Raw genomic sequence first — 495782 nt, 5'->3', positions numbered from 1 at the left:
CTTTGCTGTGTATGAAAACAAATATAAAAACAACCCTGTCATATGGATCTGTTTGTGCATCGGCATTTGATCCCAACAACTGATGTGAACCACATTTTACAGAGCCAGAGATGTTTCCAAGACAATTGAATGCCAAAAAAATTCAAGAAAAGCAGTGATGAGTAGAGACCTTACACGCCCTAGCTGAAAGGCCACATCTACAATATGCATTCACAGCTTAATAGATCCAAAAAGGACACATGGGGGTATAATTCATAAATATCCCAAGCAGGGACAAAACCTCAATTAGAACTTGTCAATTCTTAGACAAATCACCCAGACATTAACAAAAATTCAGAAAACTGGGCAGCACCCATTTCAGGTCTTGGATTTCTTAGTTCTTACATTCCTCTTTCCTTTTTGATCTTGAAGACCTTGCATCAAACAGACCATTGTGGCCCCCAAAAAATGTCTCTGAGAGCTCCAAAACCAAACAAGGTAATAAATGCACCAAGAAAAGACCAGGACATTTTTAGAGGGAGATTCATACTGGAAAGCAGAAACTGAGCAATGCCACCACAGACTGGGAATCTGCAACAACCAGCAGAATTTAAAAATCCAATCCTGTTTTATTTGTTGAAAAATACAGTTGGTGCTGAAGAAATAGAAAATGTATCTGAAGAGAAATCATAATGAGGGCCTTTCCCCTCAAGTTCTTGACCTGCCTTTCTCCCTCAAGTTCTCACTTCCATTTAGTTCTTGCTTTCTCTTAGAAAGCTTAAAATGCCTCTTCTACAGAGATAAGCAGGTGGAATGCTGCCACATCAGGACCCACAGTACATTGCTGCACTGGCATGGTGCATCTTGCTCTTGGTTTGCTGGAGGCAGTGGGAAAATTAGCATTAATAATAATTAATATAAATAATTTTCCCTTCTATGCCCTCTTTCTAACTCAGTTTTTATCATGTTTCCCCTCATTTTTCAGATGTCTCCTTTTTGTCATCTCATTCTTGTACTTCGGAATCTTGGCCATATCTATCTCTGCCTGTTCTAGGTATATTCTCCTTTTTCCAGCATTGTTTTTCTGCACAAAACACAGCAGACTGAGAGCAGAGATGGTTTTAGGTAGATTTAACTGCACCAAACCCTGTGCCCAAAGAGGGCCCACATTGCTTGGCTGTGAGCCAATATGCCAAAGGACTCTGCAAGTCACCATCACCCCAAGCAACATTCACCCAAACCTGAGCCACTTACCAGCTCACTCAAGTCTTTCTGCCCTCTGGAAGTCCAGGCTCCTCTTTCCACTACTCAGGACTTCTTTGAAACCCATTATTTGCTGCCTTTAAATTAAATTACAGAGCAATGTTAGGCCCTTAATGTTGATTTTCCATATAGCTTGTTGGTATCAGCAGAGTTCTGATGCCCCCCAGATATGTTCCCTTCTTCAACCTTAATCTGATTACATTCATTAATCTGATTTTTTTTTTTTTTTGCAAAGCAGACAAGAGAGATCAGACAGCCTGAGAGCTCTTCCCAGTTTGCTCTCATCTAAGACAATCTCCTTCCTAGTTTGGATTTACATGGAAAACAAGATTATCAAAAAGAGGCCATTTTATCTATCTTTCTGCAAGGTCTGTTATTTAACAGCAACAGAAATTACTTGAGTTTTAACCTGTAATGCTGCAGTGGCTGGACAAGTGCAAGATAAATGTTCACTCTAGTAGGACAAAATTAATTTGAGCACTGAGGACATTCATGCCAATTAGATTGCAGGGAATGCTCCAAATCAGATTTATCTAGAAGAAGCAGGTATTGAATAGGTTGCATAATGTTGAAAAAAATTATTGAGTCTCTGTCCTGAAGGAATCTCAGTTGTCTCTGTCTGTATGTGTCTGCAGCAATTTGTATCTATAATCCTGATGTTACTGCCTTGGCTGTCATTCAAGCCCTGCTTCTGTAGTGAGAACCTCAACTGCTACAGGATGCAGATACAATCACCTGAAATCATTTTCTGACAATGCTGTACATTCCTACAGCAATTTCCATCTAAAGAAGCGTCGTGAAGTATTTTGCAAGCATTTCATCAAAGCATTTAATTAATGCTTTAGGGTAAGTCTCCACTTTCCTGTGTGCCGACATTATCACTGTATCAAATTATCTTGCAGCCTTCTCACACGTACTGCACATCACTCTTTTGGGAATGGGAACTGAACTGCAGAAATATTCACAGAGTGTCTACACAGTGGGGACAGCCTAGCCCAGAAGGAAGTATCCCCCCAAAGCACTACAGGCATTACTATGCCCTTACAGCTGCACTAAGCTGGGGGCATTCTCCCAGTTCTCTCATACTCAAAAAACCAGGATTGTGCCTCAGTGTTTTGGAGGAAGGTGAAATGGCTAAAGCTTGGTAAGATTCTGCTTTTCTGCTGACTTCAGAAAGCACTTGTTCCAGGTTTGATTAAAAATTGCTGCCAAGAATTAATCAGGAATTTTGCAGCAATTTAGAAAGGCGTTGTTCAGGAAACTCATTATTGTCTGTACCCTGGCTAGCCAGACAGCCACTGGAGTGTTACTAGTTACAAAAAAGGTAGATAAAATTGAATTATATACCAGAAAAGTTATTCCCCAACAGATCATTTTAATAACCATCTCTAACAAGATCTGCCTGGAGTGGTGAGCATGCTGCTCATTGTACATTGACAGGAAAGAGACCTCTGACCACAGTGAATGCAGCAAAGGGTTGGCCGGGGGAACAGAAAACCAGACGTTCAAAGAGCCTGTCATGGTTAGCTGAGCAAAATGAGAGCAAAGCAATGCTTCCATGACAGCCTGAAAATGTTGCCATGGAGGCAGGAGAGATACAGAAACTCAAGATAGGCAGCAGGAAACAGAGGAGATGCGTGTTCAGTTAGGCCAGACGTCAGAAAAAAGCTTCCAGCTGGCCAAAATGTGCAATCCTAAATAGCCCTCCTGTGAGGGCAGTGGGAAAAGGCTTTTAGGACAGAGATCAGTTAATGTAAAGGGTTTATGATGTTTACTGGCAGGGAAGCAGCCACAGCAGTCACAAATTGCATGCCTGCTCTGTAAAACCTTGCTATCTTTATACGACTCAGGCAGAAAGAGGAAGCAACTTGACAAAACCTGTGAATAAATGATACCAAGAAATCAGTAAAAGAACAGAGATGTCCTAATACCAGCCAACACTTCCATCTTCCAGCTCTAGGAGATGTATCAAACAGCAAAGGGTAAGACTGGGGTTGTGGCTATGGGAATTTGTGGAAGCAAAAGCAACTGTGGCAAGGAACTTAGAGAGAAAGAGTATAAAAAAGATTATTTGGGGATTTGAGGGAAAGGAGCTGAACCTTCTGAAGGGATACAAAGAGCACAACCAGGGATCAGCAGCACGTCAGGCTTGGGATGAAAGGATGGGCTTTTCAATGTGGAAGTGCTTTGAGGCAGGCAAAAAATCAAAGAGTACAGGGGAAAGTGTGGTGGAAGGCTGAAACAATCCTTAGTGAGAATAAGTGGAAAAGAAACCACAGATCCTGGTTGACAAGGGACTAAAAAAAGCCACGTACCCTTGTGATCTACAATAAAAACAAATAACTTTAACTAAAAATTATAATGAATAAGGAAGAAATGCTTTCAGGCCTGTCACAGAAGAAAAAAATTCTCAGAAAATTAAATTATACTACACAGCTCCATGTCATTAAGAATCCTTGACAATAGATATGTTTTCAACACAGGTAAATGCAGTTCATATCCTGGCACCACAGCCAGCTGCTGGCCTGGGGCTCCAATATGCTTCTCCATATGAAGAACATGACTTCTCCCTAGGAAGGTCACTTACATCAAAACAACACAGGACCAAAGTTTATCCTCCTCTGTGGTCTGGTTTCCTCTTCAATAATTGATAATATTTTGACACAGTAAAATGCCAGACCTTTCACGAGGTCTCAGGACCATGTCCTCAGTTCCCCAAAGCCCCCTTTGGAAAACACTGATTTCTGGAGGTCAGTAGGTGAACATACTACCACTGGTATTTGTGGTCTGTCAGGATGTATTTGTGCTGTTCCAACAGGATCAATGCTTCCTCATTATCTTGTCTGTGGTGCAATAATAACACATTATTGAACAGCTGATAGGTTTTCCCTTTCATTTAACTGATTTTTGTTTAAAGAAGCAAAGGTTAGACAACTGTACGTCATTTTAGTAACTGGCTATGTCAGACACTGTTTACTGGAGTAAACTCACTTTCCTTGTAGCAGATAGCAGCTGCAATTCCTCTGGTGATGAAAGTGAAACAAAAATCTGCCTGACTTTGGACTGCAAGCCAGAAGCAGCAGAAGAATGACCCTTATAGATCAGTCCCCAAGGTCATGGAAACCCACTTCATTAAGGGCAACCAGCTGTCCCAGCATCATGAACCACAATAGTCAATAGTGTTGTGATTTAGTTACCACACTGTTTAATTTAGATACTCTATTAGCAATAAATCTAATCATAATCATCCACATAATCACTGTGAATAATTCTTCCCATGTCTGACTGAGAGCATTCTCTCAAACTGCTCTGCCACACCAATGCTATCACCCCAATTTACAAATGTCTTGCATCCGGCACAGTGATAGATAAAACCATGGTGAGATCTGGTGCAAAATTATGTGGGTTTGGGACTGATCTATAGAAGCAGGGTGAGAAGTACTGGGTATCCCTTTGAATCTATGGAAGTTTCTTCCTTGGCTCAGCATAGTCTTCCCAGACAACTCCCTGAACACATCCAGTATGACTGAAAGAGCTCCCAAATACTCCAGCAATACTCCCCACTCCATCACATAGTAGAGTTATATCATATATCTACAAAAGAAAAAAAAAAAAATCAGGGGCATAAACAAAACTATTTTGTTATTAGTGAGATATTTAACTTCTTATGTTTAACTGCCCAATATTCCTTTCAAGACAGATGCTTCCATCTGGGCTGTTGGTGCCACAGCTGTGCACACAGGGTACAGTCTGATTGGGAAAATATCAGTTGTAGATCAGCTGATAAAAGCTTAGCTCTATAGAAGCAGGGCTAATGCAGGAAGAAAGTGCTATGTTCTCATTTTAAGTATCTTACATGGACCAAAATTATCAAACCAACCAACCACAACAACAACAACAACAAAGAGAGATTATTTTGCATAAAACAGAAGTGTCTACTCAAATTTCTGCTTTAACTTGAAGAGATTTCAGAAAACAGAAGAATCCTGAAGCTCACAAGCCGAGTTGAAAGTTTAATTTCAGAAAAAGCATCACATTTTTCTTAAGCATGCTATTCAATCATATTTATTTTAGCTAGGACTCTTGTGCTGTCATGCACTCAATGATGAATTGTTCTCTCCTGTGATTTGGAAGAGCCTTATCTCCAGGAGTCCAGGGGAGCGTGACACTGAGAAGCTGCAAGCTACAGTAAAAGCCTGGCAGGGCAGAAATGCAAAGGTCAAGTCTTGCTTACATACCACTTTCCCCTGTGAGCTGAATTGTAGCTGTTCTCTTGGTAGTATTTTCCAAGCACTCAAGAACGTGTGAGAAGTGATGTGTTTGAGAAGAAATTAAAAAGAATCAACCCTTAAACTTAATGCTTTAATTACCTATGGCCCACAGAAGTCAGTCAGTGTAAACCTTGTGGCTGGTGTGTGAATACACAGAAACAACAGAAGGAAGGCAACCAAAACATCTCAGCACCACTGGAAATATCAGTGAGAAAGCCAAAACTAAAGGAAAGCTCTGCTCAGGCTTTTACTACAAACACAAACATTTCAGACTGTAACTTACCTTTCATCTTCCCACTATAAATTCTCATGAGCTAAACTAAGATTTTAGCAATGCCATTACAGTGTGCCCTGTACAATCAAGACCAGACCAGGCACTGGAGAACCCACTACATCCTCAGCTCCACACTCTCAGCTCCCTACCTCACCAGCTGGCCTTCATTCATTTGCTCCAGCTCTCCCTCTACTTTTACATAGCCAAAAATCTTGGTTGCGTAAAGGTGATCTTCAAACAGGCCAGTTAAAGGGTGAAGAGGCACCGAGACAGAGAAATCTTCCATCTGCACCTCAGATCTTTCTCATTAGGTAAAACTTCTTTCTGATGAGGCAGTAAGTACCATTTTGTTACACCACTATTAGGGGTCAATATGACATGATTTGGCTGGAAAAATACATTTCCTCTTTTTTTTCCCCTCAAGGGGTTTAAAGAGTTTTAGTCCTGTAGTCCTGTTTATAGGTAGCACCGGGCTTTTCTATACTTAAGATTCTTTCTATTTTCCAGCTATTGCTTCATTTTAGAAAGCAAACAAGTAGTTTAAAAGAGAGGGGGAAATTGTCTGGTTATAGATCCCTATGCTCAGTTATGACTTTAACATACAAATTCTCTCATGTACCTAGAGCCAAAGAAAAGATCCCTTACATATATGTAATTATATTATCCTTACGATGGACATGTAAAGGAGATTTTTTTTTTCAGTTACTCGGCTTCAAGCAAAATTTTCCCAAGTTATCAGTTCTGAAGTGCCTAATACTGATAGCACTGAATTTCTGTACCAAAACTACTTATGGCTTAAGACTGGATTGAGCTTTATGAAGAATATGTGAGAGTGCAAAAATCAATAGCAGGAAGCCTGGTATTAAAGCAAAAGCATTTCTGCTTACTCATGCTCCATTGTTGGCTATTTGCTCCCAGAAGGGCTGGGGAGTGCCATGTTCCTGAACATGCATATAGGAAAATCCCCACAATATTTAAGTCTCAAAAGCAACTTGCACTTGCTGTCTACTGTAGTAATGAATATGCTTTGACCTTTCTGCCTCTGTGTGCAGATTAGATGTTGTTTTGCTGTCTATGTGTTTCGAGGGATGCTGCAATGGATGCTCAGTGATGCTCATTATGACTCTGTTAATATTTCAAGGCTCTTGCCTCCTGCTAACCCAAGCTGGGTGTAACAAGTCTCCCGGGGATTTAGAAAGGGCAGCAAGGTGGGTTTACTATGTGAAGAGTCTTCTGAAGCACCTGCCTTGTGGGTTAGAGAGGGCAAAGCAAGCTCTGGAGGAGCATCACTGCTGATTCCGGAGACTCAGCGTGCGCTGAGCCGTGGCCCCTGCAGGGCTGTGAGATGATCGCGCTGGGCTCAGGCTCCCAGGGCAGGCGGCCCAGGGCGTCGGGAAAAACCACACAGGGCGCTGAGCCCCAGCCCTGCCTCTCCAGCGGGTGGCCACACATCCCAACACAGCTCTTCTCTTTTCTTCCTGAGCAACCTGTCAGCGTTAGCGCTGGTAAGTGCTGCGCGGATAACTTCTAGCAACGCGCTCCCGCGGGGCTCCCCGCTGCTCGGAGGCGGCTCCGCTGCCCCTTTCCTCGCGAGGAGCAGCCGCTCCTGAGCCCCTGTTCGGGAGATGGAGCCGATCAGCCGTGCTGCCGCCCGCCCGGCCTGCGCGGGGCTCGGCTGCTCCTGCCCGCCCCAGCGCTGATGGCAAACCCGCAGCGGGCAGAGCCCCCCGGCCCGGGCCAGGGCGGTGCCCCCCGAGGGGAGGGCGTGCCGCGCGGGCGAGGGGCCGGGCTGGGCGCTCGCCGGCTGCGAGCGGGAGCGGCTCCAGGCCGCGCTGCAGCCGCGGCCTCGCGTAGGGAGCGGGCGGCGCGGGAGGCGCCTCGGGCGGGCGCGGCGCTACGGGAGGCCGGGGCGGCGTGAGGCGGCCGGGCCGCGCTGAGGAAGCGGAGCGCGGGGATGGGTGAGGAGCTGCGCGGTGGGGCGAGCCCAGAGCCTGGTCCTGGCCTGAAGGGATCTGGAAATGATGATGAAAAAGCAGGCGTTTGCCTGTTGTTGCTGTGTGCTGAGTGAGCTTGGATTTAAGGCTGAGTATTGTTAGTGTTCTGGCTGGAGCACCTCTGGGACGGGCTAAGAAAGCTGGGGTTGTTTAGCCTTGCAGAACGCTCTGGGGAGATCTTAGAACCCCTTCCAGTACTTAAAGGAGGCATATATGTAAGAAGGAGAGTAACTTTTTACATGGGCAGATAGTGGTGGGACAAGGGGGAGCAGTTTTTAACTAAAAGAGGAGAGATTTAGATTGGATGTTAGGAAGAAATTCTTCTCTGTGAGGGTTGTAAGTGCCTGGTACAGGTTGCCCAGAGAAGCTGTGTTTCCCCATCCCTGGAAGCATCCAAGGCCAGGTTGGATGGAGGCCTGTGCAGCCTGGTCTAGTGGAAGGTATCCCCTACCCATGGTAGGGGGATCAGGATGACATGGTGTTGAAGGTCCCTTCCAACCCAAACCTCTTCTGTGAATAACTGGGGTGAGCTGTAATTAAAAGCCCATACTCATAGTTGGTCTTTAAAATGAAATAAACTAGACAAGGGCACAGTGGTCTGTGTTTTTCCCAGTTTTCCTCTTTACCCAGAACATCCTACAAGAAAGGATGAAATTGAAGCCAGACCACATCTGCATAGAGGACAGTGAAATTAAACCTGCCCATTGAAAGACCTTAAACTGGGGAAGGGTAAGATGAAACCTCTGCTGTGTGTGTGACCATGTGCCTCTCTTTCCTCAGAGGGCTGATGGTGATGAGGGTGGGCAGGCAGACAGACAAGGGCTGTGGCCTGAGATGCTGCATGGGTGTGAGAGGAAGAGGAAAGTGCTGAGGGTGGCCATTGTTTCCAAACTTTCTCAGCTCTTTCAGTTTTAATCCATTATTTTCCCAAACTCCGTTGTTATGTAACACTTAAGGTCATTGTATTTTCTGTTGTGGGAATGGGCTTGAAAGATGGTTAAAGAGATAGGCTGAGAGATATCCTATTTTGGGTGGTAATTTTGATTGAATTATTTTGCTTAAATGAACACTTTAGTTTGGAATAAATTGCTGGCTGGCTGATTTCTGGTTAGTGCCTGTCACTTGTGCGATGTGTGCTTTGTGCTGTGTGCTTTGTTCTGAGCGGTGGAGCAGACTGCAGCAGCCTTGCCAGCTTTTGTGTGAGTGTGCTCGTATTTGTTGGCCTTGCAGCACAGCACTTAGCACTACTTTCTTCTTTAACATCAAGCACGTATTCCCATTGACCACAGCTGCAACCAAGTCCTCTCACTTCGGATTTATCACAGTTTTTTCAGTCATTAAAGGAAGGCATAAGGGTTTGCAGTCATCTGCCAGAGAGCAGTAATGCTGAGCAGAGAAGGGGAGCACAGCTCACTGGCTGGTGCCCAGCATCCCTCCAGCTGAGGGGCAGTTCTCAAGGGTCCCAGTGAGGGGCTACACCAGCATTATACTGGGTGTGGTGGAAGAGGCGGGGGGGTTGTTCCCACTTGGGAAATTGGAGGAGCAGCAGCTGTGTTCCCTCTCAAAGTTGCCTTTGCTTGTGGCTCCCCATCACCGATACTTAGAGCTCTCAAATAAACACTGCTATAATCAGATGATAACATTTCTGGGCCACTTGCTGAATTTGGAGAGCTTGTGGTGTGTTCTCTTTTGTGACTGAGAGAGATATTTGTATTTAAGTGTCCATACAGTGAGCAGAATATTCAGAGTCAGTGAAGGGCCAAGCACCAGCAAACTCTTCTTTGCTTGCTGTGTAAATAGCAAGAAGGCCAGTTGAACCGGTGAACCTCCTGATTTTCAAATTACCTTATTTAGGATAGCCCTCATTTACTTTCCTCATTGGTGCATCATTCCATGAAGCATTTACCTCTGTTCTAGAATACAGCTGTTAAGCACAACCCATTTTTACTTTTTATTTTAAAAATTTCCTATTTCTGTACTGGTGTGATTGAAATGACGTGGTTTCTTCTCCCCTGATGTTGTCCAGGTTGCGAATTCACCCAAGAATGGATAAATGTAAGCAGCCTTATGTTAACGAGAAGACCAACCTTGAAAAGTTCAGTCCTGAAATTCTTTCTGAAATTGAGAAGCTCTTTGCGAAGAAGTTTACTTACACTAAGCCAGTGAATGATGAATGGAAGCTGCCAGATCCCAGCAATGCTTTTACATGTGATCATGTGGAGTTTCACTCGCTCTTGGCTCTGAAGGACTCTATGAATGAAGTGAAGAACCAACTGAGTGATAAGAACCTTGAGGATTGGCATCAGCACACCTCTTTTACCAATAAAGCAGGGAAAATAATATCTCATGTGAAGAAATCGGTGAATGCTGAGCTCTGTACCCAAGCATGGTGCAAATTTCATGAGATCCTGTGCAGTTTTTCTCTTCTCCCAGAAGAAGCTCTTCAAGATGGAGAACTGAATTCTGTCCACCTCTGTGAAGCACCTGGAGCTTTTATAGCCAGCCTTAACCACTTCTTGAAGTCCCACCATGTCCCTTGCCACTGGAATTGGGTGGCTAATACTCTAAACCCTTATCATGAAGCCAATGACATCCTTATGATGATCATGGATGACCGTCTGATAGCAAACACATTACCTTGGTGGTACTTTGGCCCAGATAACACTGGGGATGTGATGACATTAAGACATCTAACAGGACTTCAGAGCTTTGTGAGCAGTATGACCACAGTCCACTTGGTAACTGCTGATGGCAGCTTTGATTGCCAGGGAAATCCAGGTGAGCAGGAAGCTCTGGTCTCACCGCTTCATTACTGTGAAACAGTCACTGCTTTAATGATCCTGGGCACTGGAGGATCCTTTGTTTTGAAGATGTTCACTCTATTTGAACACTGTTCTATCAACCTGCTCTTTCTGCTAAACTGCTCTTTTGAGGAGGTCCATGTCTTTAAACCAGCCACCAGCAAAGCTGGAAACTCAGAGGCCTATGTGGTTTGTCTTCGCTATATGGGCAGAGAATGCCTTCATCTGCTCCTTCCTAAAATGATGCGCAACTTTGGAACAGAAATGGTCAACAAAGCTCTTTTCTCCCAGCATACACTTCCAGAATCATTCCTTAAAACACATGAAGAGTGTTGCATGTTCTTCCACAAGTGCCAGGTAGAGACTATCTCTGAGAACATCCGTCTTTTTGAGCGCATGGAAGAGGCAGAGCAGATGAAACTGAACAAGTTAAGAGACTGTGCAGTAGAGTTCTTCATGCAAAAGTTCCACATGAAACCCATTGGCAGAAATAACTGGCTTGTCAAGAAATCCCAGGCTGGTTGCAGCATGAATGCAAAATGGTTTGGGCAAAGAAATAAATATTTTAGTACATACAATGAAAGGAAGATGATGGAAACCCTGACATGGAATGATAAAGTGGTAAAGGGCTATTTTAATCACTGGGCTGAGGAACATAGTTTAAATAATGCTGGGAACATGTGCATCCTGGAAGGACCATTTTCTAACCTTGAATGTAGCTTTTGGTACATTTTGGAAGGAAAAAAATTGCCAAGAATAAAGTGTTCTCCATTTTGTGATGTTCAGGTCTTAGAAAATCTTAATGAAGCTGTGAAGGAGTTGGGTGGAGAGAGGCTGAAAAGCAGATCAATGCTGCAGTCTTGTCAGTCTTGTGAAGTTCTTCCTGGGGAGCTCATACTTGCAAAAGTGTCTGATCTTTCCAGGTGCCATCAGGAAGCCCTAAATGAAAGTTGTAGTGACCGATTCAAGTGCCTTGTGGTGGGCTTTCCCACCCTCTGCGACACAGAAAGCCAGCCCAGTATGGAAATAAAGCCCATGGACGCAGCCATGCTGCTGACTTTCAGCTTCTCTTTGCTGTATGATGGAGAGCCAAAGTACCAGCAGCACCTTTTGGAGTGTGTCCTGCATTCGTTGGCCCAGCTGGCAGCAGGAGATGCGTTGGTTTTGCCTGTTCTCTCCTGCCTGACACGTTTCACAGCTGGCCTGGTCTTTGTCCTGCACTGCTGTTTCAGGAGCATCGCGTTCGCGTGCCCGACCTCGCGGGAGCCGCTGAGCAGCGGCGCCGCTTTGCTGTGCGTTGGTTACCGCGGCCTCCCCGCGCCCGTTGTGGAGTATCTGCAGCATCTGAACGCACTGATGAGCTCTTTGCTGGACACAGACTCTCCCCAGCAGGTTCTGCAGTTTGTGCCCATGGAGATTCTCCTCCAGAGCAAGCTGTTGGAGTTTCTATGGGATTTAAACACGGCCATTGCAAAGAGACAGCTCCACCTGATTATGCAAGCTCAGCAGCAGCAAATGACTAGTGACATTCCACTTTAAAATAATTCCAGAACTGCGGGAGTTGCTGCTGCTAGGCCTTGTTTCACGGGCAGGCAGAAAGTGTTAAAAACATTGTTAATGTGAAGGTAACATTAATGCAAAAGTGGTGTGACATTGAGGGTGCTGGCAGGATGTTTTGAACAATCAGTCCTAGGTGCACCATATTGTATGTGTAGGAAATGGGAGAAAAGAAAGGCAGACCTTAATTTCTGACCGTTAAGCTGGATGTTTTAGGATACAGAATAACATAGAATCTTTGATTCAATGGAAACAAGGGCTGACAAGTGAGTATAAGCCTCACAGCTTCCTATTACCATCCTTAAAAACAATCTTTTGACATCCCTTTAATTTACAGTTGGTTTAATTCTTAATGGTGACGTGAGGGAAATCCTGTGTAACTTGCCTTACCATTTTGGATGGTATGAAATGGTGATGGTTATGGATAAGTGTCCCCATTTACCATTCTTAAACAAGAGCCTCTGAATTTTCACCTCATAGCCTTTGACTATCAGCCTCTTCTTTAGCACTTCAGTAAGTGAGGACTGAGATGAAAATTTCCTTGCCAAAGCCTGATAATGGTTTCTCCATCTCATTCTTGCAGCTGTTTCGTGAATGCCATGCTGATATCCTGAGTTCTAGTTCTTTGTGCACTTCAGTCACTTGACAGAAGGATCAAATGGAGCTGTTTATGCCAGAGAAGTACTCAGCCTCTGGCTGTTCATTGCTTACTCTTCAGACAATAATTTGGATTGCCATCAAGCCCTCTCTTGTGACTTCTTATGGGTCCAAAGCTGAGCTCAATTCTCAAGAATGAAATTTCCTAAAAGAATTAGCCAATGGCTATAGACACTTAGGCTTGTAACAAGCAGAACCTTTAGGAGACATTTAAATGCAGGAAACTTCTACCAGCCACGAGAGGCTCATAATGTGCAGTTGCTGGGATTTTTAGCCTTTCTGTGCTAAAAATCCTTAAAACAAAGGCTTTGAGGTGTTACCACCTGAACAAACAGTTCACCAGTTGTGTGCTGCCTTTCTTGTGCATACAAGTGTGTTCATGTTTGTGTGGGAACCCTCAGGGTTGATACAGCCATGAAGCTTTTGTGTTATAAGTAATCAATGTGTACTTTTGATGTAAATGATGCATATATTTTTTGAAGTAAAAAAAAAAGATGTTGATTTACATAGCTGTTGTATATTTTCAGTTTATTGGCAAATGTTGAAAGTGCTAAAAGACCCTTTTTTTAAAAAAAAATGAAGGGGAAACAAATGCTGTTTGGAGAAAATAAAGTCTTTTATTTTAGGTTTTCATTGTTGCTGTTTACATGTTTCTTTACCCAATATGGAAGAAATCAATGAAATGCATTAGGGGAGCCTGGGAAGGTTTAGTTTTTGGTTTTTTTAAGCCATGCTTTCCTCATCATTTATCCATCCTTCATGAGTGAAGGGTATAGTCATCTTCAATTCTCTCTAACTTTTGGAGTTTATCAGCTTAGAGAGACTCCACTTGCAGACGTGGTCAAAGCAGTGGAGGAGGCCTGCACACAATTCCCTTGGCCTTGTCACTGAGCCCTACAATCCATGTCCCTCTGCAGCTGCTGTATCTCTTAGCAGCAAGGATTTTGAGCTAAGGATCTTCAGTTTCTCCTGCCTGTGACAACTGCTCTGGTAGGACAAGGTTGTTATACACTGTACTTTTGTCTGCAAACTCTGTTATTTATTCTTATCCAAATGTTCCCATCCTAATTGCTTGCCTTCACTGGGTGGTGTGATTGAGAAAAGACTGTGTGCCTTATTCCTCAGGGCTGGCTCTGCTGCACTGCCAGGGGTTCCAGGTGATTGTCTTTGGGTTGGCTGTCCAGTTTGTCTGGAGAACTGTCTGCTAACTCATTTTGATTGCAATTACCAATGCTGATGTGTTTTTCCCATTGCCTTTCTCTTTGGAAGTAAGCACCAAATTAGCTGGGGAAGATTATTCTTTGTCCTAGAGGTGTGAGATGACACAGGAAATGAATCCTGTTCTGATACCTTCACTTCCGTACAGCTAGTGGTGTTTTTTGGGGAAATCTTTATGCAGAAAGTGAAGTTGAATGGATATTGAACTGCATGACAGCCTTGCCTTTCTTGGTTTTAGTGAAGCTGAAGACTTTGGTTGTTAATGTCAAACTGTTCTTCAGGGGACATGAGGACTTTGGAACTGTCCTTGAAACAGGAGACTGGGTTGGAAGTGCTTGTTACAGGGATTGTCAGGTTGATTTTGATAGAAATACTGTTTAATGGTTTTATGGCTTTACTGAATTACAGGGAAATGTAAATGCTTAAAATTGTATTCAAGCTTATAAAAAGTCTTATGAAATATTTGCATTCCCAATATAATAGTATAATAACAGTGCCTAAAGACATGAAATGGCAGATTGGAAAGTAAAGGGAAAATATGGATGTCTTCATTGTGCTGCTACAGACCTTAAAAGATGCATATGCAACTTCTTCAGTCCTTAAAGTCAATTTATACACTACATTATTTAGATTATGCATCTTATTTGAATTTTGATATATCTTAATATGCTAGCATGCCTGGCAGTTTTTGAGTTTAAACAGTTGGTAATGAAAGCAAAGACAAAGCACTGAGCCCAAAGCAAATTAGCTTTCTCCCTGGCTGAACAGCTATTTAACAAATGTCCTTTTTCTGTCTTGTGTCAGGTCCTCTGTGTCCCCCATCGAGACTGGGGAGATTAAATTTTACCTGTCATACAACTTGCACCAAAGCACCACAGTTAATGGCTCCTTTTATTAAAACAATAATATGAAATTGTATATTAAAACAATATTTTTCCTCTGTAGGAAACTTGAAGAGATTTATTGAAGTGCATCTTCATAGTGCTTTACTAAATGGGGATGACTCGCTTGTTAAAGAATTGATTTATCTAAATTGGGGGATAGCAGGGAGAAGTGCCTGTCACTTGCTGGTGAATTGATTTGTTTAGATTGGGGGATAGCAGGGTGAAAGTGAATCAATATTCAAAATCTATTTGTTGCTGAAGCCAGAGATCATTATCTGGGTATCAAAGAGATGAATGAGCAAATTCTGTCCGATAAAAATGAAAGCTCATGCCAAGGTAGCCCCAGGTCCTCAACTGTCAGGTACCTGTGCTTCAGAACAATGACCCTGTAGCCAGTGGGTAATGAAACCTCAATTAAGACTAAGGAATAAAGGGACTCTGGTGAAGTGCCTTAATTTAAGTCTCTGGAGGGTTAAGGTGATTAAATACTTGCTTTATAATCAGTTGACTGCCCCAGGTTGATGGCAGAGCACAACTCAACACCATTGAGTTGAAATGTAATTAAATGTCATAGGGTCACAATTAAACCCAATTCCAAGGTGGCTGCTGAATAGCTGCATGTCCCCACTAATAATGGTGTGCTCTGACAGATGAGTGTTTAGCTGAGTGTGGGGTTCGTAGAATTGTGTGAGCCCTGTGAGCATCTCCCTGCCTTCACTACTGCAGCAATGTTGATGGTACCCAGCCATGCAGCTGGAGCAAAGCATGCCACCAGCTGTGCAGACAGCAGGTAGAGAACCCTGCATGGAGTAGATCAGTAGCACAGGATGTGTTTGGGATTAGTGCACCTAGGGCTGGGCTGGCTGTAGGATTCCTGGCTGCTGGGAATGGTGATATGTGGAAGCAAAGCTTCTTGTCACACCTGAAAACCACATAGCAGCTCTTGGAACTGGCATTGAGTGTTAGCACAAACTGGAAGGGACCTGGATCCAGATAATGTATTGGGAATTAAAGGAAAGCTAGTTCAAAAACTTACTTTTGCTCTTTGGGAACACTGGAGAGGCTGGTCCACACCTGGGGTGAGCTTGCACTTTTTGTGGAAACACAGGAGGCCAGTGTTTAATAGTTGTCAGCACTATGGTCTTAACTATAAATCACAAAGTAATTGATTTCAGGGTGTTAATGAAATTTAGATTTATGGAGAAGTTCAGTTATGCCTAAGATGCACAGTTAATAGCACTGGCACTGAATAAAACCCAAATTAACTTTGTTTCCATTATGAAACAGAGTACTATTAGCCCATAAATTTATATTCATATAAGTGGTTTGGCTCTTAATTATGTGAGTAGCTTTGTCAAAGTTCTGTGCTTAAAAACTGTTTTCAGACTTGGAAACCTGTTCAAAGCTCTGGATATTTTCCAACTTTCAATGCCCAGCAGTATTGCTGGTCTGTGTACAAAAACTCAAGACCAGACTCTGAATGGATTTGCTCAGACTTTTTGGAGGGAAGAGTTTGAGTAGGAAATGGATTAAACTCAGATGTAAATTCATGCTGACTAGTTCCTCACTAGGTCACAGAGGGGACAGGCAGGACAACCCGTGCTCCTTAGGCTGGATGCTGGGACAGTGGGGTTTACCAAAAGGGAGCCAGAACAGAAGTTACAAATGTAAATTGTATAAATTTACAAATGTACAATTGTAAATTAGACAAATTCAGTTCTCTCATTCAATCCTGATGACAAACTGTGCGTAGTGAGTGTAACAGGCCTCAGAGCTGGTTTGGGGCTGAGCACATGCAGCTGAGAAGACCTATTTGTGTTTCACTGACTGACCTTACTCATCACATCACTCTCTGCAGTTTTGAAGTGACCCCTGAAAGAAACTGACAGCAGCAGTCTCAGGAGCATGAGTGGAAGTAATGAAGCAGTAATTAGCAATTAATAAAATGTAGTGAAACTTTTAACTGCTGCACTGGCCTAGAGGTCTGGTGCTGGAGTGGAATAGTCCCTTGGAAATCTACAGCTGGGGTGCTTAATTATAATTTCCTTTAGACACCATCTGCTCTTGGAGCCAACTTGTATATTTACTTTTTCCCTCGAAGGTAGATGGGTTTTAAGGACTCCACTTCTGTGGCTTTTCACAGCAGAGATTAAATTGAAGCTGGGATCAAGATATGGGGAATGAGATGGCCCCTGTGGCTGATGTGTCCTACAGAGACCATGAGGACATGGAACGTTGGAATGGCCATCAGGATGTCAGAAAAGTGTCACAAAAACATGGACAGAACCTTCTTTGTAGTTGGCAGAAGGATGTTATCTTTTCCAGGGAAGGCATAAATTGAAATTGTGCTGTCTCTGTGCTCTTCTCTTCCCCTTCCCACATCAAGCTCTTCTGAACTGTGTCTGGAAGATGTCACCTTTCAGAGACTGTGATGATGAAAGGCAAGGACTGCTGAGGAGCCCTCCTGACCTGAAGTTGCCACTGGGTCACTGACAACAGGCAAACCCGAGTGAGGCATTAACACTCTCTGAGGAAGAAGGACACCTGTGGCTGTGAGATCCTCGTGGGGAAGCTCTTTGCTCCTCAGAGCTGTTGCACTGTGTTGCTTTAGCAGGCGTGTGCTGCATTATGCCTTGCTATGCACTGGCAGGTCAGCTAAGGCCAGAAGCTAAACTGCATCACCACTCCTTGCTCTCCTAAAAATGAGCCTGAAAAATGGTTAGATCATGAAAACATACAGCCTAACACCACCAGCCTTCCCCTCATTCCCCACTGTGTTAATCATTCGTGGCAGGAGCTAAGAGCAAGTCAGGAGAGTCAGGTTAGGCTGAAATATCTTTTGTTTTTCAGCTATAAGAATGCCCAGTGGATTTGAACAGAGCAAAATACTTTTCAAGCAGGAAAGGTGCAAAAATGGGACATGGGAATTTTGGAATATGTCAGTGCAATTTTAGATGTCACTCATGTGCACTCAAGGCTTGTAATAATGATTCTATTTTGTCTTGTGTAAATCAGTTTTAATTAATAGAGCAGATGTACCAACAATGCATCTGGAAATGAAATGGAGGAAAAAGAAAAGAGGCAGCTGGTGCTAGTGGATGTAAATATTTGCTTTTTGGGAAGTGAAGCTCTGCAGAAACTTCAGGCTCCATTTCAAATTCAGAAGCCTGTTTCTTAATGCCTGTGGAGATATATGGAGCAGAAAAAATTAACTAAACCATAATGCTGATTTATTTGAATCTAGTGCATGTGATGGAAGTAGCCCAAGTTTTTGGAATAGGGCCAACACATGAATTCTTGGTTCCTGCTGAAATATTAAGACTTTGTTGATGCAAGGTGCATTAATTCCAGAGGAGCTGTCTCTGTACCCAGAAGCCTTCCCAGGCCTCTGCAGTACAGGCTTGGCTTATGAGCATGGACAAATGGAAATGCTAATGTTTGACCCTTACTAGAGCAGAGCAAGGTGCCCTGATGCTGCTGAAATAGGGCCTGACTGGCAAACCAAGCGTAAGAGGTCCATATATCTGAAAGCTGCTGCTGGGGAGGTTTGAGAGGTAAGTGGATGGACTCTGAGCCTCATGTGAAGCTGAGGGTTGAAACAAAAGCAAGGCATGAATTAGGTCTTTGCAGGTTTTGATGGGACATTCTACAGTTCTGCTGTGTTATTTTTGTGCACGCTTAACTGCAGAACGGTCTTTTAAATCTTTCTCAATTCCTTTCAGTACTGAACTTTTCATGAAATCCCAGGCTATTTGTGTTAGAATTAGGAGAGCTTTTTGTTCTCTCTTTTTTTTTTTTTTTTTTTTTGTTAGTACCTTTAATTGCTAAGAAGAACATGAAAAAACAAGCCTGAAAGCACAAAGTACCACAGCAAAGATAGAATGTAACATGCAAAACAAACCCATTTTTAAAGCAAGTCATGACTGGTGAGTGGTGATTTCCAATCTGGACCTGGCAATGTGGGAGAAGGAAGACAGAAAGGTTTGATCCAGAGCAGGTATTTTGTGCTTGGTGAACCAGACAGTGGGAGTGGGAGGATTCCTCAAAGTAGTTTAAGTGGTAGTGCACACATTGTTAATGCTTATTGTAAGCTCTATGAGGATAAGACAGTCTTCCTTGCTCTGAGCTTACTTTTGGAACAGGACATCAGGATGCTTGCACCCAACCTTCTATATAAATATTCTGGTTTAGGATTTTGTGTCTTGATACTGAGCATGCCCCCCAGCAGAGAGAACACCTCAAAACGGCAGCACAGCTCAGAGCTGAGCTAGATCTGGATCAAAGTGAAGCTCCTCTGTCCTTAATACTTAGATAAGAAAGTTTGCAGGTGTTAGTAGTATTGCTGCTGCTGCTGCTGGGATTGGGTTTTCCCTGCCTGGAAGCAGATTATAGCTCTGTCTATACCACGTTTGCATTGTAGAAGCTTGTGTACAGTAACACCAGTAACACCTCTCTGTCTGTCCCTTCTGTTTCAGAGCTCTGCTGTCAGCTATTTAATACCCTACTCTGGTTACTGCTGTCATTGTCCTGCTATTCTTCATCCTTCACCCTTAATTGTCCTCAGTGAGCAGCAGGCATTGGGAAGGTGGTGATGGAAATGTAATGGATTGGAAGAGGCAGCAGGACCACTGGCTGTGAGAGATTTGTACTGTGTTCAGTCTTGCAGGTGAAGCAGCTGAGATCTTTCAGAAGGATGATGTGTTTAAGATGGGTCAGACAGGGTCTCCAGGACATGGTGAAGTTTAATTTTGCATTATAAAGGGATTTTCCACTCAACTTCAGACTAATAAGCAGTTAGTTCTTGGTACTTTAAAAGCAGAATCTCCTTTTCTACTTTTGTCATTACCAGGTGTTGAATTGGCAGCTGACAACCCCAGTGGTCTTGCTTGTCTATCCATCTTCCTATCCCTGTGGGCTCAGGTTGTGTGCATGTCTGGAATGCCTGCACACATCCCTCTGTCCATTGTTTCATATGGGAAAGATTGAATTGTGATCAGTCACACTTCCAGGATCATATCCTCCTCAGCTAATGGGATGCCTGAAACTGTAGTTTGACTATTTGGGGAATTATTGCAGACAAAATTTAGGGCTGAGGAATCAAATGAAGAGAGAAGAATGCAGAGCACCCAGCTACAGGACTGTACATCCTGGTTGTCTGTGTACTCAAATCTATGGCTCAATCTCCCCAGGCTGCAGAAGTTATCATGTGGAATAATTCTCTGTTGTTTGAGGATTTCTTTAAACTAGTTGTAAGAGGTGTTAGGTTCTATCTGACTTGCCTTGTTTCCTCACTACAGCCAGGGTTGCTCTGACTGTCTCCTTAGAGTGTCCCTTTCAAGTCCTGGCCTTCTGGGACTTGAAAGGCAATGAAAAATTTGCCTGCAGACGCAGTGGTCTGTGTGGGGGCTCTGGCAGGTGAGACAAGGCTGTGCCCAGAGCAGGGATTTTTCTAAATGCACAGCTACCTGAGCTGTAGGCACCAGCTTCCAGGAGCAATGTAAATTGTGCAGGGCCTGAGCTGTGCCTTAGCTGACTCTAAAGTGTCAGGTAAACCTGTTGTCTGATTTAAATGCTGAGGTAACCTTGCTCTGCAGGGGAAATGGGAAACTTTGGAGACAATGCTGTGACATAAGAGTCTTGTAAAGTAAGAAGGAGTGGTTTGTCAAATGACAGTGTCACCTCTGATGTGGTGAAGGGAATCAGCACAGGGCACAGTGTCCTAGGTGGCTTGCTTGATGTTTTGTTAAGGATTTGAGCTGCCCATTTCCCACTGAGTTTTGGGATGCAGATGTCAAAGGTGGCTCTATTTAGATGGAGCACTGCTTCAGAGCTGCACTTCAAAAGCTGATGGAGAATGTACCAGCAGGGGGACTGTAATTGCCATATATTTTGCTCATAATGATATGGGGGGGAAAGAACAGGGGCAGCTGTAACGAATAAATGAGATGTTACATCCAATGACTCCCAAATCTTCTTTTTCCTGGGTGTTAGGTTTGCTGTAGAAGGCAGGAGGAGGGACAGGAATCCTGTGTCTCCTCAGCTGTGTGGATGCCCCCCTTTTTAAAATCCTGACTTAAAAATTGAATGCTTGTTAAAAAGCGGGAGTCAACAAGGGAGACCTGAGCCATGCTTTTTGCTAGCAGAGCTGTGCTGAACTCTCTGCCCTTGCACCAGAAGATAATTTGCCTCCCAGTGGTGGAAGGCTGAGCAAATGCCCCCCAGAGAAGGGAAACAACTTGTTCAGTCAGGCTTCCTCTGCTCTTTCCTTTTTACTTAAGAAAGGAGAGCCAACCCTCATGAAGATGGAATTATTGGCACAAAAAGTCACAGAGATATTTTCAAAAGTTTGCCTTTATGAAACTAGAGCAGAAAGGAGAGTTAGGGTGACTGATCTTTGGATTTTGCTTCCTCTGTGGCTCTGACAAGCCCATGAGCAATTGCCTATCCTACCATACATGACTGTGAGCAGGACAGCCCACTCTGATGCCTGTCAAAATGAACCTGTCAGATCAGCAGGGAGCTTCTCTTTCCCAGCTGGAGAAGAGATGGTGTCCAATCCTTACCCTCCTACAGAGCTGTGGCAGTCACCCTCAGGAAAAGAGTGGTCTTGGTTCGTATCTGGGCAGCAGAATGGGATATTTACCTTGTGACACAGTGGTACCTCTATGGCAAAGCAAAAGACTACTTTTGATGAATGTTAATTTTCACTCTGATTTTATGCAGTCTGAACAGTTTTGTTGAATCCTGACTGTTCTCCTCAGCTGTCCATCACTGACTCTCACGCTTTGATGGCTCTTATCACAAATGGCATGGTGAAAAGATCTTAGTTATTTTCTCTTTCCTTTTTTCTCCTTTGAGAAGTCTCATTTACTTTCTGCAGCTGTCCTGACTCCCTTCCTCCTATCATTACTGGGTAGCAATGTGGCAATTAGAGCTGGCCACCCCCAGGAGGAGGTGTGCTCCACTGGCTTTGAAAGACTTTGCAGCGCTGTCCTTTGTGCTCTTCTCCAAAGCTTTTCTCTTCTCCACGTGAAATGGATTTTAATGTTATGCCATTCCTTGTATAGTAACATCTGTAAAGATACAAAAATGTCTGGGACCTGGTTTTGTGAAGCCTTGATTCTTTTCATCTTCTTGGAAGGTATATTGTTCCCCAACTCCTTCTCTCTCTCTCTCCCTCCTTCTTTCCCTTCAAAGGATATCTTGGAGGTGATGTAAGGGCATTTATTGCTTAAATATTGACGTGCCAAGCAAGGGCAGAGAAAGCATCAGGTGTCTCTTTCTTGGAGCACCAGCCTCTATAGTTCTGGAGCCACATTCTGGGGACATTTCTGAAGGGATGTTGTGACATTCAGATCCCAGTGCTCCTCGCTTTGTCAGTCTCTTTCACACCTGCTTTTCTTCCCCAGGCTTTGCCTCATCTGCTGCTCAGGCTCTGTGCCTGTTCAGCTGCCACAGGCCAAGTGACTGCTGAGGGCATCAAGCTGGTCAGAGACAGCAGAACCTGAACTAATAAGGAAGGAATATTCTGTGATCTGTCTGATCTTGCTGAAGGTACTTTCATTACCATTTCAGCAGACTAGCCTAATGCTGGGGTTCAGTCGGACCTAAAGGTTTGCTCTGGAGACCAAAGGATGGGGAAATTTAGAAGATAATGCCTAATCCTGTGGGCATCAATAACATTTTTAATACTGTTTCTTCAATAACTTGTAGGAGGCATTTAATTTTGGGTTTTGTGTAAGGTGGTGTCAAGCAATTCAGTGCAGCTGGAAGCTAGAGGCAAGGCTATTTATTTCAGGGATTTGAAGAGCTCTACTCCAGTGATAGTCGTCTTATTGCTGCAGTGGTTGGTTTTATTTTGCTTTGGAGAAAAAGAATAAAAATGTTCCTCTCGTTTCAATTTCTCTGAGGTGAGAAAATTCCTGGAAGTCTGTTGATGAAATTAAGGAACATCTAAATTTTTTTTTTTTTCCTGAAGTGGCTTGAGTGCAGCTCCCAGAAAGCCAGGGTTTGGAAGCCTGAAAACACTGACTGGGTGTTCTGAGAGGACTCCTGATGTGAGGACTGGGCTGCAGATGTGCCTGTGGGTACTGGAGGGAGATGCTGGGTGTCTTGGTGAAGTGACCTTTTTTTTTTTTTTTTTGAGGTTGCTGAACTCTCTGTACCAGTTGCTAATAAACTACTTTCTGCCCTGTTGGCAGAGCTGATGATCCATCAGTCTGTGTTCTCAGAGATGAGCCCTTTGCTAGGGCATCAGTGCAGAGAGCGTTGTCATATCTTGACAGCATTTGACATTTCCCAGGCAATGCTTAAATCTCCCAATTGATGATGTTTAACCCTTTCTCCCAAGAGCCTTCCCGTAGTGATTCCTATAAACTTTAGTTTTCACTTCAAAGAATTGTTACCAGAAGCTTCTGTATTTTTTCACTTGCTATGTGCTGCCAATGAGTCTCTTATCTTTGTTGTTTTGGGCTTTAAATGCTGCCTTTAATTAGGATATGATCTTTTCTGGCCATGAGCTGATGGACAGCTCTCTGGTGACCAGAACCAGGAGAAGAACAGAGATTACTGTATTTCTTCTTGTACTTGAAGGAACAGCCTTTAGCCCAGGTGGGTTTGGATGTCTCATTTAGGAGGGGGCATACCAGGCCCCAAAATCCAGCAGTTTATGGCAATTTATTAGTTGTTCTTTTTCTGTCCTTCTTCTTGCCCTTCATTTGCAGAGCCAGATTAAGACTGTGTGATGCACAGAGGTTCAGGGCAGGGCTGTCTTTTCCTCCAGGACAGAATCTGTTGATTCAGCTGAGTATTTCAAGCAGGAATTGCATGCAAAATGGAGCTGAATTAACCCTACTCCTAGAAAGAGCTGATAGCAAGGATGGATGAGCAGTTCATTCAGTCATTTAAACACTGAAGAAAATAAGATATGTGTGTTTAAAATTGCTTTCTCAACCAATGTGTAGCATCTTGAGGTCTCAAGGGTTAAAACACCTCTGGCAACTTGGATCAATATGTGGGGATTTAAAAGTGTTCTGGACTAAGCAGATAAATGAATTAAACTGAGTTTAGCTAATTCCCTGGGTGGGGATAATTCAGCCAGCCCTGCGCTGAAGACATCTGGAGCTTGTCTGGTGTTTGCAGTGGAGATTTCAGACTCTTTCTCAAAGACTTGGTTGGTCTGCAAATGACTGATTTACTACCCAGAAGGTAGGAAGCATTTTGGAATCATTCCCTTTTGATGGAAATTGGAGGGAGACCTTTGATTTTCTGTTTTGTATTTGTGACAGTGACTTCCACAGTGGTCCCATGTTCAGCTTGGGTCTGCTTTTTATCATTATGATACAGATTTTTTTTTTTTTTTTTTTTTTTTTTTTTTTTTTTTTTTGCCAAGGTTGAGTGAATTAAGAACGTCTACTGCATATTTGTAGGAGTTATACACCTCTAGCAAGGTAGAGGACAGCCTTAAACATTCAGACCCCCAACTAATAGTGTGATGGGAATCTGGCATGAAGAACTTTTTGTCTAGAGAACATCCATACTGCTATTAGCTTCAGGAATCTGGTGCTTCCAGCATTGTATCCTCTTCCCTGTTTTCCCCATATCCTGGACACATGTTTGTTTCAGGTCTTGGCTCTGCTGTTTTGTGAGCTGTACCCCTCTAGGCTCAGTTATCAAGTGTTAGGAGATACTTTGGTTTTTGCACTCTGTCATTGCAGTGGTTGTATAAGTCACATATGGGAAAGTCCAAAGTGCAGGCATATGGAGGTGGCAAGTCCTCATTATTTTGCCCTGAGTCCAGAAAGAAATGAACACCTTTAATCATTGAAATGTGGATGGTAATGAGTGATGCAAAGCAGTTGCATAATTTTAATTTTAGAGGATCAGCAAAAGAATGATCCTTTGCTCTGCACCTCAACTAAAATGCTCTGCAGCTGTATAAAGAGGCGAGCAGCAGCTCTGACTTTGCTTTGATTTTTGCAGTGAATGTTTGCTGTATTTAATCTTCTGGGCTGTTATAAACAATCTCCCTGCAGGCAAGAAACTTGTGAGTGGCTGAGCTGAGATTTCCAGGTTCCTAATCAGAGGAAAGGCTGTCCCAGCTAAATCGGAGTTAGGCTCCTGATTGCATCCTGATAGAAAGGATTATTCATCCAATGGAAAACAAATAGAGCTGCTGTTTGGCATATATTAGCTGAGCAAATCTTGGCACTCAGTACGTGTTACAGCTCTGCTTCTCTGAGCTGTGAGCTGGATTCACTTACAGTTGGCCTGACTCTGGAATGTTCCCTGCTCTCTGACCTTTCCTCTGTGGTATGGCTTAGGTGCTTGGGGAACCCTTTTCCTTTTTTTCCTTTTCACCAGCCCATTTACAACATGCTCTGTCAGGCTGCTTGTGACTCAGGCCTCTCTTTACTATTTCCTGGCTGATCCTTTGGTTTGTATAATCAACTGTCTGCGTGCCCATCTCTGATGTGCTGTGTTTCTATTCAGCTGATTGCCCAGGCAGGGAAGCAGATGGTGCTGATGCCATGGCCTTGCTGTTGCCTGCCTGGTGCTGTTGGACTGCAAGAGGCCATGAAGAAGAGGGACCAAAGATAAAGGTTGCTAAAAGAGGTTGCTTTTATTCCCGTGGGATTCTTGGTCTGTTACCCATCTTCTGGCACTTGTATGTACAGGGCAGATAACCTCAGTGCCTTTCTGCTGTATGCTATGAAACAGTTGGCATTTTGGTTCAGCACATGGCTGCTTCAAAACAAACAACACCCACTATAGGAGCCTTTTTCTTCTTTTCAAAGAGCCGAGGACATTGAAGCTGTATGCTGAGGTTGACTTACAGAGCAAGGACTACAGGATCATGGCACATGGTATCTTTTGGAGCCTGTTTTGTAGCTGACAAATGTGTGTCTGGTAACTTTAAAGGCAGGTGAAGGCTTCTGTGAGCCAGAGAGGTGGGGAATCTCCATCCTGGGAGATACCTGCTGGGTGCCTCCCTGAATAGTCTGTTTTAACTCGGAAATTTTATGGTTTGTGAAGAGGGGTTGGACCAAAGACATCCAAAGTCTTTTCCACCTAAATCTTTCCATGATTGTGTGCCTGATCTCACTGATCACCTGTGCAGTCTGCTTTATGTGGAGTGAAAGGGAGTGAAAAGAGCCTTATAAAACATGTAGAAATGTCTGCTGTGGGCTCTGGCAGGGAGCAGATGCCAGCTGCCCTTTCTCTTCTAGATGAATTTATTTTACTGGAAGCACAACTGCTGTTGCTGTGATGGACTTAGACTTGGGGCAAGTGGGAGTGTCAAGGGGGAATTTGGGAAGGCAGAATGCCCATGTTGGCAGCAACCCCTGCCCTGCCAAGGGACCAAACGGGGCTTGGGGAGGGATGTGCTGAGAAGTTCCTTGAATTGCATCTGTCTCAAAGAGCAGCTGTTTACCAGGTTTATGAGCAAAGTGAGAAAGGGTTTCTTGTTGGGTGTACATCCCCAGGAGAGATCATGCTTGATACCTGACCTTTGTTTTCACTTCATGCCAGGTGTTTCTAGGCCTTGAAATTTTGCTGTGGGCTCAAATGAACACTTAAGTCAAAGAGGACAAACATAGGATTAGTTCCCAGGGAGACAGCACGTGTGCAAGAGTTGTGCTCTCTCACAGCTTTTGTGGGAGACAAACAAGCTTAGTGGGCCAAGAATAGCAGGACTGATGATGCACATTTCCAGGGGGTTATGTGCCTTCAGAGCTCTCTGCAAATGTCAGCCAGTTTGTCTGCTGCCCTGCAAATGCTACTTGCTGGGAAGGAGAAATCCTGCTTTCCCAAGTGAATGTTTCTCCTCAACTGCTTTTCAGCTTAGTTTGCCAGTGAGATTGAAAAACTAGGCTACCCTTATGTGCAGGGTTTGAGGATTGCACAGAGATGCAGCCCAGAGAGTTCAAAAGCGTGGAGGGGCTGGTCTGATCTCCCCAGGGTCCCCTCTCGAGCTGAGGGCAGGCAGTGACCAGTGTGTCCAGTGAGGCAGAAAAGCTTGCTGAGCAGTGGAGAGGAGCAAAGCCAAGGGACTGAAGGTGCCATTACAGCCTCAAATGTCCTTTCTGAGGGGAGATTTGCTGTCTGATCTGCTGCCTGTGTGTGGGGAGGGAGGGCTCTCAGAGCAGCAGAGGAGGGAGCCGTGTTCTGTTAGCAGCTGGAGCCTTCCCCAGTCAGCTGGCAAAGCTCTTGCTCCTTTTGCTCCTGGAGAAGTGTTATTTAACAAACTGGCTTCCCAACCAGCCTCATTGCTGAGCTGATTCCTGGGTTTGCTCCATAAAGAGATTCATAGCTCCCTGTGCAGCCCAGCTACTCCTTGTGAAGGTTTGATGTATCTGGCCTGGTTAATCCCAGACGTTTCTATATGGAGATATCATTTGTTAAAGGAGTTCTTAGTGCTGGAAAGACCAGCCAGGAAAAAAAATAGTTTCCAAAGAGGTTTGGAAATCTCTGTCTTGTAGTCATAGGAAAATTAAAGTAAAACCATCTTTTTGTGTTCAGCCCAGCAAGTTCTTGTGAACTCATCTGAGAGAAATTAGTATCCAGTTCCTAATTAAAAAGATGAAAGCAGCAGCCAGGAAGGTTTAAAAAAATCGGATCTACCTTGAGACTGTGCTAAAGAGAGACTGTAGATATTTGTGTTCTGCTGATGGATGCCTCTAGAGGTTCCTGGTGCCTGGGCATAATTTTTTCTTGCCCTCTCCTGACTTTTTTAGTGATGGAGGATGCTGAGGGCTGAAGGCACCAGCTGGATGGTCCATGCCCTTCCAATTCTCTTCAAGGTTTTTAGGTGGGTGGCTGAGGCAGGAGGCAGGTGCTATAATTTGACTGCAGACATGCTGGACATCTAAGCCTAGAGCAAACATGGAGTTTGCTCCATGACAGGACAGCTTGTGCCTTCTGTAGGACAAGACCCTGCTTGTAGGTAGTTGTTGGAGAAAAGCTGATGCATAATAAACTTTCACTTTAATCTTCCTGTGTAGTATCATTGGCATCACGGCTCTGCCACAAGGCTGAGATGATGTTTTCTCTGCCTTTCAGGACTGCTGCAGGCACTTATTTTAAAGGTAGGTTGATCTAGCCAGCAATGCTCAAGGATATGGACAAAATAAGGCTTGTCAGTAGCACATTTTGTTCCCATTAAGTTAGTCTGATGAAAGATGCTGTTTCCTACTAAGAAAGCTGATTTTATATGTTGCTGAGACCACTGGGCTACTTTCAAATTAGGCTAATTACAGAGACAGAGGACAGATCAGTCTCCCTGTGGCATTCCCAGCAATGGGATGAATGCAAGTTTTTTGCTTCCCTTGTGACTTTCCATATTTACCAAGGAAAAGGTAAAGTTGAGCTTCTGTGCAATTGGTCCCTTTGCCTGACACCTGGCAGAGCTGTAATTAGATGAGTGCAAATTTGTGACCTTCACTGTCATCTAGGGTCCACCTCATGTGCTGCCTCTGGCATGGGGAGGGGCAATTTATTTTTTCTCTCTGGGAAAAGAGGAAAATGTTTGGGGGTGGTGAGGGAAATGGGGAAGGTTTCCTCTCTGTGGCCTGCTTGCCCTGGGAGTCCCCGTGCTGCTTTGAGGGGGAAGTTGCAGGGCTGTCTCTGTGGTGGCACCCAAGGACATGTGGTGGCTCAGGGACAGGGTGCAACAAACACCTTGAACGGAAGGGAGGTGGCTCTGTGTCCCTTCTCTTATGCTCTTGGTTTTATAGGACATCCCCTGGGTCTGCTGAGGCTTCCTGGAATCCTTCAATACCTGAAGTAGAGTCTGGGACAGAGGAAAGAGATTCCTACAGGCTCCACTGGGGACTCCTGGGTTTGCTGTGCCTGGGGGTAGAGGCATGCTGGAAAGGATTCAGGCATGGTGGTTGTTTCAGCCAGCACACCACTCCCTGCTGTTTGCAAGGACAGGAGGATTCCTGGACAAGGTATAGTTCTCATGTGTTGCCTTTCCTGACAAAAGGAGCTTTTATTTACCAAGATTTCATCTATTCCTACTGTTTATTTCCCACCTGAAATCCTCCTTGTCTCCTGCTGGCCTTGTCCTTGCAAGAGCTGCTGGTTGTGTTCCTGCTGCAGTGGGGAGAGAGATGGAGACAGGATGGGAGCAGTGGCTGGCAGCTGACAGTTTCTTTTTATGTTTCCATCTGTTCCCTCTCTTCCTTTTTAATGAGATCAGGTGCCAGAGTGCACTAGGAAGACTTTTCAATGTGAGAGGAAGTCACAAATGGGGTACTCAGGTCCTTGCTTTCATCCTTGGCAGAGAGATGCTGCCAAAATCAAACCTGCACCCTCTTGAGCTGTTCCTATAATGGGAAACCAAAACTCTGCAGTGAGGCTGACAGTTCCAATCAGGTGGGTAGGTCCTGCAGCTCAGCCTTGGAACTCAGAGATGCTTGTGCTGATGGTCACCAAGATCTAAACCTGGCTGTTCCTGCCTCCACTCGAGTGGCTATATTTTAACCTTGTATACTTTATTTATTTGATTTTTTTAAAAATGTGGCTACTCTCTGTCTTTTAATTCCCCAGTTGTTTTAAATGGCATCAGTGGCTGGACAGGTTTACTCTTTCAGGCCCTTGGTGTTTTCTACAAAGGCCCAGGTTTTTCAATCAACCACTCCAGTTTCATTAGTAACTCTGCTTCTGCTTTATGTTTTGAAGGGTTTTCACCTCTGCTTTTGAGGTGATATATTTATTACAAAGCTGATATTTCATGAGTGGAGATGTTTCCCTCAAGGAGAATCTCAGGACATTTTTGGGGCTGGTTTTATTGCTGTCCCTTTTTTTTGTGGTTGTTCTTGGGATGTGTGAAGGATGGGAAGAGGTTCAAAGGAAGAACCCAAGGAGCTTGTTTAACAGTTCAACTTGGACAACCTCTTTGTGGAAAATTACAATCTGTCCCTCTGCTCCCACTGCCAATATAAGACATGATGGGAGCCAGCATGGAGACCTCTATCAGATAAAAGCTGTAGAGTCTGACAGTACCTCTGAGAGCAGAGGCTCTTCTAGGGGAGGTACCAGGTGCCTTGTTTAAAAATCAGAAAGCCCTGGCTCATGTTCCAGCCCAGAATGGCTTCTGCATGGCCGTTTTTTAGCAAAACTCCCAATCTTTTAAGCAGAAGACATTTGGATAAAAATGCAATCAAATATTTGGCTAAGCCAAAGGCAATACAGTAGCCCCTCCTTGAGCAATCCAGCCAAGAGCTTTGGGATTTTGCTTGAATTCAGTTGTGGTTGTTGTGTGGTTGTACTGAACCAGTGAAGGCAACTGCCCAGTGCAAGAAAAGCCATGTTAGGCTTTGATTTCTCTTCTTGGTGCCTGCTTCAGTTGGTAAGTTCCTTGCCCAGCAGTGCTGGTGCCTGCAGACTGCCCCAGCAGCTCAGCACAGCCCTGTGTGCTGCAGGGAGCTGCACCAGCTGGCTGGCAGCAGCAAGGACAGCAGTTTGCTCCTTTGGTGCTTCTCAAGTGATAAATAAACCAAGCTACTCCTTTCACAGCACTGCTTCTGAACAGCCTGGTGCTTTGTAGCTGCTCTAATCATGCCAGGTGCTCCTGTGGGTTTGGGTTGAAATGCATGTCACGGGCTGCATTTGTCCCTTCCCTGCGTCCCACTTACAACTGTTGTGTTTTCTAATCTTTCTGTCCCTTTCTTCCCATCACAGAGGCAGCTGCTGGTGTTTGGAAGAGCCCTGCAGAGTGTTTGGAAGTGCCCTGCAGAGGCACTGGACCTGCTGGGCTGGGCATGACGGACTTGCTGCGAAGCCAGGAGCCGAGGAGACCCATCCGACAGCAAACGGAGCTGCCAGGTGATGCCAGAAGCTACAAGTGCCAGCCAAGCTGTTGTGGATCTGGTTAAGCACAGATTTTCCTTAGCCTGGAGAAGCTGGAGGGAAGGCCTGTCTGTGGCATTTGGAGTGGTCCTTGGGGCTGACTGTGGGGTGATCGTGCTGGGTTCTGAGGTGTTGCCACGGTTTTGGTGGCATGGGATGTGCATTTCCAGAGAGCTGCAGGCTTGGGCTCGCAGGCTGTTCTGTGTCTTGGCTGGTGCTCCCAGCCTGGGGTGCCCCGTGGTGCTGGGTGGGATGGAGAATGCCCTGGCAGGACCCTGCTAGCAGAGAAGAGCTGGGTGTGAGGGAGGAGACACTGAGCCCTGCCCTGCCTCTGTCACTGGGAAACACCACCCAACCCTGGTCCTACAGGGTGCTGCTGCTGCTGCATGTTTCTGTCCTCAGTATCACAGGGTCTCAGGTGGCTTTTAGCTGCCAGGAAACAGGATGCCAAGGCAGTTGAGATTTAGGTAGTGGCAATCCCAGGAACAACTACTGAATCATCTTGTAGCTGCACAGATATTGTGACCCTTGACATCTGTCCCTTTTTTTTGTTGCTGTTGAGGCTGGGCTCCTGTGCCAGTACCTTGCTGAGTCAGGCCTGAGCCTCCATCCAAAGCTCACCCATCTTTCCAAGGCACTGTCTCCTGGCAGGTACAGCCTTGGTTGCTGCCTTTCCTGACCTCCATGTCAGAGATTCCCCTTGAACTGTGATTAACTTCTGGAGGCTTGTAAATTTTCTTTTGCATTGACATAAAGACAGCTGGCTGGATTAAGTGATTTCATAGAACTGAAGAAAAAGAAAATGTAGGAGGCATTACACTTGTTGGGGTCAAGGATTTTGCTTTCTTTTAAGAGGCAGTGAAGATAATACAATCTATTATTTTCAAATTAGTTAACTGCACAGCTAATGTCAGGGTCTCTAAAAGGCAGGAATTTGAAATAATGTCTTGATTTAGAAAAGACTACAGAAGCATGTCAGGGTTTGAAAGTGAGATGCAAATTAAGTAAAAAAATGAGGAAAAACTATTTCAGCTCCCTGCACAAACTAAAAAATTGATTCCCAGCATAGGAATAAAAAGGGAGAAAATAAACCCAAGGCTGTGTGTTGAGGTCTGTGCTACCAAAAAAGTAAATCTATGTTCTCCCTTGCAGTGGGTGATTGTACTGTTCAGAGGAAGGCAGGAGAAATTTGGCTAAAAGGATCCAACATAATTTTCCTTTTTTCTCAGAAGAAAATTAAGATAAACCCTGTTTGGAACAAAGAGAGCTGTGGGCTGCTTCTTTAGAACATCATGACTGGACCTTTTTAAGTTTGCCACTGGGTAAGTGATCTCAGTGCAGTTATTCAGTAGGGAATGTAAATATTTTGATAACTAAAGTGATCGAGCATAGCAGTCAGTCCTTTCTTGAAGTGAGCACTTCATGGGTTAAAATGGGGGTAGGGAGGGCTCCCATCTGCACCTCTTCCATCCTGTGAGCTGTGTGCCAGCACTTTCCTCTTCTCTCTGGATCCTCCTTGCAGTGTTTGCAGCAGCTTTGTGTACTCTGCAAGACACCACAAGTGTCCAGTTAACTCTGTTGACTGGTTTGGTCTGGTGAGTGCAGCAGTGATGACAGGAGAGATGTTTCTGATGTGCCTCTTACTGCAATGACCTCCCCAGGGTCTCTGGTTTTGGTGCTCAGCAGCCAGGGTGTGCCTGTGCTGTGAGGTCTCATTTCAGAGCCTGCAGTTGGTTTTTTGGGGATGCTGAATCTGTGTCCTTCCAGCACTGCAGCAAAGGAGAGGTTAACAATGCAACGTGCCTGCCTGTTGCCCTTGGCTGTATGCTTATTTGCTTCTGCAGGAGGAGAAGAACTATGCAAAGAGCCCTTCCCAGGGGATGGAGGAAGGATTTCAGCTTCCTGCACAAACTAACAGTTACCTGTGCCAGCAAAGAGAGCAGAGTTTGGAGCCTGGTTTGATCATACCCTGCAAGGATGGATAAGGGTAACTTTTCTGAAGTGCTGAGGTGCCTGGCTTGCTTTTGTTCTGGGCTGTGGGCAAGTGTGTCCCCTCTCTGCTTCCTTGGGATGTGCTGCAGTTCTTGCAGGTGTGTTGGAGGCAGTTTCACCATGTGTTTGCTGTGTTCATTGTGTGCTGCCCCTGAGCTGTTGTTACTGTTGGAGACAAGGCACTGCCAGCCAGGCATCACCAGTATCCCAGCAGATGTGGGGAAGTGCAGCTGGCTTCTGTACCCTGGGGCAGGGGCACCACAGCAGCCCCAGATGGGTGCTGAGCATTCCTTTGTCCCACTGCTGTCAAGGCTGCTGTGGTCTCTGGAAATCCCCACTGCCTCCTCCCCTGTCAACATCCCTGTTGTTGCCATGGTGGTGTTGGGGCTGGCTGAGAAGCCCTGCTGCCCCTGAAGGAGAGCCACAGCCTGGCTGGCTGAGGGCATCCAATGTGTGAGTGTGGCCCTGCAGAGTGGGGAAAGTGGGGGATGCTGGTGGCCATCCCTGTGCTGGAGTGATGGTGGCCGTGTCCCTTCTCTGGAGGGACAGTGGCTTTTGGTACCCAGGTTGTCTGGCACCAGGAGGGAGAGCTTGGGAGCAGAGCTGAGTGGAGACTCCTGTATGTAGTAAGAGAAAATAAAAAGTCTAGGCTGGTCCAGGGGGTGCAAATTACTCATAGGTTCTCCAGATGTGCCCCATACCTGAAGGCTAGAAAATAATCAGTGAAGTTAAAGCTTGTTCTGTAACACCCAGTGCTTTAGTATTAGAGCAGCAATCCAGTAAACACAGAATATTTACTTTTCTGGCAGCCAGTATTGTGTGTGTGTGCTGGAGAAGCAGGTATGAGGCTGGAGCCAGCCAAGGGCAGGCTCAGCCATTGTATTCCTGCTTCTGCTTTTGGCTGGCTCCAGTTTGGTGTCTCTGAATTGAGTTAATATCCATGGTGTTCCAGAGACTGAAACTCCTTTGTGAGAACTGGGCATGAACACATATTCACTTTGATTGAGAAGCTTTAAAAGTCTAAGATTAAACCATCTTGGTTAGGATTGAGGTTTACAGAAGCATTCAAGACCTCAGCCAATGCCCAGCCTCTCCATGTCCTGGCAGGTGAAGCAGCTGGTCAGGATGGGAGCATTGTGCTGTGCACTGAGAGTTGATGCTGCAGAAGTGAAGGGATGGTTCAGAAAGGGAGAGGATGGGTTTTGGGGATGCTGGGAATGTCCCCTGTTCCATCCTGGGGATGCAGCTGAAAGGTGCATTAACCAATCACTGCATGTCAGCAGAATGGAGGAGACTGTTCATGAGCCAGGCAGAGTTCAGAAGTTATCATTGCTGCCCTAAAGGGAAGAGGTGAAGGTGCTTTTATTTATCCAGTACAGGTCACAGTCAAAACCACTCAGCTGGGAACAGGGTGCAGGTCCTGTACAGACCCTTTTTTTCTGCCTTGCCTGGAGCAAGGAGTCTCAGTAGTAGCTGTGAACCCACAGCATGAAACAAATCTTTCCTTCACTTTAAAGATGGTTCTTGTCCTTTTTTTTTCCCCTCCAGAGACTGCTTATGCACTGCACATTAAATAGTCATTAGCTAAAAGACTTTGTCATCCAGGGAGCAGAGCTCCCCAGCCAAGGCTTTTCCTTAGCTTTTGAGCATCCAAGGTGCCAGCCTGCAGATCAGGTTTTTCTCACTTGCATTCTCCTTGCAGCAGTCTAGGAGATGTAGAAATGACTTTGTCTGGGCTGACAAGCTGGACCAACGGATGGCTTGGGCCCCCTCCATCTGCCAGGCAGGGGAGGAAGGTTTGGGCTGGAAAAATACATGGTGAGTTCAGTAGCAGGGACACAGCTGAGTGTGAGAGCAGAATTGTTGAGTTTGAGAGTGGGCTGAGGTACCAGCAGCAGGTTTGGCACTGGATGCTGAGGTGCTTGCCAGCCTTATATGGGTTTCATATAATTTCTACCATGCAATTCCATGGATATCCTTTCCAGCCAGCAGTTTCCTTTGCTGTGCACCTGAGGCTTCTCTGACAAGTTCTCTGAGCATGAAATCTGGCTCCAGCTGTGCTCTTTGCCTGCAGCAGAATTCTCTCCTGTGCTGAGCAGGTGAGCGCCTCTAAGGTTGGTTCTAAGGTGCTGGAGCTGTGGGAAGGAGCACAAGGAGGCAGCAGCCCTGTGAGTGCATCTCAGACCAGGTATAAGAGATCTGGTGGGCCTCACCTTGACATCTGTCTCTAAGCTCTGCCTTCTGAGCCAGGAAGCATCCCCCACCATTCAGCTTCCTTTGCTTGCACTCCTGTCTTGGAGTCTTGAGTGCACAAGGGTGTCACAGGGTGAGGTTTCTTTGCCCCAATTCTCCAATTTACACTGGACATTGTCCAGGAGATGTTTTGGAGTGAGTCTCCACAGGCTGGCTAGATGCAGAGCCAATTATTTTTCAGAGCTCAGATTCACCCTGATTTGATTGTAAATTCCTAAATAATGAATGTTGGTTTCCAAATTGAGGGTTCCTTGTTCCCTGCCAAGCAGATGTGAGGACTGGGTTTGCCTGTGGTCTACAGTCTCCTGAGAAGCTTTTGTTTGTAGCATCTGTTGTGCCAAAAATGCACAAAGTTATCTGACAGCAGAGATGCTCTTGTCAGTTTGGTGTCCTTGGCTGCTGTGTGTGTAAATGTGTGCCTAATTAATTGGAACAAGCTCATCAGAGGGTATTTACTGGGTGCAACACCAAAGGACACCCCCAAAGGCATTGTCAGAGTTGTGGCATCACAGAGATTTGCCTGCTGTCCTTTGCATTGCTATGATCAGGGTCCTCCCTGGGTGAGCAAAATACAAATTAAATTCTTGCTCTGAAATTCAATGTAGAAAGTTCTTCTTTAATCCTTAAGCAAAGGCATGACGGGCTTGTCTGCAGTGTCTAAAATTAATTTACCTGAAGCTTGTGGAGCATTACCAAATGCCACTCTCAGGTGCACTTTCTAATACTGTTGCTGTCACAGGAACCAGCTGTGCCAGGACAGCTGTGCCACCTAGAAAAGCAATGAAGAAATATTCCCAGGGCTGGGATACAATTCCTGACACATCTCAGGAAACCCAGATCTATTAGAACAGGGTGCCAAGCTGAAGATCACCAAGGACATCCCAGATTCAGCCTCCTCAATTCCCCCTTTATTCCAGCATCTACAGCTAAGCAAGAAGTCCCCACCCTCACTGCAAGCTGCACAGCAATTTTATAACCCATCCCCTAACCAGACTTACCCTTAGACCAGGAACTTAATTAAATATCACAGAGCTGTCTGAGGTGGGGAACATGGAGACCTCCCCTCATGGGACAGGGCTGATGGGCTGGAGCTGTGCTGTGCTGTGGTTGGTATTTCATTCCATCCCTGAAGGGAGATCAGGCTGATTTCTTAGTTCTGCTTCTGTTCCCCAGGTCTGGGAGGCTGATCCATGGAGGCTTTAGAGAAGTGGAATTATGGGGTAGGAAAGAGCTTCTCTCCAGGGCTAGAGGGCAGGGGAAGCTGCTAGACTGGGATGGGGGTGTGGAGAGTAGAAACTATCTGGAAATGAGCATTGTGGGCATGATGGACAGGCTTCATTTCAAGTGAAATGAAATTTCATTTAGAAAATTGGAAAAAATAATCCAGTTATTCTCAAGACCCAGTAATAAATCACTGAAATCCAGATTAATGTATTATTAGATTTCGCTCTTGAAAAATAGTTATTTCCAGGTTTAAATTCTAGTTCTTGCTGCAGCATGTCCTGGTGTCCATAAGACAGTGCTGTGTTCTCATGTTTCATGTAAGAACAAAAGGAAACAGCAGCCTTGTGGATTATGTGTATAAATCTGTAACTGTTTTGAGAATAAAGGAATGGAATTACTGCGTTGCTTGTGGATGTGGATAAAACTTGAGGGAAAGGAAATGGTCATCTTTGTGTAGACAATGTCTTGTTGTATAAAGCAAGTCCACAAAAAAAAAAAAAGTTAACAGAAGGAAGCAGGAGAGAATATAATCAGAGATTTTACTTATAATCAAGATGCAAATAATTTTAGTTTAGGGGTGGTCTCCCAAGTCTCTGAAAATAAGAAGTGGGGAAATGCATCTGTTCCTTGGTCCAGTTTGCTAGAAAGGGAAGGGACATTATTTCTGGTCCACAGTGCTTAGTAAATGCTGTCCATGTTTGAGTCTTGTCAGTGCTTGAAACCAGCTTTCTGGGGTTTTCTTTTCTTCTTTCCCTTTTTTGTACACCCACTTTGTGTGACACAAAGAGAGGTGGTTGTCAGGCTGGTGGTTGGAGAAGGAGTGACCCTGTTTACCTGTGCTTCTTGTGAGATAAGGATGCTAGAGAAGAACTGCCACTAGGATAAAGTCTGAAGTGGCCCTGCTTTCCTATATGTTGCATTTCTCTTTGAACTAATTGCTCATGTTCCTTTAATGGTTTCATGCTTTTATTTATGCTGTTACAACTTCTAATGCCTATAGGAAGCCTTGAATTTGGAAGCCTTGGTTATTAAATGAAAATTAGGACCCTCATTCTCCATGGAGAAATGCTCTTGGGCGGTGTGGTAATTTCACGCCTGGAAGGAGTCATATTTGTTGGATAATTTTTGTAACTTAACCAAATTAGCCTTGAGAAACTATAGTTCTTAATCAGAGTCTTGAACTCTGCTCCATTAGTTAGAAATATCAGCAGAAACATTCTTGCAGAATGGGTGGACACTTGGTTTGCAATGCAGGAAAGTGCTCTGATTTTGTCTGCACTTGGGGCAGCAGTGTCCCTGGGTTTGAGATTGTTCATAACACTCTGAATCCTTAGGAGGGCCAGACTCAAAGTCACATCAGGTCAGCTGCTCTTGAAAAATTAAGCAGTCAAGTGATGCTCGCTTTCCTACTGTACTCACAAAAAGAAAATTCTTTTGGTGGGAATTGAATTCCTGAGAATATTCTGAAGAGTTATTAAAGACAGCTTGGATATTAATAAGGATTTGGTTAATAATTACAGTAAATAGGGTTCCAATAGTCATGGGAGAGGGGGTAGAGGGAAAGGTGAGAAATGCCAGCAGGCTCTGGTGTGTCTTTGTGGTGTGCCTTTGTCTACAGGAAACAAGGTGGGGAGGCCTTGTGTTCTCCAGTTCTGAAGAATACCACAGCCTGGAGACACCAGTGGTAAAGAAACTTCTGAGGAGGTCTCCTCAGTGACCCAGCAGAGTTTGTTGTCACTCTACTACTTACCACATAGACATTGGTCAGTTCCCACACACAGGCACAGAGAAGTGCCCATGTATATATATCTACATGTTCAAAGGTACCTAGTGAATGCTCCCCTTGAGTTTGGTGAAATCATCACATCAAATCCGTTTGCACTTCTCAACAGGTGAGAGTCCTGTGTCCAATTCTGGGCTCCTCATTCAGGTAAGACACTGAGGTGCTGGATCAAGTCCAGAGAAGGGCAATGAAGCCACTGAAGAGACTACAGCCAAATTAAATCAATGTACAGCTGAAGCTATGTGTGTGCTGCTTTCCATCCCCTTTGTGTGGCAGTAATTCCTTCTGTCAGGTTGGACACTCACCTGTGCTGCTCTCACCAACCTGCCCTTGGGCACCTGGCATGTGGAGGGCAGCTCAAACTCTGCCTGGAGCTTCAAGAGACACGGCTGGTCCCAGCTAGAACAGGCTCCAAACCAGCTGCTCTGTCTCATCTCCTGTGTGGAGCACAGATCCAGCCCAGCAGTGGAGTCAGGGCAATTCCTCCTCCCCAGCCACAAATGTCCCTTTGCTGACTGGAGCTCATTTGACTGGAGATGTTCTGGTGCTGGGACTTTGTCAAGGAGATCTCTGTGTTCTTCTGGGGAGGGGTCTGTGAGGCCAGACAGAGAAAACAAGTGCTAATTAAGAAGAGAGCACTGAAGCTTGGAGCCCTTCCTGTGCACTTCAGTCTTGGCACAGCGCTGCGTTCTTGCCTCCCTCGGACTCACCCAGCAGTGACATCTCCACATGGGGGGTTGTGAGTGATGTGCAAAGACGGAGTTAGGGGGGGTTCTGATAACTCCTCCCCAGTCTCTGCAAAGGTCACCAGCTCAATCCAGTGAAACTAAAGAGGAAACAAATGCCCAAAGAGCAGAAATCCCCATACATGTCACATCAAATCACAGAGAAGCTAATGGGACAGAGCCACGTGGCTACAGCATGTGCATTCTGCTCTATATCATTAATTTACTGATATTAAATATTTCAGCAGGTAACTTCCAGGGCTTCCAGAACTGTCCTAGTGGCTGTGATCACAAATTATTCATCACTGGCACTTGAACAAGAAAAGCCTTTTTGAACAAGGGTATTTATGAGTCTCTTGCCTTTTTTTTTGCCTTTCAGCTGACTCCCTCTGCCTTCCAGAAGGAGACATCTCACCATCAAGCAGAGGCCAGCCAGCACTCGGGAGATGAATCTGCCCCAGGTTGTCCAGCTTCAAGACAAGAGCAAGACCTCCATCACAAGGTAGCCTTTCCCTGCCCTTTTCCTTGCTGTTTGATGTGACATTTGAAAAGGGTGTGTGCTTGTGACAGGCTTCCCTCCAGCTCACTGTAGTACCTCAGTGTCCAGGTCCTGCTGTCATTTCAAACTGCTGGTGATGGTGGTTCCTTCTGCTGGGGGAAAGGCAAAGAATTTTTCCCCGGTGAGACATTGGAGTCCTGATTTGTGCTAAGTCAACACAAATAACTTCTGCTGAAGCTGGTGTAACTGTCATCCCTAATGAGAGAAGGCTGGGGGAGGACACAAGGGAATGAGATTCTCCATTCTTCTGCTGAAATAGCCACCTCTTGCTTTGGTGTGGTCACTGTCAAATGCTTAGGGTTCAAGGGTTCCATCCACAGTGGCAGCGTTGGCCTTTGAAGGCTGGAGGGCCTGTGGTGATTACCCCTGATTTAGCAAAACTAATTGCATTAAAGCTTCAGGAACAATGTGTAGGACCCTGATGGGGTGTTAGAGTTTGCAGGCTGCCAGATGTACAGGGAACTCACCCTGGACAGAGGGGAGTGGATGTGCTTTATCTGGATCACTGTTTGCTGAGGGGTGTGTTTAAGGCTGCTTTTCTTAGAGGGCTGCTCAGCTTAAAGCACAGTCCTGGTGGGTAGATGGCTGAGATAGGCTGTTGAAATTGTCAGCAAGACAGCTGTAACAAACTGGTTAAGGATTGTCCTGGATAGCACAGGGGGCTGGGGATGCCTCAAACAGATGCACAAAGAGCTGGCAGTGTGCTGCAGCTCCTCACTTCAGCCACTTGTGATCCTGTGGAGATGCAGGAGACCTGCCTGTGTGTTTTGAGTGGAAACAGTGCAGCTAGAGAGGGGAGGCAAAACAGGGAGGTTTTTGTCAAAGTAATGTCTCTGCTCCCTGCCCCTGTAATGGTATTAAATATGACACCAGTAATAAATTAAAAGAAAGCAGCCATTTTGAGCTCATGGAAAAAGGAGATACCAACTCCAGTCTTACTCAAGTTGCCCAGAACTGCTGAATAAAGAGCTGAGCCTTATCCCCATCCAGCATTCTTCTCATTTGTCTTTTTCCTAAGTGCTCTGTTACTTTCTTTTTGCCCTTATCTCCTCTGGTATGGTTCTTTTCTTACTCATGTCAGATACACATATAAAATCAAGTATTTGGACTTGTGTGGGATTCTGTCTCAGAGTAAAGGTCATCCCAAAATTGTTTCCCATGGAGTCTGATGTAAGTTCTGGGGTTTCACTTGCTCCAGGAGTACTCAGGGCTCTGCCAGTCAGTGCCCTGGATCTCTGCAACCCCATTAGCACATGGCTCTGCTAGAGGTAAGTGCTGCCTGGGATTTTGGAGAAGGAAACCTGGAGAAACACCTGCCAAAAGAACAGCTTGGCTTGAGCCTGCTCAGTGTGGTCCAGCAGCTTTTGATCAGCCCAGGGCAGAGGTGGAAGAGCCACTGTTTCCCCAGTGTGGGCTGGGCAGATGTACTCACCCAGAGTCTGTACTTCCCTGGGGATCAGTGCAGAATCTTCCTCCCAGCACCTGAACCTCTCCCTGCTCTCTCTGGCCTCTCCAGTTCCAGCAGTTGCCCTGGATCACAGCTCACCTCAGCCTTACCCTCCAGAGATGATGTTTCACAACTACACCCCTGGTGAGGTCTGTGGAGTGCCACTGGCTCTGAGGAACAGGGACAAGGTGAGTGCTGGGACGTGGAGGTTTAACGCTGTGCTGGAAGAGGGGAGTGATGTAATTCCAGTGGGGTACAGCACAGCAAGTTACCTGCTGCAGCACATCCACAATAAAATGTCTCAGCACCTTTGTTCTGCAAGATGGTGGAAATCTTCCCAGGGAATCCTCCCCTGATTTTGGCCATATATAGGTGGTATCTAACCTGAAGGACATTTTCTAGCCCCTTTTTTTTCCCTTGAAAGCCCTGGATCAATGGGAATGTTGTGGGGTGTACAGTTCTTACTTGCCCCCATGCTTTACCTCAAGTGTGCACCGTGTCTTGTGGTTCCGTGGTTAATCTTGACTCCTGCTAATCTCTGCCTCTCTAAGCTTATTTAGATGCCTCTGTGCAATCTGCACTTAAAGCTCAGGTGTTGAGTCTTCTCTACATTTTATTCTGGAATTAGTTATAATTAGTGGCATTGGCACTGCAGGAAATGTGTTTTGAAACAGCCCTGGAATCGGGCTGATTTAGCAGAAGCAGTGGGAGGCCTTTAGGTGCCATTTCAGGCTCTTGCTAAGCTTAATTCTCCTCTGTTCAGGTTTTCCAAAGGCAAGGTAATGTTCTGCTTTCCCTTTGGAGAACCACAGTACCTTCAGAGCAATGTGTTCTTGAAGGTCTCTGTCTTCGCTTGAAAAAATTGCAATTGTTTTGCAATTTCCCAAGAAAGTTGAGAAGGGAAAAGCTGAAAAATGTCAGCAGTTGTGTTCCACTGTAAAGAGGAAAACTGAGACCTTTTGAATTTCAGTCAGGGGAACATTTTCTCAAATGACACTTGTGCCAAGAGCAAGCTGGTAGGAAGAGACAGGAGAGAGGAAAGAAGCAGAGTTCAATCTTTCTCCCACAGCACTTTCTTAGGCACAAGGATTTCTCAGAAAGTAACAGTAAAATGTAGTGGAAGTAGAGAAAGGCCAGAAAAAGAACAGTGTAATTAGAGGTGGTGTTGTGTAACGAAGAGTAAGATGTGTGCATGAGAGAAAGGCAGGATGGGAAGATGGAAGAGTGACAGCATCAGGTGAATTAAGCCCCTTCCCAAATCTACATGTTGGGAGAAACAAACAAGTGGCCAAAAAAAAGCTGTTGGGGCATAAGACAGGTGGAGGAATAACAAGAGAAGTCCAAAGTGTCTCCTGGGATAACAGGTTTCAACAGGGACATGGCTGCAAAGGGGAGACCCTTTGGCAAGGAGGATGCAGTTCTGCACCCTCAGTTATTCCTGGAGAGCACTACATCATTCCTGGTCTGGCGTTGAGCTTGGGAATATTGGAAAGGTGCAGCATGGATATCCATGCCCAAGTGATTCCATTGGTGGGGTCTACACTGATTCTGGCACTTCTGCTGCAGGTTTCCTCTGCTGATTGAAGTGTGCCTCAGTTTCTCTGTTCTTACTGAGCCTTTTGGCTTCAGCTGCTCCAGGATCCATGCAGCACATGAAAATGTTTGTCTTTGCCAAGTACAAGCCAACAGACAAACAATGAATTTGTTCTACTCATGCTTCCTCAAGTGGAAAAGGACATCTGCATTAACATTTCTGCCACTCTCAGTAAAAAACAATGAACTTGTACAGCTGCATCTTGGGATTTGTATGCCCTGAAAAGGAGCATACAAATGTGTGAGCTGTTAATTTCAAAATAATTAATTTTGAAACTAGTAAAACCTCAGCCATTGGACAGCATTGGACAGCACTGGTGTAAAAGTATAATCTGAGGAAAATACTTGGTGTATTTAAGTGCATAAAGACAGAGATGATAATCCCAAAAGAAATGATTGTATTCTAATTTTGTTGGCTTTTAGTAATGTCCTGGAGAAAAGCACATTGTGTTCTGTCTCCAAGGTTTCTCACCAGATTCCTCTGAGTCACACCAGCTTAGACAGTGTGGTAACCTGAGGTGGTCTGCTCCATAAAAATCCACCTAACAGCCAAGTGTATTCCAAACAGAGGCTCTGTAGTATTTCAAATAAAAGTTTTTCACCTGTTTGCTGCCAAATTGCTTTTCTGTCTTCTAGCTGCTCCTCACGACTCTCAGAAATATCCTGGGTGATTTTTGCAAAAGGTCCTAGCTATGTGTATTTATCTTCCAGGGGTTTTGGTGACCAAAATGTTTGCCTTCAGTGTGAAATTAGCCCCTGGAACTCACTGCCCCAGGGTGTTGTTGTGCCCAGATAGAGTTTGGAGAGTTCAGGACTGCCTTGGCTATGGAATATCAGGCTTGGATGCGTGGTGCAGAGCAAACCTCAATTTTTTTCCAAGCCTTGTGTGAGTTTATTGTTTATTAGTGAAACTGCCTGTCAGTCAAAATCACTTGTTTTAGACTTTGTGAGATGTGATTTGGGACTCAGATATTGATGTCTATGTGCTAGAAAATGCCTTTTTGCTCTGTGTGTGTGTGTTCCAGAGGGCAGAACCTGGCAGCAGGGTGCCTGCTGGGCCTCCTGGGTGCAGGAAGGAATGCCCAGCAGTCCAGCTTGCCTGTGCTGGCAGCTGGCTAGCCACAATCACCAGGCAGCAAGAGCCCCTGGGGAGCTGAGATTGGCTTTTAGTAATGAAACCACACAGTGAGTCAGTGCTGGTCATGTTTCTCCAGGCAGAGAATGTCTTTGAAGCCCATAATTGATAGGCACAGCCTGAGATGTCATGTGGTTTTCCATCACTTTGGCAAGTTGACTGCTCTCATCTTCTACTTCAACCTTTCCTGGTAATTCTTGTGCTTCTCCCTTGCTTCTTTACAGCCCATTTAAATTCTCTGTGCCATCTCCTTGTTTTGGGGGTTGTCTCTCTGTCTTGCTGTTTTCTTCTTTTTGCTCTTCAGGTTTTTTTACTCCCAGTAACACCACAGTATCTGGTCTCCTTCTCTTGCTCATCTGCCACATGACTGTATCCCCACAGCTGGACTACCCCACTCCAGCTTGGTGTGTTAAAAGGGAATTTCTTCCTTCCCCCAGGATAACAAGTGCTGTTTTGCCTTCAGCAGCACATTCCCCCTCTGGAACACAGCTGCATGGCTGTGTGGCAGGCAGAAGCAAGCAGGTTTTTTAGGCTTGTAGAATACGTGGATGACTTGCTTCAGGTGTTCTGTCTCCATCCTGCTGCAGGTGTATGACCTGCCTGGCACCTCCTTCCCACCAGGCACTGCCCTACTGCCTCTGGCTGAGCCTCTTTGCCCAAGCAGGTGGGATTTACTTCCCTGCCTCACCCTGCCCTGACACAAAGGTGATGTGTCTTCACACCTTCTGTTCTCCAACCATGCTGTCCCTGAGGACACCTGCTTGCCCATGGCCCAGCAGTGAGGCCGGGGCAGAGGAGGTGCTGTGCCCGTGGCAGGGAGCCAGCCTGGCACAGGCACACTGAGTTCTACGTGCCCTTAGCCAGCAGCAGGTTGGTGAGCTGCAGGTGACTTGGACACCTGCCTGAAAGAGCTCGTGTAGGCCAGGTACAACCTGTGGGCAGTGACACTGCCGTGCCTGTGTCTTCATGCGTGTCACTGGTTGCTCTGGCAGCTCTCAACTGCTCTGTGCCAAACATGCTGTGCTCTTGCTTGGGGGTTTGAACATCAGTGCTGAGGCCCTGGCAAGTCTAATCTCAGTGCTGTTATCTAGAGGCTTGTTATTACAGGAGGATTTAAGATATGGGAGGAAGAAAGCCTTGCAGGGAAACAGAGAGGCAGACTGACTCCACCAGCATCTTGCTATCTCTTAGCACCATTCTTCGCCCAAATTGTTTGGAGAGGCAAAGATGAGGGGAGCTCTGAGCCAGCTGATGTTTCTGTACCAGGGCAAAGGTGCAGGATCTCTTCGGGTGTAGCTGTTTTCCCATCTTGCCTTTACTGTTTCAGCTTAGTTTAACACTTTGTCCTATCCTCAGGCAACATGGATATAGAAACCTAAAGAGGAAATGCCCTGTGTTGCCTATTTTCTTGTTCCTTAGGAGGGACTGAGAAATTATTTAACAATGGTAAAATTTAGAGTAAAAATTATACCGGTCTAGGGCAGTTCTCTGTACTATTCAAGTGGCACAAGAGCTTAATATCACGGAGGTAGACTTTGCAAAGTACACTGGTGCCTTTAAAATGTGATTTATTAGTATGAATTAGTGCTCATTTTCAGGGTGAAAGAGGTAAATTGATAGCCGTGAAGGGCAAAGTGCTGCACTTGGAGTTGAGAGGCAGCAGAGCAACATGTGAATATCACCACAGATAGAAGCAGAGTGAGATAACCTACAAGGGCACTTAATGTCCCATACACTGTCCCTTGTCTTGCCCTTGAACTGGTGAGTGCATGGCACAGGGAGCTCTGCCAGTGAAAGGTTCTCTGCACAGCTTCACTGACACCCCTGGCAGTTTTGCTGAACTGGGCTTTGGGCTCCTTGCAGGGGTTTTGTAGGGCATCAGGAGAGGTTGTGTGCTGCTCAGCAAGGAGCATGTCAGGATTTTTACCGCAGAATCAGAATTTTGTGCAAATTGAACATTTTGTCTTGTACTTGATGGAGTGCGAGTCAGCGAAGTACCAAAGTGCTGTAGCTCAGCTAGAAGCACATCGATAGCACGGGCAGGAGGTGCAGAGCACCTTGAAAACCCCTTAGCAAAGAGGCAGGCACTGAGAAATGGCTCTGAAAAGCCACTTGCATTGGGTGTGAAGTTGCTGGCATGCAGAATATCTGTGTTTTAGTTGTGGAAGGCTTTAGGAGTGCTTCTTTGGACAGACTCTGCATCTCAGTTGCTTCATGGTCCACAGGCATTATGGATGACCCAGTGACCTGGGCTACAAACCCCTGTGTCAGGGTTGTGGATGTTCCAGTTGGTTTATAGAATTCTTTTGCTTTGAATCTCCTCTTCCCTTGTGTAAATCTGACTTCAGTGAAGTCACTCGTGATTCAAGGCAAGACTGTGCCTGAGTCCTAAATAAAACGACCACGTGAGTTGTTAGTGGCATTTCAGCCACTAACAACTCACGTGGTCCTTTGCCATGTTGCCCTTTCTTGACAAATGAGCAGCTTCCCACTGTCTTGCAGTCATTTGGGAATGTATTGCACAATTGGACTGCCAGAAAGTAAATGAATAGCTGACATATCTCTTTGTTTATTGGCGCTTGCATTATAAATGTGAAATGCTAATATTTCTGCTGGGCAGCGTTTCCAATTAGTTCCTCTCGCTGCTTCTGATTTACACGTTCCTGTTTTATGGCTCCAGTTGCCCAGTGTGGGTCTTCTCGTGCCACCCTGTGTTCCCTGGTGTCCTTGCATTGTGGTCTGACAGTCTCTGCCTAATTGGAAACTGCTATGGAACTGACTGGCAAATACCCAACAGACAGGGATATTTACATTTGTGTGTCCTTCAGGCTTATTAATAGATTATATGAAAGGAAGAAGGAAGCAGGAAGCACATAAAATCATTGCACAGCTTATTCTGTTCTGTCCTCTTGTTCTTTTCACTGTAGGAAGACAATGTTATTCAGGCAATACAAGTTCAATCTGTAAGGTTTGCAAAATTAATTCCTGATGCTCAGTGGAGACTGAAATATTGCTCACTGATTAATAGGAAAGATGACAGGACGATGAGTTACTGCATTACTGAAATTAACTCCTTTAAAATTCAATCCAGCCCTGTTAGATGTTTTGTAGCACACAAAAGTTATTCCAAACGGAGTCTGAAGATGACTCTTGCAGGAAGGAAAGGGACAAAAGATGAAAGCAAATGAATGCACAGAATGAACCTGGAGAACTGGGATGGTTTCAAAGACTCCTGTGAATTGGTAGCTGAGGGGGCAGGAGCAGGGTACCCCTTCTCTGGTGGAGCTCTCCTCATCCTTCAGTATCTCCTCTCTTTTAATGGCCCTTTTTTCCAGCCTACATATCATGGTTTCAGCAAGGAGCTTTCCCTGCTTGACTTACTATGTTACCTCATGCTACAAGGCTCTTTCCATTGCAAGTTGTCTGCTCCAGGGAATTCAGTGAAGGATTTAGGACTGGCTACGCAGGATAACTGACATCTGAGTCTGGTGTACTGGGCAGGCATTAAGGTGATGTGTGACACCAATTAATGTTGGCCTGAGTCTGCAAAGGGCCTGAGAGCTGTGCTGGGTTAATATTGGATTTCATGATCTTCAAGGTCTTTTCCAAATGAAACAATTCTATAATTCAAGGAAATAATATCTGAGACAAGAGATTGGCTTAGTTTCAGTGGCTACTAATTTGAATGCCAAGGAGTGGCGTTTGGAAGACTGGAGAGTGTAACTTTTTTCTTATCAAAAGGGAATAAGAGTCTGTATTTTCCTTGAAATTCAGAGAAGGGTTATTTGAAGGCAAAAGTTATATTTCCATGAAAATCTGCAGCCTGAAGCTGTGTCTAAATAATCTTTAAAGCATAGAAGTGATGCACACTCTTGCTCACTCAGCCTGTTTTTAAATATTCTGCTTAGGGTTTGCAAAGTAAAAGCAAGATTTTCAACTCATTTTCGCTGTAACCCTGGGTTTTATCCAGAGTTAGTGTCCAGGTAACACAGAGCAGTGCTGCAGTGGAGAATTTGCAATCCTCTTCTCCCAAGGGAGGGAAATTCAGCTTTCTGAAGCTGAGTGAGCCATGAGTTCACAGCAGCAGGGACAGCCAGCCTCTGCCTAGCACATTGCTCTCTGTTTGAGTTTCCCTGTTTTTGGCCTGATGCTGCATCTGCTTTGGTGCAGAGCCCCACTTTGGGGGGGCCACAGTGGGGCTGAAGGCTCAGCACACTCTGAAATGCTCTGGGTCAAGCCTTGCTCTGGCTGCAGCATCCCTGGAAAAGGGGTTCAGCACACAGCTGGGGTTCAGCATCAATGGTGAGATGCAGTGCTCTCCTCAAGGTCCTGACTGCCTCCTTGCTGTTGCCTTGGGACACCAAGTGCCCTTCCCCTGCAGCCCCAGTGCCCACCACGGGCAGCAGAGCTGGGAATGGCTGCCCGTGCTGGCTTTTGGAGGAATTTATTCCTTGGACTTTTATTTACATTGATGCTGATCCCCTCACTTCTTAGCAATGACAATGACTTGAAAATTCCCTTTTACTTCTTTCACATACTTCCAGTTGTTGAGGTTTCTTTTCTCTTTATCCCTGTACTGATCTGAACTCCTTGCATCCTCCTCAGTCTACCTGGCATCTGGAAGGGAGAGATAACTGAAGAGAAGATGCCAAGGCTTAAAAAGACACACAGCTTTCAATTGGATTTACAATGCCTTTGTTACAGTAGTGTGGCCAAAATAACAACAACCAAAAAAAAAAAAAAACAAAAAAAAACCAAAAAACAACCCCAAAAAAATGTAAATAGCATTCTCCATTTGCTAATGCAGTTTCTGAGGATCTGAGCAGTCTGGGACGTGAAGTGCCCAGATAATAGGTGCTTTAAATTCCCATGGGATGCCCGTAGCTTTTATTTTAGAGGGCTTAGGCTGCAAGATTGAGTGCAAAATTGCTAATTCAGAAAGACCTGCTGAAGATGAAACGATCTCCTGAAATGTGATCTTCAATCCTGTAGGTCATTTGCTGCTGTTCCCTTCCTGGTATTTTACCCTCAAAATAGGAGAAGCAAAAGCACTTCTGCAATTTCAAGTGTGAATATTTGAGATGTCTAGGGGGAAAAAAAAAATCTTCTTTTATTATTTTACTGTCTCTTGGATGTGACTGCAGCTGTTAGGATGATTTTTAAACCACTGCTGAGTAGGTCATTGGTAGGCACTGGGTTAAAGCTTTGAGTTAAAGCAATAGCTGTGAGTCTGTGCCTCTTCTGGCAGCCTTAGGTCCCTTTCCAGGTTTGGAGAGGATAGGTATGGGAGCAGGAGGTTCCAGCCATGGAAGAACTGAATCAGTTCTGGTTAAGGGAGTTTGCTGCTACGTGCAATTCCTAAATCAAATTGTCTGCTTGCTGTTTCAACAATGATAAAAATATCAAACGAGTTGAAAGCACTGAGGAGAAAAGATCAGGCCAGCAAGTGAGTGATAAGAGGCAGAGCTTTTATCAACTCATTGATACAGGAGCTGCTGGAGGCAATGGCTCCTGGCTCTACAGCAGCAGCTCTACCACTGATTTTGGCAGGAGCCAGGTGATGCTGCCAGCACAGCAATGCCATGTCACACATTTGGTGATTGGTCTGCTCATCCCTGCAGTGAAATTATTTTGGTGACTTGATTCACCTTCCTATTGCTAAATGCCAGACAGCTGGAGGAGGGGGCTGCCTGGCTTTTTCCTGAACAAGGCAGTGATTGGGAATAGTAGGATTTAGTTTGCTCTGGTAGGGATGCCTGAGAGTTTCCTATTTGCAGTTCCATCCCATCCTTGTCCATATAGGCACCAAGTCACTCCTAGTGACCTTGGAAGAGAGAGGGGATTAAGGTACCAACCATTCAGAAGAGGCAGTGAAGTTATTGCTGTGTCCCCTGCAGCTGGGGTGAGATGTAAAGGAAGACTGAGATTCTCCCATTCTCCCATGGGAAGAGCTCTCCCTAAGTTCAGGGCAGAGCTGCAGTAGGCTAAGAGGGCAGGGCTGAAATTCTTACTGATTTAAGTACTTGTCAGACATTGGCAAGAATATTTTGGCATTAGGGCTGAGTCACTTCAGTGTGGGGAGATAGATCAGATGGTTTTTTAAGGGTGAGTGTCCCCAGCCTTGACCCTGTGATGCTGTGGGAAGAGGTGGGAAATACACATTTACCCCACACTCACCTGGCATTACAGCAGTTACCATCTCCAGCTTGGTAAGTATGTCACCAAAAGTGGGCTGTTGATTGTGCATGTGGTGAAGTCCTTTGGAAATGTACCACAGCACCCCCTGCCAAGCTCCACCAGCATTGCTGGGACTGGAGTTAGTGTGGGACAGCTGGATTCTTAGTGGTGCCTTTAATAATCTTCAGTGGTGGTCCAAGCAGGTTCTGTTATTGCTGTAATCCACTATCTGAAATTACTCTATTTTGGTGCCTCAGAATCAAGTATCAGATAATTTTGTCAGGTTCTGCTGCAAAAGCAGCTGAATCAATAGAGTTGTTTCTTCTTTGCAAGTTAACAGTTCTATCCAAGTCATCCTACTGGAATGAAAGGTCATTGAGGTACAAAGTACTATTAATTATTGAATGCTACTCTTAGAGTCATAGAACACAGCAGTTTTTCTTCTGCTGTGGGCATGGCACTTAAATGTCCTGTGCTGAGACAGTTTCTTTTTCTGCAGGATTATTTCCACCAGCTCCTCTGCACCACTGAAAGGGAAGAGTTCATTGTGCCAGTTTGGGCCATTGATGCCCGAGCCATCCTGGACTTCCCTGGCCTGCTGGACTTCAGTCTGTCGGGTCAAGTGCAGCACCCAGAGGACTCTGCTGGTTGGAAACCAGGGCAGCTGTTACCAGCTGAGCACCCAGAGGTGAGGCAGCTCAGCTTTTGTTGTGCAAAACACCTTTGGGTGATAACAGAGTTGGTAAAGAGCAACAAAAGGAGCCAGAGCATGGGAGCTGCTGCCCTGCAGCCCTGGCTGGAAATGGGCAGGATGTGTGGGGTTTGCTCTTGCTTCTCATGTTTTCAGCAGGATGCAGCCTTTGAGCTTTCTCTGTCCCAGATTTCCTGGAGGGTGCTGGAACATGTTAGTAGCTGGCTTGCACCCTCCTGAGCACAAGCACCTTCTGAAATGGTTTCCATGGTCAGCCAAAGAGACCTGTTCTCTGGGAGGGCACAGGCACGTGGCTTTCATGGCCCTCTCATCAGATGCCCCATGTGAGCTGTACTGTGGACAGCCTGTGCTGCTCCTGTTAGTCAAAGTTGATCTGATTTCCTTTGTCATTTGAGGGCATCAGTCATCTCTTCTGTTTGAACCTTTGAATTTAAGGTTTAAATTTCAAACAGATTATTTAAATCTTTGCATAGAAGCAGCATTTTTATTCTAATTAAGTTACCCCTACTTTCACTCAGATTTCTTTCTAAGTACTCTGAATTTCCTGTGTTTCCACTCCTTGTTTTGTTTTGCGTTAAATATTTGTCAAAATGTCATCATTAATTCTTCAGTGGGAACTTTCTTAAAGGTTGAGCTCCGCTAATGCCTATTCATCTACCATCTGCCCATTGGTATATGCACAGGTGTATAGGAAATATGTGAAATTTGGGGAACATGTGAAGAACAATTTGGCTGATTTAGAAAGTCGAATCACAGAATAACTTTTGGAAGGAACCTCTGAGCAAACACACTGCTCAAAATAAGACCAGTGTCTGGGGCTTACAAGGTACCATTGGGAGATCTGGACCTGTAAAAGTTTAGATGTCGTACAAGAAAGCAAACATGCAAAAGGATATAGTTTAAAAAGTAGAAGAAAACAAGCTATTAAAAACCATCAAACCTTATCTTTTCTGCCTGTCGGGAGCAGTAGTGATTCATGGAAAGGGCAGATCTAATGGGACGAGAATTATCTTAAGGAACAGCTCACAATTAATGGATGAGAGGCCAAAGTTTTGCCTGCCAGCTCCATCTCTTGGCAGTGGTTTTCATTTGGCTATTACAGTGTGTCAGGGATGTCTCCTTCACAGCTCTTCTATCTGTGGGCTCAGGGAACAGATCATGATGTTGGCTGAAGTTCAGAAGAGTTAAGTTTAACCGTGGAACTTGTGTCTTTGGGTCTTGGAGAGCCAGGCCTATGGGAGGGGTAGTGAGTTCCTGCTACAGCAGTAACAGAGGTGTCTGGTGGGTACAGCCTGCAGTGAGATGTAAGAGACACAGGGGCTGATTTGCACTCAGTTTCTCAATCCTGAGAACTAAGTCCTGCACTTGGCTGCACCCTCTTCTTCTGATAATCTGAAAAATATATATTCTTTCTCAGATTATCCTCTGAAGTCACCCCCTGGAGTGTTATTTGCATCCTGTCATCTGAGAGCAGAAATATGTAGACAAGGGGCAGGAGTAGGACCGGAACGGGATGGAACACAGCTAGGCTGTGAATTCCTGGCTAGAATTCCCCTTAACTTCCCCCATAGCTTCTCTGTTCCGGAAAATATCTGTAAAAGAATAAGAAAAATAATTCCATGTCTTTCCCACACCAGGCAGTGATCCCCTCAGGCCTCAGCAGAGACCTCCAGCAATCCTGGCACCACTGCTGGGGCAGACACAGGAGTAGAGTAATCCAGCTCTGGGGCTGTGGGACTTTGTCCTTCCTCCCCTCTCTGCAAAGTCTCAGGTCCAGCACATAAACAGGGCTGGCCCAAGGCTTCTCCACTAGCCAGTAGTGATGTTTTCACTAGTGGTAATGGGAACAGGTCAGGCCTAATTGCAGCAATAGTTCCTTAATGAGTAGAAACTGCAGCATTTTCATCAGCTGCCACTACTGACATGTATAAAGTTCAGCTTGCCCACGGCTCTAGTTCTCATTATTAGTGTCTGTGTTGCTCTAATCATCACCAAACTCCACAGAATGTGTTTTTAAGGTGAAAAACTGGCCACCAGCAAAGCACTAAGACCAGGAACTTTTGTTTTCTCAGTGGGGCCGTACAAGAGCCCAAAGCCCACAGCTCAAGTGAAAGTGTGTTTCACTTGAGCTCTCCCTAAGCATTAAAACACTGAATTTTGTGTCTCAGCCAATAATTGTTTACCTGGGGACAAATCCTAACTGTTCCTGCTAAATTCAAAGCGCACCAAAACATTTTCATCATTATTTCCAAAATAATGCATGGAGCATGTCTGGTGGGCCAAGCAAACAGTTACCAGTTTGGATGACATCCCAGAGTCCCAGATTGCATCACTGGGGAATACACAGAAACCTCCTGTTCAGCTCCCTTGACGTGCTCCTGGTAATGGTGCTTCATTTAGCTGGGATTGAATTCTTCGTGCTGTAAATGGGATCCTCCTTTTGGGTCTTGTTTCCATGTTACTATATTGTTCTCATCTGCATTTGCTCTCATTCAGAGTTTTAATTGTGGCTCCTCTTAGAGCAGCTTTCATTGAAATGCTTGATAAAATATGCCCTTTCTCAGGCTAAAATGGAATTCAAGGTAAAAAGCCCCAAACAACCACACTGCAAATTAAACAATAATTATTCTTTGGTCTTCAAAACTTTTATTCTCCCTGTCTGATTCCTAGGCTGTAATCTCACAGGACAGGTAGTGCCCTGACATTTGTATCCCTTAAGGTGATGTTTATATGTGGCAGGAGAAAAGAGATTCCTGAGGCAGTCAGTGTCAAGTTGTGCATGCAAATAACTCTTAACTCTCTCTGTGCTCTTCACAAACCATCCTCAGATGGGATTGTTGGCAGTTGGACCCTTGGAGCCTCATTGAAGAGAACTGGGGGGAAACACTGAGTGGGGGAAAAAACCTGACATAATCTCTGATGAAAATGAGGCATGAGATCACAGGAAAAATTAAAGCATATTTTAAAATGGCTAATTAGGGAGCTGATGTGGAGCTCTTCAGTCACCTGTGGAATGGCAGTGAGTTCTATGGGATGTATTAGAGTCACTGGGGCCTGGGGAAGATGATGAGTAACTACAGGCCTGGGTGTGCTTAACTGGCAGCAGGGGAAGCTGTAGTAGAGGCTACACAGCATTGCAAATGGGCCAAGGGGAATTGTCAGCTTGTTAGTGAGTGTTCAGCTGCTGTGCAGAGCAGCATGGGGTTGCCAGCTGAATATAAGTGTGTTGTGATGCTGAATCCCTTTCTGCAGTTAAAACTGATGCTGGGTTTGGCTGAATTAGCTTCCTTAGGTATGTGAGGCCATCTGTGCAAGGGCTTGGTGGTGTGTTAATGGTCAATGTACACATGCAGGGAACTCCCAGCCCTGGCTGATTATTGCTGTTTGAGGCTGAACAAGGAACTGTAGTATGGATGTGCCAGCACCTGTAAACCTCTCAGCTACCCACCAGGGTAAAGCATCTGAGAAAACTACTGCCTTGCTCTGGTCTCATCTGTGCTTTTGTGCAGATGTTGCAGAAAACAGATATCTTTTCATAGCTCTGTTCTTTCTCTTCAAGAACCCCCTTCCTACCAGTCGTCATCTGTCTGGCAAGGCTGGCATTCAATCAGTGGTTTCCAAGAACTTGTTTGAGAAATGAAATGAAATGAAAATCCTATTGATTTAGTCTCTAGGTCTCTAGATCAAGCCTATTTTTTTTTTTTTTTCCTTTGTAAATCCCCCGGTGGATGTGGATAGGCAGCAGGGTTTAACTGAGGTTTAGCTCTTGTCGCCTTGCATTTTATATTCCTGAGATCACTCAAACAAGTTCCTGAGTGCTTTCCATTTATATTGACTTCAGCCAGAAAGGAGGATGTTCAATACTTGCCTAAGCAACTCACTAGCACATTAAGTATTTATCTGAGTCACCCTTGTGTTGTGGAGGACACCACCCACAAAATCCTTTTCGGGTTGAAATCAGCTTTGTGTGAGTGTTTGAGGGGGCTCTGATGCTGCTGTGAGCAGCATTAAATTACTATTGAGCCAAATTCATGGCAGCAGACCCTGAGCTGCCATTGGCCACCACTGTGTTGTCCATCTTCATGCAACTCTTCATTCATCCAGACAGACTGGGAGGAGCTTCTTCTAAGTGCTCGGAGTTGGGGAAACTTTCTGCTCCCCAAGGAGCAGCCTCTTTTGACTCCAGAGCTTCACTGTGGTGCACCAACTGATGTAATCTTTTCCATTTGTGTTTGGTGCTGGCAGCTGGTAGGAATTTATTGTATCCTGTGAGTTCTAAAAGATCTGGTTTCCTGTGTTACTTTAATGTGTAAGCCAGATTGATGCTGCAGTTATTACAAGACCTTGGACTATCAGGAATTTTAAAACTTTGCAGAGGGTTTTTCTTTCTGCCAGTCACAGGTGGCTGTTGCTCCTTCTGCTTTTTCTTGACTTGTGAGAATTCCCAGCAGCACGGCTGTTTCCTGTTGAACTTTTATGTCTGTGTATGTTTGCTTCAAAGTGAGTTGAGGACTCAGTTATTGTAGGCAAAAAAAAAAAAAAAAGGTGTAAATAGCAGTTTGTGCAATTATATGAATTATATGTTGATTTTGTGTCTTAATAGTTGCAGTGCTGCCACAGATGCACGATTGGTATCTAATGCTTTATCCAGCTGATTGGTTATAGGCTTTTATAGTTCAAATTAATTAGCTTGATGGGTGAGCCTAATTGGTCTCCGAAGTGCTCATTTCTGTCAAAACAGCTAATAGGTAACAACTGCTTCCTGCCTTTGTTCCCCTTGTCTAGAACTGCTTGTAATAATGATCTTTATACTATTTTAGATAAGGTTATTCTGCTGCTTGCAGACAGAGTATGGCCTTTGCCCTCTCACCAGGACCCAGTGTTTCAAGACAGATAGTCTGTCATTCTGAGGGTACATGAAGGGGAATAAAGTTTGTGCTTCATTTGCTCGAGGTTTTTTTGCACAGCTTTATAGCTCCACAACTCCCTTCTGACAAAATCCCTGCTAAAGCAACCTGCAGAGTTGACTGCATGAGCACAGATTGGGAGTTGTATACTAAGAGGGTTATTTGGAAGTTAAAACTCTCCTTTGGGCTGTTTTGTTCATCCCCATGTATGCACAAAACCAGATTTCCTGTGAGCCCACACAGCCCAGTTTTAGCACATAAAGGATTTCTGGAAGAATGTGGTTTCCATCTCTTTGCAGGCCATCCTTGACCACAGCTTGCCTACTCCATCATCCCAGGAGATCACGAATATGTTATTAAGTGTCGTTACCTCTGGATGTGTTTCAGGGCAGAACTGCCCATTCATTAGATTCTTCTCCTTGTGAATCAATCAGCATCTGCTGAGAAGAAGTAGAGCAGCTTGAAGGGTGATTGATTTATTAAGTGGTATATTGAGTCTGTCTTTGCTTTCATTCTAATGGTCTGGCAGTGTTTTCCCCACGGACCAAAAGCAATGTTTCAGCCAGGCAGGTACCCCGAGTGTATCATTACTGTAGCAGCAATAAAGATTAAAAATGGCCCATGGCCCCCTGGCCATGCAGCAGCACTGCCTTTCATCATCCCACAGTTTTGGTGTCCTTTCCAGTATATTCTGGAAGGCTCCTTCATGCTGGGCAGAACAAAGCTCCTGTGCTGACTTCCAGATATTCCTGTGCTGGAGTCTTTCATCCAGCAACACACACAGATCTTCCCTAGCACAGTGCAGAGGAGATAATGGGGAGTACCTGGCTGCACAGTGAGGAGCCTGATTGAAAATGAGTTGACTTTTATCACGTCAGAGATCTGTCTGAAGAGCCACAACCAGTCCTGTACCCACTGCTGGCTCTGGTCATAGCTTTCCATCTCCCACTTCATCCCCATCAGTTTTCATGTGGTTCCTCATGATGCTTTTGGCTAGAGACCCTCCTCTTGGAATGTTCTGCCTGGGTTCAGCAGGTGCTTGGCTGAGGCCTGGGCCATGTTGGAAACTTCTGACTTTAACACCAGCAATGCTGATGATGAGGATGCTGTGAGGTTTGTTGTAACCTGGGAATGACTCAGCTGTGCCCATAGAAGAGCTGACAGCAAAGCCCAGTCTTCTAAAAAGCTGGGCAAATGAAATTGAACTTGCTTTCTGTAATAGCCAAATTTGACTGTCATGCACTCCTAAAAAGATTTAGAATACAAATTCAGCAAAGAGGGAATGACAGAGATAGAGGAAGAATCATCTCAGAAGATGAAACACAGCGAGGGCTGTTTTATTTCTATTCTGTCTAATCAATCTGGCTACCAGCTAAATATTTAGAGCAGTAGTTGATGAAGGAAAGTACCAGCTGTTGAATCCTAGGAAAATGTTCTTTATAAACCCTGAAATTTATTTTGAAATCTTGTTCAAGGGTTTGCTCATCCAATCACTGAGATATACTTTCAGGCTAAACAAAATGTGTCTTTCTATTTAAGAACAATTTGTGCTGCTCTGAACAGTATTCCCTTCTCCACCAGGCTGATCATGTAGTATTAGAATTATTCAGAGAGATGTTTTAGCTTTTCTCTAAATTCCCCCTCAGACTTTTTACAGGCCCCACAGAGGATGACCCAGGGCTCAATTTCTTCACTTCCAGGCAGTGAAAGTGATCACAATGTGCTAAGATACCTGTGTCCATAATCATGCAACTGGATGATAAGATAAAACACAGCAGTGTCAGAACCTTGTTTAGGACTGCACACCCAAAAAACATCTGCTCTACTGTTGTATTAAAAAATCTGGCTTTGAATTTCAAGTCCAGGCATTGCTTTGTCCAGGTTGTAGAAAGAGCTGTGTCCTACCATCTGTAGGAAATGTATCCAAAGGATGTAAGGGTGAAAGAATTGACAGCATGTAATAAGATCGTGTTGTGTAAATAATGATAGGGCAGATCCATCTAGATTCAGTAAATGTGCTTTCATGGCAGCAGAGCATCCCAAGCTGCACACCGTGGACATTACCCTGTCAAGTGAAATGCCTCGTGCTGAATCGCTGTACAGAGACTTATTTTTTAAACATATGTATTAAACAACCAAGAGTCTTAAATGAAATGTCACATTTAATTTGGCACCCAAGACATGATGTCTGCAGCTGCCCTCAGCCAACCCCAACAGCTCCACTCTCTATGTCAGTTCCTCTGCCTGGCAGAAAGATCTGCAGCATCCTCCCAACTCCCTGGCATCTGTGCCTGCTCTCCTGTACCCAGCCATTTGTGGGGGTATAGATTCAGCATGTGCCAGCTACCTGGTACAAGGTGCTCTGGCTAAGCCTCCAGCCTTCAGCAGAGCCTCGGTGCTGGCAGCCAGGAGTGTTGCGGTGGCTGCGGCCCCGGCTCCTCTCCGGGAGCGCAGCAGTTGGGGATGTTCAGCAAAGCATGCAGAGACAGGCAGAGCATCTGCTTCCTCCCCCCTGGGCTCTGGAGTTGGCATTTTCTTGGGCTAGAGGCTTTAGTCTCATCTTTGTTTAATAGCTTCTGATGGTTTTATCTTCCAAGCATCAGTCCGGTTGCTCTCTGTCAGCCTCTATGGCCTCCCCCAGCAGTGTGTTCCAAAGGATGGGATATTCCCTGGAAGAGTGCTACTATATTTTTGTCATTTCTGACTGATAACATTTTCAGGCCCTTGGGCTCCTGTTTAATGACAAATCATGACTTTTTTTTTTTCCTTATTCCCATATCTCAAGCCATTCATGCTTTTGCAAACCTCCTCTATCTTCTCTTCAATTTCTAGGTTAAAAAATCCCATTCAGTCTTCATATAGAAATTGCTCTGTACTTTTAAACTTTCTGCCCCTCTTTATTTAATTTTAAATGCTTCAGAGATCAGAACAATACCAAATATTTCAAGACTGATGTGGCCATGGGTTTAGACAGGGAGATGATGATAGTTTCCATGGTGTTCATTTTGTAGTAGTTTGTCAACTTGAATGTTGTAGAGTGTTGGGTTGTGCTTCCTCAGTAATGTTCCTTCCGGCTGTGGGCTATCACTTCACTTGTTCTTCTGGGTCCCCCTTTTCTGCCCACATCCTTCCTTGTCAGCAACAAGGGATCAGGAGAGACAGGAAGGTCTGCAGGAGACCCTGGGCAAGCTGGGACTCCTCAGAGTTACCTGAATGACTTTGATGCAGAATTCCCTGTCATCTGAGTGGCCCACCTGAGCACATCTGAAAAATCTCAGTGTAAATATTGTCACTTTGGGGACAAATCTCTACAAACATAGCCAGAATTAGTGCTTAAAGTGGTATCTGGGACATCCTCACACAGCTGTAGGGATGTGATAAATGTACTGATCCATGAAACTGCTCAATCAGCTAAAAGCTGTGACACTTTTCTTCTGGTCATCCACAACCAGAGTTATGGCACTGCCTGCTACCAGTGGAAGGCTTTTGGTACTCAGAAGAGGAGGACCAACTGAAACTGAGGTGAATTTGAAAGATGCATTTCAGTGAGATACTCTGCCCAAGGGTAAAACTAATGTATGGCTTCAGGGAATATCTGTCTTTTCAAATGGTTTAGGTTAAACCATCCCAGATATCAGGGTATGTGAACCTGGCCTTAAGGGTAAAGGCGCTCAGAACTCCCTACTCCAGTTCCATCTGTACTCCAGCTGAGGATGATGTTTTGGGGAAGAAGAACTGATTGCAATGGCTGGATTTCCTCAGAGAGCAAATTCTTGTTTGTGGGAGCCACAAACCACTGAGGTCCAGAGATCTCTGGGCTACAGAGGGTCCATGAGGCTGAGGAGAGTGTCAACACCCCTTACCTGGGACTGCACTGAGCAGTAGGACTTAGCCCAGTGTAGATGGGTCAGCTGTTCTGGTGCTCCCTGCAGTTCCCTCCACTCCAGCTTGACAAGATGTCAGGCTCCATTCCAGTGCTGTGCCAGGCAGGGGCTTTTGCTGGCCCAGACAGTTGAGGCCACCCTGCTGTAGGATGTTGCATTGCCCTGAACTCTCCTGATTTTCAACACAATGAGGAATTTCCATCCTTCCTTAGAGGAGGGGGAGGGTTTGGAGGTGAAGGGTTCTGCAGGGAAGGTGGGGCCACACAGGGCTTGGAAATGCATTTGGCTGGGGCACCATGGGTCTTCATGGTGGTGAGAGATGGGGCTGTTTCTTCAAAGGATATGTCTGGGGAAGCTTTGAAATTCCAATTCTAGGCAGTAGAGAAACACTTCCAGCCCAGGGGGATGGATTGAAAATGACACTGAAAAGCTTGGGTGATTCAGGGAGTCCTTGTGTGACTTTTCAGACTTGGATGGATGTGGGTTCATAAGAGTTAGTCTGAACCCAGAGCTGATCAGGAAACTGCCTCAAACTGCAGCACTTTTTAAGGGCTTCTGAGCAAATAAAGTTCAACGTAATTAGGTCAGAAATGCCTTGCAGGCCAAATCTAGTTTTCCACTGTTCTCTATTTAATTACACAGTGTCTGACTTCCATGTAAGCTCAGTGTGTTATAAGAAAATCTCACAACCTTCTCTTGATACTTCCCTGGACCATTCTTTTCCCTTTTCTTCCCACCTGCCTGTCTCAGCCTGGACTCTGAGTGATCTTCTTTCACCTGAGAAATAATCAGGTTTTCCCGCAGCTAAGTTTGACCAGATTTTTTTTTTTCTATTTAAATTTGCTTTCACAACAGTTTGTGTCCTAGACTTTGACCTGGACATTCTTCCTTACTTACAGTCTTTGGGATGGTCGTAGCTCCAAGGCCACTGTCCTGGTGTCAGAGATCTCAGAGCAGAGAGGACTTTCATGAGAGGAGGCAGTGCAGGACCTTGCACTGGGAGGGGACCCGAAAATCCCTGGACCATGAGAAGGTCTATCCAGGAGTTTGTTCTGTCTCCCTCCTGCAGGATTTTTGGGATGTTGTGGTGGAATTATTGTCTGTTGATGGAGGTTGAGTCGAAGGTCACTTATCCCAGTGGTGGGAGCCCTCCCCGTGCCTGGCACTGTAGGTCAGCATCAGATTGGAGACATCTCTGATCGTGCTCCGCAGGGAGCAGCCCCAGCGAGTATTTTTGGTGCTGGTGACAGCGTTAGCCTGAGGCTCTGTCTGTGTGCAGCTGGTAATGTCCATGACTGTATTTCCTATCTAATTGTATTTGAATTGGGCTGGGTGATGATCACTGCCCTGCTTATACTGCACGCCCTCAATTCACTCCATATGGTGCTACCACTCATCCTTCCAGTTGTCACCTGCTGGTTCTTCTTGGCCAGGGAACTGGACCATGAAGGGGGAATAGTGACCTGTCAGCTCAGAAGGAACTGCTCTGCAGCAGTGCTTCCTTCTCTTGTCTTGGTTGTGATCTTTAAACAGTAAAGTGGTTTCTGCTGCAGCTACCAAGCAAGGGAGAGCTGGTGGAAGTCAGTGCAGGCAGATAGAGTTTGCTTATCCCTGCAGGTCCAAAAAGGAAGGAACGAAAAGTGATGGTGGTAACCTGCAGCTGAAACTCAGCTGCTTCTTGCCTTCCTGGGGAAGTCCTGCAGTAGGTGCTCCTTTCTTATCTACCTCCCATGAGCAGCTCAGTGCCAGGAAAAGCCAGCTGAGGTGGCTGGTGGATTCTTCCTCAGTTGTGGCAGTGGCTTTGAGCCAGGAGGTTCTCTTGAGGGCTGCTGGCTTTCGAAACCTCTCCTGAGCTTCTAAGTGTGGAGTAGAACCTACTTGTTGTGCCAGTGAACAACAAGGGATCCTCTGATCCATTGGAGACCCCGTGGGGTGGGGTCAGCCCCTTGCTGAGGAGCTAGTGCTGCTCCTCCCCGAGTGCTTTGCTGTTCCTGCACTTCCATTTCTCTCTGCAAATATGTGGCTTATTAAACAACCAGCTGGGTTTGTCTCTTCTGTGGCTGCAGGCAGTATCCCAGCCTGTGTCAGCAGGAAAAGGATAAGTTGTTTGATTTTCTGAAGGAGTGCAGAGTGGCCACTACTTGCCAAGAACACTCTGCTCTTCTCACCTGCACCAGTGAGAGGGCAGAGGTGCAAGGAGACCCCATGCTGTTCTACAATTACATTTTCTGCCTTGAGCCAAAAGTGAGTGATGGCTGAGAAGCTCCCTTCCTGCTCCTCTTCCTCCTCATTCCTGAATGAGGTTGCTTGACAAATCCCTGCCTCAGCTGGCTTTGTGTGCCAAGTCATTGGGATTCTGGTGAGGCAAGAGAGCTGGCTGCAGAAAGCACTTCTGCCCTGTGGGCTCCTGGCAGGGACAGGAAAAAAAGTTGAGCTGAGCTCTGCTGCAAGGGCTCAACATCGAGGGCATTCCGTGTGTGTCCTTGCAGTGTCTAGAGGGATCAGTTATTGCAGGTAAGGACACATCTTACATATGGTGTTTAGGGACTAACAGAGGGTGTTGCAGCACTGTCGGTTCACATATTGACCTGAGGCATATACTGGTTTTCTGTGGAAAGGAGGCCAAATTCTTCCTAAGGTTAATCATGGAAATGCCAATTCCTTCCTGTAACTTGGACTGAACCATGTCTGAGTCTCCTTTCCAGCGTCATTTGTGAGCTTGGACACAAGGATGGCAGGTTTAAATGGACTTTTCTATTGCACACAGGGATGGAAAATATTCTGCTTTTCTGTTTATACAAGCAAACCCTCAAGTCCTTCCATCGACCAGAGCCCAAATTCTGAGTATTTGCATAGGGTGAGATGAAGAATGCCTACTGTCTATGCAGTGCAAAATCCCTTTTCATCTTTGAGTAAACTCTAAAATAGACATAACCTCTGCTTTCTTTTGGTAAAAGGTTAAACACCTTTTTTTCCCAAGGAATGGGATTGTTATAGGTAAGTCATGTGATGATTGGCTCTTGCAATTATGGAATGATTATTGTGTATATGTTAAGAGAAGTTTTATTGATGTATAGTTATGTTATTGTGGTTTGTTTAGACCTTCTCTGTTTATCCATAGTCCCCTTCACCCCCCCGCACTGTTGCCACTGGATGGTTTTAGTTGTGGGGGGCACGTGGAGAGAAGGTGTGTAAGAGGGAAATTTTGTTACTAGGAGGCACGGCATGACAACACCTGACCTCCAATTAAGTTACAAGAAAGCAGTTTCCAAAAAATAACAGCGAAGAAGAGTTGACTGCCAGACTTTGGGAGGGGCCAGGGCTGGCTGATGTAACCCCACAGTATAAAAGGCAGAGCAGCCGTTTGGTGAGCGAGCACATGGCAGCCAGTCACAAGAATTCCAGCACTGTTGTTTTTCCTTATTCAGTCTTCTGTTGTGTTTTGTGAAGGTCTAATAAGCCTTTGAAATTTTTAAAAGTGAGGTTCATTTCTCACAGGGATTATATTCTCTTCTTGGTTACTCCTATAGCCCATGTAAGGCTAAGAGCCACCAGTGTCAGAATAGTGTTAGTTTCACACCACTGTAGCTGATAGCAGCATGATGTGGCCAAATGTTTGTGTCAGAGCACTAGGAATATTGCAGAAAGTGGGAGCTGGTGAGCTGAGCATTAAGAGCATCCTCTGGTGTGCTGAGCTGATTTTGTAGTGTTTCCCAGGCTCCTGCTTTTCACTAGAGTGGGGCCATATCTCCACAACTAGCTTAACCTGCCCTGTGCTCCTGAAGTGCTCTAAGGTGAATTCCAAAAGTCTGGCTCCCCACAGTAGAGTCCTTGCACTCCATCTAATGATGGACAGACAAAAATCGTAGCTTAGTCCCAAATCTTGAGTGAAAACCTTTACCAAGTGGCTGTTTTAATGTTACATGGTTTGCTCTAGGACTGAAAACAAGTGGGTTACTACCTTCTGTTTTGTTCAGCATTACTGATCTTTTGACTTCCTTTAGTGCCGTTATTTGTGGAACAGTTGGTTTCACATTTGGAGTTTTGGTCCTGTCTGTCTCTCCCCTGCTCTAGCATATGGGTGTCTTTACCTCAAATGATAGTATTTTCTCCTCTTTTATCAAATACAGAATCTAAAATTCCACTGCCAACAATCTTCTCTGTGGTGAAGGTTTTGTAACTTTTCCCTTGGACAGACACTTCCCTTGCGCTGCCAGTCCATCTGCTGGAGAGGCCCCCAAAGCTGGGACCTTTCTGTCTCTGACCTTCTGGCCAGCAGTGGCTGCTCTCTTCCTCCCATCCATCACCACTATGTCTGTGAGCACCCTATAGAAAATCAAAGTCTTTTGACAGGTAGCTGGAGGAAGCAATTGTTTCCAGAAATTAGAAAGCTGGTGGAGGGATAGTAGTCTTGGAAAGGCTTCCTGGGCAGGGTGACTTTGCAGGGCTTTTGCAGAAGCTTTGCTGTGCAGACCACTGGCTGCCAGTATTTTCAGGTGTTGCTGTCTCTAGAAGCTGCAGCAGGTCACTGTAGTCTGTATAGGGTTAAGTCAGTGACGAAAATCCTAACAAAAAGAGGAGGCAGGGATTTTTGGAATCACCATGTGACCATGAACATTTTGAGCATCCATCCAAGCCTGTGGGAAACAAGCTGTTATGCAACTCTGGCTTGCCGAGCGCATCTCAAATTGTGTTTTATTTTTGCAAATACACGATGGGTCAGCAGAAGCAGCTGTTCAAGAAGCCCAGGTGGCTACCAAAGGAGAAAGTCCTTGGTTTTTGCTGCATACTCCCCACCACAGCTTAGCTGTAAATCACACTGCAGACACATGGGAGCTGACTCCTTGGAAATAGAAACCAGAGGAAAGGGAGGACAAGGATTTGTTACCATTGCCCTGACCTTGACGAGTCATCACTGTCCTGTCATTGCCTGGTCATGACTCTCCAGTGTCATGTGTTAACTCTGAGCTCATGGAGGTGGTCTTCAAGGTGGCTGGGTTATGGACTTGAGGTTGGCTCAGGAGGTAACAGTATTGTTTGTTCCCCAAATCAAATCTGGTCCCCATTCCAAAGGAGAGGTTACTGCTGAGCACTTCAATGTTTGGCAGAAGACACCATGTCCAGTGGGACATCTGTCCATCCCACAGCTTGCGGTGGCTTCAGTTATTTATGGAAAGAGGCAGATGTTAGCTTTGGCACTGCCTTTCTCCTGAGTGCCCTGAACTAACAGGCTGCTCTTTGGGTGCCATTTCAGTGCTTCTGTTACCAGCTCTGAATTGTTTTTCTGTCTGCTCCAAGCAGTGATTTACTTTCTGTGAATGGCTTTCCCCCTCTGCCAAACTGAGGCAGTGATTTGGCCAAACATTGTTGGTATCCAGCTTTTCAAGATCAGCTTTTTCTTATCTGGGCTGGTGGAGATCCAGCAGATTCTCATCATCTAGGGGCTGAGTGAGGGGAAACAGGATCCACATACATTTCTGGTTGCACAGAGATCACTTCTGTAGCTGCGAGTCACTGTGAGCTCACCCCTCCTGTATTGTATCCCTGAATGCTGTAGTAAAGCCAAGGGACAACAGCTGGAGATTTTGTGCTGTCTCATAATCCATCCACTGTATTTCAGGCTACCTGCCCATGGCAGCCTGGCAGAGGCTGACATGGTGCCAGAAGTGCTGCACTGTAATGTCCATAGCTCTGCATAGCTTTACTTCTGTCCTGGTTAGCATCCACTGCAGTTTTCTGTGCTCTGGCTCAATGGCCATCCTACAGAGAACAGGTCAGCCCAGAGCACTGGCTGCTGATGTGTCCCAAGCTTACCTACACATGTAAGCTGTATTCTGTAAGGGTGGGTAAGGAGGCCTATCCTTTGGACTAGTAGTTCTTTTCTCCTGTGGGGAGGCAGGCATATGAGGAACCTCTCAAACAGCCTATTTTAAGTTCCCAACATTTTCTAGCTTTATACTCTGACATACCACAGTAATGAAAGGAGAAATGGCAAAAATTTTCCAGAATATGTTATGTCTTCAAAGAATTTGGTTGAATAGTACAGAATAATAGACTATGTGTAACTGATGATTTCTTCTTACTCTCCAGCTTTGGAGTCAAACACCCTGGCTTTCAGTTTCCCTGACAGTACAGGGAAGCTCTCTGTGATGTATTGTCAAAAGTTTTTGTCCAAATACACTGAATCCTGCAGAATGGTGATTTGATCTCAGGAGATCAAGAGTCTTGCATTTTTAACTGGTTTTCTTGGGAGCAAGGATATGAGTGCAGGGCTCCAGTATCCACTGTTGCAGTTGGAACAATTGCTGTAAATCACTTTAAGCAGCAGTTGAATCAGGCATGCAAGTGGAGCTGTCTGGGTGCCAGGGCTTAGCAGGGGAGCAAGTAAATTTGCTGTTTTAGTCCTGTTCACCCACAGCTCAGTAGACAGTAACCAGAGCAGGACAGATTACGTGGACACAGCTCACAGCAAGACAGAGCTGTCACAAGCATCAAGCATGGGCTTGTTGTCATCTCCCACCCTTGTCCCTGCCTTCTGGCCCTACACCCCCTTCCCAGGTCCCCTGCCCAGTCAGGTCTGTCCCTTTCCTTGCTTCTGTGATATATTGCTGTTCCTGTGCTCCAAAGCAGTGGGGTAAGAACCTTGTGTCAGTTATATTTCTGTCACAGATGTGCTGCCCTTGGCATTTGACAAATTCCAAAGTCAGCTAAACTTATTCAGCTAGAACAGAGCACTGTTAGCAGATGCATATTCATCAGGCCAATACTTCTTTTTAATTTTCTTCCTCTCCTGCTTAGCTTCATTTTTGCTTATGAATTGTATTACACTTGCTTCCATTAACAGGAGATGTATCGCCTCTGTCAGCCTGAGTAATAACCAAACTGCCCCAGGCAATTGAACTGCCCACAGGGCCAATAGATCTGATGGCAGCACATAAAACAGACCAGTGAGTACCATCAGCTTGCAATCCACCAGGATGAACAGCCAAACAGCACTTTGTAAGGTGGTTGACTTGAAGGACTGATAGTGCTGTGTTAGGCTCCAAGAAGTTTGTTTTCTGGCCTTGGAAGAAGGAGGGTTGCTTTCTGAGTTTCCCAGTAGTGATTTGGCTCTGAGACTTCCTTCTTGTTTGTTTGAACCCGGCTTCAGAGCAGCTAAAGGATAATGTAGTGTAAAATCTGAAAAAGCAGAATCATATTTTACACCAAGATCCCCAACTCTTGCAAGAAATAACACAATGCCAGAAAACAGGATGCTCATTTTATGGTAGACACTGTCTGATAGCCAGCACAAACTCTAAGGTGCCTGCCCCTGGTAATCTGTTGTTGCACAGCCCTCATAAGCCTTGATGGCAGGACCACAGTCAAATTCTGGCATCCGTTTGCACCCTCAGCATCACTTCTCCTGTCGTGTCACATTCAAATACCTTCTCCCCAGTTTGCTGCCTGGCATGTGAGTCTCTACAGAGCAAATTGAGGCTTTTCCTAGGAGTGATCTGGATGGCATTTCTGAAACTTGGGCTTATTTATTTCTTTCCCACTTGTTGCTGAACTCCCCTCCCTTTTACTGCAGCTGTGTATTTTGGTTTTAAGGCTCAGGATGTGCTCTCCTCCCCTGCTTTACGCCCTTCTCAAAGATGACAACCTCAAACATCATCACTGTTCTTGACATTTCATTAATGGCCTTCCCCAGTATATCAACAGGAGTTGTTTGTGTAGGTGATGGTGCTGGCAGGCCTTGGCAAGGCACCATGCAGGAACCAAACGAGGGCTGGCTGCAGCTCTCTGGCAGGGGCCACAGCAGCTGCAGGATCAAGTGGTGCCACTGGGCAGCTCAGGCCAGGCAGTACCTTTAAGAGATGTGCAGAACACTGTGGAGGTGAGGTGTGCATTCACCTCCAGCTGTTGAGCTTGAAGCAAAGGCAAGCAGCTGCCTAGTGCATCCCCCTCACCGGGGAGGCTCTGCCCAGGGTGAGAGCACTGAATTCAGGCTGTTAAACACACAGTGAGCAGCTGGGTGGTGAGCACTGGTGAATTATTAAACTCTAATTAGCCAAGCCAGGAAAATGATCATCCAAGTGTTTCTTCTCTGTGCTTGTCTTAGCCAAGCTCCAGGTGTTGTAGCAGAGCTGATGCTGTTCAGAGCAACACAGATGCTTTTTATTCCTGTCAATCCAAGATTACTCTCTGGATGCTGGTGAGTCCATGCAGCATCCCAATGGGACCTAAGGGGTCTGATATCTCACATGCTGAGTATGGGTTGCCAGCTGATGTTCCTTAAGCAAGGGTGTTGTTGGAAAGTAAGGCTTCATTTTAATCCAGTTGCTTGATGGGTAGAAACATCTGGTCTAGCAAATGTGTTTCCTCTAGGTTTTGAGTAAAATCCAAGTGAATTAATTATTTCAGACTTTCCTTGCCTTCTTGTTTGTGGGTGTTTGAAACAGTGTTGGGATTTTTCTCTGTCCTTCTCTCTGTTCTGTTAACTTTAAGCAATCTATGCATTACAGAATTGCTTGCAGCTGCACCCCAGTGACTTACCATATCACAGCCTTTTAATTCCTCAAGGCCTGTCCTTTGAGCTCTAAGTGCCAAGTCAATGGACAATATAATAGTTATTTAAAATTTATGCTTCAGGAGAGCTGGAGGCTCCAGTCAGTTCAAGACTTTTGGACAGAGTAGTGAGGACACCCAGCAGCAAGCAGAATCAAAGCTTCACTTTGTTGATAGAAAAGATAACTGTTCTTTTTGTCTCCTTCTGTAAGCTACATTTTTCAGACCTTTTTGAGTGTTATTATAGTTACCAACTATATGTCAACAAGTGCATTAAGAAATAGTTGTAATGCTGGGATTTGAGGAAATGTTAAGTTATATGTTTTTTTAAATCCAGTTACAATAAGTGAGATCCTTTAGTAAGATACTCCAAAATTTCATGACAAGGCTCCTTGGGACTGAGCATCAGTGCAAGGACCCTTTAGGAAAGAAGCAGAGAGAGAAGACCCTCAGGAAGCAGCAGACAGTTACATCCACACTGGTAGCCTGGCCCAGATTTTACTGGTGCCAGTAAAGGTAAGGTACTTAGATTTTTTGCAGCTGCTTCCTAAGTCTGTTATCAGTGTTGTTGATAAGTATTGCTCCCTTCTTGCTTGCCATTGATGCTCTAAATAAAGGCTTACAGGACTATGGTTGAAAACAAGAAATGTGATGTTTGAAGATAAATGTTTTGCTGTCTCCTGCTTTAGGAGGAAGAGATCAGGCCAAATTTTTCAGCTGAAATCCATGTGTTCTTTAAGTCCCAAGAAGCCCAGGTCTATAATCAAGCAGTTTACTGTGACATCTCAGGCACAGCTCCTTCCCCTGCCTCTCTCACCCCAGTGAAGGCAAGGTGCAAACACTCTCACAGATCACTGGGCTCCTGTTTAATTGCTGGGAAGGCTCTGTGGTCAGCAGGGCACTGCTGTCCCTGCAGCTTCCAGGGATCTCCCATACAAGCTGGAGACACCTGGCCCTGGATCACTGATCCAACAACAATCCAGGCAGTGCAGGGACAAGCTTTCATGCCATAGCTTTGCCAGCATTTCCTCAAAGGCCAGACAGCTACCGAGCAGAACAGCTTTAGTGAATGAGTAATAAAACCCTCCAAACAACTGACCTCCAGGATGGGTCCTTTTTACATGGATTCAGTAGGAGCCAAGTTAGAAACACACTCCCTGACCCTGGATTTCCTCCCACTGCCCAGATGCAGCCAGACCAGAGGTGGCTGAGCCCTGCTGAGCCCAGGGTGGATGCAGAAGGACCATCTCTGGCCAGGAGCTTCTTCTCTCCCTGCATAGGAATTGTCACCTTGTGGCTCTCAGTCCATGGTTCCTCCGGGTGGTGTTGCATGGACCTTGCTGTCCTCAACAAGATGAACACCCTCCTAAGAAAACAATCCAGGCAGTCTGCTGACAAGATTTATGCTTGTCCTGTCTTCCAGAAGTGCTGTCAAGTCCTTCTCTGGGAGCAGCTGTCATTGCCCCACCTGAGTGACCTCATCTCAGAGGTGGTGGCTTTGCTGTACTGGCACGGGGCAGGGAATTCTCGGAGGTTCAGGTTACTTTGTCCTTCCTTGCTGTCTCTGCATGGTGCTACTTAGGTGTTTTTCAGGAGTGGGAGATGGCTGCCAGCTTTCCATTCAGCAAATATTCTGGGTTTGCCCATCTAGGAGGAAGAAGTGTGAGGCCCAATGTCCTCCAGCAGTTGGGTTCCCATTCTGGAGGGTGCTGCAATCCCTAGCCCAGCTGTTCTGTTCTTGCCTTTGTGCTCTAACTGATGGATACAAATGTCATGAAACAGCTTCTTATTTACACAGTAATTGTGGAAGATTTACTCAGTAAATGCCATCTACAATAATTACTCAGAGCTTGTGCTAACAAACTGTCTTGCTGCCTACCAGCTGCAATTGTGGGAGCTGTGGAAAGGATGGATTTAAAAAGTTGTTCCCAAGGGATTCCTTTTTCAGGGGTGTTCTCTTGGCTTGGTGATAGGGTTGTCCAGCACTTTGCTGCAGGAATCTCCTGGGATTGTGCCAAGACAGCTTTTTCATGACCAAGAAAGAGGAAAACTACTTGCATGCAAGCCTTGAGCTGGTCTGGGACTTAGAGGAGCCAGAGCAAATGATGTGTGTTGAGAAAAAGGAGCCTGTTCTTGAATGACCCTGAAAGACTGTTGGGGGAGCTTAACTCTTCCATTGGCTCCTTGGAAGAGGATCTCAAGGAGTCATTTAAATGATGCATTTTCTTACAGATCAGAGCTGATCCAGTGGATTGTCAGGGTGGGAATTGTCCCAGAGTCATGGTCCCTGGATGCAAAAATAATTGAAGAAAACAGCCATCTTTAACTGGCAAGTTGTTTAGTTTTGCTTCTTAATCCCTTCAAGAAATGTGACTGCCTTCCCCCAGAATTTGTCTGCTAGTCCCAAATCCCTTGTGATGAGGATTTGCAGATATGGTGTGCCCCATGCTGCAGATATCCAACAGCTTTTTCCCAGTGCAGTGAATTGTACAGCTGGATCTCCTGTCCCATTGGAAAGGGGCTTTGCTGGCCTCCACTTGTACTGAAGGAGCCTCCATAAATTACTTGGCAGATACTTCTGGATCGGGTGATTTACAGAATTGATCAGCTCTGGGCAACTGGCAAAGCCAGCAGCAAAGAAGTGGTTGGAAATTTCTTCATAGCAAATACTGAAACTCAAAACTAACTTTCTTAATTGCTCAAAAATCCCAGATGATGATTACTCCTTTATGTTGTGATGTCCTGCTTCACCCGAAACTGTGGATCTCTGTTTATTGATGTGGTCAGGTGGGAATTGTGTTCAAAGCCAGTCACAAAGCATGAGGAGATTTGTAAACAAGACGCTGAAAAGCAGAGAAGCTGAGCACTGTGGCAACAAAATCCTGCACTGTTGTGTCACCTACACCCTGATTTACTTGCAAGCCAGGCAGCAATGCCAAGCTCTTTGTGAGCTTTGTGCCTTCACTGAATGGATTTCAAAGCTCCTCTAAGTGCATGGGAAGGAAATCAAAGATGATTTTAAACTCAGCATCCCTTTTTAGGAGTAAAAATGCCTGGCCAAATCAAAACCCAGCCCAAATGCTGGGTTAGAAATCAGAAGCCAGATCCAAAGCATATCTCCTGAGGGAAGAGAGTGGTCCATATCTTCTCCTGGAACATCAGCAGCTGGTCCCAGGCAGCTCAGAACCAGAAACTAGCATTAAGCCTGGAAAATGCAGAATAGCAGAAGGAATTACTATACTCAAATAGAAATCTCTCCCCTGGCCGTGAGACCAGGCTACCCCTGCTCCTCATAAGAGAAGGTGTCGGGACCCAGCTTCACTTCAGCTTTGAGGAACTGTACTTTGGGGAGGTTTTTGTCAGAGAAACCCACAGATATGAAGTGAGCAGCAGGGTTGGGGTGGATCCTGGTGGCTTCAGGGACAGCAGTGAGCCTTGTGGACCTGTGGAATTCCTGGCAGCTTGGGCAGCTGGGATACTAGTCAAATTTGGGAGGTTTCTTGGAATCTGGATCTTTTTGATGGGGTCGGAAAGGTGTCTGTCTGTCTGCTTTTTAACAGCCTCCCTTGGAGATCAGCTGGGAGGCTTCCTGAAAAACTCCTTGGCACATGAAAGCAATACTGGGTCAAAATGCTGTGTGTTCAGATGTTTTTGTTCCAGTCCCAGACACAAATCACCTTTGTGCTCAGGCTGTCCGGAAACAGCTGGAACAAACTGGCTGCATTTGAGTTCAAGTCCATTGCAAACAGTTTTTACTGAAGTCCCTCCTGCCTATTCCTTGGAGTCAGAGGAAAACCATCAACCCTCCTGGCTCAGCACTGGGTCAAAGTGCTTGGCAATGTTTTCCCTTGCTGACCAGTCCCTCACACTTCAGCTGTGGTGTATCTCTGGCTCTAGAACAAAAAAAGCATTTCTGGAAAGGAAGGAAAGTAATTTTCTACCTATTTGTCGCCATCCCAATGGTGTCAAGTCTGGAAAAAAAAAAAAAAAGAGAGCAACTGAAAGAGGTAGAAAATGAAGCACTACATCATGCCAGACACTTTCAAAAGCTTGTTTGTAGCAGGGAAGGATACACTGAGTTGTTTTCTTACCAAAAGATTATGCTCTCTATGCATTTTTGATGCTGATAGCTTGTTGTTTCTCTCTATCAATTTATTATTTTCATTACATGAGAAAAGGTGAAGGAGTAAATGATACTTTTAGTGCTGTGCTAAGCAGCTAAACTGCAGGTGAACCTCAACTGAGGATCCTCAAGTGAGGGCTTGTCCCAGCACATCTGAGCCATGGGCTGGTGGGTTAACATGGGACAGGCAGGAAAGCTGCTGCTGGATGCTGGGGAGCTTCGGAGCTGGCTGTGTCTGGGATGCTGCTGTGGGGAGGCACTGGATCAAGGCAGTAAAGAAATGAAAGGACTCTGCAGTCGATTTTGCCAATAGGATAAGGAAAATGGACAAAAAATAGCAAGAAGGTTATTACTTTGCAAGAGAAGAGTGGTGAGTAGGTCTGACCTCAGTAAAGAAACAATTATGCTGACTTTTTGTTTGCAGAAAAGTGCTGCCTTTTTTTTCTTTTTTTTTTTTAAATGAAGAGGGAACATTTCACAATCAAATAATTTATTCTCCTTTGTCCCTCCCCCAAATTGGTCATGGGATATTATTGCATAAGCAGCTTTCTCCTTGAGCAAGGGCAGGTTTTGCTTGTCAAGATGTGTAGAGCAGAACCAGTGGCATTCTGGTGAATAAAACTGAAGGTACAGTTCACTGTGATCCCTGATTTTTAACTAAGGGTCAGAGTGGGCATTGATTGGCATCAGCCATGAAATAAATCTGTGAGTCTTGTGCAGCTTCAAGTGCTGATTTCAGTGGATGTTGGTGACTTTTGCAGTTTGGAGCCCATCTGCTGAATTTGAGGTGGTATGTTGGATTAAGGACACCTACATTTGGTTGTTTAAGTCATTGCTCTTGGCTGTGACAGCTGATGGGTGCACTGGTGACAAGCTGGTCCTTTCATCTGTCCTCTGAGTAGAAGTGATACTGCAGTGGATGGTTGAGGCTCCCCTGTATTCTTGTCTCAAAAACCTGCCAGTGTATGTCAAGATCTCCTGGAAAAGATCCCCCATGGAAACACCAGTTCCAGATGAGAAATACAAAGTAGGGAATCTGTGGCTGGGAAATCTGGTTACAGTGAGTCCACTTTTGTAGGAACACCTCTGTGTCCACCACATTACAGATGAGGAATCTGAGGCACATAGGTATCTCTGGGTGCGTGTTTAGGATCCTTCAGTGGATCAGCAGCAACTCTGGGGTGTATCCTGCCTGCCGGGGTGCCCTAAGCGACATCACCTGCTGACCTCTGCTTTGGCTGCCTCCTGTCCACATGGGTGCTGTGCTGAGCACAGGGTGCTGGGTTGATTTGAAACCAAGGATGGCTCTGACAGCAGCTTTCATCCACCCCAGCCCTAACAACACCCGAATCCTTTGCAAATCCCTTTAACAAACCCATTCATTGCCTCCCTGTCCTCACAGGGGCTGCGTCATGGGACCAAATTTCCATTTTGATGTGCCTGTCCTCCACTTTGGTGACGTCTCCTTTGGTGAGCATGCCCTGGGCTCGCACCAGAGTGTGAGAGCTGAAATGGAGCACTTGAACTTAAGAGCTTCTGTCACTCGTGTTCCTCCACAACAGCCTCTTCAGGGTGTTAACTCCAGGGCTGCTGGTGCCTTAGGCAGCATTTTGCCATCACGAGATCAAATAGGACCAAAATAATAAAACTCAATATTTTCTGGTGTCCTTCATAGTCTTCTCTGGTCCTTCCTGTGAAAGTCCTTGTCTGAGCATGGCCCATGGGATGAGACTTCAGGAGAGGGGAGCTTATGCCTCTACCAGTCTATAGCTACTCTGGGCACATGTTCCTGTTGCAAGGCAAGGGCATCATTTACCCACTCAATATTTACTGCAGGATGTTAATTAGTGCTGTGTGGGCACCTCATCACTGAGCAGGTCAGATGCCCTAGCAATAGGTCAGGCACCCCTGTGTCTCCTACATCAGCCCAGCCCCTTCCTCACTAAAAGCCCAGATGAACTAAGAGAGTCGGTGCCGAGCACCCAGAGCATTGCCTTTGAAATGCAGATTGCAGTTCTCCATCTCAGGCTCACAAAAGGCTTTTTACTGAGATGATCTACAGTTTAAATGTGGAATCAATTGTAGATTGATTGAAGGGCCATTATCATTCTACACCCAGGATGCCTCTGTGTTTTCATGCTGTTCATGGACTTTTTAAGAAAACTCATTACCTTTCCTGAGCTGCTTCCTCCCTTTCCTGCATCACCACTGAGCCACTTCTTGTTTCCTTTTGAATAAGTGAAGTAATAAGAAAAGCACCAGGAATATGGTTCTGTAATAGGAGATTCATCCTGCTTAATCTGATTTCATTCCTAAGGCTTCTTCGTTTCTTTTAACTGTGCTGCTATTGTTGTCTGCATTTGATGACCTGTGTGGCATTTGGGATTGTGAAATCTGTCTCTGTCCTTTTTGTGCCCCTCTTGCCTCTCCTTTGAAGTCACTGCTCGAGCTGGCAGCAGTCACTGTTTATAGGCACGGAGAAGCTCTGGGCTGTGCCTGCAGTTGGTTTTTCCTCCCCAGCTGTGTTCAAATGACTCCTGGTAAGCAGGCAGTTGTGACCTGTCTGTAAGCTGCACAGGTAAAATTGGCCATAACAGAGCCAGCTCCCAGCCCGGCCCGTTAGAGAACGGGCAAGTCCCCAGGTAAGACAGGGGTAGGTTGGATTCAAACTCTAACAAGGGACCCCAGCCAATCTCATTCACACCTGAATGCAGATGTATTGGCCAGTGGGCTGGGCGGTGGTAAGACCTCGACTAATCAGGTGTTCAAGCAGGGGAATTTGGAACCCCCTGTAAAAGGGGGCATCCATCCATAGGCATTGGCTGTTATCAATGAACTCAGTGTGTTCAGTTGTGTGTTTGCCTCCAAAATTGCGACAGGCTGTGGGAGATGTCTCCTCCACACATCGCTGGCCAGCCAAGCCATGTATTCCCTGCAGAGCAGATTGTGGGCTGGTGTCCTGGCTCTGCAGGACATCCCCCTGAGGTGTTGCTGTATCCCTGGCTTTCTGTTCTAGAAACCAAGTCTCGGAGCTGACTGCTGTAAACCTTAGTGGGCAGCAATCACAACCAGTGAGCAGTGTGGGTGTACTGTCCCCATTTGCTGTGTGAGGTAGTTCCTAATTGCTGATACATCCTGGAGGAAGGGAACTCGAGGTTTTATGAAGCCAAGGGAATTTAAAGTAAGTCCCTGCAGAGGGACCATTCGCTCCCTGGGATGCCAGAATATTGAGGTATGGGAGGGGTGCAGTTGGTGGGGCGGAAGCTTCGCTGGTATGTAGGAAGGATTTGGCTCTGCCAGCTTTGAGCATCGTGTGAGTGAGAGATCTGCAGTGGTGTGAGGCCTCTGTTAGCTGGGTTACTTGGGATATTCCTGAAGGAGCACTGGTTTGTTTCCAAAATCACAAGCTGAAATCATGTACCAGATGGTCAGATGCAGAAGCCATTCTTGTGTCTTTGATAACGATTTCTTTAAAAGTGGGCAGAGGAAGGATGAAAACAGAAAGTGGCTATTAAAGGGAAAGATATCACTGTATAGAGCAGTTTGGTTTTTTTTCTTCCTGGTCCCATTTCTCCTCTCCTGGGGCACAGATGAGTTGTATTCACTGCAGGAATCTTCCATGGGTAAAGAAAATACTCTGCAGCCACAAAGTACCTCACTTTGCCCTCACCTTCCTGCTGTAAAGCTGAACTCATTCTGTTCAAGACAACAGATTTCCTCTGCATTTATATCATTGTACATAGATGAAAAATTGGTCCCTTAATTTGAATACTATAGTGAGTGGAGCATTAATCTAATAGTATTGGAGGGGGTGTCTGTGAGAGGCTTGCAAATAGGCTTGGGAGGAGTTTTTTCTTCTCCATGTTGGGTGGGTTGAACTTCTGGAGCTGGTTAAAGCCAGCCCTGACACTGTGGGCTTGTTTGTGTTTGTGGATAAAGCATCAGGTGTTGTGTGAGAGTCCAGGCTCAGCTTCCTGGGCTCAGGAGGAGCGAGGTGTATTTTCCTCTTGCTGCTTTTCCAGCTGTTTGGGGAATAAATGTAAACAGTCCTTCAGAGGCTGTTGAGAAGCACTGATGGTCCCTTGCAGAAGGAAGCTTTGGTGTTGAGGTTTTGCTCAGCTGGCTTTCCAGAGTTTTTCTTCATACTCTCAGCAGTGTCCTCCAGCTGTGTGGGTGCTGGGATGGCGTTTGAGCAATCCTGGCTTTCTCTGGCCTTGCACATTTGTGCAGACCAAGCTTCACTGTCAGGGAGCCAGCAGAGAGTAAATAGCTTCCCTTGGCAAGCAGTCCAAAGAGAGACTGGAGGGGGAATAACCTTCTCCTGAGGAGGAGCATCCCTTGGGTTGAGCAAAACTGGGCTAATGACGTGAGTCTGTTAAAGGAGGGTAAAATATAGGTTGTATATGCTCTTGGAGAGTTGCTGTTGCCAGACTATGTAGATTTAGAGTAGATTTAGAGTAATAAAGGCTTTATGATTTTTATCCTCTCTTTAGTCCTCCTGTTCCCTTGCACCTCTCAACAGAGCAAAGTCTATGGTTTTCATCCTTACTTCATGTTTGGTGTGTCTTACAGGCTGGGAAATGCTCATGCTGGAGGATTGAACCCAGTAAAGGAGTGGTCTCCACTAAGTCTGGGGTGTCTGTGACTGTCACAGCAAATGTGGCTGACACAAAGAAGTTCCAGGACAAAGTGAAGCTGTTCATTGAGAACAGCCATATGAACTTCATACCCATCTGCGCTGTGGGCACTAGCACCACAATTGCCACTGACAAACTGTTTACTCCAGAGCTCAAGTTGGGATCCTGCTTCAGACAGAAGACAGCTCCCACTTCTCCTGTGAGCTCAGCAAAGAGCAGCTTTAGTCCTTCAGAGTAGATCTTCTTCAGTGCACAGGGACCAGGCTCTGTTTGGCTGAAGCCAGAGATTCCCTCAGAAATGTGTAGTGGCCATTTGAAAGTTGTTAGATACCCTCGAAAGCCACTGAAATAGAAACTAGTTGCTCAATTGTTACTGAATTGTCTTTAGTTCTAATACATTTATTTCCTCACTTTATCAAGTAACAATTGGAGAAAAACAGCATGTCCCAGCAGTGTCTGGCTGGAAAATGTTACATTACCAGTATAACCATATTTCTTTTGCAATAACATTGCTTGCTTTTCTGTTCCCCATGGAGCATCATCTCACAACAGTAGCGGTAGTTTCTTGGTAGCTCCTTGACTAAATGAATGGTGCTGTATTATTTCCCCTCTACCTGGGAGTCTGGGAGGAGCAGCAGAATTTGTCTTTGCCCTGTATCCTCCTTGGTTTGCTCGTCCCCAGCTGCCTGGCCAGGCTGTGCTCTATCAGATCAGACCTAGTGTCTCTTTCCTATTTGCTTCTGCCTGCTGCCTCACCATCTCTTCCACAGCAGAAGCCCAAAGCAAAGACAAGCCAGGATGGCTGCAGGACCAGCTCCAAAAGAGAGAGGAAAAGCTCTCTGAGTCTGGGCAGGATGCACTGAGACTGGTAGCTGAGGTGAGCTCAAAGGAGGGGCTTCACTGATCTTACTGCCTGTGTCTGAAATCAGACACACTCTTGTAACCAGGAGAAAGTGGAGCCTTTTCCAAGTGCTCTGTGCTTTGTGCTGGAGAGTTTTTGGGATGAGAATTGTCTTCTTGAGGTGCCTGTTCTTTTCCCTGACTGCAAAGAGCGTCCACAGTTCTCCCAGTATCTAAATTTTTGGGTAGAAAGAGTAGGTTAATCCTACTTTAGGTGTTTAGGATAGATTTTGGAGGGTTAAATACATACCAACCAGCCATCCAAATACATGGGGATGTTGCAGGGAGGTGGACCCTAGTCCAGCATGTCCTGTGCTCTGTGCAGCTACAAGCTGGCTACACAAGAGAGTGGGCAATGTCCAGCTACATGGTGTCATTGTGCACTGCCTCTTCCCATCTGTGCCCACCTGCTTGGTTTAGGACTGTTGCCAGGGCTGTCAGCTGCCCTGGCAGCTCACTGGGTGAGCTGAAATGGGACCCAGGAAACACTGGGTGTTCCCAGAGCCACAAATTCTGCAACTACCCAGAGCTTCTTCAAGCTTTCATCCATTGCTGTCTCCAGCACAAACCATTTTATACTAAGCTGGTACACATCAGTTCTTAACAGTTTTCCAGAGCAACTTTCTTCTATACCATCACTTCTGCTGCCACATTTTCTGTGCCTTTCAATAAAACAGTAACTGCTCCAGGAACAATTTGTTTCCTGGTCATGCTCAGATTTATTGAAAGTCAAATAACAGCTCCAGACTAGCCTGCAGTTAGGGTTTCTTTACATGAAGGAATCAATTTCCATTGAACATTCATTTTGTTTTCTGTCTAGCTGGAGTTATTAATCTCTTGTTGTCACTCCATTCCCTCAGTAGCCAGACTGGTCTTGCTGCTGTCTTCATAAGGGGGAAACTTCTGTTGACCCTGTGTTCCCACAGTTCATTTGTCTTCGTAAAACACAAACCCAGTTGCACTGTTCTGGCAAAGGGTGAGATGTTGGGAGTGATTAGGGTTGGATGCTCTTTAAGAGCTGAGGGGATGAGGGGATGCCATGGAACCACTAGTGAGGCAAGTGGTGCTCAGATCACCAGATGAGTCTCTATACCCTGCAGCTCCTCAGTAGCATCTTCAGAGGAAGCCACATGAGGCAGCAGCTCCCAAGGGAAAGGTGGAATGGCAGGGAAGCTGTTCTTCCCTCTGCCTGCAGCCAGGTCAGTGTCTGATACAGTGAGACCGGCAGGAAGCCGGACCTTGGAAAACCCTCAGAGTGTTAAGCAGCTGGTGATGCTCTGAGATGAGGCAGCAACTGAGAAGATGCTTTTCAGGAAGACTTTCCCTGGCAAACAGAGCAGCTGCTGGATACTGATAAACTCCAGGGTAACCAAGACCTGGCTGTGGCTTAAGCTTTGAGCTTGGGCAGCTTTTGGGTAGAAGTTTTATTGCAGAGTGTGCAGTCAGAGAACCTCACCAGAGTGCTGAAACTGAGTGACCACACAGAAATAGCAGCTTCCATGACATTTTCCATCTCTGCTTTTCTTCTATCTTCGTTACCAGTTCCAAGCGACAAACAAAGGACAACACATCCATCAGCTGTACTGGACCACAGAAAGTTACAGCATATTTCAGCAGCACCATTGTCCCCCTGCCCTCAGTGGCACCAAGAGTAGATAATTCCCAGAGCCCCAGACCTGGCAGCCCCATGTTTAAGCTGTGGCTGCTACAGATGGACCTGAGGTCAGGCCAAATTGTGGAGATGATGCTGGAAGGTTGCTCCAGCTCACTGCCCAGGTGAGGTCCCTGCCAAGTGCAGATCAGGTCCCCTCCACTGGGCTTCTTCTGCAGCCCATTGACATTTGCCTGGGAGAAAGAGCAAGTGACTTCAAGAAACTGTTTTAAGGCCACAGGTTTCCATGGCAGCACCAGTTGCTTTCCTTGCTGGTCACCATTGGTTGCTAAGGCATTTTTGTGTTTCCATAGCTACCAAAACCCAGTGCTGATCCCAAAATACAGGCTGACGGAAATACTGCTCGTTTGGAGCAAATGGGGTTACCAGTGTTGTGTGCTAAGGCAGAAAGGAAGGACAGGGAAAGTAAGTTACACTTAAGACTAGAAGCCAGGCAGGAAGTCAATTAAATAAATGCCAAGTGCTTTAGTCAGGAGAAGCAAGGAGTAAAACAAAAGCCCCGTGAAGGGTGGGAGTGTCTGGGAGCAGCATTGCTTTTCCTCCACAAACAAACATGAGCAGAGGGCTGGTCTAGTCCTGAGTCCAAGAGGAGAAAAACACAGTGTGCCAGCTCTAATGATCAGTGTGGTGTCCATCCACAATGGAAGCTGTTCCCAGGGATCATTATAATTGACAACTTAACACTTGCCAATATTTCCATAACCACTCACCCCAGTCTCTCAGCCAGCCTCGGTGTTCCAAGGGCAACCAGGTTTTGCAGCATCCTTACAGAGCAGCTCAGAGGAGATAATAGCAGGGTCATGGATGTTCTCCTCTCTGTGCCTTTCTTCCCAGGGGAAATGCAACTCTACAGAGAAAATGCCAGCCAACCTTGGTGTGTATTTCTTAGCTCCAGGACCACTGGGCACACATGTGGAAGTGAATGTGAAATGTGTATGCATGAAGCTCCTGCTTGTACTGGTATTCTGAGAAAGGGTTGCTTCAGTGGTAACTTGAGGAAGACTTGCTCAATCACCTGCAGTGGGACTGTCCCTGTGCAGTTCTGAGCCCAAAGGTTTTGCTGGAGAGGGAAATAGAATGATCAGGGCACTGGTGAGGATGTCTTGTCTGGGAAGCCTAAATGGCATCTGACATCCATGTCACCTGTGGCTACCTGGCTCCTTCAGTCAGAGCCTGATACCCCTGGGTGTGAGTTTTTTGTCCTCCTTGGCTCCAGAGAGATTCATAGGCATCAGGCTGGTCAGCAGCCCAGCTCCCTGCATTGCACATGCAGCACAGATGACTGTCAGTCTGTGGGCTCTGTGGAGGAGCTGGGTTGTGGTGTTGTATCAGTGAGAGGAATGAGAAAGAAAGGGATGCATTTGGAAACAAAACCATGAGAAATGAGGAAACAGTCTTGATTATCCAACTTAAGCATGGTGTTTTCCTGTGAAATGCAAGACATCTCTGTTCCTGAGGAGGTTTATTTTAAAATCCAAGAAGGCTACAGGGCATCCTAGGAACAAGTGATCCCTTCCTTACCTGAAGACAGACTGGCTATTTGGATTGTTTGGGTTTTAGCATGGATTCTCTCCCATCCACTCCCAAGAGAGGGTTTGCCAGCACTGACCCTTCTATCACCTGTTCCCCTTGATATAGGGATTTTTTTTCTTCTTTTTTTCTTCTTCTTTTTTTTTGTCCCTACAAATTTCTTGTAAGCATTATGCTTACAAGATCACCTCATTTTACAGAAACAAGGAAATCATGACTTCTGACTTGATGACACAGAAACTGCTTCACCCAAGCCCTTTGTCCTTGGAAAGCCTTAGTTCAGCTGTTGCACATCCCAATAATTTCCAGTTGGCTACCTAATGTTGCCCTTCAATGTTTTCATAGCCATTTAGACATGCTGAACTATCATCCTCATTTTTCTGCTCTGCTCTATCTAACAGCTACTGCCTTCCAGATCATCTCATGCCAAGCACTCTGCCTAAGGGAATTGAAAGCATTAGAGTGAACAAGAAGTCTGTCTCTTCCCAGAGGAGAAGCAGCTGTCAGAAAGGTCCCCCCAATGTTTCACAGGGAAATTACCTTGTCTGGGCATCAACAGAGGGAAGCCTTGAAAGTGCACTGGTGGTTCTACACTTTTTGTGGAGTGAAAGTCTCTGTAACAAAGGTATGAGAGAAGCCAGGCATGCAAATCCAAGCAGGATCGACACTAAAAATGTTACTGATGCATGTGTCAGACTTGTATGTGCTTTGGGAAGGAGGTCTATGACCACTTGAGATTATTTTTCCTTGCCTCCTGTTTCTGTAGCAACCCAGAGCTGTCCTGGCTCTTCAATGAGGACTAGCAGCCCCTTGCTACAGATTCCAGATGAGCATCTGTGGGCTCACTCAGTGGGGTTTGAAGAAGAGGGATGTGGTGGTGCTTTTCTGTTGGGAGATTCTCAAGTTGGGAAGTTTATTCTGTAAAATAAACTGTAGTATCAGCAGTGGATTGGCCTGAACCAAATCAGCAGAGCTGCTGAAGGAATCAAAATCTCATCTGAATTGGGAACATCCATGCTGGCTCAAAGACATGAAGAGAAGGGAGCAGGAAAGCAGATTGAGGCAAGCCATGCAGTAACATATCACCTGGAAAGCATCCCAGCTCTCCAGCAGCCATCCCCTTGTATTGCTGCCAAGCACAGAAACGTGAGCCTGAGAATGTCAGACCAGAGCATGGTGTCTGCAGACAGATCCTCACTGTAAAGAAATGAGGGAGAACTGAGAAGCCCATGCTGGGGTCACACTTTGAACCTAGGGGTTAGGGGGTTAGGGTTAGGGTGATGGGTTAGGATTAGGGTTAAGGGTTAGGCTTAGGGCTAGGGTTAGGGTTAGGTTAGGGGTTAGGGTTAGGGTCAGGGTTAGGGTCAACATCAGGGTTTAGGGTTAGGGTTAGGGTCAGGGTTAGGGATAGGGTTGTTAGGGTTAGGCATTAGGGTTAGGGGTTAGGGTTATGGTTAGGGATGTTTACTGTTTCCTGCTGTGAGACCCTGGGACTTGATCACAATGGTGATTAATGCTTTTCATCTCCTTGCAGGTCACGACGCTCAATGTAGGGGAGGAACTTCATCTCTTTATCCAGTTTAACCCAGTTTATGAGAACAATCTGAACAGCTGGGTGGCAGAGAGTGTTCTCAGGATGTGCTTCATGGAGCATCTTCATGAGGAGCAAATCACTCTTTGGGGAGAAGTCTACCTCCCAAATCTCCATCTCCAGACCTAGGCCATGGACTTTGCCTGCAACATGAATGACGCTGAACAAGTGTTTATGTGGACATGACCAACTGCAGCCCAGTTCCTGCCCAGTACCACTGGTCATTCCAGACAGACAGCCAGGTGAACACTATAAGGTATGTGCACATTTGTGCTCTGCTTTAAGCTCTTCTTCCTGGTGGTCTGTACTTCCTATACTTAACAAAGACCAAGGCTGTTTGCCTGGGATTTGAAGAAGTGTTTTTGAGTTTTCCTTGTGGAAATAACACTGACCAGCTGTGATCAGGCTGGAAACTCAGGGAATAGTTGATCTCTACCAGTTCAATGCTGGTGTAGCCGCCATACTGATTCCCCTGGGAAGGAAAGCTTCTTTTCTAGACATCTGTGGCCTGAGGCAAAGGCCACCTTGGTGAAAGGATTTTGGCCTGTTTAACCACACTCACCATCACAAAGCAACTTCCTTGGTGTTTCACAGAGATCAGCAGGTTCTACAGCTTTAGGGATGGCTGCAACTGTTGGGGGGAGCACCCATCTGAACAGCCCTGGAAGCAGGGTCATCCAGGGCTGGGCTGTCCTTTCAAAACCCAGGAGCAATCCTGCACTCAGACTGGGGCACATGTATAAACACATTTCTGGCAGTTCCTCCTGGTGTGACCTCTCTGCAGTATGCAGAAGTCTGAGCTGGGCAGTTTTTATGACAGAAGCAAACAGTTTTTCTATAATGCCCCAGGAAACCAAGCCAAGTTAACCATTGGGAATAAAAGAGCTGCTGTTACAAGCAACTGAGCTTATCCATAAACAGTTTTGTTCAGAGGACAAAGCCTCTTGGGAGCTGTAAATCAGCTATGGCTCTGAGGAGGGTTTAGGAGAGAAGCCCTGGGTACTGGGGCAGCCCATTTCCAGCTTGGTCTTATCAAATCCCAACAAGTTTTTTGCGTGCCCCTCCTTGATGCACAGCACCTTCATGAGCAGACCCTGGAATGTAGACAAAAGTTGCCAAAAGCAGGTGGAGGGAGTCGGAGAAGAAAGAGCAGGGCTGTTAGCTCTGCTTGGAGGTCCCTGTTATCTTCTGCCAAATTAGATTAGGCTTTAATTACAACCTAAAGGGGAAATTTAATGTTGATGCTAGAACAATGCACATATTTTTCAATAACAAAGAAATAAGCAGATTCCAGTAAAGTCTGCAAGGAATTAATTTCCTCTGGGGCCACTTGTTGGCCACTTGCCTGTTTCTCTTTACTCCCATTTATGTAGAACCAATTCAGGCTTTTGGGAATGCTGAATCAGTGTTCAGCTTCTAATCACCCCATCTCCCCCTCAATTGGCTTTGCTGGACCTGAGCCTGCAGGCACTTGCTGCTCCTGATGCTGAGTCACCTGAGCCTGCAGAGTTGGTGGCAGCTGAGGGGCCCAAGCATCTGGCATGAGAGCAGCCTCTGCTCCAGAGGGCTTGGCATGGCCCTGTTGCTGCCTCTTTCCTGCTGAGGATGCTGTGACAGCTCCCTGTTCTGCTCTGCATGTTAATTAAGCAGGAATGTATTTTCTCTGAGCCCCTCAGCAGCCACCATGTCATTGTGCATGGCAGAGCTGCAAATGAAGATGGTCTCCAAGCTATTAACACCTCAAATTGCTCATCAAGAGCCCGGCAGAAGGGCAGCATGTCAGATATTATTTCTGGTCCACATTAAGCACCGCTGGTATTCTAAGTGATCAGAATAAACTAATTCAGTCTGACACCAAGGGAATCAGGTATCAAGACTGAGGAAGGTGAGATCAGTAGAACTGAAGCATCCATACATCTAAGCTTGCTGGAGCCCATCAGCAGAGCCTCCCAGCATTCATCACACACACACCAGGGGAGAAAAATGTTTTTTTTTTCTGCCTGGAAAAGCTCACCTTGTGTGCTTAGATTTTTTTTTTTTCTTCCAGCAGTTCAAGCCATTTTTTTCTTCACTCTCTAGTCCCTGCTGCTGCTTAGAGAGCAGTAGTAGAAACAGCAGAGTCCAGCTCTTGCTGTGGCGTTGGACATGCCCAATCCATGCCCATCCATGCCCATTCTCTGACACTGTGGAGCTATGAATCTCCTGTGGTTACTCTTTGTCTACACCTACAGGGTTAGAGAAAGACTGAGAACAGGCTCTCTTTGCCCCTTGGTTCTTTGATAGCTCAAAGCTGAGTTAAGCCTTTGCACCAAGAGGTTTTCTGTAGCATTGGAATGGATCTTCATAGTCTCCCCACAGGAGATACTAAATCTGGAGTCCAATTCAAATATTTTGCCCTATTTTTTACCTTCAAGGTTTCTTCTTGAAAGACCAATTTGTCCCCTTTCTAAGGTCAGTAACCAGCTCCTCAGCCTCCTTTAGGTTTCCTCTCAAAAGAAAGACATTCAATACAAAGAATATACAATGATATTCTTAGGACTTGTGACAGAGGCTGCAAAAGGCTCATTCCCAAATGTAGCTTTTCTCTAGAGCTTTCATCCTTTATTCAGGACCCATGCCTTGTCATCTGCATTGATCATTGCTGTTCCTGCATCACCTCTTTGTCCCCTCCATGCAAGATATGTTCCCTCTCTGGGACAGAGCTAAGAGGCACTGAGCAGTCCATGTGCCAGTATGGATCAGCAGGGAGCTCTGCACATCCATGGCACATGTCAAACCACCTTCATGTGTTGATCTGACATCTCTGGTCAGTGGGAACATCTTGGCTACACATCCAGGGTAATGAATTGCCAGTAGATTCTTTGGGGAAAGGATTTCTTGAGCTAAACATGTAGAAAATGATTCTTTCTATTCAGGATTTTCTTGCCAAATTTTGTTTTGAACAGGAGCCTTTCTCCTCTCAAATGGTTCTTCCTATAGTATTAGTGATTTCTCCCATCTCTGTCATCTCTCATTTGCATGTCCCCAGGCAGGTGTCACTGCAGGGATCCTTGAGCCAGATCCTAGCCTTAGTGCTGAACAGAAAAACCAATTCTGTGTTATAGTTGATGGGATTTTGCTTTGTTGTTTTTATAACAAGGAAGAAATGGAAAATGCAGACAGTGAAAAAGAATGCAAGGCAGAAATCTGACAGCATGCTCTGTCAGCCACTGGCAGGGAGAGGCAGGAACACTGGGAACATCCATCAGCAATGCATTTATCCCCCATGCCCCTGGTGCTGCGGAGTCTCTAATGAGTGACAGTAGTGCCCACCCCCTTCTTGCCTCTGGTGTTCTCAGCTCCTTAGAGCTCTTTTTGGGCTTTGGTAGCCTCACAGGTGCTACTTCCCTGCTTAAATCCCCTGAGTAACATAGAAGGAGGACTGAGTTGTGAGGGAAAGACACTCCTGATGTGTCCCTCAGCTGCAGGAGGTTCTGCAGCAGCAGAGCACTGTTTTGCTCGGTGTAACAGAGAAGTTGGTTCCTATTTCTCAGAGTTGGAGGCTGTTGGAGCAAGTGCTGGGTGCTAGGCAAGAATCACCTCTGAGGTGGCCATGTAACTGCCAAGAACAGCTTGCAGAGAGTCTCTACTCATAGGCAGAGGCACTGGGGAGCTGGTCCCTGGGATCCCACCTGAGCCAGCACGCTCCAGCCTTCACCTTCATTGTGGCCACGGGCTTTTGACAGAGAGCACTGGGCAGAAATCCCATTGTGTCAAAACTTGTCCTGGCCCATTGGGATGCTTTTTCAGTCAGATTCCCCTGGTTCCCACCAGTTCTAAGCTGGTTTCTTGGTTCTAGGCACCAGCTGAGGTGGGCACTGGCCTGGGACTCCCCCTGGGGACCCTTCCTCGCACAAACCACTCGGCCAACCCCACCGGCTTCTGCCCTTGCTTTCTACACATCTTCATTAGCCAAGGCTCAAAAGGGAGCCCAAGACACAAGGGCTCTGCAAAGGGCATCCCTCTCCCTATCCAAGCCATTCTGCCAGTGCTGCCTGGATGGCTCCTGCATATATTCCCTCTGGGCAGGAGGTGCAGGAGGCTCAAGGCCTGTTTCTACAGTGCTTTATTATTTATGAAACAAAACATTGATGTTTCTTTTTGGTTTGTTAGTAGGAACAGCCCTCACTGCATGTGTCAGTAATGGGTAAGATGACATAATCTTCCAGACCAAATTTCTCTTAATTTTTCTATCTTTTCTCACCTTTCATTCTTTTCCTGTTTTCAGCAAGCTGTGCTTTAAACAACTTTCCCAAGAGAAAATCCATCTGAACCCCTGGCATAGCTCTGCCAAAAACTGCCATTTCTAGTATGGGTGTGTTCTTTTCTGGTGTCTTCAGAGAGTAGCTGAGAAATCTTTAAACTCTTAGAAGAAGCAGCTCAAGCCCCTTGTGGTAAATTTGAATCCAGGTGCCAAATCTTTACGTGTTTTCTAGTGTAAGTCTGCACTGGGGATTTTTGTGCTGATTCCTTCTAGCCCAAGGTGGTTCCTGGACAGGGAGCACAACCTAAAACTAAATCTTATGATGAGAAGCATCAGCTCCTTGAATGCTGACAGATTACTGTGTCGTGTTTTTGCCAACTCAGAACCAGTAGCAGCTGGATTAAGGTGTGAGGACTTTGGGATGTTAGACATGTGTCACCATTCATCTGTATGCCCTGACAGCAACAGGGAGGCAGCCAGGAGCAGAGCAAAGAGGGCTTCAGCTTCCAGGGAGATTGAATGGGGTTCAGCAAAGAGCAGAGCAGCCATAGAAATGCCCATCCCACAATCAGTGGTGTGAGATAGAGCAAGGATTGATTTACTCTCCACTGTGTGCTTCATGTAGCAGAGGGAGGTAGGAGTTCCAAGGGGTCGGGCACCCCAGGGGTCCTCTGGGCCCAGCTGCCATGCTATGCATTTTCAACAGTGCCTGACTCAAAGCTGCCTTTTCAGTGGCTCTGCCCTCAGGAGAGTCATCCTTCTCCTCCACAGGAAATCTTCCCAGCTGGGAGCTTGCTTTGCATGTTCCCCCTCACTGGTAACTGTCACCTCTTTCCTGCCTTGCTGGCCTCCATCACCACCCACTTGCCCCCAGCTGTCCCCAGTGTGACTTGGACCAGGTCAATCCTGTCTGGTCATCTCTTTTCCCACCTCCAGGAGCTCAGACTGTGAGCACAACCTGGGAGTATGCCTGCCTCACTTTAGGTAGAGCAGAGAGGAATTCTGATGTACCATGTGAGTGACTTTTAACAGTAACTCAGGAGCAATGTTAACTTGGCTTTTACATGGAGTAAAAGCCCCCCATACCCTTAATCTGATTTCTGACAGGGTGAGGATGCCTGCACCTTCTGGGCAGGAGATGGATGGCAATGCCAGCATACTCAGCAGGGTGGAGCTTCAGTGTCTGATTTATTTTGGGAAGTATATTAAACTGGAGCTTTTTTTTTGTTGTTGTTAGCTTTTCATTATCTGCTCATTATCGTTGCAGCTTTACCTTCGCCTTCCGTGCCCCCATGGTGACCTGCTGCAGAATCCCATTTGGAGGGTGCGCTGGGCTGGGGCTTCGCTGCCTGCCCGGGATGTGCTGCATCAGCGCGGGCTGGTGGAGACACCTTCTGGGGGCAGCAGAAGCGGTTCAGAGCAGCCGGAACGTTTCCTCTTAGGCGAGGACTTCAGGACGTGCTCTGTCATTTCACCTCCCTCCTTTTCTCACGCTGCTCTTATCCCCATGGAAGGACAACAATGCTGGCAGGCAGGGAACCCGCTAGCCATGCTGTGAGCTTGTCCTCAGGGTTCAGCTTTTGAGATCCAGCTTCCCTCTCCTGCAGCCTTTGCCCTAAGAAGAGGAACAGACTGAGAATCTCTCCATGGCTGGAAGCCTTCTGCTTCCCTGTCAGATCCAACCAGGAGCAAGCAGCCTGCTGCTCTCAGGTGGTTATGCTCAACCAGTTCTTTGGCTTCCCACCACCTCCTAATGTTGTTAACCCTTGCAGCCAGACTCTTTGTGTTTTCAAGCTCTCAGTACTTGCCCCCATGAAGACATCTTAAAATGGCGAGTATCCGGATCCTGGCCACAAAGACAGCTGGAACACATCTCTACTCCTTTGCTCTCCATTACAGGAGTCAATAGTCATCTGTTTGTAGAGCTGATTTTTGAAGTAGCTGCTAAGATTTTAGTTGGTGCAGATTTCTTTAAATAGCACCTCCAAATTACAGCTGTCAGGGTTTGTTTAATTTTGAACAAAGACTACAAATTGTATTTCTTAGAGCTACTGATTTCTTCAGAACAACCTTTGGCTTGAGTCTGATTGAGAAGCATTTTTCTGTCTCATAGAGAATCAGGAGCTCACCTGATGCTTATAAATCCCCTGGCTGCTGTGCAAAGCATGAGGAAAAAGAAGATTTAATGGCTTCTGTCATCTGTACAATCAGTGCAAGTCAGAATAACCACAGTAAAGTCAGTGGAGACTACTTCCAGGGTCATAACTTGTCAAGAGAGGGAAGTTTGGCTGCCTAAGGATGATCTGTACAAGGTGCTGTGCCAGCCTGCAGTGCTGATTGTGGCTGGCCCTAGTCCAGCTCACCTTGGAGCAAGTGGCTGAGGAGCTTTAGCACCTACACCCTGAAAAAATGGATGAGCTACATCCCATAGGAATACTGTGGGAGAGGCATGAGCTATGTTGGATGAAGCCTGAGGGGCCTCAGACCCTTCTCTGAATTTTCTTCTTGAGAGTAATGGTACAGTTTGTGGTCTGTGGGTTTCAGCAGGAGCTGAGGACTCTCAGTGAACTCAAAAATCAAATCTTGCAAACATCCCTGAGCTGTACATGGCTTGTTCAAAGTGCCCTTTTAATCTGCATCTGATTGCCTGGAGGAGGAAAAGTGCATCATGTAAGGCCATTTAAATACCTCCTGGGTGTGTGGTCTCTGATGCTTTGTCCTGGGATCACCTGGAAAGAGTTGGTGCTTTGTTGGGAGGCTGGTTTTCATACAAGTGCCCTGTCTGTGCCTAATGGGCCGTCTCTGGGGGCCTGGCCTGTGGTGCCATGCTCTAGGGAAGCAGTATCAGCACTGAATGTCCAGGAGTTGGCCTTGATGATCCTTGTGGGTCCTTCCCAACTCAGGATGTTCCATCAAACTCTTGCATTTAATGTGGAAGGGGGTTGGTGGCTTCTGGTGCATGTCCTCAGTGCTGGCAGGGACCTCAGGCACTATCATTACCTCTCTGTCCTAATGTTGGTGGCTCTTACACAGCCTGAGCTAGCAGGGTCGTGTCATCCCATGTGACTCTTCACATGAGGTTTGCAGAAGCAGTGTGATTTCTATCTGCTCTATTTTGGGAAGTGGGTGTGGGAAGTGGTGTAAAACTGCGTCCTGAGCAGGCTCAGAAACCACCACGCAGGCTGAGACACTTTTTGGGGGGGTAATATCTCAGAGGCTGGAACCAGTAGGTGTCATAGGGTTATCCTGGCCCTTGTAGGAAAGATTCCTTTCTCCCTGGTGTCAATCCACCTGTGCTCTCATTAAATTCCCACATTAATTCCGGGATGCATTTTGTCTTGTGTGACTGGGTTGGATGAGAGCAACACAGAGGGGCTGACAGTTTGTTGTCAGTCCCTCAGCTCCAGGCTGACCATGCACAGAGGCATTTCCACAGCCCTTTGGCCCCTCTTTTGGGATGGGTCCTCACTGCAGGCAGGGAGATGCTCTCTGTTCCTTGCCTTCCTCCCTGCAGTCCCCGCCTTGGCCTGGAGTGTTTTCCTGGGAATTGCAAGACATCTGTTTCTTTTAAAACCAGCCCTAGGAAGTCCCAGGACATCCTAGAAACAACTGGGACATCCACAACTTCCCTGGGCAAGCCTGTGACAGTGCTTCACCACCCTGACAGGGAAGAATTTTTTTCCTAATATCTAAATCTACTCCCTTTCAGTTTGAAGCCTCCCCCCTTATCCTGTCACTACATGCTCTTGTAAATAGTCTTGTCCCATCTTTTCTGTTAATTCCCTTCAGGTACGGGAAGGCTGCAATTAGGTCATCCCAAAGCCTTTTTTTTTTCTAGGCTCAACAATCCCAATTCTCTCAGCCTTTCCTCATGGAAGAGTTGCTCCATCCTTCTGATCAACTTGGTGGCCTTGGTGTGAAGAAACACCTGCTGTGTCTCAGCGTCGTGGGGAGAGAGACAATAAATACACAGATATCGCCAGTGCTGCTCACCCGCGCGCTCATTTCGCCCACTGTGCAAATGCCTTCCGCGGAAATCCCTTCCCCGGGGCGAAGGTAAGCCTCTCGCTTGCATCCTGGCGTTTCACAGCGTGGCTGCCGGCGAGAGCCCATGTGCTGCGTGCTCTCGTGCTCAGCCGAGCAAGCCGGGCCGGCTCCGGGAGGCGGCCGGGAGGAGGCGGCCGGAGGCGGTGCCCGTCCCGCCCGCGGGGCCCGGCCCGGCCGCTGCCCTCAGAGCCGGAGCGCTCGCGGCCCGGCCCGGGCTGAGGGCGCGCCCGTGTGGCCGAGCGCCGCCACTGCAGCCCGCCGCCCTCAGGGCCCGGCGCAGCTTCGCCCGCCCTGCCCTGATCTGATCTGATCTGATCTGATCTGATCTGATCTGATCTGATCTGATCTGATCTGATCTGATCTGCCCAGCCCTGCCCTGCCCTTCCCTGCCCTGCCCTTCCCTGCCCAGCCCTTCCCTTCCCTTCCCTTCCCTTCCCTTCCCTTCCCTTCCCTTCCCTTCCCTTCCCTTTCCCCTTCCCCTTCCCCTTCCCCTTCCCCTTCCCCTTCCCCTTCCCTGCCCTCCCCGCTGTGGAGGCATTGTTCTGCTGCTGGTCCCAGGGCACAGCGTGTGGACCAGGACGGTGTGGGACCCCGAGCGCAGCCCGGGCTTTGCACAGCCCACTCCTGTGCTGGGGCTGAGGCTGAGCCATTCTAAACTCCCTCCCTGCCCTTCCTGAGCCACTTTGCAAAGTAGGTGAGGGTGTTTTTAGAGATGAGACTGTTTTTTAATCTGTAAGCACAATGTCTGCTGCATTTGTTAGTTCATGGATTTGTTTTTAAAGGTGTTGGTATTTCCTCACCTGTTCCATCGCAGCCTCTTCTAAAGATGCTTCAGTATATTTGTATCTCACAGTGGCACCCACCACATATGCCTGGTTTCCTTTCACAAATATTAGGTCCTGCTCATGTAACTAATTGTGCCTATCTCTTATATGTGGTTCCTGGAACACAATCCAGGCTTTCTTTTTAGCTTCCTTTGTTAACATTTTGCAGATGTAGTTGTGCCTTTTAATTCTCACAGTGGGGTGTGGTTTCTTAGGACCAGGGTCTTGCTGTCTGTCCTGCAGGGACAGGAGGACGGTCACACCAGCCTCACCACTGAATGCACCCTGGAACAGCTCCATCTGTGCCTCTGAAACCAGCGTCAAACATTTTCTCTTTGTCACAAGTCTCAGAGTGCCTGTGGGATGAGTGACCTGTCAGAAGCAGCTCCAAAACACAGCTCCTGGGGGCTGATCCCCAGTTCTATGTGCAGCACAGGCGGGAGACCACCGGCTTGTGGTTCTCTTTTATGTTCCAGATGAGTTTGCATTCCAAGAGGCCAATGGAGGTGGGGTCTGTCCAAATGTTCAGCTCCTGCACCAGTCTCCACCAAAAAAAAAAAAAAAAAAATTGCAAAGAGTATTCAGTGAGCAGAAGCAGTGCCTGGGGACTTTTATTTCCCCTGCCTGCTTCTCATTTGATTTCAGCCTCATGCTGGAGGGGTCTAAAAGGAACATTTCTGCTTTGCCATCATGCTCAAATAAGAAATAGACCTCTGCCTCCAAGGGGAAGACATTGATGGTTTTCTTCTGCTGGGACAGTTCTGTGTGTTGTAACTTTCTCTAAAAAGGGAAAAGGCTGCAGAGGGGTCTTGCTTTTAGCAGACATGTAGGAAAGCACTGTGTGCTGGCAGCAGGAGGTGGCACTGGGAAACCACAGCTAAAAAACCTGTGAGGAATAAAGATCCCAGTCAGGGGCACAGGGCACAGTATGTGTGCTCATCTTTGCATTACTTTGATGTCCCTGTACTTGGTGCCTCCATATCAGAAGACTGATGATGTACAGGCCACTTCAAGAGACTTTTACACAAAATAATTCTAAAAGTGCCTGGCAAAGTAACAGTACACCAGGCACATGGGTTCTTTCCCTTCCTTTTGTGGGTTGTCTTTCCTGTGGGGAAGGCTTTTATCATCTTTAGAAAAGATGATTTTAAAATACTTTAGCTTATCTCTTTCAAAAAAGTCATGAGACTGCCTTAGATTTCATGGGTTAGCTCAAACCCTGAGGGAAGAAAATAGGGTCAGTTTCCAAGGAGAATGCCAAACATAACAAAAGACCCATCTCTCAGATGTGGAACTGAATTTGGAATGAAAGGGTTAAAGGGGCAAACCGAAATCCCAGCCTACATATCAGCCTGGGTAAGGATGCTATTCAGTTTTTAAATTATTTTGATTGAATGTTTCTGGGTTGTCAAAATACCTCTAGACCTCCAGAGCTCCCATGGAGAAAATAACTTAATTTCAAATGTCATTAAAAACAAAAAAAAAAGAGCGACATTAAAAATAGAAGTACACCAGCAGTTGCAACAACATTTTTAGGCAGACTTTATCCAGCTGTGAGGATGCAATGTAATTACAGGAAATGCAGTTCCCACTGTGATTTCTCTGCAGGTTCCCCTCCGACATAAACACAGTGGCAGGCCAAATCATAAAATCTGAGCAGTATTACAGATTAGAGAAAGGCTGATACGTACTGGGTTGCGTGGCAACGTTTTGGTGGGGGGGGGGCTACAGGGGTGGCTTGTGTGAGAAGCTGCCAGAAGCTTCCCCAATGTCTGACAGAGCCAATACCAGGTGGCTCCAAGGAACTGCCACTGGCCAAGGCTAAGATTATGGTAGTACCATAATGGTAATGCCACAGGAAGAGAAGCTGAGTGGCCAGGATACAACCCAAAGACTTAACTTCTACTGGAAAGAGATTTCTCTGGAAGACATTTCAGTGACAAGAGAGAAGAAAAAAAAAATGGTTTGAACAGTTGGAATTAAAAAAAAAAAAAACAAAAAACAACAACAAAAAAAAAAAAAAAAAAAAAAAAAAAAAAAAAAAAAAAAAAACAAAAAACCTAAGCACACAAGAGTCTAGTCCAGATAGGAAAAACCCCAATTTTTCTCCCCTGGCCAAAATTAATGTGTGTGTGTGATGAATGCTGGGAGGCTCTGCTGATGGGCTCCAGCAAGCTTAGATGTATGGATGCTTCAGTTCTACTGATCTCACCTTCCTCAGTCTTGATATACTTGATTCCCTTGGTGTCAGACTGAATTAGTTTATTCTGATCACTTAGAATACCAGCAGTGCTTAATGTGGACCAGAAATAATATCTGACATGCTGCCCTTCTGCCGGGCTCTTGATGAGCAATTTGAGGTGTTAATAGCTTGGAGACCATCTTCATTTGCAGCTCTGCCATGCACAATGACATGGTGGCTGCTGAGGGGCTCAGAGAAAATACATTCCTGCTTAATTAACATGCAGAGCAGAACAGGGAGCTGTCACAGCATCCTCAGCAGGAAAGAGGCAGCAACAGGGCCATGCCAGGCCCTCTGGAGCAGAGGCTGCTCTCATGCCAGATGCTTGGGCCCCTCAGCTGCCACCAACTCTGCAGGCTCAGGTGACTCAGCATCAGGAGCAGCAAGTGCCTGCAGGCTCAGGTCCAGCAAAGCCAATTGAGGGGGAGATGGGGTGATTAGAAGCTGAACACTGATTCAGCATTCCCAAAAGCCTGAATTGGTTCTACATAAATGGGAGTAAAGAGAAACAGGCAAGTGGCCAACAAGTGGCCCCAGAGGAAATTAATTCCTTGCAGACTTCACTGGAATGTGCTTATTTTTTTGTTATTGAAAAATATGTGCATTGTTCTAGCATCAACATTAGATTTCCCCTTTAGGTTGTAATTAAAGCCTAATCTAATTTGGCAGAAGATAACAGGGACCTCCAAGCAGAGCTAACAGCCCTGCTCTTTCTTCTCCGACTCCCTCCACCTGCTTTTGGCAACTTTTCTCTGCATTCCAGGGTCTGCTCATGAAGGTGCTGTGCATCAAGGAGGGGCACACAAAAACTTGTTGGGATTTGATAAGACCCAGCTGGAAATGCTCTGCAGGTGGGAAAGTGGGTCACTGTGGCTGCACAATCCTGAATGCCCTCCCCACCCATCCTGAGTGGGATGGTTTTTTTAGACATGAGACTGTTTTTTAATCTGTAAGCAAAATATCAGAGTACTTGGCATGAGATGGTCTGTGAGGCAGTAGCTGCTGTTAGAGCAGAGCAGAAAAATGAGGATGCTAGTTTAGCCTGTCTAAATCACAATAAAGTCAAGGCAACATTAGGTAGCCAACTGGAAGTGTTTGAGATGTGCTACAGCTGAGCTGGGTCTTTCCAAGGACAATGGCTTAGATGAAACAGTTTGTGTGCCAGCAAGTCAGCGGTCATTATTTCCTTCTTGTTTCTGTAAAATGAGATGATCCTGGGTAATTCCCTGGGGTGTATTAAGCTAATTTATTCTAGGGGAGTGATTGGAGCCCTCATCCAAGAGAAGCCTAGTTGTTCTACCCTGAGACCTCTGTAGTGGAACTCTGACCTGGCCTTCCCCAACCTTTTAGTGGCTGAATTTGAACAAGGGAAGTCAGCTTTCTGCCCTAATAAGCAATTCCTTTTTAACTGTCCTTGGAAATAATCTTTACTGATGGTGGTGTTGATTTATTTTTGCCTTCTTGCTTTTGTACTGTTTTCATGCTGTGCTTCTGCTTGTTGCATATGTCTCATACCACTGCAGCCAGGGGATTTGCCATGTCTCACCTGGTGCCTCATTATTTATCTGCTGTACTGCATGATTCAATTGAGTGAAATGATTTTAAAGTGTTATTCTGGAAGGCTCTGTCTCTTTGAAGCAGATTCCTCTTGTGAATGGCCCTAAATCAACTGGGACAGAGAGGTGAGAGGGGTGAGGGGGGTTTTGTTGTGGGGTACAGGAACACCTGCCAGGGAAAACACAGTGGGTGTTTTGCTGTATTGCTTGCCCGGTGGGAAATGGGTTTGTGCTGACTGAAATTATTTCTGTGTCTCTCCTGCAGCTGAATAGTACTAAAGCCAAAAGCCTGACCTTCACTATCAGTGGAGAGGAGCATCTGCCTGGGGTGAGGGTGCAGTGCCCGGGTCTTCGTAATGCAGAGAGGAGCCTGTGCTGCACTTTGAGAGGCACCTGCTGGGTGATTCAGAGAAACTCCCTCTGGTCCTTTGTAACTATGACATTGTACCTGTCCGTGTGAGGACCTGCTCAGGGAATGTCCTGGTCTGGGAACCAGTGCTTGTGTCACAAAGGAAAGGTCCCCCAAAATATGGCCGACTTGGAAACAGGTCTCATAAATTCTTTTTAAGCAAATGACTGGCTTCTGTTCTCCAGGAAGGGAGTTCTTCTTGGAAATGTGATTTTCTGACCAGTCCTCTTCAGCTAAACACAACACAGGAAAGGTGGTGGGGGATTTTCTGCCCTGTCTCTTAACTTGCATTTTGTTCTCATGGGCATGTATGATGTCCCAGTTTCATTAGACTGTATTTGATCCCTGTTTACTACATTTTAATTAAACTTGGTTGTGGCGTAATTACATTATGCTAATTACCTTCAGTAGCTTTTTTTTTTTTTTTTCCTGTCTGATTTTACTTGACCTTTGTGCTAAATGTTGTGTTTGTAGTGGGGAGATGTGCTGGGTTCCCTGTGCTGGATTCCCCATGCTGGACCAGTAGCACTGTGGTGTCAATCCATGTGCCATCCTGTACTCACACATGTGTCATTGTGCTCTGTGTTCCCTTTTCTCAGTTTATTTTGAGGACTTTTTTGGAGAAGGTAAATTCATTAACCATGAAGTGCGACCATCCAGAGAGGGAAAACATGTGCCCTGCTCTCAACTTGGCCAAGCAACAGCCAAATATTAGACATGGTTTTCTTCCTTGGGCTTTCTGTCCCCCAAGCTTTTCTAATGGAATCTTTGCAGGGTTTCCTCCTAGCAAGTTGTAGGAAGCTTTTGTTCTTCTAGACATGGTAGGTTTAGTTGTGTGGGATTATCACCACATCAGTAGACTCTCTGAGATCTTTGCTGCATGTGGGAAGGTACTAGCCTGAACACAGGCAGCCCTTGAGCCTATAGCCTGCCAGCAGAAGCCAAAATCCCTCTTTGGCTCAGCTTTCCATATGGAGGGAGCTGGCTGGAAGCAGATAGAATGAGACTTGGGCATTGGCCCTGCAGAAAAGGCTCCCTGGTATGGAGGCGGCATCTTTTGTTCCTACCTTTTTCTGTCAAACCTCAGATAAATCCACAGTGAGGTGCAGATTCTTGGCACAGCTGCTTACCACATCTGTGCCTTTTGCTGTCAATCCTGCCCTTGCCAGTAATTCCTGTTCAGTCTGGACTCTCTGGTTCTCCCTTGGTACGATACACCCATGCCAAGATCTCCACAGGGACCTTGAAATTAGATGTCCTGTCACCTTCAAAAGGCACCCTGAAAAGCGTGAGGTGACCAGATGGGACGAGAGGGGGAATCCTTTGGACAGGAGATGTTTTGACAGGCACAGAAGTCGGTCTGTGCCGCAAGCTGAAGCGTTGTAGCCTGCACTAATACCCCCATGCCTTGAGGCTCAATCCTCGCCCGTGGAGGAGCACCGAGGCATTCGATCCAAGTATTTCACTGGCTCTTGAGGGGAATTTTTCATAGCTATAGCTAGGGACACTTAATAACATCTACCGGTGTGTCTGTGTGGGTGCATGTGTGAGTTTAATTTAAACACTTAATAGATAATTGAGTGACTGTTACGGTTATATCAAAGTCTATCGAATCACTTTGTAAACATTAAATTAATCAATGATCAAGTGCTGCTAAGTATTTTTTAGACATAAACCTGCGACTGTGGCCCCTCGGGCTGTCCGGGAGAAGGTGGTCTCCCTAATGACGCTCCTGTTAATGAGCCGGGGTTAATGAGCCGCGGTGCAGCGTGTCTCCGCGCCGCGCGGGGGCGCTGTGCGGCGGGCGGGGTCACGTGTGCGGCTCTGGCGGGCGGGTCACGCGGCCGCCGGTGGCGGCGGCGGGGCCATGAACGCCGAGCGGGACCTGTCGCCGCTGACGCCCGGCGTGGTGCGGGCGCTCACCGACAAACTCTACGAGAAGAGGAAGGTGGCGGCTCTGGAGATAGAGAAGTGAGCGGTGGCAGCCTCCGGGAAAGCGGGAGGGCAGCGGGAATGAAGGCGGTGCCGGTGCGGGCGGCCCCCGTGCGGGGGTCAGGGAGCCCCGGGAAGGGCGGGCAGCGGTGTTGCGGTGCCGGGGCTCCCTGCGGCCCCGGGGCGGCGGGAGCCGTCCCGTGATGCTCGGGTGGGTCCAGCCGTGCGGCGGGCAGCGGGAGGCAGCGGCCCGGCTGCCCGGCGTGGCACTGCGGGGATGGCGCTCGCCCCGCGGCGTCCGCGCTACCGGGGCTGCCGGCCTGGCACCCTGCGGGCCCGGCAGCTCGGGACGGGGCTGAGGGGACGCGGTGACCCTGGGGACAGCGCTGCGGGCGGTGGTCGGGCCGGAGGGATCTCTCCCAGAGCTGCTCCCTGACTCCCAGCCCCATCCCACCGGGCACTGAAACGTGTCCCCGAGCGTGCCGGCTCCCGGGGGCCGGTGAGGAGCCGCTGGCTCCGGCCGCGTCCCGGGAGCCGCTGACAGAAGGCTCGTTCTGACGGTGGGTGCCCGGTGCAGTTGCACAGCCCTGTGCGAGGTGAACACATGAGTAGCATCCCTGTAGGAGTTTCTTGGAAATGTTCTGCTTGCTCTGTTGTGACACGTCAGAGTCCTGGTGCCTCTCCCCCGAGGGCTCACCCAGACTTGTCCCGTGCTGGATCCTGGCTAGAGAGGATGTTACTGTCGCCCCTGGCCATCGGGTGTTGCCCTTGCTTCTTCCTGCGCAGCTGTTGTTCCAGCAGATCTGGGGCTTTCTTTTTGGAGCATGCCAGGCAAAGCTCTGCAGGCACCTTCTGGTGTGGCCATGCCCCCCTGGTGTTGCTTGTACGTGCTCCCTGCCTGTCTTTTCATCCTCACTGTGCTGGTCTGGGTGCTGTGCTTGGCCACAACTTTCCCTGGGAAGGGCTCTGTCCTCCCTGGGCATTGCCTGAGAGCTCAGCTCCTGCAGGAGATCTGAAACATCACCTCAGGGTGCAGTCCAGCGCAGGGCTAGGGGTGACGGTCCAAACTGGTGGGTGAGTTTTGGGTGGGAGATGTCGCCATGGTGAGCCTGCAAGGGGAGCAGTCAGGCTCTCGGGGCAGTCTGTGACATCGGGATGGAGTTGCTGTGCTGAGAGTTCAGTGGGGGATGTAGTGTGGGAACTGCCTGCCTTGAGTGTAAAGGATGCTGTGTGAGAGGTCAGCAGAGAAATAAGGTGCCTGGGACAAGGGGAGTGTGTGCTCTGCTACCAACCCAACCCAGCGAGCCCCTTCTGCTGTTTGGTATGTTTCGTTTTCTCTCATTTTCTCTCTTTGTTATAGGAATAATCTATTGTGGGTAGATTGCAGTGTTGCAGGGTGGGATTCTTGCAGTGTCGTTATAAATCCAACCTTGGGAGTACTTCAGTAACTTCTTTGCTGCATTGTGAGGGGTGACACTCTGTGCCTTAGCCAAGCAGCTCTGCTCCAGCTTACTCTGCCACAGGATTAAGGGTTTATGCTTGCCTTACACCAACCAAAGTCTGCTTTGGGGTCAGGCAGTTTGTCTGATCAAGCTGGAAGTACAACTTGGGAAGAGTGTGAGGAGGAAAAAAGCAGGGGTCAACCTTTTCTACAGATTTCACAGTTCATCTAAAACACATCACAGAATGGCCCCATCAGCATCACTTCCATGTCTGTGGCATCAAGCCAGGAGGGACCTGATGCCTCTTTACTCGGGAACCTCCTTTTCCGTCAGCTGATAATGCAGGAACAGCTCCTGATGCTTGCAGGCTCTGATGCTGCACTTTTTGCCTCATTAATTAAATCTTGAGTCCTTTAAACTCGTAAAGGAAGTCTGTAAACTTATTCCTGTTTAAACAAAGCTGCATCAGTGAAATGTAGGCAGTAAAATGATCACCCCAGTGGTCTGTCTTGCTCAAGCTCAGTGTGTTTCTCTTCTTGGAGCAGAACTGGAAATGGAGCCATTATCTCTAAAGCAGACTGTGGATGTGGATCAGGCTGTAACTGTTGGAGGCTTTAGACTAGGGAGAGTGAGGGAGGGACTGCCTGGTATCCCCAGGGCAAAAGGGAGCAGCTGCTTTGCGCAGAGCAAGATGAGAACAGAGTTGGTGTTTGTAATTTTGGGGAGGAAAAGTTCATAAACATCTTCTGTAATGGTTTTCCCACATTATAAAGTGCAAGACTGGTCAGTGGCACCTGTTTGGGAGTGTGAGATTCATATAGCGCCAAAGAAACCTTCTGTGGAGTTAGGCAGTGAAAGCTTTTGCACCTTATTTGACAGTTAAGTAAAGATGGTAACTTTAGGCAGTTTTTGAGATGTCTAAGTCTGCATTATGGATAGAAATGCAAGCAAAAAGGAAGAAAAGGGCACTGCATTGGCCGGGAATCGAACCCGGGCCTCCCGCGTGGCAGGCGAGAATTCTACCACTGAACCACCAATGCTCCAGCTGCCTGCACAGCTGCCTGCACAGCTGCCTGTGCCTCCCTGCCTGGCCAAGAGCTCTGCCAACAGGAAACTGAGGCTTAAGGGCTGGATGGGCAAGCTGAGACTTGGAAGCAGTTCTGTAGGCAGGAGCAAGGATATGGGTCTCTTCGCTCACAGCTGATGTGTTAATTATCTCTAGATGATGAGCTGCAAGTTCCTGGGGAGAAGCAGGCATTGTATATGGAAACTGTATTGGCTCTTAGTTAAATATTGGGCTGTTTAAGAATATATTGAAATATACTGTTAGTAAACTTAAATATATGGGATATTAACTGAAGCGCTGTATGGGTGGCTGGAAGGGTTCAGAACCATGGCCTGGTTGTGTGCTGGTTGTGCATGGCCTGGTGTGTAGGCCTGATTGGCAGCAGTTCCCTGTCAGGCTGGGTGTGTGCTGAGCTCCCATCCTGTGCCATGCTGGGGGTAGATGACCCTGATAACCTGCCCTGTTGGAGAGGGTGTTTGAAGACCTGGTAACTTCTCTGCAAGCACACAGCTGCACTGGGTTGGCCCTTGAGAGCGCATCATAGGCTGAGAGTTTATGAACAGTGTAGGAGGCTGGAGCAGCAGGAGGGCAGGGAGCTGCTGGTGGATGTGAGCAGAGAGCAGGGGAGAGCTTTGGTTTCACTTTTGGGTTCCTTAAGGATTCTCCATTTCAGTACGGCTTTCTCTGGTGCTTGTTGTGGGTGAAAGTCCCTGTCTTTGTCACCAAGCCCCTCAGTGTTTGTATCAGCCATAACCTAAACCTCTCTGTGTGCCTCCCTGCCCTCTCCCCAGGCTGGTGCGAGAGTTTGTGGCTCAGAACAACACATCCCAGATCAAACACGTGATCCAGATCCTGTCCCAGGAGTTTGCACTCTCCCAGCACCCCCACAGCCGGAAAGGAGGACTCATTGGCCTCGCTGCTTGCTCCATTGCCCTGGGCAAGGTAGGTATGGTGGGATTTTTGGCTTATGCAGGTTGTGGTGAGAGAACAACAGCTCCTCCTGGGTCAGTGTGATAGGAAGAGTCAGGCTGGTGGCCCCGCAGCTCCCTCCCTGTATTGCAGCCTTGTGTTAGAGTTTCCCCAGCACACCCAGCCACACACCCTGTGGCTCCAGGAGCACTTTCTGACTTGGGTTACATCTTGGCAGCTGTCTAGGCGTGGTTAAAGGGCTTCTGTCCCTCTTCAGTTTTCAGCAGTAGGACTAGACTCAACAGGTTGGGTTCTAGTTTGTTAAAAGAGCTGACAAGAGTTGCAGCCCTTCCATCTCATGCTGTGCACTGCCCACGCACAAATCCACCCATCCCTGGCTCCCTCTGCCCGACAGGCAGGAGATGAGGCAGATAACCAGAAAACCTGATCATTCTCACTGTACCTGAATAACAAAATTCAGTAATAAATACAAAATTCAGTAGTAAATCCTGCCCAGCATAGGTGCACTAAAGCCATCACAGGCCTGAGTATTTGCAGTATGTTCCAGAGCAGCGCCATCAATTCCCAGGCTCTGTGGCATGGTCCTTGGCTAACCATTCTCCTCGTGCCCCCCAGGACTCTGGGCTGTACCTGAAGGAGCTGATCGAGCCGGTGCTGACGTGTTTCAATGATGCTGACAGTCGACTGCGGTACTACGCCTGCGAGGCTCTCTACAACATTGTCAAGGTGGCCAGGGGCTCTGTCCTCCCACACTTCAACGTGCTCTTTGATGGCCTCAGCAAGGTAAGAAGCTTCCTCTTAACCCCCATGTGCTTTATGAGGACTAGTTGTCATCATCTCCGAGTCAAACCGAGTTGTCCAAGGTTTTCTTTGCAAGCAAACTGGTTTACTTTGACCCAGACAGGTCTGAAGGACAGAATCACAGACTATTCTGAGTTGGAAGGGACTCCCAAGGATCAGCAAAATGAGCAGTTTCTACACAGTAGCCACTGATACTGTGGGTATGAAGTTGACTGTAAGATACCTTGTTGTCTGTCCTCACCTCCAGGATGTATTCTCCTGCTCTTTGTTGAATGGTATTAGAAAATGAGTCTGAGAGAGCTGCTGCAGGCAAGTGGCTCTGCAACACTTTGGCTTTGTTGGGTCTGTAGTGTCAAAACATTGTCCATGTGTGTCTGCCTTTGCAGATTTTCATGGTAACCTGCATTTCTCTGTTCTTTGAGAGTGTGACTGCTGGCCCATGAAAACCTGCGTAGCTTGGGGAGGTGATGTGTGCTTGATCTCCCCCTTAGGAAGTGTCTCAGAAGAATTTTTTGGAGCCTAATATGTTGGAGATAAAAGGACTTCTGTATGTCTCTCCTTGTATTGTCAAGGAGAGTAACAGTCCTGTGAGCCTACTGGGAGCTGTGCTGCAGAGCAGGGGGCAGGCCTGGGACCCACTGTTACAACGTCTCTTTGTTTCTGTCTTTCACAGCTGGCTGCTGATCCTGACCCAAATGTCAAAAGTGGCTCTGAGCTCCTTGATCGGCTTCTCAAGGTATTTTTGTTCTCCAAGAGTCCTTGATGCAAGCTGGTGTCATGTCCTGGCTGGGAACGTGTCAGTTTCCAAGGCTACAGCTGCTAAAGCCATCCCACCTCAGTCCCATAGCTGCTGCTGCAAAAACATTTTTTTCTCTCACTGACTGCAGCCTCTTCGATCAAGGCTCTGGTGGTCTTCTCAGGCAGCTGGATGGAGGGGCTGGTGGGTTAATGCAGTGCCATGTGTGCATTCAGCTCATGGGAAGCAAGGTTTGAGTCTGAGGGTTGTAGTGCTGTGCCAGGCAGCAGGAGGACTGTTCCTTTGCTCTCCGTCCCTTGCCTAAGGAAGTCATGATGTGAGCAGAGCTTCTGCTGCTACTTCAGGTTGTGGGCTTGGTTCCCGTTCCTGTACTGCCTACTGATGGGCTTTTACTGCCACAGACCTCCCCGTTCCTTTTCTGCTGCTGTTCAGAGGTGAGCAGCTTCCTATCAGGTCCTGCCCTTGCTCCTTATTATCACACCAGTTGCTGCTGCAAACCTTCCTGTTGGGAGATCTGCTCCACTGCACCAAGGCCAGGGACAGCCATGCAGCAAAATCTGCCAAGCGTGTGGAAAGAGCTGTAAAGGGAAGTCAGGGGACTCTCCCACCCCAGTCCACGTGGCTGCATCAGAAGTGCTTGCTCATGTGTGCAAGCACAGCACTGAGACATGAATCAGAGAAGCTTCCTATCTTCCTCTTCAGCCAGGCTGGCACGCAGCAGGCAGCAGCATCCTCTCTGGATCATGCTCAGCATTAGTCTCTGCCTGAAGGGGATTGCAAGCTCATTGCCTGGACAAACTGCATGATTCCTTCTCCCCAGGTCTCCTGACCTGCAGACTCATGCTTGTCATCTTTTTCCTGTCACATGGCTTAAAAAGACTGGGTTAGGGTTGCTACATGGATGCGTGCTGGCAGTCATTCTAACACCCTCTGTTTGGGCTCTGCAGGATATCGTGACAGAGAGCAACCAGTTCGACCTGGTAAGCTTCATCCCACTGCTGCGTGAGAGGATTTACTCCAACAACCAGTACGCCCGGCAGTTCATCATATCCTGGGTAGGTACACGGGGTGCCGTGTGTGCCTGCCACTCTGAACTCCAGGACATTGCATCCCATCAGCTTCCCATGTCCAGGCAAGCTGCAGATATCCACGGTGATGTGTGAGCTCAGGCACCTGGATTTATTTGGGCAGGTTTTAAAATCAGCGGAATTTTTTACCTGCTTCTTTAAAAGGCTCGCTCCCTGTCAACTTGCTGTTGCAGTGGCAGGGACATGGCAGTGCACTTCTGCCAGCCTGTTCAGGACATTGCACACCAAGTTAGAAAGTACACTCAAAGTGTTGCTTGTATAAATGTACATACTGTGCTCTAAAGGTTTTGGTCTCCCAAGGGATAGTGCTAGGCTGCTTTCCATCATGCAAAGGTGATGGAGAGATGTTGCTCTCCAGGAGGCAAGGGATCTCCACTTGCTCTCTCCTTTCTATGCAAAGCAGAAGCTCTTGGTGCTTGGCTGAAGTCTGGGGAGATGTGTTCCCCTGTGCTCCCTCTCTCAGCCATACTGTTGCCACTCCAGGTCTGCCTGGATGTGTCTTGGCAGTCATTCCTGATTCCTGCTTTGTTTTGCAGAGCTGTGATTGGAAATGTAGCACTGCTGCAGGCTGATTGCTTCCTTGCTGTGCTAGTTCAGCTGCTTCCCAACATGGGCAGCTCCACAGTGTTATCTTTTCCTTTCCCCTATCCCACACATCTCAGCTCTGAATTCCTCAGTATCCTGCCAGATTTGGTCTGGTGATGTTAGTTGGTGTCTTGAAAACTCACCTCTTCTTTTGTATTCCTCCCTGATCTAGATCCTGGTCTTAGAGTCCGTGCCTGATATCAACCTCTTGGATTACCTTCCAGAAATCCTAGATGGACTCTTCCAGATCCTGGGAGACAACAGCAAGGAGATACGGAAAATGTGAGTGTGGGGGCTGGCTGATTGCAAGGACTGTGTCATGTTTGCTGTTCACCCTTCATTTTTTCTATTGATTTTCAACTCTTGTGTGTAACTGCAGTGAAGCTCCAGGTGTGGGGTGGGAGACAAATTGGCTTGGGCAGTGGATCAAAGTGTCCTTGGCAAGGGTCTCCCCTGTCCCATGGTCATGGTGGATGCCATACTCTGTACTGGGGGACAAACTCTTTTGGCTTGGTTGAGTTGTTACCTTCCCAGCACCTGACATCAGAGCCACAGAGGCTTGTGTGCAGTTCTGGGATGGGCATGAGCTCTCTGAAGAAGCTTGGATCATGAGAAACTTTCTTGGCAAGGCTGAGCTCCAGCCCAGCATTTCCTGGGTGGAGAAGAAAAGCAAGGATTGGGAGCTTGCTCCACATATACACTGCTGGTTTGAAGACAGAGGCGTTTTGAAGTGCAGGAACATCTGCGTGTTCTCTGGGAAGTCAAAGCATCTTGATATTCTGTGCTGGGAGAGGGTAGCTGGACTGGTTTTGTAGGGCATAAGTAAGTGGTGAGACTGGCCTGAGTCTATCCTGCTACAAAACCTTTCTGGATCCTCCCTATATCTTTTTTTTTCCTTGCAATGTCAAGGAACAAGCATGAAAGCTTTGGGTATTACCTGCCCCACTGCTCTTCATCCCAGGCACCTCCATGTCCACAGAACCCTGGTGGCTGTGGGGCAGTTGTGGAAGCTGTGGAGGGCTCTGTGCTGCCATCACCTCTGTTCTTGCACCTGTGTGCAGTCTCTGCTGTGGGGCAGGGCGAGCTTGTCAGCCTCATCTTTCCTGCCCCTGGCTCTGTGTGGCAACACTCCTGCTGTGCCACCAGCATCCCTCCACATGCACCTGGAGAAGACAATCTCCATAAGCTCTCCCTGATTGCTCTGTCAAAGGTGGTTGAGCACTGATCAGCTGCTCTGCCTCTCCACAGGTGTGAGGTGGCTCTTGGGGAATTCCTCAAGGAGATCAAGAAGAATCCCTCCAGTGTGAAGTTTGCAGAAATGGCCAATATCCTGGTGATCCACTGCCAGGCAGCAGGTGAGTGCACAGGACCAGACAGCACCAGTCTCCTGGTTTGTGGTGTTGACTGTAGATTCAGGCCAGGAGTTTCCCCGCAGGCTGTTCACCAGCTCAGCTGCTCACTTTTTTTTTTTTTTTTTTTTTTTTTTGTCACTGTTCATGGAAATCCCACTGAAAGGAGGGAACAGGCAACTCTCCTGTAGTTGGCACAACTGCTTTTGTACTGCAGATCCCAGCCACAACAGAGGTCTGGCATCCTCCAAAACGGAGTGGCCTAAAAATATTTGGCACCTGTGGATATCCAGCTCTTCTAGGAGGATCTCTTCAAGATCTTACTGTAAACTCTAGTGGCATTTGATGTGTAGGTCAGAGTGTTAAGGATGTGTGTGGGCTCTGTGCCAGTGCTGCACTATAGCTCCCGTGGGTCTGCTGTGTAGGCAGAGGGTTACAGCTGCAGCTGGATGTGTTTCCTGAGAAGGATCTTGTTCCCAAGTTCTGCCCATTGCATTCTTTAAATGTTGCTGAATGGGAGTGGGTTTCCTGGGAGATAGAAAAGTATAGATAGTTTAATCAAGAGCAACCAATTTCAAGTCTAACTCCCAATGAATTTACACTGTTTAAGCTTAAAATCTGGCCTTGCACCAATAGAGTGCCGTGGCAGTGGTGCCTTTTCCGGAATTTAGTGAGGTTGTTAAAACCCCACCTCTAGGAATGATGCTAGACCCAGACACACAGCTTCAATGGGTGTGAGTGAAGAAATATCTTTATGCATTAAGAAACTTGACAATACTTGTAAATGAAGAAACCTGCATTATGGGTTGAACTGGGTTAACTGAAACCTAATGGTTGTGTTTAATTTCAAGCTCACTGGAGGTTCAGGTCTCACTGATCTCTGGGACTAAACTGCCTCAGATGAGCTTCTCTTGGGATAGAGCAGAAGTAGCTCCTTGCTTGCAGGTGGTCCTTGGCCTGTGGAGCCAGTGCTGCCTTTTCCCTCACCTTTGCTTGTCTCATGTCTTCCAGATGACCTGATCCAGCTGACAGCCATGTGCTGGATGCGGGAGTTCATCCAGCTGGCTGGCCGGGTGATGCTGCCTTACTCCTCAGGGATCCTGACCGCTGTCCTGCCATGCCTCTCCTACGATGATCGCAAGAAGAGTATCCTTGTAACTGAGAGCTGCTCCCATTCCATTCCAGCTACAGCAACTCACAGGGAAGCACCTGTTCCAGTGCCTGTTTCCTGCCCTTGGGGTGCAGGTCCAAGAAAAGTTCTCCCATCATGTGCTAACACCCACACTGGCCCTTTGCATGTGAGGGGGCTTGCAGTAGCTGGGCTGGGGCAGCTCTGGTGGGGCTGCAGTGGCCGGCACCTGCCCATGTATGGGACTGCGTGTTCCTTACACTGCCTTCACTCAGACATCAAGGAGGTGGCAAATGTGTGCAACCAGAGCCTGATGAAGCTGGTCATCCCAGAGGATGATGAAATGGATGAGACCAAGCCATCAATGACTATACCAGCAGAGCCCACCTCAGAGGAGTCCCTCTCCAAGCCAGAGGCAGTGACCACCGGTGAGTCCCAGTTGGTCTGGGTCAGTAGAGGTGTAAAAAAGGTCAAGGGAATGTTCTCAATAGAAGTTCTTCAGTTGGTTTGGTGTCCTGAAGCAGCTCAGAGTACATGGGACCTGCGTACTTTATTTGGAACGTGTTACACAGATGATCCTCTGCTGAGACAGGCGTGCTTGTTGCAGGCTGGATGAGAGGGTCATTGCTCTGATCTGGAGCCTAAGTGGTGCTGCATTGCAGTGAGCATCCCCATCTTCTCACCATGCTCCCCTTCAACTTAGTTATCAAGCTGACCTGAAAAAGATAATTTCTAGTTTGGGAGCAAGGATCATCACCCAAAGAAGAGCTCAGAGAGCTGCATTAGTCCTGGGAGAGCATCAACACATTCATGAAGGATGTGTGTGGTGAAGAAGGGTAGAGAACAGAAATGAGAAGAATTCTGGATACTTTCCAGATTCATGGTGCTCTCCAGACCATCTTGCAGGTATTGTCCCAGTCCTAAAATTTCCAGGACATAAAAGGTGAAAGTTTGCAAGTGGGATGGGAGACCTGAAGGAGGGTTCAAGTGAAAAGAAACTAAGTAGTGCCCATGAATCAATGCTTGGGAGCAGCAGTGGTGTTAGCCCTCCAACATCCCTTGGATGCTGTTGTCCTGGCGTGACTAAACATTTCTTCAGGCACAACACATCTTTATTGTCCAGCTGCATGAAATATGTGTTAATGTTTAAATCACAAGGGCTCGTCTGAGTTCTAAAGCTGCGCATTCAGCCCAGCACTCCTGTAACACACCCACTGGTGGCTTTTGGAAAATCCTGCCGTGAGAGGGAGCAGGAGCATGGGATTAAGTCTGAAGGATGTCCTTGTCTGACAGCAGGGTGGAAGGCGGGGAAGCTGGGAGCTGCCGGGGGAGCTGCCGGGGCCGGCGCGGTGCCGGGGCCGTGGGCAGCAGTGGGGGTGCAGGAGCAGGCCGCAGGGGCCGGGGCAGCGCGCAGGGCAGCATTGGTGGTTCAGTGGTAGAATTCTCGCCTGCCACGCGGGAGGCCCGGGTTCGATTCCCGGCCAATGCAACACGCTTTTTCCTGCTCTTTTTTGGTTTTTATCTGTAACATGGACCCAGGCACCTCAAAATATCAGTCTAAATAAGCATCTTAGTCTTCAACAAAGGTTCAAAAGCTTTCATTACCTAACTCCGTACAGTTTTTTTACTAGGAGAGATAAAGAAGAAAAATTTATTGTCATAGCACAGCAGTATTGTATATCTTGTATTAAAATCCATCACAGAAGACCTTTAAAATATCAACAGAAAGCTTAATTGCCTTATTCTTAGCCCCTCTGGTGTCAAATTGCACCTTGAAGCAGTCAGGATGAGATAAAATTATGATGCCTTTCTGTGAGAAACTCAACTCTGTTCTTTGGGTGTGCTGATGTGGTGATGTTGCTTGTGTGAGTAGAGACTGTTGGCACAAGGGGGCACAAAGAGTCAAGTTCATCTTGCAATGCTTTGTCACCGTGCTTGTAAAACCCAGTTTTAGCATGGAGCAGAAGTTGGAATGCTGTTTGAGTCACTTGGCTTTATCATGGAGTCAGGCTGTGGCCAAGTAGAGATGTCTTGAGTTGGACTCTACCTTCACTGTGCATGTGGTATATTTAGGAATTGAAATCAAGATAATCAAGGGCAGCTCTGCAGTTCTGAGCTACTTCTTTGAGAATGGTTGAAACCATCAGCAAGATATGTCTGGGTCTCTCTTACAGAGGAGAGAACCCAGTTTGGTGCAGAGGTCTGAAGCTGTGGCCATCTGCATTTTACTGGGTAAGTGTGGTTCTGTATCAGCTTGTCTGGCAGCAGAGAAGGACTTGACAAGGAGAGTGAAATCCTCATTGCAGGCAGAAGGGATCCCTTGAGTTCCTGGACCCTAAGACAATGACTGGTGATGTCTTTGCAGAAGGTTATGCAGCTCTCCAGCCTCCCAGTCCTGCTGTCTACCTTCCCATCACCCCACTAGCTGTGTCTCCTATTTTTCTGTCCCCAGGTTCTCTGGATGCATCTGGTGACTCCAGCAACAGTGGTGTCTTCACAGTAACCAGGTAGAATATGTTTGTTGCTTCTGAGGGGCTTGAGAAGAAGGGAAGGCTTCTTGGGGTACAGATGATGACTGACAGGGACTGGGCTGGGCTTGGGAGGCAGTTGGGGTCTCTTGGGTCCCCATTAGGGTGGATGTCTGTGGATGCTCTAGGAGCTGACTGCTTCTCTCTGATGTATTTGCACCAAAGTGTCTTGACTTTATAATGAATGAGGTGTTTTTTCCTTGAGGAGACTGTTCCATGCTGCTGTCTTGGCAGCCTACCACAGCCCAGGTCGATGGGGCTGGACCTAGGGCTGCACAGCTCTTGGCCTCCTGCCAGCCTTTTGTGGTGTTTGTCAGCCCTGTACCAGTTCTGTGCTCAGCACGATCTCTCCTGCAAATACCTTTCTTCCCATCTAGCTATCTCAACTGGGGGACAAATCCATCTGTTCTAATAGCTTTCCTTTCCTCCTGCTGCCTGCAGTTCCTTTACTCAGAGGTAGTAATTTCCAACACTTTAATTGTGCTGATGCTTATTTTTATTTGTTGTTGTGATCCCAAAATAGGATTGCTTTGCTTTAGCTGCATCCTACCAGCGTGATGCCCATCACAGTACATCCCAGAGCAGTGCAAGCATCAGCTTTTCAAGTTGATGGTCTGTATTCTCTGTTCCTTTTTTGCATTTCTGCACAGCCCAGCTACTCCTTGGTCTTAATGATGCCCTTAATTTTTTTCCCTCTTGGAAGTACAGGTCATTTCATTGGCACCTAAATGTTGGATTATGGTGGTTAAATGATTTTCCCTGGCTTTTTTTTGGTTGGTGTGTCCTGACCCTGTTCAATCCTTCAAGTGCAGAAGTAGATGTGCATAGGCTGAAATGGGAAGCTGGGTGGGGAAAAAGAAGAGGCATTGAGTCAGGAGGACAAGTAATAGCCATGGCTCTGTGCTAAAGATCTTGTACATGAGAGAGAGAGGGAGTGAAAATTGAAGAGCGTCAGAAGCAGGGAGAGCTGGGATGACTTGTCCCAGTGTCACTGAGAGATGGAAGGAGAACAGCTGCTCAAGCTGAAATGTTCTGTCAGCAACTCAAGCACTGGGGAAAACCATCTGGGACAGAAAGCAAGACCCTCCATATCTCTAATATTCCCGGTTTTGCAGAAGGATTTTTTGGTGAGCCCTCCTTTGCCCTTTTCAACAGGAGACTCCAGGCCTTACCATGGGGTTTACCTGCCCTGTGTGACCTCTCTGCTGGTCCGCTGTTGGGACCTGAAGCATTTTCACCAATGCATCTGTTGTGGGGGACTGACACAGGTTGGGGAGAGGGCTGTATGTGGTTGTCCAGGGAGCCCTGGACATCTGCCTGGTGCTTCATGCATTGCTCAGGCTCTCTGGCTTGGCACTGGAGCCGGAGGAAGGCGGGAGCTGGCACCCGTGGCCATTAGCAGCCATAATTCACACCGCAGAGCGGCAGCTGCCGGCACGCCGAATGCCCACTGGGTGTCAAGGCAGGACCGCAGGAAGCCGCTGCGTTGCTGGGAAAAGCTGGAAAGCCTGCAAACAGAGGAAGTTGCAGCTGCCTTTTAAGATGAAGTCACTCTGCTTCTGTTTTTGTTCGTCCCCCCCTCCCCCAGCCTCCCCCAGCGATCAAGTGAGGGAGCATGGCCGAACGCCAAGCATGCAGCTCTCACGCCCCCTTCCCCTGCCCTCCCCAGCTGGCTGCAGAGGGACAGCCCTGCTGCAGTAGGGAAGGGAGGACCTTGGTCAGTGGGGGCAGAGGGCCGTGTTCTGGGAAGATGCCATCCAAGAAGATGACATGGCCTGACTGCTCAATACATGGATGCTGGGCACATTCCTGTGGCCACAAACTGACATACACAACCCTCTTGCTCCTAAAACACGCTCCAAAATGCTTCCCAAGTATTTGCCAGCTTTACTTGGAGGGAGTTTCCTAGTGGCATCCACTAGGAGATGGAGACTGTGTCTGTTCCAAGACAGAATCTGGCTGCTGGGAGAGCCTGGCTATGCAGGGCTGGAGGGGTTTTGGGGTTCCCCATCCAGATGGGGAGCCCCACTTCTAGATTCTGCAAAAACTGTCACTGGAAGTGGACCAGAACCATTTCAAAGGCACTGGATCCTTCTCATGGCCTGGCTGAGGATGCTGCTGCTGTGTTAGCTGGTGTGAGCCTGGATCAGGAAGGGGAGGTGGAAGCGTGGCTGCTGGAGCAGAGCCCGGGCTTCCTTCCGTTGGTCTGAGCTGCCACAGGAGAAGATCCAGATGTCTGTCCTGTGTCAGTGGACCAAAACAGCTGGAAAGTGCCTTTTAGGCTTTTGTAACTGCATTGGTGTTTCGAAACAAAACCTGGACAGTTTGAGACAACTTCCTGATGGTCCTACTGGGCAGAAGGTCGGGCACAGCTGGAAGCAGTAAGTGTTAGGCTGCCTGCATGATGGGACAAGGTTGATGGGATCACAGTCCCTCACCAAACTAGATAAGGAACACGAAATCTCCAAGAAGAGCCTTTGTGATACTTCCTGAGACAAGGAGATCTTCATGCTTTAGGTGGTGGTCAGCAACACATGAACATGTGAAGCTGTGTGTTGCTCTGCAGAAAGGGCAAGTGGCTGCCACGTGGCTGAACTGCCCAAGCTTGTAATTAAACCAGGCTTTTAAATGTGGTAGTTAGTGCTTCCTACAAAGCTAAAATAGCTGCTGCTTGTCTCATGCTAGAAGTTGCTGTACCCCCATGCCCAGAGCCTGATGCACCTTGAAGGTGCAGCTGGGGAGATCATGGAGGCAGGAATACTTTGGTGGAGGATAGGAATGGTGTTGGGTGCTCTGCAGCACCCAGGGGATGGTTGGCTGAAAACAGCATGATGGCTTGCTTTAATCTAAGGCACCAAGCCTGCCTTGGAATCCCGTTCTCCAGCAGCTTGTTTTGCACAGCTTTTAGGTCCAGGATAGCTCTTCCTGGCCCTTCTCTCCAGCCTGGAGTGAGGAGATGGCTTCCCTTTGCTGCTTCCACTTCATGCTTGGGTGGGTGAGCTAGAGGGGAACCTCAGGCACACTGCCCCAGCCCTTGTCACAGTGATCTCCAGCTTGTTGGACTGGATGCCTCTGCCTAGACTTTGGCCTTATCGCTTTCCTGGGAGATCTTGGAAACTGCAGTAAGCAGAAGGAAGCCAAGAGCACTGAAATGAGAGCGATGAAGGACAAGAAAGTGACAGCGTGTGGGACCAATAGCAGAGAGGAGCTATTTACCTCCTGGCCACTGGCTCGAGCCCGTTCAGCAGCACAGCTGCCAGCCTGTATGGGAGCTGCCCTTGTGACTTGGACCACAATGAAAGAACCTGGATATTTCCACCCTTGGCAAGGCCATTTTGCTGGGCTTGCCTAAAGGCTAAAGCCTGGCCTGGACCTTAACCTTGTCTGAAAATGGGGTCAGGAAAGCAGCTGGGCCAGGCAGGAGGCCAGGAGAAAGATGACAGCTCAGGCATTGGCAGAGAAAAGGCAACTGCTGAGGAGAGAGAAGGCAGAAGCCCTTGAAGAAAGGGGAGAAGTGAGAAAATGGGTTGATAAAGGACATGGAGTGAAAAACATTGCTGTGGGTTCAATGTGGTGGGAAAGTAAGCTCAGTTCCCATGCTGAAGGGTGCTTTCTGAAATGGGGGGATGTGCTGTGGAATGGGTCTTCTGCCCCCCCACACTGAGCTTGAGCAAAGACTCCCAATATTCAGAGGTGAGAGCCTGGCACAGCCCCCATCATTGCTCAATTTGCCCTAAAAGCATGCTCTCACTGTCACAGGCGAACAGCGGGGGCGGTGCCAGGGCCACGCTCATCCTCCAGAGGAGAATCTGGGGTAGTGGGTTAGGTGGAAGTGATTGCATCTGACATCTGCCCTGCCGCAGATGCTGGCGCTGGGAGCCGGCGTGGCAGGCCCAGAGGATCACATTAACGCAATGCCATTGCTGCTGCTCCTGCTCCCCCCTGCCTGGGGATTAGGGAGAGCCAGGCTGAGCTGTGAGCCTGGCTCTGGAGCTGCTGCAGCACTCAGCTGCTGCCATAACCCCTGGAAAGGGGGTAGCCCATGGAAGTCTGGTGCCACTCTATCCCAGAGGATTGGTGAGAGGTTTTTAGCCCAATTCTGCGTGTTCTTCAGACCTCTCTCCTTTCATGTGGTGCCTGGTTTTTGTGCTGAGTAAAGGAGTTGCTTCTCCACCAGCAACTCCCTTAAAAAGTTTGTCTCAGCAGCTGTGGACAGAGAGTAGCCAGTGAGGAGCTTTTCCCAGCTGCAATCCCTCCTCATGGGAGCTGAGCCCAGCAGAGCCACAGGGCAGTGGTACACAGTGTGGCTGAGGGCTGCCTGGCTCCAGGTCAGCCTGGTGCTCCCAGCCACCTCCTGGGGTCTGCTCAGGTGGGTAAGCTTGAGCTGCTTAGGCTCTACCCAGGTACTGCATCAAGAGCAGTGATGGAAAAGGGGTTTTCATGAGTGATTTTTGGCACAAGCCAGATGGAAAATTGCTTGGTAGAAGCAAGTTTCTACTGTGTTGTTAGAAGTCCAGCATCAGCAGACAGCAGTGCTGTGGCAACCCTGCATCCTGCCCAGTTATCTCGCAGCAGCATGGAGCTGGTGGGATGTGACAGCATCAAAGCCACCTCCAAACTGCCCAGCTTCAGGCACCAACTGTCTGTGCTGTCCTTTTGGCCTCTTGATTCTGAAAACATGCATTAGCCTGAGGTTTCTTTTTCCCCATCCTATGCAGGCAATGTGTATATTTGGTGTGGTGGTGTTACCAGGTCAAGGTTTCCTTCTCCTCTTCTATCTGAAGCCCTGTACTGGGAGCATGGCAGGCTATGCAGCTGCCACGGGAGATGGTTTTGTAGGAAACCAAATACAGTGTTCATTCCAGATGGCTTAAATGAACTGGGATGCTGCTCCCTTGGAAATCTCTCCCAAACTCCTCATGCTCTAGGTCCCTCCTTCCCCTCAGTTTGGTGTGTCTGGGATTTTGCCCTCGGCTGTTGTTTTCAACATCAAAGTGAAATGCAATTTGCAGCCCCCAGCATCTGTTACGTGAGGCAGATCAAGCAGTCAGATCCCCGCAGGGCTCTGAGGGGCTGCAGCCTCCTCGTCTCGCCCTTACAACGTGTGTCCTGGGGAAGATCAAATCCTATTAAGCCACAGCTCTACTTGCAAATTATACCGTGAGAAATCTGCCCCTTAGGATTTCATATCAAACAAGATGCACAGCAGCTCTGTGCACACTGGAAAAATCGGCAAGAGCCTGGTCCAGCCTTGAATAATTCAGTAGTTTGGTTACTAGAGGCATGACATGGCTCTTGAGTGCGGCCTTCCCTTGGTGGTCTTCTTCAACCATCTTGGTTCTAACCATTATCTCTCCTTAAATGAGTCTACTGTGACTTCCCATATTCTCACTGTCAAGGAGGTGGGAAACCATCAGGTAGATTTCAGGATCACAATCAGGACATAAAAATGCTCTATCATGACAATTTCTATGTTGGGGTCACCTGTCCCAGTGCAGGTCCCAGCTATTAGGGAGAAAAACTGGGGGACCAAGAGCTAAGAGTCTGCAGCAGCTGTCAATTTCTGAGACAATGTCCTGGTGAACTCAGTGAGTTACTTTCTCTCATCTCTTATTTATGAGGAAGGGTTATCTTGATCTTCTGGGATGTTTTTTGGGAAGCAAGATTAATGTCTCGAGGCAGGGTTGTAGTAGAGAGCTGCATCCCAAACTCGCTGCCAGACAGGGCATCATCTGCAGTTCTCAACACAAATTCAGTGGGAGCAGCAGAACCTGGATGCCTTTATCAGACTGGAGTTTGAGTACACATGGGTCAATGTTCTCTGAAGGTGTTTGAGCTGGTCAGCCTTGAGGTGGATTCTAAGTGCATTTTATGGATCTCTAATCTTTGAACCCCTAATCTGGCAACTGCACTATGGACCAGTTTCTCACACAGCCATGCTACTGTTTTCATTTAGAGTGGTGCCTTCCCATGCTGCTTTGGGAAAAGTGGTGACACTCAAAGCACTGAAGATTTCTGTTGCTTCCAAAGCATTATAAGAAAGAAGAGTGATTATTTACATAGGTGGTGATAGGACAAAGGGGAACGGTTTTGAACTAGGAGAGATTTAGGTTGAATGTTAGGAACAAACTCTTTACTCACAGGATGGTGAGGTACTGGCATAGGTTTCACAGAGAAGTTGTGGATGACCCATTCCTAGAAATGTTCAAGGCCTGTCTGGACTAGCAACCTGATCTAGTGAGGGTTTGAGCTAAGGTGTTTGATGCATCCTCTGGAGTTTTGTAGACTTCCCCACCCCAGGAGTAATGAGTTGGATGTTACACTGAACCAGCCTGTCTTCTTTCCATGCAGCTGTGAGAGGATACAGGTGACCCTGAACCTGGATGGAATAGTTCAGGTGCTGGACTACCACCTTAGTGATACATCCATTGGAATGATGACCAGAATTGCAGTCCTGAAATGGCTTTACCACTTGTACATCAAAACTCCTCGTAAGGTAAGTTGGGGACTCAGCATTCAACTGAGCTTGTCAGCTCCCAGCCTGTTCCATTGCCTTGATAGCAGTGCAAATTGTAATTGTCTTGGTAGTTTTGCAAATGTCTGTCTACCTGCCTTTTCCGAGAAGGCTTTGGCTGCCGGATACCCTGTAGCTTAAGGAGGCAGAGCTCTCCAGCTCAGGTGGAAAATGCTGGTGAAGCTTTTGGCAGCCTCCCTCAGGGCAAGTGTCCTGTGGCTGGGCACAACCAGGCTTGTAGGACTGATGCCACCCATCCTTCTGCTTCCAGATGTTCCGACACACTGACAGTCTCTTCCCCATCTTGCTGCGGACCCTCTCAGATGAGTCGGATGAGGTAGGTGCTGCAAAAATCCTGGAAGCTGACTGTGTCCACATCTAGCTGGGCGTTGGGTTTTTTGGTGGGACTGAGGTATTTTGTGAGGCTTGGGCTATGTTGGCACTGAGCAGTTTTACCCTGTTGGCCAAACTGAAGAATAGTTTGCAGAGGTGAAAATCCTGCTGTCTTGGGGGTTCTCTGATGTATAAACATTATTCTCCATCTCTGAGAGTTGATCCTTCAAAGCCAGCTCCTAAGGATCCTTTTTGCCTGCCTGGAAAGGCAGATGGAGTATCACACATGGGACTGGGGTCATGGTAAGATCCTTGCTGAGTGGGAATTCAGGTGCCTTGCAACAACCTCTGTTGTTGCAAGGGGAATTGTGTCCAAGCTGACACTTCCAAATCCATATTCATCAGGTGTTTAAGCAGCACCCACTGCTTGGAGGGCAATAGCAGCATTGCTTAGCAGGGCTGCAGTAGATATCCAGTGGCATCAGGTTGGCTGGGAGCAGCTCAGCTTGTAAGTGAGCAAAGAAAATCAGACAGCAAACTGAGCCAGCTTGCTGTGCTGTTGAGTTCTTCATCTCCCACCTCCCAACGTGCTGCACCATTTTCCTGTTTCTTTGTCTTGCTTCTTCACCCTTCTTCTCTGGTTCCAGTCATCTCAATTTTGGTCATTGCTATCTTATCCCCCCTCTAAGTTGTTCCCTGGAGCATTTTAGTGCTTGGGTGGGAGGCCAGCAGCATGGCACACAGCTGGCCCAGTCACTCATAGAGCTTCCACCATCAGCTGGATCCTCTTGCCCAGAACTACAAATGATCCTGGCTGGTTTCTCATCCCAGACCTTCCTCATGGAATAAAAATCACACGCTATGCTGTGCCTTACATGCTCAGAGCACCAAACCCCAATCCTGCCATAAATCCCATGTGTGAGGGGGTTGTTAAGAGAGGAGGGAAGGGAATGAGCAAGCAAGGGAATGACTTGCAAAGGCAAGCAACTGCCTGGCCATTTTCCATTCCCTGCTGCTTATAATGCAGACCTTTCCAAAAGAGTCCCCAAGCACACATCTGCCTTTGCAACGCTCTAGAAAGCCTGCATCTTGCAGATAGTCTCTCCAGCTTGGCAGGAGATCTCAGTGAGTCATGTTGCAATTACACTGCTTATTAATATTTGAAAAAAACAGTGAAGAAAGGACCCTGGTGGTGCATTTCCTCCATGTGACATAACTGGGAATGGCTCAAAAGTAATTTTAAGCTGATTTATTTAATCCTGACTTCTATTTATTTAAATGTTTGGAGGTGGCTTTTTTTTTTTTTTAGTAAGGAAATCCATAGACGAGTCAATCCATTAAACACCACCGCTCAGCTGGCTGTCAACCAGATTTGCTGCTTTCTGCAGAGGAAATAGAAATTACTGAAATAGTAGGGAGGTTTTGAGCTGGACATTTTTGGGAATTATGAGGACACTCTGAGCTTACTAACCTGCTATGTCAGTGCCTGTTAGGAAAGGGGATGTGGGGTACTTGCTCAGGCAGTGCAGTGTTTCTGTGCAGTCATATTATCCCATGTCACCTGCAGACTCTGACCCCTCCTCTCCGAAGCTCCTGGATAACAGCCTGGTCAGCATGGGGGTCTGTGTGAGCTAAACATCAGCTGTGATGAGGAAGCATCTCCCTCATCTTTCCAGATAGGCTTGTGCACATTGTGTGGTGTGGCACGAGGTGTACATACATCTTCAGAGGGCTTGCTTTGTCCTGTGATGCTGCCCTCCCCATGGGAACCTGCTCAGCAGCAGTGTCAGTATCATCTTTATTCACAACAAGGTTGAACATGTTTCTGTAGTGCCTAGAGTTCCCTTGGCCCCTGTACACAGTTTGGAGGCTACCTGTCATTCTGCTGATGTTCCCTGGAGCATTTGTTTGTCACCAGCTCATCACCAAAGGACAATCTGGCTTTAGAGGGTCAGTGTTAGTCTGTGCATCAGACTGAAAGACTACTCAGGCACCTTATTTTTAAGGTCTTGTCTTGCTGAGCTGCTCTCAGTCTCTCTCTGCACTTGCCATAAATAATCAAGCTCAAAACAAAGAAAGATTCATGCTGGATAAAGCCAGATCCATGCCCCTTAAGTTCTCACCCCTGTTTTTGTCATTGAAGTAGCACAGGGTGTTGCTACCACCTCCACTGTGCTGAACAGGGGCCAGTATCTCATGATGCATCTGCAGTGTCCTGAGTCATCTCTGCCATCTCTCCTGTTCCCTTCCCTACCCAATTCTCCTGTGCCAGTAAAGGAATGGTCAAGAGACCTAGTTAAGATTCACAAAGGCAGCACAGAGAAGCTGGAGCAAAGCTGAAGCAGGCAGTTCCCTTTGATATGTAGACAAGTTGGGATCCAGGATTCCTGGCTGTCAGATGCTGTGCTGCTGCACTGCGTCACGTCATGCTGCTTCCTGTGCTTTCCTGACAGGGGGATGTTCTGTCCTGCGTTTGAGACCTGGTTTTGAAGGCAATTTATAAAAGCCCTGCTTAAAATTTGATGTGCTTGAAAACTTCCTTACAAGACATAACCAGATCCTGCTGGGAGTGGGTTTTTCTGCGCTGTCTGCTTGGTTCGTCTGTAGCTGACCTGGTTGAAAAACTGATGTTAGGAAAGATGAAAAGTTAGGAAATGCTGTTTGGGAGCAGTGAGTGGGACCTTTTCACCTGCAGGCTAAAGGCACCACTGCTGAAAAGAAGATATGTTCTTCAAATTGCCTCCTTCTGCAAGTTCATGGTGCAAAGGCAGCTTTGGATGTAGTCTCTCAGTTCTCTGGATTCTGAATGGATCCAGTCACTGAGCTGAAGTGAACAGAACAGGAACTGAGGCATCTCTGAGAAAACTGTGAAGCAGTGACATCACTTGGTTTCTTTCTTTGCTTTGTTTTCCTTTTTCTGGCTCCAAAATGGAGTGGTTTCTTTATGGCTGAACATGTTCCTGTTTGCTTATCTGCTCTCCTCAATCTTTTTGGGCTTGAAAGTTGTGCTGGACTTTTGTCTGAGTCATGCAGGAAAGACGCATGAGGTGGAGCTGGTGTCTGATGTGAAGCAGGATAGACTCTGGCTTTCTCAACTCTGCAATGTGAAAACCTGCCCAGTGGCTGGGCATGACTTTGAGTACAGAAGCACTTCCTTCAGAAGTCTCCTAAAAAGTTGGTGACCTTCTCTAGAGAGAGTGAACTAAGCCTTGGCTGCCACTGACTTTGGAGGGCAGGTTTAGATGAGTTACTAAGAAGAAATTCTTCCATGTGAGGATAGTGAGACACTGGCACAGGTTGCTGAGGGAAGGTTGCTGAGAGGATCTGTGTTGGCCCCATCCATGAAAGTGTTCAGATTGGATGGGGCTCTGAGCAACCTTATCTAGCAGAAGTTGTCTCTGCCCATGGCAGGGGGGTTGGAACCAGATGATCTTTAAAGGTCCCTTCCAACCCAAACCATTATGTGATTCTGTGTGTACTTGAACCTATACATGACCCTCAAGACAACTTCCCACAAGAAGCTGAAACGTTCTGCCCTCACTTTGGCTTCCAGTATTAAACTAGAAGAGAAGCAAACCTTGGGCTGGTGGTATACTGATAGTCATCTCTTCCCTTTGCATGTCCTGCTGCAGTGTCTTACTGCAGGGTTTCAAAGCCAGGTCTCTGCCCTGCTCTGAGCTCTGCTGTCACGCTGAATCCTGGCAAACTTCTCCTATCTCGCCCAATCCCAGTACAATGAAGCTCAACAAAGGCTTGTGCCAAAGCAAATAGCTGTCTTAGTGTGGCTTGGTTTGGAGCTTTGCTCTGTTGGGTTTAGAGCCATTGTCCTCCAGCTCCTGGCCTTTCATCTGCCACAGCCAAAATATTGTGATCTGATGCAAAGCAGAGGGTGGAAGCTAAAGACTGCAAAGAGGAGAACTGTAATATATGTATGCCTGGCTTCATTTGAACTTTTTTTGGTGGCAAAGCTTCTCTGGAGGGAGACTCAAAGCTATGAGGTACTGAAGCAAGGAGGCAAATGGTTTTCAAGAGGGACTCTGAGGGTGAGCTTGGGACTGAAATGCAATATAAAGAAATGTGTATAATTCCAGTCGGATAGTGGAAAATGCAGTTAGCCTGGTTTGCCATATGGGGAAGCAGCCTGTAAGCATAAGTGGGGTGATGCTTTCTCAATGTACTCAAGACCACCTGGTTTAACAATAATCTATGTGCTGCATCCTGCAGAAATAGGAAGTTTCTTTGTGGGGAGTATGATCCATAGGGAACTTCTTGGCTTAGCCCCAGTTTCAGACCACAGTTTCCTAATTTACATATACATATGTATATGCAGTTTATGCACACAGTGAAAAACTGGGTTAAACTGGCAATCTGGGCTTGAGGTGGTGCTTGTAGCATTCCTGGGATGAAGCAGACTAAAACCACAGAAAACCTGACTGCCATGGAGGACAGGCAGTCTCTGTCCTGGGAAGCTGAGGGTCTAGGGTGGGATGGAGATGTAAGATGCAAGATTTGGTGAGCTGGGCTTTGGGTGCAGAGGGAGGTGTGGTTCCCTATGTGCAGAGGGAGGTGGTGGGTGGGAGACAGGAAATAAAATTAAACCCTTTGCCTGTCATGAGCTCTGGGACTGCGGGTGTTGAGTTTCAAGGGTTTGCAGGCATCCAGTCTCCCACAGCATGGCCTGAAGGGATACTCCAGGGCTGTTCCAGCCCCATTCCACCAGCTGGACCTGTGTTGCATCCATCCCTGCCTTCAATGCATGAGGAAATAGCACTTGTGGCACTTGGACGTGGCTTGGTTGTGAGCATGGTGCTTAGACTCAGTGATCTTAGATTTTTTTTTCAACCTTAAGGATTCCATGATCCTTGTGGGTCTCTTCCAACTCAGCATATTCTGGGATTCTATGATTCTATGAAATACCTCCTTGGCATCCTGCCCTGACTGGCACCAGGTGGCATGTTAAGCTCCCTGTGCACTAATTAAACACATTTAAAGGGGTGCTCTGAGCTGTGACAGTGTTGGGCGCTGCAGGCCTGGCCTTCTCACCCCCAGCAGCAGGGACAGAGGGATTTACAAAAGCAGGAGGGTGGGCAGGGAATTTTCAGGTTCCAGCTTGCTTTGGGATGGCTGTAGCTCTATTACCAAGTACCTTCCCCCACTGTATTTGCTGGTGCTGTGAGCATGCGTCAGTGTGACCTGGCACGATTTGCCCTGGGGAAGAGGAGAAGCCCCCACCCAGGCCTTCTGCCTTCCCTCTGCTCCCCATCCTCTCCTGGGAAGGCAAAAAAAATAGATCTTGGCAAGATCAGAGGATAAAAGTTACTGTGTCAGGGACCTGAAAAGATGTTTGGTTAAATTGGTGTGGGAAGATTAATGGTGGGTTTTCTTTTCTTTTTCTGTCTTTAAAGCTAGCGAAGGCAGGGGGGGAACGCAAGTTTGCTTTTCACACTGTGTGTGTCTGGGGCTCGGCCAGCCTCACTCCTGGCCACTCCTGGCTCCAGGACTGCCTGCTCATACTCACCTCCTTCCCTAGTTACAGTTAAAAGCATTGGAAAGAGGAAAAATATAAAACATGTGGGGCTGTGTTTATGTTGTGGAGAAGGAGGAGGCACCCAGCAGCATCCTTGGCTTTTCCTTGTTCCCACTGGGTCTCTCCACCACCTGTGTTGCCCATCCTGGAAATGCCATGGGGTTTTCCACAACCTCCCAGATTCTTGGGCCCCTTTGAAGTGCTTTGCAGCCCTTAATGTTCTTGTTTTCTGTCTTGGTAGTATCTTGCTTCAGCTGAATTCTCATCTTCTCCTTGGCAAGAATAACCTGATCTTGAGTGCCCGGGGAATATTAGATGTCCACTAGGACATCCAAGGCCACCCAGGAGCATCTCCCAGCTGCACACAGGCATTTTAATTTATTCCTTTTTTTCTCAGCTTATCTGTAAATACCAGCAAGGACAGCACCTTGAGGAGTCAGTCTCTACCCTTGCCACTTCACGTGTCCCAGGAACTGCTGCTGCAGCCTGCTCTGGTGTTCTAGTAGTCATCATGTACTGTAGGATGCTGAGCCTCATTCCCAGGGGTCTGCAGCACATTTGGGGTCACCTCCCCTTCCTTTGCCTTGGGCTGAGGCCAACCCAGTGTTCTGAAAAGAGGCAAATGCCCCCCTCTTCCAGGAGCACCGAGGCACCGCTTTGCACGCACGGGGAGGTGCATCCCATCCAGCACACACCATCCAGGGGCTGCTTTTCCCCCGTGCACCACCAGCAGAGCTGGGCTCGGCTCCATTCAACCAGAACAAGCAGCAAATTAACCTGACCTAGATCTGGAGAAGCTGACAGTTGTGTGTGCCCTCAAAATCCGTGCTCTGGAGGCAGTGCAGGGAGAAATCTTGCCTATTCTCAGAGAGGAGAAATAGCTGCTTATTTATAACTGTCTGGAAACCTGCTTCTTGTTCCCTGGCCACCCAGAGCTTGTCCTCTTCCATGCTGCTCTTCATCGCTGTGCTGGGAATGGCTTGAGACATTGGCCAGGTTTCCCCATCCATCATGATGCTGCTTCTCCTGCTCCTTTCTATTTACACTAACCAGGCACACATTTGCCCACAGCAGGGCACGCTGTCCTATGTCTTATCACCACTGGGAAACCTTCTGAGAAATCCCCTGGGGATCAGGCCAGTGCCCTTGAGGTTGATCCTGCAGGCTGGCTGTCAGGATCACACCTTTGCCTGGCAGCTGGGGAGGGCTCTGGCCCTGGTGCTCCAGCGCTGTCGGGTCCGAGGGCCGCTAGGCTCCTGATGGATGGGCCCAGCTCGCTCCTGGCGCAGCCGCTCGTTGCCATGGCAATGGCAGGATATTGCTTTCTTACAGCCTCCTGGCTCGCACAAAGCCAGCCGCCAGCTCCAGCTTTGCTCAGCACAGGGATGTGCAGTGCATACCAAGCACTCCTGCCTTTCCTCTGTCCCCAGCTGGGAGCCCTCTCCAGAGCATGCAGGGAAGAATCAGCAGGAGCTGGAGCTTCCTGCCTCTTTCCCACGGCTGGAAAACCCCAGGTCTTTGCAGCTGCCTGCTCTTCCTCCCAATGCTCATGTACTGATCCCTCCTGCTTGTTATTTCCTCCATATTTTTCAGATGCAAAATTCAGCCTATGCTGCTTTTTCCACCTCCTGCCTGTAACCTACCACAGGGGGGATACTCCTTAACCTCTCTGAAGTTGCAAGGTCCATGCATACCCTCCAGTGGTGCTGGTCACTACTGCCCTGGCTACCCTGGCCAGAGCATCCTGAGCCCAAGCAGGATCTCAGAGATGAGGCTCATGAGAGGCTGATTAAGGATCTGACCTCAAGTCATGCCTCTAAAAGCTTTGGGATGTAGCAGGGTTGTTTCTTGCCTAGACTGAGGGCTTGGTCATGTTTCGTCAAGCTGTCGGAGCTGCTGGTGGAAACTAAGCTGGATGATGGGGCTGGGTGGGAGCACCAGGGCAGCAGTGAGTGCAGCAGGAAGGCAGTCATGAGTGGCCAGGTCATGCTGTACATCAACTACACAGGGCCTCAGCTCCTGGTTGTGTTAGGTTTGGCAAAATGCACCACATGAATGAAAGCCCTGGCCCTTGCCTGACTGCCAGCGCTTGTAGCCAAGCCCTGAGTCCCTTTGCCAGTTTCAGCCAACATGACTTGGAAACCTCTCTGGGTGTTATTTCCCCATTGTGAGAGCCTGAGAACCAAGTTGGTGCCTGTTCAAAGGCTGCAAGTTCAGCTTGAGTCACATGATTAGCCACTAGAAAACCTACATAGGGCTTCAGGAGACCAGGCATCCTGAGCTCTGCTCGGGGACATCCTCCACTTGAAACAAAATACAGCCAGCATCACTCTGTCTGAGCTACAGATGCTTGAAATCCAGGAAGGGGAGGGAGGACCAAGGTCTTCCCTCTGCCAAGGACCACAGACTCCTCTCCCTGGAAGAGGATGAAGGCTGGTGATGGCAGGGTCCTCCCACGCTGGCAGTGAGCTCCCATCCTTGACAGCATCACAGAGGTGCTGTATTCTTCAGGGACAGCAGTACAAGTTGTTGTCTCTTTTTTTTTCCTGCCTTTGGGAGCTGTGGATTGAGACTTAATCATGTTTATAGGCATAGGAGCTTCCCAAGTGTGTTGGAGCCTTGTGGTGCCTGTGGCAGGCTGTTTCCTCACCACTGCCTCTACACCATACACAGCCTAGTACTACACTGCCTGCTCTGAGGCTGCTGGATGCTTGAAAATCAGCCTTAATTACAAAAAAAAAAAAATAAATGCACTCAGCTTAAGATACGTGTGCAAAAGAAAATGCAGGAGCTCCTCTTTCTGATTTTCAGGGGTTTTGTTTTCCATGACTAAAAAAAAAAGGCATAATTGGCTTTTTGTTTTTCCAGAGGGAGGGGTTTTCTGTGTTAACTCAGAAACTAAAACTCCTATATAACTGCAGCTCTTCAGAAAGATGCATTGTGAGAACACAGGAAAAGCCTGGGATACTGTGCTGGTGGGCAGAGGGTGTTTGGGATGTGCTCTGCCAGATGCTGAGGAGTAAAAATGTGGCAGTTGACCCTTTTTGGCAGCCTTTTTGCTCTGCACAGCCCTGCTGCACTTAGAGCATCAGAGACGGCTGATGAAACATCTCGACCCAAGGACATTTGAATGGAGGGGGACCCAAAATAGCCTGAGACTCGAGAAGGGTTGAGGATGGAAAAAAAAAAAAAAAAACCACCCAGTAATAACTTCTCCAGAAGTGCTATATATAGACCAATTTGTTGACTTCTGGAAAGAAAGAGCTATGAAATCCAAATGGCAGCTCTGCCTTGACATCCTGAGCTGAGCTTCCCTGGGATGCTGCCTTGCAGGGGAGATCTGGCTGGTATGTGCCCCCAGAATATCCCTGTGCTCTTGCTGGGATTGTCCCAAATCTGAGGATACGAAGGGAACGCAAATCCCAGACTTCCACAAAGTGGGACAAGGGGAAAGCAAGCCCTATTCCTGATTGTGTAAATTTGGTTTAATTTCATATGCTTCCTCGAGACTCTGAGAGCAGAAACTGGGGTTTTTTTCTCTCTTTTGTCTTTCCTTCCCCATCTTCTCTGTAAACATTTGAAATTTCCACTTGAAATTTTGTAGGTAGCCCTCTTTTACTGTACCTTTCTCAGTGTGCTGGGATTTGGTGTTTGCTTCCCACCTCACCCTCTCTGTATGTGGATTTGGAAGGAAAGCTCACCCTGCACCATCCCTCTCTCCACAGGTTATCCTGAAGGACCTGGAATTGCTGGCTGAGATCGCTTCTTCCCCAGCAGGACAGACAGAGGAGGGTTATGGTCCCTCTGATGGCTCCGATGTGCGACCTGGCCCAGTGGAGCTTCATGTCCCAGCCAGGGCTGGCCAGCTGAGCTCCTACAGTGAGTGCCCCTGTGCCACAGCTCTGTGCCTCCCTGCTCCCGGGCTCTCTCTGTGTTCCATGGCACCATTCAGGTTTGCTCAGGCAAAAGGAGAAGCTTATTTTACAGTAATAAATCAATGTCTTCATCCCCACCCAGAATAGTGTGGGGATCAAGTCTGCCATGGCACAGACCAGGGCGCTGCATTTATTTTTCCTGCTCTTTCCCTTAGTTCATATTTTGGGGATTTAGGGCTCAGTTTAGCAGCAGGATGCTCCAGAGGCCAGTGTGAAGAGATGTCGTTGTTGTCCTATTTTTTATGGGACCTTGGGCTCCAGCCTCTGTTCTCCTTGTAAAAGCCCTCAGAGCCCTAGAATCAGTGCAGGATGAGATGCTGGCTACAGTCCCAGATCTCCAAAACATCCATGGATCTGCAGAGGGATCCCTGTGCCAGGCTGCCCACATTGGCTATGAACTGTTATGTTGCTCTGAGTGTCTGGCAGAATCTCAGGAGAGAGACGAAGAGGGACGATCGTATTTTCTGGGGACTTGAGAGATTAAGAAAAAAGAAACAACCTTTCATTAATTATCCCAGCACATGAGGAAATTTTTTTCACCTTCACTTGTCTGCGGTTCATGCTTTACAGTTGCTTGGCTTCTCCTTCTCCTCCTCCGCTGCTATTTAAGGGCCTCCCTGTTGTACTCCCCAGGCCAGGTCGTCCCAGCCAAAAGCACGTTTCATGTGAGCTTTGGATTGCAACCCGAGCACTGAGCCAAGGCTGCCTCTCCCTGCGCAGGATGCAGTCACAGGGCCTTGCAAAATCACCACCAGAGTGAGAGGCTTTGCTTTCCCATCCCCAGGCTTTGTTTTCTCTGAACATCCTGGATCACTCGCCCCTCCCTGGTCTTATAAACATCTGCACCAGCAACCAGCTCAGGTCTTTGACTGTTCAGGGTGGGATTTTTTTTTTTTTTTTGCGGATCTACCTGTTTCCTGCTGGCATCTTTATCTCTGCAATGGAGAGGTGAGGGCTGCAGAGGTGATGACCTCCCCAAGCTCTCTGCAAGTCTCATCCATCCTCCCACTGTCAGAAGTGAGACTGCCTGGGTGGAGTGGCTCCTGCAGTGCTGGCCAAGCAGCTGAGGAGCTGCAGTTCAGCTTGCACTGATGGTTGTCTGAGGTTTCCTTCCTTCTGGATGATCTAAAAATAGCAGGCTGGATGGCGTGGATCCTAACGACTGCCGTGGCCCCTGTTAGCTATCTGGAAGAGCAACTTGGCTTCACTTACTCAAGTGTAACCTTTAAAAAGAGTCTGGCTCTCCCCTCCTGGAGTACATCTGCTGGAGCCAGAGCTCCTGTTGCCCCAGGGTCTCCCCACAACTTGCCCCCACACAGGTCCTAGTGGGCTCTGGCTTCCTCACCTATTTTCCGCTTCCCTATAACGCACCAGAAATTGTTCCTTTGGAATTTATTTGGGGTTGAGTTTTGCCAGGTCATTGGCTTTTAACCAAAGGCAGATGTTTTTGGGGAGGGGAAGAAGGAGCTGGTTCGTTGGCTTTGGGCGTTTATCATGGCCCCAGTCCTGTCTGGCTTTGACCACCCAAGGCTGAGACCGGATGGGCTGCTGGGGAGTTCCCCCAGGGAAATTGAGGGTCAGAGCTGGGCCAGGACCTTCCTGGATTATGCCTTGAAAATCAGATGCTCCTGAAAAATACTCCTTTTTAACAGAGGATTGCTTGAAGGGAGGACTTTTTGGAGCAGTACAGTGGCCCATGGACATCCCCGTGTCTGAGCATGGTCACAGGTGGTGAGAGCAAGTGAGCCAAAACTCTGCCCTTCCCAGGCAAAAATCATGAGGTGCTGGCAACAGAAAGAGGGTGTACCCCTTTCTGGAGTCACTGGTTTTGTACTGGGGTATATGGGATGGTTCCCTAGGGTGCTGTGGTTTGGACAGTGCTGTATTGGCAGTAGGATAGATGCTGTTGCCCTATCAGAGTAGGGGCTGCAGGGTGCCAGCACTTCTCCCCAGTGTTAAATCTCTTCATTCCCTTCATCCACTTGAGTTGCCATTGAAGCCAGCAGTGGGAGGAGAGCTGCTGATCTATCCCAGCCCAAATCCTCTCCTATCCCAGAGGCCTTTCCAAATGTGCAGTTGGTGGCTTTGCAGGTAAACAAGCAAGGTCACCCTTTGAAATCCTTGAGCTTGTGGCAGATTTCCTGCTGTGCTCTCTGTCTTGGCGTTGCAGGCTTTGCTAGCCAAGCAGTAAGAGCAAGAATGGAGGTGGAAGGGGCCAGTGCCCCCATGGTCTTCGCTGTGTTTCCTCTCTCTCCCTTTCTTCCCTGGGGATGTGTTTATGCAGTTGTTTCCCTGCCATTGAGTTTGGTTTCCTTCAGATGCTGGTTGATTAGTCAGGAAAGCCGTGTCCCACTTCCGCAGCCCGTTCCCAGCTCCAGTTTTTATTTAGCCACTTTGTTCTCTGGTTACGTAAGGTCAGCTGCCCTCGTCGCCTTCTCCAAGCACAATGAACTGGGGCCAGCCCAGCTCAGCACTGCCAGGGAGACCCACCATCTCCTCCTGACCTGCTCCAAGTGCCCTGGGAGAGGGTGGCTGGTTTTGGCCTCCACAAGTGTCTCCTTGGTACCTTCTACCCACTTTTCCAGGGCCAAGGGCTTCAGGGCTGTGCTCAAGAGCTTCCCAGTCTTTGTGCAAATGTCAGTCTGATCAGTACAGTGGGAATCTAGTGCCTGCTTTGCTTTGGGAGTGTCTTTTCCAACCCTTAGAAGTTGAGACAAGTAGCAGATGACCCGAGAGTGGTTGTCACCGAGGTCAGCAGGTCAAGGGAGACGATTCTGTGCCTTTACTCCACTCTGGTGAGACCCCATCTGGAAGACTGCATCCAGATTTGGAGTCCTCAGCACAGGAAGGACACAGACTTTTTGTAACAAGCCCATAGGAGGTCACAGAGATGATCAGAGGCTCGAGCACCTCCACTAAAGAGAGAGACTGGGAGTTGAGGTTGTTCAGCCTGGAGAAGGTTCCTGGGAAACCTTAGAGCCTCTTCCAGTACCTGAAGGGGCTCCAGAAAAACTGGACAGAGACTTTGGACAAGGCATGGAGTGACAAGACAAGGGGGAATGGCTTCAAGCTGACAAAGGGTAATTTTAGATTAAGTGTTAGGAAGAAATTCTTCATTGTGAGGATGGCAAGGCACTGGAAGAGGCTGCCTAGAGATATGAAGTGCCATCCCTGGAAGTGTTCAAGGCCAGGTTGGATGGGGATCTGAGCAACCTGGTCTAGTGGGAGGTGTCCTTGCCCATGGCAAGGGGGTTGGACTAAGTGGCCTTTAAATGTCCCCTTCAACACAAACCATTCCATGATACCATAGGTGGAAGCCCTCCCTCCAGCCTCGTCTACAGCTCTGCTCTACATGAGAGACAAAAGCTCATTCCAAAAAGATGCCAGACCAGCTGCTGCCTTGCATAGGGTAACTCTTGCATGCATCTTTTCCTTCCTTTCTGCACAGCTCTGTAAGGTGAAGCAGTTACAGCCCTTTGTTTCCTCTCCAGCTTGGTCTGGTCACTCCTGCCTGGCTTCCTGCCGGAGGTGGTGGGGACAGTGCTGCACCCTCTGAGCACCTCACGCTATAGGATGTTTACTGGGGTCTGACGCTGTGGATTCACTAAAGTGCCTGAGGTCATTTGTTTCCACCAGGCCATGGATATCCCATATGATCAGTGGATTACTCTGGAGGAGACTGCTAGAAGTCCCTGAGAAATGTATGTAGTCTGTTGAGTTCAGTCTTGCTGTATCCCCCCTGGAGAACATGCAGCATTCCAGAGTGGAGATATTCTGTGTTAGGGGTTTGCTTTCAACATATCTTGGGGAGAGATTTTATTGTCAGTGAGCCAAACCACTCCCTTTCAATTGTCTGTTGCTTCAGTTGTGTCATTGTAGATCTGCAGAGGTGGCAGCATATGACAAGGTCCCACCTCCAGACAGTCTGTAAAATGTTAGGGCAGCCTCTGCAAACATCAGGTGAGAGTCTGTAGTGTGCAAGAGGTCCATGAAAGGTAGAAAAGAGAAGGTGGCTTCTTGTCACATGGCTCAGATTTACTAAACTGCTATTTCCAGTGTTAGAGAAGAATAAAAGTGAAACCCTTCTTTACTCATCCTCCTCACAAAAAGCAACGAGGCAGATGACATCACACCACTAAATGCTTGCTCTTGAAGGAACCAGTTTCCAACAGATTTTGTAGAATCAGGAGTGTGACAGCAGGGAGCAGAGGAGCCAAACAGGCAAGAGAAAAGAGGGCTGTCCTGAGTGCTCTGAGCTCAGCAGTCTGGTTCCTGATGGTTGGTGTCTGTGGCATCTCTTTTCCTAGTGGTGTGAAGCTATTCAGAAGAGTTGACTGTAAGAAATGTTCTTCTGCCTCTTGGGGAGGAGAGGAATTTGCAATAAAGGGTGATCTGTTTGTTTTCCTGGATGCAGTGTAATAGTGGAGCTGGGATGCCGTGGAAAGCCCCAGGAGAGACCATCCAGATGTAGTGTTAACTCTCCTGGCATGCCTCCAGGTATCCATCCCTCCTGAGATGGTCACAGCATACAGCCAGCCAGAAAGCCTGGGGATTCCCAAATAACAGCTGGGATTACTGAGTCGTAGTGGTGGACAAAGGAGAAGTTGATGGTGTAGATAAATCCCTCATAGCCAAGCCCTCCTTTGGAGTTACTTTGCTGGGCTGCCTCAGTTTCCCAAAGATGTGAGGAATTTGTAGGGTGAGGTGAGGAATGGGGTGAAAAACAAACTAGCAGAATGAGTATTGGTGTGAAAATGGCCCAGCAAACCCCATTGCTGCTCATTCCTTCAGGTTGTCTTCCATACATTTCACTTTTCCATGCAGGAGCCTCGACCCACTCCGAGCTCACCATGAAGCTTATCCATTCCTGGTTTGCATTTCTGCTGGGTAATTTGTGCTCCTGAACAATGGCAGAGCTATACCCCTGCTGCATTTTTGCTTATTGATTTACCTTAGTGAAGAAAAATGAGGCAGTAGTGGACTGCTAACTTTCCTAGGAAAACCATCAGGATTATCATTGCCTGCTACCTTCCTCCAAGGCACCCATGAGCACAGACTGTGCATAAGGTGGGGAAAACAAAGAGCAGCAAAAGCCTCATTTGGCATCAAAATATGTACCCCAACCTATCTGAGAGCCCCTTTCTGTCAAGATGTTGAATTCTCAGGAATTACAAACCCATGGCTCTTTAGCCAGGTAGGAAGGGGAGAAACATCCATCTGTGTCCAAGCAAAACCAGGCTGAGCACAGCCCCTGGCCGTGCAATCCAGAATTTTGATGTGTTTATTTCGTCAGCAGCATCCTGTGCTCTGGAAAGGGGAGAGCGGAGGTTTTCCAGAGCCCAGCTGAGCTGCCGACATTTTCACATCTGTTTCCAGCTACGCCCTGCGCCGGCTTTCTGGGAGGAGGAGGGGAGGATTTGCCTTTTTTACGGCTCTATTTTTATCTTGCTCCACGAGGCTTCACCACTCCGTGTTTGCAAAAGCTAAAATTCAAAACATCCTGGGGAAGGCTGCCGGGGGGAGATGCTGCACAGATTCCCACGTCGCTGCCCGGGGTTTCACCGAGCACCATCTGGCAGTGCCGACTCCCACGCCGCTGGCGCTCGGGCAGGTCGGAGGCTCACGGACCAGCTCCGGCTGCCACCGGGTTTATCCCTGTTCTTCCCAGAAGAGCCGAGGGAGATCATTCTCTGGGCTGAGCTGGAAACATGATGCCTTGGGGAAAGCACTCGGGTGGGAAGGATGCTTGGCCTCGCCAACTCTTAGCTTACCCTCCCTATATCCGAGCTGAAATTGCTTCAATTAGAGATTGCGGTAAATCATTTTAGCTAAACCACCGCAAATACCCTTGTGGATACTCTTTAACCAGCTTACCCAGCTTTAGCTCGCTTCGGAAAGGAATCAATTCTGCTCCAATCTTCTTTCAATTTGGTTTCAATGGAGTTAAGCAAGTCCACACCGGTTTTAATTAAGACTAGTTTGAAACCAATTATAGTGAATTAATAGAAGTTATGTTTTATGCCAGGGTGAAGTTCAGAACTTTGTGGCTGAGATAGGAAAATCCAAGTTTGTGTCAGTCTGCCAGGCTCACCCAGAGCAATGTGGGGACACTTTGGATACTGTAGGTCTCAACACAGCTCAGCCCATCAAGCAGCCAGACAGCCTGAATGTTCCAGGGTGATGTACAATATATATTTATAAGGGCCTTAATATAGATCCCTAATTGCCTGTCTGGGTTGATTTATAGTGTGGCCACGCAGGCGATGGGAACAGCGTGAGCCGCTGGTGAGCGCTCAGGGATGCACTGGGGGTGTGCTCCGCTCAAGCTGGCGCTCATGGCTGGGGGAACAGATGTTGGTATTGACTTAGATGATCCAAGAAGCCTGCTTGTGTCCCTGGTTCTACCCCAGTCTGTGAAGGGAATCCAGGGAAAGGATTTGTTAGCTTGGCATCCTGGGCTGCAGGAGGTTGGTGTAGTCATTGGTAGGACAAGGGATAATGGTATAAAACTGACAGAATATGTGAGCTTGGGTATTATAAAGAAATTCTTTATTGTGAGGGTGATGAGTTACTGGCACATGTTGCCAAGAGAAGGTGTGGCTGCCCCATCCCTGTAAGTGTTCAAGGCCAGATTGGATAGAGCTCTGAGCAACTTGATCTAGTGGAAGGTGTCCCTGCCCATTGCAGAGGGGTTGGAACTAGAGGAGCTTTTAAGGTCCCTTCTGTGATTAAATTACAAGGACCCAGGCTGATGTGGATTCACTGTGGCCATAGAGCTGCAATTCCCACATGCCTTTTGTCCTGTTTCACTGCTCTGATGTTCCTCTGAGCCCAAAATTCCCATTTGTTCCTAGTCTAGTGGATGTCTGGACTAAGTTTCATCATTGTTCTGAGCATGGTGTTCTGAGCATGGATCCTTCTTCTCCCAGCTTCCTCCTCCACACCAGATTAAAAAAAAAAAAAAGAAAAGCAGCAGAGCTGTGACGTGCCACCAGCCCCAGCTACGTTAACAGCAGATCTGGCAGGTTACGGATCTGCAAAGTCTTGCTTCAGGGAAAGGGGGAGAGGTGCAAGCTTCAATTAATTATGCCACAGTTTTCTTAACACTTCTTCCTGGTTGTCTCTCGTGCTTCAGAGAAACACTTGACAAGCTGCTCCTACAGTTCTGTCGGGCTGGGAATGCCACCGTGCTGAGCTGTAACCCACAGGGCAGCGAGCTGAGCTCTGGGCTACGCCAGGAAGGGTTACACCATGGCACACAAGGTGCCAGCCACTTCCTAGACATCCTGTAAACAGAGCAAATGGGAAGTTTGGAGGATTGGGAGGCTTTGGAAGAGAACTGCTTTGCCTGCTTGGAAGAAGTATAGCCTGTTTAAGCTCCATCTGAGGTTTGGTTGAGCCTTTTACAGCCTGGCAGACTCCACCCTGGTTTCTCACTCCCAGCATTACCCCTAGAGAGCACTGGCAAGGCTGCTCTGGCATGGTGTGCCACAGTGGAAACCTTCTTTAGGAACATGCTGGCATAGCTGCTGTGCACCAGGTGGGCAAAGGATGGAGAAATGATCCCTCTGGAGTTCAGTCTTAATGCTTCTAGAGGCAATGGATGGTGAAAAGACTCCCTGGAGTGGACAGACTCAAATGCTTTCTTCTAGGAAAAACAGGGCACAGACTTGTTTTCACCATCTCTGTATCCCAGTCCTTCCTTGCTTCCAGGCTGGGCAGAAGAGTCCAAGGTTCAGGAACAGTCAGTGGAAGACAACAACAGTACTGAAGGTCCTGTAGACTAGCTGGGATCTGATCTCCAAGGCAGTTATGACTTTTGGATACTCAGCTGATCCAGCAGGTGATTCCCAATCTCCAGCTGAAGATGCAGGAGATGCTGCACCACTTCAGAGCACGTTTCTAAAGGTGCTTGTGGCTGGTCTGTCTTGCAGCCATACATCTCCATACAGCTTTGTCCTGTGCACAGCAGAAGTGCTGATCCTGTCAGGGAGGAAAAAAATTGCTGCCTCCTCCTGTTTTTCTTTTGGGATGTGTTTTAGGATACGTAATGTTTGGCTGGAAGGCATGCAAGATGACAATGAGGCAGAAAGCTGGTTTTGCTTTGTGGAGGGAGCACTGTGCCATTGATGCTGCTCTGGGGCTCAGAGAGACTGTTTTTGGGGTCTTTAGAAGAGAGAAGCTCCAAAATCAGACCTTCCCCCAGATAAGCTACAGCACTGGAGCGTTGTTAGCTGCTGGGAATGAAGGTGGCATGTCCTACCTGCTGCTAGGCTTGTGTTGCAGCGCAGCCAGGCTTGGATGCCTTTGAGTTGCTGAGAAAATGGGCAAGAATATCACTTTCCAGCTTTGAAAGACAGTTTCTGCTTGATCTTCACCTGCCTTCCCAGGCTCTGCTGGGAGGTTTGAGGCTGAGCTGCAGGCAGGCACAGTGGGAAGGCAGATCTGCCCCATGTCACCTCCAGACCATGTCTCTGCTCCCTTTTGAGCAGTGCTGAGCAGCTGTAGTGACGACAGTGGGGCATGGCTGCATTTTCACACTGGGTGCTCCCTGCCTTCGAACAAACACACCTTTGTTTTGGAGCACGTTGGCTCGGCTGGATCCCTTTTTTTTTTTTTTTCCTTTGCCCAGATCATCTTCCCTGCAGCTGAGGGGAAACATGATGCGATGGTGAACACTTGTGCTTGGGGAGCTGCCTGCTTCAAAGCCTGGTTTGGGGTTACAGATATACCAAGGGGTGGGTGAACACACAGCTCCAGCAGGAAGAGGACACTGGGTTCTGGTTAGGATGACCTTGTATTTAATTTTCTTTTTTCTTTGTCTCTGTTCTCTTAGATGTTAAATCCAAACCTGGGGAAGTTGCCCTGCGTGTATCTCTTGTGTATCGCTGGGAGAGGCAGGATAGAAAACAGACCAGCAGCTTTTCCATCAGCTTTCCTGGGCTTTGGCAGTTTAATTACCTCTTTAATTGGCTGCTCCGTGCTCCGCTGAATGTCCGTAGAAGCAGACAACATCCATAAATCAAACTGCTCAGGTTTCCTTTGGTTATCTGATGGAAATAGTGTGTGGAGAGTAGCCTTGGGATTCTCGTGTGTGCTGGCTTCCCTCCTTACCACCTTAGACATGGCCTTTCTGAAGGAGAAATTAAGGAACTCCCCTTTTTGCAAAGTCGCCTTTGAAATGCTCTCTCCAAACATTTGCTTTGAGCGCCATCCTGCTAAATAAACCACCTCCCCTGGGGTTTCACTGTGGGAAAAGCAATCTTTACCTGCCAACTCCCTGCTCTTGTGTTTGGAGGGGATATTTCCCTGAGCTGGGGGCTGCTCCTTTCCCTGCCCTCCCTGCCAAGAGTCTCAGACCAGGACAATCCCTAAGCTTGGAGCTCTGCTGTGGTTTGACCAGCACTTTATGGTAGCCCTGGGGCACATTGTATATGACACTTGTACCAAGTGGCTCCTGCTCAGGGAAAATCATGTCACCGAGTGTAAACCAGTGTCTGTGCTGTGGCCCAGGGCTGAATGTGTGTCTGCCACTACGTGCACACTGGGCTTGAGGCATCTGTGGCTTATGGGGTTGGATTACAGGCTCTTCAACTCATCAGCAATCTGGTGGTTTTGGGGTGAGTGTACATGCCATATCTAAGATAGGATTGGCTCAGTTTAGAGCCTCAGGCACTCCTTCTAGCAGCTACTGAAGCTGAATAGCTCTGACATGAACTCCCAAAAATCCCATTTTAACCCCAGGTGCTGCTTCCAGGGCTGTGACCACCATAAGATGCTTTCCCTGGGCTGGAGAAAGCTAGGACAGGGCTGGCTCTGCTTGAACCAACCAGATGAGGCTTGAAAATCTTTCCATGCCCTGCCCTTATCGTCTAAGTGCTGTGACCATGTTTTGGGTGTCTGCTCTCTCATCAAGGCTTTGGCAGCAGGGCCTCGCAGCTCAAATTCACTCTCCCCTTGCCTCCCCAGGTACAAAAGTCCTGGAGTGCTCACCCTCCACCCCCACCATGAACTCCTACTTCTACAAGTTCATGATCAACCTGCTCAAGCGCTTCAGCAGTGAACGGAAACTCCTGGAAACCAGAGGAGCCTTCATCATCAGGTCAGAACACCCCAGCAGCCTCACTGAAGCCCCTGAGCACCCCTGGGACAGGTGGGACGGGGATGGCAGGGTCAAGCAGCCCAAGTACTACATTCATTCAGAGCCAAAACCATTTCCTTGAGGAGAGGAGGCTTGAGCTTCCCTCGCTCTCCACCAAATGGTTTTGGAGCAAACAGGATTTGCCTTTCACATGTCAAGGCACCATATTTCTCTCTCCTATCCCCGGAGGCAAAGTGGCTCCTTATTAAACAATGTTGTCAGAGCCTGTTTCGTTAAGAAACAGCTAGACCAGCCGGAGCAGGAAGACAGGCTTGTACTCAGAGTGCCAAGCTGAGTGAGCCTCTCCAGCCGCCTTGGCAAGATGCTCGCCCATCCAAAGCCATGTGTTTCAATGCATGGAGTTGGGACATTTTGCTTCAGCTTTTTAAGGAGCTGTGGCAGAGACTGGAGAGCCAAATGTTGTGAAGGCTGGAATGCCAAGTGTCGTCGCAGCTGGCAGGCAGTCATCTTTATTGCAATAAAATCTGGGGCAGGGGATAGCCATTCCTCAGCTTGCTGGGAAATATCAGGGTTAATGGTCGAGGCGAGGTGGAGAAATCAGTGAGGCGTTTGGTGGAATCAGCTGGCAGGACCCTGGGTTTTCCTCCCTTGCTTTCAGGGATGTGGCATCAAAATGAACAGGAGAGAGCATGAGATACAAGCCATGCTTCTGTGGGAGAAGAGAGCCACCTCTCCAAAGGCACAGGGGTGTGCCAGGTATTGATGAAGGGGTCCCATGACTGCAGTGAGAAAATACAGCATGCAGAGTTCCCAACATTTGCTAAGCTGGGCTGGGTGTGGAGTTGTATCTGCTTGGGCAACAATCTTTGCCCAAGTCTGGATTCATCCTAGAGACAATATCCCAGAGACATTCCCAGTGTCTACTCTCCTCTCACCAGTCAGCACAGCTCCTAGGATAAGCCACCCTTGGCTGTGAAATGGCCTCATGCTGTGTTAGGGAAGCAGGGTGCCCAGAGTGACCACTGCTGAGCCACCTCCAGCTGGAGGAGCCACCTCCAGCTTTTTCCCTCCAGCTCTGGCAGGAGGAGCCTTGGCTGGCAGGCCCAGCTTTCCCAGCAGCCAGCCAAAGGTGCGGTGGGACTGGCTCACAGCAGCTCAGCAAGCCGGGGCTTTTTACAGTGACTCATGCCCGAAAAAATCTGGTAAAGCAAAAAAAAAAAATTAAAAAATAGATGACTCTGTCCTTTGTCAAGTCACGTTGTTGCTCGTGTGGGGTAGATGCAGGACTGGAGCCAAAGTGGTGGTTCTGGGAGGGTGAGCCATGCCCTCAGGTACCAGTGATTAACTGAAACCTATTGATGGTGGGTAAAAGACCAGTGTAAACTAACATCTCTGCTGCTTCCAGAAAAAGCAAGATGAAAATAGTGGAGAAAAACTTTTACAGGACTCTCTGGCAAAGGTTGATCTCTTGCTGGAGAGACTCAGTGAATGTGGGAGCCTCATGGAGCTATTTTTAGCCACTTTTCAAATTGAAGCCGTATGCGCGTTCCCACGTTACATCCCTCCCCTGTCCACAAGCCAGCTCAGCTGTTTTGCACAGCAGGGTGAGAAGCCAGCCTCATGTTTGACTTAGGAGATGCTGGTGATGTTTCATCCTGATCTGGAGAGCTCAGGGGGGAATGCTTGAGAGACTGGGATGGCATCTGCTGAAGTGTGGTCCAGGACCACTGCTGCCTCTTTCCCAGGCTGGCCTGGGAACACTGAAACAGGGAAGGAAAATAGACCTGTTCCGTTTAGGCAATGATTTCCAGCTGAAGGATTAGTGTTCACAGGAAAGGGAAATGGGGGACAGGGGTTTTATTCAAGCACAGCACAGCAGTTTTCCCCGTCACGTTGCTGGTGGGCAAATTCAAAGGTCTGTGAGGTCACGTAGGGGATCTGCAATTAAAGGTAGTTTATTTCTAATCCAACCCAAGTTTGTTCATGCTTGATTTCTGACTCTGAAAGGACTTTAGACACTCTCCTGATATGTCCTCAGAGTCACAGAGACAGAGGTTATAGTACATTGCGTGCTTGAGGATGGGAGTGGGGTTTGACCAGTGATCTCTGCAGGAGGTGGGACCGTCTCTTGCTCTGTAAGGAGCTGTGGTCCCCAAGACATGTAGAACTGCTCCAGAGCCTGCCTGATGCTGGCAGATGGGTGGGAGAAGTACATGCAGCCCTCACTGGCAGAATTCACCCTTGAAGCCTGGGTCAGGCAGAGATAGGGGCTGTGATGTTACCTCCCACCTTGATAAGCATATCTGAGGCCTTCCACCCTTCTCACTAATTGCCCTGGCTGGCACGTGGCCATCCTGGATTCACCAGAGCCCTTAAGCAAGAAGCAAATATTCCCATTCAGCTGCTGACCTCTTGGAGCAGCAGAAAAATGCGGAGGAGCTTCCAAAGCATCACATGGCTCCTTGGAGCAGCACGGCTGTCCTCCAGGCAGGAGTCCTGTGGAGGGAAAGCTGCTTGGCCAGTCAGAGGCAGGCAGCAGAGCGGCACCGAGCTTTTCAGCTCCCACTGAGATTTGCAGGTTGGATTTAATGCCTGTTGGTTGGTACCAGCGCTGCGGGATGAGGGGATTAAAGGAGAGGTTAAGCCCTACTGCGTGGACATCAGTGTTGCTGCTTGGAGCAGCGTGAGGATAGGGCTGGCTGTCCTTGCAAGGAGCTGGCTTCTCCTCTCTTGTACCTCCCCAGGGCTGGTTGTGCAGTTCCTGTGCTGTCCCCAGGGTCAGTCTGAGCTCCAGAAGCTGGTTCAACTGGCTAAGTCAAGCCTAGCACCAAAGCAGCCAGCTTTTTGCTGCTCTCTGAGATGGAACAGCTCAGACATTCATGGCTGATACACCTTGCCACAGCAAATGATCCCTCTGGGGTATGGGATGTACCTGAGTGGCTGGAGACATCCCTATGCATGTCATGTGTGGATGCTTTGAAGTGCAGGGGTTAATTTTGAAGCCCAGCAAGGCCATTTTCTTGCAGAGCAGTGGCACCCTGGGGCAGAGAGGAGGCCTGAGTCAGCACTTTTCTCCCCAGGCACAGCCTGCACCGCAGGGGTTGTCTCAGCTTGTTTTATAGAGCTGTTAAACAAACCTCCCCCCTGCCTGGCACTTTCTCACAGGGTGTTTTCTGAGGTTAAGCTGCTTGGAAGAGGCCCTGGCATGACTTTTCAACCACCTGGCATGTGATGCACCTGGTGAGACTTGTCCATTTGACTAGGGATGGTCCTTTGGCCTTTGGGGGATATGCTTGAACCCTGTGGGGACTGGTCAGGAGGGCTGGCTGGCTCTGCATCCACTCTGGAAGACATAGGCTGGAGCATATAAGGTTGTTCAGCCAATTTATGGCATTAGCTGCAGAGCTGGAAAATCCCAAGTCTCGTGATGGGGCCACAGATTTATAGTTCCAGCAGACGGGAAAAGTTCACCTGGCTGGAAATTCTGACTGTTCTTGGGATCTCAAAGCCCTGCTGGGATGAAGCCAGTGGAGAGCTGGGTAAGAAGGGCAGAGCTGAGAACAAAGACTGGCAAGTCACACTGGGTGCATGAAGGGCTGTACATGATGCCCTCAGGGCTGGGGTGGCCAGTCCCTCTTTTTGGGCATAACAGGGCTCTTCTGTCTCTGAGATACTGAGGATGACTGTACAACACCAGCTTCTCCACAAAAAGTAGTGAAAAAGACACAAAGTGAGTTTGAACCTGCTAACCAGGATGAGGAATCAGAGAGGAGGGGAGCAGAGGGCTGGAGGAGCGTGGAGCACAGACATCCATCCCATGCTCTTGGCAGACCCACAGTGAGGTGCGTGTTAAATCACTTTTGACTGGCCTGCCTGGCATTCCCAGGGCTGTTCTCTCTGTCTGGGAGAGTGGGAAGGGAAGGGCTGCCTGCCAGCATCCCAGTGAGCAGGGCTGTTAGGGGGGAGTGGGATGGGGGTTTAGCTGCAGGCTTGGATAGCAAGGGATGCACTGGGGATCCTGTACAGAGCCAGTGGGTGTTTGTTTTGGTAATAAGGGGGTGCCACAACCACAGGATGCCTCTATACTGCAGTGAGCCAGTGTCCCCCCAGCCCCATCCTAGCTCCCACCTCATCCCTAACCTTGTCCTTTCCTCCTGCTGTGCTGTCCTCACTTCCCAGCCCCCCACTGGAAGAGGTTCAGGAGCTGGGGCTAACCAAAACCCTCCTCTTCTTCCAGGCCTGGATGCTCTTGAGCTCCTCTGGACACACATTTTCCTTGACCAAACACCCCAGTACCTCCTGATGATCTGGAGGCACCCAGTGCTGGGATGCAGGACTCACTCCTGCTCCTTCCTCTGGATGTACTGATGCCACTGTGCCCCCTCCAGCTTCCATTGCCAAACCCATGCCCTGAAGATCCCTCTACAAGTGAATCAGGGCTGGAAGGGGGACACGTGTCACTTCTTCCTCTCTCCCACCCTCCATGCCACTGCAGTGCAGAACAAAACCTGCATTTGTTTTTGTGGGAACCATTTGGCTTGTATTCAGCAAAGTGCAAAAAAAAAAAAAGGAGGGGAAAAAAAATGGAGCCTCTTTGATAAACTGTGATATGAACTCGGGTAAAATCCAAACAGCTGTGAGTGCTACAAGGGAAGCTTCTGTGTCAGGAGGCAGCGAGCCTGCGAAAATCCACTGCTCTGCCTGCCAGGATGCTCGCTGGCCGCCTGCCCTCCGGCTTTAATGAACTGTGCACTCGCCATCCCCCTCCTCAAGCCTCACCAACAGGAGGAACAGGAGAAAGCTTTTTAGTTTGTGTTATTTTGTCCATTTGCAAAGCAGAAAGAGGGACTTCCCTCTCACCCAAGGTCCCAGCCAGTCACAGGGTGTTGGAGCAGGGTGGTGAACATGCCCAATTCTGCAGAGGTCAGAGGGCTTCTCCTCGTTCATCTCCAGCCCATTCCTCTGTGTCTCCTTTTCATTCTCCCTACTCCCCAAAACCTCCTCTTCTCAGTTTGCCATGTAAAACCCCATGCCTGGAGATCCAGGACAGTGCTACAGTGATGTGGTAGCTTTCCTGCATTCTCATTCTGCTCCAGACTTGCACTGTGAATGCCCTCCAGGGTCTCCTCAGGTTCCTATGGGATTTGGAAGGAAGCCAGCAACCCTACTGTACCTCCAAAAGCCCCCAGCTCTCAAGTTGCCTCTTTTATATTGTACAATGAGTTCCACAAGCCCGCAGGAGCATGTGCTTATTGAGGTTTTAATTCACTTAGGCTCTGGGACATCATTCTGGACTCTGATACCCTTCCAGCCCCATGAAGCAGGAGCCAGAGGGGAAAAACCCAGCTTCCCCCAGAGTAGATGTTGGCTCTGGAGTCACAAAGCCCCAGCAGTCACCAAGAACATGACCTTCACAAGGGAGGAGCCTGGTTACCCTGTCAAAGGATTATCCCTTCTGGGAGAGCAGGAGCTGGGCCAGCCCTGGCCAGCTCACTCCTGGGGCTGTACCCCCCAGGGAAGGACAGGAGATACCTCCCCTGAGCTGCAGGGGCTGCATGAGCTGGGATGCTGGAAATGAGTTTGCTGTGCTAACCCACCAAAGCTGCTCCAGGACCAGCCGTACTTGGAGCTGCTTGGAAGCATTTGATGGGTTTTCCTGTAGAAAAATGGGAACCACATGTGAACAGCAGTGCCGGCGTGGGCTGGGACTAATTTGGGTCAGTGAGAGGGTGGAGGGGAGGAAGGGGAAATGTGTGTAGGAGAGGAAAACCCTCACAAAATGGCCAAGTTCCTTCAAAGGGCAGGTCCCCAGGCAGGGATATCTGCTTCCTCCCAGTACTTTCCCTAGGATCACAGCAGGAATGCTGTGGAAGGAGGGAGCTGGGAGAAGGCAAACTGGACAGTGGGGAAAGGAGCCCACAGCTTCCCTGCTTGCTGACTGTCATGTTCTGCAGAGCAGGGATTCAGCACAAGCAGCTTCCAAAGTGTCTCCCAAATTTTCTTTGCCTGGTTGAAGGGGTGGTGACCCTCATCATGGGGAAGCAGCTTAACCTGTCTGATCCTGTTGGTTGGGCTCGGGTCTTCTGATGGTGCTTCTTTTTCTGGCTCTGCACCTGTGACGACTCAGTTTATTCATCTTTGTGGAGGGAGGAGCCAGGACAGGAAATCAGGCTGATTAACAGTGTTTTTCCCCCCGACCTGTCTTCCAGGGGATCTTGCTCAGTTGTCACCCAGCCGCAGGGCACACTCAGTTAAAAACTGAGAAGAGCTCAGCTCAGCCAGTGGCTCCAGCTGGGCACTCTGCTCACAGAATGGGATGTCCTCAGATAAGATATCTCTGGATAGGACATCTTTACCTCCCCACTGAAAGCATAGAGCTGTGCAAAAGCCACCTTGATTGGAGTTCCTGCCATTCAGTGCTCCTTCCCTTCATGCATGAGCTGCTCCTTGTGTTCAGCTGCAGCTGGAGCTGGTCCTCTCAGAGCACTGGGTGCTCTCTTAGGGTCCTGGCAGGGCAGGGAGCATCCATCTGCTCTCCTCTCATGCATCTATGGGCCTTGGAGGGTTTTAGGGTGGAAGGCTTCTCAGGCTGAATCCCTCCTTGGGATCCCTCCAGGGATCCTGGCTCAGAAGGCAGGGCAGGCACTGTAATCCAATGCAATGCTGAGAGGCAGCGGGCATGGAGGCAAGCCTGGCACTAAAGCTGAAAGAGCATCTGGGGTGTCTAAACCATTGCATAAATGGGGTATTTTTTCAGCTGACATTTGAGTAGGAAGTGCAGCAGGGCTTGCCGAGTTATGGGCACCTCCTTCCCTGAGCTCCAGGATGTGCTTGAGTTGTTGGCAGAAGAGACAAGGCAGCTTCACGTCCCACCCCAGGGTACACTTATCCCTGAGCCATGGGATGCTGCCACCTCTTCCCAGTCCCTCTTTTCCTTCCTTCTGGAAAGCTTCACTCCCAAACACAGAGTATTCCTGCCATAGCCTATCCCTCTGCTTTCAGAAGTCTAGAGATAGCCAGCAGGACCATTTTCCCTCCAATTTGCCTTTCCTACATAGGCTTCCAAAGGCACATCCACCTCTAGGACAGCAACCTGCTCCTTAGCCATGCTTTTAGGAAGAAAAGCACTTTTATTTCTTCACCTTAAAGCAAAGTGATGGGGAAGGGTGAGCAGGGACCACAGCTCCCATCTGTGTACAAACTGTGCATGCCCTGAACAGGATCAGTCTCTCCCAGCTCCTGTTGCCACAGCTTTGCACCCGCTCCTTTAACCTATTTTATTTGCAGTGATGAGAAATTATAGGGGGAGAAATAAGGCGCTTGTCAGTTTTCTTGAAAATTAGGCCACAGCTGTCAGCCTGAAAGGGAAGCGGACGTCTCGAAGGAAGGATCTTCTGCTGCTGCTGCTCTACAGTTTTCCCCCACTCCTAAGCCAGCCCCTACCCTTCCTCCCCTTCCAAACAGAGCTTGCCTGAACGCATCAGTGGCTGGTGTAAATGCCCCTCTGGGAGTAGGTTCTGGAGGACTCTCTTGAACACGAGTTGTTCCTCACAGCTGGGGTGGTGGCTGGAGCCAGGCACGTGCTCTAAAGCTGCTGGTGGTGCCTCCTGCAAGTCTTGCCCAGGGCAAGACTTGCTTTTGCCATCCATTTTGCCATCAAGTCACTGGCAAGTTTAAATGTTGGAAAATAAGTGCTTTGGGCAGGCAATTTTTTGCTTTCCTGGAGGGTTTGAAGGAGAGGTTTGCCTGTTTTTCAAGTGAGCCTTTTGCAGATGCTCAGATGTTCCTATAGGATTTTGTAAGCTTTGCAGGTTGTCAGTGATTCATCAGTGCAGGGGCTCAAGGCCAGGTTGGATGGGGCTTGGAGCAATCTGGTCTAGTGAAAAGTGTCCCTGGCCATGGCAGGGGGGTTGAAATGAGATAGTTTTTAAGGTCCCTTCCAAGCCAAACCATTCCAGAATTCTATGGGCAGGAACAGCTTTATCCATAAGTCACTATAAAGTTTCCTCAAGGAAAGTCCTGGCACACACCAGCTTGAGCAGCTGGAGACTGGTGCTGGTTGTCTGTCTAGTGGGCTTCACCTCGGAGGAGCTGTCACATTCATCTGTGTTATTCTAAAAGTTGGGCCATACCTTGGGCTGAGTAGACTGTCAAGTTTCCAGATTTAGTTGTCTTAGGTTCTGGCTCATTCCAAAGGATATTACTCCTCCTTGCAGCAGCCCTGTTTCCCTCTCTGTTTGGTACACAGCTGCAGGTATCTCACTGATCATAAAAATGTCCAGAGGTGGTGGATATCTGCTTGGAGATCTCAAGGTGATCTTATTGAAGGGCATTTTTCTCCAGTCATGTCCAAGGTGGGAGCAAGGCTGGGTTCATCACGAGTCAAGGTGGATGTGCCCAGCTTCAGACTGGACTATCAGCTTTAGTGAGCAGTGAAGCAGCCATCCTGCCAGCCAGGACAGGGACCTCCCAGTGACCTGATGTCCAGGGGGAGCATCGGGAGGAGCAGAAACCACGGGCTGAGACTCTGCAGGATCAAAATGCTGTTTCACCAGTTGAAGCTGGCTGAAATACTGACGTACATTTGTGCTGTGTTCCTCTCAGGCATCCGTCCTGGTTGCTCTGGGGATCCCCAGGGATGCCTGGGGAGCGCCGAGGCGGCCGCGGCCGAGCGCTGAGCTGGCACCGCGGCTCCCCCGGCGCTTGTCACGCTGGCGGCTGCTGCCGAGCAGACGCTCCGTGGGAGGCTTCTCTTGTTTGCACTGAAACACTTTGCACCTTTCCCTTTTCAAGCGAAGGCAGGGCTTGTCTCCTCTGGATTTCCGAGAGCCACACATCCCCTCCCAGAATCCACACATCTCCTTCCCAGATCCACACGTCTCTTCCCGGGATATGCACATCTCTGGTCTGCAGCTTTCACTGAGTTTCCCTGGGGAGCTTAGTAACCATTCCAAGAAACCAAAGCTGATGAGGGTCCTTCTCCTCCCCAGACCTGCCTCCTGCAGAAGGAGCTCCCCTGCTCCTAAACCTCACAAACCCTTCAAAATCCCTTACATAAAATGCTATGAATTTTGTAAAGCAGGAACTGCTGGGGTTGCTATGGTTTCCCTTGCCTGGAGGAGCAGCTCTGGAGCCTGGATTCAGCAAAGGGGGGATTAAAATGGAGGATGGGGATTTTCTCTGCTGATATGGAGGGAAAGGATGGGACAATGACATCTCCTGCCTTCCCCACTTGCTCTCTTCTCCTCCTCTTCACATCCTAATTTTATCTATGCTTTCTCTGCAAATTCCTAAAGGATCCCAGCTGCTGGGCCAGGCTGGAGATGTTGCTTTTGCTGGCAGGAGAATTTCAGAGGGATAGGGAGGGGCAGTGGGTATCACAGAGGCTGTGGATTTCCTGGTTGGGTGGGTTAAGCCAGGGCATCTGTTGGGGAGCCTGGGGTGTGGAGGAAGGGTGGGAGATAGTCTTTGGGAGGAGAGAGGAAGGGAGCAGAGGAAGAGGAGGGTTGGGAGGAAGTATGGAGGGGCTCTGCCCTCCTCACAGCTGTGGAAGTTGCTTTGAGACCCATAAGCAGAAAAGTGGAGCAGAACCCCTCAGAGCATCACTCCCAAGCCTCAGCCAGCTCCTTCCACAGCTCAGGCTCTGTCCCAGTTGCTGGAAGTGGGACAAGACATGATCCTCTCCCTGCTGGGGCCCCGTGTCTATTAGCCCAGAGCTAATAAAGCAAATCACTTGTGCTTAATGAAGAAGCACCTGCTTAATTGAACACAGTGGGATGGTGCTCAGCCTGGCCAGGCAACAGGATGGGACCAGTGTTTCAGCCCAGGCACCCCACAGATCCCAGAGGAGGAGACGGTTCCTCAGTGAGACTGGATCTCATCTTACTTTTTTTAGATTTTAGGTGAAAAACAAATGTTCACCGTCTTCAAGCAAGCATTGGTCTGGCCTGAGCTTCTGCCACCCTGTTCTGTATGGTGGCTTGGGGCAGGGGACGGGGCTGAAGTGGTTAAAGGGACGAGCGGGCAGGATGGGAGCTCTGACAACTCCCTGAAATGATGATGTTTAGATTAGCCGGTTTCCAGGCATCGAGTTGTCAAAGCAAGAGGGCTGGGAGGGACGCCGGGGCTTGTCCTTAATTGGAGATGTGTCTCTAAAGCCACCCCATCTTGCCAACATCCTCTGTTCCAGCACGCTGCCCTGCAGCAGCTCCCTGCCCCAGTATGATCCCTGTTCCACTTGTACCCATACCTCATCCCACCCCACTGACCATTTGTGTGATGAGAATTCATTGTGATTGACATTGCTGTGCTGGCAGTTTGATGGCTGCTACATCAGAGAGACAGGAGGACCCTAGGGTGACATGGCCACGCAAAGCTTGTGGTGACCTCTGTGGCTCTTCCCTTGGCCAGGCTCGTGTTGTCGAGGAGTCCTTTAGGTAAGGGGAATGGCAGGGTCCTCTGACTGCAGCAGGGGCTGGAGGTGACCTGCTGGGTCCCTTGGGAGCCCCACAGTGGCTCGAGGTGTCCCCGAGGCATGGTCATGCTGCAGGTGAATGCTGACTCCCATCTGCCTGCAGTTACATTCCTTGGCTCCATAAGAAAGGCTTGAATAACCCTTTTAATTTAAGGAGTTAAATTTTAATGGCCTGAATACCACATTTCATTATCACCATGTGCCTGCACTGCCAGCTGTGTAACGTAACCAATGTGTGCCATGATGCTCTGCAGCTCCTGCCTCCCTGGGGACAGTTCTTGCCCTCTTCCATGCCAGGAGATCTTTGGGGACTCTCTGGGTCCCAGTGAGCAAGGGGATGCACATCACCCATAGGGATGCAGGGAAAGCTTCAGGGAGAGACATCTTGCTGGAATGATGCTTCAGGGGGATTAGCCAGTTCCTTTTGTCATCACATCATGTATGTATGGGGAGATATATATTTAAGGGGTGTGTGTATATAATATATACACATATTTGTGGGATGTATATATCCAGGATATATTTATGGTGTGTACATATAAGGCGCATGGCTCCTACTTTCCATCCTCTCTGCCCTGTTCCCTTCCACAGCCACTCCACTGGCATCTCAACTGAGCCACCTGTCCTCTGTTCAGCCCCTTTCCCTGCCTCCTCCCAGCCAGCCTGGCGTTCCCCTCATGCCATCAAAGCCTCCCAGGGAATGGGCTCCTGGGGACTCTCCCACCCCACCAACAGCCGCCCGCTGCTGGCAGTTGGGCTCAGCTGCTGGCTGCTGTCACAGAGGCCAGCAGCTGCAGGACCAGCCAGTTGTCCCCTCCTCTGGGGACTGCTTTTGGGATATGCCGACCACAGGGCTTCATGGAGGGGAGTTTGATGTCTCTGCCAGTGCCATAGGAGGATGCTGTGCACTGGCAAACTCATTCTGCTGGTGGATCCCAGAGAGTCTGGGGGCAGCGGGAGCGGCCGGTGCCCAAGCGGGACAGCATCCCCATGAGGTGACATGGCTCTGAAGTCTCCACACAGCTACTTCTCTAACACCCCAACAGTTTCCAGTTCCCCAGTGCTACTGAAAGGAGAGGGGAGAATCCCAGACCTTCCCCACTAATCAAAACCAGGCCTGAAATTAGAAAGCAGCTCACACTCAGCCCCTGCTCACTGTGAGCACAGCGTTCACCAGCCAAATGGCAGAGCTCCTATTTATGGAAAGCGAGAGCCTTCGTTTTCCATGGAGGACTGGTAGAGGGGGAGCCTGAAAGGCATCCTTTTTGTTATGGGGGAGCTTTGGAGGTTACTGAATTGCCCTCAGTGCTCCCTGGCACTGTTTTTCTTGTTTAATCTCTTGCTATAGTCTTCTTGCCTGGAAGGTGTAAAACACCATCTCCCTGCTAGCCATGAATGAGTATTGCAGCCTGTCCCTGCTATACTGGTGCACCAGCCACTTCACTGTTGAGACTAAAATGATCCCAGTGTTTGTCCCTGGAGAACTCATCCCTTCTTTGAGACACATTAAACCATCCCATTTCATGGTTCAATTGCCCAGCACGGCTGCTGGAGGAAGCTTGGCAAGGATGGGGCATCCAGTTAACCCCCCTTGCTGGAGAAGGGTAGCGTGGAGCCACCTTACTCCTGGGCTGGGCTTGGTCCTGCCCACGCTGTGCTTGCTTTGCTGCAGCTGGCAATGACTGGATCCTGCCTGCAACGCTGAGCTATTGATTTGCTTTTGGCTCCATCAGGCTGGACTCAAAGCCTCTGCCTTCCCCTTTCCTCCCTCCATGCCTCACTTTCCCACCGCTCTCCCTCCTCCAGCCAGCCTGTGTCCAAGCGGCGAGAAATCAGGGAAGCGTTTTCATCCCCATGAATGCAGCCAGTTACGTAAGAATAATTGGGATAAATGAGCTTATTTATCACAGCCCGTTCCATTTTAGCGGGGTCCAGGGCGATCGCCGGGTTGGGTTACATAAAACCCCTCACAGAGCATCTCATTGTCCAGTGGCAGCCACGCGGGATGCGGGAGCTGCCGATGGAGAGCGGCCAGGGCTGGGTGAGGAGCGAAGGGATTATTTGGCAGGACGAAGAGGTGGGAGGAAGATGGGGGGTTTCTTCCTCCACATGATGAGGAGGGAAGATCTGTTTCTTCATTCTCCTCCTGCGTCCCTAAATCACTAGGCTTTTAGGGTATGGCCTTTGCAATCTAACTATAGCCAAATAGTCTTCCTCTGGTCTGTCCTCACAGTCACAAGGGCTGGAAACTCACATCCTTCCTCCTCCTCACCCCAGGAGGTGAAAACATGACTTCCAGGCAGGGGACGTTCAGGTGTACCTCCTAACTCCCAACCAAACCAGGTAGCTAGTGAACACCTCCCACCCAGCAGCCCAAGCAATTGTTCCTTGTTTTGCCTCTTAATCCTCTCAGAGATGCCTCCAAGGGAAAATCTGGATCCAGCTAAAATTATCTGGTGGGGAACTGTGTTTGGTAGGAGCTGGGGGAAAGCAGAGTTGCTCTGGGGGATGCCTTGCTGCCAAGGTTCCCTGTCAGCCCATGGGGAAATGTGGTGAGCCAGGGATCATTCCAGATTCAGGAGAAGCTGGGATGCTGGGGAGCCAGGTGGGCTTCCCTGTATCACTCCAATCCCCACACTGGGGATGTGAGCTGGTGCTGGGCAGCATTTCAGGTGTCCTCAGACAAACTACCCAGGAAGGCAAGAGCCTGGAGAAAAACAGGAAATCCCGAAATCCAAACAAATGTGGGAGAAAAAAAATTCTGATGGTTTTATTTTTTTGTTTGTGGACTAAAAAAATGTTGAAAATCTTGGGAATGCCTCAAGGTTTGTTAAGTAGGACATTCCTGCTGTGACCCAGCCAGGCGGATCAGCGTGGGCCACAGTGCTGGTTACACTGTTCTGGGGAAAGCACTGCTGGCAGGATATCCAGTGGAACAGAGACATCTTCCAGCTTCACCAGCTGGATCTCCAGAGCCACTCAGCACCAAATCTCATGGCAGCTGAGCATGGAGGAGTTCAAAGAGCAGCCTCTGGCTCCAAGACTGCTGGGTTGCACAATGCCAGGAGGAATTGTTTCGCCCCACTGACCACACTCACTGGGATGTTCCCCAGTGTGACTGGGTTACTGGTCTGACTAGACCATCACATGCCATCTTCAAAGGTGCTGCTGCACACTCACTACACTGGTCAGGCTGGAAAGTGACACTGAAACCTCCTGAGAGAGGTCATGGGAAGGCTTGAGGTGGCACGAGCCATAGTAGCGGGTGCCTCTGGTCCCATGACCAGGGGCATGTCTTACCCCAGCTATAGATTTTTGTTCTTGTCCTGGTGTGAATAACTGCATCCTCCACATGCAGAGCCTGGTATTGCCCCACAGCATCTCCCTTCTGGTGCCATCATTCTCACCCAACCTCTGGTGCACCCAGATCTCCTCCCTGGTCCTCTCTGGAGAAGTTGGTTCACATCAGAGTTTTGATCATTCTCACTAACCATCCTTCCCCCCTGGTTTCTCTCCTCTGTGATACACAGGCAGCTTTGTCTACTTCTGAATGCAGAGAACATCTTTCACTCCATGGCAGACATACTGCTTAGGGAGGAGGACCTCAAATTCGCCTCTACCATGGTCCACACCCTCAATACCATCCTGCTGACGTCCTCTGAGCTCTTCCAGCTGAGAAACCAACTGAAGGACCTGAAGACCCCGGTATGGGCAGCAGGAACAGGCTGAGCAGCTGGAGGGACATAATGAGGGTAGTGGGGACCTGGCAGCCACCTGGGAATGTGTCTTGCTGCTCAGTCCCTGCCTGTTAGGTCCCAGGGTTGGAGCTCAGACAGCCTATTTATTCATCCACCCTTCAGGAGCTGAGGATGGCCTTGGAGGATGTGCCCAACTCTGTCCACCTCTTGCTTTTCTCCCTGGAATGGGAATGGCTTACTGAGCCCTCAGGCAGCTGCTGCCTCCCTCCGTCTGCCCCCATGGGCTGTGGGACAGGTGACAGCAGGAGGAGAGTCCTGCAGTCCCTCAACTGTCCCTCCCAGGATTTGCTGAGCAGCTGCCACCAGCACCAGTGACATCCAAGGAAGGAGAGAAGGAAGATTTATCCTCCTCCTTCTCCTGCTGAAAACCAGTGATGTAGGGGTGTCCCCTTGGGTGGGAAAACATTGTCCTCCAGCCCCTCATCCTGTGGTGGACTCAGCAGCCCTGAGGGCCCCCTCATCATGCTGTCTCCCCAAAGCCCACCTGGTTTCCATCTCCTGAGGCTGAGGCTCATGCTAGTGCCAGGTGGACTTGGTGGGTCCAGAAACGTCCCTTTGTGGTTTGGTGTTTTGCCAGCCTGGTGGGTTGGTGTTGGGTATCTGGGGCTCTCCATGCTTCCAGTGGTGACCAAACCCCAATGGTTCTCTTTCCCCAGGAAAGCCGTAACCTCTTCTGCTGCTTGTACCGGTCCTGGTGTCACAACCCTGTGACAACCGTGTCCCTCTGCTTCCTTACCCAGAACTATAAGCATGCCTATGACCTCATCCAGAAATTGTATCCTTTGGGGATTTTCTGCCAGGGTGGGGCTTGAGCTGGCCTTTAGTCCCTCTGTGGCAACCAAGGTCACCCTGCAGGCCAGCCCAGCCTCCTGCCTGCAGCCCATCATTACTGGGGCAGGGCAGCCTGTGCTGGGTATGTGCCAGCTCTTTTCCCCTGGTGTCATCCCTTTTTTTGTGGTGAAAAGAGAGGAAGGCGTGCACTGACTGAGCCTTGACCTTCCCCTGCCCAGGAGGGGAGGCTCCTCAACATCCCCTTCCTCCCAGGAAGATGAAGGCTTTGGCCTCCTGGCCTGGTGAGGAGCAGGCAGTGCCCAGCACGGCACAATCCCCTGTGAGCTCACCATCTGTCTGCAGCAGAATGATTATTTTCATGTGCCAGCAAACCCCAGGCCTCTCTGAGTAGTTTTCCAAACCGAGAAGCTCAATAAGATGCTCAAGTTCCCTTCCCAGTGCACACCGGCATTCCTTCTGGGAAATGCGCCATTCCCGTGGGCCAGGAGGGTAAAAGCAAGCATCCTCCCCTGAACACTCATCCTGCCTGTTCTCAGGCCAGCTTGCCTCTTCCCCTATACCTGCCTGGTTGTCTGTCTCCCTCTGTCATCCCTTGGCCACCCTACAGCCCTGCCTGTTCCCTGCCCGCTCGCATCCCACAGGAGCTGTGGATTCAGGGAGGCTCTGGCAAAGCCATGGTCTGCACCGGGCATTGCCCTCGTGAGCCATCTGCTGCTGCCCGGCCACCTTTTTCCGAGGCAACATCCTTAACAGCCACCTCCAGCGGGGATCTGGAGGTCACCGTGGATTTCCTCACTGAGGTGGACAAGCTGGTGCAGCTCATCGAGTGCCCCATATTCACATGTAAGGAGGAAAGCCCAGGTGGGGACGGGGCAGCGCGCGGTGCTCCCCCTCCCCGCGCCTCCATCGCAGGCGGCAGCCGCCGCATGAATAAATAGAGCAGAAGTTATGAGACTTCTTGCCGGGAGGTTTGCCCAGTGCTGGAGCTGCCCGCCGGGAAAAGGGCACACTGGCAGCACGGGGGGGCAGCCTTGCCCCCCAGATATAGGTTAAGGGAGCGAGCGGCACTGGCATCCAACAAAAGAGATGGGGGAAGGGATGGAGAGAGAAGGCCTGGATCACACTGAGCATCTCCAGGGATGCACGAGGAGGCCATCAGTTGGAGGAACCTTCTGTGCCACCTTCAGATGCACAGGATGGTATTGTGGGTGCTGCTGGGGCCCTTAGCAAGAAAAAAGGGGTTTTTTTCTAGAAATGAAGAGTTAAGCTCTAAATATCTAGCTGATGTTTTCTTCAGCATCCAGCAATGTAGGTCCCCCACTGGGTAATGCAGCAGTGCCTGACCAGGGGCTCAGGGGTGTGACACTGGGAGCCAGGATGGTGGCAGGGGAGGTGGCAGGATGACCTGTTGCTTGGGAAAATTTCTCATTATGTCAATTTGCTGCCCCTGCGCTTTTCATTGAAGGTGTAACAGGGCACTGAGGTTGTTGGGAAATGTCCTGGAAAAGACTTTGTGGGGCACCTGTATTGGTCCACAGTGATACTGGGCAATATTTAAGGGAAGAGGTTTAGAGCAGCTGGACAGTAGAGACCCTCAGTCATGCTCCCTCCTGTAGACCCTGTCCCATATCCCCAGGATGACTGTCCCAATCTGTGAGGCACCCATGTGTCTGTGGTGGTTTTGCATGCCCCAAAATTATTCATTGAGGATTCCTTAGCCCACTCACCTTAGTCCACCCATCTCAGGGTAGGGGATAGAAATGTCCCCCATAAAGTGGCATCCATGGTGATGGCTCCCTTCACGGGGAGAAGTACAAGTGACAACCAGGAGTTGAGATGCTGAGACATGGACCTTGCCCTGTCTTGTGGGCTGCACCTTCAGTTGTATTTATGGCTCCAGAAGACTCTTCTGCCATGACCACAGTGAGGGATGGAGCCAGAGGATGGTTTTGCCTCTACTGAGCAGAATTGAGGCCCAGCACATGTAACCTTCAGAGCCAAGCAGAGGGGATTCCTTCTGCTCCAGAGAGTCCCCAGGAAGGTGTCACCCAGCCCTCTGGATGTGATGCTCCAGGGTGGGTGTTTCTGCTAAATCTGGGGAGGCTGAGGAGCAATCCCGTGTTGCATGTGTGTTCTGAGGCAGACAGCATGGACAGGGGTGAGTGGTATCAGGAGTGGCAGACTGGGGAGTTGCCCCAAGGAGGCTGTGTCAAGGCGAGGGATTTCTGGGCACCATGGGACACCAAGATGGATGGGTTAATGAAAGGGGAGAGGAGTGCCATCAAGTGCCCCTTGGGCTGGCTGGCAGAGGCTTAGGCTGTCAGAGGGGGTGGGAGGAACCTGCTATTGCAGCTGAGAATAAATGCATTTTCCCTGCCTTCCCATCCTCTTCTGTCCTCTTCGAGATCTCCGCCTGCAGCTGCTGGATGTGAAGAACAACCCCTACCTGATCAAGGCTCTCTATGGCCTGCTGATGCTGCTGCCCCAGAGCAGCGCCTTCCAGCTGCTCTCCCATCGCCTCCAGTGCGTGCCCAACCCAGAGCTCATGCAGACCACGTAAGTGCTGGGGGGACAGACCAGCATCAGCATCGGGGCTGGATCAGCTGTTCCCCCACAGCTGAGCATCCCTGCCATTCCAGGCTCAGCCCCAGTCCCAAGCTCAGCCCCATGCTCTGGCTTTCACACCCCCAGCTCCACTGCGGCCGTGGCTGCTCCTTGTCCCCATGGCCGGGAGTGTTGGCCAGGGGGGGTTTTTTGTGTCTATATTTGGTAACCCTGGGAGGGCTGTGCCTCATCCACAGGCATTTGGCATCCGGGATGGAAAATTTCACTTGTGGGGTCGCTATGGAAACGAGCAGAGCTGGGAAGGAGGTTTATGGAGAAAGACTCCAGCAGCTGGGGGGGGCTCCCAAAGCATCCCCCCTGCAGCCTGGACAGCCTTCACAGCACCCAAAAGGAGCCTGGCACCCTGCTAATGCCTCCGGATGACTGCTCCATTCCCACTCCTGGCCTTTGGGGATCCGTGACATGTGCAATGGCAGCATCTCCCTGGGGACCAGCTGAGATCCGCGTGCTCCCTGCCCAGGGGTGCTGCCAGTGGGATTTGCTTTCCAACCCTTGGCTAATGAGTAGTGGGGGGGGTTGATGATAAAGCTGACTCTGCCTTGGTGCAGCTCTGGGAACAAAAAGAGCTCCCAAGATGGGCAGGTTTCTGAATTAACCCCCTGCTGCTGTTGTCGCTCCTTGGCTTTTAACTGCTTCCCTGGGATGGCTTTTATCCCTCATGGCCTCCGGCACTGAGCTCCTACCCACAACCCAGCACTGATATTTAATTGGGGGGGCGGAGAGGGGGCTGCATGTGCTTCTCCCTCCTTTTTTCTCCCCACTAACCCTGGCAGTGGGGGTTTTTCGAGCTGTCAGACAGCCTGAGCATCTGATTAACTCTGACCTACATTCCTTCAAACGCCGAAGCCGGCTTTCATAACCGGCCAGTCCCAGCTGCCCCCTCCCCAGGGACATACCAGGGCCACCAGAGCTGCCTGCCATCTTCCCATGGGCATCCTATGGCTGGTGTCTGCTCCTTCCTTGCATGGGGGACAGCACAGGGCGAGTTCCATGGCTAGGGAGCCTGCATTTGGAGGCTCCCACCATGGGTGCTCATCCCTGAGGAATGTCCCTGCTGCCACTGGATGTTTTTTGCTCGCTCAAAGAAGCAGACATGGAAACTGAGGCATATGGCCCTGTCATCCTTATCTTACTGCTTTTGACTGCACTGGGTTGGGATAGAGAGGAGTATGTGTCAGAGGAATTAAACCTCCCAAAGGGCCAAGATGCAGATGTCCCTTGTCTCCTCCTTGTCCCAGGACCTCTTGGGCTCTATCTCACAGCTTTAGAGAAAGAAAATATGTCTTTGGGGGTATTTTATGAAGCACCAGCATGACTAGGATTTGCTGAGCTCAGCTTCTTCAGGATGTGGTTCTGGTGCTGCCAGTGCTGGATGCTCACAACACCAAACATCCCCATCCCCTTCCCACCCTCACTCTCTCTTCCCACTGTGCAGGGACAACACCAAGCCCAGCACCAGCTTCAAGAGAACAGCAGCCTCTAACATCGACTACACAGAGCTGCTGCAGCACTTTGAGAAGGTCCAAAACAAGCACCTGGAAGCAAGGCACCAGCGAGCCGGGCGGGCAGAGCAGCTGGACCGGCGGGTGGTCCTCTGAGCGCCCCTGCAGCCCCGCGGGTGTGCACAGTTGCTGGGGCAGGGACCAGGGACACAGACCAGGGAACAGGGCACACCGGTTGCTGGCCACCGGAGGATCTGGTGGGTTTAATGGAGATGGGCTAGCGCTCAACACAGGGCTGGTTTTCCCCCCCACTGTGTGTATGGATGAGGAGGGACCCTCAGGCTGTGCCCAGCTTTTCCTGTGGGTGTTGGGGGGACATGGGGAAGGGTTGCCCGAGGAGAGGGCCAGGGTAAAGCACCTCGTCTTCTCTTGCAATGGGGCGAGGGAACTCCCCTTTGCTTTGCTAATGCCTTCCCTGTGACTGTCAGCTGAGCGCCCAGCCTGCTGCCAGCAGCACCGGAGGAGGAGGGGAAGGGAAGACGGGAGCAACCCCTGGCCTTCCGCCCTGGAAAGCAAGCACGTGGGGCTGCCAGCCACCTCTCACCACCCTGACTTCCACCCTCTGCTTCCGAGGCCCTGCTGGAGGTGGCATGTCACTCGGGGAGACGCTCCCGTGCCTGACACTTGGCCCCCTCCCTGCATTCACACATCCTCTCTGAGTCCCCGGCTCTTGGCAGGGACAACTGCACAGCTTCCACTCCCAGCCGGCACCAGGGGACACGGGGAGCAGTGGACCTAACCCCAGACTCCATTCCTTGTTCCTTCATTAAGCTCCCCATGATAAAATAAACAAGCAATGCAGAACAGCCCATTCCTTGTTGCTGGGCTTCCCATCATAGTTTTGTTCCCAAGTGGAGCCAAAAACACAGCAAGGGCAGGGGATGGCATGGAGCATCTTGCTTGACCGCGTGCCCTGGGCTGGCCCAGCCCTGCCACGTTGGCTCGCCAGCAAGAAGAACTTCTCCGCCTGCTCTTCTTCCCAGCAGGAAAAAAACGCCACTGAAATTCTTCCAGGCCACGGTCATGAAACCACTGCACAGTGACAGGCATTTTCCTGGCCCTGAGCAGCTGCTGGTGCTGCCTTCATCCTGTCCTGTGGCACCGAGGGACCCCGGCATGTGCCAGGCTGCTGCAGTTTCGGGGGACACCATTGCATCCCCTGCATGTTTTAGGCACTCGCTTGATTCCAGGAAAAGGGTGGTTGGAGGAATTTGTGGAGTTTTTATGGCCTCTGGCCTGTTTACAGGGAAGACTGTCTCTGGCAGTGGGTTCCCCAAACAGCCCCATACCGGCGCTTTGGCCAGGATAAAGACATTCCTGTCATTCCCGGGAAAGGGCTTTCCAGACCCAGTCACGGCGGGTTAATTTTAACAGCCAGCCCTTGAGGATGTGTGAACAGCAACTTCTCAAGCCGGCTGGTGTCTCAGGGTGCTGGGGGGTACCTGTTGCTGGACCCCTGTGTCATTGTCAGTGTGGACCAGGGTGGGCTCTGCCTCACTCCTGCTGAGCTCACTGCTCCTCAACAGCCTCTTTCCACACTGAGGGACTGGGTTTATGGAGAGAAATTCCAGCCAGCTGCTGGAGTGCTGAGCCGTAATTGTTTCCTTATGGGTGGCTCTTGACCAACACCGTCCAGAGCAGCGTGGGCATCATCAGCATGGGATCAAGACTACTTTTCTGGCAGGAGGGGGAATAGGTGGCTCAGGCTGAAACTCTTGGCCCAACTAAGTGTCATTGCACTAGGAGGGGTAGGGAGGTTTGTCGGGGCTCAGCCTGGCACCCTCAGATCCCAGGAGGCTGGGGCTGGGGCTTCGGGATGGCTGTGGGAAGGGTTTGTTTGCTGGCAGGCCATGCATTTCCCAAGGCTCCCTGATAATCGAGTGCACGGACACATTTCAGAGCTGTCACGTAACTACTGTAGAGGGACAGCACATCTCGGAGGGTCAGGAAGGCAATGGGGGTCAAACACCCTTTGGGGAGAGGCAATTCTCCCCCCCCTCCCCCCCCCCCCCGGTGCTTCCAGAGATCTGGGAATGCCCCGGGGCATCCCATGTCATCTCCAAGTGCAGTGTCTTCACATGCTCCCTGGGGCTTTCCTGCCCCTCACCCAGCACCCAAGATAATCCCTGGGGGTTCCTATGCCGCCACGGGAGCAAACCCCGATGCTCCCCTCCACCAGTGCCACATCTCCAGGCATCCCTCGGGTCTCCCTCCGCTGTAGTCCCGGGGCACGCGGTGCTGCTCCCCGACCCTACCCCCAAGAGCATCCACGGGGCTGCCCCCCGATCCGTCATCCCTGCGCGTCCTCCGGGTAGCCCGCAGCGGCTCCCGGAGCATCCCTGGGGCTGACCCCGATCATCCCCCCCGCCGCCCGCAGCCCCCGGCCCCGCGGCGGGCGGCGCATGTGCCGCGCAGCGCCCGCCCCGCCCCGCCCCGCCACCGCCCCGGGCCGGGCTCCCCGCGCCCCGCTCCGCGCCGTGCCCCCCTCCGCGCTCCGCTCCGCTCCGGGCTCCGCTCCGCGCCCCGCTCCGCTCCGGGCTCCGCTCCGCGCCCCGCTCCGCGCCGCTGCCAGGGGGCGGCGGGTCCGCGCAGCACCCGCGGGGGGCGAGGGAGGGAGGGAAGGCAGGGGGCGATGCCCCGCCCGGCTCCGCCGCCGCTCCGCCGCTGTGCCCCCCCCGCCGCCGCCCGGGCGCCGCCCGCCCCCCGCCGCCGCTGAGCCTGGCCCGCCGCCGCGGCCTCCCCCGGCGGCGCCGCCCGCCCCGGGCTGCCGCAGCGCCGCGATGGAGACGGCGGAGAAGGAGTGCGGAGCCCTTGGCGGCCTCTTCCAAGCCATCATCAACGACATGAAGGTAGGGGATCCCCCCCGCGCCGCGCCCCGGTTTTGCTGTCGTGACAGCGCTCCCCCCGCACCATCCCCCCATCACCCGGCTTCCCCAGGCAGCCCCCGCGGTGCCGCCGGTGCCCGTCCCGCGGTGGGTACCCAGACTGCTGCCCAGCCGCGAGATGGGGATTGGAACCCCGCATCGGCTATCGGAGCACGAACATCAGCCCCACAACGGGTGTCGGGGTCCCACAAAGGCTGTCAGAGCCCGGCACGGGTTGCCAGAGCCCCACATCAGCCCCTTACTGGGCATCGGAACTCTGCTGGGCATCGGAGCCCTGGAGATCGCAGTCCCCCATCATCTCTATATCCAGCGCTGGATATTGGAGCTCCATACTGGGGATTGCAGCCCCACAGCATCCCCAGATCCCTCACTGGCTATCGGAGCCCCATTTGGGGTGTTGCAGCCCTATATCTGCCCTGTTATCCTTCACTGGGTATCAGAGCACCGTGTCGGGCATCAAGCTCTCACACCGGGTGTAAGAGCATGGCACTGGGTGCCAGAGCCCTGCATCAACCCCATAATATGCAGCAGGGCCCTGCATTGGGCATTGGAGCCCGTAGCAGGGATCCTGGCTCCATATCAGCCCTGTGTCCGTCCCCAGGTGCCCGAGCCCCTTGTCGGGTGACACAGACCAGGCATCACTGCCCCTCACCAGGTACCACTGGGCATTGCCCCCCATTTCAGGCATCATGTTATCCCTGCCCCATGCCCAGCCTGGATTTCTGCCAGACTCAGTGGGGCTGACACCAGTGGAACAAAAAGGTCTCCTAGCTCCTTGATCCCATTTCCTAACCCGGGAAGAGGATATTGCCTCCACCCTCCCCGGGAGCAGGATGGGGCCATGTTTAAAAAAACCTTTTTGTTTGTTTTCATTTCAAAAAAATAAATTTAAAATGCTGGGGGGCATTTCTGACTAGGGACTGAGTAGGGAGGATGGGACCAGCCATGTTTCATCTTGGGGGACCGAAATTCCCACAGCCAGCTCGAGCGCTGGGGTTTAGCCCTAGTCATTTTTGGGAGGCAAACGCTCTCTTCCTCCTCCTTCTCCTCCTCTTCCTCTCTTCATGCTGCAGACCCGTCCAGACAATGCTGTCATTGCCAAAGCAGGGGAGGGGGGATAAAAAAAAAATAAAAGCCTTGCTGGGAAGGAGATTAACCCCTTCAAGGGGCAGTGGTGGCTCTACAGCCGGACTCTGGCTCAGGGCTGGGAGAAAAGCTCCAGGGAGAAAATCCCAACTCTCCCCAGGGCAGTGGAATTCAGGGCTGGTGCGAAACGGGTGCTGGAGTGATCAGCTCCCTCCTCCAAACACCTTCACCCCAGCCACCCTCTCCAGGCAGTCTGGCTGAGTCCTACACTCCCGGGGGGGAGGTGGGAGCAGCCCCTGCCTCAGTTTCCACATTCTCCTGCTGAGGCTTCAGAGGGGATAAGCCAGCCCAAAGCTGTCACCTCCCAGTGACATGCCCAGCACCATCCGGATGTGGTTGGACTGGGAACCCCTCACCAGAGGAGACCGAGCTGGAGTCAGTTTCATGCCATTTGAAGGTAGGAAAGATTAAAGAAAAATTATGAAAAAGAAGGAAAACCCCACCACACTACAGCTGGGCCTCAGCTCATGTCCTGCACAGCCCCGGCCGAGTGCCAACGGCACATGAGGGTGTGCTGTCCCCATCTCCCAGCCATGTGGGTGTCCTGGCACAGGCACCGGGGGACAAGTAACTCTGCTTGAAGAACTGCTGGCATTGAAGGGCAGTGATGTGCTCATGGTCCTATGGCTGGGACTCCTGTGCTGGTCACAGGGCAAAGGGACCTTATTTTGGTGGTGGGTGGCTATTTCGGCACCCCTTGTCCTGTGGTGGGGAGAATTTTTTTGTTGGTGACAGTCCCTAAGCTGGCTTCATTCCTGTTGCCTCTGCTCGTGTGCTCAGTGTCCCTGAGTGACCTTGGCATGTCCTTGTGCCCATTGTCCTCCTTCCCATCCTCCTCATGCCTGGCATCATAGGGATTTGGGGGCATTACAACCTGCTCCCTTCTACACAGGAGCCTGACTTGCCCTGCCCAGGGTGGCCGAGGAAGGTGGCCCGGAGCCAATGGCCCAGGAATGGTGACCCAGCCCTCTGGCAATGACAGCCCCTGGGGACCCACAAGCAGGGGGTCACTGCCACAAGTGGTGTGTCAAGTGGCACCTTCAAACCCTTTCTTTGCTGACTTATGAGGAAATAGGGGCTTTCATGGTCCCAGAAAATGCTGGGCTGGTCTCATGTCCTCTCTGTGCAAACCTTGGCCCCAAAGCTGCCACCAAGCCAGAGTGCCCATGGGGATGTGTGGCAATGTACATGTCCCAGCCCGGTGGCTGCCCTAGGGGAGTTTACAGATGCCTGTCACTGCCATTGGATGGCAACACCAGGATAGCACCAGGATTTTGTCGCTGGAACAACAGGACCAGGATTGATCTTGCTAGGATAGCAGCACCAGCATGGCTTTACCAGGATGATGACACCAGGACTGGCCCTGCTGGAATGGCTTTGCTGGGATAGTAGCACTGGGAGCAGCTTCACTGGAACAGCAATTGGAATGGCTTTGCCAGGATGCTGGCACCTGGATGGCTTCACTGGAATGATGGCACCGATACTGGCCATACAAGGGTGGCACTGGGATGGCCTTGTCAACACAGCACCAGGATTAATCTCACCAGGATAATCTCACCATGGACTGGCCTTGCTGGGATGGTGACACTGGGATAGCCTGGCTGTGTCATGGATCAGGATCAGCCTTGTTGTGATGGCGCCGGGATGGCCTTGCTGGCCTGGCTGCAGCTGGCATTACTGGGACAATCCTCACTGGAATGGCAGCAGCATGGTCTACTGGGACTGGCTTCACTGGGCCAGCACTGAGACAGCCTTGTTGGAACAGTGGCACTGGGATGGCCTTGCTGGGATGGTGGCAGCAGCACAGCCCTGGGATGGCCTCAGTGGGCTGGTGGCACTGGGACTGCCCTGGGATGACTTCACTGGACAGCCCTGGAATAGCCTCGCCACAAGGGCAGTGGAAATGGTCTTGCACAGATGGCACCAGGGTGGCCTCATTGTGACAGCACTGGGGTGGCCTCCCAAGCACCTGTGCTCTGTCCTTGTCCCCACACAATTGCCCCATTCAGGGCTTTGGGGACCCCAACCTCCCTTCCTGCCTGGTCAGTCCTTGGGCTCAGGGGAGGTGAGGACTGGGGCTCCCATCTGCAGGACTGGAGCTCTCCGTGATGGTGGATTTGGCCATTGGTGCTTTGGGGGAAGCTGTGGGTGCTGGGGGTGTCTCCTCTACTGCTGGCCAGAGTCTTAAAAGATTTTTCATTTCATGCGCTCAATGAGCAAGAGATCACTCAAAATCCTGAGGTCTCCATGGTCTATAAGTTTGTGTGGCCAGACTGGAAAGGGAAAAAATCAGGAGGGAAAAGAGTTGTGCTCAGCCTCTATTAGCCATCAGAGAAGCTATTGAGCTGCCCTGTCTCTCTGCACCAGTGAGAGGGGGACGTGCCCTGGTCGGGGGAGCAGTGCAGGGGGTGAGGGTCCCTGTCTCTCACCATCACCCTTCCTCCTTGCAGAGCTCCTACCCCATATGGGAGGATTTCAACTCGAAGGCCACCAAGCTGCACTCCCAGCTCAGGTGAGTGGCCAAAGAGGGGGTGGGACATGGGGGACCCCCCTCCTCGCTGGCACATCGCAGATGTCCCACACCCACTGAGCTCCCCCCTCGCTCTCTCTGCCTCAGGACCACGGTGCTGGCCGCAGTTGCCTTCCTGGATGCCTTCCAGAAAGTGGCTGACATGGCCACCAACACCCGAGGTAGGGTCCTCTCTCCTATGGGTGGGCATCCCCAGGCTTGTCTGGGCAGGGGAGCAGGTGGTGAGTGTCCCCTGTGGGGTGTCCCCTGCCCACATTTCTGGGGTGGAATTCAAGAAGCAGCGTCACCACCCACAGAGAGATGTCCAGCCTGTTTCCACACCAAGGTGGAGCATTCCTTGGGAAGCAGCATTGGAAGGATGGAGTGGGGAGGGGGAAGGAGGTAGGCACCCATGTGGGTGCTGCTTCTCACCACCCATGGGTGCTTAGCCACATTTTCTCGTGGGGCTGGGACATTCATGGTCTCCTGCACCCATCTCTGCCCCCCAGGATGCAGAATCCACCTTCCTTGTCCCTGGCACCCATCTGGGAAGTTCCCTGGGAGGTCCTGGCTGCTCCGAGGGTCTCCAGGGAAGAGGAATTAGCTAGAGGGAGGTTCAGGAGTCCAAGATTCACTGTTTTGGGGACAAGCCCTAACTCACCAGGGAGGTGACCAAAGAGCCCAGGCTGCATGTGGGGTGCCCCATAGTGTTGGGGATGAGGAGGAGGGATCCCTGGACCCTCTCCGGGTGCCCTCTGGCAATGAGGAGCCACTTCCCACCGCTTGGCTTCTGCCAAGCAGATGGTCCCGGGCTGGTTCGCAGACTGGCGGCATCCAGGCCATCTGGAGCCACACGAGGAGGAGGAGGAGGAGGCAGCTTGAGCCAGGATCAGCTTTGCCTCCAAACCCACTAGCCCACTGCACCAGGGGGATTAGGGCTCCCCCAGCTCCCTGCCAGCCCAGGCAGGCAAAGCAAGGAGGAGGCACAGGAGCAATGCTGGGGACAGCTGGGGACCAGCACCACAAGAGTCAGTGTCACCCTGTAGTGCTGCTATACCTGCAGGGCTTTTTGAGAGGGTGAGCAGCAGAACAGCAGCATGGGGAAACTGAGGCACTGGGTGGGGGCCGGCTGCTGGCCTTGCACACAGTGCATGAGAATCGGATTAGAAGCAGCAGGAGAGCTGGGATAAGAGCATTAGGAGCTGGATTAGGAGACTACTCCAGTGTAGGAGAAGGCCGTGGCTCATGGGTTCTCCTATTTCCATAGCACTGGGGGACTCAGGGACATCCAAAACTCCTGCAAAGGGGTGGGAGGTGGTTTTGGAGGCTTTTAGGGGAGAGAAAGGCTGAATGTCACTCCTTAGTTCGCACCGAAGGATTTTTGACTGCCGTTTTCCGTGGGAATTGCCGGCAGCACTGCCACCACGTGGCCATCCTTAGGCTCCAGCGCTGACAGCGGTTTCACCTAAAAAGATGCTCCTCCTATCCCCCCCGAGGAGTTTGAGCTCCCTTTTTATCCACTCGGGATTGTGCCTAGAGGTGTGGGACAGAGCTGACTGCCTGGAACTAAGCCAGGGTACCTCATTGCTTCCCTTCCTTGGCCCCCCCAGACAACCTGGGAGAAACTGGAAAAAATGGGAGCGGGTTCTAATTTCAAAGCCTCCAGAAGAAATGTTTAGTGTTTCATGTATTAGTTAGTGGATGATGATTCATTTATTTTGTGGATTTATCGTGAGAAAAAACAAGCCACCCCCTGCCTAAAGTGTCCCCAGTGCCCAGTGCATCCCAATGCTCCTCGTCCCTGTCACAAGCCACCTGCTCCCACTGGACAAACAGGGCTGGGACTGGTGTGGGGGTGTCCCTGCCCCTTGTCAGCAGCACTTTGCTCCCCACAGGTGCCACGAGGGACATCGGCTCGGCGCTGACCCGGATGTGCATGCGGCACCGCAGCATCGAGGCCAAGCTCCGGCAGTTCACCAAGTAAGCAGCACCAGCACCAGCTTTGCCTCCAAACCCACGGGTGTCGGTGACACGGCCTGGCCAGGCTCATTCCCTCTCTGGAGAAGGGGATGCTGGGTGTTGGCTGGGCACGGGATGGGGAAATGGCTCCCCCCTGGCTCTGGCGCTCTCCCACACTCTCTGCTTCTCTCTCCCTGCTCCAGTGCCCTCATGGAGAGCCTGATAAACCCTTTGCAGGACAGGATTGAGGACTGGAAGAAAACTGCCAATCAGCTGGACAAGGACCATGCGAAAGGTACGAGGGGGACAGGATGGATCCGTGCAGCGTGGCTGCGCTGCTGGGCAGGGGGCCCCTCTGACAGCACTTCTGCACCCCCAGAGTACAAGCGAGCACGGCATGAGATCAAGAAAAAGTCCTCTGACACCCTCAAGCTCCAGAAAAAGGCTCGCAAAGGTGAGAGGGGGTCTCCTGGGGGGTGCCCCCACCAGCCCCTCCGCAGCACCCCCAGCCAGGGCCGGTATCCGGCTGTGGCACTGCCAAGGGGGGTGGGCACTAGGGGGGTCCTGCTGCCCCCCTGTAGAAAGGGAGGTGCCGGCACGGCCCCGGGGGTGGCGGGGAGGCGGGGCATGCGCCCCAGCCTTCGGCCTCTTTTCACACGTTTTCTCTGTCTCCTTCTCTCTTCCCTCCCCTCCACATCCTTCCTGTAGAGCTACTTGGTAAGTGAACCGCTGCCCCCCACCTCCGGCCCCCTCTCTGCTTCCTCATCTACTCCCCCCCGTCTCCCCAGCCTCTGTCTGTCTGTCCGTCCGTCCATCCGCTCCCTGTTCCCACCCTCACCCTGCTTTTAGCTTAGCTTAGCCTGCACCCCGTATCCTGAGGCAATGCCAGGATCACTGTTTGGCAGCCCAAGGGGTCCTCTGGTCCCAAGTGCCAGGGATGGGGATGGGGTTGCAGAGAAGCCCCCTGCCCAGGGCTGCTGTGGGGTGAGGGTGCTCTTGGACCTTCCAGTGAGATGGGCACAGTGGGAGACATATGGTATCTGCTGGAATGTGAGGATGGGGTGATGTCCCCAAGCTGGAGGAATGGCCTTGGCTTGGCAGTGGCACCACCAGCAGACTGGGGAAGGTGTCAGGGCAGCCCAGGACTGACAGTGCCCCATCTCGCAGGGAAGGGGGACCTGCAGCCCCAGCTGGACAACGCGCTGCAGGACGTCAATGACATGTACCTGCTGCTGGAGGAGACGGAGAAGCAGGCGGTCCGCAAAGCCCTCATCGAGGAGCGGGGCCGCTTCTGCACCTTCATCACCTTCCTGCAGCCCGTGGTGGTGAGCGTTGGGGGCTGGGAGGGTCAAGGATGGTTCCTTCTGCCCAGTGGTTGCTGATGCTCTCTCTTCTCTGTCCTCAGAACGGGGAGCTCACCATGCTGGGAGAGATCACCCACCTGCAGGGCATCATCGAGGACCTGGTGGTGCTCACTGCTGAGCCCCACAAGTTGCCCCCCGCCAGTGAGCAGGTCAGTAGGGGTGAGCCAGGGGAGCAGGGGAACATCTCTGAGGGGACTTAGACCCCATCTTTCCTGCAGGTGATCAAGGACCTGAAGGGCTCTGACTACAGCTGGTCCTACCAGACGCCGCCATCCTCGCCCAGCAGCTCCAGCTCCCGCAAGTCCAGCATGTGCAGGTATGGTAAGGTGGGCTCCACACCCAACCACAGCCAGGAAATCCAGCCCTCTTCATTAACCTCAATGGGTTAATGATGCTTACGGCCTCTGGGGATGCTCACAAGGTGCATGTCCACCTTCTCATGTCCATATGGGCAGGTGGCTCCCATTAATATAAAGGAATTGGTCTTGGCACACTGGGCAGGGCTGGTGGACCTATGGGGCAGGATGGGGGCCGGACACATACCCTATCCTCCAGGATCTGGGGACAATGTGTGCTGTGCATGGGTGTCTGGGGGCAAACATACCACCTCTGTCATGTCCCCCAGCCTGTTCCCCGCCACAGGGCCACCCCAGGAGGCAAAGGGACACCTCCAGGAGGACTACATGCCTCAGTTTCCCCAGGTTGGGATGTGTGGCAGGGCACTGATCCTCCTGCCACCTCCAAACCTCTGGCTTAAATTCTCTTTTCCTTCCTTTGTCCTCCCCGCCGGCGTGTCCCCGTCCCCCCGGCGCCCCCCCAGCAGCGTTAGCAGTGCCAAGGGTGGCGTGGCGTGGCCCGGCGGGGCTCAGACCTGCTCACCCAGTTCCACCTATCGCTACCGCAGCCTGGCGCAGCCCCCCGCCGCCGCCACCCGCCTCTCCAGCGTCTCCTCCCACGACTCCGGCTTCATCTCCCAGGACGCCGCTTATTCCAAACCACCTTCCCCCATGCCCTCGGACATCACCAGCCAGGTACAGGGAGGCTGGTCAGTGCTGCCAGCCTCCATGCCTCAGTTTCCTCTTCCACAGAATGGGTGGGTGGTGCTGGGTCCAGTGCAGAGGTGATGAGACCCACCCTCAGAAGTATTTCCATCTGTGTTGGCATCACGGGAAATAAATATTGGGAATATTGAGGGTGCCTGCCATAGCTGTGGGCATTCTGGGCCACATAGCAGAGAAACCCTATCCATGAATTCCCCCAGGCATGGGGTACAGATATCCCTCTCCCTATGCCAGGAGAACAGGGTGTTTCTCAATCACCGCAGCCCCATAATACCCAGTTTGTGCCAGTCACCCACCAGGCATCATGGAGCAAAGCTTCCCCTTCATGCTGCACCATCCCCGGTGCTAAGGATGCTCCAGGATCCCCAGGGAGTTGCCATTCCCGCCTGTCCATGCTAACCTGGCATCACCAACCCAGCAAGATCCCCGCTCCCCAAAATACCTGTTGGCTCTGCATGGCTTGGGGTGAGAAGGGGGAAGGGTTGGGCCAGTGCGTCATCCCAGTTCTTGACCCGACTCCAAGGTCGCATCCTGCCTGCCATCCTGCAGCCACCGCCGGAGGGGAGGAGGGCTGGGGCCTTGCTCAGCCAGGGAGCTGTGGGTGCTGCTCTAACCGGGGTCATGGCTCTGGCTTTGCTTGCTAACAGCCTCTTCTCTCACCTTCCGGCTCTCGGCTCGTCACGGCACAGCAGAAGTCCTCCAGCTCGGCGTCCTCAGAGGCATCCGAAACCTGCCAGTCAGTTAGCGAGTGCAGCTCCCCCACCTCGGTTAGTCCTTGCCATCCCACCAGGGTTGCATTTCACACGTGGCTCCCCCCTCACTCCATGGGGTTCAGCCCCCAGCCCCTCCCCTCCCTTCCTGCATGGGGCAGAGCATCCTGAGCAGCACCCGTGGCTTAACACGGGGGACATCAGCTTGAGACCTCTCCTGCTACTCTCCTGGTCCCCGTGTCACCAGCATGAACCGCATGCCTTGCCCGTTGCAGGACTGGTCCAAGGCCAGCCCCTATGACCAGCCGGTGGTCCCTACCCTGCAGCGGCGCAAGGACCGCGTGGAGCACCTGCGGGAAGCCGAGCTGGGCTCTCCTGCTGCTGGGTACCCGGGCATCGGCGGCGAGGATGCTCCCAGGCCCCGGATGTCCCCCGCTACAATTGCTGCCAAGGTACCAGCTGCAGCAGGGAGGGCACAGAGGTGGGGGGCTCCTGGGGCCTCCCAAAGGAGGAACCAGGGTGCTGATAGTGCCCCTTGCCCCAGCAGCATGGGGAGGAGGTGTCCCCTGCCGCCAGCGACCTGGCCATGGTCTTGACCCGTGGGCTGAGCTTGGAGCACCAGAAGAGCAGCCGGGACTCGCTGCAGTACTCCAGTGGCTACAGCACGCAGACCACCACCCCCTCCTGCTCTGAGGACACCATCCCTTCCCAAGGTACTGCCACCAGGGGTTACCTGGGGCCACCTGAAATGGCATTTAGAGTGGGGAAGGGCACAACAGAGGTTTTGGTGATCCTGGGGTACATTTGTGTGCCCTGGGTGTCATAGCATCAGGCTATGGTCATACTGTGTAGGGGCTGGTGCCACAACTAACCACAGCTTTTCCTGGTTTTTTGGGTGTTAGCTGGGGCTCACTGGGTGCAGTTGTGCCAGGAAGCGCCGTAACAAGTGATGCGGTGATGTGTCTGCACAGAGGTTGAGTACAGGTAGAGATGGTGGCACTGTTAGGTGATGGCAACAGTCGGTAGTTGGAGATCAAATAACCACGTCTGTCATGATGTTGGCATGATGATGGCTGAGCCAGTTATGAGCATGTGGTGGTGACAGTGGAGATTGGCTGTGATCGTGTGGTGATGGCTGTGATTGGGGTGGTTGTGATGGTGAGAGTTGGGTTTGGTGTGATTTCAGTGTGATGGCTGGGGTGACTCTGCTTTCCCTCCAGTGGCGATGTTTGTGTTTGATGGTGAGCATGTTGTGCCAGCAATGACAGCAGTGGTTGCGTGACGATCATGGCAGTTGAATTTGGTTGTTGTGCTGTGATGGAGGTGGCTGAGGCTGGCTTTAATGACATGGTTGAGCTTGGCTACCCACTGCTCCCCCAGCCACACTGATGGTGCTGCTGCCTCCCCAGGCTCCGACTACGACTGCTACTCGGTGAACGGTGACGTGGAGTGTGAGCCCCAGAGTGATTTTGACAAGTCCTCCACCATCCCACGCAACAGCAACATCGCCCAGAACTACCGGCGGATGATCCAGACCAAGCGTCCCGCCTCCACCGCCGGGCTGCCCACCGGCACCAACCTACCGGCCGGCACCACCCCGGGGGTGGCCACCATCCGCCGCACGCCCTCCACCAAGCCCTCGGTGCGCCGTACACTCTCCAATGCTGGCCCCATCCCCATCCGACCCCCCATCGTCCCCGTGAAGACCCCCACGGTGCCCGACTCCCCTGGCTATGCCGGCCCTACGCGGGTGGGCAGTGAAGAGTGCGTCTTCTACGCTGACGATGCCTCTCCGAACCCCCTGGATTTTGCCAAAGCTTCGCCCAAGCGGCTGAGCCTTCCCAACACCGCCTGGGGTGGCGGTGCCATGGAGATCTCCGTCTACCCCGGGGCCGGCCAGCACCTCTCCGCTGAGGAAGAGGAGGACCAACAGTTGGCTGCCAACCGGCACAGTTTGGTGGAGAAGATTGGGGAGCTGGTGGCCGGCGCCCACGCCTTGGGGGAAGGCCAGTTCCCCTTCCCCACCGCCCTCGTGGGGTCCGGCCCCAGCGAGGAGACCCCCGCGCCGCCCCCCGCGGCCTCCATGGACCCCCCGGCCGAAGACATGCTGGTGGCCATCCGGCGCGGGGTGCGCCTGCGCAGGACCGTCACCAATGACAGGTCGGCCCCGCGGATATCGTGATGGTGCCCGGCCAGCAGGGACGTGCCCGCCGTGGCCCACGGACCCCCGGGGGCAGCTGCTGCGCCTCCCGGGAGCCCCCACCCGCCGGCACCTGCTGCCCCATCCCTCTCTGGTGCCCCTGCTTCCTGCCCCTCTGTCTCCTGCCTTGCGCTCTCCCTACATCCCTCCTTCACGTGCTCTCTCTTTGGCCCTCTTTCTGCTTTTCTTCTCTTCTTTTTCCTATTTTTTCTGTTTTTTTTTTTTCTTTTGGCATTTTTCTTTTGTTCTTCTATGTCACTTTTCCTTCTCTTTTCTTATTTTCTTCATTTTCCCGTTTTTCTCCTTTTCCTCTTCTTGTCCTCTTTTTCTTTTCCTTTCTTTTTAACTCTTTTTGTCCTCCCTTTTCCTCTCTTTTTTTTCCTTTCCTTTTTTCACCTCTTTCCCTTTGTTTCCCTTTTCTTGTTGCTCTCTGGCTTTCCCTCTCCTCTCTGTTTCCTTTCCCTCGGGCGCAGGCGGGTGGCCCCAGCCGCAGCAGGAGAGGATGGTGCCAGCAGGTCTGTGGCAGCCGTGGAGCACCAGGAGCACCAGGAGTGGGGGCCCTGGCCCCATTCCCCCCAGCTGCCTGCTTGGGGCCGCCACCGCTCAGCCTCATTCCAGGCGGCAGAAGCAATGGGCAGGGGGTGCAGGGGGGGAAGAAGAAGTGGGGGACACGTGAGAGGGTGGGGGTGCTGGGGGTAGAGGCTCTGCAATCCCCTCTGTCTTGGGGGACACCAGGGTGCAGGGACTGAGGATGCTGAGCCTCCACTTTGCCCCCCCTCCACAAGGATCACTTGGACTCCCTGCAAACGCCCTCGCTCCGCACCCACGGACGCCGTGCAGGTCCGCTCAGAGGTGGGTGCAGGCACAGGAGGTTTGACCCAGACCCCCCAGGCAAAGCAGCTTTCTGCCGGCGGCTGGAGGAAAGCACAACCCCCCGGCCCCCGCTGTACATAGCCCCGCCGCCCCGCTGTCTGTCGCATCGCAGCCCCTCAGCCCTCCCACTTAGGAATAACAATTTAGTTCTCCCCCTTTCCCCTTCTCCTGCCCAGAACCGCTGAGGCCAAGTGACAAATGTTTGGGTTTGAGGGAGGGGGGGGATCTCTTATTTTGTACAGAATACAAAAATTCTTTGGAGAAGGAAAAAAAACCTGACCTGTCTTTCAACTGAAGTAACTTTTCTGGTGCTGTTGTTAACTTGGTCCTTATTCTTTTCTTTTTTTTTTTAATTTATTTTTCCCCATCGTGTTCCTGCCTCTGCTGCCACTTCCCCTCTCCCTGTCCCTCTGCCACGTTTCTTTCTCTTTCTTTCATTCCGTCTTTTCTTTTAATTTTTTTTTTTTCTGGTGGTAATTCCCCTCTTTCTGCCCCTCCCCCGTTTTCCATAGTCACTGCTACAAGTAACGAATGCACTGTGAAGATTCCAGTATTAATAAAGGTTGTACTGTAATTAATAGCCTTGCCTGTGCTGCTATGGATTTTCTCTGGGGTCACCCCAGTAATGGGGAACAGGTGAGAAGGTACCATCACCCCTTTGGGCTTCCCATGGCTTGAGGGGGTTTTGGGCTATGGAGGAGTGCAACGACCCCGTGGCCAAGGGGATGGGTGACCCTGGGCTGCAGAAGAGCATCCTGCTGCCCCATCCCCCGCACAAGTGGGGGTGCAGGCGGTGCCCCCCGCTCCACCCATCCCAGCAGCACCCGCAGCCCTGGCACCTCCCGGATTATCGAGGCCGATTGCCAAATCTCGCCGGGGCAGCACAACCGGCTGCGGAGAGCGGCGGGGATGGAGGGGCTCAGCGTGGGCAGCGTCCTGCTGACCGGCTGCGACGGGGGGCTGGGCCTGGGGCTGCTGAAGGGTTTGCTGGAGCAGCCCAGCCCACCTCGGCACATCTTCGCTGCTTGCCTGGACCCCCAGGGCAAGGTAGGGAGGGCACCGGCGCGGGGAGGGCAGAGTCAGCTCTGGGATGGGCGCCTGGGGATGCCACTATCCCACCTGAAACTGGGAGGCTGAGCATCAGCGTCCTGCACGATGAATGGTATGGAAAAATACATGTGTGTGTGTGTATATATATATATAAAAACCAAAAATACATATATTAAATATTATCTATGTATGTATCAAATATGCACGTATTTATTTTGCATCTCTCGGCGCAGGTGTGTGCATGATGGGGAGTGCAGGGGGGGTTACTGTTGCTGCAGGGAGCTTTGAGCTCAGCCAGGCGCAGAGGAGCAGCGACTCGCCCCAAATCGCTCCCCCTGGATCTTGTTGTAACCTGTGACATGAGGGCCACCCTCTTCCCACCCCGGCACGGTGCAGCCCCCCCTCCACTTCCATGAGCTTCTCCATGTGACCCCTGCCTCCCTTTTCTCCACCTAGGCTGTTAACGAGGTGGCTTTGGGCTTTCCCAACGTCATGATCCTGCTTCTAGGTAAGTGCTGGGGCGGGAAAGGGATGAAGCTTCTCAGGATTTAATTGCAGCCGTGGGTGGTTCCAGGAAATGCCACCAAGCAGGTGGGTCCCTTAGTTTGGCTTAGCTCAACCAGGTCACTGATGGGACCAGGAGGATGCTCGGTGGCTGGGAGTTGCCTCCTGCCATGTCCTACAGCATCTTGCCAGGGTCGTGGCCACCAGCCTGTCCCCAAAACCTCCTGTCCCCTTGCAGATGTGACAGACCCCAACAGCATCAAGGCAGCAGTCAGGAAGGTGCAGGCAGAGGTGGGAAGTGCTGGCCTCAACCTCCTGATTAACAACACCGGCACCACGCGCCGCAGCACCTTGGCCACCGAGACAGCAGAGAACATGAGCCTCGTCTACACCACCAACACCATCGGGCCCCTGCAGACCAGCCAGGTGAGGACACAGGCAACCCCTGCCCCAAACACTGGGAATAGGGAGGAGGAGGATGGTGATGCCTGAGATCCCATCCCCTGCAGGCCTTCCTGCCCCTGCTGAAGAAGGCGGCTGAGGCCGAAGGGCAGCGTGAGATGAGCTGCAGCAGAGCTGCCATCATCAACATCTCCAGCATCCTGGGCTCCATCGAGGTTGCGGAGGCTTGGGAGGAGAGGCAGGACATCTGCTACCGCTGCAGCAAGGTACCGCCCTTGGGAGGATGGGGAGGAATTTGGGGGTCATCTCCTCTGGGATTCCCCTCTGCACCGGCCCTGGCATTGCCAGATCATGATGGTAAGGAGGGGAGTTTGTCCTCCCAGGCTGCTCTGAACATGCTCACCAAGTGCCTGGCCCTGGAGTACGGGAGCAGCGGGATCCTCTGCGTGTCTGTGGATCCTGGACATGTGACACCTCCCTTGGAACAGGGGATGGTGAGTGATGGGGGGTGCATGGACTCCTAGCTCAGCAAGGTCCCATGGGCATCCATTCCTGGAGGCATCCTTTCCCAGGAGCATCCCTTCCCAAGGCCACCCCTTCCCATGAACATCCATTCTCAGGGTCGTCCTTTCCAGAAGCATTTCTTCCCACAGACATCCCTTCCCATGAGCACATTCCTTCTTCATAAGGCATTTCTTCCCATGGACATACTTTTCCCATGAACATCCCTTCCCTGGGCACCCTTGACCATGGACATCCCTTCCCTGGGCACCCACATCTGTGCAGTCCCTTGGTCCCACAGTGGCTGTGCCACCACTGCAAAGGGACAATTCCAGGCACTCCCCCCAAATCATCCAATTTCTTCCCTATTTTTTATTTCCTTTCCCATCCTGACAGTGTGTCAGCAGAGGGCACCCCGGTCCTGCACTCGGCTGTCCCTTACCCTGCTCTGGCTGACAAACGAGACACTTTTTAATTAGGAATGAAGAAATTAACCCCCATCCTTACAGCACTCAAATTTGTGCAAAGTCACATCCCTTGGCTGCTGGAGCATCTCCAGTTGCTCCCAAACCAGCCCAGCTGGAGCTGGCATTCCACCACACCATGGGTGGGATTGGGGGTGTTGGGGTGGAGAATCCTGGCTCACTTTTTCCCTTGCCCCTGGGTGTGACAGGGCCCGGTGACGCTGGAGGAGAGCGTGAGGGGCGTCCTGCAGCTGCTGGCCCAGCTCTCAGCCACCAACAATGGCACCTTCTGGGACTGGAGAGGACAGAGGCTGCCCTGGTGAGAGCAGCATCTGCTCAGTGAGCTTAAATAATTAATTAAAGTTAATTAATTGTCATTTCCAGGCTCACTCTGATTCAGGGAGGGGGCAGGGCAGGATGGGCAGGGCAATAGAAACAGGGATGCACAGGTTGGGGGATGGGAGTTGGATTCACTGCCCCCCTGGTCTGGGATGCTGATTTGGGCCAGGGAAGCATAAGGAGGGATGCTCCAAGGGTGGTCCTGAATCTAAGGCATCCCCCGGGGCCAGGAGAACCCCCTGGCTATCCTCACTCCAGGGCCATAAACCATACTGCCTATGGGGGCATCCCAGGCAGCCCCCAAACTCAGCTCTTCTCCTGCTGAGCCTTTCCATGCCCACCCCAGGATGCTGCCAGGTGTTTTTCTTGTTGGTTCTAGGCCAACAACAAGTTCTTCCTATTCCAGCAGCTGGGGGGGTTTCACAGTGGGGGATCTCCCAAGTCTCAGCACATGCCTAAAGATGTCTTTTGAGACCTGAGCAGGGCATCCTGGCCTGACCTTCCCTGAATCCATCCCTCATGGTGCACCAGGGGATGTTCTAAATAGGCTTCCATTCCTGATCCTGTGAGTGCTTTCCTGTAGAGGCTCTCAGCTGGCATTTTTGAAGCCCTCTCTCAAAAGAGGGATCAGAAGAAAATGCACAGTATCTCAAGTGGGCTGGACACGCAGCCCATTGCTGTGGGGATGCTCTGGGAAGCTTGGAAGGGGTCATTTTGCAGGGACAGCTTCAGTTTTCCCACAGTGGAGGAGAATGAAGGATCATTCCCACATTTGACATGACGGAATGGGAGGTTGGGGCTCAGCCCCAAAGGCTGAGGCAGCCCCAGGTGGGTCCCTGCACCACACAGGGACTCAGTTAAAGCCAGCAGGGATGGGGGAGAGGGTCCTTCTAGTTAAAGCCCTTACCAAGCAGTGGATCTACTGGCTTTATATGAGCTCTGTGTGGGCTTTATATAAACAGGAATCATCACTAGGCATGAAGGGAGGAGGAAAAGGAGGAGGAGGAGGAGGAGAAGGAAGAGTTCCTCCACTCATGCTGCAGTGCCCATTGACTCATGAGCCTAAGCCATGAATAGACCAATTAAGGTCTCTAATAGCTGATGAAAGTAATTAACTAAGCTGTAAAGGGGGGAGGCAGCCAGGCAGCCCCAGTGCCTCCAGTGTGCTGCCTGCCCCACACCACCAAGCACAACAAACAAATCCAGATGTTTCCTTGCTGGGGAAGCAGCCAGGGCTGAGGGAAGTAGCTTGGCAGGGGTCCCTTTATCAGAGTGAGTCTCTCCCCAACAGCAGTGAGGGAGGTGGCTGATACCCCAAAAGAGGAGGCAGTGCAGGCAGTGGGATTCTCTTTGCTGGTCCTTTATTTCGGGTAAGGCTGGAGGTTCCCAGGACCCAGTCAGAAGCTGAGCTGCAATGCTAAAGAATTAACTGGTGTTTAATCAAAGCTGAGGAAAAAATACAAATGGAGAGAAACAGGGTGATGCTCTCACCTGCACTGTGGGCAGGGAGAGCTGCGTGTCCCCCCAACAGCTGCCTGCCACAGGGGCTGTGTCTGACCCCCCACCCATGCAAAGGGTGGCAGACATTTTGGATGGACAAGATCCCAGCCATAAACAGTCCCACAGTTCTGGAAAGGGTTGTGTTTGGTCCTGGAAGGAATGGCATTTGTTCCACCTTTGCAGCTTCCTTGGGAACCCACCATGGGGCTCTGGGAGGAGCAGAGCAGAGGCAGCACCCAAGGCTTCAGGGCAAGGAGGTGTCCAGTGAGGGGTTGAGTGAAAGATCTCCCACAGTGTTAGGTGGACTCCCACCGACCTGAACAGAGGGAACAGTACCATGGTGTGGGAAAGGGTGACCTTCCCTGAATCCATCCCTGGCACCCACATTCCCCAAGATCAGCTCCCCACCGTGATCCCCAACTCACAGGGCCCCCCGAAGAGCATCCGCATGACCTTGAGGCAGTTGTCCAGCAGTGCCTTGGGGCGAACAGCCTTGCTCCGGCTCTCAGCGCCCGCGCTGTAGATCAACTTCACCAGATCGGCCACCACGGTTTCCACGTCTGTCTGCAGTGACAAATCACCAGGATGGCACCAAGGTCCCCCAAGGGACAGAGGGGTGCAAAAGAATGTCACTGTTGCATTGGCCGGGAATCGAACCCGGGCCTCCCGCGTGGCAGGCGAGAATTCTACCACTGAACCACCAATGCCAGATGTGCAACCATCCCAGCCCTCCCCCCACACTCCCAAACCCAGCGAGCAGCAGCGACAGGCCCGGTCAGCTCTGAACACCCTCACAAATCACCCCAACACAGCTCTGATCACGCCGCTCCAGCCCATGGCAACACCTCTTCCCTCTGCCTCACATCACCTACAGCAAGGAGGCCTTGTCAGCAGCCCTCAGACTTAACCTCTCATGAGACAACCCACCAAAACTCCTCTCTCCACCCAGGGGCTGCAGAACCTGCCCGTGGCACAGGACAACGCAGCCACACTTTGGGTTCACATTGGTGACCCAGCCATGACAGCCACCCTCATCCAGTGCCCAAACACAGCCCCCGTGGATGTGGCAGCACACCCACACCCATGCAGACCCGACTGCCCTGGGCCTCACTGCCACCGAGTCTGAGACCCTTGTCACTGCCACGAAACCAGAAAGCCCTGACTGTCAGTGAGCCATGGACTGTCACTGACCGTAAGGCAGGGTCCCTCCCTGCCACCAAGTCCCCCGGGGATCACCAATGTGCCCTGGCTTTGTTCCACCGACAGTGACACTCCCATCCACACAGGGGGAATGATGTGCCACAGAAATGTGTAATCAATCCCTCTAGGTACCCAGGGGAATCCCCATGGTCCCCCCAGAGACTCTGGGTGCCAAAAAAAGTATCACCGTTGCATTGGCCGGGAATCGAACCCGGGCCTCCCGCGTGGCAGGCGAGAATTCTACCACTGAACCACCAATGCCAGATGTGCAAAGTTTCTGAACCCTCCCCACACGGCCCCAGCATCCCAAATCCAGAGTGCAACGTGGGCAGGCACTGCCAGCCGTGAGCACACCACACACAGACACACACGAGGGGCACCCCAACACACAGCTCTGATAACGCTGCTCCAGCCCATGGAAGCGCCGCTGCTGCTGCCCCACCAGTAAGGAGACCTTGTCAGCAGCCTTTGGATGTAACCCTCTGATGACAACCCAGCAAAGCTCCCTCACTCCTCAGAGGGGCTGCAGAACCTGCCCGTGGCACAGGACAACCCAGCCACACTTCGGGTTCATATTGGCGACCCAGCTGTGACAGGCCACTCATATTCAGCACCCAAACACCTCTGCCTCAGGGTGCAGCGCCTCCCAGCCACAAGCAACCCATGGCTGCATGGACCCGAGTCAGGTGGAGGGGCTGGGGGCTGCAGAGTTGAACATCAGGACACTGGGCTGCCCTGATGAGGAACCAAACCCTGGGTTTCGAGGGGGAGCAAAATAATTGTCCCACTGAACCACATTTGCCAGATATGTAGGTGCCCACAGCTACCATCTGCCTCCATGGCCTGGGCACCCTTGACATGAGCCAGTACCTCCCACTGCTCCTAAAGCAGGGACCTGCACTGCAGCCCTTGCTGTCACTGAGCCACTGTCCATCCCGGCCACCCAGCCTGGTCATTCAGCAAACCATCTCCTCTCACTGCTCCCCAGTGCCACCGAGACAAGAACACTCAGTGCTGGCAGAGCTGCTGCCGCTGCCACGCTGGGGCCTGAGCACCCACACAAACTACAGTCGACCCCGAGGGGAGATGCAGAGGGAGCACCTCTACAGAGATGTCCAAGGCAGCCCTCGGGAGCTCCTCCGCTATTCCATGGGCACCCTGGCAGCCACCAAAGGACAGCAGAGTGCAAAAGTCACTGCTGCATTGGCCGGGAATCGAACCCGGGCCTCCCGCGTGGCAGGCGAGAATTCTACCACTGAACCACCAATGCCAGATGTGCAACCAGCCCAGCCCTCCCCCCACACTCCCAAACCCAGCGAGCAGCAGCGACAGGCCCTGTCAGCTCTGAACACCCTCACAAATCACCCCAACACAGCTCTGATCACGCCGCTCCAGCCCATGGCAACACCTCTTCCCTCTGCCTCACATCACCTACAGCAAGGAGGCCTTGTCAGCAGCCCTCAGACTTAACCTCTCATGAGACAACCCACCAAAACTCCTCTCTCCACCCAGGGGCTGCAGAACCTGCCCGTGGCACAGGACAACGCAGCCACACTTTGGGTTCACACTGGTGACCCAGCCATGACAGGCCACCCTCATCCAGTGCCCAAACACAACTGTCTCGGGGTGCAGAAGCTCCATCGAGGCTGCAGAAGCTTAGGCAGAGAGGCAGAACTGTCACCGGGAAAACAGGGATGAACTCATGGGCACCTTCTGCCTGATCCCCCGCAACTGCCGGCCCTGGCAGTGCCACCCCGTGACGGAGGCCGGTGTGTGTGACAGTCCCGTTCTCCCCTCCCCAGCTCAGCAGGTCCCCCAAGAGGGACGGGTCGTCGGGCAAGAAAAAAATGAACGTGTTGCATTGGCCGGGAATCGAACCCGGGCCTCCCGCGTGGCAGGCGAGAATTCTACCACTGAACCACCAATGCCAGATGTGCAATGCTGCTTAGGCGCTGCCCCACGGCCCCGCTCCCTGTTCCTGATTTCTGTCTTTGCACCCTGCCCCAGCCCTTCCACAGAACCCACCCCGAAGGAAAACGTCCATGCCCTTGTTGACCCCTCCCAGTGCTCGCGGCGCAATTCGTGTCCTCCCAGCACAGGAGTGCGAGACGTGCAGCTGGGCTGGGGTGCCAGGGGGGAGCCTCACCTGCCGGTACTTGCCGTACTCCTCGCCCAGGGCGTCAAAGAGCTGGCAGAGTTCCTGGGTGTACTTCCAGGATGGGTGCTTCTCTGGCAGCACCTCACGGATCCGCAGCACTGCCTGGGAGCTGACATGGAACCAGAGGTACCGCAGTGCTGCCTCCGACACTGTCCCGTTGCGCTAAAGGGCAAGAGGGTGAGAGCCGGGCAGCCCCCGTGGGTCCCTGGAGTGCTCCCGTCACGGGACTCTCCCCTGCCACCGTCTTACCAGGCGGGTGATGTTGGATGGTCTCAGCACCTCTTCGTACTGGACTTGAACTGTGTAGTCGATGGGAAAGTAGTGTTTCTGGAAAGGCAAGGAAGAGCATGGGGGCTGGCAAGGGGCAAAGTAATGGGCACATCTTTGCCAGCCTCAGCACGATGCCAGGGAGCCGGTGCGAAAGCCCTTTGACGTGGGCAGCCCCCAGCAGAAGTAGTCCTGGGCACAATTTGGTATAAAATGTCCCTGGTAAAAAACACAGCACCCAGCAGCCGTAGAGCAGCAGGTGTTGCCTCCCACCCATGTCCCCCCGGAGCAAATTGGGGCCCTGCAATGCCACGTGTCCCCCCCACCTCCCAAAGCTGGGGTTACCATGTACTGCAGGCGCATCTCATACTGCAGCTTGTCCTGGAGCAGGCGGGTGAGCTCGCATTCGCCCGGCGCCGCGGCCTCCAGCCCCAGCACAGCCAGGACACCTGAGCAGCCAAAGCCAGTGGCATCAGCCCCCTCAGGGACACCCACTGAGGTGACTCCTGAGGCCATCCCCCCTGTCCCCCAGCTGTACTCACATAGGACGGCAGCGTAGCCCTGCTGCATGTTGATGGTGGCCGTCAGTGGAGCCCCAGGCTGTGCCTACATGGCTGGGGCTCACAGGGAGCCTCCAGGGCAGTGGCGTGGATGGTGTGGGGACAAGGGACAGGTGTAGGCTCCGGGCACTGGCTGCTCTCCGGTAGCCCCGGGCAGTTGTCCCCTGCCATGGATGGGGGGTTAGTCCCCCTTCCCGGCAGTCCCCGCTGGCTTCTCCTCTCCAGCTGTGGCAGGGAAGCAGCAGGTCCCGGGGCCGTCACAGGGTGTTGCCAGGGATGTGTTTGCAGGGGTGCAGGAGCACCCCCGGACTGCGAGAGGGAATCTGGGGGAAGAGAGCCCCGGCTGCAGCCCCAGGGCAGGCAGGCGCCCAGTCGCAGCCCCCAGGCAGGACATCCGCCCCGAGCCCCGGGGCCGCGGGGAAGGGACGGCCCCGCGTGAGCCTCGGGTGGCCAAAAGACTGTGGGTGGCCGTGGAGCCGCGTATGCCTATGTCCTGCTTGGGGCAGGGCTACCAGGGCTTCCCTGATGACACCCTCAGGGGATTTCCAGGGAGGGAGGGGGGTCAACCCGGCCCCGTTATCCCAGCGGTGATTAAGTCCGGCCTCAGTTAAAGAAGGCTGGGGGACGAGGCTGGTAAAATGGCCAAGCCACCGCGTGCTGGGTCCCCACACAGAGGTGTCGTGTCCCTACACCCCTGTGAAGGGGGCCCTGCCATGCCCCCGCGCTGTGGAAGGAGACCATAGCATGTCCCGGTGCCACATGTCCCACAGCGCGTCCCCTTGCGAAGGAAGGGTGTGTTGTGTCCATGCCATATCCCAGCACAGCAGGAGCCCCATCTGCATCCCCACCCCACATCCCGGTGCCAGGGGGGCCACGCTGTGTCCCCACGCGATGCCATGTCCCAGGGGGGAAGCAGCCGTGCCGTGGTACCGTGCCGTGCGCCCACGCAAAGGCGTCGTGCGGTGTGCCACCCACAACCCCCGGTGAAGGGACCTCTGTGCCGTGTCCCCGCAACACGTCCCCAGGCGAGCACGGCCGGGTGGCGGGGTGCGTGTGTCCCGTGCCGCGTCCCCGAGCGGGGCCGTGGCTGCCCGGCCGCCCCCCGCGCCCCCCGCGCGAGGCTCCGCGGACCCACCTGGCGCGGCGCGCGGGGCCGCGGGCGCGGGACGCGTCCAGCCGCGGGCGGCGGCGGCGGCGGGGCCGTGCCCGCGCTCCCGGGAGGCGGGCGGGGGGCGGCGGCGCGGGGAGCGGGCGGGGCGGCGGCCGGGGGCCGGGCGGGGAGTGGGGACCGAGCGACCGCCCCGCACGGCCCGGGGAGAGTTCGGCCCCGCTCCGCCGCCGGTGCTCGGCCGCCCCCGCCGGGGGGGTGTCCCCAGGGTAGGGAGGGAGAGCGGGAGGTGTCCCCAGGGTACGCAGGTAGCCCAGGCTGGCGTGTCCCCGGGGTGCTTGGCTAAGCCTCGTGGGTACCTCCCTGCTCCTCGAGGTACTTTGCTGCACCAGCCCCTGGGTGCTGGTCTAAACTATGGTAAATGGCTCCTCCACTCCTCAGGGTGCTGAGCCATCCCTGCAGGGTGTCCACCCAAGCCAGTCAGTGCCCACATAGCCCCTGGGGTGCCCAGCTGACTACTCTGCACAGCCCTAGGCTCCCCAGGGGGCTCTGCTCTGCTAGCACTGGCACCTCTAGGGTGCTGGGCTTTCCTGGTCAGGTGTCCCAGGGCACTCCTGGGCTGAGCACCCATGGGCAAGTTTGGGATGATCAAAGAGGGAATCAGCCAGTGCCTTCCCAGGATCCCTTCCCGGGGAAGGGCTGCACTGCAGCACTAATCTCAGAGGGGCTGAAATATTCTTAGCTGGCTCCAGGCCAGCAGGATTCTGCTCCTTATGGCCCAAGCCTATGTCACCCTCGCAGGATGCTTCAGGGCTGCGCTCCGGCCAGGAGCAGGGGCCAGGGGAGGACGTGGGACATTGTTCTCCCCCACATCATCCTGAAGAGCCCCGTGGAAGAGCCACTGTGTCTGTGCTCACGGCTGCTGAGCATCCACAGGGTCAACAAGAAACATCGGCTATCAAAGAGTGGGTCAGTGCTCCCAGGGAAACGCGTGGGAAGGAATGCACTTCTGCCTGTGAGAGCGCACTGGGATTCCCCTGGCATGGAGTCAGGGCCACTGCCGTGCTCCTGCCAAGCTTCCCCTGGTCCTGGCCAGTCTCGGGCACGGCCCTTGCCTTGCTCCCAGCTCTCGTCAGGGGCAAGATGCTCAGCTCTAAGCAGGGAAGGAGCCGCTCCAGCTCCTCACTCAGGTGTCCGCAGGGATTTTGCCCGCAGCTGCTGCAGTCGCTGGAGGAAGCCATTTAATAGCATTCCCTGCCCACGTATTCATCAGCCTGGCAGCCGGGATGGGGCGAGGAAGAGAAAGTGCGGAGCTGCGCAGCGCTGTGCTGGGGGCGGTTTGCTCTCCCTGGCTGCTCCGGGGCTGGAAATCAGTGCTGGGATGAGCCCAAGGCAAACAGCTTCCCGTGCAGTGCACAGCCCCGGGAGCTCTGCTCCCACACGGCAGCAGGACCCCAGGCCCCTGCGGCTGCAGGGGAAAGCTCTCTCTGAGAGAAACCTTCCTTGTCCCAGTGAAGGGGAGCTGGGGGCCCAGCCAGCTCCCCACAAGCACCCAGCTCCTTATGGCCAGGAATGGGTCCCCTCCAGGCTTTGCCTTTTACTGGAAGCAGGTTATTCACCAGGCACAGCCAAGCAAGTAAAACCTTGTGCTTGGAACCAGTTTGGGAACATCTCAAGACATGCCCCCCCTCCCCTGCTTTCACTTTCAGGATACCAGCATGACAAATACCAAAGGCCACTGGAGCTCTGCTTGAAGTGCCCTCTGATCCAAAGCATCACTCCCTCAGGGAGGACAGGGAGCACAGGGTGAGCACTTTATGGCAAGCCAGAAGCTGGACCCCACAAAGTTCAGCTCCCCTTGTCCTTCCTTGACACAGCTGCCCGCACTCAAACCAGGGGAGCACAAAGCCCTTTGCTCTGCCAGCAGAGGATGGGTGGGGCTGTCAGAGCCAAAGGGTGCAGTCCAGCGTTGTAAGCCCCTGCCAACGCAGGCCTCCAAGGTTGAGACAAGGCAGGAGGGGAGAGGAGGGTGCAAAGGACAGGGCAGGAGGGTGTTTGCCCTCACCCCACCCAGTACGTGCACTGGAGAACATGAAAGCTCTTCAAAGGGAGCGCAGGCATCAAGGACCACCTGTTTCTCCAAGCCCCAGGTGGGGAGCAGCATCCTTACCCAGATGTCACAGGCTATCAGACAGCCCCCTCCAGCAGGAGTAAGCAGGGAGCAACTCATCAGAACCACTTGCTGTGTGGGTACACTCTGACTGGGAGCCTCTGCAGCCAGCTACCAAGCCTCTGGGACAAGGACCTTTCCCCAGCCCTCGTGGCAGCCAACTGCTCCTCCCAGAGCTGCTGCTGCTACACTTTGTAACACCCCAACGTGCAGCCATGCTCTGGAACGGCTGCAAAAAAGGCTCTTCCCTCTCTCCACAACCTGCTCTGTGTATCCCAGGGCAGACCAAGCAGCAGGGGACCAGCTCCAGGCAGGGCAGGGGGGCAGCAAGGGGCCTGCAGGAGCACAGGGGCTCAGGGTGTGCACATTTCTTCTATTCCTCCTCCTCCCCTCCTGCTCCTGCCAGGTCAGCAGCAGCTGCCACGAAGAAGAAGAGCCCCAGCGCCAGGGTAGTGAAAAAACAGGCTTTTATTCTTCATGTGCTGCTCACAGTCACAGCTTGGAGACACTCTCCTGCCAAAGTTATTATGAAACAAATCAAGTCCCAGACTCAGGCCTCGCTCTTCCCCACCCCCAAGAGAGTCAACATTGTACAAAACTCTATTTACAGGGAAAACAGTCAGAAATGGCGAGTCCAAAAAATCCCCTTGCAATTCAGACGAAAATGCAAGACAAGTGTGACAGTTACACCCTCCACACAGCCAGCTTCCCATTGGCTGCTCCCTGGACTAGTATAAGCCCACAGCAGCTCACCACTGGCTACTAAAAGAGGATTCTGGTAATCCTGAATCATGCCACAGCTCTTTGCTTTAGTTTCCTAAAACGCTGGGAAATCACAACCCCACTTGACCCAACAAAGACTCAGCTGGATCTGCCCTACAGAACTTTCAGCAAGACACCCTGGGACTCCCCCATTCGAAAGAGAGGACAAGGAGATGGGGCTGAAGGGTCAGCTGGCAGCCCTGCTTGGGCACTTCCCAAGAGAAAACTGCTCTGGCCAGAAGCCGGAATGTCGGGAGCCTTCACATAGGCAGCGGGATGTGTTGGGAAACCTAATAGCTGATACTGTATTTACTGGAGTCACGTTACTTTGAAACACAAACCAAGAAGACCAAACCAATATTTGAAAAGAGGGGAAAAAAAAGCACACATTCCTCCTCCCGGTGGTGCCTGGAAGAGCACCCAGAGGAGCTGTGAGCATTTCTGCCCCTGCCAGCTGCCACTCAGAAAGCGTAACGCGTGCGGATGTCTTCCAGCTTCTTGGACACCTCGGGTGGGGTCCGGTCCAGCTCCTCAGCCACATTCTTCTGTTTGTTAGGCTCCATGGAGTTGAACTGCTCACACAGGTCCCCATCAATCACGTTCTGGAGGGGCAAGGAGGAGAGAACTGAATCGAAACCACACAGAGGCACTGAACCCTGCCTAAATAGGGGAAAATGGCCACAAACAGTTTGTTCCCAGGACTTTCTTAATCCTGTCCTGGAAACAAGACCATGCTCGGTGACCTCATCTGCTGAATAGCAGCAGTTAGCATCACATTAATTACTGGCCAGCCTGATTAACGAAACAGAAACCCAAAAGGCCTGGGTGCAGCTGAAGAATCACATAAGGGAAAGGAAGAGAGATCTGCCTGGGTCCAAGCCCTGCACGGGGGAGGCTGTGAGTGATGACAAAGGCAGCTTCAATCAAATCAGAGCAATCTTTGAGGCTGTGTATGTGGCAAATCGCCTCAAGCTCATTGAGACCACCACCACCCTCCACTTCTAGAGAGCTTCATCTGCTGGGACAGTGTTCTGACTGACTCCAGACTCATTACTCTGGTAGTAGCTACCACTGAGATCTGTCTGGTCAGAGCATTTAGCAGTTCACAGTTTCTAAAAGTTCCTCAAAAGCAGAAATAGGCAGTAACAGCTGTTTCTGAACTTGCATTTCCCTTTCCAATGGCGGTGGAAAAAACAACCCAGGGCAGCACTCAATTTGATCCAGCCACACCAACAGCTACGTAATGCTGCTTCTCCTGGTGGAAAATGGAGATGCTGTAGGAAGTAGAGAAGTGCAGCTACAGCACCTCTGGCCTTGGGTCTTAGGACCAATCCTCAGGAGAATCATTACAAGCGTTCAGAAACCAAAACAGACATATATTGAGTGCTAAGCACTGCTCTCCTAACAGACTGCGGCTCAAGAGCCAGCCACCACAGGCACTACACAAGCCATTACTGACAGTACCCCAGTTCTCCCTACTAAACAGCAATCTTGCCTTGTTCAAGACAATACCCTTGCCTTGCTTCTGCCAGCCTCAGGCAGCTCTGTGCCCCAAAGCAGCTCTCTGCAGCCCATGACCAGGTGATCCCACATGCTCAGGGCTTACCTTCACTGGGAAGTAGTAGGAGCGGAAACTGAGATGGTCTCGTCCACAGAGAGGAGGGTGCTCAGACCGTAAGTGCATTTCCACATGCTGGAAGAAGTCATGATCCTGGGGAGATAAAGGATTGATAAGAGAACAGTTTGGTACACGTTAGTGCTGCTAGCAAGGCAAGACAACACCCATTAGAAGGTACTCCTGAACTGGCTGAAACATGGCCATTACATTGGCCATTTGGGATTGGATGAGATGATCTTTAAATGTCCCTTCCAATCCAAAGCATTCTGTGGTTAACAGACTCTGCCAGAGCAGCCCTGCACATGGCAGCCAAAGTCACATCCCTTTCCACCTGGAAAGCACCCACAGCACAGCTAAGCAGCCACCCTGGTCAGGATCAGCCTCCAAGGAAATGAGGCACAGAGCAGCTGTGCAGCATGGAGCTGCAGCTCCAACAGGGAATGTCTTGCCACCCATTGCTCCAAGAGGCCACAGAAAATAGAGAACAGAGAACCATCCTCAGGACTTGAAACATCACTGCCTGATCAACACTTCAGAGGCTACACAAAGCATGCCAAAGGACTCCTCCCTCCTCAGACACTGAATCACCCAAAGCTCCTTGAAAGCACAAACAGATACAGAACAACAGTGCAACAAGGAATGCTCTTAACTCTTTACAGAACCAATTCAGAGCTCAACGAACTCCTTGTCTTCACTTCTGCACTGGAGATACAAGCTCTCCTGTAGCTCAGGTTTTCAGCCACTGTGGAGCCCTCCAGGGAATGCAGCACATTTAATAGACTGGCTTTAGGTGGGTGCACAAAAAGCAGCAAGACTGCAGCCTGATGCTTGTGCTTGCTTACCTCATGGGAAGTAAAAGGGACCAAGATTCCTATCCCCCCTGATAAGGTGGTATAAACAAGAGATTCAGAGCCTCCTGGAATCAGTGTGGTCTTCTGCAAGGAAAGCACCGTTTCTCCCACGTGATAATTCATAATCACTTCAGCCTGAAAGGAAGCACAGAAGCATGTTTTTTCTTTAGCTTATATAAAAGCATCAAAGGGCTTGAGAGAGGAAAGCAGAATAAATTCAGCCAACTGCTAGTTCTGAAATGCCTTTTTAGAGAGGAAGTGCCTTCCACCTGTGACCAGATGGCAAAACTCAGCTGGACAAACAGATGCAAGTAATGAGAGAAAGCAGCAGAAGAAAATGAGCTGCTTCCATCAAACACACCAAACTGGCTTCAGTTGTGATTTCAGCATTTTGGCTTGCAGCAACAGTGAAAACAGATCACTCACAGCAGAGCAGACTGTGTAAGCAGAACTGCCAATACATCTCCTGGACAACACTGCAAACGTCTTCAGAGAAAAGCAGTGCATTCTTTTCCTAAAATAACCATGTGCTTCCCACAAAGTATTACCTTCTGTGATGCTCCATTGAGGAGGCCCCTGTCCCAGAGAGCTTTGTTGCCTGTGGGATCCTCATCTACTTCATCATTGGTGTTGGGAGGCAATCTCACCTGTGTTGAAAGAGGAAAGAAGAATCAGCAAGCTGCAGAGAAGCAGCACAATCTCTGGAGAACCCTTGTGCTGTCTGAAAGGCTGCTTTTGTGGACCCTGCAAGAACCATTTATACTTACAGCAGAATCATCCAGGTGCCTCTCCAAAACAGCCTCTACAGTTATATGACAACTGTGCTAACAAGACCAATAACCCATCACTCAGAAACACAGGCAGGGCCTCACAACCAGCCTCTGCCTGGCCTGGCACTTGCAGATCACCCTGGGAGGTATGGTCAAACCGATCTGAAGGTGGTTTCCACTAAGGAAACAGTTTGATGGATGTGGGGCAGGAAATCTGAAGAGGACTGATTTGTGTGTTTTGGCCAAATCCTGCAGGCGCAGCATCTGACACTTGCTGAACTCTGCACTCCAAAGCACCCGAGCACGCTTCAGAAAGAGATCAAAGCTCTGCCAGAAAGACCATCTATTCTTTCCTCCTCCCTTGCTGAAATCCAGCCAAGTGGGGAAGTGTTGGCTGACAAAGCCAACTGTGAAGAGGAAGTGACAGAGAAAACTCGATGCCAGCAATGAGGTTTAGTCAGAAAAAGTAAGAGTGATAACCCTGACTCAAATTCTCATGGGTCCTTTCACAGCAACAAGCTTCTTTTCAAGGCTTACTGACAGTAAGTTTTGAGACAATATAAACACAAATTACTGGACACCTCAGAAATATGTTTATGACTTGCTGATGCTTTAACTTACTCGCTCCATTTAACAAACAGATAAACTATCTTTTCAGCCCACTATGACAACAAAGACACCCCAGGAAAACAAGCCAATAGTACAGGGTGTTGTCTCCAGCTAATGACATTCTCATTCTTTTAAGATAAATCATGGATGCTTTAAGGGAAAATATGTCCAAAAAGGCCTGACTTCAGCAAAGCATACTCACCACACAGATGTTACCAAACTTGTCTGCTCCAGCCACAGTGTCATAATCCAGGAGTGTTGCTGTAGTGACCCACCGGGGGTAAGTGTCATCAGCAAAGATAATGAGCTGGTTCTCGTTCCTTTTGTAACGCACCCAGATGAAACTTTCCTGAACATCTGAAACAATCACTCTGTGCCCAATGGTTTGGATGCCACAGATGTAGTTGGCAATGTGCTTTTGAGAGAGAAAGGACAAAACCTTAAGTGCTTCAAAGAGGGAAGTATAACACTACTCCAGCTGAAACACTCTTTTTTCCCCTATGAACTACAGCTCACTCCCCACTTCCCATAATTTCCTCCAAAAATACCCTAATTTCTGCCATACTACAGTCCCAATCTAAATACATCAATACAAGGCAACCTAACATGCATCACATGGCATTCTCAGCCTTCCCTGTATGAACACTGTCCAGAGAACAAGTGCTGCTGGTGAGACAGTGACTGGAGATGTCAGGACATCCCTACAAGCAGGTATTGCTTCCATGTCTCCTCACTACATGGTCATGGAAGGCCCAAGAAGGAAAGCTTCAATTTTTCATGTGAGTCATGTTTTAGAAAAAAAAAAAAACAAACTAACAAAACCACACACCAAAAAAAAAAAAGCTCCAAGTTCCCAGTCTGTCTGTTAGCTTGCCGGAGTTCTTTTGTGCAGTAATGAGCTACTGGCACAGGTTCTGCAGCTTGCACGAGAGAGGGAGGAGTAGCAATTAAGTTAGAAAATCTCTAGTCCAGCATTCCTCTGGATAGATGCACCCAGCAAGGCAAACACACAGCTCTGATAACCAAATGAACAGTTGGGCTGGAGTAGCAGCTAAACCCTGTGTTTCCCTCTGGCTGCAAAGTATTACTCGCTCCAAGCTAACTGCTCTGGTCAGGAACAGAGGGCAGTACCTTATTCTCACATTTCCGAAGCAGTTTCTTCTTGCCCAGGTCATACACACGCAGGAGCTTTCCAACTCCAATTAAGACTCGGCCTTGGAATGGAGCAATGGCTGCAGGGACCTCCTCCACAGGGGTCTAGAGAGGGAAGAGGAAGATTGTGAAATCCCCATCATTAAGAGAGCTAACATTAAATAAACCTTCAGACCAGATTCAGATAATGGTATGGCTGAAGTTCACTGGCCTGTACCAAGGCTTTCAATGTAAAAGGCTATTAACAATCTTTTCCTACAGGAGAGGCAACAGGTCAGTCCCTCACAGGCAGATATCACACACAGAGCTAAGAGAGCCATGAACACTCACACATAACCCACTGCTGTCAGTGCACCCTAACTGAAGCACAGGACTGGTGTAAGAGCCCCATACTGGGCAGGCAGCAAAAGAAGAATGAGGGTCTGGTTGCCTCAGTTCTTAGTACTGGCTTACATCCTACTGAAAGACTTTAGACTGCCTAAATCTACCCAGACTGTTTTTAAAGCAAGGCATGAATATAATTCACCCATCTGACATTGACACCAAAGAAATTGTTAAATATGAACAACTGCAGTGTGTCCACAATTTCAGTAATTCAAGCAGGGTTACTGTCTGAAAAATCTCCCACCACTAATCAATCCAAAATGATCAGCTACAGCAGAGAAGGAGAATATGTAGAGCTTCCAGTTACAGCATTCCTAGCTTGACTGCACTGGTTAAGAAAATTTTATTTCACAACTTCAGCTCTGTCAACTTCCCAGTGGGTGTTCAGTGGCAGCAGAAAAGGCCATGGTCCAGGACAGAACCCACTCACTGCATCAGGACTCTAGGAAATGAGTAAGCCACAACATTCCTTTCCATGTGTTCATCTGCTCAAATCTCAGCCATGCTGAAAGCATGTGGGAAGAACAGTAATTTTTCTGCTACAACTTTTGCTGAAGCCCCCGAGACCTATCAAACAAGTTGGTCACTAATAATTTCTACACACAATCAAACAGCAACCAAGGAAGATGACAGCTCGCAACAGCTGCACATGGTCAGCCAAGGACTGATAGTCTTAGCACTAGGGTTCAAGTAACCCAAGTATGAATTTGCTCTGTAAACAAGTGCTTTAGCAGCTCTCTGAGCTCATATTCCAGAAAGCAAACAGAGCCATTTTCCCTCCACTCCCTAACAGGGGTATGAAAAACACTGCTCCTTTCCAATTTACCCAATTAGATGGGTAAAACTGGGATTCTTGCGAGATCTGTGTTCAATTCTCAGCTCTGCAAAAGATGTACCAAATGATTTTGTAGGAGGCAGCTAATTTTCTCCAAGGCTGCTTCCAGTGTGTAACACCAGCATGATAATCTTGCCCAGGATGCACCAAGTACTGCAATGTAACTGCAGCACTCAGGCAAGCAAGAACTACTCCAACATTCAGCCTGGATATGATCCCATTATTCCCCATACCTTGTGCAGAAACTCCAGCTTCTCACCACTATTCACCAGCTTGTATGTGTAGACAAACCCCCCAGCAACTGAGCGTGGGTTCAGAATCAGGTCCTTGGCGACTCCCACCAGCACGTACCACTCATCACCAGTGTTGGAGAAGCGGCACACAGCCACGCTGGAAATGACAGACACACCAGGACATCAGTGTCATCACCACACTAATGCTGCACACCTGCATTCCCTGACAGCACAACCTGCACCCACCCAGCAGAGATTTGAGAGTCCAAACCTTCAACACTGACATTCCCTTTTAAGAAGGCATTTTTCCTCCTTGTAGAAATGTTTAACGCAGATTTGTTCATTCTTCCACACTACACTCTCTGTATGTGTTCTAGCTGTCACATATGCCCAAAGCATTTTATGTTTTCACAATGCCCAGTGTTACTTTACACTTTCACAGGTTGGACACTGCCTAGTGATGTGCAAAACTCTACTAGAAGCTATTTTCCAAAGGCTGTTCCCACCAGGACATAGATAAATAACTTTCCTCATCTTCCAGTGTTATTTCCTGCTCAGTAAATAGCTCAGGCAGGTTGGAAATGGTAGGTCAGCCTTTTGGACTAACATGACCTAACTCTACTTCACCTGCTGAGGCACTTGCTATTCTTCATGGTTATTGTGTTGGTTTTCCCCTCCAGTCCTCTAACACTTCCCTTTCCATTTAATCTATCCTCAGTTTATCTGGATGAGAAGGAAAAGTAAGAGATAATAGCACATTCTTTTTCCTAGATCTCTTATCTGTCATTTACACCCCTGTGTTGTTCTTTAGGCACTGGGGTACAGCAACCACATTTGGAGCATGACAAGCTCTTAATGCCACATGAGGACAAGATTAGAGTTGGAAGGGAAGGAAGGGCAAGACATATCACCTCTGGAATTTCAAGCCAGTCTCTTGATAATATGTTCCATCTGGATTTCAGCTCAGTAACAGGATAAGCAAAAGGACAAAAACACCTAAGACTCATCAGAAGCAGGCACTCTTGCTGCATCTGGCAATGCTTCTTACCTGAAAGCAGCTTCATTCTGCTCCAGCTGGACCAGATCTAATGTATTTCCCTGGATGGGGTTCATCACTCTGATGACAGAGGCCCACTGACCATTCCCTGCTTTGGGAGCACCAAAGATGGACTCGGGAAGATTCTCGTTCAGAAAGGCTGCAGCCATCTCTGCAGCCAGCTCCCTCTCATCCTCACCCGCAGCCTCCACCATCTCCTACAGCATTGAAGGACAGGAGAAAAGAACAGCTCAGTGACTTCCTTTCCCAGTATGCTGATGCTCTGCATAGAACACAACCTCCCTGTTTTGCCTAAGCCCAAGTATTCTGGGGTATTCTTCTGCCTATGAAGACATAAAACCCATTAAGTCCCAAAGCTTCTACCCAGCCTAAGCTTATTCCCCAGGGAGCCTCAACAGCTCGGAGCACGGCTGTGTCAGCTCTGCCCTGCCCCAGTGACAGTTGTCTGGGGATTTGTTTCTCCAATGAACCCTGGAAACAATCCTGAGAAGAAAATAAACAACCCACTGAAATGCAAGCATCCTCAATCAACCACAGAAACCCCACAGAACATGTTACACAAGCAGGACTGTCCTCCACTAGGGTGGTTTTAAAATATGCCCTAACAACACACAAAGGAAGGAACACTGGGAAGTGGTGCATTCTGCTGAGATTTGTGTTTTCATCTCCACTCCTCTTCCAGTACCTGCATTCACATGGGGCAGAAAGCCTAGCAGGTAATGGCAGCTGGGAACTAATGAGCAGGGAGCACTTCCAGATGCCAAAGTCCCCTCTGGGGAACAGATGGGAGTACCTGTCCCCCAACTCAAGTACCTCAGCCATTTGCTGCTTCCTCTGTGCCTTGGTGGCCTCAGTGTAAGCGTTGTGGTCTGTCTCAATGATGATCAGGTTGTTGCTCTCTGGATGAATGACAAATTTTCGGGGTGTGTACTGCAACGGGAAGGCAACCTGGTTGAAGACTGCTCCCAGCTTCTCCAGTGCCAAAATCCTGGAGAACAAAGATGTAACATGTGTTGACCATGGCCTAAAAACAGCTGTCCAAGAGAATGAAACTGGAATGGAACTTTTTCTTTGTGAAACTGGCTAGTGCTAGAGAGGAGCAGCACCTTTCTCAGGCCAGACAGCAACTAGTAAACAGCTCCAGAGAGCAGAGCAAAACTAACATCCTGAAATGGGAGCCCATGGTGTGACACAGGTGTATGCTGCAGCACGAGGTCTTTAAGGGCTCTTGCTGTCCCAGGATGAGTTCTGACTGGTGCTGAAGTGAGTCTATCCCAAGAAGAACAAAGAGCACATGGAAGAAGGAAAGTGCACATTTGGGGAACACATCATCTGAATCCAAATGTGACACTGACTTTGACATATAATCAAATACTCCTCAGAGGCACTTCAGTTAAAATGAGTAAGAACTGGCATTGCGTTTTTCATTCTTCCTGTGACTTGCCAGCTGAAATGCCAGTTCTTCTGGCACTTGGTGTCTAAAAACCACAAGTCTTTCCAGAAAGAATGGCTCCTTTAAAAGCAATGAATGCTGTAATATTTCAGTGAGGACTGATATGAAAAAAGTGCCTGTTCAAGTGCATACAGCACAGCATCTGACTTTGTCGTCCATTATTTTCATTTATCTTTTTAGTATCTCAGCTGAACTTTAAAAAAGGCAACAAACACATCCCTGTCATGCCTCTGGTTTCTGAAATCACGTGGTTTATTTCCTGCAAAGCAACCAATTCAGATCACAAACCACAAGACCCTAATACATAACAGGTCCACATTTATTAAAAGCTTCCCTCTCTCAGGATTACATTCACTTTAAAAAGCTAGAAAATACAAATCTGAGAAGCACGCCCCCTTTATTTTTGACAGCATAACTTTCCTTAAATTGTCTGTTTTCTGAAATCCATCCAAGTGTTTCTATCAAATCATTATCCATAATAAAAAAATCTTTTTGAAGTCAAGTCACTTGAATGTCAGGTGGAATTAACCACCACTTCACCTGCCTGGCATCCCAGCCCACAAGCATTGGTGTCTCCCCTCTGATGCTTACCTCAATGTGTTTGTGGAGATGGCCACAATGCCCTCAGGGCACTGCTCAGAAGCAAAACCAGATGCAAACTCCAGTGTCTCATAAGACAAGGGAGTCAGGTGGAAGCGTGATTGATAGGAATAACTAAGCCAGGAACGGCTTGACATGGCCAGCACCTGAGAAAGACAGGCAGCTAATTTATTAGGTTTGGGAATGGAGGCAAGCTCACTTTATGCAATAGGAATGTACTGTACAGTGCCCAACTCTTCCCCACTGGAACAACTGAATTCTTGCGGGTAGACCCCACCCAGCTCAGAAGACACCTGAAGAGACACTCCTTACTTTCAGCTTTCTCTGGAAATTGCATATGGCATGAAAAAGAACTTTAAAGCAATATAAATACAACAAATACTCCAACTGAGATGCACTGAAACTATTACCTGTAAAAGCCAAGATCAACAATACCATCATTTCACCTTCTTCTAATAGCTTGTTCTAATGGGAACAGGTCTTTTAAAATATTTACTGCTTTGTCACAATCCAAGTGCTGTAGCACTCTTAGTGAAATTTACTAAAAATCATCACCAGCCTAAATCAAATTATGACAAATAAAGGAAGCACACTGACTTCCAAACTTTTCAGCTTTATACATATGGCTAAATGAGTTTCAGTGCAACCTTGGTTTCTGCCTGGGTGACAGCAGTTGATCTCAAAGCAGAGAGAGATTATTCTCAGTTATTCTACAGGTATTCTCTGCTAGAGCTGCAAAGCTCCTCATCTCCAAGTTACTCCAAGCTGGTAAGAGCAAGATGAAGAGATTCACCCAGTGTACCTTAACACTACAGCAGAGCTCAAATTCCCAGATCCAGCTCCCTACGCCGATCAGCAGTATTTCTCAACTCTGAAGGTGTCATCCAAAAATGAGTCAGGCAGGGGGTGGCTGATTTCCCCAGTGCCACATCAGAAGGGCTGGAAATGGCACTTCTGATGAAACACATTCTTCCTTCTATGCCAAATCTTGCAGATATTTTCCTTGAACCATGTATGGCCACTGTCCAGCCCTTGGCTGAGCTATTCTCAACATGCAAGGACACAACCATTCACTGCATCAAGCATTCAAGGTTAAGTTCTCTGCACAGAGCTCTCTCCATCTCTGTGCACTACAGCAGGCAAGATCTGCCTCTCAGCCCAAGAACCTGCTCAGACCTCTCCAAGCACACTGTAAACACAGCCTATCAGTCAGATGAATCCTAGTTCAGAGAAGGCAGGGCAGCAGTACACAGCAGTAAGGGAAGTAAGAACTAGGCTGTTTGTGAAAGAACAAGCTGTGAGCCAGGCAGCTCCATAATGAAGTCATTCTACTTCCCACCCTTACCCAGAGGGTCCTGCTGTGCTGCAGGGATGCTTCCCCACCCTGCCCACCCATAAAAAAATCTGGGATGTGGTGCCTGGGGAGTGGATCTGCACCCCTGCAAGAGCTCTCCTCCCTTACCGCCTCCTGGCCTTGCATTCGGACACGGAAGAGTTTGACAGGCCGGGAGCCGAGGTATCTGGTCCTGGTGTCGGAGAGATCGCCAGTGACAGGGTCCAGGACGGTCCGCAGCAGCACACCGTTCTTGACAGCAGCAAAACAAGAAGATGCAGGTTGAAGGTAAGAAGTAACTTACTATGTGCATAATTCAAAACAACTGAGAGGCAGTTTCTGAAGAATTTAGCAGTTTGTTTTCCTAGCTGTCGGCACAACTCTCCCCTACAACCACAATTTTAATAGCAAAGAAAGCACAGCTCCTGCACAGTTCTATAGGGCAGAAAGAACTGCCCCCAAAATAAAACAAAGACTGAGAACTTTAGTATATCACATAAGCCATTAAAACCTGAGGATGGATTCCAGATCCCAGTCCCTCTTGGTATTAAGGATTTACCCAAAAACTCATGCTCCTTAAAAAGAGATTGCATTCTGACATCAAACTTGAGGCATGTGGAAGAACCTGAACTATGATGATTGTTTTTACCACATGTTGAATTGTCAAAGATCACAGAATCTGTAATGGATGTAACAAAAAGCTGTGCAACAGCTAAGTTGTTAGAGCAGAGCCTCTGCTTGTGGGCAGTTACTTGTTTGATACTCTTCCCTACAGGCAGTTTTTAAAGAGCTGCTCAACGTTTCACCCAAAAATATTTCTTAAAATATGCCTTCCTTCTTGAATGGGAAAAGCACAGTCTGTCCTACAAAAAATCTGGTGTAATACACTGTTTTTTGACTAGTCTTTAATCTAAAAATGTATGGGGAAACTCACAGCTCTACAAAGTCACACAGTGAATTCCCCAGTCAGGGTTGTCAAACACATCATAACAAAGAGGGAAGTCAGGCTTTGTTGCACTGCATGATGACAGGGCTATTTTAACAATCCACCTTTCAAGCAAAAGCTCAAGACACACCTGTCAGAACCAGGCAGGAACCATTTCCTCACCTGCAGTCCAATGTTCAGGTACAGAAAGCCAATGGAGCCCCTCTCTCCCAGCTCATCCTGCTTCTCTGTGCCACCCATCTCCACGATGCACAATGACTCGGGCTGTGCAGGCAGTGCCTGCATACTCAGGGGCTGTAAACAATCCTGGGGAAAACAGGACAGAAGGACAACGCCAGTCAGCCAGGCTTGGCATGGCAAGACAGGATTCAACCTCCATCTAAGCAGCTTAAAGATGCCCTTTCAGATCTTCCAGAAAGAAGTATTCACACAAAAAAAAAGAAAAAAAAAGGCACAACAGATGCTGGCTCTATGCATTTTGGCAAGCAGGAGTGGTAGCTGCCTGCCCTTTAGAGAAGAAAAACTGGATCTTTCCAAATTCTTCTAGCACCATTTGCTGCTATTTAGCATGGAGTGACCTGAGCAAACTTTAGGTTACTACAACCAGCTTTGAACACCTCATCTGCTGCAGAGAGACGAATGATTAAGTCTGGTTTGCTGCCAACTTGCTTGCAGAATGAGTCTGCTTTTAATACAGGTACAAACAGGGAGGTGAGAGGGGGAAACCCCACAAAAAACCCACCGGGAAAAAAAAAAAAAACAGAAGAAAATTACTGTCTGACTCATCAGCTGAACCTCCAGAGGCATGAGTGATTCTCAATAAAAGCAGAATATCTATTAGAGGGAATGATCAAGGGCCACGCTTCCTACCAACGAGCAGAGAATAATCATGTTTGGATGGTTACAGTCCAAATCTGGAGGATCTTTCTGAATATTTCAAACCAATGAAAGGGTAAAACCAGGGCAGCTACTCACTGAAGGGTCAAGTGAAATAATTCTGACAGTGTTGTCCACCAGTCCAACAGCAAGGAACCGGGAACGCTGTTCCCCAGGGGGAACATTGGCCAGGCTCATGCAAACAACATCAGCCGACATCTCCTTTCTCTCCGTGTACTCATTCAGCTGTCCTGACTGAGAAAGAAAAACATAAAACTTACTAATTAGATACTTTGTTTTTAAACAATGCTTTGAATTTGTTATATAAACAATATCACAATTTAAAAAACTTTTATTAATCCACGCTTCACTCTTCCAAACTCATTCACAACATTAACATACATACCGGGTCCATCTCAAAGTAAACCAGTTCTCCTCCAGTCAGTGCTATCACTACTTGTCTTTGGTTCACAGCACATTTTACAATGGTTTTCTTCCCTGGTGTCTTCCATTCATTTACTCTTTTATCTGCTCGGATGTGCCGGATCCCATCTGGATAAACCTGAAGGCAAACAAAAAATGTCACATCAATTCTGTATGTACCATCTCCTTGCTCCCCTTTCACTGGTGGCTCTGACTCAGCAGAAGCCAAAGGCAAGAACTGCTCCTGGCAGCCAGGGATCCATCAACTATGCACCAGGCTGAACCAGCAGGATGATACTTGCCAGCTGGGAGAATTGCATCCTTCAGCCACAGCAAAGAATTACTAAAGGAGAATAGAACCATTTTGAACTGGTCCAGCTTCACTTCGTAAGATGTAAAAAGGGTAAGGCTGAATCAGCATCATTCTCTGCCAATCAGCATCCTTAGATATGTGTTCCACTACTGCAGAAATCACATCCCTGCAGCAGGCTGAGAGTGACAGACAGTAGACATATAAGAAGCAGCTTTCCATTACCTGTACTAAAGCATCATCACCAAGAAGAGAGCAGGACAAGGTCGGTGTAGTACCCAGGAATCCAGAGTCAGTCACTTCTTCTACAGTCTCTCCGATAGACAGCACCAGCGTGGCATTTACGAAGGACACGATAATGTAGGCATCAAATTCATCTGATCAAGGGAGACGGGAAAAAAAGAGAGTGCTGATTTAATAAACGCAAGGCTTCCCAACACGATCAACAGTCTGACAAATGTCTAGCAGTTACTTTTCAGCAGAATTCCAGTGATAATTACAGCTGCTGACAGTATTGCACAAGTTCGCTCTAGGACGTGCTGTCCAAAAGCCAGCCACTGCCGGACTCCAAACAATATAAGACCGAGCCAGAGATCAAACCATGATCAAACCAGATCCGCAATCAATTCACAATACTCTGGATTCTGGCAAGCAAGATTCTTGTACATTCTTTTTCAAAGAATGCTCCAGTTCTCAAAGCCTTTAGGACAGTTGTTTCCCCTCACCCAAGGAGCTGAATCCAGATTTAACATCCAACAAACTACATATTCTACTCCAAAAATTTGAACATAGGGAATCTATCCACAGAAACCACACCACAGACATTGCACTCAGGAGGTTTCAGGACCACAATCTCTATCTAGCAGCCACGCAATAAAAGGCTGCAGAGAACAATTAGTGTGCATTGCAGCAGAGTTCAGGGTTAAACCTGCTCCATCCTCCTCCAGAAGCTCAACTGGATTCCATTCACACTGTGAGAGTCTTCTGGGATAAGAAACAATTGGATTTTTAAGATAGTTGCAATACTGTCATTTTATCCCAAAAGAAGTAAAGGTCAGTGTTTCCTCTATTATTTCCAGTACTGGCTTCTCCCCAAAGAGGACAGCGTGGGAGACTCCTGTAGCTTAGACATGGAGGAGCTATGCTAATCAAAATAATCTTAAGAGCCCATTTGGAAATAGGGAAACTTTGTGGGAAATGAGGGTAGTAGGACTGAGTAAAGCAAAAATCCCAGTGTATTGCTCTCTGCTTTCACTCTGTAGAAAGCTATAGGTCTTAAGAGGGGAAGAAGACAATCTCATTAAAATAGAATAACAAAATCAACAGAAACAATGAAGTTTATTGGGAAATGGAGCCAGGAGCCTTGGAAGAGAAATAAGATTGCCTCAGAGAAGCAACTCCACTTCTACTGCTGTTATCATGCAGCTGCTATTTCTTAAAAAGAAAATTCCTCATTTTAACCCAACTCAACCCAAAACTCAGACTTGGGCACCACAGCGTACCTAGTGGAGGTGAAGGCGTAAGAACTGTCAGTTTCTGCCCTTGAAAGGAGATTCTCCATAATTTTCAAACATGGGAGACATAGAGAAGTGGCTAATAATTTTAACAGAAAAAGAAAATAAAGGAGTCTCACTGGGATGGAAACAGGATGCCACAAAATACGATGCACCAGCTTAAAGAACCCAGGCTGGGTTAACCAAAACAAAAGCTTCAAGAACTAATAATCCTTTTCTACCCACCCTGTTTAGATGGAAGCACTGCCAAACCTGCTGTGTCACGTTTATAACAAAAAGTTCTTACATACAGTTGAAAATATGCAAGTGAAAAATTAAAAAAACCCCATCATTCTTCTCCGTAACATCTGGTACACAGACCACAGCTCTGATCAAACTGAAGAGTTCTGTGTAACTAAAGCAATTTCAACAGAAGTCTGTGGCATGAACTCTGTTACTACTCTATTAACTGCTCACAGCCTGTAACCTCCAACAGCTCCAAAACAAACAAGAATTGGTCTATATGAGGAAATGAGAAAGCAAGAACTGAATCTGCAGAGAGAACTCCATCAGTAACACCAACAACCTGAATGCTTGGCTAAACACTTACTTAATGTTGGAGAATTTCTCCAACATTAACAGCAGATGATGAGTTCAGCAAGACACACACTGCTTATTTTCTAATAGCAGCTTCTCCTACCAACTTGCACAAATTTTCAACAGCAGAAGCCTAAAAGAATTCCTCGATCATGGAGTTTCTAGCAGTTCACAGGCTAAGCATTTGATTCATAAATATCCCATAGACAGGATGTTCTAAGAATTCCATTTCAAAGACCACTGTTGCTTTCCAAATTACTTCAGAGCTGCTGCCTTCCTCCCTGGGGGCTGTCAATTCTCATGATAAACCACTGTGTCCCAGCAGGAGGTTTAAGCATGTGATTTGGAATAGGACAAAGAACTCCCATCTGAAAACAAAACAGATTCCCTTAGTCCTGCTCTAAACAAAAACTCATTCCTACCTCGTAATACTTTTTTAGCTCTTTCTTTCCATTGGCTTACATTTATATTAGAGCATGCCTTTAAGTCTGTGTCAGTATAGTGACAAGTGCATTTTTGCTTGAAGTCTGTTTTGCTTAATGACTCTCTGCTGGAGCTTTTGAAATAAAAGGTCTGATTTACCAGAATTAAGTCAGTGAATAAGACACATTCATCTAGGTTCAAACAATACAATTTTGGTTTAGAAAATATAGCAGTCTAGTTGAAATTAGGAGGACTAAATCCCTAGGGCACACTGAGAAGTGTTCTCAGTTAGAAAAAGATGATCTACGGATTTTAATATGAAAAGATGTCTACTTAGCTCTGCACAATCTCATGCAAAACATCAGGCTCCTGAGAGTTTTGAACAGATAGGCATCATTTTGTGTGCAGACACAAGACTTCAGAGATGCTTATTGCTGTTCTAATTGCACCAGTTAGCAGAGACATTTTAATGACTCTGAAGAGCCACAGCTGGACTCATTCTCCTACACATGCATTACAAGTTTTCTGCAGCGTCACGCAAACATCACAACCCGTTATGAAAACATGACATTTCAGTCCATGAACTCTACACTACTGTGCTTTTTATTATTTATCATGGATTCAGTTTGAGTTAGTCCATGAGAATTCTATTCTCATATGCCAGTCCAGTCCTGACAGTTTTCTCACACTCTGCAGCATCTCAATTTGCACTGATACAGATGTAGTCACCACGAGCTTCAGAGGAGTTTAGTGAGCTAACTGGTGAGCAGAGTCAGAGCTCAGGATCACTCTCAGTTAACAGACTCCGAGGGGATGACAGCATTTTCCTGGGCTTCTGTTTACTACTGCGTGGCAACTCCACAGCACTGACTCACTGCACACTGCTCCTCCAGCAAGAGAGCCAGGTAGGGAGTGCTGACTCCCAGCTCCCATCTGTCAAACCAGCAGAGCACGCACCTACACCCACAGGTAATTCAACTGGAATAGTTTGGTGCAAATCCTACCCACTTCTGTGTCACAGGCAGATGAATCCCATAACCACAGGGCATTCCCATGCCAGCAATACCTAGAAATGCTCCAAGCACACTCGATCTTTTTCTCTTGGAGGTCTGTACAAAGCAGCTGGAAGCCTTATCTTGGTCTACAAGAGAGCTGAAAATACCCCTAAAACATACACATCCAATTTTAGCAAGAACTGACTGTCCCACAGAGACACAGCTGATTGTTTTGCTTCCCAAGGACTGCAAGATGGACTGAGATCTGCTTTCTACCCCTCAGCTACTCAACTTCAAAGGCAACAATCTTCAACTACACACAGTTTCTAGAATTAGTTTACTGAAGTGCTTAGCATAAATGTAGCCCCATGCTGTTGGGATTCTCTGTGGTTAACCTGTGGTACTGTACAGTAGCCCCTAGCAGTAGGTACACACCTGTGATCAGCACCTCCACCACCAGCCACCTGTGGAAGAAAAAAAAAGGCTTGGTATTGGTAGTGAGTATCACCACGTACCAGCCAAGGTTAGTATTTGCTTTGAAGACTGCAGACCTGGGTGTTTCTTACAGAGGCCTTGCAGCACACACAAACTGCAACATCGAGGCAGAGCTGGGCAACCCCACACTGCCAACTGAGCCCTCAAGGGCACTTTAAAGATTACATACATGTTTGAAAATGTTCTGCACTCTTTCTGATTAAAACCCAATAAAATAATTTCTGAATTCCAAGAGTTAGAACTTGGGAATCAGTTTCACAGAACTATAAACTGTATTCAGCGAGTAGCACAGCTTAACAAGTACAGATTCCAGCCTTTCTGAATCATGATCATGCTGAAACCTGGAAAATTTGGAAGATGAAAAGAAGAGCAGGCAATGAGACTGGTCCGCTTCCTGCAGATCAATGGTCCTTCACCTCCTGAAAAGTCTAAGTCTTCCTCTGGAACCCCAAGAGAAAAGATTTTAAAACTGTAAGGTGATGTCAGAAGCCTCCAGTCCTCAGAGGGAGAAAATCTTACCAACTTCTTTTCCAGAATACTGGAGAAAAGGTTTCTAACAAACTGGAATGTCTCTTCTCAGAAAACCAGTTTTTTTTTAAATATGAACTGTGGAAACATATACCTTTTGACCCTTTTATTTCTCAGGAACATGAAGGCACTTTATTGTCTAAGTTCCTCCCTTGTTGGTTAAGCAGTACATGAATCTCAGTATATCAGCACAGGAATTCATGGCAGGTCTCACACGGCAAGGTAAACCCCAGTGCAGGATTTGAAATTCCCACAGGATTACTGGTTCCCTGGAAGACACACTACTCTGCTTAAATGCAAGGTCTCACATCACCATAGCAGGCTAAGACCTCTATTGCAACAATCTGGCCTTTCTAGATCCCATGTATAAACCTAGGGAAATCTCTGTGAGAGTTAAACAAAGCACAGCCTGGGAAATAATCCCTGAGACTGCCAGCACCCAGAACAGATTCCCTACAAGCTTTTTAGGTGCAATTCTGCTCTCACCATAAAGAGAAAGGCAGAAGGTACTACTTTTCATCTTGTACATTAGTAATAATAAGGTTATTAATTTCAGATCACAAAATGAAAAAAAAAAAAACCCAACAACCAACCAAACCCCTAATCCAGTATATTCTGCCAACCTGAAATCTTAATCTTCCTGGAATCACAAACCTTCTACACACTGCTGGCTTTTGAATAGAGAATACGTCCTAGTCCATCGTGGTGTTTTCACAGATATGCACAGAAAGAAGTAATAAAATACAGACACTGTTGCTGATCTACCATTTTTGTTCCATAATTTTTATCCCACTCTCTCACAAAGAGCTGATTACTGCAGTTGTCAACACACACATGAAGAGTAGTGAGTACCCTCCAACAAGAATAGCTGTTGCCTGCTGATGTTTGAGCAAGAACTTATGGGCAAAAACTTATGGGAAGTGGCTATGCATTAGAAGCTCAGCAGCTTCAGGCTGCAAATGTACAGCTGACACAGCATACTGGGTGATGGATGCAGCTGCAGCCAGCTGCTTCTTTGTCAAAAGGAAGTGTGACAATACGAGGGGACCAGAGGGTGGGTGGCTTCTAAAGACAAGCAGGTGGCTGCTGACTCAAGCCACAATTTCTGAGGATGGCACACAAACATCATGCAGCACCATTCCTATCTCCTTGGACAGAAAACCAGAAAACAACAACAAACAAAACAAACACAAAACCATTATGACCTCCCAGTGCTTCAGGAAAATAGCGCATACCTTCAACATGTCTCCTCACAGTCCATACAGCATTTGGGTTACCAGGCAGCTCTGAGACAGCCATTTCAGATACCTAAGAGTAAACAGGAAGAAGGTTCTTTTGCAAACAGATGTTTAGACTTACTAGAGTAAGCAATCAAACCACGAGCAGTATTTAAGCTTTCCCACAACTGGGCAGGAAAGCTAACAATTCCCAATTCTGACGCTCTGAGCTCATGCCAGATGTGCTACAGGGCAAAATATGGTCAGGAATGATATGGCAACATTATTGCTCTGGATGATCAGCTTTAAAACAAGGTCATCCACCCCCAGCAGAGATCAGCAGCAGCTGGCAGACACCAGGAATGTTCCAGCTCAATACACTCAAGTATTAGAAGAGACAAAATGCAGGTTCTGTTGAAGTCAAGTAAACAAAAAGCTTTTGAGACTGTAAGAATAAACAATACAACCCTTCTATTCCTCAAGAAGCAAGAGAAAATAGCTCTCAGACTACAGCAAAAGAAGAATCCCCGCATTTCAGCTACTTATTTCAAGGATTTCCTCACACTGCTCTCATGTCTCAGGTTTTTCTTCTAAAGTGGTGGATGTCTCACCTCAAGTCCATGTCTTAAAACCCTCAGGGATGACCTGGGCCCCCGACCACAAGCCACATACAACTGGGGTGTGTCTTCATTGGCCAAATCTGCTATCTGTGTGGAGAAAATGTCAAAACAACATCCATGGAATGAGAAAATAAAATTATACATATATATTATATATATATATATATATATCACATTACTACTTTAGGAATGTTTTTTCTAACACCAAAAGCTGTGCAGATGCCATGGGGTGCTCCAGCTGCTGCCCTGAATGTTAAGTTTTACCAAAACTCTTTGCAAACAGCTGGTCTGGCGGTCAACAGTGAAGCATCACAGAATCAATGGCTGACAACCTGTGTTCAGATTTCTATTTGTTGCCACAGGAATCAAATCTACCAGGCCAAGTACCAATCTCAGCCAGCTGTCTGACAACTCTGCAGATTTGCCTTTCTATCAGTCTTTACCTGGAAAATATTTCTGGAAACCTGGAATAGCACAACTGGTGACTCCACTTACACATGTGGTAAACAGGAACTTGCTAATGACAACATACCTGACAACACAGAATAGGAGACAAACTGTCCAACTCATCCACCAACACCAGGTTCTTCAGAGGTCGAGGCTGAAAAAAGAATGTGTCTCCTTCCTCAAGAGGCATGGCAGAGGAAAACTCAGGCTCCTCATCATCGTCCCCCAGGTGAGCTATCTGGTACAGGTAACTTGAGACAGAAAAAAAGAGTGTCAGCATGTTCAGAGCTCATGTAGCCTTCTTTAAGTAAGGCTTAACCAGATATTCAGGTAGTGGGGAAGTAAGAAATGCAACCCTACATTACTCAGTTACTAATATTTGGCTTCAAGGATTGTCTTCTGGGTGACAAAAAATCAGAGGTCTCCAAAGGAAAAAAAAACAACTAAAACCCATGAACAAGAACCCCCCCCACAACCTCCCAGCTTCAGCCCTTTCCCATTTGCAGCTATCACTGGCAAGGTATCCCAGAGTTTCAGTATTTTTTTTACCCTTGAGCCTTTTAGATATTCTTGTGTTTAAGCCAACGCAGTAACTGACAGCTGAGGCCAAAAGCAAGGCCAATGGCTAGGACTTCAACTCCACAATTGTCTATTTTACTGTAATATTCTCACCTTTTTAATCATAATGTTTTAAACCACATTCCCTATTCCAATTTATGAGCCTGAACAATACAACAATCAAATAAAATTTCAGAAAAGAAAAAACCAAAAACCTGAAAAAAACCCCACAGAAAGATAGACTGAGTTACTTCCTGGTTTTAATAAAGCCTGAACATGGCTTCCTCAATTCAGATTCGGGCCAGCAAACTGGCTGGGGCTCCCTCAGGTGGCTAACTGCAGATACAGTCAGGAAAATCTCCATTCTTGTGAATCCCTCCTTCAGACACAGTTAAGCTACTCTTCTAAGATGTGCATGATCCTTTACAGTATTTACAAGTCCAAACATGAATGAAGAGAAAGCCCTCAAGCACACATTCAGTAAGGAAAGGAACACAGTTACTAATAAGAAATCCTATTTACTTCTGAGCAGGACATACACACAAAAATGCAAAACTATCAAACTAATTGAAAAGATAATTCATCCAGATACGTGACGAACCCTACACAAACAGCAACTGCTCAGTTCTTCCAAAATCTGCTGCAACAGCAAGTAACCTTTTGTTCTCTGCACTTCACCATCTAATCTGAGCTCAAACAAGAAAATTCCCCCATTCACAGCCTAATCCAACTGCTCTTCTCAAGCCCTCTGAACAAAAATCAGAGGTGTTGTCTTTCTATGCACAGTAAGTTCAAGGGTCAGCCTGCAGGCCTCAACAGAACCACTCTGTTTCAGGGGAAAAACTCTGACGTAAACTTATTTACTCACTGGTTTCCAAATTCAGATGCCACAAAGAGAAACCCTGTTTTCAGCACACACATGGCAGCAGCAACAGGAACAGTGTCAAAGTACTTCAGTCGAATCTCTGTTACCTGAAAGCAGATGAAGATGTGACTGTTATGGTAAAGTACCGGAACTCCATGTGTGTGATTTAATAACAAACATCTGCCTAGCTATCTTCTCCAAAGAAATGAACAAGAGCAGGCCAAGCTCAACACATCAGTAGTTTGGGGCACCAGGTTATAAATCAAAAAATCCAACAAACTATTTGAACATACGAGCCAGGCTGCCTGTTTTAGTCCAAGACTTTCTGCCTTTTGTAACACTGAGTCCGTTTGGAAAACAAAAGCTGTAAAAATAGCAAGCTGCCTAAGTAGAAAAGAAGTTTGCCTCACTGAGCACCACCAATTCTCCAGCATTAGAAAAACTGTCCTGAGCAAATTTCTAAATTTGATATGGTCACAACAGCTGTTGGTGAAACATCCAAGAACAATCTTCAGGCACTTCACAGAATCACAGAGTACTCCAAGTTGGAAGGGACTGACAAGGATTATCAAGTCCAACTCCCAGCTCTGCATAGAGCAGCCCCAAAAATCACACCATGTGTCAGTCATTGTCCAAACACTCCTTGAACTCTGGCAGGCTCAGTGCCTGCTACACAATCATCCCCTGTAGCAAGCATGATATGTTTAGACGGAGAAATTAACACTCAACATTTACTCAAAAAACCCAACTAATCACACTGCAGCAGAGAACTTTTCAGAACAGAATACTAAAACAAGCAACAGCAAGCCACTGGCAAGCCTGTTATTTCAACTCACAGACCAGCTGTGCCAAGTTAGCTACCTCAGCTTGCAAAAATATTGATTGCAGCATGTAAACACTCAATTAAGAGACTAGAGGGTACTTGCTGAAATCCAGGGAAGCTAAGTTCCACAGAGTAAGTTACTGAAATATTCTCCAGGAGGTTCATGGACCACGGCTTACTTCTCTTAAAAAAAGACCACCTCTAGTATATTTTAAGTATGCTCAAGTGACTGCAGTTTAACCCTCACAGGATTTTGCAAACCTTGCACCATGCCTATGAGTAATACCCAGTGGTGACCAGTGTTAACTGTATTACAAATCACATAAAGCACATTCCCTTACACAATTAAACTCACAACAGTAAATACGTATCACCTTAGAGAAAGCAGCTGACTAAGAACTCTCCTCAGTTAATGCTTCTGCATTCATGGGATGCTTACCATGTCTTCATCAGTCTCCAGAGTAATTTTGAAGATGTCTCCCTGCTCTGTCTGGGCCAGGAAGAAGAACATAGACTTGGTCTTATGTGTAGCAGAGCAGACAAAGATCATACCCCTCTCTGGGTCATCCAAGTCATTCTGTCAGGAAAGACAGTGGAGGTCATTGGTGGAATGCACAGAGGTGGTTTCACTGACGGAAGTATTTCCATTTCACAGGTGCCTTAAGAGCTCACAGTACGCAAGAAGGTTTTTAACACAAAGCACATCCCTTCATTGCACCCGAATTCACCCTTGGTACATCTCTGCCCCAGAATGTGGGACACTGTGCCATAGCTGTCCAGGCAATTCTCACATATCAAAGCCAAAACTACAGGAAAGGGCTGTAACCCACACACACCTCGTTTTGAGCACCTTGGCAGGTGTTCAAAGCACTGCATTCCTAATACCAAAGGGAGAGGAAGCAGCCTTAGATGCAACAGAGAAGCTGTTAAATTCACCTGCATCTGCAATTGCCACCATTCAGCACCTCAAGTAATCCTATCTTATACTGACACTGCTGCCTGATCAGAGTCTTTGGAGTATCTCCAGTATAAATCTCAGAGAAGAGACATGAACCACACTCATCACTTCAGGCTATGCCCACCTCCATCGTCCTCTCAGATAACACACAGCCAGTGAGGCAGATAAGCCAACATGTCTGTAACTCCTTTTTTCTTACTTGACAACCTTCCTGATGCCCTTAACCTTGAAAGGCAAATTCCAAGCATTCATAATCTTAAAAAATTCTCACCCGTCTCCTGGGAATTGGGCATCTGATATCAGGCTGGTCACCAAAGTTTTTGTAAGTAATATAGTTTTCAGAACAGATCAGCACCCCACTGGGGCCATCAGAACCACCAGGAACTGAAAGAAAATTATTAGGAGAAAAGCCTTTAGCACAGATCTGACTGGTTGCCTGCAGAATGTTTGGTTTTCTTTAAAGCAACATAGTTTTTAACATTCTCCATCACCCTGCATATATGAATATGCTCTCACAGAAAAGACCAAAGACTGAGTACAGCTGCCTGTGCCACCATGAGAAAAGGGCAGATGGAACCAGGGGATCTGGAAGGATGCAGTTTCTGACAAATTGCTTAGGTTTTATCCTTCCTGGCATATTCTTGTCTACAAAGCAATGACACACCCAAAATCTACACTAGCAACTTGTCAGATAAACACAACTCTTGGGTATCTGGCATGTTTGCTTGTAGAAAAATCTATCAGATGGATTAACATCTTTAGTCAATAGAAGCATTCTAAAACCATACTTTGTAACTCAGTGCAACATATCATCAAACAGATTCAGCACAATACCTGGTGTCTGACAGCTGCCTACAGGAGGTGCAACAGGGCAAGCATACAAAGATGCTCTCCTAGTTCAGCATCTTTTGTGCTTGGAGAGGAACCTGCAGCAGTTTCCCTGGTTGAAGGTGTTGTATTGGCCTTGTATCCAACCCCTTCAAGTGGGCTTTTAGTCCATGGATTCATCTACTGCCTTTAGCTGATGGAATCCCATTAAAGAGAGTAAAACAGCACTTATGCATTAACTAAGTCCTTTTGCATTGCTACCAGCTAATTTCAGGAGCCCTCTCGAACTGCAGCTGCTTCTATGAATACTTGTGTATTTCCACATGTAAACCACCCCTCATTACCTGACTGCAAGGTCAATTAATTTATACTAATGGCTCAAACTACAACTGAAGCAACTCCTAAGATATAAAGAGTATTGAATGTGTTTTCCTGGGGAATTGGAACCAAATAGACCCATGCAAAAACAACTCTGTGGCTGGTACCTGTTATGAGGAAGTTGCCATGCTCTTCCAGGGGCTCACTGTATTTCCTGACAACATGGTTCAAACCCAAGTCCAATTCATAAAATGTCAATGTCTGCTGTGTGTTGGCTGCAGCTTCACCTGTTGGATCATTGTCTGCTTCCTAAAACAGAACATATTGAGGTGTCTTTGAAAAAAAGGATTAAAAGGAGGACCAAAGCTGACATGTTGGGAACAGTTTTGAGTAACGACAGAATGGAGGCCAAAAGAGTCACTGGAAGCTGCACAAGAGAAACCAAGAAAACAGACATAATTTCAGTTGAAAAAGCAAAAAGAAACAATCACCAAGACAGAAGAGGCTGAAGGCAAGAAAAAAAGCCAGTAAGCCTGTAAAAAATTAAAACTGACCCAAAAAGCAGAAGCAGCCAATGTTCCTCAGTGACAGATGAAGAACAGAATAGGAATAACAAAGCTCAAGAGACAGCAAAGGAAGATGATGCTCTTCTCACCTCATAATCCATTTCCAGACAAGCAAACATTGGGTTTTCAAACCCCACATCAACTCCCACCACATGGTAGACCAAGGTATTGGCCTTGTGGGCTTCCAGTGGGGAGGAAATGGTGAGTCGAGCAGCAGCATCTCTGTTCAGGATATACACCAGCTTCTGCTTTTCAATGGCACCTGCAAGAAAGGACAATAACATGTGAAGCCCATTATTTGATAACCAAATCTGACCGTACCTGCAGCCCAAAATCGAGTTGTAACTTGGAAAGAGATTATCAGCACTACTTCAGCTGAAGTTCATCACTGGTGTTTATTTCTGTGTCACCAATTAACCTCGAATGTCTCATTTTAAATCTTTCAGACTGCAAACACCAAATGACAATTTCAGCCCTTTAAAGCCAAAGCCTGACCCTTTGGACTGCATTCACCTGGCCCAATAGTCCAATTCCAGTGGCTTGAGGCATATCTACTCCCTCTTTTTACCACACAAGAGATGACAGACTGCAAGGAAGCAAAGACAAACGGAAAGAAGCATCCAGATATTCTGCTATTTAAAGCCAGATGACAATTTTTCCATAGAAATATTTTAACTAAGAGGAAGTATCCTTGCCTGACACAGAGCATCCACAACATAAAAAACACCACTCAAATATCAACATGAATGGCACAACTGGGACTGTGCTATTTTCTCACTCAGGAAAACCAGACACATTAGAAAAGAAAGTTATTTATTGCTATTCCCAGTATACTGGTAAAATACCATCAGCACTGCACAGAGCTGCCTTCAGCAAAATGAGAAAACTCCATACACCTTATGCTAAATCTTACAAAAAAAAAAATAATCTCCTAAGTGTCCTTCTACCTGTGAAGCCTGATCAGAAATGCATCTATCTCCACAAGACATCTCAGAGAAGAGAACATGAACTCAGAACATCATTTCAGGCCATGGGAACTGACTAGCGACAGTGTAGCACTGACACCTGTAATCCCATCCTCTCTCCAACACATCCCACACCAGGGCTCTGTGCACTAAGCAAACTGATCTCCTTCCAACTTGTTTTGGTTCAGCATTACAATTTATTTGTTCAATTCCACCAGCATCAAGGAACAATTCTGAATGCCTGTGTTCTCCTTTACATAGCTCACAGCCTAAAACAATTATATTATAATGCTAATTATACCTGGCAGAAACCTGCTCCAAAATAAATATCCACAAGAAGATAACAATAGTAAGAACACAAGCTGACAGAGAGACTTACTGATCATGACGGCACGGCCCTTTGGGTCCACAGCCAAGTACTGGCCCGGAACGATTCTGCGACATCCACTCTTGCCAAAGGTTTCCTGGTGGATCTTCTCAAAGACGTTCTTGGAGGGCTGGTACTCCAGAATGACAATGCGCCCCGAATCGCTGCCCACCACGATGTAGTCCTTGGTCCCCCCCGTCAGCCTGAAGGCCATGAGGGACCGGATGACTCCGAACACTTCCACGGTCAGCAGAGTGTGAACCTTCCCCGTGTTGGGATCAGGGCGGAGTAACTCCAGGATCTTGCCCCGGGAAACAACAATTTCTTGTTGTTTGGTTCCTGAAGAACCCAAAACATGAGCACAAGTCAGCAACAGAACGTATGACACACAACTTCAGCAAGCGCTGCAAGGGAAGAAGGGGAAACTTCCAAATGCCAATTGGCAATTTGGAGAAACTCAAAGAAACTATTCACCACATTATGGATAACCATTGTTTGAACATCTAACACACCAGAAAATTGGCCAGAATACTAAACTAAATCTATAGATAAACTAGATTGATAAATAAGCAAGCCAATCTTCTCTCAATCTATTTATCCACAAGCTACCACAGCTCAAGTAACACTCAACAGCAAATGATAACGTGCCAGCAAAAAAACCCCAGAGGTACGAAAGCAAACTGGTACCCAAAAACAACCCGAAGCCAAGACATGCGGAGGGATGAGAAAATTACCTGAGAAATTGCCATGGATAGCAAAGCTAATGCCTGTGGCACGCTGCAACGTTAGGTTGTACAGAAACATGTTGGCAACGGATTCGCTTCAGCTTATCGTAGCTCTGGTAATTCTGCAACAAGTAACACAAAATAATAAACTTCTCAAAAGCAAAGCCTTTCATCCAGCAGAGAGAAGCGCTGCCCTCCCATGCGTGCACGGATCCCGCTACAGCAGAGCCCGCCTGCCACCCCGCTATTCGGTATTTATTAGCGCGACGAGCAAAAGGCCCTGCCAAGGTGTCCGGGTGCCGAGCGCCAGCTGAACTCCTTACTGCCGGGCGGCTGAGCAGGCCTTCCAGTAATTACTACTAATTAGTCACGGCTTTAGCTTTTCAGGAACCAAACACAACCAGGGACGCCCTCCGGGATCCCCGCGCCGTTACACATCTCTGGCGCCGCCGTTTCATTGAACACGAGTGCAGCCGCCCGCAGCGCTCAGGGCCGACTCCTCTCCCTGAGGCTGAAGGAAACCTCAGCAGGAGCCCGCCGCCCCGGGCCGGGGAAACCGGCCCTCAGCCCTGCCGAGGCCGCGGCGGGGCACGGAGCCAGCACCTCCCCGCGCTCTGCGGAACGCTCGCCCCGGGGGGTGCGCGGCGCTCCCCCTCCGCAATCCCGGGCGCCGTCCGTGGCGCGGAGCCGCCACCGGGCGGGCGGAGCTGCGCTCACCGTGCGGATGACGGCGGATGCTGCTCCGGCCTAGGCGGGCGCGCCGCCGGCCTCCTCCGCCATCAGCGCCGCGCCTGCGCGCTGCCCTCCCGCGCCTTCTCCGCGGGGCTTTCCGCCTGTCCGGCGCGCGCGCGCGCCGTGTGGCGAGAGAGGTTGCCGAATGAGGTGCCTGAATAATCGCGGCGCTATGGCGGCTGCTCTCTGCGCCAGGAGCCCACCCAAGAAAACCCTCAGCCTCCTTAGAGCATGGAGATTGGGAGGAGCGTTGGCTTCCCTCGCTGCCGGGCGGAGCCGAGCAGCGCCGAGGCTCAGGCAGCGCCTGTGTCGGTCCCGCCGGGCCTCACGGCGGAATGGACGCGTCAGCTGCGGGCCAAGATGGCGGCGCCGGGGCCGAGGGCGCCGCCGGGGGAGAGCGGCGGCCCCGCCGCCTCCGCCCTCTCCATGGAGCGCATCCAGTCGCTGACCGACCTGGCGGACCTGGAGGCCGCCTACAGCCGGCTGTGTGAGGAGGAGGTGTGTGGGCCGGGCGTAGCAGGCAGTGGGGCCGTGAAGCGGCTAGCTCGCTGTCGCTGTGCCCCTCGTTGTTGCAGACTCTCCAGAGGTGTTTGATACGGACTTGCCGCCCCTGGGGCCTGGCCGGGGGTCGGTGGCGCCTCCGCGGATCCCTGAACCGCGGGCAGCGTGAAGATTCTGGGATCTCGCGCACTGGCAGCCCGGCCAGGGGAGGAGGTTGTGGGTTATCTGACTTAACAGCGGTGTGATGAGGATTCCAAAACCGCTGCTTTCAAATAGAAAAAACATAAAGATTTAGAGGATTAAAGAGAGCTTAGAAAGGATTTATTTGTCCTATGAGCTCTTGGAAGCACTAATGCCTTGTGTCGTTCTCTTGGATGTAAGGTCTGTGACAAATTTCTGGTCTGGAAGAGAGCTGAAGTCACACAACACCTCCTTCATCCTTTTTTCTATTTTTTCAGAAAGTCGTGCAGGAAGAGCTGGATTCCCTCCTGGAGCAGCAAAGCACTATAGAGAATAAGATGGTTGCCCTTCATCGCATGGGGTTAGTGTTCCAACCCTTCTCCCTTCTCCTTGCTGCATGACCCAGATACTCCTTTCAGTGCTGCAGGGGAAGCACATCCATTCTCAGAAAATGTCAGACTTTGTATCAGTTTGTGGTAGAGAACACGAATTGGATCCTCATCCGCAGGTGCCCAGATCTTCTCAGCAGCACTGACAGCTGTGCCCTCACCCAGACTGACCCACATTTTAGTGTAGGCTCAGAAGGTTTTTGACAGTGTCATCTCAGAGGTTGCCAGGTTACAGCATCAATTGTTGGATCAGGTGTCTCATGCCAGGCTGTCTACAGGTATGAATAAATATTACTGCCTCTTGAGGGTGAACTTGTGCAGGCAGGCTGGAAAATCATCCTAAATGGCCTTGTGTCTAGGAGAAGTTCCAAGAAAAGGTTTACAGTTTTCACCTCCACTTCAGAAATGGAGAATGTCATAAGGGCCCAGTGGCTTGTTAATGCCCTGTGTGGTAGCAAGGCACAGTTGTTCTGTGCAGCCTCTTCCAAAGCAGCCAGTCCGTTCCTTTCTCCTGCTTTGCTCCCAGAGGAAGGGACTGAAATGATGCGAGTGTTGTGACAGGACCAGCTGTATCTGGAGGAGGAGCCATCCTCTTTGCACAGCATCCCGGTGGTCAGAGTGTGCACCTCACGCTCATTCCCGTGTGTTCCCAGCCCTAACCTGCAGCTGATCGAGGGGGATGCCCAGCAGCTGGCAGGGATGATCACCTTCACCTGCAACCTGGCCGAGAACGTCAGCAGCAAAGTCCGCCAGCTCGACCTTGCCAAGGTAGCTGGGCTGAGGGGGGCTGGAACCTGTCACCACCATCTGTGTTCTGTGCTCACAGCACAGCAGATGTGCCCTGCCTTTGGTGGGCAGGTGGGCTGGAACTGCTGTGGTTTTTTTTATTTTAGCTGTGTATTTCTGGGCTCCTGGGTATTGCATGGTATAAGACTGGTAGGATGATAGAATGGTTTGGGCTGGAAGGGACCTTAAAGCTCCTCTTGCTCCCAGCTCTCCTGCAGTTGATATGGATACCTTTCACTAGACCAGGCTGCTCAGAGCTTCATCCAGCCTGGCCTTGAACACTTCCAGGGATGCTCGTCCATGTAGCAGCTGGTTCTCCAGCATCCCCTTCTGCCCACACAGCTCCTGGTAGAATATCTGGATAGGGTGACTAGCAGCCCTGGCAGCTGCACAGTGCTGAGCACAGTGGAGATGGCCATTGTCACCCAAGCCAGGTCAGGAATCTGGGCTGTTCTGTTCCTTGTCTGGGGACAGGCTGAGGGGTGTCAATGCCAGTACTTGCACAGGTGCTCAGATCAAACAGATAAATATGTGGTGTCATTTCTGGTCTCTGCCTGTTTGTTACAGAGAACTGTGGCCTCCAAGTTCAGCCTCAATTTTGACATACGCTGTTCATCCTGCAGAGCCACTGGTCTTAGCACTTTTTAAGTAGTGCAGGAATTTTGCTTACATAGTAGTTTTGCTGTATAGAAGTATTGCTGCAGTCTGTTTTTCCCTCACACTGTCTTCTGACAGGTCTCTCTCCCTGGTCTATCCCACAGCTGGAAGCATTACTGGTTGCTTTTCTTTCAGAACCGACTCTATCAGGCCATTCAGAGAGCTGATGACATCCTTGACCTGAAGTTCTGCATGGATGGAGTTCAGACAGCCCTGAGAAATGAAGACTATGAGCAAGCAGCAGCTCATATCCACCGCTACCTGTCTCTGGACAAGTCAGTGATTGAGCTCAGTCGTCAGGGCAAGGAAGGTAAGCACTGTTTGTGAGGAGTTGCTGATGAGTCACCTTTCCAATGGATATCTAGATGCTGCTCATTTCCCATGGGTTGCCTCAGCCCAACAGACAAAGCAGAAAATCTAGTGCAGGCCAGAGATCTTAATATTTTGTAGACTGACTTGGGGTGAAGGTTTTTGAAGCGTTATTACACCAGAATTATTATTAATTGAAAAGGATGTTCCTGGCACACAGCTGTAATAGTATTTCAGGTGCTAACTAAGCAAAGGACAAAATGCTCAGGTCTGAAGTGAGGGAGAAGGCTCTGTTACGAATTGCTCTTGTGTCACGGTGTGCTACCAAGCAGGGCAACTGGAAATGAGGAAGTAAATTGCTAGATTCCTAAGAGGAAAATGCCAGTGGATGTGTTGTCATCCTTCATGCAAAAACACAACATTACACAACCTGTCTATGCCTGTAGAGGAATTCCAGTGTGTCTTCTACCTTCTCAGCTTGGGGCTACACAGTGCTGGTCTCATTCCTGGGAAAAAAAAAAAAGTAGCCCTTGATACAGTATTAACATTGTGCTGTTGCTTTTCCCTTTCTTTCCTGTCCTTTTGACCAGGGGGAATAATTGATGCTAACCTGAAACTCCTGCAGGAAGCAGAGCAGCGTCTGACAACAATTGTTACGGAGAAATTTGATGCAGCTATGAAGCAGGGAGACCTGCCCCAGGTGGAACGGTTCTTCAAGATCTTTCCTCTGCTAGGCTTACATGAAGAGGGGCTGAGCAAGTTCTCTGAGTACCTCTGCAAGCAGGTAACAGGCTCTGTGACATCCAGGGGAAAGGAAAACCCAGTCTCTGTCAACAGATGTTGTGGAAAGAGGTTTTGGCAGTGGCTTGTTAACCTTAAAAAATAGCACTGGCCTTAGTTCATATCTCTCCCTGCATTTGCATGCTGGGAGGGACTTTCTGGTGTCTGTATCTTGCTCTGTGCACTTGCTTAAAAATTATCCAATGAGCCTGGAAAGAGAAGAGCAAATTTTTGCCTTTCCTTGAGCCTTGAGTTTTCCACAAGAGAGGAAAGGATCCCTGTTCAAAGGAGGAGCAGCAGCAATAGCTCTTGCATTGGGAAGGCCAATGAAGCTCTCTAGGGCAAGGACAGAGGACCTGTGGGTTGAAAAATACCTTTGGGTGTTCAGCTGACTGATCCTGTTGCCATGCAGGTGGCCAACAAAGCAGAAGAGAACCTGCAGCTGGTGATGGGGACAGACATGAGTGACCGTCGAGCTGCTGTCATCTTTGCAGACACCCTGACACTCCTCTTTGAAGGTAATCTTCCTTTCCTCTTTCCTGATTGCAAATAGTCCATGATGAGACTGTCCATCAATTTAAATGCTTTTAATTTTAGCTCACAAAATGCCTCATTCCCCTTTGAGCTACAGGTGTCTCACTCGAGGGACAGGGACACAACTAGTAGGAATTATTCCAACCAGGAGAGGGCATCACAGTAAGCAAGTTTTCCTTTGCATCTTGTACAGGCACAAGGTGTATTTGCAAAGGATTTGTTGGCTTCCTCCAGGAATCAGACTCTTCCCGTTCTCTGCATCCTCAAAACAAATGGGCATTCCCTGGAGGTTTCTTCAGACTTGCAGCTCTCCAGACAAACAAATCAGATCCCTTAGGGAGAAGCAGCTCTTGGTGCCTCCAGGCCTGGCTCTTCAAGAAGCATCATGGGAACTTGAAAGCAGAGAAGGGAATATGAATGCTCTGTGGGAATGCCACAGACAGTACTTGAGATCCCATGGTGATTAACCACCTTCTCTATGAAATCTGCTCTAGTTCTAGGCTGCACCCTTGTCAAGTTACTCTCTCAGCCTGGCACCAGTAGAGCTTTCTTGGCAGTAGTGTTAAAAGCAGGGGGAACATTGCTAACTTTTGTAGTAGAGTGTTTGTGAGAAGGCAATATTGTAGAGATTGAGTTTTTCCTCCAAAGAGGTCTTGCCTTTGCTAATGCTTGCTCTCTGAAGCAAGTGTGTGCCCAAGAACCATCCCTGGGCTGATTTTTCCCTGTAACCTTGGAGGTGCTAAAAGCTGGGACTGTGTTTGGGTGGCAGTTGTACCCCCTGCCAGATTCAGCTTGTGCAGCTTTGTCCTGGGGAAGCTTCATTCCTTGTATCTTGCTGGGCTGAAGGGCAGCTGGCACACAGGGCATGGCAGAAGTTCTCTTTAGGGACAGAGAGATGGCTTCTGCTGCAGGAGATTTATACTCTATCTAAGGAAGGAATGATCCTTTTTTAGGTCTGGTCTGTGGACCTGTGTAGCTCTGCTGTGCTCTGGGAACTGCTGGTTGAGTCTCTCTCCTCTCCCCGCAGGGATTGCTCGCATTGTGGAGACCCACCAGCCCATCGTGGAGACCTACTACGGGCCAGGGAGGCTCTACGCCCTCATCAAGCACCTGCAGGTGGAGTGCGACCGGCAGGTGGAGAAGGTGGTGGACAAGTTCATCAAGGAGAGGGACTATCACAGGCAGGTAAGAGCAGTGTGAGGCTGCCTCATGCAGCCAGCTGTGCCCTCCATCCAGTTCTGTGGGGCTCCCTCTGCCATAGAGGCAGCAGAGTTTGACCTGGTGTATTGAGAGAATCCTTGCTTTACTACTTATTGACCCAGATAGCTGAAGGGGTTTAGTCTGTAACTGTGCTTTCTGATGCAGAGAAGTATTCCTTGGGAGCATGGTAAATGCACCCTGGGCACTCTTTGCTGTGCAGCTCTGCACCTTCCCCATTGTCTTGTTCCTGCTTAGATGCAGGGCTGCTGTTACTGTCTCATGGTCACATACCTTGGTGCCTCTGGCCAAGTCCCATCCCACCACCCTTCCTGGCAGGATGAGCTCTGCCTTGGAGGAAGAGGAAGTGAACTTACATGATTCCCTTCTCTGGCAGTGCTTCCTGCAAATCATTCCAATTACCCCCAGAGAGCAAGCACTTCCTTAGGTGACAGCACAAGAAATGTCTGGTAACTCCAAGTCATCAGCAAAGTCTTCCTTTCTTTTGTGATTGCAGTTCCAGCAAGTCCAGAATAGCATGATGAGAAGTTCTTCTGCAGAGAAGATTGAACCAAGGTACAAAGAAAAACTCTTTATGCTCTCCAACCATTCACTCTGGAGTTGTTATTAACGCTACTTAGCATTTAGATAACTCTCCCGCTCTTCCAAAAGCTTTGTGGTTATTAATTTTAAAAAATCCAATTGTTAGGTGCCCTCCACTGCCCTTCTTTAAAGGAACCTTCTGTAATGGGGCTTTATTTTTCTTAGTCATTAATTCTAAGCCTTTGCTCTAAGCATTCCTGGGGGGTTGTCAGTATCACTGCACACGAAGGACTGAGATTTTACCTGCCTGTGCCCACTACCCTTTCATGGCCAGAGTACAGTCCTTGGAGCCCACAAAACAGAGCACCTCTCTTGACAGATAATTATGACAGAGACAGGAATAAATCTTTGGATCCTACTTAATCTGCAGCAGCTCCATACCATCAGTTTCTTGACAACAAACAGCAGTGCTTTCAATCTCCCTCTGTTTCTTCTTATTGTAAATATTTACATAACCCTTAAGCAAGGCCATTTGAAAGTGCACCCAGCCCTTCTGGGACTGCCTGACATGCCTTGAAAGAAAACAGGTTCCTAAAGGAAGATCTGTCTATGAGCCTGCATAATTAATATTTCTGCAGTAATATCTACTTACTGTTTGCTCTGAGTAGTTCTGCATGCATTCTAGTTTTCTGATTTTTTAATTTTTCATCTGTAAAATAAAGCTGATGTTTCCTTCTCCCACTTGTGCACCATGAGGCTTCAAGCAGGATTTGTAAAATTCTTCTGTGCACACTGATGAAAAAGCTGATGTGTCAGTCTTTCTTTTTTCAGTCATCTCTGATCTGAACACTGTGTTCTGCATTGTAACACACTTTTTTGTCTCACGTTTCCTGAGCTGCTGAGCTTAAACAGATTCTTCATCATCTGCAGAGAAACATATGAGTCTGTGCACAAAAACACATACATACGTGGAGATGGCAGGGACCAGGCATTTCTAACACTACATAGGGCTCATGGAATTGTAACAAAACTGAGGTAGGGAAGGACTGATAAAGATCTCTAGTCAAACTTCCCACTCAAAACAGGGCTCATTTTGAAGTTACATCAGGTTGCTTTGAGTCTTGCAGTCCTTACCACTGTGATTTCAATGTGAATGTCCTCACATCTATGAGGAAAAAGAGGGGGAGTGTTGCTAAATCTTGGAGTAGAGTTTGTGGGAAAAACCAATATTGTAGAGATACTTCCTGGGGGAGATTTTGTGGGATATTTTGACTGTTTGTGTGCATGCTTTGCACTTACCAGTTATTGTGCTGAGCTTTGCCAGTCAGTGGTACAGATGGAAAGGGGCAGTACTGATCTCATAGTAAGGGAACAGAAAACACACTACTTAACTGAATTAAATTGAGGCTCTCCTTTTGTAGTCTTGCTGTCTTGATTCTTGCTATTTCTTCCAGGGAGCTTGACCCTATTTTAACAGAAGTCACTCTGATGAATGCCCGCAGTGAGCTCTACTTGAGATTCATCAAGAGACGAATAATGGCTGATTTTGAGGTGGGAGATGCCATGGCCTCAGAGGAGGTAAAGCAAGGTAACACCTTGAGCACTGATACTCATAGGTTCTGCTTATCAAAGCCAGAAATGGCAATATACCTGAGTTAGTGGCAGAGCAGAGTGACACAGGGTCTGCAAAGACACTTTGGGAGTGCTCTGTGGAAGACAGTTGTGTAGCCTAGACTTTCCAAACCTGCTTTCAGCACTGGTTGTTCCCTCTAACAGGAAAACCAACATTAAGAATGCTTGTAGAGTATAACAAAGTAAAGTCTCCAAAGAGGGGAAAAGCCATTTGGTCACTGCAAGCATAAATCCTAAAGATGGAGGCCATAAAAAAAAGGCTCAAGGTTTTGGTACTCTGTAGAGCTCTGGAAATCACTTTAGTCACCTGCAAAATCCAGCTCAGCAATTTCAGCTCCACAATGGAGGCTTGTGATTTGTTCTAAGCTGGGCTTGGCAAGTGTATATCTGTTTGTCCCATGAGACAAGCAGTAAGGGGACTTGGTGGAGCTGCCTCCTGGCCCTGGGTTCCTCCTGATGGGTCTCTCTTTTGTTCCACAGAGCATCAAAAATACCTGGACAAGCTCCTCAACAACTGTCTGCTGAGCTGCACCATGCAAGAGCTCATTGGCTACTACATCACCATGGAGGAGTACTTCATGAGGGAGACTGTCAACAAGGTGGGGGAAAACCTCTTAGATATTTTTCTGTGCGTTCTCCTCAGTCCTCTGGTGAGCATTCCAAGGGAGGGATATGCTTACATGGCAAATATGGAATTGTTGGGAAAGTCTTTTGTTTCCCTTGGCCTTGAAAAGCAAGTGGTTTTTTCTGAACTTTGACTTCAGACATACCCCAGGTATCTTCCAGGTCTGTGGGCTGCTGCAGACTGGTGTGAGTGGTGCCAGCCACACAGGGTAGTTCCACTCAGGGTGAAGTGGGCAGATGGGCAGTTTGGTGTCTCAGCACTGCTGGGGCTGTGAGCTCAGGGCACTGAGACAGCTTTCTTTGCAGGCTGTTGCCATGGACAGCTACGAGAAGGGCCAGCTCACCTCCAGCATGGTGGATGATGTGTTTTATATAGTGAAGAAGTGCATTGGGCGTGCTCTGTCCAGCTCCAGCATAGACTGTCTCTGTGCTATGATCAACCACTCCACCACCGAGCTGGAGTCTGACTTCAGGTAATGAAAACACACCAGGTTCATTGTAATGTTCCTCCACCTCACGTTCTGCAAACAGTGGTTGCTGCCAGATGGTCTTCCTAGTGTTCTTTGCCTTTGAACCTCTGGCTTGTCATCTCCATGGAAGATGCTCACAGGAAGCATTGGCAGATGTGGGAAGCTGGATCTGGGCTTCTTTTCTCACCATAGTGGTGCTTCACCTGTAGGATGAACAGAGAAAAGAACCTCATGGCACAAAATCCCTACGAGATGGAGTTGCCTTGCAGCATTGGGGTACTACCCTGCTTGAGGGTACATAATCACCCCTAGTTGTTCTCTGGGTTACTTAACAACTCAAACTTAGGGTGAGACTGCAGAAATTGTCCTGCTATTTTTCATTCCATTGTGGGAGTGAGGAGGTATATCTGAAGACAGCAGGCAGCTGCAGGCAGGATATTTGGGAAAGCTCAGAAACTGGGTGGTTATGTTTTTCTTTCAGCACTCAGAGGCTGTCAGGAGATACTTGCCAGCCTTTTTTTCCCCCTTTTCACTACCTGGTTCAGGTCAGATCTCAGAAAAAATGCTGTCCCCAGGCACAGAGCATATTTTTTTTTTTGCTTGCTCTAAACCCTGGTGTGTTCTGCTTGCCTATAGGGAAGTTCTGTACAACAAGCTGAAGCAGGGCTTCCCAGCCACAACCTTCCAGGACTTCCAGAGAGGGGTGACCAGTGCTGTGAACATCATGCACAGCAGCCTGCAGCAGGGCAAGTTCGACACCAAAGGCATTGAAAGCACGGATGAGGCCAAGCAGTCCTTTCTGGTGGGTTTGGTGGCTCTTCTGGTGTAGAGTGAGTTGGGGTGGGGAGAAAGATCATGGGGAACTCTTGAGAACAGGATTGGTGTGATTGTTGTGATCAGAGAACCTGAAAACCTGTTCAGGTGTGGTGGGTGGCCTACCTTTGGATGTCTGGTAGATGCTTCTGCCTCACCTCTTGTTTGTAGAGCTTCCACACCAGGCCTGTGCAGCTGTGATCCTGTGAGTGCCTCTTGGGCTGCCAATAATTCCTTCTAGGCTGGGGAAAAGTCTGTGCTCTTTTGAGGTGTCCACCAATCCTGTTCTTCACCGGTTCCACACAGAGGTGGTGGGAGAGCATCTCATCCACACCTTCCTCCAGATAGAAAAGTCCTGGCCCAAGCTCACCTCCTTCACTTACCAGATTGAAAAGCTTTCATTAGAGCAGAATTGTTTGTTCTCCTTGGTCTGCAAGATCCTCCTGTTGCCTTCTAACAGCAGAACTGCAGCTCTCTGCTTGCTTGAACAGGAACAGGGAGTATTCCAGACCCCACAGGGAAGTGGTCACTTTTCACTCCTGTCTTCTGCAGCATAACACGTCCTTCCCCATGCTGGGATCTGTGTAGACTTTGCATTGTGGAAAGGACCTCACTGGGAGAGCATCTCTGGCTCTGCTCTCTCCAGTGTGAGCAGACCTGTGGGCAGAGGTTGGGAGCACTGGAGGGAGGCTGGCTCACCATGACTTACCTCCCTCTAAGTTGTTGTGAAGAGCCAGTGCTGAAGAGGTTCCTTGGAACTTTGACTGTACAAGGAGAGAAGGCAGCAAAGGGAGCAGGAGGGACTCAACTCCTTAATCTCATAGAGCTCAGTGTTACAGGTTTCTGCATTTCTGAAGCAAAGGGCTTCCACTGAATTTCTTCATTCGCCTGTCACCTTACCTCATGTTCCTGTTTGTGCAAACCCCAGCCTCATAGGGACATTGGTTCAGCTTCAGCAGGTGGGGGTTCAGCACGCGTGCTCTGTTGCTGGAGTTGAGCTTCATGCAGTTCTGTGAATTTGCAGTGCTTTGGTCTCACAGTAGCTACTTTGTCCTTTAACTACTTGCATTTCAGTCTGTACTGTTAGCAGGGCATGGATTAAATGTGTGGATTTGGGGATGAGGTGCTGGGAAATTCCATTTAATCCAGCTTGGGTTTGTTTTGGGTTTTTTTCAGGTGACCTTAAACAATGTGGAAGTCTGCAGTGAAAACATCATGACCCTAAAGAAGACCTTGGAGGTGCAGTCTGTATTCTTTACTGGTTTTTCCTGAATCAAATTTGTAATATCCTTCCTTGGGGGAGGCAGGGGTCAAGTAAACCATCTGGACTTTGATCTGCCCGAGTTCCTGAGGTCTCTGCCCTCCAGCCTTAGGGAAGGAATTTTAAGCTGGTAGTGCAATTTCCGGCTGATTAGTAGCAGCCAGAAATACCAGTTCTTCTAGCCTGACTAACCTGGTGCAGGAATAACTGTGCATCATGGCAAGTCTGCAGTTCTCTGGTGCCAGGCTAGACAGCCTCTGGCTGCTTTTCTTGCTGTCCTTTCTCCCCGCAGCTGGAGCCAGCAGTCTCTGCCTTTGCAAGAGCAAGAGTTGGGCTCCTGTGCTAGCCCACACACTGGTGGGCAGCCAGAGCTCAGCAACACAAAGAAATAAAAACGGCCCAGGTTATTAATTTGCAGCTTGCTCATGGATCTCTTCCCTGCAGAGTGACTGCAGCAAACTACTCAGCCAAGGATTCGGGGGTGAGCAGGCACAGGCCAAGATTGAGAGCTGCCTCTCAGACATGGCTGCTGTCTCCAATAAATTCCGTGACCTGCTGCAGGTGAGTGTCTCTCCAAATTACTGCTGCCTTCCAACACTGGCTGCTGGTGTCTTCAGGGAGAACTCTGGCAGGAATCACTTCAGCCTAAGGCCAGGCCATGTGTGGCTCCAGGAGTGCTGGGTAGGGTGCAGGAGGGAGCACATCAGTCAGCTTTCAGGCATGGAAACAGCCCCAGCCCGTTTACACAGCCACACCAGCTGGCAGCTGCATAAAAAGCACTGGAAGCAGCTGCAGAGCCAGAAGGAATGTTGCTTCATTTGTCTTCACTTTTCATGGACTTGCAGTTGGCATTTTCAGGAAAAGAAATATTAATAGCATTTCCATCTCCTCCATTCTCCCTCGTGGCACAGCACACTGTCAAGTTGTCCACAGCCTCACTAAGTAATGCTGAAGACAGGCTGTTGGTAGAGAAGAGCTGTTCTTTTCTCAGGTTTCTCCTTCTTTCCCAAATACAAATAGCCCTCAGCATGGGGCAGAGGACTCTCTGGCTAAATTCAGTCTCCTGTGGCATGCTGGGGCCTGCTGTCCTAAAATGTCACAGTGGTCTCTGGCAGGAAAAGAAGCAGGAAGACCTAGTTCCTCATGTGGAAAGAAACCAAGCAAAGGAGAATATTTTGAACCAGGTTTGCCTTTGTACTTCACTGAGGGGTCAGGTTATTTTTTGTTTGGCTTTGCAGTTCAGGGCACGCAGATGGCTTCAGTTCAGCACTACCAGCAAACCCTCTTGAGGACTGTGGTCAGTATTGAAACCAAAGAGCTTATCAGTAAGGAGTAAAACTCTCCAGTCTGACTGGTGTGGTTTTAAAAGTGGCTGCAAAGCAATCTAAAGGCTGAGGAGGAAGCTCCTGTGCTGCCTGAGTCACACACACACTGATTTTGTCTCAGAAAAGGACAATTGCCAGCAGGGCCTTCTCAGAAATGCCAGTTTTAGTTAAAATCTTCTATCAAATGCCAGTCAGAATAGGTACCGACACAGTTTCATACTGAGTGAGCTTTCATGACACCTTGCTGAGCCAAAGAAGGGTGGCTGGCAGGAGAGGGCTTTAAGAGCTCTCATCACAGGGGACAAAACAGCCTTTGCTGACAGCCTGCTGCTCAGGGGAGATGACATGTGCTGGGGTTATGATTAATTCAGGGAATTAACTGTGGTTACAGCTTTTATCTTCCTTTTAGATTCCCCTACTGAGCTAAGCTGCAGTGGAGGTGCATCATTTGAGTTCAGTCAGTGCCCTGGCTGGTGCTGAGTGAAAAAATTGAGTTTGCATTTTTTCCTACCCCAGGTGCTTCGCTCCTGCTAGGAAATCTGTAGCTGTGTGGGATGGGGTGGGGAAGCACAAGCCCTTCAGACCACACTGCAAGTCAGCACAACAGCAGCTTCTGGGCCAACATCCTTCCTCCTCTTCTTGTCATGGTGTCAGAGCCTTGTCAGAGCCTTCTGGCACCGGAAGAGTGTGGGATCTGGGCCTTGTGGGTGCAGTTTCCTGTCTGTGGGCCAGTTTCCCAAGCTGAGAATGGAAAGCAGCATCAGGACAGCCTGTTTGTAAAGATTTTGTGCCTCACTGTCCTTTCTTCTTGCTGTCTCGCCCAGGAAGGTCTCAATGAGCTCAACAGCACAGCCATCAAACCCCAGGTGAAGCCGTGGATCAACTTATTCCTCTCTGTCTCCCACAACATCGAGGAGGTGAGGCTCAGTGTTCTCCTCTTGCAGCTGTACTTGAGCACTCTGTTTTCTGCTCAGCAGCACAGTCAGAGCAACCGCTGTTTCCTTCCCCTCAGTTATCTGCTGTTTCCTTGGCACAGAGCAGCAGTAAAATACCCAGATCTTGCTCTGCAGCTGAGCCTGGAAAGGGACATTTGGCTACAGAGGAGCAGAAGGGATGAAGTGCTGCTCCATGAAGAACCTCCCTTCCTGTCCTCTGGGCCTCTGGCTGTGGTTTACTTCAGGCCACATAAACAACCTTTTCTGCATTTCACTGTCAGGAGGAGTTCAGTGACTATGAGGCCAATGATCCCTGGGTCCAGCAGTTCATCGTCAATCTGGAACAACAGATGACAGAGTTCAAGGTGAGAGGAGGTGGCAGCCTGCCAGGCTTTGGCCAGACCTCCACGTGGCATCCTCCAGCTCCTTCCTTGCTTGGGAAGCAGAGGTGTCCTCCAGTGCCTTGCAGGGCTCTGGAGGCTCCAGTCACCCCCTTCTCCTGCAATTCTCAAAGCCTGCTTGCGGGCCTCACGTACCTGGATCACTTCTGTGGTGCTCCCTGCTTGCCAAGCCTGCAAGTCCTTATTTGTAAGCTCTCCAAGCCTTGGGCTTTAGGGATCTCTGTTCAGTTTTTCCTGACAAGAATGACACAGGTTTCTGCTTCCAGGCTGGACTGTCTCCAGTGATTTATGATACTCTCACTGGTCTTATGACCAGTCTCATAGCCATTGAACTGGAGAAAGTGCTGCTCAAATCCACCTTCAGCAGGGTAAGCAAAACACTCTAATACCATGTAGTCTGTATTGACTCCAAATCCTCAGTAAAGGATGGGGCAGGGCAGATGCAAATATTACCCTCAAATATTACCCTGTAAGAAACTCTCCAAGCACCAGTGACCAGCTCATGGATGCCTTTACATCAGCATCCACAGGGACAAAGTGGGTTTGGTGATGGGACTGAGAAGAGCTGGCACCAGTAAGGGGACTGGGTTTTAAGGTAGATCTAAACATAAGCCACTTAAACCTGCAGTAAATGGTTTAACTAGGACCTGCCTGCTCAGAGACCTCACACTGGTTCCCTTTGATTTTAACTGGTGTCTTGGCACAGCCCATGGTCTGCTTGGAGAGTTAACAGATCTCCCTCTGTGCCCACAGCTCGGTGGTCTGCAGTTTGACAAGGAGCTGAGGTCCCTCATAGCCTATCTCACCACAGTCACCACATGGACGATCCGTGACAAGTTTGCCCGTCTTTCCCAAATGGCCACCATCCTCAACCTGGAAAGGGTGAGCTGCACTTGGTCTGCTCCTACTGGGGGATTGTGGGAACACCTGCACTGCACGTGGCTTTACTGAGTTTATCCAGATGTCATCACACCTGCAGGGTGTGAAAAACCTGGAGAAATTGCCCCGTGTCTGATGGCACTTGAGTTCAAACTTACCTGTGAGGACAGTCTGTGCTGAGGCATCTCCTACAGCTCCCCTCTTTTTCCAGGTGACGGAGATTCTGGATTACTGGGGTCCAAACTCGGGTCCACTCACGTGGCGCCTTACTCCCGCCGAGGTCCGGCAGGTGCTGGCTCTCCGCATCGACTTCCGCAGCGAGGACATCAAGCGGCTGCGCCTGTAGTTGGTCAGTGCTTGGATCAGCACCGCGCCGGAGCTAAGGGCAGGAAGGCTGCAGTCCTGAGCCTGCCCACATCCTGGCCCAGGGCTGTTTGATGGTGTGGGGATGGGATGATGTCTGCCCTTCTGCTCACATTCACTGGGGCAAAGGGTTTTCCTGATCCCAGCAAGAAGACTTGCCGTCCTTCTGTGGGAGCAGAAACAAGGCACAGAGGAATCTGTCATGCTATTTCCAGAACACAGGCCAGTGCCTGCTCCTGACTTCCCTGTGCTCTGCTGCCCTGCAGGAGGCCACAGGCTGGGACAGGGGGCTGGTGGGGCTCAAATATGGGTCTGCTGCTGCAGCTGTGTTCCCTCTGTACCCCCAGATTAAGGGTCAGCTACTGGAGTCACAAATGCTGAGCCCTAGCTCTCTTCTGGTGGTGATGGGAACTGTTCTGTGGATGGGAAAAGGAGTGATTTCCTTGGGAAGGTGCTTGGAAAATCACTAGAAAGCCTCTGAAGGAAGTGGGGCTGTGTCCCTGCTCTGTACAGATACTCTGTAAATAAACCTCGCTTGGTTGAGTTGGAGTCTCCAGTGGTGTGCTCAGCTGTGGGCCTGGAGGGAGCTGGAGAGATCTGGGACAAGAGCTCTGCTCTGCTTCAGTTCTTCTCTTCTACCCTGTGCCAGGGCATCCAGGGACTCTTCCTTGTCTTGCCTGGCTGCCTCCCTCAGCCAGGGCCATGGAAGGGGAAGACCAGCCCTTGCATGCAGGTTCTGCCATTCCCACCCCTGGAAAAGCTTTTTCCACGCAGTGCTGGACCTTTGCTGTCCTGTGAAGAGAGAGCAGCCCTGCTCAGACAGAGAGGCATAAACACATGCTGAAAACAAGCTTTTTTATTCAGATATTGCATGGACTAGTAACTTGCTTTCACTATGCACTATTTCCCTGTGGAAACAGTGCCTCAGGACAGAAGACGGTCTTGATTGCACATCCAGCTGTTGCAGGAGCATTGCATGCTGAACAGTCAGCTTGGATCCCTGCTGCTGGAACAGCAGTCCGGCTAGACACAGCATCACAAATGCTGGCTTGTTCCCTTTGGAGAACTGTAAAAACTGGAGTGAAACACCAAAATCAGACTGGAGGCCCTAGCAAACTGTCCCTCCAGCAAGGCCAGGGGTAGTTTTGCCTGCCTGCACAACTTGTCAGAACTTCTCCAGGCTGTGGCTTTTGGGCAAGTAGCATCACAAAAAGGCCACATGGAGACCTAAGGCACCTGCTGGAGCTGGCTGAAGAAGCCTCTCCTAAAGTAGTGGGGATTTCCCTGCACCTGTTCTGGATATCTGCCAGGAATGGGCCAGGGCTGAAGGCCTTCACACAGCTCTGTCCCCTCCAGGGTGAGCACCATCCTTCATATCACATCCCACGACCTCCACAGAGAAACCACCCGTGTCCACTTCAATGCTGTGGATGCTGAAGTTGCCCAGTCCCTAGAAAAAAAGAGAGTCACAGGTTGGGGCAGGAGCCTGGAAAGGACCCCTTCTCACCTCCAAGGTCCCAAGGAGGGCATTGGAACAACAAGCAATGTGCGGTGGGGAGAGATGCTCCTCATGCTCTATATAAGGCTGCTGCAAGCTGCCTGCAACAGTGGGGGGCTCACAGCTCACCTCAGTGTTTGCCAGGATCTGGTGCAAAGCCTCTTTCTGCCGAGGGGCTTTGGTCAAGATGTAAAGGAAGCCGCCGCCGCCAGCCCCAGCCAAGCACTGCCCGTAGGCGTAGGGCCGCAGAGCGTCCATCATGTGCCCGACGGCCAGCGGCTCGCAACCCGGGGCCATGCACTTCTTCTGCTGCCAGTAGCAGTCCAGGCACTTGCCAAGGAGCAGGAGGTCACCTGCAGAGGAGGGTATATTGCAAATTACTTGTCTCTGTTTCTCACCCAAAGGGCAGAAACATGCTCAGCCCAAGATAAATTTTCCCTTCTCTTTTCCAGTTCCTCTCAGCTCTTCCGGTCAAGCAGGCAACCCCAGCCTTGTCACATTGCTATTTTTAATCCTCCACAGGAGGAGGATTTGCTTGCTTTAATGTTCCAGCTTCCTCTCCGCAGCAGCCCAATAAACCCACTGCACTGACCAGGCACGGCCGCCAGCCCTGTCACCAATGGCACATTGCTAATCAATCATATCCAGCATGTCTAACCCCCTCTCCCTCAAGATCTTCGTTCAAGCCTGAATTTTGGGGTATTGCCTGAAGCTTCTGCAGCTGCAAAAGCCTGCACACTCCAGCCTTTTTCCCCTCTGAGACTGCACAACCTGGCCCTGGGAAAGTTTGTGTTTCTTCAGCTGTTAAAAGGGTGAACCTGGCCTAGGGAAGGGGGCTCACACCTTGCCTCAAGGCCTGGGCACACTCCTCAGCATTGCTCACCAGCGCGTCAGCATTTTGTACGATGGAGGGCAGCCTGGCGTACCAGTTCCTCACCACATCCTGCAAGAAGCCAGAATGTCCCTGTCACTGTCCTCCTGGCTCTAGCAGCACCTGGGGAGGTAGTGCTGCACCCATGGCCGTTGGATGCCAGCTCCCTCTGGGGTGGCAAAGCTCTGCACAAGTGAAGGGGATGCCACCAAAGGCCACAGGGGGAGCAGAGGCCAGCCCATGACACCCAGAGGCACCCAGGCATTACCTGGAGTAGGTTGCGGGCCAGGCGAGTCTTCCCCGTGTACACCAGCAGCAGGTGATCGTTCAGAGTCTGGGTAAAACCATCAGGGACCAGGATCTGCTCCACTTCCACTCTGAGTGGCAGCTGGGCTTTCGACCTCCCAATTTTGATGCCAGGAATGAGCCCACCAACCTGGTCCTGCCAACCACCCCCTGCAGGGCAGAGAGTCATCAGTCACTGCTGGGACCCCCACCTTGTGGGTCAGCTGCTCCCCCAGACCCTACCTGTTGTGAGCCTCTGCTCCAGGTGCAGCACAGCATGGACAAGGGACTCAGTGCTGGCAGCCTTCCCCGCTGCCCGGTACAGGGATGCCATCACTGCTCCTGCCAGGATGCTGCTGGTGCCTGGAGGGAGCAGAGGTGGGGCCAGGGCAGGGAGACACTGTTGTGACCCTGGGGGCTGGGGGGCAGATTCCCAGGCACCAGTGAGGGACTACCCAGCCCCTTCCTAGCAGACCTACCGAGGCCAGACCCATGGGGCAGCTTGGACCAGGTGTGCACCTCAAAGCCACCCCCAAAACTCTCCATCAGCTGGGCCCGCAAGGGTCTCTGTGAGGGGAACTGCACAACCTGGGTGCAGATAAAGGCAGCTTTGAGCAGGGCTCCTGAAAACAAAAAAGAAGTAAAGCTGATGCCTGCTGTGCTACCTGCTCCCTCATCCCATTGGCCCCAAAAAGGGCCATCCTGGCACCAACAGGACATCGCAGGGACAGAGCCAGGCTGGCAGGTGACCCCTCACCTGGTGCATGAGGCTGGCAGTAATCCTGTAAGTGCTCCAGCTCCCGGCACACCAGCTCTGCCACCACCTCGCTCTGTGGCGTCCCGCTGAGGCTGACGAGGCGCAGCTCTGGCTGGGCAATGCGCCGCACCCGGGCGCCAATGGGCCGGCACCCATCCACCAGCACTGCCACGTCCACCACAGCCCCCCCGTGCTCGTAGGTGATGGGGGGTGTGTCGCTCCAGCCACCTGCCAACACTCACCATCATCCTCCTTTACTCCTGTTCCCCCAGCACCACAGGGCTGAGACGAGGATCATCTGACTCAGGGAATGTGCTCACCAGAGAGGTCCAGGCGGGCTGGACACATCACCTGCACCCAGTGCCCCAAGGGTGGCAGCTCCACCTGTTCCACGGTGATGAACTGGCATGAGGACATCACTGCCTGCCGGACGAGGATCTGCTCGGCCCCCTCGTAGTGCCGAGCTGCTCTCACCAGCAGAGCCGGCCTGGGATAGGAGAGATGCTGAGCCCACTGGCACATCTCCATGACAGCACCATTGCCTGGAATGGGAATGGGCCAGCTGCCTCTTGCCAGCCCCAGCCTCACCGGCTCATCCACTTCTGTCGCTCAGCAGCCAGCTCCTGGACACCACCAGCAATGTCCCCTCTCTCCAGGCGCCCAAAAGCTGAGGCCCACTCCCTGTTGGCAGCAGGACCACTCCGCAAGCCCCCTTCCCCTTGTGCCATGCAGCCCAGGACCTCAGCAATACAGGCAAGTGCCCGTGCTGCAATACCAGCGTCGCTGGCCGTGGAGGCAACTAGAAAATAAAACAAAAGGAGGCTGCAAAGCACAGCCAGGCTGCACTGTACCCCAACAAGCTTCTGTCATAAGCTATCCCCAGGGAAGCGGGACTTGAATGGCTTGCACCCACTCAGCTTTGTTGGACGCCCTGCAGGTACACCCCTGCAATAGCGGGGGGAAATTGCTGAAGGCAGTGGGGAGCACTGAACAGTCCTGATAATGAGAGACAAGCTCATGAGTCCAGCTCACCTTCATCCAGCGTGCTCAGCATGGCCTTGTGGTAGCCCTCGTGGACGGCGCTGCGGGCAAGCGGCAGGAGGCTGCTGTCCTGGCGCCCCAGCAGCACCCGCCGCACCTTGCGCTGGCCCTGCAGGAAGAACAGGGCCTGGCGGGCACCCAGCTCAGCTTCTGTGTCCAGGCAGGGCAGCAACTCCTGCCAGGACATGCGCCAGGCCGTCCTCCAGCGCACCAGCTGCTCACTGGCCACTGAGTCCAGGCCCAGCAGCCACAGCACATCCTCCAGCCCCAGCGCCTCGCGGGCGTGCAGCACCGGGAAGAGCCGGCCGCTGAGCAGGCAGCGGCTCCCCCGCGGCGTCTCAGCATCCCAAAGGTCCCCTTCCCTGCAGGAGGGAGAAACCATCAGCACTGCCCTGGGGCTCGAGGACACCTTCCATAAGGGGAGCTAGAATGTGGGATGGGTTGGAGTGGCCATGACACCTCGAGCTGGGTCCCCCGTCCCAGTCTGACATGTGATACTTACCGTAGACCTGTCCGTTGGAAAAACTCAGCCCAGGGCACGTTCAGGTAGGTGGCTTTTTCCACAGGGCTCTGCAGGGACACAGAGGGGTTGGTCACACTTTGGCTTTGCTGGGAGCCTTGTGCCATCTCACTGCCCCCGCACCTGCCAGTCGTCAAGGCGGCCAGTGAGAGTGAACACGCGGCAGGGCAGGTCACGCAGCCGGACACGGTGGCCCTGCAGGACAACATCACGCAGGGGACAGCCCCGCAGGGCTGGTGAGGAGTCCACGTCGAGGCCTGAGAGCAGGCAGCCAGGGCCGATCACCAGGGGACCCTGAGGAAGAAGCAACAGTGGCATGGCTGGCCCCCCAATCAGAGTCAAATCCTCACCTTGGAATGGGATAACTACCCTGAGAGACAAACTGGTGCCAGCACAAGCCAGGTGTCAGGATGTAGTTTTGTCACAATGCTGCAGAAACACAGACTACAGAAATTCAGGCCAGGCAACAGCCTGCAGGGCTCACAGCCATAACAGAGCCCCCAAAGGAGAGGGTCTGCCCTGGTTCCCAGCTCAGGACAGGCCAGAAGTGACAGCCTCAACCCCTTGTTTGCAGAAGGTGACAGACACCAGGGTGCCCAGCACCAGCCAAAAAAGCAGCCCCAAAGAGGAAGGGCACCCCAAATCTCACAGCTGTGTTTCCTCCATCCTGGGCAGCAACATGTCATCCTACTGCCCATTCAGTGCACTGGGAGCTGTGCATCACTCCCATCCTAGTCAAGTACCTGGAGGTGACAGTGCTGGATGACACTGCCAGCTGCCAGCTGCACAGCTCCTTCCAGCAGGCAGTTGGTGACCGAAGAGCCATCCTCCAGGAGACAGGGCTGCTGCCAAGGGCACAGAGACACGTGGGACCAGGGGCTGGGCACACAGCCCAGAGCAGCCCCCGAAAAACACGTGTGAGCAAGGCTGGGGATGGAAGGACATACATCCACGTGGGAATGGGCTGTCTTGCAGAAGCGGAGGTGGCTGGCAGAGCTAGGCAGGAGAGTCAGGCTGCGGATGTGGTCGCTTGCAGAGGCAGTCATGTAGTCGTAGGATGCATTGGGAATGCAGGCTGAGGGGGACAGGAGAGCTTTCAGCACACTGACAAAAAGAAAGGGGTGTGTCTGACACTCATGTGAGCCAGGGTGAACATCCCCAGTTGAAGGGGCAGCAGTGAAGACCTGGGGACCCAGAGCTGTGGGGTGACAGAGATGGCTGTCAGACCCTGACCACCCAATCTCTAGCCATGCAGGGAAGAGGGCCCAAGAATGGGTCACATCACATGCACTCACTGCAGCACCAAAACACAGAATGGTTGGGGTTGGAAGGGACTTAAAGATCACCCAGTTACAACTGCCTGGGCAGGGACACTCCACTGGAAGCGGGAAGGAAGCACTCACCCATGCTAAGAGGGAAGCCACGGAGAGCCGTCCACAGCACGGAGCGTGCGCTCCTCACACTGGCATCACCACCACCCTTCACAAAATCTTCCTCTGTCATCCCCCCTGCCATGCACAGCACAATGTCGAAGAAGAGGGAGAGCTGGGGAGAGAAGGGACTTGTTGGGTTCAGCCATCCTGAACCCCACCCTGCTCCTGGTGCTCTCTCCCACCCAAATCTGGCAGTGTGAGGGCAAACAGACCCTACAGAGATGCCCAGCAGTGACACCTGTGTGGCAAAGGGTCCCGTCCCCCACAGAGGGGCTGTCACCTGGATGGGTGGTGCCCCCGAGTCCAGCCCCATGTAGGTGCAGGCGTCCAGAGGAGGGATGACGTGGGTGGCCAGAAGCTGCTCGGCAGCATCCGAGGAGAAGAAAACAATCCCGCACACCTGCCAGGCACACCAGGGCTGAGGCTGCAGCTGTGGTGACACAAGGGATGGGGCTGGCAGGGTCACCAATGCCTGAGTCTTGTCATACCAGTGGGACAGTGCCATCTGGCCCTGCACACTGCTGGATCTGGGCCTCTGTGCCTTTGTAGATGATGTCGCGCACCAGCCCCTAGGAGCAAAACCACCCCAGTGAGCTCTTCAGGGACCCCAAGACGAGCAGCCACAGCAGTGCTGAGACCTTGGGGATTGGGGATCCCTGCACCTCCAAGGGATGCCTCTTGAAGGGGGAGCTGCCCCAACCTGCTCATTGGTGAGGTAGACCCCATGGTTCCTGGCATATGCTGGACTCCCGGGCACTGCAACCACTCGGACACCCTGGAAGCCGTCCCAGTTGATCCCTGGGAGGAGAGACAGAGATCAGTGCCCACTGGGGCAGTACCTGTACTCACACTGGCACAACTGCCTAAAAACCTGGACCACAGCAGCAGAAGTGGCAGCAGCATCCAGCCTCAGCCACCTCCCTGCAGGCACAATGGATGATCCCAACCATGCACAGGACAGAAATAGCTGAGCATCCACACCCTCATGGGAGCACAGCACAGGCTGAACCAGTTGTGCTGTTCACAGAACCCTGTCCCACACCAAAGCAGGTGCTGGAAGCAAGGCTGGTATCCACTCACCTGGTGTTGAGGGCACGGTGAGGAGCATGTCGGTGCTGCAGACCCAGACACCAGGTGGGGAGCCCACACAGAGCTGCCAAGGGAAGGATGGCATGCTCAAGGATGGCAGGGAAGGAGCCCAGGAACCCAACACCATTTCCATCCTGCTGGGAGCCAAACCCATCCCCAGGTTACACAGACCCGGTGTGTCATGGTCCCCAGCAGGCTGTCCAGGTTGCAGACCAGCGCTTCGGCGGGGGCGCCGGGCTCCTCAGCGGGCAGGCAGGTGAAGGCACGGCCACAGTCATCGAAGGAGAAATCGCGGCCCTGGTGGGACGGAGAATACGGGGGATCACCCTGAGGGAGTGGATGCAATGAGAGGTCCCATGCTGGGCTGCAGGTCGGCTCTCACCATGTGCAGGATGAGGATGCGGGCATCTCTCAGGACGTCAGCGGTCACCACCTGCGAGAGGACAGCCGGGAACAGTCAGTGGAGACAGGACGGGCGCTCCCCTCACTTCCAGCGTCCCCTCCCCGGACCCTCCGGAGGCGGTCCCCTCTCACCGTGCATCCGGCCCGGGCGCTGAGGTGCTCGGCCGCCACCAGCAAAGCGTTCAGGGTGGCACCGCCGCTGCCCAGGCGGGCCCAGGGGTCCTCCACGGCCAGGAGCAGCGCGGGGGGACGCGGGCCCAGCCCGCCCCGCAGCCGCCGCACCTCCAGCTCTGCCAAACGAGAGGCGGGCGGCGGTAAGAGCCGGGCACAGGGACGGAGAAGCGGCGCCCGCCCCGCCACTTGCCTCGCTGCAGGGCGCACACGCCATGGCCCCGCCGGCAGGTGAGGAGCACGGCGCTCCACTCCGCCGCCATAAGCGCCGCCTCCGCCCCGCCCGGCGCCGCGGGGCCTGCTGGGATGTTTAGTTCAAGCCCCGCAGTCCCTCCGGGGCGCTGCGTGCTGAAGGACTACAATTCCCAGCGTGCAGCGCGCGGCCGGGCAGGGACCCCTTAAAGGCACAGCGCACCCTTGTGCTGCTGCCCCCTTTCCCCCATCCCGGGGGGCTTTCAAAGCGGGAATGGGGATTTGATGCTTTCTGCCCTCAAATGGGTTTCGGCGGCGGTGCGTACCCCGAGGTGCCCTGCGTCACCCCTGTCATGAGTCCGGCTGCTCGCAGGGCTGGTTCTCTGCAGAGAGAAGGGGCGCCCGGGCGCTGGTGTCGGTTCCCGGTGGGTTGTCAGGATGGGTGCCCGGTGGGTGCTGGGGTACGATCGGGGTGGGAACTGGGGGGTGTCGATGCACTGGGGTGCGTCCCGGGGCGGGTACCAGAGACGGTGGCGGGAGTTGCCAGCGCGCCGGGCGGATACCGCGATGGATAACGGGGGATGGCTGCCGGGGTGCCGATGCTCGGAGATGCCGGGTGGGTACTGGGGTGGTACCGAGCTGGGTATCGCAGTGGGTGCCGGGGATGTTCAGGGGGCTACCGATGAGCCGAGTGGGTACCGGGGTGAATCCTGGTGGCTGAGTACCGGGGATGCCGATGCTGGGCACCGGGCTGGGTGGTGCCGGGGTGAGTCCCGGGCTGGGCACGGGGGTAGATTCCCGAAATGCCGGTGGGGGAGTGGGCGCAGGCGGTCCCGCTCGCCTCCTACAAGTCCCACAAGCCCCGTCGAGCGGCCCAGGACTACATCTCCCAGCCTGCCGGGCCCGTCCGCCCCCCTCCCCCCCGCCCGCGCGGCGCGGCACGGCACGGCACGGCTCCGCACGGCGCGGAGGGCGGTGGCGGCGGGGCCCGGGTGAGCCCGGCGGCGGGGCCATGCCGGCGCTGAGCCAGGTACCGCGGCGGAGAGCGGGCCCGAGGCGGGGGATGTGGGCACGGCCCGGCTCGGCTCGGGATGCCGGTCCCGGGGAGGCGGCGGGGAGCGGGCGGCGGCGGGGGAGCCCGGCCGGGAGCTGCCCCGCTGCTGCAGGCTGGTCCCGGTGCTGGGAGCCGGCCTCGGGGGCACCCACACGGGATGCGTGGGGTTCATCCCCGGTGTGGTGGTCCCGGTTGCTGGTCCCGGGGCTGGGTGCAGGTCTCGGGGTTGGGAGTGTCCGCCCGGGATGCAGTGGGTGCTGAACAGCCCTGGGATGTGCTGCCCCTGTCCGGGGTGCGGGTCCGGGTTCTGGGCGCTGCTCCCGGTGCTGGTTGCTGGCTGCCGGGAGCATCCACCCGGGTTGCATTGGGCTCAGACCAGGAGGTTCCGCTGGTCCGGAATGCTGGCCCGGGCCCTGCGGTGCCGTCCCCAGGATGTGCTGGCCCCAGCCGCGGTGTCAGCCCGGGGAGCAGCCCCAGGGTGCTGCCCGGCAGGATGTGCTCGCCAGGGGAAGATGCCGGGGTGTCGGGGCTGGGGCTGGGGCTGCTCCCCTCCAGCCGTGTGCCCTGGGATCTTGAGGGCAGCGCCGGAGGATCAGGGTGGGAGGGCTGGCTGCGAGTGGCCCCAGTCCCCACCAGTGCCAGTGTGCAGGGTCCCTCAGCAGCAGTGTGACACATGGCTGCGTGACACACGGCATCCATTGCATGGGTAGTGGCAGCCAGGATTTCACAAACAGCCTGAGCGTCCCTGGGGACGGGGCAGAAAACTGTGTCACCGAGCAGGGGATGTCCTTTGCCTGCTTCTTTGTGTGCGTGGGGGCACTAAGGTGGGCACTGGTGTGAGACCTTATGGGCGTGCCTGTCCCATTGTTTTAGGTTGTTTCCCTGGCTGAAGCACATCTGCCAGAGAGAGATTGATACTAGAGCCCTATTTCAGGGCCTGGCGATTCAAGGGGTCCCCACATATGCCGGGGGCTTAAGTGCTGCTAGCTCAGGGGGAAGGCAAGGTTTTGCTCAGGCTCCAGCTGCAGAGTCAGAGTACTTATTCCAAAGCTCCCAAATACTTCCCTAGAGTGAGGGCTTCCCATGCCAACAGGAAAATATTGGGGGGAGGATGTCACTTGGGCAGCATGCAAGCTCAGACTGGAGGAAGGGCCACGTCCCCGCCTTGCTGCCAACAATCATAAAACGTGGCTGGGGGAACCAAACCACACCAAACCCCAAAACTTGCTGAGCCTCCTCCAGGAAGACGTGTGGGCTCTGAGCTGCTGAAAGCTGGTTTACCCTGCATTGTCTCGGGCTCTCCTTTTCCTAGCCCTGAGCAGCCGCCCCGGCCACATCGTGGCCAAGGCGGTGAGCGCCAACGGGAAGTTCCTCAACGCTTTGGGCTTTGTTTTCCCTTTCTTCCCTTTTCTTCCCCTTCTGTCAGAAGCAAAAGTCGCGGCCTCAGCGGGGAGGGTTGGGCTGGGGGTGCCTTGCCCGCCGCCCGCCCCGGCGCGCGTGCCCGTCTGTCCGTCTGTCTGTCCGTCCGTCTGTCTGTCTGTCAGTCCCCATCTGGCAGCGGCAGCGGCCCCGCTGCCGGCTGTGTGCGGCAGCTGCCCGTCCAAAGCGCTTCCCTCTGCTCGGGGAGCTCATGGCGGTCCTCGGGAGCGCTCCGCTCGCCGCCCACGCCCCGCCGGCGCCGGAGGCAGGCACGGAGAGCCCCCGCTGCCGCATGCTGCGGGAACGCTTGAATTTTCCTGCCCAAACAAGCTCCAAACTGCCGCTTTTTGGGGAAAGGCTCCGATGGCACTGAGGGCTCGGTGGTTTTGCTGCGGGCTCTCGGCACGCCGGATGCCGCCCAGTTTGGCACGCCGAGGTCCCGGCAGCTCCATGGCTTTAATATCTTCCGGTTGCATTTAATTTTTTGCACGATTGCAAGCTGCTAATTGCTCTCCAGTGGCTTGGGCGGCTTCAATGCTTCTTCATGAGCCAGGATTTATCAGAGCCCGCCTGACCCCGCGGGGATGAGATGTGATGGGAGAGGCCGGGAACCTCCCCTCCCTGCCCTGCTGGGCTCCGGGGTATCTCTCGGCTTTGCCACTGGCATCTTCCAAAAGCTTTTCTTGGAAAGTGCAAGGGATTTGGGTCCCAGCTCCAAGGCAAAGTTCCCAAAGATACCCCCAAAACTGCACATGGATGAGTGATGAATGCATATAAAAATTTATATATGTGTGTGTGTGTGTGTATAGATTTTTTTTCTTCCTTATGGAATGGGAAAAAGTTCAGTGTTTGAGCTCTAAAATAACACCCTCAAAGTTGCTCTTGGGAAACCAGAACAAGCTGCAGTCACTTTGCTCCGGGTACAACCATGTCCCCAGCAAAGGACTTTTGATCTGCAGCAGTAATTGGGCTAATTAGGAAGCTGCAAATGCTCCCCCTTCTCCCCAGGTGTCTGAGCAGAGCCCCAGCTAGTGGAGAGAAGTCAAGGGCTCTCGCCAGTGGAACTGCTCTAATTTTACATTTAATGGGAGTTCTTGGCTGTAACTGGGCTGTGCTGGGATTGATGCCCTCCGGCCTGGGGAGCCTTTCGTAACTTCCTTGCAATGAAATCTCATCGGTGCAATTTCCCTAACGCGTTCAACGTCCTCTCGGTGCTGCCCGCAGGCGGAGCAACCCAGGGTGGCTTCATGGGGCCACCCGCAGCGTGTGCCGAGGTTGCAGTTCTCGGTTTGGGTTGCTCCCCGGGGCAGAGAGGGCAGCTGTTGGTACAGCACCCATCAACCAGCCCTCGAAAGCCAAAGGAGAACCTTTGGTTTTCCGCCGCCTCCGACTCTCGGGGCAGGTGAGATCCAGGAAGGAAGACGGGAAAGTGAGGGGGGCTCCGTGTCCCAGCTCGCCTTCCCCGGGCACAGGGCCACAGCCCACAGCGGCACCTCCTGCTGCAGCATCCGCCTGTCCTGCACTCCTGCACATACTTTCCTGGTGAGGCATCAGGCATGAACCTAACTGGTCCAGGCTGGTAAAAACAGCAGCAGTGGTGGAGGGGAAGTGGTTCCTTCCCAGCCGGTGGGGAGGCTCAGGGTGCTGCTGGCAGCTGCGGATGCTGGTGGTGAAAGGAGAGCGGGCGCCCTGCCCTTCCTGGGGAGTGTGTCTGCTGTGACCACATCTTCACAGGCAGCTGAGGCTGCAGGGAGGCTGGTTCAGGGGTGTCTGTGGGGTGCAGCCCTGCTGTAGCAGGCAGGAAGGGGGATGGGGACTAGGCAGACCCTGCTGACCCCAGCCTGCAGCTGTGGGAGGGTGAGACAGAAATGTGGCCAGCAGTGGGGAGCTGGCTCCCCATGGGACCAGATGGCTTTGCACAGGGAGCTGGGGCAAGGATGGGAGAGAGGAGTAGGCAGGGGTGGGTGGTAAACCTTGGGCTCTGCCTCCTCTGTTCTGCTGGGTTGGTTGGCCAAACCTGGCTGCTTCGTGGGACAGCTTTGGTGGCACCTGGTGTGGTGGTGCTTGCCCTGGGGTTCAGTGGTACCCAGCTGTGTGGTACTTGAGATGCTGGTACTTGAATTGGTGCAAATTGAGGCAGATGATGAAAACTGGGGGTTCTGGGGTGGGTGCTTGAGGTGCAGAGCAGCTGGGCTGTCTCTGCCTCTCAATTCCACAGGCATTCAGGATTAGGAGGGAGAATCCCATTCCCCTCCCTGCCTGTCCTGCCTCAAGGAGGGAGCTGCTGCTCCTGGCACAGGGAGCTGAGCGTGACAAAGTCATGCTGTGAGCATGGCCTTGAGCTTATCAACAGCCCTGGAGTGCAGGGTCCCTTGTTCCCCCTGGGGAGACCCAGAGTGGCTGGCAGAGGGTGGGGGAAATGGCACTGGAGAATGCTCAGAGACATCAGCCACACAGGCTGGTACATGTGGCTGGGTGGTCCCAATGGGAGCTGCAGGGACAGGCATCTGCCTTGGCTGCTTCTGCCAGTGTGAGTTTTGGGGGGAGAGTGCCCACCCAGCATTGTTCCACTGAGCAGCACAGGGTGCTCAGGCTGGTGCAGTTCCTTGAGGGTCACACTGTGGTTGAGCCAAGGGGCTTGGGATGCTATTGGACCAGTCCCTACAGGCCCATCTACCAGCAAGGCTGGGAGCATTCCATTCTGTTTCCCACTTCTGGCACTCCCCTGTGCCCCTAAATCCCATAGGAAATGGCCTCAGTGTGGCTGGCTCCATCTCAGCTCTGTGGTGGAGATTTGGCCTCCATGCTTTTTCCTGGCCCTATCCCAGTGCTGAGGGATGAGACCGAAATAACCCCTCTGGAGGCCAGAGACAAGGAAAGGCTGGAACTGCTGCCATTGGCAGCCAGGGGCACGAGTAGGGTTTAAAACATGGGAAACCCAATTAACTTGGCTCCATTAGCTGATTGAGCTGGCTGATAGGAGTATGATTAATTAAAAGGATGAAGAATTAGTTACCAGGTCCTCGTTGCTGTTGGGATGTGGTGATGGCTTAATGCATGAAATTGGCTTCTTCTCTTAATACCTGGTGCTTGTCTACTGCTGGCCATCAGTTCTTCACGGCATCACCCCATGGCAGGGAGAAACATCCTTGTGCCAACACCGGGTCTGCTCCCTCTCCCATCCAGCTTCCAGGGAGGGAAAAAAATTCAAAGGGAAAAAAGCAGGAAAGAAGAACCTTCTTAATTAAGTGCACTTTTGTCGCCAAGCCTTGCTCTGGCTTTGGAAGCCCAGTGATGCAGAGGGACAGGCTATCGTCCCTTCCCGCGCTGCCCCCGGCAGTTCCCGCTCGCTGTTCCAAGCTAACACGAGCTGACGGCCCCACGGGGGCAAGCAGCTCCTCGGCACTCTGCCTGGGGGCTGCAGCCTCTGGCAGTGCTTGGGCCATGGGCAAAAAGAAATTGGAATGGTTTTATGACTTTTTGTAGGAATCCTGCTCACTGAAGTTGTGCCTGAAACAAGGACAGGTCACTACTCGCTGTTTCTGTCTGGCACTGAAGGAGGTGGGAGAAAACTCGACTCAGATGTGCTCCTTCCCTGCCAAAAAACCCAACCCTAATTCTCAGGTTTTCCACCCATGACAGAGATGCCAGTCCAGTACAAGGAGGCCCTGTGTGCTTCCTCCACCTGCAAGGGCCATGCACCTCTCTACCACCCAGTCAATGGTTTGGTGGTGGCAGAAGTGATGTCTCTGCACAGGGATCATGGGATGAGGAGCACCTGGCCATGCAGGGTGGCATTTCCCAAAGGCTCCAGGGAGAATTTTCGGACCATTCATCCCTGGGAAGAGCATATGAGCATGAGCCAGTGCAGACAATGCTCCTGCTCCTGCACTGCAGCCAGTGCACACAATGCTGCCACTGCTCCTCTACTCCCCTTCTCTCCCTGCCCCAAACATGGTGACATCCCATCTCCCAGGATTGGCTCCTTCCTTTGCCCACCCTGACATTTACTGGCATGGAAATTCATGCCAACAACCCCAGGATATCTTAGAAATGATCAAACAAAGCCAACAAGACCTAAAGATGCTGAGTGGGGATGTGTCTATGGTGTTTTGTCTGGCAGGGAAGGGGTAGGCATCCTCCAGGCCCTGGGGCTGTTGGTCACATCACTCCAGCATTCATCCTGAAATGAAAGATTATATGATTAGAAAAAACCATCCACCTGTAAAAGCAGCTGAGCAATTTGCCAGGACCTTTTAATAGCCTCACTTCGTTATCTCCTGCAATCAAAAAGAAACTTGTGTTTAATGAGTACATGGTCCTCAGGAGGCAATTTAGGATCCTGGGGATGAATTTGGGAATGGAAGAGTATTTAGTGGCATCGATGAGTTGCCAAGCTTGCTCACCACAAAAGAAATCCTGAAATCCCTTATTATTTTAAGAAGGAAACATCCAAGTGCAAAAAGCTCCTGCAAGTGGGGTTTTATTTGTGGAGGTGGGTTGGATTAGGATTGGGCAGGGAGGGCATGGATGTTGCTGGGGAATGTTTGTATGTGTGGGTGCCCTGTCCCTGCTGGGGGCTGTAAGGACCAGTGCAGATGGAAAAATAGCTGCCAGCTCCTGCTAGGAAAATGATGACTCAAACCAGCCGCTGGGATTTAAGACTTCTTTTCCACACATGAGCTGGGCTGGAGGGGGGTTTTCCCCCCCGCGCTGTGGTCGGGGGCAGCTCCAGGAGGCCCCAGAATGGGGGCCGTACAAAATGTGCTCCAGATGGTGTCAGGGCTGGGATTCATCACAGAGGACCAGGCTGGGCTGGGGAGCCGGAAAGGGATTTTCCCCCTTTCACCAGGAACAAAAATAACACAAGCACGTGATAGCTCATTTCCTTTAGCCTTTAAAAAGCCCCGTGGGATGGTAAGCAGCGGGAGCAGGGGAGGGGCATTAGCCCATCCTGCTTGGTGGCCGTGCCATATTATAGCTGAAGAAATCCCCAAAATTTCCTTTTACCTACAAATCTTTCCAGCGTTTTGCATCTGGAGTGCGGGGGGTGTTATAGCTTTTTACTGGCTTTATCTCAAACCCCCTAAATGCAAAAACCTTCTGTTTAACAACCACTCTGCTTTTTCCGCTGGCAGCAGCCCAAGGAAGCTGATTGCAGTCACTGCTGGCCATGCATGTGTCATGTAGGCGTGTTAAAATTCCCTGCCAGAGCCCCGGAAAATACCTGAACCAGGATGTGCCTTCAGTTTTTGGCTCTTTCCTTTAAAGACTGTCCCCACCTGAACAAATATTTGACAGGGGGTTAATGGTTTGACAGGAGGTGTCCATGCCTGGCAGTGCAATGCGCTGGGGGAGCCTTTGGGGTCCATGTTCTCCTCCCATCCCAACAAGGAGGTTTTTGGGGGCTTAGCAGTCTATTCCTGGAAAGCAAGCCAGCGTCTTCCAGGAGATGTTTTTTTTTCCTAGGGAAGAAGCATCGTGGAGCCTACCAGCTTCTAATTACTGCTGCCGGCCTCGGCACCGGCTTAACTGGGGCCAGGGCTGAGCCGTGGAGGTGATGCCTTTGCAGGGTTTTGCCTTGGGGCAGGGTCACCTCCTCCCCAAAAAGCCCTGGAGGAGAGGTCATGTCTCCAAACCCCTGGGATTCTGGATCCTGCTCCAGCTCAGTGACTGGGTTAAAAAGGGATTTTCGGCTTTTTTTTTTTTTTTTTTTTTTTTTTTTTTTTTTTTTTTTTTGGCCAAGGAGCGCTGTCTGGCTTTGCCCACCCCCTGCTCGGGGGGCTTGGCCGCTCCTCCCGCCTCTTCCCGGCGCAGGCGCCAGCACCTCTGCCCTGGCTATTTTTACCCTCCAGGATCACGAGCGAGCGAGTGACCTTCCCAAGGGACGCTGCCACTCGGGGGGGACAGTCCCGGCGTCCGTCCCCGGGGTGCCCGTCAGGCTGCGGAGCGGCTGTTCCCCGGCTGTTTCCTCACTGTTTCCCAGCTGTTTCCTCACTGTTTCCCGGTTCTTTCCCGGCTGTTCCCCGCTGTTTCCTCACTGTTTCCCGGTTCTTTCCCGGCTGTTCCCCGCTGTTTTCCGGCTGTTTCCTCACTGTTTCCCGGCTGTTCCCCGGCTGTCTCGGCGGCGGCGGCAGCCGGCGTGGAGACTTTGGAGGAGCTGCTTATGGCGTGATAGAGAAGGAGAATTTAGCCTACAGAAAGGAGCCGCTTGTTCGCTCCGGAGGCGAGTTCATGGCTGAGCCTTTGTCTGGCGGAGACAGGGAGGGCACAGTCCGGGAGCTGCCGCGAGTTCCCCAGGCGCGGATAGCGATGCCGGCATCCCATCTCCCTGCGTACCGTGCGCCTTCGGGTATGGCTCGTACCCTGCCGCCCCGTGCCTGGGACGGGCTGGGAGGCATTTTGGGGCGGTCAGAGGGGAATAAAGTCCTCAGCCCCCAGCACCCTCCGCCTGCTCGGCGCAGCCCCTCTCTGCTGTCTGTATCGCCACTCCTTGACCCGCAGTCCCCTTCTCTCCAGGCCGGCGTGGTGGTGGCCGCGTTCCCGAGCCAGGCGTGCCAGCGGACCAGCTAAGCCCCGGGGACGATGAGCACCGTCGCAGCTGAGCGCCAGCCGGGGCCGGGACCCGGAGGAGCCGCCGGGGCGCGGTGCCGCGGCTGAGGCCGGCGCGCCGGGCTGTGCCGGACCCCTCCGCAGATGCTCCCTGCCCCGCACGCGGAGCCACCGGGGGCCCTCGCCGCGGCCGGACACCGCGGATGGAAAGCTGCAGCCCAGCAGGTAGGAGCCCGGTGCGGTGGGGCCTGGGAGGCTCTATTCCCCTCCCCGCCCCGCCACCGCAGGGAGTTACCGCGCTCGTTCCTGCAGGGAGCCTCGCTGGCCGGCTGACGCCCTCCCGCGCCCTATGCCCGCGCCCTGTGCCGGAGCGGGCGCCGTCCCCGGCTCAGCCACCCGACGACCATGAAGTGCTCGTTGCGCTTCTGCTTCCTCTCGACCGCCTTCCTGCTCGTCTTCGTCATGTCCCTCCTTTTCACCTACTCCCACCACAGCATCGCCTACCTGGACCCCGGCGGGCTGGGCGGCATCCACCGCGTGAAGCTGGTGCCCGGCTATGCCGGGATGCAGCGGCTCAGCAAAGGGGGGCCGTACCCCCGGGGCTGCTCCTGCCGCCGCTGCCCGGCCGAGGAGCCCGGAGCCACCGACTGGTTTGATGGGCGCTATGACGGCACCGTGTCCCCAGTGTGGACCAAGGAGAACATGGACCTACCGCCCGACGTCCAGAGGTGGTGGATGGTGAGTGCAGGGACGAAGTGCCATGATCTGCTCTGGCACTGGCGGAGGGCACAGATTCCTCCTCCACCAAGGAGGGGGCCCTGGCTGATTCCTCCCTGCTCCCCTTCCCTCCTTACAGATGCTGCAGCCCCAGTTCAAGTCCCACAACACCCACGAGGTCCTGAGCAAGCTCTTCCAGATCGTGCCGGGCGAGGATCCCTACCGCTCCCGTGACCCACGCCGCTGCCGCCGCTGCGCCGTGGTTGGCAACTCAGGCAACCTCCGCGGCTCTGGTTACGGACCGGAAATCGACGGGCACGACTTCGTGATGCGGTGAGGGTCAGAGAGCACTGCCAGGGACCTGCCCACCCGGGCAGCACAGAGACATGGGGTGATGCTGGCACCGCCGGGTGCTGGGATGAGTGGGAGTGAGTCCAGCCTTGCCCTCTCCCCTGGGTGGGAAACTGCTGCCTGGCAGCATTCAACAGCTCATGGGGATCACCCGTATCAGCTGAAAGGCACGGGGCTTTGGGACAGTGGTGTCATCTTCCCTGCTCTATCCCCAGGATGAACCAGGCCCCCACGGTGGGCTTTGAGGGCGATGTGGGTGGTCGGACCACACACCACTTCATGTATCCCGAGAGTGCCAAGAACCTGCCCGCCAACGTCAGCTTTGTGCTCGTGCCCTTCAAAACCCTGGACCTGCTCTGGATCGCCAGTGCCCTCTCCACCGGCCAGATCAGGTTGTAAGTACCCAGTGGGCAGTGGCAGCACCAGGCTGGTGGCTCACCTAACTTGAGGACAGCTCCCCTGTGAGCAGTGGGGATTCATTTGTTCCTTCCTCCAAGAGCCCCCCTTGGCAACTCAGGCTGGAGTTGGGGGCATGGGACCCCCAAGAACTTAGCTGCCTCTCCGCTCTTTTCCCAGCACATACGCACCTGTGAAGCCTTTTCTGCGTGTGGACAAAGAAAAGGTACGTGGGACTCATCCCTATCACTGCCAGGAGCACCTGTATGGCCATGGCCCCTGTCACCTCATCATTCCTCACGGTTTCCAGGGCTCCTTTCACGAGTGCTGGTGCCAAAGGGAGCGTGGCTGGAGCTCCTGTGCTGACCCTGGTCTATCCTCCCAGGTGCAGATCTACAATCCTGCCTTCTTCAAGTACATCCACGACCGCTGGACGGAACACCACGGGCGCTACCCCTCCACTGGCATGCTGGTGCTCTTCTTTGCTCTCCATGTCTGTGATGAGGTGGGTGATGTCTCTTTCAGCTCCTGGTTGGCATGGAGTGGATTTGCTTTGGGTCAAACTGCAGCAGTCATTATGGTTGCCTGACACCACAGTGATGGGCACCCTTGAGGGGTGAGAAGGCTGTGCAGAAGGATGGGCACCTTTGAAAATCACACCAGCAGTGCAGGGGTTGCTGAGATAAGTGTGTCCCAGCCTGGTGGGGGGTTCTGACTCACTCCCTCCCTTGCTACTGCAGGTGAACGTCTTTGGGTTCGGTGCTGACAGCCGAGGGAACTGGCACCACTACTGGGAGAACAACCGCTACGCCGGGGAGTTCAGGAAGACGGGGGTGCACGATGCTGACTTTGAGGCACACATCATTGACATGCTGGCCAAAACCAGCAAGATCGAGGTTTACCGGGGAAACTGAGGGCTGAGTCTCTGGCTCCCTGCTCCAGCAAGTCCTGCTGCCTGCAGGGGCAGAGGGTGAGGGTCTCCCTGGTGGCCTCAGGCAAGGAGCACGTGTGGGCAGCGCAGTTCCGCAGTGCTGACAGAGCCACCGTGGTGGTATTTGGTGCCTCCAGCAGCCAATCAGGTACAGAGCTAAAGGAGACTTTTTGCTTTTTTTTAATTATTATTATTATGATGATGAAACCCAGCTGAGAAAGGATTTATAAACACAATCAGCGACTGACCAGGCGGCAGGGGTGGCCGCCTTGCATCTCTCTACAGTCAAACCAAATGCTGCTCTTTTTAAAAGAAGACAACCCCCCTGCCCCGAAGCCGCGTGACTTTGGGGAGCCCCTCGAGCATCGCGTCCGGGCCGAGAGGGCTGAGGGAGCTGTGGCGGCTGCGCAGCCTCACCAGTGGAACCAGCTGCTTCTTTTTTCCTTTATTTTGGTATTTTTCTTTTACCCTCCCGTGGGGCACCCGATGCTGTCGTTTCTCCAGAGAAGGCTCCTGGCACAGAGGCAGGTCCCAGCACATGGATCCGTGGTGGAGAGCCAGAAGCTTCAGGGAGCCGACCATTGCTGATACTCTGCTGCAGGCTGGCGACTGCTGGCACAGCTGTGCAGGGAGATGAAGAGGAATCTCAATTTTGGGGTGCAGCATCCCTGCTCTTCTATCTGAAGACTGGGGAAGGGAAGGGCAGATTTCAGGAATGACCATACAGGAGGCAGCTAAGAAACCTACATGAGCAGCAGCCTGGTCACTCTGGCTGAGCTCTGTGAGCAGCTGTAGGATCCTCAAGGGGTTGTGGGATGCAGCAGGGTCAAGGAGACAGGATTTCCTCTGCTTACAGGCTGGGAAGAAACAGATCAGAGATTAGTGGGTGAGTGAACTGCTTTTGCTTTTGTGTTGCTCTAAACAGCTCTGGTGAGAAGCTGAAATCCCAAAGTCTTTGCTCCTTTTGCCAGAGTGGCGCTTGGTTTACACCAGTCTGGTATGGCCAATGCCCTCAGGACTTCCTGGGCTGGACAGGTAGCCTATGGCATGGGATGGGGAGATGCTGAAGGAAACTGCCTCCCCAGAGGTGTCATTAAAATCACTTTTTTCAGGTCAATCAGGTGGGTTTTTTCTTTTAGGAGATGCTGAAAAGCTTAAGAAAAAGGCAACCATGGAAAAAGACCCCCAGAGAGGGACCCTCTGCTTGCACAGCTGGTGCTGAGAGTGGAGCAGGGGCTGTGGGGCAGTGCCCATCTGGGGAAGCTCTGCCCATGCTGCCTTGCTGGTTGCAATAGTTAATTTGAGGAACAATCACTGTAGGGCTTTTTGGGTTTGGAGATTTTCTTTTTTCCCCTTTTGTATCTGACTTTTCTGTAGCAGCCTCTTCCTGTTTCTCTACTTTGCTTTGGTTGTTTTTTCAGAGTTTTCTTTTTTTTTTTTTTTTTTGAGGTTTTTCTTCAATTGTGAAACACGAGGGTGTGGGTTGGTCACCTGGAGCAGGCAATTTCCCGGGCTGGGGACATTCAGCTTTTCTGTCCACAGGGATTTAAACTCCTGAATTTTGTGGTGGGTTTTGATCTGTAAAAGTGGAGCTGCCCTGGTGCAGGCAGCTCTGAGCCACAGGACACAGGCTGCTGCAAGCCCTGCTCTCCACCTTCCTGTGTGTTTTTTGCTGATATTTCTGTTTCGTGGGGTTTTTTTTACGGGGAAGAAGATTAAAAACCACAAAACCACGAGCAACAATGAGTGCCTTGACCATCTCCCATCGGTGACGCCCGGCTGTGCCCGCGCTGGCGGCAGGGACGTGGCCGATGTATCTGGCAGTTGTGCCCACTTCCTTCTTTGCACCACGCTGGATCTTAGCTGGGAACTGCTGCTGGGAGAGAGGGACACATCCAGGCCACTGCGCTGGTGGCTAGAAAGGCCAAATCCAGTGTGGCTGGCCAAATCCAGTCCAGCCAGATGAAGCTGGACCAGCTCCTGTTGCAGCTGAGCAGGGCAAGGCCTGACAATCTGAGTACCAAACCCAGGTACAAACCCTCCGGCAGCACAGTACTGGCATCCAGAGTCAGGCGCGCTTGCAGCTCCTGGCTGCCCTCACAGTATTTTTTTTCTTTGCTAAATTCCTTCCCCTACTTCCCTTTTCTCTGTTGTTTTAATTATTATTATATTATTATTTAAGCTGTCCCACTAGGACTCGCGACCACTCGTGTCTCCCCGGCAGGGCGGCCGCGGGCAGGCGCGTGCTGCACGGCCGGCGCACCACTGTACTGTACATAGAGGAGCTGTAGGCACAGGCTACGGGCAGGGCAGGCAGGGAGGAGGTGCCCGGGCTGGCCCACCTGGCAGAGGTTGTCTGCATCACACGGTACCTGATCTGAGCACCTCCTGTCCCACTGGGAGAAGGAGAGACCAGTGCTCCGAGCTAGGGCTGGGAGCAGGCGGGCAGCTTGGCCCGTAGCCTCTGTGTACATGGGTACTTCTGCACACAACTGTCTTAAACCAACTGGTTTTTTTTTAAGTCAATAAAAATCATGCATCAGATCTACTTGGTGATTTTCTTCTGATAGCCCTGTCTATTGTGCCTTTGCCTGCACCCAAACCTGGGCATCGGTGGTGTCAGGAGAGGAGGGAAAGGGAATGAGATGGTTGCTGGGCGGGCCCAGAACATGTTCTGCTCTCCTCTCCTGTGCCAGCCTGGGTCCCCAGCAGCAGAGCCCCAGCACAACCCCTCCGGCTTGAGCCCAACAGTTGGTGATGCTACTGCTCACCTAGACCCCATATCCATGTCCCAGCCACCCTGGACCCTAAAACAGAGGCTCTCATCCCATGCAGCCCGTGTCCCTGAGCCCCACCACAGTAGAGGGAATGACATGGACAAGCTGCTGAAGGACATAATTTTGAATGTGGATACAGGCCGAGACAGGGAAGGGACTTCCCCAGGGTTATGTAGCAGGCCCAGAACTCACTCCAGCTCCCAGGGCTGGACCCTTCAACAAATCTAGTGTCCCTGCAGGATCCCATCCAGACAGCCAGGGGCATTTGGATTCTGACACACAAGGGTCTTGCACAACTAACAGCAAAATTCAGAAGTAGTTAAAATGCCTCTTTATTAATATACAAACCTAGCAACATTTAAGCCAACCAAAATATGAAATGAAATCAAGCATGATATAAATACAGCATACATGACAACGTGGCCTCAGTGGAGAGCAGCAAACTCACCCTGACTTGTGCGTTTGGGAACAACTGTCCACGTCCTCTGCCACAGAGTCTGGCAATCAGAGCAGCTTTGTCTCTCCTAAACCCCTCCAAACCCAAACTCAGCAGAGATGAGACCACTGTTCCCCTCGAAGGAGGAGTACCTAGCACAAGCTTTCTCTGAGCCCACACTGCAAAGGGATTAAAGAGCCTCCCTGTGCTGCTGGGGACAACCTGCTGGCAGCTGCTTGCCAAAGCCTGCAGGGCAGAGGGAAATGGCCGTAGTGGACGGGGAACCATGCTGCTGACATTGCTCCTTGCTCTGTCCCACTCCAGCTACATCCATTGCACAACATTCACAAACATAAGGCACTAGAAGAGTGTTTTCACAGGCTCAAACTTCAGTTGTTCTTAAAATTCCGGCAGCAGTGTGCATCAGAAATCTTCCCAGCCCTTTTAAAATCTGGTCTCAGGAGACAAAAGCATGAAGGGGGGTTTGGATGAGTGTCCTGCTGCAAGCCTGACCAGGAGATGCAGGAGAACCTGCCAAGGACATGAGAGATACTAATCTGCCTCTGGTTATACTGGAAGAAGTGAGATCTATCCCGCTACGGGAAAAGGAGGGAATTTTAGGATGGAAAAAATCTTAGTGGTTCCATGGTGGAAGGCAGCAGCACAGATTTTCCTCCATGCACACAAAATGGATCAGGTCCTAGCTGGGATGGCTGACAACTCCCAGCTATCTGCTCTGCTTGTAGCAGGTGTCAAGGATCTGTGTGGGAAGATCAACTGTTACCAGTATTAACAAATCAGTAAATATTAATGCGAACACTTTCCTAATTATAACGTACTGCTCCGTTTTGGTGATATCCCTTATTCCCAGCTGGTGGAATCTTTAACAGAACATCAGCCCAGTGTGCCACACCTGCAGAGTAGCTCTGGCTTGTGCTGTAATCCAGAAGCCAGCCTGACATCAGTAATCCAGCCCAGCTTTGAGACAAATGGGAGATGAGAAGTCTCAGAGCCATCTCAGCAAACATGACAGGCGGTAGCAGATCCCCTCCCCTCCTGCTTCTCCCAACTCCTGCCTGCAAATGTCAGCTGGTACGGCAGGGAAGCATTCAGGCAGAGAATTTTGTTTCCTTTAATGCAATGGGACACCCACAGAGTACTCTACACCAGCCCAGGATTCTTTAGAGAAAGAAAAAACCCATTACACACAAGGAAAAAGTGAATAAATCAATTTTGTGGGGGTGGGGAGCAAACAGGAAGGTGTCAGCCCAGCAGCTGGACAGGCACAAGGGCTCCCAGCTCCAAATTCCAGTCTCATACTGCAACAGCAGCTTCCACCATCCTCCAGTGCTTGCTCAAAATTACCATCTCTGGGCACACAGCACACAGCTTGCCAGGAAGGAAATCAAATGGCAGGCACAGCCCAAACACCTCACCTAAAGCTTTACAGCATTTATAAATATTCATTCTTTTCTCCTCTCTCAAATGCAAGGACTACTCATGCCAAGGGCTATAAGCACACTGCTACAGCCATAATACTTAAGGAAAGTTTAAAGTGCAAAGAAAATTTTCAAATGCTTTTTAGTGACAGCTTGAAGTCATCAGATGACACCAACCCCTGCCTTTCTTGAGTTTTGTTCCATGACTGAATGCCTTTTTTTAAAAATAGAAATCCAAACAATCAATTAAGGAAAAATTAGTTTAAAACAAAAGAAACATCCTGAAATAGACAGAAATTATTCTGACCCAGTACTATAATAAACTCATTTGAGAAGACAAATGTGAAGGTTGTGAACATTTTGCTCACTGTTATCAGCAGCCAAGAGCTGTGTTTTAAATAAAAATTACTTCTGCCCTTGCAAGCAACTCCCCATTCCCCTGACATGGGAACTACCTCATTTTTACAGATCTCTTCCCAAAATGTCACCGTTCTGTTCAAACATGGAAGGATGAGGTTGGTGACGTCAGTGCTGTACCTTTACAGCTACAATAATGTGCCAGGGAGACAAAAGTGCTCCAGGCAACCAAGTGCACACAGTCCCCACTTCTCCTGTGTGGAACGATTTCCTTCATCGCAATGAGAGGGGCAAATGTGTGCTGGGAAACAAGTGCTAATGCTGTCCCAACTCAGCCTAGAGACAGGGCTCCCACTTGTCCAGCACCAAGGCTGCAGAGGAAGATGCTCCCTGAGCTGGGAATCAAAGCTGATCATCTCTCCAAGGCTGGGCTTAAGGAGTTGAATAATGAGCAAAGGATCAAATCTTCACTGCACCTCTCCTTCCACCTCAGCTGAGCCACTCCATCATCCCTCCAACAGCTTTTATCTTGCCATGCCTCACTCTCTGATGGCAAAAAGACTAATGCACTCAGCCACCTGAGAAAGGAGATTAAAGTAGTGTTAAGGATAGTGGGAAAATCCTGGCACAGGGAAAGGGAGGGTTAAATGATGGGATTTACAGCGGCCACAAACCTGCCTGGAGTTCTGATGTTGGTATCAGCACCATCTGAAAGTTGAATAAATTAAGCTGATGCAGAGACACAGATCTAGAGCCAACCTGGCTCCAGTGACAAAGCATCAGGTTGAAGGAAAAGAAGAACCTTGTGCATGAGAAATTGTACAGCAGCAGAATTTGAAGGTGTTACAGGAAGAGCAACAGTATTGATGGCAACTCAAATGCAACAGTAAAAAGGAGGAATCCAAGCTTACACCAAGATGTGGAGATGCAGTGGAAGTTTTATAAAACCTCCCTTCTTTTCTGCAAAATAAGAAACTGTTCAACAAGGCCTATCAAATCTAGATACTGGAGAAAACAAATAGAAACTAAGTCTGGCAAAGACAGATGTGAAAATGACTGTTGTAACACATCCTCCTGAAACACAAAACATAATTCTAGAAATAGACTACTAATTTTATCCTCAGATTGTTAAATATGAACAATATACTCCTGCTTTTCTAGTACCACTTTTATTCAAGGCTTGCATTACTTACTCAACGATTAACAAAACAGGATAACTTAGGAAGGGACACAGCAAGGTTAAGACAATATCTGTGTAAAAATAATTTAATGGAAGAAAGTGCTATGTCTTCCATAAGTTCCCCTGACTCCAGACTGCACTTGGGCAAGCCAGTCCTTCTCAAGGATGCACATTTACATGGATTCACTGGCCACCTTCCCTGTAAAGATGCCTGGATGAACAGAATCCACGGGCTGTTCCCATTCTGGACAGCAAGACTCAGAGAACTGGTAACAACCCTGTGAGTGATACACACGAGGTGCAGAGAGCAGACCTGCAGCTGCTGCTTCAGCACAGAATGAGGCCATTTCCCTTTCCACTGCCACAGAGAGAGATGCTATTTTTGTGTTTCCCAATCCAAGGTTCATAGTCTTACTGTGCAGAATGAGAACAAACACCTTTTTTAGCAAAAAGCATTTTAAGGCAGTTTTAATGATGAGAATCAGGATGTAGAATTTTACAGTCCCTGTTATTTACCATCTTGGATGTAAAGACTAACCTACAGCAGCTTCAAAGATCTGATTTTTAATTTTCTAATTTGAAGCTATACCAAAGGTAGTAGTAACTCTTCAACAGATTTAGTTGTTCTTTTTTTAGGCACTCTACTTTAATCATCAGATAAAGGGATTAGAGTCTTACATCACTGCTTAATATCTCAAGATGAAAACACTATGCTAGAAGGATCTTCCTCCAACTAGGTATCACTATTTTAAAACGTGATCCAATTGTCCTCTTGATGGGTGTTCAAGTTGGTAAAGGCAAACTATTCTTTACATTGTAAGTGTAAAAATAGCTACACCAGAAATTAAATTGACTAAGCCTGAACAGCAGTTAAAGACCTCTCAGGTTCTGATATAAAACAAGAAGAGAATTCATAGCAGGGAAGGTCGGAGTAGGCGTTAATGAGCTGTAAGACTGACAATTACCAAACCACCCAAGTTTCAAACAGCAAACACAGAAGTGTTGCTATATCTACCATCATGGTGGAAAACTATTTCCACTCTCTATTTTTGGTATGGAAAAGTCAATAGATCTAGACATAAAATAAACCTTTCAGACATAAAATAAACCTTAGCAGACATAACGACAAAAGTAGCTCATAAAACACAATTTTACTGTCAGAACTGCTGGAGAAGAGACATCCATGTATGAAAAGTTGCCTGAGGAACTAGCAGGCACCATTAAATTAGGGAAAAGGAAAAAATAATCACAAGGAGGAATATAATACAGCTGGAATGAGTGGTTGGTAAAGGACAGTATGCTCCTAGCTTTCCAGTTTGGTCTTAACTAATTCTAGCTCTGCAGAGAATTGAACAGCTCAAGCTAAAATCTCTCTTCAGCAGTTTCAATACAAACTTCAGCTCACCTTGGCCCTATACTTTGCGTTCTCCTGAAGGAGTATCATGCCTTATTCACCTGCAACAGATGGTCAATAAACCCTAAGCTGAAGGGCTGCTCAAAGAACCTCTAAGAACCCTAAGCAGAAGGGCTACTCCACATCCTAAATATCACATACAAAACTCTTTCTTTGGTTGAATGCCTGTGTCTGTGGATAAGGAAGGCGAAGCAGTGTCCTATAAAACCAACAGAGAAGGACCAAGGTGCTCCCTGGTACACATGTCTAGCATGGGAACAATGGAATCATGGTATCTCTAAGCAGAAAAGAGATGCAAGAAGTAATTATAGAGTTTAAACTGCTATTAGATGCTTTATGAACCTTTCATTTAAGTGATTAATTCTAACATACCAGGCAAAATTTCAGTTCAGAGAGCAATAATAGGGGAATTTGGCAGAAATGACAAGCAGGCGGAATCTCGCCTACAGCAGCTGCAGAGAGTACTCTGGGCTTTTTGAGATCTCAAAAAAGTGCCCCAATGTGGTTACTACTTTTAAAAAGCTGGAAAATTCTGCATGTCAGTTCAGAACTAAGTTTGAAATCCTGGAAGAAGCCACACATTTCAGTGGAACTCACCACAAAGGAATGCATGCTCAGAGAAGTGATATCTACATCCAACCTACTATACCATATGCTCGAATCCTAAATTCCCTTACAGTTTCCTGAACTGGCAGCCACAGACCCAACTGAAGGCACAGCTCAAAGCAACTAAAGCAGCAGTAAACAAACTTAAAACAAGAACCAGGGGAGCTTTTGAGCTCATATTTATATTACTGATGCTCACCATTCAACTGGAAAATAAAGTGTCCAAAAGTGGTTCTAGACCATAGAGAAAGTGTTCACCACAGCTAACGGGGCAGACAACAGTGCAAGGTTGTGTTTGAAGTCCAAAACAGATGCTGAAGCAGAAAGACCATGAGAAGTATGTGGTATCAGAGGCAGGGAAAACATTTAACAGATCTTTTTAAAGTAAATGAAAAGCATCTTGGTTTTTGATTGTGCTCAAAATATGAAGATGATGATGCAAATGTGCACAAGACAACTCAGCATACCCCTATTTCTTCACCATTTATCATCAGTGATTGAACTGGCACATTTTGACACCTGAAGAAGGGGTGAATTTCCAGCTGCACCATCTGGAGTATCTGTATGAGAAGCCAGATGCAAAGAGCAGTGCTGAAGAAAAGCAATTTATAATCCCACTACCATGCTCCCTTCACTCCCTTATTCAACCCCCTTCAGCTGAGGTACTACTGAGAGACAAAGAAGTGCAACCAATTTGAGGAGGAAAACAGAAGACAAACTTTTGAGTCCAGCAGGAGCTGCCGAAACATTCTCTCACCACCAGCAGAAAACCCAGGGTTTCTCGCACCACAGGTGAGACAAATGCTGTGCCTTTTCCTACAACTTCAAAATAACCACAGGCAACTAAAACAAGGTAATATCCCCTCCTGCTGCTCAAGTTCCCCAAACCAACACAAGTTCTCCATGAACCTTGCCAGATGAGTTTGACCAAGTCGCATAAAGTGAAAGACAATCCCCAAAGAGACTGTATATTGTGCAGCTTAAACAGAAGCAGCATTTCAACACTGCTATTTAACAATAAACACCAACATCTATCCTTGTTAGAAATCAGTATTCTTGCTAATAAAAAAACCCCAACATTCCTTTATAGAAGTGAAATGCACATGTCAATCTTTGACTATATTTATAGAAGGCCATTTACTTTCAGTGACCCCACACAAAAAAGTCCAATCCCACCAACAATGCACTTACCAATGCTACTGTCATCTCAATACTCTGATGTTAAATCTACTCCCTGCTAGGGAAAAGCCAAAGTGGTGGACAAAGGAGGGCAGTGACAGGCTGGACAACACCAAAGCCTGTCTCTAGGCTGTGCTCACATAATGCTTTATCTCATGCCAGTGAGGTAGCTGATAGTTCCATTGCCGTGTGCACCAGCACACCAACCCCTCTAACACATGGTATGTGGAGAGCAGGGTGAGGTCAGCCACCACCTGAACCACAGGCAGCAAAGACCTGCTGTCCCATGCTTTACGCTGGAGAGGAGAGAGGAAGAGTGCAGTCTTCAGGGATTCACCCCAACCCCTCCCATCAGTAGAAGGCCAAGGCCTTTGGTGGGGTTCACTCCTACACAGGCATCTCTGCATGTTCAGCACTGTGCTTCATCCACTGGGGCACAGGGGACCCTGGCAAGGGTTGAAGGAGGGAGACAGACAGGGTTGGGAAAGCTTGAAAATTAAAGTTTTAAATATACAAAATGTAACACACTGGAAAAAGTTTAAAAGTTGCAAGACAAGAAAGGAAAAGAAAGAAATGTATGAGGTGAGAAAGGGCTGGAAGATGGTGGGAGAAGACTCCAGCCTGGGACAAGGGGCAGGTCTATCTACTCAGCACTACTCCCGCTGGTAGCCACTCAGTTCCACCTCATCCTTGCGGCGCCGCTGTGTGAAGAGGGAGCTGAAGGGATAGAGCTTGGCTTTGGCCTGGAAGCGCTGCCCGGCGATGTCGATCTCGTACTCTCCCTGGTTGATGAAGTCAGTTGTCACCACCAGCTTTTCTCCCGTCTTCTCGTCGAAGTGGTGCACGAAGCCGAGGCAGACGTGGCGCTCCAGGGTGTAGCTGTAGGCACTGCTGGTGGTCTTGCCCACGTAGCGGCCGTTGCGGAAAATGGGCTCCCCCCACCAGGGCCAGAGGTCCATATCCGTGTCATGGTCCTCGAGAATGAACATGGTAAAGCGCTTGTACACCCCGTTCTGCTTCTGTTCCAACAGCACATCCTGGCCAAGAAACTCCATTCCCTGTGGGAAAAAGGGAGTGGCAGCTGATGTGAGGGACATGAAGTGTGGCAGCTGCTAAGCTGCAGCAGAACAAGTTGCCAACAAGGGCAATTTATGCTTGCAACTTATGCCCTATCAAAATGGGCTGCCTCTATATACAAGAAGCCCAGTTCAGATACTTTTCTATCATGGTTTTGCTTTAGATGTTAAAAAACACAGAAATGTTTGTGAAGCTGGTCTTTAGAAAAATCATTTTAACTTTCACTCTAGCGAAAACCACGTTTCCATTCCAGTTTTTGCCATTTTTCTTGTTCCAGAAGTCTACCCTTCTTTATAAACCAGAGGTAAACTGTAAGTAATATGAAATTTGTATCCTTAGTCACTACATTCTTTTCTTGAGGCAATACAAGCATTTGTTTTGGCTCATGCAAAGATGGAAAAAAGAAAACAAGACAGTGATAGCAACAGCACCTGCTACCACAAAAGCATGATATAACTCTACACTGTTCTACAAACTTCCCTGTTTCATTAAAAATACAGAACACCTGTTACCTGGCGCCTAGTCTCATGTTTAACATAATTAAATGACACCAGGTGCACAGGCTGGCTTTTGTTTCATCAGATTGGGAAAACAGCTTAGAAAAGCAAGAATTCTGAGCATCTGTAAGGTACAGAGCACCTCTGCCACACTGGGCACTACAGAAAATAAGCAATAAGCAGCACCAGGCACAGGTCACTGGGAATGCTGCCCAGGAAGGCAGAAAACAGAATTTTTGTATTTCTAGCAGCCTCCTGAAGTACAAGAATATATGTTACAGCTACTGCACTCAACTCCATAAAATCACATCCATCCGCTTGCCTGGCAACCTTTTAGTCCAGTTCTGCTCTGCCACCAAACCCTGTACAGAAGGTGGTGTACCTTATCCAGCTTGACCTGGAACTCGCGTCCACACTCCATAGGAGTAGTAAAAGCATCCAGATCCTGGCCCCAGAATGCAAAGAACTTCTCAATGCGCAGGCTGCGGAGCGCGTAATAACCGGCGTTCCGAATGCCGTACTTCTGCCCCATGTTCATCACCTCGTTGTACACGTGAAGGGCGTACTGCAACAGAAGGGTGAAACACACACTGGCACCGGGAGAGAGCAGCAGCATCTGGCACCACTAGGCATGTCACTGTCCCCCACCACTGAAGCACAAGAGCTCTGCTCCACTGGAATGCAATATTAAGCAGAAAAACTCCCCCGGTGCCTGCAGGCAGCTTTCCTGTGGTGCAAATCAGACATCTCATCACCTGGAGTCAACTTGGAAAATGTTTCCGATTTATGCATGCAAGCAACTGCTTTAATTAGCTCAGGCTGCAGTGCACTCTTACCTCTATGGGGATATAAAGCACGAAGCCAGGTTCTCCTGTGTGAGTGATACTCATCACACGGATGCCATTAGCATAGCCCACGCTCATCTCCTGCAGAATCAGAGGGGGTGAAATCATCCAAACTGGAACACAGCACAGAGACCTAGAAGGAGCACACATCCACACTGCCCAGCCCTCTCTCCCCTTTGCCACCTGCACATACTTGTAACAAATTTATATTTCCAATTTCAAATAGTGATATCACATTACCCAAGCTTGTTAGTCATTTCTTGACACTTGGCAATAAGCCCTGGAACTAGGTCAGGATACAGGTTGTATTCTAGATACAAGACAGAAGCTGAATAGCAACTATCTGCTCAGCCTTTTAACAGGCTGATAGGAGACAATGATGTCAGAGTCCCCAATCCCAGCTGCCCCTCTGACATAATTGATTATATGAAACATGTCAAGATATCAAATGGTGACAAGTCTATGGCAAGAGGAATACTGAAAACAAATGCATATTCACCTATATATTTAGCAAACACAACCCAAAGACAAGTGGGCCTAGGGAGTTCTTTACCAACCTATTTCAGTAACTGCAGTAAACCTTCCTGTAAATCTTAATTCTACCTCAATTATCCAAACATTTCTCCTCTCCTTCTATGCATGCTTTGAAAAACCTAGCAGAATGAGAACAGAAGCACAGTTGCTCACCTTGCAAAAGAGAGAGGGGAAGTGTTCTGCAGTCATTGGGGCATAGGACAACTCTGACAAGACATCCACAGCACGGGGACCAATCAGATTGAGAGCTAAAGAGGGGAACAAAACAGCGTTAGGATGAGACTGGAGAAATCTTGCCTGCTGTATAACATGCTGTTCCAATTCTGAAGTCTTACTGAACTAATAGGTGTGTTTACATTAAAGAACAGAGGAGAGAATCATTAAACTCTCTCCTGATACTCCACAGTAAAATAATGCTGTCTCCTAGCTCATGGCTTGCCAGAAAAGAGTCTCTGAAATGCTGTTTTCATCCAAATGTTTGGAAAGGAGACTAAATCACAACTCCAGGCACTTTGAACAATTAAATAACATGCAGCAGGAGACACCATTTGTGATTTTGAGCTGTCTGAGGAGGTCTGCTTTTAGTGATTTCTTACCTGTGTACTTCCAGGTCACATCCTCTAGGACCAGGTTGCTGTCATCGGGCAGGTGGTTCTTCAGCCAGGCCCAGCAATGAACTTGTTGGTCAGTGGGGGAAATCATGAAGAAGCTGGAACAGACAAATCAAACCCAAGAAACAATGAAAAAACAACCACAAAGTGAATCAGTTCATTCTTCATTCATAACTACTCGAGCCATTCAGCAGTTTCCAAACTAACAGGAGATCAAAACAAGCTGGTTTGTGAAAACCACAGCTCAAGTCTCTGGATCAATGCCATTACATCTGTCATGAAAAGAAATCCCCCACTTCAAGCATTACTAGTGGTCTGGCAACAAGAAGTGACTAGACGTAGAACACAGGGAATTCTGCAGGAAGTTGACAGAGTATCTCAAAGGTCACAACTGATTTGCAGAAGTGACTTACAGCTCTTCACCACCAGTGATTCTTTTTACTCTGACAGTCGGAGTAGAGATGGTTCACACAGCAATTTCTTGTTTTAGCTGAAGTCTTTTCACACACAATGATGGTTATTGTTAACAGTTTCCAAAAACAGAACTCCACTTGATATGGGAAAATGAACTGCCTGTGTGTGTCTGATACAAACTGTGAGTTAAAGTACATCAACATCTGTAGAAATCACTAGGCACGGAGGGAAGATACTGGTTTCACAGAGAAGACAATACTTTCAAGCAATACATGAATGCAGACAGAAGTGGAAGAGAACTAAAAGCTGTTTCTAGTTGAAAGAGAAGCAACAAAATGCTTTCACACCATATCAGAGTTCCAACATCATACCAGTACAGTTTTCACTGTTTTCTATGTTTTCACATAGAAAATCATCCAGAAGAATAAATCCAACACTCAGCTGGATTTATATACACAGCCATGGCTATTAAGTTCTTAAAAATGAGAAAGCTTTTCATCGGATGCCAAAGAGAGCCCAAACTAGTGAGTCTAAGGCTAAAATCCTGTGATCATGTCAGCTTGCATGAAAGAGCACAAAGAATGATAAAAGACTGCAGAACTGAGAATTATACTGCAACGAAAATTGAAATAATCAAAAAGTAGTATTTTCAATGTGCAATTCCAATAAGGACATTGGTCAGGAGTTAGTTTACACTTTAAATGGTTACCTAAACTAATAAACTCCAGTGACTGCTAAAAAAAAATTGTATCTCAATTAAGAAATTAAACATCTAAAGCTCCAACATTTTGAGGAAATCTATGTTCATCTGCAATCCTGATAAAAGGCTTATTTTCCCCAATGTTTTTAAGTTCAGAAGCCCCCTTTCACTTGAGTTACTGTATTAGGAATACTACTGGAGGAGTGAGACTTTTTTAGTTCAGGGTGGTGACAAAAGTTTATGGTCTTGATGAAAAAGCCCTTAAAGGCTCAAACAACAAAAGGGTGACTGCTAAAGATGCTTGTCTGCACACCCACCTGCGCTTGCTGAGCCGGGCTATGCTGCAGTCATTCTCATAGCCTCCATTCTCATTAAGCATTCCTGTATGCACAACATGCCCAACTGGCACATCCAGGTCATTCGCAAAGAGATACTGCAGACTCTCCAGGGCCTGGTCTCCGGTGGACTACATGAATCAAAAGGAAGAGAAAGTCAGACAAGCTGCCTGAGCAAAACAAATCCACTGGGGCAGCTTAAGATCGCATCAACATCCTGGCCCAAATTATTTCAATTTGTGATGATCGTGACACTGACGTCTTGAGCGTAACAGGATATAACAGTGCCACAGTGCCTGAGGTCAAATTCTATGTATAGACTAAGCTGATATTTCTATAAACTGGGCCCCTGACAGACAAAACCCAGTCTGTGCTATATACTGTGGTACAACATGAATTTAGCTATACAGTGTGACTTCCTCTATCTATTCTCAACAGGAGACAGAGTTTTTTGCAAAAGCAGGCAATAATAAGCTAAAGGTCACCTTTGCCAGGTGGGCCCTTCCTAGGTACTTACACTTATCTCAAACTTGGTAAAAGATGACATGTCAATAACACAAACTGCTTCCTTACAGCACTTGACTTCAGAACCCACAATATCAAACCAGTCTGGTTTGTAAAAGGTTTTGCTGTGATCCAAATCCAGCAGATCTAATACAAAGAAAAATCAAAGGAAAAATTAATATACTGTATGAATTAAGACCTTACATAGACCAATTGGGAAGCACTAGGCAGAGGAAAATATGATCTCACCATTCCCAGGTGGGACAAAATACTTGACTCTCTCAAATCCATGCTTCTCCATCCACCTGGCTCCCTGTGCGTCCAGGCGGTCGTACAGAGGTGAAGTGCGCAGCTGCCTGCCAGTCTGGAAGTCCCAGCGGGGCACTTTCAGATCATACATGAGGGCTGCAGTGGTCATAAAGATCCTTTATTAGGCAAAGTGATTATCTAAACTTTTCTTTCAGATTATCAGTATTTATTAATATCTGAACCAGCAATAAAAACTCCCTCAAAACAGCTCCAACCTTCCTTTTCTTGCTTTTGAAAATCCACTAATCTATTTTGATCCATTTATAGCTCTTCAAAATAAGAGTAATAATATTTGCACAAAACACTTATATTTATAGATATTTATGGTCTCATGATAATTCTGCTAGATAACAAAAACTCTCATTTTTCATGAAGTCATGCTGACTAGTATTAATTATGCAGGATTCTTCCCTGGCACTGCACTGTATCTGATATTTTGACAAAGCTAATGCTGGGGTGGCAGCCCACAGCTACAGGGACCATCTCATTTGCCTTCTTAAATACTGGCAATTCAGCCTTTTGTAATCACTGAAGCTTTTCCAAATGGCTTCTCTATTGGTTCAGCTACTATAGAATATTTTCATTTAGAAAACAAGTTACCCGAATAAACATTAAGCATCCTTCTTAATTATCAGTGGAGAGTAATAACTTAAGGATGCTTGAATACTACTTTATAAATGTTAAGATTTTACCTCAGTCAGAAACTGCTTAGAATTGTAGATAAGCCAACTAATTCTTACTGAACACTTCCATAATTTCTGCCTCATAGCTAACAATTTAATGAATTTACTGGCAAGATCTCAAATTGGTACTCCTGAAGGACAGGGTATAGGGAAGACTAGATTAGAATGGGAACATAACACTTTAAAAATGGAATACATTTCTCACTCTGTAAAAACTAGAGGGATTCTGCAGCTATCAGAACTGAGGTTTGTACTGGAAAGCAACTGCAGACTAATGCCCAGAGTATAAAGTGTTTTTTTCTTGGAAGAAGGTCAAAGCGGCATAAGGTTTTTATTCCCCAGATATAGCAGGGCTAAGAGGTTTACCCAGCTTCTCTGCTTTCACCCAAACATATGTTTTTAGTTTAGACTTGGTATTCAAGTAATTGTTCCTGTTATGCAACTTGTGGAGCACTTCATACTTCTATTTCAAATTTGAAAATAAGTCATCCACATTATTCAGACAATATGACAGATATTCAAACAACAGGAGGAAACAAAGCATGGCTTTAGACAAGAAAAATGGCATCTCTAATCTATTCTGCAAGGTATTTATCGCAAACTTTGACAGGAGAAAGCAGTATGTCTATGAAGACTTCCTGAATTATGCAAGATAACTGGGTCATCCAGCCGTAAGTTGGAAGTGAAGGTACCTCTGTGCCCTAATGATGTGCAAAGAATAACAATCTTTGGAGACAGCGTAACATTCCCGGTTAAGACTTGGCACTGCTTTTTTAGGCTGGAGCCCCTACAGAGATACATAAAAATTTCCTTACATCAGAGGCAAAGCACAAAAATAGCAGAGAGCAAGGTACCAACAGTATTTTTTTAGAAAAGTTAATAAGAATGCTGGCATACAAAAAACCCCTCATCCTTTCCTTTCTCCTGGAAAAGGGCTATATTGCCATGAAGGAGGTCAGGAAGAAGGAAAATGCTTGTCAGAGTGATAGTAGAGAAGAGACAGTGCAGCAAAGGGCAAAATCTTGGACAGCCTGGCCAGAGCTAAACGCAGAGACCTCACTTACGCATGACTTCCATCACACGGTGACGGAGGAAAGTGCGACTGCTCTGAAGGGTTCCAAAACGCTTCAGATCCAAGGGCCAGACATTTTCTGACGGATACCCATTTACTATCCACTCTGCCAGGTACCTGATGGAAGAAATAAAGACAGACTGAGATATCAGCCAATGTTTTAAGGGAAAAGTGTAGCTTTGAAGTAAGAAGGAAAGCAGTTCGGACTTGAGAATTTCTTATAATAGTGAGAGAGAAGACATGTAACATGGTATTCTAAACACTAGCAGAATCTATAGTTTCCCTATATAAAATGCATTCACAGATTTCCAAATTATTAATTGCCCATTAGGATGAAACATACAGGGTAGCACAAAGTTCAGGACATGTGCTAAAATGAAGCCAGAGCCTGGACAGGTAACCTAGCTGACACAGTGTCAAATGCTCAGGTTCTGATATAAAAGGAGGTTGAAATACATTTCAGATGGAGTTGAATGCTTCTACTTTCTCATTTCTCATTGCCTGGTGTAGGCTCAGCCACAAACTGCCAGGGACAGCATTCATTTAGCACGAGGTACCAGCCAAATTATATCTATCAACACTTCCAGCAGTGAAGGAGGAAGGCATTCTCCAGAACTAATGGACACAGGCAACTCAGAATTTAGCAGAGAAGAAGGTTCTGTTCACAGCCAGCAGACAACAAAACAAAGGGGTTTGGAACTGATCATGAAAAGTTACATTAGCAAGCTAAGCTGTTTATTTTGGGGCTGTAGCAACAAATGAACAAACAGTGCTTTTACCTTCAGAAATTAATTTGATTCTGAAGAGAACCTCACTGAAAAGTTTCTCTGTATTTCATGTGACAACAAAAAATAATTATGAGCTCTTTCTCTAGTGAGTTAAATTTTTAGACAATGGACGTAAACTAGTGGAGACAAAGGCAGATACTAACACCAGCATAAAAAACGAGCAGTTTTTCAAGAAGGCTGTGTGGCAGGAATGTTCAGTCACCAAAACTAAATGGCAATCACAGGGAGAAATGATCGTTCAGCAACTTTGCTGCTGAGATCACACTTACATGCCTGTCTAAGAATCTGCATTAACACAGGAACTGGATTTTACTGGGAAATTATTACACCCCTATCTTACTGTAGGGGACAGTCTAAAACTAATGTCAGCACTGGCATCACATATATATGGTGTTTCATCAGCAACAGATTCACACTGCTTTCAGAGGAATTAATTGCTGTAGCAACTTAAATGATATAAAGACTTCAATCAAATGATAAAGGAGATAATGAAGCATGGGAGATGAGGGAATATATGCTTTGCTAGCTTTTATCTCTTTGTGGTAGTTTAAAAAAAACCATACCAGTTATAGAATCATAGAATCACAGAATATCCTGAGTTGGAATGGACTCACAAGTATCACTGAGTCCAAGTCCTGGCCCTGGACAGGATAACCCCAAGAATCACACCAGGTGCCTGAGACCATTGTCCAAACGCATCTTAAACTCTGGCAGGCTTGATGCTGTGACCACTTTCCTGGGCAGCTTGTTCCAGTGCGGTGGTGTGTCTTTACATTCCAGTATCCAACCACCCTCTGGGTGAAGAACCTTTTCCTAATATCCAACCTAAACCTCCTCTGACATAGCTTTAACAAAGCTTACTTGATCCCCAGCTGCTCAGGGAGACGTGATGCCAGAGGAGAGGTGTGCAGGACAGGAGAAGAATCCAACACAGGTTTGAAAGGCACACTGGAGAACATAATCAGAAAACAGCAACTGCTCCTCTCCTTCTCTCAAGTCAGAAACGAAAGAGGAGTTGTTGTCAGAGGAGATGACAAATACCAACCACAACATTCTACACAGGAGGATCATCTGAGCAGTCTGTTGGCTAAAGCCTTGCTTACACACACAACAATGATAGACCACTTACTTGCCTGCTCCCCCACCATACGAGATGCCACCTGAGTTCATGCCAGCCAGAACGAAGTAGCCTCGTGCAGTGGGCGACTCTCCCATGATGCATCGCATGTCTGGGGTGAAGGACTCTGGGCAATTCACCAACTGCATGATCTGCAGAGCCTCCAAACCTGGCATCCTGCGCAGGAGGGCACCCAGAAGTGGCCCTAGGACCCCAGACAATAAAGAGAAAAATAGTCTCAACACATTTCAGCTGCTTTAGGTGGGAAGTGCTTCCATGCTTTGATATAGTCATGGGAGAAATGGTTTACTTGCTGGAATCACACTACTCAAAATGGATCACACAGCATACAATAAAAGCAGCCATATTGATCCAGACCAAGAGTTCAGTATATTTTCAGCAGTGCAAGAGCACTGTTCAGTTTTGTTTGGGAAATAGGAACAGACATAATAGATAAATAGTGAGGAGTACGAACAGGCAAATGTATGGGATGCTTGTCACATGCACTCTGCAAACCTCCACCTACCACCAGCTCAGAGGACTTCCTAAAAATTTGGTATCTTTTTCTGTATTTAGAAACTTGTAAATTGGTCTCTCTTTTAAGTACTAGACCATTCTTTCCCAGCCTCATGAAAAGTCCAACAGATACAGACAAGAGTTCCATCTGTTAAAATCTGTTGTATGAGGAATCACTGCCTTTTGTTTTAAAGTTCACACTCAATTTCTTTTTATGCTTCCCAGCATAGAAGAGACAGTGGTCACGAATCCCCCTTCCAGCCTATCTCATTCCAGAATCTATAGACCTCTGTTTACTTCCCTTCTGTCATCTCCTTTCCCCAGCCCACTCAGTCACACCATTCCTGGAAACTATTCCAAACTTTGATCAGTCTCTTGCTGCTCTTCCACCAGACCTTCTCCAGTCCTATGATACCCTCTGGAAACAGGAAGCCTAGAACAAGAACTAGCATCTGGCAAAACAAGGATTTAGTGTTGCATAATGAAGTGTGTTTTCTGCTCCTTTCCCAGTAATTCCTAACTTGTCTTTTGCTTTGACCACTGCTGCACTGATGTCTTCACAGAACTAACACAAGCCCCCAAGGTCTGTTCAAAGCCCATCACATCACATGGTGAAAACAAGACCATCCCCACACACACCCATGCATTTGCGTCACTTCACATTTATCCTCATTGAATTTCCTCACTGCTTCATTGCCCAGTCACGCTGGAAAAGTCCTTTGGCAGCTCTTCACAGTTTGACATTTGAGAGTGTTAATAAACGGGTAAGATATCTACTTGGCTTTTGTTGCCCAAAAGTTACCTCTGCTTAGTACTCCAGATAAAAGCCCTCAAGACTCAGCCCTAGGAATACTCCTGAGCTTAATGCACAAGCAGTAAAATAATCAGATTTCACATTACCTAAGAAGCTAAAACAGAACTGACCCGTTCTTTCTCTTCCCTCTCTCAAGCATTACAATTCCAGAATGAGAGGCTGGTGTTACAGGCTATTTTTCTATTGATAAAAAGAGAGATCAGTGCTAGATTTGTTCTCATACCCAGTCCAATTTAAGCAATTCCACAGACTATTTTAAAATCAAAAGGTGTTCCAACGACAAAGATCAAAGCAGTAATACAAGCGCTCAAACCCCAGGAACTGCAGCCCTAGAAAAGGATCAAATACTGCCTGAGTTAGCTCTGACTCTGCTCAACTGTTCAGCACATTTGACCAGATAAAAGGGTAAAGCTGGAACATAGCATGCAGCTGCTTCAGAAGCTTGGGCAATCTGGGGGTACCAGCAAGCAGTGCCTTTTCATTTTATTCAAATGAAAACCAAAAATGAAGTGGGTGCAGAGCTTGAGCAACTCATTACTGAAGCTAATATCTTCATGCAAGTCTTTAGGCATCTAGGGATCTAAAAACCTTTAACATATGCCAACACAAAACAGCACCCCATCCTGGCTTCACCCCCTGGAGTTTAAACTTACTGTATCAGAATGGTGTCTCTCAGAAATCAAAGTAAAATTATTTGATTTAACTTGAAGCACAGCTGGAAGAACATACTATGACTGCAGAAAGAAATCAGTGAAATTCCATCCATGCCTAGGGTCCCAGCGGCATGTGTATTCACAAGGGATGCAGAGAACTCTGATATAAGGGAAAGCTAGATTTCTGAATATAAGGCAAGTTTGAAGATGAGAGGGCACATACCAACTTACTAGGCATCAAAGAGGCAGGAGTGTTGGAGAAGAAAGGGACTCACAGACCATGTGAGTCCATTTCTCTCTTTCCTAGAGAAAAAGCCCTCCATGTAAAAATACATGCAGAATATAAAATCAGAATCAAATAAAATGGGAAGAGAAAGACTGAACAGTTGGAATATAATGAACCACTGTCAATGGTAGGATGAAGTCTGGGAAGCCACAATTCCAACTTCTGTCCTCAAAGCAATTGCCACTGATAGAAATGCACTAGTCAGTCCCTGATGAAGAGAGCTGCAGAAACAAAATACCACAGCTATGTGGCAGGTCAACAGTGTTGATCTACTGTGTCACAAGAGGAGCAGCATATGGCACTGACAGTCAAAAATCAACTGAAATGGAAGAGGTGTGCTGGGAAACTGATGTAGTACCTTGCTGCTCTGGAGGAAGGCAATATGTGCTAAGGATTAGTGGGTGTTTTAAAACATAACACAGATATCACAGAATCACAGAATCCTGAAATGGTTTAGGTTGGAAGGGATTTTAAAGCTCATCTCATTCCAACCCCAGCATGGTGGGGACACCTTCCATTAGACCAGGTTGCTCCTAGTCCCAACCTGACCTTGAACACTGAGCAACTTGTGCCAGTGCCTCGTCACTCTCACAGGGAAAAATTTCCTCCTACTATCTTATCTAATTCTGCCCTCTGTCATTTGGAAGCCATTCCCCCTTGTTCTAGCACTCCTTGTCAAAAGTTTCTCTCCAGCTCTCCTGTAGGCTCCCTTCAGGTACTGCAGCCCTTGGTAAAGGTTTTTTCAGCAAATTACTAAAAAATGAAGAGATGAGTGAATTTGAGAGAACATTAATCTTTCCTACAGATCAATGACAGCTCGCACTGTCATGAACTCTGCCTTCTGCTGGAGGTATATGTTTCACTGCTGTGGGAACCTTTCTTCTTTAACATACCAAAATGATCCCAGTCTTCTTGAAGGTTCTGGATCTCCAGCTGGTTCCGCCCCTCCGTGAAGAGAGGTTTGGGGTTCTTCTCAAAGCCTCCTGAGAGGATGCCGCCCTGCCAGTTGCGTATATAGATCCTGCCGTCGGGGTCCACAATAGCTGCAGAGGGAAGAAAAGAGGTGAGCAGGGAATTGAGAGAAGGGATTTGTAACAGATCCAGCTTACTGCAGGCCACCAGCACAAAAACGGTGGGCAGCACTGGGGTTAGGACAAGCAGTCAGGATTGGATTGCTCCTTCCACTGGTAGTGTGTCACCTTGAAGTATTTATGTTACTCCACCTGACATGCTCCACAGCGATTTTTGCCATGTACAGAAAACTGAGAATACATGTATGTGAATATATACATACATATACATATGTATCTACACACAGGGGTTTTAATTAGTCAAATCAAAGTGAAGCACTTGGACTCCATCCAGAGATCTCAATTCTCTGGACAGTGTATACATTACTCACTAGAAGCAGAAAATCTTGCTAACAACTGAGAGTAAATAAGTAAAGCTTTCTACTTCTCAACCACAGTTTTCAAACACAAAGTCTTTTTTTTAAGAGATCCAAAAGCCAGAACATGGGGAGGAGCAATTACTTCAAGTTTTGGTTGCCCCTACAGCTCATAGACATGTAAATGCCACTGTAAAGCTTTAGCTTCAGTTGGAGAAAAGGAATAGATGGGCCATTTGGGGCCAGCAGCCTGCAAGGAAAACATAGCGAAGACTAGCATGCTCTCCAGCCCAAAAATGCAACAATCCAAGACTCAGACACAACTACTACTCGAGCTAGAGTCGAGGTCATTCTCCTGCTAAGTTGATGAACTCTCTCAAAGTCATTTTCTGCAGGAAAAGCTTTCCCAAGAGTAAAGAAAGATATTCTTTCTACCACTGAAAAAGGATATTCAAAGCAATTCAGAGAGAAGGACTTCACAATCCCAAATGAGCTGAGGACCAATAGCCTGACATTGGCCTTTTTGTCACAAAATACAGGTCACCTTGGAAAGCAGGTATAATTCATGAAGAGAAGTGAGAAGAGCTGAGGAGTCCTTACTTGGTAAGCTGCTTGACACAGGCTCCTGCAAAGGATGTGTCAGGAGGTAGAAGTGTTCACACGCATGGACTGGGATATGGACTGGTTCTTCCCCAGAGTGGCCCAACTCATAGGCCCACTGAAATAAAAAAAATTCAGGTCAGAATGGAAAAGAAAAAAAAACAGCTTCAGGAAAAGAGCAGGACATAAGCACCTCTCTGATTTTTCTTTCATAAAATACCAAGATTTTGTTCAGACCCCAGGACATTAAACAGACACGATTTTTTTCTCTTTTCTTAGAATTTGAACTGTTTTGGATAAAGACTGTTTTTCTGTTCCTAACATGATAACTAGAAAAGTGGGGCCCTAACTCAAAACTAAGAAGTACCGGTTTACAAAACAAAAGCAAAATAAGATTTGTAGACCAAAGTCAGTACTAGGTTCAGCACCTAGAAGCAGAATAGTCAGCATTTAAGTGCCTGAACTAAGACCCTTTACTAACTAGAGTGACAGCTGCTAGCTGAGAAACTGCAATTGTCAGGTGTATTTTCTAGTAGAGAAGACATACACTAAGGAGTGAAAGCAAACAAATTTTTCGAGAGGGAAGTGAGAGAAAAGGGGCTGTCTCCCTAACAGCCAAAGCAAAGTTCTTCCTGTCAGAAGAGTGAACCTCCTAGAAGAGAGACCATGGACAGGGCCGTACCAACAAGCTACAGCTGCACCCAGGTTTGGTGCACAGAAAATGGCAAGCACTGCTTTTCCTCCTTCACTCCTCCTTATCCTGCTGGGATAAGCTAATGAGTAACATGATTTGATTTACTCCAGCAAACCAAGCCAATGAACAAACCATTAAAAAATCCAAAAGAAAAAAAAAAAAAAAAAAAAAGAAAAATAGAGGGAAGTGCACATATTCTTAAGGAACAGAAACAAGAAAAAAAAAAAAATTAAACAATTCAACCTGGCCCGCACAGTTGACAAAGTACTCGCACTGAATCCGCCCTCTGTCAGTCTCAACTCCAGTCACTCGACCCTTCTGGATTGTGACATGACTGACACTCGTCCGCTCGTGAATCTGGACACCTGGAATGGATCAGAGAGTCACTACACCATGAGCCTTCTTTCTAATGTGTCAGACTGTTAGCTTTAAACCCTTATGCTCAACTGAAATGCTTACTTTCTCTTGGAGACTAAATTTCTATTCTTGACCCAGTAATTCTTAAGCAAAACCCTATTATTTGTAAAACATCGTATTTACAATTTATATAGGCTGAGACTGCGAAGAACTACAGATTTTTTTTCTCCCCATGTGACAATCTGGGTGATAAATAGATGCCCAGTATCAACAAAAAAAGTCTCAGCTATGGACTTCTTTCTATTACAAATCCTTTATGCAACAAACTTGTAGTTCAGATGGCATGACTAGTTTTCTTATGGGAAATAAGTAATTTTGTGGGAAAAAAAATCAATACACAGTATTCAGTCAATCTGGGCCAAAAGCAACTGAGAGGTATCTTCCTAAGCAGCTTCTTCTGATCTGATGAACTTTCATCCTCAATGACCTTTATTTCCTGTCGCCTTATTTAACCTTTCCCCTACTTTTAAACCACACACTGATCGAACAGCATTTATTAATACATTTCAAAACCCATTTCCAAAGCATATGTGCTCAATTAAATACTCCACAAGGCTCAACTACTCTTTCATTTGTAGGTAATTAACTATTTTGATGTGTAATTTTGAATCAATTCTAGGAAGGAAAGGGTGTGTGCTTTTTCAGAGAAATACATAACCACTAAGGGCAACAAACAGTGTAAATATGTAACCATTAAGGACAACAAACAGGTGCTTGAACTATCCCAGGAAACCTGTAAACATTCAGTATGTAAAAAATCCAACTTGTTTTTTCAGAAATAAACAGGTTTAAAGAATCTGAACTTCACAGAACTAACAGAGTTTTGGTTTTCAGTGCTCAGTTAGAACATCAAAAGAGATGCAGAACTTAGCTATCATGCAGGAGAGCACTCTGTAGATAGAAAAAGCTCCTACCATTCCGTGAGGCAGCGGTTGCCAGAGCCAGACTCACATTGGCAGACGACACGAGTGCATCTTCTGGCAAATACATGGCCCCCACAAGGTCATGGATGTTGATCAGTGGGTGGAGCTGTAACACTTTCTTTGGGCTGATAATTTCACATGGTATTCCCATTACACTGCCACAGAACATAAGAAACACCATGTCATTTGTCTTGCAGGAGAGCTGATGCACACTGAAGCTGAGTTGCATTTCCTGCTCATACGTACTTCAGCGATGAAGCAATGCGCTTCAGAGAGATCAGTCGGTCCTGAGTCTGAGCCAGTGAAATAGAGCCTGTCTTCATGTACCCTATGACAATGACCAAAGTCAAGTCAGATTTGGACAGGATCTTGAATTCCTTTCCATCTCAGACTCACTGTTTTAATATAATTGCAGACTTGTTGCTTCCACTACTCAGGAGCCTGAAAATCTCACATCCTCAAATAACTTTAAACACTTACAAGCTAGTAATTAGAAAGTGCATGAGCCAACTTTTTAAAAAAGCAATTTTAAATTGTGTTCTCTTTCTACTTCATATACTCCTATTTATAAAAAAAAACCCTGAATTTTAAACATGATAGCTATTAAAAGAGAGAGAAGTTAAAAGGGATCTAATGACTACTCAGAAGAATAAAACTTCAACAACTAAAAGCAGATATTATGTCACTTCAACACCTGCACTAAATTAGTATTCATCTTAATTGCAGGCATAGTTATGAATCTCTATAGAGGTATTCATTTGTCTGACATACATGACAAGCTCTTGTCAGAAAAAAACTGAGTGACCAATTTCTTCCTATCAGGTACATGCTCAGACATTTTGGAGGGATAGGGAGAATTTCAACATAATCTTTTCTTGTTATTTCCAGGGTTAGACTGCAGTAAGAGGCACAGCTTTGCCTATGCTTCAGTGCTCCTGTTAACCACATTTTCTTTTTGAGACGTAAATCAGTGCACAGAAGAGGCCAACTTGCTCCAGTCACTGCAATATTATTTTTCATGTCCTTGTGAAAATTCTCATGTCTGCCCAAGTTACAGACAACATGCAAACTGTCACAATTTGCAGGTAGTCTGCCTTCAGTTTGCCCATCTGATAGTTTTCTCCCTGTTCTTCACGATTCACACTAGTGACATCACTTTGCATCTGCTTAGGTCCATATGTATTGTTTTAGAACAGGACTTTCAAGCCTTAAGACACTGTAAAATGCAGTCAGTGTGGTTTTATTATTTATTCACACATATTTCAGCAACAGTACTACAGTTTCCCAAAGATTACTCCATGATGACACTTTCAGTACCTGTTTGCACTCCTGTCTCCTGTTCCAGCTGCTGGTAGAGCTTGTTTGAATAGTGTGCCATCTTCAGCTCTATGGACACAGGCCTGGCTGTGCTCACAATGCCAGCACAGAAACGAGTGGTGCCAGCAGCCAACCTGCAGGAGAAGGTGCAGAGAAGGGCCTCATGCAGCTGCCAGGTACACACTCCACATCAGGCTGCTCCAGCAGCTCCACTAGCAGCACAAACCACACAGCAACTTCTCCCCCAAACACATCAAAACAACACTTTAAGCTGGATGATGCAGGGCTGACACAATCTCTAGAATGATATTCCTTTTGCTCACTTTTGAAAACACATTGCATTCTAAGACAATTTCTCTTTAACAAGTCCGAAACACTGACATTTTTCAATGAAAGCATTTTATGTAAAAAAAATCTAAGATTCAGCTGGGTAAGGAATATTTGCTACACCCCTACTCAACAACAACCCAAAGAGCCGAAGCACAGTCTTGCCATGCTGTACTCCTCATAAGACATTTCTGCTACTGCAATATTCCTCCTTCTCCTTGAGCATGCACAGACTGAACCTACACAGCATCTTAATTCATCTTTAATGGGCTGCTCAAACCCTACTCCAAGCTAGAAAAAAGGACATTCCCTTGCAAACACAGCCCAGCACCCCAATTTGCTCAGAAGGACTCCACTCACAAGGTCTCATATGAGAATACCAAATTTCTTTTCTTTGCAGCTAGAAAGAACCTGCTGCTTCCCAGTCACACAAACTGCAGGAACCACAGCTAATTATTCCTGAAGGCAGTATCAGGTGGGAAGCTCTAGATGATAAATATACAGTCCAGCACCTATTCAGGGCATTGGAAGCTGCTACAATAAACACCTCTTCGAACCCTAAAGTTTCAGTGGTGTCTCATGCACAGGATCCCCAGACTGCTTCATAAAAATACCATGAACAAACCTCAGAAACAGACATCTAAAACAACAGGGGAAATGTTGAGATGCACAGCTTTCAACAGGAACTCTGTGCTCGGCTAGAGAGCTCACCAAACACAATGAGGGCAGTTATGCTCAGCCAGATCATAACAGCCTTGGCTATTTTACAGAGGCACTAAATCCTCCAACTAAGTGGATAATCTGAGCATTTCACCATCTTACAGGGCGATGTTTTAGTGATGTCTGCTTATAACCTCTTGCAACCTCTGGAGCTTTGCTGGCTGTGTAATGCTTCAGACACACAGAGCATCTGCTCTGAGAGCTCAACAGGCTGTAGGAGTAATGTGGATTTTTGGTTCTTTTAAAATGGTCCATCACCTTTGCCAGTTGCATTGTTTTACATGATCACCTGTGATTACAGCAGAGCAGCTAGATATCTCCCAAAGGAACTGTGGTGCATGGAAAACCCACACCAGAGTACAGTTTTCCTGATGGGAACTGCAGTGCATGCAGGATGCTCACTGGAGCCCAGTACTGATCACACCCCCATGCTTCTCAGGGCACTATGGAGAGGTAGAAGACCCTGGAGTGCAGGAGTGAAGCTGACAAAAAAAAGGTGACATTTTAATGCTTGCTTTTTGTTTCTCACTACCTGAATCCATTGTAACTGTCATGAAATAAAGTAATTATTTTAAATTAATTCTCCCTAGGCTAAGTCTGTTTTGCTCATCGCAGTATAATCTCCATATCTTTATCCTAAGTTTTCTTGGCTTACTTTCTCTCTGTCTTGCAGAGGGAAATGGCATAGCTGCATGGGAGTCGGGCCCTGAGCCACAGCTACCCCACCACAATCGCACAAGGGATACTCTTCACCTTGCAGAGCAGCCCTGTGCTTGGGAAGGGCAGTAAGTGTTGTTAGTAATGTTCTGTATAACCTTATTTCCCCCAGGGAAAAGGCTATTTCCAGGTCTCCACTTTAGTTCAGGTGAAGAGATAGAAATAATATATAACAGCAGATACTATTTGCATAGAAGTCTCATTTTGTTGGGTTTTTAACTAGAAATCCTTACCTGCCCTGCTCAAGCAAGACTATATCCTTAAAGCCCATCTTGGAAAGGTGATAGGCCACAGAGGTGCCTGTGATTCCACCACCACAGATGACAACCTGTGCCTGTGCTGGCAGGGAAACCGGCTGAGGCTCTGCTGTAGTGGAGGTACTTCGCTGGGAGCTGGTCATTCTCCTCCATTTCGGGTGAGCTGCCCGCCACTGGATATCGGACAGCAATCTGAGGAACATCCCGGCAGCTCTTTGTCACTTCTCCTAAAGCACCACCTAGATGTGTTCAGATGTTACTTCAGCACCACTCCTTCTAGGAAGGAAAAGATGAGACTCACATTACCACTTATCTTATTACACACGAGGCTGGCAGAAGGAGACATCACGTGGTGGGCCGGGTATAAGTGGACATGAGAAAGCTGATGAGCAAACAAACAGGAGGGCAGCTACTCCTGAAACAACAACCTTGCCGTTTTCAACTTAGATCATGAAACTGGAACAGAGCATTACACCTTTGGTTTTGACACTGCAACTTGACAATGAGCGAAAAACCAGACGAAAGGTGGAAAAGCTCTCACACCAGTGACAAGGAGAACTGAAACGGCCATCAGGCACAGATCATGCTCTGGAATGCTTCCGAAAGCCAGAAGTAATTAGGGCACAAATAAACTTGATTATTAACGCTGCCAGGCATTTACCTGAAGAAGGAAACGAAGTCTGTGGTCAGAGTAACTGGCACAGGGCACCGGAGAGGCCCCTCCGGGAACAGCTTTGCCACAAGCTTTACCAGGGCCTGGCTGCGGCAGCTCCCCAGCAGCACCGGAGGTTCTCCCGCCCGCAGCCTCCGGTGCGTGCCGGGAGCCCGAGGGACGGGGGCGTCAGGGCGCGGGGTGTCAGGGAACGCCGGGCCGAGGAGCCTCCGTTTCGGCCTGCTCGCCCCCGACCCCGCGCTGCGGGGCGGCCGGGAGGGGAATGAGGGCGCGGAGCGGCCGCGGCGGGGTCGCGGAGCGGGGCCGGCTCACCTGGGGCAGAGGGAGGCCGGCCTGACCTTCCGCGCTTTACGGCCGCGGCCGCCGCGCGACAGCCGCCCCTGCGCGTGCGTCACCCGCCCCGCCCCGCCCGGGGGCGTGGCCGAGCGAGGCCCTGCCCGTCCCCTCAGAAATAAACCGCCACAAGTACAAACCTGCAGACTCTTTTTATTAAATTCTCCCATTTCATCTGTACAGAAAAAAAAAAAATGCACATTATTATGTTCAGAAGTTCAGTAACATCTCAAAATTACACAGCATGGACATGTAAAAAAAAAAACAAACAACCAAACAAAAAACCCCAACTGAAACAAGGAGCGGCCAGGATTTATACACAGAAAGGGGAAACAATTTACAAAAAAAAAAAAAAGTCTCGTTAATGTCACATTTAAAAATAATTATAATAATAAAACCAAAGGAGACTACGTTCAAAGAGCATCTGCTGCACACCAGGACCCCGCTGGGTCCGCTCTGCTCGCCGCGGGGCGCCCCGTCCCCACACGCGGCATCGCGGCCACGCTCCCGCTTCCAGCGCCGGCAGGCACCCCGTCCCTTCGCTCCTAGCGCAGCACTTCCCAAGGCGAGAGACAGGCCAGCACCTCTGTCTAACTCAGTCAACGCAGGGGCAGCAGGGCTGGGATCTCAGGGTGTACCGCTTCACCCTGGCGGGGATCTTTCTTTGGGCAGCTACGGAATCAAATCTGGGTGTTGTGCAAGGAGAAAATCTTGCCTCTGGCGAGTGAAGAGAAACGCTGTTACTCCTCCCTGTCCCAGGCAGCGTTCAGCAACTCAATAGAGCAGACGCAGAATTCCACCAGCACAGGACAAAGCCCAGTGCCAGCTGAATTCTCTCTGGCACATGTGTGACTTGGGGTCCCTCCTAACCATGACTCATCAGTGGAAGCAAAATGGCACATCTGGCTCCCAAACAAGGACACTGCACGAAGATCAGTATCTGGGAACTGCCTGGAGGATCTGAACCCCAGAATGAGGAATGTGCTCTTACACAAACCCACACTACAGTTGTTTAAGTCCACAGAGCTGTACTTTAAGTAGGGACAGAGGTGCTAGATGAAATATTCCGGTTTCATACCACACTTGTACATTCATACACACCTCAAAACTACCTTTTTCTTTCCCAAATAAAAACAATAAAGTAAAAAACCCTACGATCTTGTATCACTAAGTAACAACATTGTGTTTTAACAGAAATTGCCATCCAACTTGAACACAATTCCTCTACAACATTATGGATTCCAGCGATTCCTCTAGCTTATCACATTTCTTCCCTCTGTACCTACCTGCAATTAGTTTCTGTACTTGAGACAGTCACAACCGTTATTTTCCATACAATGCACTTAACTGTGGATTCTTTCAGAGCAACACTGATTACATCACAGTGTCAGATTCTGGAGGAAATGCTAACATTTTGCTACATTTATTCAACCTTCACTAGGGTCCTTCCAGCCCTTTGCAATGACACAGACACACAGATACTCAACCCAATCTGCTGGGCAGTACTTCAGGTGCCAGGAATTTTGTTCCCACCCAGATGAGTTACTCCAGCAGCCTACTGACAAAAGTGAGGCAGGAGAATCCCAAGATGAAACTCTCAAAAGAACTTGATTAGACTCACTAGGTAAACAATAAATAAGCTTATTACTGTGAATGAGAATTAACTGTAAAAGGCTAGCAGGAGTGGAGTATAGAGGTGCACATCATGCCCAGTTCCTGACACGTGCACACACATGCCATCATTTAGGAAGCCTAACTTGTTAACCCTCTCAGCAGCAGCAGGAAGCAAATGGAGAGCTGCATGCCTTGCCAGATCCCAAACATCTAGCTCTTCCATCCACGCCCTGAGCACCAGCGTCATCAAGTCTAGAATAAGCTCTCCAAGAGAAGGTTTTGCGATGATCAGGAGAAAAAAAATCCAAACTCAACCAACAACCATCTCCTAAACTGCATTCAGTGGAAGGCAGATTCCTCCAGTGAGAGGTAAGGGTCATGACGAGGAAAGACCACCACGAGCCTCTTCCACACCAACCCACTCTTCCTGGCTGACTGCAGCTACTGCTAACACTCTGTTAAAACAGAGAAGTTAAAAAGGCTTTCTCAAATTCAAGGCAACAGCAGTGTTTCTTACAACCATTGCTCACAACTTCCTACAAGGGTGCTGAGACAATGGCACAGGTTGCTCAGAGAGGTTGCAGACTCCCCATCCCTGGTGTGTTCAAGACCAGACTGGATGGGACTCTGAGTATCCTGGTCTAGTGTGGAAGGTGTCCCTGCCCAAGCCAGGGCTAGAATGAGATGAATGTTAAGATCCCCTCCAACTCAAAACTGTTCTATGACTCTATGATTCTTTCTTTCTTTCCCTGCAGTGGAAAATGATTACCTGCAGGCAAGATGATGTGTTGGCAACAGTACAACCAGGTTATTTTTGGAAGAGTGCTCCTATGGGCTTCTGTGCTTGCAAAACCTCTAGATTTTTAGGTATGCACGAAAAGGAGGAGAATGTTTCAAGACTGTGACTGGTATATTTTTAGTTGGGAAAAAGCAGATTTGGTCATCACGAGTGGTAGAAGACCCCTTTTTAAAACATAAAAAGATAATATACTCAATAATAAAATGGCCTGGACCCCTTGCCAACCTTTACAAGGTGGGTCTGTGTCTACTGTGACAAAAGGTTTATTTAGTATCCTTTTTCTTCCAAAGGCCTTGGGCCACCTCTAACACCATCACAGCGCACTCACACAAACTGTGAGCCTGACACAGGCAGAAACACCACCAACCACAGACTAATACCACCACAGAGCACTGACTCCTAATGCCATGCTTCAGGCACCCTTACCATAACCTCCTCCAAACTAAAAAAGGAAAAAACCCCAGAATACTTTATATCTGAAAGTAAAGAAAGTCACCTTCAGAGCTGAAAAGGGTTTGCATTTCGAACTATGGCTACAAACCTACAATTTTCACTGCAATGTCTTTTGGAATTTAGTAGAAGATGCTATTTCTAGACAATAAACCATCTAATTAGGCTTTTCAAGCTAATCAGGTTACAAAATGCCTTCTCGAAAAGTCACAACAGTTTAAAAAAAGCCCTCCAATGGCAATTTAATTATGCAAGATAGACATTTTGGAGAAGCAGGACTCATGCCAGCAAGCAAGGCTGCACCGAGATCCCACTTCCCTTGCTGGCAGCTCTGTCAGCACACCCATCTTGACAGCAATCATTTCAACACTCAGTCAAGGGATACAACACACTCTCCTAATTGCCAAACTAGTATTTGTGGAGTTACACACCTGTGCTACCTCAAGAGACCAGATTAACTGTTTCTCTTCTACTCCACTTCATGCTGGCAAACAGACAGGCAAGCACCGGGGAGGAGGGGCAAGAGAAGGAATTCAGGCTTAGATTCAGTCTTACCTCACCACTTAACTGCAATCCTACCATACACTAACTCTCCGCTGAAGCTTCATCGCTCAGGCTTTCGCTGCTGCTTGTTTATGTTCACAGTATTTTACTACAAAACCAGAAGTGTCTGTGAGACTTACTAGCATAGCAAGTCTGAACCCATACTAGTTCACCACCATCCTCAGAGCAGGATGAAGGTATGTTTGAAAAAAGCTTCAGCAAAAAAGTCATAGCAAAAGCTCACAGTATTTTGTATATGCCATTCTGTGTATACAGCATCACCAGAATCAGTGGGACTACACTCCAGAGTGTCTCAAAACGACCTCCACTGTTCTTCTAGAGAACAATGGGGAGAACTGGAAATGCCAGGTCTTACATAGCAATGTGCTAAGTGGGAAAACAAAGTTACAGTTCAAGCATCAGCCTAAATTGGACAGTTTCAGGCACATGGTTTTTACCACAGCATCCATAGGTAAGCACATCTAAAAGGTGAATAAAACATATCCTCCTGTACACACTGACTCTCATGCAGCCTCTTCTAGATTTCATCAACACACTCCATGTTTCAGTCAAAGCACCTGTCTTATGAACTCCACACCTCCTTGTACTTGAGGAACACAGATGATTGTAAGAAGAGGCCACAACTACTGGTGCAGCTTTTCCAAAACACCTTCTCTGGGCTCCTGGGTTTAAGTATCAGGTTCTGGAAGTATAACTATACATAGCACAAATGCACACGTTGATGGCATCACTGCAAAAGCTAAAAGCTACTTCCCTTAAAGATCCAGATGTTTCTGCCTTTCATACCACACTATAATTCTTCCATCCACTTCTGCTTGGACCAGCACCTGCGTCCTACACCCCAGGAAAATGCCAGGTGTTACCACCATCAGTTGCAGCTGTGGAAATGAAGACCACTGTTGAGTGCTACCATGCGAACCATTATGACCCAGAGTGTGGTTACAAACCACTGTGCTAATCCACGAGGAACTGTTACACTGAGAGAGAGGATGCTGAGTCTTCTGGCACTTTCTGCGTCACTGACAGAGCACTGCACTGCCAGTGTGTCAAAACCATCTACACCCAGTTAATTTGGGAGGGTAACAGCTTAGCAATAGCAAGGTAAAATGAAAGGTGTTAGAATTTTACTGCATCATTGCTAATAAAAAAGTTGACTGAGTAACTGCTCAGAGCACTTCCTGCCCACTGACACTGTTCACTACTGACAGGCTCTACAAACCTTGTGTCTACATCGTGTCTTTAATCTACTGAAATACAAGTTGTATAGCTCACATGAGTATTCAATCCTGGTCAGTATTTTATTCTATCTTGCGAGCAGCAGCAGAAGAAAGGAACGACATATTTTCAGCCAAAAAAATCCACAGTCACATAAGCAGGATATTCATTAGGAGATGACACCAGTGATTGGTGTCCTTAGGTTGTCCAAGACTATGCTCTGAAGATGCTTTACACAGACGAGCAAGATGTCCAAAACAAGGCCAGCTGTGGTGTAAGATGCAATTTACTCTTTAATTTCCTGCCTCAACTTCACCCAGCCACAGAGGATGACTAGATTTCAGTATGAACCATTACCTAAATCATATAGTCGGTATGCAGAATATGTCTGTCTTTAAAAATTTACTTAAAAACTGCTTGAGCTGCAGGTCATATCAGTCTGATTTGGAGAGTGAAGTCAGTTCCAACAGTACAACAGAGACTTGTCTACAGGCAGGTAAACGAGAGTCTGCTAACAAAGGGGTAACAAAAGCTGCTGGCTGGGCTGCCAATGTTGCACACAAACTTTCATAGGATGAGGATGCCATGGATGAGATCCAGGATGGGAAAACTGAGCCAACACCTGCTGCTTTTCTAATTTTTTTTTTTAATTTTCTTTTTTTTTTTTTACTTCTCCTCTCACAAGAGGGGGTGGGTAGACTATACAGAGGAGGGCTGTACAAAACTGGGCACTGGGCAGGCATTTCTTCAGCAGGCAATCCAGGCTCTACCTGTCCTTGAGCTCTCTTGTCACCCGCTTGGTGATGCGTCCACACATCAGGCCGATGAGGAAGAGTACACAGATGCCAACCGTGATCACAGACAGGATGTAATTCTTGGATGGAGAGGTCATAACTTGCATGGCAAGGTCAGAAAAGCCTTCTGCTGGGGCAACCTGGAGGTGAAAAGGGAACAAATGAGCCAAGCTGTCCTTTCCATGCAACCCTCAGCCATGACATTTACCAGCTTTAGTGTCAGGTACTGCTATTGTGTTCTATCGTTGCTAGAACTGGCTTGAACCAGAAAAAAGCAGGCCTGCAATGATTCACCTGAAGGAACTGCTGCTCAGGAGGAGGAACCTCTATAACAGGAAGTTTTCCTGCCCCATACCTCCTCTGCAGGAGACAAAGCCATGTGTACACAAAAGACAGTTTAATTCTGCATTAGGGACACATCCGAGGCTTAGAGAAAATAAGATGTAAGTTCCAAGAAGACAACCTGATCTCAGTTTTTCTGGACCAAACTCAAAATACTAAACTTCATTTGGAAACAAGAAATTCATTACAGTTGAAGTTTTTCATAAATACCTTTCAACAGAGAGATCTAAGGCATAAAAAACTGGAAATAGTTTACATATTCACCTTTGCAGCATAGCTCCACATTTCAATACGATCATTAAGGCGTTTCTTGCATTCAGGCTGCAACCTCACACGCTTATCTTCCAGAGCTTCCATTAAGCATGACATTTCTGTAATGTGCAGAAGATGGTGTTACAAAATAGAAACAGTGGCTTTGGTAACATGGTGCAGAGAGGGGCTCTTCCCTTCTCATGAAGGCTGATGGTTACAAGGCTTTCTAAACAGACCTGGCAGACTATGCCTGAGGCTAGCAATTTCACCAAGATTCACGATCAGTACTGCATTTGGAGATGCAAGGAATTTTGACTTCCAAAAAGAAATTACAGTATGCATCCAATATATAATTCATGTAGTTTACTCGAGATTTTATGAAGCCTTATAAATCCGCACTTTCAATGAGCTGTACATCTGAACTCCAATGCCACTAGCCTTTAAAGAGAGACAAGATCAAATTCAGCTCAGAAAAAACACAGCCTTATCTCCTTAGGCTTGTTGGTGTTTCTTTTGAACAAAAATACATTTTGAAAGGTTTGACTTCCTGACTTTTCACACAGTTTTGTGAAAAGGAAATGGGATCACAGTGCTCTGGTGCCTACAGAGGGGCTTCGCCAACTAAGTCATAAGCTCATTTAAATGCTCATATAAGACAGACATAACATTTTGTATTTTTTATTCATGTTACTATACTTGACTAATCCTTAATTAGGATGTTTTCTGCTTTGCAGTGAAGAATTATTTAGCTTATAGCAAAAAGGCCACAGACTTAGTTAAACTCCACACTTTTAATGCACAACTGTCAATTCAAGCACTTGAAGGCAGAGCCCTCTCTAAGCTACATACTTGGACACAAGGAAAGACTTCTTGACACCCATTCATCTACCACTTCTGCTGCTGTTCCATCCTGTTGTCTACAAATGACTGGTGGAAATACCTTGTATCTAAGATTACGATGTCAGAAATGCAGGTGAAGTATCTCAAGACTGAGAGGTTACACGAGTACAGCATGAGCACTTACGGCGTCCTCTCCCTGGCGGGATGGCAGCACAGTGGTGTTTGATGTCTAGGGCACAGGCCGTGTGGAGCACTGGGTCAACAAAGATATCTGCTTTGCTTTCCTTCAGCATGTTGAGCACTTCCTGCAGAGGAGGAAATTACAAGTATGTCTCAGAAAAAGGGGACAGAACAAAACTCGTGCTGATCAATGTCTCTGAAAGGTGTATCATCTTTTCAAATCCAGGATCATGAGAAAATCCACTACTGTCCTTGGATAAGCATATATATTGATATGGGCATAATATGAATGCTGACTTAGGCTTAATTAAGTGTCCTGGTTTGTAACATTCCTTAAAATACTCATATTAATCTAAAAGTCAAAGTCAGTATGCAGGACTACTTCAGTTAGAACTGAAATCAGGTGCCATAGTCATGGCACAATTCATATGGCACTCAAGCACACAGCCTGGGCCTAGGAAAGCCTGAAATGGTGATGGTATCAAGAAACAGGTTAGTAACAAGAGCCTTTGTCAACCATAATCAAGAAAGGATTCAAGTCTGGAATGGCAAAAAAGGAACTTTGAACATAATTTTCACTGGCAAATTGAAACTGAAATGAATCACTGCAGGTCAGAATCAAGATGTATGGGGAAATTTCAGCACTCTAGCCTAATACTAGCTAGAACATGACCTAGGCTGTGATCTGGAAAAATCAAAAACTTCTGCAGGAATGGAAGCTTTTTAGAGCACATCCAATTTATTTTCTTTACCTTCTTGCACATCTCAGTTTTTATTTTCAGAAGATTCACTTTCAAACATTCTTCCACCTGCCCAGTCTGCTCCTGAGCTGCTGCTTCTTCTGCACACAAGCTGGAAATCTATTTTGAAAGAGGTGTTTTAACATAAATAGTTCACAACAATCATTCTGCCTTTTAGCACATTTATATCTCAATATGTTAGTTCATCACAGGGTGCAGCTAAAGAATACATTATGAGATTCCTTCCCTCCCAAAATCCCCAAAGCCAAATGCAGCCTGGCTCATGCAATATGCATAACCCTTTGAAACCCAGCAGCAAGAAGTCAATATTGCTATACTGAGAAGGGGGGCAGGGAAGAAAATGGCATGGAAAGAATGTGAAAGTATGAAATAAGTAGCACTTGAAGCATTACCAACTTTGTTACGAAAAGTGAAAACTCAAAATGCCTGACTATATTCCAGTTAAGGCTAACAAAATCAGAGAACTGACTTTTTTGTGACAACAGGAAAGAAGTATTTTTCTATAGCCACAAGTACGGATGAGATCCCAGATGAAAAAATTAACTTAATATAGACACTCCAAATCTTGTGCACTGGACAAAAGTCACAAGCAGAGAATTTGACTAGCTAGAAGCAGCTTAAAGGGATTTTTTTGCTTTACATATTAGGAAAGCATGTTTGGAGAAACAAAAATTTTTTACATGAAGGGAGCTTTCATCCTGAAAAAGTTACTCTCCTACCTCATCAGAACAGTGCATCTGAAGCTGGGGATCCAGCCGATAATCAAGGGCTGATTCCTGGATTATCACTCGAATTTGGTCCTCGCAGTCTGGAGAGAGACGCTGTTTGGAGGAGATAGTCATTAACCACTCAATGACCTTTGGAAATCAACCACCTGTACATTAACCTGTATTCTTTAATATTTCTATAGGAGCATAAAAACCTCCTTTTATGTATAGCCTGTTATATGTGTTGAACACACCACAAGTCCAAGTTTGATTTGTTAGTCAGTGACTGCTGAGCAGCACAATCTGCACATTTTCTCTTTCGCAGGCACCAGCTCTACTTACCTGGTCTGCGTATTTCAACTTCAGGCACGAGATGACTTGACCTTCCAATTCTGTATCATCCTTGGCCCTATTCAGGATATTTTGGCAGAATTTTGGTATGTCTGCTTTACATGCCTTCCTGAGCACGGGGTTTAAGCGGTAATCTAACCAGGAGAGATGACAGAACTTCATTAGAGCACCCATCTCTTCAGATTACAGAGCATAACACTCCAAAAAGAGATGGGACAGAAATTTCCTGGATGATATATACCACCAAAGAACATAATTTTTGGGGAAAATAATGTTTTTCATAACAGAATTTCAAATTGTGAGGTAAGAACTTCAGGAATAAAGAGGATTCGACAACACATGCTGACCCTCAAGAACTTGACTAAGGTCAGTGTGTACAAAGAAAACAACAAAGGACAATGAAACAAAACTGATACTCTTCTAGCCATGCAGAACACCTCAGGCAAGCAAGTTCTGGTTTTATTTTAGAAGATACCTGTGTTCTGTGTAATCTGGCGCTTGGTAATCATCTGCTTGCATTTAGGATCCATCACTTCACTGTTCTTGTTTTGTTTCAAGCACTGCAACATGTTTTTGGAATCCGCCTCTGGACAAAACCGCTACAAAAAAATCCCCAAAACCCAACAAGCTGCATCACTAAAAACACTTGAAAAAACAAAATCCAAACCAAATAAGCAGCTTCCAGTTCATGGAAGAGAATAATCACCTGCCCAACAGAGAGGTATACAGCCACCCTGTCTAGCTCCAACATCTCAGTGCTACTCTCTGAATTGACAATGGGCATTAATGTCTGCTTATGGACTGAGCACTGAGCTCTACAGTCCTGACAAGCCTTATCAAAAGCAAATTGCCTTTATTTTCTATTCTTAAGACACAGTACACTTGGAAAGAAATACCCACCAAATTATGTCTCATACTCAACTACTTTTGTTCCCATTTATTTTAGAATCTATAGACATACTGCTGTCTTGTGTAAATGCTGCTTGGACAACACAACAGTAAAGACTTTATTAGTACCACTCAGGGCAAACTAAGACCACACACAAGGAGGAAGCAGAGAGGAGCTCATTGACAACAATTAACTCATTCCCATCTTGAATCAGACAGTCAAAAGTGAACCAGCTTAACCAAAATTCAGACCAAGGTACTAATTTCTTTTGTTAGAAACTAATTCTGTGGGTGTAAGATAAGGCTTTTGCATCTTCAAGTCCTCACTATTTTGATGATATCACAGACCTCTTTTTAAAAACACATGTCTGAACTGGAGAGCAAATAACTCTCAGGATGTTCTTTATCAGCTAAAATATGGAGTCACTGCATACAAACCACAAATACTAGTGTTCCAGGGCCTGGAATTCCGGCTACTGTGAAAGAGTGTCTTATATGAACATTCACTGCTGCTTTCTATATTGTACCACTCCCAGCTGTCATTTCTAACTTGAAGTTATACATGATTTTGCTTGCTTTATCAGTTTGATAAAAGTCTGTGTGCACCAGGTCAGCAGTGAACTGAAGATTTTACTCTTCTCTGTAATCATAACTTCTTCACCCTTGCTAAAAGCCAGTCCAAATCCAAACTGACTGGACGAGAACTGTATTAGGAGCCTCAGCACAGTTTTCCTCATCAGTTCTGATGGCATTTGGGAAGACAAATTTATTAGTGCACAGGCTTTGATCAGGAAGTTGAAAGGGAAGAGCCCTGAAGAAACCTCAGCCTGATTCAGAGTTAAGAAACAGATTACTTTGCAAAAATATAATCCTATTTCTGAAAAAAGCACAGGAATGTTGTAACAAGCCTTTATGGGAAGCTCAAAGCTCTTATATCCCAACTCACCCTCTTAAATGAGCACATTACCATTACCTTGATCATCTGCTTGCAGACCCTCATGAGTGTGTAGTCCAGCTCTGGGTCCATCATCTCTGTCTCCTGCAGTTTAAACACCTTCTGGTGGCACCGTGTACTCAATTGCTTCTTGATTTCTTTCAGGCATTCAATAATCTACAACACAATATTACAGGCATAATAGACACTCTGTTGATATAATTCTATCATACACAGCCATGTGCTCCCCTAATGACCACCTTAATCTCATTTGGGCAGTTAAGTTCCCAATGCTAAGATTTTATCAAAGTCATGACCAATGCTTATTTGCAGGACTTGCTTTAAACTCATCTTTTCTCACAAAGATGTAATGAGATGAAGAGGGTCTCTTGGACTTATTCCAGAACCACAAATCTCATCCTGCAGACATTATGCCTACAAAATCTTTAGCAACATTTGCAGTAAACAGCTGCTAATAGCTTGAAACCAGCATAAACTGAAGAATGAAGGGTTCACAGCATTGCATTCACCCAGTATTAATGCTTGTGAGCCAGTGGAAAAGAAATTAACATTCCAAAGTACTATGAAAATATTTGACCAATTTCAAAATGAAAATCTCAAGCTGCACTTACACAAGCAAAAGTGTTCTTCAAAATTTTTCTGAAATGAAAGTACAAATTAAATTGTAAATTATTAATAAATTCCATTACCTGAGCATTGCCATAGGGCACGTTCTGGCAATAATTCTTGATGTCACTTTTACAAGCCTCATACAGTTCTGGTTCAAGTCTGATATCCTCAGTCTGCAGGAAAAATTACAACATGAGTCTTAAAGTAGGACTCAAGACTATTTCACTTTTTTAACCTCCTAACTGAAGACCTCTACTCACAAAAAGTAAGCAACCCTCACAATAGGCATTCAGTTTCTTTGAATATAAGGGTCTTGGGAGTGAGAAGTGGTGCTAGGAAATCAACTTTGGAATTCCCTGCAGCAATCTCTCAGCTTTTTAGACTGAAGAAAGAGTTGAAATCAAATTATAGAGCTAGCAAGTTGCTTCCAATGCTTCTTCTAAAAGGTCATAATCACAACTGTCCAAGACAACTAAAATCTTTCCACATGAAAGCTAAAGAACATATTAACAGCCACCCATCTAGTAGGTGATCTGGAGGATGTGAATGAGGTTTCCTGGTTTTGGTGATGCCCAACATCTGAATTCTTCCATACAAAGGCAGGAGTGCTGCCTCTTCTGATATGGACCTACTTAAGGTGAAGCTTTGACATTTAAATAGTATCTAGAGGACAAAGACCTTAAGAGTTTATTAGTGCAAGCACTGCAGCAGGAAGTTGAGAGGCAGCTTTGCCTACCAGAACAAACACTACTCCTATTTATCCACTGAGCAACTTGAAGCAGCTGGAGTCGAGTTGCTTCAACTGTCCTTGTTTCCTCAGTCTGTAAAATGGAGCCTTTGTTCTCTCCTAGAGGATGTTAAGGACATCAGAATGTGCAGCACGTTGCTGTCTAACACTAAACATAATCACTTCTAGCTGAAATTCCAATGACCATTTAGCTTGCCTTAGCCTTCATGAGATTATATTTAAGGCATTAAAACAGTCAGTACCTTCACCATGAAGGGCAGTTGAGCACTTGTAAGAAAAGGGGAAAAAATAATTAAGGTACATCTTACAAACAAGCTCCCTTTTTTTTCCCCAAAGGTGGACAAACCAGGAAGCTTTAACTGAAGGCCCTCACTACAAGAGTGGGGAGAACAAGAGTTTCAGGCATGTTTACCATCTCCAGCTCCTCAACACGCAGCTGTTTGCGGCACTTCAGAGAGACCCTGTGCTCCTTGGCATCCTGCAAAGTATCATTGCGCACAGTTGTGCTCAGACAGATCACTACATCCACCCTGCAGAAAAGAAAACAGCTTTTTATTCATACACCCTTCACTAACACCAGCCAAGGTTGATATTGGATTGCCACACCAGAGAAACTGACTCCAATAATCCAAACACAGTATAAAATTCTTGTGCATTTCTGCTTACTTCTGGGTACAATTCTATGTAGAGTAACTGCATCACAGTTAAAATCTAAATTGGAGTCTAAATCAGCAGACAGGAAGACATTAAAAATGCCACCAACCCCTCTGCCCAGCAAGACTTCTGCTCTTAAGTCATGTCAGCACTTTAGAAAAGCTTTGCTTCATCTCAAAAATAGATGATGGTGAATACCTACATAGCATTGCAAGCAATCCTTTTACACTATAGGAAGGGCATTTACCTCATAAAATGCAAATAGTCTTGCTACCCACAAACAGGACTGACCTTGTGTGTAATTCAGCCTTACACTATTGCAGTAGGACATTAAAAAAAATCCCTTAGACTGCAGTGACTAAACCAGATAAAACAAGTGGGATATTTCCCCTTCCCAGAACAGCAACTAGAACAGTAGCCTGCCTCTTAGAAGACAATGAATCTAGCAAGACTCTAAGACGTTCTGGGACATGCAATCCACTAATTGTAATAATTGGCTAATTTCACAGCAAGTAAAACAAAGAGGACAGGCTTCTGTCCAGAAGTAAAGCAAAAGTAATTTTAAGAGGCAGGTCTCTACCTTAAGAATCTGCAGAACACAGTCACTAAGGGAACACATACAAACTAATCAGCCTTTAAAGAAAGTCCAGCATTTGCTGTCCTATCATGAAATACACTGTCACTTAATTACATATTTATACAACCAGATTGCTGTTTGAGCAGGCACTGCATACTTTTTTTTGATGTTCGGGCACAGTTTCAGCACATCCTCCTTGCAAGCCATTTTGAACTTGTATGAGAACCTAAAATCTTTCATTTGAACCTGCAAGAAAGAAATGAAGAGGAAAACAACTTTGGTTATCCAGAGTTTAACAAAAAAAAAAAAAAAAAAAAAAAAAAAAAAAAAAAAAAAACAAAAAAAAAAAACAAAAAAACACAACAACAACAAAAAAACCCACAAAAAAAAAAAAAAAAACCCGCAAAGTGCTGGCCAAAAGATCACATGTTGAATCACACTATTAGCACATCTGTTCATTCAAACTTAGTAATGTGGAAGCAAGTGGAATGCTGCCCTGCTGAAGAAGTTGGGACCCTGTCTACCAAATGCCAGGGAGGAAGGAAGGGCTGGAAAGAAATCATCCCTAGAAGTGACCATTTATGACCAGGCATGCAAATACAACTGTCTGAATTCACAAGAGCTCTTTAAATACAGTGAAAAAACAATTTCAAAGAAGAGACTAATTTCATAATTAGCTAATTCCCAGCAACACCCTGAAAGAACAGAACAGGCTTCCACTGATAGCAGAAAAAAGCGTTGCTCACCAGCTGGAAATGAGTAACACCAATTGCACATTTTTCATTCATTTCCTTCTGGTGTTTGTTCTGTATTAGACACTCCATCAGGTCCCCAGAATCAATCTGGTTATCTGCAACCTCCTGAAGAAGAGATGAAAAGCATAAAAATTAACTACTTTTACAAGTCATAGGTTTTATACTCTTTTAGCCCACTGTGACCAGGAAATATGGAATTTACAGCTCCACTCTCCATGGTGAGCTCACTATTAACTGACCATGCTTGAGCTGCAGCACACAACTATGTTTGTACAGTTCAGGGAAGAACCATCTCAGAAACATACACACACTTCAGACTCAGGAGAACACTCTGCAAAGACTCAGTGCTTACACGACAGGTTATAATTAGGTGCCTTCACTGCACTTTAACTACTCAGCCCTACACCAGTGAAGTTATTTCAGTGTTGCTGAGCAGCTGCACAGAGTACAATATACATGCCTGCATGTAAAGGAGAAGGAAAAAGTCTAGTATTTAACTCACTGTAAAGAGTGATTTTTGCCAACTACTGAGCAATTCTCGTCTTCAAACTAGCTTTTATGCTAGGGCTTGGACAACAGCAGAAACATTAGGTAGAACTGAGAGTTTTTATTTCAGGGTGGTATTTTAACTGAAGACTTTTGGAAATTGTTACCTCTGATTTTACTTTTGAGGTGTAGCAAGAACTAATACTAAAACTCTCTAAATTTCCCAATGAGTTTTCCATCAAAGATATTCACACCATTACAGTGTACTCACATGACAGAATGTCTGGATAATGGGCTCACATGCTCTCATCAGCAAGGCTTCAATTTGAATGTCCTGCAGAAAATACAGTTTTTCATTTTCACAGTGAATGCTCAAGAGAAAAAGACTCTGAAAAAAAACTGTGATAACTCAAACTCAACCCAGTTTAGAGGGCTTTGAAAAAAGGAATCCAGACAACTTTGTCCTTTAGCTCTGGAAATCCCAGGGTTCAATCTTGCCAACACAGCAAATGCAAGTCAAGTCTTCCAGCTTAAGGGAAGAGCCTGGTCTCCACAGAAACTCCTGGCTTGGATAATTCAGTCATTCTCCTCCAAACTAGGTGCTAGAGCATTAGAAATCATCTTATACCTAGGCAGGAGTTGAAGATTTGGCATGGTTGTGATAAAACCAAGTTTCTAACTACTGGAAGGGAACTTTCCCTAGGGCACAATGTAAATTTTAAGAGATATGGGGAACATTCTGGGTCTCAACCGTCAAATATGCAGCTTCATAAAAGAAGTAAAGCTGCCAACATCACTGGAAATCTCTACTGATGTATCTGGTGGTTATTGCTTGCAAAATTTTTGTGACTGGGAGGGAAGCTGCAATACAGTACTCAAAACTACTTGCAGGCAAGACCAAAATCTCAAGTCCCGTCACATATCTTGACTTGTGTTAAAGTTAACTGGGTTCCTGTGCAAATCTTAGTTTTAGTACTGTAAGTGATCTTTAAAGCAGGAGATACACCATCAAGAGTCTAAAATCCTGAACTGTTGTTCATTTCTCTTCCTCAAGAACTTTCAGGAAAACCTCCATTGTATGGGGTAAAAAGGATGTATTTTGATGCCAGATCCAAGCTGCATTTCTACAGCTCCTCTAACCTCATGTTTCTTCATCATTATTAAAATGGCATGTTTAACTAGACATGCTCACCTATTCCCTTTACCCCAGGCTGAAATCCACTCACCTCAGACTCCAGCTCAGTGAGGTTTCCCACTACGTCTCTGCAATCAGACACCAAGTCATCAAGATGGTCCTGAAGGCATTCCAGCTCCTTACAGAAACAGACATTTTAGTGTCTGATCCAAGAACCCAAGTTGAAATTCTAGGCTTAAAACATTGTTACACATGCAAAACTGCCCTCCTTTTTGTAAAGTTCTAAATCTCATTTAATCCCACTCCTCTACTAGCAGTCTCAGAACACACATATATAGTAATGACTGAAAATGTTGGTCTAGGATGTTACCTTACCACTTGTTCTTAAAAGCTGTATGATGTGCTTTCACTTCTGGAATATCCCATTTAATTTGCCCTTTCCATAACCTTGAAGAGAGCTTAGTTACCCAGCCTGTAAAAGGCACTTCAGAAAGACAGTGGTGTCTACATCATCTGCTGCAGAATGGTCTCTTCACTACAGCCCTCGAGGTACAGCAATTTAACATCAAAGTATTTGCTGAAACTTTGTTAAGTAGCTGCAGATGTTAGTTCAGTTCTGTATAAACACAGGAAGCATGTCAGTATTTGCCAAATGGAAATGGGATAACGTTTATGTGGGACATATTGAGCTTGTAATAGAATATTACAAATAAGAGGTTGAGGGTAAGGTTGCTTCTTTAAAGCCCTTTCTGCAAACTATCCCTTTCTCTCTTCTCATTCCACTAACATCTGAACACACAAAGCTTTTTTGCACCACCTGTCTCAGTCTGGTGCAGATTCTGTTTCAAACTGCACTATTTTTTAACACGTTCTCCACTATCAAGACATCCTTTTAACCCCTTTATTCCTTCTCACCCATCCAGCTTTGCAAACAAAGTAGCAGTAATATTGTGTAATACAGTACCTGCCCTGTCTCTGTTTTTTCACTGCACCACTTCCCCAGGTCAATCATGCACTTGTTCTGGAGGGTTGGGTCCAGCTTCACATCCATGGCTCGCTGATGGAGGATCCTCTGGACCTCTGCTCTACACTCTCGTGATAGCTGCAAAGAGAACAGGGAGTGTTTGGCATATGGGGTCCCTAAATCCACACAAACATGATGCTGTCAGGTAAGGTTCTGAGAGTGACCACAAATGCCATCATCAATCCCAGAAGGCATAGAAGTCCTGCACTGCTCAGCACAGGCCTGTCAGGTCACCTACAAGAAATGAGGGTTCCAAAGGAGCTTGGAGCTCTGTCATTTAGTTTAGATAGGGCCTCCTCTCATTCCATTAAGTTTCATTTTATATTTTTAAACCTCTACTTCGCTTTATGAAAGATATGTCAGATCAGGTCCCCAGGCTACCAGCCACACCTTCACTCAAGGCTACAGACTGATTCTGGAGAAGAAAGTCAAAGTAGCTCATGCCCTTAATACCAAATGGGAAGCCCAGAATAAGGCAACATAGTCCAGCTGTAATTTCTGCTCAGCAATCCCCACTGCAGCACATCAGAGTCAGCACTTGCAAGGCAGAAAGAAACAAACTGTAGGAAACCAAGGGATACTGGTGTGGTGCTTATCTGACCTCAAATGCACCAGTTGAAGCTTAAAACTTCATACATTTAAAAATCCAAACCACTGGAAGTTAGCTAGCATTCTGTCAACAGCACTGGAAACAAATACAGGTAAAACCTCCCATGAGTTTGCTTCCAAGACTAAATTTCAAAATGACAGTTGCTCCCCTAGCCTACTTTCCAAAAGAAAAACACATTTAAAAACCTCTTCTCTCTCTGATAGATTATTTGCAAGGTGGCTATTGATTTCTTTGGTCGGCACTAATATAAAATTGAATGAAAAAGTCTCAACTCAGCAGACTAAGAAACTGCATTTTAAAAAATTATTCCTAGAAGAGATGCTTTCAATCAATACTTGACCTCTGCCACAAAAGACCTTCTAAATCAAGCTGTGGAAATTAATTTTTAAACTGGGCTATTGTATAAACCTATCAACTCCTAGGGACTGTGTACACTACAGTGCCAAAAGAAATGGAACTGAGTACCCAGGTGCTTTCATCTGAGTGCCTTGCTGAAGGCACGAGAGGGCAGCAAACTTGAAAAGAGCAGCTCTTAACCACAAATGCGATTATGGTGGATCTCCAGACTGCAGGGCAGCAAGTCAGATCCCCACTGTCTTCTTTAAAGACAGCATAAGCACATTTACCAGTACAGCATGCTCCAAAGAACTGGAACTGCATTATATCCATAGGAAGAACTCAATGAAATATAATCTGAAGCTGGGCACAAATCAAAACTTAATTAGAAACAGCCGAAGAAAGGTGATCTTGAAACTCCTTTCTGCATAAAACCAATTTTGCATCTATTCTGGCTATCTGCAAGGAATCACATTCCTCTTTGGAAAGACATGAGGGAGGACTCGTACTGGTTTCAACAGAAATGAAATTGGTGTCAGCTCACAGTTCTCTCCACAGGCCTGTGACACGGGTCAGTCATCCTGCTGGGCCTACTTTGCCTTACCAGAACAACCACCTAGAACTTCAGGGCACCCTTGAGGAAGAGCTAGGCACCCAAAGCATGCAACTACCATCTACAATAAATGATTTCAAGTAGCTTGTCTGAGTTCTGGCAGTTTTAGCATTGCGTGTCAAACTTCCAAACACGTGTGTAACCCTTCTACCACAGATGAACAAGCACCCAGTTGTCCATTAGCACTCACCCTCCTTCCCTGCTCCTCTGTGCGATATGCATGCCTGTACAAGCAGGAGAAAACAGCCCCTGCAGGAATCACCTCACTGGTCTCATTCCAGCCATGGGTATGGCAGAGGCGGGAGGCATCTCCCTGGCACTTGCGGTAAAGGACTGTGTCCAATCTGCAAACAAAAAAAGGAGTTATCACTGGCACATCATTCAAACATGGAATATTTTTCATATCCCAAAATGCTTTGGAGGCAGAAAATCCACTTCAAGTTTCAGGCATCACCAGGACACCACTCAGCAGCAGTGTCTGACCAACTGAACCAACAGGTGGCCTTAACTCAATTTGGAATCAACTCCCTAAATAACACCAAAATCTTTAATTACAGATCAAATTTTCAACACTTCTTGAAGCACCTCCCATTTTCTTCTGCAGTATGCCAGCCAAATGTTGACACGAGTAAAGAAATCATCTCCTTGATGCCCTGAAGGAGCAGAAAGGCAGGTACATACCACATTTTCCTTGTGTAATATCTTACACTTACTTTGTACTGCTGCCATTCTGAAACACCAATTCCATAAGAATCTGAGTTGGATTGATTCTGTCTGTCCTGGATTTGAGCCAAGTGCAAACTCAGTGCCCCCTGCTTTGCATGTAAGTGCAGATCTCTTAAGATGATGTCTAATTACAAGAAAGCTAGGTGAGATATTGCTAGGTGAGATATTGCTAGGCTTTCAAAACGGAAATTTCTTATTTATAAAACACTATAGGAAAAAAACATCAAGTGATTTCAGTGGACACCAATATATACATAATGATAAAGGTATCAACAAAACCCCTTCTATTGTGTGCATCTGTCTGAGGCACCAGTCAGTGCAATAGATTCATAAGCCAGTTCTGGGGAACAGTAGTTAAACAAAGATAAGGTAATGCTGCCCAGCTTGCATTATGAATTACAATTATTCTTACTCCAAGGAAAATGCAAATAATCAGTCTTCCTTCTTCCAATCACTTAAGTTTGACTCAAACAATGAATTACCTGCTGGAAACAGTACAGGCAGGAGACCCAGTAATGAAGACAAACAGAAAGGGGGGGAAAATTAAGTATTCTTGTCTACCTATGGAGATAATTATTGAGATGACAATCACAGCCAAAAAACCTTAAACTCCCTGCTCCATGAAGCCCTATCTTTAAAAGCAGAAGGTTCACAGAGCACATCAGCTCTCAGCTACTAGCAATGCTGTCCTTAAATACACAACTTGCTGCGAGTCAAGATTTTCTTAAAGTTTGATTTAAATACTCCTTGCAGTAATCAAAGCCCAGGACTTCTTGTCTTACACTCTTTGTGGCCACTGAGAGCAATTATTCAATTTCTTGAAGTAACCCCATTTAATGTACTTTATTTCCTCACCTCTCAATCTTCTTTAGAAGACAAGCCAAACACTTATTCTTTCCTCACTGGTCATGTTTATCAAATTTATTCTCTCCTCATCCTAACCAACACTGACACAAGGGGCTTTGTATGTATTTAAAACAAAGCATTGCCATCTCTGGATGAGAAAGATGGAAAAGTAGTGCTCTGAAGTATATTACATCTGCTCTACAGGCTGTAATCACACTTAGAGAATTTGAAAAAGGCAGAAATGGAAGCAGGAAGCTTCTCACACAGTGAGTCTTTGTTATATTTAAAAACTTGGTTTCCTGAAGTTCCGTACTGTAGTACTTGGAGTAGATACACCTGGCTGCCACCTACAAAGTGACCTTCGGCTACAACATGGTCAGACAGAATTCTTTAATTATAAAGATGTAACAAATTTTAGAGCTCAATCTTGGGAACTTTTTAAGGCTGCATCACTTCTAAAAGAGTACTTGATTTAAGTGACATCACACCTTTTCTAAGCAGCTTTTGCTTTTAGTGTTCTACACAAGTATTAACACCCTACTAACCTGGTGTACTTGAAAGTCCTCTTCTGAACAACCACAAGCTATACTGTTTTACAAGGAACTACTAATGCACACAAACACTTAATACAAACATCAAGTGAAGATAAGTCTTGTTTTACAGTACTCACTTCCAGTCACGAGATATAAAATACTGGAGCTCGAGGAGCCTATGCTCACAGTCTTCTACCATTTTCTCAGTATACAAGTGCTCCATCAGGCAAGACAGAATCCTACAAACAGAAGAAAAAAACAGGCCACAGACTGTTAAAACCATGCTGAGTTTCCCTGTAACAGCTGGTGTTGCCAAATCAGTCGTCCAGTGGCCCACAGATAAGATGCTCAAACTCAGTGAAGATCTTTCTCTTCCTTCAAAAAGATTACATCTAAAACAAGTGTATAGCAGATTTGTATTTGTTGTGTTCCATTGTTTTAGTTATCTCAGCGAGTCTTATACACAACAAAATCCTAAGGAGTATTCTATAGACAATCTGGCCCAGGGGAGAATATATTATCAGACCTTAAGACAAAGGAGACACTTGTCTCTGCAGTATGGGTTTGCTTACCTGGCATTTCTAGTTTTGTCACTTTGTGATATTGCTTGAGACGTATGTAGTTAGAAAAATTAGCATATAAAATGTTACAAACACAAGTCTAAGTTTCTGTGAAAACTACATCCTTCACCAGTGCTAAACCAGTCCTATAAAAATACTGGCTTGCTTGTACAGCAAGAACGGAGACATCTCAGTGCAGCCCTGTAGGACAGATTTTTGTCTCTCTACTGGTTCATGGATGCCCAAGAGGGAAAAAAGCCCCAGTGTGACTGAGAGGCACCTACATGGGGTCTCCAGACCGTATGTGCTTGCAGGCTGTCTGTATCACTGACTCACAAGCCTCGTTCAGCGCGCGGTCGATGCGATAATCGGCACCGGGGTCCGTTTCCTGAATCAGGGTTTGAAGCTGGAAGAAAGGAATTGTGGACAGGAAAACAAATGTTAAAGACATAAATGAGACTACTTACAATCTCTCCGTGTGGTAATTCTATGCCAGTAACAACATCATGATGTATGAACTCTGCTCTGCAGTGTTTTATTTTAAGAGCTTGTCCTGCCAACTCCAGCACTGCTGGACCCTAATTATCATTACGAAGTAGCCCAGGAACATTGGATGAGACCAGTTACACAGTGAAGGTCAGCCGTGAGCTTGGACTACTTACAGACCAATTTACAGAACAGAACAGCTAAAATGTGATATGCCTACTGTATTTTTGATCTATCTTCAGCTTTGATGGTAGCCTCATTCCATAAGGCTGACAGTACCAAACACACACATTTTTTGTCTTTTCATGAATACTATTTACAACTGAAATCTGAATCAATGTCCTAAGATAGTGTGCCTATCTACAAAGTTTAAACCAATTTTTTTAATTGCCTGGAGAGGACAAAAAAGCTTTATTAAAACACAGGATAAAATGTCCTGTTCTGATGTCCCAAGAAATAACATTTCCTCGGGGATGCCTGCTCAAGATTTTGGAAGTCAGGGTCTGTAGTACACATTTTTTTAGTGTGTGTGTGTGTTTGTGTGTGTGTGTCTAAAGTATAAAATGAATGCAGAACACAATGTTTTAACTACTCAGGAGAAGTCATAGTGTAAGTGAAAGATGAAAACAAAAATATTCCAAAGATTTAGAGACCAGGTGTGCCAACCCAAAGCTGATATCCCAGCACTACCTTTATGGCTTCTATATACTTTCAGTTCTCATAGGTAAATATAGTTGCATCAAGCCTTTTCTTCCTGTGAAACAAGTATTCTGACAAAAGTTGCAGAAAAAAAATTCTCTTATTAATAAGGAAACATCATTTAGCATATTTAGCACTATGTTACAAAATCAAATGTGGACACAGTCCATGTCATCTGAACATTCATTTGAGAGGTGTCTGCTGGGCCAGGGGAAGAGAATTTGGGTAAATCTCAGTTTTGGGACAAGGGTAGCTTCTGGACCTTAACTCCAAGGATGCCCATGCCTCACTTCATTTTCCATCAAGCTGTGGATTTCCTTCCAAAGACTGATGGAAGGCAGACTGGTATCATCATTTGGCAGGAAAACATTTTCAGCTGACAATTTGAAGGGGGGGAAAAAAAGAGGTTGCTGAGAAGGCAACTGCACACCAACATCAAATGGTCTACAAGCTCTTAACATCTTGATACTTAGTTAATGATCTTTGTCACTGGCCCTGAGCCAAACTAAATCAAAAGCACAGTTACAATTTTATCCTCCTTCTTTCAAAGTCTGCACCTAAACACTATCCAGGAAAATCTCAGGGTCAAGGCCCTAACATCACAAAACACAGGCAAGAAAAAAGCATCAGAGAACTGGAGAAAATACAAGCTAGTACTATTTATCCAATAGAAAACTTGCAGTCATGAGGAGAGACCACAGATTGCCTGGGAGGAACACAGGATTTCCTGCAACTTGCTCTTGATTATGCCCAGCCTCAGCTTCTAAGAGATGCAGGCAGCTGAGAAGAGTACTATCTATCAAAAAATCTTGTGATATTTTCACTAAAATAATTGGAATAATAACAATAATTCTTGGGATATTTTAACTAAAAATAATTATAAAAAAAAAGCATTTTATACATCTCTGATAGTGGTCAAACAGAACCTTACAGTCAAACCTTAACTGGATGTGTTCTTTACAAACTTGCAAGAGTCACTGCAAGAGGAAGAAGAATATTATGATTTTGCTGGGGCAGAGACTCACACAGCCTGCATGGAAGGGGAATACTCTGTGTGCATAAACTGCTGGGATTGCTTCAAGTCAGGTGACTTAATATTAGAAAGATGTGTGAATAGGACCTCAAACCCAACACTTTCTTACACACATAAATTGAATAAACTGGCCAGAGCATTATGTAGGCAGGATTCTAAGGTCTCAAGTTAGTTGGTATTTTTGTTGCTATCAAGTGGATGAGGCCAAAGCACATCAGATACAACAGCTCAGAAGCACTGAAGCACCTTCTTATCCCTCCACCTTGTTTTCAGCACTACTGCAGAATTCCCGACCTTAATTCTCAACTACATGCATGATGTGCAGCACCAAGCCAGCTGCCCTGACTGCAGGGAAGAAGGAATAATTTGGCACCAGTGATAGAAGTGAAGGTTGTATAGGATTTTTCCTCCCTCACACAACAAACCCTTAGAGCTGAAAAGCAGATGGATAAAGTTTACAATGCTCTGAACTTTTATCTTGGGCATAGAACTAAATTTACAATGAACTACCAATTTAACAGCTGTATTAGAAGTTGGAGGCAAGAAATAAATGCCCTTTAAGCAGGGATTTAAGTTATATACACTCAAAGGTCTTAACCAAAAAAACCCCAAAGGTAAGACCCAGGAAACATAGAAGCCACATATTTGAAAAATGATTTATGAACAGATCTAATATAAAATATTGCTTCCATCCAGCAACACCAGAGATGCTATATCCTGCCAGTAGAGCTGGCAGAAATGGAACTCAAAATACTGGGGTTTGAGAACGTCTAAGAGTGCATTTTGTTCAATATTTTAAATACAAACAATCACTCATAATCCACCTGCAGGGAAGGTCAATGCTCTTGCAGGAAAATGAAATGGAGGTTCTTTGGTTGTGTTTTGTTGTTTTAGGATTCTTTATATTGTTTATGGCAGATGGGCTAATGTCTTCCTTTCATAGGACAAGCAGAATCAGAGCAAACCTTCACAGACAGGACAGTAAGAAAAACCAGCTCCAAAACAGATGTTTCCCCTTACAATTGCCTCTGGCAAACTTTCTAGGCAGGTGTGTCTGGTCATAGAGATTCTGCAAGGAAGAATTTCAGGACAACACCTATTGCTTTGAGTTAGCCAAGAAATCAAGGTGTTATATTAGCATTAGCTAATAATTCTGCTAAAAGCACAAGAATGTGAGTTTTTGACTCTATGGAGTCAAACTTTTGACTCTATAGAAAAGACAAGATCTGGAGATGCACCCAAACCACTGCAGCAAGCTGTGCTGGGACCATCCCAGAGCAGCTATGCTGTTATCCTCTCCTACTGCAGGTGAAAATGTAGGGGCACCACAGACAACTGCTCCACCATCAAGAACCACACCAGAACCACACACCAAAGGTGCTCTCTAGGTACCCAAAAAGAACTGAAATGGCCCCAGCTTACTCTGAAGGATGGATATCTAACTTCCCTTCTTCAGGGCTTGCCATATGAACCAACCTCATGTGATAGTCAGTTGAAGTCTCTAGCCCAAATTGTACATTATCTGTTACAGTTTCACACAATATTCTCTTCCTTGCAAAGATAATTTATCTACCTTTAAAGGTAAAAGCAGAAAGCTTATTCTAACACATTAAGTCAAAACATAACAAAGCCAAAGACAGCTGAGACAACCATTACCATTCAAATACAAAAAATAAGAACAATAAATTATTTAGTACTTCAAAAGTTGCAGGCAGCTATATAGTAGCTCTGTATCAGTCTTCAGAAACTCTGAACATTGGAATGTTTATCCTGTTCTTGCAACCATCAATTTCCTCTTGCCCATAAAAATCCAGACAAGCTAAATGTAGGTATAAAATCAACACTTAATTTGCTTTCTCCTGTCCTTTGCCCAGAGAACAAAACACATTAACTTGAAGGGGACTCATGGATAATCCTATTTACTATTGCATCATCTTACTGTAAAAAATAAAACAGTAGCTTAAGTATAAGAGAACTAAAAAACATCCAAGTTTGCCCTAAATTTCTAAAGATATTTTCCTCTGGAAGTTTGAAATCCTGTATCACTTTTGGGGGCTTCCTGTTTTGACTTATGACTTGTTCTGAACATGCATGACACGATCTAAAAGTTATTTTCAATATTAAATTATCTTAGGAATATTTGCAAATAATGAAATTCTGAAGCAGCAGTTTCAATTTCATATTTAAACAGAAACAAATATTCATTTTTTCACACAAAGGCTGCAAAGCCTAAGTCATGCACTACAGATCCCCGCAGCAATGACTCAAACTGTACAGCTGCTGCACCAGTACACCTGGTATTTATGCAGAAATAAGCTTCATCACAAAAACACCCTATGACTTACAAAAATTTAACAGCTATTAATTTATCTTGGTAATATACACAAACTGGCATCATTTGAGGATCAAGTTTTAAGCTACGTTTAAAACAAAAATGTACAGAATGGTGGTTCTGTTTATTAAAATAAGTCAAGAGCACACATCCCCCCTAATTGCTACATCAGTACTAACACTCCCTTGCCATTTTTATCATTGATGTTACTTTTTTGGGCTCAAGGGTCAGTAAAACCAAGTATTAAGTACCAAAATGTTATTTCATATTAAAATACACTAATGAGTTTAAACAAAAATTAAACTGTTTTCAACTTAAAGAAATGATAAGCAGGATGCATTTAGGCCAAAATGGAGTTTAAAAAAGACAAAAGAAAATATTCTATTTTACAGGAGTAATTTGCAAAGAGGAAAATGACATTTCCTTCACTAGCTGCAAGTACATCAAGAAACAGCAGTCTGCTGTACCTCCCTGTCCCCAAAGTTCCATTTACATCATTAAAGCTGAATTAAATAACAAAAGTAAAACTGAGTGGGAAGGTGCTTTGAAAAGTTTTGTACATTTCCAAGGACAGGGCACAAGGGAAACGGGGAGAAAAGGGAGTAAAGGGATGGACAAGGAATGTTTCAGAATTATAAAAGGCAAGTTTCCCCACATCTTGCACCCCGGAGAGGACTCCATGACTTCAAAGCTGGTGGAAAAGAACTACAGAAGATCCAATAAAAAACCCAGAGCGCAACAATCCAAAATGTATTTTTTGAAGGGAAAAACATCACCCTTACTGATGCACCCTTGCTGCTACACACCAAGTTCACAGCATGGCAATTACACAACTGCTTCCAGCCCTCAGTGACACCCAGCAGAGCCAGGATGACTTCAGCAGAACCTCCATCGCAAGGCAAAACGCTGACAGACAAATCAGTGCTTCTACCAACTGAGCAAACTGTAAGGGAAGTGACAGAAAAGCTCCTTACTGCCTGCTGACAGCTGAGCCCCAGGTTTCCCTTCTCGCCCCGGACGACTTTCATCAGGCAGTGCAGGGTGCGGCCCTTCCGATGGAGGCCGGAGCAGTGGTGCTCGATCTCCCCGCGGCAGCTCAGGATGATTTCTGGGCTCAGAGAGAAGTCTTCCATCAGCATGCGCCGGTAATCCAGCATTTCACCCTGGCACTCACTGCTCACTTGTCGACCTGAGCAAGAGAAGATGATGTGATTTAGTTTCAATGTTTAGAAGAGCCCTTCTTGACCTGTGCTACCAGCGTGTTGGAAGAGCAGAGACAATGTTCACACTCTGAACAACACCAGACTAAGACAAATGTGCTGGAGCATTCATGCTGGGGAATAAACCAGTGGTTGTGGTAGCTCCTGTCATTTAAACAACCCTGTAAAATATAGCCAGTCTGTGTATTTAACACAGTTTTTTAAAAAAAAGAATGCCTGAAAGATAGGAGAATCTGATTTTGGATTTCACATTACAGGAGTTGCTTCTGAAGAACAGCTGAAAGCACTAATGGATTCACAGTTCTGTAGCACAAGTCAGCTTTTCCCCATATGCTCAAGGGCTCCTTTATCCACTGCAGTAGTCACCTTTGGTAGGTTCACCAGCTTGGTATATAACTGGGAGAGGAATTTGTTTGGACAGCAGGTTAAACATTTTCTCTATTGAAAATGTTCTCTAGGGCAACAGCACATAAATGCTCAGGAAGCCAAAAGTCAGACTTAAACAAGAGTGTTTCTGAAGTGTCCAACAAACCACTGCAGTTGCACAGAAATCTTGTTGTAGTAAATGCTTAGATCTGCTATAAGCTTTCCTGCAGTCCCCATCACAACCTATTTATATGTGCACAACATCCCATGGAACAGAGGACACTCCAACAGGGGCTGCCAGGCATTGTAACACATGCACATGGTGCTGTGTGGAATAATCAGTGTTCCTCCTGGGCTATGCCTCATACACGAGACACTGCAGAGCCTGTTCCACCATGAAATTGAATAGCTGAGCAGCAGTTTTCTGCATGCAATTCAGGAAACCACCTGCCTTACTGCAGGGAGAAGTGAAAAAAAACACCCAAAACCACAACTTTTCTAGAAACAGGGCACATCATTTCCACATCAATCAGAAGCAATGAGTTATTCAAACTCACAAATGCAGAGTGCTTGTGGAATTATGGCAGCCTTTCCATCCCATGCCAGAGGCACTGCAGCATGCAGCCCTGCTGCTCAAACTCAAACAACCCAGTTGCATGCCAAGAGGGAAAACAAGCATTTCTCCAGTGCAGATCTAGAGGATGTAACACATTGTTTCACACTACGGCAATTTCACAGAGAACTTTTAGCATGGTCCAGCTGCATTGAGCCTTCTAATGCCTTTGGAGACAGCAGCTGGTGTCAGGACACCTCCAGCATACATTAACTTAAATGACCAAAAATAAAATTCTCACACTTAATTTCTTTCTATATAGGGAAAAACCAGAGTCAGAGAAATTAAGGCATTTACTCAAGCTACTGAACTGTAAGAAAAGACATTATCTACAACAGGCAGACAACTGAGTATCTCTGGTTTTCCCTGAGTGAGGATAAACAGGTTCAGTATTCTGTGTTTTAACCTTGTAGCATATTTAATGCTAACTACACAATGGAGGAAAAGAGCTGCTTCAATTCACAGTGAATAGAAGGATTTGCAACTACAAATCAGCAGTCCAAGTGGGATTTGCTATTTTGCATTTTAAACTTCTTGTCTGCACAAAAGGAGTCAATGGCAGAGGGGGTTTACTCAGCTATTCTGATCACCAAAACAACAGCGATGAAAGCACCATGATGAGGAAATGTGCCATGGAAACAAAGTTTGGAAAGAGGAGAAAGGGGACTGTAAATACATATTGAAGCTGAAGGCCTCTTTGTTTAAAATCAAGGTCCCAGCAAGTCTTGAATTCCACTTACCTCTGTGCACAGCAGACTCTAAGCACATCAGCAGATAGGAAAGCCGGGCTTCCCGAGAGCGGGGCAGGTTCTCCACGTTGCAGCGGTATTTCTTCAGGTCGCTTTTACAGGACTTGGCCAGCGAGTAGCTGACTTTGTAGTCTTGGGCAATGAGCTTCTGGCGGGTTGTCAGAGCATCACGACACTGCGGGAGACACATTGGGATGGTGGAATGAGCTTCTGTGCGCTGGTGGCAGAGAGCTGGACCTGCTGCTGTCAAGTTTTCAAGTTGCATCTCAGAAAACAACCGAAGCTTTTAAATTCAGGCATTTAAGCTGGACTGCAGCTAAATTTCATTTGTCTCATAGAAACCACACAGTTAACAACGCACACCAAGGTCAATATATCAGGGGTTTCAAAGGGAGCAGCGCTCCGTGGAGCAGTTCTCAGAACTGCACATTCATCCAGCTTTTTGTGAAGAGAGTGACTCATTCGTGGTAACTAGGAGCAGTTGCTGACATTTATCCCAGCTGTGGTACATGCTCACCCCATGCCCTCAAGAAATAACTTGTTTCCAGTTGCATTTACAAAATAATTCATTTCTTGGGTTTATTCCGCAACGCGCTGAGCAGATGACAGCAGATAAAACAGTCTAACCGTGGGAATTTCTAGCCATTTCCCACTACTGGTGAGGTTCACGAGGATGCACCTGAACCCAGCAGCTGAAAGAACAACCCTCTAAATTTCATCCAAAAAAGGACCTGTAAAAGCACTGCTACACTTCATAGCTTTTGGTTTAAGTTATGTGAAAATTAAATCTGAGGGCAGCTATTCTAACAGCTCAGAATAGCTCGAGCAAATTTGTCTATTCCCACACCGGCCCACTTGAAAGGAAGGAAAACAGTGAATATCTAGAGTAGGGAGAAGAGAGAGCAATCTCGGCACAAGGAACAGGAAAGTCCTAGAAGCCACTCCCCAATTTCTTACATCAGGTTTTTGACTTTGCCCCCTACTTCCCACACCTACTTGAGGACCTGGAAAGCCCTACTCCAAGATATTCCTACTCCATCTTTCATGCTTCTATGCAGTCCCAGACCCTAGGACTAGACAAATTTACAGCTCTGGACACAGGGAGATACAGGCTTGCGGATACCTCATCACCTGAAGCAGGGAAAGGCTGGATACAGCCCAGGAGGCAGTTTTGGATAACACAAAGCAAGCCACCCACCAGCAGCTATTGCTGGCTACATGTGTATGCAGCAGCCGACACCTTCAGCAAGGAGGGACTCTTTGCTGGGTAACAGCTTCTACAAAACCAGTGACTGCAGATGGTCCAACCTTGGCAGCTACAAGAGTGAGAACTACATTTAATGTTCCTTCTGCTCTGCAAACTGCGTCCTCAGAGCATCCACCCCTCTCTCTCTCTACAAAGTTATCTGCTGCAGCTTGGTGTAACCTCTCTACATCTTACATTCATACCTCAGTCAGCTGATCGTGGAAAACACCCTTCAAAAACTATCAGTGTCCCTGTATAACTAAACAGAGGTTAAGCAACAGCAGGAGTTCATTTCAGTAACACACTTCTACAAAACAGAGCTTTGTTTAAAGCCCTCAGAGATCCCTTGTTCAGATTTGAATTTGTTAATTGGAACCAAGCTGTCAGACAACTAATGCAATCAACAAAAAAATTAATCTGATTCCTTCAGCACTCTGAGTCAGGCTCTTTCAGCACATCTTTGAGGAGATACAGATACTCATCTTCACATCCTTTCCGACAGATTACAATTCTATATAATCCCAAACACTATGATGCTGCTTCCAAAAACACTGAAGGCATTGCTGCCTTAACAAAGCACCTACACCAACACAGACTTTTCAGATCTAGCTTTCGAGAACAACTTATTTTGCTGTTGTTAAAAACCATGTCTTCAAGAAAACCAGAAGGAAAACTTCTGTTCAGTCATTGAACCATACATCCTTCCCACACAGAATGTGATGCTTCAAAACAGCCTTAAAAACACAAGTGAAAGAAACACAGCTTCTTTTTGTTTTTAATCTGTACAATTAGAACACCATTTATCCAAGGCTTACCCCAGCATGCTGTGACTGCTACTTTAAACAGTCAATGACAATGCTACCACTTGAGCTCCATGTCTTACCTCTCCAAATTACCCACCCAAAAGCTTTGATTTATTTAAATCCTTTACTTGAAAGACTGAAACTTGAAACACAAAAAATATCAAAGTAAAAGCATTTGTTAAACTAGCTGATTATCTGGCTAGGAAGATGACATTTTCCTTAACACTGGAAAAGAATAATGCAGCCTGGACTGAGGAGTGATCTGATTATTTCTGCAGTAAGGATTTGTCTCACTATGATACTTACCTTTTCACTCATTGATTCTTCAAACTTGTGATTAAAGAGGCACTTGTATACTCGGCCTTCCCCAGCCTGAGTCTGTGAAACAGAACAGTAACATTTACCCTTAAAGATAATACTTGTAACATTAGATAAGCAGGCTAAACTACACCTGAGGAAAATTTTTTAAACCAATAATATATTCAAGTTAGTATTTCAAATGACAGCAATAGCTTCTATGCAATAAAAATCCTTTGAACTTTATTGCATTAAAAAAAAATCTGGTCATGTTCATCGCCCTTTCAGTGTAACAATTCTCAGCTAATACAAGCTAACTGAGACTGAACAATGCAGCTCATGCTAGGCATAAAAAGTGCTACAAGTACAGTCAGACCAGGCTTACTTTGTGCAACAGCTGACAGCTGTAGAAAGGAGTGGTCACTTACCTCTGCCTTTCCTCCCCCACTCCCTGTCACACCAGCTCTCATGCCCCTTAAACCATTTATACCAATTTAGTTCATGAACCCATTGGAAATAATGCATGTTTGTTGGGTGAATGAATTTAATGCTGGAATTACTGCAAAATGACAGTTACAGGGTGTCTGGTTTCAGTATTACACAGTATCACTCAGGCTCCAGTCTACAGTTCCCTTCTACTGCTTCTTCCAGAAAGGTTTTGGGGTTTTTTTATAGATTACTGTAGAGAGAAAGGAAAAGGAAAGCACTCACATTTTCACAGAATCGCTCTCTGTCATCTCGGCATGCAAAGTAGAGATGCCGGTCCAGGTGGAAGTCATCAGAAGAGAGCTCAGCTACACGAAGAATTGCTTTCTTACACTGATCAGAAACCTGGATTCGAGAATCAGTCTCCTCTGCCTCCTTTACCAGGCCTTTTTCCAGGCATGCCACCACCTCTCCTTGTGAGTGAGCATCCTATGGGAGAACACGACATCTGTAACCAAGCTTTTACATAATCAAGTAAGCTGTGATTCTGGCTAAGTACCACATTAATTAAGCAACAAACTGTCTACACATAGACTTCCCAACATTCAGCATAAACCACATTTAAATTCAAAGGAGGCAACAATTAAGACCTGTACTAACCACACTTCATACATCACCATCCCACTGATGGTCACCATGAAATCCTCACCTCCAATGCTCTGGGCTTGTTTTAATGCGACTTAATGAGATTATCACTACTTAGTCACACTGCTCAGAGCAGTTTACCAAAACAGCCAAATTATCCTTAATCTGACACAGCTTTCTTGGCACCATGGCAACAGCAAGGAACAGCATCACATTAAGAAAATGCATGGGGAGAGAAAAATCATAGTTTTGCCATGCCAAGACAAACCTTCAGTTTGGGTGGTGAAAATTCGTGATGTAAAAAAGGAGCTTTGACCAATCTAGACTTCTCAATTCCTCCACTAAGAGAATAAAAAAAGCAAAGCATTCAAGAGTAGATAGAGGTCTCTGACAAAGCAGTTCTGGACCAGTGCTGTGCACCACATCCACTGTCCTGCAGGCCTGGAGACAATATTGGACTGTGAGCAGCAACTGCCAATTAACACAGAGCCCGTGTTTTGTTCAAAAACCTGGAAGAGGTAGAGCAAAGCTCAGCAAAGCTCCATATAGCTTCCTATATCCTCATTATGTGTTTAGAAAGAGAGCCCTGCCCCTCCATACCTCTGTAGGAGGTCTGGTTCCTCTAAAGGACTCTACTGGTACAGATTTCTCAAGGCTGCTGCAAGTTTTTCATGTGAAGGCCACCTAAATTTATGTTGCTCTGCTGCAAGAGGATATTGCCACTAAACTTACACTGTCTGAGTATGCAATAAGGCATGCATGCTCACAGTGAGCTGAATCACCCAGCCTGGCATTTGCAGGCACCATTTAGGAGCCATCCCTTCAGCTTGCTCTGTCAAGCAGATCATCCACTGCTGCTACAGGAGCATGAGTAAGAGAGCAGTCTCCAGAAAACATGGCCATGATTACGCAAAGCCACGCAACTCTCCCCAGTCCTTTCGTTCTGACGTGTCTGCTTACACAGGCAGCCTTTGATTCCTGTCTTAGTTCTGCTACACTTGGAGCACAAGCAGAATTGGTTGATTACTTGTTAACTTGTAAACACAACCCAGAAATATCATCTGTCTTAAAAGGCTAAAAGCAGTTTTTTCCCTTTAAAAAAAAAAAAAAAAAAAAAGGCAAGCAGAAAACCTAAAACACAAACCTCTCCAAAATTCCTTATTTTGGTTTGCTCCTTTCTTTGAGTGAGAACTGACCAATTTCATATGCTGAGCAGGTGTATTTGAAGAAATATATATCAACAGTCCCTTTAGGACTGATCCTCAAATCTGGATTCTGAGGAATAGTACTCAGAAGTAAGTTTGCCACATCACTTAAAATTGCCATTTATCCATAACCACATGAAACACAAACACGGTTCTGCAAACTTTCATGGTCAGTCCCAGGTAGTAACTACAACTGAGAAGATGTCAAGTGTGAATGATTGAAAACAACCATTTTGAGCTCCTGTGGCACATTTTTGCTCCTGCCTAAGTGAAGTTGCAGCTGGGAGGCAAGGCAGATCAAGGTTACTTTCACTCATCTGCAGCTTTCCTTTGCAAGCTAGCAAGAAGGGCAGAAGGCAAGCTTTTCCTGCTAAGAAAATCAGAAGTTTCCTGGTTTATATTGCAGTGTGGGTTTAGATTCCTGGTCAGAGTCATATTATATATGTAAATAAACCTATTTTTAATAGAAAATCTGGAAAGCAGGTTTCCATATGCTGGATGCTGAATGTTGTTACACTTTAGGGACACAACACGAAATGGCTCATCTATTGCATTACTTTGATAATAGAGTTTTCACATTTGGGTAGATCATCCTGAAGGGCTGGCTACTCTCTGGCCTGTGTCAGAGTAATTTTAAAACATGTCAGACTCAATAGAAACACACACAAACTAACCCATCTGGCCCCTGAAACATGCCCTTACCTCCAACCATCAAGCTTTTACACACCTCCTTGCAGCACCCTTAAGGTTCCTGTGCCCACTGATGACACTGTAAGATTTACTGGCCTAACCTGGGGTTAATTTTCAGGCAGATCAGGTCCCTGGAGTGCTAGTGCTGACTAGTTAAGCAATTTTAAGGACAGCCTGACTCTTCATTTCCTCAAAAGTGCAGAAAGACACCCACACTACTGCCAAACAGAGCATGGGACTCTACCAACATGGTTTAGAGAAATATCACTTCAAGCTTTAATTATAGGGTAACACCTACTGTATTTAATATTGTACAATCATTCACTGCAGACTGGAAAGGAAAACAAATGTGTGTACAGCTGCACTCAACCACCCTAAAGCAGCTGGCAATCAAGGCTCGTCCCAAGGATGGCAGGACAACTTTGACACACGTTGGTTGCACCTGCATCACTACCCAGCTCTCCACCTCAAGAGATGCCTGTTCCCACCTGCATTCCATGTGCCAGCAGTCCTGAGCAGTCAGCTCAGCTTCAGAGGCACCAAAGGTCATCATCCCACAGCATGAGCCCTCCCAGCTGCCTGGTGTGTAAAGGGTGAAGCATCTGCTGCAGCTCTGCTGTGGAATGAATCCTAAAACCATTTTCCTCTATCCAGGACCCATTCTCAGAAAACCTTCACTGTAGAGTTGAAAACCTCCAAATTCACTCCAGAAGTCAGGACTCCTGCAAAACTGCTGCCTGTTGACAAATTCTAGGCCTCATTTTTCTAGAGCAATACACTGAAATACAAGAGATTAAATCTAAAAAACACGTGGTTCTTGCAACACAGCTTCACCACCAATATCAAATATAGGATTGTACATGAAAGTTGCAAATATCTATAAAACATACCAGATAATTATCTAGGCTGGAGAGCCCTGAAACTCTTCATAGCTTTATGAAAGGATATAACTAGATCCACAAAAGATACAAGCAGCTTTCTAGTACTGTCCCACAGCACTTTGAGCCACAGAGGAATGAAATTCAGTTCTAAATGTATGTGCCCAAGCAAATCCCCTTCAGCACAACACTGGGAGATTTGAATTCCTATAACTAAAATTCAAACTCCAGGCATCCAGCTTTAGGCCAAAACAGAATTTTAAAAACATTGGGTTTACTATTCATTTTCCATTAGAGATTCCACTTTCCCCTCAGTATAATTTAGATTCTGCAACTGCTGAGGATTTTTTGCCATTTTTCAGAAGTTTCCCAGAAAGGATTTTATCCTGTCTGAAACCTGACATGCCTCAAATACACATCTGTTCCAGCTGCAGCCTTGCAGATAGAAACTAGAAAAGTGACCAGAAGAGAATGAAGAGTAAAAATCAGCAGCAGGCCGGAGAGTAAACTAGAACCTGTCTCATCAGCACAGCACCCTGCACTGGACAATTGTGCCAACCCACTGAAGCAAAAGCAGCCAGGCTATGGAAAACCACCCAAGAGATCTACTGGGAGCTCCACTTCAGCATTCCACCTGGCTAACCAGGGATGCTGGGATGTCTCTGGATTAGCTAATTCCCTGTAGTTCAGATGATAGTACGCTGCTATACCACTACACTGAGTAAACAAAGACTGAGCTGAATGTTACCTCTTCCGAATTTAGACTCAGTTTCTTCTGTGTCCAGTACTTTTGTGAAACTAAGGAGAGAGAGCAACTGTACTCAAAGCACTTAGAGGCAAAAACCAAAAACAAGTAAGCAATGGTCTCCTAAGGTGTCTTCCTTTAGGAAAAATATTGTTATCTAACAAAGTACTACAAGAGAGGTGCAACTGACACTTATGTAGCCTTTATTATGGCAAATAATCAACTACATCATGACTAAATAGCACCCTGGCAAATGCCCACTAGAGTTTGATACAATCCTGGTCCTTTCCCAGGATTGGGAAAGTAGCTCATTTCAATTGGCAGCTGAAAAAGAAAAGCTCCACTGCAATTATTCATTTCAATTTCAAATTAGATCCCCATTGCATGAAGATAAAGCAACTTTAAAATACCAGGAGACCAAATTCATTATGAAATACAACAGCCAAATGGAGAGGTGACTGAAACTACTATTAAATGTTTCTCCACTAGCTGGGAAAAGATGAAGCCATACCCTTCCCCCACCCCTCCACCCCCCGCCAGGTATGTCAAGAAAACTTAATGCTTTCAAATGACACATCTACAGCCTTTCTGTTACAAAATGAAGTCTAGGGTCAGATCAAGACTTCTTAACTGATCTTCATTGCTCTTAGAGAGCAGAAACACAACTAGAAATGTGTGTAAAGAAAGCACAGAAACCAACACATCAGAAGCAACAAACTCAGAACAGAAATCAATTAGGAAGTATCAAGCAAGTTTAAACAAAAAAAGCAAGTATAGAAAAGGAAGATGGTTACACAGCAGAGAAGCTTCAAGGGCAAGGTAATTCCAGCTTATCAACCTAAGTGCCTTTCACAGTTAAAAATGCCAGTTTATCCCAATTACTCTGGTGAAGCTATCACACTACAATAACCTAGCTGCCTGATGTAGATAGAGTTCATGGTCTAGCTGTGCTTATTTCCATAAAAAAAAAAGAGAGAGAATCTTTTCCCCCATCCTCCTTCTCAAGTGTTCAGGTCCTATTTATTAAATTCAGTTACCTTCAGTCATACAAAAGGGTAATGACTGTTTCTCTATAGGTAACTCTCAGAAGCTACAGCATGGAAATAAAACCTTAACCAGCATCTGATGGAAGCAAATTAGATTTCTCTGAAGCAGCAAAGGGATAGAACAGAACACCAACAAAAGACATGCTTGCATAGCCATTTATAGCTGTTTCCATAGCAGTATAGAGTACTTCAATTGCTCCAAGTGCCAAGGATGACAGCATAACAAAAGATATATGACAGGCTGCAATGCTTTTTCAAACCAAGGCACAATATTCCAGGTTGGGTACCAAGAGAGACAGGAATATGCATGAGCCATATAGAAGTTTGGTTAGTGATCACTTTGCTAGCCCACAGAAATTTAGTGACCCAAAGTTTTCCTTTTTCTGGTGCCTTGTGACCTCAGCCACCCTGGCCATCCTCCCCCTTCACCTGCCTGAACTGAGCACTGTGGTGAGTTGTGCACAGTTACCCACACTGGCTTCACGCCCACCATTTGAGATTTGGTTTGTGCTTACAAAATCCCTTCTGCTGTATCCCTTCAGTGCTACCATAAGTATTTCAATTTATTTAGATTTGGTGAAGCCACAGGTAATATGCAGACTCCTGACACACTAGATTCATGTTACACTTCTAGTTGTATACTGATTGCTAAAAGCAATTTCTCATTTCATGAGATCTTTCAGCCCAGTATTAGAAAAAAGCCTTTACTTTTATGAAGAAATCAAGTTACTCAGTTGTTACCAGTCTGAACCTAGAGTGCACCCAAGTTCCTGCTGCTTCTGAGGTTGCTTTTGTTCTTGTTTCCAGAAATGAGTCTTTATTTTTGTGCTTTCTGTGGCTCAGCTAAGTCTTCTGGAATACACTAGAACTTAAATTTAACACACTAGCTGCTAATAGCTGTGAATAACTCAAACAACTAGGAAAGCTTCTTTGTTTAACCAAAAAATGTGTATCTTATTGCAAACCCCTTCATTAATAGCTCATTTATGAGACTAATTGTTATAAGCATTAAAGACATAATAAAAAAGCCACTGTAAAAAGTTGATAAGTTAATTATAACTTTATCCCTAAACATAAAAACTTATCATAGAAAAAGTCACTCATTCCTGCAGCACTACACATGTGCTGCCTGCATTAGCTATGCTGAAGTAGACAGGGAAAGACAGTCCCTTGAAAATAATTTCACATCTAGTCAGTATAAACTGCTCTTTGCATCAAACTCTGCATAAGTCTCATAGGCAAAAGAACACTGATTTAGTAAAACCAGGACAGTACTGATAATGGTACTAAAATGTGACGCGACATGCCCTGTGCCCTTCAACTGATTTCGTAGGGGCAGAGGAAAGGAGAAGCAAACAGATAAAAGCTGTTGATCCAGTCAATCAACTACAGCCTGAGAAAGCAGAAAGGGTTATAGCACAGGCATCATCACCTTGATAACCTTTCTGTAAGGCCCAACCACAATGTGAAATAAGTCAAGCAATAGCCCTGCTTAAATTTATTGTTTGGATTCAGTATAGTGTATCAAGCTCTAGAGGGCCTCATCAAAGAGACAACTACCTGCCACATCATCTGTAGTGGGGTGTGGAAAGACAAATGAAAGTCTCTGCACAGCACTTCCTCACAGAAAAATGAATGCACATTTATTAAACAGGAACTGCAAACAATCAAGACACCACCCTTTTCAGACAGATGAGACACACCATGTATTTTCTCAGTTGCAAGTAAGACAGTAACACTATTGCAGAGCCTCCACATCAGTTTCCTGAAGTGAATGACTTTTACGAGTCTAGTGGCAATCTACATGTTCTCCAGATACCTTTTCTCCAGGTCGAATGCTGCCACATTTCAGGAGATTGATGTCAGCTTTGCAGTCATCCATGAAGCCACAGATCAACCGATAATCGCTGAAGATAATGGCTGTCATTTTAGTGATGTACTGATGGCACTGGTACTCAGTGATGTTGCCTCTGTGATCCACCAAACATGACACCAAGAACCCCTTACCAACTGGTTCATCTGCACACTCCTTTATCTGTTAAAAAAAAAAAAAAAAAAAAAAGGAAAATTACAGTGGCTGCAGCTTATGAATTTAACCTTATAAGAAAATCCTCTAAGAAACTTGAATCTGTAGCTTCAAAATCTGCTAGCAAAGAAACCCTCTAGGCTTTAGTTTGATTTCCAGTAAGTCAGAATAATTGAAAATATTTCAGAAATGAGAAATCTCATGTGTGCCAGCATCCAAAAAAAGCAAACACAGCGACCTTGAGGATTATAAATTCTATTGCTCAATAATAGTCTCTTTTATAATTACACTGAACCCCTGCAATCAAGTAGACTTGTAGGAAAAATGCTAGTTTGACAAACCTTTATTTAGAAAGCTGAGCATATTACAACATCTCTAAATCATACTTAGACCCCCATTAGCCATCTGACCTCATACAATATAAGATTTTGGCCAGAAGTGAAACTGATTCAAAAGTCAACACTATTTATGGAACTGTTTATAACTTGCTAGGAGATGAAAAATACTATAAACTAAAATTCTCATCAAATTCTTTTCTATGAGGCTCTTGCATTAACTGATTGTTGGTACTAAAACCATTTTATTCAGTGGTCTAAAAAAAGTAAAAATCACAGCTAACCAAAGCTGAAAGCTGTGAAGAGATTGGAAAAGCAGAGTACAAGAACAGACAGGTCCCCAGTATAAATCACGGCCTGTGCTGCTCAGGGAAGCAGACAGGCCAAACCCACCACCTCTGGAAATAAAAGATGCAGGCAGCTTTGACAGTGTCTTTCCTAAAAAAAGGGAAAACATGGTTACTTATCAGTTAAGGAGGATCCCTGGAGGAATCATTCAATAGGAGCAGTGCAATGCCTTGCTCCAAGGTGCACTGAGACTACACAACTCTTTAACCCTGGCAAGCCAACACTGAAATATTTGTCCAACTCTGGTGGCCCCTGCTCAGGAGTGTGCTGAAAACTGCAGTCATAGTGCTGCAGAAAGAACCTCTGGCAGGCAGACACTGAAGTTCAGTGCTGACAGGTTTGCAAGGAATAGATACATGGGCTGACTTGATTGCATCAAAGATTTGTCCCTGTAAAAATACTGAAGGGCTCATCAATCTCAAGGAAGATCTATGGCAATCAATAATTCTGGCAGTTTCAGATAACAAGCAAGGGCAGTGCTAAGGGAACAGGCAGGAAACCATTTTATCAGTTCTCAAATACCAAGTTGGAATATTTATATTGGAAATTTTAAAAAATGGAGAGCTGTCTCTAGGAAGATCTATTCTAATTCAAACACGAATAACTCAGGGCACTCTGTGACAGATTCACACAGGTCAGACTAGATGAATAAAACTGATCTCTGCCTCAGCTTACGAGACCATTACTTTCTGTGTGACTAATAAAACATTCAACATTTTAAACATCATAATTTGAAGGCAGATGTGGACTGGTGAAACAGTTTATATTTAATCTAAATAGTTACTAGAAAAACAGTTACTAAAGTCAATGTAATTGTTACAGATAAGGTGTAAAATACATTTTAAAGTGAAAACACATGGGGTCCTTGCAGGGTGAACAGGACAGAGTTGAGCAAGTGCTCTCTGAGAAAGCTGCATCTTTGGTTTGGCCCTGCTTCAGCTCAAGTAGTGTGAGCCAAACCAGCACACAACAGCAACATGCTGTTTTTGGAAGAGTCTGGCTTTGGAAACAGCTCCAGAGCTCCATGGCCCAAGCAACTGAACTGCAGAAAAGACCAAGTGAACATGTTAATGCCAGGCCACTTCTGAAGCAACCACTGTTATCTGGTAGCCAACTATAATTATAGGTTAAAGCTCTTGCCAGAACTTATAAAAGCCACAACAGCTGAGAAGAAAATAAATTGGAATTTAAAACTGTATTTAGCTGATAAAATTAACGGTGCACTTTTCAGAACATACCCATACCCAGTTGGGTCAGTCACCATTTCCCAAATAACTTTTTCTAGGAATTGCTCTTCTAGTTGTATTTTGTTCTGAGTGCAAAGCAGTATTTTAAACAGAGCTAATTCATCCAAAAAGGCACCTAAACCTGTTAGTAGCAATTTAACGAAAATATGATCAGGTTGATGTTGTATGGGAGGAGTATATGCCCACTATATATCTGTTTTAAAGAGTTTTATAGAAGTACCTTTAAAAAATATTAGAGGAATGGTTTATGCACCTGCCTTAGTATTAAACACCAGAAGATCAAACATGAGATTATTGTTCCTTATTTAACCTTTTTTTAACTAAAAACCACTCACCAAATGGCAAAATTCTGAAATTATGTATATTCTTCCCACTGCTTTTAAATGTAATATCCCAGATTTACAGGGCACCGTTCACAGCAATGCCAGACTGCCACTGTATAAAAATGGTAATTAAACAGACTATTAAAAGAGCATTTTCAAGAATGCCTTGGTTGTAAAAATTCTGCAGCAGCCATATGACATAAACCAGAAAAACATAATCCTTTCTATGATCGGAAAAAGGTGGGATTCAACAGATTTGGCAGTGTTTGCTCTTGGGAGGTACCAAACTCCAACTACAACGCAATCCTTTGATGCAAGCTGTCCTCCACTGTTTAAGCTTCTAGCCTCCTTCTAATAAGTATTTTTTTGATCTTTCCTTACACTAAACAACTTACACTAGAGCAGACTAAACGTTTGTTTAAAAGGCAAGTTTAAGGCTAGGTCACATTATATTGGTGGATATACAAACCATGTTTTTAAGAGTATGGTTTAGTGACTGAATTAAGGCAGCTGAAGTTTGTACAGCTGCAGAGAACTTGCCTGAAGCTTCCACTGCTTCCCTGAAGTCTAGCTGAAAACCACCACAAACAGGGGAAGAGACCTCAGCTCAGCTATCTCCTGCATAAGCACATAGCTTCAAGAGCTTGAGCCCGAGCACAAAGAAAGAAATGATTGATCAAGTCATCTTTGAAGCTGTACTGAGGTGAGTGGACGCCTGAGACACCGAGCACTAACTCCTAGTGCAACCTAAAAAGAAGTTCCTAACATGATCTCCTTGGAGTAACTACCCTTTAAAACTTGGAAAAAACCCTCAAGTTGATTATCATTTGAGTCTGTGTGCTTACCCCTTCTGCTAGCAAGACACATTCCAAAACCAGCCTTATGTTAAATTTAGCAGAAGCCCTGCTCCAACAACACACTTATAAATGTCAAACACATGATAAAGAGGGGACAAATCCAATTTACAACCCATTTCTGACAAGAGGTCTGGTAGGAGCTGGTGGGTTGCTAGTTCAGCACATTGAATTAATTGCAGGTACAAATTAGGTATATGATACTAGAGCTTACCCAAATCATTATTCACACATTAATTCACTATTAATTAGTGAATTAGCTATTAATTCACAAAGAAACAGAAAAGCCTCAGTGCCACAAGAGCAGCCATGCCTTCCTCCTGGCTTACCTCAGCAATAGTGGACTTGCAGACTTCTCTGGCCACGGATTCAAACTTTGGATCTGTAGTCAGGTTCAGCTTGTAGTTCCACAAGAGCTATAGAGAAAGCATTTGTAGAAAGGGAGTTTAAGAGTTTTCCATGGAGAATAACAAATATTTTGCTTCAGAAAACAATGAAACATCATTTATACCCAATCTCTATCATCATCCTTCTACAGTGAAATGATCAATAATAAGTCTCCTTGACAACACCTTTGTCCTTTCATTTCTCCAATAATTTTCTCATGCTGAACAAATTCAGGCTGTCAAATCTCTGCAAGCTCATGAGCTGATTCATTAAAAGCAAAAATAACAAATGAAGAGTATTTCATAAGTGAGAGGATAAAACAATGAAAGCTTTAACTTCCTACCTGCTGCATACTTAGCAACACCTTTAGCCCACCACATCTTTGTGTGCCATGGTGTGTCTGCCTGATGCAAGTGAACTGAACAAATGAAATCCTCAATACGAGCAGATAGCATGCTGAAAACCTTATCAAAACCTAGCAAAAAAGGCAGAGACAAAGCAGCTTGATCCTTCTGTGAGGGCTGAGACCAGACAACTTTTTGGATGCAGATATATTTCACATCTACAGGAGGCTGACTCTTGCTAAGGAAAACAATACATGAGAACTTAGACTGCAAAAATGCCTCTGAAACAACGACTCCTCTTCCAGGAGCCAGCAATGAGCTCATGAAGGAGCCTCAATGCACAGGATCGTTGTGGAAGAATCAGTCTTGGGCAAGTCACACCCTGTAGATACGTACACACATCCCAGATGTCCTCTTGAGGTACCATAAAGTAAAAATACAGGGTAGGGTCAGGAAACCTCAACAAACTAATAACTGAAGTGCTGCCTGATTGCTCTATTAGCTCATCTGTTTTTCCAGGAACTTAAGTTGCAATTTAACGTTTTTCATCAACTTAAAATATTAAGAAGTTGTAAAAATTTATTTTAAAGACTGTCTTCATGACTAATCACTATCAAAAAGACAAAATTTGGTCAAACTTTTACTTTGACATTTCAATTGTACACAAAACACTGGGAAAACAATCACATACTCTACACAAGTTTCACACTCTCTCCAGGAGGGTGGAAGCACAGAGAGAGAACCAAAATCAGAATAAGCATAACTGCACCACCTTCCATAGCTCTTATGTTTTGGAGCTGTGAAAAGTTAAAAAAGAAGGTGATGGTAAACTATGGTGTTACAGACGGAGTAAATTGTAAACATGAGTTTTAGTAGGTGAAAGTGAATAAATGGGGAACCTGTCCTTGCAAACAGTGCTGCAGGTCTCTCCCAGACAGAACTGGAAGTACAAGAATGAGGACACAAGATGAGAACACATCTCTGCATTTGTAAACTCACACTTTGGAGAGTGTCAAAATAAGATGCTCTCCAAATGAACCTTCCCACAAACAGAAGGTTAAACTTGCAGCTTAAAACTCCTGATTTTAGCACTAGGCAGTATTTTTCAGCAATTGTATTGAAGAGAGAGGCAAAGAAAACATTTGAACAAGAGAAAATCTCTCTGTGGTCTAGTTTTTTATCACCTCCCTTCAATTTCTGCCTGGGAAAATGAGACTTAGCCCACAGTTCTTATTTGTGAATGGCTTCCATAATCCACATCCACCCAACATTTGAAGAAGAGATGCCATGACTTAATCCAGCAGAAGAAAGATCCAACTCTGACTTCTAAAATTCTCAATTTCTTCATCATTCAGGTAATTTTTGCTGGCACATTTAAATGTCAGGAAGATACATTTTAATTACTGGAGTTTTCTCTTTTTCAAAAAGACTTAAACAGAAACATGTTGTGCCCTTCATCTGATCCAACCCAGTACAACAGAGAATTACAGCTGCCAACCAAGTCAGGCAGTGCTAAAGGTTAATTTATAAACACAGTTGGAAATTACTGGTTGTACAGCATGACCAGGCTTCATCTCTGGAATATATCTTCCAATAATAAAACAAAATACAGCTTCTCAAGCATCCAAAATCAAGACTGTCACTGAGGCATGCACTTGTCTGTCTGTGTTCAGGGCTAACCAAGCAATTAAGGATCTTGATATGGTGTACGCTGACAGAATAGAAATGAGAAAAACCAAAAGAAACCTAATACCAACCTCAGCAATGAATTTTATCTTTTTTTTTTTGAGAGTCTTGGGATTTGAAGAGTCAGCTTGACAGCCCAAAAACTGGCTAATAGTTTGCTCACTGTTAAACACAGTGCTGAGAGGAAATCTGTTCTAAAGCCAGCCAAGTGTCTCAAACTGCCTCTAAATATCACACCCCCACAGCATTTTCCAAACGAGTCTAAGAATTTAGCAGCTGTGAAAGTAATACAGAAGGTGTCAACAGCTGAAATTAAGAGTTTAAATTCAGCACTGCTCACATCTTTCCCAGAAGGAACACATCACATTGCTCCCACTAACTCATGAGAACCACCCCCCAATTATAAAACAGGAAAGACGTCTGCTATCCTCTCCTGATACAGAAGTACAGTTTATAAAGTTCTTAAAAATGTTCCACTCTGAAGTCTCCATTAAGACCAATGTGGTTATACTGGGTTAAAGAAGTCACCTTGTAGTCTTCCTCCAAAGGCCAGTACAGAAACCCAAATGTGTCTTGATTAATAGCCTTTGCAAGTACCAAACTATGCAAAATACCTCAGGTTCACAAGGGATAGGAGGTGCAAATGCCATAGTTAGAGAGTGAATAAACATAGCAATACTTACATGATTGCAGTCTGAAGAGATTTCATTATCTGGCTGAAAGGAGAAAGAAAAGGAGTGTCAATTTACTACCAATGTCATGCATTTAACAGAGAAGAGTCTAAACTTTTGAAACTAAAATACTGTCAACTCTTTTCCACTGTAATAAACAAATTGACACAACTGACAGGAAATTTTAGAATCTGAATCACAAGAGTGATGATACCTAATTACCAAAAAATGAACAGGTACCTTAGACACTATGGTGTATTAACAGAACAAAAGCACAAGAGTAGCAGCACTTATGTAGACACTGCAAAAACATAATGAATGCACTGGCATCTGCCACAATTGTCCAAACTAAGAAGGCAAAAAAGCACCTGTGGGAAAACAAAGAAGTAGGAGCAGATTTAGAAGAAAAATTAGTTTGATGCATACAACTGAAGGAGAATGGTAGGACTCACTTCCTCCCCCAGACTGAAATGTTCATATTCCCCATTTGAGAAGTAACATATTTTCTTTCAGTCGTACATAAAAGGGTTGGTTCAAAGCAGCCTCAAGATTTATACTTTCAACTGTGAAAAACTGATGACATCCAATAGTCATACATCATTTCAAAATATTCACTATATCCTCCTGGGGAGTTCCTTTGGAAAGAACTCTTGAGTGCAAGCCATCCCATTCTCCTTTCAGCCTGAATAGCTCTCACAATGAAGTGTTCCTTGAAAAAAGTTAATCATACGAACTCCTATCTCCTCTCCACAGCAGAAGAGCACAAAGGCAGGACAAAATCACCTGGCTGTCACACCCACAGGAAAGTCAACCCTGACTCATAGTTTTTGCTTCAAATGATACTTAAGATGCCAGACACGCTTTAAGAGCCACAAGACACAAAACCACTCTAAGCTTAAACACATCACTGACACTAAGATGTTAGACCTCAGGGATCTGACATAAGAGAACCAGCATTTCAGCAGTTTTGGAAGCAAATAGAGCTTTTCAGTGCAACATTTGCTGCTGCACGATCTGCTACACCAACACTTGTACCATTGGTGTTTTGGGAAACATGAACACAGGTTTATGAGGAAAAAAGCAAGCCTGAAAAACATTTCCAAGCTCTTAATTACAGCCATTATTAACTAAAGCACTTTTATTTTTTATAGCAGTAAGTGGCAGAAATCACCTCTCCACTTTGAACAGAAAAAAATGGTACCTGAAGGATTACAGTAATTAATTGCAGTTTGGTCAGACTGACATGATCTAAAACTGTATCTCCCAAAGTAATTATAATTTTGAAAATTTGGATATCGATTTTTTTTAAAGACTAGCAGATGTCTGCTAGTTATTCTCGGACTGCAGAACTGATTCTTTCAACTGAAAACTAAGACACCATCCAAATTGCTTTATTTTGCAGCAGCCTCTAAGACCAACAGTACTGTGACTTGCAAAGTGTACTTTTCCTTAATTTTCTGCACTCATCCCACATCCTTCAGCAACAGATGAAAGTTTTAGACTACTTTCAAAAGCTAGGAAGCAGAGTGCCCCCCACTGAAATTGCTGTCTCAGTCTTTTAGTCAAGGATAGTTTCTTTATAAAAATATATAGTCTAGCACTGGAATTCTGCTATAGAGGACAGGACTCCCTAACACATTTGCAGGCAGGAGAATTTGTAAAGGTCAGAGAGCACTCCCACAAAACTCTTCAGGGTCACTTCAATTATTTTTGCACTCTCCAACCTAGTAACCTTTGCTTCAGATCCACCAAAGCTCAGGGTTTTTTCCTGGAAAGATGAGCCCAAAAAGATAATATACCAGTTCTCAGTGACTTGAGAAGCTTAAACAAGCTTTTCTTGAAATACACAACAATAAAATGTTACACATTGAAATATCAGACTTCCCTGGGCTCTGTAGCAAAACTCAGCTCTGTGAAACAAAATCTAGCCTTATTCTTCTGAGAAGAGTAATAGAACTTAACTGGGACCTTAACTAAGTTTTAGTACCACATTCATTCACAGCTCAGTACTTAAATATGCAAAGTGTATTATCTAGCCAATAATCCTTTCAATGTGGAACAAGATAACCCCCTGCTAGGTATGAGCTGTGATCCTTCTTACTTCTTACCACTGGAAGTGTTGGAGAGGTGGGTCCATGCAATGCTGTATTCTTGCTATTTCAGTTAAGCAACACGAGAAAAACAATCCTTTCGGATTCTGTGTGATAAACTGAAGGGCTGAGTTTGAAGAAGGGGAAGAAGAATATTCCCAGTGCAACACATACACATTCTACCTGTGGCCCTCTGTCCACTACATCCACCCAAGAAACCTTCCAAACACGCAGTTTCAGAATTATATGCAGTAAGAGTAATGAAAGAAAGTAAGTTTCAAATTACCACTAAGGGAAGTTGAAGAGCAAGAAAAGCTGCATTGTGTCAGTCCCACATGGTGAGCTTGTCAAACACGGATGCTCATGAGACCCCTCAGGGCAAGGGGGAGGAAGACAGCAGCCTAGATCAGCACCACATGCTAGTCAAGGCTTTTAGGAGAGAAAGCTAATGGCAAGGACATTCCACTGATTAGCAAGAGAGAAGGACTCCTTGTACATCTCCAAACTGAAGGATTAAAAACAGCCTTTACAGAAAATGTGAGTGCCTCTGGGCTCACAGAAGCTTTTGCTGTTTAGCAGCTTCAGTGGGAATATATTGCCTCCCTTTACAGTTCTCTAAGAAGTTCTCCAAACTCCTTCACACACTAACACTCACATTCCAGAGACAGAACACCACTTCCTACCTCCCTGGGAAAGTACAGTTTAGGATAAGTACCACATATAAGAAATCCTGAACAGAAAAAGCATTTTCTTCCATACAACCACAAACAACAGCCACAAGTCACATTGCATTAGTGTTATGAACTCTACAGAAAAATTCAAAGGTTTTTGTGAAGTCATGTCACCACCAAACTGAAGTCATCAACACCGTTGTGTTTAAAAGTGGCTTTTCCCATCCACCAGATCTTGACTCACTGAAGAAAACCATTACAGTCATCTATTTCTCTCGAAATCTCTCTGCTTTGGAAGCAGTACAAAAATAGGTCAAAACTATACAGCAAAGTGAGCAGCCCACCACCACTACCCAGGCCCAAAGGGCCACCAGGTGTTGGTGCTTTAGCAGCAGAAATGGACCATCATGATGCTGGGAGCCAAAGGAACAGGAAATGGTGACTGAAGCAGCATCATGCATCACCATCCAGTGCACAGCAGCATGCTGCCAGCATGCAGTTACAGCCACTCCCTCAGTGACAGCCAGAGCCCTTTCCAGCTGAGTATACAAAACACACTTGATTTGGTCTTATTGTATCACATCCTAAGGAAAAACAATTTACACCATGGGATTTTGAGAAGCAAACTAAGTATCCTGATCGACTGATGTGGATGAGAATGGTGAGGCTGGTTGCTCAAAGAAGCTGAGGATGGCCTGTCCTTGGAAGTGCTCAAGCCTAGGCTGGATGATGCTTGGAGCAACCTGGTCTAGTAGGTGTCCCTTCCCATGACAGGAGGTTGGAATGAGATGACCTTTAAGGTCCCTTCCAACCCAAACTGTTCTACAGTTGTGTGAATGTCAAGATCTTGGGAAAATTCTGCAGTAATTATTTTAGATCTCCAGCATTAAGATTCCTGTTCTTCCTTGCAAAAGTCATGCAAATGAAAGAGTCTGAAGTCAACTGCCCAATTCCCAGAATTTAATCCCTCTTGAGAGCAGCAGATGGAATAACAGCACATATTTCCACTATTCTTATGAGGATGATGGCAGACATTTCCAACATTCTTTTAAGGCAAGAGTAACAGTGAACTTGTTGAAAAGCAAGAGCCAGACACATCTCAAATACTAACTATGGATAATCTTCTGACATTGAAGATAACAGACTTTGGACCTGCTCAGGCAAAAGCCATCAAGAACCAACATGGATCAAAACAGCAAAATAAAAAAGCAATTGGCTTACAGATGGGAAGAACCCAGTAGATGGTCTCTTCCTAAATTCAGGTAGATTACAAAAACCTCACACAAGTCAATTAGGAAAAGATGTTAATGAAAGCAGCTACATTCCTATGAAAAAGAGGGTAGACAGAAGTCCACCCAGACTACTGGTGGTCCCCAGCTTACTGCACTGTCACACAGTCAATTATACTACAGAGGATGGTGCACACAGACACACAGTACAGGCAGCTCATGTTTTCTTTTTTTCACTTTGATCTAAACAAACACATTTATCACCAGGATCTGTAGAGAAATGGTAGAGTAGGCCTGCTGACTGAGAAGCATCTAAGGAGGAGGCCAGAGAGCTGATAAAGGGACAAATGGCTTCTTAGCTGTGTCCTTCCCACAGGTAACAGCCATCTCTTCACACCAAACACAGCCAGCCAGGACAGCAAACTCACAATAAAGTGATTCAGCCTTCAGGTATCAAGCTTGGTAGACCTGCTGGACACCTGGAAACAGCACAGGCCAGATGCAAAGTAGGGATCAAGGAGACATCTGGTTGAGCCACCTTCCTGCAAACCTGATCCCTCTTTCCAATGCAACCACTAGAAAATATTCTGCAGAAGAACTTCTGGAAATATGAGGAGATAGAGTAGTCTAGGCAAGAATCAACACAGCTTTTGTAAAAGAAAAACCATACATCACACAACCACCCATGCTTCAAACCTACTGAAACATCCTGGAGTTCTGAGCCAAGAAGCATATGGCTACAGTATACCACTTTCACACATCCTGCAATACTGAAAAAGTCATGTGTGATAGGAAAGTTAAAACCAGTGATAATTTAGGTTCAAAACAGATGAGAAGATCTTGTAACTTAATTACACATTTAATGAGCAATGAAAGTAAAACTTGTTAAGTCAAGCTTGAAATACTTTCTAATGCCAGTGAACTCTTAGCACTAAAAGCAAACCCCGTGTTGTCATGTCAGCTAAAACACTTTATATTTACCATCCATGCTTTGAAGAGAGCCACTTTAAAGCATGGTAACTGTGGATATATCATGCACCAAAGTTGTAAGCTCCTAGCTTCCATATACTTTGTTTATTTAATATAAATAATTTTTCCCAGTTACAAACAGAGCTGAAGTCTGCAATGCAGTAAATCATTTACCCAGATAATTATGCCCACATCGGTTAGGTGTTCCTCGTTTATGCAAATGTATTAGTCCAAGTTATACACAAACACCAAGCCACATCCAAAACATACGTAGAACTTTGTGCATAAAAATCAAACTATCAGGACCAGCAGCAATTGATTTAGTCATCTGTGTTTGTGCACACAGGCAGCACAAGTAGCAAATCACTCCAGACATCAAAATCTGCTACTTTTTAAAACTGTTTTAACTGAATTCTACGTTCCACAAACTTTTCCACCTTTACTGACATTTTATATCCTCCAGGGGTATGACACTATTAAGGCAAGTACGCTTTTTAAGAAAAGATAGCACAAAGCAACATCAAAGAACTCCAGCACAACATGTGTGTCCCTCTGGCTCAGCAGCCATGTAAAAAGGAGACAAGGACGAAGCAGGCCTTGTCCCCTGATACTTTGAGGATCCACTGTTCAGTATCTGCTTCAAACACCAAGAAAGCTCAGCAAGTCCTACTCTTTCTGTTTGATAGGAAGTCAAAAGTGGTTTAGCTTGTTTCACATTTGATATTAAGGTAGCTTTGATAGGAAGTAAAAAGTGGTTTAGCTTGTTTCACATTTGGTATTAAGGTCGCCAGCAGGTTGTGTACCTTTCCCGCACAGCAGAGACCCCTCCATGGCCAAATACCAAAGGCAGGAAAAGCACAGAAAATGTTCAAGCTTTAATTCTGGTGCATCAGAAGTGACCACACACCAAGGTGCAATTTTAAGGAAACACGGATTGCGTTTGCCTGACTGGGTAAGTATTTTTGCTGGTTCTTACCAGCAAATCACTTTCTCTGAGCTGGCTGTTCCCACACGTGCAAAGCTGCAGGGTGGGTGCTCAGAGGCTGCACAGCTGCTCTGTGCTGGAATGCCACAGCCTTCACACACGAGCTATTCTTGTCCCTGCTGCTTCTGCTTCCCTGCATAGGGGACTCCAAAGCCCCCTCGGTCTTTCTCCTTTCAACACAGATCCACACATCAGAGCATATTCCAACAGTCAGCATCATTAAAGTAAATTTACCCCAGATGTTGGTTGTTCTCTTAGTCCCCTCTCTTCCTCCTCTCAAAGGCTTTCCAGGCAGTCCCAACGAGTTGTGGAACAAGACAGACCTTGAAATTATGGGTTTGCCACCTAAGTTTGGCAGCACTGCTACCAGATATAACGTTTCCCACAACACTCCTCCACAACAGAGTTCTGCTGCTAAGCATAGCACTGACACTGAGCTGCAGATCCTGCCAAGAGGTTTCAGGATTTACTCCTGGAAAGCTCTCTCACAACGCCAGCAAAAAGCTTCAGAGACCAAAAGGCATGCAAGGATGCTGGTAGAGTCACAAGGGAGGATAAAAGGAGAAGGGAAGGAGAGCTGTTATCCCACCAACCGAGGTGACAGGGAGATTGCCATCTTCCTCACCCCTGTAGTTGACTCGAGCTCATTGCACTATCCAAAACTCAGCAAATCAACAGAAAACTGCTTGTCATTTTATAGTTTTCAGGTTAGTACAAATTGGATTATGGAAGAGTCCTCCCAGCACCACTGAGTTTACTGGGAACAGAGTGGCATCTCCACCTGCAGCATCAAGAAGTCCACAGGCTATGCTGAAACAACTTTACTTTCAAACTACCTTTTTGGATGGCATTCTGCCTTAACCACAACCAGAAACATCCCAGATAAACTTTAGAGTATTTCAGTAAAGAGGCAAAATCAATAGCATGAGTATTGGCAGTACTGCACAGCATCCACTGGTGATGCAGAGGACAAATGAGCCAAGAAAGAAATGGAGGTCTCATAAATAATTCAAGTGCAACAGCTAATGAAGAGCTTTTATCGAATACGTTCATAATCTTTATAAGTAAAATTCTGTTCTTATTGAGATTTATTCTCAATACAAAGACTCCACATCTCCACATCTTTTGACAGTATATACCCTATAGTACCCCAAGTTGAGCTTAACTTTATAGTAAGCTTCCAAAAAGCCAATAAGAGTTCACAAGCACTATTCAGTTTAAGACAAAATAGAAGGCTATTGTACATGGAGTGGTAAAGCCCCATCTCCTAAGATGAAAACAGTGTTCTAATCATGCTTTGTTCTTCAGAGGATCATGTTTTGGCTGCACATGGCCTGGAACCAGAGAAATCCTTTGTAAATTAGCTTTGTACAGGAGCTAAGAAAACAGTGCACACCAAAAGCTCCATGTACCAAAGCAGAGAAGTGCAGGTTTCAGAGCAAACACTGCTTACTCATCTCCTCACTCCCACAACCCAGTGAAGGGAGTGGTGTGCTGCAGAGCAAAGCCAAGAAGCACTGACATCCCCCCTTGCTGCAGCTCCATTACACCATCATTGGTGGAGAGCACCTCTAACCAGCACCAGGCTTCCTGCCAAGGGCCATTGCTCCATTCAGCAGAGTGAACAATGCTCTAAACACTCCACCAGCCAATATTCATATTTGTCTTTGTTTTTCAACATGCAGGCTCATGACTTCAATTTTCCACACTGAAAGCCATACAGTGCTCCCAAGGATTCCTCCCCAGGAGCATTTTCCTCCCCCTCTTCCAGCAAGGCACATGTGTCACATCAATCAGGCGCCCATCCTCACCAAGGCGCAATAAGCATCTCCTGCCCGTGCTCAGGAGCATGAGCAGCACTGCTTTAATCCTAACGATTTACATTCATGCATTCCACCCCCAAACTAAAATAAGACAAGCATCCAAACAGGTGGGAAGCAGACTTTGCTATTTTTAACTCCTGCCAGCTATTCTGTTTAGAGGCAATAAAAATCAAATACCTCAGAGAAGCCACTTCAGCCTTAACCACAAACCACAAGAAGAACAATTTTATTTTGTAGTCTTCCCTTCTTCCTTCAGGACAATGGGGAGAGGAACAATTACATTTAACATTGCTACTTTCCAAAACACAATGGATACTACATTACACATGGATGAACAGGCCTGTAGAGGTTCTTACACAACACCCAGCACTAGTCCTTGGCTGTCACAAGAACAGGATTATTTTCATCTTCTGCATGGTGTATGTTGCCCGTATTCAACATCAGTTTTGTTAACTGGAAATGCCAACAAGAGGGATAGTATTTACAAGGGACCCGACATACCAGCTTTCCAGTGCAATTACACTGCAAGAATTTCCTGAAAGTACAAAGGTCTCCTGGACCCTGTCTGTGAGGCAAGATGAAATGTAATGGGGAAGTCTCCCTCAAAAGCAGTGGCACCCTAAGTACAGACAGTGCAGACACTCCTAACAGCTGGATTTGAAATAATACACTGGAATTTTCTTCAGAGGACTTGCAGGGGCCCAGTACATCACTCACTTCTTCACTGCAGAGAGAAGTAGGTGAAGAACAAGAGTCCCGAGTAAGGAAACTCCCTGCTGTTAAAATAAACTGTTTCAGTTCTTCTCTCACTTAAGCGCTAACTACAATCACTGACTTTATCATACCCTGTATGTGTCAATTTGATCACAGTACTATTCAAACACGAAAAAAAATCTGACAAATGTTCAATGACCAGGGCCAGCCACCACCCTTCCTTAGCTGAGCCCATCCTTTCTTTATTAGAACACTCACAAGCTCACTGGAAAAGCCGTAGGTATTGCACAGCTGCCGAGAGAATCCAAGGGCAACTTGAGGCTCCCCAAGGCTACGGTGACAGCAATGAAAACCCCGATGGGACACGTCCCAATGTAAGTTCATTATGACAAACATGACATTGGACCTGAGATGAGCCATGTCAAGTCAAAAGCCACACAAGCTCTTCACTTGACGCCACTAATAATGGCCAGAAGCCAGGATTTTAAAATACTTTAAGAGACCACCTCATGCCAGGGAAAAGCCTGACTTGCTACGTTATTAATTCTCCAATTCTTCCAAAGCAACTTCTCCATTGAAAATTTTCTGGTTATTCAAAAGAAGGCAGTCCATTAAACTAGAGAGGGCAACATAAATTCACTTAAGGAACAGCATTGCACTTGTACACAGTGGGAATAAGCAAATAAGCACAACGGGCTAACACATATTAAGGTCCACAGCACAGCCCACAACAGCAGCTTGCAAGCAACATCACTCTGAAACAGAGAATCAGGACATTGCCTTGGCAGTCCACAGGATTTCTCCAACCCTGGGTAAGTTTCCCCCATGAGATCAGTTTTGCTGGATTCTTTCTCACCATCACCTGCTGAACTCAGCAGGAAAGATCTGAAGGCTATTTTTAGGGAGTCCTAGAAAGAGCACAATGCCCCACTTCCACTTCAAGTTCCTCCTATACAAGAAGGGCTGCCCATGAGATGCACATCCAAAATAAGCCCTGCTTCCTTATGCTACCCTGCACTTCAGAAGGCAGTACTGACTGAGCTGCGTTTCCCACATGGTAGCTGAAAACAATCTACCATCCTTTATAAATAAAATTAGAAGGCACTCAACAGAAAGTTCTGAAAATCTCTTTAAGGCAGGCAGAGTGTCCACCCTGTTGTACTCACAATTTAACAGCTCTAGTTACCATTTCTGCCATTATTCTCAGTAAAATGAATTTTAGATACATGTATTCTGGATCAGGCAAAAAAACATTGGTGAGGACAAGACAATTGAAGCCTTAGTCATCAGGAGGTAACTACCACCTGCCTCTGACCAAGAAACAGAAGTAATTCAAGGAAGCACAAGCAACCCAAATTTGAGTCCATTCTCCCTGCACTGGAGAACTGAAACAACCACCAAGTCCATCTGAAGGATGGTACAATCAATCCACTAGACTGGGCAAGGTGTACCAAACTGAAAATTCATGAGGATACTGGAGGAGTGTCCTGTGACAAGGGACTCACAGAGGGTGCTTCTGCTCTTGAAGCCATGAATACACCACTTGGGAACCTGCTAACACACTTCCAGGGCAACCCTTCTGCTCCATGAGCTCATTCCCAGCTTCTGACAAATGAGCCCTTTCCACAGACAAAAAAGATTCTCAATTACAACTGCATTCACAACAATGCCTTGAAGATGAGGCTCTGAACAGCCTGAATTTGAGGAATTGAGAAAAAAAGAGTAACTTTTTCTAATAATTAAGAATTTTTTTAAAAAATTCTTTGTTCTCAAGTCTCAAAGGTCACAATGACCAGGAAAGCTAGAATGATGTATTAAGCATTTTTCCATGTAAAACAACTGTTCTGATCCAGTATTTGAGTACTGTTAGTTCTACTTCAAAAATACTCATCTTCAGCATTTTAATTAAGTTTCCCATTTCTATCCAAAAGCAGCTTAACACATGGAGAAGTAATTCAGTAGATAATGGCTTGCCATTTTAAAACATTATTAAAAAAAGATAGAAACATTAACATGCAAGCATTTAAATAATTACAGATCATATCAATTTAGTCAGGAAACATACCAAGCTTAGCAATAAAACCTAAGATAAGCTGCAAAATAGTATCACCAAACTAGAAAGCTCTAGAAAGATTACTAGAGTGTTCAAGTAAAACTGAAATTATTCAAATCTAAGCTTCTTGCTTATTTAAATCAATCTGCCTGGGAGCCACACAAACTGTTGTGGTAAATTGATTTCCCTAGTGTCTGGTTCTCCTTTTGCAAAAGCCATGACAAGAAAAAGACCAGAAAGACAAGATGAAACCAGCTGATTCACAACATCATTAGGCATTCTGCATTCAGACAGATTATACATCACAACATTAGACCAAGTTATAAATGCCTTGGCGAGTGAAGGCGGCCAGGCTCAGTGACTCACAGCAGGGCTGCCAGGTGCAGTGCTCAGTCACAGACTTCAGCACCAGCACCAAACCAGAAATGCCATTTTTCTTCTTGGAGACTCCAGCAGTGCCACATGGCTAATGCACTTTATTTTACTTTACTACCCCATTTCTGCTATACTTCAGCAACACACACCTAGATTTTATCTAAAACAATTTTCAGCAAACCTGCTGTGCTAATGCCTTTGCTGATGTGAAAAATATAGTAGTGCTTCATTCCTTTTTGGCCAAAAGGTAGAACATGCCACTCAAAAGGAGTCTTATTGAAACTTAAGTAAATGCCTACAGCATTTACCTAAAGAACTGTGCTCATATAAATGGCAGCTTTGAAGAAGCAAAACTGAAGCTTCAGTTTTGAAGACGGACAGAGAAGCAAGATTAAAAAAAAAAAACCTCAAGTGGGATCACACAGCAGTTTCCAAGATTCAACCACTGCTCCAAGATAACCTTTTCTTCACCATAAAAGCAATCTGAGCTCTTCTTCAGGATAAAGTTTTTGTGCACCCCTAATGAAAGCCACTGCTGTGAGTTCATTTCCCACAGGGGAGACACATTTCATATGAAAAGAGTTATCAGAAACATTTACTATACACATCTGCACCAATAAGGAAATGAGTCATCAACCTACTGGCAGGCCTGATTCCTAGCACACAGTGCACTTCAGCTATTTAGGAATCTGTGGAATACAGCAGAAAGACAGATGCAACCCACAGGTCATTTTAAGATACTACTTTTGAAATGGCAGCTAAATGTATTTTTTCTCCAACTTTGCTTGGGTATAATTTCCTCAAAAGCACAGTACCAGCATGGTGCTGTACACAATGGCAGAACTTTTCACCTGGATAAATAATAGTATTTTCTTTATATAACTAGAAGAAAAGCAAACCCTGGATAAAATCGCTTTGATTTTGTTCAACAGAAAAATGAACATGATTAAGTTTTTACAGCCAGTGCTAAGGCAAGGTTTCCATGCGATTAGTAACAAACTACCAAATAAAATTCTGCTTGCCTTCAGAATATGCAAACAAAAGCAGTGTTACAAGACCAAACCAAGTACCTCTCTTCAGTTCACTACATGGAATAAAGGATAAAAATAAAGAAAATTGTACGTAAATCTTCTTATTTAAAGCCTTGCAGTTCCTCACAAAGTTAGATACATGTTTAAAAGTTGTTAACCTTGTTCCCAGAAGAAGCCCAGAGCACTGAGCTGCAGCACACTTCTCCGTTGGTACTGGTCTACTCTGCCATAGAAGCTTGGCTTTAAATGTATTTTGTGGTTTTGAGAGCTCCTTTCCAAAAAGCACTAGGGTTTTTCAGCTTGAACTGCTCAGCTCAATTGTTAGATAGAGCCATAAAACCAATCACTTTGCTTGAAAATTCTGAACTGTAATAGTAATTCAAGGGATTTAAAATGATACCATGGTAAGCAGCCAGGTCAGTATCAGTTCCCCTCAAGCCAAAGAAATTATAGCTGACTAGCTCTGCACAGATGAGCAACTTAAAAAAAAAAAAAAAAAAAGCCACATTTGATGGTGGATTTTAGAACTGAGCTTGAAGAGCTTTCTGGAAAGCAACGTTAGCAGAAAAATGTCTTACTGGGATGCAGGAGAGCCAGACACCTGCCTGCAAATCCTCCCAATTACTGTTTCCATAACTCCTACTTAAAAAGCTATGAATAAAGACAAGCTGCAATTAAAAAGACTGAGCACACCTACAGCTTTTCTGCTAATAAACGACAGAAAGAAAATAATGGGGGAGAGAGGCAGAGGGGAGAACAGCAATAAGCTCATCACTGCCACAGCTCTGTACCAACACAAGGCACAACGCTCCACACAGGACCACCACCAACATCACTGTTGAACAATTCTCACCTGTCAAAACAAAAGAATTAAATCACCAATTCTGCTCTAGAAACAGCTGGTTATTCTTTCTCACCATTATTCATGACAAACAATAAAATAAATTGTAAGGCTCAGGAATAAAGACCTAAAATCTGGGGCAGGTTGGAAGGACTGTAGGTGAGTACTCAGGCAGCACTACGCAGTCTTCTTGCTATAACAGAATCTTCTATTTTGTATAAAAAGAGAACTTCAAAGTTAAGTATTGAGTCAGCAACAATTAACACTTAATAGCACTTAAAGCACTTAATTCTAGTCTTTGGTCAATGGTCTTGGTTTCAATAGTCACATATTATTAAACTACTTGAAGATACACACCCAAGCAAGGTACACAACTTCTGAGGCCTGGTGGTGGCTGAAGAAATGAACACAGCTGCAAATCTCTGACTAAAGGCAGAGAAATGCCCAACAGGAAATACAGAGTTTTCAGGATTCCTTCCAGTACGCTGGTAATAAAGCTCAGAGAATCCTCACTGAAGAACCTGGTAATGCAGGAAAATTATTTTGTCCTAACCAATAAGCAGAATAAAGATGTTTCCCAAACAGATAATGCTTGGGAATGGGACTTCAAGAATTTGATCTGTTATCCAAGTGGCACACATAGCTGATGTGATTTGCATGTCCACAAAAAGGCAGTGGCATACTTCTGGGGACATTCAGGGGAAGAGGTGACAGCAGTACCCTCAGGCAAGCAGTTTTCCACCTCATGTGAGCCTTCAAATCCCTTGCATGCAGATTCGTATCTGCATGACGAGAAAAACTTGTTGGGATAGCGCAACTTTCAGAGCAAGGTGAGCTCTGAATGCTGTGAGCACAGGCCAACATTGTGACCAAAACCACCTGCTTTGGTCTCCTGAGACATCTCTAAATAGCCTTGATGAGCTCTTGTTCAAAGAGAATCAAATTTGATGCCTGAAAAACCTTGTCAGTCTCTAAACAAAAGCAAAACAAAATTTTAAAATGCACCCATCAGATTATTTTAGGATTATCACACTGTACAGAGTAGAGGATGGAAACACAATTCTTCCAAGGCAGTTTTTAAGGACAGATAAACCCCAGAACACCAGAGGTACAACACTTATCAAACAGATCTCCTTCAGGAAGAAGTCAGATATTTCCAAATGTCATCAAGAAGTAGGAGCATGCCTTATAAATGTGTATGAAGAAAGAATACCTGTCACAACAAGAACAGATACTACCTCTTAGGAGACACGATTTTACTTTTTTGTTTTTAGTGAAAATTAAGTCTCAGCAAAATATATACTAAAAGTGAACATTCAGCAGTCCAATGGAATCACTTGAGTAAGAATCCCAATGTGACACAAGAGTTTGAGGCATCTAAAAAAATCAAGAGCAGATGGAGAAGGAATGCAAGAGCAAATCTTCTCCAGCACCTATTCAGCATTCAGAGACAACCCTTAGGGGCTTTCCAATCCATCAATAATTAGAAAGTTATCACACAAAATCTTCTACAAACTCCCTTTGAACTCAGACGGCACAATAACGAAGAGAGATGACTCACATAGTGAGAGCAAGATCATAGAATCATAGAATAGTCTGGGCTTGTAAAGGCCATTTAAAGATTTTTCTTTTCCTTTGTATGCATTTTTATCAGCCACATTTTAAGATATGCAGCTCATGGTGAGTGCCAGGCTTGGCATCAACACACGTGGTTTAGTGCTCTTTGCCCAGACTACAGCACATAGCAACACATTACCTCCATCCTCTTTGCCCTCCAAAACAAGAAGCAAGGACAGAAAAGCCTTAGAGCAAATTAAGAACTGCCATGATCAGACAATTTTCATTTAATCACAACCCAGGCATTCAAAAGTAACATTTTCAGGCTTCCTGAAGCCTGCAAAATTCAATTTAGGAGATTCGGGTTCACATTTCTGACGATCACATAGCATCTACCAGATTACCTGAGGCAACCAGATTAACAAGGATATTTTTATAATGGATAATCTAGGAAATTATCAAATCAGCCTAAACACTGACGTCAAGAAGAGAATACTGTGAAATACTTTAATTTTTATCTATTTATGCACCAGAAAATATCCTTTTTTTCCCCAGACAAACCTCAGAACAATTAAATTCAAAATAAAACACTCAAGAGTATTAGACAACTAAGGTGATACAACTGCTTGTCAGAGCACTTGACAAGCTCATCATCTTCACACCTCTCAAGATGCTGAGGCACTGACATCCCACTGTCACCCACATTTGGCAAGCAGCAACAGAAGGTTCACAATGCACAGAGATGCAATACAATTAAATGTCCATCTAACCCTGCCCAGTGATACAGAGCTTTCCACTGCACCTGTGTTACGAAGCAAAAGGTCTCTGGTGCTTTACATGTACTTAAGCAAAGTCTGTCAGAGCTCAGGAAACAAATTAATAATTTGTTATATATAACAAATATATAAATAATTGGTGAATTATTACATGCAGCATGGTGAGGGAGGATCAAAAAAAATCCTTGAACCACTCTCCTTGCTTCTCCTTACAAACTTCTGTAAGGAGTTTTCTGCTGGTTTCCTGCTTTCCACAGAGATGATTTCACACACAACAGCCTCCAGGGTCAGTGCTGCTGGGGGAAAGGATGACACAGGTTAAGCACAGTATTAACTTGGATTAGCCTGAGCCACCATCAACCTGCTCCCTCAAAAACAATCCCCAGGCCCAGCTCAACCTGAAAGCAGACTAGAATCCAGCAAGAAAAATCTCTTTATTATCCATCTCAAGTGCTGGAAGCAGCTCTGACCTTAAGAAACCAAAGATCACAAACTTGCAAGGAAGTTACAGGCTGACAGAACAGCTTGCCTGACTCTAAACAGAGTAATTTTTATAAATTAAAAAAAAAAAAAGGCCCAGTGTGCCAAAGTATCTGCCAATTCTTCAGGCAAATTGGATAAGAAATGAGAGTGAATTGTGGATTAATGTGTTTCAAGACTATTTTGAAGTCTTCACTGTACTGCACACACCTTCCTGTGCTAATGTACTGTGTGGCCAAAAAGCTGGTTTGTTCCTCATCAGTTATATTTGTCATTACATTTTAGGGCACAAGACTTGCAAACCCAACATTTTGCAGGCAACCACCAAGTTGTCAGAAACATGCAACAACCACAAGGGAGTCCCTACACCAAATCCAACTTAAACCACTGCCAGAAAGGCTATTCAACTCTGACTAAGCTCCCAGGCTTGTAACCACAAGCACTAGATCTGTAGTTTCCCACAGATTCACATATTTGCAAGTAATTTAAGACATGTGAAGATTCAGCTCATTGCAACTTGCAAAGCTGCTTCTCTGAGTACAAGCAATGCCACCCTGTAGCAGAAACTATGGTCCTACTTCCTCAAGTACCCAGTTACTACTGCACAAGAAGACAACTGCTGACAGAAAATCAAGCTGCTCCACTTGTTCTTGCAACACAAAATTGGGAAGATAAAGAATAATTGAAACAGATCTTTTTCTCTCATGCTTTCCAGTGATCTGTCCTTCACTGATCCCAGGCCTCCCATTGCTAGTGAAGTGCTGGACAAGGGTAACCTGATGAACATGCAACCAGCAGTAGGCAAATGAGAGCTCTGCAACTCTATAAATAATAATGTCTTCTGGAAACCAAGATTAATTGTGGCTTGCTTTTAGGAAAGGGGGAGGTGGATGCAAGATGCTTTGCCTGGTCTAAGGGGAAATACTAGCTCTTATTTTTAACTCAGCAAGTTATCACAAGTACTCAGTTCAGCTTCAGAACTGGAGGATGAGATTCAGCACAGAATTATCACACATCTGGAATAGGAAATTTCCCTACAAACCAATTGCAGAGACCTGGCACTAAGTTTGCTGACTTTTTGGACTAAGACACCCTCTAAAACACCCAGGTAGTTTCCCACACATTTCTGGAAATCTGCCTCCTTCAATGACTGTGCAGCAGGAAACCTTGTCAGGACAAGCAAGATCCTAGTAATGCAGGTGGGGCTCACCTCTGGAAGCCAGTTCTTACTGCCCTTTGAGATAAGCAAATTGGAGTTAATCCATCAATTATTCAAATTCAGGACTTGATCCTTCTTCCTCATCTTCTATTTACAGTTTCAGTGGAAGCAGGATTAGCAGAGTGAGGCTTGCACTGTAAAGACAGGAGAGCCAGAAAAGGTGCATGGTGTTCAGGCTTTACACAGCAGCACCACAGTGCAAAGCACCAACAAAGCTTTAACTCTTCTCAGGCAGATTTACAGCATCTCCTGAAAAAAAGTACAGTCTAGGTAAGAACACCCCTGAATGAAAAAGTAATTAATGCTGATTTTTCAGAAGTCTTTCTTTTTACTTAGGCTCATTAACAGCCTCCATGCTAATATGAGCTACATTTTTTTTACAGAAGTAATTTTGTTACTACTTTGCCCTATCTTGTTTGCACACAATTTCAACAGATTCACTTCCAGACACCTTTACTGGTGCAGTTTAGTGATATTTGGGATGGGGCAGATTAGGACTGACTATACACACTCTCTCTGTTTCTGCCAGAGCCAGCTCCCAGGAGACAGGATAACAACCTGCTTTAGGAGAATTTAGAAAGCTGAGTCTGCAACCAAAACATTTGGTTATTAACTCTTCGAACTGACTTGCACGACTAAAGGTGATTTTTTTTCTCCACTTAAAATAGACCAAATTTTGTTGACAGTATCATGTTTCAACATAATTCTCTTACAAAGCTTAAGTTTTAGCTGCATTTTGATGAAAAGGGGTTTTAAGCACTTTTTTGCTTCGTTTCTTTTCATTTGAAATTTGCCTAGCTTGCACAAAAGGTTTCTCTCAACTATCAGCACTAGAAAGAAGCTGTGATACAAAAATCAAGTGGAGTTTTATTGTACCTTATACAGCTTGTGCCAAAATGTGTTCCTAAATCAGCTGTTACGGTCACTGGTAGTAGGTAATGTTGGCACAAAAATACTGAAGAGGAAAAATAAGATGTTTTGTAGGCATGAAAATAAGCAGATGCTTCAAGGACAAAGGTACAATACCACTTTTGTCAGACCTTTACTAAATTAATCATCCCTACCTGTTAGATCAAAGTCACTTTCTAAATATAAAATCATACAGCTGTATTTAATGAAAACCTAAATTTTAAGTGATGACAAGCACTAATAAATATGCTAATTTCTTCGTTTAGTTGGGACTTGTAACACTAATACAAAGAACTAAGTTATTTATCTCATTAAACACTGCAATTCCTCCAGGGAAATAACTGAAGTAGCTCATCCTGACTGCTTTCATGACAGTCAGTTTTGGTGAACCAGGGCTGTAAGTACACTCAAACGACTCCCTACACGAGGCAATAAGCATCAACATCACAAAATTAAAACCTGTTCTCTTTAAAGTGAGACAAAGGAGCCGTCTGACAGCAGGTTGCAGTAGCTTTCTCCGGAGGGAACCGCTCTGCAGGCAGCGGCAAACACAAGGCAGACAGACAGTGCTGGAGCTTTAACAGATGCCGGGGATTTCCCAGCCTAACGCATATTAGCACTTTGTATTTGCAATCCTGATTTCCAGCACTAAGCAGTTAATTTGCATGTTAATTAGAAACAGGTCACCAGAAAATTGCACCAGACAACCTTTCTGCATTGACTGGAAAGGACAACAACATTTCCATAAAGTCCATATCCTTCTTTTAAGGACATTTTCCCATCCAGAAGTTCACAGTATATCAGGGTGCTCCTTTCATTGACTGAGCATGCATTTCAATACATGCCTATCTCAGATCTGGAAAAATTAAAACTGGTTTAATATCAGACATCTTATGAGACATACAAAACAAGTCTGCGCAATGCTAGACAAAATCATGGTAAATTAGTCTAACCTGAAAGACTCCTTTTACCACAGCACAAAACTAAACAGAATAAGCCTGAAAGAAAAGCATTGTTAGAGTATGCCAGAGAGAAAGCTTAGCAACTGGTTAGGCCTGTGCAGCTCTCAAGTCTGCATGCTCATCCAGTTCTGCTCAGCAGTCACATTCACTGGTAGTGACAGGATTAAGAAGACAGGAGGCAGCAAGGAAAGAAGGTGTTATGGACATTTTAACTTCCTGGAAACACACTCTACAGTATCCTCTCTCTTTGAATCTTCTTTTATATGCTAATACTTAGAATATTATGTTTAAATCAAATGCTCCTTCAGCTTAGTTGTAGAGGTGTTATGTTGCCAAGCCTAATAAAACCGAATTATGGCTGCTGTTTGTCATACATTAGACTGACTGGTACCTCAGCTTCTGAGAAATCATTTCATTTTCTCCAGAACTTCCAAGACTGATCACTTGACATTATCAAACAATAACTTTCAAATTACTTCAAAACAGACAGCAATACTACTACAAGGCTCTCTATACTACCTAATTTTAACACTACATTGTTATCTTCAATTTTCAGGATATCCTTAAGCTGATGGACTCAAATCAAGACTTCCAGATGTTGAGGTTCATGTATAACTTTTGTGCTTCTAACAGGCACTCTCAAGTGTTTAAGACTCATCTAAGAAGTCTTGCCCAGCTCCTTGACCATTCTGCCTGTGGGGCTTGGATGCTGCTCTGGAGACCAAACACACTGAAGCACAGCAGTTCAAACCAGGCTCTAGGAGCCACTCTGCTCCACTCTTTACACATCCCCATCCTTGTTCATCCCAAACACCATCACCGGTGCCACTGTTTGAGGAGCTGGGCTGTTCAAATTAAAGGTTGATCAAAGTTTTGGGTCCACCCTGCAACCTGCTGCTCCATCAGGAGTTCAGTTCAAAGCTTGGTCCTGCCAGCAGCTCAACCGGCTTAACTAAGCACAGCAACAAGACATGGCACAAGAGGCCCCTCGTAAACCAGCAAAGGAAATACTGCATGCAAACACAAACTGCTTGAATGAACTAAAGCTCAAAGATGTGGTCCACAATAACCTTGCAAGAGAATGTAAAGCTGCTGTGAGAGCCAAGAAAATAATTTTATACCACCTGAGCAGTCTGCAAGGTTCTTTGATTTTAAGAAGCACCAACTTTTGAACTACTTGCAGACAACTGGCAAAGGAGCCTGCATACAGCAACACATCCAGACATCTGCTTTAAACACGGAATTAAGCTGATATCTGAATACAACCATCAATATACCAACCTGTGAACCACCAGCTGTGTTGACATTTTAATAATACTTACATCAATGAATACAACTGCCAGTAGATGATCCATTAATAAAAAAGCATTTGTTTCAACTACCTAAGAGGTTGAGGAAAAATGTAAAATTCTGTAATGTTAGCCACAGATCTACAGAAAGTTAAGCAGTAGAGGATGAAAACCAGGTACTATTACTGTGCTAACTCATCACTTTTGTTCCTAGGAAGTCCAAATGGCTATGGCCTTTTCTACACATTTCCTAGGAAGACATCAAGTAGACACATCATTTTTCACCAGCACAGCAGTTGCCACTGGAAATCCAAGCAGACACCAAATCACACAGAGAAAATCCTTCAGCCAGTACTTGGGATCTACACTAGGAATTCACTGCAGTAAAACTACTGAACGGATTTGTCTGTTCTCAAAAGATTTGTTGGTACACTTGAAGGCTTTGATGTGATCACAGCTGTACAGCAGCTTCTTTGCCTTCAGAAATTCCAGGAGAAATGACGTGAAAAGGGTATTAAAAAAAAAAAAAAAAAAAAGAAAATCAGTAAACCCAGCAGCTAGAAGCCCTGTCTTCTTCCCCACCTTCTTGCTGGAGACTAAGATTGCAGGAAACAATCACTGTGATTACAATCCTTCATTGAGGCTGTTTATACAGGCCCCATAAAGGCCACAAGCCAGACTGGCTCTGAATTGCATGAGCACAGAAAGCCCTGAAGAATGGTAATTGTCAAAGAATTCTTAAACTTCTGCATACAAAGAAAGACATCTTCTGGTTAAGATTAGATCTTGTCCCTTCATATCCACCACTGGATGTAAGGTTTCACTCCAGCTGATATCCCATGCCCACCCTTGTCCTTTTATATCACTGCCTTAGGTAATTTTCAGTAAGGGGGGGATGGAGGTGGGGGGGAAGCTATCATCTGAAGCCACTCCTCAAAGCACAGAGAACTGACTACTTGTTGGTTAATTTTATCTCTAGTCATGCTTGAGCAATCTCTTGATAACATAACAGGGTTTTTTTCTTTATTTAAAGAAGAGGTGTATCAGCAATGAAACAAAGCAGACAAGACTTAGGCACAAAAGCAACAACATTAAATGGAAGATAAGAGAACACAGAAAACCAGCTCTACCATGACACTAAAGCATAACACTCCAACTTTCCCACTCTTCTCTGGAGAACCACATTTACTGGCTATTTTTCAATCTCATGATCTTTCCAAGAACTTCAAGGAAACAGTATGCTACACAATATTACAACTGCAGCTTTTGGCTAGCACAGAATGGCAGATCTCAAATTTATGTGAAGGGTGTGTTTGGTTTTCTGTAAAAGGGGGAAAACCAGGATTCTGCCACAAAGTCCCATGATTTCTGTGTTATCGCTTGCCCTTGTTTGCTCACTGCCTGCTCCAGGCACTTCCCTCTTGCAAAGTTCAAGACCCAGCTGAGCTCTGGTTTCTCTGGCTGCAAGTGACAACTTCCATCTTAAGTTTTCTACCATATAACAAGTTTTGGGATGTAATTAAAAAGCTTTTGAGCACACTGTTCATACCTAAGAAATGGCTCCTCAAACTAATTGCCAGTTTCAGTTCTGAAAAGCTCCCGGGCAAAGAATCCATTCAGTTGGCCCATTAACCACTAAATCATTTCAGTGGGAGCCTGCGGGGGTTTACAATCTTCATCAAGACCTACAATGTGGGGTTTGTGGGTGGTTTTAAGTTAGTGTGACCTGACATTCATCAATACAGAGAACACTACCTGGGATTCCCTTAATGAGATCACTAGGTTCCTAACTTCCTTTTTCAAGGATCATGCTGCTTCTTGGATGCCTTTGCCACCAAAGTACAGGGAGAGGGCAAGGCTTTAAAGCATTAGTGCATCTGACAGCTGCTGAAGCCCTCCCATGCACAGCCAGTCCCTCACCAGGCCAGTCAAAGCAGGGTGCAAAGATACTTTTCCATTTATGCAATCAAGGGGAGACCAAAAGCTGCACGTTGAATACAGGCAGGAACAAAATCCATCTGTCTGACAGACTTGGCAGTTGTCACACAACACCAGGAGAATGCATGAAACAAGCCTCAAGAAGAGTGTTGCAGGTTGTTTGCTGTAGTTACCTTTCCTAAACTTGGTTATGCATTCATTATCCATTTGCAGACACATTAACTATGAACACACAATGCAGTTTTGCTAATTAGCTCAATCAGAAAAGCCTAAACATATCCTCACTTCCTTAATATGAAACAATTTAAAGACAGTAGTTTATCCCTTCAGGGTAAGGCTGCCTGCCTGACATTTCTATTTAATATTAATGTTGAGTCCACTGAAATTCATACACAGTATTCTGAAGAAAATGAAGGTTCTGAGTAAGAGGTGGTCTTTATTTAGGTCACTTGCACCAGCAAGTATTTACAAAAACTCTTTCCTCTCTCAGAAAACCACACTCAGCTGCCTTGTCACACTCTTACACCACAGATTATTCCAGAAATTGTTCTGTCCTAGCATCTGCTCCCTTAAGCACATTTATTCCTTTCCACTTCCCATTGAAAATTCACAATTAATACTTTTGAAAATGCTGAAGTCTTCAGCTTTAATTTACAGACCACCTCCAAATATTACACAGCCCTGGAGAACCAGAAGTCTCCAAAGCAAGTGACTCCAGTTGTTTTGATTTTATGCCAAAGACTTAAAATACATATATGTGTAGGTTTTTTAAAAAAAACAATCTGCAGGCAGTTTGAGATCTCCTGGGTATTGATCAAGAACTTTAAATAGAGTAATTAGCCAGGGTTCATTAAAACATGTTTTCATTAGCTTCCCTAGATATTTAATCTGAATTAATTTACCCAGCCACGTGCCCCAGGTACAAATTTTAACCCCCTTAAGCCCAGTTTCCTATGACATGGGCATATTTTCCCATCAAGGCTTCACCAAGTCTTTGCCCTATTTTCATAACATGGAAATGAAACATCTCCTTGACTTTACTACCATGCTCCTCCCACAAGGTCTTGACTTGCAACTTCAGCCACCCGGGTTTTACCTGAATGAGCTGACACTGTTCAAATCTCTCCAAGGATGAGAATATCTGGAGCAGGGACTACTGAAACACCTGAAGCTACTCCTAAGCACTGGCACTCACATTTAAGTGTGCTGGAGCTGCCTCCCAATTTCCCTGAACAAAAGCTGTTGTTTTGTTTGGCTGCCCTGGCCAGGGGAGCAGCAACCTTTAGCAGTGAAGCAGAAACCTGTTAGAAACTTATTATTGCTGGATTTAATCTGCTTCTGAGTCAGATCAGTGCCCACTCCATCAGGTGCCCAGACATCCAACTGTTACCCATCACGGTGGTTTATGATGGTAATGCACAATGTGTAATCCTAACACCATGTCTCGTTTGCCCTCCAGAGTATGGGTGCTCATGCTAACATGCTTTTTTAGAGGATTTTCTCTATCCACTCAGCTCCAAGACTCTTAACCTCACCTTAAGAGAGGTAAACACCTGAAGCAGCCTGACTTAGCCAGTAAATCATCACACTTCAGCTTCTCCCAAAAACACTCTTCCTAGGAGTGTCACAAGGCATGACAGAATAAAGCCAGACATGGCTTTCCCAGGAATGCTCTCTCAAAGCACTCTGCAGAGGTTTTGCTCTCTCAAAGCACTCTGCAGAGGTTTTAACACATCACAAAGACAGCATAAAAAGCAGGACAAGAGCAACAAACTGTATCAAGGGCTGGCTGAGGCATGCAAACCTCCAGGGAATGCTGACCTTACAAACAAGGCGTTAGTAAAGCACAAAAAAACCTCCAGTAAAAGTTCATTAGAAGCTTTTAATCATCTTGCCCTGACACAGGATAAATAAAATACTTGGTTCAGAACGGAAAAACCTAAAATAAACATACAATTGGCCCATATTATTACTAGCACTACTGAATGCCATGTTGTGCAGCATAAGAAGAGGACAAACTAAATTTTTTATCAGCTGAAACACAGCGCTATCCACTCCTTCCCCAAACCAGCAAAATACATCTTTCAAACCATCCCTTTTTCAAGAACGAGCATTAGAACAGAGAAGAGATCTGTGACCAAACAGATCTGCCTCTTTTGTTTCCAAACCACTGCAGCAAGATATTAGGCTGCAAGAGTTGCATCTAATACTTGCAAACTGTAGCAAACACACACCATTTTATCCATTTTATTCGCTCCCAGGAGAAAAGCTGATCACCTCATTCAGAAACTTATGTTGAAACATTTCTGGATGAGTGACCAGACAGGTCAGCTCGCTCCCTAAACAAACGAAAGAAAGACTGTTACTAAAGATATCTTAGCCAAAGCTGTTTCTCCTTCTGGGAATAGGGAAATCCCAAATCCTCAAAGGGCAATTTTAGCTGTAACTGCTGACACATCTCTAGAACATATTCTCCACCTGCCACAGAATTCACTACAAAATTGGATGGACCAATATGGTATTTCATGCCATTCTGCAGACAGAACCACTGCCTCTGCTCTCTATAAGAGTACTGCCTCAGATTTACAGCATAAACTATTTGAAACACCCACCAAAATCACCATTTAGGACACACATTCCTCAAAAAAAATTAAATGGTCAAACAGCATAAATAAAGTCAACTGAATAGTCTTTTTGTTTCTAAGAAATTAAAAAAAGAACAGGTAACTCACAACTTGTTTAATAGCTCAGAGGAAGAAAATATATTCAGGTTCACTAGGGCATTCTGCAAAAAACCGAACATCTTATGTAAAATTGGGCCCTGCTCACATATGTACCACTTACCCAACTATGGCACTCCACATAAGAGATGCACATCACTTTAGTTCTGCACTCAATTTATTTAATCTTGGACAAGCCTGACACATGTCAAGATTTAAAACTATTACACTTAATTTAACATTTCAATCCCACGCATCCTACCCAAGCAACCAAACTCTGAACACAAAGCAAGCCTGAGGGACTGGAAGTGCAGCCCCCCTGCTCCACTCACCATAAACCATTTGATAGGATGTTATGTCATGTTATTCAAATCCAAGTGTGACTGACAAGACTCTTCCCTCCTCCAGCAGCTCTCCAGGGAGCAAGGGTTATTTCGGTAACTTTATCTGTTGTTTTCCTCAGCAAGCACTTTCTTCTCAACAGGGAACTTCATTGATAAAACTACAGTGTTACAGCCAAGGGAGCACTGCAGAATTCCCGAAGTCATGAGCAGTATTCATCACATATGTACCTCAGGCTCTTACACTCCCAAGTAGATCCATTGACTGCTGCAGGTTACATGCAACTTCATAAACATTTGCCAGAAACTTGGCAAGATACTTTGTCTAGAGAATTTGAGGACAAGCTGCCTGTGCCCCTTCCCTCCTCCACAACTATTCCCAGGGTATCTCTGTTGCATTAAAAGGAGGAGCTGCAGTTTTCTGGAAAGAAGAATGCCTATGGCAATCAAATCCTAAATATTTACTAAGCATGTGAATATCAAAACTAAGAACAAATACATACTTAAGGTCAGTAGCATCCTACTCCACACTGCCGTTTCATGACAGCCTCAGGCATTTTCATATAAAAATAACATATTTCTACTCTTTTAGTCCTAAAATTCTTTTTGGACTAAAATATGCAGCACATTTGCTCTAAAATAAGGATGAAGCACCATTTCAATCCCACAATGTTTTTAAGACTCTGAGATGCTACAGGCAAAAGAAATCGTTCCATATTTTTACAAAGCAGTTTCCATGGATTAAAGCTAGCAACAGACTGTAAGAAAGGATGTGGAACATTGAGTAACTCAGATTGACACACAGTGCCCTGTTATCTTTTGATACAGCAAGTCTTGCAAGTGAATGTTAAACATGTTCATATATTTTATTGTAAGGAAGAACAAAGAATTATAGAATCATTCAGGTGAGAGACTAATTAAAAAAAACAATGCAATCTGCCCACGATTAAGAAGAGACGCTACTCATAAGACTGTAGGGGTAAAGTTCAGCTGTTACAGAATATACCATGCTGAAAAGCAAAAACAACAAACTCAACCAAACTCACCTCTGCTCACGGCAGGGAGACAGACTCGCTGCCAGCCCACGCTCTGAGCCTGTACACCATCCCACTGCTGACAAGTACCGTAGCTCAGGAAACCAAAGCACAGTTATTTGAACCAGCAGCTCCCAAAGTGTCGCAGGATCCTAACACACTTCTCATCCAGGCAAACTGGATGGCTCTACAGGTAACTCCACAGAAATGATAACTGATGTGGAAGCTGTTCTCCTGCTCACACCAGGGCTGTGGCAAACCTCAGAGCAATGTGCAAGACATGCTGTAAGAAGGGAGCAGCTAACAACTACCACTGGAACACCAGGACAGGAAGGATTTCTATACTCTCCAAGTCACTGTTATTCTGGAAGCTTCACCTGATCATGTACCTCTCCCAAGGAAAGGCAACATCATTCTGTTGTTACTACATCCCAGCTTAAAACTTTGGAACTTCAAGATAAATCCTTCCATGGTCAAAATCCCAGCAATATGCGATGAGATCCAAGAAATTCTAATCAAAGCCTCTTGTTTGTTTCTCTGCAACACGATTTTGTTTTTCTAGCTACTGCTTTCACCATCACCATCAATTCTGTGATTTTATCAGCATTATCTGGAATATTACAGTCTATTTCTATGAAAATATGTACTTTTCAGACAAGAACAAGCTGGAATGATTGTTCCTGTACGTTGCTCCAGAAAGTCTTAATTAGCTGACTTGACTAGCATAGCTTTGGATTGTTCATTTGAATGATACGAAAAATTCCAAGCTAAAACAAACAACAACCAAACAAGAACAGTATCCACCTTAGCTGTTAATGATGGCTACAGGCCCAGATGCTCAACACAAGCTTACTGGCTCTAGTATCCCATGAGAAGCGAGAGTTCCAGCTGGAAAACAGTGGCAAAGAGCACTGTCTGCCTGTGGCTGGATCTTCTCAGCTTCTGCACAGCAGCTTCTAGAAGAGAATAACCCTGACATTGTCCTTCCCTCTGCTTCTAGGTGGCTTCATGACTGGGAAAGTGGCTGTGGTGTTCAATTCTCCACCTTCAATTCTCCAACCTCCTCGAATGAAGACACTCATCTCCTAACAACCTATGCAGTTTCCCTGCCCATATGGCTTCAGATTCACCAGAAGGAGGCTCATTGCTGAAGGCCTGGATTCAGGTGTGAAGTGCTACCAATGGATCAAACCACAAAAAAGGAAGAATAAAGCAATGAGCTCTACAAATGCGTGAGCAAATAGTACTGTACTCACATTGCCCAAATTTTACTCATGTGCAGTGTTTTGATAGTTTTGAGGTGATATTTTAGATACTCTTCAAATATGATCTCTTGACATATTTTACAGCTTTTAATGCTAAAAGAAAGTGTGCAACATAAAAAGAAAGAACTTAGAAAACCATACCAAAGCCCAAAAGGGCTATTTAGGAGTACTTTCAACAGCATTGGCTCCCAAAGTAGTGGATCATAATATAAGCCAGCCTCCACAAGACTTTTTTAAATGGCTCTCAAGGAAAAAAATTTGGTTCAGAAAAACTCTTCCGGCACAATTTGAAATCATAACAATCATGGTGTATGAAATAATACTCTGCCTTAAAACTTAAGACAAATATTTTAAGATATACAAAGGTTCTCCAATATTGTAATGTCTAACAGCCTCTAAGCTACTCTGCTACCTTCTCTTAACATCTTCCTTTTTTACAATTCTTGCTTAAAGAGCTTCATATGAGGTCCACAGAGATTTTTTTTTAACCTAAAAGTCTTGATCCCCTAGGCAAGGTCCCAATTCCAAATTTGTGATCCCAGCAGACAAAGCAGATGTGTTTACAGCCAGAGATCAAACTTCATCTCTCAACAAATGATTACTTGAAGATGGCAACAATATGCTGCCATATTATTTAAAGTTATTAATGATGTAAAACTCTTAAGCAATAGAAACATTTTGACTACTCCATTTTCCCTAAACCAATCCAGACACCACATTGGATAACACAGCTGTGGTGGGACAAAACCCAGCACTGATTCTCATCTTCTCTTCTAACTATACAACAGAGAAACTCAAGTTGAATCCTCCTCCCGGCTTCATGTCAGCACCACACAGCCTACCTGAGATCTCCAGCATTCCTAGAAAGTTGTCAGAATATGTCTCAGAATATGTCTTTTTCAAGTATTCTAAGACTAAGATACTGTGAACCCCAGTAAGTAAAACTGACATTAGAGGGTAACGTTTACTAAATAATCTTGGAGAGCATCACAAAATTATTATGGGTTTCACTGGAATGCCTCGAGGGAGGAAAGTATTTGGGGAAATTACTTTGGGAAGACCTGACATACAAATAGAAGAATTTCAATTCCATCAGCACCCTCCCTAGCAGAACAAGTTTAGACTATGGTTTTATACAAAAGGATGCTGGAAGTCTTCACAAATGCCTGGAGGAGGGGAGGGAAACCAAAAACCCTGTAGTTTGTGGTTTGCTGTATGTTTTTCCGCTTTGTGTAAGCATTACCTGTGAGTTGCTCATGGAAAGGAAGCCAATATAGCCTCAGAGCACGTGAGAAGGATTTGATGTGGACAAGCTCAAGCCACACTGCTGAGTGCCTGAGCTGGAACAAACCCTGCATTATTCCAGGCAACTCTGCCTGACACAGTGCTGCTATTTCTGGAGTCAGAGGTGAGACTATTATCAGTGATGGTTCACCATATGTGTGTGCTTGCCACAGCACAGGCCACAAAGCAAAAACATGAAATACTGCAAAGCTTTGTATTCTGTGAGGGAAGTACAGAATCACATCATTCCTACAGCTAGTAGGACATATACATCTAATTAAGGCTATTAACACTAACATTAAAATGAGTGTGCATCTTTAAGGAAGTGAATCAGTTGAGAGAAATGTTCCCTAGAAGCACCCCTTCCCAGGTTCCTAGAGACAGGACAAGCATTCACCATGGGAGCCCCATTCCAGTACTCTGTTTCATAAAAATGCAGGAAAGATTTACAACATAAAAAACTCTTCCAGCCTTTCTTTTTTTTCAGCTTTAAAACCTGGCGTTGTTTCACACAACTGATCAGAAACAATTGAAGATGGCTGCTGATCACTGCCTGGAAGCCTCCAGCTAAAAAAGCAAGCAATGTTACTATGGTCACAAAATCTTTGACCTTTGCTGCAGAGTCAGTTCTATAGGCTTCAGAAAGTAAAGACAGATGTCAACACAAATTTGAATACCTGTATCACACTGAGAGATCCAGCACCTCACCCCTCACACATCTCAGATGCTGAAGCAAAAAACATAGTGTGTTCCTAGAACAGCTCAAACAGAAAAGTAAAGAAAGGAACTGGGGCTGTTGGTTGAAGGGAATTTGTGGATGCTTCATTCCTGGAATCGTGCAGGGACTTGGAGTAACTTGATCTAGTGGAAGGTGTCCATGTCCATGAGACAAGCTTTAAGCTCTCTTTCAACCACCCTATGGTTCTATAATTCTATCACCAAAACAGCATCCAAGTCAACACATTGTCAAAAGTGAATAACGAAACAAAATGCTTGACAAATAAAACTAGAGTCAACAGTTCTCTGCACCTGCAGTTAATTAGGGCCTTGTATAGATGGATACAATTTTGTCTACCCTGTCTGAATTTTACAAGAGGATCACATTAATAGTGATTTGTTTAGATCACTGAACACAGTTGAAGAAATGCAGTCTCAGTTGCAAATTATGACAACTGCGATGCTGCAGTGATTTTCCTTGAAAGTAGTTATTTTTTCTGATTTTGTGACATACATAGGCCACAGAGACATAAACTTGATAAGGAAAGATCTTACTGCAAGCTTCTTCCAGATCTTATTTCATCTCAGCTGAGAACAGCCTAACAAAAGTTGACTCAGCTCAAATCAAGTCTGGACTGTCACAGAAAGTCTATAAGCCAAGCAGGTTTAGGTTTGTTGTCTTTTGTTTAATTCCATCAAAACCTTTTTGTAGGGCAATTACTTCAACACTTAGAAGAATGCATGCTCTGCTGAGTTTGTTTTGCAGTTCACTTGGTGCAAAGTATTTTACCCTGCAATAACAGAACAGTGTAGAAAAGAAAGCCTCAATTAGCAAACTACTGAGCATTATGAAGGCTGTTGAGCTTCCTATTAAGATTCAAAAGATCTAGACAGCAAACTTGCTACTAGATTAAGCTATTCATTATTTTTTAAACAAAAGACTTCATATTTGCCTGATTTATTTTGCATAGCAGGGCTATAAGAGTTATTTGGTATTAACCCACAGTGTTACATATAAGTACGTAATTACATTAGCATAACCACTTGCATTCTCTAAAAGAGATTCAAAACCTCTGAGAATCAACTAAGAAAACTACAAGAAGTTTTTCACAAAAGAGCACACAGTTCTACCACTAATTGGAAAGGAGTAAAATACTCCAGGTACATAGAGAAACCAGGAAAACGTATTATATTAACTACCTTTTGCCACGTCAGCAATTGTCAGCATTAATTCAGGTAAAGATGCAAAAAAATAACAAATGCAGCACACAGTCATTTCTATCCAGCATGATGATGGCCATTTTTCCCTATGGTGTTACTTGGCAAAAGGGACATTCCATGTGTACCATTAGTCTTAGCCTACTGTGCCTAAAGACATCAGGTGTTCAGTTTAAGGAAAAAATGTAGACATTACAAACAATAAATGCACTCTAATGCTTACAGGTGAAATCTAAGCTCACAAAGCTGTAAGATCTACATTACACACTTATCTAAAGGAAAAAAAAAATTAATAAACTCATGCACAAAACCCCTAAAGACAGCACAGAGACAAAAGACACCTCTGTCTCCTGAAGGAGATTCCTCAGCTCAGAGCTGCAGACATTCAGACACCAGCATTCCAGGACAGTTTTATGAATGTCACCCTTCCTCAGAACTGGAACAGGATGGGTTTTCATCTCTTGTCTTAATGAAAAAAGTTGCAATTATGCCACAAGCTGGCACTCAAGGAAAACAGGATCCCTGCTCTTCACCTAATGCACTGTGATGGATACTGATAAACTGAGCATCCAGAAAATCAAGGTATCCCATGATAACAGAAAATTATCAGCTAACAGAATTGAAAAATTTTAGTGCCATAGCAACCAACTTCACAGACTTTAAAACTGAATTAGTCAGAAGATCAAAAAGAAAAAACTATTTTAGAGAAAGATTTCAAATAAAAAGGCAATTACCTAGACCTTTTATTCATCTAATTCTTTGGGGTATATTACTAGGAAGAATAACTGCTAAGCTTTTTCCAAAGCAAGTGTGCATTTTCCCAAGACCAAAGAAGCAGAATCCACTGGAAAAGTGGTGCATGCATGCGGGAAAACTACACTATAAAGAACACCTAGTCATCTCTGCACTAGAAAACAAATACAGTACTTTATTTGCCAAGAATAATCCCTTTTCAAAACATTCTGTTCCAACCATGACAACCCAAAGCAGCACCAGAGATATCTCCTTTCCTCCAGTACAAGGGAAGGAGAGAGAGTGTGTGCAAAACACAGCCTAGCTGTACCTGTCTCTACTGTAACAACTGACTGAGTCTCTGCTTTTCAATATATTCAATATTTGGCTCAGGAAATCACCTCCCCCTAACATGGCTTTCTCGCTGCACCCTGAGCCAAGCCCAGGCTGCACAGCCTGCATTGAACTTTATTTCTTCCCTTGTATTTGCACTCCTTTTCTCTTTGGCAGGGAGCTGCAGGAGGCCAGCAGTGCCAGCTCACTGGAGGAAGCAGACCTGTAAGATAATCTCTTCTACTGAGCCAAACATCCCAGGCCAAACTGATACACAACCAGCTACCACAAGTACCAGCCTGCCAAGAACAGCACAGAATTAAGAAAAACAAATCCACCCGCGCCCCCCCCCCCCCCCCAAAAAAAAAAAAACAAACCCACAAAAATAACTCTGTTTAATAAGAGAAAGGATATAAAAGACTGAGAACCTGTGCTCAATGCTCTGTCCATAAGACAAATCAGTTCAGCACCTGGAATGAGAGACCATCTGCCCCTCTATTCAGCTTACACATGGCTTCAGCAAGAAGAAAAGAGTACTTTTAAATATTGCTACATGCTGAGATGAAGCCAAAGGTTGATGCCAAAGTAACCAACCTAAAAACAAATCAAACTTTTAAAGTATATTTAGTGTTTCACTTTAAGACTTAACTACAAAAGCCAGGAGGAAACTAGGCTTACACTATGCAAACACAAGGGAAAAAGAGAACCTCAGAACAAAAATGCAGCTAATCTTGGGTAAGAAGCCAAGCCTCAGGAGAAAAACCTTCTGTGCTCCTTGCCTTCCTGTTGCTCATGTGTTTTTCAAAACTTAATAGTCTCAATCCTTTCTCCTAGGTCCAACCATTCTCTTCCGTTGATTTGGATAGTCCAGCTTCCATTTAATGGATTTTAAAAACAGGAGGGACAATATTCGCCATTCAAATTAATTTGCATCTACCACAAAGCATTGTAAATTCTTCATTAAATTCCATTTAAGACAGAACTGTATCTGAAAATTTCTAATTCAGATGTCACAGGCTTCAACTCGTAGAGCAAAGTTACAGAGCAGTAATTAACTCAATCTCTTAAAATTGCAACACGTTTTTCCTTTAAGTTAACTCAACTCCAACTATATTGGTAAGAATTCTCCTTTTACTTTTCTCAGGAACACAGCAGCTCTTAAACTCCTGTGTCCTTTTGAGATTGTGAATGATCACCAGGTCAATATCCCTTAGAAAGAAGGCAAAATGTAAGCAAAGCCCTTGGCAAGGCTTAAGGTACATCTTTCAGGTTTCTGATCATTGCCTTTAAAAAAAACAACTCTTTGAGTGTTGGAATGTGAACCAGATGATAATGCTGTAGGCACTGCAAGAGTACCACTGGAATACTAACCGCCTGCTCCTTTGCAAAAATAATGATTAGAGAACCAGAACAGCCTCCATCCCACAACCATGGACTTACCAACCCAAGAAATAGGCAGCTTCTTAAAACTTAAACAGGCAGTTACTTAAAACAGCTCACCTGAAGGCCAGGGAGAATGCCTGGAGATTTTGGAGAAAAAAACCCATAGGTGCTGAAAGAGATGGTCAACCCTGCCAGGAGTGTCTTCACCACTTGCATTTTCTAAGACCTAGCCTAGCCTCACGCTGTATTTAATCCACAGCCCTCAATTACTTAGAGCTCTGGACAGGTAACCAGTCATTTGCTGCTACAAATGAGACATCTCAAAAAGGGAACTTTAAATGCCAGCCTCCACACGTGCACAGGAAAACCGAGAGACGGAATAACAGGAGTATGCGCTCAAAAATAACATAATGTCATATGTTGAGTCAAACAAAACCTTTGACCTTGAACTCAATAAATTAGGGAGATAAAAAAGAGGAAAAATAAAATAAAATGAGCTACTGTGACAGATCACACTTATCTACCTAAGTGCAAGCAAAAGATACAGGGAAACCATAACATTTCCAATCCATTTACCAAAAAGGCAGAAACACTAGAGAACCAGGACAAGGACTGGAAACACACAATTTTCCTACAATTACAGTAAAACCCAAAGAAATGAAGACCCCAAGCATGCATTACTGTCTGGCTTCTATTCTCCATCTATCACTTTAAAACAAGTAATTTCACTGACACAATTTTATCAGATCACTTAAGGAGCTCAGGTACACACAGAGTGAGGAATAAAACATTTAAATGGAAGAAATACGACAGTTCCCAGCCTGTCAAATGGTACACGCTCCCCAGCCCATTAAGTCACATCAAATGAATTTTCTGGCCTTTTACACCAAATGCAATACTGAAATAACAGGAAAAATATTATTATTGAAATACACAGCCTTCATGATAACTTGTTTTGTTCTTAATCCAATCTGCAACACTAGGAGAGTCCTATTTTTTTCCAGAAGGCAGAGCATTAAGGCTCAATTACACTGTCTTTGCCATAAAGGTGTTACCTTTATGGAACCACTCGGGATGAAGAAAGTAGCAGGAGACCAAAACTTTGATCTCTAATCCCATCTTAACCACATCTGTTTGATCTCGGAAAAAATACTTAGCCTTTAATGCATTAACATTATACAGAACAATAATATGCTATAAATATTGCACAATCTTTATAAGGGCAATGCTCAACAATTATGGTATCAAATTCACTCACCAATTAACCACATGTAATGTAGGTTCTGAAAGTAAAATGCTCCACCAGTAAACCAGATAAGAGACCCACAGTGGATAAAATTATTTTCATCCCTTTTAATGTTTCCCACCTCAAATTCAACAACTTGGTCATGCTTCACATGCAAATTATCATTAATCAAGCAAAAACCATTACCTAGCAAATATATTAATGTTTAATGGGTTTATTTATATTTTAACCACTATGCAAATCAGTTTAACAGGCAACCCACAAAAAAAGGGCTTAAAGGCTGCAGCCTATGTTCAGTGAAATGCAAGCTCTAAAGTCCTTCCAGAAACAGGCTCGCAATCTGAATCCTTTCAGAAAAAAAGCACTTTGGAACACAATTTTTAAAATATACATATACATTACACCTTTCAACCCTTTTTTATATTGTGACATAGAATTATGTGAATAATAATTAAAATTTTGATGACAAAATTTAAGTCACTCAAAACTGCAATATATCCAGTGCATGAATACTTCTAACTAGACAGAAGTTAAGTCATCTGCAAAATGCACCAAAAAAATGGGGTTTATTCTATCTTCTGATTATGGTAAAAGAATGTTTAAGATGAGTAGCTCTGACCATGACCACTTCCTTCTCCAATCAAGGAGCATCCTTCTACTACAAAAGGAAAGAGGACTCTGCACTACATTAAGCAATCATGTCATTGACTCCGTGGAAAAATCAGTGGTAAAAAGTATTTGCTACCAGTCTGGGGATCTGACTATTTTTTCTTCAAGAATTCTAAAAATTCTTGTGTGCTTAAATAACTCTTTTAATAATACTTTAAATTGACAGCCTACCAATAACCTCTTAAAATCAAAACTTTAAAATTTTTTATTTGTGGGTTTGGTTTGGGTGGGTTTTTCATTTGTGCAGTTCTGGGTGTGGAGTTTGGAGGTTTTTTACTAATTTTTTTGTGTCAGACTGTTTTTCACTGAATATTTGTGTTAAATTGCTTCTTTCAACATTTGCCTTACAAGTTTGGCTCCTGTACCAGTCAACCACTGACTCAACGCTCCTGCTCCTTTAGATTCAGAACTACCCAATGAAAGCAAGGGAGGATGTACTTCAAAGACATCCACTCCCAGAAATCAGCAGATACCGAAACCACGTGATTGCATTCACACTGACTAATGAAACAAGCACACCTTCTCTTTTCTCTATAATTTATGGACTCAAAAGGAACGTTTCAAGTAGTTGTTTCTCCTGGTTATTCATATTTAGAAGTGTCCTAGCCTACTTGTATCACACTAAGAAAAATCAATGGATAATCCTCACAGTAACACTCTCAGTTTCAAACAGAATTTTCTCCACTTTAGAGAAACATTTCTTATGAGAAAAGTAAGATTACCTTAAACACCTAGAGAAAAAAAGGCTACTTCTGCAGCCTAACTGCATCTAAAAATCTTACCTGCTACTTGCAGCAGTGTCCATACACTGTCCACACTGAGACCATCACACACAAAACAACTCCCCCAAATCTCCACTTACTATAGCCTGACTGGTTTTAAGTGGGCTGTATGACTCAGACTAGATCCTCACCCATTTTAAAACGTAATTGTCACTTTTCTGGTATTGTCCAAACAAGTGGTCAGATGCTCTAGAGTCAAAAGTAGAAGTTATACCAATAACAGACAATACGTCACTTCTTTCCTCTGCTGTCATCTCCAATGCAAAGAAAATGTCTGAGACGACATCTGACCCCATTCCCAAGCAGCTGAAATGCTACCCAATGTTTACAACTCAAGACCTTTATTCACAGTCTAAATATCAAGTGTTAAACTGTAGGGATACACAGAAGTCAGCTATTTTAATTAATTTCTAGGAGCAGCACCCTGTGAAGTCATTTTTACGTCAGGATGCAGCCCATCACATCAGTGTTACTGGGGGCAAAGTGTTGAGAGTTAAGATCAGCTGACAGTGCTCTTTGCAAGCTGACAGACAAATAAGGGCAAGGCCAGAGTGGCACCTTCAGAGAAACAAAACTCAATCCAGAAGAGCCCTGAGATGTTCTGTCGATGCTTGGGATGTCACCCAGGAAAAAATTCACCTTCAGCAATGAGCATCAGGCAACACTACAGCTAGACAAGATCAAGAGCCAGCAAACTACTGACATCAAGGTAGGCTTAGGAATGGGAAAACCACAAGCAGACATAACATTCAAAGAGTGGAGTTCTCAGGAGATATGCAGAGCTAACATAAGGGTTTGTACTTGCTGAAAATAAAGCGTGATGCAAAACATTCCTTCACCTTTGATTTGATCTTATCCCTCTCCCTGCACAGCCCTGTGTACCAGCCCTGCACTCGCCCCCCTCTGTGCTTTAACTCAGAAAAATGGCAAAACTATTCCAGCAGAAAACCAATAAACTAGACCACAAAAGGGTTCACCTCGCTAAAATGGCAGAAAACCAACAAGCACTGGAACTGTGAAAAGAGTAGGGAGGGGCTATGCAACTGGAAAGAAAGGAACAAGAGCTTGCCTTTTTGGCAGGCTGGCAGCTTGTGAGCCACTGCCTGTGAGGTCAGCTTCCGAGATCCTCCCAGACAGGATGCCTCCCAAAAAGGGGGCCAAAAGATCTCAGACAGGTGAACGGAACAGCAAGGGACAAGTTATTCATAAAGGACATAGTGGAATGTTTCATACCTGTGACAGATTTTGCAGCAAGACTCATTTAAAACACCTACCACGAGTGTCTTACTAACTACCCACACAAAATTAAAACATGAAGTTAGATTAAAATCTAAATTAGCTTTGCATTTTAAGCCAGAAGTAATCACTGACACTTACTGGTTCAAGACTCCCTTTGATTAGAGTACCCATTGCCACTGCCATCTGCTGTCCCCATAAAAATGGATGAAAAACAAGCCCAGGTTTTTCCTAATCGCATTCCCTATTGGGCAAAACACCAATAAAATTGACCCAGTCTGGCATTCCCGGACTCTACAGCAGAGAAGCCAAGAATATATAGACCTCGAGACTAGGCAGGACAGCTCACTAAAGGCACGTCCCCAAAGGCTGCTTCAAAACGAGCCCAGGAATGAATGAAAAGATGGAGCTGGAAGACTCGGAGGAGGCAACTCAGTTTTTTCTTGAACTGGAGTTAAAACTGCTCACGACAGGTGTATGGGAACAACACAGACTGTCCTGTTAACCTCCCCATAAAGTCAGCTAAATCCAACGATTATATATCGAGTTTCATACATGCACAACCGAGGACTGGAAAGCAGCCGCCTCTGCAGCCGAGTTCGTGGCGAAGGTGGGAGCCTGAACGTGAAAAAAACATCTCAGGTCACTGCTGCTATGAGCACGGCGCCTTCACTCAGCACTAGGCAGGCTGGGCTCTCCCAGACCTCCAGAAAAGAAGAACCCCGCAAGCACCGGAGCCGGAGCACAAAGCCATCCCCGAGAGCTCTCCCTGCCCGCAGGGCGCTGCGCGGGCGGCAGCGCCGAGCCCCGAGGTGCGGATGAAGAGGAGCTGCTCGCCGGAGCCCTTACGGCCACCCCGCAGGCAGCTCGCTCCCCCTCACGGAGCTCCGCAGCGCAAACTCCGATTTTTAAAACACAAGCCATGAGGGATACGCGGGGCGGCGGCGCGGCGGGGCGCGGACCCGGCTCTTTGTTCGCCGCCGCGGGCAGGCCCGGCCCGGCCCCGGGCCCGACCCTCACCTCGCGGACATCCTGCAGGCACTCGAGCACGGCGAGGTTGTTGGCCCAGCTGTGCTTGGAGCAGAGCCGCACCACGTCCTCCCGGCACACCGCCTCCTCCGACAGCTTCCACCCGCTGCCCGACCCGCCGCCGCGGGCACTTCGCGGGGCAGCCGCGCCCGGCCCCACCGGCTGCCCCGCTGCGGGCGGAGCACCGCCGGGGCCGGAAAGAGCGGCAGGAGCGCTGGGCGCCGCCGGCCGCGCCGCCAGCGCCAGCAGCAGGAGCAGCGCCGGGCCCGGGCAGCGGCTCCGGACACGTCCGCACGGCGCCATCTTGGATCCGCCACCTCCGGCGTCCGCCCGCCCACCCCGCGGCACGCACGGCGTATGCAAATTAGCGCGCCCGTGACGTCGCCCCAGCGGGACGCGCCCCTTTCCCGCTAGGGGGCGTGGTCGGTTGTGGCCCCTCCCGCAGCACGCGCGGCGGCGCCGCCTCGGCCGTTGTCGCCTCAGGAGGACGAGGCGCCACCCCGGGGTCCCCGCGGCTCCCCGGGCCCGACGGCCCTCGCCGCCCCTCAGGGCTCCAGCACGTCCTCAGCGGCCCCGCAGCCTTTCAGGGGACCCCACCACCCCTCAGCTGCCCCGCAGCCCTTCAGCCGCCCCGCAGCCCCCTCAACGGTTCCCGCAGCCCCGCAACGGCTCCCGGATCGCCTCAGCGGCCTCCGCCACCCCACAGCCACGCGGGGCGACACGGCCGAGCCAGCGGCGGTGCCGGGGCGCCAGGAGCCGAGCCCGGGCGTGCTCAGCCCCCCGGGAAGGCGGCAGCCGGGCCAGCGCCTCCCTCAGCAGGTGTCCAGTAGCTGCAGATTTTGCCCGAAATCTCATTTCCCACTCGCGCTTCGGCTGCCCAGCGACTGAGGAGGCGGGAGACGTAATGGGGAAACTGACCTTTGCGAAAGTGTCTGATGACAGTTCTAGGGAGCTGGTTGATGAGCCAAGTCTGGACAAGGATGAACAAATACAGAAATACAAACAAGAATTACAGAAGAATGAAGAGAAAATGCAGGCGATCAAAGCAAAAATTAAGAACACTGAAGAAGAAATGCAAGAGATCAAAGAAAAAATACAGAAGAATGAAATAAAAATACAGGAGTACAAAGTAAAAATAGAGAGGATCAAGGAAAATATACGGAAGAACGAAATGAAAATACAGATGAAGACAGAACGATTAGAGGATATCGAAGAGGAAAAAAAGAACAATGAAGTACAAAAAGGGTATGTAACAAAAATGTGGACAAACAAAGAAAAAATACAGGATCTCAAAGATAAAATACATAAGAACAAAGAAAAAATACAGCAAAACAGATTAAAAAAGCATGCAGAAAAAATACTGAAGAATGAAGTAAAAATAGAGAATGAAATAAAAACACGTAATGACAAAGAAAAAGTACACGATCTCGACAAAAAATTACAGAGCATCAGAGACAAAATAGAGGCAATCCGAGAAGAAATGGAGAAGAACAAAGAAAAAGAGGAAGCCAAAGAAAAAATACTAAAGAATGAAGAAAAAATACGGAAGTGCAGAGGGAAACTACGTAAGAACTAAGACAAAAAATTGGCTGGCTGCTAAAAACACCCCAAATCTTTAATAAATGCTGACATTCAACTTTCCTGCTGTCATTTCTCCATGCTGAGTGCCAAATTATCAGCTGGATTGATCTTCTGCCTATATATGGGTGCACTCCTGGCCCCTCCTGGGGCAGGATGTAGGGCTGGCTGGAGGGGACGGGATAAATCCAAGAGCCTGGCCCAGCCCTGAGGTAGCTGCAGGGAGCAGAGAGCTGACCAAGGGCAGAAAAAAACATTTTGGCGGTGCCATGAGACAGCTCGTTTTTGAGGTTGGTGGGTTGGCTGCACCTCCTGCACTGTCAGTGCCCGGCATTGTTTTGGGGGCTGGGATTTGGCATGTCACACTCCATAGTGGCTCTGGGCTTTGTCCATGGGAATGGAGGGAAATAGGCTGTAGGTGTGATCAGGTCTCCAAAACAGGGTCTACAATGGCTGATCCCATTGTAGATGGGATCCACAGGTTCTTCCTAGAGCAATAACTGGAGATTGGATGCTGAATTTGGTGATGGATCATCTAAAAGCAGTATTTGCAGCCACACAGCCCCTTCAGAGCTGTGTTTTGGGAATGCTGCAGCCCACTCTGCCCGAGCAGCCAGCCAGACCCACAATTTCACCATCAAAAAATACCTGTCCAAGTGTTGGGGCAGTGTCAGCAGTGGGACACAAGTCCATCACCAGCTCAGCAATCAAATTTTCAGATGTCCTGCCAGGATCTCACTGCACCCTCCTAGGATGGGTTTGCCCCCAAATCTCAGATTTGCTTCCAACAGCAGAAGGATATGGGATACAGGGTGAATCCCCCCTCAATTCCCCTCCTTGTCGACTCCAGGAGCAGTTTTCCCAGCACAAGCTGGCATCAGGCCAAAGTCAGAAGCTTTTGCCTGCATGCCAGGATGCTCCAGCCCTGGCTCAGTGAGGTGGTGTGAAGCAGAGCTGTAGAGTTGCTCCCTTCCTGCCCCAAGCTGCCTCATCCTGCCTGGAAGAAACCTTTCTCTTGGGAATGCCTCTGACTGTCTCACCCAATCCAGGAGCTACCACAGCACCTTGAGCCCAGTGTGGCCACTGACTGCAGCCATGTCATCCAGGTGAAGGCAAGGGCAGGAGAGGGAGGAGCAAAGTCTCCATGCTTCTTGTGTTTGAATGTCACACTGGGACACAGCGTTTGGGAAAGTGGCTTTGTGCTGGCACCCAGGGGCTGTGCAGCTGGGAACACTTGAAAACAAAAGCCAGCAAAATCCAGCCCATGCTTGGCAGCCTATTTGGTTTAGTGAGAATTATTTGAAGAGTTAGCCCAGTGCAAGAGCTGGCTCTGCTCCTTCATCCCTCACAGGATGAAGACAGAACAGAGCAGTGGAGCTGGGTTACAGCTCACTTCTTTCCACCTTTCGGAGACCTCCAGAGACTAATTTTTTCCTCAGGGAACACCTTTTCCCAACCTCAGATTTTACTAAGGATTTACTAAGATTTTACTAATCCTGTGTTGATCACTGTTAAACAGGCATTTCATAAGAGAGCCCTATGCTTACCATGTCCACACAGTGAGTTAAACAAGGAGGAGGTTTTTCTTTGGGGACAGCAACATCTCTGCCTGTGTGATAACCAGCTAGCAGCTCCTTGCAACTACAGCCCCTCTCCTTTAGCAGAAATTCCCTTTTTGCCTCATTTTAAGCATTTTAGCAGCAAGGCTTTCATGCTCTGGGTGTTGCATTATGAGCTTGCAGTCCCCTGCTTTTGGAGTGGACAGCACTTTTCAGTCTCATCACCTTAAATAATAAACCCCATTTATATGGCCCCCAGCTTTGCACAGCAAGGCCAGAGTGAGCTGAGCTGCTGGGACACCTCTTGTTCCTTCCCAGCAGTGTCCTTGCTCTCCAGATCACCACTTCAGAGACAACAAAAGTTCTTTCTCAGTCCATGCAAAGGAGCTGCTCAAATTTTTAATTGGATACAGACTGCTTGCTCCTATATGTCAGTTTGGAATTCCAGCTTAGCCTCCACACAGTGCCCTGAGGCCCTCTCCCTTTTGTGCAGCCTGGCTCAGCTGCCTCCCTCCATAGCTCTGCATCCCTAAAACTTCAGCACTGCCTTTCCCAGTGGTCAATCCTCTCCACCAACAAATCCTGCTGCAGAGAGCCAAGGTGAGCTGACATTCAGTACTATTCATTACTGGCTAAGGCAACAACCCTAGTCTGGTATTTCATTGTTTATTTGTGTGACATACACAGGTTCAGCCTCACTGTTTCAGGTTTTCTTGTAGGTCAGAGACCTACAGTTCTGCTGCTCATCCACACTTGGAAATAAGCAGAAGACTATGGAAATACTCACCTTCCAAGGAAGCTGTGGACAAAGAGGAGACAATATTTCAGCTACAACCCTGTGAGTGTTGAGTGCAAGGGGAGTTTTGTGCCTCTCAGGCACAAAGTTTTGGCCTAATATGACCTGTTTTTCCCCAGAGAGTGATGCTTTTGACACATCTTTGCCTCACAAACCATCAGAAGCCCCAGGCCAAAACTGCAGAGACTGTTGCCCCCAATACTGATGTGGATCTGTCTTGCAGTTAGCACCTACCATTAGCAAAAAAAGATATGGGCAATTTTCCAGCCCTCCTCCAATCTGCCACAGTTCTTTCCCAATTCCACTTATGCTTTCCCAGGCACTCAGTGCTGCTGCCAGCTTGACACCATCAGAAGCAAAAGGGACTCACTCCCTATTCTGTGATCTCTACCACTAGTAGAAGTACCAAATTGGACTTGATGCAAAACTAAAGCCCCTGGACCCTCAAATTAATTACGCTTCACAGGGTGGGATAATTACTGAAATTAGTTTGAGACATTTCTTTACTCTTGACCAGCACATGCTGGAGAGAGCGTGTTACCTGTAAAGTTTGTCTCAAGGATAAGCCTTCTAGGACATAGGTTCCCAAATTCCTTTTTCTTTTGCACTTAGAGGCACTATTTTCACAGAATATGCTGAGTTGGAAGTGACCCACAAGAATCATCAAGTTCAAGTCTGAGGCCTACACAGGACCATCCCCTAGAGCACACTATGTGCCCGAGACCATTGCCAAATGCTTCTTGAACTCTGCCACTGTTGGTGATGGAACCACTTTCTTGGGCAGCCTGTTCCAGTGCCCAATCACTATCTGGGTGAAGAATCTTCCTGACATCCAATCTAAACCTCTCCCAAAAGAACTTCAGGCCATTCACATGGGTCCTGTCACTGATCACCGCAGTTAGTAGAGATCAGTGCCCCTTCTGTTCCCCTGATGAGGAAGTTGCAACTGCAGTGAGGTTTTCCCCCCAGTCTTCTCCAGGCTGAACAGACCAAGTGACCTCAACCACTCCTCATATGGTTTTTCCTCAAGGCCCTTCACCATGTTCCTTACCCTCCTTTGGACACTCTCTAACAGCTTAATAGCTCTTTTATATTGCAGTGAGCAAAGCTGCACACAGGACTCAGGCTGAGGCTGCAGCAGAGCAGAACAATCCCATCCCTCGCTTGGCTGGTGCCACTGTGCCTGATGCACCGCAGGACAGTTTCCCACAGGCCCATAGAATGCAGCGCTCTGTAACACCAGGGCACCCACAGCTCTGGCTGCCATCTGAGCACAGCCACCTCCTTCAGTAAAGAGAAGTAATGTCAGCAGGAGGCATTTCTGCCTCCTCAGCAGTATGTCTAAATATCTTTATCATAAAAGCAAATAAACAATGATAAATATCGTTATCATAAGTGAGGGAGGCTGCTGACATCAACATGCCTGAGTGCTCACAGGGCACAAGAGCAGCTCAGCTGAGGGCAGTCCTGTTGCTGAGGCATTGTGACCCACTCTGCTCAATTTTCCAGGTGACTCTGCAAGACAGCTGAACTGTTTTTTCCCCGTATATTCTCCCTTTCAAAACCAGCAGAGAGGCGAGTCTTTTAAGGAATTTACTGCCTTGGTAGAAAATCTGAAAATGTACATAAGAAGAAAATCTTGTCACGTCTCCTCACAAATAGAAAAGAACTAAATGAACTCCCACTGGGATGCTCTGGCTACCTCAGTGTAACAAAGTTCAGTTTAAGCTGCTTGTTTCACTTGCTATATTGTCTGAGTTTAATCCAATTTGATTTGGAACACAAAGTAGCTCCTTTTTTGCCCTCCAGGAAGCAGCCGGTACAGACAGAGCAGAGAAAAGCACTGGCCTGTCCTGCCTGGTGCACACATGCACACACCAAGCTGTGCTTGTTTCTAGGCTCATGCTTTGCAGATGACCTTTTCTCATCTGTAACATTTTTGACTATTTGTCAAAATCTCACCAGTCTCTTCAAAAGCTAAAGCACCAGGGTAGGTGCTATGGCAGCAAAGTTCTTTGATGTGGAGCCTTGGAGCTGGCTACTTCCTTGCCCTATGGATCACCAGTTTAACACTAGATTATCCCTTTTAGAGGGAGATGTGGAGGACAGCTCTTCTCCAAAAGCACAGCTGTCCAACTCCAGCCACCTCCAACAAACCTCTGCAGGGAGCAGCAGGGGCTGGATTGTTGCCAAGCAAGCGGCCACCGCAGCCAGCTCTGGCCAGCACTGCACTGTCCCCCAGGCCTGCTTTCACAGGAACTAAAATTTAAAAAGGTACTAACCTGCAATAGCCCGGAGAAAAATATTTTTAAATGCCCATGCGCAGTTAAGAGCAAAGCCCTGTCTGCAGGAACCACAGCACTGCCTGGCTTTACCTATCACCTCACACCAGATTTACTACAGGAATTGCCAAGGGGCCACCCTGCACCACGATAACAAAATCTTCCCAGAGACAGAGGCAGAAATAGCCACACAGTGGCTTCATGCCTGCAACACGAGCAAAACAGCTCAGCCTCTCATGACAGCTGCCCTGCACAATGCAGACACACTGATTTCTTTCATCCTTTCATCCCAAATCTGCCCCTTTGACTCCAGACAGAGATGAGCAAATATTTAATTAACACATTTGACCTTTTATCAGCACTCAATGCTGATGGCTTTCTGTACATCAGTTAGGTGTGCTTCCCTGCAGCCTGCTGCAAACTTGGGAGTAGGAAAGTGTTACAAGGTTTCCTCACATACCTTTGAATATTTTCTGATACTCCAGGTTTGAAAACTGAGAATGTGAAAGTGTCATGTTCCATAATTTTAATAGCATTTAAGTTTGTATCTCTTATTTCTGTATGGTGATACAAAGCAGAAAACAAGTGTTACCCAGAAAATCAAAAACCAAAGAACTACCTAGAAAACCAAAACATTTTCATTCTTTTTCCTCTGTATGTTTGAAACTTTCCAAATTTCTTGTGGTAAAATGGTGTTGGAGTAGACAGAACATAAATAATGCCTCAAAATAGCTGAGAACAAGAAGCTCATTGTACTAATATAGCAGAGAGCATCCTGCTCCTTCTGGTTTAGCTGTTACCAGAGACCTTTTCACAATATCATTCTACCAACCCTTAGGTTCCTGATCATTGTTAAAATGCCAAAAATTCTCATATGAATGAGTTATTTTCATTTAAAAGATGTCCCATGTGTGTAGCCTTGCTCAACCCTTTTCTTTCCCCTCACCTGGCTGGATCAGGATGGTTCAGCGAGGAATCACTCACTAAATGCCTTCATTATTTCAGCCTGAAGCTCAGTGTGACCTGGAAATAATACAAAGTAAGAGAAACCTCACCTGCATAAAGGAACTCTTGCTAATGTTCATAAGACATCCAGTGAATGTCACTGAGACCTCAAAGTACAGCAGCACCACTTATACTTGATAATAAACAACACTTTATTTTTACAGTATAAAAATATAGGAACAAAATACTATACAGAAAAATATACAGTTGAGATCTTCTCAGTCCTATTTAAGACAAACAGGATCACATTGTGCAAGCCCCAGCCTTCAGCAAATACAATTATCCTGGCAGCTGAAGTGGTGGCACACTCAATCTGAATGGGACAGCTGCTGCTCACCACATCTAGAGACAGAGATGTGCCAAGGGATAACCTTCCAGCACAGGAAACTTGTCTTGCAGCTTCCAACATCCTCACAAGTTTGACTTTGTTACATATAAAATGGAACTGAAGTCCCCCTCCATGATCTGACCTGGAGATGAGTATTTACAGTAGGTGCTAAGAGAGCACCTGCCCACACATCCCCGGGCTGTGATCCCACCCCACGGGCTCACATTTACACAGACCAGTAGCTGCAACACACTCACACAAACACAACTGGAAGCTCCCTGTCACCAGTTGTGGAGCTGTAAATTGTCCTTTAAGGAAGACAAAAGGTCAGTAAAAACCAGCTGATGTAATCACTGAGCTTCCACTCGTTCCTCAAACCAGAAAAAATCCAGCTCCCTTACCCCCAAACAACAGAAGCAGCCAGCATTCTTTTCCAATGTACTGGCTGTTTTACTACATTCCTGTCTTTAAGAAAGAACACTGGACTGCAGCAGCCAGCAGTACAAGAATCATCTCCCTCTTTACTTGTACTTCTCCAGTACTATTTTTATTTTCCACAACCAAACTGTCCAAGTTTGTTGCAGGTAAAGCAGGAAAGAGAGAAGGGAAAGGCAGAGAATTAAGGAATTACAGTGCAAATTATATGTTAATGGGAAAAAATTATGAAGGGAAAAGATTCTCTGTAGATTTTTCAAGCCTGTTCTCTCCATGGCCCCAAAACAGGATCCATCCTTGTTGGGGAATAACTGCTAACTGACCCTAGACCTTCAACAGAACACTGGGAGTGTGCTTCCCACTGGAAGTGTGCAGTGAACTTGCTTTCACACTGTATCAGCAATGCTACAAGATGCCTTTTCATCACCCAGTAGTCATGGCAAGCTTCCACAAGAAAGTGCAGTGAGAGTCTCAGGTCTTCAAGCTCCTCTTATTTTATTCATTAGTAGCAGAGATTTGAAATTCCCTGTGCTGTATGCACAGTGGAAAAAAAAAAGTGCAGTAACACACTGGAGACACTTCAGGAACTATTGCTGTGCTGAGGCAGCTTGTGGAGTTTGACTAAAAAAAGGACAGAAGAAGAAATAAGGGCAGGCCTAAAGAGGAATACAGAAGAAGAAAGGAATTGCTCTGGGCACCAGCATATCCCAGTTCCTTCCCACCAGAAAGGTGCTGTAATGGACCCTGTCTCCTGTAAGCAGCAAGTGCAGGACTGAACAGTTGTGTAGGGTTATCAGCAGCATTATTTGGACAGTCTGTGGCAAACATAGGAACAGCTCACTGCCATTTATAGATCTTCACCATCTTCTCTGTCAGAGTAGCCAAGAGGTGGCTTTGGTTCACTTCCAAGGGGCAGATATCCAGCACAGGCAGGTCAGCTGGCAGCCTCTGAAGCAAGGAACCACTTCCAGCATCCCAGAGCTGTAGGAGGGACAGACAAGGTCAAAAACTGCAGAACTCTCCCCTCCTATGCAGAACAGACCTTCCTCTCTCCAGAAAAGATTTCCTCAATTTACTCATAGGACCCTTTCTCTACTTCCACACCTTGCTTGGTAGTTTTTAAAAGACTTGCAGCACAATGCCACCCTGACCACCCTCTCTGATCCCACTTATGAGCTCTCATGCAGCCTGTTGTCCATCTTCTGCATTTGGGCTGCATTTTCATACAAAAGGCAACCCTTGTCCTTTTCCCCATCATTCCTAAAAAGCCTGCATCCTTCTTCTGCAGTGCTTACCACACTATCCTACTGAGTCTGTTACACCACTCAGAAGGCCAGGCTGTGCCATTGTGCCCAGTCCCATTTCCCTGGGGGACAGCAGGGGCCCACTGCCTACATGCCCTTTGATGGATGGAGACCATAGCCTTGCCTAAGACTGGAAGTCCCAAGCTATCAGGAAGTTACATCTGCCACAGCAGTACAACAGACCAACTAACACATGGTAATGTGCATGACAATTCCCACCAAATCACACTGATGCTGTGGCTGATAAGGCTTCTCTCCCAAGAACTCCAATAAACCCCTACACCACACTGAAAGGATCAAGACATACCAGAGCAGAATTGGATGCCTCATCACCAGCACACACAAAGACACTCCCATCATCCTCTGGGCTCTGAAAAATGGCACTTTTGGTCAGCAACTTGCAAGTGGGACCAGCACTGAAAGTCTGAACTGGGTTAGAAGAACACACCACATCTTCTGAGCCTTCTGTCAGTGGGCTGCAAGTCAGTTCCATCATCACACAATGCATACATGGGTTATTTTTACCTGTGTAGTAGAAATAAAAAGGTAACTTTTGAAAAACATACTCACAGATAGACTTTAGCTATAGGAATACAAGCAGCACCAGCCTGCAGCTGCCTCTTTTTGCTTATCCCCAGTTTTTCTCTATGTGCAGATTCTCATTGCTCTAATAAGAGCAGGTGCTGTGTTTCTGCTGTACCCACAGCACCAAAGCTGCTGCTGAGCTCAGCCCGAGCAGTGAGAAGCAGTGGTCAGAGCCTACAGAGACATCCCAGTACGTACCAGGCCTGTACGTTGCCAGGCAGTGCCGCGTGTTGATCTCTGTTTGGAGATCGATGCAACCTCCGGGTTCCAGGGGCAGGTGATGAGGCTGGTAGGAGTTGCCAGCTTTCTGTTCCCAAAAGCAGGCTCCTTCCAAGGTCCCAGCCAATATCCCACCATAAGGCAGCGACGCTGAGGCCATCCGGGGCAGGTAGGACAGCGACACCATGGGGCACCTGGAAGGGTCATTGGCAAGAGTCAGTGCTGTCGGCTGCAGCTCTGCTGGTGTTCTGCTCGCTGCTGCAGAGCTCCAGTTCTCCAACTCTACGGCAAAGAAAGGGTCTAAGCAGGCTGTGAGATGGTCCTTAAAGCAAGGAGTGCCAGTAGATGTGTCAAGTATAAATTAAGTCCAGCTTAACTACTGAGCCTTATGTTTTACAGGACCAGCAGACAGCACACATCAGATGAGTGCAAATCAGCATTTGATTCCTAGAGCATAAGAAACAGAAGCATCAGAATTTCATATCTCTTTGTAATTTGTCCTTTCAAAATTAAATACTAAACCCAGCTCCAAAACAAATTCAGCTCTTCTATTTATACTGCACCAGTGGGTCTACTTGTGACCCTTGTGTGCCTTAAAAGGAGCGTAAGTGCTTGGCACCTGCATAAGTCATATAAAAACACCATGCAACCTTATGAGATTGTGCTAAATGTGAATGTCTGAACAAGAGATTCACATAATACAATTTAAACTATTGTAATTGTTGCATGATTTATGGAAGAAGGTGTGTTTAACTTGATGCATATTAGTTGAGAGGAATGATAAATCCTTCTGCCATACCTTGACTTCTGAGGAACCAGTTCTTGGACATGAGAGTTTGTGTCTCTCAGATCATATATCATGATAGAGCCATTGACCAATCCAGCATAGACATAGTTTGTATCATCAAGACACCAGCAGCAGCTCCACACAGGACGGCCAGCATTGTATGTCTGCACCACAGTGTTTGTTGCCAAGCTGCAGAAGAAAAGCAAAGTGTTGGCCAGTTGCACAAGTATCTGCTGATGAGAAAAATACACAAGTAAGCTAATCTAGCTCTTTAAAGTCTTCAGACAAAAGCATCTCTCTTTAGACCAAATTCTCAATTAACTCCTCCTTTACTCCAGACATGAATCTAAAAACCCAAACAGAATAAACCCTTGGATATTGTCAAGTGATTTACAATTCTTCCAGGCCAATGCGTCTTTTTCCAGTTTGATCTTTGGAGACTGGGAGAGGAAATCTCACAGCAGGGTCTCAGCTGCCTTACTGGCAAGAGAAAGCTAAGTTACTTTTCTGGAAACAATTAGGAGAAGCAATGCTGGTATAGTCCTGTAATACCATATATTCCTGAGATCACAGGGCTCATCTCTTCACATTACATCTCTCATTAATTATTTCCCCTTTTTTTACACAAGAGGAACAGTATTTATGCCTCAAAAGAATCCAGTTTAAGCAAGAGTGAGACAGTGAGTGACTAAGGACAGTTGAAAGTACATTTACAGTATTAATTATTCCTTCTACAAATCAAGTTTCTAAAGAAGAAGAGAGTCCACAGAGGGGCACAGCCCAGAATAGCAGATGAAGTTGGTATCAGATCAGGATGCATTTGCAAAGGGCAGCATTGTCAACATGCTTTTGCACCCTGAGAACAGCACAGAAGACTGCACATATCAAAGTAACTCCAGACATCCTTTGTAACACATGTGCTTCTCCCTGGGGAAGGTGATTATGCTCATGACTCCAGAGAAACAAGTAATTGCTCCCAGTTAAGTGTAAGGGGAACAACTACTAAGATCTAGCTGGGGAAACAGGGAGTTTGATACTAGAGCAGTGACTGGGTCAAAACAACAGGATGAAAAAAAACCCCCAAAACCAAACAAGCTCCCAGTGCTATTTTAAACAACTGCAAGCCAGAGCAGGAGACATAAAGGCATCTTGGATAATTCTTTTGGAGAGGATGACTATGAAATTAGTAACTAGAGAAGAAAGATTGCCAAAGAGGACTATTCTTTCAGAGGGAGACTGAAAAACGTATGAAAGCGCTGCTGAAGCCAACACCTAACTCCAAGACATTCTGGCAGCAAGCACAAAAGAGGATCACAAGCTCTGATGCAGCCAACCAGGCAGTGAGCAGATATGAAAGTGTCTGGTTCCTTGCTGCAGTGTTTGCTAACTCTTCAGATTAAACCATGAAAAGAATTATCAGCCTAATCAGTTCGGAATCTGACACCTTGACTTGAGCATCAGAGACAGTTTTATTTACTTTTAACTAGTCTAGCAAACATTTCAACATGGTTATGGGAAATAAACATTCTGTATATTTCTGTTGCAGGATTAAGTTCTCTTCATTGCTTCACTTGTGGGAAAGAATTGAGACTAGTCAAAAAACACACACTTATCCTGCCTAACCAAATACTGACAGACAGATTGCACAGAGATGTTAACATAACTCAATAAGAATCAGTGAACCAACAAAGTTTTGAAGCACTTTAAGACCGAGGAGCAGCAGAGCAGCAAGAAAACACACTCATAAACTGTAAATTCTAACAGGACTGGACACATTTTTCTCTCAGTCTCTGCATAATTAATCTCCAACCTGCTGCTTTAAGACTCTGGTAGCTCTAGAGAGCCTCTTAGCACATGCTCAACAATGCTGTTTATGCATTTCACATCCCAGATAAATTCTATGATCTGCAAGAAGTTTAAAATTGGTAAAGTCAACATCAGTGCAGAGAAGGAGCCCAGCCTAACTACTCCTTTACTTCTGCTTCATGCTGTACAAGCTCTCATGCTTCACATTTCCCTGCAGTAAACAGAAAACCAAGTGGACAGTAAATGTCATGTCTATATATTATGTTATTTATTCTCAACACAGTTGGCTAATTCGTGCTGAATTACTTGTTTTCCACGGGAAAATAATCAGAGAGAGGTAGCTCCATGACACCTCCACCTTACAGACACAAAAGCATCAGTAAGTCCTCCCTTCTGCTAGCTCCCACATGCAGAAAGAATATGCAGACCTGATCTCATCTTTGCAGCATCTTTCAGAAAGCAGAATAGCAAGTGCTGCAAGACAGAACAAAATCCAACCTAACCTCTTGCACACAGCTAAACTCTGCAGGGACAGGCAGCAGGGCTCACCTGGTGAGTTTGAGAGTGTTGTCCAGGGCAGCAGAGAGCAGCAAACCATCAGCTCGAGTGCCAAAGGCCAGGCCCCGAATCTGTTTGCTGTGGATGGGGATGTACTGACTGCTCTTCAGGTTGGCCAAGCTCATCATCTTAACACCATAACCTGCCACAGAAGAAGGGTAAAGCAGATTACTGAGAAGCAGTATATGCATAGAACTGTCTATGCCAGAACTACAAAGTCTGTATTGAAGACTGTGGTGGGACATGTAAATTATTTGTTGTTTGGGTAAAAACTGCCACAAATCATTCTTTAATTCAAATGGCAACAAAGCTAAATCCTTAAGGATCCCAGAAAGCAAGAGCAAATTCAGTACCAGTGTTGCAATTCTTGTTACAAGACCTGTTGCTTTTTAGCCAGCTTCTTCAAAGACACTCTTGGGCAGATAAAACCACAAAGAGCAGGATTACATGGCTATTTAAGAGAACAAGCATCACAGCAAAGAATGGTCACAGGTGAACTTAACCTGTGTACTACAAGAGTCACCACAAAGCCTCCATTCAGAGATTCAGTCCCTGGCTACAAATGCCAGAAAAATAAGACCAGTTAAATGAGGAAAACCACTTTGTTAAGCGTAGATAAGGCACATTAACCTCAAACCCATTAAACAAATAACGTAAGTTTCATCAGTCAGAAAGCATTTTGCAAATAAGTGCTCTCAGACTCCTAATGCTACACTGAAAGAGCCACTGGCACTGGTCCAGATGCCAGGTCACTGGCCCCTGGACATAACAGTGAGACAAAACGAGGGCTGCCCACGACTTCTTGGCTTCCTATTTCCTCATTAGGGAACAGTGCTTCAGGCATTCATACTAAAAGGAGTTTTGGGTGGCAAGGTTTTTTTGTTTTGTTTTGGGTTTTGTTTTTTTTTGTTTGTTTGTTTGTTTTGTTTTTTAAGAGTACTGACAAATTAGCTGCATGTACATCAATCCACCTACAATTTGCATTCCAGCAGGAGTGCTGGAGACCCTCTGCTAGGACTCTGCCATAGCAGTGCCAAACAAGCTCCTTTGCTAGGTAGAAGCTACCAATGCAGGAGCAGATGAAGTATGGGGAGTCTTACAAGTATTTTCAGCCTACAAGGCACATACAAAGGCCAAGCAGCAAAACAGGGAGCACGGACAAAGCAGAAATGACATTAACTTGTACTTCTGAGCCCTGAAATGTTGACTTGCTTAATTACCAGGAATAAAAGTAGACTGTGGAGAAGGCTGTGATACCACAAGACAACTCAGTGAGTCACAGTACGCCATCACTCTGCAGTTGCCAGTCTGAGACACCAAAAAAACCTTTTCCAAGTGGTACTTGCGCTGGCTTTGGCTGGAAGGGAGGCTGCTTGGGAGGCAGGTGTGGGAGCTGCCAGGCTGCTGCAAAGTGCTCACATTGTACTGGGCCACCAGAGCCTTCAGCTCCTGCAAAGAAAAAACCCAAAGAGCTTTAATGCATCACCAGCACTGTAACCTTCTGTGCTGTCTGCTTCAGGTGCTCCAACTGTACTTGTTCTCAGATAAAAGCGGGAAATATAGTCCCATTTCCATGCTATTCCTGAAGTACTACATTTCTAAGTCCATGGCCTATGACAGTGAGCAACAAAAGCGTTCAAATGCTGTGTAAATGCTGGCAAAATGTATTCAAAGTCTGATATTGTATGTATTACGCTCTGTGAAAGAGAGGACTCTTGGGCAACACATAAAAGCCAGTAACAATTACCAGATCAATGCTGTTTAGAAGGGAATGAACTGCCAAGTATTATGTGTCCCTAAACACAAGAGAAAGTCAATTAAAACCATTTTCCAGAATTTCCAGAATACCCCATAAAAAAATAAAAGCCCAAGATTCAACACAAAGGGCGTTGCAGGAAACAAGTCAGTCTATTTAATGACAATGACCCTGTTCTTGTAAACCCTGTGCAGCAAATTCCAGGAACGACACAACTCTCAAGAGCTCCAGCTCTGTCTTCTATCACCTCCTCCCCTCTCTTTTCCTCCACCTCAACTGATGAATGCTCAAGGATATTCAGCAAAGGCATGGCCAAGAACAGCTTCTGTGAAGAACAAGGTATTCCTTGAATTCCTTTTTCTGTTGAGATCAGGAGTGAGGTGGGAATGAAGGTAGTGGCATCAGCATATTGTGAGTCAACCAGAAGTGTCCCTTTCCAAAAAGTATTTTGACCATCTTGTAACCCAAGGTCAAAACCAGACAATACAGCATCTCAGGGATATTTAAGAGGGAAGGTATAGTGAAGGAAAATTGCTACTTGCTTTCTGTTGTCTAAGCAATGCAGGTTCTGCTTCAAACACTATGTAATCTTTAAACAATTAAGGGTCACAAGAATGAGATTATGAATATATCAGTAATTGCAAGTCAGCCTCAATACTGAACCAGCCACCACCACTCAACCTGCATCAAAGCAAAGGCAGCAGTTTTCAAAAAGGCAAGATCAAAGTTCAAGCTCTACATTAATAGTTATGAAGACCTATAACTTTTTGGAAGCTGCTCAAGAGGAGAGCAGCTCTGATACTTTACAGAGGTCTGATCTCTTTGGCATCAAGCACATTGCAAATGTCCCACGGGAATATAAAAATTTAAGGAAAAAAAACAAAACAACAGGAAGCTGGAGACTCCAGATCATTCCATTAGAGCAAGAAAAGACAAAACAACCTGGGCAAGGATGAAGGGGTGTGAGGGTTGCCAGGATGCTTATGATGAAAGCTATAGCTTCAGGCTTAGAGTAAGGAGTCAGTCAAAACACAACTAACTTAGAAGAAAGTAACTTTTAATCAAAAATTTAATAAACTCAGTATTTCTAAAAGGTGAAGGGAGAAAATCACCATCACTGGGGATCAGAAGAGATTAAAATTATCTGTTGTTCTGGGGACCTTACAAAATTCTCCCTGTCACCTGCACTCAACATTCAACTTTCACACAAGTTATTAAAAAGGAAACAAGGCAATTAAAATCACAAGGATTATTAATGTTTACATTTAAACACAATGGACAAACCCAGCAGAACCGGGAAGTCTTACTGAAGGCACATTAGCAAGGTGATTAAAAACACTGTGCTGCAGACAAATTCCACTAATTGTGCTCAAAAGAACATTCTGTTCATTATGTAAAGGCCTATGCTTTCCTTTAAGATGCTTTGCAGTTTTCTTGATGCCTGGTGTCAACTAATGGCCTTGAGAGCAGACTCCTCTCTCTGCACATGCTATGACTGTCTCTAGATTTCAGCTCACCTTTGCAGTGATGAATGAACACAGTCACACCAGGGGGAAAGAATGGGCTATGGAGCAAAAGTCTTTCTGAGGAGCATACAGGAGAAGAAGCAGCAGAGGAGCATAATGAATAGGAAAGGAAAACCACCAGTTGCAATAAATTCAGAACAGTTTTGAGTTATTAGGTTACAGCCCTAATAGCTGATATGGTCTCAATAACATTACGTACTTCAATAACAAAATATAATGGACAAGACTCTCGAAGGGTAAGAGCACAGAAAAATGCATACAAACCTAAAAAAATGACATAACTAGTGCCATGACTGCTGCTGGGCACAGTTCAAGAACATTAGCAACAAAAAAACCGGAACAATTCCACCCTACACTGCAATCAAGCAACCAGGGCTGGGCTAGAAACCTCCCAATCTAAATATTTCTATGCAAGTAGTTGCTTTACTATATGACTTCTCATAAAACAAGGAGCTCATTAGGCATCTGCTCAAAATGCAATCAAACAAGTTAAAGACTTTTGTGGACTTCCTGCTGACTTTTTTGCTCCCTAGTATATTGTTTTACTTTAAGTTTATTCACAGTATAAACAAGCACCTTAAAATTGCTTCCAGCATTTGCATTAACCACTATAGTACAATGAAGAATGCAGTATAAATACTGAAATAGAGCTTAAAGAACACAGGGTACCTAATCTTTATAACATGTGACTTCAATTCCGTTAGACTGGATACTCCATCATTTAAGACCAAATGAATCACAGGAAAACATTATGGACCTGCAATTTTATCTTATTGGCATTTTTCTTAAGCCAAAGTTTGAAGTGGACCAATTTTCTTATTAGTGATGATGAGCATATGGTTTCATGCAGGAATGTAGGAAATTTATAAAGCCTTATCTTAAGTCACACAGGAAGACTTCAGCTAAGAGGATGTTGTTTAATGTACAGATATGAATAGCCAAGGCTATAAAAAAGATTCCAGGAATAAAAAGCCTAAAAATAAGCAGGCTACTAGACAGTGAGAGGATATTATCTGCCTCATTCAACAAAAGGTAGCAAACTGGCAATGAAACAGACTCTTGGAAAACCTAGGTTTTCACTGGAAAACCTTCACAGTTTGAAGCATTGGCAGAGTCCATAATCTATAGGAATTATGTAAAAGAAGCTGGGATGAGTTACAAAATATCTCAGTATTGCATAAGCCAGAAGGAAGCAGTCATTCAACAACCCATCATTTATAGTCAGTAATTTGTGTTCTGAGAGAGGTGCCTCTCCACAGCTGCTCAGCCTATGTACAGCTTCCCCTGTTTGACAGGCCAGGGCCCAGGGCACCAGAAGGTGTTAAACTGAAATGTTGACTAACCTTCAAAAATACCCAAACCCCTAAGGTTTTTTTGTTTTCTTTTGATTTTGCAAGTAGCCATGCCTCTTCACAAACTGCTTCTCAAAGACTCTTGACTAACTAGTGATAGTAGGTTGTATTGCAGGTTTACTACAGAGATTTCCAAAGCTTATTTTGATGCAAGTACAAGCAAGATGAGGAGACTAAGTCTGGTTCTTTATCACCATGCTTTTCCAGGCACCACAAAACCTGAGGGGAAACCTGCAACATCAGCATTCAAACAACTCTAGTGTTGTGCTGCAAGTTCAACTAAGGCTTAAAAGCACAAGAAAAAGCCAGAGTTTTTATAGCACACATGAAAATTCCAGCCCAGGATGTCTTTACCAGCTTGGGATGATTCACCAATTGAATTTACTAAACCTTGATGATTACTAAAACAGGAATTCTGTCCTCTCACCTCTAAGGGAAGATGGAAAAGGCAGGCTGAAGAGAAAGAAACATTATGTGTATTTGTGGCATGAGACTCACCTGAACTTGCTTGCGGAGCTTTCTGCATTCACCTGTCAGAACCTGGAGCTGGAGACGGCTCTGTGCAGATTCCAGCTCTGCCTGTCTCCGCAATATTTGCTCCTTTTCTAAAGAGCTGGAGGAAGGAGAGGAAAGCAAACCTCAGGACTAGGTATTATCTTGGATACTTTTCTGGGCTGTTAGCTCCTGCCCTCTGACTTCATCCCACCATAAGTTCTGTTCAGGCAAATCCACAGTCACAGAAAACCTGGTACTGCACTAACCCAACACATTCACCTTGAGATATTCAGTTATGCAATTGTTCTGAATGACTCACTTCAAGTATTGTTCCAGCAGCCTTTCTCCTCATCCTCTCCAAAAGGACTAATTTAGTAGAGGAGAGTGAAAGAGAAATCAATTTTCCTTCCCCTACAGAAACACTTAAGCAAATCCTATACCACGATGTCCATGTAATACACTGTGTCAGTAACACAGCACATCATAGCATAACTATATTACAGCAAGATCTTCAAGCTTGTCTCTACTACCAGTAGCTAATCTTGTATTTTAGGAAAATATATCTGTACCAGAAAAAAATGATACAGATAAATTCCCTGTGAATGCCCATAAAAAAGACCCACTTACAACCTCACCTTGAGCCCAAAAGTGCATACACACTATTTAGCAACAGCACTTTGGATAAATTACTTGAATTTATTTCTTTCTTATAGGCTTACATGAAGGAATAGCTAAAGTGGGGAAAGAAACACCAACACTCCTTAAAATTAGCTTTACACTTGGTCTGTGTTGCCCACTGCATTCTGTATGTCAAAAGCTGCAATATTCCAGTTATTTCTGTCATTCATGTGCAAAGAGCTCTAGCTTGCCTAGGTATTTTGCAAATGCACAGACCTAACCTAGCATGCTCCAAAGCACAGAATTCTGTCTTTTCCTTATAGCTTTTTCATGTGATTTTTTTTTCCTGCAGAAGAAACAGATGAAATGCCTATTTAACAATCATAAACACACTCTTTATGTCCATACTCAAAGCCTGAAGGCTGGTAGGTTTTTTGAATGTGACAAACAAACCCCATGATCTTATACCTAATTTAAGACTATGTGCAAACAAGACTAATGCATGCACACACACATCTCTGCTCCACTCATGGCTGTGTGCCAAAGGCAGCTACTGCCAGCAGCTCCATGTACCCACAGACAATCACTGCTCCCTGACTACAACAAAAACAGGAGGCAGAGGAGGGGCAGGGCATGTGGGGAACGGCTGCAGTGAGGTTCTGAGACACAAACAGAAGTCAGACAACTACCCCTTCATGAGAGATAACAAGATTTACACCCCGAAATGTCTTCCATGCTTTTCAAAAAAATAATACATATAATTAATTTTTCTGTGTTAATCCAGTGAAAGAAGCATCACCCTTCTAAAGGTACACTTCAAACACCATCAGGCTGTGGCAATCTGGAGAGAAGAGATTCTTTCCTTCCTGACTGTTACTCCTCAATCATTTCTGATCTATAATTACCAGGATAGTGAGGTTTCTGTTGAAAGACTGCCTTGAAAGAACATTAGTGTAGTTGTAGACGTGAAGAAACCCCAATTAAATTCTATTCAACATGAGACTCAGAAGAACTCAGATATCTGCAGCCTTTTCATTTCAGAATAGTATCTGTGACAGCATCTTACTGAAAAGAAATGAGTCCCCATTTTCATACCTGCTTTTCCCTTTTTCAATACAAAGTCTACATTTAAGTTGGAACGGGAAGTGGGAGTCATAGTAATGCTTGCTGACCTTTTGCAAGTAAAGCTACATGAAGAGTTTGACTAAGCAAGATGGAAAGTGATTCATATGAGGTATTACTCTGTTTAATGCATACAGAAAAGATGGCAGAAAAGGTCAGCTATTCACCCTCCTTGCATTCCTAACTATGCCTTGCTTTTCCCACCTAATGATGAATTAGCAATATACAGCCTTTTAGCATCAACTTTGCATGTTGTCCCATGATAACATTTCAGGATATAGCAAAAGACAGCTTTTGCTGTTTCAGGGCCACAAAATGCAAACTCAAGAATTCTGTTCCAACAGAAAATTAAGATATGCAACACAGCAAGGCCTTGGTTCTTTAAGGTAGCTATACTCCTGATAAACCCCAAGGGACTGTACAAATTGCTTCAGACAGTGCAGGAAATGAAAGCATGAAGCAGAAGGCAGAGTGCAGCTCTCAGTGCCAGGTACCTTCTCATGCGCTCCTGCTCACTGGTGTCCAGCGCTTTCAGCGTGCGGGCATACAGGACCACGATGTCGGAACGCTTGGCCTTCTTATTGCACTGAAAGCAAACACAAGCTCAGCTCATCTACAGGCATTGAACTACCCAAATTATGCATCCCTACGAGTCCCTAGGTATTGTTTTATTTAGCTCTGAAAGGAGGGGCTTTCTACTGGAAAACAATGCCACAAACACAAGTATGTTTGTAATGTGCTCCCTCATACAGACACCAGAGCTCTAAGCAGGGCTACAACTAAAGTTGCATATTCTACTTCATCTTTAATAAGCCATCTCCTTGCCTCCCACTAAATGCATTCTGCTAATGCACCAGCAAAGCAGCATGATCAAGTAAGTTCCAGGGACAAAAAAGCTCAAATCAGACAAAGAAGTGAAAACAAGAAGATCTAGAACAAAACACCAGCCCAGCCTCAGGTCTGAAAACACCAAGACTTGCTGCTTGGCCAACACACAAGAATTTAGGAACCCCTGAGTATACTCCAAACTCTTATTTCTGTACTATATTCCTTGAATTACATTGTACAGGCCCAAATCCATAAGTGTTCCAGTGTTGTATGAAACACTAACATCTCACTGACTTGAGTGACACACAGGGAGTCAGATATTTCAATAATTTTCTCCATCTAGCTGCAATAATTTAGTACATTATATTCACCTTAAAAAGAAGGCAAGTTAGAACTTGCAGATGCCATAATTTCTTCCAAGTTTGTTCTGCAAATATTCTTTGTTGATGAGAAAAGAGGCAGGTGAATACTCAGATCGAGTAACCTCAGCTAAACATTCAATTACTGTGTGTGCTTCAAATGCAGGCTTGTCTATTACTTAGCAGCGCAAAGATATCACAAGCAATAGTATCAGAGCAGAAAACCTCCCCCCTTTGTAAAAACTGATGTAAATGGCCAAGACAGTTTTCCTGGCAGTCAGCAGCTGCCACTGGCAGGATCAGGAATGCTGCAATTTCACAGTAACTCACACTCAAGCCACTTAGCATACAGACCATGCACAGCAACTCCAGGCCATTTAACCAGAGAACGCCCAGTTGCAAAGGAGGGTGACAGAAAATGAAGGAAAGATGATTTAGCTTCAAGGTTCTCTCCAGAGCAAGTTCTCCCAGGAAGTTTTTAGTATTTGTATCATTGGAAGAGAAAGAGAGAACAAACAACCCTTGAGATGTTAGTGTTCAAGAAGAAAGCAGTCACAAAATTCCAAAGAGTAAATATGCCAGGCAGGTCTCTCAGAATTCTGTCTGGGCCTGAAGCGTGGAAGAAAAGCTTACACAGAATTGACAGGGGTAAGAAAAATCAACTTTGGACCTTTGCTATGGCAACAGGGATTCTTTAGGTTTAGTCACAGCACACATCAAGAGGAAGTTTCTTGTCGAGAGAAGGGAATCCTGCAAAGTCAAGCAAGAATACAGAAGCTCTCAAAATGACAAAGCCAAAGAAACCCCGGGCTTCCAGCCACCGACTCAGAAAGTGCCAGAACTGAATCCTATTTACAAGGTACTCATTGACCTATTTTTTGTCAACATTCCTTCATGGAAAAAAGGAGTAAGGAATGGAAACATCACATAGAAGTGTAGACCTCATTGAAGGAGATCAGTATTAACCATAGAAAGAAATCTTTCAAATGCTGATTTACCACTTGCAAAGGGACATTAAAAGATGTAACCTGGTTCTCAGTTTGCTCTCTGCTAGCTTCCTAAACAACCCGGTCCTCTTAAAGGCTGCAAAAGCAGACGCAGCTCAAAACAGAAGATTAATCAACTGAAAACCAAATTAGATGATCTTTAGGGTCCTTTCCAACCCTAACCATTCTGTGGCTCCAAAACATTTCTCAGACAGATTTTCTGTCCAATAACACCGTCTTTATGCTTAGTTAATTGCGTCTAGGAATCCATCTGCTATTTCCATTCCAGGTGGTTCTCTCCAGGACCAAACTGGGGCATTCTGAAACTATTCCCAAGTTGAGCACTTGAACTCTCAAACCTTTTCATCTGCTATTCACAAATGCTCTACTTCAGGGAGAAGATCCAAGTCATAACCGACCTTTTAAAGTACTGCTAGTTGTTACAGGCCTAATAACATCAAAATAACGGTCAGTGACACATCTGAGGCACAGGTTAGGCACACATAGTAAGTGCTTTAAGTGCTTTCCAGTGCACATAACAGGCATTTTACCTGAGGACACTTCCCTGCCTGTCCCTTGAGCCACCTCTCAATGCAGGTGTAGCCAAAGAGGTGCCCACACCGCAGCGCAGACAGGCGGTGGTCCCCAGCGTTGGTCCACTGCTCAAAGCAGATCGCACAGGTATCTCCTTCCTCCTCATCCTGATGTGCAACAGGAACTGATGACTCCAGTTTCTTTAATGGAGTTGTCTAGGATTAAAAATTACAAAAACAACACAACTGTTTCAGAAAATGCAGCATTTATCGTATATAATTTGTCTCTAAAAGCATTTAGTTGACCTTACTTGCTTTTGCTGGACTTCAGGTTCATCTTCATGATTTTCATGTTCTGCAGAAGCTTGAGACAAAGCTTGAGATGGTTCTGCTTGGACCTGACTGGAAACTAAAGAAAGCATTGCTTAAATAACCTGATTCATAATGGGCTGAAAAGGAGTTTTCCTGCTTTGATCTGAAATCATCAGGACAAAGGTAAAGTAGTGACACAGCACAGTTTCATATCAGTGCCCTGGACACAGGCCCTGTGTGTAAGGCCTTCTACATGAACAGTAGTGCTGAATAATGTTATGTTTTCTTTTATGAAAAGCAACAGAATTTCAGTGAAAAAGGCGAGGTCTTTTAAGGACAGCAATTGTTATCAGAATTTTCTGACCTGCACAAAACAAACAGACCTGGTCTATAGTTAGGCTGATGTAAGATTATATTCCTGCATCATTATGCCCTGAGAAAGACAGACACCGATAGCAGAAGTTGCTTTGCCAAGGGATCTAGGCATGCATATTTCATGTGCCAAGAAAGCATTTCCCGTATGCTGGCTGTCCATTCACTCTGACTTCAGCAGTTTTCCAGCTGGTAATTGTCTGAATTACCAATTCTGCTGGTATTCTCCCTATGTTTTTGTGGTGGGCCTCTGTCAGCCCATCTGTTGAGGCATGGGCACACTGAATTGCTATGTGGAGATCACCACCACTAGCACAGTAAAAAAGGAGCAGAAATCACTGCTTCCCCTCTGGCTCCTGACAAAAGAATCAAAGCAGAATTAGTAATCAAGGCAGATATTCTCCATCCAGTGGAAGAATCACCTGACCTTGCCTAATGTCAATAAAGCCTCTGTGGTTCTGGGCTGTAAGAGGAGCCACTGGCTTATATAAGCAACAAGGGAATTCCAGAAAATCCAGCAGAGAGCATATGTTCACACAATAATATACAGCACATAACAGCTTGAGCTCCCGTCATGTGTAAAACTAGCCCAGAGCAAGCAGAATAGATCTGTTCAAAAGACCCCTCATACACATACCCTCTGAAAAAAGGTAATGAGGTGGGCTGGCCAATCAAAACCAAAATGAGGGCGGAGAATCAATCAATCATTCCTTAGAGACGGAAGTAAAAAAATATCCTTGTTCTTGTGTTCTCTGGGCATCAATAATCTTGACTAGCAAGTTAACTATTTGGCACTCTTACATAAACTGTGCTTGTTCATCACAAAAAATGTAATCGAAGTGTATGTCAGCCTGTGAACATGAGTTTAGATAAAAATTGTGAGACAGAAAGAAATGAGGAAAGATAAACAAAAAGCATCTCCATCTCCTCAGCTAAGTGCCACACAGGAATGAAAAATAAACTAAAGCAGGCTGAAATCTCAAATAATTAAAAAATACTGAAGCAGAACCTGCTCTGAAAGCACTTTCCGATGTCCAAGATGTGACTTGATGTCTTCAACAGCACTCTTTAATAATATATGAGAGTGGAAGCATGGCAAGCAATAATCTCTAAATTTAAGTTACAAATAATCCTGGAAATGTTCAGAATAAGTAGCAGTCTGCAAACACAAAAAGATAGTATTTAACATTATGGTAGCAATCACCCATTGCTGCTGCTGCTGCTCTTAGGAGCTGCTTGCCAGGAAGCCGTGTGGCAGCAGCCTGCTCCTGTCAGATGTGGGCACAAAGATCTCTGAGCACCGTCTGTTGAGAAGCTCGAAAGGATTTCCCTGCTGAGTTTTCAAACAGTGAGAAAAGTGTCTGAAATCAGTCACTACACAGCTCCAATACAGCACAAACCTCCTGAGCCTGCTGCTGGAGGAGTCTCCTGGGCTGATGGTAACAGTGGTGCTGCTGCCTCCACTGTTTCCTCCGCCTCTTCAGAAGTGCTGCTGTCAGAGTCACTCACTTCTATTGTCTCGACTGGGTGCTGTGCCTGGGTATCCCTCACAATAGTGGGGAACTCCGGGTGTGGAACTGGCCCTGCAGATGGCTCTTGGGTCCTACTGACTTGAAAGTAATGGTCCAATGCTGCCCTGCGTCCAGAAACACAAGAAACAAAAGCCACAGTTATTTCAGGTAAGCTAAAGACTCATCCTGTTTCCCCATGAATGTTTGCAGGAAAATTTCTAGGCTTTGCAGCAGGAAGGTGTCACTGTTATCCAGTCAGGCCTTCTCCGGTAGGGGGGCACTCACATAGGATAGACCACATGTGAACAATCAGCAGGATCAGCAACAACCCATTTTGCTTATTTCAAAGAAAATCTTCTCATTACAACAACGACATTGCCTTCTTTTGTGGGAGAAGGGGATGGTAGGGTTGGAGAGGAGAAAAACATAGTATCATTCTCTAATAAGCCTAAGGAAACTCCCAAGCTGTCTCTCCAACTCTAACTCAGCCTTGGTTCCTAGAGGAACTGGTACTGTGAAATGCATGCCACTTGGATCAGAGCCTCATTCCATCTACTTTGTGCTTAGTCTTTCTACTTTCCCTCTTCTTTTCTACTGGAACTTTGACCCTAGATAGAAACATTCTCCCCTTTTCTGCCACCAGTTCAGCTATCATCTCAATTATCCTTCAGTTTCTTGGGTTGCCTTCCAGCCCTCACAACTACAGTGACCTTCACAGGCAATCTGAGGGCAAACAATACAGTTGTGTTTAATCAGCGGGAGGAGAGGAGCTTTTGGTCTTGCTGTATATAAAAGCAATGCTTCAGTTAATTATAATTTCACCCTTGGCACATACAAAAGCTAGAATGATGAGAGAAAAACAAATAAACTAAAAATTTGGATTTCTTTCTGGCTGGAGAGTATCCCCACTCACCCCCCTTTAATCCCATCCAAATGGTATTAAACAGAGAGGATATTTTGTTTTGTCTGAAAGAAAAAAAAAAAAAAAAAACAAAAAACAAATCAAAACAATAACAAAGCCTTACAGAAAAATATCAGTTTGTATGTTTGTGATAGTTTCTGCAGCAACTGTCACCAGCAAATGTAATCAGGCAGACCCCAAACCAAAGGTGAAATGAAAACCAGAGCACAAGCTCCACTGAGCTAAAAGTTGGCTGGAACTGTTGAGAATCAGCAGGAATCATAGACAGGAATCTGGCTGTGCGGAGGGAACAGCAGTAGCAGAAGCTCTGCAAGCAAAATTCAAAATGTAGAAGGGCTCAGAAGTCAACATCACCCCTGCCAACATATGGAACAAGGGGTTCACTTAACAAGGGCAAAGAACATGCCAGAAGAGACCAGAAGTCGCTGTGCTATTACTGAACTTAAAAGCTAAGTGAGGTACTCTGGATTTGGCCCTAGCCACACACCTGAGCTGGGCTCTGAAAGCCAGGAAGCAAGGACATTTTGAACTGATGCTGGACTTGATCAGGGGGCAGTTCAGACCCAATTTTGTTTCTGCTTTACCTGGCACTGATTGTCCTCTGGGAACCACCAATTCTCTGCTGCCTGCGAGCTCTCCTCACTGGCGGGTGCTGTGTGAGCTGTGGCACGGGCAGTGGTTGGTACTGATCCAACGTCCCTTGTAGCCTCTGCTGCCCACTGGGGGCCGTGGCAGGACCCGTCTGCAGGTCAGGCTCTGCAGGTGCTTCCCCTGCACCTGCACTGGCTGTGACAACAGCATCCTCAGCAGGAAGGGCTGCAGCGCTGCCTCCTCCTTCCCCGAGCACAGGAACGTGGGACGAGAGCGCTGTGTGAGCAGAGGGCTCCGGGGGGAGTGTCTGGAGGGTCTCCACTGAGTAACCAGCCACTGGTTGGAGATCAACTTCCATCTCTTCTTGAGCCATTTCTGCAAGGAGTTGAAGAAAACAACTATTTACTTTTAAGTGTACTCTACTTGTAGCCTGATGGTAGCAAGAACCAGGTACAGCACTCAGTGACTAAAAACGTTTGTAGAATTCAGTCAAGAGAAAATTTGTCCTTTGCAGCAGAGCTAAACCACAAGTCAATAGACACATGTGAGTTGGGAGCACCCTCCCAGAGTCCTGGGCTCCAAGTCTTTGGCTTGACAGCAGTCAGCACATTGCAAAATCAACTTAAATAAGCACTTGGATGAGAATGTAGAGTTAATGTTTTCTTGCTGCCATCATTTACTTGCCAAGTAAATTCATGTGGATCTTGAGGAACAGTTGGAAATATCTAAGAGACTCTCCTGGCTGAGCAGCACTGCACAAGCACCCACAGATTCAGCCAGGAACAAGCTCTGTGACACAGTCCTTTGCTGCACTGGTCTCGACCGACATTCAAGTTTTTTCAAACAAAATTGCCTTACTGTAACAGATCACTGTGACCCTTACCCACAGTGCACTGAACAGCCCTGCAGGTATTTACTAACACCAGAAAAAACCAGAAAGGGCATGACAGCAGAACATGCGACTGAGACATTACTGGTACCAAGTTATCTGCAGCATCAGCATTTGTGGATCCATAGTTAGCCCAAGACTGGATAAACATGAAATTTTCAGTAAAACTGCATATATATTAAGGATGGCTGCCCTTCTACATCTTTGGCATATGGATATCAGGTTACCTCCAAAACAGGAGTACTACCTTAGGGTTTGAAGAAAAATAGAGACAACAGTTTGTGCATTATTAATTCTCATGCTGCTGTCAGCCACCAAATTAAGAGCACTTTGGTCACACTGTTCTTACAGCACAAAAAAGTTCAAGATTGTCTCAGTAACTGAATGAACAGATTCACCAAAAACTCAAAAGTCCTTTATTGGAAGAGGTGTGTGGATTAAATTCTGAGAGCAGCTGGAAATCATTCACATTCTCCAAAAAGTACTTAGCAATAATAAACTTGAAAAGCCTTGGGAATTGCAGATCTTTAGCACTATTTAGAAGTCCAAAGTATAAACACCAGTTCTACCAAGCTGGTAAAACTTAACACAGCTAAGGTTGCATAAAGAGAGCAAATGCTAGTTGTGTATAAAAAGTAGCTAGAAAATGTATACAAAAATTAATAAAAGAGGTTGTACTAAGGTTCAAGTATTTTTACAGATATTTTAAAAAATTCTAACTTATCAATTTCATAATTCTTATCCTGATCACCAATTCAGCCTAAGCCAGACCAAAAATAGACATTACCATTTCCCACCAGAACAGCTGCATGGCCAGATGAAGTACTCCAGCTCTAGTACTACGTTCATGTTCATGATAGAATTGCTACCCAAAACTGTAATAAACCCTTTATTTTCACCGCATAGAATCATGTTAAGGGTTAAAGATACAGTCCCAAACGCCCCTGCCAAGGGCAGGGACACCTCCCAGCAGGCCTTATCCAGCCTGGCCTGGAGCACTTCCAGGGTTGGGACATCCACAACCTCACCGGGCAACACGTTCCATTACCTACATTAACTGTGAGATTTATAAAAGCGTTCATAATACCATTTTCACGATTAAATCTTGGAATCTGGCCCGAGGAATTATCAAGTCAGGCCTCCCTTCAGCCAGCCCGGGAAGAGCCCGCAGATGGAGGGTTTGCACAAACCTTCCCGGGCCCAAGAGAGGAACTCCGGGCGCTCCCAGAGGGCCGGGCCGGCCGGCAGCCCCCGGGCTGGGGCAGCAGCTTCCCCTTGCGAGGGCACCCGCAGGGCTCTGCCGCACCTGCCTCACCATGAAATCACCAAGACAAAACTGCCCCGGCGCGGCCCAAGCGAAACACGCGCTCCGCAAGCGCGGATGCTCTGCCGCCTTTGTCACAGAGCTCGCGTGTTTTAAAGGCGAACCCGCCATAACAAGGGCACGGGACAGGGATTTCGCCCATCCGGCAGCCGCAGGCAGTGCGAGCGCCCGGAGGAAACCCGCTGTGCTGGAGAGCTCGGCCGGGCCCCGGGGATGGAGCAGCGCCGGGACCGAACCCGGGACCCTGCCCAAGCCCGAGCCCGAGCCCCCGCCCGGCCCCGCCGCCGCGCGCTCACCTCCACCGGGCCCAACCGCCCGCTCGAGCGCCGCGCCGCCCCGCCCCCGCAGCCCTATTGGCTGGCTGCTACACCCCGCGCCGCCTGCCATTGGGCGAGGCAGAGCGTTTACGCCTTCTCATTGGCTAATCGCTCTGTCCGTCGGTTAACGCAACTGAGAGTAACGGGACGAGAGGCAGGGAGGTAGAGCGTGCTCTGATTGGTCAAAGCGCCGCAGTGAAGACCGGCTGATTGGGCAACGAGGCCTCTGACGGATAAGGGGCGGGGCAAGAGCAGGGGAGCGGGTTGTCATTGGCCGAGCGCCGCGTGGCGAAAAGAGCGGGAAGACAAGTGCGTTCAAACCGGGGGAAGTGGGCGGGGCGCTGCCATGGCGGCGGCGGGGCCCGCAGGGAGGCCGGGAGCAGCTGGGGAGGACAGGGGAAAACCAGGGAGATCCGCGAGGTGAGCCGAGCGGAACCGGGAAGGCTCTGGGGGGAACCGGGGGGACCCCACGGGGAGCCGGAGGTGGCCCCAGGGCAGCCGGGGCAGGGCCGGGGCGGAGGAGAATCCCGGGATGGCTCCGGTTGGAAGGCACCACGGTCAGTCATGTGCTCCCACCTCCCTCTCAAGCAGGATTGTCCTAGAGCACGTTTCACAGGATTGCATCCACATATCTCTGGAATATCACCAGTGGATATCGTGTGAGGGAAACTTCACACCTTCTCTGGGCAATGTTCCAGCGTATGATCACCCACACAGAAAAAAGTTCTTTGTCATATTCAACTAGAACTTCCTATGTGTCATTTTCTGCCCTTGGCTCTTGTCCTATTGCTGGGTGCCACCCAGCAGAGCCTGGTCCATCCTCTGAAGTCTCTCTTCAAACAGAGGCGCTGATGGATCCCCTCTCAGTCAGTCTCTTCTCGAGGCTGAACAGGCTCAACTCCCTCAGTTTTTCCTCTAAAAGAAGCCATGTTCCATCCCTCTGGTCCCCCTAGGCTTCTTGGCAGCCTCTCTTCAGGTCACCTCTCTCCCCAGGCAGGGCCCCTTGGCGAGAAGGTGTCACACAGAGAAACAAGCACGGGAGCATTGAACCATCAGTCTCTGTGAGGGAAGAGGCGAGGGGCACCCCGGGGCTTGCTGCCTCTGGCCACCCAGCCCCGCTTTCCACAGTTAACTTCCTTGGTTTCTGCTTTTCTCCAGGTCAGCCAGCGAGTCCACAATCTCTGCAAAACACAAGGATGGCATTAACGAACACAGAGGATTTCTGGTAGGCTTGTTTGGATTTTTTTTTAACAGATGAGAAGATGGCTTTCCCTCACTGATGACAACTGGGACACAGAGTCACACTCCTTGGGCCAGCACAAACAGGCAGGAATTAGCAGGGGACAGGCCTGAGCAGACAGCACAGCCCAAACAGAAGTAGCTGTGTTTATGGAAACACCCTTGTGAACAGCTGCAATAAACCATCCTTCCAGCTCAGCACCACACAGTGGTAGGTGTTGGATTATGATCACATTAGGGTAATAAAGCCATTCTGTTTCCTCAATGTGACTTTGTCAACATCTCTAATGATATTTTGGCGGGTTTTTTTCAGCCAGGGCTAGTCCCTGTGCCAGGGCCATACTGGTGGGAAATGTGACATTCAGTGGTTTCTTGGGCACATTTCCCACATCTCTTGTATGGATCTGGTCCTGTAGGATGGAGTGGATGAAATTGAAGGAAGTTTTCTCCCCTTAGACAGATGAGCCAAGGGAAGTATGTGACCTCTGTTACTTCAAACACACCAGAAATATTCCTCTATAATTTCCCGATGTTGCTGTTGTATCTCCTGATGGAGACCAGTTACTCATCTGATCAGACACAAACCAGCTTCAGAGGCAGTGAAAACTTCCCTGTCATAGAGCAATGCCCAAGACTGGGATTTACTGCTTAAAGCTCAAGGCAGGAGATGTTCCTGCAGAGTGTTGTGGCTGCTCCTCCAACTTATGGGATCTGCAGGACCTGAATAGGGATAACTCACAGATCCCTACTTCCTACCCCTACTTGTCTGATAGAAAAAGCTACTTTTATATGACACCAAATGCACAAACAGCCTGGGGATTATTGTCATGGCATGGGTAAATAAATGTTAATGTGTGAGGTCCAGAACTGGGGGACTTGTTAGCATACAAAGAAAGGTCAAGGCAGGATCCCAAAACACAAAGCCAGGCAAATTCATAGGGGAAATAAGGGACAAACTGCCTGCTGAAGTAGCTGATGGAAGGATGCAAAGGGCCTGTGGAGGAGGTGTCTGGGACACTTACCCTCGGCAGAAGGGCGTTGGGAAGGCTCAAAGGCCTGGCACTGTTCAATGATTTTCCTCAGGTCTTCAGGACAATCTTCCCCAAGAGGGTCCCAGTAATGGTGACTGCAGATTTTCTCCACGATCTCCTCAGGAGTGCAGCCTAGAGAACAAGTGCAAACAGGAGTGTCAGGACGGAGCTCTGCTACCACAGGAGGGTGCTGGGGAGGAACCCAGTGCAAAGCCATGCCAAGAGCCTGCCTGCAGCCTTTGGCAGGGAGAAGCCAGCAGGGAAGTGACCCAAACTCTGTCTGCAATGAACCCCACTGTATTTGGCATGACACTGCTGGGCTTCAGTAGAGCAAGATGTGTTCACGCTTAAATGCCCAGAAACATCCAATAGAAACAAAAATTATTTGCATGTTTGTGGTTTAAGCAGGTTGCTTTACTACAAGCAATACTTCACTATATTGTAGTTTCAGGAGAAGTTATGAAGCTGTCAGGCACTGCCACTGGCACCTGCATGGGATGCTCAAGGAAGGAGCAGGGAGCATCCAGTGCCAGACAGGAACCACACTGTGTCATGTGGCTTTTATGTAGGGAACCAGATACTTCTGTCTCACCTTCAAATGGGATTTTGGAGGTTGCAATCTCTGCCAGAACGATCCCAAAGCTGGAAGGAGACAAGCAAGATTGTTAGTATTAATTCCACCGTGTATTCCTCCCTTTTACTGGAGAGAACTGTTAGGCTGTGCCAACTGGAAGCGTCTGCTTGTGTGTCAAATTAAACCTGGCCTCCTTCCATAGCTCAGTAGCTACTCTGCCAGACACCTGCCTGCTCACAGGCATCTCCTGGGAGGGCAGACACACCTGTATATTTCACAGGGCCTCTTGTAAGGGTAGTTGATGTCTTTCAGGTTCTCTGGAGCAATGTAGGCCAACATAGAGACTTGTTTACAGTCCTTCTTGGCTTTCCTCTTGATGGATGATTCTGTTTCACACAGCTCAAATCCTGACAGCTGATTGAGAGAATGAGAGAGAGAAAAGGAGGAGTGGAAACCTGTGGTGCAGCTAGGGACTGCCCCAAGATGGAGAAAACAGAGCGAGATGCCCTGAGCAGTAAAGGCTGGTGTGCAGCTGTGTGTGCTGCCCAGCACGAATCTCTTCCTGCAAGCAAAACCAGAGGTGAAGGCAGGTGAATCACCCCAGCTTCAGCTCATTCCAGGCTGGATGCCTTAGGAACCCTCACTTGGTTGACGATAAGACCAAGATAGGGAGGTTTAAGTGCCTAAAGTCATAGGAGAGATGCCACTACCCAATTTTATCTGGACCATCACAGTTCCCTTCAGTGTTGGTGCAGGGAGACATCCACAAAACCATTCAAAACTCCCAAAAGCATCTCCAAGTGTGGTGCTTACCTTCACACAGTAATCCCCAGCCACCAGGAACTTGCTGCTGCAGATGCAGCCGTGGAGTCGGGATTTCTCCCCTGTCTGGTGCAACCTGCAGATGGATGGAACCAAGGGCAACACGTGATGATGATGGTGATGATGATGATGATGATGATGGACTGACCCATGCCCACCTCTGTGCTCCCTCCTGCCATGGAGGCAGTGACTGACATGCAACCAGAGAAGCCAGCAGCTCTCTGTCTGTCTTGGTGGATCAACCCTGCCAAGCCAACCTTTCCAGCAGGTGCTGGAAGAGCTGCTGTGGGCAAAGCAACAAGCCTTGTGGATGAGCAGGACCTGTAAGGAGAACTGCCGTGCTCCAGGCTACTTCCAAATCTGGGGAAGGGGATTTCTCCCCTTCAGGCCTTTGCAGGCTTGAAGCCAGATGTAGGGGACAGTGACCAGTGTAGATGGGAGCTACTGCATCCAAATCCACTACCTACCCTACACCCCTCCCATCCCAGTGTCCCAAGGTGGTGTCACTGGGAATCTGTCTGACAGGATACCACGGCTTACTCTGAGATACCAGGAAGCTGCACCTGGATCACCAGGTGAAATTACTCACTGATTTATACAGGTGCTCACCTGTAAAGGCCTCTGGCAGCTCCCAGGGCCATCCGAATGCGGATATCCCAGGAAAGGTGCTGCTGCTTGTTCAGCACATCCCGCAGTGTCCCATGCTTACAGTACTCCATGATGATGGAGAAGCAGGGGCTGCCATCTGCAAGGCAAAATCATCCTGCCTTGTGCCACCTCTTGAGAGGGGACCACAGCAAGGCACGTGCCACCAGCTAGCACTGGGGATGGCAGGGGAGGAAAAGGGTGACATTAATGTGACACCCCTACCGTTCTCCTCAATGCAGATCCCGTACATGCGAAGGATGTTTGGAGACTCAAACTTCTTCAGGGTCTGAATCTCCTTCTCAAAGATGTCTCTCACCTTGCTGTGGAAATGGACAGCGTGGTGAGATCCCTGGAACAAGGCATGGCATAGTGCTGTGCCACCCTCCTGGGGCCACACTTGTTCCCACCCAGGACAACTCACACTGGGTCAGTGGTCAGTGGCCTCTTGAAGGTTTTGATGGCAACAGGGTACTTGAGGTACTCGCCCTCGTAAAGGTCGTAGCTCTCTGTGTCCTGCAGGTGCCTGTGGAAAGTGAGTTGGTCTCGCTTGATCTCAGTGATGTCTTCTCTTTTACCAACATTGACCTTCTTCAAGCCTGCTCCCACCATGTGCCAGAAGGGAACAAGGGACACATTAAGCAGGGCTTGGGGGGAAAAGATACAGTGCACAGGGTGCAGGTGGTGTGACACTGACTTACGCTCCATCTCATGAATGACTTTGTTCAGCTCACTTTTCATCCAGTCCATCTTGCTCTCCATACAGTCCCTGTCGATGTAGATCTCCTCAAGCACATCTTTGGGCTCCTCAGTACCTAGGGAGAGAAACAAGCAGAGGTTGAGCTACTGGATGAACAAGCATGACTGTGTGATTTTTTTTCATGGTTTAAATGTCCCTTTGGCTCTTCATGGCTATGGCCATCAAGCCAGAGCTAGGTAACAGCTGGAGAGAGGTGCCAGCCACCAGTGGCAGGGAAGGAGGGTTTGCTAAATGCACTCACTTGCAAGCACCTGGTCCAAGAAAGCTCTGTCATCCTTCAGGTCCTCAGCATCCTGCCTGCGACATGTCTTTGACTGGAAAGCTTCCAGGAAAGCCTGCTTCTGCTCTGCCTGCAGCAGGAGCGAGAGCCCCTGGGCAATGTCCTCCAGGCTTTCATTCACCCAGACAAACTCCTCACCAGTACTTCGGGCTCGCAGGAACTTCTGGATCCAGCTGGTTTGGCTGTATTTCATCACCAGTTTCTGGGCTTCCTCCAGTGCCCGGAGCAGCTTTTTCATCAGTTCCTCTTCATGGTGGGAGATGTGCTGTCGTGGCTGAGCCCTAAGGATCCTCACGGGCTCCAGCAGAATCTGGATGCGCTCCACGAGGCGCTGGCACTGGTGCTTACAGCACTTCACCTGCTCGAATTGGGCATGGATGGCCTGGGCCACAGAGAGGACCCTCTCCACGATGTCCATGCTTGCACCAAAGGGCTTGGCTGCTGGGGATGTGGGCTGGTAGTGTCTGCTGCAGGTAAGCCTCAGGTGCTGCTCAGAGATCAGCCAGATGCAGCTCTTCCACGCCTTCCACCCTAGGGAGCACCCTGATATGGCACATGTCCTCCCACAGCCCCTCACATCTCCAGCTGCTTTGCAGACTGGAGCAGGCACACACAGAGACATCGGTAGCAGTGGTAGTAGCACATCTTTCTCTGCATTAGCAAGAGATGTTTTGGCTTGATTTATGTACATTAATTTAGTGTGAGCCATCCCAGAGAGCTTCCACCAGAGGAGCCGGGACATCAGTGACCTAAGGGGCATCCCCCCGGCAGCATTTCTGGCTCCAGCCCCATATCACCCTGGGTTCCCACCAACAGAGCCCACACCTTTGGCTGTAAAGATCTATTTTCATTTCTACCCAATGTCTCTCTCTCTCTGTAGTCACCCATCTAATAAAGGTTTGTACATCTTCACAGTCCCAGCATCCCCAGCTGCTCCCCATTTTCTCCCCATAGCTCTGTTCTGCACTTAAGATTTTGATTTTAAATCAAGCTCTTTCTATGTGCTCAGCATCCCCACAAGGATGGTGCCTACTCCTCAGCCCATGCAGGTAGCAAGGACAGAAAACCACTGCTGTTGCAGGGAAATGAGCAGCAGCCCCTCTGACATAGCCAAGAGACGGGGTGCCAGGTTCTACTGGCTGGAAACGAGATGGAAACGCACCCAGAATCCAGCTGCAGCCACTCTCCTGTCCTCTTCAGGCTCTGCAGCACAGCCCCCAAGGAAAGATCTCGTCTGCTTGCCAGGAGAAAGCCTCTGTTACCTGCTCCTGCTTCGCTGACCTCGGCTGCCTCCGCAGACTGGAGGGGCACGGCAGGATGAGCGCGGGTTTAAAGGGTGTCACAGCGGAAGGGACGTTGTGCAACCCAGCTTCCCACGCCAGCACAGCTCCCAGTTCCCAGAAAGCTGCTCGGGGTATTCCCAAGGGCTCTATGTCCTAGTGCTGGGTTTTGCCTGATGGAAGAAGGAATTGCCCACAGGAAGTGCAGTGGGAAAAAGGGGATTGGGGAAGTTGTGCACCCCTGTATTCATGGTTCTGCTATTTTGAGCGCTGCCACTCGTTCTGCTGTGCTGGCAGCTGTGGGAAGGTTTGCCCAGAGCACTGGAACACGCACAGCAAGGTGGTGAACTTCCTGCTGAACTTCCTGCATGTGCAGTGAGACCCTCCAGAGTCAGCCTTGCTCCTCTCCCCATTTCTGAGCCCCAGGAGCCCCCAGCACCAAAGGAGGTGGGCTGTGGCCACCAGTGTTGGAAACAGGGCTTGACCTCTGCTGGGAGTGCAGGAAGTTTTGCAGATGGCTTCGTCAGAGGGCCAGGCTGATTTTGGGAAGCTCTGGGGTGCATGTGACACTATTGCCCAACTTCAGAGAAGTGAGTGGCAGCTTCTGCTTACCTATAGCCCCAGCATCACATAGGTTTGCCGAGAATATCCCCTGCAAATCTCCTACCTCACCATGGCTGATGAGGGGAGCCAGGAACGGTGGCTCCAAGGGCCATCACCACCTGGAAAGGGACACACGAAGGGTGGGAGAGCAGACTTGTGAGCAGCCCTGAGGGATACATTTCCCAGACCCTTTTTAGAAAGTTTTATTTTTCAAAATATACAGTTTATTTACAATTGTAGTGTCTACAGTTTTACATATAAATTTATTTCAAACCTTTAAATATCTGCAGTAAACATTAGGGAAAAAGTAATAAAAAATAAAATCACAGGATCAGCAAAAAAGGCATCTCATAGTAATTGTTTTCATTGGAGTTCGAGTTTCAAGTAGCCAATGTCTATGAAAACCATGAACTTGATAAATCTGGCAGAGAGATATGGGTGCACGGTTAGAAAAAGGCACAATCCAGAGCTGTGGGAGCCATCCCAAAAGGGCTGCAGGCCAAGAAAACCCTGTGCTGAGATCGGGCCGGGAGAAGGACCTAGGACAGGGAATCCCCTTGGCATGAGTTAGGCAATAGGGGTAACTGCAGCATGTTGGGTGCCGGGGGAGAGGCGCCCCAGGAGAGACAGGGGCTCCAGCAAGGTGCCAGGGCAGAGGAGGGAGGGTGGCATCAGGCACTTCATCTTTCAGGCAGCAGATCTGCCCGTGCATCCATAGCCTGGAGTGGGAGGGCAGCGAGGTGGGGGCAGCAGTCCACCAGGGAACCCCACAGCCTCCTCCTCCCTTTTCCTCACCATCCTCAGCCCCCCATCCCCTTGCCAGTGGCACAGCCCCCAGGAAGGGGCAGGGCCTCGCTGGGGGCTGGGGAGGGACACCAGCCCCAGTGCAGGGGGTATGGACCCAGCAGCTGAGCACTGGGCTGGGGCTGTCAGTCCTCTTTCTTGAAGGTCTCCTCAGGGATGAGTGTCCGGAAAGGATAATCCCAGAAGCGTGTGCTGATGCCAAAACCTGTGGGCAGGGAAGAGAGAGTTCAGCCCATGGCACCACCATCATCGAGGTGTTGCAAAGGCTCTGTGTTAATTGGTGAGGGAGGAGTGTCCACATTTTAGGAAGGGAGGAAGGCAAAATGAAGACAAGGAGGAAGAGCAGAGGGAGCAGGAGCTGGCTGGGCCATGCCAATAAGCCCCATGGATGATAGCTTATCTGGATGGGGCGTTTTCTCCTAGGAAACTGGGCAAAGGGCAGGTTGAGCAAGCACTGGGCTAGGGAAAGTGTGGGGCGGATCTGGGGAAGCCCAGGGCCTCACCCTACACCAGTCAACACCTCCCAGCAGGAAGAGATGCTGCCCCAGGCAGGGATAGTCACCCACATCCCAGCACCATGGGGGTTTGGCCTCTGTACTGGCATTCCAGGCAGCACTGATGCCCACCAGTGAGATGGGCTGCTGCCTTCACCCCTGCACTGCTCTGGCTCCCTATCCTCAACCTGGGAGCCAGGAAATATTCTCCGTGGGCTACAGCACCTCACATGCTGCTTCCTCAGCAGTGCAATGCTTGGCTCTCCTCATCCCAGATCCCAAACATTTTGGAGCAATCAGCTGCACACATGTAGGTAGACTGAATCTTTGACAGCCCTCGCCCCTGCCAGCATGCACGGGGAACACGGTGCTACCTGATTTTTGGTGCTCAAAGTGGTGCTTGACGTGATAAGCCTTCAGGCCATACAGGTAGGTGCCCTTTTTGGGTGAGCCATAGTGGAGGTAATAGTGCATCATGTCGTAGATGACGTAGCCGCAGAGGCCCCCGACGAACACCGAGAGCCCCAGCACCTCGGGCAGCAGGAGCCGCAGGACGCCGTAGAAGAAGCCGATCACCAGCGAGGCTGGCACGGGAGGGAAGACCAGGCGGGAGCTGTCGAAGGGAGACTGGAAGCAGAGAGGGACAGTGGGACAGGCAGCTCCTAGCTCATCCTACCTCGCACATCCCTGCCAAGCATCAGGGAAAACCATCTGGGAGAAGCCAACTGCAGAAACCCTCCCCAGAGCTGTACCCGCTGGTGAGAGCAGCCCCTCGTGCATGCCAAGGTGCCCAGGCACCTTGGTGGCTTTATCTGGCAGGTGCCCAAGCTCCACAGGGACATTTCCTTCAGCAAAGCTAGAGGGAGCCTGTGGCTCTTTTGGCCTTGCCCAACCACAGAGCTTGAAGATTTAATTCCAGCTCCTCCAAGGCCGTTTTACAGCCCTTGCTGGTATTGGGTAAGTGCCTCGCTTGGGATGCCAACTGAACAGGCATGAACAGGCTCTGGGCAAAGGCCACACAGTAACAGGGTCCAGCGGGGCAAAGGCCACCATTCCCACGGCCCAGGGTGCCGGCGGGGGCTGTGACTCACCTTGTGATGCTGCCCATGCAGCAAGAAATGCAGGGTGATGAGATAGTAATTACTAGCGGGTGGCTTCATGTGGAAGACAAAGCGATGGATGAGGTACTCTAGCAGGGACCACAGGATCATTCCCAGGAGGAAGATGAAGGGGAAGTAGTATTTGTGGACGGGGATGGAGTACTCTACACAACGAGACGTGCAGTGGTCAGCAGGGCAAGCGATGTATGGGTGCTTTTATCCATCACTATCCTCCCACTGGCATCGGAGTGATGCCCAGCTCTCCCTCCCTCCCACCTCCTGTCCTGAGCTTCTCTAGGGAGCTAACTGCCCTAGCTCTGCTCTAAACCACATTTTCCTTTGATTCCTATTAATTTACAGAAACAGCCAGCTTCTTGCTGCCTCAGGAAGACAGTGAGGAGAGCTCCCTGCATCCCAGATTCCGACAGGGGCTTGGACGTGCACTCTAGGGACTGCGTCACCATTACAAAGCTACTTCACCCACCAGAATAAGGCAGGAGGGATCTTAGTTGCACAGGCAGCACTCGTGACAGTAAAACAGTGCTGTTGGTGTTGGTGTTTATTTTTCAGGGAGAAAAAGAATAGACTTGTTGGGCACTTTCCCCCGCAGAACATTTTTCAGCCACCTCCTTCTTTCAGAGCTGGCTGTCAGCCCTACGTCCTTTCTAGTAAAATTTGGATTCCCCCAAAACTTTCTTATTTTAAGGAAAAAAAATCCCACAAAACTTGGCAGCAAGGTGCTGAATGCCACAAGGAGCAGGGAGTGCCTGTGTAGCCAGCGCTCCCCACCCCACAGCCCAGCACAGCTGGCACTGGGTGGCACCTTGCAAAAAAAATAGGGAACCCAGCAAAAAAGGAAAAAAAAAAAAAAAAGACAACAAAGAAGACAGCCTGCCCTGGCCACGCTTGTTATTCCCGGGGGAGCAGGGAGCAGACAGTGGGAGATTCAAGGGCAGGCGCTTCGGGCAAACAAGCCTCGCTCTGTGAGGCGCCGGCGGCGCTGAGAGCCGGGTTTGTTCAGCCACGGCCCGGGGTGGGCGACTGGAACACACCCCAGCACCCACAGCACTCAGTTTTGGGGACTGAGGGAACCGAGGCAAGAATGAGCAGACTGCAGCCCAGGTCAGAGGGCTCTGTGCCTGTACTGATCTCCTGGGTGAATCCTGTGGTGAGGTGGGCAAGCACAGGTGGCTTCATGCAGGGGACATGCTGGTGGCCACAAGGGAGAGGTGCTGACGTGCTGCTCTTGCAGGTGGCTTGTGGTGAGCACGTACAGGAGGAGGGATGAGGAAGGGATGCAGGTCACCACCCACCCAGGGCATTCCTGCCCCTGGGCCCAGAGTGGGGTCAGTAATGGAAGCCCAAAGGCTTTCCTGCTGCTCCTACCTGTGGTGAAGGAGGAGAAGAGCCTGGTGTTGCCCTGAGCAAGGGAGGTGTAGCTGACCCAGCTGAGATAGAGCACCACGGGTGTCCATACCATGAACACCACGTACCTATGGGGTAGAAGGAGATGTCAGAGGAAGTGTCCTGCTGGCTGGTGAGCCATCCCCTGCTCCTGGGGCAGGCACCACCCAGGGCACAGTGCAGACCCTGTGAGCTCACCATGCTGTCTTGGAGAGGAACTCAAGGAAATCCGAGTGGAAGAGGCGGATGGGCCGATCCACAGGCTGGTGCACCCACTCGTCGTACTTCTCCCCTAAGTAGCCCACCTGCCACAGCAAGGGCTTCTGCCAGTCTACCAGGTCCTGAGGGAGTAGACAATGGTTGTAGTGCTGTGGAACCCACAGACCATCCCAATACCAGGCACAAAGCTGAGCTGCTGCTGCAGGCTTTTGGGCTGCAAACTCCCTCCCATGCCCCAAGAACAGTTGCTTCTGGTTCCAAGGTGCCCTGAGCTCCCCACAAGCACCAGCACAGGGCAGACAAAGGGCCAAACACACACATCAGCCCCAGGGCTTAGCTCACCCCTGTGCCACCAGGTACCTGCCAGTGGATCAAGGTGAAGGTGGCTGTACCCAGACCTGGGTCAGCATCAGGCCCTGATAACTGAGGCTCTTTGCCTCTAGAGCTGCTGAGATTAGATAGTGAGCAGTGATACTGCCCAGCAGAACACTTCTGGTGGCACAGGGATCCCATCCCCATGGCACTGCCCCAGCCAAGGACATTTCTCCTTGTGCAAAGGACACATGAGGCAGTCACAGCTGTTTGGGCACCCCAGTGAGGAGCAAAGTGGGAAGAGATGGAGAGCAGGGATACAGGATGGGAACACAGACTCCAGCAGTGTTGCTGTGCATGGCTGAACTCAGATGCAAGAGTAAGAAGGGACCTGTGTGGGTATGTATATTGGCATGGCATGAAAATAGGAAGGCACAACTGGCAGCACCACCTCCTCCACTGCCCAGCATCCCTGGACACATCTTCTGCTGGCCTGGCCAGATAAGCTGGATTCTTGGTCCCACCCCTATGCCAGGACTGAAACCACACTTGTCTGGCCAAGCCCTGGGCCTGACAGCTCTCCTCGGGCTGCTTGTGCCACACAGCACTGGCACAGCAATCTGGCACCTGGGATTGTGCTGCCAGTGGTGGGGATGGCTCAGTTCAGGGCAGCCCAGGGCAAGAAGCTGGGGTGGCTGTGGGCATTCTGGGGGCTCTGTTGCAGGCAGGGATGAACACAATCACACAGGAGGGGAAACCTCAGCATGGGATGGGAACAGAGCCATTCTCCACTGGGGAGGTAGGGGGAAAGTTAAAGCATAAAGGTCACTTGGAAATGGTACAATCTCTTTTAAAGGTGCTCAGTGATAAAATATTAATCTGGGGAGTGAAAGATGTTCTCCTATTCTAAACCCCCCCCCCAACTTTCTACAAGATAAAAGCATGCTTAGCAACCAGCTGGGACCATGCAAAATGGTGCTATGGAGGGCAGGGACAGCCAAAGGCACCTTGGGGACAAATCCCCACTGTGGCAGGGCAGGAAGCACCCTGCACACACAGGGATCACCCTGCCCAGGCTGGGGAATCCCTTACTGCTCATTATGACTGCTCAGGCAAGGGGAAAAAAAAAGAAAGTCATAAAATAAATAAAACAAGAAAGAAATAAAAGCAAGCAAGGTGCGGCTTGGCAACGTTTCCCTCTGGAAGGGCACAGCCTCTGTCAGAGAAAGGCATCTCTCCCATGCTGCTGCAATGGGAGCCTCCCAGCGTGGCCACGCCTGTGCAATAAAGCATGAGCAATGCCATCCACACCAGGAGAAAGGGCAGAAGTGGCTGGAGCAGTTTGGCTTCCTCACGCCATCCCTCCCATTTAACAGGCCAGCAGAAATCCAGCACTCATGCAGGGAAGAGGAGACCTGGTGTTTCCCAGGAGCACTCTGGCAAACAGTGTGCTGGAGAAGCTCCAGAGCTCTTACCGTCTCCACATCCACTGTTTTGTAGCAGAGATCTGTCTGCTCTGGAGTCTGGGCAGCAGCAACCACCTCCTTCTCATCCACTGTCTCAGAGAGGCTCTGAAAAGAGAAGGAAAACTCTGTGGTGAAGCACCAGTGGTGGATTCAGCTGGGGATGGTGATGGCTGTAGCACTTAGGGGTATGGCCAGAGTGAGCTCCTGCCTGCTAAACAAATATGGGAAAAATTCTGGTGAATTTAAGTCAGTCAGTTCCTGCAGAGCAGGTTTCCTGAGGGAAGCAGCTGGCAGTGAGCTGCCCTGCCCTTCGGACTGAGCATCGTGGGCTCAGGGCTCTTTGGAAACCTCCTTGAGCCCAGTGTTTGGAATACCCTGCCCATGGCCAGGACACCATGGGTACTTCAAAGTGGCAATGCAGAAACTCTGGGCCCTGGGGCAGCATTTTCTCCTGCAAACAGGCAGTGCCATAACAGAGGTTACCTTGCCACTACCAGTAAAGCAAGGGGCATTGCTGGGTTAGTGCTCCCTCCGCCCACCCCACTGATCTCCAACAAAAGCCCAGCTGGGCTTTATGGTCCCTCAGAAAGCTGGGCTGGCAGACCTGGGGAGTGTGGTACAGCTGGTGCCACCACCCTGGCTGTGGGCACAAGGGAAAGCAAAGAAGGAGAGACCTTGTCCAGGGAAAAAGGCAAAGTGCCCTTCACAGGGTGACACTGGGCTGGGTGCCTTTGCCATGGGCTGTGGAATACGAGGTGGAGTTTGGTCATGGCTCAGGAGAGCACGTTGAGGCACAGGGGATGCACGGGTGCAGTGGTGGCAGGATGAAGACCCAGCTGCAGTCCCACTGGCAGGGCGGGCTGAGAAACAGGAGAAACCTGCCTTGTCTGATGCTTGGAAGCAAACACGTTGCCAGCTGCCAGCAGCAGCCTCCTTCCTGCAGCTGTGCCAGCTCTGGCGCCAGCCGTGCTGCTGGTGGGGGGCTCGGTGGGGTTGCAGCCGTGCCCATGCAAACCCCGAGGCGGCCGTGCCCCCTGGCAGCGCTGGCTCCCCGAGCAGGACGTGCCAAACATGCCTTTTCCCCCGCTTTGCCACCCTGAGTTACCCATTAACCCGGAGCAGGGTACGGCGTGGCCCGGCAGCCGCAGCACAGCCGTGCCCGACGGGGGCTTCCAGCTGTGCTGCATCCAGAGAGGAAGGATTTCTCCCAACTCCTCAATGGATGCTCTCCCCACTGCTCTGAGAGGGGTGCACAGCCACCCTACTGAGGGGAACAGCACCCTGGCAGCTGCAGGAGGGCCTGAGATGCAGGAAAGCAAGTGTCACCTTGCCAAAACGCCAGGACTTAACTCTGTGCCTTGCTGGGGACACCGAGGCAGGGCTCAGGCACTGTTTACCGACCGCAGGCACTCCTTGCAAGCTGTGCTCCCACCCCATTTCTTGGGCTTGCTGGATTTCAAGCCTCATTCTGCTGGTACAGGAACTGGATCACCCAGCTCTGAGACAGCCCCTTGCTTAGGGCAGCGGGTAGGGAAGGACCGGGGATATTTCCAGCCAGTATTTCCAGGCTGGATACTACTGGCATCAATTTTACTGCAGGCAGAGCACTGATATGAGCTGTTGACATGTACCACCACACCTCTCTATGAGGATTCCTACTGCTATTTTCCATGCTGCATACTCTGTCCTTTGGCCAGACATTCCAAAACCCGAGGGCAGATGGGATGTCTTAAAATCCAGCAAAACATGGTGGATTTATGGTTTTGCCTCTGCCCTGCAGATGCTTTGGAAGAAAATTTAGCTTTAAGAGAGTGAAATGGCCCATCCATGCCCTGAGAAATGGGCTGGTGCTCTCCACCTTCATGCTTGCACCACAACCTAGCCAGCAGCAGGAAGGATGCTTAAGAAAGCTGGGCTGACGCAATGCCTGGCACCTCTCCGCCCTTTTCCGAAATGTTCACACACCTCCAGTTCCCCTGCCCGTGGATGCCTGAGCACCATGTCATGGCTGGAGGCTTCCTGGTCCTCCCAGGTCAGGGAGATGGACTGGGGGGCTCACATCCCACCTCACCACTAGCACCTGGGCTGGGTGACATCAGTGAGGTGCCATTGTCCTGTGTGCTATGGCAGCTCCCCGTCAGCACCTGAATTGTCTCCTACCCCTCCTCTTCCTCAGCTGGGGAGCAGGAGGAAGGCTCTCCTCTTTCTCACCCTGGGGCTGGCACTGAAAGGACCGGGAGCTGTGTCACAACCAGGATGCAAACCACCCTGGCATGTCCCAACTGGCTCTCCAAAGTGTGGCCTGTTCCTGCCTGCCCCAAGCATGCAGGCCCTGCTGAGATCAAGCCCCATGAGACCTGAACCAGCACTGGGGCTTTTGTCCATTCTCCTCTAAATAGGAGGTGTGTTGGGAGGAGGCTGTGCTGAGCTGGCCTCTGCTGTCACCTGTGCGTGGTGAAGATGCATCTGAGTTGTCCCCAGGCAAACAGGTCCTGCCAGGGAAAATGAACAAGGGGCCTGATGTAAGGAAGGGAAAGTTAACGCCTACAAGGCACTGCACCTGTAAGTGAGCAGCAGTCCCAGTAAGGTGCTGCTGGTACACCCAGGGCCAAACACCCAGGGCACGGCACGATGCAGTGACTGGGTGACCCAGCATCCACCTGCGAGCATCTGGCTGCCCTGCGTGGGTCACACAGGGAGCTCAGCACTGGTCCTGCCCCAGCTGGAGAGCACTGGCTGTGCCACCCCAGTGCTGTCCTGCATCAGGGCTTGGGGCATTAAAAGAACAAAATGTGATGTGAGCTACAGACAGAAAGGGTGGTCCCACACAGGGTTCGGTGCTCTTGGAACACAGGCAGAGAAGCCAGAAACCTCCCCCTGGCTCAGATAGGGTGATGCTGCCTGCAGACAGCTGCTCTGCCAAAACCCTGGACCCGGGGTATTTTCCATCCATTTGCCCAGTGAGTCAAACCCCAGAGGAGTCCTACCATACCTCTGCATTGCTCCACAGCCTCCAGCACCTTCACTGAGCTCCTCAGAGGCTCAGTTTGCTGGTGTCCACATGGGACAAGCTCTGCTGGCAGTGAAGGTACAGGCATGTAGCATGAGGACACCCCAGGAGGTGCAGAGAGCCCAAGCAAGGTGCTTGCTTGTGGAGGCACCATCCCAGCAGCACCATCCCAGCAGCACTGTGGTTTGTGTTCTCTGGCTGGCAGAGCCCCACAAAGCTGTGTCTTAGCCCATTAAACCCTGGGTGCAGCAGGACTATTAAAAGGAGGTGAACTTATCTCCTAATCGTAGTAGTAATACAAAAAGTGACTTCTTGTTACATCACCCCCAAAGAGGTGCCCCAGGTGTCCCGCCTACATCCAAGAGTGCTCAGGCTGGGATGCAAAGCCAGGGAGAGCCTGACGTGCAGCAATACAGGCAAGAGAAAGAGAAGGACACTAAACCTGAGAAAGATGGAGGATTGTGACTCACACCAACATCATGCACCCCAAAGAGGCTGTGATGAAAGTCCCTCATTGCTCAAACTGGAAGGGTAATTAGATGATCCAGTTCCCTTCTAGCGAGGCTGTTAAAATCCACTGTCTAGTTTAGGTAATTACTGGTACTCGCTTTGATCACCCCTATATGTCCTGCTTGCATAGATAAAATGTTTAGAGATTAATTTGTCCTTAGTCAAAAAGATTTGGGTGATACAGAAAAGGGACCTGTGGCCAAAGGAGAGAGCCACAGGAAGGGGCATGGAGACACCAGTGGAATGAAGGCTGGATCTTCTTTATCTCTCCTGCATTAACACATTTTTCCCCCTTTCCAAAAATCCTGGAAATTTCTGAAGGAAGCAGAGGAGGATGCTGGATGCTTGTGGGACCAGAGCATTCTGAATCCCTCAGCATGGGGATGATGGAATCCAGCGGGCAAGGAGAGGCCCTGGCAAAGCTGTGGAATATAACACTTCCTCCAAAGACCTGTTTGGGCTACACCTGCCCCAAAGCACCCAAAGCATGAACCCAAGCACTACCAAGGACATCACCTCTCCTCATAGAAGATTTCTGGGGGGTGGGGAGTAGGGCAGAGCAGTTCACACATCAGTGCATGCTGGACATGGCCTCACTGTCCAGCAGGCAGTTCTAATCCCTGCCCTGTGTGGTTCAGGCTGGGATGGTTTATCTGGCAGCAGCAGTGTCTGATCTCCCTGCGCCCTGGCGTTATCACGCCATGTATTTGCATTGGGATGGTGGCAGCTCCCCTCGGCAGGAGAACCCGTTTGTCCGGTACCTTCCTTCGCCCCAACCCGTTGGGCTCGTCACACCTGCGAGGAGGCGGCTCAGCGAGTGTCCCAACAGAGGAGGTGCCACCGCCGGCATCCGTCCGGGGAAAACGCAGGCACTGCACCCAGGCTGAAACAAAGCCCTGTCTGTGGCGCTGGGGCCGAGGCTGCGCCCTGGGGAGGACACCCAGCGAGAGCAAACAACCAGCCCGAGGGACCGGCCGGTCACTGACCCCGCTGGGATGTCTAGAGAGGAACTGCTGGGCTGGTGAAGGGGGCCGGGCTGGCCCCTCTGCTCAGCATCCTGCCCATGGTGTGCTGTGAGGGCTGGTGGCTGGGTAGGAGTGCCCGGTGCTACCCGGAGGCTGCGGAACTTCCCCAGGGAGCTCTCTCTTCTGCCTGGACAGCACGGGACTGGCACAGTGGGGACAGAGCTGTGTGTGTCCCATGACATCAGGCAGTCAAGGAGATGGCTGGGCTCCTCTCCTCAGCAGTGGCTGCTCACCACTGGCAAACCCCAGTGCCCACTCTGTGCCATACAGTCCTGCTAAAACTGACACTGAGCTCCATCTCCTGCATTGCTCCAAAGACCCCAACATCTCCATGCCACACTGGCACGACAGATCCACCCATCAGCCCTGCTTCCTAGCATGGCCAGGGCGGGATGTGGCTGTGGAGTGGGACCCTGTAAGTACCCAGCTCTGTGCACTTGGCGCCCTGTGGGCCTCAGGGTCCCCTGCACCTCAGACCCCAGAGAACTCCTGGGAGCCAGGAGGCACATGGGATCTTGGAACCCTGCACACCTCAGGCACCACCCATGCAAGATCCCAGGAGACCCAGATATCCTCTGTCCTCTTCACCCTTCACACCCTGTAGATCCCAGACCCTACAGAGCCTGATTCTATGGGTCCTGTCCTCCTCAGACCCAACACACACCATGTCCCATACAGCTCAGACTGAGATTTGGGTGCAGTAAACACCTTACATGGTACATGCACTCCCTGACATGTACACCCCAAAGCCAATCCAGTCTCTGCAAGTTGGACTCTGATAAGCCTGGACCTGGAGTGCCCTACAGACCCTGTATGGCTCAGACTCTGCACAGTTTGGATCCAGGGTGCCCTACAGACCCTGCACATCTTAGACTCCATGCACTCTGGACTTGAGATGCTCTATAAACCCTGCACTACTCAGATCCCAGAGAGCACAGACCTGGGGTACCCCATCAAAACTCGATCCAGGACCTGGGGCACCCTATAATTTCGGTACATCCCAGTCCCAGGACGTGGGGTGCCCTATAGAACCACTGTACATGCCGGCCCTGGGACCTGGGGTACCTTAGAGACACTCTGAACGTCCCGGGATCAGGACACTCCGTACAGACCCTGCACACCCTGGGGCACCCTACAGCCTCTGTATCTGCCAGTTCCGAGACGTGGGGCCCCCCATAGCCCTTGTTCACCCTGGAGCAGGCACCTGAGGCACTCCGCAACCCCGTATATGCCCCCGGGCTCCCCTATAGCCCCCGGTCCCGGCTGGGCCCGCGGCGGTACCTGCTCGTCGCCGGGCTCGATGTCCCCCACGTAGTACTGCTCCAGCCAGCGGCGGGCGTTCTCCGAGTGCCGGTGGGGCGGCCCGTCCAGCGCCGCGCTCACGTCGGTGCCGGCGCGGCGGCGCAGCAGCTGCTCCCCGCCCGGGTGCAGCCGCACGAAGCCGCTCAGGTCGTACAGGCGGCGGTGGCAGGAGACCAGGCAGGCGCCCCGAGCGCAGCGCGCCCGCACCTCGGCGGCGCTGAAGGACCGCGGCCCCGCCGTGGCCATGGCCCCGCCGCCGCTCCGCGTCCCGTCCCGTCCCGTCCCGTCCCGTCCCGTCCCGTCCCGTCCGTCCCGCCGCCGCGCTCTGCCCGCACCTGCTCATCTGCATACATGCATATGCAGCCAGGCCCCGCCCCGGGCCGCGCCCCGCCGCGGCCCATTGGGCAGCCATGGGCGGGTGGGCGTGGCTGGGGTGCGGAGGCTCCGCCCCACCGCAGGTACCCTGGAAAGTGGGAATGAGGCATCCCTGGAGAGGCAGAGCGGGGCGAAGGGGGCACAGCGCGCCCAGAGGGTGAAGGGGGACATGGGGCGTGCCCAGGGGAGGGGACAGGGCCCCCCAGGGGCCATGGGTATGGTCAGGGTGGGGGAATGGGGGGTCTGGGCAACCTTGGATGGATTATGGGGGGCACCGGGGTACCCCGGGGTGGAACTGGAGTATGGGCATCCCTGGAGCAGGGATGAGGCTGTGAGGGCATCCTGGGGTGGTAGCTGGGGGGTATAGGGCACCCCTGGGGGAATCACCCTTCCCAAGTTACCAATCCCCTTCCAAGGTTCTTGGTGGCCAAGGCAGGGGACGCCCCAATCGTGGCTCAGAGTGCCCCAGAGGAGCAGGGTCCTTCCTGGGGTCACCCAGAGGTCAACTCATCCCAGGGTCACTTGCTGCCAGGCACCACACCCCCTTCCCAGCTGTTTGAAGATATATTTCAGTATTTAAATAAATTTGCAATTAGTCAGGGGGCAGGAGGCAGCCCCAAATACTCCAAAGAATCACAAGCAAATAATTAATAAAGAATGACAAGAAAGGAGTTTCCCATGCATTTTTTTGGGAAGATTTCCCTCTGAAGTGAGGGGGGCTGCTTTGGGGTGACACCCTTAACCACAGGGGCTGGCCACGTGCCAGCAAATTTGGCGTTGCCGGCCACACTGGGCTGCAACCAGTGATTAAGGTGGGGTTTGCCATCCCAGGAATGGGGAGCCCCCCCAGCCCCACCTGTAGGGGTGGGTCATCACACCACCTAGGCCCCCCGGCTTTGGGGTGCTGTGGGGCGCAGGCCAGGCATTCACTGAGGCCTTTAATCAAGGTGGATGCAAAACCTGCTGTGGCAGTCGGCATTGGCTCCACCTTCCCACCAGCTCCTGGCATGACCCTGTCACCTGCTTGGGGGAAAAGTCATTTTTTGGGTGGGCAGATTGGTTTTGCACCCTGATAGGAGCAGAAGGGTTAAGGGTGGGCATGCTCCTGGCTAGGGCTGCTGCAGGGCACCTGGGGTGCATTGGGAGTTCCTTGGGGTGGAGGACAAAAACATTTTCTGGGGGTTGAGAGGGCCAGAGTAGTCCTGAGAGATTGCTGGGAGACCTCAAATGAGGTGCTGGAGTGGGACACTCTCCAAAGGGGGCTCCCCAATACCCTCAGTGGCCAAGGTGGTCCTAGTTGTGACAGGTAAGCTCAATCCAGCACAGCTCTCTGGGGCATTAGGATGGCTTCTGGATGGACATTGAGGATTTTTTAATGAGCATGAGGGCAAGGTGGGGGGGGCAGATCTGAATGAGCTGGGCCTCTCAGCTGGAGGCCACTGCACCCAATTCCAAATCAGAGACCCCAGACTCCAAGCATGCTCAGGTGCAGTGGCCACTATCCCTCTGTGGGGTGTTGGAGGAGATGGAGATGGCTGTGATCCCATCACCCAGTCCCCACTGGCTGCTCTTGCTTGTGCAGCCCAGCCCTACCTTGGGTTTGGGGCCACAGGCTGCCAAGGGCCACCCTCTGTAATCACCACTCATGGCAGAGGTGGGTCCAGCCTTTGCCAGCCCACAAAGCCGCCGGGTGACCTGTGGGTCCCTGCTGCCATCCTCTCCCAAGCACACAGAGAGCTGTGGTCCTCAAATGTGCCACAGCAGGGCTCAGGGATATGAACCAGGCTCTTATGAGCTGACATTTCATCTGCCCATGTTACCTCCTGGGTGCTGTGGTGGGGCTCTGTCCCCCCATGCAAGGCACAAGGGTGTCCCTGCAGTGGGTGAGCCAATCCCCAGCTCTGCAGTGAGACTGGAGCAGCAGTGGGACCCTGTCACCTGCAGAGCAGGAATGCACTGAGCACAAGTGGCACTGGGAGAGGGACAGTACTGGGAGCAAACTGTACAGCAGATACCAGTGTAACAGGATCAAACTGGCAGCAGTTTGAATGCCAATGCCTGTCCTTGCTGGAGTTCTCCTCCCTGTCCCTGTCCCTGCACCATGCCAGCTCCAGGACAAGCAGGATCAGGAAGTGTAGTTGGTTTGCTGATCAGCCTGGCTGGAATGAGAGCAGCCAAGTGGCTTCTGGTCATCAGTTCCTAAACTGGTTTCCCCACCAGACGGACGGACAGACGCTGGGGCTGGCACACAGGAGACAGCAGGAATGTGCTGCTGGGCTTGAGGCAGGATTAGGCCCTGCAGTGCTGGAGGGGCTGATGCTGGGATAATGGAGCTGTGGCCATCAAGGAGGAGGAGGCCAATACAGACTCTGCTTGGTATTGCATCCATGGGAAAGGTTTTCCCTCTTTGCTAAACACTGTTTGTTTCTCTGCCAAACTTGATCATCAGGGATTAAACTTCTTTCTGTGTACATGGAAAGCCTCAGTGGGGATAGGGAAGGCACACCATACTTGTTACACCCTCAGTAGGAAAACAAATAGGATTTAAAATGTTGACAGTGGCATTTAGGGCACAGCGTGGGTTGTCGTGGGTGCCCTCTCCCTCTTCCAGCCCTGTCCTTGAGAAAGCTAATGGATACACAGGTAACAGCTCCTAGGATGCACTTGGCAGGCAGTTGAAGCAAGTTTTGGCAAGCAGCTGTTCAGGGTCAGACCTAAGGTCTTCCACCCTTGGCATCCTCCCCTGCACCGGCCTGGGAAGGATGCCAAAGCAGGCGTGGGGTGCGTGGGCATTTCTGCAGAGCACTGCTGGCTGGGCTCTCTGGACAGAGGTGGCCTGAGATGGAGCTCCTCTCCTTGGCAGCGTCCAGTCACTCCTGGAGCCCTGGCAAACCCGTGGCACCGGGGATGCCCTGAGGGAAGTGGTTTGACACCTCTCCTGCGGTGCCAAAGAGCGCTCCTGCCTGGTGCAGAGCAGCTGGTTTAATCCAATGCCCCCTTGCTCCTGCCCCAGCAGAAACCATGGATGGGTCATCCCCTGCCCTGCAGCATGACTGACCACTCTCCTGAGCACTGCATCAGCTGAAGGCTCTATCCAATTCACCTGGTTTGATCACAGCAGCATCCTCAGAGCAGGTCTGGCCCATGCTCACTGCCTGAGCAGTCCCTGCCTCCTCTCCCTTCTCTAAAGCTGAAATTCAGAGTGAGGTTTGGCCTCACTGGGGAACTTGTTGCACTTGGTACCAAGATATTACAGAGAGCAGGTGGGTGCGAGCACAGGCAGTCGGGGGTGGGCAGCACAGAGGAAGGGCTGCTGTGGGGCACCACCACGCTCCATTTCTGACCATTTATCGCTGCCCTGCACAGCAAAGGCAACAAGGTGTCTCGCTTCGGGCGGGAATAAGCCGCTCGTGTTTCCTTGCAATAGTCACTTCCGCACGCAGTGGGGCTGCTCCCAAAGGAGCCACCAGACACGCTGCAGGGTGAGAGACAAGCTGGCAGCATCCGGGAAGAAATTCCACCTATCTGTGCAGGGCTACACAAACAGCCACGGCAAGGGCTTTTCCTCTGAAGTGCCGGCCGTGCTCCGCCTCAGGGGCACTCACATACTACAGAGATGGACCGTAATGGACTGTAATAACACACTAAATACCACGATTTGTCGGTCCGTCACCTTTAAATAACAAATCTCCTTTCCCTTCCAAGCTACAGGAGCACTCAAGCATGGAAATGAAAATACTTGCAGGCTGAATGGCTGTCACGGAGGGAGGCGGGAGCCCTCTCCGTGCAGCTCCCGGCGAGGAGCGCTGCCCGGGGCGGCGGCGGCGCCGGCGGGACCCGCGGCGCCCGGGGCCGGACGGGGCCGGGCGCTGCCCGGGGCCGGACGGGGCCGGGCGCTCCCCGGGCCCGGGCGCTCCCCGGGCCCGGGCGCTCCCCGGGGCCGGACGCTGCCAGGGGCCGGACGCTGCCCGGACGCCGCCCGGGGCCGCCCGGCCCGCAGCGTGCAGCGTCCCCGGCTTTACCGGCAGCTCAGACACCGCCCGGCTGTGCTTTCCCAAGAGGAGCCTCAACCGCGGGCACTTCCCAGCCTGCTCCCAGGTGTCAGCACATTGTCCCAGCCAGGACCCAGCAGCGGCTTAGCTCTGGTGCGGCTCTGCTACTACCGAGCCCTCTGCTTTGGGGTGCAGGGAGAGCTGCTGGGGCCCCACACAGAGAGAGCAACACCACATGCTATCAGAACAGCACTTAAAAAAAATAATTTTAATGTTTTGTTTAAGATACATCATCTGTTTATTCCAAAGCAGGATCCCACTGCCTGAGCTAGCACAGGGGTTGGGAACGGGCATGGCACACGGCACCACTCAGCAGGCAAGCGTGGGAGAAGGGATCAGTGCTGGTACAGGTGGGGATAGCTCCAGCTGGCTCATCCCTGAGCACACATTTGCCCAAATTCAAAGCTCAGGCTGAAGCCAGCCCTGGAGAGGCACAGGCTGCATGATCCAGGTGTGCACACACTGCACAGCAGCATCCCTGTGCTGGGAGTGCCTGGCAGGCACAGCCCCAAACAGACAGATCCATCAGTACATTCTCCAGTTGATGCTTCACAGTGAGGAAAGTCATAAACCTTTTGCCTCCATGGATTCCACCATTCTTCCAAACTCCCTTTTTCCCTAGAATCTGCCACTTCCCTGTTCAAGAGCTTTGTCACTCCAGCAGCAGCAAATCTCAAATTAACCCTAATTTTTCCCGTAGAGCTTGGAAACAACAACCTAAAAGAGCTGTATTGAGTAAGTGTCCCCTATGTGTGTTCTCAGTGAGGGAGCAAAGGCTTTCCAAAACACCACATCTTAAAGACAGCGTAGATCCCAAACTCAAAAGGCATATGCCTTTCCCAGTGACCAGAAGCGTCACACCAAGACAGGGACAAGTTAAAGTGCATTTTATCACCTGGTCAGAGCAGGAGATGGAGACACCTTAAAGCCTAACAGTACTAAAACTGCTGGAAGCAACTAATTACAGGGACCTTGGGTGCTTGTCTAGGCTTTTCACAGGTACTGACTAGTGAGCAGAAATTATTTAAGATGTAATCCTGAAAAATGCCATTTCCTTTTCTTGCTTTGTAGGGAAATCTAAACGATGTAAACAGCCATTCAAAATAAGGACCCTGCTGCTTCCAGAGAAACTCTGAGCACAGTTCCATGGACTATTTCCTCTTCAAGCGCCATTTGCAACTCACCTTCAGAGCTTACTGTTGCTTGAGAATTATTTCTGCTTTAATTGTGTAAATCAATTGTTTTGCTCAGTTTGAACCCTTGTAAGGAGGCACCTAGAAAAGACTCTACATTGCTGAAGCGAGTTTGGGTCTGCCAGGTGGGCCCCTTCCAGGGGAGCTTTCAAAAACCTCTTAATCCCAAACTAACCAATATTCACACACCCTTCTGCAGGAGAGAGCAATTTTTCAGTTCTGACATCCATTGCCAGCAATGGACACAGGGAATTTGGTCAAATTGGTCTGAAAGCAACCTGGGAAGCGTAGGAGTAAAGGAAGCACTTGTAAACATCACCACAGCACATTACCAGGATGTCCTGTTTCAGCTCCTTGTGGCGATCTCGTCCAGACAGAGTGGAGCAGAGCTGACTCAACATGGCTTGGGAATGAAATATTCAGTCAGTTCCCGGGTGGCTCGCTGTCCCCACTGCTCAGAAGGTGCTCTCGAGCAGGCAGTGGCACCCACAGCCTGTGGGACAGACCTCCTGGGTGCGAAACCACTCCATCATGTGGCTGGTGTGGCCTCCGTGGCCGCAGGTGAGGCAGAAGTTGGAGGAGCCCCGCACGGCCACGTGGCAGATGGCGCACTGGAAGGTGAAGCCCTTGCAGACGGCGCACTGGGTGCCGCGCACCTCGCTGCGGCAGTGGCTGCAGTACACGCCGAACTCTGCCGGAGGAACACATGGAGAGGGGACAGTCAGGGCTGGAATCGTGGACAAAGCAGCCCTGCATAGAGCCCCTCACACCGCCTCACAGCTCCAGCAGGATGGAGAGTGGATGGTGTTTAGAGATCTTGGTTTGTTCTCCACATGTGATCAAAGGAACGGACAACTGGAGCACTGCGGCACTGACTGGCCCAGCAATTCCCCTGATGGCTACAGCTGTCTGCTGCAAATGTGAGTTGGATTTCAAGCTTTGGAGACACTGACTCATGAAAGCTTCCTGCTGGTCTCATCCACCTCCTACCACTATAAAGTGTCACTAAGCAAGAACAGTCTCCATTTCTCATCAGAGAGCCCACCTGATGCTCCTGTATCAGACTGTCAGTCATGGAGGAGCAAAGGCAGTGGGTTAAGTCACTTGTTTTCACTCCAGTTACTCCCCAGAGCTTGTCTTGGGTGACAAGGTGAGACTACTGCTGTTTCTCTGGCATCCTTCACCTGTTTTTCTCCCTCCCAGGTCAAGCACATCTGTTCCCAGAGGTCTGTGAAGAGCACAATTTAGCAGCTGTCCTTAAGCTGGGCATCCACACTGCTGAAAGTATTTTGGGAGGAAAGTTCTTTTGGCTGGCTAGCTCACCTAGTTAGAGATCTTGCCATTTTAACACAAGGACACTTTAGCCCAGGATCAGAGATGAAGACAGGGCATCTCAGAGGGAATAAAGGACATTCATCAGTACAGAGCTGAGCACTGCTTGCATGGCAGTATGTGAATTTTCCAGCTTTCCTGGAGAGATGTTACAGTCTACAAAGCCCTTGAACCCACACCTGAAAGCCTCACCTCCACCCAGAATTGTGAAGAAGTCAAACCCATTTACTGGCAGAGCTAACCTCTCTCAGAGAGTTTAGCCACATTTGCTGTGGCATTTCATTAACCAATGGACACTTTATCCATGTAGTAGAATTCTCTGCCTAAGCAGGAGTAAAACAGCTTGGATTTTACCTTACTTGCAAGCTATCAATGATGGATTGAACAGGGAGGGCCCTGCTGTTCTTTGTGTTGAAGAATGCTGAAACCAGCTTGATCACACTACCCCAAATTAGACCCATCACATGGACAGGTAAGGCAAATGCTTCCTCATCAGGGCTGACATCAACAGGGATGTGAAAACCCTGGCAGGGAAGGGAGAGGCAGATGTTTACAGAAGAAGAAACCAAAGAGCTGACAGCATCTTATTAAAAAAATAAAGCATGTTCTGTTGAGCAGGCAGGACAACATTTTATCTAAAATTGTGTGACTGACAGTCAATTATTTCATACCATAAAGTAAAGACCAGTTCCATTTTTACATGGTGAAAATTTTTAACACACCTCCTTTAGGTGTGTGTGAAGAGCCTTACCTTGGGTGGGGACACCCCTCAAGGTCACTCCTCAAAGCTCAGTGAGAGAGATTTGTCCATGGTCATTGCTAAGGATGGACATCAGTGTCTACCCGATAATTATTAAGCTAGCTTTGATATTATTTATTTAATAACCAGTGCAGTGTATTTCTAGTTTTAATTTTCTATACTGTGTGGTAAATAATTCTGATTAAGGCCTTTTTAGTCTAATGATTATCATTATATTCATCAATTTAAATAAACTCTTCATATTTTATTCATATTAAATAATTGGTTTGCCATCATTAATCCTGTGGAATGATTTGTACCAAGGTTCAATTACACCTATATAACCACTTTAAACCCTTGTGACTCGCTTGGGTGGATCTCTCTGATAAACTTTGTCCATTCCATTCACAACACATCCTGCCCTGCAGATTGCACGTTCCTAAGCTCCCAGAGGCAGAACTGTGGCTCTGCCTGAGCAACTGGACCAGACACTCACCAATTCCCTTGTGGGGATCAGGAGGACACGAGACAAACTTCAGAACCTCAGCCCGCTTCTCTCGCAGGCCCCAGCGATACAGGATTTCTCCATAGCACTTCTTAAAGTCATCAAATTGCTGAGTGTTGGCAGGATCCAGCAACCTAGAGGAACAAACACTGATTGACTCTCAGAGACTCTGGTTGCAATTCTCTTTCCTACAATGGCTATGCAACCATCTCACACTGCTGGAAATGCAGCAGGGCACTTCCCACGGGTTGCTGAAACATGCTGAATACAAACTGCTCTGGCCTTGATTTGTTCTACATTCCAGGGTGCACAATCTGTGGGTGGACTGTCCTTTGGGGCCCCTACCATGGCCTCTTAGGGATGCATCAAGTGTAAGCCCAGCCCAGCAGTGCTGATCTGCAGGATGAAGCTTCTTCAAGCAACTGTGTGAATGACAAGGTCTAGGGGAAGATGTGGTACTGCACAGCACCAAGAGACCTGGCCATGGAGTTCCATGTGACTGAGACACAAGTAAGGCATCTCTGAATACCCCCAAGGCATGTGACAACCTACCTTTTGTTTTTCTCATGCTGGTCCTTCTCCCTCTCCCGAGGATCAGGATACGTTAGGTTTCCATAGCGGAAGTCATCTGGAGAAGACTCGCACCAGGGAGTGGAGGTCTGCTCTGTGTCTTTGTTTGCTGCAAACAACAAGAGGCTGTGAGTGCATCTCCCCCCTCACAACAGGAATCAGGAAGGGACATCAAAGCCCACAGGTTTGCAGCCCTGTGTTTCAGTGCTACCACCCTCTGCATTTCAACAAACACTGCCCCACCTCCAAGAACTATGTGCCAGTCTCTACTTGCCAAGTGCTTCTACGACACTTTTGGTGAAAGGACTTAATGGGCATCACCAGGCAGAGAAATCTGATGTGGAGGAATCCCTTTTGCCTTCTGCTTTAGACAAAAAGGAACCAGGCAATCAATCCCATGGAGTTTGCTTGGGAACATTTTCCTGGGCGGTCTTGGGTTACTCTTTCCTAGACAGGGAGGACTCTCATCACCAGGACTGCTGTTACGTAAAGGGGCCTCTGCATGCAAGGTACTGCCCTGGGGGCAGGGAGATGACTGCTAATAACTGCTACAAAAGATTATCCGCTCCCCTAAACCCCATCCTGTCCTCTTCCCCATGTCACATGTGCCTTGATATCACACTGAAAAGTTATAGCTCTGGTGCTAACAGGGCTGATGCTGCCCCAGGACATGTATATCACTAGGAATCTGCCAAAAGTTTCAACTCTGACACCAGAGCCCCCTTTGTCACAGTGAAAAACCTCTGTGGATATTCATAGCACCAAGAACCCAGTCATTCCAACTGCTGTGTTTCTGCCAGTGAGAGAAGAAAGCACAGCACTGCTTTCCCCCTGAATGCTGTGGAATTAGACAGCTGATGACATTTTGAGGCCATTTTTGATACTTGTTGAATGAAGTATCTACTGAAGTCAGAAGGTACAGGACTGCAGGAGCCTTGACACAGACACTGCAAGGCCTGCTCACTTCCAGCCATGGAGTCACACCATACTGGCCAAACCCAACAGAGCTGCTCTAGCAGAGCACATCTGCAGTCACAGCTGGTACTAACTCCCTCTTTTCCCCACCACAGGAGCTATCTAAAACCTTGGCTGGAAGGGTGGGAGATTCCTTTATTTACCAAGTCTCATACCTATGCTCCAGCCTCCAGTGCCAATCCCGGGATCTGACATGCTGGAACAGGAGCCTGAGGAAGTAAAGCTGGGCTGTTGAGGGGGAAAGGAGAATAAATCATGTCATCTATGCGAAAGACATTCAAATATATCCAAGACAAATGGGAAAGAAATGGTGATCATACGTATCGGCTGTGGGAGGCCAGGTTGGAGGCACGCTGAGGAAAGGGGACACAAGAGTTGGGGCATCCCTGGAGCCTGGACTGGGCTTCAAACACACTGCAGAGCATGGCTAGGGTCTGTACATCATGGAGCTGTGAGTAATGAGCCAGCCTGGGAAATGAAAAAGACAGTGTCAGCCTGAGCAGAATTCAGTAGCAAAACCACTGAGACTCCAGGGCAGCTAATTTCAAGTCTGTTGCACACATGGGTTTGGGTGTCATGACTGCCCACAGGAGACATGTGCACTGAGGAACTGGATTGGCTTTTCTAAACACCTTTGAGGAGCCAAGTTCTCCTTCTGAAAATGCTCATGCCCTAACTGGTGGGAGAAAGATGGGAGCTCTGGGAATTCAGCAGTACTTGGGCTCTGATGTAATGCTGGAGCCATTAGACTCACTCCCATCCCATCTTTTTGACAAAGCCTTCTGGGTGCAAGTGTCCTGCACCTGGATCACAAGGCAATTGGCTGCTGCAGGTTTTGTAGAAGGCTAGGAAGCTTCCAGTTTGATCTGAAGGCTGAGAGTGATAAAGAACAACCTGTGCTGTGCCCCCACAGCTGCCATGCAGCAGGAGAGAGCTTGGCCAAACAACAGTATGGAAAGCACAGCACACAAATCCTGCACTTCAGATAGCATGGACTGACAAATAATATCATGTAACTCCTGAGTAGATTCACCTGGAAAACATTTGTAGCTAACACACAGCTTTGTAGCCACTGGAGCAACTTCCAATAAAGGTAGGTGACAACAGGGAATCTGAAGGTAAAAAAGAGCCTGCACCAACAGGCTTGTTTAATGGGGAGCAGGAAACCCAAATCTCCAAGTCAAGCATTCTGGGCATGGAAAGCAGAGCTCCACCTGTGCCTGGCCTATTGCTCAATGCTGGCCAAGGAAGACCTGAGTGATAGGTGGAAGGTCAAGGGCTGCCTCCTGTATGCCAGAAACACATTTGGAGTTTCCCTTTGTGATGCATCAGAGGCTTGAGATGGGAAAAATATCCATGTTGTGGCACTACCCCAAATATGAAATGACTCCTTACACATACATAGTTATGGAGGGCTCTGCTTCAGCAACCATTCCCCAAGCCCTCCCCAGCATTCAGACACGTACAAGGACTCCAGTAATTGACGTCCAAATGGATGTTGTGCCCAAGGTATCTCTAAATCTGGGTCAGACTTCGGTCCAAGACAGAGATCAGTGGCTACCATGGCCAGTGACCAAACCTGGCAGACAGGAAGGAAAAGCAGAAGAGCTACAATTAGGATTAACCACACTCCTAGGGCATAGGTGTGCACAAATTCACACACAGACAGATAATAATGGAGCTTGAGCTTGTCTGTTTTGGCTTTTTTTTTTTCCCTGATAGCAGGGAACAGTTTCAGTCTCTGTGTCACAAATAATACAGAGAATAACACAAAACCAGGCTTTAACTATCCCACTCACTTCGTGTTTGGGTTAAATGCAAAAGCAGAACAGTCTATAGTCTGTTAGTGCATTTTATATTCACAAGCATCAAAAGGGTTTAGATTTGATACAGTTCTTGGGTTCAGAGATGTCTGGTGGCAGAAAGTTTATTGGGAAATCATTATTTGCATGAGAAGTATCCTTTCATTAGTGCTATCACTGAGCGCTATTCTCCTAATGCAGCTTGGTACAGACAGGACAATGTTTGCCTTTTCTATTTCAGAAGTTTAAGCACTTCACATGAAATTTCTCCTTAATTTTCATCCTCTATTCTGAAAATGATTCCATCTTGTCAGCCTCTATACCACTGATCTAGGATTGTTTTTTTCTGCTGTGCCTTTAAAAATGGGATAGAATATTCCAGGAAAAAGGAAAGCTCCTAATTTAGCATGAAAAAAAGAGCAGGAAAGGAAAAAGAGCATGGTGCTAAAAAGACAGCAGAAATCAGAGAACTGACAATGTGGACAATAAAGAAAAACCACATGCACCAAAAACAGCCAGAAAAAGTAATCCCAAAGCTGCTTCCCGTGAAACCAGAGAGAGGAACATAAGAGAAACTGAAACAAGGACTGGGCTGCGTAAGAGAGTGCACAGAAAGCAAACAGGAAATATTCCACTTCCTACACTGCTACAGAGCACATCAAACCTGTAACTTGCAATTCAAGCCTGCATTTCTGCTGTGAGCTGCACTGCAGGCTGGAGCTACATGGAACAGGGAAGACCAAGCAAGAAACAGAGTTATCTCAGAGATATCTTGCTGAAGTTACTCCACCCAAACTCTGGTCCAATGTGGACAAACCAGACTGCTAGAAGAACAGACAAGGGAGAACTAGACCTACTTTCTCTCTGCTGGTGTTGCAGAACCCACCAAGAATCAAGACAACAGCTTGAGTCAGCTTCTGCTTAGATCAGGTAAGCCTATGCATGTTGCCTATCCAGCTCTAGGAAGAGCCAAATGCTGAGGAGATGTGCACAGCTCCTGTGGCACTGCCAATTCCCATCTCTTTCAGGTGTTCCCGTGTCCTGTCAAATGTTCTGCCTGTTGCAATGGACTAATCACAGAGAAAAGCATGGGCCACAACAGCCATTTTTCTCCTACTTTTAGCTGAAGGCAAATACCACCCCCATTTTGGGGCCCCTGGGCCCAGGCTCTTTTGGGAGAAGACAGCTGCACTTAGTACCCAGTGCCAGCAGAATGCCAAACAATGGGAACAATAACATAAGTACGAAAAGAATTACTAATCAAAATGCTGACAGCAGCTAGGCAACTCTGCACAGTTACTCCATTTGATGACTCAAAAGCAGACTGCATTCCTCATTTTGCCTACAGGAATTCCCTGAAAAATGTGTTTCACTGAGTTTGGCAAAGGGCATAAAAGAATCTGTGTGCAGTGCTCGGAAGGAATCTCTCAATGCCCAGAGTCAGCGAGGTGGGGATCACCTTGGCGGCTGTTCCACAGGCCAGGTTCACCAGCCAGGGAGTCCCTGATAGAGCTGCTGAACCCCAGTGGTGTTTGGGTGCTGGTGACAGCACAAGCCATTGGAGGGTAGCACAGGCTGCTGAGGAAGAGGTCGGATTCCACGGCATACCTGTACGAGATCCCTCCGCCCCACAGCCAAGGCTGAGGCAGCATTCTTCTGGCAAGTCTCCTGGATGTTATTCACGTTCAGTCTGAAAAGAAAGGAGGTAACTCAGCTCTGATTGGCACATTACCTACAAGGGTGGGGAGGAATGGGGGGAAGGGGGAACGTGGCTCTGGCAGCAGCGAGCAGCCCAGAACCTCCCAATCAATACGAGCCTCTTTGCATGGCCAGGAACCCATCCCATCCTTCTCTTGTTATTCAGGGATCACTGCCATCCTCCTCCCACTATTCATTTTTGCTAATACACCACACATCGAGTCCAAGTCCATACTAGCTGGGATTGATTCTAAGCAACACCACTTCCAAGAGGATATCAAACCAAACTTCTGCTGGGGCATCATGAAGTCCAGAATCATTCTTGTCCCTAAAAGCTGGTGCCATTGGCTATATGGTTCCCATTCAGCCCATCAGTCTGCTCTGGCTGACTCAGAGGGAGACAGGAGCACACTGGGAAGAACCAGGCTGGCTAGGGGATAACACCCACTGTGTGAAGCCTTGACAGGCTGGCAAGGTGGGCTGAGGAAGCCCACGTGTGCTCTTCTGCCTATCATCAGAAATCTTCCCAACACTTCAACTGCTTGAGATTTTTACAGCACATGGAAAAGGGTCAGGTTGTTTACACAATATGTCCCAAGAAGAAAGGTCCAACAGTTTTTTCAAAAGAATATTCTTTTTAATAACACAGAAAGGGAGAGAAAGGTTTTTTTTTCCTCTCTTTCTTTCCTCATAAAGGAAACCTGCTTCTTCCCTGGATGTCCATAGACTGGAAATTCTGTTAAGGACTAGCCAGTATTACCAAAGCTAAGAAAGAAAAAATTCAGGAACAGAGGTTTTGTAACCATATGATTTAGAAAGTCTGGAAAAAGGAAGCCCTTTGTTAAAAAAAAATCCAAAACCAACAAAAACATAAAAATGCCCACAGAACTCCATTCTTTCCAATACCACAGAACAACCTGCACAACAGACCTGACATATACAAACAAGACTCCAAGTGGGAACATATCATATACTTCTGTAATGAAAAAACTTTATGAGCTATTAATAGTTTTACAGAATGAAAATGTGCATTTACTGAGACTTTTAAGCCTCTGCATTTAACATGAGATTTGAAAAAGAATTTATACTGATTATTTCTCTCTTTAGCAGGTGAAAATCTGAACCTACAACATTTGCAGTGATGATGCTGATTCAAACTCTATTGACTACACGTCATCACAAATTTCTTCCCTCACACTTTTCAGATTTACAGGAGACAGGTCCCCTCTCACAGGCAGAGGGATACCAAAAAAAGCAGTGAGGCAAGAACAGAGGAAGAAGGTAGAGAAATATTCATGGATCCATGCTGACTGATGTCAGGATTAAAGCACAGCAATGCCAAGACAGCTACTCTCATATGGGAAAGGATGACAACCCACGTGTACTCACATGTAGAGTTCTCCCAGCAGCTTGTGGACAGGCAGCAAGCAGGAAATATCTTGGATAATAACTTTCCCAGCAGCTTTGATGGGTCGGTTATTGGCATCTGTCCCCTCTCGTTTGCTTTTCCATCTCCTTGATTTCTGCAGAACCAACAGCAAAGTGTTACTGGAGAAGAGGACAGTAGGCTGGTTGGGACAGGGAAAAAAGCACTAGGGTCAGGAATAATGCAAGCAGCACCCAAACCTGCCTTTCAGAAGGCTCTGTGTTACCCTGGAAAACATCCATGACATGCCCAGGAGAACAAGCATCTCCATCTGTAGGAAGTGAAAAGCAGGTCAAGGCAGTGAGCTCAAGGTCAAACTCACTCAAAAATATTTTGTGAGTTTCCCTGTGAAAGCCAATAATAGAATAAATCAGCATTGGGATGCCAATCAAACCTGGGCAAGTTTGGCAGGAGGACTGTTCAATTCTCATTCTCTGGGAACCCTTTGCAGATAAACCACTGCTGACTTCAGCCAGCGTCAGCACAGAGACCACAGAGACATGCTGGAGGCAGCTGCTGCTCGCCCTTTGCCTCAGGGCAAGCCCACCGCTCCAGTCTGTCTCTAGGTCTGTCCTCTCAGGGTGAGAACGGCCCTGTTCAGTGCCAGCACAGGGCTCCCACCTCCTGCTTTATCAACAGCTTCAAACAAACAACTGCCAGATGATAAAGCAGAGTCCAAGTTTTCCTAGCAAGGATCCCTAGCTACCATGCTCATATCTACTTACAGCTGGCTCAGCACATAAGAGGGGGGAGAAGAAAGGAGAGGAACCAACAGAAGGGAACAGAAACAAGAAGCCAAGATTCCCAAATACTCCCTGTAACAGATAGAGACCATCTTAAAGCCAAGCCGCATAAAGCTACCTTGGCTGTGTGAAACAGCATAGAGTATCTATCTGGTATCCTGACCTCTTCCAGCTCCTTGCTCTAGGAGAGTGAGGAGGAGGGATGAGAGGATGTGTGGCAGCACGACAGGCAGAAGGCACTGGAGCTCTATGAAGGAAGCACTGGCTGCTATGCAGGGCTCCAGTGCTTTGCAATGCTGCTCTGCTATGGCGCTCCCTCATTGCCACACCAAGCCGACCGACCCACACGGAGGCACCCGGACATGCTGAGTTAGGGAAGCTCTCCTGGAACACTCATGCTGGGGCTTCCCACACATCTCATCAAAGCAGAACAGCCCCTCTCTCAAGAGGCCAGCAAGGCAGCCCTGTGCTGATGGCTCTGCTAGGCAGACACAGCTTACACAGGCTCACATTGGCGCTCGTAAAGAGCAGACTGGGATACAGGAAAGGCAGGACTTGGATCTGCAAGCAAGATCACCTTTACTGTGGGTGTGAGGCCAGCTCTGGGATGGCTGAGTGCCAAATGGCTTTTGACCATGACCATGCAATCCTGTGAGAACCTGGCAGGCTTATCAGACACAAAATGTCCTTAAAAAACTACTCATGACCTTAAGAAATGCCACTGCCTGCCTGGCCCAAGGTTAGGCCAGTGTGCTGAAGAGATCTTGCCATGCTGAGCATACTACTAACACATGCCACAAGAAACTAGAAGGATCAGCTCCTGAAGCTTCTCTGAACACTGCACAGCTGAGGATCAGAGGCTTCAGCTTGACAGTAAGTGAAGAAGGCATTTCAGCCTCAAAGGAGGCAAAGGTGGGTTTTTCCAGGGATGCACATGTTACATAGCATCACCATTGCCCTGATCCTCCACCACCCTGAGTAAAGAGGAGCAGAGCTTGCATGGTGCCCAACATTCAGAGGGGTGAAACACTGGTAGAAACAGGGCTGTCAGCATCCAGTGCTCTGGAAAAGCTGACTGACTAGTTCTCTGCCACATCTATTCAAATCCTAATTCATCCAAGAGGAATCTGCCTGCAGCACTTATCTGTCTCCTGAAGTTGAAAAGCACTATGCAGTGGAAGGTGGCTAGAATGGGGTCAGGTGGGAGACCCACCTCTCTTCAGTCCATCAGTTCCTAATCAAGGCACAGTCTGGATCAGCTCTGCTTCTCTCGACGCTGGGCAGGCTAATCCTGTTTTGATAATACCTAAAAGTTTAGCTGCCAATTCCATGCTGAAGGATGTGAGCTGTATGACAATAAGGTTCCCAAGTAACCTTACAATAACCTTACAAAAAGGTTCCCAGGTGGCACCTGTACCTCATTCTTTCTCAGGACAGCAAATGCTGTCTCCCAGGTGTGGCGAGGAGCTGCTGATGCTACCAAAATCAGTATATGAGTGAAGCTTGGGAGCCCCAGCATAATGACATGCCAGGAGGAAAGAGCTCAGGCACTGTCCTGGAAGGGCTACCAGGCTTCTCACAGCAAAAGCTGTTATTTGTGCTGTGTCTGAGTGGGTATTTGAGCCCAGGCTTGCAGACACAGAACCACGTTCTGCAGGGCTATAAACAAGAGCTTCTAGAGCCTGGTGGATAATTTAGAGAGCAACCTGCCACCTTCTGGCCGTCTGTAAGCCAGCTGTCCCCAGGACTCAGTCGATGGAGAGCTCCCTCTGCCCAGTCTTTGGGAACAGATTCAACCTGCTCCTGCCCCCTGCAAGAGCAGACTGAAGAAGCCTCCCAACAGGCATTTCAAGACTACAAGCATGGACAACACATATAATTTTCCACAGGCAATTGGGTCTTTTTTTTTTGGCGGGGGGGAGGAGAATGACAACAAATGAAGATGAGAATGAAAAAGAGCTCTCATGAATGGTTTCCACTGCTTGCTTTTAGCATATCACCATACAAATGGAAACATTAAATGTATCAGAACCCCCTGAAAACCTGGACTCAAACCAAAATTGACCTGTTTTCTTCTGCTTATTTACTAGCAAAAAAGGAAACACTAATTCTTTACTGGTGCATCTCCAGGAATGGAGTTAGTTGATGGCCACAGGCCCTGCCTGTACTACACTTCCATGCCCACCACTTTTAGCCCCTAAAGCTGTGACAGAAAACAATCATAAAGCTACATGTAAATTCACCATTAAAAAAGTCTGGGTTTTTGGCAATTCAGGTTTACCTCAGCTACAGCAAGTAAGAGTTAGGAAAAAACCCCACAATCAGAAGTATGAGAACCATCACAGATGGGGTAAAGTTCATCACCAGTGACAGCAGAAGTTCTACTTTGAATCCAGTAATTGCTGGTGTTAATCACAGGAGTAGCTTTCCACCTGGCAGTATTTGAGCACATTTAACAGGGATTACCAAAGACAACAAAAGCTTTAGGTTTCTTTGATTTAGGTCCACCTCCCTCCCATTCCACCTCTTCTCCCAGGAGAAGCTCCCACTATGGTGTAATCAAAAAGTGTCACCAAGGCCCAGGGGCATTAGGGTAGAGCAGAAAACACATCTCTTTCTAGGGGCTGGAGCACAGGTCAGGATGGAGAGCAGGAAACATAACAGCTGGAGCTGAAGCAGGATTCAACATGCACCAAGCTAGCTGCTGGCAGCTGAAGGACAAAGGCACAGGTCTTCTGCACTGCCCACGACATTTCTAGCTCTTTCTGAAGCCTAGAATCCATGCCAAGGATAACTGCATCTACCCAGCTGCTCCTCAGTTTAATGAGAGGAAGATACGAAAGAAAATAGTTACAGTGATAAGTAAATTAAGACTCATCAGTTCCTCAGAGCACAAGAAGGGAAGAAACCAGAGCATTTATGGCAATCATGGGTTGGAGGTGACAGCAGGGAACAGCACTGGATAATGACTAAAAAAGCCAGCCTGCACCTGCACTACCATACCCAAGGCTGTAATTTGCTGCAATCTGAGGTGATAACGATGGCAGTAAATGGGTTACATGTAGAAACAGATAGCCCAAGAATAAGCCACCAACTGCTTTGTAGCAACCACCATCACCACTGCATACTCAGCAGCAGGAGTTGCAAAATGCTTCCCGCTTGGAAAGGATGCTGAACACTTGGGTGTGTGCGCCTTTGGATCCTGCTGAGGCAGGCAGTGCTTTAAGCAGGATCCTGAAATCTAAAGTGCCTGTTTCACATCAGCATATGCAAAATTTCAGGGTTTGTGCTATAAACTGGCATTAGTAGGGCAAAGGTAAAGACTGTGAATAGAAGAGAACAGACTCAATGCCAAGAGATTAAGCTGCAATAACGCATGTACAAAATAGTTAAACCTGCTCAAGTCAGGTTCAAGCTGCTTCTCATATTTATTTTTTTTAATAAAATGCAAAAATTGCTTCCTCCCGGTAGAATGCTATGCTCCTTTATTCTGAACAACTCCTACAGATTAACTCCCCCATGTGGCTCATGCAGCACTGCCTGGACTTTCTCTTCAAAATAATCAACATTTACTATTTCCAGCATCTCCCACAGTATCAGGCACCTGCCATAAAGGCACTAAAAAATCCAAGGCCCTTTTGAATCAAGTGCCCCAAAGCAGGAATATTTCTTCATAGCTTCCATCAATCAATAGCTGGCACCTGCCCCGAAGCATGGCCACTTCAGAAGAGGTGGCTAGAAAGGAGGAAGAATTATTTATTGTGTCTTGTAAACTTGCTAAACTCTTGCTTCCCCAAACACCTTGAGCAATGCTGAGCTCTTCTTCCAGAAGGGAGGCATGTGATTTGCACTAATAAACTATACCTCTCCTTGTGTATGCCTGTGTCTTTACCTTAGGCACTGCTGTCCCCTTTAGAGAGTCAGTTTAGCCTCTTTTGAAGGTTATCCACAAATACAATCAATCCTTCAAGGCTTGGACTAACCCCTGTATCCCTTTTAAATATGCATTACTGAAAATTATAACTTAATCACATCACTACTTGCTCTTCCTTCCAGGACAGTGGTAAGGGAATTAAACCATAGCTTTTGTGCTCTGCAATTTACCACACGAGCTGGCAAGTTCATTGCTTGATTTTCCTTCTTTCAGTCTACTCCTGATTCAAAACAGAACTTTATTTCTTGCCTCTGCTGCTCACAAGGCGCGTTGTAAAAAGCCTTGATGTAGTCAAGTAAATTACTTCTGGTTTCTTTTACCTATTATTTGCTAGTACAGTCTTAGAACTCTTGCAATTAGGAAAACTTGATCCTATTACCCCAAGTTAAATCAGGTGTTACAAGACTCTATTTTATTCCCTGCTGTCTTATGAAGAGATAGCATGAAGGACAGCAGCTGTGAAAAAACAGTTGTTCGTGCAGACATTAAGACAAACAGACTTAAAGAGATCATCTTTAAATTGAAATGGAATTTTCAGAGCTTTTTCTATACTTGGAAGATGAGTGATGAAAGAGTCATTACCCACATGTACAGCACAGCTTGAGCAATCCTGATATCATCAAGATGACAATATCATGAACGATGTTGGAGCTTGAGGGACACGTGGACCTGACTATCAGAAAACAACTGTCAAAGCAGACTCAGCAGGGCAGGTGCCAGGAGGAGGGAGTACCTGCCAGGGTGGCTGAAGTACAACCACTCTAAATGAATGAAGTGGTGCAACCCCAAGGGCTTGGAGATCACAAGTTAACAAGAAATTGTATTTTTTGATCCAGGAAATAAGACTGTGATGGATTGCACTAAGAAGTGGCAGTTCATTTTAATGAGATGACAGATTGTTGTCAGAGACTCAACCAGTTTGCTTCTTCCACAGCTCTTAGTGATCTTCCCTCCCTCTCCAGCAAGACTTTGACTTTTCAGAAATTAGGTGCTCTAATGTCAGTCTCATCACTTGGTTGATGATGTATAATAATCACTCAGCTCCTCTACAGTGCACTCGGTATCTCAGAGGTTGATATTTTCTTACACTTCAAACTACCCCTTGGCATCCTTTCCTGACCACAAGGCCGGGTGAAACAGGCATCCTGTAGGTCAGTAATTGCACCTTGCAGACTACTGTCTGCTCCTGCCCACTTACACGTTCATCTGCTCGTGAAGCCCTAGGCCCTGTGTGGAGTGCGAGTCCCCCAGCTCTGTGCAGGTTACTCAAAGGCAGGCAGGTGGCATTTTATTCTTGGGCCCTTGGGCAGAAGACAGGGTCATATCAAGGACAGTATTAGCACAGCACACAGTACCGGGAAGTCGTTAATTGCTTGTATGGACCAACGTCGGCGGGCAGAGCGAGGAGACATCTGTACGCGAAAACATTATACCCAGGAAAAGGGAAGAGAGACACCAAGAAAATTAAAGACAAAGGTAAATAAACTGAAATTAAAAGTGCCCTGAACCAGCAGAGTAAAAGATACTGTTCCCAATGGCTCTGGTACACAGCGAACAGTTGCAAACCATTTTCACCCTCACACAATTGTACACAGCAATACCTATGGCTCTGGCAGAGCAAGGGCTGCTGTGTCTGTGCCCAACACCAGCCTCTACGGAAGACTTTGGCAAACACAAATCTGAATAAAGTCTTCCACATGGAGTTGTATTACTGCAAGAAGCACTGAACTGCTTCATGTGACCTTGTTCATACCATGAATTGAGCAGAGGACAACACCCAAGTGCCCCACACACCTAAACTCCAAAGTTTTACTCCTCTTGCCTGAAGAGGAAGGCAGCTAAGTGTAAACCGCATCATTTTTAACAAAGCTGTCCAGTGCCATGGCACAGATATCTGCAGAAAGCTAAAGAGACATTCCTGCTTACTCAGATTCCCTTTAACATCCAGCATCCTCCAGAACTTCATTCACTGGAACCTGCTGTAACTGTTCACTTTAATTTTATACAATAAAAACCATATGTCAGGATATTAGAAGGGATGTAGAGACACTGCTACTTGGCAGGGCCATGTGGGTATTGTCATAATGGATTGAGAAACTCATTCAGACTGAGCGAGCAATCAAATTCACTGATTGACTATGCCAAATAGTTCCAAAGTAGGCCTTCATTAGGAACTTGACACTGCAGTAGGTACTCAACACAGTATTACAGCAACAGCAAATGGAATCTTTCAAAGTACATTAGTGCACGCTCACTTGAAAAGAAGTTTTGTGTACCAATCTCTAGGAGTCAACACAATAAAAGGGGATATTTGTGTCAGGTACAATGTATTTTGCATTTGTTTTCAGTTGATGATAGACAGTCAGGACAATCAGCCATGCCTTCAGCCTCTACATCCCCTTGCATCTCACGGCTGGGAAAGTCCGACAGCCAGGAAGCCAAGGCTGGCTGCAGGGCCCCACAGAAAGAGAAAGGAGAAGGCTGCAGCCATGTGCTACAGGTTCCTCCAGCAGGCCTCACAGAGAAGGAGAAAAGGGTTAGTTGAAGGAAATTCAGTACAGTGGAAAAGCAGCAAAACTAAGCTCAGTCCCCCCACCAGTTCCCTGATGGGAGGCATAAGGACACCACTGCCACCATGCCCAGGCACAGCAAGGCTAAGCAGTCCCCAGGTCCCCACTGGCAAGACCCTCTAACTGCAGGGGGGGGAAAAGAACTCCATGGCACCTTCTTTAAGAGACACTCAGGTTCAAAATACTGATGGCATTGCCATGGTACAGATAAAGCTCCTCCTTTCTGCTGACTACTGCTCTTCAGTGGTGTTTTTTTGAGGAGTGAAAAAGGGGGAGGAAGAAAGGAGGAGTGTGCGAATAAAAGGAGTGTGTGAATAAAAAGTGACAAAGATATATATATATAGATATGTGTGTGTGTATGCATATATATACGTATATATATATATATATATACGTATTTAAACGAGCACAGAAGGGTTCAGTGCCAGATTTAGCTTCATTCTGGCTTACTAAGGAGCTCTCTGCTGGAATCAGCAGCTCCCCTGCCTTTATGGGAACATGACATCTTTCCTGTCTAGCAATGGGCAAATTCCATTTGTTTGCTAATGGTAGTGGATGCCAGTGGCTGCTACACTGGATTGAAATACTTGGTTATGGCTGATAAGTTCAGTTTTGGGAATGAAGCTGCCTGCTATCACAGTTTGATCCACAAAATTTCAACTTTTTATTTAATGTGAACATAAAATTCAACCTTCAGAGCAAGGAGTTAACTAAACTCAAGAGTCTGGGCTTTTTAAAACCATCACAATGAAATAACAAAAATATGCAGCACTGATCTAGCAGAGGCCATGACATCAATTCCTGAAGAATCAGAAAACCTTTGCTGAAGAGAGATACAGGCATTTTTGGGTTTTTTTTTTAATACTATTTAATCTGCAAGAACATTTGAACCAGCTTCCTGCTAGGGTTCTTACATTTATTCCAGCATCCGAGGAGACAGCTTGGTAGGGGAAGGGGAACACAGGAATTTCCCTTGGCTTTCAGCAGACATGGCTGCACACATGCTTTGTTCTCTTGAATTCTTTTACCCTGTGACAAAAATCTTGATGCCATCAATACAAGGGTTGGGGAGACAGATCACATAAAATTGCACCAAGCTGGTTCCACATGTTATTTTTAGCCTTGTCTGTCATCTTAGAGAAGGCTGTGTGTTGGGGACAAGCCTGCTGCAGAGGACAGAGGTAGCTCTTTAAATAAACTCTCCTACAAATACTAGGACAGGCTATAATTCTATTCTATAATTCCAGGCAGCACCATCTATTCTTTTCATTAAAAAAAAAAAAAAGTTTGTGTGGGGAAAAAAAACAGGATGGGGACTCAGAGTCTTCTGGGGTCTGTATGGAAGCAGAACTTGCACTGGAGCAGGGGCTCTCCCCACAGCTGGGAGGTGCAATGACATCATGTAAGCAGGACACAGTCCTAGAGACAGGGCTGGCTGTCATGTCCAGCACCACCAGAAAAACAAGACTTGTCTCAGTGCCCAGGAAGGATGGGTGTTCAAGGCTTTGACTTCCTCTGCTCCTGGGATACAAGTTCCTAAACTCTTCTGCCAGCAGAGTGCAGACAGCTTTTGGCTTTCCCTGGGTTACCTGGAAGCTCTTCACTGCTGCAAGAGATTCATGTCCTCTGCATGGACAGTGAACAAACTACTCAATGCCCCAAATTCTGAGGCTCCCTGGGGAAGTTTACTGCATTTTTGCAAGCCACTTCACCCCCTGCTGAAGCACAGTGTGCTTCCAGCACTCTGCTCAGCCTACTGCTCCCACACCATTTGCTCCAGGCACATCAGGCCCTCACAGCTGCTTTACCACTACCCTGTGGCCACCCTACAATTATAACAGGTCTTCCTCACCCACCATGTTCCAGAAGGAAACAATCCCACTCTTCTCCAAAGCTTTGTAAACAGGAACAACAGCAAAACCTGCACCTAAACCAGAATTATGTGGATTGGAAGGTCATCATACAATCATGTAGAAATTATTTTTGTTTTTAAAAAAAAAGGGGCACATATCCCTGAAAGAGACACCTGAAATAGAAATAACCAACCACATCCCATAGTCCAGGAGAGGTTGGCAGAAAGCTGCAGAGAGGCACAACCCTTTGCAGTTATATATATCAGGGAGTACCCAGAACAGCAAAAGCTGCCTACATGTACCTATCTGAAGACTACAACTTCTTAAAGGGTGAGATTTTAACCCTACATAATGCAAAGGAAGACAGCATAATGCACTGAAGGGAACTGTGATGGTCAGCATACAGAAACATCAAAATAAGCAGGTCAAATTCTAGAGAGGATTGGTAAAGAAGTTACTAATAGGAGAAAAATCCATTTGACAGAGCTGCCTGTAGAAAGATGTTTTTTTGAGAGGAATACAAAAACTTCTGTTACTAGCAATGCTAAATGAAAGGAAAACAGATCATGAAAGTTGAAGTGTTGGGAGCAGTGTTTTGGTCTAGTACTTACCCTTTCTTTGTAGTAGAAGGAGCTAATGGAGACCTGCTCCTTCTCACTGCGTGTTGGGCTCCCACTGTACAAGCGCAGGTTGCCCGGAGTCTCCGTGCGGATCTTCATTGGAGTAATGAGGCCACTGTGGTATGCTGATAAAGCTGACAGAGACCTGGAAGAAAGGGAATAATACACTTTCAGGGGCTTTTCCCACCAAAACCTGCAGGCTCACACTGACCTCTCCACCAGCCCAAACTGCCAGCAATGGTGCCACTGTCTGGAAAGAAGTCTCTGCTCTGGCCATGTGGTGTAAGGGCCCAGGCGCTCTGTGCTGAGGACACAGCTAACACTGGAGGGGACTAGGTCCAATGGAGGACCTGGTATTTTCCTGCTTTCCTGCCCATGACAGCAGCACACCTCAAACAACACAGGGCCCTCACCTGGGTGTGGGCTCCATCGGGGACACGGCACGGTGCATGGTCATCGGCCTTGTGAAATACACCAGGTACCCTGAAGAGACAGGACGTGGCATAAAGATCATGCAACAAGGAGTAAATTGCTAGGGGTGGTTCAACTTAAATGACCAGATTTCTCTGTGTATCAGAGGCAAGGGAATTTGTTCTTATCCACTGCTCTTAGTAATTATAAACTAAAAGCAGACGTTCTCTCAACCCAAATCAACTCCCTGCAAACCCACTACAAAGCATGGGGTTTTTAAGATGTTTCTCTCAAAAGCACAATTTCAAGTGACTTATAGCTGTTAGAGAAAAGACAGGAAAATAAAATGAGCAAATGCATGCTCATGTTTTAAGTCTCCACCAGAACTTGCTAAGCACTGTTACTCCAGAGATAAGTGAGGTAATGTTTGGCAACGCAGAGAAACCACTGCAGCTTGTAAAACTCTCTTCTTCAGCAGGAGAGCCCCACATACCTGAAGCCAACTCCAAAACATTCTCTCACAAGCCTTATCCCATTTGTTAGCCTCTCAAGTGTCTTCAGCCACCTACTCTTGCAAGCCTTTCAGGATTTAGCAGGTTTTACTGGGTCTATTCAATGCAGTATTATTCTGTTTTACTTTTCCTTGGGAATTCAGGGAGGCCTGTATGGAAAGCAGCTTTCAAAATGTGCTCACACTGGGATGCAGTCAGGTCCAGAGAAGGCATGTGTGCATCTGAAACAGCTCAGTGAAACTTAACAGCTTTTACTCAGATCTTAACCTGGTTTCTAATGAACTTTATCCTCTACATGCTCTCCTGAAAACCTGGATGTGATTATACCCCATCTCCCATTTAGGAGAAGTTTCTTAATGACCTTGGGAAAGCTATTTTGGACAAGTGGAAGAGTGTAGAATGAGAAAAGAGTGGTTAGTAATGTGAATATGGTTTCAGCAAGGGGTAAATTCAACTCCAAATCACAGGAATTTTGTGAAGACTGAGTGCCAGAATACACCCAGTAATGTGATGCTGGTAGCAGAGAACTAGGCAAGGAAAACAGCTATTCCCAGTGTTCTATAAAAAGAGATCTGTCAACGTCTCTTGCATGCCATAAGCCAAAGGTTATCTCTTCAGCTAGCCCTGCATTTCCAAATCCTAAAGCCCCATATGCAACCCCAACTTCAAACAGCTGCTAACTAGTCTCATCTCAAAATTTATCACAGTATCACTACTTTAACACCATTATCACAACTTTAACTCCTTGCATGGCAATGAGCAAAGCCTCATCTTGTTCAGACCCAAGTGTTCCCCAAAACATCTAAAAGGATTGTTCCCTGGGTACCTGTTTTAAGTATCAGTGACAGGGCTGACCTGCACCACAGAACCTGGCTCCAGAGGTCCGTGGAAATGGGACATTCGAGTCCTGGTAGGAGCCGTAGGCATTGGAGACGCGGGCGAACGTGGGCAAGGGGGGTGTTACAGAGTTGGACAAAGCGTAGGGATTGCTGGACGTGCTGTCCTCTTGGTTCTGAAACAGAAGTTACCTAAGGTCACACTCCTGCTGCCACAGGAGAGAAATCCAGCCAGAGCATAGGACACGGCAGTGCCAAGCAGCCTCACAGGAGGAGCTCATCTTTTGAGCCAAAACAGACCAAGCTCAGAGCACGGCTGCTGCTTCAACTGCAGAGGCACTTGCAGACACATTTGCCTTTGAGGAAAAACCTTCTCTGGCTGCTTGTCCAGAGACTTCTCTCCCACCATAACCATGTTGAAATGCAGAGCTTAACCTGGGGAGGAAAAGGAGGAAACTATACAGAAAATCTGACCTTCAAACTCTGGATATGATGCTCAAGACAGCTAGTTGAGCTGAGTATGATACCTCAATGATGCGCAAAATCTCTTTGAGTGGGAATACCACAGAGCTGTGGGCTGTCAAACACAGGTTGGAGTTTTCAAGTAAGGAAGGTAGGTGGCATGAATTACTGGGGGACCTCAGGACTATCCACAGGAACTTTGCCAGAAATCTGCATTTATTTGGATATCTAATACTACAACTTCAGTCTAAAAGAATTCTTTGAAAGCAGTGGTGCCTCAAGTCATCAGATTTCCATACAGCAGAGAAAGTTCCCACTCTTACAATATTACTGCTGAAACCAAGCAGAATTAAGACTTCGCATGTAAAAAAACCCCAGCCCTTTATTTGTGATGAATAAACAAAACCTCTCAGAAAAGAAACCTGAGGAGACTCTCCTCTCTTTTCCGGAATGCTAAAAACACCCACTCCAGTACACTTCACCCACACAAAGACCTAATACCTGACACTGGGATGCTGAGTAGGTATCACAGATCTCACAGCTAAGAGCAGAGTGTGACTTGGATTTATCTGCAGTATCATCCCTACAAAACCTCAGCACAAGGCTGCAGAAAAAAACCCCAGATTTTCACAGTTTGGGTTTTTTTTTTTCAGGGAAGACAACAAAAACCCTAGAATAGGACTAGAAGGATCTTTGACTAAAACTGAGGAGGTGAAGATATCTGCCACTGCCTTTCAGACAAGAATGAATCCATCAACAACCTGAGGTCTCTTATCTTCTCTCACAGATGATAACTATGCCCTGGCAGTCAGTGAAATATATTCTGAGCTGGGAAGTACCATGCACCACTAAGATTCTCCAATCTCCAGTCACTCCTGGTAACCTGGATATCAGAGTTCCCCAAAGCAAACCTTCATGGCCTCATTTGTGGAAAACAAAACACATCTAATCATCCGCCAGCTCTCTTCAATATTAACCAGAAGTGCTCACACAAATGTAATGGCCAGTCACAGGGGTCTATTTACACATTTAACAAGGCCAGACTCTCACTGCAGAGTCAGAAGTGTGGGACATGGGAAAAGACATCAAACTAGGGCAGAGAGCCCACGCATTTCTCCATACCACAACAGACTCCAGCCAGGAGACCAGCTGACGCAGGCAAGGCTCCAGGCAGCTCTGGTTCCGCTTCACTTTCTGCAGGGAAGTGTCCTTCAGTATCTGGAATACGTGCAAAACACAACTTTATTCATAGTTACCTCCACACTTTGCCCACATTCTTTTTGTCTGCAGAACAGCTTAGATGCCAGGACCTGAACAGGTCACAGACATCCCCTATCATCCACTGGAGTCACTGGTGTGCTGTCTGCTCTGAGGAATGGCTGTGTGCTTTGATCAGAGCACTGAAGTTCACCTAGTAGCACACTGAGCCACAATTTAGGCTTCAATATTACTGCAGCCCATATGTTTCATAGCAGCTTGTGGCAAACTGGATCAGGTTTTTTCAGGAAGAAACCCAAACTGATCCATCAATGTTGCTGGAGAAAGGATTTCAATAGCAGTAGGATTTGCTACAATAGATGATCAAACACCTGGTCTGAATTAGCAGGGCCTGTGTAAAAAAAAAATCCCCTCATTTTTAAAGCAGCTTGTGTAGTAGAGCAGTAAGCAACATCCTGGCTCAAAAATAGTAGCACTTTGCAGCTGGATGCTTAGTTGGTCATTTTGTCTATTATTGGGTTGAGGGCAACTGCATGAGGAGAACGATGTTAGGGATCCTCAGGCAATACATATCACACCGGAACACAGCAGCAATGAAGAAGCAGTGGAAAAAGGCAAATACTGGGCTGCAGCACAAACAAAAACCCCATCCTATGGGCTTCACAATTTATCAGTTCAACATGAGCTGTGGTATGTCTTCATAGCAAGGTCTGATGTTTAGTTATGTCTCGAAAATCCAGACGGCAAGTATCCATCACTTGTACATTTATAAAGACACTCTATACTCCTTACACACCTTCAGCAGCTTTGCCTTCATGGAAGCCGTGATGGAGGTTGGGTTGATGAACTGGAAGGATGGTGCAGCATTATTGGGATACTGGACAGGGAACATCACCAGCATCCTGACTCTGTGGTTGCCGCAGTGCACCGACACCGTACAGCTGCGACTCACTGCATCCATCTGTGAGGAAAAGCAATTGGCTTTTAGTTAGCTCTCCCAGGACTTTTACACTTATAGTGGCTTAAATTCATGCTGAGGGACTGATTCCTCTGCACATAAGACAAAGTCATGCTGTTCTCAAGGGCAGGGAGCACAGTGACAGCAAAACCCCCAGGCAGATGGGGACAGGCTCAGCTCACACCAGCAGACTGACATCCAGCATCCAGAGACCATGGCCAGCCCAGGTGTCACCAAGAAAGGGGTCCTGCTCCCAGCAGCCACTGCACCCCAGCCCACTTCACTTGGTCATGGAGAGCTCCTGGCCAGCACAGCAGTAACAGGAATCTTCTAAGATCCTGCACCACTGTCTCAGAAAACTACATCAGGATCATGCCATGACTTGTGAAACCACAGGGCTGGGGAAAGGAGACAGGCAGCTGCCTCGAGCCTCCCAGCCCAGTTCAGTGCTGTGCTTCCAGTCAGCTTCCATGCACAGAGGAGAGTCTGGAGTGCAAGGAAGAGGGCAAAACTGAGGGACAGAGCTCAGAATACGGAGGGCTCAGCAGATGGGATTCAGAAGCAGTTGAAATGAGATCAACTGCATGGAACAAGCCACCTTCCACTCCACAGTCTAGGCAGAGAAAAAAACACCATCCAGCCTTCTCAAGATCAGCCAGAGTACTTACTGTGCTGAAACATTTCTCTCACAGCACTGTCTGGGATTATCCTCTTTCTTACTACCCCTGGCCAAGAGGATCTCAACAGCTCAAAATAAAACTTGTTTACAGACAGCAGTCACTGCAGCAAAGAAGGCTCCCCTTGAAAGGCTCCAATAAGCCAGCCTGCCCACATTCCCTCCTAACAAGCCAGCAAAAGGAAACTCTGTACCTCCACATTGACATTTCGGATCTGCACATTGATCAGTGAAAACTCCTGCTGCAGTGTTTGAGGCAGCCCCAGTTGGTCCGTTTTCTTTCCCACCAGGGGGTCATTCAGGAAATCTTCTTTTAGGGCTGACAGGAAAGATGGAAAACAAGTTCAGACAAGCTATAACACACAGAGTTTTTCACATGATGTCAGAAGGCAGCCAAGACAGCAGGCTTTCCTCTGCTTTTCTGACACATGGAGGTATGAGTTTTATCTACCGAAGACCTGTCAGCTGGAGAGTCTCAGTTGCTGTTTGGATGCAAGTTTCTGACCCTTCTCTTCAAAAATCCAAAGCTGTCTGCAGACAGGGTTCCCAGGAAGGGTACAGAACCTGCCTGTACTCTGTACAGTCCTAAATGGTCCTTCCCTTCTCATGTGAGACCCTTTTCCCTCTCTACATAGTGCTGCCAGAGTCACGATCAGCTGAACTGGAGCGTCTCAGTTCAGCAGGAAAGAACTGCAGCCCTAGCAGTCTCCAGAAGGAGCTCTGGTCTTTGGGACTAACAATCCACCATTCCTGACTTTCAGGGAAAGTTTCCAAAGCATAACAATGCTTTGGGAGAGAGCAGGGAGTATTTCTGGTCCTAATAGAAGCTTAATTCATTTGCAGCAGACATTTGCACTTAATGTTGCAAAGCACTCTAGTGCTTTAACAGCCTTTAAAGACTCATCAAAATACTGTGTCTAACTCTACAGTTCCAGCAGTTTTTAGGAGGACAATAACCCCTGAAGGCCAGAACACATTTAAACAGGCAGGCAAGCACTGCAGGACACAAAGAATTACGGTTAAGATAACAAACTTCACTGAGTTTCAGAAGAATTGGTCTCTCCCTGTAGTTGTGCTTGGCTTTTGCCTTGCTTCTTGCTGTGTAGCTCCATAAGGGTGTTTTGCTGTGGCACCACTTCTTAAGAAGGCCAAATATATTTTATTATGGTTCCAGGGACAAGGAGGGAAGTCCTAATTTTTCAGCTGTCATTCTCACATTTGCAATATCATGTTGCACAGATGATTCCCAGCAAAAATAAACAAATTTTAAAAAATGCAAGAAGTTGACCTTTTACAGGCATTCACCGAGAAGTTACTGACTTTGGTAGGGACAAATATCTGGTATTGCCACTACCCAATGGGTTGCTGGATTTGGATAGGTAGGATGCTTAGCCAATCATTCTTGTTTGCAATTCTATTACAGTGCTTAGATATATTCCAGAAACGGGAGCTGAAAAGGAGATTAAAGGAAGATCAGTGGCTCTCAGGGAAGATAATTATTTCTAGCTCAAGACACCACATAGCTTACTGAAAAGCCATCTCTGAGGTTCCCAGTATGGGCAGTACCCTCCCTTTGTCTTCTCCTCCCATTCCCTTCCAATTAGTTTTTAATCCTCCAAAGCCACACATTTGTACAGATTCCTAAAGCTCCTCTATAAGCAGCAGCAAGAGCTGTGCATGAAGGCACAGCCGGGGCTCTCTCATTCACCTGCAGAGCACTGATCTCTTCAAAAGATCCCCCAAAGTGCTTTACTAATGTAACATGGAGGCTTTGTCTGCAGCTGAAATGCAGCCACCCCCAGGGTGAAACATCAACAGTCCACAATAGCTTTTTGGCTAGAAAGAACTGAAATTCCTACCTAGGGATTTGCTTGTGCCTTAATCCTGCAGTCATGTTATTTGCAGAAAAATCTACCCTGATACAGAAGAGCCATATTCATTTCTTTTGGCCACAGAACCAAAGAAGAAAGTCTGAACCAAAGAAGAAACCACATGGAAACCAGGCCCACACAAGCCACAACAACAACCTAAAGAGCATGCAATTAAATGAAAATCATGACAAGGAAGAGCTTTATTTTACAGCTAGAATCATTGTGTTAGAAGACAAAAACCTTAGAAGCAACATCCTGAGGAACTCCTAATTTTTCCTCCTCCCTGATGAGGAATCCATTAACCTTTGATGCAGTGGCAGGTTGTGTTTTGCCTATGTTTTCTTATGCCAAGATATATCTTCTTCCCAACCCAAAGATGCTGGTGTTTGAGGTTCCACAAGCCATCACTTGTCTCACCTTCTTCATCCCCATGTCCAGAGTTATGCTGGGGCTCCGTGTCCTGGGGGTGAAGGGTCTTGTCTGGCTCTGGCAGATGAGAAATCCCATCAATGAGGTCCTCAACTCCATCCAGGATATCATTAGCACAGAGCTGAAAAGAACAAACACACCCACATGCTGCACAACAGAATCCAAGTTGTGGGAAGAGCCACCACTAAACAACTCACTTCTCCACACAGATGGATTTGCAAGGTGGGTCTATCCACACAACAGTCATGACTAAGACTGCATTGTTCCTGTGACAAAGATAGGTCATCTTTCATTTTCCAGTACCCTCAACTCTGTCACCTCAGACAGCCTGGCCAAATCTACTGCTCATTTCAAAAGCCACTTAATTGACAGGGCCAGCCTAAGAAATAGAGGTTTACCTTTAATTTTTTAGATCTAATTTAATAGTAGCACACTTTCTGCATTTGATATTTACACTCCAGTAGGATCCAGAGACGCAGGTATATACACAGGGTCCTACTGTTCTAGGTCCTGTATCAAAATGAGACTATAAAACCCGGGATTTGAAGTTCAGCACAAGAAAACTGGGAAGATGAAGGGGAAAGAAAGGATAATGGTGTGATGTAGCAAATTACAGCATTGGTCACCAGCAACATGCCATCATGTGTGTAGTTTGATCCAGACAAAGATGAGGACAAAGAGTGAGAGCCAGTATAGGAAAAATAAAGGCTCTAACATGAATGAACAATTGATTTAAAGACAGAAAAGAAATCAAATGTTCACAAATATATCAGGTAGGAGTAAAGGGTCATTTTTCACAGAGAAAGTTTGTTACAGACCTGCAGGACTCCTGCAGGATCTGTGCTGGGACACATGCTTCTCAACATATTCATTAAAAACCTGGAATAGGAGGTGAATAGCGACATGACCAGGTTTGCTGATGCCACCAAGTTTTTCAGGGCAGTAACAAGTGTGGCTGACGGCAAACAATCACAGAAGGACCTCACAAGAGCAACTGTATTAAAATGAAAGATGAACTTTGGCTCAGATAAATATAAAGCAACATACATCAGGAAAAATTTCAAGCTGAAAGTTCAAGCTGAGGGAACAAGATGTAGAAGCAAGACTAAGCTGATGATTTCATGGAATTATGCCAAACAATTTACAAACTAAACTGAGTACTGAGAATTCTTTGGAAAGAACAAAGCTCAGATCCCCATCCCCAAAGGTATATACTAGGACTGAAAAAGGGTCGTGAAAGGCAAAAGGACAATCAAAGTTCTAGTACAAAGGATGGATTAAATCAAGACCTTTTGACTTGAAAAAGGACGCAGCTGAGAAGGATATGATGGAGGCCTACAGAATCATCAGTATCACAGAGAATATGGCTCATTTCATCTTCAGTGGAATGAAATTAGGTGGCAAAATAAACAAATTAGCTGGTTTTCCACATAACATGCAGAAAAGCCATGAAACTCCTTGTTGTTTGGAAGTGACACTCATCAAGCTCTATCAAATACAAAGATACCAGACTCAATGAGCCTCTCAGCTGCAGGAGGCTGGCAGGGCATTTGAGAGAAACATCACTTCATGCCTGCCTTTTTCTTATCCCCTCCCAAGATATCAGCTGAAGATGTGACAGAGCCATGTGGCCCACTATGGCCATATGAACCTCTGGTACGAGCCAGCACAGCTGTTCTAGTAATTGCATCAGAATCTGTAACTGCTGCAGATCCACACACTCACGCCACCCACCGCAGACTTAGAGGCAATGGACACAAGGGGAGGTAGAGGAGGGCACAATCCCTACATTTACCTGGCACCTAAACCACCAGGAAATACAGTCTTGCAGCCAGGGACATGCCATTTTAGAGACAATGCAGGCAGTAACTACTCTCCACCTCCTCCAAACAAGTTTCTGCACTTAATGTTACACAACAAAGCAGCCTTGCACAGCCACTGAAACTTTAGAGACACAGGCTCAAAAGAGAAGATCATCACATATCTCCTTGGGGATGTTTTTGGGCTGGAGCTGAAGAGGAAAGTGAAGCAGCAGCTGGCTTCTGTGTCTGCAGTTTTATGATACCAGAGGAGTGACTGTGAGTGCAAGGAAGGGGAGGTGAATCCAGGCTGTCAGGAAAGTGTCTACGGTTCAAGAAGCAGAGTGTCCACGTACCCTCTGCAACTGAGAGTCAATCCGCCACATGCGCAGGGTCTGATCCCGCGACCACGTAACCAGCTGGTAATCTTTAGAGCCTAAAGAGGACAGAAACAATTAGAGACCCCACCAGAAAACAGAGACTATCTCAGCCTTGTGTTCAGTGTAAACACATTCAAACAAGCCAGCAGGCACATCCAATGGATAAGGCACTAAACTGAAAGGCAGAGCAAGTCCTTTTCAGCTTCAAATTGACATTAGCCTTTGTGCCTTCTCACACCACAGCTACCATACATCTAAACAGGCTGTGATGTACAAGCCCAAAAGCACCAAGTACAGTGAATGTGACACAACCAGAATAAACAAGACCCACAGCAATGTTTATTTAAATAGAAGAAATAGTATAGTAAAAATAAATGTTTCTCAACTATAACTGTAAAGTGAAAATATCTTTTAGTTCATAAAATCTGTTTCAAGAGTCAGAAGTTTTAAAACATTTCTACGCAATGAGAAGGTGGTTCTGCCCTTCCTCTTCTTGCTTCTGAAAAAAGTTGGATGATGCCAAGTTCAGGCTGTGAAGAAATAGATCTAACCACATACTACCTATCAACAGGGAGAGGTACACAGACCTATTTATGTCCATGTTTAGGTCTTGTGATAGAGTTTTAAGTTTCCCTTGTCAAACAGCTGCTATGCTTAAGAATTTGCTGCTGCACAGCTGCTTCCTACACCCCTCTGCTGAGGCACAGGGGCTGTCTAAATACAGCACAACAGCCTCTGTGGAAGGAAATCTGTGCTATCTTGGTTGTCTCCACACTGAAGCAGACTTGGAATGTTTGTGTGATTGATTTATGTTGCTTGAGACAAGCAAGAAATCCAAGCCTGAGTATGTATCTATTAAAGCAGCTAAGACAACCAACTGTAGCTTAAGCCTGCTTCAATCTTCATTCACAAATTATCTTAGTCTGTGCCTCCAGATCCTAACACAGCTCTCCACTGCTCTCCTCTTTTTGAAAGAGAAAAATCAAGTCATGGCCCCAGCAGCTGGTGGGAAAGGCCTGGACCAGCACTTTCACACAGCACTGCAAAGCTGTAGCACAAATGACACCAAAGCCAGACATGTACATTCTGTCAGTGGCAGCTGAGGTGCTGGAAACAAAGCTGTGCTCTGTGTGGTTATGCAACCTCTGGTATGGAATCTCCTATTCTTAGCTGCTTACACTAGAAAATTTAGTCAGGACTGAACTCTAACAGCAGACTCCCTGTCCCCATTATTCCCCCCTTGTCTTGCAGCAGACAAATAAGGTGTGCTTGCTGGGTCTGTGGTCTGGGATATGCTGGAGGCTGCTGATCCAAAGAGACTCCCAGGAGAGTGAAAGCAATGAAAGTCACCACTGACCCACTCAGCATTTGGTAGATTTGCTTTGTTAGCATGGAAACAAGGCAGCGCTTCTGTAAGCACTGTCATAAAACCAGTAAAGAACAGCTGTAGTTTGAGGGAGGCAGTGGGGGGCAGGAAGTAAGCAGGAGCTACTTCAAGGAGAGGCAAGAGTCAAAAAGCAACAGCATTGCAACCAGGAGCCAGGTCTCCACACCTCTGGTTATCTGACAGCCACAGTGTAGGGAAGACAGCACATTCAACCCCAACTCACCTTCTTTCTGCTTTCTCCACTGAAACTCCAGCACCACATCGTCATGTCCTACGAAAGTGTGGACAGGCGTGTTCAGGTCAAAGACATTCCAGAGGAGGAGACTGTTTTCCCGACGGAGCTGGGGGACCATCACTGTCACCAGTCCATTGCTGAAAGGCTTAGGGAGAAACACCCTTCCAGTTAGCCAAGGAGAGTTATGTTCCCATGCTGCTATTATCATACTCTCATTTTCCCCTATTCCCACCAACACAAATGCAAAGGCTTTAAATGAGCTCAGCACAAAACAGAACCAGGCCAAAACCTGGGAAAGTGCAAGGCAATTGCTGTGCAAAACCACTGTGTTTAAAGGGATAAGATACAATACACTGAGATACTCAATGCAGCTCACTTAAGATGAGTTAACTTCTTTCTGCTGCTTCCTCACTTTTCATCTGTGAGGCTGGAGGGATTTCACCACTGACTTTTCACTGGGAATCCTTACTGCAATCTGCCTGGAGCTGCAAGAACTACTGAGTCCCAGCAGCTCCACGATGCTCAGAGGAACATGGAAACCAGTCTTATACCCCTCAGTTTGGACAGGGAAAGGGGATCAAGATTCAAGGCACAGCACTGGCTTCAGGCCATGTTCAGATCTTTGGGGATTATGACTGATATTAAGAGCCTTTGCTTCACTTGGGTGGGCACTCGCTCACTCCTCCTGAATGCCCCCATTGTGGATACTGCTTTTCTACACCTTATAGGCACCAAGAATGATTTTTAAAATCAACTTAATAATGTGCACAAGTAGAACTGGAGAGAAACCCTATGGCAGTTCTTTATTTAATGTCTCTTTGTGCATTCTTCTCAGAGCACAAGTGGAAATGGTGGGAGTTTCTCACTGACCGTGTATCTTGCCTTCCAGACAGGAACCTGGCAGGGAAGGATATTGAGGTATTTCCGAGGCTGACGGTAATCCCAGAACTTGAAAAAAAGAACAAACCAAGAGAAAAGCAAGCAAAGGCAGGAGTCAGCTGGTTATACTTTCAGGCTGTAGTTTTCCATGTGGCTTGCAGATAGAACAGACCAAACAGCATGCCAGGGTGCCCACAGCATCATTAGTAATCCCATTCATTAACAACAGAGACAGCCCCAAAGGACAAATACCAAGCTATCAGCATCTGGCAGCATCCCTTAGAAAATGAGTGACTTTGGGGTCATATTCACAGTGATCATAGCTTGAGTAATTAGAGCAGGGAGACAGGCAGCCTGCTTGGGCTTTCAGAGCTACAAGGTACCCTGCAGGCTGCCAGCCAACATGCCAGTCCAGGCTGGAGGCAAGCCTACCCTGCTGTTACTGCTAATTTTCTAATGAAGAATCTAACCTTTTGCTTTGCTAGAATACACATCAATTGCATTTGCCTTAGAGCTTAGCTCAACGTGAATTAACTCTATTTGGCTGGAATACAAAGCACACTATTTCCCCACAAGTAAGAGGCCCTGCACAGCAGTGCTTGCAGGCAGTCTCTTATTGATAATCCTGTTCAACATGAGTTTGGAAACTCCAGGGGCTGAAGTATGTCTCCCCTCAAGATGCTATAATCAGCTTGAGGCTGGCAACATGCATTTCTGGAAAAAGGCTCTTCTGGCATGTGTGGTCTGTTCCTTTCTGGCAAGCAACAGGCAGAGACAGTTGTTTTCAGCTTCAATACTGCCCTAACCTCCACAGATATGTGGCAAACGTATGTGCACCCATCCTTCAATGACACCTCTGCCTGTTCTCAAAGTGCAACACACCAGGTGGCCAGAAACCAAACAATAAAGATCCAGATCTTGCCAATAGTAAAGCACTTCCCAAAACTTCAGCAGCAGCAGAAGGGGATCTGCTCCACCATCTTTCCTACTTCCTAGCAGGAACTGCAGAAACAACACTTACCCTGACAGAGTTGTCCTGGCTGGAAGTGGCCAGTGTATACTCATTGTCAGGATGCCAGTCCAGACCGTGGATTTTGGAGAGATGAGCTGCCAAATACTCCACTGCAGTGCTGGGTTTCTGCAAGGAGAGACACTGTCCTTCTCAGCATAGACACCTAAAATTTGGTCTAGTTCTTCTGGCATAAAAAGAGACTTTAACCAGGGCAAGGCAGTTAGAACAACCACCCCTGCTGGGGAACGGCAAATAGCTCAGCAGAAGTAGTTGAAGAAAAATTCTGTGAAGGTATGACAAATACCAGTCACCAAGTGCAGCCCTAACCATACGTAATACTCAGTTCAACAGTTAAGTACTATGAGATCAAAAGGAAAATGGTAATGGGCACAGTCTCTGAGGAAGGAGGATAACTAGATACTCTCTTCAGGCTCTTGGACTCCCAATTCTCTCTAGTTTAAACTGACCTGAAAGAGATCTGGGATAAAGCAGTACATTTCCTCAGTATTTACCTGTCACCAGAGATATTATCTGTCACCAATACAGGTATCGGGTATGTGGGAGTATGTACAGACTGCTCAAAAATCCTTCAGCTTACCCTTTTGTCCCATATTCGGACATCTCCATCGTGGCTTGTTGCTAAACAGTTGGCATTTTTCTTGTTCCATTTCACTTGGGAAGCTCCAGCTGCAGCACAAACAAAGCAGGCCAAATCAAGCAATTAAAGAGAAAAGGGCACAGTAGTCCCACTGCCTGGGCCTAGAGCTGCTCTTAGCCTAGGAAAGGCAGGTCAGAGGAAGGATATCCCAGAAGCCAGCATGAAGGATGGCATGAAAATTATTAACTCCTGGTTCCTCCATGTATCACTTGTATCCTCAGGACAGCAAAGTGTTCCAGTTGCATGCCTAGAGATCTCTATCGCATCTTCTAGCCAGGGGCTGTACCTGATTAGAATACTCATGTCCATTAGCTCAGATGTGGACCAGAAGGTCTATCTGTCAAAATATACCAGAGAAATCAAAGACACCAATAACAGTGTAAAGAAACTGGATGATGGTCCAGATATGACTTATATGTGGTATCAAGAGGGACTCAGTCAAATCAGATGATGGGTGGTTATTTCTAATAGAAACAAAGTACAGCTTCAGTTAATGAGGATCGTTCAGGTGTTGTAAGCATAATGCATCTGTTCATCCATATTCTGACAGTATTTTCAAACCTTCTGAGCTATCAAAAAGGTGAGATCCATGAGAAAGCTAAACAGATCTCAGCCTGCTGCTATTCCCCACCTCCACTACCCACCTCCTGCTGCATGGTGAGCAGATTCATCCTGACAACCTGGCAAAAAGCTATTCTGGGGGATAAAAAGCTGCAAATAGACTGCCAGCTGATTGATTTGATCCACTCACTGAAGGGTACACAAATGTCTGGACCAGCATTAAACAGCAGCAGGCACAGGAGGGAGGAAGGAAGCAAGGAAGCTTTCTGGGGAGCAGGCTGCTGGGCTGGCTCAGCCGTGAAACCTCACCCCAGACATCAGAACTGACCACTGCTTCTCTCTGACTCAGTAAGGTTTTTTGCAGTTCTGTGACAGAGAGGTTTACTGGCTGGGAGGGGAATGGGAGCTGCTGCAGATGTGTAGCCAAAGGAGATGTAAGCAGCAGAGTATGAGAGTTACACACTGTGAGGATTGCTCCAGTAATGGGGACAGTAACTCAGGGAAAGGACACTTTGCTCATCATCCGTGCCCAGTCCCAGCTCCAGCCAGTAAGGACAGACATGCATACCCCTGCTGGTGGTATTGCAGGGGCTGGACACACACCTTGCCAGCAGTCAGGACAAGAGCCTTTCCAGAGAAGGCACAGCCCAAAGACAGCACCTTATGTGCTCCCTGCATGTTGCAGGTGCCCCAGGGAAGCAGATACAGCCAGCTGCTGTATCCAACCCTGAGTGAGTGAGGGGACAGGCTGGCACAGAGAGCTGCTTGGAGTATGGTCTAGTTCCTCGTCTGATTCAATCAAACATAAAAGGACATGAGAAAATTACAGACAGGCAACCCAGGACAAGCAGTGCAGCAAGGTGGTTAAGCAGGGAGGAAGCTCTATGTGGCCATTCACCAATGTCAGGGCAGCAATTCCAAGTACCATGCCTGGGGACCTCAAGGGGCTCCACATCTCTTCTGGATTCTGCTTCTCTAACAGAAGTGAACTGGAGCCCCTCAGGCTGCTCCTACATGGGACAATCACACATGGTGGCACTCCTGCACTTTGCCAAGCCTGGCCTTGGAGCATGAAGGGAGGGAGGAATAAGGGTAGGGGCATGCAACAATAATGTTGTTTAATGCCTACATCACACACATCAGACTTACCAACTGCAGAGAGTGAGACCGTGGGCTTCCTGGTGTCTCTGAAATACAATGTGGCCACTGTAAGTACACACAGCACAGTCCAGCCTTCCCAGCGAGCTCCCTGCTATTCCAGCACTAAGGTTATTGCTGCCTTCAGACCTAGTGTACCTCCTGCTTACCAAAATACACCAGCATTAAATGGAATAAAGGTGACCAGCTGGAGGACAACTGTCCTGGAAGTATTTAAGGCCAGGCTGGATGGGTCTTGGAGCAACCTGGTCTACTGGAAGATGTGTACCTGCACTTGGCACAGGGATGGAACTAGATTTTTAAGGTCCATTCCAACCCAAACCATTTTACAATCCTGTCTTGTCAGCACATGCAGCAAGAAGTTTAAGACAGAAGACAGAGTTGGACTGGACTAGAGGGAGGAGAAACATACACAAAGTGTGGCATATTGCAACTGGGTAGGCAAGGAAACAGGGCTCATGAATTGTTGCTGTGGGAAGCAACAAAACAATCTTTCCAAGGAGGATTAAAGGAACAAACAGAGCTCTGGAAGCACTCAACAAAAGCCACTTGGATGTATTTGTGGAGCCTTTGCAGATCCTGATTCAAAGCAGATGGAATAGTTACTACAGAGCAAAAACTTCATGTCTAGCATATAACAAAATTAGTGGAAAATCAGCCCAGCTGTGTGCAGACTAAAGTCTGTCTGTCTACAAACCAAATTCTGCAGCAGCAGAAACCAGTGTGGCACCATGACATCTCCTAGCAGCCAGGGCATAGATCAAGGCAATAACTTACTTCCTGGCCTTGCTCCTCAGGATTTCACCTGTTCTTCCATGAAAAGTAAGAGTGAAAATAAGGAATATTGTCTTCAGCTTTTTCTGTTTGCTGAAAAGCAGAACATTTTCTGGAATGGACTGCACCTCTCCCTCCAAGAATTCCTGCTTAATCAAAAAGTTATTTTGTATGCAAATTAAGTGGGGAATTTCCAGCTGCCCTTACAGCAGGACTACCTCCTTAGGGTGTCATTAGAGACAGTCACTTCAGCAGGGTGTTCATTTGCTGGAGGCCAGCAGCACCAGCACCTCAGTGGCACAGCAAGCTCAGAGCCTTTTCCAGCACAAGTGGGATGTAGAGGCTTTCAGAGACTGCCTAAGGAAGCAGTTCTGGGCAGGTGATACAGGCAGACACAAAACAATGGAAGGGCACAATAGAGTTAAAGGAGGAGTTCTGCTAACAACCTTCAGACATCTCTACTTTTTCTTCTTGGCATTAAGATAGTATCACAGGAAAACAACCGGCAGTTATTGTATCTCCATGTCTTTTAATTACACATTAATAATATATTGTCATTCTCAAGCACCATTTAAGCAAGGATCTAAGTGCTTGTTCATAGGAACTAAGCAAGCCTCCGGGTAGCCTGGTGCAGCGGGGTTATATAATTATCCTCCTATTATAACTGAGCAAGGGAGGCAGAGAGGAACAATGTGATTTGCTGGGGGTCATAAAGAGCTGTAGAGCTAGCAAGAGAACCCAGCAGTCCCAGTCCCAGCTCCTTGCTTCTCAGGTGTAAAATCTATGGCTTAGATTTGGACATATAGTTGGAAATACCTGCTACCCTGAAAATACTCATAGCAGAAAGCAACACCAGGAAACAAGGGAAGGTACAAACAGGAAAACCTTCCTGAATACCATTGTCAGTCTTCCCATCACTGAGGGAGAACCAGCAACAATAAATGAATTTAGTAGAAAATGGCTATAGGATCATGAAATGTGCTCATTAACTGAGCTAAAATAACCCCAGCAGGTTGAGGAACAACCTTGGGCTCCAGGAAAAGCCCCCAAGGAAATATCTGAAGTGGACAAAGAGTGAAGCCAGACAGTTAAAGCTTAACTGTACCACTCTACTGCCCATCACTGACTCTGAACTGGCTTAAAATAGGGAGGCAGAAGTCATCTTGGAGACAATGGGAAATAGCTGAAGGCCCTGGAAGCACAGCTAAAGAGCAGCAGCCATCAGGGCGTGCTTTGCCCTGCAAGCTGATAATTACAGAAAAGAGTCCTAGTGATTTCCCCAAAATGCAGAAACATACTGATTCTTACTTGATGTCCCAGATATAGATGTATGTGTCCACAGAACTGGTGACCAGTAGGTCTGGCTCAAACACTGCCCAGTCCAGGTCACTGCAAATGCAAAATCATAGATCAGCAAAGAAAAGCACACAGATGCTGCATCAACTTTTCACAAGCTGCCAGTACATTCTCCAACAACTTCACATCAACTCCATGACATCTACTGAAACTTTTAAAGTAAAAAGCAAGATCTTAATAATTTCTCTAAGTAAATTCCAAGAAGCAATGAAATGCTTCTAAGTAAATTCCAGTGAAGCATCCTCCTAGTCCTGAACTTTACAGCTACTGTGTGTGTGCTCTTTCCCCTCCAGGCAAAGGGACACTGTCTCAAAGAGTTCTCAGTAACCACACATCCTTGGCATCAGCTCCTCACTCTGGGATGCCTCCCTGTTGGGAACACCAAGTGCACCTGGGACACAAACAGCCTCCAGTCAGCCCAAACAACTGTCATTTCAAGGGCTGCAAATACTTCCCACAGTTAGGAGCTTGAGTAAAAGCAGTCCCTCAACTGCATTTCCAACCCAGCATTGAAATGCGACCTTAAAACAAGAGGCAAAAATCTCCTCTGCACCACTGTAACATTCTCTAACTTGGTCTTTGGGATTACCTGCTTTAATTAAGCTGCTATCACACAGAAACATAGCTGGGATTCAATTTAATAAACATGCTGTTTCCCAGATGATGGCTGCTGCTCTTTACAAGGACAGCAGCCTAAGGCAATGACATTTCAGCTATCAAGGGCTAAGCTGATAAACTGGGGGAGCCATGAGAGGGTGAACCACTTCACACATGACATCATCACCAAATGGGAAGGCAGTCCAGTCCAGAGAAGTGAGTAAAAACAGGCTCAGAGCAGAGCCTGAGCAGGGCCAGGACCAAAACATTCAGCTTCAATGAAACAATGCATTATTTTCCACTCAGCAGACCACAGCATTTTTTGCTCTTCACCTGATCACACGTGTGTGTCCTTGCAGAGATGTGCAAACTTCCCCATTACCTTCCTTCCACTTATACAGGTCAACGCGCTGATTGCTCTGCAATTAGATGGAAGAAAGGAGAGACAGTCTCAGGCCAACAAGGTAGAACACAGATCTGTGTGTTAGGAACAGGTTCCCTTCACTTTGAACAACCTCAGTTAACAATGAGTCATGCTGTGATTAGCCAAGTCCTTGCCCAAAGCAGGAGAGCAAAGATGAAATACAGGCTGCAAGGACTTTCAAAAGCTTACACTTTAATTACACCCACTTAAAACTTGAGATAAACTAGAAAGGGAGGAAAAAAATCCCACACTGCAAATTTTTTCCATGAAATTATGTTCTCAGAGTCTTTATTTCCTAACAACATGCTGTAACTGCAGGCAACAGGCAGACAAATTCTCTCTGCAGGAATACCCTGTCAGTCTGTCGAACTCACAAGTGGAGGTTTTGGTGAGGGGGATGATGGATTACCACTGGTTATCCTCAGCTCTCTCTCAGTTCCCTTCTGGGATAATCAGGGCCATTGCCAAACACAAACAATACAGTCTAATGGCTTCAAGGACACCTCCTCAAGGGTACTCCCCCAATCCTTGCCAGCCCAGGAGAAAAGCTCTAAGTGTTTATCACTACCTGTAAAAAACAATGGCAAATCAGATGTATCAATGACAACTTTGGTCAGGGTTCTTTCACTCATTCCAGGAATAAAACCTTGCCCAAATGCAGCCACATGCAAAGTTACTTGAAACTAGTTATTGTGCTGTAAATTCATGTTCTGTCTCAATCAAGGTTCACTTCAGGCCAGGCCAAGTCTAATTTTTCTGGGACTGGAATTGCCTTTGTGGGTGCATGCAGAGTGCCAAGCACAGTTGATCATGACTGGAAATTCTTGCAGATTTTGCAAAACCTGAAAGAACATGACCTTAAAATATTTTCATTAGCCCCTTGTTTTCAGACTTTTAGGTAGATGAGGCAAAAGATAAGAGACTTCGCAGAAACACACAGTTGTTGAGGTTGGAAGAGACCTCTAAAAGCACTGAGTCCAACTGTTACATTACAATTTTTGTGGCAGTTATTTTTTGTGGTGGTGAATTTTCTTCCTACCCCAAAGCTGCTTCGTGTGAATTTCAACTTGCAGATAGATAAAACATTACAGTTTTCTTTGAAATAAAAGGTCTCATCCCAGCTCAGCAATAATATATGACATTTCTCTAACTGCTCTCACAGCAGGGCTGCACAATAGCTTAGGGCAAAAAAAAACTGCTTGCATGTTTCCCATTGACAGAAGTATTTAAAGGGTAGATTGAAATTACCCAATGGGATTTACCCAGGACTCCAGAGACAAGACACAAGATAATGATCACCAGAGAGACTGCTCCTCCCAACAGGAGCATTTTCTAAAAAAACTGTGATTTTCGTTAAGTATCAGTATTCACTTCCAACAATTTAATCACCCTCTTCAAGAATCTGAAAAGAAAAAACAAGGATCTAGGATTGAAAACAACACCATTTCTGAAACAACAGTTTAGGAGTCCCCAAAAATGTGCTTGAACCACAGGGCAGACACAGCCAAGCATAGCAAAAGAACTTGCTCAAGCTCTTTTGGAAAGAAGCTAAACACAAGGACAGATTCCTCTCTGCCTGTACCACTTCCAATTAACAGAAGATGCTGCTGGCAAACAGGATGGCAGCCTTTTATATCCTTTTTCCATCCACAGGGATGCAGAAGGGGAAGACCCTTGGGCTGTTTACAACACAGTGAAATGGCTTGAAAGGTGGTATTTTTGATCCAAACTGAAAAAGCCGCCTGATCTCATCTTGGGGATTCCTCAACCAGTGTGTGTCAGCAACTATGTTTAAATCTTCATTGTATCTTTGTTTATAAATAGAAGCAGCAAGGTTTGATGCCAGCTACACCGCGTTTCAATGTGGAACAACTGTTCCACACTGAATCCATTCAGAGCAGCAAGAGGCAGGAGTGCTCAGATGGGTGAGATGGGCACAGCTCCCTTTTGCAGCAGGATCCTGCTCAGATCAGCATGAACTCATCACTGGATATTGTCTTCAGAGTGTGTTTGAAAATAAGCTTTTCTGCTCCACTTGTGGCCTGCCCAGTGCACTTCCTTACTTGGTTTTGGTTTCTACAGACTGTACCCCGAAGTGGCAATGAAGGACACCTTTTTGCCAGTTTTACTAACTCTCTGCTCAGAAGCAGACTGTTGCTGAAGGCACCTTTAAGACATCAGTCATGTGTCAGAGCTGAAAAGTGACAGGCTGGGGAATGTCAGAGAGCAAACAGGGTCCCAGCTGACAGCACCAGTCCACTTTTAAAACTGCCTTTAATTAAAAACAGCAAATCCAGGAAGCAAAAGGAACAAAAATCCTAAGAAATCACCTCCAACTAGGTGTTTCTCAAAAGAATAGATGGAGAGATTTCTCCATCCCTAGCTAATCCAGGACTCTCAGGTTATAAAAGCAGACAGCACAGCAGAAAAGGCAGCTCACTCTGGAAACAGTCTGCACCTGGCTGGTGCCAGTTGCCACGGTGCTGTGGGTGATGGCCGAGATTTCCATTGGCAGAGCTCAGAGCCTGGGGTGAACAAGCTGCAGAGCATGACAGACCAAGTACAGAGCAGAGCTGAAAACTGCACTCAGTCTCACACAGCTATTACTGCTTCTTCAGCCCAACCCACTGCCTCATGGAACTCCTCACTCATACAGTCCATACCCAGCTGCAAACCCCAAGCTACAAGCCAGTATTGACCTGTGCTATTTACAGACTGCCTGGTGCACCACAGCCAAGCAGCAAGGTAGGGAGGTGAAAACAAAACAGCAAAGAGCAAGAAATTCAAGAAGTGCACAAATCTCAGACTAGAAATCAGAAAGAGAGCACTTCCCTCCAGAAAAGAACCATGTGGATGCTTGATTTATTTGGCAAAGCATTTTGTAAATGACAAGCAAGCAAAACTAGATGCAACTAATAACTGAGAGCCATCCAGCAGAACACCTCGCTGGCAGTAAATCAGAGTTAGGCCTTGATCTTGCAATGTGACTTGCAGAAGTATGTCTGTGCCAGCTCCACACAGCCTTCCAGCTCTGCAGAGGCTCACCCATGAAAGAAAGACCAGGGAAAACGATGAGTTACAGCTTTTAAAACGAGTGAACTTACTGAAGCTGCAAAGTAGTAGGCGTAGCTGTCATGGGGGTTCCACTGCACCGCCCCAATGTCCCACTTGCTCTGCCGGGAGATCTTCCGGTGACCCTCGTTTGGTGCATCCAGGTTGACGATGTAGAGGAAACGGCGGCTGCAAGACACACAGACACAAAGGGGCTGCGTCTCACAGGACTGACCTCAAAACCCCAAGCTCACACGGAGATTACAGCCTTGTGTCTAGAGGCACAAGAAGCGAAAATGAAGCATTTCATGAGACAAGTGAAAACACTATACCTGAAAATAGTGACTACATTCGACTACCTACTTCAAAATATACTTAAAAAAAACCCACGACCCCCCAACAAAGACAAGACACGCTGAAAATAAACAGGATCTGCAAATGTCAGATACCTTACACCGCAGAAAAACCCAGACAACTTGGATACAAAAGGAAGCTCTGGAAAATGGTGCAAACACATTCAAACAGGCTTTGCAGGCCTAATGCTGCAGCAGTAGAGCCTAAGTGGCACATGCTTGGGAGTGCAATTCAACAGCTTCAGCCTGAATAGGTTGCTCTGAGCAAGAGTTAATGAGCCTTGACAAAGATTCTACGTGGGTGCTTCTTTCCACACCAGTCTGAGGGCTTGGTTCCACCAACAGTACAGAAACACCTGCACAGAGCTCATGTTCAGCTGCAGCAGTTTGTTAACGTGGGTGGACACAGTCCTGCACAGATTTGGTTCCATTACTTACCTGAGCTAACTCTATTTGCAGCAGAAATAATTCTGCGTGGTGGCAAACCTGAGCTTATACATCATGCTGGATGTGGCCAACTCCCCACAAAGCAAGGTATCATTCTGTGTGATTCATCTTACAAGCAAGAGAAACTGCCCAGAAATAATTGTGAGCTAGCTGAACCCTATGGAGGACCAGCATCAAAACATAATGAACCCTACATAATTACCCACATGAGCATCATCTCTCAGCTGCAAAGTGACCATACAGCTGCTCTGAGCACTGGCCATTCCTCCTGTTACTCCTGTGCAGCACTGCCAGACTAAGGGTTGACATGGAAGCAAGCACTGCTTCAACCTGTACCAAAGGCCTCGGTTCCTTGAAGGCTGACCACAGATCAGCTACACTCACAAGATTCTGAAATGAACATCTTAATTGGTGTGTCAATTGTGTCACTGACAGGGGGACAGGAATAGCTGTTAGTACTGAAAAGCATGAGCTGGAAAGGCACCGATGAGCTGGTTGAAGACTTGTTCTGGAGGTGGATACATAAGACCACACTCTCCCAGAAACTTGGGCAACTTGGAAGTCTGTGGCACCTACTGTGTCTGTGAGTATCATCCCACACTGAACCAGCAGAGAAGCAGGTCAGACAGCCCCGTGGGAATATTTGACACAAGTTTTGTTAGGAAATAATCTAATTGTATTTCAAGACAATCCAAATAGTACTTCATGATGCTCCATCTCCTATATGGGGATTTGGGAAGGAATTTACCAAGAAAGCCACACCAGTGTTTTATTGTGCTCTTGTTGCTGTCTCAAATCTGTATCCCATAGGGAACATGACCCAGAATCAGTTTCATTAAACCTTGAACAGAATGCAGCTGCACCTTTCTGAAACAATCCATCAACCCTCCAGCTAAGGTCAGCCTAAAGGCTGCTGGTCTGGCTTGTGGAAATGACTGTCACACTTCCAACAGGGACTGTCACACTCACCCCGAGAGCACAGCACGCTGTCCCAGGCAATCCACTGACATCGCAGTCGCCTGTTCAAGAGAAACACAGAACAAAATTAAATCATACCTGTCAGAGCAGCTGCTCAGTCAAACAAATGGCTCTAGGGAGGAGTTCAGGAAAGTAACATCCCCTTAAAGTAGCACAGAGGGGCAGCGGGTGTAGTGATTGATTCTGGGATGCAGGACAGCACACAGAAACATCTCTTAGCATCAACTGAAAACAAAACCTGGCAGACAACATCATGAGCACTAAGACCTTGCTCCCTTCTCCCTGCCATGGCAATCACAGCTGCAGCCTTTCCATCAGCAATCTCTAATAATCTGTATTAATCAGCCTCTGCTCCTGCTCAGGAGCTTTCTCAGTCTCTTTCATTGCAGGGACAGATTTCATTATATATGTACTGGGAGACAGAAGTGCAACCATTTGTGTATGGCTGGTCTCCAAAAAGGAGAGGTGGCCAAGAGGCATCAGAATTGACTTGACATTGCTTGTAAAGAAGGCTATGAGATAACTTAAAGGACATTAGGAAAAAAAAAAAATAAAAGGACTGTTTGGATATTGTCTCACCCTCTTTTTGTGCAGAATGAACTGATCTTGTTTAAATGCCAAGAGAATAAAGGAAGACTTTACTTGGAAAGCTGAACAGTTCAGCCCATAAACATAGATATGACTGCAATAGAGTTTTGAGCATTCACAGTGCAAAAATGAGAATATGCCCCACATTCTTCACACTAACTGCTGTCATCTTCAAAGCCACCTCTCTGAAGGCTCAGGATGTTATCTCCTGCTGCTGTTCAGGATTTTAAGTGCTCTCAGCATGGATGTAACAAGACTTCAGGATGTCCCACAGTTACTACTTACAAGCATTACTAAAACCTGACAGACAACACAGAACTACCACACCATTTCAGTCAGATCTGACAGATCCATCACAAATTCTGAGCTTTTTCAGCCAGGGCCCATCCCCTCCTTGCAAATACCCCAAGTGAGGGTAAAACAGCATCAAGGACCCATTCTTCTCTAGAGACCACATGTCAAACAGCTACTGCTGCCTGCAGAGCTTCTGCAGGAGCTCATGGTAAACCAAACCCTATTTCTCCACTTTTACTGTTCCAGGAACAGCTCCCTTTCATTACTTTTTCCCTAGGCAGCAAATCCAATCTTCTAGCAAGGTCTCCCCAGTCCTAAAGCTAATGTTGTAAATAAACAGCTAGTTTTAAGATCTCTAAATGATAAGGAAATAATTCCAGCTTTCTAGACTCCACAGCACCTTGCAAAACACAGAATAAAACCTGCAAAAAGTAGGTTACTGAATCTATAGTAAAAAAAAACCCAAAAAACAAAAAACAACTAACCAAACAAAACAAATTATCTGAAGAAAGAAATTTGCCCAGATGGTACACATTTTTCTTCTGAGAAATTAAAATGCAGATCACTAAAGCCACTACAATAATCAGAGTTTCTCATGTGATAAAGAGCTCGTCAGGAGAAATATTTCATACAGTTGGAGCCATCTTTCTCAAGACAGAAAAAAAAAAAGATTGATAATTTCCTATACAAGTTTATTTTTTCTAGTCTTAGCACCAGGATCTCCTAAGTCCTTACAAATTGTTTTCAATAATGAACACTGGTAAACTGTTTCTTCCAGGCACCAAGCATCATAAAATAATCAGAATGATGTAAAAAGTTTCACATGTCAGGCTGCTACTCTGATGGGTCACAAATTAAGTTGTTTTACAGCAACAAACAGTTCCCCATGATACAAGAGCCTTATCTAGGCACAGGAAAAAAAAACAAACTGCTGTCATTTAATGCACTTGGTATAGTGATATGTCAGTCTTCACAGCACAACTTTCCAGAAGGGGGGAGTTGAAACTGAACAAACCAACCCGAAAGCAGTTTTTGTCCTAAAACAACACTGTGGATAGCTAAAACTGCTGTTCATGAAAAACAATGACATCAGTAAGCACAGCAGGAGCACTACACGTTTGAGAACCTGCTCTGAACCCACAGTCCAGGCAGCATCTTCTCAGACTTTGAGCATCTACTTTTGCATTTTGCTTGATTTCTGCCAGGCAAGCCAAGGGAAACTCCTTTTCATGTCTGAACTTTCATTAGTTTTCAAATTAGCTTCATTCTCTCCACCTGAGAGGCAACACACCAACCCAATTTGACATAGCTATGGTGGTGTTTTTCAAGAGCTGCAAACTCTTAACAAGCAATACCAATTCCCTGCATACCTAACCTCCCATCCACACGAAGTTGGTACAAATGGTTCCATTTCAGCACTGGGTGAGTTTTGGTCTCCTTTTGATAGTGCAAACAGCCCAAGAAGAGCCTGTGGATCCTGTTCAAATCAATACACAGAGTGCTACCTCTGTCAGCTTGTACAGAAAAATGACACTTGTAGGTACCACAGGCCTCAAAACACACAGTGATTTTCTGATGTGCTACAGGTTGGGTGCTGTAGCTTTCGCATGACACACTCTAGCATGGTGAACAAAGACAACTGCAGGGCTCCCAGAGGTGTACTGGCTATAAATGTAACACCTGCCCACTCTTTTGATTCTTGTTTCCATTTAAGTTGTTCTTAGGGTAGAGATTTTGGAGATAGTGTGGCCTACACACAGAGCTCAAGACTGGTACTGGATGATTTCAGCCAAGGTGCTCCAAATTCTCAAGCTCAGGCTTCCCACCTGCAAAAATGTTTTTGCAGACTGCTTAAAAATAAGCTCAGACACAAATATATAAATGAGTTTAGCCTGAAGCAGCAGCCTGGCAGCCCAAGCCACAGCAGCGCTCTGGTTTCATATGGGATAGCAGGCAGGTCAGAACAGCTCCAGGAAGATCACACCAGAGTAAAGCAAAGTGACTGAAACCCCCAGGCTCACCCTCTGCCAAGGCTTGTGCCAGTGCAGGAATGACACTGAAACCAACTGCTGCAGCATGGGGTGGCAACACCTGTCCCTTCTGCTCCCACACAGCAGACATTATGAGTAAGCAATAAAGTCATGAGGCCTCCTGTCTTCTGAGCCAGATGCAACATGAATCTGTGATGTAGGAAGATGTACCCTCATATCTCATTACTGGTTTCCTGAGGACAAATCCTCAGTAGCAGACAAGGCTGCTTTAATGCTTCTGGGAGGAAAACTAATACAAAGCTTTTGAGGCACAAAAGTGAAAAGCTTTGTGAGCTTACATAGGGTAGGCTGGATGCAGAACACAGGATTCAAATCTTCTGTTTGCAATGGAGAAGGCAGAGCCCTTACTGCTCCAGCACAAGAAGACAAATGAGACAAAACAGCTTCCAGACCTATTTTTTTTAATCTTTCTGGCTTTCCTGCTGAAGTATCTCATAGTTCCCCCACTGTATCTAGTTTTGTTAAGCTATTGCCAACACCATAAGACCCTCACATTTCTTAGAACATAATCATAGAATCCTAGAATGCCTTGGGTTGGAAGGGACATTAAATATAATTTTGCTCCAAATCCCTCTCACGGACAGGAACACCTTCACTAGGCTGCTTCAAGCCCTGTCCAGCCTAGCCATGAACACTTCCAAGAATGTAAGAACAACTTCTACAACAGCATGTGAGCAAACAAACTCTGAGCGGAGTTCTACTATCACCATCAGCTTCAAAAACAAAAGCCGACCTTTTTACCATTTACAAAAAAAAAAAAAAAATACAAGCCACTTTTTATTTTAATCAACAACACTCAGCAATTTATTTGTCAGTGAGACAGCAGTAACAGTCTCCGTGAAAAGTGACAGAAGCATAGACCGGTTTGGGTTGGAAGAGACCTTAAAGCTCCTCTCATTCGAACCCCCTGCCACACGCAGGCATCTTTCACCAGCCCAGGCTGCTCAGGGCCCCATCCGCGCTGGCCTTGAGCTCCTCCAGCAAAAGGAAATGAGGAAAGACGTGTGGGAAGTGGCAATATCGTATGTTAGGCCTGAAAGTGCATTTTAAAAAAATACAAGACCTAATTAAGATTAGAAATTAAGTGTCCCGTGAATTAAGGCGTTATCTCCGCGCAAACGACTCCGGACCGCCTCAGCCCCGAAAGGCCCCGCGGGGCCGCCGCGCCCTCCCGGGCCGGGACCTCCCCCCGCTCCGCTCGTCACGGGCCGGCAGGGGGCTGCCCCCGCGGCGCGGTGCTGCGGCAGCCCCCGGGCCCTCCGACCTGGGCGTCGCGGAACTCCACCACCACATTCTCGCTGCTCCAGCGCGCCGCCATCTTGGGCCGCCTCGGCGGAGCCTGCGCCGCGCCTGCGCATTGCGGCGCGCTGTGCGGGGACTGCTGGGAGATGTAGTCCCGCCGCTCACCACCCCCCCCCCCCCCCACCTCCCCCGGCCCGGTGAACACGGGCAGCGAGTCCCGTGGAGCCGGTGGGGGTCCCACGGCCCGAGGGGGGAGTCCCCGTGCGGGCCCGGCCTCTCCGGACGGGCTCTGGCCGCAGAGGCCCGGGGGTGGTCGCAGCCCCGCTATAGAGCAAGATATGTGCGTGGCGTGGGTCGAGGGTTGTGCTCCGCGGGGCAGCACCCGCTCGTCGGTGCGGCGGCGGCTCCGCGTCCCGCGGCGGCGGCGAGCGCAGCGCCGGGCGGCGGCGGCGCAGGGGTTAAGGGCGGCGGGCCGGGGGGGCCGGGGGCGGGAGCATGCGTGCTGCCGGCCGCTATTGTCTCCGGCGCGGCGCCCAGCACCAGGCGGCGGCCGCAGCGAGGCCGTGCCCGGCGCAGCGCAGCGGAGCGGGGCGCGCCGCCCCCGCCGCCCCCGCCGCCCATGGGCCGCAGCTGATCCGCGCCCGGCTCCCGGCCGCGCCCCGGGCACCAGCGAGGCGGGCGGAGCGACCCTGCCGGCGTCCACCCCCCCCTCCCCCGCCGCTCCCTCCCCGCTCCGCGGCCCCGGAGCCCTCGGCGGCCTCCGCCGGGGGTGACGGCGGTGGCGGCGGCGGACTCGGGGCGCCCTCGCCCCTGCGGGCCCGGCGGGGGGAGGATGCCTGGGGCGGGGATGGGTTTTCGCCCGTAGCTCCCCGCGCCCCCCCGCTTCCTTCCGCCCCCTCTCGCCTCCCAGCGGGGGCGGCGCGGCCCCGTTCCCCGCGGGGGGCTGTCGCTCGGCTCCCTCCGGCCCGGCGGTGCCCACATGGGGGGCAAGCAGAGCACGGCGACCCGCTCGCGGGGCCCCTTCCCGGGGGTGTCGACGGATGACAGCGCCGTGCCGCCGCCGGGAGGAGGGGGGGGGCCGCCCCCCTTCGGCCATTACCGGGCGGGCGGCGGCGGCGGCGCGATGGGGCTGCGCAGCCGCTCCGTCAGCTCGGTGGCCGGGATGGGCATGGACCCGGCGGCGGCCGGCGCCGTCCCCTTCGGGCTGTACGCGGCGGCGGCACGGGCGGCGGGGGAGGCCGAGCGGGCCCCGGGCGGCGGCGGCGGCGGTCCGGGCTCCGACTCCACGTACGCCCATGGCAACGGTTTCCAGGAGACGGGAGGCGGTCACCATAGAGACGGGATGCTGTACCTGGGCGCCAGGGCCTCGCTGGCCGACGCGCTGCCCCTTCACATCGCGCCGCGGTGGTTCAGCTCGCACAGCGGTGAGTGCCGGCTCCCCGAAGCCTTCCCTCGGCTTCCCCTCCCTCCGTGGGTGCTCGGGGGCGGCGGTGGGTGCGGTTCAGCCGGGAACGGGGAGCTGACCCCCTCCTGGACCCTCATCCCCATCCCCTCCCTGGCACAGACAAGTGGGTGCATGCTGGAGCTGGCATCTGTGTCAAGGTCAAGGGAGGAAGGGGCTGTGAAGGGAGGAGGCTTTCTAGAAGGGAGGTGTTTTGGCTCTGGGATATGAAGCAGTGGATGTGGCACCCCCACCCCATCTTCCCTTGACTTGGAGGATAGTGGTCTTGAGGGTGCTGTAGCTCAAGACCTTGAGTTTTGCAACCAGGCTGAGCACCCTGTGTCTCTTCTGAAGGTGTGTGAGGGCTGCCAGTCAGTTGTAACAGTTCCCAGCCTTAGAAATTGGGAAAGAATTAGAGAAGGCCTTTGAAAACAAGGTGCGGGGATCTTTTTTTTTTCCATTGTTTTGTCTGTTAAAGGGCCAGGGAAAGGCCAAAGTGGGTTTTCTCTTTCGAGCCAGCTGGCAGTGTTGTGGTGCTTAGGAGGAAGCAGAGGAGGAACTGCCTGCCTCTTTGACAGGGCTGGGGGGCCAGCTGGGCTGTCTTGCAGGAAACGTGTCAGGCTATGGGAAGGGGCAAGGTTGCCCCCTTCACCCTCCTGGCCGGACTCTTCCATGTGTGCTGGTGTCTGGAGAGGAGCTCTTGCTGCAAGCAAGGCTGTGTCACTGACCCAGTTTTGGTTGGGTACAGGGAGCGAGGTGGGAGGTCCTCCCTTCCCCTCCTGGCTGGAGGGGAAGTAATTTCAGAGATGTCTCCTTGTGTTTCCTGGAATAGTCTGGGATTTCTCTCCCACCCGTCCCCCTAGCAAACGCTGTGCTCTCCTTGTGTGACGTGGTCTGGGAATTTCATAATACGCCTTGGGACAATGCCTCATTTTCAGGAAGGCCTGTGACCAAAGCAGTGGGTAAGAACAAAGTGCAAGAAGAGTCTCGTGGGGCCCATTTTCCTACTTCTTGGGGAAAAAAAAAAAAATCTTGGGATTTTTTTCCCTTTGCCCATTCTCCAGGGGCTGCTCTTCTCTGTTAGATGGAAGCTGTGTGTCTTGCATTGCCCCAGGTCTTATTCCTATTGATCTGGATAAGGCAGGCGCTTGCCATCCTCCCTGGCAGATGGAGAGGGCTGGCATGTGGTACCAGAGTTGAGACCAAGTGCTCCTGCAAACTTCCTTGCTCCATGACCTTGCACAGACTGTGCTGCTGCTCTGGTTTCTAAATGTAGAGAGAGATGAAGGCACAGCATCCTTCCAGGTATTCCACAAGCCTCTCTGGGAATGAGGGCCATGGGGGCTTCTGCTGTGCCTGGTGCTGGTGTGGGGAGGGTCTCATTACAGAAACACCCTGCAGCTCACAATGGTTTGTCAGAGAGTATCAGTTACATTTTAAACTTCAATTCTGAGGGGCAAAAACCTGTTCAGAAAAAAAAAAAAAAAAACAGCTGGAAAATGGACAAAATGGAGTAAGCTGTTTTTCAGCCACTTAAGTGAGTTAGTGCAGTGCTGCGAAGTTAAACACGGTGCCCTTGAAAGATTGCAGCGTGAGCTGTGGGAAGTGCTGCAAGAACTGGGTTTCTCTGGTGCCTCTTTTGGGGCCCTCTGAGAGCATTTGAGCTGAGCTGAAGCGTGTGCGGGCAGCAGCGAGAGCTGTTCAGTCTGTACCAAAGCCTCTCCCGGTGGTGGTTCTTTGTTGCTAATTAACAGCAAAAAGGAGTGGAGGATGCTTAAAAACCCTTTTGAAAACTTGTCAGAGCTCATTTAACTTTTGCACTCTTCTTCTCTTAGTGTAAGAAGTTAATGAAGGATTTGGAGACTGCAGGGAAGGGGGGAAGTAAGCCACCGCAAGATTGCTGAAATTCCTGTTAAACTCCCGTTGCAGCTGGTTAACCTCCAGCAGGGCAGTCAGGAGCTGCTTGCGTCTTCCCCCCTGCCTCCCCATCGACCTGCTCCTCTCGTGGTGCTGAGCCACTCCATTAGCCACTGGAAAGTGCTGAAGCAGCAGTGCTCTGGTAAATGGAGAGGAGCTTTGACATTGCTGCGCGTGACTGTCCCTGCTGCCTTTGAAGGATGACTCGAGGGTGGGGATGAGGGGACCTGCCCCTGAGGATGAGGGGCTGAGTGGGTACCAAACCCACTCAGCATGATGCATGGCATCTCTGGGATCTGCCTGAGCTGCTGTACTACTGAGGAGAGGATAAACTCTGTAGATAATGTGGCTGGAGAGTGGATTCTTGCCCTGCCTGTCCCTTTCTGGAGATCTGCATGGTGCCATTCTCTGTGAGTGGGTTGCATTCATGTTTTTCTGGGTTTGGGGGATGAGCTGGGAGCTCAAAGTGCAACCTGATCTCTGTGAGCTACTCAGTGGGACAGCGAGGAGCTCTGACTTGAGGGCAGTGATAAGGTGCTGTTGTTGCAGCAGAGTGCCTGTGATAACAGGAGCACACAGATAGTCTTGGCGCCTCGCTGCTTCCTATATCTGCCATGCAGAGTTTTCTGCCTCTCCAGCCTGCTTCATGGCTCATCAGGCCCCTCAGCAGGGATCCTGAGGAATGAGCTGGGGCAGGCTGAGTTCTCTTCCCTGGTTGGTGTCACTCCTTCCCCTCCCTACAGGTGAAGGCCTGCAGAAGAGCTAGGTGTGCCTGGGGAAGAAGAGAGGAGGATTGTGCTGAGGATTGTACAGAGGGAGGTTGCAAAGTAGTCCCCAAAACCAGTGAATGCTACAGCATCCCTTTAAGGTGCTGTGCATGGGACTGGTCAGTAAGAAGAGCCCACTGCTGAATCCCTCTGGGCTGGACTATGGCTGCTGGGATGCCTAAATTGGAGGAGCAGTTGGATACTGATGGCCTCTAGCCTGTCCCAGGGCGAGCGCAGGAGAGCTGCTGCTCTTGTGAACAGTGAAGCCTATGTATATCTTCCAAATGGGGTGGGCAAGAAGGTCTGATGGTGGAGCTTGTCCCTTCCTTTGAGTGGACAGCACCTCTGTGGATGAGTCCTGTTTCCTGATGGGGATTTTCCCAAGGCATGACTGCCATATACACAAGCAATGTAACTGTTCTGGGATTCCCCTGTCTGCCCAGGGTTTCTGAGATCTATTTCTTGACCTCCATAAGTGGAAAAGACACATCTTGCACAACTTTGGAGTTTGCCTGTAGCACTTGACTCTGCCTCTTCAGTTTTATGACTATTTAGGAGTTCTCAGTAAAGCCAAGGCTGGCGAGAAGAAAGGAGAAAAGGGAGATGTGTAGTTTAGTTCTGCATGTTTCCAGCTTTGTGGGTTCTCTTAGTATCTCTCATGTTATTCATCAGAGGATCTAAGGGAGTTTGCATAGGCTGTAAGTAGCTTAAAGTTTATCTGGAAATCCCACTCATCACCCAAAGCCCTTGAGTGTTTGAAGCTCTAATAAATCCATATCTCCTTGTCTGCTGGCTAGCCCAAGGAAGCGCTTAGCTTATCCTCCTGTGCAGTGCCACCAGGAATGTCACAGGCTTTCTGTGCACTGACAAAGCAAGCTGTTTTTCCTGGATGTTGGTAGTACCAATGTCAGGAGGCCTTTGCCAAATGAGCTGCTGTGTTCTCAGCAAGCTGAGAAGAGGCCTGTCTGTGGTGAACCCTCGCTGTGCTCCGACAGCTTTAAGTCCTGAGCTTTTTCTCACTAGTGCCTGGCAATCCTTGCTCTTCAGATAGTCCTGCCATTGAAGCCTCTACACCAGAATGAGAAGGCTGAATTGTAGCTCGCTAGTCAGCTGCTCTCAGCCCTGGCTGTCCTGACACCAACTTGTCACCAGTGTGTTCTGGCAGCCAAAATGAGCCCACCGTGTCCCATGGTGTATCAGGCACAGCACTGCCAGCTGGTCAGGGGAGGTGATCATCCTGCTCTGCACTGCTGTGGCCTCACTCCGAGTCTGGTGTGCAGATTTAGGTACCACAATACAAGAAGGATATAAAGCTGAGAGAGAGCATCCAGAGGTGGGACGTGAAGATAGTGAAGTGTCTAGAGGGGAAGCCATATGAGGAGCAGCTGAGGTCACTTGGCTTGTTCTACCTGGGGAAGAAACTGAGGACAGAGCTCATTATGGGCTGCAGCTTCCACTGGAGGGTCAGCACCAATCTCTGCTTTCTATGACCAGTGGCAGGATCCAAGGGAGCATCATGGAGCTGTGCTAAGGGAGGTTTACATAGGATGTTGGAAAAGGTTTTTCCCCCAAAGTGTGGGTGGGCACTGGAAAGCTCCCCATAGAGCAGCAAATCTGACAGAGTTCAGAAAGTATTTGTACAAGGCTCTCAGGCACATGGTGTGATTCTTGGGGTTGTCCTGTTCAGGGCCAGGAGTTGGACTTGATGATCCTTGTGGTTCCCTTCCAACTGAATCTCTGTTTCAACATGCAGACAGGCATCATATGTGCTTCCCTCCCCACTTCCAGGAGCTAGGCCAGGGGAAGGGCACCCCAAGGTCTGCATGAACTTGCCATTCTGAATCTATTTTTGCTAGTGGAAATTTCCAAAGATGACTATCCTCAAACCATCTTTTTGTGGGTTTGGTGCTGGTTACTGTCTGACAGCCGGGTCAAGCACCTGCACCACTGCCAGACCTGTGGATCATTTGGGAAGTGGGTACAGAAACGGTCCTGATGACTCCCCACACTGGTGATGTTCAGCTGTTGGGCTCTCCAGGTCTGGAGGTGATGCTTTTCTGCTTCTGCCTTCTCTGAGCCAGCTGCCAGGGCAGCATCCACCTGGGATGGGGGAAGAGGCAGTGGCTACCTCAGAAGAGCAAAGTGCTAAACACCTGAAGATGGGAGACTCAAAGGCAGCTTTAATGCACACCAGAGCTGGAGATGAAGTTTAAGTACGTCGACGTTGGCGTTGTGCGTGAGAAGCCGGCGGTGGCGGCAGTTATCTTCAGTCTCTGCAGCGAGAGCGAGTGCAGGCTGTCTCTGCGCTGCCTTGCCTCCCCAGTGCCCTCTGAAAGCCCGACTGCTTTCCTCAGGAACGAGGGCACTAATTCCTGTGCACATTAACCAGGCTCTCTGCTCTATAAACCTGTGCATAAATCAGCATAGGGTAGCTGGGTGCGCTCTCCCTTTTCCACACATGTGTCTTCTAGAGATGCTGAGAATGATGCTCTCGTGCTTCTGGGCTGACCCACTTCCCAGCCAGGATTGTCTTCCCAGCCTGTGACGTAAGTTTATCCCATGCTGGTTTGTTTTGCTGAGATGTTTGTTCCGGTGACTGGAATAACCGTAAAGGCTTCTCTTATTTATTAATGTGCTATTAAAGCTTCTCTCTCCTCTCTCTCTCGTTCACTGGCCAGAGGATCAATCAGATACAGACATCTTTGGTGGAGGAGCAGTATCAGGTTGGCGCCTGGCCAAGGCAGCTGCACAGAGTCATGGGAAAGTGCTGCTAAACGCTGAAAATTAATTTCAAGAGAAGCGCAGGGAGGGAGAAAAGCCCACTTCGGAGGAGGAGAAAGAAAAGCTTTTTTTCCCCTCCCCTCCAATGTAATATCTCATGTGACAGATCAGACAGGCAGCAAAGGGCTCTTCAGATAAATTCCCTGTGCAAGGACAAGCCTTGTGGTGCCCCAAGCAGATGGTGGGCAACCACGAGGTGCATTTCGTGGCATCTGCTGCTGGTACACCAAAACCCCAGATGTGCTGAGTACTTGGTTTTGAGTAAATGTGAGCTGGCTTTCTCCTGGTTCCCTTGAAAACTGAAATCATAAGGGCTTGGGAATGATGTGCATGAGCAGCCAAGTGATGCTGTAAAGCAGCAGGCCCTGATGCAGAGCACTTTGCCCATCTCCTTTGGCCTGGCTGTACAGTGGGGTACAACAAGCCTCCCTCTGTAGGACACCCTTTTTTTATTTCGGATAGAGCACTACTAGTTAAAACTGGGCCTTAAATGTCCTCCCTGCACTAGTTCCACCAGGCAGGTTTCAAATGCAGGTGAACCCACTGGGGGCTTGAGTACCCCCCCCTCCCCCATGTGTACCCCCCAGCTCCTGCTGTCCCTTGCAGGTGCTGCGTGGCTGAATGCTTTAGCTTAGTGCTTTTTGATGGGAGGTTGTTGGAGGTGCAGCTTCAGGAAGCTCTGCTGCCTGGGGCCTCTTCTCGTGCTGCTGCACAGCATTTCCCGTGGGCAGAGCCCAGCTGTTGGCAGGTTTCCTGCCCTGCTGGGCTGCAGGCAGGGAAGGGGAGTGCCTGTGGTGGGGGACAGGGTCTGCTTCTCTCCTGTCATGGTTTAACTTTTCAGCCCACTGCAGGTCCATACACTCTGGGATTTGAGGAAGGTGGAAGGAAGGGCCAGAGAAGCAGCAGGCAGATCTTCATGGCTGATTTCTGTGCTGCTGGCAGGGGGCTTGATACATTGGTGCTCTCTGGTGTGGTCCTGTGCCTCCACTGCCAGGTTTGTGCCATGTGCCACCAGCTGAACCCAAGCAGATGCATCACTCAGACCCAACACTGGGTCTGTGGGCAGCTGGGGGTGTTCCATCCAGGGTGTATTTTGCCAGTGGGAATGGTACCTCACCATTGGAGAGGCTGTACTGCACTTCTGAGGTGAAGTTGATTCTTCTCTCCCCTCTTTCCCTATAGACCAGAGCTGCCTGGCATCAGCACCAGGTTAGCCCTGGTGGTGTCCTGGGCTGAATGAGCTTGGGAAATTTGTGACTCCCTGTGCTCCTGCACACTCATGTAGCTGTGGGGTTCCCATCAGTGGCATGAAATTAGACTGTGTGCCTTGGAACGGTCTTGTGGCACTTTGTAGAGAAGCAGGGAGATGCTGTAGAAATATTTACCCTTTTGCTAGTTTTAGCAACGCTAGCAGAAATTTCCCAGGGTTGTATATTCCCAGTTAGTGCCCTTGGTTAATTGAGTTTATGTCAAGTTATGTCCATAGTTCCAGAGAGACTGTCACCTGCCAGGCACAGAAGAGGGGCTGGGACAGATCCTGTGAGGGAAGCACAGCAGCACAGATGAAGAATGGAACTGAAAGCTGCTCAGAGCAGTTTCCTGGCCCAAGCATGCAGGACAGCATGACAACAGTGGGTATTTTTAGAGGCCAGCTGCCTGCAACAAAGAGGGGGAAAGCAGCAGTCAGGCAGGAGAACTCAATGATGCTGACCCTGTCCCACATCCCTGCCCAACATTTTATTTCCTTCCAGGATGAGGCCACTGGCATTTCCATGTCCTCTGTGTCTCTTTGCCTATTGCTGCCTTAAAAGACAGGTCTCTTCCTTCTCCCCTTGGCTTTCACCATTGCTCAGAGTTTCTCTGATCACAGCTCAGTGATTTGAGAGTGATGCCAGGGGCTCTGTTCTTCACATCCTGGATGCTGCATTACAGCTTGAGGTGGTGGGCGTTTGGGGGATTGTTTTTTGGAGAAGCCTTTGTCACCAGTGAGGGGGAAAAGCTGCAGTTTCTCCTGCAGCTGGGGTAATTGCAGTAATTCATTTGGGAGCTCTTCCTACAAGGTGATGGAGCTGCACTTCATCAGAAGCACTACAGGGGAATTAGATCCACCTTTCAATCTATGCATCCAAGGCCTGGGCAGCTGTAGCCAGGGAAAGGGAGGCAAGGTTGACTCTAGGCAGATGGCCTAAGTTATTGTCTGCAGGGAGGTCAGGTCAGTATGGGCTGAGATCAGTTTTGCAGCCAGCCCTCTGGCAAGCTGGTGCTGAGCAGGACAGGCTGAGGCTGAGCACCTGCCTTGGCTGCCTTGGTATTTCAGGTCATCCCTTGTCAGATCTTGCTGCTTTGAAGCAAATGTTCATCTGCTTATTTATTGCACCTCTGATTTCACAACCCTTGAAGTCTGCTATTTGCCTGGATCTTAACCCTTCTGATGGGATTTTTAGATGTCTTTGATTTCTTTTTGCTCCCTGTAGACAGGTACAAAACAGGTGGTACCCTGCAGCTAGTCCTGGGTGAATGTTTCATGGGAAGATGCTGCTTCACAAGGCCCTTTCTGGTTCTGGAAGTGAGGTTACACTCTTCTGTTGGTGTTGCCTTTTGTGATGAGAGAGCTTCAAATCCCACAGCTGGGATTTTTATCATCTGCAGCCCCACTGTGTCCTTGCTCAGAAGGAGCCCTTTTCATGCTGGAGGCTGGCACGTGTTGAAGCAAAAGGACAAAGAAGGTGGGGCACAGGGCTGTTCCTGCCTGTGGCACAGTGTGTAGCCCCTCCTGCCTCCTCCAGCAGGATCCAGTGTGGGCAGACCCTGCCACTCTCTGAGGGGCTCATTCCTCTGAGGGGCTTCGTGTTTCGGAGGGCTCCCGGAGCTGCAGAAAGCTGGCTCTGTCTGCCAGCTGCCTCCATGCTGCTAAGGGGAAGCTCTGGAGTGGTGTACCCCCAGCCTCAACACAGATTTTCCTCCCAGATCCCTAGCCTTTGGCTGTCACAGGAGTGCTCATGCTGCCTGTCCAGGCAGCTTGGTGCTGTGGAGAATCCCTCTCCTTCTGCACCATGTACAACAAAGAAGAGTGATCACCCCCAGCTTTGCAGCTGCTTTTCCCCCTTCCTGCTGTCCTGGTAGACTGGGGCATTCACTGGGTATCCCTCAGCAATCACAGTCTCTCCTGGGGAGCAGGGAGATGCTCTGTACTATGCAGCCCTTCCTACCAGGTGAGGTCAGGACTTGCTCTGCAGGATACTCCTCACTAAGATTTTTTTTTTTTCTTCCAATGGTGTAAAAATTTCAATTTTTTTTTTTTGTCTTTCTGCAGAAATAACCACTGTGAATTGGCCACAAGTGTTCCCTAGCCATGCACTGCTTGTGGGCGGGTGCAGCTCTGTGTGCCTTTTATGCTCTGTTTGCTGCCCACTACATAAAAATTGCCCTTTCTCTACTCCAAAAAGCAACATGTCACCCTTTCCATGCACCCCAAGGGTTGGGGATGTTGCACGGATGAAAAACATTTGCCTCATTGATCCTGCCACTATGGCCCAGGCACAAAGACACCCTCCACCATTCTTTATGCAGTGCTGCTGTGGAATGCCTGGGGAGGAAGTGTCCTGGGAGCTGTTTGGGAGCTGTTTGGGATCACTCCCTGGCAGGAAGGGGTTCATGGGTGCCATCAGTACTTGGCCATACTCCCAGCATCACAAAGCCAGGGCATGTTGTCATGTGCCTTTGGAGTGCATGTGCATCATCCTCCCAGAGATCATCTGAAGATGAGGCAATGATGGAGCCTCAGCAGCATCAAAGCACAGGGAAAACCCAGGGGCAGGAAACAAATCGCCCCATGGCGTCAGATCCAGCTGGGTTTGGGAGTGGCTCAGGTCAGGCTTTGGTGTTTCAACCTTTCCAAAAGCGGGAATTCCTCTGGCAGCTCCTCAGTGCTGGAGCCTGCAGTGGGGACTCCGTGGGTGCCTCCCCAGCGGATGTCTTAGTCAGAAGTGACTCACCCCACCAGTCCCCACGTGACATTGCCTCGCTGCTCCCTCCCAGCCCTTGCCAAGCCAAAGTGCCAAACTCTGTCCCTTCCTGCTCTGATTTCCAAATTGCAGCATCCCACTGTGCTGCCAGAGGATCCCCTGTGCTCCTTCATTTCAACACCTGGGACCCCCTCATCACTCTGCTGGCTCTGTGCATCTTGCAAAAGATTGCTGCCCACAGCAAGGCTTTGGCTGGGCCTCCTCCTTCCTATGAGAAATACGTGGGAGGAAAAAAACAGGCATTCAGGCAAAGCCTTTGGAAATTCCCAGGTGTGGCTGCAGGATTGTTGTCCTCTCTGGGCAGTGAATTTGAACACTTGAGCATCCCTTGAGAGGCATGGAGGCAGCACCAGAGCAGCCCTGCAGTTCTCCTGAGCCATGACATGGCCCCAGACCTATTTTGTGACTAGCAGGAGCCCTGGATAAGCTTGTAACTTGGTAAGTCTGAGCTCTGCAGCCTGACAGCAGGAGTTGGAGGTGTTAATGCCTTTGCTGGGCTATCACCCAGGACCCCTCTGCTTAACTTTGCTCTTCTCTGGGATGCTAAAATTAGCTTCGGGCTACACATCCTTATGAAACCTGTTCCCAGCAGCTGGGGGAGTGTTTCTGCAGTAAACTAGGACTTGCCAGAAGACAGGGTGACCCTGAGAAGTTGCCTTTTTCATCCAGGTCTGGGGGAACTGATCCTGCAGTATAGCCTGAGCTATATGAGGGAGAAGATCTCTGTCTTAGCATAGTTGCTTCTGTTCAAAAATTGCAGTTACAGCCATGAAAGGGTCAATATTCAAACTATGTCAGGCAAGGAGGGTACTTGATGTCTAGACATCCTGTGACCATATAACCAGGCCTTTTTTCCCTCCTGCTTCTGAGTGTCTGTGGGCTATGCGGAGGTGTTTTGTAAGGCTTTGGTGTGTCCATCTGCTGAGAATCAATGGCTTAGGGTGCTCTGGAGCAAATGTTCCTGTGGGGTTCCCTCTCTTGTATCTCCTGCTCCTTTCCAACTCTCCAGCTTTCCTCAGCCCCAGAATTGCAATCTGTTCTCCTTCTTCCTATCCTCCCCCACCACCTCCATAAGAACCCAACTGGCTAAAAAAGAAACAGCTCTGCCTCCTGGCTTGCAGCAAGCTAGCCTTGGGCTTCTGTGATGTAGTGTCACCCAGCCCCTCTGCTCTGTGTCCTGCATCTCTCTGACCCCAGGGGCTTCCCTGCGTCCCACCTGAAGCACTAATGCCTTGTCCATCTCTTCTTTGTGGCTTGTGTCAGGTGGGAGTAGACAGAGGTGTCTCCAAAACACGATGCCTTGAGCACTAGGATGGTGCTGCCCTTGGCCAGCTTCATGTTCCATGGCACATCCCCACCACCCCTGCCTGGTATGGGGCTGACCTGACAGCAGACAGCTGCCATGTGTGGCCTTTGCCAGGAGCTACTGCACACCAGGGACAACTTTTCATAGACCTTGGAAAACCTGGCCTTGCACAGAAGTAGCTTCTTTTTGGGGTGCTGCTTTTATATTACAAACATTTATTTTCTCCCTTCTCGGCAAGCTGAACTGACTCTATCAGCAAGGAAATGGTGGGGTGGGGTGAGGATGGAGCCAAGACCATTCCTCTGCCAAGGCAGCAGAAATGGCTGAGTTTTTTTCCAAGCACTGCCATCCTGAGATGTCCCATCCAAGCTACATCCCCTGCTTGGCTGATCATCTGGAGCTGGTTCACTGGCATCCCCCAGCCCTGCCTCCCCTCTGTCTCCAGGAAGGTGTGATATCTTATTTCCATCCTGGACCCATCCTTTATGCTCTTCAGCCTCTCTGCAGCCTTGAATGAGGAGGAAGGACGCTTGCTTTTTCAAAGCTGGCAAGTGAGGCAGCTTAAGTGCTTTACTTCTTCCTGCCTACGTGTCCCTGCTCGTGTCAGCCCTTGTGCTGCACAATAGCCCAGCACCATCGTGGAGTTCACCCAGTGCCTTGAGTCCTGCCAGGGCAGTAGGGCTGCCTTGGACCTTGGCCCCTGCCTCTGCCCGTGCAGCTGATGCCACTTCCTTCTGCAGGGGCAGGTGAATCCTGGTCTGGCTCTGCTGGGTGCCCTGGCCTGCAGACACTTGGTGCTGCCTCCTGCAGCATCACCCGATTGCATCGCTGAGGCTGCTGGAGCGTCACTTCCATGGTGGGCTTCCACTCATGAGGGGACACTCATGGAGTCCTCAGCTGCCAGGTCCCTGTTGTGCCCCAGTGCTGGGGAGGTGCTCTGTGCATCCATGTGCCATCTCCAGTGTGCCATCTCCAATCTCTGTGACTGTCGCTTTAAAAACTGAGGCTGCTTTAAATCCATAGGGAATTTATTTTCTAGGAGATGTTGGGTCTGAATATCTTGGCTCTTTGATTTCCTTCACCTGGCTGGCACAGAGAATAACTCCTCCCTCTCCTCGCTTATCCCTTCTTCCCTCCTGGGGCTGTGCTGGAGCCCTCAAGGGGTAAGGGAAAGGGAAGACTTAGAACCCCTTTGCCTCACCCAACCCCACATTCTTCAGCTCCTCTTCAGTCGTTACTCTGGGTTTTTCCAAGATGATCCATGTATTTCAGCTGCCACATGGTGCTGGTTCAGCTGGCAGTGTTAGGGAAGCCATGGTTGAAGGTGGGATGCCCATGGTTTACTCAGCAAGGAGGAGGCACCAGGACTACATGCTTGGACCAAATATTCTCTGGTTTTATCTCATGTCTGGGCGTATTCTCACCTGGTATCAGCCAGCTCCCTTGGCTGAGAGCCCAGGATGCTCTCTGGAGACATGGAGATGGGCTCTGCAGCTGAGGTTTCCACATCTTCCACGATCATCAGGCAGCCTGGAGCTCACCCAAGCTCCCTGGTTCTCCAGGTGTCCTGTGGGGTGGCTGGGCACCAGGGAAGGGATCCCTCCTGGGTTAGGCACGTTTTGGGGAGTTTGTGTTGCCGCTGCCACTCACAGGGCTCCTGGTTTATCCCATGGCAGTAGTGGGAGACTGGGCAACCAGGATCCAGTTGGTGAATGCTGTGTGGGGTCAGTTGCTGGCATTGTGCCTGGGCTGCTGCTTCCTCCTGCCTTCAGGGCACATCATCCCCACTGGTGTCTTCCTCCCACTGTGGAGGTGCTGTGCAGCAGAAAAGCTGCTGCTCTCCATGTTTCTGCCACCTGCCAGTAACAGAGCCGCGATGTCCTACTGCCAGGGCTACTCCTGGTGGCACCGTGGCCTGTGAGCAATCTGCCTGGAGGCACAGCAGGAGGAGGAGAGTTTGGCAGGTGAAGGTAGACATGGCACATGCGTTTCCCATGTCCACAGGCTTGCAGCTCCTGTGGACATGGTCTCACCCCCCCCGAAGGGAGCAGCACTTCTACTCTCAGGACATGGTGTGGTTGACCCTGTTGTATGGTTCAGTAGACACAAGTGATGGGAATTTCCTATCCCAGCTCCAAAATCAGCTCTGTTTGGGATACTTAGAAATGGGTTGGAAAGGTGTCTCAGTCCTCCCACCATCACTAAATTCCTTGCAGTTCTGTGGTAGTGCTTTTGGCACTGTGAGGGTTAACCACCAGGCTTTTTTGGCATTGATAGGACCGGGTGGAGATTTTCAGAGGTTCCCAGCTCTGCTTTGCCCAACTCTCTAAAATTAACCATGTAACCTTCCTAAAAATACTCAGAGGGTAGTAGCCTCGAGAGAGCACCAGTGCCACTTGCTCCTGGTTTCTAGACCAAGCCATTGGAGAGATTAGATCACCTGCCAGCCTACGTCTTGCAGCCCTGGAAAGCCCTTGGCTTTCTCAAAGTCTCCTGCAAGGTACAAGAGTCCAGGTTTTGGCCTGAACCTGCCTTTGCAGGCCAGCCCCCTTCCTGCAGCACCCTCCTCTTCTTCACCAACTCTTGTTGGGAACTGGTACCTGCCCACACATTTCTGTTTGAGGTGACAGTGCCAGGTTCAGGTTTAATGTGCCGTGGGCAGGAGCATCATCAGCTGCACCAGAGCCCTTGGGAGGGAGGAAGTGTCCATGGCCTTTCCCTGGAGCAGCCCTGGGCCTCCCCATGGGTGTGGAAGGCCCAGGCAAGGAGGAATAGCTGGGCCTTTCCTCTGTTTTTTTTTAGGCATGTGGGAGGAGGACATAAAGGGCTTGAGGAGGAGGGAGGGAGCTGAATTTTCCATGAGCAGCTGTCAAAATGTAATCTCCTGCGTTGCTCCGGCTGGCAGCTTAGGCAGGATAAATTAACGGGGATTTCGGGGAATGTGGAAAATACCATGGCCTGGAGGGGGCTGGCCATGTGGAGAGCAGCTCTTTCATCCTCAGGACAGGCTCCTGCCTGAGCTGTGAAGGGATATTCCAAGGCACCAGGCTTGGTGCCTGCTGCTGTTTGGGGCTGGCTGTCCCCTAGCCTCACTGGTTCTCTGCCTATCACCTTCACCCCAAGGTCACCTGGAGAAGGGCTGAGGGAGTTCACCTCTGCCTCCCCTTTCCCACTGGTGGTGGACTCCTGTGCCTGATGAAGGAAAACACAAGCAGTTGCTTTTGCAATGTCAAGTATTTATGCCGACAGCTGGGGTGCAGGGCAGCCCCCAGCCCTGGGGGCCTTTCCACACCAGCTCCTCACTCCTGTTCAGACTTGAGAATTTACGCAACTGCATATTCATCTTTCCTTTCCCCCCCCCTCCATCTTGTGAAATGCAGAGCCAGAAAAGTGTGTGTGTATTTCTGCACTTGGCTCAGCCCCCAGACCTGTCTGGCTGGAGGATGCCACATACGTGCTGGGGCTTGAGCCTGGGCCCCTCTGTCTGCCCAATGTCCCCACGTCCTTGCCATGGGGCTGTGGTGGTGTCAGGAGTCCCAGTGCCCCAGCCAGCTGCCCAGGGAGCAGTGAGGAGCATGAGGACTGTTCATGCCAGCTATTTATAACCGTGCTAAAGCAATCCCAGCTAGCAAATAGGCCTGGAGATACAGCAACAGCCGCTTGCGGGAGCCTGCTGAGGACCCTGCTCTTTGCCTGGCCTTGCTGCCTTGCTGGCAGCCATGCCCTGGCAGCCACAGACCAGGCAGTTTCATCTGGGGCCTTTTCCCTTTACGTTGGTTGCACGTCTCATAGGATCCCTTCGGGTGCTGCCGGAGCTGGCAGATCTGGGACAGCTGTTTAAAATAACACATTGGCACAGAAAAGGGGGGACCAGAGGAAACGAGGTCTGCCCACACACAGCACAGGGAACAGTACTGAACCTCTACAAATGCTGTGCCCTGACACAGAGGTTGCAGACAAAATGCCTTTTCCAAAGGGAGCCCGTCACAGCCGTTCCAGGGACGTGCTGCTGGAAGCAGTGCCCAGAGCTCCCCGGTAGGGACGGTGCCCGTGGCGCTGGCAGACTGTCCCCGCCAGGCAGGAGCAGTTCAGGCAGGGACAGGGACAGGGCTGCCAGGGGAACGGGGCACCGGGAGGCTGTCTCACAAGGGGAGGCCAGTTGGGTCTTGCAGCAGGCAGCCTGGGAGGCTATCTGAGCTATCCACGCTATAAATACACCGGGCGGGTAAACACTTGGGAGGAGGAAAAAACCAGCTACTTCAGCTAATGGGCACGGCTGCCACGAGGTATAAATCGGTCAGGAGTAAAATGAGGCTGGAGAGGAGAAGGCAGATCAGTGCTGCTGCCCACGAGGCCCTGGCTGCAGCGCTGCCCTGTCGCCTGGGGCTTGGTGCAGTTGGGGCTGGGCTCAGAGCAGACACCCTGTGGCTCAGCCAGGCTGGGGCAGGGATGTGTTCCCAGCGTGGCAATGCTGCAGGCCAGCAGGACACCCCACTGGAGGACTGCTGGGCTTGAGGGCTCGTTCTTTTAGCAGGTTCTTTTAGAGTCGATCCTATACCATCCATGGTGCTCATCTTTGCTGCACCCTCCTGGGAAATAACGACACTCTGGAGGGACAGGATCCAAGGACCTGGGAAGTAAACTGTATTTATCACTGCTGCTAATGAGCACTGGAGTACTGAGAAGTTACAGGGGCTGTTTGCACAGCAGAGGTCTGAACTGCCTCTCCTTAAAGCCACCCTGTACTTTGTCTCTTACAATAAGCAAAAAAAAAAAAATGCCCTGTCCACATCCACGTGGTGGCAAACAAGAGCCTGATTCATCCTTAGATAAATTGTGTACATTCTTTTTCTTTTCATTCCTGAGCAGCCTTTGCATATATATGAAGAAAGCTCTTAAGCGGCACTGCAGTCAAACCTGATCTGCTTTTAGAAGGCAGATCCTTAAATTACCCTCTCCCTCTCTGCAGGCAGGGAATTGCTGGATATTCTGGTGCAAACCCGTGGTGGTGGCACGCACGTGTTCAGCTTGAGCTGCGCTGCTCTGCTGGGCAGCGACAAACCTCCTGGCCTTGAGCTGGCTGCAGTGGAAGGGCAGGGAGACCCAGATGGGTGACCTGCAGGGCTGCTTGGGGTTCTGCTCCTTGTGAGTTTGGGGCTTACAAACTGCATTTGGGGCAGCCTCACTCAGTGGGGCTGGGGTCGATGCTGTGGTGGTCTGCATGGCTCGAGCAGGTGATGACACGGGTGTGACACCCTGGCACCACCCCAGGCAAGGCCACAAAACAGGTCTGGGCATGCCATCCAGCTTCATCCAAGAGCCCAAATCACCAGGCAGGGCCAAGGTCAAGCTGGCTTATCAGCCTGCAGTGTTCCCCTGCTTCTGGGGAGGCAGGCTGGCATCAGAGCACACACTTCACTCCTGTGAAAAGCTGGACAAAGCACCCATTTGTGTTTGAGGCTTCAATCTGCCAGTCCTTGCTGCAGCCATAGAAAAAAACTCCTTCCTTGCAGCTTTTCTGGCTCAGCCATGTGGTGCTGAGCTCTGGCAGCAGGGACAGCACTGTCCAGACACAGGGACATGCCCGTGCACTGCCAGTGGCTGGGTGCTGCGTGCCCCAGGCTGTTGCTTGCCCTTTAAGGCCTGGCAGCAGCTGATGGCCACGTGTGCTGCCTTGGCACGCTCTCCGTGCCCTCTGCGCGGCGGGCACGGGGACGGCCAGCGCACCAGCTCGTCGGCTGTCCCCTGTTCGGTGGCTGTCCCCCACGCTGGTGGCTGCTGGTGGCCGGCACAGGATGAGTGGGTGCCCAGTGGGCGCTGTGTGGGGTGAGGGTCACCATGCAGGCAGCAGGTGAGGGGCTGCCCGCTGCCGTGCCCCACCATGGCCCCAGGGATTCCCCAGCATGCAGGGTGGGTGACTCCTTCTGCCCTCACTAAAGGCTCATCTCTCTGCTCTCCTTCCAGGTTTCAAGTGCCCCATTTGCTCCAAATCTGTGGCTTCTGACGAGATGGAAATGCACTTTATCATGTGTCTGAGCAAACCTCGCCTCTCCTACAACGGTAAGAGCCAGGCTGTGTGGGAGACACGGCGTCCTGCCACTCCGGGCTGGCTGAAGAGACATTTGCTGCAGGCAGGCGGCTTGGCTGGACTTCCCAGGAGGGCTGTGGATGGTGCTGCTGCACTCTGCTCCCCTGTCATGGCTCAAGCCTGCTCCTTTTGCTTTTGGGCTCCTTTATAACAGAGCCCCCTACCCCAAGGAGCCCCTCTCCCCTCCCCTCAGTGCCAGAGGGAGCACTGCTGGCACGTGTCCTCCAGGGCTGGCCCCCACAGGTCATTGCCTTCCTCCCCTCCTTGCTGGCCTTGAACACTGGGCTGCAAGCTCTGGCATCTCCCACATCTCTCCTGATCACTAGTGTGGGAGTAATGCTCACCCCCTACTGGTTGGTGATTTTTTGGAAGCCGGGGGTAAGAGTTGTGTTCACTCCAGATGCCCCAGGCCCACGTTCCCCCACGCCTCCACATGAGCCTCCTGCCAGCGTTTCCCAGCACTGTTGTCATTCCCCCCCATCCCGGCTGCCCCCGCAGCAGTGACCCTGGGCTGCACTCATGCTAGGGAGGGGAATGCTCTGGTGGTGCCCGTCTCACTGCTGCCCTGTCCTCCCCTCCCAGATGACGTGCTGACCAAGGATGCCGGCGAGTGCGTGATCTGCCTGGAGGAGCTGCTGCAGGGGGACACGATAGCCAGGCTGCCCTGCCTCTGCATTTATCACAAAAGGTACCATGAGGGGACAGCCAGGCGGGTGGCAAGGGGACAGGCACCTGAGGCTCAGCACATGGTGGTAACATGCTCTCCTCTTGCAGCTGTATAGACTCATGGTTTGAAGTGAACAGATCTTGCCCAGAGCATCCTTCTGATTGACCCGCCGAGTGCTTGCTGACTTCTCTCTAAGGTGAGCCTGTGGTGGGCTGCTCAGAAGGGACATTGTCATGCTGGGTTTAAATCCAGGGCTGGAAGTGGAGGACAGGGTGGGATGTGACAGCCAGGCCTCCTGCTCCTCACCCGGGATGGTCTCTCTCTGCCTTTGCAGGGCACCTTGCTATACCTGCTGTACCTCCTCTCCCCGTCCCCCCTGCCCCGCCTGGAGTTTTGGGCTGACTTTAAATTCCTCGAGAAGACAAAAATAAAACCCAGAAACTTGAATCCACTTGGGACAACGGCGGAGTTTTTATTTTATTTTATTATTTTTATTTGTTCTGTTGTTTTTCTGCTTTTTTGTTTTGTTTTGTTTTTTATTTTAATTTAAAAGACTTAAAACAAAAAGAAACATCCAGGAGACGACAGTGTGAGAAAAGCGGAGCGACCTGCTCTCCCCTGCACAGCCGCTGGTCACCAGGAGAGCTCTGCCTGCCAGGGAGGCCCCGGGGACGCCCTCGGCCGAAACCCTGCCATGATGTTTGGCTTTTCTCCCCGAGCCGAAAGGGGAAAGCTGCCGGGGACAGCCGGCCAAACGGAGCACGCGGCATTTCTCACCGGCAACCCCCCCACCTCCCACCCGGACTCGCCCGGGGGCTCTGCTCGGTTTTTTTGCACTGACTAAACGGGAAATTCCTCCTCTCTCCCATCTCCCTTTTGGAGATCTCCACCCCGAGCCCCGGCAGCGTTGAGATGGGGACTCTGCCCCACGCCGGGAGCGGGGCCACTGCTCCCCCCTGCTGAGTCGCAGGGGTACGTCTTTCAAGTGTTTACAATGAGAAAAAAAAGGAAAAAAAGGAAAAAAAAAAAGAAGAAAAAAAGAGAAAATGGACAAAAAAAAAAAAACCAAACAACAAACCACAACTGAAGCTTCGTGTTGACTGGCGTGTTCTTCAATTTGAGCTTCCCTGCCCCGGTGATGTTTACAGACTGGTCACTCTTTAACTCAGCTATAACCACTCAGAGACTGGAGAGCTGCAGCATCCCCGCCGCCCCTCCTGTGCCCCCTCGCCGGGCTCCTCTTGCCAAAACCGCCTCCCCTCTTTCTTTTCCATTGGCTTTGAGTTGGACCCTTTTGAGGAGGGTATGGGGAAGGCCCCAGTGGCCCCCCTGGATGTCCCCAGCCACCCCTAGTCACAGGGGTGGCTTTTCTGGAGGTGACAAGATGGTGTCATTTCATGGCAGTGACCCCCCTCGCCCATCCCCGTCCCCTCCTGGCGCGGCGGGCGCGTTTTCGTTGGTGAGACCTCCCCTGCCGGTGGCCGTGCCCCTGCGGGAAACCTTTCTGTATTTATATATTAAAAAAAAAACGGGGGAAAAAAAGAGTTCAGAGCTTGGGGGGAGCTTCCTTCATTAGTCAAGGTGTTTTGATATGGTATTAAAACAATGTTCAATAAAACATTCACTGTTATTTTATTTCACTGGCTTTCTTGGTGAAGCAGATGATGCCAGTGGGGTGCTGGAGCCCCCCACCCACACCAGTTCCACTTCTTTGTGCTTGCCATGTGGGGATGGCCACAGTAGTGCTCAGCAGGTCCCAGGGAGCTCCCACCTGGCACCGGCAGCACTGCAGCTCAGGGGAAGTGACTGAGGTGGGACCCTGACGATGCCCTGCCCTGTGTGTGCTGTCAGGAACCTCCTGGGAAGGGGCTGGAGGGTCCTATCCCCCTAAACAACTTTGCAGCACATGGATAGTGTGAGTCCAAAGGCTTTATTGGGGGTTTGAGAATCCCTGATCCTCAGAAGTGGGGATGGGGGGGATTTGTAAGGACACACACAGTGGCACTGCAGGGCAGCATGGCCACCCTGGCCTTGACTTCAGGGGCTGAGGCTCCCCAGTGCCAGCTCAGTGCTGGTGCTCCCCCTCAGAGCACCTTGCCGGGGTTCATGAGGTTGTGGGGGTCAAGTGCAGCCTTGATGGAGCGCAGGGTGTCCAGGCCCTCCTGGCCCAGCTCCTCCTGCAGCAGTGCCCGCTTGCCCAGCCCCACACCGTGCTCCCCCGTGCAGGTGCCCCCGGCTGCCAGTGCCCGCCTGTGGGACAGGGAGGAACAGGAGATGGGATCTCTGTATCCAGTCCCAGCCCCCCAGAGCACCCTGGCCCCACCTGCCCAGGCGCTGGGTGAAGGCGTGGATGCGCTGGGCCTCCTCCGGGTCTTGAGAGTTGAAGACAAGGATGCAGTGGAAGTTGCCATCACCCACATGTCCCACCATGGGTCCTGCAAGTCCACGGGTCAGATGGGTGTGGCATGGGGGATGGTGGCCCCCCAACCCCCTCTGTCCCAGGGGGCTGTGGCCCTGCTGACCGGTGAGGCTGGAGGCCTGCAGGTCCTGCTTGGTCTCCACCACCACGTCAGGCAGACGGGAGATGGGCACACAGACGTCCGTGGAGTAGCCCTGGGTCAGGGAGGGCAGAGCTGTGGCACTCAGAGCACCATGGGCACTGCTGCCATCATCCCCATCCTTGTGCCTCACCTGGCAGCCGGGCCGCAGGGCCAGGGCAGCGTACCAGGCATTGTGGCGCATGGACCAGAGCTGCTCGCGCTCCTCCAGCCCCTCCGCCCAGGCCAGGCTGGAGCCGCCGTTCTGTTGCACGATCTCCTCTGATGGTGACCAGGAGCTCTGGGGTACGACCCACGGCACCCCCAGGCACCCAGCCCTTACCCATCTTGGAGACCCATCCCACATCCTGGGATACTCCCGGTTCCTCTGTCCCTTGTCTCTTGGTCCCCGTCTACCACCCTGTGACACCCCTAGTCCCCCCTATCCCATGTTCATGAGCCCCTCAGCAGATCCCCAGATCACCCCTCCCTCACCCTAGTGTCTTCCTGGTCCCCATCCCAAGCATCCATTGCTGGTCCCCTCTCCTCCTCCTATTCCAGGCCATACCCATCTGCTGCTGCTGCTCAGCCAGGCTACACCGGGAGCCGTGCACCTCCAGGAGGAGCGTGGCTGCCACGGGCAGCCCCATCCCGCTGAAGCGGCTGCAGGCATCTGCCATCACCTCATCCAGGAACTCTGGGTGGAAGGAGGGAGTGTTGAGCTCCAGCACCAGCACCTGGATCCCCAGTCCCACCTCTGGCTGTGAGCACTCACCAATACGGGCCACAGGCACGGCGGCCTGCAGCACCTGGACGGTGCAAGCCACGGCTGCCCCCACGCCAGGGAAGGAGGCAATGGTGACAGCAGTGGCCTCGGGCAGCGGGTGCAGGCGCAGCGTGGCCTGAGTCAGGAAGCCCAGGGTGCCCTCAGAGCCCACGAAGAGCGAGGTCAGGTCGTAGCCGGCCGCCCGCTTCCTGCACAGAGCTGGTGAGCAGGCGGCCACGTGGCACATGGCCAGCCCAGCACAGACCCCCGGCCTCCCAGCGCCCACCTGGGCTGGCGCCCGGGGCCGGCGGTGTGCAGCAGGCGCCCGTCCGGCAGCACCACGCGCAGGTTGAGCACGTTGGGGCGCATGGTGCCGTAGCGCACCGCGTTGGTGCCCGAGGCGCCCGTGGCCGCCATGCCACACAGCGAGGCGTCTGCCCCAGGGTCTGCAAGCAGGGAACGGGCAGGGGAAGCAGGTGGGATGGTGTCCATTCCCACATGGACACCACTGTGACTTCAACTGCAGCAAAATTATGGGCATTCCCAAGAGCAATGGGGCCATGGCAATTCCTTTCACATGGGCACCCCTGGGAGCACAGCATACCTGTGGACACCATATCACTCCCAACATTCCCACAAGGCCCGTGCCTAAAGGAATCCCCAGACCTCCATAACTGTCCCCAGCCCCATGACTGCCCCCACACCCACGGTACCGACAGGGAACCAGAGCCCGGTGCCACGCAGGTGCTTATTGAGGGCCTTGCGGGTGACACCGGGCTCCACGGTCACCGAGAAGTCCTCGAGGCTCAGCTCTGCGATGGCGTCCATGCGGCTCAGGTCAAAGCAGACACCGCCCTGGCACAGGGGCACCTGAGAGTCTGGGCACGGCCGGGCACCGAGAGCCCCTGGGGGCCAGAGGTGCCGGGGAGCCGATACCTGCACGGCATTGACGCCTCCTTCCAGGCCGGTACCGGTGCCGAAGGGCACCATGGGCACCCGGCGGTGGTGACACAGGGCTGCCAGCTCCTGCACCTGCCCCACCGCCTGGGGCCACACCACGGCGTCCGGGGGGGCACAGCTGGGGGACAGGCAGCACCACTGACCGACTGACTTCACCACCTCAGCCTCCCTCCGCATGGCCCTTCCCCAGCCTGGGACTTGTCACAGGGCCCTTCCCTTCCCCTCGGCCCCTTGTCCACCCAAGTATTTCCCATCCTCGGGCCCGGCCCCTCCCCTGTGCCCCTTCCCCTTCCAGTGGCTCCTGCCTTCCCCGGTCTCCTCCCTTCCCTGTGCCCCTTCCCACGGTCCTTCCCCTCCCCAGGGCTCCCGGCTCCGGGGGCACTCACGGGTGCATGGACTCATCGTGGCCGTGCTGCTCCCGCACCGCGGTGGCCGTGGAGACATTGGGGGTCCCGACCACGGCCCTCAGGGCCTCCACGAAGTCAGGGGGCAGCGGGGGCTGCGGGGGCAACAACGGGGACGCGTCAGGGATGCCCTGGGGAGGGTCTGGTGCGGGCACGAGGCCAAGTGGCCGCGTCAGGACCTGAGTGGCCCTTGGAGCCCCGGCCCCACCTTGGAGCAGCAGCTGCGGCGCCCCAGGGCTGCCGCCAGCGCCAGCACCCTCCGCAGGGCCATGTTGCAACGGGACAAGAACGGGAACACGGGAACTGCACAGGACCGGGACATCGCCCTCCCCCGCAGCCTGTCCGTCCCTCCCCCACACCGACACCTTAAGGTGGCTCCAGCCACACGCGGCTGTGGCCCTGGCGGAGGGACCTGCCTCCCACCAGTGCCTCTGCTCGTGTTCCCGTGCTGTCCCCTGCCCGGCGCACTCACTGCATTCACCGCGGCCCCACCCTCACGGTGTCCCCATGCCTGCTCAAGTCTCCCAGCAGCTGCTCAGGGCTCCATGACCCCATAGGAGACCACACGTCCCCACGCTCCTCCCCGCCCAGGCAGGAGTCACCGTGTCCGCCCGTCCATCTGTCCCCATTCTCGGTCAGGGGTCCCCATGCCCCCTGTCCCTCTGTTCCCATGCGCAGCCAGGTTTCCCCATTCAGGCACAGGAGTCACCGTGTTCCCTGTCCATCTGTCCCCCTTCCCAGCCAGGTGTGCCCATGTCCCCCTGTCCATCTGTCCCCTTTCCCAGCCAGGTGTCCCCATGCCGCTCTGCGCTCCTGGACAGGTGTCCCCATGCCCAGAGAACTGACCCCAGCCCATGCCCCATCCTCAGCCGGGGCTCTCCCGGCCACCCGCCTGCCCCGTGCCCCGCTCCCGTCCGTCCCCGCACGGTGACAAGGACACCAAGTGTGCTCCGGGGGTTGCAGCGTTTATTGCAGGCCTCCGTTGGCCTCGAGGATGGAGTCGATCCAGTTGCGGAGCTTGGTGACGCGGGCGTACACGCCGGGCGTCTTGGTGTCGCAGGTGCTGCTGCCCCAGGAGACGATGCCCACCAGGTTCCAGGCGCCGTCCCTCTGGCACACCAGCGGGCCCCCGGAGTCGCCCTGCACGGGGCAGCGGGTGAGCGCCGGGGCGGGGCCCGGGGCCGCGGCGGCAGCGGGGGCCGGGGGCACGTACCATGCAGGAAGAGGCTCCGTCGGCGCCGGCACAGACCATCACGTCGCGGATGCGGAAGCCCCAGAACTCCTTGCACTGGGCGTTGGTGAGCAGGGGCACAGCCGCCTGCTGCAGCACCGCCGGCGTGTCCGAGGCTGCGGGGAGCGGGGGGCGTCAGCGCCGCCACCGGCACCGGGAGCGGACCGGGAATGGGGAAAGGGCTGGGACGGGGAGGGCGGGACGAGGAGGACAGGACCGCGATGACGGTGGAGATGGGGACAGGACTGGGTCAGCGTTGGGGATTGGTGATGGCAATGAGGGATGGGACTGGGACAAGGATGGGGATATGGGAACGGGATGGAGATTCAGATTCAGATTTGCATGGGGATCTGGATGGATGGGAGATTGACATGAGCGTTATGATTCAGATGAGCACAGGGACTAGCCATATGGATGAGGAAGTGGACAGGAAAGACAGCGGACAAGGACGGGGATGAGGCAGGGGACAGGAATGGGGATGGGGACAAGAAGGTGCAGTTACCGCTGGAGTCAGTGAGCCCCCAGCCAGTGGTGACGCAGGTCATTCCCCCCGGGAATTCGTCAGTGGCCGCAGGCAGGCAGACGGGGGACACGCGATCTGACAGCTGCGCCGGAGTGGCCAGTTTGATCAGGGTGATGTCGTCGTGGATGGTCAGCATGTTGAACCTGGGGTTCTTGAAGACCTGAAGCACGCAGCACGGCTCTCAGCACCTGCAGCCCCTGCCAGCGTGCCGGGCACTGGACACTCCACAGGGATCAGCAGGGACCTTGGGGACCAATGGGAACCCTGGGGGTGGCTCCTGTGGATCCCATGATGGAAGGGTGTCTGCGTTGCAGGGCTCAGTCCCTGGAACACTGGGAACAGGGCTGCCCCAGGTCACGTCCCCTGCCCTGTGATGAAATGGACCCTGAGGCCTGAACCCCTATCCCTTGGGAGCTCCGGGGAACATGGGGACATCCAGGGGACCTGACCTGAGGGATGAGTGGCAGCAGGGACATCCAGGGGATTGCAGTGCAGAGATGTGGGACACCATGGACAGCCCAGGGAACCCTGACCCTCGGGATAAGCGGAACTGGGGCCTCCTCAGGAACACAAACCCCAGGACAAGGGGGACCCGGACATAAGCCCCCAGGCCGCCCGTGGTGGCCGCGGGATCCCGCAGGCACACGGACCCCGCCCTGGAGGTACCTTCTCGATTTTCAGTTCCTGCTGATCAGGCCCGGGTGCGTCCTGGTCGTAGGCGCCCACCACCACGGTGTCGGTTTTCCTGGGCACAGGCAGGCACTGAGCACGGGACACCGGCACGGGGACCGCGGGTTCCCTGGGCACCCTGTGCCCGTGCCCAGCCCCGGCCCGGCCGGCAGCAGAGCCGGTGCCTACCTGACGCCGCAGTGGGCAGCGGTGACCACCCAGTTCTCGCTGATCAGGGACCCGCCGCAGAAGTGGAAGCCGTTGTTGCGCTGGCGGGGAGAGCCGCCCTCAGCACCCGGCACCGCCGCCGGTGTGCCCCGTGCCCGGCCCCCACACGGCACCCAGCCCTGCCCCCGGCCCGCCTCGGGCTCTCACCTGGAGGGACACCTGCCATGGCCAGGACCCTGGCACCGCCGCCTCCCCGTTGACGATGCGGTTGTAGCCACGGATGACGGGCGGGATGGCGGGCACGCCGCAGTCTGCGGGGCACAGGCGGCCGTGGGACGGCGGCTCCGGCCACCCCGGCCCCGTGTCCCCAACCCACCGCTCCTGCCCGCCCCACCCCGAGCCCGCCCTGCCAAGCCCCACCACCCCACGCACTCTCAGGGACGGCGGCATGGGCAAAGCCCGCCAGCACCAGGCAGCTCAACACCCACAGCAGAGCCATTGCCACTTTGCGAGGACAGACCTGCCTGACACCTAGTGACTCTTATATGCACCCCTGGCCACCTCCCACTGCCGCTGGCCTTGCCACCGTGGCCTTGGGAGATAGTGTGGCAGCAGATATGGTGCCATCGGCATCTTGCCAGTGCTGGAACCTTCGCATCCAACACCTTGGTGTCCCAGGCACCTGGACCTCTATATGGACCCTTATCTGAGTGGTAGCCTGAAACGGCTCTGCAGACCCAGCCCTAGAAGAACTCTGTGGTATTTCCAAAGTCCACCACTCCATGACAAAGTATGCAGGCAGCCCAGAAAACCCCACCATATCTTTGGCTACAACTGCAGCAACCTGAGCAGCACGTCAAGGGAGGGGATTCTGCTCCTCTACTCCACTATGCTGAGACCATGCATGCAGTGCTGTGTCCAGCTCTAGGACCCCAATTATGAAGGACATGGGCCAACTGGAATGAGTCCAAGCACATTTAAAGACAGCATTTAGTCCAGGCCAGTACTGCCCCACAGCCATATCCAAGGATAAAGGCTCCAGGTGCGATGCTCCCAGGCTATTTCCTGGAGAATTTCCAGCCACCACACTATCTCCCAAGGCCACGGTGGCAAGGCCAGCGGCAGTGGGAGGTGGCCAGGGGTGTATATAAGAGTCACTAGGTGTCAGGCAGGTCTGTCCTCGCAAAGTGGCAATGGCTCTGCTGTGGGTGTTGAGCTGCCTGGCGCTGGCGGGCTTTGCCCATGCCACCGTCCCTGAGAGTGCGTGGGGTGGTGGGGCTTGGCAGGGCGGGCTCGGGGTGGGGCGGGCAGGAGCGGTGGGTTGGGGACACGGGGCCGGGGTGGCCGGAGCCGCCGTCCCACGGCCGCCTGTGCCCCGCAGACTGCGGCGTGCCCGCCATCCCACCCGTCATCCGTGGCTACAACCGCATCGTCAACGGGGAGGCGGCGGTGCCAGGGTCCTGGCCATGGCAGGTGTCCCTCCAGGTGAGAGCCCGAGGCGGGCCGGGGGCAGGGCTGGGTGCCGTGTGGGGGCCGGGCACGGGGCACGCCGGCGGCGGTGCCGGCGGCGGTGCCGGGTGCTGAGGGCGGCTCTCCCCGCCAGCGCAACAACGGCTTCCACTTCTGCGGCGGGTCCCTGATCAGCGAGAACTGGGTGGTCACCGCTGCCCACTGCGGCGTCAGGTAGGCACCGGCTCTGCTGCCGGCCGGGCCGGGGCTGGGCACGGGCACAGGGTGCCCAGGGAACCCGCGGTCCCCGTGCCGGTGTCCCGTGCTCAGTGCCTGCCTGTGCCCAGGAAAACCGACACCGTGGTGGTGGGCGCCTACGACCAGGACGCACCCGGGCCTGATCAGCAGGAACTGAAAATCGAGAAGGTACCTCCAGGGCGGGGTCCGTGTGCCTGCGGGATCCCGCAGCCACCACGGGCGGCCTGGGGGCTTATGTCCGGGTCCTCCTTGTCCTGGGGTTTGTGTTCCTGAGGAGGCCCCAGTTCCGCTTATCCCGAGGGTCAGGGTTCCCTGGGCTGTCCATGGTGTCCCACATCTCTGCACTGCAATCCCCTGGGTGTCCCTGCTGCCACTCATCCCTCAGGTCAGGTCCCCTAGATGTCCCCATGTTCCCAGGAGCTCCCAAGGGATAGGGGTTCAGGCCTCAGGGTCCATTTCATCACAGGGCAGGGGACGTGACCTGAGGCAGCCCTGTTCCCAGCGTTCCAGGGACTGAGCCCTGCAACGCAGACACCCTTCCATCATGGGACCCAGAGGAGCCACCCCCGGGGTTCCCATTGGTCCCCAAGGTCCCTGCTGATCCCTGTGGAGTGTCCAGTGCCTGGCACGCTGGCAGGGGCTGCAGGTGCTGAGAGCCGTGCTGCGTGCTTCAGGTCTTCAAGAACCCCAGGTTCAACATGCTGACCATCCACGACGACATCACCCTGATCAAACTGGCCACTCCGGCGCAGCTGTCGGATCGCGTGTCCCCCGTCTGCCTGCCCGCGGCCACTGACGAATTCCCGGGGGGAATGACCTGCGTCACCACTGGCTGGGGGCTCACTGACTCCAGCGGTAACTGCACCTTCTTGTCCCCATCCCCATTCCTGTCCCCTGCCTCATCCAAATACCCATCCCCGTCCTTGTCCGCTGTCTTTCCTGTCCACTTCCTCATCCATATGGTTAGTCCCTGTGCTCATCTGAATCATAACGCTCATGTCAATCTCCCATCCATCCAGATCCCCATGCAAATCTGAATCTGAATCTCCATCCCGTTCCCATATCCCCATCCTTGTCCCAGTCCCATCCCTCATTGCCATCACCAATCCCCAACGCTGACCCAGTCCTGTCCCCATCTCCACCGTCATCGCGGTCCTGTCCTCCTCGTCCCGCCCTCCCCGTCCCAGCCCTTTCCCCATTCCCGGTCCGCTCCCGGTGCCGGTGGCGGCGCTGACGCCCCCCGCTCCCCGCAGCCTCGGACACGCCGGCGGTGCTGCAGCAGGCGGCTGTGCCCCTGCTCACCAACGCCCAGTGCAAGGAGTTCTGGGGCTTCCGCATCCGCGACGTGATGGTCTGTGCCGGCGCCGACGGAGCCTCTTCCTGCATGGTACGTGCCCCCGGCCCCCGCTGCCGCCGCGGCCCCGGGCCCCGCCCCGGCGCTCACCCGCTGCCCCGTGCAGGGCGACTCCGGGGGCCCGCTGGTGTGCCAGAGGGACGGCGCCTGGAACCTGGTGGGCATCGTCTCCTGGGGCAGCAGCACCTGCGACACCAAGACGCCCGGCGTGTACGCCCGCGTCACCAAGCTCCGCAACTGGATCGACTCCATCCTCGAGGCCAACGGAGGCCTGCAATAAACGCTGCAACCCCCGGAGCACACTTGGTGTCCTTGTCACCGTGCGGGGACGGACGGGAGCGGGGCACGGGGCAGGCGGGTGGCCGGGAGAGCCCCGGCTGAGGATGGGGCATGGGCTGGGGTCAGTTCTCTGGGCATGGGGACACCTGTCCAGGAGCGCAGAGCGGCATGGGGACACCTGGCTGGGAAAGGGGACAGATGGACAGGGGGACATGGGCACACCTGGCTGGGAAAGGGGACAGATGGACAGGGAACACGGTGACTCCTGTGCCTGAATGGGGAAACCTGGCTGCGCATGGGAACAGAGGGACAGGGGGCATGGGGACCCCTGACCGAGAATGGGGACAGATGGACGGGGGGACACGGTGACTCCTGCCTGGGCGGGGAGGAGCGTGGGGACGTGTGGTCTCCTATGGGGTCATGGAGCCCTGAGCAGCTGCTGGGACACTTGAGCAGGCACGGGGACACCGTGAGGGTGGGGCCGCGGTGAATGCAGTGAGTGCGCCGGGCAGGGGACAGCACGGGAACACGAGCAGAGGCACTGGTGGGAGGCAGGTCCCTCCGCCAGGGCCACAGCCGCGTGTGGCTGGAGCCACCTTAAGGTGTCGGTGTGGGGGAGGGACGGACAGGCTGCGGGGGAGGGCGATGTCCCGGTCCTGTGCAGTTCCCGTGTTCCCGTTCTTGTCCCGTTGCAACATGGCCCTGCGGAGGGTGCTGGCGCTGGCGGCAGCCCTGGGGCGCCGCAGCTGCTGCTCCAAGGTGGGGCCGGGGCTCCAAGGGCCACTCAGGTCCTGACGCGGCCACTTGGCCTCGTGGCCGCGACCAGACCCTCCCCAGGGCATCCCTGACGCGTCCCCGTTGTTGCCCCCGCAGCCCCCGCTGCCCCCTGACTTCGTGGAGGCCCTGAGGGCCGTGGTCGGGACCCCCAATGTCTCCACGGCCACCGCGGTGCGGGAGCAGCACGGCCACGATGAGTCCATGCACCCGTGAGTGCCCCCGGAGCCGGGAGCCCTGGGGAGGGGAAGGACCGTGGGAAGGGGCACAGGGAAGGGAGGAGACCGGGGAAGGCAGGAGCCACTGGAAGGGGAAGGGGCACAGGGGAGGGGCCGGGCCCGAGGATGGGAAATACTTGGGTGGACAAGGGGCCGAGGGGAAGGGAAGGGCCCTGTGACAAGTCCAGGCTGGGGAAGGGCCATGCGGAGGGAGGCTGAAGCGGTGAAGTCAGTCGGTCAGTGGTGCTGCCTGTCCCCCAGCTGTGCCCCCCCGGACGCCGTGGTGTGGCCCCAGGCGGTGGGGCAGGTGCAGGAGCTGGCAGCCCTGTGTCACCGCCGCCGGGTGCCCATGGTGCCCTTTGGCACCGGTACCGGCCTGGAAGGAGGCGTCAATGCCGTGCAGGTATCGGCTCCCCGGCACCTCTGGCCCCCAGGGGCTCTCGGTGCCCGGCCGTGCCCAGACTCTCAGGTGCCCCTGTGCCAGGGCGGTGTCTGCTTTGACCTGAGCCGCATGGACGCCATCGCAGAGCTGAGCCTCGAGGACTTCTCGGTGACCGTGGAGCCCGGTGTCACCCGCAAGGCCCTCAATAAGCACCTGCGTGGCACCGGGCTCTGGTTCCCTGTCGGTACCGTGGGTGTGGGGGGAGTCCTGGGGCTGGGGTGACATAATGTAGGGTGTGGTGATGAGAAGAGACTTGAGCTGCGGATTGTGGCGTGTCCATAGGTGTGGTGATTGCAGGGCAGCAGCAGAGGTACCTCTAGGACTGAGGCTGCCATGGTTCCTGAGGTTTTGGAAGGGATGGATAGCCAGGACCAGGAATGCTTGGTATCACGTGCTACCATCCTCTCTGCCACACCAAACCCATAGGTCCCATGGTGACCATGGCCCCTGGCACAGTGCTAAGGGACACTCATACTGGTTCTGGGGCCATGTGGCCCCAGTGCCTTGCCCTGCCACCCCCAATCCTCATTTCCCCCCAACCTTCCTAGGCCCATCCCTTGTGTCCCATCATCCCTCCATGCACCAGCAGTCTCCAAAGCATAGAAGATCTTCTAGGAGGGCAGGATCTCCCCAGCCCTGCCACAAGGCCTCTCCCTCACCACAGCAGGCACACACAGATACCCAGGAGATAAGGGGTGTTTTCTAGGCAAGTCTTTATACTGCTGAGGGACTTGGGGCCAAGTTTTGAGGGGGCTGCCAAGCTGCCATGTGGTAGCTCCGGGAACCAGCGGAAGCTTCCCCTGTGTTCAAAAGGCACCAATTTTGGTTCACGTTTCAGTTATAGCTGGTACTGTAGCACAACCCGAGACGTGAGAACGCACAAGTTAGCCCCTTCCTGCCCCAGCGGCTCCCCACCACCCCTAAACCCCATGGGGACCCCTATCCCCAGCCTCCAGCACACAAGGGGACAGTACAACCCATTTCTGTCACTCTGTCCCACCATCACAGAGGATGGCTTCCACACCGTTAGAATCTCCTGGCCACCATGGAGTTCTCCAGAGTGCACCGTAGAGTCCTCCCGAGAGCAGAGCAGCCACAGCATGCACAGCAGCCACAAAGGGCATCTCAATTTGCCAGCCACATCCTTGACTCACCAGGGACATGGCCCCATGCCCTTCAGCCCAGAACTGGCTGCCAGTTTTGTATGGAGAGAGGAGAGTGGGGAAGGAATGGAAATAGATCCATCTCCCAGCTTTGCTTCATTATGGGCACAGCTCAAACCATTCCTGGCCCCTGGCCAGAGGGAGGAGGAAGGGGTATGATGGCTGCAGCCCCTCACCTCTGTTCCCACAGAGCCCCAGCCCCCCGGTGCATGTGGGAGTCTCTATGTACATGTCTGCTTACACCAGGTGGAGAGGACTTGCATGGAGGGAAATGTATGTCTAGGGATGGGGACCAGAGAGAGGGGACAGTGGTTCTGAGGCCATCACATGGCTGCCAGCTGGCCCAGCACCATCCTGAACTGCTGTGTGCTGTTGGCGAGGTCCTTGACACGCTCCACCATGTCCTTGGAGGCAGAAGGAGATGGGTAGTGAAGGGCAGCAGCCTTGGTGGTCATCACAATCTCCTTGAGCATCTCACAGAGGAGGTTGCTGTAGTGCATCACCTTGTGCTGGACGTCCTGGGCCTTGGCCTGGCGGGACAGCGTGTCCCCAATAAAGACAAGCTTGTGGGCACTGAGGATGACAAACTTGCTATGGGCCACGAAGATCTTGGGAGGTTGGTTGGTGCTGACAGCAGTGAAGAAGGCATCAACAGCGTTGGTGAGCGTGGTGAGGTTGGCCTCGCACTGCTCCAGGTAGAAGAGGAGGAGTTGGCGGTCAGCAGGACACAGTGTCCCACCACCCCGCGCGGGGCTGTAGTGCTGGGGGGGGCTCCAGTTGGACAAGTCGTTGTCGATGGGGCGCGTCACCTCCTGCTCCAGCCGCTCAAACTGCTTCAGCTGTGGGAGAGACAGGCATGGGGCAGGGTGGCCATTGATCCAGCACCTGCTCCCCTCCATGGAGCCACCAGCACAGGTGGCCATGGGCCACCAGCCCCAGGGAACACAGTGAGAGACAGCACCAGACCCAGGACAGCCATGCCAGGCTCCTCTCTGGGATCATGGTGCCTACTCCCCTCTTTACTGGCATAGCACTGGTATGAAAGGCAAGGTAGAACACAATATGAGAACATCCATGGAAGGCTGTGGTCAGACCAGCAGCAGAGGTTACAACAGAAGCAAGACACAGGGCCCTGTGCACAGCAGCACCCACCTGCAGGCCCCAGTGCCCTTACCTGCTGGTGCTCCAGCTGGTCCTTGTTCTGCCGGATGATGTTGCCTTTCTCCAGCAGCTCCTTCTGGGTCTTCTCAAACTCCTCCTTGCCCTGCAGGGGCATGACATGGAAGGGGTCAGTAACATCAGCCTTACCAGAGAGCCTCCACCTGCCCTGGTCCACAAAGCCCTCAAGCTGGAGGGTAAGAGCAAAACATAGGCAGAAGCAGAGCTGCCTAATTCCCCCTGTGACAGAGACATAAAGGCTCCCTGTGGGAAGCAGCCCCCATACCCATGCCCACCTGGAGATGGACATAGTCATAATCCTCCATCCAGCCGCTCTCGCTGTTCTCGTAGGGCCCGTCAGGTGACTCCTGGGCCAGCAACTTCGGAGGGGAGGGCAGGGGCCGTGACTGGATGCTGCTGGCTTTGTCGGAGGGGTGAGGGGGCCCATGGCCACCACTCTCCACCACCGGCTTTGTCCGTTTGAAGAGAAGGGAGGCATTGCCGTGCAGGAAGGAAGCCAACTGCTTAGTGTCATCAGGAACACCACGTGAGTGCATGATGAAGTGCTCCAAGTCATCTGTGCCCAGCTTGCTGCTGGCCAGAGCACTGGGAGCCCAGTGGCAAGCGTCCAGCGCTTGGCCGTGCCTTGCCAGGGCCTGGTAGACCTCCTCCATCTTCTGTAGCTGCTTGCTGAGCTTGGTGTAGAGGGAACGGTCAGAGGCCTGGGCAGCATTGCCCACTGCCCCCCGGGCAAACTCCAGCAGGTCCCGGAGGGCTGTCCGGACACCGTCGGCTGCCCCACGGATGTTGGCAGCATTGGCCTCCATGTGCTCGGGGTTGCGCCAGTTGGTGCTGATAAAGGACATGAGGTAGGAGACAGCGCTGCTGACGCCACTCTGGAGCTTGGCCAGTGTCTCCATGGCGGCATCCAAGTCCAGGGAGAACTCCTTGCCGGCTCCCTTAGCCGGCTCCTTCACAGGCACCACGTCCAGCGAGGATGTGGAGATGTTGCTGCGGGTGCTGCCTGTGCTGGAAGCCGAGAGGCGCTTGGCATCAGCACCCTTGGCCTCGCGGTCTACTTGTGGTGGGACGTCGTAGATGTACTCGCCCTCCGTGTCCACAGAGCCCTTGCCTGGGGCGTGCAGGTCCCGGGGCACATCATACACCTCCTGGGAGGGGAAGGTGGATCCCCCCAGCTTCTTGAGGCTGGGGGGCACATCATAGATCTCGTGGGAGAGTGGCAGCTCAGGAGCACCTTTCCCAGCTGTCGGGGGCACATCATAGACATCCTCTGGCAAGTAGGGCTCCTGCTGGGCCAGGATGAGGGGGTGGCGGGAGGGGTCGAAGGTTTTCTGCTTGGCGAAGGCGGGTGGCACATCGTAGGTCTCCTCCCGTGCTGGGCCATCGGGCACGTCCTTGCTCACTGAGGGGGGGACATCGTACACCTGCAAGGGCAGAGCAGTGGCACTGTCAGCAGGGAGAGGCAGCCTGGGGTAGGTGTGGAGATGCAGGCTGGCTGCCCCAAGCTGCAGAGCATGCAAGTGACAGCACTGAGCATTCAAGATGGCCCTGGGATGAAGCCATGCACCCCAGGGGTGCCCCTGCCCTTTGGGACAGGAAGCAAAAAATCATAAAGCAGCCCAGGTTAGAAGGGACTTTGAAAGATCATCTGGTCCAACCTCATCCCCTGGATGTGAACATCCAGCAACCCATTCCTTGGCATTCTGAAAGCCTCCAGTGCCAGGGACATCACCACATCTCTGGGGAGACTGATCTAGTAAATTACTTTTCTCCGTGTAAAAATCTGTCTGCCATTCTTACACAAAGCTGGGAGCTTCCCAGCAGCACTTACAGTTTGGTGCAAGTTCTTCTCCACGCTGGGGGGCACGTCGTAGATCTCTTGCCCTGGGTCCTGCCCATTGGGACCCTTCACTGCCATGGGAGGAGTGTCATAGACCTGGAGAGGGGGAACACAGGATGACGTGTCAGAGATGGTGTGGCCACCCACCTCCCCTCAGGGACCAGCTGAGGTGCTCAGAAGCAGCACTGAGGTCCATGAAGTATAGTTTTGGGTGCAATTTAGCCTGGTATGGATCTCAGGCAGTGACCTGGAGATCCATAGTGACCTGGGGATGATCTCCAATTCTTAAGAGCAGAAACAGAAATGTCCCCCTGACATCCCAAGCAGCCTCACCTCCTGGCTGAACTGGCTCGGGACCCCTCCTCGGACAGGTGGCACATCATAGATCTCCTGGGAGCCCGTGGAGATCAGGTGGCGAGGGAAATCGTACTCAACCTGCTCACCCTTGGGGGAATCATAGACATACACCTGGCCCACACGGGTGGGCACCAGCACCTGAAAAGAGGGAAAAGACATGATGTGGGCATTACTGAGCATCTCCCACCCTGCATCATTCCCTCAAAACCCGGCAACGGGGCCAGAGAGAGCACGGCTGCTGGATTCCGTACCGGGCTGCCTGGAGTTAGGGTGTGCCCGGTGCCACGGGAGGGCGCTCCCCGGCCGGGCTGCGGCGGTGCCGGGATGATATCACCGGTTATTTATAGCGGCGTAGAGTCTCAGCGAGAGACAAAGCCCGGCCGGCACAGCCGTGGCACGCAGAGAGCAATGGCCGATCCAGGCATGGGCTGGGGTCTGCCAGCGCCCGGAGATCCCTCCCGACCCACAGCTCTGTGCCTGAACGGGTCGTTTCATGGTGACACCAGAGCGGAAAATAACCAAACCCAGAGGGTAATGGCACCCTGCCCAACCAATGCCAAGGAGGGCTGAGGTGTTGGGCCGGTTTCTTCCTTTTCGGATGTTCCTTGTGCCCTGGCTGTGATTTGGCAGCTCCCTCCCCTCACTGCCTGCTTCCCAGGGGTATGAGTTGGAGTAGCCTTCCTGGAAAACACGATACTGAAAGCACCTCACTCCTCTTCCCGGGGATGACGTGCCAGGGTAGGGGCAGAGCCAGAAGCAGGCTGGTGTCCAGGATGGAGCCGTTAGGTTCCATGCTGGGGACAGCCTGGTGGCTCACCCTTCCCTCACCAGTGTACCTAGCAAGTACTGCAGGCTGCCTGGCACAGTCAGGAAATGCTGGCTCTGCCTGTCTGTTCCTGTGCACGCTCCCAGGAGGAACAAAATCTCACAGCATTGTGCTGGGTACCACAGCTCCTTCCACAGCTCCAACACCTGGCATTCCAAAATAGCTCTTGGCTTACCAACACTCTGTGCCCATACCAAACACACTGCCATGCCCTGGGTGATACCAGCAGAGCCCATATAAGAGACCACAAGGACCAGAGTGCTGAATGCTGTGCCAGCCCCAAGAGGGATAGCTCCCACCAACCAGGGCACCTCAGCCACTGCAGGGACTCTCCAGTGCACCCACTCCTGCCAGCAGTGTGGGCAAAGATACCCACACAACCCCAGCAATGGGCACATATGCTGCTTGTTCCAAGCGTAGCAAGCTGAGAAGCCCAAGCTCTGCCACCCACTTGTACCCCTGGACCACAGAGCACCCCACAAACACAACACACTCCCACTCCAGTCTCGCCATCCTACCTTTCCCTGGGGCTTGTGCCCTTCCCAGCTCCTCATGTCCAATGACGGTGGCACCTGGTAGATTTCTTGAGCCTGACCAGCTGAGGGAGGAACCTGGTAGACATCCTGGGGGGGACTGGCAGAGCCCCCTGGGTACGCCTCTGCTGCCTGGCCCAGGGAGGGGGGAACCTGGTAGATTTCTTGGCTGGGGTTTGGGAAGGTATGGGGAGGTGCCTGCTTCGGGTAAGTGGAAGGCTGCTTAGCTGGGGCAGGAGGAAACTGTCCAGTGGGTGCTGAGCCCGGGTACAGACCCTGCTGTCCCTTGTTGGGGACTGGCATCAGATAGACATTGTCCCCTTGGGGGCCATAAGCAGGGTGCATGGGGGTGTACTGCGAGGCAGATGACAGCGGGGTGTAGCCCCCTTGGTGGTGGAAGGGCAGAGCTGGCTGGGGTACAGATGGCTGCGGTGGTGCCTGCCCCTGTGCCGGGGCAGGCGCCTGCTGCTGCGGCTGCTTCTTGTCGTACATCCCCACGAGAATCTTGAGGCGGTTCCCGGGAACGATGCCCTGCCGGCCATGGAGCGAGCAGAGCCACCAGCCATCCAGCCCCTGCGTGTTGCGCTCCAGCACCGTCATGATGTCGCCCTTGCGGAAGGAGAGCTCGTCCGGGGACTCGGCCACGTTGTCGTACAGCGCCTTGGCCAGCACGTTCTGGAAGAGAGCCCCGCGCCGGGGCGGTGAGCCGGGCCCCGCCGGCCGGTGGGGCGTCATCCCGGCGATGCGGGGCGGCAGCTCAGCACCGGGACGGAGCCCCGCGGGCCGGGGGCTTCGCCGCTCGGCTCCCGCCAGCTGGAGCTCCCCGTTCCGGCCACCGCGGGATCCTCGCTGGAGCAAAACCCACCCTTCCCAGAGGAGGTGCTGGGAAGGGGCCGGGCCCTTCCGCCTCCCCGGTTTCGGGGGGCCTCCTCTGCCTCTCCCGCCCCTTCCCTCGCCGGCTGGGAGGAAGTGCCGGGGCGGTGAGTCAGCCGCGGCCGTGGCCGTCGCTCGGCACCCGCCGTCGGTCCCGGGCCCCTTCCGCCCCGCGGGGTCCCCGAGCCGGGCCCCGGCGGCACCTGCCAGCGCTGCTCGGGGCCGCGGCGGCGGGACGGGCCGCGGCTCGCCCGGGACGGCAGGGCCGGACTCCCGCTGCCCCGCGGCCCTGCCCGCCGCCGGTGCCGCCCCGCCCGGTGGGGCGGAGGCCTGGGGAGGCCCCCGGCCCCGCTGGGCCCCGCGAGTCCCGCGGCGCCCTGACCCGCCGGGAGGGAGGGGGGCAGGCAAGGCCCGGCCGGCTCGGAGCGGGGGAGCTCGGCCAAGGTCACGGCAGTGGGATCGGCCGCACGGGAGAGGCCGTGCCCGGGCCGAGGGTGCGGGGGCTGAGGCCTTCCTCCTCCTCCTCCTCCTCCTCCTCCTCCTCCAGCAGGGCCCCCCAGCAGCCGTTCCCCCGCGCCCTACCTGTCCCCGCACACGCCCCGTGCCCTGCCCCGTGCCCCCGCTCACCAGGTAGTTCATCTTCCCGCGGGGCCGCTCCGGGCCGGGTGCGGGGCCGGGGGCCGGGCCGGGCCGGGCCGGGGGCGGCGGGGCCGGGGCGCGCGGGCGGCGGCGGCGCCGTAGGGATCGTTATAGCGCCGCGCGCGCCCGGCCCGGCCGCTCCGCCCGCCCCCATTGGCTGAGCCCGCCCGGGGGCGGGGCCACGCCCGATGGGCGGGAAAGGGGCGGGGCCGCCCGTGAGGGGCGGGGCGGGCACAGGGCCGGGGTGAGCGACGTGAGGTGAGGGTGAGGGGAGTGAAACGGTGGGACAGCGGCCAAAGGGGTGGGACAGCGGCCAAAGGGGTGGGACACTGGCCAAGGGGGTGGGACACTGGCCAAGGGGGTGGGACACTGGCCAAGGGGGTGGGACAGGTGCCAAAGTGGTGGGACAGCGGCCAAAGGGGTGTGACACTGGCCAAGGGGGTGTGACACTGGCCAAGGTTTGTGACCAAGTGCGACAAAGGGTAAGGGGAGAGGAACAGGCGTGCAACAGGTGTGCACTGAAGCGTGTGCAGCAGGTGTTGTAGTGAGCCTGCACTTGGTGTGTAACAAAGGCTGTATGCAATGTGCAAATGAAGGAGACGGGCTCTGCAATAGGTGTGAAATGGTACAAGGTCATTAAAGGTTAGCGGGTGTGTAACACGTGTGCAATGGTTGTGCAATAAAGGCTAACAGGTCACTGGGGAGTTCTGGGGTGTACTGAGGTGTACTGGGGTGTACTGGGGTGGTGTGTAATAGCAGGGGGATACAAGGGGAAGGTGATGGGTAGTGTAGGTGCTATGGCTCACATGGCACACCTTGGCACATGTAGCATACCATGGC

The 495782-nt window shown here is 48.4% G+C and overlaps 21 protein-coding genes and 7 non-coding genes across 52 annotated transcripts; 10 read left to right on the top strand and 18 right to left on the bottom strand.

Moving 5' to 3' along the window:
* Nucleotides 1-6883: 6883 nt before the first annotated feature.
* CMTR2 (cap methyltransferase 2) lies at nucleotides 6884-13429 on the top strand. 2 transcript variants are annotated; one of them, XM_021541054.2, is made up of 2 exons: nucleotides 6884-7292; nucleotides 9808-13429. In XM_021541054.2, the coding sequence occupies exon 2, from the start codon at nucleotides 9827-9829 to the stop codon at nucleotides 12119-12121; it is 2295 nt and encodes a 764-aa protein (XP_021396729.2). In that variant the 5' UTR covers nucleotides 6884-7292; nucleotides 9808-9826; the 3' UTR covers nucleotides 12122-13429. The 2 variants fall into 2 exon arrangements, with proteins under 2 accessions (XP_021396729.2, XP_021396730.2); XM_021541055.2 differs by lacking the exon at nucleotides 6884-7292 and adding an exon at nucleotides 7696-7745.
* Nucleotides 13430-61580: 48151 nt separating this feature from the next.
* On the top strand, nucleotides 61581-155448 carry VAC14 (VAC14 component of PIKFYVE complex). Of its 2 annotated transcripts, XM_077786350.1 has the most exons (21): nucleotides 61581-61658; nucleotides 82091-82403; nucleotides 90229-90446; nucleotides 100700-100850; nucleotides 101454-101621; nucleotides 102313-102375; nucleotides 103344-103451; nucleotides 104242-104351; nucleotides 105318-105424; nucleotides 106430-106564; nucleotides 106823-106975; nucleotides 109000-109054; nucleotides 115427-115571; nucleotides 115861-115926; nucleotides 125175-125328; nucleotides 135354-135486; nucleotides 149491-149665; nucleotides 150375-150493; nucleotides 151274-151353; nucleotides 152916-153066; nucleotides 154571-155448. In XM_077786350.1, exons 2-21 carry the CDS (start codon nucleotides 82302-82304, stop codon nucleotides 154731-154733), a joined length of 2556 nt encoding a protein of 851 aa, XP_077642476.1. In that variant the 5' UTR covers nucleotides 61581-61658; nucleotides 82091-82301; the 3' UTR covers nucleotides 154734-155448. The 2 variants fall into 2 exon arrangements, with proteins under 2 accessions (XP_077642476.1, XP_077642477.1); XM_077786351.1 differs by lacking the exons at nucleotides 61581-61658; nucleotides 82091-82403; nucleotides 90229-90446 and adding an exon at nucleotides 97282-97439.
* On the bottom strand, nucleotides 99812-99882 carry TRNAG-GCC (transfer RNA glycine (anticodon GCC)). Its single transcript has one exon. It is a non-coding gene; the product is annotated as a tRNA-Gly (tRNA).
* Nucleotides 107966-108036, top strand: TRNAG-GCC (transfer RNA glycine (anticodon GCC)). The gene has a single exon. It is a non-coding gene; the product is annotated as a tRNA-Gly (tRNA).
* Nucleotides 155449-157350: 1902 nt separating the features above from the next.
* On the top strand, nucleotides 157351-169924 carry MTSS2 (MTSS I-BAR domain containing 2). Of its 9 annotated transcripts, none has more exons than XM_021541103.2 (15): nucleotides 157351-157486; nucleotides 161119-161180; nucleotides 161286-161359; nucleotides 163073-163157; nucleotides 163340-163431; nucleotides 163516-163590; nucleotides 163845-163853; nucleotides 164304-164461; nucleotides 164542-164649; nucleotides 164719-164816; nucleotides 165405-165531; nucleotides 166209-166328; nucleotides 166547-166723; nucleotides 166819-166984; nucleotides 167681-169924. In XM_021541103.2, exons 1-15 carry the CDS (start codon nucleotides 157418-157420, stop codon nucleotides 168451-168453), a joined length of 2193 nt encoding a protein of 730 aa, XP_021396778.2. In that variant the 5' UTR covers nucleotides 157351-157417; the 3' UTR covers nucleotides 168454-169924. The 9 variants fall into 9 exon arrangements, with proteins under 9 accessions (XP_021396778.2, XP_031361689.2, XP_021396775.2 ...); XM_031505829.2 differs by having other exon boundaries at nucleotides 165324-165531; nucleotides 166254-166328; XM_021541100.2 differs by having other exon boundaries at nucleotides 165324-165531.
* An 82-nt stretch (nucleotides 169925-170006) lies between these two features.
* LOC110476216 (C-signal) lies at nucleotides 170007-172642 on the top strand. Its single transcript, XM_021541022.3, has 6 exons — nucleotides 170007-170391; nucleotides 170851-170902; nucleotides 171137-171324; nucleotides 171408-171566; nucleotides 171684-171794; nucleotides 172475-172642. The coding sequence occupies exons 1-6, from the start codon at nucleotides 170254-170256 to the stop codon at nucleotides 172586-172588; spliced, it is 762 nt and encodes a 253-aa protein (XP_021396697.2). The 5' UTR covers nucleotides 170007-170253; the 3' UTR covers nucleotides 172589-172642.
* Nucleotides 172643-173948: 1306 nt separating this feature from the next.
* Nucleotides 173949-179492, bottom strand: IL34 (interleukin 34). Of its 3 annotated transcripts, none has more exons than XM_021541053.2 (7): nucleotides 179425-179492; nucleotides 178272-178453; nucleotides 178075-178178; nucleotides 177712-177789; nucleotides 177451-177624; nucleotides 174530-174668; nucleotides 173949-174420 (listed from the first exon to the last, which is right to left on the bottom strand). In XM_021541053.2, the coding sequence occupies exons 2-7, from the start codon at nucleotides 178297-178299 to the stop codon at nucleotides 174401-174403; spliced, it is 543 nt and encodes a 180-aa protein (XP_021396728.1). In that variant the 5' UTR covers nucleotides 178300-178453; nucleotides 179425-179492; the 3' UTR covers nucleotides 173949-174400. The 3 variants fall into 3 exon arrangements, with proteins under 3 accessions (XP_021396728.1, XP_021396726.1, XP_021396727.1); XM_021541051.2 differs by having other exon boundaries at nucleotides 178272-178612; nucleotides 179425-179485; XM_021541052.2 differs by having other exon boundaries at nucleotides 178272-178632; nucleotides 179425-179448.
* TRNAG-GCC (transfer RNA glycine (anticodon GCC)) lies at nucleotides 174741-174811 on the bottom strand. Its single transcript has one exon. It is a non-coding gene; the product is annotated as a tRNA-Gly (tRNA).
* Nucleotides 175495-175565, bottom strand: TRNAG-GCC (transfer RNA glycine (anticodon GCC)). Its single transcript has one exon. It is a non-coding gene; the product is annotated as a tRNA-Gly (tRNA).
* TRNAG-GCC (transfer RNA glycine (anticodon GCC)) lies at nucleotides 176504-176574 on the bottom strand. The gene has a single exon. It is a non-coding gene; the product is annotated as a tRNA-Gly (tRNA).
* TRNAG-GCC (transfer RNA glycine (anticodon GCC)) lies at nucleotides 177162-177232 on the bottom strand. The gene has a single exon. It is a non-coding gene; the product is annotated as a tRNA-Gly (tRNA).
* A 2525-nt stretch (nucleotides 179493-182017) lies between the features above and the next one.
* On the bottom strand, nucleotides 182018-210405 carry SF3B3 (splicing factor 3b subunit 3). Its single transcript, XM_021541098.2, has 26 exons — nucleotides 210285-210405; nucleotides 209577-209689; nucleotides 208855-209181; nucleotides 207600-207772; nucleotides 207112-207253; nucleotides 206070-206182; nucleotides 205280-205417; nucleotides 204021-204124; nucleotides 202680-202845; nucleotides 202139-202234; nucleotides 201546-201618; nucleotides 196005-196156; nucleotides 195453-195608; nucleotides 195146-195301; nucleotides 194333-194476; nucleotides 193354-193476; nucleotides 191883-192037; nucleotides 190652-190826; nucleotides 189830-190035; nucleotides 188782-188938; nucleotides 187309-187434; nucleotides 186380-186592; nucleotides 185347-185445; nucleotides 184790-184933; nucleotides 183936-184040; nucleotides 182018-182931 (listed from the first exon to the last, which is right to left on the bottom strand). The coding sequence occupies exons 2-26, from the start codon at nucleotides 209644-209646 to the stop codon at nucleotides 182791-182793; spliced, it is 3654 nt and encodes a 1217-aa protein (XP_021396773.1). The 5' UTR covers nucleotides 209647-209689; nucleotides 210285-210405; the 3' UTR covers nucleotides 182018-182790.
* LOC116184068 (small nucleolar RNA SNORD111) lies at nucleotides 205836-205915 on the bottom strand. Its single transcript, XR_004148797.1, has one exon. It is a non-coding gene; the product is annotated as a small nucleolar RNA SNORD111 (small nucleolar RNA).
* A 228-nt stretch (nucleotides 210406-210633) lies between the features above and the next one.
* On the top strand, nucleotides 210634-225421 carry COG4 (component of oligomeric golgi complex 4). Its single transcript, XM_021541097.2, has 19 exons — nucleotides 210634-210797; nucleotides 211259-211341; nucleotides 212023-212137; nucleotides 212948-213122; nucleotides 213712-213905; nucleotides 214314-214419; nucleotides 215463-215620; nucleotides 216150-216208; nucleotides 217630-217763; nucleotides 218288-218406; nucleotides 218738-218904; nucleotides 219538-219703; nucleotides 220891-220953; nucleotides 221420-221536; nucleotides 223125-223217; nucleotides 223517-223600; nucleotides 223903-224004; nucleotides 224390-224518; nucleotides 224727-225421. Exons 1-19 carry the CDS (start codon nucleotides 210660-210662, stop codon nucleotides 224859-224861), a joined length of 2337 nt encoding a protein of 778 aa, XP_021396772.2. The 5' UTR covers nucleotides 210634-210659; the 3' UTR covers nucleotides 224862-225421.
* A 295-nt stretch (nucleotides 225422-225716) lies between these two features.
* On the bottom strand, nucleotides 225717-233208 carry FCSK (fucose kinase). Its single transcript, XM_031505826.2, has 23 exons — nucleotides 233139-233208; nucleotides 232907-233064; nucleotides 232755-232805; nucleotides 232544-232669; nucleotides 232364-232436; nucleotides 231984-232081; nucleotides 231772-231852; nucleotides 231564-231683; nucleotides 231254-231395; nucleotides 230798-230925; nucleotides 230594-230695; nucleotides 229974-230144; nucleotides 229833-229900; nucleotides 229322-229692; nucleotides 228878-229088; nucleotides 228610-228776; nucleotides 228290-228517; nucleotides 228012-228155; nucleotides 227776-227895; nucleotides 227516-227703; nucleotides 227220-227319; nucleotides 226506-226729; nucleotides 225717-226328 (listed from the first exon to the last, which is right to left on the bottom strand). The coding sequence occupies exons 1-23, from the start codon at nucleotides 233206-233208 to the stop codon at nucleotides 226212-226214; spliced, it is 3258 nt and encodes a 1085-aa protein (XP_031361686.2). The 3' UTR covers nucleotides 225717-226211.
* Nucleotides 233209-234098: 890 nt separating this feature from the next.
* Nucleotides 234099-247101, top strand: ST3GAL2 (ST3 beta-galactoside alpha-2,3-sialyltransferase 2). 4 transcript variants are annotated; one of them, XM_021541093.3, is made up of 8 exons: nucleotides 234099-234167; nucleotides 242130-242387; nucleotides 242475-242900; nucleotides 243019-243212; nucleotides 243446-243625; nucleotides 243807-243852; nucleotides 244012-244131; nucleotides 244367-247101. In XM_021541093.3, the coding sequence occupies exons 3-8, from the start codon at nucleotides 242568-242570 to the stop codon at nucleotides 244538-244540; spliced, it is 1047 nt and encodes a 348-aa protein (XP_021396768.1). In that variant the 5' UTR covers nucleotides 234099-234167; nucleotides 242130-242387; nucleotides 242475-242567; the 3' UTR covers nucleotides 244541-247101. The 4 variants fall into 4 exon arrangements, with proteins under 4 accessions (XP_021396768.1, XP_021396769.1, XP_021396770.1 ...); XM_021541094.3 differs by lacking the exon at nucleotides 234099-234167 and adding an exon at nucleotides 236662-237152; XM_021541095.3 differs by lacking the exon at nucleotides 234099-234167 and adding an exon at nucleotides 241927-241962.
* Nucleotides 247102-247650: 549 nt separating this feature from the next.
* Nucleotides 247651-273980, bottom strand: PDPR (pyruvate dehydrogenase phosphatase regulatory subunit). Of its 2 annotated transcripts, none has more exons than XM_021541088.2 (18): nucleotides 273721-273980; nucleotides 273036-273335; nucleotides 271039-271172; nucleotides 269968-270049; nucleotides 269713-269876; nucleotides 268625-268746; nucleotides 267688-267805; nucleotides 266594-266743; nucleotides 263444-263636; nucleotides 261519-261643; nucleotides 259712-259867; nucleotides 259476-259609; nucleotides 258941-259089; nucleotides 257495-257607; nucleotides 257052-257146; nucleotides 256356-256445; nucleotides 255902-256084; nucleotides 247651-255003 (listed from the first exon to the last, which is right to left on the bottom strand). In XM_021541088.2, exons 2-18 carry the CDS (start codon nucleotides 273260-273262, stop codon nucleotides 254599-254601), a joined length of 2640 nt encoding a protein of 879 aa, XP_021396763.2. In that variant the 5' UTR covers nucleotides 273263-273335; nucleotides 273721-273980; the 3' UTR covers nucleotides 247651-254598. The 2 variants fall into 2 exon arrangements, with proteins under 2 accessions (XP_021396763.2, XP_021396764.2); XM_021541089.2 differs by having other exon boundaries at nucleotides 273036-273332.
* Nucleotides 273981-274198: 218 nt separating this feature from the next.
* Nucleotides 274199-356901, bottom strand: GLG1 (golgi glycoprotein 1). Its single transcript, XM_021541087.2, has 26 exons — nucleotides 356581-356901; nucleotides 318702-318734; nucleotides 315931-316017; nucleotides 312288-312503; nucleotides 305545-305748; nucleotides 304843-304914; nucleotides 302479-302662; nucleotides 300514-300728; nucleotides 295274-295395; nucleotides 294567-294668; nucleotides 292515-292668; nucleotides 290706-290843; nucleotides 289833-289919; nucleotides 288878-288940; nucleotides 288112-288225; nucleotides 287523-287611; nucleotides 286547-286664; nucleotides 285467-285559; nucleotides 284796-284933; nucleotides 283410-283533; nucleotides 282926-283068; nucleotides 282596-282697; nucleotides 281868-281975; nucleotides 281120-281240; nucleotides 280108-280214; nucleotides 274199-279641 (listed from the first exon to the last, which is right to left on the bottom strand). The coding sequence occupies exons 1-26, from the start codon at nucleotides 356890-356892 to the stop codon at nucleotides 279474-279476; spliced, it is 3414 nt and encodes a 1137-aa protein (XP_021396762.1). The 5' UTR covers nucleotides 356893-356901; the 3' UTR covers nucleotides 274199-279473.
* A 7733-nt stretch (nucleotides 356902-364634) lies between these two features.
* RFWD3 (ring finger and WD repeat domain 3) lies at nucleotides 364635-385665 on the bottom strand. Its single transcript, XM_021541086.2, has 13 exons — nucleotides 385624-385665; nucleotides 383108-383489; nucleotides 381491-381726; nucleotides 379718-379815; nucleotides 379425-379622; nucleotides 377195-377286; nucleotides 374964-375078; nucleotides 371052-371280; nucleotides 369823-369973; nucleotides 367480-367656; nucleotides 366660-366874; nucleotides 366184-366401; nucleotides 364635-365553 (listed from the first exon to the last, which is right to left on the bottom strand). The coding sequence occupies exons 2-13, from the start codon at nucleotides 383485-383487 to the stop codon at nucleotides 365410-365412; spliced, it is 2253 nt and encodes a 750-aa protein (XP_021396761.1). The 5' UTR covers nucleotides 383488-383489; nucleotides 385624-385665; the 3' UTR covers nucleotides 364635-365409.
* A 1107-nt stretch (nucleotides 385666-386772) lies between these two features.
* Nucleotides 386773-391413, bottom strand: MLKL (mixed lineage kinase domain like pseudokinase). Its single transcript, XM_031505840.1, has 10 exons — nucleotides 390957-391413; nucleotides 390657-390770; nucleotides 390380-390554; nucleotides 390181-390278; nucleotides 389920-390055; nucleotides 389302-389386; nucleotides 388754-388902; nucleotides 388507-388556; nucleotides 387906-388046; nucleotides 386773-386825 (listed from the first exon to the last, which is right to left on the bottom strand). The coding sequence occupies exons 1-10, from the start codon at nucleotides 391411-391413 to the stop codon at nucleotides 386773-386775; spliced, it is 1458 nt and encodes a 485-aa protein (XP_031361700.1).
* A 2350-nt stretch (nucleotides 391414-393763) lies between these two features.
* Nucleotides 393764-404789, bottom strand: FA2H (fatty acid 2-hydroxylase). Its single transcript, XM_021541050.3, has 7 exons — nucleotides 404504-404789; nucleotides 398687-398782; nucleotides 396879-397021; nucleotides 396663-396769; nucleotides 395268-395440; nucleotides 394551-394803; nucleotides 393764-393887 (listed from the first exon to the last, which is right to left on the bottom strand). The coding sequence occupies exons 1-7, from the start codon at nucleotides 404768-404770 to the stop codon at nucleotides 393808-393810; spliced, it is 1119 nt and encodes a 372-aa protein (XP_021396725.1). The 5' UTR covers nucleotides 404771-404789; the 3' UTR covers nucleotides 393764-393807.
* Nucleotides 404790-409140: 4351 nt separating this feature from the next.
* On the bottom strand, nucleotides 409141-457949 carry WDR59 (WD repeat domain 59). Of its 5 annotated transcripts, none has more exons than XM_077786342.1 (27): nucleotides 457860-457949; nucleotides 452325-452374; nucleotides 450609-450744; nucleotides 447414-447499; nucleotides 446436-446516; nucleotides 444345-444382; nucleotides 442575-442663; nucleotides 441986-442102; nucleotides 440956-441033; nucleotides 440074-440230; nucleotides 438440-438519; nucleotides 436273-436405; nucleotides 434179-434303; nucleotides 433147-433311; nucleotides 432255-432350; nucleotides 430690-430846; nucleotides 429325-429394; nucleotides 428903-429056; nucleotides 425224-425280; nucleotides 419155-419288; nucleotides 417676-417757; nucleotides 415732-415844; nucleotides 414586-414733; nucleotides 414421-414493; nucleotides 413273-413399; nucleotides 412712-412854; nucleotides 409141-410835 (listed from the first exon to the last, which is right to left on the bottom strand). In XM_077786342.1, the coding sequence occupies exons 2-27, from the start codon at nucleotides 452363-452365 to the stop codon at nucleotides 410600-410602; spliced, it is 2916 nt and encodes a 971-aa protein (XP_077642468.1). In that variant the 5' UTR covers nucleotides 452366-452374; nucleotides 457860-457949; the 3' UTR covers nucleotides 409141-410599. The 5 variants fall into 5 exon arrangements, with proteins under 5 accessions (XP_077642468.1, XP_077642469.1, XP_031361674.1 ...); XM_077786343.1 differs by lacking the exon at nucleotides 457860-457949 and adding an exon at nucleotides 457608-457717; XM_031505814.2 differs by lacking the exon at nucleotides 457860-457949 and adding an exon at nucleotides 456531-456640.
* ZNRF1 (zinc and ring finger 1) lies at nucleotides 457456-477118 on the top strand. 2 transcript variants are annotated; one of them, XM_021541085.3, is made up of 5 exons: nucleotides 457456-457932; nucleotides 474710-474805; nucleotides 475416-475521; nucleotides 475608-475696; nucleotides 476054-477118. In XM_021541085.3, exons 1-4 carry the CDS (start codon nucleotides 457488-457490, stop codon nucleotides 475663-475665), a joined length of 705 nt encoding a protein of 234 aa, XP_021396760.1. In that variant the 5' UTR covers nucleotides 457456-457487; the 3' UTR covers nucleotides 475666-475696; nucleotides 476054-477118. The 2 variants fall into 2 exon arrangements, with proteins under 2 accessions (XP_021396760.1, XP_021396759.1); XM_021541084.3 differs by lacking the exon at nucleotides 476054-477118 and adding an exon at nucleotides 475835-475951.
* Nucleotides 477119-477414: 296 nt separating this feature from the next.
* LOC110476269 (putative D-lactate dehydrogenase, mitochondrial) lies at nucleotides 477415-480517 on the bottom strand. The gene is made up of 11 exons (XM_021541078.3): nucleotides 480376-480517; nucleotides 480150-480262; nucleotides 479740-479881; nucleotides 479517-479658; nucleotides 479090-479249; nucleotides 478813-479012; nucleotides 478606-478734; nucleotides 478192-478319; nucleotides 478023-478113; nucleotides 477824-477935; nucleotides 477415-477750 (listed from the first exon to the last, which is right to left on the bottom strand). Exons 1-11 carry the CDS (start codon nucleotides 480487-480489, stop codon nucleotides 477585-477587), a joined length of 1497 nt encoding a protein of 498 aa, XP_021396753.1. The 5' UTR covers nucleotides 480490-480517; the 3' UTR covers nucleotides 477415-477584.
* A 596-nt stretch (nucleotides 480518-481113) lies between these two features.
* LOC144247036 (chymotrypsinogen 2-like) lies at nucleotides 481114-483257 on the bottom strand. Its single transcript, XM_077786227.1, has 7 exons — nucleotides 483191-483257; nucleotides 482966-483069; nucleotides 482780-482859; nucleotides 482588-482666; nucleotides 481901-482081; nucleotides 481381-481514; nucleotides 481114-481307 (listed from the first exon to the last, which is right to left on the bottom strand). The coding sequence occupies exons 1-7, from the start codon at nucleotides 483255-483257 to the stop codon at nucleotides 481134-481136; spliced, it is 819 nt and encodes a 272-aa protein (XP_077642353.1). The 3' UTR covers nucleotides 481114-481133.
* A 694-nt stretch (nucleotides 483258-483951) lies between these two features.
* LOC110476244 (chymotrypsinogen 2) lies at nucleotides 483952-486119 on the top strand. Of its 2 annotated transcripts, none has more exons than XM_077786226.1 (7): nucleotides 483952-484018; nucleotides 484140-484243; nucleotides 484362-484441; nucleotides 484555-484633; nucleotides 485140-485320; nucleotides 485719-485852; nucleotides 485926-486119. In XM_077786226.1, the coding sequence occupies exons 1-7, from the start codon at nucleotides 483952-483954 to the stop codon at nucleotides 486097-486099; spliced, it is 819 nt and encodes a 272-aa protein (XP_077642352.1). In that variant the 3' UTR covers nucleotides 486100-486119. The 2 variants fall into 2 exon arrangements, with proteins under 2 accessions (XP_077642352.1, XP_077642351.1); XM_077786225.1 differs by having other exon boundaries at nucleotides 483952-484027.
* Nucleotides 486120-486654: 535 nt separating this feature from the next.
* LOC110472999 (putative D-lactate dehydrogenase, mitochondrial) lies at nucleotides 486655-487798 on the top strand. Of its 2 annotated transcripts, XM_021535208.3 has the most exons (4): nucleotides 486655-486857; nucleotides 486972-487084; nucleotides 487352-487493; nucleotides 487575-487798. In XM_021535208.3, exons 1-4 carry the CDS (start codon nucleotides 486744-486746, stop codon nucleotides 487752-487754), a joined length of 549 nt encoding a protein of 182 aa, XP_021390883.3. In that variant the 5' UTR covers nucleotides 486655-486743; the 3' UTR covers nucleotides 487755-487798. The 2 variants fall into 2 exon arrangements, with proteins under 2 accessions (XP_021390883.3, XP_021390882.3); XM_021535207.3 differs by having other exon boundaries at nucleotides 487352-487798.
* A 430-nt stretch (nucleotides 487799-488228) lies between these two features.
* On the bottom strand, nucleotides 488229-495004 carry BCAR1 (BCAR1 scaffold protein, Cas family member). 2 transcript variants are annotated; one of them, XM_021535206.2, is made up of 7 exons: nucleotides 494931-495004; nucleotides 493416-494105; nucleotides 492048-492209; nucleotides 491706-491810; nucleotides 490150-491298; nucleotides 489870-489959; nucleotides 488229-489534 (listed from the first exon to the last, which is right to left on the bottom strand). In XM_021535206.2, the coding sequence occupies exons 1-7, from the start codon at nucleotides 494940-494942 to the stop codon at nucleotides 489019-489021; spliced, it is 2724 nt and encodes a 907-aa protein (XP_021390881.2). In that variant the 5' UTR covers nucleotides 494943-495004; the 3' UTR covers nucleotides 488229-489018. The 2 variants fall into 2 exon arrangements, with proteins under 2 accessions (XP_021390881.2, XP_031361684.2); XM_031505824.2 differs by lacking the exon at nucleotides 494931-495004 and having other exon boundaries at nucleotides 493416-494165.
* Nucleotides 495005-495782: the final 778 nt, after the last annotated feature.

Source organism: Lonchura striata, chromosome 13 (genome assembly GCF_046129695.1).
Source record: "Lonchura striata isolate bLonStr1 chromosome 13, bLonStr1.mat, whole genome shotgun sequence".
Classification (NCBI taxonomy): Eukaryota; Metazoa; Chordata; class Aves; order Passeriformes; family Estrildidae; genus Lonchura; species Lonchura striata.
The sequence above is the reverse complement of the archived record's forward strand: the minus strand, read 5'-3'. Positions and strand labels throughout refer to the sequence as shown.

Excerpts from the sequence above, each read along its gene's own strand:
- LOC110472999 (XM_021535207.3), top strand. The coding sequence starts at position 486,744 with ATGTCCCGGTCCTGTGCAGTTCCCGTGTTCCCGTTCTTGTCCCGTTGC. Across the intron at positions 486,858-486,971 it reads GCCGCAGCTGCTGCTCCAAG|CCCCCGCTGCCCCCTGACTT; the intron begins GTGGGGCCGGGG and ends TTGCCCCCGCAG. Across the intron at positions 487,085-487,351 it reads CACGATGAGTCCATGCACCC|CTGTGCCCCCCCGGACGCCG; the intron begins GTGAGTGCCCCC and ends CCTGTCCCCCAG.
- LOC110476244 (XM_077786225.1), top strand. The coding sequence starts at position 483,952 with ATGGCTCTGCTGTGGGTGTTGAGCTGCCTGGCGCTGGCGGGCTTTGCC. Across the intron at positions 484,028-484,139 it reads CGTCCCTGAGAGTGCGTGGG|ACTGCGGCGTGCCCGCCATC; the intron begins GTGGTGGGGCTT and ends TGTGCCCCGCAG. Across the intron at positions 485,321-485,718 it reads GGGGCTCACTGACTCCAGCG|CCTCGGACACGCCGGCGGTG; the intron begins GTAACTGCACCT and ends CGCTCCCCGCAG.
- SF3B3 (XM_021541098.2), bottom strand. The coding sequence starts at position 209,646 with ATGTTTCTGTACAACCTAACGTTGCAGCGTGCCACAGGCATTAGCTTT. Across the intron at positions 207,254-207,599 it reads GTCTGGAAATGGATTATGAG|GAAGCAGACAATGATCCAAC; the intron begins GTGAGAAGAGCA and ends GTTCTGTTTTAG. Across the intron at positions 202,235-202,679 it reads CTCCTATTCTGTGTTGTCAG|ATAGCAGATTTGGCCAATGA; the intron begins GTATGTTGTCAT and ends TTCTCCACACAG.
- ZNRF1 (XM_021541085.3), top strand. The coding sequence starts at position 457,488 with ATGGGGGGCAAGCAGAGCACGGCGACCCGCTCGCGGGGCCCCTTCCCG. Across the intron at positions 457,933-474,709 it reads GTGGTTCAGCTCGCACAGCG|GTTTCAAGTGCCCCATTTGC; the intron begins GTGAGTGCCGGC and ends CTCTCCTTCCAG. Across the intron at positions 475,522-475,607 it reads CTCTGCATTTATCACAAAAG|CTGTATAGACTCATGGTTTG; the intron begins GTACCATGAGGG and ends CTCCTCTTGCAG.
- ST3GAL2 (XM_021541093.3), top strand. The coding sequence starts at position 242,568 with ATGAAGTGCTCGTTGCGCTTCTGCTTCCTCTCGACCGCCTTCCTGCTC. Across the intron at positions 243,213-243,445 it reads GGGCACGACTTCGTGATGCG|GATGAACCAGGCCCCCACGG; the intron begins GTGAGGGTCAGA and ends CTCTATCCCCAG. Across the intron at positions 243,626-243,806 it reads TCCACCGGCCAGATCAGGTT|CACATACGCACCTGTGAAGC; the intron begins GTAAGTACCCAG and ends CTCTTTTCCCAG.
- MTSS2 (XM_021541099.2), top strand. The coding sequence starts at position 157,418 with ATGGAGACGGCGGAGAAGGAGTGCGGAGCCCTTGGCGGCCTCTTCCAA. Across the intron at positions 163,432-163,515 it reads GGACAAGGACCATGCGAAAG|AGTACAAGCGAGCACGGCAT; the intron begins GTACGAGGGGGA and ends CTGCACCCCCAG. Across the intron at positions 166,985-167,680 it reads GGACACCATCCCTTCCCAAG|GCTCCGACTACGACTGCTAC; the intron begins GTACTGCCACCA and ends CTGCCTCCCCAG.
- FA2H (XM_021541050.3), bottom strand. The coding sequence starts at position 404,770 with ATGGCCACGGCGGGGCCGCGGTCCTTCAGCGCCGCCGAGGTGCGGGCG. Across the intron at positions 398,783-404,503 it reads TCGAGCCCGGCGACGAGCAG|AGCCTCTCTGAGACAGTGGA; the intron begins GTACCGCCGCGG and ends TTCTCTTTTCAG. Across the intron at positions 395,441-396,662 it reads CTTCTCCTCCTTCACCACAG|AGTACTCCATCCCCGTCCAC; the intron begins GTAGGAGCAGCA and ends CTCGTTGTGTAG.
- MLKL (XM_031505840.1), bottom strand. The coding sequence starts at position 391,413 with ATGGACATCGTGGAGAGGGTCCTCTCTGTGGCCCAGGCCATCCATGCC. Across the intron at positions 390,771-390,956 it reads CTTGGACCAGGTGCTTGCAA|GTACTGAGGAGCCCAAAGAT; the intron begins GTGAGTGCATTT and ends TTCTCTCCCTAG. Across the intron at positions 388,557-388,753 it reads AGGCCCTGTGAAATATACAG|CTTTGGGATCGTTCTGGCAG; the intron begins GTGTGTCTGCCC and ends GTCTCCTTCCAG.
- COG4 (XM_021541097.2), top strand. The coding sequence starts at position 210,660 with ATGGCGGCGCCGGGGCCGAGGGCGCCGCCGGGGGAGAGCGGCGGCCCC. Across the intron at positions 213,123-213,711 it reads CAGTCGTCAGGGCAAGGAAG|GGGGAATAATTGATGCTAAC; the intron begins GTAAGCACTGTT and ends CCTTTTGACCAG. Across the intron at positions 213,906-214,313 it reads CTGAGTACCTCTGCAAGCAG|GTGGCCAACAAAGCAGAAGA; the intron begins GTAACAGGCTCT and ends GTTGCCATGCAG.
- LOC110476216 (XM_021541022.3), top strand. The coding sequence starts at position 170,254 with ATGGAGGGGCTCAGCGTGGGCAGCGTCCTGCTGACCGGCTGCGACGGG. Across the intron at positions 170,903-171,136 it reads CGTCATGATCCTGCTTCTAG|ATGTGACAGACCCCAACAGC; the intron begins GTAAGTGCTGGG and ends GTCCCCTTGCAG. Across the intron at positions 171,325-171,407 it reads GGCCCCTGCAGACCAGCCAG|GCCTTCCTGCCCCTGCTGAA; the intron begins GTGAGGACACAG and ends CATCCCCTGCAG.
- LOC144247036 (XM_077786227.1), bottom strand. The coding sequence starts at position 483,257 with ATGGCTCTGCTGTGGGTGTTGAGCTGCCTGGTGCTGGCGGGCTTTGCC. Across the intron at positions 481,515-481,900 it reads GGGGCTCACTGACTCCAGCG|CCTCGGACACGCCGGCGGTG; the intron begins GTAACTGCACCT and ends CGCTCCCCGCAG. Across the intron at positions 481,308-481,380 it reads ACGGAGCCTCTTCCTGCATG|GGCGACTCCGGGGGCCCGCT; the intron begins GTACGTGCCCCC and ends TGCCCCGTGCAG.
- GLG1 (XM_021541087.2), bottom strand. The coding sequence starts at position 356,892 with ATGGCGCCGTGCGGACGTGTCCGGAGCCGCTGCCCGGGCCCGGCGCTG. Across the intron at positions 286,665-287,522 it reads TGCCCGAACATCAAAAAAAA|GGTGGATGTAGTGATCTGTC; the intron begins GTATGCAGTGCC and ends TCTTTTCTGCAG. Across the intron at positions 281,976-282,595 it reads AGATGCACTGTTCTGATGAG|ATTTCCAGCTTGTGTGCAGA; the intron begins GTAGGAGAGTAA and ends CTTTCAAAATAG.
- BCAR1 (XM_031505824.2), bottom strand. The coding sequence starts at position 494,165 with ATGACGCCCCACCGGCCGGCGGGGCCCGGCTCACCGCCCCGGCGCGGG. Across the intron at positions 491,811-492,047 it reads CGAGCCAGTTCAGCCAGGAG|GTCTATGACACTCCTCCCAT; the intron begins GTGAGGCTGCTT and ends CCCCCTCTCCAG. Across the intron at positions 489,960-490,149 it reads ATGACTATGTCCATCTCCAG|GGCAAGGAGGAGTTTGAGAA; the intron begins GTGGGCATGGGT and ends ATGCCCCTGCAG.
- WDR59 (XM_031505814.2), bottom strand. The coding sequence starts at position 456,584 with ATGGCGGCGCGCTGGAGCAGCGAGAATGTGGTGGTGGAGTTCCGCGAC. Across the intron at positions 436,406-438,439 it reads TTGACTCTCAGTTGCAGAGG|CTCTGTGCTAATGATATCCT; the intron begins GTACGTGGACAC and ends TGTTCTTTTCAG. Across the intron at positions 412,855-413,272 it reads CAGCATGAGAAAAACAAAAG|GTTGCTGGATCCTGCCAACA; the intron begins GTAGGTTGTCAC and ends TTGTTCCTCTAG.
- FCSK (XM_031505826.2), bottom strand. The coding sequence starts at position 233,208 with ATGGCGGCGGAGTGGAGCGCCGTGCTCCTCACCTGCCGGCGGGGCCAT. Across the intron at positions 233,065-233,138 it reads CGTGTGCGCCCTGCAGCGAG|AGCTGGAGGTGCGGCGGCTG; the intron begins GCAAGTGGCGGG and ends CTCGTTTGGCAG. Across the intron at positions 230,926-231,253 it reads TGGCTTCCCTCTTAGCATGG|CCTGCATTCCCAATGCATCC; the intron begins GTGAGTGCTTCC and ends TGTCCCCCTCAG.
- RFWD3 (XM_021541086.2), bottom strand. The coding sequence starts at position 383,487 with ATGGCTCAAGAAGAGATGGAAGTTGATCTCCAACCAGTGGCTGGTTAC. Across the intron at positions 379,623-379,717 it reads CTGAAGTCCAGCAAAAGCAA|ACAACTCCATTAAAGAAACT; the intron begins GTAAGGTCAACT and ends TTTTAATCCTAG. Across the intron at positions 377,287-379,424 it reads AGGCAGGGAAGTGTCCTCAG|TGCAATAAGAAGGCCAAGCG; the intron begins GTAAAATGCCTG and ends GTTTGCTTTCAG.
- IL34 (XM_021541053.2), bottom strand. The coding sequence starts at position 178,299 with ATGCAGCAGGGCTACGCTGCCGTCCTAT. Across the intron at positions 178,179-178,271 it reads GGGCTACGCTGCCGTCCTAT|GTGTCCTGGCTGTGCTGGGG; the intron begins GTGAGTACAGCT and ends TTGGCTGCTCAG. Across the intron at positions 177,790-178,074 it reads AGATGCGCCTGCAGTACATG|AAACACTACTTTCCCATCGA; the intron begins GTAACCCCAGCT and ends TTGCCTTTCCAG.
- LOC110476269 (XM_021541078.3), bottom strand. The coding sequence starts at position 480,489 with ATGTCCCGGTCCTGTGCAGTTCCCGTGTTCCCGTTCTTGTCCCGTTGC. Across the intron at positions 479,882-480,149 it reads CACGATGAGTCCATGCACCC|CTGTGCCCCCCCGGACGCCG; the intron begins GTGAGTGCCCCC and ends CCTGTCCCCCAG. Across the intron at positions 479,250-479,516 it reads CGGGCTCTGGTTCCCTGTCG|ACCCTGGGGCAGACGCCTCG; the intron begins GTACCGTGGGTG and ends CCCTGCTTGCAG.
- CMTR2 (XM_021541054.2), top strand. The coding sequence starts at position 9,827 with ATGGATAAATGTAAGCAGCCTTATGTTAACGAGAAGACCAACCTTGAA.
- VAC14 (XM_077786350.1), top strand. The coding sequence starts at position 82,302 with ATGACGCTGAACAAGTGTTTATGTGGACATGACCAACTGCAGCCCAGT. Across the intron at positions 115,927-125,174 it reads TCTCAGATGAGTCGGATGAG|GTTATCCTGAAGGACCTGGA; the intron begins GTAGGTGCTGCA and ends CTCTCTCCACAG. Across the intron at positions 125,329-135,353 it reads TGGCCAGCTGAGCTCCTACA|GTACAAAAGTCCTGGAGTGC; the intron begins GTGAGTGCCCCT and ends TTGCCTCCCCAG.
- PDPR (XM_021541088.2), bottom strand. The coding sequence starts at position 273,262 with ATGTTCCTCAGATTGCTGTCCGATATCCAGTGGCGGGCAGCTCACCCG. Across the intron at positions 267,806-268,624 it reads TTGTCAACTGTGCGGGCCAG|TGGGCCTATGAGTTGGGCCA; the intron begins GTTGAATTGTTT and ends TTTTTATTTCAG. Across the intron at positions 259,090-259,475 it reads TTACCAAGTTTGAGATAAGT|TCCACCGGAGACCAGGCCCT; the intron begins GTAAGTACCTAG and ends TGATTCATGTAG.